Source organism: Neodiprion fabricii, chromosome 1 (assembly GCF_021155785.1).
Source record: "Neodiprion fabricii isolate iyNeoFabr1 chromosome 1, iyNeoFabr1.1, whole genome shotgun sequence".
Taxonomy (NCBI): Eukaryota; Metazoa; Arthropoda; class Insecta; order Hymenoptera; family Diprionidae; genus Neodiprion; species Neodiprion fabricii.
The window spans coordinates 37,207,381-37,666,890 of record NC_060239.1 but is presented as its reverse complement, the minus strand read 5'-3'; the positions used below and the strand labels follow the sequence as shown (position 1 = coordinate 37,666,890).

The 459,510-nt window shown below is 41.0% G+C and overlaps 25 protein-coding genes across 74 annotated transcripts; 11 read left to right on the top strand and 14 right to left on the bottom strand.

Moving 5' to 3' along the window:
• Positions 1-3,149: 3,149 nt before the first annotated feature.
• On the bottom strand, positions 3,150-36,478 carry LOC124188070 (follistatin-A). 4 transcript variants are annotated; one of them, XM_046580411.1, is made up of 7 exons: positions 36,286-36,477; positions 33,099-35,972; positions 18,452-18,640; positions 18,008-18,229; positions 17,192-17,464; positions 7,389-7,679; positions 3,150-3,816 (listed from the first exon to the last, which is right to left on the bottom strand). In XM_046580411.1, exons 2-7 carry the CDS (start codon positions 33,421-33,423, stop codon positions 3,716-3,718), a joined length of 1,401 nt encoding a protein of 466 aa, XP_046436367.1. In that variant the 5' UTR covers positions 33,424-35,972; positions 36,286-36,477; the 3' UTR covers positions 3,150-3,715. The 4 variants fall into 4 exon arrangements, with proteins under 4 accessions (XP_046436367.1, XP_046436368.1, XP_046436369.1 ...); XM_046580412.1 differs by having other exon boundaries at positions 7,393-7,679; positions 33,099-36,478; XM_046580413.1 differs by lacking the exon at positions 3,150-3,816 and adding an exon at positions 3,847-4,372 and having other exon boundaries at positions 33,099-36,478.
• A 13,396-nt stretch (positions 36,479-49,874) lies between these two features.
• On the bottom strand, positions 49,875-104,150 carry LOC124188064 (angiogenic factor with G patch and FHA domains 1). 4 transcript variants are annotated; one of them, XM_046580395.1, is made up of 8 exons: positions 103,442-104,150; positions 103,118-103,363; positions 102,780-102,947; positions 102,333-102,492; positions 101,929-102,089; positions 101,108-101,550; positions 100,891-100,990; positions 49,875-49,953 (listed from the first exon to the last, which is right to left on the bottom strand). In XM_046580395.1, exons 1-8 carry the CDS (start codon positions 103,613-103,615, stop codon positions 49,912-49,914), a joined length of 1,494 nt encoding a protein of 497 aa, XP_046436351.1. In that variant the 5' UTR covers positions 103,616-104,150; the 3' UTR covers positions 49,875-49,911. The 4 variants fall into 4 exon arrangements, with proteins under 4 accessions (XP_046436351.1, XP_046436353.1, XP_046436350.1 ...); XM_046580397.1 differs by lacking the exon at positions 49,875-49,953 and adding an exon at positions 53,469-53,525; XM_046580394.1 differs by lacking the exons at positions 49,875-49,953; positions 102,333-102,492 and adding exons at positions 68,527-70,230; positions 102,538-102,613 and having other exon boundaries at positions 103,442-104,149.
• Positions 104,151-106,313: 2,163 nt separating this feature from the next.
• LOC124188077 lies at positions 106,314-108,145 on the bottom strand. 2 transcript variants are annotated; one of them, XM_046580426.1, is made up of 3 exons: positions 107,954-108,145; positions 107,331-107,676; positions 106,314-107,254 (listed from the first exon to the last, which is right to left on the bottom strand). In XM_046580426.1, exons 2-3 carry the CDS (start codon positions 107,646-107,648, stop codon positions 106,361-106,363), a joined length of 1,212 nt encoding a protein of 403 aa, XP_046436382.1. In that variant the 5' UTR covers positions 107,649-107,676; positions 107,954-108,145; the 3' UTR covers positions 106,314-106,360. The 2 variants fall into 2 exon arrangements, with proteins under 2 accessions (XP_046436382.1, XP_046436383.1); XM_046580427.1 differs by having other exon boundaries at positions 108,082-108,145.
• Positions 108,146-109,530: 1,385 nt separating this feature from the next.
• Positions 109,531-115,775, bottom strand: LOC124188056 (glucose dehydrogenase [FAD, quinone]-like). 4 transcript variants are annotated; one of them, XM_046580350.1, is made up of 7 exons: positions 115,636-115,775; positions 113,849-114,058; positions 113,585-113,714; positions 112,954-113,506; positions 110,686-111,148; positions 110,211-110,581; positions 109,531-110,073 (listed from the first exon to the last, which is right to left on the bottom strand). In XM_046580350.1, the coding sequence occupies exons 1-7, from the start codon at positions 115,637-115,639 to the stop codon at positions 109,978-109,980; spliced, it is 1,827 nt and encodes a 608-aa protein (XP_046436306.1). In that variant the 5' UTR covers positions 115,640-115,775; the 3' UTR covers positions 109,531-109,977. The 4 variants fall into 4 exon arrangements, with proteins under 4 accessions (XP_046436306.1, XP_046436305.1, XP_046436307.1 ...); XM_046580349.1 differs by having other exon boundaries at positions 112,954-113,510; positions 113,586-113,714; positions 115,636-115,774; XM_046580351.1 differs by lacking the exon at positions 115,636-115,775 and adding an exon at positions 114,579-114,697 and having other exon boundaries at positions 112,954-113,510; positions 113,586-113,714.
• A 765-nt stretch (positions 115,776-116,540) lies between these two features.
• On the bottom strand, positions 116,541-117,256 carry LOC124187919 (glucose dehydrogenase [FAD, quinone]-like). Its single transcript, XM_046580098.1, has 3 exons — positions 117,225-117,256; positions 116,727-117,093; positions 116,541-116,648 (listed from the first exon to the last, which is right to left on the bottom strand). The coding sequence occupies exons 1-3, from the start codon at positions 117,254-117,256 to the stop codon at positions 116,541-116,543; spliced, it is 507 nt and encodes a 168-aa protein (XP_046436054.1).
• Positions 116,686-118,797, bottom strand: LOC124188085 (glucose dehydrogenase [FAD, quinone]-like). Its single transcript, XM_046580438.1, has 5 exons — positions 118,629-118,797; positions 118,412-118,543; positions 117,776-118,328; positions 117,225-117,687; positions 116,686-117,097 (listed from the first exon to the last, which is right to left on the bottom strand). Exons 3-4 carry the CDS (start codon positions 117,992-117,994, stop codon positions 117,361-117,363), a joined length of 546 nt encoding a protein of 181 aa, XP_046436394.1. The 5' UTR covers positions 117,995-118,328; positions 118,412-118,543; positions 118,629-118,797; the 3' UTR covers positions 116,686-117,097; positions 117,225-117,360.
• Positions 118,798-119,931: 1,134 nt separating this feature from the next.
• LOC124188057 (glucose dehydrogenase [FAD, quinone]-like) lies at positions 119,932-126,188 on the bottom strand. Its single transcript, XM_046580354.1, has 7 exons — positions 125,761-126,188; positions 123,981-124,190; positions 123,718-123,846; positions 123,087-123,643; positions 121,087-121,549; positions 120,612-120,982; positions 119,932-120,474 (listed from the first exon to the last, which is right to left on the bottom strand). Exons 1-7 carry the CDS (start codon positions 125,762-125,764, stop codon positions 120,379-120,381), a joined length of 1,830 nt encoding a protein of 609 aa, XP_046436310.1. The 5' UTR covers positions 125,765-126,188; the 3' UTR covers positions 119,932-120,378.
• Positions 126,189-128,998: 2,810 nt separating this feature from the next.
• On the bottom strand, positions 128,999-133,295 carry LOC124188055 (glucose dehydrogenase [FAD, quinone]-like). Its single transcript, XM_046580348.1, has 7 exons — positions 133,164-133,295; positions 132,763-132,972; positions 130,988-131,116; positions 130,356-130,912; positions 129,764-130,226; positions 129,297-129,667; positions 128,999-129,127 (listed from the first exon to the last, which is right to left on the bottom strand). Exons 2-7 carry the CDS (start codon positions 132,968-132,970, stop codon positions 129,017-129,019), a joined length of 1,839 nt encoding a protein of 612 aa, XP_046436304.1. The 5' UTR covers positions 132,971-132,972; positions 133,164-133,295; the 3' UTR covers positions 128,999-129,016.
• A 1,576-nt stretch (positions 133,296-134,871) lies between these two features.
• On the bottom strand, positions 134,872-139,026 carry LOC124188059 (glucose dehydrogenase [FAD, quinone]-like). The gene is made up of 8 exons (XM_046580355.1): positions 138,887-139,026; positions 138,739-138,799; positions 138,336-138,545; positions 138,073-138,201; positions 137,442-137,998; positions 136,233-136,695; positions 135,766-136,136; positions 134,872-135,475 (listed from the first exon to the last, which is right to left on the bottom strand). The coding sequence occupies exons 3-8, from the start codon at positions 138,541-138,543 to the stop codon at positions 135,380-135,382; spliced, it is 1,824 nt and encodes a 607-aa protein (XP_046436311.1). The 5' UTR covers positions 138,544-138,545; positions 138,739-138,799; positions 138,887-139,026; the 3' UTR covers positions 134,872-135,379.
• A 3,054-nt stretch (positions 139,027-142,080) lies between these two features.
• LOC124188060 (glucose dehydrogenase [FAD, quinone]-like) lies at positions 142,081-146,394 on the bottom strand. 2 transcript variants are annotated; one of them, XM_046580356.1, is made up of 7 exons: positions 146,198-146,394; positions 144,695-144,907; positions 144,427-144,546; positions 143,791-144,347; positions 143,218-143,680; positions 142,690-143,060; positions 142,081-142,469 (listed from the first exon to the last, which is right to left on the bottom strand). In XM_046580356.1, exons 2-7 carry the CDS (start codon positions 144,900-144,902, stop codon positions 142,383-142,385), a joined length of 1,806 nt encoding a protein of 601 aa, XP_046436312.1. In that variant the 5' UTR covers positions 144,903-144,907; positions 146,198-146,394; the 3' UTR covers positions 142,081-142,382. The 2 variants fall into 2 exon arrangements, with proteins under 2 accessions (XP_046436312.1, XP_046436313.1); XM_046580357.1 differs by lacking the exon at positions 146,198-146,394 and adding an exon at positions 145,194-145,362.
• A 154-nt stretch (positions 146,395-146,548) lies between these two features.
• On the bottom strand, positions 146,549-151,350 carry LOC124188074. Of its 2 annotated transcripts, XM_046580418.1 has the most exons (6): positions 151,183-151,350; positions 151,062-151,108; positions 150,306-150,670; positions 147,187-150,120; positions 146,753-146,895; positions 146,549-146,677 (listed from the first exon to the last, which is right to left on the bottom strand). In XM_046580418.1, the coding sequence occupies exons 3-4, from the start codon at positions 150,642-150,644 to the stop codon at positions 149,197-149,199; spliced, it is 1,263 nt and encodes a 420-aa protein (XP_046436374.1). In that variant the 5' UTR covers positions 150,645-150,670; positions 151,062-151,108; positions 151,183-151,350; the 3' UTR covers positions 146,549-146,677; positions 146,753-146,895; positions 147,187-149,196. The 2 variants fall into 2 exon arrangements, with proteins under 2 accessions (XP_046436374.1, XP_046436376.1); XM_046580420.1 differs by lacking the exon at positions 151,062-151,108.
• Positions 151,351-153,064: 1,714 nt separating this feature from the next.
• Positions 153,065-175,638, bottom strand: LOC124188084 (EF-hand domain-containing protein D2 homolog). The gene is made up of 4 exons (XM_046580437.1): positions 175,137-175,638; positions 155,134-155,281; positions 153,775-153,909; positions 153,065-153,618 (listed from the first exon to the last, which is right to left on the bottom strand). The coding sequence occupies exons 1-4, from the start codon at positions 175,301-175,303 to the stop codon at positions 153,481-153,483; spliced, it is 588 nt and encodes a 195-aa protein (XP_046436393.1). The 5' UTR covers positions 175,304-175,638; the 3' UTR covers positions 153,065-153,480.
• LOC124188061 (venom carboxylesterase-6-like) lies at positions 162,922-167,235 on the top strand. The gene is made up of 7 exons (XM_046580358.1): positions 162,922-163,341; positions 163,414-163,552; positions 164,087-164,432; positions 164,615-164,977; positions 165,943-166,106; positions 166,208-166,524; positions 166,612-167,235. The coding sequence occupies exons 1-7, from the start codon at positions 163,115-163,117 to the stop codon at positions 166,799-166,801; spliced, it is 1,746 nt and encodes a 581-aa protein (XP_046436314.1). The 5' UTR covers positions 162,922-163,114; the 3' UTR covers positions 166,802-167,235.
• Positions 175,639-181,321: 5,683 nt separating the features above from the next.
• Positions 181,322-374,779, top strand: LOC124188063 (tubulin monoglutamylase TTLL4-like). 29 transcript variants are annotated; one of them, XM_046580369.1, is made up of 8 exons: positions 181,322-181,498; positions 183,376-183,486; positions 183,586-183,776; positions 187,015-187,120; positions 225,775-225,821; positions 296,814-296,860; positions 371,740-371,938; positions 373,014-374,779. In XM_046580369.1, the coding sequence occupies exon 8, from the start codon at positions 373,036-373,038 to the stop codon at positions 374,740-374,742; it is 1,707 nt and encodes a 568-aa protein (XP_046436325.1). In that variant the 5' UTR covers positions 181,322-181,498; positions 183,376-183,486; positions 183,586-183,776; positions 187,015-187,120; positions 225,775-225,821; positions 296,814-296,860; positions 371,740-371,938; positions 373,014-373,035; the 3' UTR covers positions 374,743-374,779. The 29 variants fall into 29 exon arrangements, with proteins under 29 accessions (XP_046436325.1, XP_046436329.1, XP_046436327.1 ...); XM_046580373.1 differs by lacking the exon at positions 183,376-183,486; XM_046580371.1 differs by having other exon boundaries at positions 183,458-183,776.
• On the bottom strand, positions 188,692-190,733 carry LOC124188082 (enhancer of split mgamma protein-like). Its single transcript, XM_046580434.1, has 2 exons — positions 190,337-190,733; positions 188,692-189,835 (listed from the first exon to the last, which is right to left on the bottom strand). The coding sequence occupies exons 1-2, from the start codon at positions 190,406-190,408 to the stop codon at positions 189,281-189,283; spliced, it is 627 nt and encodes a 208-aa protein (XP_046436390.1). The 5' UTR covers positions 190,409-190,733; the 3' UTR covers positions 188,692-189,280.
• On the bottom strand, positions 218,213-219,694 carry LOC124188086 (enhancer of split malpha protein-like). The gene has a single exon (XM_046580439.1). It carries the CDS (start codon positions 219,511-219,513, stop codon positions 219,004-219,006), a length of 510 nt encoding a protein of 169 aa, XP_046436395.1. The 5' UTR covers positions 219,514-219,694; the 3' UTR covers positions 218,213-219,003.
• LOC124188067 lies at positions 253,107-255,479 on the top strand. The gene is made up of 3 exons (XM_046580401.1): positions 253,107-253,382; positions 253,802-255,242; positions 255,333-255,479. Exons 2-3 carry the CDS (start codon positions 253,819-253,821, stop codon positions 255,388-255,390), a joined length of 1,482 nt encoding a protein of 493 aa, XP_046436357.1. The 5' UTR covers positions 253,107-253,382; positions 253,802-253,818; the 3' UTR covers positions 255,391-255,479.
• Positions 258,043-262,984, top strand: LOC124188072. Its single transcript, XM_046580416.1, has 3 exons — positions 258,043-258,255; positions 260,532-260,715; positions 261,546-262,984. The coding sequence occupies exon 3, from the start codon at positions 261,564-261,566 to the stop codon at positions 262,944-262,946; it is 1,383 nt and encodes a 460-aa protein (XP_046436372.1). The 5' UTR covers positions 258,043-258,255; positions 260,532-260,715; positions 261,546-261,563; the 3' UTR covers positions 262,947-262,984.
• LOC124188071 lies at positions 264,555-269,641 on the top strand. Its single transcript, XM_046580415.1, has 2 exons — positions 264,555-264,783; positions 267,970-269,641. The coding sequence occupies exon 2, from the start codon at positions 267,988-267,990 to the stop codon at positions 269,386-269,388; it is 1,401 nt and encodes a 466-aa protein (XP_046436371.1). The 5' UTR covers positions 264,555-264,783; positions 267,970-267,987; the 3' UTR covers positions 269,389-269,641.
• LOC124188068 lies at positions 274,095-282,432 on the top strand. Of its 8 annotated transcripts, XM_046580404.1 has the most exons (4): positions 274,095-274,743; positions 276,210-276,301; positions 277,333-278,767; positions 280,064-282,432. In XM_046580404.1, the coding sequence occupies exon 4, from the start codon at positions 280,081-280,083 to the stop codon at positions 281,500-281,502; it is 1,422 nt and encodes a 473-aa protein (XP_046436360.1). In that variant the 5' UTR covers positions 274,095-274,743; positions 276,210-276,301; positions 277,333-278,767; positions 280,064-280,080; the 3' UTR covers positions 281,503-282,432. The 8 variants fall into 8 exon arrangements, with proteins under 8 accessions (XP_046436360.1, XP_046436365.1, XP_046436363.1 ...); XM_046580409.1 differs by lacking the exon at positions 277,333-278,767; XM_046580407.1 differs by lacking the exon at positions 277,333-278,767 and having other exon boundaries at positions 276,210-276,458.
• Positions 367,361-369,352, top strand: LOC124188083 (enhancer of split mbeta protein-like). The gene has a single exon (XM_046580435.1). The coding sequence runs from the start codon at positions 367,708-367,710 to the stop codon at positions 368,311-368,313; it is 606 nt and encodes a 201-aa protein (XP_046436391.1). The 5' UTR covers positions 367,361-367,707; the 3' UTR covers positions 368,314-369,352.
• Positions 374,780-377,232: 2,453 nt separating the features above from the next.
• Positions 377,233-378,945, top strand: LOC124187918 (tubulin monoglutamylase TTLL4-like). The gene has a single exon (XM_046580097.1). The coding sequence runs from the start codon at positions 377,233-377,235 to the stop codon at positions 378,943-378,945; it is 1,713 nt and encodes a 570-aa protein (XP_046436053.1).
• A 697-nt stretch (positions 378,946-379,642) lies between these two features.
• On the top strand, positions 379,643-381,334 carry LOC124187917 (tubulin monoglutamylase TTLL4-like). Its single transcript, XM_046580096.1, has one exon. The coding sequence runs from the start codon at positions 379,643-379,645 to the stop codon at positions 381,332-381,334; it is 1,692 nt and encodes a 563-aa protein (XP_046436052.1).
• Positions 381,335-408,016: 26,682 nt separating this feature from the next.
• Positions 408,017-416,407, top strand: LOC124188081 (enhancer of split mbeta protein-like). The gene is made up of 4 exons (XM_046580433.1): positions 408,017-408,547; positions 409,041-409,130; positions 413,570-413,842; positions 414,232-416,407. The coding sequence occupies exons 1-4, from the start codon at positions 408,494-408,496 to the stop codon at positions 414,691-414,693; spliced, it is 879 nt and encodes a 292-aa protein (XP_046436389.1). The 5' UTR covers positions 408,017-408,493; the 3' UTR covers positions 414,694-416,407.
• A 10,688-nt stretch (positions 416,408-427,095) lies between these two features.
• Positions 427,096-440,134, top strand: LOC124188076 (protein gooseberry-like). 3 transcript variants are annotated; one of them, XM_046580423.1, is made up of 6 exons: positions 427,096-427,592; positions 433,347-433,660; positions 433,779-433,944; positions 436,870-437,041; positions 437,138-437,425; positions 439,176-440,134. In XM_046580423.1, exons 1-6 carry the CDS (start codon positions 427,538-427,540, stop codon positions 439,405-439,407), a joined length of 1,227 nt encoding a protein of 408 aa, XP_046436379.1. In that variant the 5' UTR covers positions 427,096-427,537; the 3' UTR covers positions 439,408-440,134. The 3 variants fall into 3 exon arrangements, with proteins under 3 accessions (XP_046436379.1, XP_046436381.1, XP_046436380.1); XM_046580425.1 differs by having other exon boundaries at positions 433,818-433,944; positions 439,176-440,133; XM_046580424.1 differs by having other exon boundaries at positions 433,815-433,944; positions 439,176-440,133.
• The last annotated feature ends 19,376 nt before the right edge of the window (positions 440,135-459,510 follow it).

Genomic DNA, 459,510 nt, shown 5'->3' with positions numbered 1-459,510 from the left:
TGTATATATTTATAATATATAATGTATTTATGTCTATATATATATTCACTGTTTGAATCTGTATTGTTTTTAATGTTATACGTTTCATCGACTGAAAAAACATCCACGACGATTTGTAATATTTATTAATTCTCGTCTCAATATAATATCATCCAACGGAAATGAGAATTTGAATTTTATCATTGTAATACGTCGATTGTCGAAAAAAGGCGATTGTCGAAAAGTCAACTGAGATGTGATCACATCAAAATTTTTTCTTAAATATTTTTTAACTATTCTTGTTGAATAATTGAAATGAAGCAAATACGTCATCGCGCTTTTGATACAGTTAGATATATGAATAAATATGCTCTTCATTTTTTAGTGCATATATTCCAAAACATAAAATAATTTAGTTTATTAGAGAGTAATTATAATAATTAATATTAACATATTCAACATTCATTCGCAAATCTTTTACAAATTAAGCGTACACTTTGATAAATAATGGTATGATACATTTATAGTTAAATGGTTCTAGATAACATTGAATAAAAAAAATGATTGTAAGTGTACATCTGCACCATGCACAGAGATTCTAGACACTCGGAACTCAATGTACAATGATTGCAACGTGCGTTGATGAACGCAACTTCAACTTGATAGATAACGACATATTTATACAGAAATATGCCGATAAAATGTATCAATATGATGCAGATGTTAAGCAGAGGATTGTTCAACAAACGAAGAATATCGATACTTGATGTACCAACGGTATTTATTACAAGCGGAAGTCCCATTGCGGGGTCGCGTCAATTGCCTTAGGGAGAAACCGCGGAGTAAGCAATTTATTTATTGCGATAAGACAAGTGCGGCGCACATTTGTCGGATATCACGTATCTTCAATATAGTTTACGTTTTTGAATTATTACAGTATGTAGAGCGTAGTTAAATGGTTACTAGTTGAATATCGTATCTATGTCAGATATCATATGATAACTATTGCTTCGTAAGCTATAAATACCTGTAGGTATCGTAATTTTATTTTATACGTAGGTATAATATATAATGCGCGGTGGTATTGTCCTAAGTTATTATTAATTGTAATTGAAATAGTGTGCAAGCTTTTCTGCAATATCAATTCTTCGTTATTTCGTTTATACAGGTTTTTTTCAGATTTTTCGCCACGCAGTTACTTCTCATTTAGAGCTTGTCGAGAAAAAATAAATTACACCATTGTGCACGTTGTGTACAATTTCGACTTATTAATGGCTCGGTATAATTGCAATTGCATTTATGGATTCGTTATACCATATAGTATACCTATATCGGTTAAACTTGGGTAGAATTAAAAATACGTATAATTTAAGAATCAAGCGCTATATATAACAATTTAAGCTGATGAAATTTGCAGTTGGACAATCGTCGTTGACCTTTGCTATTATACAAATACATACCTATTTACTCTTATTGTCTTCTTCTAATCGTTATTATACTTTTCAATTCACGATAAATTCATCACCTATACCGTGTATATTATACATTTACATGTATGTATATTTGCTGCGACTCGGCAGGTGTAATCTAAATCGAAAATTGACAAATATTGTTAAAATAGAAATGCTAGTTACACTGATTTAAGGGATTATAATTATAAAGTAGCTATCTGAATTGTTATAATAATAAAGAATAATTACGAAGTCGATATAATTATATTATACACCTATTGTTAAATAATGTGAAAACGCTGGCATTCAATATAATTACAATAAGCGAAATAATAATAGTGATAATTAATATGCCTAATGCTTAAAATGAATATAATGTATAAAGTGAGAATTATATATATATGGTGATTGATAATTTATATTAATGTTTATGTATGATTCGTATCTTACAGGAACTATATGGACGTTTCTACTTATTATTATTATTATTTTAATTTTCCTCGTATGATATATATATATATACCTGTATAATATATCGTATTTTCCTCTCCCATAATTAATATAAGATTCATAATTTAGTTGTTACCTGTTTTGCCTGTAAATACACGCGCGTAATATACGATAGTACGTGTAGATTACACATGCAAGTACATACATAATAACGAATACATATATGTATATATATAGAGAGATTTATTAATTCCTTTATTTCTATAATTGTATTATATTTTTAAAAGGTTATATTTGTAGAAAATTTGGAATTGAAAAAATTGTTTGACTAAACATTCAGATCTCTGTTTTATTTGACGAAAATTTTGCGACGAGGTACAATTTTTGAAATTTTAGAAAATATTTTCTCCATTTTCCGTTCCCAAAATGATGAAAGAAAAAAAAATTAGTTCAAGTTATGCGTGGTCATTGATAAAATTGAGAGCGTAAAAAATTTACCACCGACGTTAAAAAAATCGATCGATCAGTCAGAGTAATTTTGATGCGGCTGTGAGATTTTTTTTACTATCAAAGTACCGATTGAGGAAACAAGTATACATATATAGAGCATTTAATCAACGATTGGGTTAAGATATCCCAAATAATCGTAATTTTGATATCATCTACTGATCTTGAACAGTACCGTGTGAATAATTAATGACCGCAATTTGCACCACTGCGTTACAATTATATACACGCGTTCGCGTCGCTACGAGGCATTCGTCAAGCGGTCTATTTCCGGAGCGGCAGAAGACTTTGAGGTACATGTTGTTGCCGTCTGTGTTGCCGGCACTTTGCGGATAAACATATCGTAAATATTGCAACGTGTGTTTACAAGCTCTTCGAGTGGCGGCGCAGACAGGCGCACCTCGAGAGCTCGAGAGCTCTAATTTAGATAATATATCTCTCACCTCTCACCGAGCTCGCTACACTCCCGTCGAGATTCTCGACGTGCCAACTGATTCCTCGTCGCTCGAGTAATTCGTCGTCGACGGTTTCGGCCTCGCGTCCTTCTCGACTTTACCAATTGCGCTTCATTATTTATCCGCCTAATTTTGCCGGATCAATTAAGTACATGCCACTTTGAATGACCGTCCATCGTCACCCTTAATTAGCGCCTCAAGTGAACTGAAATTTATTGAACTCCTGATTGACATTCTCCGCGTCTAATTGCTATGTTCTCACGATTGATAGATCATCAATTTTACCCACAATTCTTCAACGGAAAGCTCACTTTTAATGCCCGCTATCTTGTCTCGTAATTCAACTGTCGGCGATGTGTTTTTTTTTTTTTTTTTTCTCGATTCTTGTAGCGCGTTTTTCCGGTCTTGGTTATTCGGAACAATGCTTGTCAATCCGCTTCTGATTTCCGGTAGAATCGGACCTCGCGTTACATTTTTCGTGTATAATATATAAGATGAAAAAAAAAAAAAAAATACAAAAGAGTATAAGATGGGGTGGATCGGATAACGGTGTATACGATGTATATACTTACAATAGAGATACGGTATCGTCGTCGACGAGTTAATCGATTAATTAAATAAATACTAAACTTAAGAACTTTGAATTACTGGTCTATCTAAGTCGCTACATTTCGAATACTTAAAAATTGATTTAACGTCACTGCAGCAGGCGAGATATTATTGCGGGCGTTACACTCGCCGTCGGGGGTCACGTCACTGCAGCTTGATAAGAGATTATCCGTATGTTGGCGTATTAGATACGCGGTCGTCGCTCTCTTTGGTGTCCAGAACCGGTCAAAACCCTCTAGTTTCGACGGCCGCCGTTTAGCATCGTCACAGAAGTCGCGACTCGCGTCTTGGAGCTCCGCTTTCCTTCACCCTCGACGAGTTTTCGGCCAGCTCTACGTCGTAAGCGAGTGACGTGTTGTTCCCATCTGCTCGCATGAAGCCAACGAAATAATTTTTTTTTTTTTGTTTGCTAATATTGCCCAACTAATTTATTAGTTCATACGAATTTCCACGAGATTTTTTCTCATTTTCATGCAAAGTTTTCGATTTTTGTTCCGCGGTGCGTTAAAGGTTACATATCGGGAGGATTCGTTGATGGTTAGAGATGCGAACGACGACGCTTCGCCGGCAAATAGGCAACTAGAGTTACACATTACACGCGGTAAGTACCCCAGGTGTAGCCTTAGTTGCCTATTTATAGGCGACGCGTTGTTCGCATCGATAAGCCTCGGGGAATCCGCTCTTTATCGAAAAGACCTGAGCGAAGTGGGGAACACGAAGAAAGAACGATATCACAGTTATTCGAATAAAATTTTTCGATTAAGCCGTTCACTCAAAATAAACGGAAATATTCCAATTTCCAAACTACGAGAATAATAAGGTACGTTTCTTTTTTGGGCGAAATGAGCGAGGTCAAAAAAATGGAGAACAAACAATTTTGTCTCGAATTTTACACCTTCCCTTATATTACATCCGCTATTCCTGTAAAAAAAAAAAAAGGTTAGCTGGAAGTAAATCAATTTTAGCGATTTAACCCCTTTCCTGTTTTCCGCAGCAGGAAACTTCGTACTTGTACATTGTACAATTTTTCCAAGTTTTCAATCGAGTTTCGTGTTATGTGCCGTGTACAGGCGATGCAGTGTTACGTGTTCGCGTTACGTGAAAATGACCGCACTGCGTGTCGTGTTAGTTACACGTGCGTTTCGTATCTGCGTCTGTAGGGCGGGGGGGGGGGGGGCGAAGAGTACGACGGAGGGGTTGGAGGGGAAACGATGGAATGTGCTTTCGTCCGAAGGCTGGCCAAGGGAGGACAGCATCCGGTATAATACCAGACGTCCGAATCCCTGCATCACGGGTGCGATTCGACACGTGCGGAATATCATCGAGCTTGAAAGGCAGCCGTATGAGCGGCGTGCATATGTGCAGCAGGTATGTTATGCACATGCAGCTTCCGTCGATCGAAGTGCCGTAGTAAGGTTGAGTGCAGTTCAACGTCGTACATAACAAGAATTATTCCTGACATCAGGGCTTGCCAAATCTCAATTGTGCAGTAAACAGCGTTATACCGAGATAGCCGCATGCAAGAGTCCGGTAAGGTGGTTGGAAGAGGCATGAATTCTGCAGGACTCTCTGCTATTTGGCCGGATTCTAAATTAATGATTTCAAGATAACCCTGAATTTTCCACTTATAACAACGACGAATTTAAATACTCCAGTTTAATCGAGTTTCGAATTTATAATGTGAAAAAACTTTTGAAAGAAGATAGCCAGGGTTGATGATAATACGAGCGAAAATTTCAAACGATTTCTGTAAGGTTCAATTTTTTAATGGTTGGGCAATGACGGTGTATCTTTATATCTAAGTTTGCGTTAAGCTCATCAAAATACGTGATTGTTCCGTATTAAAGTTTAACGAATACCGAAGATAGATCAAGAAGGTTTGAGAACCTCCACGAGGTGTAGGCAAGTAAACGAGTAAACAAGTAAGCCTGCCCAGTACCAACTTTCTGGAACTAAATTTCAGTTAGTTTTCTCTTCTTTCAGAATGTTCCATTCGGTTATTTCATTCATTTCTCTTATTCAGAATGTTTCATTCTACCGTCCCACATTTTTTTTCAATATTTTATTGTCGCGTTTTGGTATTTTGAACGTCTTAGAGTTCTAAATTTTTTCTACGATACCCATAAGAATCTGTGCATGAAACCCGACCTTTAACTCCTAATTTTTCAAAAACGGAACGGTCAAAGAACTTGAAATGCAAAAACATTTATTGGTGTTGATACTAAGTGTACGGATCCTAAAAATTAAAATGAACTCCTAGTACAATGTATGGGTACGACTCCCAAATTTCCTATGTAAGATGTGCAAAACCAATAAGATTCTTAGAGCTTTTCTTGCGTGAGAAAAGAACTTAACTAAAACGCCAAGGAATTTCCTGAGATCCCTGTGAATGTTCCCTTAAAGCCGGTGTACCGCGACGCCTCTTTAAAGCCACATCACGAGGTTCGTGCAACACGACGAGCCGGGATAAGTTGGGTTCGATGTAACGGAAAGCGTGACCTATTCGAGGTTTGAACTTTCTCCCACTATTCTACGGTTCGAAAAAACGTTGAGGAAACCCAGGTAGAGGCCCATCTGCGACGCCTAATTGAGAACGGAGTAAAAGTGCGCCTTGGGAGAAAGCTAAATTTACTCAAGCTGTCTAAATGCGTTGACCAGCGTGAGCTTGCAGCTTCGGTCAGTTTGACCGCCCCTCGATGATCCAGATTCTGCGGAGCCAGAATCAACCAACACTAACCTAGGCTACGAAACCACGCCGTAACTCGAGGCATTCCGCCGAGTATGAGCGTGCTTTGATCTTTACTCGGACGCTGTGTTCTATCCGCGAACTAGCAAAGCTCAGGGTGTCCGAAACCGACCCCGACAATGGAAAATCGGAGTACAATATCTGCGGGCCTCGTTTTTGGCTTGGGTTATATGTAGGTATTGTTATGTCGGTGCACGCGGTGTACAAATATAGATTATGGGTGGATATAACAAAATGAACAGCTGTCCGCATTCCCGGCTACGGGAATGTGGTATTTGAGAATATGGTATGTTTGTGTCTGCGCGTGTCAGTTTGGACAAAAATGAACGTTGTTTTCATTCAAGATATAACCTGCTGCGGGGCAAATCCATGCGTCGTAGCCCTGCGAAGAGAAATTCTCCCCGGTTTGAAACGCACGATGTATTTTCGATTTTAGGAGTGCCTTCAACTCCGATCCCCCCCCCCTCCCCTCTTTATACTGTACGAACCAACAGCTCCGATCTTTTTTGGAGTCTCGTTTTGCTGTCGGCTGCGTGATGATACTGCCGCTGCTGCTGCCATGTTGTGTCCGTGGACTTACGTCGTGCCGTGTTTAAGTTATCTCACGAGCGTGCTTCGGCGCCTCGTAAATTTGTCAAACGGATGTGTGTTATGCACGGTGAAAAGCGCGTAACATAAATTTTCACCGCCAACTAGCTATGCGCACACGGTCGCATACACGCGTATTCTCTGTGTATATATGTAATATATTCATAAATGTAGTGAGCTGCGCGCTATAATTACTGCAAACGGTAGAAATTTTCCTCCCTGATTTTCGTAATTAAGAGGAAACGGAAATATGTTATAACCACCTATAACCGTATAACCTCGAGTCAACATCCTCAATCCGATATTTCCTTTTTTTTCGATTATTTATTATGCCAAGAAGCTCTGGGTACGCCACGTTTATACATACATCGAACGACGAACTTTGGTCCAGTTTTTTGTTACCAGAACGGTGTGTTTCAAAAACCACTAATGGAATATTTTGCAATGTAAACTCGTAGTATTCGTCATTCGACGAACTCTGTATAAATATCGAAAATCGACGGATGATTGCACGGTAAAAATTAAATTGGTTATCGAATCGACAAACCTACGAAACTTTGTCGGAATAATGTTGTACAGAACGGATGAATTTGTTTTACGAACCTACGTGAATCGCAGCGTCGTAAAGGTTACAGGGTCCTGGATGAAGGGTCTCCAGTACGAAACCCGTCAGGCAGGCATCCTTAACGATGTGACACCAGCTGGGGTAGGTTATATTATTGGAGGCGCAGTACTGGGGGGTTGCGGCGGCCGAGGACGGGGACGAAGACGGGTTCCGGTTGCGTCTCCGAGGACATCGGTAGCTGCAGGTCACGCATCTTGGCCTGCCAGATCCCATCTCCGTCAAGCACGTCTGACCCTCTCGGCATCGGATGCTCGAACAGTCTGCAGCCTCTGAAATCAAGGAAAGGAACCTCTCCTTACCCATCTGTACATTCTCCAAATTCTTGCGGATTACTTTATTCTAATAACGGTATAATTATGTATTTTATGAAAATAAATAGCAATGAAATTGGAGAAATGATCAATGTCCTAGATTTTTTTCAACTATCCTGCAGACAAGTCTACTCCAAACATTTACTTCGCGTCTACAATATTTTGTAGAACAACTCGCTCGGAAAAGACAATTTATAAATTGTCTTTCTATTATAATACCATCATATCAGAATTTTAGAGTGATTTCATTTATTTTACAGTGTTTAAAGAGATCTCGTCGGGTTACTGCCCGGAAATATGTGACGTCATCGGCAATTTAACACACGGTAATTCCGCCTGGTTTTATGCAATTCAGGATACATTTTACCGAGAAATATAGCCGGCACGATTGAAATTCACATTATATGACAATAGGGGAACAACCGTACGAACGGCAGAGTTGGTTTTACTTGGACGCTGGTATTTATCCTAGATGATTACGAAATGGGGGGGATATTATTGTTAAAGTCTGCGGGGCTTAGTCGCTGACTATTTTTATTGTATACGGTTGATATATAGTCTCCTAGACGTCGGTCAACTGCGGCGAAAAATCGGAAGCAATCGTTTGGATTTAATGAGGTCGCAGCCGAACACGTGCGGGTCAACGTACGCTCCCCTACTCTATTTTGAAGGTCAACAATTTAGAAAACGACTATCCGGCTAGCCGGCCGACGACCGATTATTAGCGTTGGGTATACGTGTGTTGTTGCATAATTTTTTACTTTTTTTCACAGCTATAGGACGCTGTGCCACGTGTCGAGTCTCGGGTCAAGGCCCCTTGTAAATTCACTCGCGCATTTATATCGTGCTCCGAAAAGTTCATACTCATTCTCATTGCGCGATCTCGTCGCGCGGAATTGGAGTGAAGGAAATTTTTCAATCTAAATCGGGACGACTGAATGCTCAATTGGGGCGGGGTTGAAGTTACGAAATTGAAAAGTTTCGTAAGCGCCTGATTTCGAATTATTTTTTATGCCGAAACTTGAGGTAAAGAAATCAAACTTTTACCAAACAACAAAGTTTCGAATTTTCGGAAACCCGAGGGCTCAAAATTTACGTCACGATAGAGAAAAATTCCGAAAAATAAAGTTTCGATAGAGAAAAATTCCGAAAATGAGAAAAACCGAAAATCAGAGTGACGAGGATTCAGAAAATAAAAATATCGAAATTCCAAAACAAAGAAAAATCATAGTGGTCATCAAATTTCACCTAGTCAGAAATTCACAGAACCAAAATTTTTCAATCATTCGAAATTTCGATGTTTCAGATTTTTAAATTTTCTCATTTTCGCAGTTTCTGAACTTTGACTTGTCGAAATTACACTTTTTCGGCATTTTGTCCTTTGGGAATTTTGCACTTTCAGAACTTTGATCGTGAGTTTCGGATTATTCAAAACCTCGATGTCCCGTCAAAGCTTAATTTCTTTACTTTAATTTTCGCCGTCAAAAAATTGGAAATTTCAACCCAGCGCCGTTGAAACTAGTTATTTTTAGTTATTTTAATTTCATTTATAGCTTTCTCACAATTTCGACACACCAGAGTGTAAAAAATGTACCGCTAATCAGTGTCTCTGAATAACGTTTCATAAAAATTTACCAAAAACCACGACGATGGTAAAAACAGAGATCAAATTAGTAGCTCGTCGATACGTTACGAGTCTCTACATCATCTCTTCCATACCATAACCAAGGCGGATTCCACTCTGCTGATAATTATCTGGCACGTATACACAAAGTGGAATCTGAGACGAAGGAGGAGCAGCGGACGGGATGCTGGGAAGACTCCGAGAGGCATGCACACGATCAGAAGCGGACTGCCTACGCAAGCGGCATAGAAATCGGCAAGAGGAATCGCCGCGCAGCTTCCTTGTTCGCTGATTGCGAGCCTCCGAGGGAATCGGTTATGTATGTAGCCGCTCTTCGCCTTCCGCGCCCCGCTTCGGCCAACATAAGTAAATATCGCACGTACATCTTCCCTGGCCGCCGCCGCTCATTGTCAGAGTCGCGTACCACCTAGACACCGGACTCACATCTCGGCTTACCGGGGCAAAGAGGCCGCGAGATTAACCCGATTAGGCTACCCGAGATTCTCACCGCGCCACGTGCAGCGGCTTCTTCTTGCCCTCCGTGTTTCTTTCCTGCATTCGGTATCGTGCTCGACGGCAGTGGGTGTCGGGGAAGAAAAGTACACCCTGCTCAAGATTGCCCTGTCTTAAATCGTACGACGTTATGACCGAAATCGACGTGTCACTTGTTGCGTGATTTATCTTGTAAATTCGAGAATAATGTGTAAAGAATTACGCACGAAATCGCAGAAACGCGAATCGTGCTTTTGGAATTTATTGCCTGATTTTTTGTATATTTATCTCGAATTTATAAAATAAACCATCTAATAAGTTACTCGTTGAATTTCGTCGTAACATCTTATTATCATATCGTAATTCAGTTGCGAATTTTACCTCCAGAATCACTGAGGAAAGAGTTCATTTACTGTTAATAAGCGTATGTTCAGATATGAGGATATGAATGGTTTGTTAATATTATCCAATTTAAGTTGAGCCAAATAATGATGAAACATTTATTTCGCCATGTCAAAATATAAATTTGTTAACAGTAAATCAACTCTTTTTAAACTAGTTTAAACTAGAAATTTCGCCGATTGTACGCGAATAACCAAACGACGAAATTTCTATTTTACGAGTTTTATAAATGCAATTCACTAAGATATGATTATCTCGAAAATTAAGCTTATACTCATAGAAAAATTGCTTGATGTTCTTATGTATTGAAAAATTGTTATCTGATTCAAGCCACATAATTTATTTGAATTAACAAAACATTTCTTTCGCTATATTCGATCCACCATATTCGGTAAATGCAAACCTGTTTATTCAGCTGTTGTTGAAAATATCAAAATTGCAGACAAGGTGGAATCATATAATACAATTCGTGAAATTGTCCATACACGAAATAAAGGACTGCAATTTCCCCCCATTAACTGCAACAAATTACAAGCTCCGCGAGAATTTTCCCCTTCAATTAATACACTCGGCATGGCAGCACCTGCAAGTGCTAATTCCTTGGTTTGACTTTGCTTTCCACGAGTTCGCGAATCGTATAATAAGCAAATTACTTAACGCTTTTAGCCCAGATGGTTTCGCGAATACGTGTCTTTCGAAACGAGCGTGTGTGTATTTGAGGAGTCATGCTGCAGTCGAGGAAAAAAAGCTCGAGCCGCAGGAGGATGAAAGATAAGAAGCTGGCGCGTGAAGATGGATATTTGCGCACTTGTCTTTGCGAAGCTTTCAGCAATTGTCTCGGTATTTTTAACCGCACTTTGGGCCCTCTACAGTTTTATGGCCGGTACAGTCCTCCTCAACTCCTTACGGCGGCGCTCGATCCTCGAGGAGTTGAGACGACCCGGAGACCCGGTGCTGCAGGCCTCCACCCTTATTGATGTTTGCTTGAGATTCAGCGCGGGTAGAAACTTTTCGCACCTCTTTCTCGAGTGTTGACCCTGCGACACCTAGCACGCGAATCACCCTGACCGGTGACCACCATGTTTGCTTATTTGCTCAGCGACCGCTGTTCCGAGGCATTGTGTGCATACCCTCCTCTTCGCGGTCACTTCGAGGTGCTAAGTGCTCCACGTCTCCTCCTCATCCGCTCTCACTGCACTCGCTTATCTTCTTTTCCACGCTTACGTGCAAGTACTGTCAGAGGTTACCGCACGACGTCAAAATGTCACCGTAGCATCGCGATCCATCCGTTAGGGTGGTTATTTTTGAACCTTGTTTCGATTTTCTGAAGGTAGTGCTCGAAAAATTTGTGACAATTACTGGAAAAACACCTGGAGGAGGTAGGAAAATATTTTTTATATATTTTTCACTGTTTCTTTTTTTTTTTTTTTCTGTACTTGGCAAATTTTTCTAGTGGCACTCCTAGAGAAACAAAAGTGAAAAAATGAACTACTTTAATAGCCATTCTTTGCTTCCTTTGATGTATTTCGGGCTCTTCCCGCGTTTTAAACACTCGCACATCGAGTACCAGCGATTTATTCACTATCTCCGTAGTTTGCTCATCGCCTCGGTGACTGCTCTGCAGTATTTGCTCGCATCATTTAAAACTGCCCGTGACTGACTGTGTCGACCACAAACGTTCAGATTTTCACACGTCATAATCCATTTTACAGTCCGCCATGATGTTGGGTCCAAAGACCAGACGACGGTGACTCGACTTGCTGATTCGAAATTGCATTGCACCGAAGAATCAAGCCTCATGATACCTCATGATACTTCATGATTCCTCATTCCATAATCGCGTTCTTCTCGAGGCATACCTGTAATTCGAGCCACTCATTGCCGGTCGAGAAAATGCCTCGAAATGATGATCGCAGCTCGCGCCGTGCTGTCCGGTCATAACCGGATTATTAAGTTTTCGTTTCGGTCATAGCGTTTCGTCGATTGTCTTGAGCTCGGGTGTGGCGTAGAAGTGAACTGGTTTCATGGGGGTTGCGCGGCGTCTGGAAGATGAACGTTTCGTACTCCTCGACCATGTTCTCTTCCCGTATCCAGCTTTGCCATAATTCAACAGGTCCAAGGTATAAGAACTTTTACCCACAGCCAAAGAAAAGCTCTCGGACTTTCCTCCGATCGAAGATGAAATTTTCGTGAAGACAAACCGTGACGTTCCGCCAAGTCTCGGATGGAGGTTTGGGCCTCTCAGGGAGTGTTTACATTCGGTGTATAATGCACGTCGGTAGGTACGTCATCCGCAAAGGTGATTCTGGGCGAGGGGGAAGCAAGCGCGGGGATCTCCGTCGAAGGCATTAAACTCTGGGGCAGAGTTTGCGACTGGGAATGGGAGGAGGTAGGGGGGAGGGGGCAGGGGCAGGGGGGGGGGTGGCGGTGAGGCCCATGCACGGTGAGTACTGCAAAAAGAATGACGCAACGGAGCCGCTGCACCGCAGCACAGCGCCAAGTTCTGGGGCCCAGGCATCGCGGACTCGGCTGCCTGGAGACTCGGCGAGGCCCTTCGCAGCTCACTCCGACGGTCTCTTCGTCCTGCACCGGCTGAATGTGCGCCTGTGTGCTTGCGAGGAGTCACGAGTGGGGCCCAGGGCCCAGGGCGCGTAACGCTCAACCTTGTTTACATCCAGCCATCCGGGAGATGGGAGTTGATGACCCCGTCGGTAGGCACGGGCGCCTATCTACCCACCGAGACACCGGGCACCGATCCCCTTTCGCTCTACGGCAAGGCAGCAGCTTCTTCTTGTATATATATACATGGGTATATACGTACATGTATACATATATACTTACTCCAGATACCAACAACGATACCCGTTCAGACGTAGTAAGCGTTCCGTATATCGGTCCTCAAGTTTGCATTCCCAGATCGCCGGGTCACGTTCTTTGTTTACATAGTAGGTATGCGTATCATCATCGCGCTGTCGAGATTGTTTTCATTTTGCTGCTTCTGCGTTGTCTAATCCTGCACTTCCCGATTATTATTAATCCCCCTCCCCCTTCATAGCGAACGAAGAGCATTATTTTAAAGCCCTTCAGTGCTGCGGACTCGGACCGATTATTGTGCCAGAAGATTCTTCTCACTCGAAAAAATCCTGGTCTATAATTTATTTGTTTTGCTTAGGTGTTTTCTTCTCCGTGTTCTAAATCAACACTTGTTGATTGCCTTTGTCGTTGAATCAGGGAATTTTTGGTCCTTGTTCGGGGAAAACGTGTGTAAAAACTCTGTATTATCGCATTGACCCGCCAAATGCACGGGCATCAAGTCACGTGATTTCATTCGAAGATTCAAGAAATTCCCGCCGAGTCGTTTTTTGTCCGCTTGTCAGGATGATCAACCTAGTTACGGCGAGACGCGAGCTAGAAAATTGGCAGAAATCCCGAGGTTATTTTGCGTTGACAGTTTGAAACATCCGATCGTGACGGGTCCGCATTTGAATCAACATAATCTTGAAAGCTCGCACGTATAACTGACAGTTTTCGCAGTGGTCGAACCAGACAGAGTTGGCGAGCCTGTCTGTATAATACATTGGAAAAACTTGGCGCATGCGCGGTCCGATGCTCAGTATTCCAAGACTCTCGTATGAAACAATTTATCAGGGAAGCTGTACTCATTGAATACTCGGAAATCGAAAGTTTATCGAATATCTTGCGGTAGTTTTGAATATTTATCACATATCAGCCTCGCTGCTCCGCTCCACGTGTTCGCAAAATGGCTTGGCCGTTTGTCTATTTATCGACACATTGGTTTGTTTATTTATTTATTTATTAATTATTATTTTTTTTTTCAATCCATCGACCGTCAAGGCTACGAGCACATCGCGTGCGGGTCGGTTTACCGCGTGGAGGAAGAGGAGAGGATGGAGGGAGCTGTGCCCTGCATAAGAAATCGACGCGGCGGCGTCGCCGGTTTATTTTCGGAGTGATTGGTTGCGGTGGCGTCCCGTCGTAAGGACTGACGGCGCTGCAGTTACCGGTCGCTGGCACCGGGGGAGATAGAGAGGGATAAAGAGAGAAGGAGAGAGAGAGAGAGTTTTTGGGCAAGTTGGGGCCCTGCCTGCTTCGGTCGCGTGGGCGACGCGACGCTCGGTCAACGAACCCGGGAGCAAGGACGTCGCAAGGTCACCAGAACCGGACGCCCCGAGCGCGACGCGACGTCCTGTCCCAACCCCGAACACGCGACCACCCCCGTCTGATCGGCGCTGGCACCAAGCGACGTCTTGCGTCAATGCGAATTAGGGGTGAGGGGGGAAATTTGAAGAGTCGAAAATCACGAGTAGGGTGAGTAGGGTTAACGGAGGAAGAAGAAATATTTTACGTGGTTTTTGGAAATAATTTCCGTGTCAACGATTTCTAGAATTACGTTCAGGGCGGGAATCGTGTTTTTAATTTCTAAAGTTTTCGACACTTTTACAGAGCAGAATCGAATTAATTTTAACCGTTCATAGGATCTGAGAAATTGGCTCAAGTCGAAAGCTGCGATTAGTTAAACAGTCGAGCTTTTTTTTCTCCTCATAAAACAACGACGTAGTTACGAATGTCGCGTCGCGGCGTCGGTTCGAATTAACCGAAGCTTCCACTTGTTTCAGTTGAATGTACAATAACTTATACGTATAGTGTAAATATACAGAACTCGCATTGTTTCCAATTGGGTTGGATAACCTATCGAGATCGAAATCTAGGAATGTCTAGAAAAGCAGCGTACGAGAAAGGTATACAAGAAAGAAAAAAGAGAAGTCGGAGCGGGGAAAAAAATCGTTGGAATCGATTGTAAGACGATTGGTAGCAAATGAGGTTCGTTCGTTATAGTTGTGTAGGAAATGATCGAGCTCGTGCAACAGAAAGTGAAGAAAGAGCAAGAAAGAGGGAGGTGAGGGAGCTTTTTTACTCGTGGCTTCTTACCCTTCGGATTGCGGAGCGCGTGTTCGCGATACATGCGTTATACGTACCTACACATATGTACAGAGGACACGTATGCAGGGTATGTGTATATACGGTAATCGAATAGGCGGAATTATTATTCGAGGAAAGATTCTCTCTTTATGAATGCCATACCTTTCGGACTTTACAGCACCTGCCAAGATTCGGGGGATTGCAAACAGGCAACAATAAGGCTAATTCCGATGCAAAACGGCGCTGGTATATGTATATTGCCGTGGTGCGTTAGCGAGATGCGTACGTATTTTTTTACATCTTTCTCTCTCTCTCTCTCTCTCTTTCCCTCCTATCGCCGATTTTTTTTCTCATCCTCTGCCTTCTTTGCATCGTTTCTTTCTTCATTCCCCTTATACGGTCGATCCTTACGATGCCCAACGCCGCGATGTCGAGACGCTGCCAGATATTGGTCAGGCAAAAACGACATCGGTAACCTGCAGTTACGGCACCTCCTCTCTCTCTCTCTCTCTCTCTCTCTCTCTCAAAGGCCTCCTCTCACTTGGAATTCAGGCATCGTCAGCTGTTTTATGGCAATGTTAAATTCTATTTTTACGACCTCGCTATTCCTGGCCCTAAATAACCTATATTTAGACCGCGACGCAGGCAACGGCGTTCTTGCATACCATCGATACCGTCGCGGTGCACTTTACATTTTTCCGGAACAACTCGACGAGTATTCCATTTTGACGAACGTCAAGCCTTCGCATTTTTGGCCAGGTTTAGCACCGGTTGATTTGCAATTGGAAAAATGTTAGAAACCCGAATTTACCTCGAATCCAAAATTTTGTTTCGTTGGTGGAACAAAACATTCCCAGGCGTACGATTCTTGTTTATAAATTATTTTTTTTTGGCAGTTCTGTATCCAATCGGTACACTGGAAATTCTGTATAGACAAGACCATGGTACCTAAAAACGTTCGTAACGCGTCATGACACGAGTCGAATTTTTTTCACGTCCATTTTTGCTCTGAGAGACGAAACGCGTTCTTCGAGCTTTGTACTTGTATATAATCACTTCTGTCACACTACCGTACCTAGGGATACTTTTTTGTTCGCGTTCACTATCATCGAAGCAATTAACATTGCTGAAGATTTTCCGAACGGTTCTTTCTCCTTGACTAACTTTTCAATGGGACTGTGGGTCACATTCGACCTCAACGATTTTAACTCATTCCTCTTTCCTTATTACCATTATATCACCATTGTTACCATAACCATCGTCGTCGTCGTTGTCCTCACCGTAATTTTTATACCTTCTTTATTTTCCGTTCAGCGAAACGGCACGCCAGAAGTGTCTGGTATGTTATGCGTAATGACACCGTTCCACGTCTCTCTGCGGATCTTCTGGATCCTTATAGCTGCCGGGAGCGGCGGGAAAAAAGAGGCCCAAACAGGGCCCACCCAGCTATATAAATTGCATATAATCCGGACTGCGGTCGCAACTGAATGCATGGATATTAATTCCAGCCGCTACCGTAAAGATGGCCCCCAAGACCCGATCTCTGAACATCCTGTGCATTGCGTACGCGCGAAATTATGCACAATATTATTTATCACTTTGTTCGACCTCGATTCATCTTCTCCGTACTACCGCACCACGTTCTTTTTCGATCTTCTACAACTTCGTCATCTTGTATCGAACGAAGTCTAGACTTACAAGTATCATGCTAGTGGAATTTTACAGGTACAGGTTTAAAATTTTTTGAACATGACGCTCGTACTTTGAACAATTTGAATTCATTTACGCGTCACTGGTACTGTGGATTCCACGGGTCTTTAAACATCTCGTTGAGTATGTGAAAAAAAAGTTTCATCAAATTTTGGCGGGAAAATTGCCTAGACAAGTTTCTTTGACGAAAAAAGAAACTAAAGAAAATTCTGTCGGGCATGAAAGATGAAAATGGCGGCAATTTCGAACGTTGGATGTTCAGGTCTTGACTCTAGAATGAATGAACGAATGATCGACTCACGTTTGCATCGTCCTTTATAAGCGATGGGAATGGCTCGTCCAGCTCTGCAGGCCGCGAGTCGGAGATGGCAGGCGCTCTTGTAGGTGTTTCCGTCGGCTCCGCATACTGGCCGATTCCCTGCGGCCTGAAGGGCCTCGTGAATCCCGGGAAGTCCGTGACGGCCCTGAACCGAGGGGGCTGGACACCTCCGGGCGCACTTCACGCAGTGCGGACTCAGGTTTTGGTCGAGGAGGCAGCTTCGACCCGGACCGCAACGCACCCCCGTGCACGAACCTGCCCGACACTTGACGCGTTACTTCCCTTGGTGGAGGTCGTTAATAACTTTCGCAAAACGCGCTCCCCCCTCTCAAATCAACCATCAAGACTGTTATCCCCCTAGAAAAAGCTGCCTGCTTCGTGGCAGCGACGACTTTTGTGCTAAAAGTTATCGTTATTGAATTACCAACTAACTATACATCCACCGCAACGGTTATATAACTGAACATGAGGTGTTCGTTTTACTGAAAAATGACCTGCCGAGTCGTGTTTTTTTCTTTTTTCTTTTTTAGTGAACGTAAATGAAACCGTTGTCTTGAAAATTGAAATCTGATCATCATCGTCTGTTGATGATACTCAATTTGCGGCACAGCTTTTCCATAACCCTTTATTACAGTGACTCCATTGAGTATATAATTTAAATAATGTCTCCTCGGTTAAAGATTTAAAATCATATCTAGATCAGATTTTATTTATAAAAAAAAGTATCCATTTTACGTCGTGGGAAACGAAGCGGAGTATATAATAATCAGTTGTGTCTTATCTGTGTCAAATACTCACTTTGACAGTGGCCATTGTAAGCGACGGCCAGGTCGTGGCTGTCCTTCCTGCAGGCCCGTTTCTTAAGCCTGCAAAGACTCCGGTAGCTCCGTCCGTCCGTTCCGCAAACCGGACCTCCACCACCTCTTGGCGCCTTGCAATCAGAATTGCAAACGCACCTCGGCCGCCCCCGACGAACGATGCACTTCTTTCCCTCCTCGCAGCGAACCTCCGTGCAAGTTTCTGCGTCAGGATAAATAGTTGAGGCGGGAACGAGGCGAACGAAGAATGTCAGATGACGGTGAATGGTGACCATTTATCGGGATTAGCGATTCACAAGGAGAGTATCAGACCTCGAGATCACGGAATATTCCACTTAAACGTCTAGGGATGTTTTTTACCCCAAGTTTCATCCATATCCGATACTTTCCTTGTCGGCTACTCGTTGTCAGGGTCTAAACTCACCTCGGCAAGGCCGGCAGGGCACGCCGCCCCCTAAAACCCTCCAGAAGAAGAGGGTACCGCTGTCCAAGTCTTCATCGGAGTAGGCAGTGGCTGCTGCGGTGTTCGAGGCGCAGCAATCCTTCCGGGATATTCCTTGTGCCAGTAATTCCGTGCATCTGCCGTTCCGGATAGAAGACCAACAGATACCGCCTGAAATAAGAAACGGTGTTTTGTTTTTTTTTTTTTAGCAAGCATTCGTGAGTCCACGGTGATACGATTTTAAGATTTATCCGTCTGGTCCGTGCCGAGGACGATTAGTGTTTTTAACCCCATTCGTTGATGCAACGATTAGAGACCGTAGTTCGGAGGAGAAATTTGGTAGACGCTGACGTCGAGATATGTGAACAGTTATAAAATTATCCCGTGCACGGGAATAACGGCAGTCCAATGTTGAGAGTACCGTATGAAAAAGAAGAAGAAAAAACGGAAAATAGAAAAAAGAGTCAACCATTGAAGAAAAAAGAAAAAAAATGTATATATTCCGTTAACCGTTACGTTATAATAGCGAGCAGTAATTTTATTTATACGTATACCTGTATACGAACTATTCAGTAATACCAGTCATGCTAATGACCAACAAAATGCTTTTGAGTACGGACCCAGACCTTAGTTTCACATCTACGTTTACTACAGTAGAACCTCACCGGTTACTCGACTCGCACTTTCAAGTGCGCCTGCGCAAAGTTTTTCCTTTGTTTAGACAGGCTGGCCAACTCTGATTGGGATCCAGCGCGAACTGTCAATACGAGTAAGCGTTTCGAGGTTATGTCAGCTTGAACATAGAACCGTCAGATTTTGGCTATCCAAAGTTACCAAGAAAACACAGCTTCGAGACGCCTCCGAATTTCGATAGCTCAGCTAAGTGTACCAGTTATTGACCCTTTTATTTTCCAAGATTACAAATTGACTGTGCAAATTGTGAATTTCTCGATGACTAAAACCAATTGAAAGAGGATTAGACACTAGAAAGTTATTTTTTGGTAATTTTAGAACTAAGGATCAAACAGACACGACGAAAAAAGATCAATAGTTGGAACTGGGTGGATATCTGGTACACTTACCTTACCATTTGGACGAAAATGTGTCGGTCAAACAGACACGCAAACAAATCAGAACCCGGTGCGAGTCAGTCGAAACTACGAATGAAGTCACACGATTTGGCGCATGCGCAATCGGTGTGCTGCAGCTGTCAAAGTCCGTGAAATATGCAAAGTTCTACTGTAGCCAGTGTACCCGTGATTTTTCTTCCTTCGTCATTCTTGTCGTGATTCTTACGCGATCGCCATAGCTCTAGTGGGATTTTGCTGTCTCATATAGCAAAGTCTCCGCAGGCGAACGGAGTCGACATCCAGTTACTTGTTAGCGCAATCCGCGAGCTGTTCGGTATTCGTCAATTTTTCATTGTTAAAGTCGAGCCGTCAATATTCGTACGGGTATTCCGGCAATGTGGTGGGAATTGTTGCAGCGCACCGACGATCAGAGGCAACTGAAGCATGATCTAGGCGCATTAAAATCGCCCAAGATCGCCGAAGGGTATGCGGCGTTCTGCCGCTGTTGCGCTGATCGGAATGTGGAGCTTAGCTGACTCGCGTAGACCGGCTAGAAAATCGCGCTATATAATTAACCGTCGAGTAACGACAGCGAGAGAGAGAGAGAGAGAGAGAGAGAGAAGTGAACGATTAGCGCTGCGCTCTGCGGAAAAGTAGCACGAGGCTACCTATCCTCACACAGCAGGCACCATTATGCACTTCAACGTCTCGTTTCTACACGATATTCTAGCCGAGCCTAGACACCGTGTACCCTGAGTCTGATGGATGCAGATTGCAGATGCAGGATGCAGGAGAACGGCGCAGGACGTGGAACACGCCATCAGCCTTCGCTCGCTTCCCAGCTCGTTATGCAGAAATGCGAGCTGTGGTACACGGTGAAATATCTGGTCGCTATGCGTCGGCAGAAAATTGACCTTTAATGTTGGCAAAAACCTGGAGAATTTTCATCTTGAATTCCAGGCGCACTCGCATTCATCATTGGACTAAAATCAATCCCGGAATTCTTGAAATTTGGATTGGTGTAAGAAATTTGAATTGCCGATTGATACAAGGACCGGAATATCGAATTTTCATTGACACGAAAATCTTATTCGCAGAATTCAAAAATGTCGAAAGTTCAAGTACTGAAACTTGAAAACATGGTAGGTAACTCGAAATACAGAAAGAGAAAGTATAGAAAGGTCAAGATATGGAACAGCAAAATGGAGAATCTGTATTCGATTACATATTATTGAGTGGAATTCTGACGATTCTACAGTTTGGCATTCCGTGTTCCGACCTTTCTAATCTTTTACTTTTCCACACTTCGAGTTTCAAAATATTTAAATGGTATATATTAAGTATTCGCTTTTATCAAAATTCAATATTGCAGCTCTTGGATTTTTCTATCTTTCTACATTTTTACCCCCACCCTGAAATCCCGACATGTAATCACTAAAAGTAGCTAAAAAACCGTGGATCCGATGAGACCGTATCCGAAGTAGTTCGATATGCCTCGCGTTAATTCGAAATCGGTAAATCACTTGTGAGAGATGTTTGTATAATTAAGCCTGGCCGTTGCCCAAGCGCGGATACAAAGCGTCCGATTCCTTGATTTCGATACGTTTTCACACGATCCTTTCTACGACTGGATTGTTGAAAATCGGGGCCACCATTTTTTGCCACACTTCATTTGTCTGGTTATGCTGACGGGGCCCCGCAGCAACGGACTGGCATCGAACAAGATACTTGGGATTCCGGGATATGTGCGACTGAGGAGAATTTCTCTGCATGTACGGTTTCACGGAAACCGTGGAGTACGCGTCGGCGGACGAGTCGTGTGCGAATGTGTCCGTGTGCAAGGTGGAGTGCAATGTGGCACATAGAGGAGTGACGACCGTCTCGAAGAAGGACACGAACTTCGGCGTCAACGTCAACGTCAACGTCAACGTGTCAACGTCACTCCTCGCTGGCTTCGGGCACCGCGACTGCCGCATCGCATCGCATCGCATCGCATCGCAGACCGATGGTCGCGTCGTTTTGTTCATACCAAACACACTCTGGAGCCCCTGGGTCGTTTCGTTTTTAGCTTCTGTCGGCACCGATTGTATTATGCACACCCACATATGCATATGTGTGTGTGTGTGTGTGTATATATATATATATGTATATATATATAATTTGTCTCCTGGCTCGCGGTTAATAGAACATACGGTTCTGAAATAAAGCGGTAGGCACAGAGTAAAAGTAGGTAGACTTTCTCGCCAGTCACAGATCTTCTTTCTTTCGGGCGATGAATCGTATTACATAACCTATCTTTTTCAATTTTTCACTACTTCAGTCGATACCTTCTTCCACCCTGGTCAATACCTGTTTAATTACTGTTATCAAACAGGCGAATCATCCGTTGGAAAAAGAATAGTCGATTTTGTTCCTTCGTGACGATGACATTTAATACGGAAGTGAGTAACTGAGCCGCCATATTGAATATTCATACAGAAATATAGGGGACACCGAAAAGTTTTTAAAGTAAAATTAAAATCGCTACGGCTTATATCACGTGCCAAGAGATCCCAGCCAGTCTCACTCTCTGTAGAATCTTCTTTGATGTCATTTGATGATAATCAATGTACAGAGACGGTAAAAACTTTGGTCGGAACATGAGCCGTCGGGTGTGTAACGATGTGGGTTTTAATGAAGAAAAATTTTCCGCAATCGAATTTCGTAGGGTTTTGAAAAAAAGAAACAATCAACCGTTTCGAAATTGACTATTTCTGGGAAATGATTCAGCTTGAATGAAGACGGTTTTTACAAAATTAAAACCTGTGCCTTTCGTAGAGTCGAAGGTTGAAAAGAGAGGGGACGGAATGGAACGACGAGGAAGAGGAAAGATTCGAAGGATGCGAGGGGGGTCGATTTAAAGCGTAACCTTACCGCAACGAAGGACCGGCCGGCAAGCCCGCCAGTATTTTACAATTAGCTCCGGGTATAACACGTCCTAACGAGTATATAATTAACACAATCGTTCCTTGGCAAAAAGCCGGACGGAATGTTACAGTCTAGTAGACGCTCGGTGCATTCTGCTATTCAACGTGCAACGAGGTCCGTACCCACCCTTCTCCTCCTTATCCACCTTTTCCTCCGACCAACCGACGAATAAAGTACACGGTGATATGCACCGATAATGCAGTCTCGACTAGAGAGATACACAACGAGAGATATACCCGGATAGACCGAGATACAGCCTGATACGTGCCGTGGACTCGATGTGCTCTACCGAGTCTCGCAGTGTCTCTCAATGAAACAGATCTTTAACATTTACTGCTATTATTTTTATCCCAGAATTGACAATTTGTGTTTTGGCCACCTTTTTACCAAAATTCAAACGCCTGACCGACGATTAGGTCAAGGATGAATCAGAAAGTTGGAAGACGAGACGATTAAGTCGGGGAAAAATCTTCGGCAATGCGAATGAAAAAACATCCCTGACGGCTAATTAGTGGGAGAAACTAATCTGACGATGAGCGAAAGTAAAGATTTTTTTTTATTCGTGTGCAATTTATACCACTGTCAGTGGGACAGGTTACACTTTTCTTTCTCTTTTCTTGACTTTTAATTCAGACCAATTAAGAGGATAAAGAGAAAAAAGAAAATAAAAAAATAAATAAAACATATCTAGCACTGCAACAGTGGAGTTCGGTATTCGAGTTTCAAAAGCACCAAGTAAGAAAGAAAAGAAATTGTAGGTATATAAACCTCATAAGCCATTCAAGGGTTGTTTGTTCCGTTGAACGAGGAAAAAAGCGTCTTGCCTAAATTCAGACCGTATTCCAAGTTGCCTGATCAGGATTCAGAAGCCGGCCGCAAATTGGTTTGAAAAAAGTGCCCGTGTCGAAAAAACGGAGCGTGGTTAGAAAATTGAATCGCAGATTTTGGACCTCTCGCCCTCCACTTGGCGGGCGGTTTCCTACCCTCGTTAAGGTTTAGGGTAGGTTGGGTCAAGTGGGGTTTGGCCCAGTTCGGCTCCCTCGTTCCGGCGAAGCGCAAGCATCACGCCGTCTGGAGAGTCGTCCCGGTTATTTAGAGGGGTTGAAGGGGCGACGCGGGGACGGCGATGGGGGGCGGAGACGCGGACCGCGGCCCACATCCCGTCTCTCGACCTAGTACAACGTCGTCGTCTGGTTCCTCCACCCCCGAACCTGCGCCCGTCTCAGCCCCCGGCGTAACGTATCCAACTATCGGGCATTCCGTGCCAACTCTGCCAACTTTCGATTTGCTTGAATTTTTTTAAGGTCATGATAGAGCCTGTAAGGAATTCGATTATTTTGATCTGTATTTTTTGAGGCAACGATTCATTAGGTGTGAATATTCAAACATTTTTATGGGTTTAATTTTTTTTCAAATTGTTGTATTTCTGTTCCGGTAATTTTAAGGCCGATACCACAATGATTCGGTTATTTTTGGTTCAAATTTTTTTTTTTTTTCTGATGCTCGTACACGAATCGATCTGTAACGCTTCTGAGACTTTGAAAAACTTCTTACGTATTATCGACCGTGTGAAAAACGCGGTTCTGGAATTATGTACAATTGGGCGACAATAATTCCTACTAAAAATCAATCTCACGTTCCTCATAATTTCAACACTGATTTTTGTGAATCGAACATTTTCAAAGAGCTCAAAGACGGTAAAATAATTCGAACGAAAGTAGAGAGATTTCTGAATGTCTGAGAAAAATAAAAAATTGGTTCAGCGGCTCTACTTTCTACTACAACCCAAGAAATATTCAAGCAAATTAAAAATGGCGAGGTTAAAACCCGGCCGAATTGACACGGAATGCCCGTTTCGCAATCCCTCGCGACTGCACGTTTCCCTGCATTTCGTACAGTCTTCGAGCATATATTCAGATGTTTACGGTGTCTCCTGATAGCTGCTTTCATATCGAGTGTGAGAACCGGCAGGGTACAAAACTGTGCTGGAGGTCTTGCCTACGTCATAAATACGGGGATGATCGGTGAATCGAGTGTGTTAACTTATAGGCTGTTACTTTGGATTTTCAGGACACCTCGAGCCTCGTATCACGTTCGTTACCGCACGGATTTGTTCACCAGATTCACGGCTAGGAATAACCAGCTTCTTCCTCTTCCCAGCACCGACGTTAATCTTGATTTCGTATCTAGTTTCTTCACATTTTTCCGTCCATTTGCACTGTCGTATAAAATGCACGATTTTATAGATTTTCAATATTTTTATTCACCTCGCGTTTCGTCATCGATGAAGTTGAACTTCAATCGCCAAAAGTGAAGGAAAAACGAAACGCGGCACAGACTTTGAATATTCCTCACACAATCGCGTCTCGACGTTAGCACAAATCACTATAACCACCGAGCTTCTCTCCCCGACATTGGCGTATCGCCAAACACGAATGGTCCCTGGCATACGAGTTAAAACATAACATCAAGCTTTTAACTGCAGATAATTGTCACGCAGTTCAAATAAATTCGTGTATTTAAGGTACAACGAATGCCTTCTGAAGTAGGCCGCTCAGATTGTTTTTCGTGGAAGCGTTGACGCATTTCCAACAACACGACATATTTCCACTCTATCATCCCTTAAAATGTCTTGCGCGTATCCGTTTGTCTCACTTTTCTTTTTCATCGATGGGATTGATCGCGTACAAGAACGGCACGAAATAATAAAGCCCAGCGTACTTATAACCCAGCGTCTATAATGCAGTCGGTACGAGGTTGCAGGAGGTCCGTCACTGCTTAGGTATGCACCTATACCAATAACAACTCCCAAGGAGAACATGAATTGTAGGAACTCTTCCACTGCAGTTACGTACACACGTAACCGATACAGGGTGTCCGATCGTTTCATCGTCGCAACTCCGATCGCCATCCCATCACATCCACATACCATTGGCGCCCTCATCGCCAAGCGAAATGACTGTTCTCACACCCAATTTGATCCTGAAGCGATAGTTGCGTGAATTCTATCGGATTATTGTCTAGGGATTCGAACAATTAAGACTCGGGTACCGTATGGTCTTGTGTTCCTGGTCTTACTTGGGTACTTGGACCTTACGTTGCTCAACCCGAATGTCGGTTCGACACGTTAGAGGATGATTGTAGACTCCGAGGAAAGAGATTCAGTTTCGGATGTTTATTCTACCGCGGATTCTTCGTACTTCGCTATTTCCGAAAGTCCGAAGAGACCGGAGACCCGGTACAGAAACGGTTACTGGGTATTTTGTCCGTGGAGTACGCTTGCCGGGTCTCATTGTATTATTCGAGGGTAATACACGCGTTTCGGTTCTACACACGCAGGGATCACGTCCTGCGGGAGTGTGATGGCGTTGTTCGCCGAGGAGGGGAGTGAACAACAACCGGAAGTAACCTATCTTGATTTCAATTGTCCAACGATTACTATGCTTTCCAGGAAATATGGCATTCTGCAACGAGCTGCGATGCAATGCGTGCCCAGCGGGGATCGGTGCATGGCTGCGTCGTATCCTCGTATAATTTAAAACACATTTACCGCGATATGCGTCTACGTACGTCTACCACGCGTATATATTATGATTTCATAAAATCCGGTGTCGAGTTACGATAAGGTATTATACCTGCCGGCTGGAGGTTGGTACATATTCATATACCTGTGCATGGGTTTACATTAAGACCGTACGCGATAGACGCGATATTTTAAACGCGGTGCGCTTGTTCGCTCGATCGTTCAATTCCGAGACTAAGCTCTGTTGAAATTGCTATTTATTTTTCTGACCCAGAGAGGCAATCGCGGCACCAACGTTTCAAATGTTTAAACTAATCGAGGCGATAAAAGGTTCCGGGAGTATTTTAGAATGCTTATAAATACTGACGTAACAGGTTTGCGTCACAAATTATCTGAAGATTCATAATAAAACAAGTTTGCCGCTAGGAATTTTATCTAAACTAACTTTTGAATATCGGTTTCAATTACGAGAACATGTGTTACAAGTGACCGTTGAATGTAATTATGTATAGTTATAAGTATGCAATTTTCTTGTTATTGCATCATTGATCTATCGATTACAGACTCTGACATGATTCTATCGTTGCACCAACATCAAATTATCGCAACAGTCATACGAAGATAGATTATGCAAGAGTGACCATATCAAGAAAGAATCTGAATAACGCATGTCAGACTTTTTTATTACAGCTGTGAAACGCATTTTCAATTTTTACCCAGCACACTATTATTCTGTATAATTAAAGTAACAAAAAAAAAAAAGAAACAAAATTTTGAAAAAACTTTGTTAAATCTTGGAAGGTGTAAGTATTTGAAGTATTTTAGATTGTTGCCAATTCGCAACCACAAGCGTTTCATGAAAACCTGATTTAATCGATTACGACGATTTTTTCTCAATAATATAGGATAAAAACGTCGACGTTTATCGTGTACTTGATACTTTTAAAGCTCGACGAGTGGCAATGCACGCCGATCGCTGAAGCAATGCGAAAGGTGATCCACGCTGATCGGAAGTGGTAGTGGTGGTGGTAATGCGCACCGTGCGTCTGGTGATATAATCTCTCTCTCTCTCTCTCTCCTTCTCTCTTCTGAATATCCCTTCGTCTCTCCCGCGAAATGCATGCGCGTGTAACACATGTGAAGAGGTGTAATCGAGCGTTCGCGTTCGCAAGAGAGCTGTCTGCGGAGTTTCTAGGGTTACTTAATTGCCACCTATAACCAAGAGCCTTGCGGTTTTTGGTCAACCGGTCAACGGACCCTTTTATGCTCACTGACTGAGTGACTGACTGAATAACGAGTTATACTAACGGAAGGTCACAAACTACGTTCAAGGGTTAACCCAGATAACTGGGACTGTTCTTCAGCTCAGCAACTGGTTAAGCCCTTTTCTATTTCGTAATTTTTATACGTCACGTTTCTTTCCACTTTGTTTCGTACCGATTTCCTGAGTAGCTAAAGCTACAAGGACATACAATTATTATTGGGCTGGGAATGAATCGAAAGGGGTTGAATTGTCAATTAAAGTGAGCAATCCAGATGTACCGAAGGTACCGGTCAACTTATTCAACCGCAACAATACGTCTGGTGAAGAGTCTATCGACTCCGGAGATCCGCGGTTATATCGCCTAACTGCAGCATCGGGTCGTAAAGTGAAGAAGATCGAAATCACCTCCAACGGCGAGAGTTGGCATGGTGGCAACACGTATTACGACAGGGCAAGCCGCAGGCACGAGGATACGAGCGGCGTTCAAAACCGGGTGATATGCGAAATTGGCCACCTGTGGCGCTCCTGAAATCAGGATTCGAGTTTTTCGCAGTGCATACGGTAGCGTTGTCGACTCTGGAAGGTTGAACGATTTTAAACGTGTAAACCGGAACGATTCTCCAAGTTCTCGATTATTCGTCTACAGCAGGTTTTGCCGAGTACAAGTAAGCCGATCGCAAACGGAAGAAGAGAGACCCTCTTTTCTACAGGGGTGCAAGAGATGGCGGTCCAGAGCGGGTCTGAGATGCAGGGAGAAGCGGTTTGCCGGTCACTGCACCGCGTCACTGGGCACGGAGTGCGGATCACGAGAAGAGGATGAGGAGGAGAAGAAAATTAGAAAAGGAACAGGACGAGAGGGAGGCCAGAAGCACCGAGTCTACAGAGAGTTACGAGTGCGGAGAGAGAGAGAGATGCAGAAAAAGGAGAGAAAAAACCGAGAGCAGCCAAACGTGCAGACGTAGCCCTTGGGCCCGGAGGATCGGAGGAGAGGGAGGAGCAGCTCCATCGAGTCCCTTCTCCTTCGGGCCCTTAGCAATAAGTACATACATACACCGTGACAGTCTCAGGAAACCGGAGACTCGAGTGCGCATGCGCCCGAGTCTGCTTTTTCGTCTGCTTAGACAGGCTGGCCAACTTTGTCTGATTTCGCCACGCAGGGAACCGTCGATACGAGCGAGCGTTTCGAGGTTATGTTCATTCAAACTTAGACCCCTCAGGTTTCGGTTGACTCAAATTATCGAGGCGACGCAACCTCGAGACTTCAAACAACGTTCATTGCTCGTGTTTGGTCGCAAATGAGTTGGTCGGCCTGATAACGAGAGGGTGAAAAACTCAGTCACGTGATCTGGCGCATGCGCAATTTATTCTAATTCGGTTTGTACGCTGGTTGAAAATGTCTTTGAAAAAAAGTTTGACATCAATGAGACGGAGAAAAATTCGAAACGAGGAATCGGATCGTATTATGATTTTGTAAAAATTTTCGGCACGAAGTTGCTTTTTGAAAAATTTGAAATACCAAACGTCGAAACAGTTTTACTCGACATTCCAAAAGTCGTGTAAATTTTGTGAGAAAATCCCTGGGATTTTATTGTCCTTTAATTTCTTTATACTTGCATCGCAGTGTCAAGTTACGTGTACTTCCGGTTGACTGTTCTCGGACGATTTCCACCCGTCTTCGGGAATCACGATGACGTACATCGCCGGTTCTTGTGCGGTGAACACTTATGTATTATATAATGCACATGGTCGAGTCGGCGGTTTGATGTGTGAAGAATGTTAATGCGTAACTCCGGAAATAACCGAGGTGTTGATGTATCGGGATCGGTGGTAATCGCGATCACGCGGACGAGATTATCACCGCGACAAGATATTACGATAGGATTATTAGAACTGGGACTCTAACGACATGTTGTTTTTACATGGTTAATGGCATCAGCAGCAACAATTTGCAGACGGATCGTAATTGCGAGTAGATGTGTGTTTTTTCCTCGTATAATATTGTACTTTTATTCCTCAAGCTTATTTTCTTATTTCAATGAATAATAAAAAGAACTAATCAGAAGAACGAAGCGGAATCAAGAAAACCGATAACCATAAAACTTAATCGGTTGTGAGATTTTTTTATCCTTGTTATTTAATTTCACTCCGTTTTAAAAATCCTGGTTTACATAATACGGAGAAGCAGAGGCTGCGGACGAAATGAAATTATTCGTATAAAAATGAAAGAAAAAAAAACTTTGAAAATGTTCAAAAAAAATAAAAATTAATTACTCCTCAGTCATAATTACAGCTGTATGCAATTAACCCACGGTGGTCCTTTCCGTCTCCGGACAAAATCATCAAGTTTTTTTACTCCTGTTTTTTAATAGGTGTAAACGTCAGCAGGTGCACGACGAAGCAATGCGAACTAGCCGCTATCTAACGGTAGCAGAATTGAATACATTTTTTCATTACAACAATATTCAAACAGTTTTTTTTAACGATACTTGTTTTACTGAATTTTTCCAGTTACTTTAACAAATGAAATTTTTCTCAGTGCAGCACTGTAAAGAAAAGAATATCTTGACAGAGTTTGAAAACAAATTTAGCAACAAGCGTAAATTAGAGTATAGTTTTTTGTGCCTGCATCGATCTCTTGATAATATATTACACGCGCTATACGTGTATAGGTGGGCCGCGGTTCTTAACGACGTGTCGATATAATACCCACTTACCGATGTGTGACTTGTACCCGTATAATAACGCGCGTTATACATGCCTACATGAATATTTAACGAGGTTATAGTCTGGGAGACGTCCGGAATTGAATATGAAGTTATTCGATAATTATATACCCGGCGGAATATATATAATATATATATATATATGAATATACAACATGTGTGTTCGTATATAATACATGTATGTATATGGGCGTTATAAAATACGTTACAGTCTCGTTTAATGCCTGCGATAATATTACGTCGTCATAAAAATAATAAGTTCCAACGACCATATATTTACACACGCTATGAATATACGAAAGCGTTGTCCAAAAAGATTCTAACCGGGAAAAAAAATTGTTTTTTCGTTGAAATAAATTTTTTTACCTTTTGTTCTTTCGAAGCAGACATGTAAGAAAAATTCCCCAACGAAACTACAGTGTGGAATTTTTAGAATTCTCAATCCTGCAGAGAGAACATATCGCAAATTGAGATGAAAATAATTGAAATATTGTTAAACAAAGTGACAGAGATCGGAGATTTCGTTTCACGACCACAGAGCGTTTCATCGAAATTCATATCGTTCCGCAACTTTACGAAAGTGATAAATTAATGATTATAATATAATTCGAATTCGTTGTTTTGAAATGTATAAATAACAAATAATTTCATCGAATTTTGAGACATTAGTTCATCGCTGCTGATAATTGCGACGGTTAATTTCTAACAAACAAAAGTGCTGTCAATGAAAATACGTTTGTTTGTAAAACCGATAACCTTTGAATTTCCTTGCGATTTGCATTTGCGAATGATATTGTTTCCCGCTCTACTGGGTATAAAAAACGTTGATTATAAACCCGTGGCGTATGAAATAAAGTAATAACGATCGATCACATCGGCGATAAGCGGAGGCGCGTCAGGTTCGTTATCGCTGATTGGAATAAAGAAAGGAGGAACGAAGGAGTTGAAAATTCTTACTTGCGGCTCGAACTGCATCGGAATCGAACGCGAGCCCAACTTCGGCATTACACCTATGCACGTATGCACGTATGCACGTATGCACGAAGTAACGCGCACCTGGCTCATTGCTCGTTGCAGCAGCCGCAATTTATTCAATGCTAATGCAAACTGCAGCGCGTTCAATGCGAACGGGTAAACGTACCTGCGTGCGTTTCTTCCTTCCTTCCTTCCTTCCTTCCTTATTTCCTTACTTACTTCCTTTGCTCTTTCGCTCCTTCCCATCGTACGTTTGTTAAACGCACACTTTTAGGCTGCACCACGATGCGATTCTCGGGTACATATGAATACGCGTGCCGAATTTTATACACCGGAGGACTACCGACGAGGCGTTCGTCTCGATTTTAAGATTTTTATTAGACGCTGTTTTTACGGAACACGCAATTAATTTCACCCACCTCCCCCAAAATCGGTTTAGATAATTCTTACAATTTATTCGGAGAGAAAGTTTTACTCGAATAAATTACCCCGGGGTTTTTTAATGGGGAATGCACCGTTTGGTCGGAAAGTTGATCAGGCAAAGTATCGCCGAAGCTCGGAGTATTCGTTGTACTGGTTGAATGTTTAAACATCCAATTTCATCGGAGCGTTAGAAGAATCACCGTTGTTTTAAAAACTTTTCACGGTAGAAAAATTTAACTTGCCGATGACTGTCCAATTCCGATTAACTGAAGCTTATTTTATTCGTAAATGATAATGAGGAACGTCTTGTTCGATGACGAGTTTATCGTTTTAAGTTTTTATAAGATTTTACGCATCGAATTTTTATTTAGTTTTTTGTCTCGTGACAATATCTGTATCATCGTCAGAAGGTTCTTAGGAAATTGATTTCTGTATCGAAGGAGGATCTTTGAACCTTTTTTTCGGTTCTCAATTCTACGAATGGAAAAAGTTGTAACCTGCTTATTTCGTTATGATCTAGAATAATTGATCGGAATAATTGTAACAGTGTTAAATATTTTTTAACTTAGAATTGAAAAAATGGTTAATTCGACGTTGAATTGGATTAACTAAAACGTAGATTCCGAAAATACCGACGGATCAAGCTTGATGATCTGAACTAAGTTTTGCTTATTCGTCAATATCTCGTGATTTCGGATAGTTCACCAAGTTTCGTTCACTTGAAAAGTCCTTCGATATTACAGTCTGCGAAAAATTTTGATACATCGAAATTTCGGGTATATCTTGTTATAAATTCACCGAGTTTGGCGTTGAATTCACCGCTTATCGGGTTCCATCAGTACGAAAAGGGCGAAAAGAGGGAATTTGTACAGGAAGTTAGCGATGACCACCAACAAGCTAGAGATACTCGATCAATCGAGTCCAAAAAAATAATCGAACACGACTCGATTGAATCGGTTAAAATTAATTGATTATATCGTATTTTTTTTTTAAACGGTGCGGATAAAATCGAAAATTTCGTAAATTTCAGTATGCAGTCTTAATAGCGGAAAATTTTTCTGACAATTTATAGTTTCAGTGAAAATATTCATTCGTCTTTCACTTATTGTACAAATAGGTACTTAGTGAGTGAAGCAATGATGATAATTGATACTCTAATCACATAAATTGATATTGTATTGAATTGTTCATGGGAGTAAAAAAGTGCAGTTATTTATATAATTCGAAAGACTATATTCTCTGTAATCCAACACTGAGAGTCGTTTTTTTTTTTTTTTTAAACGGTGCATGAGAGACCAAAATTTCGTAAATTTCAGTATGTAGTCTTGATAGCGAAAAAGTTTTTCGATAATTTATAGTTTCATTAAAAATATTTTTCAATATCAGCACTGAGAAATTTTTAGTTTCGGTTACCGTTCAGTCCTTAACTATTTTCATTTTTTACGACAATCGAGAAATATAATTCTAGGAAGAAAATGAAGATTAGTTTTCTAGCTGTTGCCGGAAAGTCTACTATCCGTTACTGTTCTTTCTCATTACGATCACTGTTGCCATATTTTCTTGCAACTGTTGCGAAAATTTAATACTTGTGCTGCAATAAATTGACGCTTAAAGAAAAATAATCGATTACTCTTGATCACCCTTAAATTAGCAAGGACTTCTCCCATTGTTGATTATATCTTACCTGTTGCAGATTGTGCGTGCAATAGGGCGGCGAGGAGGGACAGCAGGAGGGTGAAGTTTAAGCGGGGTTTTGCGCGACCCCGTCGCAAAGCCGTCATCGCAGGCGCCCAGCGCCAGAAACCCGACGGAAGAGCCGCCCCCGAATCGGAGGTGATATTACGCAGCCTCCGGAAATCGCAGGATGTTCCCGGGATGCTCCTTGCCAACGCGCGTCCTTCTTTATTATCACATCTCATCTGCCCTTCGAATGATTTATTCCTTTTAGCGATATCGTTACCGTAACTATTATTCACGAATCTCCCCTGCTTGTGAACGAATATTATCATCCAAACGGAAAGTAAATAAAAAATAATACAAGAGACTGATTTTTTCACGAGGGTGAAAATTCGAGACAATTGTAGTCGGGAAAATTTACTTCCTCTCTCTCTCTCTCTTTATCTCTCTCCGTTTTATTACGTGTTACTCAACACTTGCTATTTTCACACTTCCGGAGAACGGATTCGTCTATTTTCCGACGCGGTGTAGAAAGTCGTTTTTTATTTTTTTTTTTCATTCATCGACTCCGTTTCCGCTGATCTTCATTCGAAACGTCTTGTCACAATATCGCTCAAGAGTTTTACACTTTTATTCCCGCGTTCCTCGGCTGATTTACCGTGTAAAAATTAGTGGGCTCCGGCGTTGCTGCAGCTGCGGTACAAAGTTTGATACAAATACTCGGTTAACCATCGGTGCGGTATGTAATAAGGCGGTATTCGCGGCACGCCGAACATTTCTTGAGGCGGTTTTTCCTTACCTTTTCCTTCAATGCCTCTTCCTCTTTTTCCCTCTCCTCCTCCACCTTTCTCCGATGCCTCCTCGCGTTCTTCTTTACGTTATTTTCTCTTCTGTTATTTTTATCTCCACCACGTATACCCGGTTTCTTGCTTCTTTTACGATTCACGTATTTTTATACGCCTTATTTCCACTGTACCTCCGTTTTTTTTTTTCTTTTTTTTTTCTTTTTATTTCTTATACTCTCCTTCTTTCTCTTTCACCTTTTCCTTTTCTTACGCCACTCGTTTCTCTCCTCTCTCATGAAACGCGCATACTCTTATTCACGCACACATACGCATACGTATATGCATCTGCGTTATACTATATATAACGGGTATTTTTAGACACCGAACGGAATCTCCGCGGATGTTACACACTCGCGATAATTCACACTCTCCGGTTTATTACAATTCCGTCGCGACGTACAAACTTATCAACAAAACGCGCATTCTGCATTCCCGTCATACCGATCAAGCGGCTTATTCTCCCCGTCGAAATTCTATCGAACCCAGCGTAATCTCTCACGAGCAGCGTAACGTATCGATGTGCCAATTATTTTACGTGGTTTAAATTTTCCCGCCAAATCTAGAATCCCGATGGCGCGCTGTTTAATGTCCAAACTCGACTCACGATCGGTACGTCAAATTTTTACTCGAACCAGTTTAACTCATTTTCTCTCAGTGTCAAAGATTTTTACGCACCACGTTTTTCAATTCACTTTGCACGGTGCATGAAAGTCGATTAATCTCACAGAGTATAACGATCCTCGTTGCGAGATTCGTTTCGCTGCATTAGTTGACGTTGGTAATGATAAAACTTTAATCTTTGCGAGTCGTTTTCTTATTTCTTTTATTTTATTTATCTTTCCGTTTTTTTTTTTGTTTTATTGTTGTTTTTTTTTTCTTTTCCTTTTACCGCGAACGAACGAAGATAACCTTTTATGAGCGTATACGCAATATATTTACGGGCGTTAATGAGAGTTAATGTCACTGCGGTATGTATGTAACATACGTGTATAAAATAGTCGCACTAATACCATGATTAAGATTTCTCGTTCCAGCACCTTCTCTTTTCGTTCGTTTCACGTATTTGTTTTTTTTTGTTTTCTCCTCTTCAATTATTTATTACGTTTTATTCTGTTTTTAAATTGCGAATGTATTTTTTCCTCGGCGTTCTCGAAACACACAGTTATACTCTCGTGTGAAATTTTTGGCAATCGCACGCACGGGACCAGTTATACGCAAAGTAGATTGAAGAAATCCGAGAGAAAAACAAACACCCCCCTTCCCCCCTCGGCGCAAATCTCGCCGCATGCGACGTTGCCTTTCGGCATCCTTCTCATACGGACAATACAGTATCGTGGTTCGGTTGAAAATAAATAAATAAACGAACAAGAACAAAACTGCGGCGCAAGACGTTCGAACAAATTGACAAACGATTTTACATCCTCTTCCTTCTTCCGTTATCCCTTCCTTCCGCTCCGCAGACTCGTACTTTACGATAATTATTCTTCGTCTCGTTTCGTCTCGGGCTTGTTTTTGTTTGTTTTTTTTTTTTTTTTTCTTCTCTCTCTTTTGCGATCGAAAAACAGATGAACGAACGAGAGAGAAAGGATCCAAAAAAATAAATAAATAAAAAAAAAAAAAAAAACAGCGTCAGAGATGAAAAAAAAGTTTCAAACAAATTCGAATCGCTTGTCCTTCCTTTCCTGTCCTCCTCCTCCTCCTCCTCCTCCTCCTCTTCCCTCTTTGATATCTCGGCGTTATCTCGCTGCAGGTACGAGCGTCGATTACGATATCCGCAGTCAGAAGTCCGCAAGTAGAGCCGCTCTTTTCAGTCTGCACCGTGATACGTCGGAGTCCACCGTGTTCTCCGAGTCTTAGGCGAACCCCGCGTGTCGTTTCGATGCGCGGGAGTGAACCCCCGCCTTCAGTTTGGAAGGGGGCACGGAGAGGGAAGATGATATTCGTGGTGGGGGGTGTCCGCGCCTCTCTCTCTTTTTCTCTCTCTCTCTCTCTCTCTCCCTCTCTTCTCTCTCCCAGTCACCGTTTAATCCAAATCCCTACGGGTGCAAAGAGAGTTAGCTCAGTGAGGGCGGGAACGTCGAACGATCCTTGTTAGCGGATATTTTTCGTCTGTTCCGATAAACAGTGACTCGAAACAGAAGGTAAAAATCGAAAATTAAATATTCGAGGTAACTGAATTTTCGTGCGAAATGCGGTGCAAAAAAAAAAAAAAAAATTGGTACGATATTTATTTATTTATTATTTTTTTTTCTCGATTAAACCGCGGATCGACGATTAAACATTCTTCCTTCTTTTTCTACAATTTTTCAGTCTCTCTCTCTCTCTCTCTCTCATTCTCTCTCCCAGTACCCGATTTTTCGCTTTCTTCCCTGGGGGTGTTGGCGGTAGGGCGGGGTGAGGGGTGGAGATTCGGGGGAGCGGAAATCGCGAGGCGCAGGCCGCGGATCGCAGCTCTCGCGCGATTAGAGGCGTGAAAATCGGCTTTTGTGTATAAGCAATTTATTAGTATGCCAGCGCGCGCGAGGCCGCCCGATAGACTGAGCTGGCGAACAGGCCGTCTGGCTCACTGGCCAAGCCGGAGAGCCGAGAGCCAGAGGCAGAATTGTAGTAGAGGAAGGAAGGCAGGCAGGCGGCAGGCGGCAGGCGGAGCCGCGGTGGGCACAACACTTGCTTCGAGCAAAGCGGCGCGCCGGTTCCCTCCCGGGTTCCCGGTTCCACGTTCCCGGTTCCCCGCCGTCCCTTTTCGCCCCCCACCCCCGACCCCCGCCGCAATCGAAAATTGAAAATCACCCTCGGGGAACGCGGACGAAAACGGATCCTCTTATCACACTTCCGAAGCCCCCTCTTGATCCGTTCAATCCTCTGGCGAGTCTTTCATTCGTGCGTCGTAAGCTGCGATATGAATCCTCCAGTCTCGAATACCCTCAAAGCAATTGTTCGTTGACGATTGGCCGAAGAACAAGTTCACCTTTGATTTCACCAACATTAACACCGTCACTGCGCAACGGGGCGGGGTGGGGGGGGGGTGTTGACTGAATAAAAATTACGTCATCGTTCCATTTCGAAAAGCGTTGGAAATTTTTCGAGTCGTATTGTATGCATGTTTCCTTCGTGTCTGGCGACTGATTTCGCTTTGTTGATGATTGATTATCGTTTTGTTTGTAAATTATTTTTCTTTTATTTATTTTTTTTTTTTTTATCCTCTACTTTTATCGACGATTGCCTTTCATTTCTGTAACGTGTGAGATTCGTCAGAGTTCGTTGACTCGGGTTTTAAGGTCGGGATATAATCGAGAGGTTGAATGGTCACCGAGATAGAGATTTCGGAGGTCTGATGACGTTTGTTTTTCACCCTGCGAGTTGATGTAATTTTAGATTTCGTTCGGTTACTGAGCATTTTGAGATACGATAATTGTGAACTGTGAACAGATACCGAGGATTGCAAATGATGAAAAAAAACGAGAAGAGCAGGAAAGATTCGATTCGGTCATTATTCGATGTTGTTACGATCGCTTTTCGAGAATATTTTCTTATACAGTTTCATTAAAAGACAATTGCACACGCGTCGTTGTATGCACTTAAAATCCCTGAATTTTAAAACCCTTAGAAATTAGTTTCATTCGATTCTGGTTAATTGGCCTCGAGTTGCCAGAGACAAAAATCGAAAGAAAATTCTCCACAATGAGTCGAGCTTAGTTTTTTCGGTCAAGAAACATGGATCGAAAATCGACGCTGACAAAAAAAAACCTCGAAATGATTACATCAGAAATGTCTTAAAATCGTTCAAAAAATATAAAGGATAAGGAGGTTGAAAAGAATTTTTTTTAAAAATTCTCCGCAGCAGTATAATTTTACCTTGTTCTTTAATTAGAAAATGCGACAACGGCGACGTATATTATCAGTCCGTACGATATTTCGTCCGGAAATTCTTACGTCGCGACAAACGCGCTTCTGTGGTAAAATATCCTTCCGTTATCGTTAGCGGAGAGAGAAGAGTCTTCGGAAAAACAACGAGGTTCAATCCGACGCGGATAAGGAGCGCGCGAAGAGGGCTGGAAGTGGCGAAATTCGCGATGCCGAATTGTCTGGATAGTAGGATCGGCAATACCGCGGATGCACCGGGGACTCACCTCTTTTATACCTACGGCGACGGCGTCAAAGCTTTGCCCAACTCTGGTTAGAACACGCCTCCCGTCGGCGCGTGACAATCGCGCTGCAGGCCACCCATACGTTCAGGGACGCTACCCCCGTGGTCCACCCCCGGTGCCCCGTTTTGCCCCGTCCTTCCGTCCCCTCCACACAGGGCGAGACGACGTCGGCCTCGTCGACGTCGACGTCGACGCCGATCGCCGCCGAGACCTTTTCCTCCCCTGCGCTCGACACGCGGTTCTCCAGAAGTTGCGACGTCCTTCGACTCGGTCGCAAGTCGAGGAGAGCCGGACTCGCTGTGAGATTTGACGAAAGTAATCGATTGTTTATCAAACTCGATTATTTTTTTCTAACGATCGGTTTTCGTTTCTTGCTCGCGTGAACGAAGCGATACGATGTTTATTAATTTATACGATAAAAGTATCAATTGTTATATTCGTCTTACTTACCGAGTGCCTATTTCATGTACACCGGATAAAAATTTCATTTGTTATCGTATCTAGAAAGATTCGGTAAAACACGTGTCGTTAAAAAGAAACCGTTTGAATATTGTCGGGATTACGAAAAACGAAAAATTATTGTCGATCCTTTTTTTGTCATTGCAACGCAAAATCAGTTTCTGAGGTTTTCTCTACTTTTTTAGTTAAACAGGCTTTCACGTCGATTTATTCCTGCACAGGCGTTAAATTTTCGCAACAGTTGCAAGAAAATATAGCAACAGTGATCGTAATGAGAAAGAATAGTAACGGATACTAGACTTTCTTGTAACAGCTACGAAAATAATTTTCATTTTCTACCTAGAACTATATTTTTCGATTTTGATAAAAAATGAAAGTAGTCAAGGACTGAGCGGCAACCGGAACTAAAAATTTTTCTCAGTACTGAAATTGAAAAATATTTCGAATGAAACTATAAATAATTAAAAAACTTTTCTGCTATTAAGACTAAATGCTGAAATTTACGAAATTTTGGTTTCAAATGCACCGTTTAAAAATAATACGGAATAATCGGTAAATCGATTAATTTTTACCGATTCAATCGAGTCGTGTGCGATTATCTTTTTCGACACGATTAATCGATGCACCGATTATTTTTACCTTATCGTAAACCGGAGGTTTGGATTTAACGTTGGGGTCGTTTCTGCCTTGTTTTCACTGCGCATATTTTGAAAGATCGTTTCCAAGTTTAACTGTAGACTGTTTATCAATCTTTAATATTTTTAGTATAGCAAGAATTGTACCCAGTTTTCGCGTCTTATCGTTATACTTACGAATAATTACGTTTCTTGTCACACAGCTTATGATGAAATGATATAAAATAGCATTGAAAGTTACATATTATCTAACAATTTCGGTGATAACCTATTGAAAATTTTTTCTGTCGACGACCTTGTTCAGGGAAAAGTATACGAGGGTAAGCATCGGACCGCTATGTAGGAAAGTGTAAAGCAAAACACTTCGACTACTCTTAATTTCCTGTATACGATTTCGCGTTATTCCAGCAGCTGTTTATCATATGATAACGAGTGACTTGAGGTCGTACATGCCGTTGCAGGAAATAGTGGTCTGATATAAAAAGTTTTTACATATACAGTCAAAGTTCAAATAGTGCAGAAACAGCTCGAGTTTCAAAAGACAAATAAGACGGTTATTAAATTATGATATACTTTAGATATGCGAATGTCTCTTTAAGAATACAAGATTTCTTTTTACAAATTCACACTTTTCTTTCATCGGGTCGGCATTGGTTATAATTTAAGTTTACAACGCCGCACCGACAATGATTATGATCAACAAATAGCAATATTAAATCGACCGTTGTAAAGAAAAATCTGTTTTTAAATAACTGCAAAGAATATTCTTCTCAATAAAATTAGCCTGAATAGTAGAGTGAAATTGAACGAATCTACAAGATTTTTAAATATTTCAAGTCGATTTGTACCTCAGATCGATATCTAGGATTTTAGTTTATAATTTCCAAATTTTCCATCTCGTCTTTTCAAAAAGGTCTTCTTAGCTTACGATTATAATGATTTATCGAATACTCAACGTAATATTATCTCGTAATAAAATTGATGAAAAGCACGAAATTTTGGCGAACCAACCACCTCAATGAACGGATTTTCGTCTGTCTTTTCCCCGCCCTTCGTCTGCCAGCGGAAAAATGAAGAAGAAGCATAAAAAAAAAAAAAAAATTCCCCAGAGAAACTAAAATTTCCCCTAAGCAACACGAACACTTGTTACTTGTCTCCTGGGGCAAGGAGGACTGCAGAGGGAAAGGAGAGGCGCGCTGCATTGTATCTGTTGTTGACACGCGAGCCTAAACGGCTCCTGCGAGGGGACCTTGCCCTACTAATGCCGAAAAGAGCTGGGAAAAAAATGACTAAAAGCGGGATAAAAAAAGAGGAAGATAGAGCCGAGAGGAGCGGAGAGAGAGAGAGAGAGAGAGAGAGAACAGGCATCGCGGTCGTTCCTTTCTTTTGCCCTCGCTTCTGCCTCTTTTCACCCAAGCTTACGTTACTGCAGCCGCCTCTCGTAGCTTCTCCTTGCATCGTCTCCCTGCACCGCTAAGTATACTCGTAAGTAGTAGTAAACGTGGTTGGTTTGCCACGCGGGACGAGAAAGATGCCAACCCTTCTTTTTTCCAGAAGGCTGTAACGTCGCGAATACTCGTTTGTTTGATTTTTTTTTTTTTGTTCGTGTATTTTCGGGGGAAATTTTACGAGAATGGGGTAATAAATCATAGCGATGGCCACTGACGATAGGCTGAAAATCATCGACGCATCAATTAATCGAGTCCAAAAATATAATCGAACACGACTCGATGGAATCGGTGAAAATTAATCGATTATATCGTATTTTTTTTTTTTTTTTAAACGGTGCGGATAAAATCGAAAATTTGGTAAATTTCGGTATGCAGTCTTAATAGCGGAAAATTTTTCTGACAATTTATAGTTTCAGGGAAAATATTCATTCGTCTTTCACTTATTGTACAAATAGGTACTTAGTGAGTGAAGCAATGATGATAATTGGTACTCTAATCAGTTAAATTGATATTGTATTGAATTGTTCATGGGAGTGAAAAAGTGCAGTTATTAAGTTAATTCGAAAGACTATATTCTCTGTAATCCAACACTGAGAGACTTTATCTTTATCAAGATTTCAAGATTCCATTTGATATTTAATATTGATCAACAAACAGCGATATTGAATTGACTGTTGAAAGAAAATACGTGCTAAACTGAATTACTAAAACTATTTTTGTAACAAAATAGGTCACCATGGAGTGAAATCGAACGAATCCGATAAATTTTTTTGTGTCATTTACCAACCATTTAATGAAGCGAATTTAAATGAAAAATTGATAAATTAGCTCTTCTTCATAATTTCCGCATTATTTTCCTGCTATTTATAGAAAAATCACCGTGACTTCGGAATACATTAATTCGATAAATTCTCAATGAGTTTTATTATAATAGTTTCTTAATTTCAAATTAATTTTCAACTCACCAACCTAAAGCAGATAAAAGTCATCGCTACGCTAATGACAAAAGCGATTTGTAACAATGGACTTAAATATCCTCTTGACCACGATCATATAATTGATAATTTGACGAGTATCAAAATGCAGTGAGCTATTTATTTTAATATACCCATACCGAGTAGTTCACAAGCAGCTTAAGCTCGAAAGCCTTTTCAAAATTCAGCACGATCAGCGGAAACGCTTTTCCATGCACATTTTACAAACAGCGAACGTCCGCGTGATCGAAAATAACTCACGTCAACCAACCGAGAAACGTATCTCGAACACCATCGGATGTCCCAAAATTCCCAAACCTCGGTACGCGGATCGAGTCTTGATCCGTCGAAGATGGATGCGCCCCCTTAACGTCATCGGAAAGTCGGTCATCGCTCCACGTCACCGATCCGCAGCGTCAATAGCCGCCCGTTCTGGTTTCGGGGACCGAATTATTCTATCGATTAACCGTCCCGGTGACACCGATAAGCTCTACCTGGTTCACCCTTGCGGCTGAACGCCCATCGGCGACGTAGACTCGCCGAGTTGCGGTCTGATTTCGAAACAGATTGCGGTTTTAAGAGGGAAATTTTTGCGCCGAGGGAACGTCGGACTTTCGGCAAGCGAGCCCTTCTCCGTAATTCTCAAGCCTCGGATAAATACGAGACGGGCTCTTAGACTTCGAGGAAATTCGATAGCACAATTACCGGATCAATGGGCTGTTGATTTATCACGATTCGCCTCTACGACGGGGGCTGGAATATAATGACCATTCGCGTCGATGCAGGTAATTAATCGATCAACGGCAGCAGCCCGGCTATACGGCGTGCAGGAAACTTTCACCGATCGGTGATACAGCCGCGATCGTATACCGTAATTTTACCCTCACGTTGCACCAGCGTTCCTGAAGTTCTTCGGCATGTAACGCGCGTGTTGTGACGGCACTTAAAAACGAATTATCCGTTGCAGGGTGGAGCCGCGCGTATTAAAAATGAAAAGAGAACCAAAAATCGACGATAAATTTCGGCGGGTATAACAAGAATACTCAACGCCCACCATCTTGTTTTTATTATTCTTATTCTTTTGCTTATACCGGCGCATACTTCTCATCTCGTGATAAATTTCCCCCTCGCCGAGTTCCTCGGCATCGCGAGATTTGAACCGCTGCAGAATCCAGTCGTCCGAATTCGTGCTAAAAGGAAACGGTGAGACTTGGCAGACTGAGTTACCGACTGCGCGTGCGAAAAATAATTCAACAGGGCAGCCAACTTGATCGCAACGCGGAATTAGACGTCAATCTTTCCCGCGTCAAGTGGCCGATTGATGTTATGAGTTACGACGAAATGTAGCAGGCGTTCGGTAAACGATAAAAATTTGCTTAGCCTTCCCGAATCACTGCATCATCGACTATATCCGACCTGCTTAGCCTAATAATAATCGTATCGCTTACATAACCTCGACAAGCTTGTTAGTTTGACGACTGGAGTTTGAGGTGGCCAGCCTGGATAAAAATGCAACGAATCTCGCGCATGTCAAGTCGATCGTTAGGTTAGCTGAATTTTAAAAATAAATATAAACACCGTAGATTCATACCAACCTTCCGATTATTCAAAAGAAAAAAAAAAAACAATCATTTCTTGGAATTCAGCAAAATGACTTTAGACCCTGATGTCACAATACTTAGAACGACAAAAACAAGGAAATCTGCATTCCGTCTAATTGACGTCACGACGCTCGCTGTCGGAGATTCAAATCGTTCCTAGGAAGCTTGCGCGTGTAAGTCGAGCGACGTGCAGCAATCGCCGTGCTTCCTGGTGTTCGGCGAATAAAACGACTCGTTATTTCGGCATTTTTGCGAGGTAACGTTTCTTGGAATCAGAGATACCTATCCCGTTTACTAACGGAGAACCAGAACCTCACGGAGCCGGGTTAGTGGCCAAGCCTCGACGAGCAACTAGTGAGTTTAGTCTGTAGATGGTCAGGCTGATCGAACGGGTTGCCTCGAGCTGCCGCCAGTCAATGGACATGATTCACTGTGCTGAAGTCGGCGTAACTTGAGTCAGTCCTTGCTAGACTAGTCGTAAAAACTCATTCCGAGCTCGACGTAAACGCTGAAACCCACCTACTGTCGCCTTCGATCGACGATCCTTGAGTCGTCTTCCACGTCAGAGGAAAAATGACGGTACGAGTTGGTATAAAAGGCTCGACTCGGACGCGACGCGATTTCTCCTGTGTATTTGTACACACTACCGGTTATTTTTCAGGACTTCTGTAGACGCTGAATCATCCTCCCGCTTCGCAAAGGAATTCCTGCATTATTTATTCGACACTTAAATTTTCGCACGGAGAACACTTACCAAGATTGAAAGTTCAGACATAATCATTCCTAGTTAATATGTTCCGAAAATGATACAGACATTGATTTTTCGTACGTTTTCTGTTTAGTTTGGTTTTATGAGAAGATTGAAAAAAGGAATGAACGGAGAAACGGAACTCGTAACATTTTCACGAATAAGTTTCGAATTCCGTTAACACCGATTTCCGTGTGATTCGTCAATTGTACCTGAAGTGATATATATATATATATATATATATTTTTTTATACTCCACTTATAGCACGCGCCAATTTCGTAACACGGGACTGCATATTTACAGCTATATACGTATGATCGAATAATTTAGTACATAATACATTGCACAACCGGCTTAACAGACGGAAGAGTTCGAGGCCGTATGAGTGATGATCCGCAGCAATGCCGATTGAATAATAACCAACGTAAGATGTAACAAGATAAAAGGTTGTTGTATATGTAAATTTCTCGGAAGAATTCCTCTCCGTGTTTGCAATTATTATTGCGCAATGTGACGTCATTCGGCGACTATCGCTACCCGTCGTCTGCATTTGTATGTACGTACCTACGATGCTCGAAGCTCGTGCCACTTCCACGAGTGTAATGGCCGCGTACTAATTAAGCGTCGTTACGTGCGTCTCGACGCAGATGATACAAGAAATAGGAGTTGAGTGTAAAAATATGAATGTGAAAGATAATTCGGGTCAGGAACGCGAGGATGATCGAGTTGCTAACTGCAGTCCTCTGCAATATTTCACGATGGAATAAAATTTTTAGCACGATAAATGATATGACAGATTGATACGAACGCCGGTCGGATTAGCGATGCGGTATTAAGTCGGTCCTTGGTTAAACTACCCATTGTGTGTAAATGCGCAAACAGTCCCGTTTCTCGGTCTGACTCTGTACGTTTCTTTCTTTTTCCGCAGACGGTAAATTTTGGAATCTGGGTTACGCCATCGCGGTTCAAAGCTTGCGTATTTACACATCTCCGAATGAACGTGTATTTCGCTGAATTCGCACGTTCGGCAATCGCGTAACTTGACTGCGCAATTCCTCTCCCGTTAAGGATTTGAATGAATTAGAACCGCTCGGTATTTCGTCTCCACTGTTCACCTCTCAGCGCCGTTTAGACAAGGTTCGTAAATTTGTTAGGCATTGCCGCATATTCGATTATACCGTTACCGGTCCAACGATCGGCTTGCGATTCGGGATATTCCTCTTCTTCTCATTCTCATTCTCCGCCTCTGTCTCATTATTACGTAACGTCTTACGGCTAGACGAGGCAAATTATACCTCTCCTTAAATAAAACCGTATCCATATAATCTTATAATCGCATACATAGCCGGTCGAAGTCTGACGCGTACGTGTGTGTGTGTGCGCAGGATGTTCTCGACGTTGCCCCGGGACAGGCGCATATAGGACGGCTATAAGTGGTAGTGGCGATGGTGACCTTGAACTTGACCCATATAGGGAGGCTGTTCTCTCGGTTCTGTGGGCGGATGCAGGTATACGTACACGAGCACAAAAACGCACACGAACATACATCTGGCTTCACGTACGTGACGACGTTTCGTTTCGCCGTGGATCACCACACGCACCGCATGCCGCCTCGATCGAGTCTGCAAAAGTTACGCTAGTAGGTACGCGATGCGTCGTAGAAGATGAACCGATTCCAGATGTTACGCTGATGCAGTTATCGCTTGTTATTGACCTGGAAAAATTGTCGAGCCGCGCTGTTTGTACGGTCAAATGAGATCCAGGCTTTTCACGTCAAGATCAACGTCTTGCGGACTGGAAGACAGACTTTCCAAATTTAGTATCATGCGTATGACGAGACGGTGTTAGATTGACGCAAAAGAAGCTGCACCAGATTTCGCCTTTGGCAAAGTCCGATTTGTATGCGGGACTGCACCCGCGAGCGTGGCGAGTATACCTGATGTGTACAAGACACGTACGAAATAGAGGAAGCACAGGTGTGTGGGTGCGGGATGTGTGAGAATGTTCGTGACTCGTAGCCTGACAAGAAATAACGAAATTGGGCTGATTGCGACAAAAACTAGACAGCTGAGTGAGCGCCGAGACTCGTCGCGCCAGACTGTTGGTTTAAGGTACAGAGAATATCTCAACCGTTTCGCTTCATCTTCATTTATAGAACGAAGGAACCGTCGCGACGTATCCTCGCTATAAGCACGTAACGCTGAAGGTATTCTTGGACTTTGTCATTGGCGATGAAGTATGACGGTAGACTTTACTTTCACGTATCGAGTGTTCCTGACAACGGTAATCGGTATTCTGCATAATTTTTTACACAGCAACGCGGTGTTGAAAAATTGCTACTTTCCGCACTGTCCCGGGAAGACGGTGAGGAGAGACGAAAAAGGAGAAAATAAAAAGCATAGGTTGACACACCTGCGCTTGGGTTATAGACGCGGTTTGCACCCGGTGCCGAATTCGTCACGAGCTCTTCATTCATTCCCAGCGACTGACGAGTTACCCTGACCGCTCAATATGGTAGCCTGTTGCCAATCACTGTAGCTTTTTGCAAAAAACTAGCCGACGAACAGACGGAGGCTGCCACATTATACCTATACAGACGCGCGTGGTCTACACACACTTGCGAAATACTGCCGACGTGTATCGGCCTCGCCGAAGCGCCGATTTAGGCGGTGATCGCGGTACCAGCTGCAGGGAAGAGCCATCCGTTTGTGGTGCATCATCACCGTCGGTGATCAGGCTTACGTACGTCTGGATTTCGGCGCGGTTGGTCATCCTGCATGTGCCGGAATAATTGCCCACCTCTCGCCCCTCGTCTCTTTGCAGACTTCGGAGGTGAAAAACTTGGCTCGAAGAACAGCTCCGGGGCGTCACTGAACCGTCTTCGATACTCTGACAGGTGTGTCAGTTTCCACACCGCTGGTGCCTGCTTCGAGGAACAAGTGTAAGGGGCCGAAGAAAATCATTTGACGACTTGTACGAATGAATGGAACGGAGCGATCGGAAAGCGGTGGAATAATGGTACCCGTCCGTCCCTTCTTTCGCACGATCATACCGCGCACCTTGTCGATGACCCTTGGATAGGTCGTTACAGTCTTCTTCCGCGGTTGCGGGAGAAAGGAGAAAATCCGTGGACTGGCCTGCGGCGAAGGATGTTGCATGTTCATAGCGGGGTTATTTTTCATCCTGAAAATATACGAGCACGACGGCCGGTCCTCTGCATCGTTCGTCCGCGATGAGCTCGCGAGGTTTCCAGGCATGCACGTATAACGCGGCACGCATGAGTCGGAGGACAATTTAGCTTTGGAGATGAGATTTACTTGGTGTAGGTACCGCACGTGTACAGCGGTGCACCGCGGTTCAACAACGTTCAGAATATATCTTATATCTCGCGTAACAAGACAACAGAACTCTTTATAAGGCCCGAAGGGGAAGTTTATGTCTGCTGCAGAATATACCTACCTACCTCCAGGCCTCCCGTCCAAGCTTCGTATCGTCGCGAGGTCCTCAGGAGACCTCCGGCTTCTCTGGAATATAATGCAAACATGACGTCCGTGCATCAGCTCAGCGTAGCGCGCGTGCAAAGGACGCGGATTAAGGGTATGGCAGTATATCCTGAAGGTCCCGCATTAAGTACACGGATCCGTGAAGATACAGGATTCAAGTTTGATGAGAGCTGATCATGCTTATAAGGAAATGTTTCGAAGAGTCTCACCTGCAGTGGAAGCGGACCGCTGAATGGTCTGTGGTACCATTCTTTCCAAGTGAAAACTTGAAGCCTTCCACTAATGTGCAGTTGGTGGTAAGTTTGAAAAATTGTTGATGTAAAGTGGAGAGATTTTCAACCTCGGCGAAGGCTCTCCAAAAGTGCAACCGACTCTTTGGACTTGGTAACGTGATTCCTGCAGGATTGCACAGCATGCGTGGTGCGAGGGAGAGGTTACATTATCGCACGTCCAGATCTTCTTATCCAGATGAACTTATACGCGGAGTCAGTGAAAATTGCTTGAATAATTAAGCAATTCGGAGGCCGATCTTTATCCGTAGCCTGCTTCTCGTGTACACTGCAGTCAAGCTCGAGTGCCTCAGGATTTACGTTATGAGATTCACCATACGCCGCAACGGTTAAACCGTGACAAAATTGAGCAAGAGTTTTCTTACGGCTGACAGGGCGTTATATTTTTTCTTTTCTTTTGCGAGTTATATTAGCTGCACCTGAAGCTTCGCGGTGTAATTTAAACCCTGCCCGAAGGGAGACTTCGCGCTGTGTAGTGCGTAGGTTGCAGCGTCGAGTCAACAAGAATATCGTACATTACGCAAATAGCTTGGGCAAACTCAATTTCGACGAAGGACCCGCTTCGCAGCTGGCTTGATAATGAAATGTTGAATTTAACCGATCGTTAGCTTTCGATTCCAATCTTCTATGCGTTCGTACTGTTTAGTCCAAAGCGAACGGTCCGCCGGTTAAACGTATGCCAGACGTACAGGCCTCTTCGAACGTGTATAATTTTTTTTTCCAATGCGCACAGTGGATGAGCTTGGCTGTTCGAGACGGCTGTAAAGTGAATGTTTCAATATTGATAATAAACAGACACCGCAGACTCGCTTATTCGTACTTCAAACAGTCAACATGCGATAACTTTTCGCGTATGGCAATGGGCGAGGAGGGGGGCAGCAGGCTAATCAGCGAGCAAACCTTGCGTACGAGCAAAAAGAACGTCGAAATATGGCACTCCGTCAAGCGAGTCAAAAAAAGGAGCGCAGAGTTTTGATTTGCGGGAGCAGGTCCTGCAGGCGTCATGGGCGCTGCGCTGCCAAGTCGAGGTCGTAAAGCTCCCCGAGCGTCCAGCTTTGATAGCGTCATAAATTCCGAGCCGAGGTACGTGGCACGTGTCCTGTACTCGGGGCGCGATGTCAGCGTGTTGCGTGTTACGTAGAGGTACGGGAGACGCGCCTCGGGAGAATAAGGAGAAGGAGGCACGGACGAGGAGAGAACCTGCAACGGGAGGACGATATTGTTGCCCAATTACAATCCGGAGGTTGGCTCGGGTAATGGCCCGATAATGACCGTCTTCTCGCCCTCTCTTCCCTCCCATCCCCCCTCCATAATCCGTCGTAATTTCGGCTCCGAGCTCCGCTTAACCGCAGCACCAGCACTGCGTCGCTGGTTCCTGCCAAGGGCCCAACACTGGCCCATTATGTACCTGCGTCTCGCATTGCGCTTCTCCTGTCTTCTTCTTCTTCTTCTTCTTCTTCTTCTTCTTCTTTCCCCATCGTCGCAAACCCGCCGGGCACATCGGGACGACGTGAACGTGTTGCTGCTGAAAAGGACATACCTTCGGCAGCATTCTCGAGTCATTCGCGAGTCATGATTGTGCTCATGCCAACATCGGAATTTCAATAATGTCAATAAACAAGAGAGACACTTTAGGCACAGAGTATAGAATCTGCGTAATGTTCATACTCTCCAATTATTGTATCAATTACTTACTGTTCTGTTCATTAATTCCTTTCTCTTCCGGTTAACTTGTTTTTGGTCCGAAACAAAATGCCAGTTCGATTCGACACCAATTATGAGACGGTGAATGGCGATGAAGTTGACGTGAAAAAATTGGAGTCTTGTGACACAATTCGTACGGAATCGAACTCGCATTTTGTTTCGGACCGAGAACAAGTTAAACGGAAAGAGAAGGCATTAACGAACATTATCGTACCAGCGTCTCGCAATGGTCTTTTCCTGTCTTTGATAGATTCAAACCACGAAGCTAGGACTTTGGGTATAAACGCCATCCAATATCGAAACAAGAAAGTAGATTCAAGCATATAAGAGTACAGGTTTAGTATGTTTAGTATTCTTCATACCATGCATGGATTAAACCAATTATGTAGTTACTTACTTTTGCGCCCGTTACATGCACCCGCATCTGGCAATGTGCTTCTCTTGTTATTGCCGAATTCTAGTCATGAATGTGCTCCTTCGAACTTCCAATGCAGCCATCTTACCTTAAAACAAGATAGTCAATTCAAGTACAGAGTATATGATATTGGCAGTGTTTATACTCTGGTACACCGTTTACAATACTTATCACTTGCTTTTGCGACTCGCTTCGACCCCCCTTATTACTACATTACCTACTAGCTACTTGGCCTCCCTTTAAAACCACGCGGATGGTCAACTTTTGTGCGGTCAGTACGATCGAGTTGACGTAGCAAGGGGATGTCGACGACTCGCCGTCGTCCCCGTCGTCGTCGTCCGTGGTGGCGGTGGAGGGCATTAGCAATGGGAGGCTGTGCCGTTGCAGAGGTTGCATGGTCGTTTTGTCACGTCTGCCGGCAGTCTAGACCGAGGCTGGGAGCCCGTCTGGGAGGAACATCACCTCCTCCGAGAGCAACCCACCTTTAAGGCGGTAAGCTACCATCCCGGTACGCGGGACAGGTTGATGTTCCCATCTCTCAAGACTCTAACGAGTTGTCTTGGTTTATCGTTCGTTTTTTCATTCCCATCGAACGTCAAATAAATCAAAATATCAAGCGAAACTTGTTGTTGGTATACTATTAGTTTCTTTCAGTTATAATTTGTAATAAGAATTTGCAAAAACTACAAAAACTAAATGATTCGACGACCGACACAAGCGGTCAGAACACTCCCGTCTTCCACCTCGCATTTACAACATTCACTCCTCTCTTTTTCTGATCGAATATGCCGGTTATTCCGGCCAAGACACGAGCCCACAGACTGATCGAGAAATTCGTCACCATATATTTTCAGAAAGAGATAACCTGTGCTTTTGTACAGTAGAAACTGTCGAGCCGCGAAACTGTCGCCTCAAAACAAACATGGCGGCTTTCAGACATTTTGCTCTCGAAAACCGCCACTTTCCTAGAAAGAATGGATGACGTAGTAAAACCGGCCTCACGGTGCATCACCTTCAGATATTTATAACCAGGGTTGAGAAAGTATTTTTTTTTTCTTACTTCTCGTTTCGTATCATACACAGATATACTTTTTGTTAAATATGTTCCTAACTTGAGACGCACCAACGGCGAGTATCAGGGAACGCCTTTAACTTGTCCGTGGGCCTGTGGGATCGAGATTTATTAATCATCAACGGGAGCGGGCGACTCCTGGTAAGATCAGAATCCCGTGGATATTTCGAGGCCGACGTTATACCTGTCTTGTAGCCGCTTCGCAGCCCGGTGTCCTGTCCAGTTCAGGACCGTTCCGAGAAGCGGCGTCGCAACTATCGCCGCGTTTTTCGCCCGGGGATGATGACGCCGTTCTTTTGCACAGCCGCAAGAGCTGCTGGCACCGGATTGCAACCGAATCGTGATTCCCCTCGCCTCTCGTTTCACTTTCCGTGCTCATCCCCGGACGCTGCAGACGCTCGGCAGCTGGTGCAGAATTCGCCAAAACGGCACCCTTCACCACGCCGAGAGTATTATACCCACTCCGCACATGTCACCGTTTTACGACGGATAAATTGGAAAATTGCTCAAAGCCGGAATCGGATATGATAAGAACCGCGGACACCTGTTGCGCCTCTGTCCAACGGGGTTCGCGCTTCGCACAGTCTTTCGAGTCTCGGATTATCGCGTTGTGCCGCAAATTGCCGTCGCCACGCTGCTGCCGAACTCTCAAAGTTTAAAAAATTTTCACTACATCGTGACAAGGTTTGGCGAATGTGTGGTTTTCGGGGTGAGATTGACCTCCGGTAACCCGATCGGAACTTGGAGTTGAAACTGCCAATGCCAACTTGAGCGCAAACGGTTGTTCTTTCCAGTGGTACCAGACTCTCCTCTCCTTTCTTCAACTCAACAACGAGCACGTCTCCCCGGAGCAAACTGCTTTTCCGCAGTATCGCGCGGAGCTCATAGCTGAAAGGGAAACGCCAGACGGGTGAAGGGGTTCGCGCAGAAATGGTACCTACAGTGGAATTATAACCCCACGTGAGCGGGGAACTCGAAGTTCTTGAATGGTAATGATTATAGCAAATAGCTGGTCGCCGAGCTGCAGTGCGGGATGACTGCAGTGGGGAGTTGATGCGGGGCTAATAGCCACTCGGTAGAGCCATTCAGCCGCAAAATCCCCGGCCCCCCCTTGCGAACAACCTTTGATCCCTGAACGCGGAGAGTCAACCCCTTTCGGATCTTTATTGTTCAACCCTGAACCAGCACGAGGATGTTCGCATTCGTGCAGCGGGGCGCATCGCGGGAAACGATCCTGTTTACACTGCACTGCCCGACTACTGCAACTTAACTGCATCACCCGCAGCTTTTCAGGAACCGAACGGCAACCCAACCGGCTCATGGGAAACAGATTAGTCGGTTACTGATTAGGCTCAATCGCCCACGCCGCTGCTCGCTGATGCAGTTTCTACGCTCATTCAACGCCCGTTTGTTATACAATATTATAAATCTGCAGACTGGATTCGGAAATTGATAAGCATGCGCGATCCTTTACGGAAGCGAAGCAACTGCAAACTTCGAAAGAGTTCAAGTTTTTCTTCCCGTTCTTTAACCGTTTTCTTGCTTTGAGGTACCTGCAGCTCAATACGAATAGACTAATTCCTCGTACTTCGTCTTGAGATAAATTGTGAAAAAGACGCGGCCACACAGGGGCGGTATTTTTTTTTTTTTTCTTCTGCGCGGTGAATTCGCAAACGCATTTTTGTCGCACTCTCATATGGAGGTCGTATACCGTACTGCGAGTAAAAGGCATGAAGTGGCGCAGGGTCCGGTAGAATAGCTGTAGCGGATTTTCTCCTCGTGTATTACAACCCCATCAACTCGTCCCTAGGCCAGCGATAATCGCCCTGCACTGATTCTTGTCTGAGTGGCAAATTGACCACTAGCCCCATGACGGATGAATTGCGAACAGGGTGGCAAACCTCGGATCGTAATGACCAGAGAATCGAAAAGAGGTAAAAGCGAACAGAACCGAAGGGAGAGAAAGTGATACTTTACAGTCATGCCGAAGTTTCCCTTATGCAGAGGCCGTTCGAGTGTCTGGTATGATTTTTCTTCGAAGTTGTATTTTCGACCTCGAGCATCTAGATATAAGGTACGTAGGTAGGGATATGAGAAGCTCTTCAGTCGGCTAGTTTATATGAATAGAATTTGTAGAGGCTGGATGTTCCGGTGTATATACAATTCCAGACCGAAAGGTTGCATAGCCTGTTAAGTACCGACGGTATTTATGTGTTTCCTGTTGATTTCAATATGTATACACTGACATTCACGGTGAGAAAATGTAACCCATGAAATTGTCAAGACTGAAAAGCGTGTCGCTGCGTGCCAGAGCGAGTGCCTAATATACCTAATGGGTGAGGACCGTAGGAAGAAGACACTTTGAGACGAACGTATTTATTAATGGTTTCCTCGAAGAGTGACGCTGGATCTTGTAATCCGATATCCTCAAACGAGGAGTCTTGAGAAGATAGGTGGTCACTTCCTGCGATCTTCCGAGAACTGCGGTGAATCGCCAAAAGCACCGTGGGCTTCATCGTCTGCAGGGGTGTGTCTATCCCACTCCCTTAGGAGGCTCGTCTCGTCCGACGGCAGCGACTCCAGACACACTAGAGATGCCGATTAAGAGGCAGATGAAAATATTTACCAGACACAGAAACGGATAAACGCCACGAGCCGTGTATTGTTTAAATTTTTACGCAGCGATCGGCGCACTCGCGATGGAGAAAATTACCATTTTCAATTATGAACGGCAATTAAACTCCACTAAATTCAGGAACGAATTTCATCGTTGCTGAATGTACGACCGTCTTTTCTCATTATTGGTATGTAGATTTTTCAAGTTTTCCGGTGTTTTCCACGCATCTAAAATTCAAATAGCAAAAATAAATTCGCTGTTTTAAGTACATGAAATTAGGACTGTGAAAAGGACTCTGAAAATTTGCAAAAATCTGAGATACCGATCAATGACAACTTCCCAGAGTCAGCATTTCAGATAAAAACATACTAATCAATTCATTCAACAATCCAAATGATTGTCAATTTCATCGACATCTTAGCTTAAAGCACTTACGAAAAAAAAACCTCAACCTGGCCGTAAATTTACCGCATGCTAAATTATCATTTTACAAGTGGAAAGTTAACAGTATCTACAAGTTGAGGGATTGAATTTACACCCAGATTGGATTTATTCCGCGACTGAAACGTACAAACTAATCATTGATCATCGATAAAAGATCAAGGACGTAACATGCGATTTCAGGAAGTTTAAGAATTGAAGATTTTTGTTAAGGGTTGAGTTGAGAGAAGTGAATGTTTTTTCAACTGTAACCGGAAAATCTAGGGTACGTAACTGTTCTTTTTGATTAAGCTCAATCGTACTATATTTTCTCGTAGAATTTGGTGTTGGTGCAATAATAAAACTGGTGCGAAGACATCACGTGACTGAAAAAATGTGGTAAACCAAGCAAATAGATTAAGCGTTGTAATAACCAGAAAATCTAATATTGATAATTATAATTACATTAAACGAATGATGACTAAACAATCAGAACTTTTTTAGATAAGATATCTAGGTACACCACTTGCACATTTTTTTTCATATAATACTTCGAACGACATAATTTAAACCAGTATTATAAGATTCTCTACCAGAAAATTTTCTCGTAAGTATAAAAAATGAAACTATTATTCTCATCGGACCATTCTGTACAAATAGGTCGGTTTAAAAGATAAAAATTCCTGATTGAGAGAAGGACCAGAATATCGAATTTTCTTAGATGCGAAAATCTTATTCTCAGAACGCAAGAATGCGGAATGTTCAAATACAGAAAATTGTAAACTTAGTAAGTCTAAATTACAGAAAGACAAAGTACAGGAAGGTCATAACGTGAAACAGAAAAATCGAGAATCTCTATACGATTCTATATTACCGAGAGAAATTTCGACTATTCTATAGTTTGACATTCTATGTCCTGACCTTTCTAATCTCTGTAATCACCTATCTATACTTTGAATTAAAAATTTTTCAAACTCTGCGCATCAAGTCTTGGATTTTTTCAAAATTCGCCACCAAAATGCGACCCTTCGATTTTTTCCGCGTATCCTCCCCCCCCCCCCCCCCCCCCCCTCAAACCCGTACAGTGTGTCCATTTTATCCCCCCCCCCCCTTTCCACTCGGCGGGAGATTCGAAAGCGTCAGGTTACGGGGGTAGGTTTGCAATCGCCGTTGCCGTTGCCTGAGATACTTGAATAATTGCACGAAGCGTACCGAACGCGGCTCGAGCGTGTAGTGGAGGAGAACACGGGCCTGCGTCTGCTCTGTGCCTCTTCCTTCCCATGCGCCGGCAGGTAGGCGGGTTGGTTCGTATAAAGCAGGAATACGGACGCGGGGCGATAAGCGAGGCCGCGGTGGCCGCGGGGGCAGAGGGGGGCGGCCGCATACACGTGGCGGACCGTCTAGACCGGCGTCAGACGTTGTACCGGGTTCGCCTCGCCTCGCGAGCGTATCATTACGCGTACGTGCGACCGGACTGACATAACCCCTGCCTGACTAATTACGACGGACGAGCAGCGCAGGCGAGAACACCGCCGGCGCGGATATACGTGCATATGCCCGGGCCCACCGACCGTGCCGAAATGGCGACAGGGACCTTCCGGTAGCGATGGTCGCTGGGCTAAAAATAAGCGACGAGACGAGGAAGATGATCGGACGCGGAACGATGGGAGCGGTGGACGTTGATCGATTGATCGATTTTTTTGTATTTTATTTGTTTTTTTCAAAATTTGTCCGAACAGCGGAAAAGTTTTTGGAATAATTTGTAGTTTCGTTCGAAATGTTTTTCAATTTCGGGAGAAAATATTCACACTGAGGAGAATTCGGGAAAAGGGGGGAGGTTAAAAAAATTGTTTGAATATCGATGGAATTACGAAGAACGAGGTACGAGTTACCATTTTGCGCTATCGTCGATCCTTTTTTGATTATAGCAACGCGAAATCAGTTTCTGAGGTTTACTCTACGTTTTTAGTCGAATAAGGATTTAACGTCAATTTATCCTTGCACAGGCGTTAAATTTACGCAGCAGCTGCAAGAGAATATAGCAACGGTGATCGTAATGAGAAAGAATAGTAACGGATAATAGACTTTCCGGTAACAGCTAGACAACTAATAAACCGCAACTAAAAATTTCCCTCAGTACGATTATCTTTCACTTATTGTATCAAATAGGTGTTTTGTAAGTAAGACGATTGTAATAAGTGATACTCTAATCAGGTAAATTGATATTGTATTACCTCGTTCGTGGAGGTAAAAACAAGAACCGACTTTTAGGAAAAATAATCGAGTTTTGAAAATAATTCATGCAATCGAAATTTGATTATTTTAGGTCATTCGACGTTCCGGTGTATCCGACACTGCGTGCTTTGGGTGAATCGAGGAAAACGACTCGCTGGAAAGTCTGTGAAAAGGGCTGCAAAAGGGTGATAAAAAATCGTATCCGAAATACCGTACGAACGAATCTTGGGAATGAATGAAATGAAATCAAATAAGAATATTATTATGCCACAGCGAATAAAAACTATTAGTAACAAAAGAGGTTATATGGTTGCTATTGGATTATGTTAATGGATTACCGAATGATTTAAAAATACTGTATTCAAATACTAAATCATTAAAAAATGAAATAAATCAATGGGTAATAATTTAGTGGTAATGTGTAAGACGTAATTAATTCAATGATGTGAAAATTCAACGGAATGTAAATATGGTTAATTTTGGACTTGTCTACTAGTCATAAGTATAATTTTCTTTTTTAATTACCTGAATTATTGTTACTTTTTCTTTTATTTTTTGTTTTATTTAGTTATTCTAGAATTTTTTATTGTTAGTACACCAGTCTTATACGTACAGATTTTAGTAACATCCTGCAGGTTTTTACATTTGTACCTTCATGTAAATACATTTGTTATTTAATCCTGGTAAATAAATAATGACTATAATCTTGAGAACGAATCAAAAATATTGTAGGGATAGAATGTTAGTAACTGTCTTCGACGTAAAACTGCAAATGTTTCGAGAATACCGTGCGATGCTTCTTTTACTACCTACACTATAATATCTGTATCATCAGAATTAAATATTTTCAAACATCGTCTCATTTTTCGATCAATTGACGCAAAGTTTTTCTTCAAATTCTTTAAATTCAAATACGTTTTTTATTCCGAATCTTAAACGCCGAGGACACACATCTGCGAAGGAAATTCTGGGCTTTGGCAATATGCGAGAATTGCATATTTCCGATCTAGTAGAGAAATCGAGTAAAGTCTAATACGAAATTATACAATATTTCTACTATAATTCATCCGACCAATTTTGTTAGAAATGGAACGACATCACGGAGCAGCTAGTTTGTAGAGCGAATAATTCGGTTGTTGTTACGATGCGCGATGCCTTCGGTATTGCGTACAGAAATTGTCTACCGTGAGTATGTCGTGTTTTGTAATAAATTCGACGGTTTTATTGTTGTTGTTGTTTTTTTTTTTTTTCCTTGATTGAATCACTGAATATACCGAAAATTCACGTCAAATACAGAGAAGACTATTTCGATTAATACTGTTCAAGTAATCGATATACCCTAGAATTAGTTACGCAAATATAAAGGAAGCTTTGTCGGCTTTCGGATGAATTTCCAGGAGTTGGACAATTCGAAACTTGTGTTTGTTCATCGACCGTCGACGAGTGCAGAAGCAATTTCCACAATTTAGAACAATTAACTCGTTATTATTGGGCATAACAATTGAATCGTAACAATAAGTTGATCGGTGGTTTTATTATACTCTCAGGAACAGAGAGTATTCGAACAAGACCTCTTCTGACGTAGTTTCGTCTAAAAAAGTCCTGAATTCTATCGAAGATCTAAAGTTTTGGGGAACGTCTTAAGAACCTTTGCCAAAAGATTTGTGTTGCGTATTATCGGGGCTAATTCAAAGTCGCACAGAAATTTTTACAACATTGACACCCACGCGTGTAACTTTTTTGTAAAATTGTTTTATTTATAATTTCTCAGGGTAAGCAGAAGCCGATGCAAATCTCGTTCTCGGAATCTTGGCTCATTCATAAAACTATTTATACGCATCTAAGGCGGACTCCGACTTCCCCGGCACGAATATCATTAAGTTCCGGAATACCTGAGACGTATTAACGTCACGGAGAAAGAGAAAAAAAGAACGAAGGAAAGAAGAAGATGCTTTCAACCAATTTTACAAATCCATTCAATACAAGCACCTCGTGAAAATCAACCTCGCGTATTCGATCACGAAATCGACGCGAGGCAGGTTAAACTTATTTGTTCGTACAAACAATGTTTTTTCATGTAAATGTATATATAAGTGTTTTTTAATGCCATTACCTTTTTTCAGCCTTCAAAGATATCACGCGACTGCACTTTTAGGCTGTTTAATTTCCAGATTTCCTGCCAATCTGTTCATGCAGCTTTGATATTTCGCAACAAAAATTTCAAACTGCATTCCCTTCGTTCGTCGTGTAAATTTTCCTGCTAATAATATCGGTCGGTTTTACATAACAATAATAATAATACACCGGAGAACGGTCAGGCAAGATAGTTATATACTCACGTGCCAGTTTGTAAAGCTCCATCGGCTATTCCGTGCGCCTACTTCGCAGACTGTTATAAATTGGTGTATACGTAAGGCGTATTGTAAGCCCTGATCGTTGTGCAATTCTACGATAATAAATCAATAAACCTGTGTGCGCACATTTGCAAGTTCCTCCAACCCTGGACCGAGACGAGACTACAAGGTATGGTAATGAAAGTGAACTTCTCAGGCATAGACGTTATTTGCGTAACTGGCAATAACAAGTTACGCGATCGTTTATACGTCGACAATGTGTTTAGTCTGAATTTGCGTCGATCGTGGAGCGGAGGAATGCCAGCCAGGAATAATTTTCTCGGTAGCAGTGGATCAGGGGCGCATAACGACGCGGTGTAACTGGTACAAGAGAAGAGTTGATGGAAAAATAGCTCCAAGTATGTTTGTGTAAGCTTATACGCCGTACGCGGAGCTTACAGGTGTATAAGGTATAACGTGTGCGACACACTGCATCGGAAGAAGTCATCCGAGACATATTCTCGGGAAAGGTATTCTGACGCTTCCTTCCACGAACCGATTACACTATTGCACTTGTAGTTAACCCGGCGGTGAAGCCGAGCGACAATGGTCCCGCTGGTTCCGAGATGGTCTCCTGCATGTCGGTGGAAATAGGAGGAGGGACAATTTCAACCTCGGCATCGTTCTTCAATTTCATGTCCAACGATCCATCGTCCGGTTTTTGTTACATTGGTGTATCATTTTTTTTTTTTTTTTTTTTTTTTTTTTCTCTTCGTATAGGCGTAGGTATGTACGTACATCGACGTGCCGACTTTATCTCCTCTTTTTACCAACCGAACCGGCTGCTTCGTCATTAGTCGATTATTCGATGATTCCGCACATTTCGTTTATGCACCTAAGGAAGACGGTACGCTGTACATATACCGGGACAATATCTTGAAACTTGAAAATGAACCGCGCATGCGCCGGGTAATTCAATCTCATTGGTCGACGAAATCTTCCCGCGGTGATATTTTTGTCCGCGATGCAGGCGGGCCAACGTACGAAAAATGCGTACGTTTGAATTTTCAAAGAGCGTAAGCATTGAATTCCGAACGTTCTTTGAAGAATCAACTTTCAGACCCGATAACAAATGCAACCCAAACCTTTCCGAGTCACTGCCTCGATTGTTTGAGATTCTAACCTCGAAAACTCGCATCAACCACATCGCCGCCGGAAACAGTTTGACAGCTGAAAACTCGGGATGGCCAACCTGCGCGAATAGCCGATAAAACTCGCGCATGCGCGGTTGATTTTCAAGTTTCAAGAGATTGTCCCGGTATGTACCGTACCTTGTACCCAATTTCACCGGGTGTTATTAAGAAGCCGTCTGCATCACGCTGCGGATGCGCGTTATTATGCATGTATATGTATGTGTATGTGTATACATGTATATATATGTATGTTCATATCCCGCAGACACATAATGCACGAAGCGCTGCACACTCACTCATCCGGAGAGAGGAGGTTCAAACACCTCTGATTAGGCATGCATGTATGCGATAGGTGCGAGCGATTGTTGCGGGCATTCCCATGCAGGCAGACAGAGTAGACTGGTTTCGAGACTCACAAGGCCATCCGGAATCCTCATCGCCATATTTCGACGAGGCGAGTTGCACGTTGCACCCGTTACGTCTGCTCCTCATCTTTCTTTATTGTTCCTCGAGTTATTTACTCTTCTTTTCCACTCCCGATTGAGGAACATGAGGCATCCTCGCGTGTTCGAGACCAATTTTTGAGACAACCATTTCGAGGTCCCGCACGATCATGGTAATTGACAGCATGCGCTGTATCTATACATATATATATATAAATAACCAAAAGCTGCTGGTCGAAAGATCGGCGCCAGTTTCGTTCGAAAATAAGCCCGAGACTATGATCTACGCGAGCTTGGCTGTAAGATGGAAACATTGGTTTGATTCTCGGTACACCAGAACCAGAGCAAGTAAAATAAATTTATAGGTCAAAGGAATTCGTAACATTTGTCGGGTTTCTTTTACCTCCCAGCGATTATAACTGTTCGTACGCATATCGTATAAAAGACGTCGTACCCGGAAGGTTTTACGAAAATAGACTCCACGGATGCAGTGAGGAGTGTAGTTGTTATCTCTGGCATAAATCTGACCAGTATATGAATAAACGTGCGGTACTCTTGGGAAAAACAAGTTGTTCCCGTGACGCACCGACTGTTTAACGAAAAATTAAAAAAAGATTGCTTTTCGGCACGGTATTGACGCGGAGAAAACGAAAGCTTGAGCTTGAACTTGGACGGTTTGAACCTTTCGGTACAGCCGCAAACTTTTGGCGCTTTTCACTGACCGCGGAAACAGTTACAAATGCTGAACGAAAAATGCACCCAGTTCCTTAACTTTCCATTACACTAATCGACAAAATTTTTTAACAAGGAAGGAGGTTACTAATTTTGAAATACCTATCTAGCCTCATTGTAAAACCATATTTATTGTAACTAACTGGTATTCATTGTAAATAACAAAACACCCTGAATCAAACAAGGTAAGTCGAAACGATAGACATCCAATTTTAACGGCAGTAGCTATAACGCAAAAACTAGATCTGATCGAGTCAAGATAAATACGGTTTTGTAATGAGGGTAAATTATAGGTATTCAAAAACGAACAAGCAACATCTTTGTAACCAAATTTTATTCACTAGTGTACCGTGACACTGTATGTAACCTAATTTTTGTTCACAAAAACTGTATTTTTAGAAAAAGTAAAAAAAATAATCATATTACAATAAAATTGTTCGGATCCAAAATATTCTAATATCAATTCTATTATACTAAACCTTATTCTTGACATAATCAGTTGAACGTTTTTACGTTACTCGGGAAAGAGTGAATTTTCGTTGACCAGTGTTATAAAACCGCATAATCGCAATTGAGGATAGAGAAATGCCAGGGTGGCTGATGCTTGCGGTGCTGACATGAATTGTAGTGGTAAGCAAAGCAGAAGTCAAAGCAGAGTGAGCAAAAGAAAAGCCACCAGCCAAAGCAAAAGGGAAAGCAAAGGCTGCGGAGCCGAGGGATACAGCAAACACACGGCAGTTTTAGACCACAAACGTTCCCTCTGGTTGTAAATCGACTCCGGAGGCTTGTCGTTAATTAATCCCAACAGCAGCGAGCTCGTTAATTTGTCAATTATACGAAAAGCAGATTTTTTTCCGCCCCTGAGGGAGAGAACCCAGAGTTAAAAGAACGAGATCAAATTTAACAGTGCAAGCGATGCAAGTGAAAACTTTGCTCGAAATTGATACGGTAACAGGGATGGTCGACATCTGATCATTTGAGTTTAAGTTTCTTGCTAACATCGGAATTCTCGTCCATTTGCAAATTGAATTATCCTCGCGATCACGTTCCGAGTATCCCCCGTGTTTTTATCTCCTGGGAGTCATGAATTACTTGTACGGCTCTAGAGTTTTTACAGCATTGCTGTTTGACGGAAATACTTTTATATCTACTCTAAACACTGGCGCCTGAAATGGAGAAGAAACTATATAACGTATGTCTCGCCAGACAGCGAGCAATCGCACATGGAACCTCGTCGTCCTTAGCCTTCGATAACGGAAGAATGGCAACGCCACAGGTGGAAGTAGAAAAGCTGCTGGAACGAGGACTTTACATCACGCGCCAAGTGAAACCGTTTCGTGACTTCGTCACAGCTCCGTTTCACTGTTTACAGTGCAAACTTTGCTCTCCGTCGTACCATTATACCTAGAGATGTATGATGGCTGGTCATAAAATTGTACGAATGGGGGTGTAACAAACTTGCGAACACTCTCGAAACCCGGAAAAATTCAATAAATACGAGAATAAATTTAGTCAGGTATGATCAGGGTTACCGGAACGCCTTGTTGGCGCCCTGATCAACATCCAGGGATCGAATAATCGGGTCCCAGAAGCTGCGCCCTTTCGAAAAACGCTTCGACGAGTTGGCTTCCCAAATTCCCAGCTGAAATCTAACCGTTTAAACGCCCTGTGTCCACGGCATTCCATTCCCGGCACGTTGTTCTCCCTGTCCAAGTCGGTGATAGGGCAGTTCCAGGTCTCGCGATGGAAAAGAACCGCGCGTAAGGTACGCATTACCGACAATTGGACCCTTAGGCCATAGAAGAGTGCCGGATGTGCGTACGAGGGAGGCAGCTAGCTCGACATAAACAATCCTCAAATGCCCTGCGACCGAGTAGAGATTCAACGTTGGACAGTGAATGCCTGGATGGATAGACGAAAACACACCAATGATCATCATCACTGTGATAATCGTGGTGCTTTGATATTACGGACGTATCTCCACGCACGAAATACTCGTATAATATGGGTCAAGTGGTCCTTCCTGTTTTCTACCGCACTAAATATACGTATCACGCGTACAGCGTCACACCGCTGGATTCTATTCACTCTAGGCCCTTAGAAACGGTACCATTCACTCGAGACATCAACGTCGGTTGGCCAACTCCGAGATCTTTGGTAGGCGAAACTAGTCGCAGGGAATTCGAAGCGTTGCATCGACTTGGCTCTCAAGCTTTTCGGACAACGCGTCGAATGTCATTTTTTGTTTCACAGGGTCTCTGGCGCAAAGACGCATTTATTTCACAGGCAATTTTTCGTCGTCGTAAGGATTTGAGTCTGGAATAAAGCAGATCGTTTGACGAGTCGCAAATATTTGTCATGCGCACGTTTTAGAGCTTGATCACAGATCGGACCTTTCGTAGCTTAACGTTGCAGCTGATGAATAATTCACGGGTGTTCGACATACTGTCGTAATTAACTGCTACCTAAGTTCCATCAATTATCCTGATTCCGAATGAACCCGCATCGCTGTAAGAGAAAAAAATTAACTTTCTGCAAATCATACTTTGGCGTTAAGCTAATACTACTTCGACGTCTCTTACGAGATTCGGATCTCTTACGAAAGCCTTTCTAATCGGCTCGTCTCGCAAGCAAGACAGGAAGAAAAACATCGTCTCCAAGCCAAGACGGCGAAAATATGGAGAACGCAAAAGCATTCGTCGTGCGAACGATAAGGCTCAACAATTCGAAAGGACGCCTTTTTACGACAAACATAAAAATATGACTTCGAAACGTCTTCGGATTTTATAACATCCGACGTCTTTTAGCCCTCGCTGTACTTTCTCGCCTGCAACGCGTTGTCCGGACCGATTTCAGGGATAAACTGGATGAAAGCACGGATCGTAGACTAGGTCGTCTAATTGCCGGATAGAATCCGCTCGTTACGGTGCATCAGCGAAACTCTGTTTCAGTTTCAGGGGTTAACGATGCATCAGTCGGTGGTCACGCAGATCACAGTTTCACGTTTCGCGTGCGGCTCCGCTTCGCTTTGCCGTATCTGGAAAGGCGATAGTCTTGCTGCCGCAGGGTTGGATTACGCAGTCTGCAGTCAAGCATCGCGGCTTTTACCGCAGTCTGAACCCAGGCAGCTGTGGGCAGACCGGCTTTTGCTGCACTGGGCGCATCTTCCGCACGTTCCATCCGGGCCCGCATACCCGGCGGATTACAGGCACGCAGTTTCCGCTGCAAGCTCATTTCCGCGATAGTTTCACCGCCGCCGTTCAGCTACGGGCAAACACAATGCGATTGAAAGGCGAAGAGCGTCGTAAATAGACCCGCTAATTATTTCTAGCGTTCAATTTCCTGCCGTTTGTGATGCCAATGCGAGCCGCGGAGCTCCACTGAACCTGCATCGCTGCATGCAGGCTCCGTAATCGTCCGAGTTTCCGTTCGACGGTCTGAAAATCGTTAATCACCTCCGACAATTTCATCATCGTTTCATTTGCATAACTTTAGACTTTAGACTCTTTCTTCTTCAAAGTATGTATTTTAAAATCTAGGGCAAAAGTCTCTCAGAATTATACCGAGAAGTAACCTAATCTTCTATATTTCTCTCTCGTTTTTTTTTTTTTTTTATCCTCATTTAGAACGTACAAGGTTGATTTCTACCGTTCGGTATCCTTGAATCGTTGAATATATTTTTATTTTTTCGCAGAAGGAATAACGAGCCCCGATTTGGATTTGAATAGGAACAACGTGAGAGCACACCTTTTAAATATCCTCTCAGATAAAGGATAAACTTCGCGGACATTTAGCACGGGGAAAAAAACGTGATGAAAAATAAAAACAGCATCGTGTCTCTGTTAAAAAACGCACGGCAAAAGCGAGTGGAAAAAATGTAAAATAGGTAGAAAATAACCAAACTCGCTATCGCTGTAAAGTTTGCCGATGAAATATCGCCGGCTCTGCCGTGATGCAGGGGCGTGTTTGATTTGTCCGTATATCAGAGGCACCAAGGGACTTATACCCGCGGTATCAGAAATCAACGCACGCATTTATTTGGCACTGGGCCTTACAGGCGGCGAATTGCTGCAACAGGGTACCGAAATCAACAGGCTTAGCCTGGTCCTTAACCGCGACTAGCGCTAAAAAATCGCGCTCATTTGTCCTGTGTCAGTGATTTTGTTTTTTTCGTCTCCCTTTTTCGCCCCACGATGCACTCAGAATTTGCCGCTTTCAACGATCGGCCCAACTTTTTATACCGTCACGGTCAGGTATCTTGACGGAAAAAAGAACGCGGAGGATGTAATTATGTAATATAATTCCGAAAAAGGTTCTCTGAAATATAGCGGGCAAATTATACAATCGAGTTAAAATAAAATATATATAAAATATAAGAGGAATAAATTTCTGCGCTGCTTGCTCTTCGTGTTGCGATCATAACGATTCCAATGTGTTACCGACAGACATGTGAGACGCGATTATCCTCCGGAGGCGACCGAAAGCTTACGCAGTCCGCGCGTTAGCCGCAACTTCAGCCTCAGTGTTATGCGATAAACGTAAGAGGCGAGGAAAAAAGGGGAAAGAAAAGAGAGGAGAAGAAAAAAATTTATATCTTGGGTCTCGCTCGAAAGGTTTTCGCAAGCGTCGTAGGGATCGTCTGTGCAGTGTCCTTCGGGACGTATTACGGTAACCCAAAGAATCATCCCAGAGGGTGGTTGAAAACAAAAGACCAGCAAAGCAGCTTACCGATTTAGAATAAAAGAGGAAAGTTAAACATTTTAAATGGTTGAAAATGCAGGTAATTTATCTTAATAAACCGATTATTTCTCACGGGGAAAATTCAAACTGAAACCTTACTACGGTTTTTCAAAATGATCTTTAAACGTAGGTGAAAATTCTTCTCTGTGTAAAGTGAAAGAAAATGAATAGAGGAAAAAAAAGAAAATCAATTAATACACGCTCTACATCGTGGCTGATTCTGCTTATCTACTGTCTTTTCATTTCGTTTTTTCCACGACCGATAATTTTTCTTCACTTCCAAACAACGCATGTACGACGTAACAGTTTTTTTTTTTTTTTTTTACACAATTGTAAAAAATTTACTTGGGAACGCGAGACTTTTCAAAGGGTTACAATCTCGGTTATGATACGGTGTTTGTCGCAAGAGGAGGAAAAAAAAAAAATAGAACAATTTGAAAAATAGTTACAAGTGCTGTACGAGTTCCGAATAGTGGTTTTTTTTTTTTTTTTTTTTTCTCTTCCTTTTTCCATCCCCGCAGAATGCCGGGATATCTTCACGCACGTGTTACAATTCGCCGGGGAATTTAAGGGACGAAATTCTTTCCTCGGAGCATTTACCGATTCCGCTATCTCTCCGCCGGTTCGAAAAACGAATGAACATTATACCTACACCAAGGCCTGCAGGTTCCCTGAGCTGTTAAGATAGGTCTGGTTTTTTTTTTCTTTTCTTTTTTACTTTTTTCTTTTTTCTTTTCCGTTTTTTCTTTCTTTCCGCCCGGCCCGCCGTGCACATATATGGAAGGGTCAAGAGGGTCGAGCGGCCCTAAGGGGCCGAGATATGTCGCTTGACTAATTTTCACTGGCATCCCCGCGATAAAAAAAACTCGCCTATATAACAGCGCACGGGCGCGCACTCGGCGAAAGATATTATATCCCTCGATAGCGGAGGGACCCTTCGTGAGACGCGGACGGGACGGCTAATAGCCTCGTTTCGCTTGCCAAAACTATTTCTTCGGATTTTATGAGGCTTATAAAAATGATATCACCCGACTGACTCAGCCTAAACACTCCCTTCCTCTCTCCCTCGGTGCCCTTCGGCTTCCCTCCGGGGATCCAGACACTCGTGCTCCCTTATACTCCAGAAATCCCGACAGATGCTCGCAATACTCGAGATTCTGATATACTTACATACGTCTACACGTGCCTGATGCTGGAGTGGTGGTCGTTAATCGCAGAAATGGAAGGCGAACTCGGATAGTGTTTTTTTCTTTTTTTTTTTTTTCTTTTTTACATAGTCGACCGATCGACGAGCCGAACTCGTTCCATTTTATACGTTGTAAATTTTTTCGGTCTGAGAATGAAAAGTTTTACGCCGATTTTACATGCACTTGTGGAATCGTTCCGAGTCGGAATTTTGAGAAGAAAGAAACATACAAACCGTTCAAACTGTAATATAATTACGCAACGTTTCCTGCTAATTCATCGTACTTGGCGCGAATTACTTAGCTGGAGATTGGTCAAACGGTTTTTTCACTAATTTTGACTTTTCATTCGGACGTTGAGTCCATTCATCTTTAACGCGACTTTAACCATCTTCGAGTTTATTTTTTATGCAACTTCATCAACTCATTCGAAATTGTTGTAACGTTTACTTACGACTAACCAATATTCGGAACTCGGATAAAATATTATTGCAGAAGAGTTAGAATCCTGATAAAGATGCGCTGTAAAGTTTTTCACTAGGATAGGACCTCAACTTTTCAACGTATTATAATATATTGTCATACGTAGAGAGAAAAAGTTGTTCGATTAATCTTTGGAAAATTTCATGGAGAACTTTCATTTGTTAAAAAAAAAAAAAAGAAATAATAATCACTGTTTTTCATAAAAAATCTGCACGGAGTAAAACATTTTCGAATAATGCCAAGTCATTTTTCGTCCGTTACAAAGGATAATTGCAAAAGTTGTGCGTAATTGAATTTCACTATTTTCGAGAAAGTGCATAGCCATAAAATTATCCCCCATTGATTATGGGGCGAGGCCAAACTACAACTTTTTTCAATCTGTTGAATCGTTTAAAATATTTTTGTTTCGATAGTTCAGACAACAGCAATTACACGTCTAAATTACTTTTCCCAAAGTTTGAAATTGAGAAAAAAAAAAAAACAAACATCAACGAAACTTGCCTATTAAAAAACAATTTAACGATGCGCAGGTTTTTTTGCTCAACCCGATAGATTTGCTTTTTATTTTCCCGTTCTAACGATGTTCCTAAAATCCTACGATTTAGATTCCAACGCGTTTCGAAACGTGCGACTCAAGCGTATAGCAATAAGTTCAGCGTTCCACCTCAAAAGTTGAAAGAAAAAAGGAACTATATTTTCCGATTTTGGTAAAAAATGAAAATAGTTAAGGACCGAGCGGTAACCGGAACTAAAAATTTCTCTCAGTGTATGGATATCCAGCCAGCTTGAAATACCGTGATGATATATGAACCGAGACGCGGAGTTGATACCGTGTGTGTTATTATTGTATTTGTAACTGCTACACGTGCGATAAATTATAGTAATTTTCAGTAGAATTAATAACCTTCATAAATCAAAGCTTGATGCACCAAGGGAAGGAAGGAGGTACGCCCAACTAGCCATCCTCTTTCCCCGCGGCGTCCCGACGTCCATTTCACGTTATTTCACTAACTTCGCTATCTAAATCCTCTGCAAGAAGTGATTGCAACTTTAATCCTTTCTCTGCAGCTTAATAATTCATTTTACCGTATCTACCTCCCTCTTTTTTTCAGCATTATTTCTTCGGGACACCAACGATCGTATCCTTTTGCGAGCTCAAATTCGAATACGCAAATCGATACGGTGATTTAAAATAGAAAATTTGGCAAATTTTGTTTCATCTATTTATTTTTACACAAACATATACACGGCCTGTTTGAGTCAATGTGGTACGTCGGTTCAACGTTAAAAAGAAAAATACTTAATAAACTGATGTCGTTGAGGGTGAAGAAACAAAAGTGACTTTCGATATTTCATTTTTTTTTTTTCGATAAATAAGGAAACTCGAAAAATATCGTCATTAATTTCATAAACCTGATAATTTACGTACAAAAAAAAAAAATCTAACGTCTTGATTACTATTAATATATATATATATATATATATATATGAATATGCCGTTCCAATGCTGCGGATTTAAATACACTTGAAGTTATTTCGATATTTCGTCAGTTTCATATTATAATAAATACATACGTGCGCTGTACATTTATATTATTTGTATTAGACTCGTACGATTTATGCACGTTGTAGCCGGGCTGCGAGGAATCGCACGAGACCGATTTTTCCCATCCCTCGCCTCGTGTTTCTTAGCTCGTGATCGAGTTCACGGTTGACTGCGAATGAATTATTTTCGTTTCCGGTACACATATAGAATCAATGCACCATACAGATGTACGCCTATAACGTATACCCCCTTTCGTGTTGTTTTATATTTTACGCTCGCCTTGGCCGGGGAATATCTTTTATAAACAACTTAATAAAAACAATGTAAAAGGACGGAGAGGCGAGAACCTTTTTATCTCTCTAAGGGACAGCCTGCCGGCGTATCGCAACCGTGACGAAGCCAAAGTTTCCTCAAAGGATCATTATTCATATATCACGGTACCTATCGGAACGAAATCTTGACGCGTGTGCATGTATATAAGGTATATTATAATCCATTGTTCGAAAGTATTTCCCCTGAAATCCGTATTTCCTCTTCAGGGACTAACCTTTCGAATTATTCGAATGTATTAATCGCTTGTGACTTTGTAACAAGAAATAGCAGATGTAATAATATTATACATATACAATTATGCGGCAGAGTTTGGTTGAATTTGTCTTTTCAAAATTGATTTTTTACACTCGAGTATTTTTAGTATATATATATATATAACAAGATTATACGTATAATCGGTAATTTCTTACCGTGCGAGTTTATGTGGTGTTTACGTAATGTGCTCGGAAGTTTTTACACATCATTACGAATCGATGATGCGAACGTATGATGCGAGGGAAATGATTGAACGTATTTTAAAGGATGAAAATGACAAACAAATGCGATAACGATATAACGTTGTAATAATACGAACAACACGGTGTAAGATTCCGAAAAAAATTATAAACCTTGATTACCTTTTTTTTTTTTTGATTTCTCCTCTCCGTATTTCATATACAAAAAAAAAGGTAGGGGCGTAAAAAATAAATCAGCGTGGGATGAAAACGTAAATATTAAAAACGACGATTCCAAGGGCTTTCTAATCGGCAATATAATCGATCGGAATTGAACAAAAAAAAAATAATACCGAATAAAAAAGAAATAGATTATGGCCGTATATGTTGCGTTAAGCAATGATTAATGTGTGTAAATAATTTGTGATTTATACGTAAGGTATCGTTCGTTTTTTAGTCGGGAATTTCTTGATATCGTTGCTGAGTCTTCTTCCACATGGCCTGTTTCTTCTCCGTATTTGGATCAGAATCCAAATTAGGAACCATACCGGCGTCCGAAGCGCCCAGCCCCGCTTTATTGTGATTTGACACTATTGGCACCTGGAATAAAAAATTTAACAATAATCAAAACAACGATTACGTAAAATAATTGTAAACAAAAAAAAAAAAAACACATAAAACCGACGAGATGATTCCTGCGAAATTTAAGCAATTGGTTTTCTACACGATGCATACAATTTTCTTACATCTAGTATATAATTATAGTAATTCGATTTCGTCGACCATTCGTATTTGACTTCGGAATATCTGAAAAAATTTGTTTTCCATAAAATGCAATCGACATGATCGATCAAACCTTTCCACCGTTTATTTGATCTTTCAGATCATTAACCTTCGATTTCGTAGTAAAATTGTTTCACCAGATGTGAAACAACCTTATTTTCTATAAAATTTGATCGACGTGAACGAACTTTATCGGCATTCGTTCGATCATACCGATCATTGACTCTCGATCCTGGTATAGATTATTATTGCAAAGCTGGAAAAACTCGTGTTCTTTGTGTTGATCCTTCGTCTCGCGATTCCGGGCTAAAAATTCAACCCCGATTCGCATTTCACAACCAGAGGCGAAACTGAATAATAATCGAGATAACGGGGTGGCAGGGTTTAAAATTGAGCACGATATAACAGCGATGGTCACTAAGCTAAAAATAATCGACGCATCGATTAATCGGATTCAAAAAAAAAAAACATAATCGAACACGAATCGATTGAATCGGTAAGAATTAATCGATTAATCGATTATTTCGTAATAATTTCGCAAATTTCAGTATACAGTCTTAATAGCGGAAAATTTTTCTGACAATTTATAGTTTCATTGAAAATATTCATTCGCCTTTCACTTATTGTATCAAATAGGTACTCAGTGAGTGAAGCAATGATAATAATCGATACTCTGATCAAACAAATTGATATCGTATCGCCTCGTCAATGGGATTAAAAAAGAAAAAACCGATTTTCAAGAAAACTAATCGAGTTTGAAAAATCCTCGATTATACTCGATTAATCGGTTAAAAAAATCGGCGTTATTTTTTATTCATTCCCACGATATAACCGACGGAAAACGTTGCAAAGAGTCCGGCTGCAGGTCGAAGAAGATGGAATTTGCATTCCGCCACCTCACGCCGGTGTTCGTGACCCTCTCTTTTCCCGTCATCCTCTTCCCCCCTCGTCTCGTCGCGACGACTACCGTCTTATTGTTTTGCGGGAGTGAATAAATTCGCTCCGGAGTTTTCTGCTCGGTTGGTGGAGGTTGACTCACACCGCAGGCGATGGACCACTCCGAGGAATCACGAGAAAGCCAAACGAGCCCCAATACTCGAGGATGGCGGACCGTTTCGTCGGACTCGTCTCGTCTCGTCTCGTCTCGTCTCGTTTCGTTTCGTCTCGTCCGCCGAAGCTGATATCTATGCAAATTTCCCCCCTCGGCTTCAGGCGCCTTCTGATAAGTAGCCGGATCGCCCTGATGCAGGCCTCGAGACTCGAATCCCGGGGGAAGAATAACGAGGATCAGGGGATCAGGGGGAGCAAGGATTTCGATGCAACTGCATCGTTCGCTGCAGAACTTGTCGCTTGATTCGTATCTCGCAATTCGGTGTCTCTCTTTGTGCGTTTAGCTATTTTCTTCCCCTCATCTTCTTTTCAGACTGCATCGCCGTTTATTCTTCTTGCGATTATTTCACCAACGTGAAAATTACGGCAATCGAATCGAATCGAATAATTTGAATAGTCGATCTAATTATTCCAGTCATCAAAATAACAGTCACTTCTAACTCATTCAAATTGTCCGGTTCAAGCATCGAATTTTTCATTTTTTCCCCGAAATTGAAAGTCGAAATTCTTCTTTTTGCAGATAATTAAATATGATTTCTAAGAACAATAATAAATGGTAAATTTCAAGTCGAAAGATCGATATATTCGAACGGTTGCCAAATACTTTCAAGAAATAAGACAAACTCGGATTAAAATTGTGACAAACAAATCTCATATTTGCGAGTCCGACGAAATTATTGGAATACTTCGTCACAGATGGCAGGTGAAATAAGAATCGAAGATTCGAGGTTCCGACAGAGAGCCGAATTGAATAATTCGAAGTATACAAACTAATTTCTTGTTCTAAACTCGGGCAGTAACAAAGCGAACTTTTGGCCAAAGGAATAGCGGAGGAACTTGTTGAAACGACGAAGAGTGTATATATATAGGTGTAGATAAAAGGTTGAGGCTGAGAGAAGCTGTCTCTTTTACCAACAGAGACTTTTCGTCAAACACCGCGTGTCCGCCTCTTTGCTCGAGCTATTACGCAAGTTTTGGGGCGAAAAACATTCTTAAAATTGCCAGACTGAAGAGGAACCATACACGGTTGATTATTTTCTGCAGACGCGAAAAAGCGTACAGTATCGTCATCCCCCTTCTTCCTTCCTCTTTCTGCTCCGCCGCGTTGTTAAAGTCAAACTTTCCTCTCATCTTTTTCTTCTCTTTTCCTCCATCTCGGAATGTACGACACGAGTTGTAACGCGAATTCCTCGATCCTCTGTATAAGGTTAGGTACATAAAGTCGTTGACATGCCTCCTCGCCGCTTAGACGTCTACGTATATATCTGTATATTATACGCACATTTATACTCGGGGTAAAAATTTTACTCGCAAAGAATAACTTCACCTTTGACAAGCCGGAATATTCGCGGAGAAATTTTTATTACCTTTTACGCGTAAAGTTAAACTTGCAATCCGTAATTTCTACAATCTGTGCTTATGTTCGAGTAATTGGATAAAACTTGTTAGGATCGATTGTCTTTTGCATTTCGAATGATTATAGGGTTTATTTTTTTGTATTATCATCATTTCGGCTCAAAAGTTTGCAACGCATTTTACGAAAGGTTTGTAAAACTGTCGCTCAATTTTTCAAATTTAAACATCATTGTTGAGCCGATTTAAAGAACCCAGCGAAATTCACCGCGTAATATAAATATGAGCTTGGCGTTTACACGCGTATAAAATACGATGAACATTTTGACGCAACGACTCGAGTTAAAATATTGTGAGGAATTGATTCTGAAATATGAGCCTAAAGCGTTGAAATATACAAAATAGGCGGGTCTGGATACCGAATTACAAAAAAGGTGTAAAGCCCAGGTTTTACAGAAATTTTGTGTCAGGTGCGAAGCGTAGAAACGTGAACGATAATAAAACGAGAATATATTCAACTTGGTAAATACTCATTAATTCTGCGTATTCTGTATTTTGTATTTCGACGCACACCCCGTACCTCCATATTTCTAAATTTTCACACTCCACCCATTATCCCGCCTTTCCGCGCTTCGAAATTCTTCGCGAAACTCCCGTCATCGCGACCCATCGATACTCCTACCTTTCCGCGCTTTCTCCTCTCACTCGGTTTTAAAATAAAGATTGAACCGCGAAGGTTGACGAGGCGCACGTGGCACGTGTTTAAGGTGGGTAGATGAAGAAAGTGGCGAAAGGCGGTTCCAGGCGAGACCGGGCCGCGACTCTTATCGCTAAAAGCCGAGGTCGTTTCGTTTTTTCGGTTGGCCGGCCGTACGAGAGGCCCTCGGCTGAATTCCCGCTCGTATTTGGGGCAAGTGTCTCACCGTCTGGATGTAAATGAGACCTCAACAGCCCCCAGCGGTCCCTGCGCCCCCGCCTTTCACCCCCAGACACTTGACTTACTTACCGACTCTCTCCGGCCTCGTCGCTAGGCGAGGGTTTCAGGGTGTGGGTGGGCCACCCTTTACCGCTCGATTTCCGAGGATGTTGCCTGGCCGAAAGTCGATACTTTTTTTATTTATAATCTCACAGCGAGGCGATCTCTTTAAAAGACGCGACACAAAAGTCGAAAATACTTGCACGATACTCGAATTGTAAACGAAGGATTGTGAATCGATGCGTTCTTTCGTATTTCTCTTTCACGGTCGTTAAAAATCGAGCATATCCGTTCGATTTTACTGTAAGATGGTTTATTTTATTTGATACTTGCAATTATTTTTCTTACAACTTTGCTGAAACGAATGTTCTTTTTTCTTTTCGAGTAGTCGATCCGGTTCTGATATTTGTTTATAATGAGAGATGTATCGGTGCGGTGATGTAAAATTAAACGTTAAAGGATGCCAATGTAATAACAAAAATGAAACAAACAAAAAAACAACAAGAAAGAAAGTAATAAGTATTTGATTGAATACAGTGAAATTATCGAGTCTACGTACCTACTAGATTTTCAAAAATTACGAAGCATCAATATTCAAACTTTTGTTTGTAACCCTCGTATTTCCTAATCTTGTATTCTTAAAGAGATCTTCGCAGCTTACGAATAGAATAATTCTACGACTACACGTTGTACGATTATCTGGATGGGAAAATTGATAGATACATTTTAATATTGGCTATAAACAATCTCGCGAACAATCAACTTATAAATCAACTTTGAACACCTTCTGTATCGGTGGTGGATGATCGGTAAATACTCAACGATTGATCGGCTGAAAGATATTTACTCACAGTTTGATGGTTTTTTTATCGACAACCGTTTGCACACCTATACTTGAAACAGAAACAAGCCCAGTATATCTTTCCTTTTACTATAAATACTAGCTATTCGATACTAATTAAAAAATTAAGGGCCCAAGGGTGACTAAAATTCTCAAGTTTCGCGTTCCGGTGGGATTTTTATCGCGATTTTTCCTGGCACCTGACAGTCGTGAAATCCTCTTCGCGGGTTTTGCCGCGCACGTGTTTACCCACTTTTGAAAGCGACTCCGCGGCCTAAGTGTGTTTGTGTTAAACAAACGGTGAGCCATCGGACGAAACTCGAAGGGACGAAGAAGACATGCCCGAGACTCCGTTTATCTTTCGGACGGATCACCGAGGCTGTAGAAACGCTTTTAGTGCCACTTCCCGCGAGAGAATTAAATATCAGCCAATTCACTCGCCACTCGTTCACCATTCCAATTAGAAATATCCTCTGACAGTGTTCGTTCGAAGTTTCCTATCACCTTGAAAACTTTCCAAAGACTGGTGTATTTGCCTGAACAGCACAAGTAAGCGGTGATAAATACTCGAGCGCTTTTCGTTTGAGATCAAATTGACTCTCGGACAGTTGAACGATCAGTTGGATATGATTGTTTCCAACAAACGTGTGATGGAACCATTCGTATTCTACTGATCACGAGACGGAACCCAGTGATTTCAGTCTTGTGCGAACTTAAATGATGGTAAAGATCTCTTCAGTTCCTCCAAATTTCATTCCAGTCAGAGCAATGATCGAGTCAGAATGACTTTGCTGAAAACTTGCGATTCGTTGATCACTGTGCAAGCAAATGACGACCTGCTGATGATAATCGTTGGTATTATAAGTCGATATCGATATCGTTCGAACCTTGATCCAAGCCACGTAGGTGCAAGGTGTTCGAGAAATTATACTCTTCTAACGTTAACTGATGTCAGTTTTCATTTCCCAATAGTGGGTACAACATGAACCCGAACCCAGCATCCCAACTTTTTGAGTCATTGAAACAAGTGATTCGAGCCCAGTGATTAGAACCTGACGAAACCTCACAAAGAGCCAATACTACAGGAAAATTTTAGGATTCAATATTCTTAGTGAAATATATTTGATATATAACAAGTTCAGTGGATTGGTACTGCTAACTTTGACAGCTATCATCATCTCATTGGGTTCAACCCGTATCGTGGCTTTGCTCGTGCCTCGAGTTGGAAGCAGACCAGGAGTGCTTGCTATATATGCATAAAGGATAGGTGTAACGCCCGGAGCGAACAGACAGACAGACAGACAGACAGACAGACTGACGTGGCAATCAGAACGTACCAACACGCGTTCTCGGTCACTCGACGAAGTGAGCACATAGTGGATACAGTGTATGTTTTGATTGGCAAGTGAACGGCGACGGTTCAGCTCTAATAGCTGGAGTGCATGCAGATGGCAAAAGGTCTCGGAGATGGAAGCCGGTCGGGCCGCGGTAAAGGAGAAGACGAAGAGGACGAAGAAGAGGAAGAAGAAGTCAACGCCCACGCGGTTGGTTCGCATCCCTGATCACTCCGGTGGTGATGCATCTGTCTAGACCACTTAATGCCGCTGTTATTGCCCGTGTGGCTTGTTGTAACCTTTCTTAATACCCGCGGCTGTCCCCCTCCTCTCTACCATCCTCAGGACTCGAGTGCCAACTGCAGTTCCTTGGACGTGGAGGAGATCCACCGTGCACCGTAAAACGCGCCGCAGTACATCTCCGTCGGCGTCACCAACACCGGTCTTCTTCTTCTTCTTCTTCTTCTTCTTCTTCTTCTTCTTCTTCTTCTTCTTCTTCTTCTTCTTCTTCTTCTTCTTCTTCTTCTTCTTCTTCTTCTTCTGCTTCTTCTTCTTCTTCTTCTTCTTCTTCCTCCTCCTCTCCGTGGCGTGGATCACGGCTTAGTTTACGATGGCGTTTGACCAGATCCACCAACCAACACCTTCAACCTTCGCTCACGTTCTTGCATGCGCCGCTTACATTGACACTACGAACCTCGAGCTGCAGCAGGTTTATTCGGATCATTGCCCATACTCGGCTCCGCTGCAGCCGCGTCCCTCTTTCTCTATCTTTCACTTTTTCATCTCCTCCTTCTCCCTCCCCGCCATCCACGACGTCTGAACAGAGCTTTCGCAATTATTTATACAAATTTTCCATCACCTACTTGCACCTGCTCACTGCAAAGATTTGTGAAGCAAATCTCATTCCAGGATTCGGAGATATACGTAAAGTAATGAATCCTTTTCCTTTTCCTTCTTCTTATTTTTTCTTCGGAAAATATTTTACCCGTATTTATTCCTCTACTCGGTGTATTAAACTATCTATTCGATGAAACTGAATTCTGATCGACAACTTCTTTTCAAACTTCGTCAAACACGGTACTTTTTTTTTTCGTTTTTAACTGGTTTCGTGGCAACGATGAAGTTACAAAAAATTTCTCAAGCAGCGAACAGAATTTTATAATCCAATCGACCGCAGGCTTGGACCTCGTTATACGTATAACGTAGATTTTCATACGAATCGAAGAATCGACGGCTTAGGACTTGTTTTGGAAAAAGAACCCGCGATCTTGATTATCGAGGACGAAAAGAAGAAGATAAGAAACCAAAAATAAATGAATAAACAAATAAATAACAAGATAATAAAGAAAAAGAAAAGTACCAACCTTCAACGTTCAACGTCAATAAATTCGAGAAACGCATAATATATACGTATACAAGTGAGTGTTACTCTGGAGGTTATTCGAAATACGACGTACTTGCGTAAAAAATGAAGAGGATGTGAAGTAAAAAAAAAAAAAATAAACAAAAAAAATAAAACACATAAATAAACGAAGACACAAGGAGAAAAATATCGATGACTGTACTGTAAAGCCGAGAGATGATTCAGAGTAAGGCCAAAAACGAATTTCACCACTGGGATTTACTGATCGTATAATACGACTTGAACTCCTGCGTAACATGATTATTATACTACATATATGTATACAGGTATATACATACATAAAAATATGAAACTCGTCAACCTGAATTCTCGAAAGGAATTATTTTCGTGCAATAACGATGTGCGATTATTATTATTATTATTGTTATTAATATACATCCGCGTTGCACGGCATGTATATAATACGCGTTACATGTCTGTAATATATCGATGCAACGCGCTCAAAGTAGTTTTGTGCATGTAATATGTATGCGGCAAAGAGAACGAAGCGGTCGGTCTAGACTTTACCCGATACAATATTCAATCGCGTTTCGTTCACGTTTCCTATTATACACTCGTCTACATACATACATGTAATATACATATTACACACAGACACACACACACACGCAGAGGTTGTATATCGAAGCTAGAGAATTTAATTAGCCAATTAATAAACAGTGAGGTGAGAAAATTGCAGACGGGTTTAGGGGGAGGGAAAATTGTATCGGAGGCTGTGCAAGCTGCAGCGGGGAGATCGACCAGACGTCGAGACGGCTAGACGCTCAAGGCGATGCGATGCGTTGCTGCAGCGTTCGAGCCCTGCAATAGCTGATTAACGGATTGCGCCTGTAGAGCCTCGAGCACCTTCTACATTTCTCGGTGCATTTTACGAACTGCATATTACACCCTGACGATGTATCGCATCACGCGAAAATATACTGAAACTTATCGCGGAGCGAATTCAATGTGGAATAATCGGTGCGGAAATATCGCCTCACTTGGGTAGGTGGAGCAATTGTCCCACGAACGTGACTAACGATGAGTGGAAAAAGAAGAAGAAGAAGAAGAAGATGGAGAAGAAAACCTTGCACCGAAGGAACTGCTAATTTCTTTCCCATTCGGCCAATAACCGATCTCACCATATTTGTATCTTCTTCGTTTATTTTTTTATTTTTTTATTTTTGTTGTTAGCGATTGAAATATTACCATTGAACTCTTGATTTGCGAAAAAAGATGCCACTGGCTGGTTCTTTGGACGCGATTGTTAATTGGTCGTAATTGGCAATGATTGGTCGGTTGAGAAGTTGGGAGACGCGTACGATGATCGGTCACGTGCCATTATGTGTACCTAAAATTTATGGATTTTAAACGAATTACACGGCACTTTGAGGCGGAACGATCGACCTGCGAACGGTTAACGGCTCGTAGACTGCGGTGAAAAATTGCATCTAAATTAACCCCACATGTTTCTAAACGCATGCGTCAAACGGTGACTCGTGTTATGTTTGAACCCACGTTAGGTCAGCAGGCTAAGTACGAATAACGCGTATGAACGAAGTGCCGTGACCCAATTTTCCCAAAAATGGATCGACGATAGCGCAAAATGGTTAGGCGTACCTCGTTTTTCGTAATTCCAACGATATTCAAACAGTTTTTTTAACTTTAACGATACCTGTTTTACTCAATTTTCCTAGTAACTGTAAGGAATGAAATATTTCTCAGTGTAGCGTTCGATTAGACGCCGCAGTTATCACCCTTCCTATCGTACCAGCGCGACGTTACTTTATCGCCGAAGATTTGACATTTGCAAGCACAACAAACGGCAAACCGTAAGGATAGGCGGCCAGAGTTTGGTTCCAGTTTCTTCAAACGACCCAGACAGATCGTGCCAGTTTCTAAAGTTTGTCCTGACCCTCGTATCGCACAGACACAGACGTATACACGGTGCGAGATACGACTACCGTCAACTTTGACTGTGGCGAAGAGAACCAAGCGCAAGTAAGTCGACGTCAAGTCTACACCACGAAAGCACAGCATCCCTCAACATTTTATCGAACTCGATGTAGAAATAGGCGGGTAATTCATGACCAAGCTAATGCAAAGGGTGCTTCACATTTTTACGCCAAGTGCTCAAACGTTCGGAACAATGTCAACTGGATACCTTTGGAATAGGATATTTCGATGGCCTCTGAAGCTTAATCGTAAATCTGTAATGAACGTGCGACGTTAATGAGACTCGACGCGCGCTGCGGACCGATTTAACAAAGCGACCAACAACATCGCCGTGGACCTTTCGAGCGGCATTAATTGACCGGAACGTGGGTAGAAAATAGGGGTACAGTTAGCCGGTTACAACCTCGAACAAAGATTCGTGCCCGTTAACAATCGGCGATTTGTAGCGAAGGAAGATCCGGGCGGCTGGTGAATTTGGCCTGGAAGCTCGTCAGCGGTGCGAGTAAAGTTTGCCCGGCATTAATTAGCGCTTCGTCCATGCTCCGGAGTCTAGACTCCACAGGAGGTGGACTAGGAGGAGCCTGCATCGGGTTGCCTGGAGGTCAAACCTCGGCTAGTCATCGCTGCATCGCACTGCGGTAGTCCAGGACAGGACGAACAGGCGAGAGACTAGGCAGAGTCGAGTGACTGGAGGATGGTCTCCCATGGTGGTGCAGACAACACTGGTGGAGGGCAGAGTACGTCCGTCCATCCATGCATGCGATGGGCACGTATGTACACGGGTATGTAGAGTGTAGGCGCGTAGAGTTGCACCGCCGCATTATAATCCCGTGTGATGGATGTCCCTTGCTCGTCCGAAGCCCGGCGTTGAACCACCCGCATTTCAACCACCGTCGACCTCAAACCCCCGGGTGTTTGCGCAGACGAGAACCGTCTGGCCGTGATAGCCGGTGCCGGAGGAGGTTAGACCGTTTCGCGACGGTCGACGAACTTTGCACCCCCCCGTCATTTTATTCCGAGGGAAAAACCCTCCGTCATCGCTCGTCAGTCCAGGTACGAGATTCGGTCTTTCAACTTTTCGCCCTTTTTTTACACCGAGAATAAGAGAAAAGAATATGGGAATTTGTTACGGTCATCCGGACTGAGGAAAGTTTCATTTTTTATAATTCGGTAAGACAGGTATCGTTGAAAAAACTGTTTGACTATTGTTGGAATTACGAAAAACGAGGTACGCCTAACCATTTTCCGCTACCGTCAACAACGAGGCTTCAACGTCAATTTATTGCTACGCAAGCGTTTAATTTTCGCAACAGTTGCAGGAATATATAGCAACAGTGATCGTAACGAGAAAGAATAGTAACGGATACTAGACTTTCTGGTAACAGCCGGAAAACTAATTTTCATTTTCTATCTAGAACTATATTTTTCGATTGTGATAAAAAATGTAAATAGTTAAGGACTGAGCGGTAACCGGAAATAAAAATTTTTCACAGTGCAGGGAATGAAAAGTTGATTTTTTACTACATCTTAAAGTTTCGAGACCGTCTGGTAAATCATCACCGACCATTTTCGGATACTGATTAATTTAATGCACGACGATATATAGCGAACGATTAAACGTAATCGGACGATTTTGGTCAGGTTGAAATCGTGTTAGATGAATGACATTTTTTTAAATTGTTCTTACATTTTGATTTTAAACGCCTGTGTAAAATTTGAATGCCGAAGTCTGAATCGTACCGGAGTTACTTTACTCTTCATTCTTCATGATTTTAGATTGAGCCTGGCAGTTTTCCATGTCACGATCGATGTAAAATCGTGAAAAATTGATAATAAAATAAGTACGGTATGGTTCAGACAATCGCTTTCAAATTTTACACAGGTGTTTAAAATCACGGTAAAAACAATTTGTATAATTTACATTGTTCTAGCGCGATTTTGACACGATCGGTTCGGTAGTTTTCGAGTCATTCGATTACAAACATCGAAGGAAAAACAAAATTCAGATATCTCGAGAGTGAATCAACAGATTTTTATGATTTTGGACTCAATCGAACCAGCTTACTTTGAACTTGTTAAATTTTTTTTTACAATGCCGAAAGAAAAAAAGCATTTATTTGATAATGTTTTATGAGCTCGAAACGCATCCTAGCAGGAAGTTTTTAGACCAATCCCATCAATCGGTCAGTCAAATCGTTTTCGATATTAATTTTCTAAATTTATACACGCGAGTATCGATCAGTAAATTTCTTTCCTACAGTTAAAATTAAGTTACAGGCATATGACAAATGAATTTCCGTCGGGGTTCGTCCAATATTCAACGTATTTAATCGAAACAAAATTAATTCGGTAGACGACGAAATAAATTATTTCAATTTATCGATTACCAAGCGAGTTCCATTTATTTCTAAATACTGTATATAGCCGCTGATTTTTGATGATCTTCCACCGTTACAGTTACGATAGAAAGCTGAGAAATCATTGTAAACCAATATTATCTGAAATCATGAAAGTCAATGGAAATCATAGGCTAAAATGAGATATCACTCAAAACGATGCATTGAATATAAATTAAAACCATTATAGTCTTCATGGCCGCAGGATTATCAGCGATTCCCATGATTTCCAATGATTTCAAACGCTTCGGTCGATTCCACACAATTTCAGAAAATACATGAAAGCAAGTAATTGCTTCTGATCAAGAATATAAATATAACACAGCTATTTCAAAACTAATAGATTTATAATTTCCTTGAATCAATTGCAGACTCTCGGCGTCGACTGCAAAAATGATAAAAAAAAAAAAAATGAAGAGAATGCAGTTACTCATCAGCAAGAATAATTTGACGTCTCTACGCGGAAATTTGTTAATTCGAAGAAAGAAAATCATCATTCCCGGATCATTTTTTAGCCAACGATGTTCGGACGGATCGTCGCACGCGAGTTATTTGAATGCGTAATTCCAAAGTGTGAGTATACAGTTAGTAACTGTATCAAGGTTTGAAAGGTTTGAAAGTATAGTAAAAATGATAATCACAGCATACGTATATAATGTATGGTATTACACGGACAGGGTAAATTAGCGCTGATGCGTTTTGCGGTACGTGGATACGCTGACGTTACATGAGTTATAACCCGCATCATCATAATCATCATCATCATCATCATCATCATCATCATCATCTCCTCTCTCTAAGCTCGCGACTCGCAAAATTATCGGAATAGAGGGTGTAGGTATCTACTACATTATACCTGCAAATAGAAATGCAAGGTGTACGTGTATATGCATGTAACGCGGTACAGATATCAAAGTAAAACACGTTGCTCTACACCCAACGATAAGTACAGTGAATAAATATCATACTTAAAGAGACGTGGAAATGTGAGAAAAAGAAAAGACCTACATTTCACATTAATAATGTCTTTCTTTTTTTCTCTTCGTTAGTTCACGTTTAAAAATCAACCTTCTTCTTCTTCTTCTTCTTCTTCGTTATCACCCTCTCTTCGATTGTTACACATTATAATACAAGATTCTCAACACTTCCGAGTACCGACGGGTCCCTTACACGTCCGATGCCTGCACCTACATTATAACGTATCCGTACGCATCGTCAGCTTTTATAATAATTGAAACTCGTAGTCGAGTGCCCGATGCGTTGTATATATGAGAATAATTAACCGATCCCACGTGTTCCCCTATAAAATATCTCCGTATACGTGCATCGAATTGAGTTGTACAGGTTTGGCTGCACAGAGAGGCTATACATATAATACATGTAACGTACATACATACGATATATGTATATCATATATTACAGCGAGCGGCGACCCGCGAGAGCTAGTTGGCCTAGACGAGTATACATACATATATATACATACATGAATGTAATATATGTACATGTATGCATATGTACCTGCGGTTGGTAACGAGCTCATGTATGTAACAACCTACAACAGAGCCTCTCTGCTCGTCGTAGATGCATGTGCATTGCGCATACGTAGATATGCATGCATAGACACACATACGTGTAAGTTCGCATAGAGTCTACAGCTAGCAAAATCTAGGAGAGTCTAGACCGATCGACCGGTTCCCCCCGATGCTGCTGATGCCATTTTCCCGCTGTTGCACTCTCTGAATTTTTCTCACACCTAACGCTATTTTGTACAAGTTAGAGATATACGTATAGGTAGTTGTAACCTCTCTTTTCACCGAGTCACGTTGGGTCATCTTTTTTATTTCACTTTTTCGCTCCCCCCTCTCTATTCATATACATATATTACACGACAAAATGAAAATGAATAAAATACCGGGCGTAGGAGACACGGACGGTGTTGCGTGCATAATAACAACAACAACAACGGTAATGCACTATAACAAGATAAGATAGTTGGTACATATATTATCTGCGACGTGCGGAGAGAAGAAGCGTCGAGCGGTTCAGGTACGTGTACAATAGATATGCAGCCGTATTGGTACGTACCGGAGAAAAAGCGAGATTTCTTCTTCTTTTTTTTTGAATTTTTTGAATTTTATTTTGCCAGCAAAGTATACCGAGGCAATTACTCTTCGTCATACCTGACATGTTTTGTCATGCAGGTGTATATATACATATGCGTCTGCACTAGATGTCGGTATAGGTACCCGCTACGATAATTTCTGGACAGCTAAAGTGCAGCTTTGAAAATGTTACTTGGGTGTCGTACGTAAATTTAAGTGTGTGTGTATATAAATATATATTAAATATGGATGTTATACCGTTCAGAATAATAATATAAGGTCTGCGATCCACGTGTAAAAATAATTAGGGTGGAATTATATAAGGTGATCATTGAAACTTATTTCGCGTAATTCTTGTAAATATATGTATATACTATATATATAAAGAGAGATTTACATTAAAATTCGCGTGTAAATTTGCGTTGAGATAATACAATGAATTATGATATAAACCACTGTTCGCAAAAGACGAGAAAGGCAAAGAGCAAGAGATTCTATAGTGTAGGTAATAAGCAGCGTGCAATTAGACATACAACTGAAATGTATACGTTATACTTTTTTTCTTTTTACCGAATGATACAAAGCCGATGAATTATTCATCAATAATTGACTGGAGCTAACCGAAAGACATGGAGATTATATCGAAATCGATCGGATAATTATACATTATGCTAATGACGATTGTCGCGGTTTTCAATTCAACGCTTCGGGCATATATCAACGGATTTTACTAATAAACTAATAAATCGCTGACGGCGATTTGCATAAATCAAGTTACAGAACATTGATATCCATCACTCTGCGTGATAATCGATTAAAATTTTTCACACCTGGGTATAAATAATAGTTTACAAAATTCTATATCTTTCGAACGTTTGCCAAAAATAGTTGTGGGGATATCCCAGTTTTTCTGAATTATGGACAAGTTGTCGGTTCTAATTGCTCGGATCGACGTCGATGTATCCTCGTTTTACTTAAATCAAGGTATAAAAAATTCAGAGAACTATAGCAGTTGGGGTGAAATGTGTCACGGAATCTCTGATCAAGTCCCGCGACAGCTTTTTCGCTTTACTTAATTTCCCCCGAACTCTCGTCGCGACTAGATTTTACCGGGCTGCCAGGGAATCCGCTTCGGATTTATTTGCGAGATTGTTTTGTCCTGGAGTCTCGGTAGTTCTGACGGCAATTCCCACCTGTTGCCTTTCCCTCCCGGCTATGCAGGCCCAAGGAGGTCGGTTCTTACGACGTCTGGATTTCAGACTCGAAGAATTGTATTATACGTAAGATTGTTTCAAATTAGGGTGATACCTATACCTTTTTTTTTTTATACTAAAACAAGGCCCGAGCATTTTTTGTTTTCCATTTAAATAACGTGCCAAATAACATATATTTATACTTGTTCGAATTGCTTTGCAAAATTTTCAGAAATAATCTCAAGTTACAGTCTTAATTACAATTGTACATTATATATATATATATATATATATATAATCGTAGAGTTAATTAAATCATCTTAAAAAATATTCAGTTTTTTTTTTACTTGTGATATTACATACTGATATTAGAAAAATCGGCACTTCTCGTGCCTTCTTTAAAAAAAAAAAAAAAATGGCGAAGAGAAGCCAACCTTCCAAGGTCTACGAAAGCAAATACGTTATTATTCGCATAGAAATGAATCCAGTCGTCAACTGTCGAACCGTATTCGAAACGATTATTTGTAAAATTTTCTTGATGAAATTAAATTTAGTATACTTTTTTTATTGCACGGTATTTAAACGGGACAGATTCTGGAGGATTTATTAATTCGATGAAAACTGGCGTTGAGAAATTGTTTCAGCAGAAAATAAAAAAGGACATGTATACATATATCGGTCTAATCTGAAACAGTCTTGTTATATACGCTCCTCAGTTTGCACGTTTTTTTCTTTTTATCAAATTTTTGCTTCAATTCTACCTATTATCAATTAACAATTTTCTTCTACGTATATCGAAGTTACCGAACATACCACTATTATTATTATCACTACACATAGCGAAAAGTGATGAATTTTCAAAAATTTTCCGCACTGAAATTGATGGAATTCTTATGCGATGCACTAAAATTTCGCTGTAAATATAATTGATCGAAAAGGTTACTCGAGGCACTGGTTCAACATTTTTCGCTGTTCAATGACAATTGTCCGACTGGAAAAAAGAATAAAATTGCTTTACTGCGTGTTAAAAATCCGAAAAACGATATTTACTAAAAAATGTATCATATATGCAAACGGTACTTGGAAGACAGACAGGATTACAACATTGCGCATGGTATTTATACCGTGATACACCTGTTTCAGAGGCAGCCTTATATTATGCCAACGTGTAGCCCTTGCACGAGAGAGTTTATACACTGTATGGACGTGTATATAATTATTGTTAAAACGTGTATACTTATTCACCGCAATTTGGACAGGTCCATAACAGGTATCAGGCCGATTATTATACTCTTTGTAATTTTTCGGGTAAATTAGTTAAGAATAAAGCAAAGAAAGTCGGGTTTAGGTTTGAAGGACAGGAAGGAAATAATCGCCTTCGTCGGAACGAGTACAACGTACGTGCGTGTGTGTGTTTACGTGTATGTATGGAGACGTTGACGGAATTACATTGTAGCCTGGCACGAAAGGCTGTATTCGAAATCGTGAGAGAAGACAGCGGGAATAGAGGAGAACGGTTGAAAAAAGACGGCGATGAGAAGTGAAAAAATTATTATATTTACATATATGTAAAACCTAAACAGCAGGAATTAAGGAAAAAAAGAAACACATCCGTCGAATACAATGTATGAGGTGCAACATTTTTTACCGCTTTGGGATGACCAGACAGACAGCTCTCGGGCGAATTTTATTTCAAGAGGAGAATCAGGCTTCAGAGGATGCTGAAGTTAGTATTTACCGACCGTGCATTGCTGAGTTGCAAAAATGTATTTTCTGGCGTTATTCTCGCGTGAAAAAAAAATGTTTTCGGATGATTTTGGACGGCATTACATGTAGAAATGCGCTAGCTGTGACATTTCCACGTTCGCGATGCTTGGGCTTGGATAATGGTGAATAAAACGATATTTTACTCGGTCGGTAAGAATCGATTATGACATATTCTTGATAGAATTAAGATGACTTGCAGAAATGCATTTCTTGGAGTTATTCTCGCATGAAAAAAAAAATTGTTCTTACATCATTTTGTTCGGCATTTCATTTAGAATTGCGCCTTATTGTGACATTTCGACGTCGGTGATGCGTAGGCTTGAATAATAATTTAAAAAATGTTCCATTTTACTCGGTCGGTAATAACTCACTAGAGCATGCTCTTAATGCCGTTTGACAGACACGAAAAATTTTCAGCAATAATACGGGGAAGAGTAGCAGAGATAGAGGCGATAAAGGAAGAAAAGAAATACAACCTTCGTGAAGAGACGTGTAAGGCGTGACTGAGTTCAGAAACGAAGAGGGGGTTGAAAAGTAGTTTTTCGGTCGACACGAGATCCTGGGAACGAACCGTTGAAATCACCTCGGTGGATTTATTATACGTATAGTATACGGTGTGGATGAAAGCGGAGACGAGACAGAAAAAAACGAAAAAAAAAAAAGTCAAAACACGAGATCAAAAAAGAAGGAAAAAAAATATAGTACAAGTTAAATAGCCGTACAATGTATGGGATGCAACATTTTCGAGTCCCCGACAGCGGACAGCTCTGGGGAATTTGACACCCGGGGGGAAATCGGGTTTGCGATTTAGTCGAGGCTTTACCTTCGAAGTCTCAGCGATTCTTGCAGGCAAGTCGGCTTCGCGTTTATCGCCGAGGAGGAGGACGACGAAGCGAGTGAACCTACCCACCTAACCACCTACGTATCCACGTATTGCTCGGAGCAATATTTCAATTGGACGCGCGTAATATACATTTGTTATTTACTTTGACAGGCTTAGCCTCTATACTCCGTAAATCAAAAGGCGATTAATTAGAAACTGCAGCGGTATAACGCGCCGCGCACTCCCTTCAACGGTCTGAGTCCCGTGGGCGAACCGCAATTGTCGACCGTCTAGTCGCCACCAAAGGACACCGTTCCGATCGCCGAATAACCCCTCAGACAACTCCGAAACCGGAAACCGTATGCTGGACGTGAAGATTTCAGTTACAACTGTTCGGGAAATTCCCAACAAAAAGAAACCGAAATATCTTTATTTTAAGATTAAATATTGGCTGGTTTTTGATCAGAATTGCATGTAGAATGTGGGTGCCGGGCACTTTTTCGCGTTACAGATTCGTAGACTCGTATTATATCAATTGGAGGTATCGAAGACCGCATAGGAATCGAGTAAATAGCATCCCTTTAAGATGAAGCTCTGGTCAATCTTTACCGACGGAGTAAAATTTAACTTTTTTCCACTATTATCAAAGCATACACGGCACTGATATGAAAATGCCGCTGTGAACGCGATTCCACGTACAATGCCGAATAAAAGTACCGAAAAACTTTTATATCTAATGAGAAAGATAGACCAGGCAATGTGTTTCTACAATAAGTGGTAGATAATTCCATTAAACAGGAATACGTTTCTTGGTATTATTGTTGCGTAAAGTAAACCTATTTTTTGAATATTTGTATTTGGCACTTCGTGTAAAATCGCGCTGACTACGTTATTTTTACATCAGCGATCCGTAGGGTTTTGTAATGGTAAAAACAAGTGACGTTCAACGCGGTCGGTAAAAACAAACTACAGCAGCCTCTTAAGATGTTTTTACCATGATGTCGCATAACTGATTCAGGAATATCTACTTGTCAGTATCGGGATATAACTTTTTCTTAAAATTTCAAATCGATTTGAAATTATGCGTAGGTAGATTAATCGTGCCATTGTTATCAAAAAGTGCGTTCTCGTTAGCTATATAAGACCGAAAGAATATCGTTCATATTTTTCGTCTATTTATCCGTCGTCGATGTTATAGTTTCCAAACTATTAAATCGTCGATTCGTAAGACAATTTATCGCACAAACTTCATCGTCAGAACGATCACACAACAAAAAATGTCGAATCTAACCAATGATTGGAAAAAAAAAACCATTAAATCTATCACGTGACAACGGCGCTCGAAACACCCCAAATAATATAATTTTCTCAAAGATACAGCGAATGCGCAAGTTCTACGATGTCAAATGGTGATGAGTGCAGATTAGGAGTAGGTCACTCACCTCTCCCGTATTCGTTTTCCAAGACAATGGCTGAGTTAGTCTAGGCGAGTTTGTTACGGAGAAAAAAGCCTTACTAACCGCAAGTATGTACAGGCACGAAAAATAATTGAAGGATATTCGGAATGAAGAGGACGAGGAGAAAACTGGGCGAATCATAATTAAGAAAAGACAAGCGAAAAAAAAAAAAAAAACGCAAAAAAAGGGATCGAGAAGACGCCACGTGCAAGAGCGTCGTCGGCCAGAGTTTCCCAAGCATCATCCTCGTAGATGCGTTACGTAACATCGACTTCAGCCTTGCATTCCGTTGTCTTACGCAAACCGCCTTTGGCGATATGAGCGCCGGGAATTCCGGGTACAGCGGATCACTTCCGCCTCAAATATTTACTCCCGAGATCCGCCATTTTTTTTTTTTAACTCTATTCGCTATACAGCGAAAGGCGAAAACACAATTGCGTAAAAGTACAAAACGAGTGGAAGACTGTGATAATTTCTCATCACATATTTTTGCCTAATAATAACCGTTGGAATTTTGTTTTTTTTTTCTTACCACAATCAAAAAATACTGTCTTCAAATTTTTTTATGTTTCAGATTCCTCGAACTTGAAATTTGATTCTTTCGATCGTTGTTTCACAATATTTCAGGCTTTCGAAGATTTTGTCATGTAACCGTTGGTTTTTCTTTTTGTTTTTTTTTTTTGTTTTTACATTTCACGTTGTATAAACAAGGTGACGAAAATTTTGCTCATATACAAATTCATGACTTTCTCTCGTCAAAAAATTCATAATTTTCGGTAATGTAGAGCAACTTATGTGACCAAGAGCTCCAGAAATTGTCCACCTTCGACACATTGGATTTGAATTGAAAAACACACAAGTAACTAGAAACGGACCGATACTATTTTCAAAAGTTAACTCGGCTGAATTTACGAAGCATATATAGTTGAAGTTTGAAAACAATTTATATAAAAAAAACAAAGTAAATTTGCAAGAATCAACAGCCGACTTAAAGAATCTATTGCGATATAAATATTGCCGACCCAAGAAAACTGCCGAGACTGCATGGCGAGAAAAAAAAAGAGAAGAAAATAAATCAAGAGGGAGGGAAAAAAAGTATAAGAGAGGAAGAGAGAGAAAAGATGAAGAAGGAGAATTGAGGTTGACGTTTACGAGCTAATAATATGACGGAGTAATCCTACCGCGGCTTTCAGTTGATGTTTAATCATTCGGTTGCGTATCGAAGGAAAATGCCAGAACCACTATCCGTTTCATATATGTATAATAATAATACAACTCAAGTCGAGTTCTTTCACGTCGAATACGCGCGATCGGATTCAACGTCGAATTCGAATAATTCGAGCGGAAAAATTCCCACTGAAACGTAGCTGTTCGTGTCACGTCGCGAATCTACTCTTTTGCATGTTTTACGATCATACAGGTGAAGGTATTACATTGTGATCGGATATCTTCGATTTATTATACTCTTATCGCTTTGCCGTCATTCTGTAAAAAATTATAATTTCGATGTGAGACTTGATTTTCAAGATTTAAGACACCGTATAAATGTGTAAAAAATCGCGAAGCTGAACTCAGTGAGGTTAAATTATGGTCGAATGGGATCCACGGATCGTATTAGAAGTATAGAAAAGGGAGGGAAATAAAAACCGTCCAAAAAATCTCCAGAATCGGAAAACAAAAAACATCCTAAATATTGCACAGAAACGAATTCGAGTAACATAAGGGTAAGATATCAACTACTTGACAAACGTTGAACGAAAAATTACTGTTTTGTAGTTTTGGAACAACCCCGAGGAGTATAAATTTGCAAAACATACGAGTTCCTCTATGGTATAATAATATTATGTTACAAGGTCTAGTGGATTTCGGACAATCCTATATACGCTGTACATACACAGCGAAATGTAACCAGTATTATAAATAAAAAAAAAAAAGCAAACATAAAGACAAAATTGCAAATGCAAAATGTATGATTTCAACGCACGTCTATTTACGAATGAACAGGAATAGAAGCTGGAAAAATTATATAAATACGAACGAAAGACACGGAGGCGTAATTTTCAACAGAGTCATCGCAGAGTCGAAGAGTATAAGGAAATATCCTTAGGCGATGTTTACTGCGCGGTGTTAATTCCGCGTAGAGGTTTGTGTTTTCCTGGCGTCTCGTTTTCCTTCCTCCTTGCGTGTGTTTTTTTCGTACTTTTTTTTTCTTGTTTTTTATTCTTCATCTCTCTCGCGTTGTAAAACGACGTTGCAAGTACGCTGGTAGGTAGACGGCATTACGCCGGACGTATAGACCTTATACACGTTTATCCACGGGTAGGAGGTAGGTACGTAGGTAAGGATAGGAGATGTAGGCGCGGCAGCACGCCTTTCTTTACACACTGCGCTAGACAGGAGGTTGGAACAGATCGCGGCAGGAAATCGTTGTAAATCGTAAAATGGGACGACTTCTTCCCGTAAAATGGTGAAACGTTGAAGCTGTTAAAAGTGGCGAAGGTAGTAGAGTACAGGGGAAATCCATAAAACTAGACAGTTGCCGATACAGCCCTTCACCTGAACGACCCTAGCCGCATTTCCTACATCGCGCTGCCTAGGTGTGGAAACCAGCATCTTCGATACCGTTTCTCGTGATTTTAACGCAAGTCTGTGCTTCCGCTTTTAAACGATTATACCCAGGGAACTGAAGGAAGATAAAAAAAAAAATGTTATACCGAATTTTCTTTTTTACTTCTCGGAAATATTAAAAACGAAAAAGTGCAAATCACCGACAATGGAGAAATATGAGCGGAATAACTAGCTATGCAAGACCCGAGGGTTCAATCACTCGTCGATTTGATGTACACATGGATTTCAAAAGATTTCACAGGCTTTCAAAAGATTACAATAGATTTAATGGGATTTTAAAGGATTTCAAAAGATTTGGAAAGATTTCACAAGATTTCAGGGATTTTGAAAGTTTCCAAGGGATTTCAAAAGATTTCAAAGACTTCGGATGATTTCGAAAAATTTCAAAAGATTTCGAGAGATTTCAAGGACTACCGGAGCTTTCGGAAGATTTCAAAAGGTTTCACAAGATTTCCGGAAAAATGTAAACCAGATTTCGCGAGTGATTAACCCCTCGGCAAGACTAGGAAATGTTAAAAAGGGAAAAAAAGAATCGCGTGTAAAGTGATTTGTATGAATAGTTGCGTCCGATGTATAATACACGTATAATACGGATGCAACCGAAGAGGTGCACTCAAATTGATCAGTTTGCCGGGGTTTTCATGCAGGGAGAGTTGTTTATTCGTTTCACTGGAGGGTTGAAGCAGAGTAACGAGATTTTGCGCTATTTTGCAATTCATTTACCTTCCGGTTTACTGCAATCACTACTTGTCTAGTACACTGTGTCTCCTCCGTTCCCTCCATCCATTTTCGCTTCGCCATTTTACAACCGTACAATGTAACTTTATGGGTGGGGAAAAAACAGGTGCGCCCATCAACTGTTTCCACCTTCGTTGACGCGTACGGGAAACGGCGAGGAAAGCAAGGTGTGTTTGCACGTAGGTACAAGGTGCGTTCTATGTAACCTCCACTTTTAACCGAACGCATCCCGACGCAGCCCTAAACTCCTAAACCAATTCCCCGTTTAACGCTTTTATATGGGTCACGTCTGCGTCGGGCAGACAAGAAATTTTACAACGAAATCGTTGAGTTCGTTTTGCAATTTACACGTCTGAATATTTACAACGTTCTTTTCATACATTGAAACGATTATAATAGGTTTAGTAAAATTTTGTCTTCGATCGTTTATTACCACATCGTTGCCATGTAAATTTCCTTACAAAATTTTGACAACTCTTTTAAACGTTCATCTTTTCCGGCAAGTCTCGTTTGTTTTATTTCATTCGTTCTTCTTTACTTTTTCTTTCAACAATCTCACAAATAGCATCGACCCAAAATTCGCACCGATTTTCAATGATATATCTTCAACTGTTTTGAGTTCATCTAAAGACTTCCTGATCTGCACCTAAATTTTTTCTCTCAATCGTATGAAGTCTTGTTCTCGCATCATCATCGCGACTCAAAATCCACTTTGTCTGATTGGAAGAAGAAAAATAAGAGAGAGAAAAAAACGAATAAATAAAAAAGAATTGTGTACACCGTAACAGTAAATTTGAACTGTCGGTGCATTCCACGCACGATTTGAAGTGTGTGCTATGCACTTGAGCAGCATGGGCAGAGTTTGCATCGGGAGGCCGGAGAATATTGTGATGCAGTTTACAACGTGCCTGGACAGCTATTTATGCGTCACCTCGTCGAAGGCATGGCAGGCGATTTCCCTCGTCGATGGAATTTATATACTAGTTATTATATGCGAACGCTATTTATATTCAAGTTTTATAGACGCAGCACGCTCTGCGGAAAACCGAGCCGAAGTTGTCCCAGCGCATGATTCGAGGCTCTGTCGGTTTTCGAACAAAAGCGAGTCAAAATTCCGCCAATGGCGGCGCGTCTCTCGACGCGCATGCGCAAAGCGCGCAAAGTCAGAGGCTTCTGATTCGCTGAGCGGATGCGCGACGGTTTGGCTAACTTCAAACGACTCCAGTTTGAAAGCCGTGATACTTTTGACTGTTTCGCAGATTTCCGCGAATTCATGATTCACTTTTTTGCAAGGAATATCTAGTCGCGATTGGTTTTCGCGGAACTTGTAACGTCTCTTGGTTTCGACAAGGAAAACCAGATACTTGTGCGTGTTTGTCAGCTGCTGCTGCTGCTGCTGCTGCAGAGTACCGTTTAATCGCGTTAATTAGTTGGAAACTAGCGGCGTACCAGCTGCTTGATCAAGTTACCAGATAAGTTAATTAATTATTTAATCACGACGCTTCGTAGAGAGGTTTATTGGATCCGGGTTCCTTGATTAATTCTAGACTCGTCGTACTCGCGACAATGAATATATCCACATGCATGTTTCTGTAGGTATTTCCCTGGGAAATATTGGCTTTTTTTTTTAATTATATTTTTTTCTAATTAGTTAAGAAATTCTCTTCAACAATACCGACCCCTCAATTTAACGCTATTTTCAATCAAGTGGAGGCTTTAATAAAATCTTACACAATTAGTCATAAATCTGATCGATTGTTTGCAATTTTTAACGCTGTAGTATTTGCTGATAGAAATATAGGTATATTTTGATGTGAAAAAAACACCGAGATGAATTTAAAAAAAAAATCAGTAAAAATAAAGTCTAAAAATTTCAGGGACATTATAAACAATGTCGAATATTTCAAGCGAAAAAAAATTAGCCCTGCAGTTGACCGAAAGATGTAAGTAAAGGTATGCTCGTTATTTAAGTGGCTGTAGTTGGATACGGAAAGGAACCTGACAGATCCCTTCACGGGGGTAAAGTGCGGGTAATTTAAATACGCGGTAAAAAATAAAAGAAGAAGAAGAAGAAGAAGAAGAAGTAATATCGCTTCGTTTCCGTGGCCGGGAGCAACTGCACTTGCATTCTGGAGGGAACGAAGGCGTGCAAAATTATTAGGTATACCTATACGGGATGCAAACGTAAATAAGTATGGTGCGTACGTATGAAAATACGTGTGGTTATTACATTATACAAGGTGGAAGATATGTATAAAATGTAATGTATGAAGTAAGAAATTGGCGAGGCTTCGCGAGTCGCGGACGCAACTGCGCTGCAGTTTCTTTGATAGGTATAAAAAATAAAAAAGGAAAGAAAGAAAAAGAAAATGTTCCCCCGGTGTCGGGCTATTACGCCTTCCGTTTGGAAAGCCCGCGAGGTTTTTTAACTCGTCATTTTTCATCCTGTCGCGTTTTTATTTCTGTTTCTTTCATAGATCTTGTAACTGCGCATCTGCACTCAGCTATTGCAAATCGCAGGGTACGTACTTGTGCCGACTCGACGAGCAGCCAGCGTAAAATCCAGCTGAATAGCCTTCTTCGCTCATTGCTCGTGTTATTATAGAAAAGAAATAACTAAGCGCGATTCTAAGGAAAAGGGATTCGCAATCTCGTGAAATATTAGTTTTATGACTTTAAACAGGTAATATGGTACGTCCTGATACTCTTTTTCACTCGGAATATACACTCGTGGAAAAAATTAACGCTCCCAGTCTTTTGCCCGAAAAAAAGTCCAATTTTGACACGCGGTAACTTTGCGTCAATCGCGAGAAAATCAAAAATAATTTGAAGCTCAAAATCTTGGCTTTGAGCTCCATTCTTTAAATTTAGTCTATACGCATCTTTTTCGAACATTTCTATCTTTGAGTCACTCGTGTCAAATTTGTAAAGTGAACTTTCGTGAGCCATGATTTTTTTAAAAATATTTTGAAAGTAACCATTGCAATTTTGTAGCTTGGAGTTTCCTCTTCAAAATACTCTTTTTGTAATTTTATCCGCGATCTTTCATCATCGTATAGAGATTTAAAAATAAAGGAGACTGAACTTCTGAATGTCGCTTTTCTCAATCTCCAAACGAAAATTATCCTCAACGTTACTGGCAAATTTGTCAACTTCCAAAGATGGCCCTTAAAAATCGGTGATCGACGTTTGATCTTTACCGCGAGATAGCTTTCGCAAAAATGACGATCATATTTTTCCATCTATCTCGAGGAATAGAAATTTCTCTTTAAAATAGCGCTTTGGAATTTCTCCTACGTTACTTAATTAACAAAGATTGATTCAAGATAAAGAGGATTTAATCACTTGTTACGCAGGGTCAAAGTTTTTCGGAGACTATTTCCTTAGATGTTGGACAACTTGGCGAGAGAAAATTGTATCGAAAATTAAAACAAAGTATTTCGACGGAGAAATTCCAAGCTACAAAATGGACGATTTAAAAATCCAGCCAAACGAAACTATCTATACTTAACAAATTTGACACGGGAGACTTGAAAATAGGATTACTCGAAGAAAAATGCGTAAGACTAAATCTGGAAAATGAAGCTTAAGGCCAAGATGTTCAGCTTTAAAATCATTTTTAATACAATATTCTACTTGCAATTTACGCAAAGTTACAGCGTTTCAAAGTTGAATCTTTTTCGGCCAATAACGGGGGACGTTAATTCTTTCCGCGAGTGTATTTTCTTCTACCTGTTGGGATAATTTGATGTCGATGCAAGAATATACTGACTTTACGGTACTTTGCACTCAGAAGTGTAGATAAAACTGCCTGAAATTCGATTTCCGTAAGTGTTTTTATTACATATGGTAAACCGAGAGTTCCGTTTTACCCACAGGCCAGTAAAACTTGTCCAATACGTCTCGTCTATCTTATGTAACTACAGTCCATGGTTATACATACTCTTCACACTAGTACGTTATATTTTGTATTCTATATCTCTATCTTAGACCGTTGCTTGTCTCAAAATTAAACTATCGTACGTAAATGAATCAGCTCAAATCTTGACTTATCCTACTCCATCATTTTTAACCGAAGAGTGTGATAGAAAAGTTCCGAACAACGTTATCGAACATCAAAATTTTCCGAATGGTCTAGAAATGGATTGAACTCATGTGTACGCATCTGTGTATTTATATAGTTCAGGGGATCCTGAAAAATTCATGAATAAAAATAAAAATTCGAATACGACTGTAGTATATCCATATGTGTAGAAAATATCGTTCTATCGCACCCACCTCTGTTTTCGCATTGCGAGTTGGTAACAAAAATTCAAACATCACGTCGACGGATCCAACGTGTATCCTGCATTCGCCTATGGCTGCTTTGTATAATATAAAGGCAAATGCAGAGCGAACGGACGTAGGTAGGTAGGTAGGTAGGTATGTAGGTACGGTAAAAATGGACAAATGGGAAAATGGACGAACGAACGGACAGACCAAACAAATTTAGCAAAAGCAAATGAACCGTGTTGCGCGTGACGCGTGGGATGGGCAGGCAGGCGTGGGAGTGCAATAGGGCATGTGATGCGTCTAGACAAAATAATGATTTGAATTTCAATACATTTGCATTCATTATTGCAGCACGCACCGTGCAATCGGTGCCGGGTTCAGCGGCGTTCGCACCACGGATAACGTATCGGGCAAAGTTTGCCATCCCCCACCCCCAACCCCGCCACATTCAGCATTTTTCTCGAGCCATATTTCGTTCCGCATTTTTATTACACTCGTTCATTTGTTTGCGATAGTATTTACCACGATTTCGTCTATTTATTTACAGTCCGACCTCCAAATAAGAAACCCGGCAATAAGAAACTTTCCCCAGTTCCTCACTCGAGCGCTTCCTTCACTCCGACTTGAACTCCGAGCTCGAGATTTTTGTGCGCGAAACCTCTGGTTAAGAAACCAGCCCGAAAGGGAATATTTTGGCGAAATCGAGTGAACGCTGTGGTGTCAATTGATGTGTGGATGCGTACGTGAGTATGTGTGTGTGCGTTTGTGAATGTAACACAAAATTTAAAAGTTTATTTGAATCTTTTTGTATTTATTTGACAGACATATGTGGACGTTGACAAGATTTCATGGAACATAAAAACAGAGAGTAACAAAGAGAGTGAAAGAAAGTTCCGAATCAAGTAAAAAGCTAAATTAAGTAAAAAGTAGAATAATGAAAATTCTATTTTGAATAACCCGAAAAACAATCATAGAATGAAACATATAAACCTCACAAAGGCCAGGTTTCTAATCTAAATGCAAGAGTCGCAATTTTTCGCGATACATTTCGAGTAAAACACAAAGATATTCCTTAATTACGAGGAAAAAGGAGGAAATAAGGTAAAAGAGTGTTATTACTAACACAAAACTATACATATTTTGTTAGGTGCTCCGATCTTTTTCCTCCCCTATATTTCCAATCACCTGTGACCTGTGATAATACTTACCGGTGATTTTTAAATTTTTAATGTGGGTTCGTCTCTTCCATTTCTCTAGCCACCCGTGGCTTGCTTTGAAATTTTCTGGTCCGCCGATTCGAGAGTTTATCACGAGAGCTTGTCGGCACAGCATTGGTCCAGAAACTGCAATGCCTTTGCAACGACAATCAGAAAGCCACATGAATAATTCGGCGTCACGTTCATTTGTTTCTGAAACTTTTTTCAATGTTTTCGAATGGCTCGTTTCGGCGGCATTCTTTATTATCTCCTCATTGGATCTCCATTTGCTGAGAACACTTTTATTCAAGCCGTATTTCGCACAGAGTTCTCGAGAGTTCAGGGTTTTACACTCTTCCAAAATTTTCTTCTTTTCTTCAAACGTATATCGATTACGTTTGGTCACAGCAACCTGTTTGTTTAAATTAATATCATTTTGTGGCGGAGATTCCGTAACATTCTCTTCGACTTGTACACTGCAGTCTGATCTCTTACGCTTTTTCAACGTTTCGGTCATTTTAAGACAGTTATATGATCGAAATTCAGACGTGAACCAAAGATTCGCTAGATAAATGTCCACGCGCAGTCAAAAAAATTTTTGCATGAGCGATGGGAATAACAAGTAGGAACTTGTTCGAGCGTGTTTCCTATTGAGAGGATCGCATGCGGAAAAGAGTGAGAGAGACGGACAGTGTCACTGAGCGCGGAGCGCGCGCCAGGTGGGGGTATGCGATATATACGAAAAACTCTTCCCCTTGGGGGCTTTTGGTTTCTTATTTGGAGGTTGGACTGTAATTATTTTTTTTTTCAATTCTTAAATTCTTCGCTTTTTTCGTCAGCTGTGAACACCGTGAAATTAGTTTCTGAAGTACAGTTGGAAACAATTGAACTCATATTTCGATAAAATCGAAGTCGTACAGAATTAAAAACAGAACGACAGTCTTTTTTTTTTTTAATGCACGCTCCGAGTGTAAGAACGAGTAAAATATGCGATAGAAAGTCGAATGGTTTAATCTCTTCAATTGAAGTTTGGGTAAAACCAAAGTATCTTCTTAGTGTCTACTCACATATGAATTATGTACGTACCATTGCGATATTATGATTTTATTTAATATTGTGACAAATAATTATAAAAAAATAAAATAAAAATAAATAATACGTGACAAGATCAAGGGGAACTCGAAAAAAAGTACTGGATAATTTCTATTCTTCGTTAGTATTTTCTGATCTGCTTACTTTCGGCTTTATTTTACTTTTAATTCGAACTTTGTATTATCCGCATATATTGTATAATAAACCGAAAAACCTGAGCTTCATAATTGTGTCGTGTTCAAGTGGTAGAAAAGTACAAGGAATTAAGATAGAGAAGTTTAGAGAAGCAAGGCGTTACTGCTCTGCAAGTACTTGGGCAAAAAGAGAAAAAATGGAAGAGAAAAAGGCAGAATTACCCCGCGAGTGACTCGGAGGAAGACACTTAAATCGTTATTCCGTACTAGTACTTCGTGTATCCTGAATCCTGATGGAAGACGTAGACGATCCATGATTATAGGCCTTTGCTCTCTACTAATTGTGAACGACCAACCCGGATTTGCCGCGCCGCGGTAACTAGTCGCGAGAGACGCAACTAAACAGAAACTGTACAAAGCAAGCATGCCCGACTTCAGGTCGGTGAAAATAAAAACACTGGTTATCGGCAGTCGGATGTTCCTCTAGTTGCACAGTTTGTAGCGATGCCCACTAATTTTAAGCTAAAACTAACCGATGCATCGATTAATCGAGTCTGGAAAACAATCGAACACGAGTCGATTAAATCGGTAAAGATTAATCGATTAATCAATTCTTTCGAATTTTTTTGAAACGGTGGAAATGAAAACAAAATTTCGTCAATTTTGGTATGTAGTTTTAACAGCGGAAAAGTTTTTTCATAATTTATAATTTCATTAGAAATATTTTTCAATATCAGGTGAAAATGTTCAATTATCTTTTACTTGTTACATCAAATAAGTACTCACTAAGTGAGACAATGATAATAATTGATACTCCAGTCACATAAATTGATATTGTATTGCCTCGTTCGTGGGATTAAAGAGCAAACACCGATTGTGAGGAAAAGTTATCGAGTCGTTCGATTACACACGATTAATTTAGAAAAATAATTGATTATTTTTGGTAATTTTTAATGCATAATTTGCTTTATTGCAATTAAAGGTGAACGAAAGATGTTAGTAGCATTGTATAATATTTTCATGAACCATTTCGACATGTTTCGAACACATCAAACAAAAAAAAAAACAAAAAAACGTAATTAATTACATGGCAATAAAAGGAGAAAATTTATAATCTAATCAATGAGATTATCTTCAAACGATTCGTCAAACGGAGTGAAAGGGAATCGTGTAAATAGATTTCCTTCGGTTGTTATAGTCGTGAGTTAAAACCGCGGAGCGGACTTCCCTTTCCGTTTTATTGTGTATAGTTGGGGCATAGGTAGGTATGTATAATGTAAGCAGCTAATCATCGCATTGCAGAGAATTTTTTACCGCGTCAGAAGTAATTCAGGCGTGTTTAACTGCGCCGGGAACGTCAATGGAAATTTAATTCCTTTCGTAAAATTGACTGCGCTGATAACTTGGTATATGTGAATTTCCACATAGGAAATGTTGGAATTGAGCGTACCTTGATATTCGCGATCAACTCGTAATTTCGTACAACCCAGTTACACGAAATTACAACAGTCTGATACAAATCGATAGGACAGATAAGTTTTACGACAAAAACCGATTCAGGCTATGTCAGATCCGAGACTTCGATCAGCGTTATTAAAGATCAACATCCAGATTTGGCGAATTTCTATGTCAAGTGAGACAATAAAATTAATGGAAGCAAACTTACAGATCTAGATCGAAAATAGGAAGACTGAGAAAAGGACTCACAGGTTCGATTCTGCCATCACCATCTTTTCCGAGTGATTGACCCTCCGTCCATCCCATTTTTGAGAGAAGCTTGAAGCCTTTGTTGTCGCTTGCAATCGATCTACATTAAACATAAAAAGATAAAATGAATGAGAAATTTAACCGGAGACATAAAATAAATCACGATTAATTGAGAACACAATATCGAAGCAGTAAAGTTTCCTTCAACTTCACTTACACATCGACGGAGCTCTGCTGAGTCTTTGCATGGTGATTCAGAGATCCGACGAGTACTCGTCTTGCTTGAGCACGATCTTGGTACCCAGCAGCGACTTGACTCGATGTCTTGACGTTGTTTTTCTCAACGCCAAATTTATACTTCAATCTTCTGAGTTCAGATTTGTGCTGGTTTTGTTTTTTCGTTGTACTTCCTTCGGCGTTAACGTTTTGCTGGACGAGTCCTGGTTCGCAGTGACCACAGGTTTCGTGCCCGTTGTGAATGTGACAAAGTAACTTCGTACCTCCGACCTGAATTATCGAACCGTGCACAATCTCGAATGGCTCGGATTCCTGCTTTGCTACTGATAACCTTTTGCCATTTAATATGGTCCCATTTCTTGAGCCCAGATCAATGATTTCGTAACGTTTATTTATTTCATCGTACTGGAATCTTGCGTGTTGCTAAAAATAGAGTAAGTCATCCAGGTTGGTTAACATTTTTCTATTAGTCTGAATTCTGTTTATTAGTTCGACAACGAATCGAAATTTCTTCGTTTACTTTGTCGCTTACTTATAAAGCAACTACTTAAAAATACAATCAATTGGATTTTTGAAACGAATAGTAAGATTACAATTATGAACATTTATAATGGATATAAGAGTAGAATCAAATGTTGTATTTTCAATGCAAAACCACATGGTTCATGCATTTTTCAGACCAAAGGTTACAGGATACCAATTTTTCAGATTATAATTAAAATGTTTTAGAACAAAATGGCTTCTGAAATTCAAATGTATTTCTCAAAAAAGCATTACATGACATCTTTAACAGTAACCAACCTTGCTTATGTTGATATCTTGTATGAGAACAGAGTGATCACCTTCTCTGCCCATAGAGCCACCGGTATAAGCGACAAGAAATAAGGAACCAGGTTTTAATTTTGGCAAACTGGTTTCCTTTACAATAATTCTAATGCAAGGCGGATAGGTTTTGGTCAACTCTGTAACAAAAGGATTATTATATGTGGGTTTTTCCTGTTTGAAGTGCTGCAATAATGAAAAAACGTGACGAGTCTGTATCAATAGCAAACCATGACGGCAAGTGGTGGAAACGAAACAGAAATTTGAATTTTGATATGAAGTTAATTTGCTTTAATACTTTATTTTCACCCTAACCAGCAAGAATCCCTATCCGAAATATTATAGACTTGTGAATTTTTGCCGAAAAATAAACATAAATAAACCTTGTTCAACTTCGTTTTCGCTCTCGTCACTAGAGGATATTTCAGAAGCAACATCCTGCGTGCTCAGGCTGTTATCACTGGCAGAACATTCACCCTCTTCGTGTTCATCGTCACCCGACTCGCGCCCACTTGCAAGAATTTTTCGCTTTTTCGCCATATCCTATAAGAGAGACACGTGTAGGTATTAAAGGTATTGGATATTTACCTAAGGCGTGCTGTCTAGATCTTTCAATTGTTATGTTTGAAAGGCCAGTTATTAACTCATGTATCTCATCCGAAACCTGAAACAAAAAGGAATAAATAATGACTTCGTTAATGGTGCATAAATTTCTATATTTGTCGTTTTTACAGCTTTAAACAGTGATTCTGGTATCGGGTATGTTCGATTCGTCATCTCACTTTCAACAAGCACAACATTTATTCACAAACGATCAATTCCGACGATACCTTATTTGCCTTCCTGGCTTTTCGCTTCTCCTTTTTCACAATTTCCCCTTTCTGTACTGATACTTCACTCGATGAGACTTGAGTTTGACTGTGAAACTTGTAAGTTTTGCTCGTTTCATCGTAGCAGTAATAGGTCCCTGAGTTTCCATCGTAATAAAGTCCTTGTTCCTGCAATAAATAAACAAAGAATATCACATGGTTTGAATTTATTTTCAAAGTAAGAGAAATTAATATTTCTGATTTAGATCTTCACTGGGGATTAAATCCCAATAAAGTTCATGATTCTGCAGTGACGTGAGCCAAGATTTCAGAATTTATAATCAAATGTAAAAATTTACCGCATCGTAATAATATCCGGTGTTATAATCGTAGTAAAGGCCGGACGTTTCTTCATAAACAAATCCGGTTTGCTGTAGAGCAGATTCAGCCGCTTTTGTAACCTGCTCAACAATGTTTTCCCCATTTTCTAACTTGCTCAAGTTCCAGTCTTGACTGGTGGCCGAATTATGATCAGCGTTTTTTAATTCCGTTTGCGTTGCACAGTCGACGAGTAGCTTTTCAGCAGATTGCAATTTTCCTTTCTTCTGTAAATTTACGGGTAAAAATGAATGCAATTTGCTTGATAAGTGGCGTAAGGTGTCACATTGTAAAAATGAACTCACGCAACCATTCAATTTGTTTCGCAGTTTGTTTATTTTCTTTTTCTGCCATCTGATGTGGTTTTGTAGTTTTCGTATGAAATCCAATACTTGCGGAAGATCCTTCAAGACATCTTGATAATCCTCATCTAGTATCGATGTCACATCGTCACTATCGTTCCTTTGACAAACTTCCATCGCGCTTCCCAATGGGATGTGTCAAAACATGTTTACTTTAGGACACTCATTTAAGATATGAATAAGAGGATGAGAAAAGGTCAATAAAATACGATCGATCAATTAATCTTAAATGCATTATTTGATAAGCTTATACTACCCGACTTTCGTAATAAGTTAAACTGAAATAACGAACATAACCTAAAAGTTATACATAAGAGTGCGACCAAGAGGTGGTAGTAATTAAAGAAAAACACTGATCTGATAAAAAATCATGTTTCAATGAATAACGTTAGTATGACCCGGTATTTCGTTTGTGTACATATCATCGGAAGTATATTTTTTTCATCACACGAGCTGGTTTGATCTAATCGAACTGTCAGGGCAATCATTCAACACTGCACAACCCTGCAAAAAACATGGAATACCTAACAATGCCTCGAATGCGATAGATTTTCATATGATTGTTTTTGTCTCTTAACCGTGTTCCAAAACTTTTCCAAACACAAGATGTGCCCATATCTCACCGATCACGTCACGTAACATCAAAGATAAAACCACTAGTCCGGAAAAGATGGCGATAACAAATTGCAGCCTAGTCCGTATATGTTACACGTAGAATCCAGATGGATCCTAATGTAAAAAAAGAGCAGAGGAGGAATAAGAAAATGACAGCTCGCAATGCAAATAATAGAGATCAGTCCAATGCAAACAGATATGAGTAAGGTTAAGGTTATTTTTCGTGCTTTTCGGTTCGATTATAATTCGTAGTTTCCGATTGTATATTTATTTGTTTTCACACCAATGCCAATGTGCCGACCAGAGGCCCAAACACAGACGCGTGGGTTGGATAGAATACTCGGTGAGTGTTCAGTTTTACATTGTAGTGTTTGGAGTTTCGTCAGCCCTTATCATCCTTTGGTTCCACCATTAGGCACCTTTCGGAGAAGATATTCCGAGGGTAAGAATAAGTGAACGAGTTTCATACATCAGAATTACACTGCGCATATACATCTGTGTATGCATACATACAATACCATTTTCATTGATATGTTTACAATTCGCTAGCACCATAAAATTCTAAATATCCTCATCGGGATCATCCATATCGGGAACTGTGTGGTGTATACTGGTTTTGAATTGTATATCTGAGAATGGCAGATTCAGAGGCGAGGCGGTGATAAGGTAGTCAGATGTTTGGCAACTCGTATACCGACGTAAGTATTTATTATATGATGCTACAGTAAAATGATACAAGGCTGAAGTTAGTAACGTGAACGTATCGAAACGTTGAAACAAAAGTTACTATTTTACACCTTTAAAATAACCGATGAAGTTAAATGAAATCTGAGTTGTTTGTTGATGCTTTATTAACGGTTTACTAAATTTCAGGTAATCCTAAAATTGCAAAAGAACGAGTTTATATAAAGATACATCGTTACAATAACGTTACAAACTTCAGTCTGACAAAATGATTTAGGCATGTTAGGGTCATATACTTGATCATCAACTTAGTTGTCTCTTGCTCAAGTTGTATCTCCAATTTTATATCTCTCTTGCGCAGTAACCACCTGGTTACTTATAAATGTACTAAATCTTTCTCCCACATTACCTTCTTACAATTCCAAGTTCGTGAAACTTCTATTATGTAGATTTCCTTTGCAATACCTAGATGAACCTAGAAGTCAATTTGGGAATGGTTGAAAATTTTATACAATTTTAAGTGATATAAGAATCATTGCATTAGAAAATTGATATTAGTTTGAGAACATTGAGAAAAATTAATTCTTTTGTTTAAATGGTTATTGGAATGTATTTATTTAATTCGGGATAACAATCTGCCAGCATATGCAATCGTAATTATTTATATTCAAATATAAAAACGTTTACTTACTGTTACACAGTTTACAACAGCAAAAGTGTATATATGAAAATTAGTATAAAGCGTTACTTCTACCAATATCAGTCAGGCCATTCAAATTTAATCAGAAAACTTACGCTCCATCAAGTGAATGAATTTCCATATCTCAATAGTAATATATTATTAGAAAATACGCTGTTCTATATTCACGCTAATAATTCGAGTTTTAGTTTAATCACGAGTTATTATTTGTAACAGAGTAAAAATTAATTACATGAACTTTATACAGAAGTGAAAATGGGTAGACGAAAGCTCTATATCGGAGCGAATAATGTATATGGGGTATAATATTCCTCTTTAGATCGATCAAATTGTGATCCTGATCATTTCCAACTTGTTTCATAACTCGTGGAATGATTGTTCTCACTCAATTCAGAAGCGTTTTGGATTTTTCTTTCGGGTGATTTAAAAAATCATTCGAACAAAAAAACAATTCAAAGGTTCTTGGATTAAAAAGAATGATATAAAAATAATATGAACCTGATCAGAAATGGCCAGGATCAGGTGTTGCTCAATTTAGCATGGGATATGCCATCTGATTGCTATGAAAGTTGAGGCAGTAAAAAACGATACCACATTTGGCATAAATTGTCATGTGAACTTAAAGTTTTCATGCTATTGTTATATTGAACTTAAGAAAAAACTTTGAACTGAAAATTCTTGTATTTATATTTGTACCTTTGTATATGTAGATATATATATATAATTTAATATAATATATACTAATGAAAAAGTAGTTATATATATATATATATATATATACATTTTTTATATTTATTATTTTTATTTATTATTTTGTTAAAATAATTCTGAAATATTATGTTGACAGTTATTTACCAACTTTTTCACTTCTTCTCATTGATGTACTCTTTCAAATCGAGTAGAAGTTTTGCCAGACATGCGATTCTAGTGCTTGTATCGGTACAGTCGTTGATGCCCTGATATATTAGGGCACTAGTACCGCGACTAATAAAAACTTCGAATTCACTACTGAACATCTTGACGATTCTTTGCCCTGGCAAATTACTATACTTAAGAATATCTATGATCTCATTGTGCAGTTGTTTCTCGACATTTTCCAAGGTCCGTCTTACTTTGGTATTTACCTGTAGACCAGTTAAAGTCTGGCATAATGGATCTAAATTTGAATTATTAATTCTGTCATCTGTAGAATCCAACGCATAGTTGCAAGTTTCACCACTCTCTTTACCGATCGAAGCTTTATTTTGAAATTTATCTGCAAAGGTTGTCGGTTCAACGCTTGCTGCTGCATCAGCAGAATCTTGTTCACGTTCTCTTATTTTATTCCTGTATTTGAATAATCCATAAGGTTTGTTCCCCAAATTTGAATCAACAGAGGTTTTGGAACCTGACTTCATAGATGCATCGTTGACAGCACACACTTCGGTCAATACGTTACTTGATTTTCGTTTACCAAATATACAAATGGGAACCGAAAGCTGTGGTCCTCGCAAATTATCGCTCAAACAAACGATGTCATTGCTGTGCGACGATATCATCGACTCTGATTCAAAGATCTCACAAATAGATGCTGCCTCCATAAGAATTTTTATCATCTTTGTAGTAGCCTCTAACCTGGCTGCATCTTTACTTCGACCTTGACCTACAGCACATAGATAAAAAACTTTGCACTCTACCTTAAAAACTGTTGAATGCAGAGAGTCCACAGACATGTCTGCGTATTTAGGCTGACCCAAGTTATTTAGTGAGCAAAGATTCTGCAAAAATAATTCGACAAAATGTCACATTAGTCTGAATAGAGCTTCCTTTGTTGAATGATTTAAAAATATTTACCTGTAGGACGAGATGTCTGTTAACTGGATCGATATTAATCACGCACGTTGTATATTCCTGTGTTCTTGCGAATGTTTTATAGTTTGCATTCAAATACTTTTCCATAAAAGCTTCAGCGGCATTGCATTTGGCTTCTTTTTTGGATAGGCCGTAACAACCCTCGGCTGTCAGGGTCAAACTGTCCCGTGAAATTGGGCAGATGATTCGCATAACAAATTTGTTAAAGCCTTGACCATTTTCACTGGATATCAGTTCATAGCTGGGTTTTACCCTATATTTGGCCATTAGATTATGCAGCCTAGAAGTTGGCTGCTGCATTTTTTTTCTCCAAGATTTCGAGTGTCAGCTGAAAACATGGGGTTGTTAAATTACAATTGTTACCTGCTTATACGAAACAAAAGCAATCGGCGTTTTGTGAGAAAATTGTACTCGTGCAAATTGCGATCTATATACAGGATCTATAACGTATAAAGTTTGAGATATTTGAATAATGCTAGTCTCGTTTGCATCGAACCTTATATGACCAGCGATACACGTGGCTGTTCGGCAAAAGGAACGCAGAATAAAAAATGGTGTATACTGCATTAGATATACATTGCTAACGACAAAATTAACCCACTTACGATAATATAAATGTCTCTGCCGTTCTTGAACGCGGGCTTAACTTTCCCCTAAAAAACTGCCAATTTTCTGAGCGAACCGTCAACTATTATTCTACTCTTCTCGGTGATTCTACTCCAACGTAACTCGCATGTTTTTGTGCTGTTATCATCAGGTTTGTTCTCGTCTTCACGCGATTTTAACCGGAACTCTGCAGCCAATGAACGCAGAGCGAATTCTGCATACACGAATCCGCGACGTTAGCTCGATTCAACGAAGATTTTGAAAGATTACGAACCCCGGGTCAAAGACGTGGTAGATTTTAACTGCCACAGGCATAACCTCAGATTTCTACATTACCGATGTCCTGATATGCTTTCAATGCAAATGAGTTGGTAACTGAAGAGAACTGTAATTTTCCACATGCTCTTAATTGTGTTACGTTGCCGATCTTTTGATACATCTTCAGTTGACCTTTCTAGATTTTCTACAGTATTCGTAGGTAGATAAATAGAGTAGAGCGTGGACAAAAACGGTCATCGAGTAAAGTTTTCCTGGTTTAATCGGCGTGAAAAAAGAAGAATGTGTACAAATTTGGAAATCTTTTCTACAATGTAAAGTACTATACACTGAGATTTTGAAATTAGGTAAGTTTTCTCTCTTTATTTCATTCCAGACGTTGACCTAAATGAATGAATAAAAAAATTGTGTTTCAACCATTTTGTTTCACCAGCTTCGTTTCCGCATCTTGCGTATTCATTGTAGGCAACCACGTTGAAAATTCTGCATCGAATGTTTTTTAATGAAACCAGCAGCTCGTTCTCCAATCATCATAGTCGGTCCCGCGGTATTAGCAAAAGTAACCTGTGAAAAAAAATTTGTCTCAGTGTTACTGGCCAAAGTTTTTGGAATGGATTCAAAAACTATCAGCATGAAACTCACCATGGGCATGATGGAAGCATCCGCAACGCGTAGTCCCCCGACCCCATAGACTCGTAGCTGAAATATTTCGTGCCGTATGGATGATGTTTAAATGAATTCCTAACAGCTTACTATCTTGTCGAAATCAAAACTGGAACGAATTTTCTTTCGAAGCAAATTGTATGTGCCAATAATGACTAGCCACGCAAGTCACAAGAGAAACAAACGATACGTTGCTCGTAGACCCATAAAATTTCCTTGTTTCAGTTTTGATTGAAACAAAAATAGTCACCCACTGGGAACCCCTTAATTAACATTGCTGTATGTGTACATATATGTGTGCCGGAGACCAGACGCCAAGATTTATAAGTAGTGGTGGCGGCGTGGACCTAAAAATGTTAATCTTGCCCTGTTGTGTTTCTGGCGTGGGGTATGCTATGTATATAATATGAATGTACTGCGTTTCGATTTTGTGATTCCTTGATCAAGAATCAAGGCATTTTGATACATCACGATATATTATAACGATTGTATCTGAGATGTGTGAACACCATTTTGTAAAGAATTCGGAACTACAGAATAAAAGATGTATGTAAGCAAGATTTAAAATTGTCATTGATTTATCTGATTCTGAGCTTGAACTATATAGTGCCGATGAACGTATCCTGGAACATTTTCATTGAGGATCGAAGTAAATATTCTTTTTATTAGAACAATATTAGTGTGCGTGCACATAAGTTTTGGAGTTATCGTGTGGTTGCGAGACAGAAATTTATTATACATTTTGGAACCGTTCGAATGGTTATCGAATTAGATATATCTACATGACGTTATTTTCATTGTGCTGTTAGCATCAACATCCAAGAAGTGAACTGGAATTCAGGCACAACGGTCGCCGACGGTTCTGAGATATTCCCGGGCTTAGGAAAATCTGCATTTGACAGCCGATTTTCAGCATGAACGAACGTTCGCATAAGTGCGCTGTATTAAATTAGTACGTGTAATACAATTGTGGTTAATCCTTTCGAATGAAGTTGTTTCTTTCCTTTTCAACTGCTAATTATCATAAGGAGTGGGTATATGTATTTTTTTAAATCCGTTTCATTGTACCGAGTTACGCAGAATATTATACTGCATCTGTGTAACCCCAATCTTGCTTGATCATATGCGCAGCTCGCTCTCCAATCATGACGCAAACTGATGCAGTATTAGCAGTAGTCACCTGTAAGCAAAGTTATCCCATTGTCATTCATCGGCCAGTCAACGGTCTTTATAAATGATTAGCAGGGCTCACAGGTGAGGTATATATTTCATCTTGAAATCAACGAATGAATCGAAGTACGTCATCTCGATACTTACCTGCGGCATAATAGAAGCGTCCGCCACGCGTAGTCCCTGTATTCCGTAGACTCGGAGCCGAGGGTCGACAACTGCCAGTGGGTCCGATGATGGGCCCATTTTGCAGGAGCCTGCGACATGGAATTCCCCAGTAGCATTGTAATGAACTGCACACTCCCAATATTTTCTGCTAGCAAAAGTGTAGGTTGAGCAGGGCTCGAAAGGTGTCGCGGCCAAGGTCATGTTATAGGCTTTCAAGGCGGGTGCATCAGCCAATTGCAAAGTATACTCGACAGCTTTTACAACCCCAGCGATGTCATCAGGATGGCAGAGATAGTTTACCGTAATTGAAGGATATTCCAAAGGATCCGATGAAGCCAGACTAATTTTTCCTGGAACAGAAAATATCTGCAGTTGGTTTGCGGGCTTGTAGTTCTCCATTCCTCAATTATGGGTGGTAGAATTTTGTTGCAAGAATTCAGGAAGTCAGGAGTACCTCTGCATTTTGGATGCTCGTAACCGGCCCAAAACTCGATTTCTCGTTTACCGTCGCTGCTAAGTAAACCGATTCCACCGGGTGCGCAACCAGCAGCGTAAGCCATGCCGACTATATGATTGTCTGGAAGGTTAGGCGTCGTTATTCCAGATGGTAGGGCGCCAGCCACTTGACCGAGTCCGATGTTAGACAAGGGTCCGGTCTGGAAGGCGATATACTCAGCAAGAGCGGCCCAGTTGTTGTCGTAGACGTCAGGCTCGTCTATGGTGAACGAGATCGGGAATACGGCATGATCATGGAAATTGCAGCCGACGCCAGGTAAATTTTCGATCACTTCGATTCCGTAGGATTTCAAATCTTCTTCCGGCCCAACTCCAGAGAGGAGTAGAAGATGAGGAGACCGAACAGCACCTGCGGAGAGGATGACTTCCCTGGATGCGCGTACCGTGTACAACTTGCCGTCCTGCTTGTAATTATTGCAAATTCGTTCACTCCTCGTTAACGATATTTAAAACTATGGGCTGGTGGTATGAACGAGTAGACGACCAAGTGAGTGGGATAATTAGGGGTGAGGAAGATAGCAAACGAGAAACCGCAAAAACGGGAAAAATGTGTTAGATATCAGTCGAGATGTGTTGTGTTGATTCCATGCCTAAGACAAGTGCCCTGTGGCGTTACAATTGTGACCGAGGTAAAATGAATGAATGAATGAGTCATGCAGGTTATCTATGCCCAAGTAAAACTGTAGTAAAGAGAAAATGAGATGTCATATAATCTCTTAAAATTAAGTTTAAACAGCATGCAGGGAGAACAAATCAAGTTGCGGATGGTGAGAGCAACAGAAGATGAAGTTGAGAAGATAATAATAAGGTTTCGAAGAAAAAAGTTATTAGCACTCAGCATAAAGAAGCAGAACAAACAGGAAATATTTTTTCCGATATTCAGATTAAGAATTAGGTAAATTAAAATGAAACTGAATTGAATTAAGAGAAGCAAAAACACAAGAACGAACGTTAAGTAACATACCTAAGAATCAAATTAGAATTAGAATTGAGTCCACAGTCTAACACATAAGATTGAGTTAGTAAGAAATGGAGTCTCGATCCCACCGAGGAAGGCAGAGCAGACGGACCAAGAAGGATGACCAGCACGATGGAAAGGTAGTAAGGATTAAGAAAAAAGACGTACACGAAGCATAGATAGCATAAGCATTACAGCTTATGGAGGATTATTACAGGATTATGGATACATTGGATAAGAACGGTAAGAACGTCATTCACACCAGAAAACAGACCAGGCACGCGCAGAGGAAATACGAGATAGCTGCTAGAGGATGCGAGGAGAATTCAAGTTGTCGATGTTGCCAGGAGAAACCGGGGTTGACATTGCGACTGACGCGCTTCAAGGTCTGGGAAAACAGCCAACACTTCCGCCTTGAGAGGTGTATAAACGCAGCAGGCCACGATTAAGAAGCCTGACAGATGGGTATCGTCGTCTGATACGTTATAATAGAGCCAAATCTCAGAAATAAAAATGATATGAAAAAAACTTGCAGAAAAATGAAGTCTGATGAGAGCAATGGGAGATATAGTGAAGTACCATTTATTTGGGCCACAAGCAGGTTTGAGAAATCGAAACTTGAAGTAGGCCTAACTTCGGCGGCAAGGACTGAAAAATAGGGATGATAGACATGATGAAGATGGTGGTTTATTATGTCGTGACAAGCCCTGGGCAAGTAGAATTACAGAGTAGAGTTACATGTGGGAAAATGACGAGTGCTAAACGAAAGCAGCATAAGGAGAGAGAAAGAAAACCAATTGGTTGGACTAAGTACAGGAGATAGAGAGCATAACTCCATACAAGTGCAGGACGAAGAACGTATAGTTGTACTTTTTACTCCCTAGAGACCAATAGCTGAGTTCTATTCCCTAGGAAGTAAAAAGTGCGACCTCGTAGACGTGTAATGAAATCCAAATGACATACGGGTGGTGGAGATACTTCCACAAGGTCTTTTTGACTTTTTGTGTTTGCATTACTCGTCTCCAGCCCGTAATGTACTGTAAACTCCACACGCGAGCAAGAAAGGCTCACTTCTTGCTCTTCGTGAATAACATACTAATTCAGTCAATTCAAGTTGTAGATGTGGCGTAATCGAATCTGAATCATCATCCCTACCAGTGTCCCAAAATGAAAAGACTACAAAACAATGAAATTACGGATAGGCTAAATAAGTGATTCAAATTCTGTAGCTCCACGTATCATTATCACCTTGTAATATTCGATGCCAACGGCCCTTCGGTTCTCGATTATGACTCGCGTGCAGGTGGAGTTCAGAGTTATTTGGAGGTTCTTGCGGTGTCTGATTGGCCGCAGGTATGCCGCAGCGCTACTGCGTCTCGCACCGCGATGACTCGTTGTTTGGAGTATAGTGAACCCGATAGGATCATCTCCGTTGAGATCATTGCTGAGGCCGAAACCCGCCTCTTTGGCTGCTTCGAGTATTACATTTGCAAAAGGTGGTTTGGACGGAAACCTTTCGACAAAAAGCGGCCCATTCGTGCCGTGATACTTTCGGCCAACACTATCGATATCGCCGTTATTTTCGGACTTCTTGAAAAATGGCAAGACTTCTTCCCACGACCATCCCTCGTTACCCATTGCAGCCCATTGATCGAATATATACGGGCTGCCGCGTAGGTATATCATTGCATTGTGCGACATGCCTCCACCGAGAGTTTTGGCTTGCGTGATCGAACAGCTACCATTCGAACCTTGACAGGCGTAGGCTTCGTTGGTCGACTGGTATCCCCACTCGTTAGATGATTCTATCATCAATAAGATTTACAGATTTTTTCAACTGCTTAACAAAACTGGATTTTTGGATATGCTGGTACACTTACCGGGTACAACATAAACGAAACCAGGGATGGATGCGGCTACTAGTTCGTCCGGGCCTGCCTCAACAAGCAGAACTTTCCAGGACGGATTCTCACTTAGTCTTGCAGCGACGACAGAACCGGCTGCTCCACCTAGAAACGAAAACAGCGCAGATTGTGTTGCAAATGCATTGGTATTCTCCTTACCTTATTCAACTCTCGTAGCATTGATGCGTAATGAAATTTTTCATTTAAGAGAAAACCGTTTATTTCAGAAAACAACTCACCCCCCACTACGATAAAGTCATATTCGGCATCTGGGATATGGATAGGTGTGATGCGTTCGCAGGTTTGAGCGATTCGTTGTTTTCTTCTTACAAATGTCTCTAGAATCGACAGAAAGAAATAGTACGAGGTGACATTACATATGCTGGCTACACTCTGCCCCAGGTAGTCCGCATTGCAGGTTTCCGGCAAGGTGTAGTTGTACTCCATTCCTGTAACAGATGAGTCGAGTTAAAAGCGGACGAGATTTCCGAGAATAACAATAATTGATTTAAACAATATATAATAATCAGACCGCACAACAATATAAATCTGATTGCAGTACACCGACTATTTTCAGACAAATTATTTTCCATCGAACAACAAACTGTCACGGATCACGTTTTTTTTTTTTACGAACTCCAACTTCTAACGTACTCAGTTTTCCCTGGGTCACAAATGTGACCTTCTTGTCGGTGGAAACTAAATCTCCTCACAACGTAAAAGACGCCCGTTTTAACACGAAATTTAATTGAGCTTGTTCCTGTATCCGCAAGGTATTTTATTTGTTATCACCACAACGTATATCGGTATTTGTTTACTTCCAAAATCATACTATGGGCCTGAATTAATGTGATTCAGATTTTGGAAGCGATCACCGTAATTCTGGACAACTAATTTTCCAGACTGGGCAAGTGTACGATAACAACTGCTCGCAATTACACGTCGTGTTAAATTTCGAAAAATACTGACTGTTCTTGCAATTTGTGCCACTGTGTGACACTGCTACGGTGCACTAATCTGTATATGGCGTGCTGAAGATTTGATTTCTGCTCATCGGAATCTACCCACGTTATACGTTCCTCGGATAGCACTCGAGAAATTTATACTCGAATTGATGGAGGGCGTATCACCCAAAAATATTTGCCTTTCATGTTCCCGCCTACGTAATGATACATCAACATGCACATGAGATCAGCAGGAGGGCATTACATTCCAATTCAGACTGAGGATGGGACCTTGCAACAACACGTGTCTTACGACATATTTTTTTAGCTCGCGTACGGTAGCTTCAGATGTTTCAAAATATATATGCACAGTTTTCACCTTCCATGAAGCTGCTTTATATCGTAATATCGTAAGCCGCCAGACTTTTGGCATAACATAGTCCCAGACTTATCCAAGTCCAGGTATCTCAAACGCAAAGAAGGACTCAAAAGCCCTATTCTGCATGCAATTCTGAACAAAACTGCTTCGACACATATTCATTTAAAGCACGAATGAATAAATGGCATGATTTCTACGAAATCGAGGTATTAAATATCTACGTAGAATCATGACATATCTTTATATTTACGTTGAATGGAATTAAGGTGGAGTAGTTTTGTACACAATTGCATGTAGAATGTAATATATCTAAAGAATTCTGTGGATGTATTGATAAACGATAACTTACAATAAGTTATATTTGGAACAAAATACCAGTTGAATGAACACACTAAGAAAAAATGGTACGGTAAATAGCCTGTATTTAATTTACACGATAGAATGAAGGATATAAATTGTTGAACCAATTCAAGTAGGTATGGCAAAACAAAAATAAGCGGGAAATCCTTCGTTCGATTATTCAACAATCATAAAAACGCTTTAGAACACGCCGTTATCTTTAACAAAAGCTTGTCACTAACTCAGTCAAAGGTTATTAACCAAACACGTCAACAACTGTAATGTCAATTTATATCGCAAGTTTATGTGAAGTTAAATTGTATGGAATTAAAGAAAAGTAAATTGTTGATAACACGAAAATTACTCATCCATTGACGCGATGTGCGGCATCAGCCTTCGGAGGTAGATGAATCCAAGCGATGAAGTTGAAGATCGATGAGATGCAGATGGACGTCCTTGTTTGTGTACGATGCGTGGTCCATTCGATTGGTTTTTCCAGCTGGGTATCGCTACTCTGGTCTACCGCGTGACACCTTCGCTTTTATTTTCAACAAGTATTGTTATGAATATCAGTTATAATAACGAGAAGCGTAAGTTGTTGTGAAATTAATTGTGTTAAAGTTTGCAAGCAAAACTGAGTAACATCTACGAGGAATTTTGGAGTATCTGTCCCGGTGTCTTCTCGCAGATTGTCTTCTGTATCGTTTATTATTATTCGAATCCTACAATCCCGATCGTTTATAGAACATTTCTCAATTCCGTACATCTTTCCACTTGCATACACACGCACGCACACTCGCTTTAACTAACTCCTATTCCCGAGAACACACTCCGTTACCCTTGTTGTTTTATTAATATAAAAAATATGTACACCAAGTTTTATGTCAAACTTTATGTGATCGTCTTTTTGAACAACCCGTCTTTCGCAAATTCCCCTTTCCCTTAATTGTGTTACGTTGCCGATCTTTTGATACATCTTCAGTTGACCTTTCTAGATTTTCTACAGTATTCGTAGGTAGATCAATAGAGTAGAGCGTGGACAAAAACAGTCGTCGAGTAAAGTTTTCCTGGTTTAATCGGCGTGAAAAAAGAAGAATGTGTACAAATTTGGAAATCTTTTCTACAATATAAAGTACTATACACTGAGATTTTGAAATTAGGTAAGTTTTCTCTCTTTATTTCATTCCAGACGTTGACCTAGATGAAGGAAAAAAAAAATTGTGTTTCAACCATTTTGTTTCACCAGCTTCGTTTCCGCATCTTGCGTATTCATTGTAGGCAACCACGTTGAAAATTCTGCATCGAATGTTTTTTAATGAAACCAGCAGCTCGTTCTCCAATCATCATAGTCGGTCCCGCGGTATCAGCAAAAGTAACCTGTGAAAAAAAATTTGTTTCAGTGTTACTGGCCAAAGTTTTTGGAATGGATTCAAAAACCATCAGCACGAAACTCACCATGGGCATGATGGAAGCATCCGCAATGCGGAGTCCCCCGACCCCATAGACTCGTAACTGAGGATCAACGACTGCCATGGGATCCGAGGAAGGACCCATTTTGCAGGTTCCTCCCGTGTGAGCTCGGGGCACTACACTTTGTCGTAACGCACAAACCCAGTATTCCGTGCTAAGAAAAGGGTGATCAGAGCAGACATCCATAGGTGTGGTGGACAAGGTGAAATTGTGGGCTTTCAAAGCGTCGGTGTTCGTCAGTTTCAGGGTAATATTTATGGCTTCTATGAGGCCAGCAACGTCGGCAGGCTCACTCAAGACATTGCTCCAAATTACAGGCTTGTCAAAGGGGTTGTTCGAAGCAAGACTGATTCTGCCTGGAATATAAAATGTCAGAAGTCTTTTTGCTTTACTTCTTATAGTTTCTCGAAAGTTGGCACCTTCGGTATGATTACGTGCGAAAAAAAAATCTACCACATCGCTGATTTCTAGCGAAATACGTACCCCTGCTTCTTGTGTGGTGATACACTGGCCATGGAGTCACTGTGCGTTTGCCCGTACTTTGTAAAGCATCGAGTTCACCTGGTGCACACCCTGCGACATAACCAGAAGCGAATATCTGGATGGCTGGAAAAGTGGCCTACGTCGCTTTCGACGCTACCGCACCCACAACTTGCTCAAGTCCGTTGCAAAAAACAGGACCGGTCTGAAAGGCCAGATCCTCGGAAGCAGCGGCCCAATGATTGTCGTAGATATCAGGCTCGTCAAGAGTGTACTGAAGATTGTACATAATTTGATCTTGAAAGTTTTCGCCGATGCCGGGTAGATCTTGGACTACCCTCACTCCCACAGAATCAAGGTGTTTTTTGGGCCCGATACCGCAAAGAAGCAGGAGTTGAGGCGAGGCGATAGTGCCTGCAAAAACGATCACTTCTCGGGCTGCACGGACCGTCAGAAATTTGTCGTTCTGGAGAGAATTTGAGAAAATTTATTTGTGCTTATAATCAATGGATATTTTTAATCAAGAGAGTTCACGCGACGATGCCATTTTATACCTGATAGTACTCGACACCCACTGCAATCTTATTCTCGATTATAACTCTTGTGCAGGTGGAGTTCAGGTATATCTGAAGATTCTTGCGGTGTCTGACCGGCCATAAATAAGCCGTGGCACTGCTACGTCTGACTCCACCTTTGCTCGTGGTTTGAACGACGCTTAAACCGGTAAGCTGATCTCCGTTGAGGTCTTCGCTGATTCCAACACCCGTCTCCATAGCTGCGGTGAGGATGGAATTTGTTAGGGGTGGTTGGTACGGCAATCTTTCAACGGAAACTGGCCCCCCGTGGCGTGCCAGAAGCTCCCAACTCTGTCGATTTCGCCGTTGTTTTCCCCCTTAAGAAGAAATGGCTTGACGTGTCCCCACGACCAGCCCACGTTGCCCATGGCAGCCCAATTGTCATAGTCCGTCGGGTTGCCCCGCAAGTAAACCAGCCCGTTATGAACCGTGCTGCCACCGAGAACTTTGGCTACTTGAAAGTGGCAGGAACCATTCGTAGCACGACATCCATGACTCTCGTTTCTTGATCGGTATCCCCAATCATCCGCATCTTCAAGATCAGATTACGTGTACCAATTTCCGAGTTCATCCGCATCCATGTGCAGCTTCTATTTCATTCACTCAATTACACACCTACCGGCTACCGCAAACGGAACCCAGGGATCGATGCACCTGCTGACTCGTCAGGACCAGCCTCTATGATCAATACCTTCCAATCAGGATTCTCACTCAGTCTTGCAGCCACAACCGATCCGGCACCGCCACCTGTAATCAAAGATACGAGGAGAGTTAACATTTCGACGCATTATTTTCTCTCTGTGTTAGTCGAATAATCTGCAGCCCCACTTACCCCCAACTACGATGTAGTCGTATCCGGGATCCGGAGTCTCGATTGATTTTACGCGTTCGCATGTTCCCGATATTTTTTGCTTCGTCGTTACGAACGCGTTAAGGATAGATAGGACGTTGTAATATGCTGAAGCACCGCACATTTTGGCTAGACTTGGACCCAGGAGACCCGCATTGCAAGTCACTGGCAAGGTATAATTGTACGTCATTTCTGACGCAGATGCAAGATGAATTAGTTGCACGATATTTTCGTTGCAATTGTCCCTTTTTTTGTATCCGGTTACCAGCAATTTCTGTTACCGCTGTCCCAACTTCCAATTGCACTTACTGATATTCTCTACACTTAACGACTGCAAACTGCATGGTACAGTCACTCTGGAATACGAACGTTCAATAAACAATAAACTGTAGCAGTTGTCTTGAAAAAACACTGCTACACATTCAGCAAATAAACATAAATTCCCCTCATAAAATACCAAACGAAGATGCTCGATCCTTCTCTCGAACATTTTACGTAATTGACGACCAATGTGTTAGTATGATACAGACTGACTTTTCCTAAAACCCAATACGAGTGGTTATTTCTTTACTTCGAAATTGTTGTTGAACCACAAGAGCTCCTCTGCTCCACTCTAAATTAGGTTCAAATGTACTTATTGTTAGTCATACAACACGTTTTAAATGAAACATCTGTGGAACAATTCTGGAATATTTCGTGCCGTATGGATAATGTTCAAATGAATTCCTAACAGCTTACTATCTTGTCGAAATCAAAACTGGAACGAATTTTCTTTCGAAGCAAATTGTATGTGCCAATAATGACTAGCCACGCAAGTCACAAGAGAAACAAACGATACGTTGCTCGTAGACCCATAAAATTTCCTTGTTTCAGTTTTGATTGAAACAAAAATAGTCACCCACTGGGAACCCATTAATTAACATTACTGTATGTGTACATATATGTGTGCCGGAGACCAGACGCCAAGATTTATAAGTAGTGGTGGCGGCGTGGACCTAAAAATGTTAATCTTGCCGCGTTGTGTTTCTGGCGTGGGGTATGCTATGTATATAATATGAATGTACTGTGTTTCGATTTTGTGACTCCTTGATCAAGAATCAAGGCATTTTGATACATCACGATATATTATAACGATTGTATCTGAAATGTGTGAACACCATTTTGTAAAGAATTCGGAACTACAGAATAAAAGATGTATGTAAGCAAGATTTAAAATTGTCATTGATTTATCTGATTCTGAGCTTGAACTATATAGTGCCGATGAACGTATCCTGGAACATTTTCATTGAGGATCGAAGTAAATATTCTTTTTATTAGAACAATATTAGTGTGCGTGCACATAAGTTTTGGAGTTATCGTGTGGTTGCGAGACAGAAATTTATTATACATTTTGGAACCGTTCGAATGGTTATCGAATTAGATATATCTACATGACGTTATTTTCATTGTGCTGTTAGTATCAACATCCAAGAAGTGAACTGGAATTCAGGCACAACGGTCGCCGACGGTTCTGAGATATTCCCGGGCTTAGGAAAATCTGCATTTGACAGCCGATTTTCAGCATGAACGAACGTTCGCATAAGTGCGCTGTATTAAATTAGTACGTGTAATACAATTGTGGTTAATCCTTTCGAATGAAGTTGTTTCTTTCCTTTTCAACTGCTAATTATCATAAGGAGTGGGTATATGTATTTTTTTAAATCCGTTTCATTGTACCGAGTTACGCAAAATATTATACTGCATCTGTGTAATCCCAATCTTGCTTGATCATATGCGCAGCTTGCTCTCCAATCATGACGCAAGCTGATCCAGTATTAGCTGTAGTCGCCTGTAAGCAAAGTTATCCCATTGTCATTCATCGGCCAGTCAACGGTCTTTATAAATGATTAGCAGGGCTCACAGGTGAGGTATATATTTCATCTTGAAATCAACGAATGAATCGAAGTACGTCATCTCGATACTTACCTGCGGCATAATAGAAGCGTCTGCCACGCGTAGTCCCTGTATTCCGTAGACTCGGAGCCGAGGGTCGACAACTGCCAGTGGGTCCGATGATGGGCCCATTTTGCAGGAGCCTGCGACATGGAATTCCCCAGTAGCATTGTAATGAGCTGCACACTCCCAATATTTTCTGCTAGCAAAAGTGTAGGTTGAGCAGGGCTCGAAAGGTGTCGCGGCCAAGGTCATGTTATAGGCTTTCAAGGCGGGTGCATCAGCCAATTGCAAAGTATACTCGACAGCTTTTACAACCCCAGCGATGTCATCAGGATGGCAGAGATAGTTTACCGTAATTGAAGGATATTCCAAAGGATCCGATGAAGCCAGACTAATTTTTCCTGGAACAAAAAGTATCTGCAGTTGGTTTGCGGGCTTGTAGTTCTCCATTCCTCAATTATAGGTGGTAGAATTTTGTTGCAAGAATTCAGGAAGTCAGGAGTACCTCTGCATTTTGGATGCTCGTAACCGGCCCAAAACTCGATTTGGCGTTTACCGTCGCTGCTAAGTAAGCCGATTCCACCGGGTGCGCAACCAGCATAGTAACCCATGCCGACTATATGATTGTCCGGAAGGTTAGGCGTCGTTATTCCAGATGGTAGGGCGCCAGCCACTTGACCGAGTCCGGTGTTAGACAAGGGTCCGGTCTGGAAGGCGATATACTCAGCAAGAGCGGCCCAGTTGTTGTCGTAGACGTCAGGCTCGTTTATGGTGAACTCAATCGGGAATGTGATATGATCATGGAAATTCATGCCGACGCCGGGTAAATTTTCGATCACTTCGATTCCGTAGAATTTCAAATCTTCTTCCGGCCCAACTCCAGAGAGGAGTAGAAGATGAGGAGACCGAACAGCACCTGCAGAGAGGATGACTTCCCTGGATGCGCGTACCGTGTACAACTTGCCGTCCTGCTTGTAATTATTGCAAATTCGTTCACTCCTCGTTAACGATATTTCAAACTATAGGCTGGTGGTATGAACGAGTAGACGACCAAGTGAGTGGGATAATTAGGGGTGAGGAAGATGGCGAACGAGAAACGGCAAAAACGGGGAAAATGTGTTAGATATCAGTCGAGATGTGTTGTGTTGATTCCATGCCTAAGACAAGTGCCCTGTGGCGTTACAATTGTGACCGAGTATTTATTTTATTCCGATATTCAGATTAAGAATTAAGTAAATTAAAATGAAACTGAATTGAATTAAGAGAAGCAAAAACAAAAGAACGAACGTTAAGTAACATACCTAAGAATGAAATTAGAATTAGAATTGAGTCCACAGTCTAACACATAAGATTGAGTTAGTAAGAAATGGAGTCTCGATCCCACCGAGAAAGGCAGAGCAGACCGACCAAGGAGGATGACCAGCACGATGGAAAGGTAGTAAGGATTAAGAAAAAAGAGGTACACGAAGCATAGATAGCATAAGCATTACAGCTAAACCGGGATTATGGATACATTGGATAAGAACGGTAAGAACGTCATTCACACCAGAAAACAGACCAGGCACGCGCAGAGAAAAAACGAGATAGCTGCTAGAGGATGCGAGGAGAATTCAAATTGTCGATGCTGCCAGGAGAAACCGGGGTTGACATTGCGACTGACCCGCTCAAGGTCTGGGAAAACAGCCAACACTTCCGCCTTGAGAGGTGTATGAACGCAGCAGGCCGCGATTAAGAAGCCTGACAGATGGGCATCGTCGTCTGATACGTTATAATAGAGCCAAGTCACAGAAATAAAAATGATATGAAAAAAATTTGCAGAAAAATGAAGTCTAATGAGATGATTGAGAGACAAAGTGAAGCATCATTGATTTGGCTACAAGCAGGTTTGAGAAACTTTGGCGGCAAGGACTGAAAAATAGGGATGATAGAGATGATGATGGTGGTTTATTATGCCGTGGCAAGCCCTGGGAAAGCAGAATTACAGAGTAGAGTTACATGTAGGAAAATGACGAGTGCCAAGCGAAAGCAGCATAAGGAGAGAGAAAGAAAACCAATTGGTTGGACTAAGTACAGGAGATAGAGAGCATAACTCCATGCAAGTGCAGGACGAAGAACGTAGAGTTGTACTTTTTACTCCCTAGAGACCAATAGCTGAGTTCTATTCCCTAGGAAGTAAAAAGTGCGACCTCGTAGACGTGTAATGAAATCCAAATGACATACGGGTGGTGGAGATACTTCCACAAGGTCTTTTTGACTTTTTGTGTTTGCATTACTCGTCTCCAGCCCGTAATGTACTGTAAACTCCACACGCGAGCAAGAAAGGCTCACTTCTTGCTCTTCGTGAATAACATACTAATTCAGTCAATTCAAGTTGTAGATGTGGCGTAATCGAATCTGAATCATCATCCCTACCAGTGTCCCAAAATGAAAAGACTACAAAACAATGAAATTACGGATAGGCTAAATAAGTGATTCAAATTCTGTAGCTCCACGTATCATTATCACCTTGTAATATTCGATGCCAACGGCCCTTCGGTTCTCGATTATGACTCGCGTGCAGGTGGAGTTCAGAGTTATTTGGAGGTTCTTGCGGTGTCTGATTGGCCGCAGGTATGCCGCAGCGCTACTGCGTCTCGCACCGCGATGACTCGTTGTTTGGAGTATAGTGAACCCGATAGGATCATCTCCGTTGAGATCATTGCTGAGGCCGAAACCCGCCTCTTTGGCTGCTTCGAGTATTACATTTGCAAAAGGTGGTTTGGACGGAAACCTTTCGACAAAAAGCGGCCCATTCGTGCCGTGATACTTTCGGCCAACACTATCGATATCGCCGTTATTTTCGGACTTCTTGAAAAATGGCAAGACTTCTTCCCACGACCATCCCTCGTTACCCATTGCAGCCCATTGATCGAATATATACGGGCTGCCGCGTAGGTATATCATTGCATTGTGCGACATGCCTCCACCGAGAGTTTTGGCTTGCGTGATCGAACAGCTACCATTCGAACCTTGACAGGCGTAGGTTTCGTTGGTCGACTGGTATCCCCACTCGTTAGATGATTCTATCATCAATAAGATTTACAGATTTTTTCAACTGCTTAACAAAACAGGATTTTTGGATATGCTGGTCACTTACCGGGTACAATATAAACGAAACCAGGGACGGATGCGGCTACTAGTTCGTCCGGGCCTGCCTCAACAAGCAGAACTTTCCAGGGCGGATTCTCACTTAGTCTTGCAGCGACGACAGAACCGGCTGCTCCACCTAGAAACGAAAACAGCGCAGATTGTGTTGCAAATGCATTGGTATTCTCCTTACCTTATTCAACTCTCGTAGCATTGATGCGTAATGAAATTTTTCATTTAAGAGAAAACCGTTTATTTCAGAAAACAACTCACCCCCCACTACGATAAAGTCATATTCGGCATCTGGGATATGGATAGGTGTGATGCGTTCGCAGGTTTGAGCGATTCGTTGTTTTCTTCTTACAAATGTCTCTAGAATCGACAGAAAGAAATAGTACGAGGTGACATTACATATGCTGGCTACACTCTGCCCCAGGTAGTCCGCATTGCAGGTTTCCGGCAAGGTGTAGTTGTACTCCATTCCTGTAACAGATGAGTCGAGTTAAAAGCGGACGAGATTTCCGAGAATAACAATAATTGATTTAAACAATATATAATAATCAGACCGCACAACAATATAAATCTGATTGCAGTACACCGACTATTTTCAGACAAATTATTTTCCATCGAACAACAAACTGTCACGGATCACGTTTTTTTTTTTTACGAACTCCAACTTCTAACGTACTCAGTTTTCCCTGGGTCACAAATGTGACCTTCTTGTCGGTGGAAACTAAATCTCCTCACAACGTAAAAGACGCCCGTTTTAACACGAAATTTAATTGAGCTTGTTCCTGTATCCGCAAGGTATTTTATTTGTTATCACCACAACGTATATCGGTATTTGTTTACTTCCAAAATCATACTATGGGCCTGAATTAATGTGATCCAGATTTTGGAAGCGATCACCGTAATTCTGGACAACTGATTTTCCAGACTGGGCAAGTGTACGACAATAACTGCTCGCAATTACACGTCGTGTTAAATTTCGAAAAATACTGACTGTTCTTGCAATCTGTGCCACTGTGTGACACTGCTACGGTGCACTAATCTGTATTTGGCGTGCTGAAGATTTGATTTCTGCTCATCGGAAACTACCCACTTTATACGTTCCTCGGATAGTACTCGAGAAATTTATACTCGAATTGATAGAGGGCGTATCACCCAAAAATATTTGCCTTTCATATTTTCCGCCTATGTAATGATACATCAACATGCACAGGAGATCAGCAGGGCACTACATCTCTGTTCAAATAGAGGATGGGGCCTAGCAACAACATCTGTCTTACAACATATTTTTTCAGTTCGCGTACGGTAGCTTGAGATGTTTTAAAGTATATACGCATAGTTTTCACCTCCACGAAGCTGCTTTATATCGTAATATCGTAAGCCGCTAGACTTTTGGCATAACATGGTCCCAGACTTATCCAAGTCCAGGTATCTCAAACGCAACGAAGGACTTAAAAGCCCTATTTTGCATGCAATTCTGAACAAAACTGCTTCGACACATTTTCATTTAAAACACGAATGAATAAATGGCATGATTTCTACGAAATCGAAGTATTAAATACGTAGAATCATGACATTTCTTTATATTTACGTTAAATGGAATTAAGGTGGAGAGGTTTTGTACACAATTGCATGTAGAATGTGTTATATCTAAAGAATTCTGTGGATGTGTTGATAAACGATAACTTACAATAAGTTATATTTGGAAGAAATACCAGTTGAATGAACACGCTAAAAAAAAAATGGTACGGTAAATAGCCTGTATTTAATTTACACGATAGAATGAAGGATATAAATTGTTGAACCAATTCAAGTAGGTATGGCAAAACAAAAATAAGCGGAAAATCCTTCGTTCGTTTATTCAACGATCATAAAAACGCTTTAGAATACGCCGTTATCTTTAACAAAAGCTTGTCACTGACTCAGTCAAAGGTTATTAACCAAACACGTCAACAACTGGAATGTCAATTTATATCGCAAGTTTATGTGAAGTTAAATTATATGGAATTAAAGAAAAGTAAATTGTTGATAACACGAAAATTACTCATCCATTGACGCGATGTGCGGCATCAGCCTTCGGAGGTAGATGAATCCAAGCGATGAAGTTGAAGATCGATAAGATGCAGATGGATGTCCTTGTTTGCGTACGATGCGTGGTCCATTCTCTTGGTTTTTCCAGCTGGGTATCTCTACTCTGGTCTACCGCGTGACACCTTCGCTTTTATTTTCAACAAGTATTGTTATCAATATCAGTTATAATAACGAGAAGCGTAAGTTGTTGTGAAATTAATTGTGTTAAAGTTTGCAAGCAAAATTGAGTAACATCTACGAAGAATTTTGGAGTATCTGTCCCGGTGTCTTCTCGCAGATTGTCTTCTGTTTCGTTTATTATTATTCGAATCCTACAATCCCGATCGTTTATAGAACATTTCTCAATTCCGTACATCTTTCCACTTGCATACACACGCAAACACACTCGCTTTAACCAACTTCTATTCCCGAGAATACACTCCGTTACCCTTGTTGTTCTATTAATATAAAAAATATGTACACCAAGTTTTACGTCAAACTTTATGTGATCGTCTCTTTGAAAAACCCGTCTTTCGCAAATTCCCCTTTCCCTTAACTGTACGCGATAAAACCTGTCACAATCGATATTCATAATATATTTACAGGGTCTCGTATTTTGATTCGCATATAAAAAAACCTCTGCAAAACAATCTTTCGTATAACAATTAATTACGACATTAATTAATGCCAAATCATTACGAAGTTTTTACCGATGTCTTTATGAAAACATACGACAGATCTTCACCAATACAAGCATATGATTCTTATCTTTAACGAAGATGGCTGGTTTTGAGAAGGACGCAAAAAACAACCACTCCTGTTTTGAGAATACCGAAGTTTTCTGTTTTTCTCGAAATAACCATACCGAAAAATGAAAAGTAGGTATCACATTTTTGTATTTGATATACTGAAAGTTGATTCCGTAACAAATTTTTGTACTGCGCATTTTTTCCAACCTTATCTCCAACAGTTTTCCTGCTTACATTCAAATCGGACTCTCTGTACAGCCAACAATACTCATATGCAATTGACCTTACATCAATATTTTTTAGGATCGATATCATGTGTTGTAAGAAAATAGCAATTCAACATGTGGTTGTGGTTAACTTAGTCAGTCAGTTTGATTTACTATTCTTCCTGATATTGCCAATTATCTCGGTGCAATTTCTCTTGCGATTATTACATAGTGTTACGTTTTTGTCAACTGCTTTGAACTTGATTTTCAAGCGAACGGAGCTTGATTTCTTATACTCATTACGTTCAATTGCCGGTGTTAAAAGCTACATCTGCACTTTACATTTGACAAACAATTTTAAGGAACAAATCAGGACACCTCTGTTACGGTCTGGGAAGTCTATCGAGGATTTGGACTGTTCTGGGTCGTGACAACTGTTACTTTGCGCGATAAAAATAATTCTTGTTAACAATACTCGGGTTAGATAGACATTTATTTGAACTGTTTCCTTCAAGTTCTTACAGTGGAAAGATTTTTAATTTTGCCAATGATTCGCTTATCACAATCAAATGGATACAACTGGATTCAAGAGGTTCTGAGATTCCTAATAATCTATGACTTAGGTTTTGTTTTGTTTGGCATCTAAATTTCTAAAATTCAAAAAGTTGGTCAAACCAGCCGTATGTATTGTTATAAACTTTGAATAATATTCTAGCTTTCAAACTGATAGAATAATCACACTTACACATGAATAAAAAAATTATAATAATTTTTAATACAAAATTCTGAAAGTACTCAAGAAACTTGCAACATTTTCATGAAAGAGTTGAAATTTATTACATTCCTTGAAATTTGATTACAGAACGATTTGCCTATAAACGAGAACGGATGTTGATATTACATGATTCTGCAATATTAGATGCTACATTCTCTCTATTTAGTAACGTATCAGATATACGCGTTTTTTCCTAGGCGGAGGCTTTGTCCTCTACACCCCCACCGGGGCCTGCAGCCTTGGACCAGCTCCCACGCCCCATTTTTTACCCACATCAATATACTAATTGTATGCATTTTTGATAATGAATTTTTCCATTATTTATCTCTGTTCTCAGTTTTACACCCGATATCACGAAAGATAAGTTGCCATGAAGTACGACGGACCCGCTGAAAAATTTTGCAAAACAAAAAAAAATTTTTATAATTTTTGGAAAGAGTGCTTCGTGCCTCATAATTATTATTTTTTTTTTTAATTATGGCAATACAATGATGAATTTGTTTAAGATAGATCAAAAGAACTTTTATCCGGTGCTCAAAAGCCACAAATAATAATTATCAGCTTGAGGGTTCCGTCATGCCCCATGTTACCTATATAGAGTCCTATTTTCAACTCAATAACGTGGCCAGAGTTGAGTCGGAAATGAAATTCTATGTGTAATACAGGCATAAAAGTCGACTATTCCCCCGGGTGATTACTTGAGTAAGCCCAACCGCGGGAGTAATCTCCGACTTTATTCCCTTGTTACATAATGTACTGTTCACTGTTATTTTGTTTATTTTTGAAGTTATACTTCTTTAGGCGTGTTATGAAAAACTGATGAGAGTGAAATTTCAGGATGCGCGCGCATCACTGTAACACAAAATTAACAGGATGAAGTTGCCCACTCAACCGAATTCATTAAATCTCGAAAAAAAGCTAAATATTTATCCACATGGTTTTAGTTTTTACAGTCTCAACACGTGTTTTATTTTCATACAAGTGCGAATTATATATGTGGCAATAAAATATATTCAGTAGTGATTTAAATTGAATATTTGGATTAATATTATTTACTATTTGTGAATATTAGTGAAAAAATTGTGCTAAAATACTTTTTCAAGTGCTCCAATATAATTGAGGTTAGTTATCCGTATGTATTATTTATTGATATAAATTAAAATATCATTATTTAATATAATTAATACTAAATATTATTTAAATTATCAATGTTGAATATTTATTATTGGTTTTTTAATATTTACAAAATAAAGAAATAAATTTAATAGAACATTTAATAAAAAGTTCCTGACAAAAATTTAATAGATTATTTAAATATAATGTAAGACATCCGTTATTTGTTTTATTGTTTTTTATTACATACTTCTTTTCTTTATCATTGTGTGACAGAAGATTTTGACATGTTGTGTATTTTTTAATGATGCCAAAGAAGTATAACTTCTCACGCGCGTACATAAGTACACGCACCCATTTTTTTTTTCCTAACATCCGTTTTCACTGTTAACAAGCTTCTTCGGAACCGTAGGTTTCAAATTCCCAATCTTCCTTGATCATATGAGCAGCTCGTTCTCCAATCATGACGCAAGTTGCTGCAGGATCAGCGGTAGGCGCCTGTAAATTGAATCATGCAATATGCTATATTGACTTTCGGGCCGGCAATAATCATCATCACGAACAATCCGCTGATAGGGTTTATTATTTGGGTTTCCATTACGTCCTTTCTCGGGAAGGAAGTTCGCACATCTCATCGCACGATAAATTGTATTAACCCAACAATTACCTGAGGCATAATGGCAGCGCCTGCCACGCGTAGTCCGTCTATTCCGTAAACACGCAGTCGAGGATCGACAACTGCGAGTGGGTCTGATGCAGGACCCATTTTGCAGGTACCCGCATAGTGATTTTGTCCTACTCCGTCGTAATGAACCGCGCACTCCCAGTATTCTCTGCTAGCAAAATCGTGTTCTGAGCAGGCCTCGAGAGGTCTTACGGCCAAGGTCATGTTGTAGGCTTGCAAGGCGGGTGTATCGGCCAATTCCATAGCATACTCAATGGCTCTCACAACCCCAGCAACGTCGTCAGGCCCACAAAAATAGTTGACCCAGACTGAAGGAGGTACAGAAGAATCCGGTGAAGCCAGACTGATTTTTCCTGTAACAGAAAACATCTTTAGTTCCTTCATGGGCTCTGGGCCCTTGATTATAGGCGTCATAAATCTGGTGCTTTAATTCAGACAGTCAGACATACCTCTGCATTTGGGGTGCATGTACCTTGACGCAAGGACGATGTTGCGTTTACCATGGCTGTGGAGGGCGCCGATTTCACCGGGTGCGCAAGTGGCGTAATATCCGTCGCCGACTACATGAATATCCAGAAGGTTGGGTGTAGTAATTCCGGATGGTAGGGCGCCCACCACCTGAGCAAGGCCAGTGCTGGACAAGGCTCCAGTCTGGAAGCCGACATACTCAGCGAGAGCAGCCCAGTTGTCGTCAAAGACGTCAGGCTCGTCTATGGTGAACCCAAGCTGGTATTCGGTATGATCATGCAAATTGTAGCCGACGCCAGGTAAATCATTGACCACGTCGATTCCCATGTACTTTAAATCATCTCCCGGCCCAACTCCAGAAAGGAGTAGAAGATGAGGAGAATGAATGGTACCAGCGGTGATGATGACTTCCTTGGATGCGCGTACCATGTAGTATTTGCCGTTCTACGGACATTGTTTGCGAATTTATTCACTCGCCAGTGACGATATTTAAAACTAACAACAAGCAATTGCGGACGAGAAAAAGAATCGATTCTCATTCTGTAGCTTGATGTCGTTACTACTATTATTCACCTTGTGATATTCGATGCCAATTGCTCGTTTATTCTCGATTATAATCCTCGTGCATGTGGACTTCAGAGTTACGTGGAGGTTTTTGCGGTGTCTGATTGGCCGCAGATACGCCGCGGCGCTACTGCGTCTCGCACCGTGGTGGCTCGTTGTTTGGATTACAGCGAAGCCGAATCTATCCTTTCCGTTGAGGTCATTGCTGACCCCGAAGCCCGCCTCTTCGGCCGCATCGAGTATTACATTTGCGAAAGATGGTTTTGACGGAAACCTTTCGACAAAAAGCGGCCCATCCGTGCCGTGATACTTTCGACCAACACTATCGATCTCACCGTTATTTTCGGACTTTTTAAAAAATGGCAGGACTCTCTTCCACGACCAGCCCTTGTTGCCCATTGCAGCCCATAAATTGAATATACGCGGACTGCCACGTAGGTACTTCATTGTATTGAGCACCATGTTTCCACCGAGAACTTTGGCTGCAGAGATCTGACAACTACCATTCGAACTGAGACAGGCGTAGCTCTCGTTTACCGCTTGGTATTTCCAAGCGATAGCTGGACCTGTCAGAAATAAGTTTTATGAACATTCGAAACCCTTTTGCAAAACAGGATTTATGAATATGCTGGTATACCTACTTTGTATCACGTGACTAAACCCAGGGATGGATGTGCATGCTGGTGCGTCTGGGCCAGCCTCAACAAGTAAGACGTTCCAGTCTAGAATTTCACTCAGTCTTGCAGCTATGACAGATCCGCTCCTACCACCTGTAAACAAAATAGCACCGATCGTGTTGGGGTCGAACTTGTTCTCTTACGCCGAGAGACAAATTGATTTAAAAAGGCCTGTAATTGCTGGCATTTTAGGGACGTATCGACAAAAGTTAATATTTGAATACTACGTTTTACTAATTCAAAGCAACAAGTAATAAACGAGCCTCCATGATTGTAATCTGCAAATAGTGAAAATGAAAGTAGTAGAAGGAGGCATCTATATTATTAAGTGATACTAAATAAAAAGGAATAATAAACTATTGAATTAATACTTCTTCCATTAAAATACAGGTAAAATTTCTACATCAAACATGACTGTTGAGTGGATAGGATGCATCTTGGACCGACACAAGTCGAGGACTTATATTACAAAGATTCCCAACGAGAATAGCAAATTCATCCGCGAAAATGTTCGAGTACATCCGATACTCACCGAGTATCGCAGTTTAAATTTTATGCCAACCATTGCTCTTTTATAAGATTTAAATTTCGCAGGTAGTCCATCATCACATCATCGATACCTAACGCCCCTAACATTAGACCCATTTAACATCACCTACGTATTTCATGGATTGATATACTCTTTTTATACATTACAACCTTGATAATTTTATTTTAAGTGATTCTTATACTTTTCTCTGAATCTCCGTATGCATTGCATGCGCTCGGCTTTTTTTTATCTTCTAACCGTTTTGGGAAACATTCGTTATTGTTTGTACGAACCTTATAGTTAAATGATATCAACGTCAGTTTCAACCCAAACAGACTCACGTGCACGTGCGTACCGTAAGGATCACACCAAACAACGAGTGGTATCATCTCAATATCACAGGCCAATGGTCAAAGAATCTTCACCATGGCTTAATTCGTGGTTTTAGCTATTTGTTTTGTCAGAACTCAAATCAAGCTGTTAAGCATCAAGTTCGTTAAAACAATACAGAAGCTGGCGTGCACGTGCAGTGCGATAAAATCTTTTATCCATCAAGCGATGTCTGTTTGGGAAATGACGAACCAAGGCTAGAATAGGTCATCTTTGTACATATGATGCAAGTACGAAAGTTCTTACCCACAACCTTGAGAAAGGCCGGAGTGGACGTAACTAACCTACTACACTGGACCCAGGAGAATGGCCCAAAATATTACCTCAACATGCGAAAATCTTCCGTATTGGTCCACATTCCATAACAAAAAGGAAGGAACCAATTAGGAAGCACGTTAGAAAATCGCACGCTATAAAATGAACTCTAAAAAGCGTTGGACTGTTCAGAAAAGGGACAGTTGGTAAGCGTCATCTAACTCTAGAGCCGTTCATCTATAATCCTTTGAGCAGTTAGTTCAAAAACCATGATCTGAACAGAGTAGTTCACAGAGTCTCTTAGAATCAAGACAAGTTAAATAAATCTAAAGAAATTTCTTACTTCTCTTTTATTTGAATAAACCTATTTACTGTGTTCAATTTATATTGTGATAAAATGCGAATACGTCCCTAAACTGGGGGAAAAATTGTAAAATTTGGTCGAGATCTTAATGAATCTCCCAATATAATCTTTCTCCGTGTATTTTCATATTCAACTGCTGTAACGTTCATGAGTATCGAAGATCTTTCCTGTAAGTGAAAACTGTTTTATAAAACAACTCACCTCCCACTACGATAAAATCATACTCGGCATCTGGCGTTTGGATAGGCTTGATCCGCTCGCATGTTTGAGCAATACTTTGTTTCCTTCGTACCAATGATTCCACAATTGACAGGAAAAGGTAGTACGAAGTGACGTTGCACATGCTTGCCAAGCTTGGCCCCAGGTGACCTGCATTGCAGGTTCCCGGCAAGGTGTAGCTGTACTGCATTTCTGTTAAATACAAATTCAGTTAAAAGTGAACAAGGCCTCTCGAGATTAAAACAGTTGATAGAAATAACTATCATTAGGCTGCACCGAAATGTAAATCCAACAATCGGTTTCCCTTCTTTCTCGTAATGGAGAACCCTCATTATAAAAGCTACCTTAGGTAACGAACGATATTTTTTTCCTGGCTACCATACCTTTAATCACTCCTTACAGTCCATACAATTCGTGTCTGCCAAACTCGAAAGATGTGCTAATATACAGAGAAATATTGAAAATTTGATTGGTACCTAATGGAACTTTCACGGGTTACACGTACCGTTGATCGTTTGAGCCCAACTTATACTCTGAATTGGAAGTGAGTGTTTTTATACATCAACGTTTGTACAAAATATAATTGCTGATGTTGTGCATCAACTTTATTATTATTTGTACAAGTTCGTAGCAGCTGCCATGATCCATTGTTCACCTTGATTATATAAATTTAATATTCGGTTCCACAAGCATCTTTGTATTTTCTAAGTCATGCAACGAAATTCTTCACACTTCCAGGTGCCGCATAAATAATTTTGTATTTGAATACGTGATCTGTTAAAACAGAAAATTAAATATTTATATTGGGTCTAAAGGTGCGGAATGTGTTACACCGAAAATAAGTTCCCATTCAAAATGTTCGCACCAACCTGAAGCATAACACCTACATCCATATACGCGTCATCTGGCATGTGTTGAGTCGAGTCGTCAAATACAATCGGACGATTAACATTGGTAGCACAGGTAATGTAAGGCATAATGCAACAGGGTAAAGTAAGAGTAAGGAAAAGGGAACTGATAAGGAAACCAAAACGGAATAAAGAGGTAAACGGAAAGGAGAGAAGTCGGTAAGAAGGGTCCAAAATTGAGAAAGAGAGAGAGAGAGCAGTGTTTATTGCGTATCTTGGGATAAAACCTCCTAACAAGTTGATAAATCACTGTGCCCTTGGACGAAAGATGGGAATCAGTAATGAATAGTAAAGTCGAAACGTAAGTGACGATGAGGCCTCTCAATGAATAGAGTAAACCGAAATGCTCAAGTTGATGAATATGCACGAGCAGAGTAAAGGAAGGGATTAATAAACATTACTGTACATAATTTGTCTTAATTAAACGATGAAGATTTTAGCTAAACAGAAAAAGAGTTAACCTAAATGGTCTTCAGGTACTTCATCAGCGTTTCTTAACTCAGTTCTCGGTACTAACTTAACTTGACGTTTTATGACAACCGTTGTCGGTCTGTACGTGACATTTTAGTTTAAGGGAGGAAATGGTTTTCACTGTAATACGAGTATAATATAAATAATGTCGTTCAATAAATTGTCGCCTTGGACAACTAGAGGAATATCTTGGGGTGAAAAAACAGTGCTGCTTTGGGATTTACTGAACAGCTAATAAAACATATCCTAAAGGAAATGATATTCGGAAGGTGTGGAACTCGAATGAGTTGAAGTACAGCGCGTCCGGAAGTGACGTTCGATCTGAGACTCACAACCACACAGGACTCTACTGAACAAGGTCGCGGTGCTCGCAAGTTGGAAATCATATATCAGGAGCCTCAGTAGTGATTTTCTCCACTTTTACGGTAATGAACCGTCCACTCCCAATATCTTCTGCTAGCAAAAATGTAATTTGAGCAGGTCTCAAGAAGTTTTCTTGGCAGTGATATTGGAATGGTGGAAGGGCAAAGGCGCAATTTATACTCTTGATTAAAGGTGCCAATGTTCGGAAAACATTTGTCGAGGCAATTTTCAGCACACTTTCGGTTCAATAAAACAGCAGTTAATTTTAATTGTTTAGAACGCAAAATGTTTACTAGTTTCGATAAAGAACAGGTTATACACTTGGTTGTATGAAATATCATTCTATTCAGTTGGTGAAAACATCGTCTCGACTTGAGACATTGCAGGTTTTCATCAAGGTCTTACTATGCAGTATAATTTGACATGTTTAGTAATGTTGCGACATTCACGGTCTGTACACGTATTCTGTGCATATACCATTCGGTATTATCAACAGCCTTGTTACAGTTGTGACTTTGGTTAAAAATACGTTGATACTGGTACGAACTCTTCGAATCTCGATTGTAGGGCCAATGAATCTGAATATGACGCTATTATACTGCCGACGAATGTACTCTGTGAGATTTTTTTTTTTGACGACGATGATAGGTAAATCTTTTCTTTTCTTTTTTATCTTTGATTGCAACAACCTTTAATTGCTATATTATCGTAAGATGAAAATAAGGACATCTTGAAAAGGTTCGAGTAGTTACTAATTAAACATGTCTTGATAACATATTGATTGTATATTATGTATTATCTTCACACCCGTTGCTATTACTGTGGATAGGGTCCCCTGTACCGAATTCCGGAAATTATCATATTGTGTCCGAATATTTCCAATCCTGCTTGATCATTTGCGCAGCTCGTTCTCCAATCATGACGCAGGGTGCTCCGGTATTAGCAGTGGTCACCTGTAAATAAAGTTATGCCACTATCGCTCGTTGACATATCACCGGTCTTATTTACGAAAGATTAGTAGAACAGAGTAGAGTAATATTGATGTATATATATACACAGATCCCTGACAATGTTGGATTACACGTAGATAAGAGAAAGAAAGATCAAGAAAGAACAGTGAGATCGGATTTAGATATAATTAGTAGGGCTGATAGATGAAGTATTTGTTACATCTTGCTTTTTTTTCTGGAAACCAAGTCTGCGCTTTATCGGATGAACCGAAGTACGTCAGCTCAAAACTAACCTCAGGCATTATGGAAGCATCTGCAACGCGCAATCCATTTACGCCGTAAACTCGCAGCCGAGGATCGACAACTGCGAGTGGGTCCGATGCAGGACCCATTTTGCAGGAACCTGAATAGTGTTTATCTCCTTCTGCACTGTAATGAACCGCACACTCCCAGTATTCCGTGGAAGCAAAAGTGTAATTTAAACAGTCCTCGAGAGGTGTTACGGCCAAGGTCATGTTGTAGGCCTTCAAGGCTGGTGTATCAACCAATTTCAGAGTATGTTCGATTGATTTTACAATCCCAGCAACGTCGTCAGGATCGCAGAGATAGTTTACCCAGATTGAAGGATATTCGAAAGGATCCGGTGTAACCAGACTGATTTTTCCTGGAATAGATAACATCTTCAGTTCCTTCATGGGCTCTGGGCTCTTGATTATAGGTGTCATCAATCTGTTGCTTTAATTCAGATAGTCAGACGTACCTCTGCATTTGGGGTGCGTGTACCGGGACGTAACGACGATGTTGCGTTTACCGTCGCTCTGAAGCTCACCGATTCCACCAGGTGCACAAGCAGCATAATAACCCGAGCCACTAATACGGATATCCGGAAGGCCGGGCGTCGTTATTCCAGACGGTAGATATCCCATAACCTGAGCGAGTCCAATGTTAGACAAGGGACCAGTTTGGAAAGCAATATACTCAACGAGAGCAGCCCAGTTGTTGTCGTAGACGGCAGGCTCGTCTATGGTGAACCCAATCGGGAATGCGATATGATCATGGAAATTCATGCCAACGCCAGGTAAATTTTCGACCAGGTCGATTCCCTTGGATTTCAAATCTTCTTCCGGCCCAACTCCAGAGAGGAGTAGAAGATGAGGAGACTCAACGGCGCCTGCGGAGACGATGACTTCCTTGGATGCGCGTACCGTGTACAACTTGCCGTTCTGCTTGTAATTATTGCAAAATCATTCACTCCTCATTAACGATCTTTGAAACTACAGGGTGGTGGTCTGAGCGAGTGGACGACCCAGTGAGTGGGATAATTAGGGGTGAGGAAGATAATGAACGAGGAATTGCGAAGTTGGGGAAAATGTGTGAGATATCGGACGAGATGTGTTGCGGTGATTCTGTGCCTAAGACAAGTGCCCTGTGGCGTTACAATTGTGAGCGAGGTAAAATGAATGAATGAATGGGTGATGCATTTTATCTATGCCCGATTAAAACTGTGGGGTAAAGACAAAATGAGATGTCATACAATCTCTTAAAATTGAGTTTAAACAGCACGCAGGGAGAATAAATCAAGTTGCGGATGGCGAGAGCAACAAGAGATGAAATTGAGAAGATAAACATAAGGTTTCGAAGAAAAAAGTTATTAACACTGAGCACAAAGAAGAGAAGAAACAGGAAACATTTTTTTCGATAGCTGAGATTAGGAATTAAGTAAATTAAAATGAAACCGAATTGAATTAAGAGAAGCAAAAATAAAAGAACGAACGTTAAGTAACATACTTAAGAATGAAATTAAAATTAGAATTGAATCTACAGTCTGAAGCATAAGATTGATTTACTATTTACTATTAATAGAGTGACGAAGGGGTAGTGACAGGTGAGGAAGATAGGGCACACGGACCAAGGAGGATGACCAGCACGATAGAAAAATAGTTCGAATTACGAGAGGAATCATCATCACCATGTAATATGCGACGCCAACTGCTTGTTCATTCTCGATTATAATCCTGCTGCATGTGGAGTTGAGAGTTATGTGGAGGTTTTTGCGGTGTCTGACTGGCCGCAGATAAGCCGCGGCGCTACTGCGTCTCGCACCGTGGCGGCTCGTTGTTTGGATTACAGCAAAGCCGAATCTATCCTTTCCGTTGAGGTCATTGCTGACCCCGAAGCCCGCCTCTTCGGCCGCTTCGAGTATTACATTTGCAAACGGTGGTTTGGACGGAAATCTTTCGACAAAAAGCGGTCCATCCGTGCCGTGATACTCTCGACCAACACTATCGATCTCACCGTTATTTTCGGACATCTTAAAAAACGGTAGGACATCTTCCCACGACCATCCCTCGTTACCCATTGCAGCCCATTGATCGAATATATACGGGCTGCCGCGCAGGTATATCATACTATTGTGTATCATGCTTCCACCGAGAGCTTTGGCTGCAGAGATCTGACAACTACCATTCGAACTGAGACAGGCGTAGCTCTCGTTTGTCGACTGGTATCCCCACTCGATAGATGATTCTATCAAAATAAGATTCACAGATTTTTTGACCTTCTTAGCGGAACAGGATTTTTGGATGCGCTGTTACACCTACGGGCTATAACGGAAGAGAAACCCGGAACGGATGCACCTACTGGTTCGTCCGGACCTGCCTCAACAAGCAGAACTTTCCAGGACGGATTCTCACTTAGTCTTGCAGCGACGACAGAACCGGCTGCTCCACCTAGAAACGAAAACAGCGCAGGTTGTGTTGCAAATGCATTGATATTCTCCTTATCTTATTCAACTCTCGTAGCATTGATGCGTAATGAAATTTTTCCTTTAAGAGAAAATCGTTTATTTCACAAAACAACTCACCCCCCACTACGATAAAGTCATACTCGGCATCTGGGGTATGGATAGGTGTGATGCGTTCGCAGGTTTGAGCGATTCGTTGCTTTCTTCTTACAAATGTCTCTAGAATCGACAGAAAGAAATAGTACGAGGTGACATTACACATGCTGGCCAGGCTCGGCCCCAGGAGGCCCGCATTGCAGGATTCCGACGAGGTGTAGTCGTACTCCATTTCTGTTAAATACAAGTCCAGTTAAAAGTGAACAAGGCCTCTCGAAAACAGTAATGGTTAATAGAAATAACTTTCATCAGCCTGCACCGGAATGTAAATCCAACGATCGGATTCGCTTCTTTCTCGTAATGGAGAATCCTCATTACAAAAGCTACCTTAGGTGACGAACGATATTTTTTTTCCTGGTTACCATACCTTTAATCACTAGTCACGTGTATAAAGTCCGGGGAATGCTTACAGTCCATACAATTCGTGCCTGCCAAACTCGAAAGATGTGATGATATACAGAGAAATATTAAAAATTTGATTGGTACTTAATGGAACTTTCATGGATTACACGTACCATTGATCGTTCAAGCCCAACTTATACTCTGGATTGGAAGTAAGTGTTTTATACATCAACCCATGTAGCATTGTCTTCAGTTGGAAAAATTTGAGACAAATCTGCGGGACGTCTTTCTACAAAGTCAATATAGAATCTTCCTTGACAGCGACACTTTGCTATCTGACAAGAGACCTGTGCAAAATTTTTAATAATTCAGACTCTGACGTCAGACCCGCAGTATAATGTGGAAGTAGACACGTCGTGTCTGCTATTACAGCATCAAAATATACATCCACGATGTTATGCATCAATATTTATAGCAACCTATGGGTAACAAGTAACGTTTTCCTCATGTTTTGAACTAATACTTATAATGATATCGGTTGCTTATATTACTGTAATTGCATAATTAACATTCAAGGCGAAAAATTTCCACGTTGATTATGCAATTGCAATAATTTCAAAATGTTCAACAAAAAAATTTCCACGAATTACGATCATGAGCATGGCAATATCCTGGTCAAACTTCTTACCATGCTCATCGGAATCTGAGCGATTACAATATTTTTGAGTAATCGATGTTACCCGCATTAACCGAGTTCGATTTACATCTCAAAAATCATACATTTATACTTTAATTCTTTGAAAGATTACGAAAGCCGATAAGCTAATTCGATGAATTGAAATCTGACCACTTGAAGCCTTTCAAAGTTATTTATATCCGTTGTTTGTCTTGATTACATAAATTTATAGATACATTTTTTTCTTTATTTTGTGTTCGGTTCTACAAGCATGTTTGAATATGTGTTCTAACGCATTTCACAAGACTATTGTCGGTTGTCACCGACTAAAAGTTCGCCGCGCGGAGGAAAAATAAAAAACCGGTGTTCACAGAACCGAGTGCCGACCATAACTTGTCGAGAGATATAACGAGCATAGGTACAGAAATAAATAATAAAATTAGAAATAAATTTAGTCATAAAAATAAGAACAGAGTAATAATACGAGTTTATTTTATTTTATTTATTATTTATTTATTTCATTTATTTATTTATAGTGATTTTTAAGATACATATCTTTGATACACTTTTAAGAGATCGTATGGTATCACAAATAATAATAAGTTTGGAATTAACAATAGAAAAATTCATGTATAAAGCAGTGTATTTAAATCTAATTACAGTTTGAGGCTGTTAAGTAAAGAAAAAGGAAAAGGAAAAAGAAAAAAGTTGAACAGAGCTAGTTTATGATGAGACTGTTCAATAAATCTGAGCATGCTGTTAGGTAGTTTAATAAATTTTTGGAGCCAGATGTGGAGTGGTCATCCAAAATTATAATTAGGTTGAGATAGTCACCGTCTTCGTTGGATATTCGCAGGTACTTAGAGCGAGGAACGTTGAAGGATGCACAATTAATGAGAAAGTGAGCTACTGTTTCGTATTCTAAGTTATAACAGAAACGGCATAGTCCTGTCGGTTTTAATTTAATTGCCCCCAGCTTCGTGGATATGTTGCACGAGTATATATTGGCGACTCTTGGCTGTAGCTTTGGTGTTATTGAGTGGAACGAGCCCCTCGTCAGGTATTTAGGGAGCAGATCTCCTAGTGACCTTGGTATAGGTGATTGGCATGATTTAGACTCTGAGTAGCGGTTAAGGTCTTGGAGATTGAGGAATGAGCGAAATTTGTCGAGGAACCTGTCCTTGTTTACCTTCCAATGAGATGCGTTCATATCATCAAACATTTGTTCCTCACCAATACGGGACAGCAGCGACTTTACTTGTAGAATCCAATTTAAGTTTGGGTTTTTATAGTTAGCAGATAGTTGAATAAGTCGAATCAAGCAGAGCTTGGGCAGTCGGTTTTCACTCATGTCGAGTATTTTAATTAACCAGTTGTATGCGTGCTTGAGTATTTCTAGAGATATGTGGGGTAGGTCCAATTCAAGTCGAAGAAGATAATGTGGATTACAGTCGGGTAGATGGAAGATTCTTTTGAAATAAAGCAGGTGAGTTGATTCAAGTTTGTCTAAAAATTCTTTTCTGACGCCCCAGATGTGTGCTAAGTATAGCAGCGTAATAATACAAGCAAGAATTAAAAGAAAAATAATAGAGGGAGAAAAGCTTTAAATCGCGAGACTGCACCAGTGTAGCAAATATCGTCGCTCAAGATATTGTTACAAGTGCCACGGTCACGCAAAGTTATCAAAATTTGAACAGGTGACTCACACAACGTATCATGTATCTTTAAAAAACATACAATAATTTTGTGTACGTGAAGTATAGAAATTTTAAACCCCTTGAATAAATTATTACGGGAAAGTAAGCTGCAGTGAATTCGAGCAATATGGAATAATGAAAATATATCAGCAGGGATGTGAAACTTCTATCCAGCAATCGTAAAAACATAATTTTCATATTTCATACGGGTAAAAAAGTCAGGGCATTGCTTATTGTGCTTTTACGTATACCATCTAAGATCGATTATTTTGTCAGGATTCAGTTAACCATCAGTATAATGCAAGTAACAAATTTTTTCACAGTTAAACGGTTTCTCATTATTTTAGTGTTCTTTCGAAATTCTGTTGAGATTGTTACAGTGCTAAATTTTTATTAAATGCCTTCAACTTGGATCTTATAGGTGAATAAAGCTTTATTGCTGGAATAAATTACGTATAATTGTCTTTACGGTGACTGTCTTAATTACAGTCATTGGCGGATCCGAATTTAGAACTATAAACATTTATAGAGCATTTACGGAGTCATAAACAATTTATTAACTCGATTTGATCCGAAGACTCGCCAAGTTTGTAACAATTACTCCAAAATTTGCATTAAAATCCGTGTTACGTGAGGGTTGGAATGAACGAGCTGTGGTTATAATTGATTTATTAATAAATCAGAAATGCTTCCACGTAACAACAATAAATAAGAATGAAAAAGGAGAATTTACGATAAGACGTAGTAAATGGGATCGTGTTGTTATAATCCTATACAGGGCAGTGAGAGTTGTTCAAATAGTTGAGGTGAAATTACTAATAAGGTGAACTACATACACAAATGGAATTTACTTACGCGTATTGTATCGAAAACTTGGTTATTAATGAATAGGGTTGTAGCAAAGTTTATCATTAGGCTATGCATTTAGTAATCTAGGAAATCGTTTATCCTGAAGATAAATTTCCAGAGGGAAAGACCATGTCATGCCAACAGGTAAAAAATGAAACGATTGTGTGTTGTCTATTAGGTCGAATGTGCACTAGTAAGTTGAACAATATTATACATATATTGCTAGACCACTTGGAGCGTTAACATTTTTGGAAGCGATCAAAACACGATGTCGCGTCTCACAATTTACTCCATTAATCACCCCTTCACCTGAAATATAGCTAATGACTCCCAGGCAGCGATGATCAGCGAAACCCTGCTGTGGTATGTTTCATACACATTTCAAGACCCCATGAAAAAGACGAGACGTTAATTTTCTTCTCTTCTCCATCCCCATTAAAAAATCCCTTAATGTCCGCCCCAATATGTCTTTATAAAGTGGGCTGCTCGCTCCCCAATCATCATGGTCGCAGCTCCAGTGTTAGCAGATATCACCTGTAGATGAAGTAGTCGGCTGAGTAATGTCGCACGAAGTGCTCACCGTGTATCTCCAAATGCCGTTGTACAATTAGCCAAAAATATTTTCAGACATTCCATGACTTGCGTGCACTTGTATGGTATCACAGTGCACTTCGTGTTCTAATCCACGGTCGCAGATGATTTTAGGTACGGGTATGAAATAAGAAGAACGAATAAATTCTTCCGCGATACTGACCTGAGGCATTATAGAAGCATCAGCAATGCGAAGTCCCTTTATTCCGTAGACTCGTAACTGGGGATCGACAACTGCCATGGGATCGGAGGGAGGACCCATTTTGCAAGAACCGACGTTGTGAGATTGGGGGATCATATTCTGATGAACGGCACAGTCCCAATACTCATCGCTGGGAAACAGATGATCGGAGCACGCCTCTAAAGGCGTATTGGACAGAGTTAAGTTGTGGGCTTTCAATGCCTTCGTCTCGGCCAAGGCTAGTATGAAATTTATGCCTCGAACTAGGCCGGCGACATCGTCAGAATTGTCCAGAAAGTTTCCCCAGATGACTGGATATTGAAAAGGGTTCTTTGACGCCAAACCGATTCTACCTGGAACACGATGTAGATTTCGACTTGAACGATAATAGATATGCTAGGTGGATTCTAAGCCATGAAAATTTTTCCAAGTCCTGTTCCCAAGTCCATAAAAAATGCAGGACACTGTCTAAAATAAATTCAAGGGAATGAAATTTGTTAATCAAAGCACCTCTGCTCTTGGGATGTTCCCATCCTGCCCAAAACGTCACGGTGCGTCGTCCGGTGCTCTGAAGAGCGCCAATCTCTCCTGGTGCGCAGGTCGGGAGATATCCTCCGCATTGGATCTGGGTATCAGGATAGTCAGGCATCGTCGCGGGAGACGAAATCACACCCAGTACCTGATTCAGTCCAGTAGCGGACAAAGGACCAGTCTGAAAAGCGAGATACTCACTGGCCGCAGCCCAGTTATTGTCATAGATATCAGCTTCGTTGACGGTGAAGTTGACGTGGTAATATAAGTGGTCGTGATAATTCTCTCCAACGCCAGGCAGATTCTTTACCACTTCGACCCCCATGGACTTGAGGTGATTTTGAGGTCCAACACCGGAGAGAAGCAAAACATGCGGTGATTTGATACTGCCGGCGGAGAGAATCACTTCCCGCGATGTATGAACCGTCTTGAACTCGCCATTCTGGAAAATAATACTTTACTGACTTGATCGAGCTAAAGTATTGAGAATGATTTATGCATTGTCAATACGATGCATTATTATAGCTCTTTTGATCGAGGCAGCACCACAACCTGGTAGTATTCGACGCCGACTGCTGCTCCATTTTCAATTATGATTCTGGTGCAGGTGGAGTTCAAGGACACGTGGAGGTTCTTACGGTGTCTGGCCGGCCATAGATAAGCCCTGGCACTGCTGCGTCTGACTCCGTGTTTGTTCGTGGTTTGGACTATACTGAAACCAGTGAGGTCATCCCCATTCAAATCGTGACTGACGCCAAAGCCTGCTTCTTTAGCGGCAGCGAGGATCGAATATGTGATGGGAGGTTGATACGGAAACCTTCCAACCGTGAGCGGTCCTCCCGTGGCGTGCCAAAATCTTCCCACTCTGTGTATTTCACTGTTGTTCTCTGCTTTCAGAAAGAATGGTTTAACTTCGCTCCATGACCAACCCTCGTTGCCAAGAGCAGCCCAGTTGTTGTAGTCCGTAGGGTTTCCTCGCAGATACACCATAGCGTTGTGCACCGTGTTTCCGCCAAGAGTTTTCACGGATGAATAAGAGCACGAACCATTCGTGGAAAGACAGGCGTGGCTCTCGTTCGTCGTCTGGTAGCCCCAGCTGATGAGATCGTCTTTAAGGAATCAGAAGTTTGACAAACTTCTGGAATTCAATTTACTCACAAGGTTTTCGAATACTTTAGATACACTCACCAATGAAGAAACTAGGGATTTCCGCAGCTGTAGGCTCGTCAGGACCAGCCTCGATTAGTAAAACTTTCCACTTTGAAATTTCACTAAGTCTTGAAGCCACTACGGAACCGGCAGCACCACCTGACACAATGACAGTAAAGATCTTGTGTTTTAATTACTTTACTATTCACAGATGCAAGAATAATTCCAGGCTAATCCACTGGAAATGTTACATCGTTCCTGTAGGCAAAAAGGATCTTCCATATTTCATTGTTTATGTTACACTTACCACCAATTACGACGAAGTCGTACTCAGGATCGGGTCGTTCGATCGGCTTTATGCGCTCGCATATCCCAGATATTTTATTTTTATCGCGTACGAATGTGTTTAGAAGTGACATGAACAAAACGAAGGAAGATCCGCTACAAATATCTGCCAAGCTCGGCCCCAAGAAGTCAGCATTGCAGGTGGATCTCGAAGTAAAGTTGTACGCCATTTTATCTAAAAAGGAAACAGAATACAAGGGAAAGCCAATCTTTGGGTGGAATTTTCATTTCAGTTCACGAATGCCAATAAATATAGCAATGGTGCAACTGCAATGTACTGAAGTCTGTTTTTGATATTCATTTTTCTAAAGTGTACAAAAATAGTAAAAATTCAATAATGTATTATTGGAATTGCTTCTCCATCTCTTAGAAGGCTAAATATTCTATTTCACAAGCAGTTTTTTCGTTACAGAAAACTGCAGTATCAAAAATTCCTATACTCCTATATAAATTTCTCCTACCTATTGGCCAATGGCTTCTACCTTAAGTACGATTCTTGAAAATTCATAAATTGTTGATTTTCCGGGTGATACAGTATATTCACAGTATTGTATAAATTGCTAAATGTAATATTCCAAAAATATTAAAGTGTTGTCCACCGGAGGTCAGATTGTGTATCCATGTTGAAAGATGAATATATATGAATGAAATGATAATATTACTCCATAAACACAGTATTTCTGTTCGACGACATGGAACAGGTGTTTTTCACCCTAGATTGATAACACGGAGAATAATAAAAAGTATTCATACACATGTGTTGTAATGTGAATATATTTTTCCAACTCAAGAAGACTACTAAAAGATTGCAGCAATATTTTTGCGCTTTTGTAAGTGTAATTTCAATATTACGATACTGTAGCAATGTTTGAGCAGTATTGATTGATGTTTACAGGGATTCGTTTCAACTGAAAAATATTTATCTTGACCAAATATCAAACTGTTGCAAAATTTATACCGTTATTTTCTATTTGAATATACGGTTGAAATACTCAACTAAATGGGGAACTGATTGACTAAATTAATAATCATTATATTAAAAAAATATACGGAAATAAGTTTGAGCTAATGTTTTAGAACGAAGAAATTTGGATCTTGGTGAATAATTTCAAATAAAAAAACTGAGACATAATTATTTAGGAGAAAGGAATCTGCATTATCAACCCCTAATTTTACAAAATCAACGAACAGCGTAAGCAACCAAAAATACGAAGGATCGACATAAACATCGGTCATTCAGAGTATTATAATGACAATGAAAACGAGGCTTTTCGCAACGACTGACAGCGACTCAAAGCTACAAAAGACACTCGATCCAGTTACAAAAGAACTCACGATATTTGTCACTGGCCTCAAAGCACTTCAACGCTACAGAATTTTAAGATTCTCGCTACAAGGGATTGCCGAAAAGACTTCCACTTAATGAGCAACGTCGTAATTTAACGTAAGAGGCCAAAAGCCTTACCTGAACGCAACGGAACGCAGGGCACTGACTCTACTTTTAACTTACAATTAGCTGACTTAAATTAGCAAAACATTAGTGAACGATAGTAAAAACTGTGGTACGATAATCTAGGAAATGAACCAACTAGACGGACCCGGACGGGAGAATCTAACTAACACAGAATAAAATTCGGGAGACGTCTGATGTGTTCAGAAGTTGAGCGTAGAAGGAAGAAAAAAACGCTCGTTGTTAATTTTGTAACCTCTGCTGTTGACCATTTCGTGTTAGTCTATCGAGTGTCGTACGTCGATCATACGTTTACTTGGTTGGCAGTTAAGTCCTCGGACTTAAACACGTCGAGAAAAGAAGTGTACATAAAAAAAAAGATCATCGTAATGTAATTTTGCTTCTCAATCGAGATTGAGAGCCCTTGAAAGACAATTGTTTAAGTTTGTCCCTTTTTCTGGGATGACGTCTCTCAGTTATCCGTTATTGAAAGACCTTGAAACGGGAAATGAAAACGCCACGTTACAGTACATACAATTATACCTTATATATATTATATATTTATTTTACCTTATGTGATAAGACGTTAATTTTTTTCTTCATTTTCTTCCTTATTTAAACATCCTTTGATACTCGTTAATCCCAATATGTCTCGATGAAGCCGGCTGCTCACTTGCCAGTCGTAATTGTCGCAGCTCCTGTGTTGGCAGATGCTACGTATGAATAAAGTAGTCGGATTAGTGATAATGCTATCAGAAATATTTTTTCTCACAATACGGACGGAAATGGTCTATCCTGAACTTGATAATTTTTTACGCTGAAGGCTGCATTCCAATAAAGTTAGATGTAATAGAAATTTTTGTCATCTTCTGAGGGAGTGTTTCAAATATTCAGCATAATTTGTTATCCATTTCTTCCGTTGAACGCGTATTAAAAATAAATTAGATTTTCATTTACTTCTGTCCGCAGAGTGAGTAACAAAGAAGCAGTTCGTATGTACATACTATGAAGTCTTCTTCCAAAATATCGCTGCTCGTAAATGTTTGTTCAGCCTTTCAGCAGCTGCCCTAGCAATAAACATTATCCTTTTTGGCAAGTATGTGACAATATTTTTTTTCACAGTCCGTCTTCAGAGTCATTTGTTTTGGCCATTCTTTCAGCCACCCTATAAATTGTTTATACCTGTTGATAAGTATATGGCTTCTCGAGTTAGATCACTGCAGATTTGTTGTACATTTTTTGCTGAAATGTTAACAAAATATTCTGTCTCTGTAATAAGTTCTGAAAGACTAATCGTGTGATTTGCATATGATGAATTGAATTCTATTTAGTCCTATTTTAAAATTCTGTTGTCAAAGAAAATAACAACTACATATCTACTTTTCACCACCAAATTGCACTACTTCACAGTATATGATACAACTAATAATAAAACTAGCAACCCAAAACTTCTTTGAACAAGTCTCTGGCTCGGTTCGCAATCAAGTCACTATCCAAGAATGTTGAGAGACGTACAAACAGTAACACCGACCAATATACCAATATTTTCCATCCAATTACTGCTAGACAAATTTTTCCAAAATAAGGTTACCAGGCTGTTTGTTTTGTGGATCATTTAAAAAAAATTCATATCTGTAATAAATATTTTATCATATTGTGTGTGTAACGTTTCCGTACGATAATCTAAATGATTTGATTGATTGGTATAAAAAATATTATAATTTTAACTTCTTAGATATAGCAAAAATATTCTGCGTTCTGCGTAAACACAGTTGCACGGCAACTCGAAAGCAATACTGTTTCTCAAACGATAGCCAACGAAGACAATGATGACACACGTGCGCCAAGCACCGACTTTTAAAATTTTTGTCCTGCCTCACTCGCTTAGCCATAATTATTCTTGAATGAATACATTCAGTATTTAATTTTAAATCATGAAGAATCCATAGAAATTCTACTAAATCTAGATCTTCTGCCAAAAGGATCACAGGTTTCAAGGTTCGAGCTCTGAAATCGAAAAAATCTGTTTTTTTACGGTCAAAAACTTGGAATACTTTATACATATATAAAATCTCGAAGTCAAATTCACTCTGTCGAAATTTTATAAATATTCCTTTTTTTCACCCGGGAAATATCAAGGTAATTTTATAAATATGTTACACCAGCGTAAAACAGAATTGTTACAAAAACATTGAAAAATCTTACTTTATTGTACGAACATTATGACGTTTCTACAATGTTACAAAAACCCGACTGAAATAATTACAGAAACGTGACCGTTACAGATGTAATATTTTTTTTTAAGAAAAAAAAAATAAATAAATTATCACACGAATGTGCTGTGCGGGCATATATAATTGTATTGTACGTGTTTTAACAGAATTTTTTTGATTACCATGAACCTTAAAGGTTTTGTTCAACTGTTTATCATATTCGATTTTCACCGACTCGCGGTTCAATGTTCGTCACTTATTATTTCACTGGAAGTGCTTCAAGGCACGTAAGAAATCTTAATTATTATTACTTGATTGCAAATTGGATAATAAAATTTCCCGTCATCTATCATTAAAAATATTTGATCAGAGTGGAAATACTTATCTGTACTTGAATAATAATACAAATTAGTAACAAAAGGGTATGCAGTTTTCCATGCTTATTGTCTAAAAACATGCTACATGTACAAAGATAAGGAAACGGAAATTCGCTGAGTACGTAACGTTTATAATTTTAAAAGTCCTCTGGTTGAATATTTTTACAGAAATATCTTTTTCTTAATATCACAATATAGCATTATCTTAAAGAAAGGAGCGCAAAGAAACATAAAAAATAGTACAAATACTACCTATAATCTGTACTGTATCATATAATTAAACAGATGCATACCTGCCAACTGTCAATATTATTTGTCGACTGAAATTCGAATAAAAGCATTAACGATAGTATCTAAAAAAAACAGTAGAAAAAAATATCAATAATGGATAAAAAAATATCATTGATATAAACTCAGGTACCTATCAAAGTATATGAATACTTTTTTCCATATATTCTATGCGATTCTGCAGGAGTTTGGCCAAGCACCCGATTCTGATACTTTGATCGGTACACTCAGAGTTAGATTTACAATTAAATATCATAAAAGGAGATTTGGCGCTAATGGATACTGTGTACGAGCAAGAAAAAAGCTTTACAGTTTCTTTAAAAGTTGAAACAGAGTCTGTTAGAGTATTGCGTATCTCATCATACAGCTGTTTTTCTACGCTTTGCAAAGTCTCGTTCATTCTTTTTATTGCCTTTTTTCCTTCTGCATAAGTTAAAAGGTCTTTAAATTTATCTACGTACAGACTTGAAGCTTCGTTATCGACACAGTAAGACAAATAGTCGAAGGACTTACATTTAGTTTTCATGGGAACACTTTTCTGCAGAGAAGCATTTTCGAAATTTATCAGGTTCGTATTCACGTCTAAATTGTAACAACTTTCTCTACTTTTCTCACAATCAGATATCTGATGATTGTTGGAAATTACAGTTTTTAACGTAGAAGAACTACCGTTAAGGATAGGTAATTTACTGGAAAGTTTGGCATTGCCAAGAAGCGGTTCAGATAATGTGGAACTTTGTTTTCGCCTACCAAATACACCAATTGGTTTTGACGAATACGGTACTTTCAAATCTCTGGAGAAACAATACATTTCACGGCTACTTGCTGATTCTGTCAATTGTGGGGACTCAAAAATTTCGAAATACTGTTTTTCATCCATCAATTGTGCAATCATTTTTTTGCACGCCCTTAACTTAGCTTCTTTTTTTGTACTACCGTCGCCTTTGGTGTTAAATACATGAACTTGACACTTTATCGTAAAACTAGGAGCATGTGAAGGACCAGATGCTGATCCATCTGTATACGTAGGTGCCGCCATTTGAAATTCGATGCAAAGTATCTGCAACATAAATTCTTTAGCTATACACAATTTTCTATATAATTTATTGCAGACACAATTCAATTGGTTGGGAGGTTTTGCAAGAGAGCTTAGCCCGAACCTGAAATGATTATTATTAATCCATAAAGTTATTGCCTGAGAAATATGCCGATTTTGATATTAAATAAAAATCAAAATTCATTCACCTTTAATACATTGTGCAGTATACAATCTCTTAGACTCACAGTGCACGAAGTATTCTCAGAGTGAAAAAACTGCGATTGTACAGTGTCAGACATCTCACTCTTCAAGTTACTCAAATAATTCTGCATAAAGGTTTGAGCTGCGTTTTGTTTTGCTTCCTTCTTGGACAAGCCACAGCCCTCGGCAGATTTAATTTTACCATTGCGTACAGTTCGGCAACTAACACGGTACTTGAATTCGATTGATTGTGTTCCAACCTCGTTTGATATTAACTCGTACGTAGGCTTTTCGCCAATTTTGATCATAGCCTCATTCAGTTTGCTCAGTACCATAGTGCACATTTCTCATTTGCAAGATGTACTTGAGGCTGAAAACGTGATTAATACTCTATATTGTGGGATTGAAATGGTGTATTTAGTATCGATCGATACTTCCGACAAATATATAAAAAGATATTATCACAAAAGGAGTTATTTTTCAGACTAAAGTTATACTGCCAGGTGCAAGTCCAGCTTCCAATTGCCTCGGAGGCATGTTTATAACTGTGTGAGCACGCATATAATTCACCCAAATCAAGTTTCTCAAGAACTGATTTAGTTGCAGATTTTATTGATTAGGTACACATTAAGATCAGTGATTAATTTCTTGTGAAGAAGATATTAACCAAATTGGGTAACAAATATTCTAGGTATTAAGCATTCGAATTTTGAATTTCGAACTGAGAAAACAAAAAAAAAAAAAACACTTGTTCGGATTACCTGATAATATAACACAATCGGTGTCGCCGCCGGTATCGCCGAATCACCTAATTGAATGAAGACATTATCAAAATTAAAACCACCGCAGTGATCTGTGCATCAAATCTTATTCTCAACTTACACTTCAGAGCTGGCCACGCCTCCCAGAAAAGATTCGGCAGCCTACACCTTGTTATAAGTCGAGAACGTGTTCAGCAAGCCCTGGAATCCCCCGTCTAGCTTCACACTAATTCAACCCAACCACGACATCTGTACATTAGGAGAGCCTAGAGTTAAGGAGGCCGAACGACATAGGAGAACCATGATAAATTTGGACCCTGAAATCGACGAAAAAGATATATGCTGGTTGTAGTTCGAAATTTGGCCACAAGCGCGCTAGTGTTGTCAGTATAGGACACGGTCTTGTATACAGGTCTGGAAACTCCTATGCTGGGAGCAGTGGTAATACCACGAATGAAAATTAGCGTTTGTCGCTCACGGAATATGAATGTTTATATAGATTCGAGTCCCAAAGACGTTTTCATACCACTGGAATACTACCATCCTTTGACATAGAATACGTTTCTCAGAACTAATTTCCGATGGTAATATGAGAGTGTCGGTAAGCGTCGCGAAGGCAGTGGATAATGCAGAGAACATCTACCATTGCTTTGGGTATTGCAAAGATTTGCAATGACGTTACGTAATTAGTAATGACGAATTGATACTAATTGAATAAAGAAAATGTGAGATTATGAAAATTCTATACATGTGTTAGGAAATATTGAAGCTTCGTAAGTTTTCATTGAATATTCGTGAAAGTGAGTTTGTAAGTCGTTGACACTTAACCGTTAAAAATATCACCCCGCGCAGAAAAGTTCGTAAAGTTGGTACAAGAACGATAACGAGACACAAAACTCACATTAAATATTTTCATACTGTTTCAATATTCTTTAATTCGTTTTTTCGTCGAGTTACACATCTGCTCTTTGTGTACTAATTACCGTAAACACGTTAACTGGTAACGCAATCATCAATTCCGCATTTTGCTGAATGCAGACTGATGTTTGCGGATTGCCGTGACCCGCGATTTCAGGCGTATTATTCTGTAACGGGTGAAAAGGCACATAATCGAACGATTTTCTACTTCTCATTTCTTTTTTTATTTGCTTAAAATATAAGGGACATTTTTACTAGGTATTTTCGAGATTTTCAGATTATCAACATTTACATTTATTACGATTTTAACGAAACCTAAAGAATAAAAATCTCTTGATTTTCATTTTCTGATGACGACGCCATTATTGACAGGGAAAATGTGAAGTTGGGATGGAATATAGGATATTAGGAAACGTGAAAACATCTTGCTCTTCAACTATATTTAAATTCAAAATAATGAGAAAACTGCATTTGCATACTGGAATATCACGCTGATGGGAGTGGTTGGCCGTTTATAACTGATACATTGACTGAAATAATGATTATTTGAAAACTGAAAATAATTGTTATTCAATTATTAGTACGTATTAAATAATATTTTATTTACATTATAACACGTCATGCCTTGAACATTCACATTAATTTTAAAATTCCATGTAACTCGCGAGGGTGAATTATATATATGACGATCTTAAAAATCTACCAGAACATGTGTATTATGTGTATGGTATGTATGTATAATAACTATATCAGTCGTTTGCTTTCTAACGTTGAATTCTGGGCAACTTTCTTTTCTTCAACTATAATAATTCTTTCTATTTACTAAAATAAATGCAACGTAATTTATACTAAATCATGACGAAGCTTTTTTTCCTTCCTTTTCACAATCGCGTCAGCCTACAGAAAAGATTTCAAATTGGATAATCAACCTCGTCTAAATTATTATACACATAGCGACGATAATACAATGCAATATTTCGTAGCGAATTTCCCGCTGATGTCAATTCGCATAAAACTATGCAATACAATATACATGCGATAAAGTATTATTACATATGTAATATAATTTTTTCTAACATTTTTTCTTTGTTTCCTGACGAAGATTGACTATTACGATCTTACTTGAAGTTATCTACCTATACATCTATCTATCTATCTATCTATACATTATAATATATTCGTTCTCTTGTTTTGAGCAAGTTGCAAGTTGTCATATACCTTTTACCTTTAACATAACCGCAAAGATGTCTGATAGATAACTTCAATTATACGCATTCTACATATAACATATTTATAAACGCGTTCAATAATTATATAACACCTAGCTTCATATCAACAAACAATTATCAAAATTTTACAATACATCGAAATTTTACAAAACTATATCGCATACTTTGACTCCGGAGCTCTGTTTTTTTTTTCTTCACAACTTTTACAGCATACATGTTGTTGTTTCGTTACTCTCCTCTTCTCCTCTCTCATTTTCTTCCAGTTTCTTATCTCAATTATTACCAAAGAGGGCAGCCTTTTCACGAAATTGTGCGCGTCTGGCAGCTTTTTCTTCTTCCTCGCGTTTACGGTCCTCTTGCTCCATCCGGATCTCATCTTCAAATTTATTGGCTTTGCGTAACTCGTCGATCTAGATTTAATAACGATCGATTATGCACCAGATATTCTCATGTATAATTAGACGAAATTTAATGATGCAAGAATCAACAAATTCAAAACAAGTTCAATGAAGAAAGCTAAAATGACTGATAACAGAATAGTCAAGCGATTCTTATCCAATGCACACCTTGGCTTCGAAGAAGTTTTTCGCACCGTTTACGCCCACTTCGTCAACGTCGACTTCCGTCAGTCTTGCAAGTTGTCCCAGCCCGGATCCCTGGTCCAGCTCACCGGCTCGAGCTTTTCGGTATATTAGGAGAAACTGAAAAGTTATAAACGTGAAAAAACGATGATCAAACAACACTTATTGTTGGACGTAAAAGCTGAGTAAGCCGTTTTTTTAATTAACGAATAGCAAATTTATTACGGGGATCACTTTTTCATCTTTCCGCTACAATATCACCCAAACATACAATTCATTTTTCAAATAATGCGATAGAAGATTCAAATAACACCCAAACTCCGAGTGTTGGTAAAAATTTGGTAGAACGAAATTTGGAAAATGATTGCGTGTCTGCAATTCTGAGATCGCTTTTTCTCTTCTTTTATTTCTCATTGCCGGACGTAGGTTCGGAATTAATACGGGTGATGCGCAGATTTTCTGTTCGCGAATTAGTCACGAATAATGATAATGAATTTTTCATCACTTTTGTACGTTTCGGTGATTCACAGCTGACACAGCTTCGCTAAAAGGCAGTTTCACGATGAATGCATCGAGGATTAGTCAGCCTCAGGTAAAATAACCGCGGAGAATTGACTGGATTCATTGTTTCGACGAGACGGCCCTTTTGTCGAATGGCACTCGACGAGACCAACGATAATAAGTGATTAATTAAAAACCGGGCTTGCGGGAATTTCAGTCGCTATATATATTTTATTTTTCATGTTCTCTTTGGCCGTGGATAAATACGCAGTGTCTTTCCTGCCTAGATTGTTAATTATACTAACTTAGAGCCACTGGCGAATCTCCGGCACGGTTAGTTGATGCTCACTGACTCGAAAGCTTCCGTGTATATTATTCATCTTGTAACTGTGTAACCAAGGAGAATTGAAGGAGCGAAATTTCAAGGAACTGCGCATTACCGAACGCGTTGAATTCAGTGTTACGCGAAGGAATTCTTTAGTTCATTTATTTATTTTTTTATATTACACAAGCTCTAAAATGTTTTAATTAACTACTCTAATGCGCGATTTTTTTTACATCGAAGAAATTTATAATCAAACCATTCGGCGAGTTAATGTTTAAGCTTTGCTGAAAGTGATCGCATTTCATTCGGTTAATTAAATTGAAATGAAGTAATTATTGTTTCTTCCAAAATGAATGTTTTCGCTAGGGTCGAAATCGATCGAAATTGATCGTCGATCAGGATTTCAATTTCAGCTGCACCTCAGTCTTTTACCGAAAAAATTCCATTATTTTCTCTAAAGTTGAATCGTTAATTTTGCAGCGAAAATTGCAATAACGGTTGGAGTGATTTTCTCTTACCTCTCGGAAAGAGATTCGGCTGTCACGATCCTCGTCTACCTCCTGAATCATGGCTTTCAGGCCAAGATGAGTCTGCGGAGCCCCGAGAACTTCCATCATCCGTTTGAGTTCAGCGAGATCAAGGAAACCGTCGCGGCCGTCGTCAAATCTTGAAAGAAAAGACAATTAATGAATATAAATAAAAAATAACAAGTACAAAGGAGTTGACGAATCGACGAATATTTGTGTCAATCGCTTTATTCCGAAGATACCGAGTGAATTCTTAACGACTGCATGGTCCGTCGTCTGCTAAAATTTGATGCGCATGCGCATTACGACGAACCGTGCGGTCGTTAGGAATTCACTCCCAAAATATATGTATATACAAATGTGATTCGATTAATATTCGTAGAACCATATCCGGATCAGAAAATAACATAGCTCGATTTGACATTCATCGAAGAATAAGTAAACGACCAAAAAATACGTCGAACTGCATCCCGTATAACTGAACACCTATAAACCCCGCGTAGTAAACTATCGATCGAAAAATCAATCCATGCGGAAGTTGTTTTTCTGCAAATACCGATAAGCTGGCATCGAAGCAATAATATCCGATTAGGCGGTTGGCCTGCTGGAAATTACAGTGCATCGGAAACGGAGGAAGCAGCCTTCTAGAAATCGATTACCTTCAACCGCATGCAGTCTCCACTTTGGCGCAAAGTTGAAAGCTCGCTGAACGGTGGCAGAATCTTTTCGTCCGTTGCAAGCTCGCCTATTTGCGAATCGTCTATAAATAAACCTAATCGATTTTCACTCTCGGTAACGTTTACACACTCTTCCCAAAGAGAGCGATGTTAAACATTCTATTCCATCGTCTTTATGATTGAATAAAATTCCATATGAGATATGAAAAAACAATTTTTCCAATCGCAGATGTGCAACAACTGCAGCAGCGATTTAAATAAACAGTCGCAACGTGTTTTTGCTTTTTTTTTTTTACCAAAGTTTTTCAATTACGGAGAGGTACACTAGCGAAGATCGGATATCAAAGTCGGGACTCACTTCGCCTTATAAGGCCCCGAGGCTTCGTCGTCAGGCCCCGAGGCACAGCGTTCGCGTATTTTCATTCAGTCGACTGCACTGACTAAAGTCAGAATAATTATAAGTTTCTGCACCGTTATAAGTATAATGTTACACGCTCGTGCGATGTCACTATAAATTTACTATACACACGCTACAGCATTAAAAATTGCAAGTTCAAGCATATTTGTCGTGAGTAATGGTTCATTCTTCCGACAAGGATAAAATGCCCGTAATTGTCGATTCTATTCCAGTACAGTTAATCTTTTAATACATGAAAAATAATCTACTCACGTAACGCGGTAATTTTCTACATGCTGTTAAAAATTGTTTCTTTGACTCGAAGACGGGATCGAAAAATAGAAATTTCGTTTTCCGTCCAAAAAATTACAGAGCGTAGAACCATCGTAATGAAAAGAATCGTTAGAAATCGCAGAAATGTACAAATACTACGACAATAAAATTGCGTGAGATCGATCGAACTTTACATTCCCAGCTATATATTATACCTGGTTAAACTTTCTCGATGAACGTTTAGAATTTCTCTTAACCTGAAGGTACGTGCCATGCAATTGTAGAATATCAATTTCATCGTGAGGAATTTCTTTAAATACTACACGATACGTTATTCAAGTTTGTTCGTTTTCTTTAATCAAGTACAAATTTCTTTTTTTATATTTTTCCATCGTCATACGTTCGGTGCTAAAAAAATTGAGAAAAAAAAATAAATAAATAAAGAAAAAACAAACGAACTACTGCATCTTTTCCAAAACTAAAAACTGAAACTGCGCATTGTGCAGGATGTGACGTCGTAACCGCAAGTGGGTTGCGTAATAAAAATGACCAGATGCACTCTGCATTGCGGTTAGTTCAGTTATATGTACACAATGTTTATACACACGTGGGTGACGAACACCCCGAGTGTTCCGATCGATCGAGCCAATATAAAGGGCAAAGTTGTCTCAAGCCTTTTAGTCGGCGATGAATCAAGACAACGAAGAATCAAGCAGACTAGAAATGAGATGAAGAGAAAAATCTCACGGTTAATGCCGTTGAAATTTTGTCTCAGCAAAGCTGATGCGGATGGAAATAAAAATATAAAATTGCACGCAGCGGATATTGAAATTGGAATTCGAAATAACTGGATTTTTTATACTTTTGGCTGACTCACTATTCGTTTACATTATTCGCGTAGATATATCTTTGATAATATGATGGCGTTTTATTTCCTTGAGAATTCGTGAACCTTGACATTACGCGACGATATTTCAACTCCTCCGCATGCGATCCTCGCGTATATTTCGTTCTTTTCTTTCCCCTCTTCCTTTTTTCCTGACCCCGGTTTCGTTCCTCTTTTATTCTTTACCGAGCTAGGCTTCGTTTTATTCTTGTTTCGTTGCAGATTCGGTTCGTAAAAGATTAAATATCTCCGCAGGATGTGGAGCCAAAGACGCTCGTTTGGTATCCACCTTTTGCGGGCTAACGATAAGAACGACGGGTCAACGGGTGTAGAAATAATTTACGACACGAGTTATGGTTTGTCACGTATTTTGGGTGTAACAAAAGTCGAAATCTCTTCACCAGGCGTTGTACATCCTACACCTTTACAGAATCGTACAGACCCATAATGTTAGGATTTAGGTTCGACGCGTCATCGTTTATACATATTTGACTGTTTACTTTCACCGTCTAGACATACATGCAACTGGACCCAGGTTTTAAGTATTAACTGTGTACCGTGTAAGCTTTCAATTTTTTTTCAAAATTTTATGGACTATTTCAACTCGGTACATAGATGCAAGGCATCCGACGACTGTCCAAAGTTCTCAGAATCCGTATTATTTTACTGCATCGGGTAACCAATTTCGAACCATTCGTAGGTATTAGAATAGGTTTCCAAAATTATAGTGGTTTTGTTAAAAAAAAAAAAAAGAAAAGAAGATTTCAGGCAAAAGTTACACGGTTTTAAGAGAATCACACCGTCAGTTTCTTCGAGAAATGAACCGTTCGCAGGAATTTAATACCAAAGCAATTTTCGACGGTCATCATTTTTTTGGAAGAAGTAAAACTTGAGGACATTATCGTGACAAATGATCGCTCGGATGATCATCAGCCGATTTGAGCGTGCTCCAAAGTTCGGAGAAAGCTGAACACAAAAATCGTGAAAACGGTAACCTCGAATATTCTGACATTGAACTGATAATATTTTTTTATTCTTCACGGACTGAAGAAACGGTAAGAAAATTCCAAATTGAACTTTTTATACATTCCATAAAATTGGGTCTATGCAGAATTCCACTTTCGGGATACGAATCGTGTATTTTTTTACTCCCTTTTTTTTTCTTCTCATCTTGTTCTTGTTCTCTCGCATAAACTTATGTCAGTCGATCCGTCTGCCTTCTAGTCTGCGGATTGTTTTCAGCCTCGGCTGCCAAGGAGGCGACGCCGAAAAAGGTTCTACTGACAATAAGATTAGACAGGGAAAAATATATCATAGAATATTCGCAGCGATGTATTGAAATGCTTACGATTCATTGACATTGATTTCGAGTGATTTGTATTGATTTCTACCTTGTAATGCGATTACCATTCGTTTCCAATGCTAACCACGCGGATTTCCAATGATTTCCAATCATTTTTAGGCGTCTATCAATCATTTCCAGATCAGGCAGAATCACAGAAAATTACAAATATTGTCACTGGTAATCAATAAAACGCTGGGAAATCATTCGAAATCAAGGGATATCAATTTTTTGGAATATTTCAGTCATTTGAGTTCTTTTGCTTTCAAATTGTTAAATTTATCACTTCGTTAATTGAATGGCTATTTATCGTTTATCGAATTCCAGCAGGCTATCGGCAAAATACGAGTGATAAATCACGCTTCATTTATTCCCATTCGAATTTATATCGTCCGATTCAGATAATTTCGATCTTTTAATCAAATATGAAATATTTCGTAAAAAATTTTCAGACTTTCTAGGTTTCTATCCAATTCCGGTTTCTGCCTCTCTCCAATAAAATTTATATTTATATATAATTTGTAATTGCAACGCGAAATCAGTTTCTGAGGTTGACTCTACTTTTTTAGCCAAACAAGGCTTCAACGTCAATTTATTCTTGCACAAGCATTAAATTTTCGCAACAGTTGCAAGAAAATATAGCAACAGCTAACTTTCCGGTAACAGCTAGAAAACTAATTTTCATTTGGTATCTAGAACAATATCTTTCGATTGTGGTAAAAAATGAAAATAGTTAAGGACTGAGCGGTAACCGGAACTAAAAATTTCTCTCAGTGTATTATCAGACAGTAAAAAAAAGTATTTTACACTTTATTTCAGCCGTTTTAACACGAAGAGATGATTACAGAATTACGCTCCAGATAAATCCCACAGTAACCGTGCATTTTCACGATATATTGAATTTTGTATCCGTAACACATGAGTCGGGTAGGAAAAAGGTCAATGGAACTGTGCATTTGGTTTCACTCACAATGCGATCCATGCACTGCATGCGTTACATCATGCGCATGTAAATTACACACACATATTGATTCGTCAACGATTTGCATCTGGGGTCTGCGCGTTGAGATAATTGTTTACAATGGCATTCGCTTCAAAGCTTTCAGCTCGTGAATTGTTAGTTCCAAACCGATATGAGAGCATGTTGTGTACGTAGACGTCAGAAAACGCAAATGGATACACGACTTAAGTCTCTTAGAATTCGGTCAAGGCGAGCAGCCTTCGATCGTGCGTAATGCTCGTTTGATTTCCAACACCGACCGGATCGTACAATTCAGGTTATCAAACGGCTTTGAGCTCCACGATAAGAATGGAAAAACCAAAGAAGACAGAAGTACGGATTAAATGGAAAGCGTAAAAGTCAAACGTTTTGTCAAAAGTCTAACTCTTAGATAGATCGCCAATTTGTAAGCTGTGCGAAATCGAAAGGAACTCTACAAGTGTAACGGGTATCGTTAAAGAAAATAACACACTCACTTTCCTCACTCGCCTGTAGAAAAAATTGGTCTATATACTTATGCCTGAAAACTTATGAACCGTGAATATGAAGATTTTATAACTTCCTGCACACTTTCGCCGTAATTTTTTGCCGAACGTTAATTAGACGGCTGTGTTAACATCTGTAATGATTTCAGGTCTGTCTAGCGGCTTGTAAAACCATATAATGTTCACGTATTATTTATTAATTACTACTTCAGTCGATAATTATCTCTTCCGGTAGACGCGCAGGTGTAATTATGATTCACGTTTCTTCTTCAGTTCTTCACCGTTGAATCGAGTTGGATGATTAATTAAAATGTTCACATATGTACCAGAATCAAACGAGCATAGGTGTAATTTATATAACGTAGTACGGTACATTGAAGTGAAACGAAAGAGATCTTCACATGAAATTCAAATAATTACCTATTTTAAAATACTCATATCGTGATAATTTTTACGCCAATTTTCACTGGATAATTCCACATCAATTGTTTATCTCGGTAGCGGGTATTTTAGACGGTTTGTAATTATAAATGGATCACCGTTTTCATTTATCACTTGAATAAATATTCGTGCGAAAATTGATTCACTGAAATTGCGAAAATACCTATTTTAGCTAGAGCTAATTAGCGCTCAATTATCGAGGTGTTGAATATAACGAATATAATTGTACTTATTGGACACAAACGACAGAATGCATCTCCATGTATTAGAATTCGATAAAACCTCCGGCTTAATTAAAAAAGTTCACGTGTATGGGTATTGTATAAAATTCAGGTTATATTAAAAGCCTGCCATCCAGACAATAGATTGTTAAATCATCGCATTGTACGTAGGAAAAAAGTGTTGTAGATACGTGAATCGAAATTCGATCCTTTTCTTCATTTTATTTTTGAGCATAATCAGTTGCGCATTGATATAAACTGCTTTCTTCATCCGCAGAGCGATAAAATATTTAAGAAAACTGAATTATCTTGTCGACAATTCCGATTGACAAGTATTTTGTTTGCAGCTTGATTATTCTCCTGGAAAATATAATTCTGTGAAATTTTCCGCGCAGTTTTCAACGTTCTGCTCATTCCCATCAATTCTCAGCTTGATTGCAATCACGATTCAAATTGCCTGATTTCCCGGCAAACAACTTCTCGAGTGCATTCACTGCACGTGTGCATACGAGGTATTCTGCATATTGCCACTTTGTCATTGCCTAGTCAGCTCTGGAGGTTGCAATTTTTACTGCCTTCGAACCATGCGTCTGTTTTTTCGTTTTTATCGCGAGTATAACGAAATGTGAAATAGAGGCTGAACTGCTGCAGGTAATCTTATATGCAAATATAATTTTACACACGCATATGATTTGACAGGTTTCGATTAATCGTTTTCAGAACAATCGATTAAGCGGCCCTGCAAAAAAACATTTGTTTCAGCTGCATGGGATGTATTTAGTAAATTTTATGCTTTTGTGTGTGCTGAATCCATGAATCCAAAAATGAATTCCATTTCCCTCCATTACGTACAGTATTTTTGCAAAATACAAGGTATTTGAGCACAAAAAAAAAGCACAACAGTAATGAAAAAAACATTGAACTAAACAATGTTTCTTTATGAAATGTACTTGACATTCCGTGTTCATTCTTTTCACCTATGAAACCTTTTCTCCTTCTCTTTGATACTTCTTCGAACATGTATCCACTCTCAATTTTATGTTTCCCTGTTTGTATTTATTCCTGAGTCTAACTCTAATCCGTATTAAATGGAAGTAAGAAATGAATTTTGTGCAGGATTTTTGGAAACAAGAAGCTGGATACCAGATTTCGAATTGAATGGGAATTTCACTCCAAATGAAACTACAAACGCGAACTCACGAAAAAACCAGACGTGATGGAACTTTTTGATTATTTTTCCCGATTCCGCTGAGAGCGAGAATTCATAAGAAAAAGTATAAGCAACACGTGCAGCTTTTTTATTTGCAGACCTGTATTATTGTTTTATCAATTAAATACGATCGTTAACGAATAATCGATCAATCCCACGGTCCTGCTATTCAACTTCTTTGTAACAACCCGCTCGTTCTTGTTGTTGGAAAATACGGCAGCAGTGTCAAAATACCCGGGGGGGATGATATGCCGGAGCTTTATATAGCCCAACGAAACGCACCAGTGCACGGCGTGCGTCGTAACGACGTAGGAGGCATTGACTCGAACCATAAATTTGGAATGACCGACAAACAGAGAGATTACAACTACATATAAGCGATACACGTTACGTGATATATCCGTAACGATTGCGCGATTTGAAGTAATCGTATGAGAGACGGTTAAAACGTAAAAAATGAATTATTTATCAGAAAATAAACTCACATTTCTACGGATAGCAACGACTTTTTATCCAGTACATAACTTTCTTTTTGCAAAGCTTATGAAGCGGTGTAATTTACACAGCTTTATAAGTGAGCGTGTTCAATTATTTATTGTTTATTTATTGATATACGGTTAGTTGAAATTGAAGTTGAGATAAGAAATTACTTGGATATGATAAGACGGTGAAAGTATACAGCAGAGTATAATGGTTCGTTTATCTGGTTTAGACGCAAATTTTTATATGGAATCTGGAGTCCATTGTTATCGGGTGATCACTTTTTCCGCAGATATTTTCAGCACTGAGTCGATTTCCGACATTGCGACATGTTGTGAAACGATGGAATTTGGCGTTTGTGTGTCGAAATCGGTGAGACAAGATGCATTTTCTTGTTTTTATTTTCGGTTATCATTATCAAAGAGAAATACGAGCCAATGGAGATAAAAGTCTTGCGTCTAGATTACGTTAAACACTCCCTCCCTTTCCGGAGGGCGATCCAGAATTGAATCTAGAATTCTTTCAGTAGTTACTTTGTTCTGGTCAGTCAGAGGACCGACATGGCTTTCCATATTCCGGTGAATTATTCATTACTGACTATTCTGATATTAACGACAAACATTAACGATTATTCAGCTGGCCTTGCTCAGGCGAATAGCATCGTTCGTCAGACAGTGAACATTCCTCAAGGTACCTTGCTGGGCACGGTTCGAAAGACCATCCACAATCGAACGGTTTCAGCATTTTTGGGTATACCGTACGCGCAACCGCCGGTTGGGGATCTCAGGTAAATTATGGACGGATCATCTCGTTTTTGTTCAACCGAATGACGGTGGATCTACACCTTTTGAAACGACAGGTTCCGGAATCCTGTACCTGCGGATGGCTGGAGTGGGACTCGCGATGCCACCTTGGATTCGGAAATGTGCCCCCAGTTACTGGGGAACGAAGTTAAGGGAAAGGAAGACTGTTTGTGGATCAACGCTTACACGCCGAAGGTAAGTTGAACGTATCCAGGTGCCGATCACTTAGAAATCGAATCAATGATTCCAATTCATTGTCTTGGGTTCGTGCATTTTCACTCATTCCCAACGTCATCTTTGATTTCCAATCATTTGTTTCCCAGTGATTTGGGATTGGATAGAATCATAGGAAATCATAAAAAGTTAGTGGCAATCATCTCTATAAGGCTAAGAAATCGACGGAAATCACTTGGTGAAGTGAAAGTTGACGAAAGCACATGATAATGGAGAAATCAGTAGAAGGTTAAAGAATTGAAACCATTCGACGATTTCCACCATCGTGAGATTTTGAGTGAGTTGCACTAATTTTCAACGACTCAAGTCGTCTCGATTGATTTCTCATTATTGTTTCAAAGAATGATAAAATCGTTCGAGTTCCTTTGATCCACAACTTGATTTTCAACTGTGTTAATTCACCACTTTTCCAATTTAGCGAACGACCCCTCTCCAAAGCGTCTCACCTACGTTGCGTCCGTAATTAAAGCACCCGTTAATCTGTTCAAAAAACAGCTCCCGAAGGGTGATAATTCATCGCTACTTCCAGTGATGGTTTACATCTACGGAGGAGCCTTCACCTCCGGAAACGCAAGATCCGACAGGTACGGACCAGAGTATTTACTCGATGCGAACATAGTTCTCTTTCTACCGAGTCACCGAGTCGGTCCATTTGGATATTTGAGCACCGGTGACGAAGTCGCGTCTGGTAATTGGGGCCTCAAGGACCAGATCCTCGCACTTAAATGGGTCCAGAATAACGCAAGATACTTTGGTGGCGATCCGGACCGAGTCACACTGTTCGGTGCAAGTTCGGGCGGTGCCTGCGTCCATCTTTTAACCTTATCAGACCTCACCATTGGTAAGACACCATATGCAGTAATAGCGATTAACATCGACTTGTTCATCCCTGATCTTCTTCTTTGGTCCATTATGACTGCATATTGGTCCAACTATTCGAATAATCCTCATACTTGTCGATACTTCCGTATTGGCTGCGGTATCATGACGAGTGAATACATTTTTTGTTTTACCTACCAACAGGACTGTTTCACAAATATATAACGCAGAGCGGATCGGCTCTCGGTATCTGGTCCCAATTACCAAGATCTGGTTACTCGAGCCGGGCTTACCAACTTGGCGAGTACGTCGGCTGCTCGAACAAGACGTCAGCGGCTCTGGTCAAGTGCCTGCGAGAAATTGACTTCGCCAAAATCATAGCTACGGCACCGCGTTTCATTCGCTGGCATATATGGCCGGCAATTGTTTGGGCCCCAACTGACGAGCCGAATATCGAAGGCGCGGTATTTACCGACACTACGGCTAATATATTTGCGGCTGGGAAAATCCGGGACTTGCCTTGGATTTCCGGTGTTGTCCGAGATGAAGCGATTCTCTATACCGTTAGTGAGTGTCTCAACAATATTGCCCTCTTGTTTACTCGTGTGGAAGACCTTCGGACGTTTCAGCCAAGCGAGAAGGTTTCCTAATCACTCAATTATCAAACAGTATGAAGCGCCTCGTGATTATATTATTGCAACCTTCTGCTTACTTAAACAAATGTAAACTGCAGCCTTGAATCATTAGCAGTCGAAGTTATAAGGGCATTTCAGATTAGGGTGACAGCGTGTTCTATCTTATGTAGTGCACAAACGCAACAACGCATGTAACGATGGTTCAATGCCAAAGTTCAGATCAGATGGAATGTCAAAATGAGTGGCGTTTCACTAGACAAAGATTTGATAAGCCCGAGCAGCCAAGATCGTTACAGCAAGTTTATTGCACACAAGTAACATCAGACCTCGTAACATAACGGTGGGAACCACAAGAGGTCGAAAAAGTATCCACCAAAAAGCAGGAAATAATGGTTCATCAAGTCGACGTCGCAACAAGAATGGCGCTTATAAGCAATGAGGGAAACAATCTGATTGGTGCTCAGCAATCAGGGTTTGATTGGGTTCAATCTGATTTCTGGCGTTTGGTGGAACTTTTAGTGCAAAAACGTCATCTTAATTGTCATCTACTTTACGGACACTTTCTACCATGTACACGGAGATAGTCCTCCTTACCTTTACCCTCCATAAATTTCAGCTACACTAAGTGCGCTAGACCCAAGTAATTACAAAGGATTTGAAATAACTTGAGGTAATGACCTGACTTCGACTGATTGTCATTATTTCGGAGGATTTCGACCGATTTTAGGGAACTTTACAGGCGGCTTCAAAGCGAGTGCATGGGTTAATACCAGAGGGATCGTAAAACCTTCGTAGAAGGTTCGGTTATCTAATCCCAAGCCACTTATGTGCTGATTCAAATCAACTTTGTTTCGATTACTCGTTAAACATTCTTATGCTACGTTCGAATGGTTGCAGAGTTTTTCGAAGACAAGGAACTGTTTCGCCGCTTTCTGGAGAACTTCGATGCTGTTCTACCTCAAGCTGCAACGTTGGATTATCAACCGGATAAAGGGGCTGCTTACGTCGATGCCGTGAAGTCGTACTACTTGACAGGTGGTCTAAGTGGAAATGAAAGTTTGGTGAGATACTGTGAATTACGAATGAAAAATCAGGTTTAAAACATGGATTCTGCGCGCTGAGAAGCGGAGCTTTTTGATTTATGGATTTTTCCCACTGACAGATACTCCAAAACGTTACGGACGCCGTCGGCGACGTTCTTTTTCGATATCCAGCCTACAGCGCGCTTCTTCAGCACCACGCTGTCGCGAAAAATCCGCAGTATTTCTACACGCTGCAGTACCGGGGCACTTTCAGCAACATCTTTTTCTCCCAGGACAATCCGAAAAGCTTGGGTGTGGGACACGGTGATGATACGTTTTACATATATTTCCCGGAGTTGCAGTTTTCACCCGCCATTTACAACAGAACCGTTACAAAAAGAGATTTGGAAGTTACGGACATCATGGTACAGTTGTGGACGTCCTTTGCGATCGACGGGTAACGGTTTTCGATACTAGCGACACGATTCAAAAAAATATTCTGCGAGCTATGCGAAATCTCTGACAATGGATAATCGTTTTTCAGAACACCAACTTCCCCGGCTTTAAACGGGACACCGTGGGCCCCATTCTCTGCAACAGAGGGCAACTATCTTAGGATAGGAAATGAATACGAGGTATCACTGGGAATGGAACATGCCTTTTATAAAGAGCGAATGGAGTTTTGGTCGACTGTAACGGAAGTCACACGAAAACGTTGGTCTCTATCACCTTAGCTGACAGCCTAAAACAGAATTTTCTATAAAACTTATTAGATAGACCAAATACTCCAAGTACAAAAATCTCGCGCGTGTCTGCGTTGAATTGACTCGAAGAAAGGATAAATTCGTACAACGTCATGCAGATTAACCGACTGTTTAGAAGTCGAGTGTATTGTAATGTACATATTCTGTTATGCTCGAGGAATCTTGGATAGAAAAGTATAGGATTTATAAAGAATCATATTCCTGGAGCACGTAAGACGTGAGTTTGGGATTAAAAACTCGATCATCATTCAACGATAAGCATATAATTAGTATGAAAAAACACCGCTTCCATAACGTTATCTGTTTCGATTGAATCACTGTCTCATCGTTCACCATATTAAAAGTGGTTCGAATCAATTACTTTCCTACATACCTGGTTGGTACATGAAATAAATTTCACCACCATAACTGATTGCGAGTGTGTTACATCGTTTTATTCTCCAAGCGTAACCTTCTACTTTGATTCTTTGGTATGCGTTCAAGTTTCCGTCTGTACAATTCAATAATCGATAACCTGACCGATGACCGAAATAAGTAGTCCGCATGGATTCGTATTAGTAATCAAGACACACATACATGCCTTGGCGCATTTGATATTCAAGTGGCGATTTTCGAAGCTACGTACCCGACATACCTTACAGTATGTACAGGCGAGTACTGTAATGGATGATAATGTTTAAATGAACAGAGCTTATCGCGTACCGTTAAATACTCAGGATGCAAGATACCCGAGTACACGCTTATAGAACTCTCAAAGATAAACCCGCCGTCGGATTAATATTATTAAATCAAGACGTTGCAGCGACGTTGCACACGATAAAGAAACGGAGCTTTAGGCCCTGGTAAACAATTGTATATTCAACTGTAACTGAAGACAGCACGTAGAAATAATTTCACTTTACCGAGGCGTTTTCGCAAGTCTTTGAGTTCAGACAGCTTCGTCTAACTAATCGCCCGATCGATTTGCTACCGCTGAAAATTTATGCGAAGAGATGAATCTATTGGCATATAATATTCAACGAGCGGCTTGACCGTGTCGACCTTGACCCGAAACATGGCGTTTTTCTTTACTCGTATGCTCAAGGTCGCATTCTTGAATGTTAATTTTGCCTTCGAGTCACCTGTGACGTTGGCAACTTTGTTCGAAATACTTTTTGCACTCTGTGTGGATGAAAAATGTGAGCATATTTGCAATTCTTGATAGTTTAATTCACTTGGTTTGAATTCTTGACGAGTTTCAAATTTTTTGCACATCTGACTAATCGAAATACGACCGGTTGGAGTTGTTTTCTCGTTACTCCGAGTGTTGCAGGTTTTCGAATCACGCGATGAAGCATACTGAGCAAATTCTTCACCGAGTGTAATTTTTTTTCAATCGAAGGAAATCCGTTTCTGGCATTCTTAATCCTCTGAGCTGAAATTCGTTTACGTACAATTCGTGACTTTACCTCGCACGTTTCAATTCACTAACAAACAAGTTTGAAAGTGCTTGAAAATATAACAATGTTATACAAAAGAGCGACGAAACGTGCCTGGTAGTATAAAGATTGAAAAAGCACGGTGAGGTTGATTTAGGTGCTTATTTTTAGGCTATCGTCAAAGTGTCAGCTTCTCCGAAGTGTAATGAATATTACAAAAGAGAAGCAGAAGAATATTGTCAAAAGCTTGATGTAACGTTACACGGACCATGATAACAACTCTTCACCAGCCCAGCCCGTTGCTGAATAACGTCGAGTAACTCGTCTCACTAAAGAGCTTCTTCGTTCTTTCTTTCCTTTGAAACGTAACCGTACTCTCTTCGCTCGCGTACCGATCGAGATAAAACGACGCGTAGGAAAAAAGCTATTCAAAATTTTTCAACAACAGGAAAGCGCGAACGAATAAAAAAATAAGAAATAAAATAATAAAAAACGAATCGAATTAAGAGGCAAAACAACTCAAACGTAACAAGCGATTCGCATAGTTTTTTTCTTCGTTGAAATGTACCTTCGTTAAATATGTTATCATCGTGATCGTTAATGTTGAAAGTAAAAAAAATGGAAAAAAAATGAAAAAAAAAGACAAGAAAACGCAATCGTAAAAGGATAGAAGCGAGCCAAAGGCTGACCATGTTCGTCACTTATTTGGGTAGACGTAAAGCTCTGTTTAATTGACCCGTATAAACGCAGACTTGCTCAATCAGTTTGACTGTTACGACTAGGCGCCATGATATCACGCTCGTTAATTGTTGAGATTGATATTGAAATTTACAACGTGATCGTGGTTGATACCGAGCTTCCAGAGTCGGTTGTGATAAAATTGTGAAATCGATGGCGGTTGGCGTGAATTTTTAACACGAAAGGCGTTTTCGTTATTCATCGATGATTATTGCAGAGCTTTGCCGACTATTCCTCGGTTATTTTATTTCCCTTTTAGCACAGTTATTTTGAGATTGAACCGCCGGGAGTGAAGTGGCGATAAAATAACCACAACCAATATCCGTGTCGATGTAATTATGCAATATGGAGTGAAGCCGAGACTCTATATTTTTATACGACACGATTACGGATTTATGCAAGAAATAAATATTGGCGGTAATTTTTATACGCCTGAAATTAATTCAACGGATACTGGTCGGTTTGGATTGAGATAAAACGTGGTTGAAATATTAACACTGACACGTTCGGTCAATTGTTACTAAGAAAATCGCGACACGTGTCGCAGAAGTTGCAAGCTTTGAGAACGAGTCGAGTCGTCATCGCGGCGAAACAGCTTCCTGGTTGTTATATACATTATACAAGGGCGTGGAGAAAATTATCTTGTGTCAGTATATAAAGCTATTTTTAAGGTCGAAATAACACTGCCGGAGATAACGAAACCATGCTGACCGCGGACAGAAAGATAAAATGCAAAACTTCGCTCGCCACGCTGCGATAAATATAAATTATTCTCACTCTTCGTACACAGCAAGGAATCAGAAACGAACAATATTTAAGATGTGAGAGAAAACAATAAAAGGAAGGAAAATCCTTTGTTGACTGTCTATTATCGACAATTGACATTGACTTTACGAGTTGTTTAGCTACGTGGCCGGAGGGTCGGAGTTCAAAACGATCAAACGGTCCGTCAGCAACGGTTCAACAAGCCGAACGAACATGACGAACGAAACACGCAGAGTTACATGTTACAACAAATGAATGACGACGGTGATGATTAATATTATGAAAAAAAAAAATAAAAATTGTTTTCAATCGCAATGAAGAAGAAGGAAATGGTGGTTAAGCTCAAAGGGTCAGAGAGTTCGTGACCCAGTGCTATGATAGACCCCGGTATATTGCGTACAATGGTAATTTATTGTTATTATTGTTATTATTATTATATACATGTACGAAACACACACGTTGCGTAATAAATGCAGCCCGTTGTGAATTTTTCACCGTAAATATTTATCGGGCCAATGAAAATTGCGCCACGATTCTTGACGTGGATTGTACAGCGAATTCAATTCCGAAAGGAGATTGTAACAAGTATAATGTTTCAATAGATCATATTGAAGTTAGTTACGTTATCATTTACTGCTCTGCAATAAATTGTTAAAATTTTCCCGAAACTCATGAATTAAATTGAAATTGTTCGAATTATTAAAAAAAAAAAAAAAACTGTTAAAAATAGTGTGCATTTCAAGTTTGACGGTGAATATCTTCTGAACGAAGTTAATTTAATCGACTAATCACAAGAGACCGTTATTGTAGAGCAGTAAATTTCCGACACAATCACGAGTTGCGCGTATTATAATGACTTTTTTTTTTTGAAGAGTTATAAAATTCATAAAAAAAAAAAGACATTTACCTTAAAATGATCAAACTTTAACCATCAATAACTTCTGAACAGTGAGGTATGCAAAAAAATTGTAAGAGACCTTTTTTTTTAGAGAATTCAATTTCCTACGAAAATATAAGACGAATTTTTTTTTTTTACAAATAGGAGATACCGAGAGGCGGAGGACCTTCCTATTAAAATTAAGAGCTCATACTTGGAGAGGATGTTTTTGAGGTCTCTACCAACCAAGTTTTCGGAGTACAAAGTGGAAAAAAAAATAGTCGATTATTTTGACCCACCCTAATATATATATATATATATATATATATATGTGTATTGATAAAAGTTGTAGAATTCGGTGGGATTTTATCAACTCGAGCCAAACCTGATATTGAGAAATTGGTAACCGTTCCACAAGTGAAAATGTTCCAAAAAATGTTCCGCCAATTTGAAAGGTTGCAATCTATACCGACGTCGAGAAAAATCAGGTATAAATAGTAACGTGAAACGAAAATAAGCGAGATACTCTCCAGCAGTGATCATATTTTCTCCGAGGTCTCTTAACAGAGAAGGAAAGAGAGTGAGAGAGAGAGAGAGAGAGAGAGAGAGAGAAAAAAAGAGAGAAGGAGAGAAGAAGATGGACTCCGGGCAGCGTCTCAAGTCTCGCCAAGATGTTTTTTTTTTTTTTTTATCCCTTTTTCCAAGCTTTTACCTTTTTTTTCTCTCTCTCCCTCTCTCTCTCTCTCTCTCTCTCTTTCTCGTCCGCCTTTACACACACTTTTTCTTTGCCGGTATTTTGAACCGGCTGTTGTAGGGCGGCTCTGGCGACGCCGCCGAGGTCTGACAATGCGGCGCAAAGGTTGGACGTTCCACCAATCCTGCAGGTACGATTCAGGGCCGCACCGTTAAACAATTTGCCTTCCTTCCACCCTCCTTCTCAAGAATTTGGAGCTTTGGCCGAGAAAAAAGCAGAAAAAAAAACAAAGAAGAATGCCGAAAATCGGTGAATCGGGATAAAAGTGGACCGTCGTATAGATTATTCATCGATTTCTACAGTCTAACAATCTAATTAGGTATAGTTTCCATCTGATTTTGATCTCATCTCGATAACGTTACTGCTTCTGACGGTATGTTGCACTGTGAGAAAAAAAAAAGGGAGAAGAGAAAATCGTAATATGTTTATCAAATAATGTAAATCATCTCGAAATAAACTCGCACGATAGATTATAATCGATGAAATATTTACAATAATTTTTACCGAATTTGCAAGTTTCTACAATTATGTGGGAATCATCATTATCGCGATAATGTGATAGTGTTACGTACCATATTGAAGTTAGTAGCGTTAATGTAACGGAATATTGAAACTAAAATTAATTATCTGTTTGAAAATTTAGAACGGTTGGAAGGAATTTAATTTAAAAAATCTGAATACACTTTGCGTTTTAAAAATAGATTACTCGATTTCAGACGATCCTAGATTCGCGAAGTAATGATTTTTCCTAAAAGTGAACAAGTTATGACGAACTTCACTCTCTTCGTTACATGAGAACGTGTGTTGAGCCGAATTGACCTGAATTTTCTTCTGCATTGTATACACGTATTCTCCTATATGTAAAATGTGCGTATACGTTGTGTAAACGTTATTTTACATTCTTTTAACACTACGTTTGAGATCACAGGCAGCACCGCTCCCCCCCCCCCCCCCCCCCTCATCTTTCGCTTTGTAAGAGATAAGCTGGAAACTTCACTCTACAGATAAGATAAAGAGGATCGTGAGTTTGCCATTTTTTATATCGTGCTGGTATATAATGTACACAAATAAATTCCAGTTTACAGGATTGTAAAAAAAGAAACGTAATAAGACACCGCAGAAATTTGAAAAACAAAAAGTTGTTTGCTTTTTTTTTTTTACGAATAATCAGCAAAATTCTTGATTTAATTAACATCGTCGCTGATCCCGGCTAAGCTTTGGGATAATATTTAAAGCAATAATCTGCACGCAATAAATCGCAGAATTAAGCGATTCGTTATCTTTGAGACCTTTACGGTTATCCGTTTAGTGAAGGCGAAGAAACAGGTGTTGTGTGAACAAAGTTCATTCGCGAAGATGAAGTTAGTAACGTTACTTTAACGACGTATGATTGGGAAAAATCGTTACTTTGTACCTTTAGCAATGTCTGAAATTTAGTAAATCCGAATAAAACAAAAAAACAAAAAAACGTGCTTTTGATACGAAAGGCCAACTTGCACTTGAAATTCATTCTAATATTGAGAAATTAGGATTTTTTCCCTGATGTTTAATTACGTCAACGTTATTAACTTCGGTCTCATATTTATTCGACATTGGTTAAATTATATGAAAAAATGTAATTAGTATACTACAATTTAATTTAGCTCTTATGTATTATATTCTAGAATAGGTTTAAATAATTGAAGAGGCTTTCAAGCAGATAACATTTACGCAGCTTGATCGAGTATCTGATCAACTGATTAATTGTAACGGAGACACGTGTGAATGTGTACAGAATTCAATTCAACGCAGCGCTAAATTTATTACAAAATAATGTTCAAAAGGAATACGTATGAAAAACAAAAAGTATTCAGCACTCGGTAAAAGAGTAGAAGGATTGACCTTCGGCATTGAGTGGAATTGGAATAAAGATTTAAAAAAATACTGTAATTTGTACCCATTGCACAAATTGCAAAACATGATTGTGATATAACGCGACTGATAAGCGGCTAAGAAATTCGGAAAGTCAAATATTAATTGCTGGCATCGTCGAGACGATTCTCTGAAATCATCTTCGAAGATTAAAATTTCTGTTTCACGCTCTGTTGTCCGACAAATATTACGTACGTATGCAAAATTGTGTTTCAATCAACAATTGCGCTGCAGAAAAGATCCGCCGTTTTATTTATACAACACAGGGGAAAAAATTGACGGACGAACCACGTCGGAAGAATATCGAGGAATGAAAATAAACTGAGAATATGAGATACTTGTAAGGTATAATCATGCGATCCTGTAAGACGACGTGAATATACTCGAACCACATGGATCGGATTTCCAGTTCCAGTTTGCCACATACATCGCACGACCGCAAAAGATATTTTCAATGTCCTCATGTTTCCGGAGTATCAGTTTTTGCGGGTATTTTTTCTTCGTTTTCATCCTGGTATTCTATACCAGAAGCCTGTACAGTCCGATGTGACTCATGCGGTATATTCGCGTTTAAACGCATCCGATTCGTTACTCGTTTCGCACCTAGTTCCTGCTTTCGTTGCAACAATTCCAATCAATAGATAAGAAATACACCTTAAACTAATCACTTACCAGGCAGGAGTTTATACTCGATTTATAAACTGTCGCTTGGGGTGTTAATCTGTGCTTGCGATCAAGGTATCGCTGATTACTACTGTGATGTATAATTGTGACGAGGCGATTACGCGAATTCGGAATACCGTACGATTCGTAATCGACGTTTGAATTTCGTTACGGCACGTTTGTTTGCACAATATTGAAGGTGGATAGACTTCCGAGGAATCGAGATCAAAGGAAAAGTGAGCACGTGCGAAATCGGTTGTATTTAGTTACCGGTGTGCGTTACCTTGTACAAATGTTTATTCAATCGGGCAAAACCTTCCGTAATGTGTTACTGCTCTGCGAGATACGGGAGTGTCGTTTATTTTTTATTTACCTTTTATATACCGATACCTTGTACTCGGGTTACAGCTACAGGCACAGGTATAACAAAGCATATAACACACGACTCTTGTTCGTTATCATCGCCCACACGGGTTCTCGTATTATACGAAATATTCGCGCGTGTGGAGTAAGACTAATTATTTTTACAATCGAGTATTTGAATTCGATATCGTTGTCATTATTGGGACTATTATACGACCTTCAATGAACTTGAAGATACCGTATTTTCGAGGCGCCGGAAAGTCTTTTCAATGTGAAAAAATAGCGCATCATTGAAAATATAAATGTTTTGTTTTCAATTGTTTCAGCTTCGAAATTCAAGGAGGAGTTAATACATTTTATAAACAGTATTACAATGTTAGAATCAATTTCAGAGTCGCAATGAAGCACATATATTTTAAACGAGATAATTTTATGCGAACAAAAACTATGCTATGTACATTGGATTTGCAGCTTTTAGAGAACTTTTGTTGAATCCCAGGCAAGTGACGGCGATTTGAGATGTGACACGAAGGCAAGCGAATTCGAAGCGCTTGCGTCGTTTCTCTAGATTGGCTGGTGCCGCGTGACGTCAGCGCGGGAATAATGACAAATTCAAATAGTTGCCTGTTAGAAAACGTTTCACGTGGGGCGATTTCGGTCGAAATAATGCGTCATATAATACTATGCAATTATAACGTAACCGTAACTGTAGACCCGCGAATCGACTGATTAGCAAGGAATGACGCGGTAGAAATAATAACAATGTATGTAATAATAACAAATCGGCGTTTCGAGACACGACGCACTCTGACTCACCTGTTGAAGGTCTGCTCGTACTGCTTGATTTCGCGCCTCGAGAGTTCGTGGAATTCCGTGTACACGTTCACGTATTTGTACTCCTTCTTGACTTCTTTCCCCTCCTCGAGTTCCTCGTTGATCCTCTGTCTCCTGTTTAAAAGGTTACTCAATTCCGCGTCGGCCATTCTCGATCTTGTATTATTGTCTTTTGTTTTTCTGCGTCGATGCGTCAGGTGCGATAAAGGCCTCTCAAACGCGTCAAGCCTTCCTTTATTTTTATTTCTTATTTTTGTTTTTTTACTTTACGAGAAGGTCTTGACTTTATTCTCAACGCTGCTCACTCGCTCTGCTGAAAAATATCGACGATCCTCTTCACCGGTCCGTTCGAAACGCGAACGCGACAGCGATTTCAAATCAGGAATAAATAAAAACTCGGCTTCACCCTGAACCAGGCGTCACACGCCACGTGATACCTCGACGGTTGCGCGAGGACTAAACAAACTTCGCTCTCGCAGGCAGGTCTCTCTCTATCTGTCGAGCAGACTGCTACCTTCGTCGTAACGCGGCGGGCGGTCTGGGCATGCGCAGACTCTAACGATCGGTTCAAAACGTTCGAACACGCTCGCTGAATTTTTTTGAGAACTATCTTATCGACGGCGCAGTACGCGGTTCACTTTTGTTTATTTTTATATCAGTACGGAGGACGCACCCCTAACGAATCGCCTGTTGCTCTCATCGCTGATTCCAAAGGAGAAGTAGAATGACGAATGTCTTTTTTCTGCAATACTTGGATTCCCGCAATCTTTGTTTAATCCACTACAACTATAACAACGTTAATCTATCGTTACAACAAAATCAAGTTATCGTAAATGAAAAATGTCCTCACGACATCAGATCCTGGTTGTCGGCGCCATTTTATCACCGCATAACCTAAGGTTTTAATTTTAACGTAGGCAAATCGTAATTCTTGGGGTTTCGAATTACTCATGTCACATAAATTTATGAAACGTAATCAATAAAATATCTGTTTTATCATCCACACGCGAAAAAATACGGTCAACGGTCAGCTGTCAGCCTGGTCGTATTGGTTTTTTTTCCCACCAGATTACGCGTTGCGAAGTAGCAATCCCAATAGTTGCAGAAAAATATACGACGCGTTTAATCACAGTAATAAACAATAGTAACATATACTGGATTTTCTGGTTACCGAGACCTACATTTTTTAGTTATGGTAAACAGTGAAAATAGTCAGCGGGATTTAAACGAGAATCTATATCCGTGACCCGCGAAGCTGGAATAGATTAAAGTCTGTATTTCACCCGCGGTGCAAAATGACGCTGCACAGCTATTTACTGACGAAATAGATTGTTCGGTGATCGGCAGGTGCGACGGTTGAGCAAACGGCGTTTCGTTCAATTCGATCGTTTTTCAGAAGGCGTACTTATATAGCAGGCGGATATTACGCGTATCTTGGTAGACGGGATATTGAGCAGTAGAACTTAAAAAGTCGAAGAAGTCGCTGTACGGTATGTTTCAATGAATACATCACACTTGCGTTTTTCCTCGAGTTAGTAATTATTCACACCGTGTATTTTGTAGATGTGTATTACATGTCATACGATTTCCACTCTCAGGAGAAATTCCAGATATCGTTCGGTTGTTGGCGGTGGAGATTAGTCAATAAGAAAAGTAAAGATGGAATTTTATATTTACCGAAGGAACTTTTCCCGAATTATGTATACCTAAATATAGGCGTTAAGTATGTCAATAAACTGATACGAATGTTTGTAAGTTTTAACTGATTTTCGATATTTCAATACGGTTATAACTATCAACTCTGTTGCAGATCACAAACTAATTATACGTATGTAACGTTACTTGCGTCAATTGAATTTTGGTAAAAGACGCTGCGTGGTAAAATACAATAACAGTATAAATAATATGTCGAGATTGCGTAGTGGTTGAAAATTGGAAAAGGGAGAATTAAAAAAGATCAATATAAGTACCATTAACAAAGAAATAAAACAAAATTTCCTTCGGAAGTATGTGGATGCCAAGGCCGATACTTTTTAAAAGAAATTTTATTTTTTAAAAACTGGCACTTGCAGACTTTTTTTTAATTCTCATTAGACGCTTGAACGAGAGTCTCCGAGCCTCATTCATTCTTATTGGTTAGTGTCGTGTGACGTCACCAAAGTCTGTCCGCGAGCAGCTAGCCGTGATCGGTTCCTCTGAATTCACTACTATTGTTTGTTTGAACGAAAGATATACGTAGGAGAGCTTCTATTCATCCTGCTATTTATTTCGCAAAGTAGGTCGGTCAGCTGCAACTCGTTGCTGTATTCGTAGCGAATTTGTAGTGAACTATTGTAAAATAAACTGGTTCTCAGAACGATGTTGCAACGAAATTGCCGCTTCGATGTGTTTCAACGGAGGTGCGGTTAAAATTGGACGTGAGTCTCTGTCAGGTTGGAACTAAAGAATCGATACACTGATACAGTAACAGCTATCTGTTTATACCTTCGTACTACAGCGATTAATTCCACCTTTCGCGGGTGACGCATCGCACGCTTTAACGCAATTTGCACGCGCCACGTGGCACTTTATAGATCGAATACCGCGATAACGAAACCCGGAAGTTTGCGTGGAAATTGAACCCGCACCCGGCTGCCGAAGAGGATAAATATCGAAGAGTTTATCGATCGTCGAAGCGTATAATAAAACAAAAAAAAACAACCACATGGTCACGAAGACGGTTATCTTTTCGCGGAATCCGGATAATCCAATTCGGGCTAATTCCCTAGGCCACGAACTACGATAAGCTCACGCTCATGCGTAACATTACCCGCAAATTGCGAATCGATGATACAAATTCCACGCTGGGATGATATAATAAATTATACTGGCAACAATATCACAGTTTTTGTATTCGTTTTTGAAAAATCTGCAATAATTATCCAGACCTACATACGATGAGGATTTTACTGGCTGTGGAACAGAACCGTTCAGGTCCTAATTTGATCCGACATCGATAATTATACTCGCTACTCGTCAAACCCTGTCATTTTATTGTGCTATAAATTAATTATACTTGCGCTCTAAGCCGCTTCCGACTCGCTGATTCACTCCACGTCATACTAACATATATATTACAATTGCAGCGGCTTTATACCGCAGAGAGCAAACTGAAAAGTAGCTTAACAAGATTGTGTAAGTGTAAAGAAATCTGTACACCGAGTACTCGGATATTTGTCACGATTTGACGTACGGGTAAGCAGAGTCTGAACCGTGACGCGCTTCTGGTTTTATTGGTCAGAGTTCACGGTATAAGTGAGCAAAGTGTATCGGATATACTGAGAAAAAATACCGTATTCATAAACTAACAGTGAGCAGAGATAGATGCCGTGAATCATTGAAAGCCCTGTAATTTCATCACGCGAACTTCGTTTGTGCATATGGTCAATTTGTTGCAACTCTTGATTATAGGACAGGATTTCAGCTGTATCACAATTCTCATCTCTCAAACAATTATTAACGTAATAAAAAGTAATGGGAAAAATTAACAATCAGCATAGCGTCTATTTTCATCTCAGTGTATAGCGTCGGTTATAACATAGATATATTTCAATATAATTCCAACGAGGAAGACTATAGAGTACGGTCAAACAGTCAAGAGGGTCGAATCAGTCTTAACCTCTTTCCGGCCGAATTTTGCACGTGTCCGTTCCAAATATGGAACGATGGCCGGGAAGAGGTTAAGACTAACTTTATAGTTAGTCCGTCTCTCATTGGCTTGTTTATTTCCAACCCAATCGCGTAAGTGCAGATTGTAAAAATGAAATTATAATAGCTTCGAACTCTGCGGTAGCAGCCACTGTACTAACTGGAAATTTTCCTCCGCGGTGTAGGGTTATCAATTCGCATTGACAAAGGGTTGGGTGATTCCCTTTACTTCCCCATTTCCTCGCTCGTTGTATGCATGGTCGATGTCACGTGGTTCGTAAATTGAGCAGCGCAGTGCGGTCGGAAACACGATATGTAAATCATGCAGGCACGATACCAGGCATCACAAGCATTGTCGCTATCGCATCAACCGACATACGAGGGCTGAGAGCGAGCCGATTGACTCACAACTGCATGGGCAACAAACTGAATCATATCCTTTTTCATACGCCATTATCGGAGCAAGGAGAACCGGAAGTTCAACCTCGGACTCAAGCATCGTTTAATCTGCTTATAGAGAATTGACCGCCGGTAATAACGAGGACCTTTGGGTCATTGATCGACTTTGTTTTTGATTGCAGATAATTGCGATCGGTGGAGGCATTTTGTTCAGATTTTATTCCGACATTGGTATGCTCATCATTTCAAATCGCTGTTGGGTGATGCGAGAGATGAATTGTTTGCACTAGAGAGTTTGCTTACCGTAGAGATATCGAATATTTTCTTTTCTTTTTTTCTTTTTGTACCATTACCCGAAAAGATGGTTTTCGGTACGACATAAATATGAGCTCTGTAACTGTAAGCCGAAAATCTAATATCCATTGCCATTATTTGTGATAATCCTCACTCATATTAAATTTTCTTTGTACTATTTGCGATAATTTGATGTCGGCGTAGCAATTGAAATAGATTTCACGGCTATGTTCAGCTGAAAATATCTAGTACAACATCCACGGAGGGAAAGGATAGATTGTTTAACTCGATGGCGTCAAGAAAGACTTTTGTTGAATCAAGGAATTCGCTTGACTATATCATTTTGACAAACCAACTAAATCGAAATTGTTGAATTGATTTAATCGTATTTGGAACAAATAAGCGATTCTAGGGTGAAATTGTAGGAATTTTTTTCCAGGCAGATTTTTAACCGCCCCAAATATCCTGCAAGTCCAATCGAGGCCGACAATGTACGTCTTATCTTAAATCAGATACCGTTCGGGTCGAGGTCTATAAATGTCGATACACCGAGACCTTTCAGTGGTCCAAAATCGGAATTAGTTCGATCACATGATCAGTTAGCGCACCCGAACCAATTAGTAACATCGACGTTGCGAGTGGCTTTAGACCGGATCGTCTTTTCGCTTTTATCTCATTCCGTTCGGTTCAAAGTGTAAAATATCGAGCGTGCGATAGTGAGGGTAAAATATCAATGTTTGGGGGTAACGAAGCATGTGATTTCACTGGTTATTCGGTTATTATTTGGCTATTCACAGAATATCTCGTGTATACTAATTTGCGTCGTCTCTTCTGTAACACGTTTACCACTGACTCACTTCATTGTAAATTGATTTCGTCTCGGATTTAAAAAATTAATAATCGAATCATTTGCGTGTATATTTCGCCGTCAAATTCCGTTTTTGGCTTTCTTATATTCTGTCCTTTTTCTGAATTTCCAAAGCCACTTGTACGTGTGCAATTATTGGACTACCGAACCCGATTTTCCGTCTCTTTCGTAGTATTTAAATACACTAGTACACGGATAAACTCATTATTTCGTTAGAAATCTAAATTTAGTTGCGTTTACGCTATTTTTCCCCCTTCTTTCCTCAATCAACGTTCTATCGTTCAACGTTCAATATATTAAAAAAAATAAAATACGTTAGCGTTAACCGCGTCAAAAATGACGTAATTCTATTGTAATCTTAGCAATTTTATCGCCCGATGAAAACCGCATTCGTTCATATAGTGTTTTCAATACAATAGTAATTGGTGTCAGTTAATGACCGCGATTATATTACGTAGTGTAATATATTAGCTACCTTGACACGTTGGTTCGAGGTTAAATTTTCTAGTTCAAACGGAGGCCTGGTTATCTCAGACAGAATCCGACGATAATATCGTCAGTTGAATGACTTGTTTAGTATCTGTGATGATGATACTTTCGGTCGGTAAGCGTTGAAAATTTTAGAATCATCTCTAAACTTGAAGTAATGCAGTAATTTGAATTGATCGAATACGGATGCCGCAAGCGAATTTCCGTTCACACATTCGACGATTCATTACAAGTGAGAGTTTGATTTCATGTGTAAATTTTGATTCGAATTAAAATTGAAATAATCGACAAACTGTTATACAGCTAAGTACGGTCGGTCGATAACGAACTCGCGTCAAATGGTCGGTAACTCCGGTGTTATCGTGTGAGATCGATCGATATTTCGAGCGAAGCTCAACTTTCGGCCGCAATATGACGTCGGTCGCGATACATCGAGCTGCATGTTAAAACCGCTACAGCTGGTGGGTGAAGCGTGCCTAGTGGAATGATAACTGACTCTTGGAAAGTGTGCGACACGTATCGTTTACGGGTTTTCCACCGATTATTGACAGCGTTAAGTGAAGTGTGGAATAGTGAAAAGCTGTCACGTGCCTCCTGTGATTAAAAGGTGAATATCAACCTTGAATAACCTCGATCATATAGCGTGTTATCCGAATTCTGCGCATTCGAACGCCCGGCCGTCGTCAATCCGTATTTACATTCTACATACACTTCCGCTCTGCCATGTGCGGAATAAATTAGCCATTCCTTAGTCAGTAATCGATCGTCGATTCGTTTCTGTCTGACTGTAATCCCAACGTTTCATCGCGTGTCTCTTGATATTCGTATTTGCGAGAAAGTGCTAACTTCAGTTCGTTCCGCCTCGTCTGCGATCCACATAAGACGAAGCACAACAAACAAAGGTCAATCGTGCGTGTCGGTCGGTATTCGCGTATATTCATCTCTGCCAGAAAAACATTCGATTATCTCCCCTTCAGTTGTTTGGTCCGAATGAAATCTCACGATTCGCGTGACATTGAAATTGCCCTCAAGTACACGTACTCAAACATTACTCGGAAAAATATTCCACGCGTGTAATGTACGCATGTTTGTGTTTGATGTGAAACATCCGTACGTCGAGTGAATACCTAAAATAAATAAGGCTCGCCAACAAAAAGATTCAACGAGGTTGACGTGAGTAATGTTAGTTCATTGTTAAGGAACAACTGTATCGAAATATGAGGGTGTTTAGTTTTATGACGAGTTACTGAATTTCGGACAATTCGAAAATCATAAAATAACGGTTATTCTTCGTCATGAATAGATGCCAGGATAACGTTACTAACTTCAATACAATGTGATATACGCCATATTTGTATTTCACGTGAATATAGCTGCGATTAGTGATGCGAGAAACGGGTTTGAGCCGGCGACCGGCAGTTTTGTAACACGTGCCATAACATTGTTCTGCGATATAGTACGGAGAAAGTATGTATAACGGATAATAGATATCGGTTGCTACGAAATTCGAAGTCCGATTTACCCAGCCGATCGGTCATCGCCAACGGAACTCGGAACCGAGGGTGAAAACACGAGTCGTTGATGCGCATGCGCAGAAGGCGACGCGTTTGAACCACGTTTTGAAATTCTTAACCTTTACAATCAGTAGAGGTCATCGAAGTAACGCGTGAAGATCGAGGGAAAAATTAGGTACACCTAACAAATTAACGATAAGTTGAATTTCGTGACCGTGTAGATGTTATACCGATTTGATTTCGTTGGGTGACGGTTAGGGATGGAATGTTGCACTTTTAGCAGTCAATTATAATTTTCGTCTTTAGTTTTCTTTGATATAAAAAATGAAAAATTTTTACATGAATTACACTTGATCACTCACCGTCAAGTTAAAAACCTTGCACAGCTAGGTAATTATTAATCTCTGTTGTATCTAAATACTTTTTAATGTTTACATAAATGCCAACGTTTAAGATTTGATCTTATCATTAAAACTACTATGTCGGTAACAAATTAACGACATTAAGTTCAAATAATTATAAACGCGTGAAGTGATGACCGTATAATAATTTCGAGCACGTTTTATCGCAATTTGCCAATCTTTTGCCGATCTAATGATCGGCTGCTGAATCACGAAAGCTTGGATTATAAATTTTTCAGAATGTCTTGCTATTTTTAACTTTTACAGCGACGATACAAAGTGTAGAAAAGAAAGCAAAGTTCGCCATGAAAAGTTATCGTTTTCGTGTTAGGTGAAAAAAAGTGTATAAATTAAACGAAACGTTGATGCCAGTTTAGACTTCGAGAATCTTCAGCGATCAGGGCGAAAAATTTATCGGTCGTTATTCTCCGTGTATATTAGAAGATTAAAGTGTCAAAGCAACGACGGTTTTTTCTTATTTTTAGATTGTATCTGACGCTTTTTTTCTCTCTCTCTCTGTTCCGTCGGCCGAAAGTTTCAGATTATTTAAATTCTTGAATCATCGACAGAGCGATCGCGGGGAACCCGAAGGAGAGGATAAATTTAGTGCGCGTTGATTGAACACACTGATCACTTGTCACAAATTCACAGACGAAACGAAATCGTCGGTGGTTTCAGCTGTAAGAGAGACTGTTGTATCATCCTGTAATAATTTTCACGTGTGTGTGTGTAAATAACAATCGAGACTTAATGGACGCTACAAAAATTTCTTGGCATAGGAAAATCGGCGACGAGTTGTAACGATGAACACTGTCGCCGAAGGAAAATTTACGATTCAAACAAAGTGAAGTGAGAAAATTGGATCCGTGCCAACGTGCGGCTGATTTATATCACGTGACGTGTAAAACCGAGAGGAGACGATTAGTCGCCGAATTAATCTTGCATCGTTAGTTCTCCTTAACATATTTATGTATGTATACATTATGTATTATACGAAAGGCCACAGGACGATAAGCACAGTGAATCGGCCCCGGAAGGATATCTGGATCATCATTTGAGGGTATGTTGGTATTAATAAGATGCAGCAAGTTTCAGATTTTTATCTACATTGGTTTTTGAATAAATCGAAAACAACAGAAAATCGGAAAAATTTTCTTTTCTCTAAAACGGCTTGACTGATTTGAATTAAATTTGGTCACATCATAGAGCTATATAAAAGCTATGATCCGGAAAAATTACAACTCATAATTTTCGTAATAACCATTTGAAACAGGCGATTTTTCTCGAAATTATTATTTTTTTTTTCTATGATAGCGTATTCGTACAATTTTGAAACAAATTTTTTTTATACCTTTTTCGATGTAGAATAACCTCTCAAATCCACAACTTGATCGACAAGGTACGCCATATTGAAATTAATAAAAAACCGATTTTGTGATGTAAAAACCGATTTTCACCCTTGAAACAACAGAAGCGAAGTTTACTCGATTACTTCATAAGTACAGACAGCATAAAATATTCAAAACAATAATATGGAATGAATTTTTTTCAGTTTCTTAAAATACTTTGATATTCAAAAATTAATTATAAAAATCTGAAACTTGCAGGATCAACGTACATATCTTATTAGTACCAACATACCCTCAAATGATGATCCAGATATCCTTCTGGGGCCGATTCACTATGCTTATCGTCCTGTGGCCGTTATCTTTACTCTATTTTTCTTGTTCTGTTATTTAATTTTAATAGTAAGTAGATTTGCAATGTTCACGCGATATCACAGCTCGTAAATTAATCGCTTTGGGTTACAACGATTCTTGGTATTTTGCACATCATGTTACCTGAGTTATCTCAGGCTGTTCGAAATCGTTTCACGACAGCACGAGAGTAGCGATGATCACTAAGCTAAAAATAATCGATGCATCGATTAATCTAGTCAAAAAAAAAAAAAACAATAGGACACGACTCGATTGAATCGGTAAAAAATAATTTTCTTGAAACGTTGCATATGAAACCAAAATTTCGTGAATTTCCGTATGTAGTCGTAATAGCGGAAAAGTTTTTGATAATTTATAGTTTTATTTAAAATGTTTTCCAATTTCAGGTGAAAGTATTCATTTATCTTTCACTAATAATGTCAAATGGGTACTTAGTAAGTAAGAAAATTATAATAACTGTTACTTTAATCACGTAAATTGATATTGTATTGCATCGTTCGTAGGAGTAAAAAACAAAAACCGATCGTGAAGAAAAATAATCGATTCGGTCGTTTAATCGAGTTTGAAAAACAATCGATTATACTCTATGAATCCGAAAAAATCGATCTAATCGAAAATAGATTATGTTTTGTCATTCTTCTACGAAATGTGCAAAATTATACTGTTCTTTTTATAAATAAAAATATTACAGGGAAAAAAATAATGTGTGATCGTTTCATTTCTTTCGTTGCTGTTTCTTTTCTTTTGTTGTAAAAGTAATAAAAAATAAAATGTAAAATACATAATACGTGTTAAAGGAGTGCTAATATCGATTTTTCACTCATTCAAACAAATTGTTTCCGCACACACTAAAACTGATGCTACAGTGCTGTCCTTTTGAGACTACTTTTTAGATCAGAAGCTGGCATTTTTTACATTCACCCGTAGAAAAATCGAAAATTAAAAAAAATTCGAAACACCCTCATGTGTATACTACTATACCGGGACGATCTCTTGAAACTTTAAAATCAACCGCGCATGCGCGAGTTTTATCGGCTGTTCGTGCAGGCTGGCCATCCCGAGTTTCAGCCGTCAAACTGTTTCCGGCGGCGATGTGGTTTATACGAATTTTCGAGGTTAGAATCTCGAATAATTGAGGCAGCGACTCGGAAAGGTTTGGGAAGCATTTGTTATCGGTTCGGAAAGTTGATTCTTCAAAGAACGGTCGGAATTCAATGCTTACGCTCTTTGAAAATTCAAACGCACACATTTTGCGTAGGTTGGCCCGCCTGCATCGCAGACAAAAATATCGCCGCGGGAAGATTTCGCCGACCAATGAGATCGAATTACTCGGCGCACTCGCGGTTCATTTTCAAGTTTCAAGAGATTATCCCGGTATATGAACACCAGGGGCGGTCACTGCGCCTAACAGCAGACAACTTCGGTTACGTTGAAGTAACAAGTAGTGCTGGGCCACGTGGATTTTACCCACGTATTAGAGTTAAAAATTGGTTAGGTTAGGTTAAGTTAGATTGTAATATAGACATATACTTTTCACTTTTAGATTAATGGTCTTACGCTAAATGCGAAAGAGATTTCCATAATTACACGCTAGCAAGTTTCCTTTGTTTGAAATTCTTGACGAGGAAAGAAAAAATAAATATTTAATTTTACATCCGTCTTATACAGCTGACGAACAAATACGTATCTGAAAACAAAACAAATGATTTATGCCGGTCAGCTTACAGATACTCGACACTTGTACCAATACCCCGATAAAGAGAATGAAAAAAAAAAACTTACGTACATATTTGCACATTTCAACAGTTCGTCGGAAATTCGCTAAACTCGCATAGTCGTTAGTTCAATGGTAAGGTTAAATGAATTGAATAGAATTCACACGGGTTACGGATTTTTTACATTTTTCATCGAAACGAGCCGATTGGAGTTGAATAGAATGAATTTTACTAAAACATTAACCGCTTTTGACTTCAATTTTATGTTGGTTTGAAACTGGTCGATACATTTTGAATCACAATTTCGATCCTTTGATTCATTTTTTTTTTTTTTGCCGCGACGATCGCGTCTGTATGTACAGTTTTGATCAGGCTGAAGTTTGCACCGTTACTGTAACGATGCATCTTCAGAGAAATTCGATATTTTGCAAATACGTTAATAAAGCATCAACAAGCAACTCAGATTTTGTAAATTCAACATCATCGGTTATTCTAAAAGTAGTATAATGTAGTCATTTTTGTTTCAACGTATCGACACGTTCACGTTACTAACCTTAGCCTTGGTTATTTTTCAGGAAGTTTTTGTTTTTTGCCAGCTAAATTGCATTTGTTTTTTTATACCTTGCGAAGAATAAATTTAAGCAACGAGATAAATGAGCAAGAACAGTAGCTGCTGCCGCTGCGAGATGCGAGAAACGCTCGTTTAAATGCTAATTATCGGACAAATAAGTAAGCAAACACGTATATTAATGCGAAACCGTACGTTATTTTTCAGGTGAGTGTTGGTGAAGTGTCTTCTTCTTCTCCTTCCTCTTCGTCTTTCGATTGGAGACCTCCCGGAGCAGCTGGTAGGCTGGTGGTGTTTATCCTAGGATACACAAGTAAGCATAAACTTTGTATGTGCCTATGTAATATAATACACCGACCAAAGATGGAATTAACGCTAATTGTTAGTAAATTGGCAATAAAATTTTTACCGTGCTTTAATTAGCCGCAAGAATTTCACGTGTATTTTTATTTTTAGCGATTCCTCACGTATCGCTGTCGGATATTCAGATTCGATTCTTCATTTCTGTTTTTCAGTTAATTTAAAATTCTTCACGCCGAAATTCAACCCGAAACTTGTACGTATTTTAATAACCCGCGACTTTTTTAACTGCTTGGCAAAATCCTTCTTTCTCTTTTATTTTTCAATTCAAAGTTTCAACGATGGAATCTGGATGATTTCAGGAAGATGAAGGGGGGAAAATATATATATACAAGCAAAACACCATTTTTTTTTTTTTTTTTGTATTACGTTGCGTATGTTTATTCGAAATAGTTGTTATAATCTAGTATTGTCGCCGACAGACGGCTTTTTCTTTTCTCTCTTTATATACCACTACAGTAAATATCACAGGTACGCGTTTCTGTATATCACAAAAAAAGTTCTGTCTGTCCGGTCTTACCGAAAGCTTTGTACAATGCTGTTATCAATATTACGGTTTCACCTATAATACGGTATAAATTGAACATTCAACAAATTCATCATCACGTCTTAAGATGTCGATGACCGACCAGAAAGCGAGAGGTTCAACAATAATTGATTAGTTTTCAGCGACGCCAGTTTTTCAATAAAAAAAAAAAAAAAGAAAAAAAAAACTTCGCTTGGCTTTTGATAGTCGTCGCCGATAATCGCCGTGTAAAAACGACGATGTACAATTGTTGCGAACGAAAATAAACAAATGATAAAAACATAATTCTTACAGCTGTAATAGGCAAATGTAACTTCCATATAGATACATTATTGTCGAATATAGTAAAATGTATACACATATATATATATATATATATAGATAGATACACATAACGTAATATACCTTCGGTTTAAAGCTTCGGTCACACGCTTCAACGATCCAAAAAACACATTAAAAAAAAAAAAAAGACAAATTTTCTGTGCCGAAAATGATACTCGTTAAATGGAAAGACATCCCGTTATTGTACTTATAATAATATCGTCGAAAAAACACAATGATATCTGATGATAATCGTTATACCTCTATTATTACACATTTATAACATATAACATATATGGTAAAAAAAAAATCGTACATCTGATACTTGGCGTATTTTACCTCTATCCACCTTATGAGTTTTGTGCGTTACATGGATAAATGTAATATAGATCATATATGTATACGTTGCGCGTTTCTTAGTCGCTTTTTCTTGAGCAAAGGTCAAAGATATGTGTGTATATATATATATATACATATATATATATATATGTATATACACATATATTCGAAAATAGAGATAAACTTTTCGCAAATCCTCAGATATTCCATTTCTTTTAAGACTGAAATCTTTAACAAATATGTCACAGTCTCTTTCTTTTTCTCCTATAAACTACGTATATTATACGCGGAGAGTTTAGGCTCTGCTCTATTTGAAAACAGGTGCGACATCGTCGTTCTTTTATTATTTAATGCTACTTCCTTTTTTGATCTTGGATTTTGATTTTTTTTTTTTTTTTTGTCAAATATCGAGACGATGCCTTCAGTCCCCGCTTGGTTAAAACGGAGCTACGAAATCGATACTAATCCAATCCCGTCGTAACGCGGTGATTTCTCGTAAGAAGAAGGATAAACGAAAAAAGAATAAATGATCACAAATAAAAGTGTTTTAAAAGCCACGGTTTGTTTTTTTTTTTTTCATTCATTCATTATATCACGGTGTAGCTTTTTTTAACTTCATTTATCTTCTCATTCTTCTTCGAGACGTTGAGAGACGGTAAACAAAAGGAGGGCAAAAAAAAATAAAAAATAAAAAATATCTCGACAAAACAAAACATCACCTCTCATACTTTTTTCCCCGTTGTTCCTATAACGTCACACTCCGAGGTGGGGTGGGGGGCTTGTTAGGCCGATTTTTCCTTCTTCTCTTTCTTCTTCCGTCTTCCCTATTGGCTTACATCTTCTTCTTCTTCTCCTTCTGGTTCCCGGCGTATATCGTTTCTTCTTTCAATTCCTTCACGCACGGTTCTACCTTCCACACAGTCCGATTTACCACGGTCTCCAAACGGACTCGGTCGGCTTGGCGACCTGCAGAAGGCCCCGATGACTGAACGAGGCCCCCTCGACGTCGGATCTGGCGGGCGACGGTTGGCTGGAGGCCGGCGTCAGTGGCATGGAATAGTCCTCGCCGATGTCGTCGGTGCTTTCGCTGCCCGTCGGCGATGACTGGGGGGCGATGACGTGGATGGTCAGAGGTCCCGTCTTGTCCATAGCGTTGAGCTTGTGGCCCAAGTGCGTCATGAGCTTGGTTCCAAGGGCGACGTCGACGCCCGGCGTCGCCGCCAGGCACCGGCTAACCTCGTTCGCGCAATGCGTGTACCCGGCCCTGAATCTGTCCGCGTCTATGACCGGGTTAGCCGAGAGTCTTTGCTGCCTCTGGAGCTTGTGGAGGTGTCGAACCGTCAATTCGAGGATGTCGGCCTTCTCGAGCTTCGCGACGTTTTCTCCGTCGCCAGCAAGCGCCGTCACCATCAGGTCCTTCAGCTCGTCGAGACATCTGTTTATACGCGCCCTACGTTTGCGTTCCAACATCGGTTTCATCACCTGGAAATTTACGAAAGAACATTCCGGGGTTAAACGATAATCGTCATAGAGGTTGTATTACAATATTCTCGCAAGTTCTGTTTTATTACTTTAGGGGGGGGGGGTTGGGCAAAGTTTTTTGTGTTTTTTTTTTAATTTTTATACAGTTTGTTTGAAAAGGCGAGAAAATTTGACGTGGAAAAAGTTCACCGGGAAATCTTCTGCAACGGGATTTGAACCGCGGAAGTAGACGTTGAAATTTTTTCAAACACCGACGCAATTATACCGACTAGACCACCGGACTGATTCGTAGAGTTTAACCGCTACTCACTGAGACTTTTTAGATCGTATCTTTATCCCGAATCATTGAGAGCTTGTTTTTTTATCTCAGATCGAGAGTACAAATACAACGTTTCTTCGGTTCATTTTATACGCAATTGTTACGATAAATCGAAAGATTGAAGAAAAAGGGTACGTGGATGAAAATTGTCTGCTTAAACAAACCACTCCGATTCCGCTTACCTTTCTGTATTGGTAAGTCCTGCTGATCGGTTGTTCCTGTCCATCGACAATAACCTGCTCGTGCATCTGCATCTCGATTCTTTGTTTATTTATTTTACTCGTATCTTTTATTCAGATTTAAAATCCTTTGCCTTGCGTCGAACGAACGAATAATAACACAGGTTTTACTTGTATCACACTTCACATTTAACGCCTGTTTATCGCGTCTCACAAGTAATTTAAACAAACCTCAACGCGTCGATCGATTCACGACGTGTATATAAATAAATCAAATCAAAAAAAAAACAAACAACAATCATACGATTAACCAACTCTTCGAGAGAACCGTTTACATGCTATCCTTCCAACAACGAATCTCGATCTTCGGCGTTTCTTGTCACAAAAACGAGGACTGTCGCGCGTCGGACGGAGCTCTGGGCTAATATGAGCCAGCCGTCGCTCTCTCCGCTCAATTTATAGGCCCAACGGGCCCGCGGGATTTACGGCGGTGGGGAGGAGGGTCGGCGGGGGGGTGACGGTGAGGAGTGGAGTGGAGGTAGTCCTTCCGTGGGAACACTCTTAGGAGCTTGGTTCCCAAGCGAGCGCACCACCTGTACGCGGCAGCTGCCAGACACGCGCCCACACCAACCCGTCGTCACCGCTTCTCTCCCTCTCTCCCTCTCTCTTTCTCTCTCTCTCTCTCTATCTCCGTCTCTATCTCGCTCTACGTGTTTTCTTACTCTTTTCGTTGCTCTTCTTATTCCCTACTCTCGTTCTTCTTGTTCTTATATTATTATTCTTAACGCCGCCATATCATATTATACGTATACCCCCCCCCCCCCCCCCCCCCCCCCCCCTAATCATCCTCCTCCTCCTCGTCGTCGTCGTCGTCGTCGTAGTCATTCGATCACGCGTGTCTCTTCGTATCCAGTGCAAATATGATACCGGAGACCGGTGAAAATGCGGTGTTTAACGTAAGACCGAAAATATTGTATTAGAATGAGAGGTTTGCCGCGCTATTTTCGTGGCGATTTATATGACAACTTGGTGTCAAGAATCGAACGATCTACACCGATGATGCTTAATTTTATGCTAATCGGTGACGAATTTTATCGATATGTTGAATTTTCATAACAGAGTTCGCGGTAATCGTTTCTTGCGTTCTCACAAGAATCAGAATTTTTCGTTGATTTTAAAGCTACGGATCGAAGTTGTCATATCTGTATAATTGCAATTGTTCACTTTGTATGTAATCGTCGTCTTCAATTATGCGTGTAATGTTGTAATTTTTATTAATTTTTATTTTTAATTCGAGGAAAATCCGGCGATTATAAAGTAGCCGGTGCCGAACAGTCGAAGTAGTAGAATTATAGTAAATCAATCTTATCGTGAACTTTTACCTTTATTATCCGGTTTTCTTGCTCAATCGCGGTTTCCTGATCTTATATCTCCTGCATACATATATATATATATATATATATATATAGTATATTTACAGTATATTTATACAGTGGTTCGTTACCGTTGTACGTATCTGTTGTATCAGATTTTTTACGTTATTATGCTCTCACTTTCATCTCTGTCTCTCCTGATTCTTGTCTGTCAGTTTTTTTTTATCTACTTCTCGACGCGACGTTTTTGCAATAGTTTCATTACGGAACGTGTCAGCTACCTGCAATTAGACGCAAGTCACCGCGAGTGATTACGCATCAGCGGTTACGCTGATCACCGAGAGAGAGAATCGAGGCACTTAAGTAAGGTATACGTGAATATCCGGCGATCGACGTTACTCGATGAATAATTGATTGATCCTCTTATCGGAGGTGGGTCCTTAATCGTTCGATTTTTTGCTTTATTTTCTCTACCGTAACCGAGAAATATAGTTATTAGTAAAAAATGAAAATCAGTTTTCTCTTAATTGTAATCAGAATATCCATTGGTATCTGTTACTATTTATTCTTTTCGAGACACGATCGCTTGTTTCATATTTTCTCATAACCGACGATATTGGAACAATAAATTGACGTTGAGTATTACGTGACTGAAAAAGTTTAGTCAGCTTAACAAACAGATTCAATTTTGCAACATAATGAAAAAATTTAATATCACCAAATACACACTTGTACGACAAATTCCCAGTGATTCTAAAAATATTGAAACCGTGTTTTTAACGATGCTTATTTTACTCAAATTTTCTAACATCGACTGAACAAAAAAAAACGTCGACAAATATTTCTCAGTACAGTTGCCGGTCATCTCGACCTTATCGCACTCATCTATTGTCACTTAACTTATTCCACGTCCATCCGCGCTATTTTGACCAAATCCAAGGATCACGAGGCACCGTTTATTAAACACGCATACGCGACACACTTGCCTACATACATTAATACCTCCGTGAGATCGTCCTCGGTTATTTATAATGCACTCTCAGAAATCGCTCTCGTCGAATAATTACCTCGGTAATACTCACCTTCCATGTACGTAATTTTACAACAAGTCTCGAGTCAATAATTACCTATAATTCCGAGTATAACTTGTATCATTATACAGGCAGGCCTACGTACCGTCATGAGAAATAAAGCAAATGTTAAACTGAGGAAAAGATACACTCAAGCTTATTCGGATCACATACTTTGATCCTTGATCTTGACGGCAATTAAAACTCGACGACTAACAAACTTTACATCACATATAACGTGGATCATTTTGTCTCTTGATGCGTTTTATCATCGTTGTCATCGGGATGGAGAAAATTTGAAATCGCATCAAGCCCAAGCTGCAAAAATTATCTCGAATAATTTTCTCCGTACGTTTACTCATCGAATCTTATTTTAAGATTTTATCACGTGTAGGTACGATCGGAGTTCGTGGAAAGACGCGTGTCAAAGATTATCCACACTCCGTGTATGACAAAGTGTCCGTGGTTTAGCTGAATGAAAAAAGAAAAAAAAAAAAGAAATAGAAAAATAGAAAAAGCTCTCGCAGAGGTCCGTAAACGCGCCCTTATTTCTCCTCTTCGCGTTCATCGCTGCTCATACAGAGAGTCAGAGTTATTCTCGCGCCTTGGCACGTGTCCACTTTACTCCTGCACGCTGCAGTCTTCATTATATACCTCTGGGAACAATCGTTCTATTATATTTGCGCCTGAACGCTTGCTTTTAACCCTCGCCACGCGTGGTGGGGGAATTTGACATTTTTTTTTTTTTTTTTTTGTCGCGCAAGTCCAGCCAGGCTGCAGGGTTAAAGTTTAAACGATTTTTCAGCATCGAAATTATAATTAGCTTGTTTGGTGGTAAGAAATAAAAAACATATATATATATACACCTCAGGTCCGCTGCGTTATAACAATATTTTATTAATTTTATGGATTTGGAGTAAACTACATTTTTTTATCGTATCATTGTATGGGTAGTAAAAATTTACCTTGATCATTCACATTCGTTCCAAAATTTTCTGCTGTCCGTCTGTCCGTCTTGTAAAAAAACGTTTACGCAGTTTGGATAACGGAAAAAAGAAGTTTTTTTTTCGCTCGCCAGATCCCAAAATCTCGGCCACGTGCCGCCAATTTTTGACAATGCTAAATTGGGAGTTCGTAATCCGTAAAGGCTTCCACTTTGGTTATGTATTTGGGATATGAGAGCGCAGTTCTGCACGCGCCAGACGTTGATTCAAAGAAAAAGAGAATCGTAACGAATAATGAACCGTCGACGTTGACGTCGTTCACAGCACGTGCCCCGCACTTTATACTCGACATTTACGCCCGTTTAACACGCGGCTATCAAACGCGTGCTCCACGTGTGTTTCACATACCTATATGTATATAAATATGTATGCACATGCATGTTAAACGTTTTTGTATACATTGGATTTGTATATTACATGTGTAAAATATACAGGCATTAGAAATGACACGTCGCACGTTTTCTCTCATTCATCTTATCGTAGTTCTAGTTTTTCTCATTTTATACACAATCCTTGTTAAAAATCAGGTTTTTCAAAATAACTGCCCCATAATCCTAAAACGCGATGAGATTTTCGTTGATTTAGAATTTCTAATTAAATTACTTTTTTTTCTCATTCATCTGAAATTTATCTAATTTTCAATCGTGCCTTGCAGAATCGTTCTTGCAACTAGTTGTCGTCTTTCTTTTTTCGTTTTACGTATCGTACCTACATTTCGTCGAATATATATCGACGGTAATGTACCATCAACAAATTTTCAAAAGTCGTACTACAAATTCTTTCCCTATAACTATGTTAAAACGATTTTGTGTAATAAGAAGACAGAGCACGATTCGTTTCTTTTATATTTACACGACACTTTGACTCCAATAATCGCATAATATTTGTTCTCCTCAACAACATCAAGTGTTTACATTGCGAAAAGAAAGCAGAATAGAAAAAGACATAGAAAAAAAAAAAAAAAAAAAACAATAAACAATAGGAACAAAATTTTTCAAATCGCATACCGTACGATCAGTTATTTCCTAATTCAGACACGGAAGCTCAAGCTCAAGTTTAAGCTGCACACCGTCTCGGTGATGTATAAACGCATATGGCACATGTCGCTTGACGTTGTGGGCTGTGGCTCGTGCCACGATCAGGGCAAAGGTGTGTTTTTTTGTTTTTTTTTTTTATTTGGGGGGGGGGGGGCAGCAGCAACCGAGCACCCCTCGATGAATTTGATATCAACCCCCGGTGGTGTACGGAGTACACGTAAGGGACACATCCGTTCACACGCGGAGCAACTGCATCGAGAATTGGGGTGGAACGGAGGCCGGTGAGCAAAAGCTTTGACGGGGTGGGGTGGGTAAGAAGGAAGGGTACGCATGTGTAAAAAGGTGCAAGGAGTGTGTGAAGTTGCGTTATACTTGTTACGCACGCGGGGAAACCGTATGTCGTTTGTATAATATGTCCGTGTGTAATATGTTCACGAATTGATCCACGTGCCGTGAGAATGTTGCCGATTACACGGAGTATGTCTCTCTCGTTCTCTCATTGTCGGTTAGTCGTGTACTATACCGTGTTACGTACGCGTACGCATGCATACATGTATATATATATATATATCATATATACGTGCGTGTGCGCTGTTGTAATACATAGCGAAACGTGAACGCTAAAAACAGCTGCGTCGCTTCTCGTCGACGACCGTCGAGCGCGTGTTGCTCCGGGGTCGTACCTTTATTTCTTCGCAGGTCGCATGCCCGGCTCGCGTTTTACGTTCGACAATTAAATGGCCATCGTGGAATGTATGTTGTATTGTGAGTTCGGGGGTCTCCGTATCGTTGTTCACTGTTTTTTTTTTTTTTTTTTTTTTTAGTGAGCAATACCGCAATTACCGGGATTAAGTGACGAGTTTCGACTTTGTCTTGTTTTTTTTTTTTTTTCTCTTTTATCGTTCAGTCAAACGATTCGTTGTATAGATTTGACAGACGTTGACGTATATATGTATATAACTCGGGGGACGAAAACAATCCGATGCGTTTTCAATTCGATGTAGGAATATGGAAATGGTTCGGATTCTACGAAATCGTAATAATAAATTCGTTGAATTCACGTCGTTCCTTTGTTTCGGTGTAAGATGGAAATGTGTCGAAGTGTTTTTGTTCGGGATTTCGTATATAATGGGGCTGGTAGATTCGTTTTCGAGTTTGTGATACGTGAACTTCCATATTTGGAAGTGCGTATGTATATATAACGTTGAAATCGACCAAGGCACCCTATTAATTAACTGTATATTGCAACCATTCTTATCGACACACAGCTATGTAATCGATTACGCTCTTCGAAAACTGATCTTATGTTTATGGTGGTACGCATTTATGGTTTTATCGCTTCGTCCTATAGATACCTAAGTACGTTTTTTGGAATTGCCAGTGCAGGTATGCCTGCAATTAGAGCATTCGTGTCGCCTTGATTCAGCTTACGCACCTGGCTCTGGCTAGACGCCGTTAACAACGGTCATCGGGATTTATTTTACAACCGTAATAACGGCTTGTCGGATTATAGGAAATTTTGAAATACCCTTGGTGTCTGGATTTTGGCTTCGGTTGGAACAACTTGGCGTCAATAAGCTGGAACAACTTGGCGTCAATAAGCCGGAACAACGTCTGTCTAGGAAAAACGGCATACGTGGATATAATGTATTCCGTATTTCCTCCGTGTGTATAAATAAATGGGGCATTCCGTAACTATCCGTAATCCATAATTATCGATCAATAATATCGCTTTGAAAAATCGTAGAAAATTAAAACCGTCTGCAAAAAATGTGAGAAAAATTACGAGTGTCTTTCAAAGTGAGAAGAATCACTTAAAAAATAGGCCCGTATACATATTTTTATTGTGCCGAAAATGTCTCGGAATTTCATGTAAATTAATATAGTCAACATTTATAGGTACTCGGGTAGATTTTAATTGCACGGAGTCTCATTAGGGTACAATCCGAACATGTGACAAACGACGCGGTAATTGGAAAGTCTGGTGCAAATGTGCGGCAAATTGTTTATACGCAGACGATACTTGTTTGTATGAATATATTTTTCACTAATTGACAATTAACTAAATAAATAAGGCAGTAACCCAATTTCCGCACTCGACGAAAGAATTTTAGTAGAATTTAGTGGAATTACTATCACCATTTTTAAATTCCACGTATCAAGTTTTCCTTGTTTTAAAAGTTGGATGTTTTAGCCCTTCGATTCTTCGATCCTTCCATACTTTTACCCCTCACCCTTGCGTTTGGTACATCCTTAAACCGTAGTCATAGCAATGCTTTTCTGAAAAAGTGTGCAAAATTCCCCGCTCGTCTACCTGACAAAGGTCGTCGGGGTTGCCATAAGCAGCTGCTGTCATTAGTACAATCGACAATTACCAAGTACGTTCGGTGTTTCCGTTTCCTAAACACCACCGTCACCTTGACGACCTTCCCGCACCAAGGGACTAATTATCTTGGCGAACGATGCCTCGCAGGTATCCAAAGGCGATTTATCGATGGCCCGAGTGCCTGGGTAGAATTTAATTTCACATTTTTAACTCCGTCTGGCCGTTGTGTTTATTTAGGTACCTCTGAGTCACACTGCTTCAAAATTCTGACTCTGCTTGGAATGCCGTTATTTTCCACCTCTCTAATTTTACACCACAGATGGTGAAATTCTTATTGTATTTAGTTTGTTGTTGTTGTTTTTTTTTTTTTTCCAGTTCTTACGAGCGCTTCGGAAAATTATGCTTGATTATGAAAATTATACTTTATCTATAATTGATGCTACATGATGTATATATGTATATATATTTTACTACGGAACGCGTAACACATTTTATTTACATGCGCTAATTAGCGATACGAATTTTTACACATTACGAAATCGCGTGCCTTTGGTTTTAGAATCTGACAAATTGAATACATCGTAGCGGAATGCGTGTAACGATGAGTAATCGTGACGGAAATTTTACCCCTTCAACCCGCTCCAAATTCCGACCTGCAACACCGCGCATTGAAATCGTTCACAAGTTCTTAAATGAAAATTGTCGGGGGTCTCGAAAATCGATCGATCGGATCATCATCGTATTCTCACCGGCATGAAAAGCAACAAATCATCAACAACGCGTTTGAATATTATCCCGCAAATTTCCCTATCGTTCAAAATCAAATCAGGGATGATTCTGCCAAATGTAAAAAAAAATAAGTTAACAAAAACTATCGACACCGATCACGGAACAAAGTTCCGAGACCAATGAAACGGTGAAAAAACGAGTCAGGAATGTAGAAAAATGACGTTCAGGGTGGCAGGAGGGACGTAAAAAAGTACAAGAGAAGCGGAAAGGCTGAAAATCGCGGTCGCGCGGTGCACGCGTCAAGGCAACCTGAAACCGCCCTGCAATGCCAGCTCATTCTACTCGGTTCTTCCCTTCTATCGGTTTCCTCGGCGCGTTGCTCGCACGTGTTTCGTTCTACCTGCGGTTCTACCGCCGGCTTGTTCGCTCGCTCGTATCACTCTCTCTTTCTTCTCTCTCTCTCTCTCTCTCTTTCCCTCTCTATCCCACCACCTCGAAAGACACGTGTCGACGATCCTTGCCCCCCCCCCCCCCCCCCTTCCCACTCCCCATTCACCTTCTCCTCCTCCTCCTCCCACTTCTTGTCCGCCTGCCTCGTTGGCATTCGGTAGAGTCGCCCGTGGAGCTCGTGGGAAAATGAAGCAGGTGGTAGCTAGATCTCGGACCTTCTCCCTCTACCTCACCTCCCCCTCTCATCCCCCCCCCGCCACTTCAGGTTGCAGTTGGGCGCTGAACGTGTTCCCTTCTTCTCTCTCTCTCTCTCTCACTCTCTCTCTCTCTCTCTTTGGTCTTTTCGTGCTTACTCTTCGCGACGCCGTCCTTTCACCCTGTAAAGGATAACTCCGATGACGGACCACCGCTGACCGAATCTTTACGTATCCCGGCACGTTGGTGTGCGTTCCTGTCCGATTCCGTGCGTCTTGCTGTCAGGATTCGAGGGATTTAGACCATCAAACCTGCCCCCTGTATGTAAGACAAATGATGATTCATCTTTCGGTATTTTATTTTCGAATTTGTTTGAAATTTCGATGTATTGACCCTTTCGAACTTTGACCCTCTCCATCCGTCGGTATATGCAAGTGTTTGTCAGGTTGAGTAGGATTTAAAAAATTTTGTTATTCGAGCTAAGGTATTGGTTTTTTTTTTCAGATCGTTATCGTTGTTTGTGCTCTTTGTAATATTTGTGAAACGATAATGTTGAAGCGGAACGAGATGGAATGAAACAAATGGTTACCGCTTGCCAAATTATCAGATTCCAATACCTGGGAAGCGAAATTCTAAGAAACTCCTGAAACCGTATGTGAAAGGACGTGTTCCTTTTGAGAACAGGTAATTAACTCGTTCTATGGGCGAGAAAAGAGAAAAATGAAAACTGAGCCGAACGACGTTTGGAAGTTAAAAAAAAAAAAAGAAGCCGAGAAAGAGTCGATGACGAACCAGGTAAAAATGTCACCCTGCAGGTTCGGGGTCGGTGCAGAAGGACCGCCTAAGTATAAAAATGACGTGTCCGAACCGCCTTGCGGTCAAGGATATAAGCGGATAGACGAACGGACGCAGGTATCAGACCCAAAGGACGTAGGCGAACGTGCGCAACATCATCCGAGTATTTATCCCGGATTCCGAAGACACTGATTCACCCTATCCAACGTCCTTTTCCATTATGCCCGAGGTTAGGAAAGCTGTCGATTCGACGATATTTCATCGGATGATTCGTAGAGAGCGTGGCTTAATTAAAACTCGATACATTGCACGAACTTTAAATCCGTAATTATGCTCTTCGATGATATTCAGGGTGGTCACACACCTGGAACCTGTCTGGAAACCCTCGAATTGTCAGTGGATTTTTAATTTCGTCATCGAAATGACTGAAAATATCAGTTTTTGTTTTTTATGCTGGTAATTGGAAGTGAATTTTTAAGATAACAAGCTTACTTTCTTTCGTCGAGAAAATGAATTGGCTTAAACTGACTTTTTTTTTTTTACATTATATTTTACTTCTTTTACTTTTGTATGACGAAGAATAATCGAAATACACAAAATTGTAAACATGACGATATGCATTACAGAAAGTTGCATTAAAGTATTTAAAAAATAATAATAATAGTAATACGTAGTTTATGAAACAGCTAATGTTGATTTAATTTTTCCGATTTTAGACTAGAATCAATTTTATCGATGAAAATCAAGCACAATTGAGTCGGAATTGACAAAAACCACGCAAAACCTGTCCAAAAGAAATCCGAAACCATAGTCGTCAGATTCTCCCTTCCCCCCCTGATATTTTCAAGAATCAGAGAATCAATCCTTCTCAGCCTTACCGATATTCAGTAAAAAACTTGCACTACGAGGTTGAAGTTAGTAACGTTATCGTAACGAAACATTGTGTAGACAAAAAAAAAAAAAAAAAAAAAAAAAATAAAACAAATAAATCACTATTTTCTTAATTTTACAATGATTTAGAAATATAAGTACGTTTTGTTTCATTACCATTTAATAAATTTCGAACAATTCGAAACTCGCGAGACAACGCTTCGTATTATCACGATAACGCTGATAATTTCAATAACAATGCGATCCTCTCCGATCGAGGAGGGAAGCTTGCAGCAGATCTCTCGACTTGTCGCTGTTTGCAAAGAGAAGTCAAGGCACGCCTGCCGCGTGATCTTGCGGGTACATTGAGCACAAAATCCGCGACGGGTAACCGTCGGGCCCTCCTTTGGGGTCCTCGTGCCGGTGGGCACAATGGGGACCCAGCGTCTCTCGGCATTGAGAATTCTACGGTGTTTTCTGGTCCTCTCAAGGAGCCGAAGGAGACGCCGACGCCGCCGGCTGCAGGGCGGCAAACGCGTGGGAAATTCTTAGCACGTGCGCAAGCGGCTGGCCCAGATCCTGATCCTGGAGCGTAACGGGCCCCGGAGGATTGAGAATTTTTTTTTCCCCTTCCCTTTCTTCCACTCTTCTTTCTCTCTCTTTTTCTTTCTGTCTTTCTTTCTTTCTTCCTTCCTTCCTCTTTACGAACGTCGAGACCCCCGAGGGGCGGCGGAAAAGAGGGCCTTAGACCCCACGACCTCTTGCCCCGTTCCAATTAAGCTGGTTGCGCGGTCGATGATTATCGGGCATTTTTTTATTTACTCAAGTTTCTATCGAATAGAAATTTTGTAAACAAATAGACTCGAATTATTAACAAGAGCTTCGTTCTTTTTTGTTCTTCAAACTGTTTAATAATAGTGATATTTTAATTTTTTTATTTTTTTTTTTATGCGTAGAGTCGTTAAATTTTACTCCGCGTTGGATCGTTTTGTTCGAAAAACTGTTTTTAACGAATCGAACGAACAAAATCAGTCATTCTAGTAATGCTATTTGTTGACAAAAATCAGTATTATCGGTACAATCTTGAAAAATTAAATGTTCCACGATACTGTTGTAATGGAAAAAAAAATTACTATGGCGGGATGTTTTTAAAATGACTCATCGCGGAGTAAAATCGAACGAGTTTTACACTAAATTTTTCACCGTTGATCCACATCGAATATTTCTTCTGTTTACTTTTTTTTTTTTTTGGTCGGCCAAACAAATCAACATTTCTTTCGGCAGCATCATTACGCTTTCCATGAAACGCGTCCATTTAGTACTCTTCAAATTATTATATTCATAAGCTATTTAACAAAGATCTATTTAAAAAACCAAAAAACAAAGGATACTGGAAAGATGTGATATGAAAAAAAAGTTTAGACGAAGATCGGATATCCATTATTTAAATATCAAATTGATGTTGATATACATCTATTTATAAAGCGAAAAAAATAGAGGATAGTGGAAATAAATAATTATATACCTAAACAAAAGCTTAGACGAAGATCAGATGGTTCGTTTCAAATCAATGACGTTTTCTTCCCCGTCTTCTTTCTTGCCGCCTTTTCTTTCGCAACTAGAGACGTCACCGTACGTACGTATCCGTGCATGTAAAACGTGTACACACGCGCACGTCCAGTCCGCCAAGCCTGCGGTGCACGACCGACACGCGTTACATATAAATGCCTAAGCAGTCAGCACGCGCCAGACGGCGTCTCGGCACACGCCAATCAGAGTAATAATTAACCCTCGTTTGATGCCGAGTGTCAACGCGGTCACGTGCAGCCCGCGGGCATATTATCATAAGCCAACTTATTCCAACCTCACGAGTTTACGCTGCGTGCAGGCGTTTAATGACACACGTCTTCAATTCTGTCGTAATTTCTCTAATTCGTGTTACATGAAGCGTCTTTGTCGACGATCGTGCGAATAATTATGAAACTGGATTGGAAAATTAACGATGAAACGTGTGAATAAATTTTACGGCTTTTCGATCACTCGATATTTATCACTTTCGTTCACTCTCTGTGTACACTTGGGGACAATGAATCTGAGACGGCTAATTTTTTACATTGGACTGTTATGTTGGCAACACGGAGAAACCTACAGCGCCACAGTCGGCCGAGCGCGAAACAAAATCAATCTCAATAAACGTAACGTAACCTATGACTCTCGAATCTAACCTTAGAATACGTGGCAATCCAACAAATCCGAATTCAAATTACGGATTTTTTACCGGACACCATAAATATGCACAATGAAGAAAGGATTTCCACTTATTGTACAGTTTGATGTAATTACGGACCTAACGAAAGTCCTGAACGTTGAATCATAGACGCAGTAAATCAGAGAAGAGGCCAAAATTCGACTTTTCAAACAACTTTCCGTCATGGTATTCATTGACAGTGTTTCTTCACGACTCAATTCCATCTCTTCCACTGCACCATCGAATGCTGCGTGACTTTGAGTTGAGGCGTAACCACCACGTGTCCATGAGTATATCGAGCCCACAGTCGGAGGCTGATGAAAGAGTTCATTCATTGACTGTAAATGGTCCGTACAAATCGACCAGGGGTCGGGGTCACTGCAACAGAAGATTCCATTCAATCGCAACCATTCTACATATTAGTTTTACTCATTTTTCGAAAGCATATGCATGCATACACATAGATGCGATACGGTGCATGACGAGTTGTAGTTACTCACGGTATATACTTTGCTCTGATTCATAAGTCGCGCGTGTTACGTCGAGTATTTTGTTCGCTGTGTGTGTTAGTTGTACGCACATGTATGGATACATTCGAGGCTCGTGGCTGAATTTAGAACAGCACAAGGAATCCATTCATTAGATCGTACGTTCGTTCGTTAATTAGTTCGTTTTTCAAATGCAAAAACGAGACACATAAGATCCACTCTTTTAAACAACTTCCAGGAAGTGGGCTGGGTGTTTTCGTTACGAAAAACGAAAACTAAACGCGACACCATGTCGTATGTCCTCAAAGAAAACGACTTTTCAACGAAGACAGGAGGCAGTTGGATATTTCTTCAGGGTCTATCTACTTGGAAATCACCGAATAATCTCAATCAACGAAACTTTAACCGTGGTAAAGGATTTCATGACTTACACTGATTCCCAAGTGATTTGCAATGTTGAAAGATGACTAAACTTGCAGAGTCGTTCGACTTCTCGTTGCTGATTTACGAGTGATTTACAATGTTGGATTTAGCTTGGTCTCTATTGATTTCAATCCTATTCCAATTCTCACTGATTTTCAGTGATTTTTGACTAATTTTTCGAGTAAATATTGGCTAGATTTTGTTCGGAAAACCGGGAACAGTCAGGAAATTTCGTTCATCGGGAAAAGTAAGAGAAAATTCATGGAATTATGACGGACCATACTTGAAAAACCTTTTCTAACCCTAGTCACTTATATGAGGTCCAGCTGATCAAGGAACCGATTTTAACGCACAATTTCAAAATCAGCGTGCTTGAATCAAAGTTGTTTGTGCAAGTAAAATGAAGAACGATCGAAACAACTTTGAGGGCTCAGAGGCCGCGAGTTGGCTCGGATCTTGTTAACCTCGTGTAAGTAAAATGGAAGTTTCCGCAGGTGTATGAGACTCGGATTAATAAATCGTTTTAAAACTTTAACGATGCTTTACTAAATTCAGTTAACCCAACTTTCGGAAATGTTCTAGTTCAATTTCTAATGATTCGTATAAAACGAAGCGATACTTCGTGTTTTTAGATCCAAATTTGTATATTCAAGGTGTAGAACTTCTGAAACCTTTGGTCGCAAAATCTCTCCAACATTACCTAACAAATTTTTAACAGGGAACAAGCCGGGGAATTTTATTTCAACAAAATTGTCGCCACCCGCCATCGTCCTGTCATTTCACCCTTCAAGGTTAAGTTGAATTCTTCAGACCGTGACCCTCGATGCCTCTCTCAAATTAATCCCTCTCGATGAAGGGCACAGCATCGCCGCAGGCTGCAGGCGACACGGCGGTAACGGTAGCACATATTACAGAGCACGGGTCTGTCCTGGTGGTAACAGAAGCTGGTAGCGCCCCTTTGCCTCCGGTAACAGGACCCCATACGGGTGCGCCTTTCGTGGGCCCTTCTTCTCCTCATCCTTTTTCTTCTCTCAGTCCTAATGTATATAATACCGCTGCCAGTGCGTTCCCACACGCTTCTCTCTCTATCTTCTTCTTTTTTTTTTATTATCTGCCTCGCTTGGAACCAATTCTCCATGAGAATTCACCCCTATGCGCTGCTGCACGCGCAAACACCCTTCAAAATCTGCAGAAATTACAACTAAGCACCTCGAAGACTCCCCTTGGCTTAAGCGGAGCTTGCAATTCACGAGTTTCAGAGACGAAGGTTGTCGTTACGGGTTTCTTAACTCGATGGGTCAAAAACCTTCGCCAAATTATAACCAGCACGAGTCCATTTGGTTTCTAAATATCACAAGTTTTCACGGAGCTCGTGCAATCCTTAGCGATTACGATTACCAAACGACGAGTTGGGTGCCAAGGTGAATGAAGAAAGTTTTCTTCTTCGACACCATTTTTTGCCGGCATCGGTACCGAACAATTCCTCCTTCCGCAATTATGATGAAACGTTCCTTGTGTTCGGATAAAATTTATGTATATATTGGAAGTGGGCCATTCCATTGAATCAAATGAATATTGTATACAGGTCAGATGAATTTCTTTTCTCAATAATTTTCCACCATTGTTGCATGTACTCGCGGACATTGGACTGCTTCCTTTTTTTCTTCTTCTCGCCGTACACGCGGAGCAAACGTAATTACTGTGATCTGAAAAGTCTGGAATCCGTTTCGGACTCGACACCTTGCAGAGTCGATCACCGACACTTCGTGTTCTCTGATTGCACCTCAGCCACGCTTACCAATTCCTGAAACAAGATAATACGACTTATAACGGGGCACCGTGCAATAATGTGTACCTCGTTGTTAAAATGCTTACCTGCGACCGTAAAACTCTGTTTACGATAGTTTCTAACATCGTTGTCAGGTAGAAAAACCCTCGCAGTTTACCGCTGGGCGTATAGAATGTCGAGCAATTACAGCGGAAAGAGTTCCGTTTTCATTCGTGGGTTAATCCGTTCCAATTATGGCCGAGGAAAAATTCCGCTAAGTGGTTTTACAGGCTTGTCGAGTTTTGGGTTACAAGTTGTGTGTGTCAACAGGGCATGGTTTTGCATGGCTTTTAATGGTCTGCGGCTTGAGCTATGCGCTTGTAACCACCGATGATTCGTCATCGTTCGAACGCGCACAAGGTGCGGGTTTAGAACGCATGGCGAGCATTTCGCCAAATGCTGATATCATTCGGTTGTTGTGACGAATTTTTCATTTCCCATCAACGCCTCGAAACTTTGCTTTATTACCCTACCATAAACCGGATTCTGGAGAGGGTAAAAAGAAGGATGGGTACAAGGAGAATGACTCATTTTCGACCTTTGAAAGGAAGTCACTCAATATTATGGCCAAGCTGTAACATTAAATGATTCGATGACTCATTGTACTTGGGTTATTTTTCGAACCAATTGGCCCAATGCCCGATGTATTGCAATTTCAAACATGGGCAAAATAAAATAACGAATGACGAATTGTTCGAAATCTTGGATGTTCGAAAGTGTCACACTGACTAGAATGACCACTAACCAGTGACACTCGAGTATCAAGATTTCGAACGATTCGTCTTTCGTTATTTCATCATCCCGTTTTTGAAATTTCCATACATCGACCATTCTAAATATCGATGGTTTCTAGTTTCGCCCCCCCCCCCCCCCCCCCCTCCCCATTTGTTACGGATTTTTTTACCGGACACCGTGAAATCACGTATGAAAAACAACAGAAACGTGAATGCCCGATAATTACACCCATGCCCCACCCATTCGCGCACCGAGATCGCAGAACAACGAGGGTCCCGACGAGCAACAGGTTGCTCCACGTAGACGTCTCGATGCCCCTAAGCGTTCGCACATCCTTGTTCGAGGGGGGCGTTTTACGGTTGCATGCGCGATTCGCACCCTCCTTCCATCCCCTCGCCCGACCCGTTTTCTTCCCCCTACCGCAAGCTCATTAGTTAGTTAGGTGATGCGCGCGTAGCGCGTACGGGCTCGTCGTCATCGACGCGAGCGAGGAAGAAGAAGATGGTCGAGGCGGCGGGGCGAGGGGGTTGCAGCTGGGCCCATTTTTCGGCGGTGGGCCTTTTCGTGGGGGGATTCGGCCGGCATCTATATAGCCGCCTCCCCCCCACGGGCCCTCCAAGAATCGTGAGAGACTCGGGCAGATGGCTCGGCATCGCGCGTCGTCCCGCACACGCTTACTGCCTGCCTGTGCCTCCTTTGCTTCCCTCGTACCTCGTACGTGTGGCGCACTCGCGAGCAACCGGGCCCGACACGCGTGTGCGTGCACCGGCGTGTCTCAGTCATTCCGGTGCGGTGTATAAGAGAGGAGGGCCCAGTGAATCCGTTCCTCTCACAACAGAGCGGGTATATAGGATCCGGGCCCAAGAAACCTCATCGACAAAAAAGTTTCCCACGCGGACTCCTTGCCGAGGGATGGATCTCTTTCTCTCCCCCAATCTCACTCTTTCTCTCTCTCTCTCTCTCCCTCTCTCCCTACATCCTTACACGATCATCTATATATTACTAGACGTTACGTGTTTGTGTATATATACATACGTCGAGATGAAGTTTATCAAGAGCGAACCCCTCGCACCGATTGAATTATATCGTTGCAGTTTTTCTCTTGCATTTGTTTATACGCCTATCTATAATAATCCGGATTCGGCAGATGATGGGGGACGATTACTTACGTTCCTGTTCGAAGCATGTAGACAAACACGCTTCGTGATTTCTTCGCTCATACACTGAGAGAAATTTTTGGTTACGGCTACCGCACAGTCCTTAATTGTTTTCATTTTGTATCACAAACGAAAAATATAGTTCTAGGTAGAAAATGAAAATTAATTTTCTAGCTGTTACTGGAAAGTCTATAGTATCCGTTACTATTCTTTCTCATTACGATCACTGTTGCTGTATTTTCTTGCAATCGTTGCGAAAATTTAATGCTCGATAAATTGACGTTAAAGCCTTGTTTAACTAAAAAAGTAGAGAAAACCTCAGAAACTGATTTTGCGTTGCAATAACCAAAAAAGGATCGACGATAGCGCAAAATGGTTGGGCGTAGCTCGTTTTTCGTAATTCCAACAATATGCAAACAGTTTTTTTAACGATGTCTGTTTAACTGAATTCTCTTCTAGCTACCATGCCAAATGAAATTTTTCTCAGTGTACGTATACTTCCGCAATGCGTTGAACGATATTTCCTATACGTATACATCAGAATTTTGTATAATCGCATAACGTGTATAAAAAACGCGTAGTTTAAAATCCGACGCGTGGAAGGTACGATTGCGATGTTTTTTTATTCTTTCTTCCACTCCAATTTGAATATAAAATCGATTTCTGCACCCCTTCCAATCGAGCTAAAAATCTGAAATAATTCACACACTGTGTTTTCTTTTTTTTCTCGTCATTGTCCATCGATTCCAGGGGTGAGTTGCATAGGATTGAAATTAACGACCACCCTACTGTCTATGTATACATACACGCATGATATACACATATTCATTACGAGCAGGCGTCGCGTCGACTCAATTCGATCTGCACGTGTTGGATACACGGGCAGATTCTCGGCTACACGTGGTCGTGGTTCGTAGTTTCAGGGGCCGGTGGGGGGTGGGGGGGCGTTTCACCCCAGGGCCCCCGGGCAGTTTTCGTCGGCGGTGGCATCGCGTCCCCGGCTGGTGCTTGTAAGGTGGTTAAAAGCTCGCCCCGCAAGCTCGACTGTGGGAATCTAGGACATGTGCATCGCGATGCGCGCCGCGTGGTCTGCACGAGTTTCGACTTAGTTTAGGGTTCGTTGCGGGGAGAGAGAGAGAGAGAGAAAGAGAGAGAAATCCCCTCTCGGTAGTCGAGAAAGGGCGAGCCACGTCTTTATTTTTCGGCCCCATGGGAATGTCATGGTCGGCATGTGCAACGCGCGTCGCGACGAACTCGTGTACACACGATGCACGAGTTACGGCCGGTGGAAAAAGGAGATCGGAATTAGGGGTGATGATTGCTTGGGTTGCACGTGACGAAGAAACGAGTAATCGTCACGAGTTTATTTTACCGCCTTGTGGTTTAAACCTTATTTTTGCGGACTTTGCACGCGAGGATAAGACTGAAAACTTATCTGTATGTTCTGTTTGGAAGTAACTGCTTTCTATCAGTTTCCAACTGAAGAACCCGCTGCGTGTAGTTGATGAGAATAATAAAAATGAAATATTTGCGGATGGATATCTTTTTCATACAATTTCGAAAAGACCCTACGAGGAGTCGAGGTTTTTCGGATGAACGTGAGAGATACGAGTAAAATAAAAGTTTCGATTTCGAACGAAACAGTCTTAACAATTGTTACAATCAAATATATACGTATATTTTCATTTTTTGACTAACATGGGAAGTTTTTCGTCGAAAAAAAGAAACACTCCTCTTTTCATACACAGTGTATAAATTAGGTACTCGAGTATTGAGAAAAAAAATTCGCTCGCATTGTTTCATTTCAGTTGAAAAACGATATATCTAGTTGTAAAAGTGACGAGCTGGAATTGAATTTCATAAAATCAGGAATTTTGTTTTCGCTGTTATTAACGGTTAGGTTTGCTTGTGTTTTTTGTTTCTTTTTTTTTTGATAACTTTTAAAAATAATTTGACGAGACGCTTCCGCCCAGGAGGGGGAGGGGGTGGGGGGGCAAAACTGTCGGTTCGGTCATTTGAGACGAAATATATGTTGCGGCAAGGCGCTACGACGAGGCTTTACCCTTTCACGCGGCACATTTGATATAACGCATCGGTGAATCTCTGCCTCGACTCGACTTGCGGGGTAAAAGCTGCTGATGTAAAACCTGCGACTTCCGGTCCAGCCTCGTCGCTGAGGTGGGTAATTAACGGGATGTGCACCGGACCGTGAACGACGCACTCCGAAGGTGAGAGAGCGAGAGAGAGAGAGAGAGAAAGAGCGTTGAGTAGGCGAAGATTAGAGTGTATTATATATAGGTATGCATATTTATATATGCTGTATATATATATATATTGACGAATATTGAAGAAAAAACGTTGAGAAGAAGATGCGTGTAGCAGACAAAGCTAAACAATTTGAGGAGACTTGAAAATTTTAACGAGTGAAGAATAAAAATAATGAAAGAATCGTGAAAAACGAAGCCATTTCCCATCAACTCTGTGATAAGAAATTGAAGTTATTCTCAGTGCAACGCTGCTGATGCAGCAACGCGGATGTTCGCTTGTTAGAAGCGAAGCCCTCGAGGCCCTTTAGCGATCGACTCTTCGAGTCTCCTCCTTCATCCCCTTCTTTCCCCCTTTCGGTTTCTGTATCCCACTATCCGGTGTCCATTCACTCGATTATCCGCGCCTCGCTTCACGCAGGATGCTGGACGATGTTCGCCTTGCTCCCCGTTCTACTTATGGGTAACCATGAACGCGCATAACCGACTCGCCCCAACACGGATCGTTGAGACTTGACGCGTGTCGAAGAGGGATGATAAAAAAAAATAATTATTGTTTAATACAGGATACCGGATGCGTCGTGTTCGTTTATTTTACTTGTATTTTTCCTCCTTTTCACACATATTTTTTTTACACGTTGCAAAACGGTTCGCGCCTATTCTCATCCGCAGTCTAAGGCTATTCCATGGATTCGTGTGAATTAGGGGGTAAAATTCAAATATTGTGCACCGAGTTTCGAGGATGAATTATTTCTGGCTTCTTTGTTTTTTCTTATTTTCTTGCATATTTTGTTTTTTTTTCTTTCTTCGTTCAGATTTTGCCTCCATCCTCCGTCTCTTTCTCTCTCCTTCTCCCTTTTTCCTATTTGCGTAACCTATGAAAATAGCTCGACAAGAGAAAAATAAATAAACGAATAAATAAATAACAGTGACAAAAGTTAGACGCAAATCAAAGTCGCAATGCTGTGATAGGCTGACGGTTAATTATCGTAACTTTACACTCGACCTCGTTGAAAGAGAAAATTAATGTATAAAATATCGCTGAAGGTGCGGGAATGATGATAAGAAAAAAAAACTTTCATTCCACGTACTAAGATCGAATCCCTTCGGGATCCGATGAATTAGAAATGATATGCCCCAGTCAGCGTGTACTTCGCGTATATTAAGAAGCCTGACATCACCAGTCACTTACTAGTTACGTATACGGACAGAGTCATTAATCATTTGTCTATCTGGATGCGATGTAATCGGAAACTGTTATAATTACAAGTCAATGTCGGGCCGCATTATTATATACCTATATTTGGATCTAGGCTTATACGTCACGGTTGTTACACATTGTATAATCGATCGTGATTAGAAACGAAAATTTCGAGAATTTTCGGCTTGAATTTTGAAGCGTGTGGATAAATTTCTGTGGTTATAATTGGTTAATTTGTTCACCGATACGTGGATGAATATCGAAATTTCGGGGAAACGATTTCGATCAATCGATTGCAACTGGAGAAATAAAATGATGAAAATTCACGGTTAATTGGTTAATCGGACCGATATATGTATTCTCGAATTCTAACTGTAATTTTGAAATTATGCAACGGAAGTTGAATGTTCTTTTTGAATGATTAGAGTAATCTCACGTATAAGATTCTGTGCTTCAATTTGCAAACACAGAATACAAGGTGAAGAAAATGCAGTGAAGATGATAATTTGATGTGAAAATTATTATTAAAAAATGCAATCCTTCTACACGATCAAAGCATTTGTCAGTTGAAAATTAGCCTGAATAATATCCGCAATTGTAAAAAAAGTTGCATGATTTAACAGTCGATCACCACGCGTTGCGAATCGATCTCCAATTTCTATTCTTCCATCATACATTCTTGCAGAATGAAACGTGTGACGCGTAAACAGGTTTTCGATAAAGGCAATTAAAATCATTAACAATGTTTGGAAGAGCATGTATAAAATCGTTAAAACCAAACTGTAAGAAACAAGATACGACTTTTGATCTTTCCTCTGGCTGACCAAGTTTTAAAATATAAAAGCGGGGAAAGTAAGCCGGAAGCTATAGAATATCATGCAGAAAATTGAGGGTTAATGTGTAATCGAAGGGAGGGAAGGTATACCTTATACCCTTACCGTGAACACACGCACGCACGGTCCATTATGCCGAGGAGTGCCGAGGCTGAATCAAAAAAAAAAAAATAAGAAGACGAGAAAAGGAGATGAGGAGAAAGATGAATATATAGGAGGGAGAAAAAAATGCGTGACACGTTCTGCCCACGTTCCTCGCATCGGCTCTCGCACGCTCGGGACACGCGCATAACATTATAATATCGACGATGGCCTGAAAGGAGCGTAAGGGAAGAAGAAGGACGAAGGTGGGAGGGGGGGAAGGAAGAAGACGTACTACGTCGACCGAGGTGCGTCAAGACCGCAGGGACCCATCTGCCCGAGATTCTCACGCGGGACTCGATGCGACGCCTGCATCTGTCTCGAGTTCCCACGCGCGAGTAGAAAAATGAAGAGAGCGAAGAGAGAGGAGAAGAGACCTCCTCGAGGCACGAGGGAAACGTTTGTACAAATCTTGTCTCGCACCTTCCTCCACCTCCACCTCCCGAACCTTTATCAACAGGCACCTAAACCACTCGCGACTCAAGTTCTCGTGACAAGACCGTGACACCTTTTTTTTTTTTTGGGGGGGGGGGGGGGGGGGAGGGGGGTGAATCATCGCGAGAGTGCAAAATTGCAACGCGACGAAACTTTTTTTCTTTTTTTTTTTTTTGGTGTTGGAATTTGTAACTCGAAAGTTGATTCGAACGTATTTAAGTAGCGTTTGGATGTATAATTGCACTGTGAAAAATTTCATTTGTTACAGTAACATTCCGGTGATACGTAATTTTCAATTTTATGTATAAAAGTGTATCATTGTTATTAGCATAATTCGTGCAATATTGGACCTATTCTAAACTGCACCGAAGACAATTGAACCCTGTCTACGTTGATGAAAATTGTAAAATGTATTTTCCATTCTTTGGGGAAATAAAAAGTATGACTAACAGTGAGAGATCTTACCGTTTACGTAAATAGTAGGGAGATAACGAAGCGTATCGTAAATTACATCAAATCAAGGCTATTTATGTAAGCTCGATGTTCACCACGGAGTCCTTCCTCATCTTCCATGACACCCAACAGTCTGTTAGTAGAAGAGCGTAAAAGCCAGGCACGTTCTTTCGCGTGTTGTTTTTTCTTTTTCTCTTCTTTCCGCCTGAATGGTCGTCCATGGCCAATGATTGTTGTTGCAATTACGCGGGTTAATTGCTCCGTGCTTACAACCAGTTGTATTATACACTTCGTTGGAATTTGCACATGCCGTTTAAACACACACTGTGAACCAGTCAGCTCTTCACGCGTGCGTCAGATCGCCTGACGAGTTTGCTGGATATTATGGCTACGGCTGGTAGCTGATTGTTCGAGGTTCTTGCCAACGACTTCCGGTACCGGTGTCAATAATCCGTTTTTACGTACAATGAGTACAAAAATTTCATTCGTTACAGTAACTAGAAAAATTGAGTAAAACAGGTATCGTTAAAAAAACTGTTTGAATATTGTTGGAATTAGGAAAAACGAGGTACGCCTAACTATTTTGCGCTATCGTCGATCCTTTTTTGGTTATTGTAACGCAAAATCAGTTTCTGAGGTTTGTTCTACTTTTTTAGTTAAACAAGGCTTTAACGTATATCACGTTGTATATATACGTAGAAAGGAACGGAATTATTCTGTACCCGCAAAACGCGACCGCAAGAACCAGACTTATGCTGCTGCACACAAGAGTACGTCTATAAGCTTATCGGTGTTCTTTATATCGTATGTATACACAGACCTTCGATCGCTCGAGAAAGTCGATCTGTGATTTCAGTCGTTGAATTTACCGGTTCATCGAAGTTTACGCTCGCATTCTCTTTTATATGCTGTTATTTCGAGTAACTTGACTTTTCATTTCAAACGCATGTCGATCGATCACATGTAACGATGTAACAATATGGTGACAGTTTCTAGCTAGATCGTTCATATTTTGTAAGAATTTTGCAAATTTGAGATTATTTTAAATGCGAGTCATTGATATGCGGACGGATTATTAAACGAAATGAAAAATCAAACCGCAATTGATTCATATTTTAGACACAGAATCCCTAGAAAAGGATTTACACTTTACGAATTCATTGGTTTAACAGTTGCCGATAGATTAGAAATCGATTGAGGTAAACTAATACCGTTGAAAATCGCCGTCAACTAATTAAAAAATACTCAAAGCAAGCGTTGGAAGCTATTGGAAATCAAGCGATTCACTGACAAGTCAATATAATTACCCGGCAACATGAAAATCAACAGGAATCACTGAAGTGAATTGAAATTATTCATCAGATTTCCAAGCGAATGGCTCCTCGAATCCTTAATTTTAAGACCAAGGAGCTATTCGCTTCGAAATTGAGCGTACAATTATATTTAATTGATATTGACTTTGAGGTGATTTCTGTTGACTTCCATACCTTGTCATGCGATGTTTAATGATTACCCGGCGTTAGAAATCCCCCAGTCAAGAAATCATTGTACAAACCAACGGAAATCACTCGGTAAGCTGTAAAATGATGAAAATTTTTGACGAATTGAAACACCATCTCGTATCTACAGAACAATTTCTAACAATTTCTTATTTCTTCCGTAATATCAAACGCTCGCTCCGCGATTTCTCGATCGCCAATCGCGCGACTATTCGAGCGCTTCGCCGCAACGCTTTACGCAAATTTCATCCGTTTCGTATCGATTTCTCATCGTTTCAAACAACGCTCGATCAATTCGCGTTCCCATGATCGATTCGCGATTCACGATCTCGACCCTCGAGATCGCCGCTTCCTCGATCCAGGAGGAGGAGAAGGGTGGAACGAGATGATCACCGGTTTTGACGGCGACTGTACCGGCCTAGGGTCACGCCGCGCGCGCGCTCGGCACGAGCAGGACGCGCGAGCACGCCAGCAATCCGCTTTGCGCGTACCTACACCGGGAGTCGCGCGAGGCGAATGCCGATCGCTCGCCGGTTTGTATTGGCCCACGCGCGTCGCTCGCGTCCGAGTGTGCGTAGAGAGAAGTAATCGGGCGCGTTGCTGCGCCCGGGGGATGCGAGCGACTTCTCTCGCTCACTCTCTGCTCTCGCCGGGCGAGTGTGTGCGCGCGTTTCTTTTTGTTGTACCTACTTATCTTTTCCCCTCGTTCTCTCACTCGCTCGCTCGCTCGCTCGCGTTCGATCTCTTTTTCTTGTACTCGGCGGCGCGCGCGCTCGCGCCCAAGTGCGATCGGGGCCGTGGGAACGGACGTCGTTGTAGCGATTCGACGCTACCGGCGCGCGATCGACGTCGACGTCGTCGCCGCGACGGCCTCGCGTCGGCTGGCTCGTGCAGGGCATCGCAGACTACCGCTGGAAAATAAACGACAGAGAGAAAGAGAGAGAGAGAGAGAGAGTGTCGAGAAATAAATACATACCTACCGGCTCCACGGCGCGTTCTTACAGCCTACACATCCGTGTTTTACCTCTGCGTATCATAATATGGTTTTTTATTTATTTATTTATTTATTTTTTTGTCGTTTTTGTTTTGTATATAATCACCGGTACAACGACGCGCGATACAAGCCGGAATTCGAACTGAAATATGAATTATTTTCACTTGACGTGAGGCTGTGAACAAATGAAAATTGGTACGGTTCACTTCCTGTTTTTACAGTTCACGGAGAGGAAAATATTCTTCACGCGTCGTTGTGTAGGATCGAAACATTCGTTGGTGGATTTGATTTACCCAGATATAAAATTTTTACCATTTTTAGGCTCAAGATAATATTTGGACAATAAGTTGGAAAAGAAACATGTTGCATGTTACGTATAATTATTCGAAAAATTAATAATGCTGAAAGCATTTTTAGTTCATTGTTAATATAAATATAGTGGAGCGATTACATCTTTGAAACGCGTATTTTATTTAAATGAAAATTCACCATCTCCTGCAATGTTTTATACCCTGATTCGGATATTTGCCATCGCACGATTGTGAAGCGTTTCCAACAATCGCCTGTGGATTCTTTTTTACAACGTATTCTTTGTTAATTTCACACGAATCTGTTTTTTTGATAATCTAAAGAGTCCGTGCAGGTGAGGTTACGAAGTTTCATATTTCATTTCAACATCGATAACTCTGTCCATCATCCACGTCATTTTAAATTTTTTCACTCACAATCAGCTGTTGTCAGATCCATTTTACGCCGCATTTTGCGTCGACTTTTTTTTTTTTTTTTTTGTCAATACACGTCAGTCTTTCTCTTATAACATTTCGCTGGTCACTTATTCGGATCACGTTCCATTTTAACAGACCAGATCGATCTCGAGGTAATTGGCTGAACGGGTAATTTCAGTGGTAACGAATGTAATGCTCAATATAAGTAAATGCCGGGCTCGATTTCGAAATCGCGAGTACCCATTTGCATATATTCGTTAATCCATCGCACCTCGCCGATCGGCCGCGGGTGACACAAAATTCGAACAAGTTATACAAGCTTGCATCGGACTCTCTGCCCTCCTCTTCCCACTTACACGGTTCGATAAAAAGTAACGAGCTTGTCCCGATATCTCTCGGTTACAAAACAAATAAAAAATGAATAAACGAGCATGAAGTTAAAAAAGTGCACATAAACTTCAAATACGACGAAAAGAAATTTCGTTGATATTTTTTATCCGTAGGCAATTTATCACAAATTTCATCAATTTTCTCACGACGTTGAATTAATTAATTCCGGATTCACAGATTGTCGGTACGTATTAATTCAATGGTGATTCAATTCATTGAAAATAAGAAACGAGAACGAAAAATCGTGCTTACTGATAAAATTTTCTAGAGGAACTGATAATAATCATAATAGTACTAATAGTAGCTGTAATAATAAATTATGGGTTCCTTAGGCTCCTGTTTTTTATGTATCGAAAACATGCGGGAATTAGAAAGTCGTGACAGAAGTTGAGGCACTTTTCGTCGTGCAGGCGTGCAATCGGGGTTGCATATTTTTCAGGCTCTAGATTTCATCCCTCTGGTGGATAAGTCGAGAACTTTCGCCTTGTACCTCCGCCCGGATCCTTAAAACGCGGGAAAATTCTCGTCAAGCATTCGTCGTGTAAAAAATAATTTCAAACGTACGACAAATTAGATTAAACGTCTTCCAAGTTTTTAAGATATATATATTAAAAGTAGAAACGATTTTTTGAAGCGCGTTTTTAAAAGAAAATCTTACAGATATACGTATAATTTATTTTGAAAAATGATGAAACGAGTGAAATTTTTCAATTGTGTGTTGGAAATTTGGTGATGTAAAATTATTAATCGTGAAAGAATCAGGTGATATGTATATTTTATGACTTGTCAATTTTCAAATTGAATAAAGAATAACGTTGAATAACTTTATGCGATTTTGCGCGTTTCAATTGTCTGTATAACAAGCTAAGCGACAGTATTAAAACCCATGGTGGAAAATTCACCCCTTGAATATTCACTCCCTAAAAGAATACGATCTGCAGTCTGTGTTATTTCATTTAAACGGATGCTGCAGCAGCTCGGGGTTGCAAACGCATTCAATGCATTATACGGGCAAATGCATGACCAATAATCTATGAACCACACTCTTCCAGTGCTTCCAGTTGTCCATTGTCACGTATCTCCTGCGTTATTTTGCCAGTTGGGGTACACAATTCTTCCTGCATTTTTTTCCCTTCCTCTCAACCCCGTCCACCCTCCCCCAAATCACGCGCATTCAATCCTCTTCATCGCGTAAAAGCACATGTGCTCTTGTCCCACATACCATTCCCAGATCCCCATATGTGATCCACATGTCCGAAGGTCACCGTCGGCCGCACACAGTTTGCTTGTTTTCCCTTTTCCCTTTTCCCTTTTCCCCCGGACACCGTAGCAGCGGCGTTTTTCTCCACCCTGCATAATTTCAGCTCTCAAGTGCAATTATCTCGAACCTTGAAAGGACGAGTTAATTGGCACCGATTTACATACTTTATTTTTACAATTCATTGAAACTTGGTTCATGATTGATCGGTGTATTACAATAATCATACGCCTATTAATAACCCGTAACCAGTGCAGTGATCGGTTATTCTATATATTTTTCATATTTTCGAGGCTTGAAAGTTTCGAAAATTATACGTAATGAGAAAAAATTTCCGATGGTTTCATCATAGATAGAAGCGAAGAAACGAGGCAGACTCTGGAATCTGGACTAGGTATACTTTAGCCGGTGGATTTTGACGCTGAAATTTTTCAAGACCCTTCGGACCTAAAAACCTTGAGCAAATATACGAGCGAGGGGCTGAAAGGATCTCGAGGTTTTCTTCTATTCTTTATCGTTTCTACTCTTCGACCGGTTCCACATTGTGAAAGAATCCTCGCAACGACCGAAGATTATTTGTAAAATATGGTCAGCCTAGGCTAGTCACTTAACTATTTTAAAAACCTCGGGGGGAATAAATTTTTCTTCAAAATTGCAGGTGAACTGCACTGTTGGAATTTTTTTTATAAATAGTGATATACGAATGATTGATTAAGTGATTTTTAGATCACTAACTAGTCAATTGAATTTAATTATCTCTTTAATTATAAATATACTTTTGAAATTATAATCTATAATCAATTTCTAATGGCAATTTATATTCAAAGGAAATTGGGTATATGTTATAAAAAAGATACTTGGATGGTAAATAAATAAGTAGAAAAATAATATTTTTTGAGAAAATAATAGTATAATTTATTTTTATTTTTTTCACTTGTGGTTGTAATACGATAAAATTGGAAGACGATATGATTTGATATAATATAATCTTAATATTTACATTTAATTATAAAATGTGGCGACTGAATGGTCGATCAATCGAATTATTCCTTCTACAGGATTTTAAAGCCGATATCACAATATGCGTGTGTGTGTGTGTGTGTGTGTGTGTGTGTGTGTGCGTGTGTGCATGTTACAATATTACAACAATGATGAAACTTAAAGTTAAATAATTCTAACTCTAAAAGTCACGTGTTTAGGTACGAATATCACAGGTGCGAATGAAATTGTCGTCATGCAGAAACAAGATTATACAAAAAATAATCGCACTAATCGCATGAAAGGAATATTTTAACCGTATACGTGTGTTGTACCATGAAAACTGAAAAAAAAAAAAAATATATATTCATATTTTGAAGGAATTTGTATATCACAAATCTCGACAGTTGTTTTGCAAAACATGCTGTACGAGATCGTGCCCAATAATCGAATCCCGCAAAATGGTTCTCCTCTCTTTCAATTGAGCAAATATCAGATAGACATACAAGTAACAAGTAACTCGAATACGAACAGTAATCGTAACAATAATCGTTTAAACTACTAATCACAGTTTGAAATAATTATCTTACGTCTAAATAAAGTCTTTCTCTTTCTCTCTCTCTCTCGTTTTTACTCTTCTCTCTTCTTTCTTCCCGCATCCCGGTTGCACCTCGTTTTTAATCAATGTCGAGGCCAGGACGAGTCTCCTTTTTTAGCTTTCCGCGAAACTGGAACTTGAACCGGAGCTTAAACCCATGGAACCCATCGCACTTAGGCGACCTGCATCTCGGGCTGCTGGTTCTGGGAGAAGGCTCGTTCCTTGTAGCAGAGGTCACTGTCGGCGAGGGAGATCGTCGTCCAGTAGAAGTCGCCGGCGTGGGTGTGGGCGAAGTGAACGGGAACGTAACACTGTCCGGGAACCACGGGAACGACGGTCATCTGACCATCGAGGCAAACGGTGATGGCTGCTCCCTCCTCGGCCTCTTCCAGGCCGGCTAGAAGTCGCTGTTCCAGGGCCTCGTTGGCATTGTTCTGGTTGTCGACCTCCTCGGTGAAGACCTCCACCTGAGGCTGAGCCCTCTGCTGTCCCTTGAGCGATTTGGCGCTCTTCTTACCGCCTCCGGACTTCTTGAGCAGTCTCAAAAGCGGCTTCAGGATCTTCTTTACTCGTCGAGCACTTGAGGTCTGCTTATTGCTGGTCGACAACTTGATGTTGTACAGATTGTCGTTCAGCTCGTTATCGCACTCGAACACGTGGCTGTTGATCGTTGTTGCCGCCATTTTCTTTGTCGTCGTTGTTGTTGTTTTTATATATATATGTATATATATACTCTCGCACACCGTGTCTCTATATACCGTCACACTTCAGAGCGTTTACTACTGTGTACGTAAAGTTGCGATGTCGTTTTAATTCGCAGCGCGTTTGTTTTTTTTCTGTTATACCGAATTTTCGGAGCTAGTCTCGTCTCGTCTGAGGCTTGTCAGCGAATGTGCTCTGGTCCAGCCACCCCGCCGGTTATATAGAGCCCTGTGACGTCACGGGGTAGCTGGTGGGGGAGGCAGGTGCGCCTTGGCTGTGGGAACTCTCCGTGTTCCGAGCTTCCCAGGGTCCACGTCGACCATCTGCCGTCGTCCTCGGCTCCCCCCGCGTTCTTCGCTCAAGTCCACCCCGGCAGAGACTCGCCACCCCGTTCGCCCCACCCCCGACTAAATCAGGAGAAAATTCACCCGGGAGCTGATGGCTTACCCGAAGATGGTCGAGGAAGATCCCTTGCTGCGAGTCTCGACACGCTTTCGCCCTACGGCCGAAAAAAGAGACCTGTCGAAACAGGTCGAGGGCTGGACTTTCTTTGGGGTGTTTTCTCGATCCGATTCGAGGGGACGCTCCTTCGACCGTTGGAAATTACATTGCGAATTGACTTTACGCGTGTTCTTTGAAACCAAGAAGAATCGTTCGATGTTAGTGGAAATCACAGTGGAAATCACCGACAATCGCTTGGAATCAAATGGCGCAAGTCGTTCAGCGATCGATAAATGGTCTTAATCGATGCTGAGTAGTTTACATGGAATTCTACCTTGTCAAGTGCTTGCGTTCACTCTTCCAGTTTAACGAGTGATTTCCAACGGTTCGTCACGAGTCCCTGTGATTCTGTCCAATCCGTGAAGATCAATGGAAATGACTTGGTACAATCACTCGGATGTCAACGTTACCGATGAATCCAAGTGATCGACTTGATCCCCAAGTGAATTCCCGCTCGGTTCAGTTCCGCGTTGTTTTCTTCAAGCCCCATGCTTGACCGCCTTTTATATTCCGTGAAGTTGCCAGTACTCGGATCACTTTGGCAGACCCGAGCAGACTTGTCGCTCTCTGCATCATCAGAGAAGAGCTCTTCGAGAATAATTAATCTCGGTCATGCGCTCGGGTGGTTTGCGCCTCAGGTCCAACCTCTCGTAATTAGCCTCCAGAGATATTTTAGTTCTTTTCACTCCCTGTTCCAGTAAGGTTCAGGCAGGTCAGGGACCACTTCGCTGTGCAAGAGGAGTAGAAGGAGGAGGAGGAGGATGAGGAGGAGGAGGAGAAGCCCTCTTCCTTCGCTTTGGCCGAGGGTCAAACCGACCTTTCTCCATCTACCGATGCCCACAATTTTTATCTTCGAAACTTTCCATGTTTAACATAAGGCGCCATTTATGGCCACTGTACCATTCATACTCTTTTATAAAAGTTCCGCTCTCCTCAATTCCAACTCTGATCTCTTCAATTACTCAATTCATGCCTCAGATAGGACTTTGAGCAAGTTTTGGACGGAAATTTTAATATTCGGCACACTTTATTGTTCGAAAATTACTATTTTTGCGAATTGCTCGGTACGTTATGCACTGCCGCTTAGTTTTCGATACTCTTTTCTTCGCCGCGCCGCGACGCCGAGGATCGTAAAAACGGTCGACAGTTTTTTTTCACCCAGCGGTAATTATCTTTTTATTGAAATTATCCCACGTCACGGCCGCGTCCCCAACCCGACCGACTCCTGCGGGGAAAAAAAAAAACAGTTTTTAAGAACCTGTCCAAGCCTCCGAGGTTTGCCCGAGGTTAGTTTTAGGTTGGGTTTTACGAACGCTTGCGATCTCAAGGATCGATTATTTCTTCACCACTGAGATTCAAGCGGTTGTCATTTTAACGCCGATCGATACGGTTTTCAACGATTTATTTAATTTTATACTTGATATTAAAACGTGAAAAACGTTTCAAATTACCAGACACTCGGTCCTTGAAACGTAACGTCGTTGCAAAATTAAAAAGCAGGTGTAACGAGGGATATTTTTTCACGTCCGGATGTTCTTCGATTGTCATACATTGGTTGGGAATTATTTATTAACATGTGTTCGAAGATCGTTAAAACCGATAGTGAGAAACGATAATAATATTCTCTTCGACGTCGTATTTAGTATAACATATCGATCGATGAGATCATATATTCTTGATTTGAAAGTTGAAAATTTATCGAACTGTTTTACGGTTCGGTAAACACGTTTATTTATCACGCGTGATCAAGTTTCTGATTGACACTCCCACGGCTTGTTATTTGTACAGTTGGTACACGTGGCTCAAGTCGTGGTCGAGAAATTGAATCGTCGAAAGATGCGAGCATATCGAAAAGGATTTAATCTGTCTTACTCAACGTCCGAAATATTGCAGAATCGAATTTGTGATACTGCAAAAAGAAAAAGTAATCGGCTTCCGAATCCTCGAGCTGCCGTGTTTGTCCGTCTGAACTGCATTAAAATGCGCTACGAGAAGTAATCCGGAATATAAATTTGGGCCCGGCTGACCGGCCCGTAAATATTTACAAGCGGTGCATATCCTGCGCAGGGTGCGTTTTGGCATGACCGTGCACGGGTTTGCGGGAACCTGTCGGCTCGCATTATGCTGGGGGTCCGTGGGCCCGCAAAAGGTTCGGGCCCCTGCACTCAGGTAAATCACCCTGCCAGCCTTCGGGCACCGGTTTTTCGTTCACTTCATAAACTGCACCGCCTAGGTGCAGTAACAGGTGAATTTGCACTTCTCCCCACAGCTGCGGGTTCGCAAATTTCAATTCAACGATCCTGGTGAGTTCGAAATCAATTCCTACTGCTTATTTTGTCACGAGGTAGTAGTCGTGTTCGTCAAATTAATTGATACTCGTAGGCTTTGCGATGATTGTTATTAAACCGCTAGAAACTAATGCTTTGACATATCAACCTTTCATTTCAAATCATTTTAAGTTCGTTGAACATTAATACAAATCGGACTCGTTCGGTTTCTTTCCAAGACGGCCAATTTTTATTTATTTTTTTTCCTCTTTTGATAGGAAAGTTTTTTGTTTTGTTTTTGTTTTTTCTTTTACGAATTCACTGAAACAGATCTCGTTGCTTTTTCTTTATCTTTATGGATAATTTTTCAGAGAATAAACACTCATCGACACAGATCTGCTAAAAAAAGAAAAGGAGTCTCGGTCGGATTTTGGAAAATAACTTTTTTCATTTTTCCCGGAAATTCGCGAGCACATGTCTCTTTGTCGCCTCGTCTTGCAGGGAACAAAGCCGTTATTCTTAACTGGGTCAGTACAGCTTTGGTTTCCAGTAACCTGGATAAAATTACGTTTGAAATCGTAGCTGCCCGGGTATTAGATGTCCCGATTCATAAAACATTTACGGGCACCTGACTGCCTCGAATTTCGCATGCCTTTTTTCGCGTTCCAAAGTTGTTATAAATTGTAGACGAATAAATGTGTGAGAGAAAAGAGAAACATGTGAAAACGAACGAAAGTTAAGAGTATGCAATACAAACCTAATTGCCGCAATGCATGGAATTGTTTTCGATCAATATTTACTCGGGATTGCATTCTTATAGTATTTTTAAGTTCAATGTCTCAGGAGAACTCCAATTACCGATCAGTTTTTATACCATCTGATTTGATCGTCGTTACGTCGAATTTCGGTGAAACGGAACGAATCAAGATGAGGAAGAAAATGTGGAGATCGATGCGAATGGGACTGGAGTGAAATCTGTGATCGGTAATTCGAACTCCGTTACGGCTCAACCCTTGACGAAAACTAGAGAGGCCCCTTATTGCCTTTGCTTTTCTCCTCGATTCCTCGGGCGAAGGCGACAGGTACAAAACCGAAAAAGAAGTCCCGGGATGACGTCACCGGCAGGTGCACTTTCGAGTTGGTCCCGGGCTCGCCCGATTCTCTCGCTCCTCGTATCTCTCTTCCTCGCGTAATGACCGATCCGGAGATCGAGAGATACGCTGCGCGGGTTAACCGTCCCCCTCCCTCCTCGATTCGGGCCCGGAGATTTGGTTACGCGCCGTTAAGGATGCATGGGACGTACAGTCGGGGCAAAAAGTGTTGAAACCGGAACGTGGCGAAGCAATGGTTCGAGGATGTTGACTGCGAGATCTCAAACAATTTTAAATGATTCAAATTTCGAAGATGTTCAGCGATTTCGAACAATTTTTATCGTTATTTATACCGATTTCAACCGATCTTCAACCGGTCCCTCACGAATCGCTTCACGTATAGTTTGATTTGCGATTCAGACCAATTGCTATCATTATTTCAACCGATTTCAACCGATTTCAACCGATTTTTAACCGATCTTTCACGAACAGCTTCACATATAGTTTGATTTGCGATTTCGACCAATTTTTCATCGTTATTTCAGTCCATTTCAACCGATTTTTAACCGATCTCTTAGAAATCGCAGAAGTGAATAGAGCCCCTTGAATTATTTAATGAAAAAATAGTAAAGTAACGTAATTTCATTGATGTTGTTAAAAATAACAAGGTTAGAAGTAACACTCGAAATTCAGTAAACAGAAATCGATTTCACGAATCAAAATTACTTTTCTTCAATCAGCTTCAATCAGCTTCAATTTGACCTGCAGTTTCACTCACGTTTTTTGGATCTTTATTTTCTCATGTTTTTACATCTTGTTTCAACGGATTTTCGATCAGACTGTACGTTCTTCTCATAGAAATTCGACGTCCTTGCATTATAGACGATGCACGCGTATCAGCGATCAAGCCGAGTATCGAGATCGGTTCAAGTCACCCGTGTTCGTCACGATAATTAATCGTGAAAAGCGACCTGCACGTGAGTTTCGAGTGTACAAACATGATCTTGGAAAACCTCCACGCAATAAAATCGCCCAAAATCGGCGGAGGAGTTACACTTGCGACGATTTGTTTTTTTGTTTTTTTCTCTTATGTCGGTCCCCCGTTTGATTACCGGTTCCGCTGGCTTAGCAAAAAAAAAGGAACAGTGATAATTCTTATTCCAAAGCGTATAATATTATCCCTTGGGCGAGATTCGGAATGATGCGATGCGCGATGCGTGTTCTTTTCTTTCCACTGCACGCGCGTAGGATAATAAAAGTGCGCGCGAAGCCCCGGGCGAAAAATAGGATCTCGACTACCGAATTCTCGACTCCTCGTTTTTCATTTTCTATTTTTTTTTTGTTTTTTTTTTTGTTTTCTTACATGCTACAACTTCTTCTCGATTTTTACCTCCAACCGTTTCGGTCGAGTATATATATCCGGATAAAGATCTACGTGATTTGAATTTCATCTTCACATCTCGCGTCTCGGTTTTCTATTTTCCCTCTTTTAATTCCGCTTTTTCTATCTCTGTCTCTTTCTCTCTCTCTCTCTCTCTCTGCTTATCGCGTCTGTTTCTCCCGCTCGATTTTACTTCCCTCTTCTATTTTTCCCCCTTTAGCTTTGGATTATACGCAGCCACACGCACACGCACACACAACCACAAAAAGGGTTAATTTACCGCTATGGCTGGTTTCATCATACACGTACACACAGGTGCCTTTTTCTGCTTATTAAATATTTTTTACACCACCTTTTGGTCTTAATTATTTTCATCACCGTTCTTCGTGTTCGGCTGTATAATTTGATCGGAAATTACACTTCTGTCATTATCATTCTTGCTCGCGTTGTACATATCACTCGCCTATTTATATACGTATATACATATATATATATATATATATATGTTTTTTTTTTTTATCACCGTTCATTCATTCATTCATTCATTCATTCATTCGTTTGAAAGGTCGTTTATTCATTCTCTTTCATCGTCGACATAATCTGTAATATCCTGTACTACTTGCAACACGCATGTTTCCTTTTCTCATGTACTCATTACTCATTATATCAGCTTTCTGCACCGATCGTTGTACGTATGATGAAAGTAATAAGCGAATCAGGTTATTACACTAATTAATTATCCTTCTCTGGCTTTGCCATGCTTGGAATATATACGTGTTACAATGTCGTCTCGATTTTCTTTTGCAATGCCGCATGATTGATGGATATACGTTCATATTCGTTGATAAATGGAAAATTCTCATTTTCTCATCTTTCTCGTTGATATTTCATTGCTCAATTTTACAATTATAACACGCACTGCATCTCGCTTATTATTCTTACTTCACCTTCTTTTACCTTCTCCTTTTTCTGTTTCTAAATTCCGTTTTATTTTCGTTTTAGGTGAGTGCAGTGTTGAGACGATAAGTCTGTTCCCATCACTTATCAAGGTAAGAAAAATTTTATTTTCAATACATGCGTTGAACAACACGCGTTGTATGATTTTCTGGGGTCGATCAGGCAATAAGAACTGGGATAACGTTTGGAGGAAAGCGGGACAAGTTGATGAAAAATGCTTGAATGGTTATAATTTAGAAAGTTCGTCTTACATGTCAACAAACATAAATAAAAATAGACATCAGATGGAGATGATAAGATTATTAAAAAAACATTTTAAAAGATAAACATTTATAAGCGACAGCAATAAATTCATTTGAATTCACATTTGTCTCTCTCTCTAATCTCGATTCTATTAACTTGGATGCTATAAACACTTGATTCGTATAAAAATTGTTCGTCAAGAAAAATTTATCAATATCATTGTACAAACTTCGATTCCGCATCGAATCAAAAGTCGTATTCTTTACAGTGCCAATATATGAGTATTAAAAATCAACTTTCCCCGCTTTTCTGAAAACCCAGACATACAAATTTTCATAGGAAAATAATATTTACGATATAAATACTGGGTAAAAAGCAGAAAAAAAGGTGGGTACAAAATCGCGCTCAGAATGTAGAAAAAAAAAAGAAAAAACAACTTCGATACGACTGATACGCAAAGAAAAAATCTGTTCGCCAAAATTTTGCATTACATAATTATTTTGATCGTTTAACACACGTGTCGTATAATTGTATAATCTAACCGAGAAAAAACGAGAAAAAAAAAAGAAATAACAACAAAAACCAACGACAAAAAAAAATAGAAAAAAGGAAATGTATGGGTTGTACAGAGTTTAGATCGTATCTGTATATTTTCGATTCTTCTCCCCGTCTTTTTTCGGGGTAAAAGTAACGTTTATCCGGGTAAATCCCGTGGGCGAAAAACCTTTACGCCCGATCTGGTTTGGCCTAGGTATCAAGACGTGGAAAAAATGTATGTATGTATACATGTATTCCTGTATATTTTACGGTAAACGAAATGCGTCGAGGTGCGGATAATAATGCACGTGCAGGGAGCGAAAAGGGTGAGCCTCAATGGTGGAAAAAAAAAAAAAAAAAAAAAAAAATGTGAAGGGAGAATGAGAGAGGAAGAGAAAGAGAGAGAGAAAGGAAAGGGAGAAAAAGAGAGAGAAGGAGAGACGGGAGAATCCTTTGAATACCGCAATAGCCGGGGGGGTTGAGGAGGATTATCGACGCAAAGGTCGCCTCCCACCCTTCCACCCTCGCTTTCACCGTGGCATAGAAATGTTGAAAAGGAGAGAGCCATCCGGGTTCGCCGATGCAAGGAGCCCGGACAATTCGTTGATCCTTTTAAGGGTTCCAACGTCTGTACACATCCATCCATAAATGCGGCAGCGGACCGAAAGGGATGCAATACATATTATTCAAAATCACGAAAATCTTGCCTGGAATTCTTTCTGCGACATAGGTGTATATAATTCCATACATGGTTTCTCTCTCCCTCATACATACATATGTGTGTGTGTGTGTGTCTGTGTTTGTGTGTAGAGGGACCATTCAAACGCCTAGATGCATATCTTACCGTCACCGTAGGGTTTGCACCGGGTTCCCTTTTTCCTTTACTTTTCCCTTTTGCTCTCCTGTTTTTCAACCCGCACAAAGATGGGCGCAGAGACGAATCGACCCTCGGACCTCCGATGAGGTTTTCGAAAAGGGTCAAGGATCCACAATGCGAAGAATCTTTCTCTATCTCTATCTCTCTCGCTCGCTCTCTCTTTTTCTCGCTATTTTTCATTCGTTGCATTTACACACATGCGCTTTACGCATCTACGCCTAAGCCTGCTACGCGGATAAATGTAGGTATGCACGTGTAAACCTGCAGTGTTCGCGAAAATTGAAACGACCGAAAAGAAAAAAAAAAAGAAAAAAAAAAAAAGAAAAAATCATCGTATAAATGAATCGTTGAACTTGAAACGCCGGTTGTTGCGACGAAAGGACGCATTCAATCCCGACGAATACGCCAAGAAAAAGTTTCCCCTTTTTCTTGGCCAAGGGTTGCGATGGTTGAAAGAGAAAAAAAAAAAAAAAAAACGTAAAAAGGTTGAGAAAAGACGGACATAATATTTGCTGGTTTTGTTTTTTTTTTTTTCTTTTTTTTTTTAACCCTAGATGGAATGTACATACATTATACGTGAAACTCGCAGTTACGGATTTTCAATTCACTGCATGTACTAATTTTGCAAGGTATATAAATTGCACACTTGCGCTGTACGCTTATAATAAATAAGTTAATTTACCGCGATTATATTGATTTTTTACAACTTAATAAACGTTATTTCGTTTCAATCGGAATCTATAAATCTTAGCACGAGGCGAAGAAATTTTATCATTAGAGTTTATAAAAAGTAGTAAATAATTTCTTTCAATCAATGACAGTGTAATATAGATTTTATAAAATTATTTCGTACAACTTTCACGCTTATATAAGTTATACAATCAATTTATTTCGCATTATATTGTATAAGATAATTTCAAACAACTATCAACACTCTCTTCAATTAATTGATGAAATTGTGGAAATCACTTTTTACACAGCACGGAAGTAATGAGATAATTGATAAATTATCTTCAATTTTATTCTTCGCTAGTAACAATTTTTTCTAACTTGAATAAAACCTTCAAGTTATTTCCTACGCATAAAATCAAAGAATCATTGTAATTACCGACCGTTTAAAAAATAATTGAGATTTCGATCGATAGATCTTATCGGCTTGAGATAACAATCGACCCACCTGCGTGAATTAATACGCACTTGACGTGGAGTATAAAACGCACGTGCATCGGTCTGATTCGTTTTGTGATCGGATTTTGGCCCCCGAACTATGAGGGATCCCTTCTCAACCCTTTCACAGGTGAATTTCACCGCTAAATCCGGTATATTTCATTGTGTGAACCTTCCGCTAGCCCCTTTTAACCCTTCTTTCAAAACCACCTTCAGCAGACGGAAAGGGGTTGCCGGCCTGCCGTTCAATGGGTCATCGGATCGAGAAACGGGCAAAAGCGCCGCACGATTGTAATCGTATATTCACTCGCAATTAGCGGAATAATCGTCGGAGACGTTCAATGCAAACGGAACGTTCTTACTGCGTTATTGCATTGAAGTGGCCGCAGTTAAGCGCCGATTTAGTTTCAGCCCTTGTTCGAATGCCGCTACTACTTCCGGATCCAATTATCAAACACACCCGGCACTATTCATTGGCTATTAATTCCTTGATCCTTGTTTTAGTCAAGTATCAATTCATCCGCCTTCGTTGCGGGTTTTTTTTTTTTTTTTTTTTATGTTTTTTTTACTTCGTACGTGAAAGGAGAGAAAAAGTGTGAAATTTTTTACCCTCTACAATCTGATACAACGAATTTTATGACGCTGAGAAAAACGCTGAACGATGTCAGGATTTTGTTGACGTATTAAATGGTGGGTGGAGAATTTAAAAAATTCATGATGTACGAAAGATTTGAGTGTATGTTGAAGAAAGCCGGAGGAAAAACAAATAAATCGATTACGAGGTAGGTATAAAGGTGGATTTTGGTTTTGGTAAATTAAATGAATGTTTTTTTTTTATACAATTTGTTATCATGAATTTAGCGGCGTTGAAAAAAAAAATTTTAGAATACGGTTAGAATTGTTTATCATACGATGTCCTCGTATAGTAAATAATTACACAAAAAAGATTGATTTTAGATACGTTGTGCGTTTTTTTTTTTTGTCTTCGACAGGTTGTTCGACAATGCGGAAAACCCTTGGAAAATACGTTTACTCGTATTTCGGCAAGGCAAATTAGATGGTGATTTTCGTTTCGGTTCCCTAGTTGATTTTGACGTTGTCGTGCTTATCTCGAATCATCCAAGTCCACGCATGTAAAATTCAAAAAAGGGTATAACAGCCCCATTTTGCATGTAATTCTGAACAAAGCAAATCCAACATATTTTCATTAAACGAAAAAATGAAGAAATGGCACGATATTTGCGAAATCGCGATAGTAAATTCGTAGATCTCGTGACATTTCTTTTATGTCCGCGTCAAACGAAAGTTTATCGGAGTGTTTTTGATCGGGATTGATAAGATATTTTGGTGCCCTAGCTTTGTCACAGTTTGTTTGCAACTTTAAATAAACTTCGTCACTCCGTACGAATATTAAAATATGAAAAAATATAATTTTCGGCCAGAATCATCGAATATTGATAGTATTTTTTTCCCATTTTACATCACCCATGTTGGATTTAGAAATGATCGAATTCCGACTTCAGATTCGCGATTAACGATCAAAAAAAGAAAAAAAAAAACCCTTGAGTAACAAAATTCAAAAATTCAGGTCAAAATGTCGATTGGAGAAATGTGCGACTGTAAAATTGTTAAATTCGCTAACTTCGGACGAAAATATCGTTTTTCGCAATTTTATTCAGCCTGCCGCCGCCTTTTTCATTCCGGACAACTCATCTTACCGCTTCAGGGCGTTTCGGTGCAGGTTCAAACCTGCATCGTGGACCGGCAGATGCATCCTGAGAGAGAATGCAGGTCGAGTTGTTTCCGTACCGAACTTCAGGCGCGGAAATCCGACAAGTTTAAGCTTGCGCTTGTCGCAGGTCCTTTACGTCATAGGCGAAGAAATCAGGACACAAAAGGCCAAAAAAGGGATACGGGAATTGCACAACCAGAACCGATTTTCCAAGTCTTGCGACGCAGACGAATGCATCCTAAGGACACGTGTTCTCGACTTGCAGAAACTTGTCGAGATACCTGCAGTCCAGCACAATCGGCAGCTGGAAACGTTTCTTTGCTGTGAAAGATTTTACCGAGCTACACAATGGAATATTTTTTCCTTTTCTGTTTTTTTCTTTTTTTTTTTTTTCTTTACGTTTTTTCGTCGAGTCAAATCGAACTGTTATATGTAGATGTATATTTATTGCAACAAGGATGTGAGAATATTTTTCAGATCGGAATTCTTTGATCGCTTGCTTTGAGAAAGAGTAGGAAAAAAAAAAAAAAAATTAATAAAAAAATCAACAAACAAACAAAAAACAAACTTTACCGGACTTGAAGAAATCATTGTTCGATAATTACTCATTTAATCAATCGTGGAGAATATATCCTTCGGATTATAATCCAAAAAAAAAAAAAAAAGAAAACGTTTTGTAATTGATTTTATGTACTATTTATCATCGGATTAAAGTATTTTGTAAAATTAATCAAACTGTTGTCAAATTGAAGAACGAAGATTATTCACGTGCTGTATATTATTTACTTTAAGTATCTGAGAGCATAATGAAGAATTTTTTTTTTCTTTTCACGGTCAAGTTTTCTTTTCCTCCATGCATAATACTAATCAGTAATTGCATTAAATTAAGAGAATCGCTGTGTGGGGAAAATACTTTTCACAGTGTATATAAATTGAATGAAAAACATTTCTTCCAGTAGTTAAGTATTATTATTGTTCCGGTAATTGCATAATGACCACGTTGCAATTTTTATCGCTGTTCAGTTACGGATAATCCAAACCAGTCTTTATACACGCAACACCGATAATACAGTATTGTTAAAAATTTCTCTCAGTGTAAAGACACGAACTGAGCTCTTAGCGACTTCTTCGACAAGTTTGTACAATACAACGTGCATTCTGTTATTATTCACCTGTTTGCGTATCTTTTGTCGTTGAATTTGGCGATCGGATAAAGGGAATAAGGGAATCGGATTGATAAAGTGAGATCAGTGTAAATTTGCGGATCAATCGAGGACTCGATAAACATCGAATATCAAATATTGATCGAGCGGATGTTGCTGTAGCGTGTTTATAAACCGGGGTTAAAAAATCGTCGGGCTTGACGCCGATTTTCAGTCTGGCTCGAGCCAGTCTTCGACCCTTCTCGTCTCGGTCTTTACGCCCGTCCGCATCCAAATGCGGAATTTCGGGGAGAAGCAGGATCCTAAGCAAACAGCAGACGAGATCTTTGCCGATATTTCTCGTCTCCCGATGCAGTGTGCAGCTAAGCAAACATCGCGGCTAGGCGATGCGCTTTGAAAAATGAAACGAAACGAAGGACAGGAAGGAGGAAAAATGCCAAGGAATCGGGAGGGGTTCGCTTTTCCTTCTACCTTTGTATCGCCTCGTAAAGGATTACGCTCGTAAATGATATACGAACGTTTTCTCGCTGTGAAAGCCTGCGGCGTAATATATCGGTGACCGGTAGCTGCGTCTTGGTTACCGATTTGTATCGCAGGATTAGCACTGCCGTGTCATCGCTGTATCCTGTCGGTAAAACCTCTCAAAATCTCGTATCTCGCTCAGTCAGTCAGAACTGAGACGCGTTTTCTCTTTGTTTTATAGTAAAAGAATGACAAAAAATAATCAGTTTTCATTTAAATCGATTATTTTGTCTCGCAATCTTTTTTTTTTTTTTGTTTTCTTACTTCCATGAACGATGCGATACAACGTCAATTTACCCGATTAATGTATCAATCATCATCATTTTCTTACTTACGAAGTATTTATTTGATATAATAAGTGTTGGATAAATGAATATTTTCTACTGACGCGACTTGAAAAATGTTTTAGAATGAAACTGTAAATCATCAAAAAACTTTTTCGCTATTAAGACTGCGTACTAAAATGTACAAAATATTTGTTTCAAATGCACCGTTAAAAAAAAAAAAAAACGAAACAATCGATCATTGGTCCGATTTTGGTCGACAAATAATCTTCAGTATTTCAGAAAATGTGGAAACTTGTCATCATATGACTAGTGAAGATTTTGGAAAAACTTTTGCGGACAGATTTACATATATTTCTGTTGCGAATCAGCGATTCTAACATCAAGATATTCAAGATAACTTAATGTTTATAATCGAATATCTCTCGATCGGTTCGAAAAATTCTACCTCGGTACTTTTTTTTTATAGATCGTGAAAGTTCCTATAAGAATCTGTATTCAGATAATTTTATAAGTCAAGTCGTTTGCGAGGAAAAAAAATCAAAAAATTTTGCGATTTTTTTTTCACGCGTCATTTAAATGGAACGTGGATAAAATAAAATACGCACCTCCAAATATCGATATTAAGAGCTAATGTTTGGCTGAGATATTCTTTTTGAAAAATATTTTCATCGGCACACCCTAATATATATTTTCATGTATGCGTATACGTATCATCAATGATGTAATAAATAAATGTTTTCCAATTTCGCCCCGTCGAAATTCTTTCATTTTTTTGTAAATTCTTCCTCACGACGCCGAGAAAGATTTTACGGCAACGAAACGCCCGCTTTGATCTTTGTAGGTGCGTACGTACCTTCTTGAATTTCAACGACTCTCACCCGAATCTTGCAAAGCAGTTGCAGAATGGCCCATTTACCGTCCACCGTAATACGCAATAATACAACAATAATAATAATTGTGGGGGCGCAAGGAAATAATTTACAATGAACGAGCCCCGCGGCAATTGTAGCATCGGGATCAACAATTGATTCGAAGTATGCGTGCATGTGCATAACACACGAAAAGATTGCTCGGCACAGAGAGAGAGAGAGAGAGAGAGAGCTGGTCTTGAATCCTCTCCTCGTTTCTTTCACCTCTCTTTTTATTTCCCCCCATTCTTATCCTTGTTATTATTCTCTGCTTCGTCTTATCCTTTTTCTTATTCTTATTCCTTTTCTTCTTCTTCTTCTTCTTCTTCTTCATCATCTTCTTCCAATCGTTCCTCAGCCTCCGTACGGCTCTTTGACGGTTTCGGGAGTTGTGGGCGGAGCGGTAAACCCATAGAACCGACGAATGGCTTCGGCTTCAGGGGACCCAGGGACCGGGCCCAAAGGAGAATTGATACACGTGCACGACGGGATGAGTCAGAGCCCTTCGGAGGGCCGAGATTACTCCTGGCAGACTGAGGATCGGCCCTTCAGGGCCGCGCCTGAAAATCACCGACGATTCTAAGGCCCAGAAGTTCGGATACCTCGTTTTAACAAGTACACTGAGAGAAATTTTTAGTTCCAGTCACCGCGCAGTCCTTAACTATTGATAATAACAAACAGTGTTTTCAACGATAACTGTTTTACTGAATTTTTCTAGTTACTGTAAGAAATGAAATTTTTCTCAGTGTACATCGTTATCTTTCACTCTTTGTGCGAAATTACGATACGAAACCGATAAACAATTTTCAAATAGTTGATGTTCATTTTACATTAATTGTTTCAACCATATTGTGTCAGCAATATTTTCTTTTCACTTTAATTTATACAGCAATTTTTTCATGAAATTTAAAACTCGGTTAATATGTGTTGTAGAATAGATTCAATTGGAAAATACTACTAGCACAATAGTTGCAATAATTTTTTCCCTCCTCAATGTATACACGTAACGTTTACGTTACGACTGTGATAAGCTTTTGGCAACTGCTCATGAAGATACCTAGTTTAGGTGGAAAGGTTGAATTCGTACTCGAAGTCAAGTTTTTACTTTGCGAATCGAACCACTTGAAACTACTTCAAGTTTTTCTAATTTATTCAACAATCTTGAAGTTGGTTGTGCATTTCGTTTCTACTGAATTTTTACAATTCTTAAGAATTTGTAAAGCTAGTACCGTCATTTTATCTCGACATAATTTTTGGGTAATTTCATTACGAGATCACCTCACGTTCAGAATTTGGCAAATTTTTATACTTTCAAAAGACTCCACTAACACACATTTTTTTTTTTTTTTTTTTTTAATCATCACATCGTCATCGTTGATTATTAAATTTTCCAAGCTTGGACCGCGACAATGTGGAAAAAAAATCTATTTCAGTGATTTTGTGAAAAATTGTTTCCTCAACCAAAATACATAAAACATCGTGGTGTGAAATCGAACGATATCTGCTAAACGTATAAACACATATGAGCGATTTTTATTTTGTAAATTTTACATTTACGGGACAATCGTTGTCGCTTTCGAATATATCGATTAGACGAATGCGACTGCGTCGTAAGTTGAAACTAAAAAAAAAATGAGTACCAAGCCGTCGAAATGTTCGATAAACGTGAGTGCAGATTAACGTTGATGGGAAATTCGGCCAAAGTAGAATATTCCCATAAATTCCGGTTCGTACCGCAACTTCGAATTAGCGGATATTGTTTTTTCAAATCTACACGCGGCCCTGGACCCCCTCATCTATCTCACCTATCGTAGCCTCTACCTAGGGGTGAGGATCTCCCAGGGATCCCTAAGAGACCTGCAGCGATGCCTGTTTTCTTTTGTTTTCCGTCCCTTCCCGCCACCCCCCCCCCCCCCCCCCCCCCCCTGCAGCCCTCGATGCCCATTAGAACACGTGCAACCAGCCGACTACCTACGACGACTGCGTCGCGGCAAGTGCCCCGTCAACGCCCATCAACGCCGTAGGATCTGAACGTACGAGAGGAGAAAAGAAGAGAGGAGAGTAAAAAAGAAAAAAAAAAAAAACAGGGAAAGGGAAGGAAACAAACGTAGAGAAAAAACTGGCAGTAGGAGATAAAAAAAAATTTAAATTACCTCTCGGTCTATTTGGGGGATCGCCTCGAAATAATCGGAGCTTGCAACTTGCGCACACTTGCACGGGGGGGGGTTCGTGGGCTTGCGGGCGCGTGAAAACCACCCGATCATTTATTGATGCGTTGGAAAAATGCTTAATTTTTTCTTTTTTTCTCACCGTTTCTTTTTTCAAACACTTTTACGCTTTTTTTCTCGAACATATGTTATGTAAACTGCGAAGTAATTGATTTGGCAGAAATGGGAAAGGTTTGTAATTGAATGAGATCCTATTTTTTTTTTTTTTGTTTTTCTTGTGAGCGTAGTTATTCATTTGGACCACGAATATTTGAATACTGATTCTGCCCTGCTTAGGTTATGTCAGGAATAACAAGGAGATACATTTCTAGTGTGGTGACTGTAGAGACTGTTGAATGTTTTCATTTTTTATCATTATCGAAAAATTCAATTTTGCGACCCCGATCAGAATATTTATAATATACGTGATAATTTTTTTTTTTTCACCATCACTCGTGCTACGTTTTTTTTTCTTTACACCTTCGTGATTATTCACTTAAATTGACGATGGCGCAACAATAAACTGATGAAAAGGCCATCGTTTAATTATGAAAAAAACGTCTAGTCATTCGAATAAACATGTTCAATGTTAAAATGACTAAAAAATTCGATACTGACAACTATAATCACACTAACTATCCAATTGTGCCACATATTTCTTACTGATTTAATGATATTTAAACCGTTATTGTAACGAACATCCATTTAAATAAAATTATTTAGCATTCAATTATATTACAAATTACATTTTTCTCCGTGAAATAAGCTTTTCGGTATTTTAACAAAATGAATTCTCACCGGATGGGCATTCAATAGAAACCGGTTAAATTTATCTATGGAAAAAAAAAACAAACCGTACACACCTTTCTTGTCGTACTCAAATCAATGATAATAATTACTTGAAACAAAGAACGAAATTTGTGAATTTTTCCATATGGGCTATTCCGCGTCAACCGGATCAGTCATCTCTCAGATATTTTTTTAATTTGGCATGCGGATTGTGTAGGGGGAGTTAGATTTTTGTGCCAAAGCGCGAATCTCATAATGCAAAATTCGATTTTTTATTAACAATAACAAATTAGACTCCCATTTTTTTCAAAAATTCATAACTTCGGTAAAAAATTAGATACAATATTTATTTTTTTTTTTCAAATTACGCGGAAAGCTCCATAGAATTTAAAAAAAAAAACGAAATGGTAAAAAAAACGTTGTTATCAATTGTTTATTTAACAATTAATTTTTGAAAGATTTTTAAAACAGTGACTGAGACGACCAAACAATCTTTTTAAAATTCTGACACGTTCCTTGAACTGTACTACAACCTGTGAATTAATTCCAGAGGGGTGTTTTTCTTCGTTTTCGAGTAAAAAATCATTAAAGGTGTCGATGCGCATGAAATTGCGGCGCGCCGAGTCTCTACGTTATTTTAGCGTCATTTTCACGATGTAGGACATGATTGAAGAATATGAAAAAAATACTGTACCTTCACAAGGCCTGCTCAAAGCGATAAGTGAAGTTTCAAGAATGTGTTTTTCACCCTTTTTTTATTACAGAGATTCAAAATCTGTTATGACACATTATGATTCACGCACGAATTACGGGCACAGGTCAAGGGTTGTTCCAGGATATGGAATACCTGCACCTATGCATGCGTCACCTAAATCCTTAATTATCCAGGTAATCCGGGTCACCACCTCGATTCCACGAAGGGGTCATTTGGTCATTCTATTCTTCAATCAGTTGAAGACACGTCACCAAATGTCAAATAATAGAATTCAGGCAAATAGATTCGCTAAAATCAGGTACACTGAATTGCACCTGCATTATGTTAGCCCCATAAACAATTGATAACAACTTTTTTTTTTACCATTTCGTATTTTTTTTTTAAATTCTATGGAGCTTTCCGCGTAATTTGAAAAAAAAAAAAAAAATATATTGTATCTAATTTTTTGCCGAAGTTATGAATTTTTGAAAAAAAATGGGAGTCTGATTTGTTATTGTTAATAAAAAATCGAATTTTGCATTACGAGATTCGCGCTTTGGCACAAAAATCCAACTCCCCCTACACAATCCACATGCCAAATTAAAAAAATATCTGAGAGATGACTGATCCGGTTGACGCGGAATAGCCCATATGCATAGGCGTTTTCGATTCTTGAGTGTTTTCTTTTGGTGTGTTAGTGCGAGCGCGTGTTTGATATTTGAAAATAAAGAGGCCGTGAAAAATTCTTAACTAATAGCTGGAATAGAACGTTCAGAGGTAATGGCTGTGAATTTTGTCGGAACCGCAATATTTAACAGATCCGATTCGTGTGTGGTATGTTGAATTTCTTTCATCCGTATAATTTGACTTAACTTCTATTTTCTCTCAGACCGCAATTGATATTTAATTAAACGTCCGGCTAAATATTTTCATACACAGATGGTGTAATGATGCAAGCCGCGATCTCTGCTCACCGCAAAAACTTAAATCTATGAAAAGATCGCGTGCGTATGTCTCTTCTTTTCTCCCTCTTATCTATATATATGTATACGCGATCATTAATTTCTATCCACGTTTCTTTTCACGCAACATGTGTATTTTTTTTCCATCAATCTCTTGCTTATCGTTAAGAATTGGTATCGTTTCTCAACAGCGTCGCGAAGGAAGAAGAAAAAAAAACAAACAAAAAACTGTGACAAAAAACTATTCGATGCTATTATAAAGCGATTTTCTAAGCATCTCTGCCGAAAAATTGGTTTCATTTTCCATTCTTTCGCGTTTTTTTTTTTTTTTTTTTTCTATTCCTAAAACTTCTTCTCCATTTATTTGATCGTTTTCACGTCGCTTTTGAGTTTCCTGTCATTTCGGTTTTAGAAAAAACGTGTCGTCAGCGTTTCAGCAGCAGGTTTACTCGGCTGAATTACCGGAATTTTTGTTTCACTTATTTTTTTTTTCTTCTTTGTTTCTTTCTCCGGGTCTTCCAGATTGCCGCTAACGGGTGAAAAATGAATTTCGAATTTCTTACCGGCTCTGCTTTTTCTTCTATACTTTTTAACGACGAAATCTTTGGTCTGTAAATTTGTACGAAGGAAGCAGGCTCGCTTATTTAGTCACCGCACATCAAGTCAGACTGCACGAGTCTAAATTCGTGTCCAAAATCGTACGTCCCATTCACCTGGCCCATCTTACAGACGAGACGCTTTTGGGTGGGCCATTTCACGCAGCGATGATCGGGCGCATCTGATCCTATAATTGCATTCCACTTCTTGCAGGGAACCTGAAGGATAATCTTTGCCCTTTTGGATTACAAAGTTCTTGCGAAATATCGATCAATCTGTTATTTATTCGCCAGTCGGATATCCTTGACGCGAATGTTGATATTATGCTGATTCGGACATGGCTAGACACTCTAATAATCCTGTCTTTCAGCTTTTTTCGACAAAACTATCGAGCTATTTATTTCCTGGTATAACATTATCGACATTCATAGTACCGCACTAATCACAGGCACAAGTCTAGTAGTTCGTAGAATACAGTGATAAAACAAATCTCGGAATGAATTCTGACCGTGGCTATTAGGAGAAGAGTAATTTCGCAGAAATTTAGTAGTCGTCTGATTTTTTCTTTTACTTTCAAATCAGACGGTGTCTTTCGTCGGTATGGTTGTATTTCGGAAAAATATTTTCACCTGTAATTTATCGATATCAAATAAGCAAATTTGAATCGACCGACGTCGATCAGAATCTTTTTTACGAGAAAAATGACGCCTGTGATCAATGTAGAAAAATTGCTGAAAAACCTTTTACAAATTAAGTGAGTAATTTGATGTGTAAAAATCTTTAGAAGACGCGAAGTTCTTTTCTTCTGCACAACGAGGCCGAATTGCTGTCACCAAAAAAAGCTTCAGTACTGCAGGAGGCGTTATGAATAATGGCAAAAACGTACAAAGGTTTTTTCGCGGCGCGATCTGTCGTCACGGAATATTAGGCCCAGTTTTAGAAAGGTTTCAAAGAGCGGGCCGCTCGAAAAGCTTGCGTTTTGGAATCGACGCGTTGGTTGACTTCGCGCTATAATGGCAGAGCTCCGTAATAATGGGCAGTCGACTTTGGGTCCTCTTCGTGATCCGGAGGCATTGAGAGGCCACCCAGTTAAGCGGCGTAACGGTGGACTCTGATCGGCGTGACCGTCTGTCTTTGGAAACCGAGGTACCTTTATCGAATCTCGAACGCCTTTTGGCCGCTGACAATGAGAGATGCCAGCCTGCGCGAGCAAACGCGACACTTTCCTCTCTCGCATCGCCGTTATTCATCCTTCGTCTAGTCTCGTCTCGTTTCGTAGAAAGGGAAGAGGAGACGGATCGAATCGACGACTAGATCGAAATTGCCAACGGCATTTGCCCAAATTACCGCGAAAATATCTGTGGCCAAACGGAAAATCCTGCCGTGGAGAATTGGTTCGATCCAGAACGAAGTCCGAGTAATTTTTACCCACTTTTAGGCGCTACGAATTCATCGTCTTCAATCGATTCTTCCAGTTATCGATTCGTCGCGACCCTCGTGCCGCATTTCAATTCCCAATAAATGTCCATCAGATTCGACTATCCCGTTTCGATCTCAATTATCTTCTACTTTCGATGACGTCAAATCGTCGTTTGAACACTGTTTCGAACTTTTCTTTGCTTCGAAATTTTAAATGTCGTTTCAAACGATGAACACAATACGGAACCGAAGTTCTTCAAGTATTAAAAACCTCCTCACTTACTTACCGCGTGCGTCTTTTTTTTTTTTCACTTATATAATAAAAATTGGGGTTTTTTCTGTACAACTGGGGCTCAGGAACGCTTCGTTGGATTTCGCCAACGACGCGTGAGTTTTGCATCATACATTATTCCTTGCGAAATAGTTTCTTTCAAGCTTTGAATCGAATGGTCGTGTAAAACGCTGAAGTTCAAAGAGCGTGATAATCTCACCTTACAGAAGACGACCCAACCAGAGTTTCGATTTCGAATGGCCAAAGAAAAGTTTTCAAATAATTCGAAACGATTATCTTCCGGACGCTGAAACCTTGCGGGCTGTTTGGTTCGTTATTATTTTGTAAACATGTTCACCTTCCTCGTTATAGTTCATGCATTATAGTTTCACAAGCCATGGGTTATGGGGAAATATCAAACGAGCCAGATAATTCATGAAATATATGATCAACCGACTCTTCGATGTAACCGACATTCGTTACATTCTGTTCGGAGAGTTGGGTGATAATAATGATGGGTCATTGACATGGGATACACGAATTAGCGATTTATAAACTAGAGTGAAGAAACGGCATGGTGATAGTGGGAGGATAACTGATGATCTGAGAAGACGATAGAATATACTGTTACCCGCAACCCCTGGCTCGACATTCACATGCTAAAGCTGGCTCAAATAATACCGCGAACGGACCTACGCGGGTAAAAATTACACGCATTTTTATGCAAAACGCGAACAGCTCATACACAACGCTTATAGCTTATTCGCTGTGAGCCTCGCTCGTGCCGCCACCTAGCGGTTTCAAAAGCTAAACAGCCGGCGTGTTAATTTACATTAGAGACATACTGATAAATATCGAAATCAGCAAAACGTTATCAAATAAGTGATATTTCCATTGTAACAGTGAAGTGAAAAGTTGAAAATAATAACGAGTTGAAACTTTTACGTTACCATTACCTTTTACGAATAAAGGTTTTTATTATTCTACTTGATAGTTGTTGTTTTATTAGAAAAAATTGGTGGCCGTAAATTTACTAATACGCAGATAACATGAATAATATTATCGATGCAAAAGAACAAATTTTCTGGAATTTTATACAAAATTTTATATGTTTTAAGTCGTTGCATAATTCTTTCTACATGAATTCGAATTCTTGCGATGTTGTAAGTCAGATCTGTTTCTTCTTTCGAAAATTCTGATTTTTTTTCCAAAAATGGTGGCATAATAAAAAATATTCGCTTACCACTTGCATCAATGATAGATCTGATTTGTGAAAAACTTTTATCTGCTAAAACCACATCACCATCTTCCAATGAATCTACGAAATTCGATTCAATAGTTAATTGGGAATCACCTTTTCTACCGCCAGCAACTTTCGATTTGAAACAGATGAACCCAGATGGTGTGATTCCAATCATTACTTTTGCTGTAAAACCTTTCTTATAAGGAGAGTAACAGTAAATACGGTCAACACTTGACGGAACATCTATCTTGAATTCAGTGCAGTCTTATGATAACCCTTATGATATTAGAGTACTGAGGTTTAAAACATTCCGACATAGTCTTCTGTACGGCAGCTCTACTTGGCCAAAACACTAAATTTGCAGTTGACGAACTCAAATATTGTGAAGTTAAAAAGAATATCTTGGAGATAGTTGACCGATGTAAACCAAAGAAAATTGCTATGGCTGAAAATGTCATCCAGTTTTTACTTTCACTAAAAAAATTAAAAGCCTCTGTTCTCTTGTTATTGTAGATCTTTCCGATGGATTTTCAGTTTTAGATAATAAAAAATTAAAGTTCTGGAAGTTCACTCCAGCAATATCTAATAAATCTTCATCGGTCTTAATAGATGGAAAACCACAGAAACTACGCTGTTTCCTATTTTGAACTATTTTATGTGATGCAGTTGGAAACTTGTAAAATATACAATCACTAGTTTTACCGTTATTTTTGCAGTCAACAGCACAACAAGTGTAATTCCACAAACCGTCTATTGTTTCTCATACAAAATGCTATCACAACACACGCTGGCTCAACTCACTACTCGCCACCCCGCGCGCTGCGATCGTTTCGCCGCTCCCCTCCAAGCGGCGGCTCACAGCGAATCGCAACGCTTATGTCTGCGCAGCCGCCTTGCGCATGCCCCCACCTATGCCGGCCGGCCCCTCTCCATGGTCCGCGCTCGGCTATAAGTAAAGGGCTGCCAGACCGATAAGACACATTCCGGCGACGCACGAGCACCGAACAACACCAGTCTTTGTTTTAGAACTTTTTCAGAACCAACCTTTCGTCAGAAATTCTCGCTTTCTTCACATCTTCGCTATCCGTATCCCTTATCCGCTTCTATCTCTCCCACACCGTATTCCTATCCCTCCTCCACCCATCCACCTTCCTTTCCTTTCATAAACCCGTCTCTCTTCTCTTCTTCGTTCCTTCCCTATCCTTCCCTTTCTCTTCCTTTACGTCGTTGCCCTTCCGGCAGCAATCGTTTTTTTCCTCCTTTCTTTCCTCCTCTTTTCTAGTTTCTCCCCTTTCAAGTGTACAACAATACTTCATCGGAATAATCGATACGAACCTTATCACGAGAGACAAGCAAGACAACCGAGGCTCATTAACGTAAGGATAATATACATATAAATAATATACATATAATTTACAGGATGTATACAATGTACGTGCCATGTATTCAGCCGGGTTATTTTGAGACACAATACTGGCAAGCGTTAGGATTCGAGACAGAGACGGACATGTGAAAATTGTGTGCGAATGTAAGTACGTGTGTAGGAACGATTCCTAACAGTGAGTGGATTGAGACTGTGTCGAGTGCGAGACGATATTTTGAGACTTGAACTGTCGCGTTCGCTAATTTACCAAACATATTGCATTCCTCTGAAGAAAATTCCCATTCTCATTTCAATGATAAACTGTGGCTTAATCGTTGCATTTTCACTTAATTACGGTTACTGGGTGCTGAATTGACGGAGGAAAGCGCTGCTGGCAATTTGCCATGCGGCAGCTGCCACACTTCGAGACTTGGATTAGTCGATCTGGCACCGTTTGAAGGATAGCTCGATGACTCACGAAGTCCGTGGACTCGGCTAACTGGTCATAGCGCTAATTGCTCGCAGGCCATTAAGTCCGAGCGTGTGAGCTCAGCGTTTAGAAATCACCGGATATCAGCTAAGCCGCAAGTGGGCGTATTTTAATAATTCTTGAACGAGTTACAGCTAAGAGCCAAAACACAGAGACCTGACGTAAATAACAGACAGTAAAATTTGTCTTTTTTGCAGAATCGTTATTCGTCGAGATGCCTAAGTTGCGACAGCCGGCCACATTGCAGAAAATGGCGCTCGACGCCATCTTTCAATACGTCGTTCTCTGGTGCAATCGAACCAGCGTCGAAGGATCCCTGGACGAGCTGACTCACGGCATTTCGGTCATGAAAACGAACGTGATCTGTCGCTTACCCTGGTTTATGGTGGCGGACTTCTCTGCAAGATTTATGGACTTCTTGAGTAGGTTCTACTGCGCTTTCAACTCGCTGATCTACATAGAAGCCACTCTGGAACTGTTCATGGACATAGAAATAGTGGGACTGCAGTTCAGAGGACCGATGGTGGACTTTCTAGACCCCCGAAATGGTTGGCGTCTACGGAGACTGGTGGAACTGGACCTAGACTACGTCTCACACTCGATTTCTATGAATCTGCAAAACTTCTACCTAAACGATCTGACTTGTTTCATGTTTGCAAGGAGATGCACCGACCTTGACCTCAGCGTGATCGGCCGGAACTGCCCCAAACTGCAAGTGATCAGAGTTTCGAAATCGCGGCGTGTCACGGACAAAGGGCTTGCCAGCCTCAGCCAGTGCTCTGACCTTCGATTCATCGATGTTCATAAGTGCTCGGTAACGCACAGCGGCTTAAATCGCATGCTGTTGGTGCACAAGAAACTGGAAAAGATCACCGACGTTGCTTTTGATACCATGTGCCATTTGGACTGGTCAGTGTGCCCCTCGATCAACCATTTCGCTACCAACGATAGAGTCTCAGCTAAGCACCTTCGTAAAATTGTCACCAAGTTTCCTAATATCACCTATTTGTACATGCATGGCAAAATCACGGAAAATTTATACATTCTCCAGAACCTCAACGAACTTACCGGGCTTGATCTCAAATTCTCGTTGAAACAGTTTGACAATGAAGTTAGAATGTTGTGGACCAATATCATGGGACTCTTGCGGTTCATTGGGGCGAATCTGACTACTCTAAAACTTGGTTCATGTGACACCACGAATAGTGGTGTAGGAATTGTGATGGGGCAAGACAAGATCGATTACATATTCAATACATGTCCCAATTTAGAATGCTTCAAATTTGTTCACAAAGAAAAGCTTATCGTCATTCCATCTTTTGCAAAGTTGAAAGTACTGACACCGCAATGCTCCTTTAATTATGACGATTATCCTCTGGAAATATTATGTATTCCGACGATAAAGTTTAACAAGTTGCCGAACCTTGAAAGTCTCTCGCTTTACCATTATGATGTTAGTTGTAAGACTGTCCGATCGATAATGCTGGATAATGACAAGTTTCCAAAATTGTCCGTCATCAAAGATGTCCGCCTGAGGTACGAATGTTTGGAAGAACTTCGACGGATTGCTAGAATGAAAAATTTAAAATTTGAGATTATAAACGGATATTAAGAACGTCGTCGTGTCCATTTCCGTAGATTAATGATTATTTATTGCTATGAAATGTTCCTGTAAAATAAAACGTATTTTATCAATCTAAGTATTAATTATCGTTGATGTTATCGATTAATATTTAACAAATTTTTTATTTCTTTGATTTTTCGAATATTTCAATTTAGTTGACGTTATTCCGAAATTCAAAGTTAAATTATCGACTGATCTGTGTTCACTCTAAAATACATATTTTCTAAGTTTTATATTTAATTAAATGTGATAAATAAATTTTAAAATGAAAGATCGTTAGTTTTTCACGCAAATCTCCCTGTAATATACATTCTGTGCAATCATTCAATCCTCTTACGTGTCCAGTTTCGTTCGCTCCAATTTCAAGAAAAAGAAGTAATGGGAGAAACACACCATGAGAAACTAGGTAAGTCTACACAGACAATTACGTAAACTCACGATGTCCTGTAACGTGGCATTTCAGGTGTCCATGACAAACGGCTCCCCGAATGTCAATGCCGAAAGCTGGAAAAGCGACGTCTTCATCAGCCAACGAACGTTCCGCGACAATGACATCGATAATTGCGATACGCCAGAATTCAAGAATTTCGGGATCAAAGCGCCAATAAAAACCGAGCAATGTCGCGAATATTAGCACACATGATTCGAATTCTCAACTTCGCGCAGCGGAGTTCAAGATTTGGTTACTTGGGAGATTGTAGAGCGAGAAGCTAAAAATTTGAATCCATATCTTGGAATAGAGAAATGTTGGAGACAATCGTCCGATGAGAAAAATACGGAAGCAGATATCAGACAACGGTTTAGGCAGCTTTTTGGTGTGGCTGCGAAGCGGTGTGCGACAATTTAATTTCCTGGCATGGAATTTCGAGTCAATAGCGTACCGGCGTGCCAAAGAACTGTAAACCATTCCTGAGTTCAAATATCGAAACGTGGTTCAATCAATTCTCATTACAGAAAATTGTAGAGTCGAGTCACGGATGCAGGTTGAATCAATTTCTTGGTATCTCGTCTACTTGGGCTTTGAATCGCTTCGTTACATTTCTCCCTCGATGCGTGAATTTCGTACAATTTATTATATTTTACTAAATACTTTCTTCCGTATCTTGATCCGAAAAGTTGTATAAAATCGCGTAGTTCAAAGAGAATGGTAATCTCACCTTATCTAACTCGATCTAACCAGGGTCTCGATATTGAATGGCAAAAGAAAAGTCCTGACATAATCCGAAATGATTACCATCTTGATGTCGAAACGCTGCAGGCTGTTTGGTTCGTTCATGTGTCGTTAACTTATAAATAATAGTAATAAGCCTGATCTTCCGCCGTCCCCAATTCCATGCATTATAGTTTCATAAGCTATAGGTTACGGGGACAATGGAAGTAAGCAAAGATCAATCATGAAATACATAATCAACCACCTCGTTGTGATTTGATTTACTCATCATTCGTTAGATTTTATTCCTCTAAAGATGGTTCACGATATCGTTTCGGTGATAAACTGCGGCTTCAGCGTCGGAATGTCAATTAATTACGGCAACTGGACACCGAATTGACCGAGGAAATCGCTACTAGCTATTTGCCATGCTGTAGCTGCCAAACTCCGAGACTTGCACTAACCCATGTGGAATCGTTTGAAGGCTATCTCGATCACTCGCGAGTTCCACGGAGTTCCATAGTGTTCCACTCTATCAGAGTGCTAATTGTCCGTAGGCCATTATGTCGTATGACTGCAATCACGGCTTTTAGAGTCTACCGGATATCCGGTACGCCGCAAGTGCGCGTACTCTATCAATCACTGAGAGAATCGCCTCGAAGAATCGAAACACAGAGACAAGATGAGAATAACAGAGGGTGAAATTTGTGTGCTTACAGAGTCGCATACGCGGAGATGCCCAAGGTACGACAGCCGGCCGTGTTACAAAAAATGGCGCTTGACGTCATCTTTGAATACGTCGTCCTCTGCTGCGACCGAACCAGTATCGAAGGCTCCCTGGACGAGCTGAATCAGGTCATTTCGGCCATCAAACTGGACGTGATCAGTTGCATACCGTGGTTCTCGGTGGCAGACTTCTCGGCCCGGTTTCTGGAGCGGTTTTACTCAGATTCCCGGCCGGCGTCGCATCTAAAAGCCGCCCTGGAAGTCGTCATGGACACAGAAATAGTGGGACTGCAGTGCAGAGGGCCGATCCTGGCCTACCTGGACCCCCAAGATGGTTCGCGCCTAAGGAGACTGGCGGAACTGGACCTGGATTACATCCTACACTCTCTTCCCATAAACCTGCACAACTTCTACCTGAACGATCTGACGAGTTTTGTGTTCGCCGAGAGATGCACTGACCTTGACCTGAGCGTGGTTGGCCGGAACTGCCCCAAGCTGCAAATTGTCAGAGTTCCGGAGTCGCGGCATGTCACGGACGAAGGGCTTTCCAACCTCAGCCAGTGCTCTGACCTTCGATTCATCGACGTTTACAGGTGCTCGGTAACGCACAGCGGTATAAACCGCATGCTTGCGGTGCACAAGAAACTGGACAGGATCTCCAACGTTTCCGCAGAGACCTTGTTCCACTTGGACTCGTCGGTGTGCCCTTCGATCAGCCACTTCAGTTCCATACCTGACACCCCAATCTCTTCTGCAACCCTTCGTAAAATCGTCACTAAGTTTCCAAATATCACCTATTTACACGTGCATGGCGTTTTCACGGAAGAGTTCTCCATACTCAAACCCCTCAACAAACTTACCGGACTTGACTTCACATTCTCGTCGGACATGTATTACGATGAGATCGAAATTGCGTGGGTCAATATCAAGGAATTCTTGCTGTTCGTTGGGGCGAATCTGACTACCTTGAAGCTCGCTTGTTGGGAGCAGGGATTTCTATGGCGACAGGAAGACGTCGATTTTATATTCGATTCATGTCCCAACTTGGAATGTTTGAAGTTCGATCACGGGGACGGGCTTGTCGTCATTCCGTCCTTTCAGAGGTTGAAAGTATTGATACCGCATATTGCCATTGAGTTCGAGTCCATTGAACTATTGCGCGACCCGATGATAGAGTTCGAAAAATTGCCGAGCCTAGAGACTCTCTCGCTTCACAATTATGACGTCAGTTTTCAGACAATCCAATCGATAATGCTGGATAATGACAGGTTTCCAAAATTGTCCGTTATCGAAACGATCTGCATGAAGGACGAAGACTTGGAAGAAATTCGTCGGATTGCTAGAACGAAGAATTTAGATTTTGAGATTAAAAATGACCCGTGCTCTAACTGGTACAATAATTACCGTTTCAACACTTCGTCGCCTCCGTCACCATAAATAAGTTATTATTTATCGTCATAGAATTTCCCCGCAAACTAAAATGCATTTTGTTAATCTGAAGCGACGTCGTTGACCTTCTAGATTATTTTACAACGAATTTCCAATTCGTCTTATCTGTTTTACTGCTTGAACTTACAAGGGGAACCCGCAACATGTTAATAACGGATTTCGACGGGTCTCAGGTATATTGACGGAAAACCCTTCCCGAGTGACCAGGCTATTGGCATTTTGCCCGACGACGCTTAGTTTCGGAGAAATTTTCGGAAGACCCGCTTATGCAGCCCCCTTCAATATACCTGCGACCCATCAAAATCCGTTATTAACATTTGTTAGTATAACTTATTCTGAGTTATTCAGAGTTGCGCTATCGAGTGATCTGCATTTATTCTACACATACGCATTTCTCCATCTCTTTGTTTGGTTCAATGTTGTCGACAAATTTTAAGAAATAAACGTACGTAGTTTTTCACGCAAATTTCACGATAATGTACACTTCCTATGTAGTCATTATATCCTCCAACCTGTTCAGTTTCCCTCGGTTCAATGTTTCTGAGAATAAGTCATAAAAGAAACGCCTTGCAAAACCAGGTAAGTCCGTGCAAACAATTCTGTAAGCTTGTGACCCCCTGCTGTAACGTGACATTTTAGGTAACCGTTACAAACGGCTCCCCGAACCCTGGACGGAAACATAACAGTATGGAATCTGGGATGATAATTAGGTTAAGAATTTAGAAAAAGAGCCCCAGGACAAGGGTCACACATTCAAAACTATTCCGAGAAGAAACACCGTACAGCCTGTGTCGAATAAGATTTATGACAGAGCTTTTGTTTACGTTACTTTCAAAGTCAACAACAAACGAAATAATGCAATAATTAAGTTCCCCCTTCCCCGCCCTTCGTAAGGATCAAATTTGCAGAGAATAACATTTCCTTTAAGTCTAGTCGTTACCATTTTTACTCTCTAGTTGAAAATGAACGAGTGATTTAATAATTAAGAAAATTCACGCTCAAATTCGATATGACAACTGAAGGACGAGGGGTGGATTTCCGGAAAATCTGGATTTAAACTACCAATGAACCCCCCCCTCCCCCTCTCCCGATGATTCATGTAAGAAAATTGCCGTTTCAAGTTAATGGATTGAAAATTCTAAAGTGACTGGGCTACATTTCTTCAAGATGAAAGTATGTTTTAACCCTAGAACGCTAGTACCGGGTGCACGTTAGAATAGTGGGCTTATCAAAAAAGATATTTATTTTAAGAAATGAATGATGAAAATTTGTGAAAAAATAAAATTCGTATCATAGTAAAAATATGATGTATTTTTATTGTTGTAACAGAATATTCTCAAGATTTGCATTATAAAATACTATTAAAACATAATGATTTGTGAAAGAAAAAAAATGTATAAAAATGTGTTCCACGATATTACGCGCTTGCAGAATGGTTGCAAATCGTAAAGCTGTGTTCGTTGCAAATAAGGCGTTTACACGATGCACATACTTTTCTGCATTTTCTGTCCTATCTCCTGGTACAATTTGCACCGAGCTGGGCAAGTGGCAGTTCAATTTTTTGCAGAGGATATCTCGATTGAACATCGAATTTTGTTTTTTATCTGTTAAAGCGCATGCAGAACCTTTCTCGTCGCTTGGAATTTTTTCATAGTCTCTCTGTTGTCTGATTCGTTATTTTGCAATAATTCCTCGCGTATATGTCGAGACCGTAAATTATACGCCATCCATAAATAAAGACTGTATCGCCAGTTTCGTCTGAGACAGAATAGACTATATACGTATCTCGTTATTCGCCATACGACTATATCACGAATATGTAAATAAAATGTTACATATTGTCAAAAATAAACACAGACCTGGTGTAACGTAATAAACTAACCTTATTCTTTAATTTAAAGTTAAAAGAAAAAAACAGCAGAAACAAATCTCTGGGGTCCGAAAAAAACCACTCAACTTTTAACGACTGTCGATTTCTTTAGATTTAGATACTTTAAATTAACAAAGAAAAGGCTTCGGGTTCGTTTGTAACCCAGGATGTCAAAGAAGGAATATTTTTTATGATTAGAAAATAACCTTGCGAAAAAAAATTACATAAAATTTATAACTACCGAACGGATCATATATGTATATTATCTTATAGTTCCGATCATTTTACTCGTAGTATATTTCTACCACGTGAAAATGACGTCGCCGCATGGTTTTTTTTTTTTTCTTTTCTTTATCCCCGTGTTAGCGATTAGGATTTCTCGTCTACTTGGGCTTTGAATCGCTTCATCGGATTTTTCCACCGAAGCGTGAATCTTAAACTCGCCAAATATTTTCCATCACCAGCGCCGAGGGTTTTTAAAACCGTGAAACTCAAAGACCGAGGAAATCTGGGCTTACCTGGTATTACCGCACCTATTTAAACCGAATACTAACAATTTGGATCAACGAGCTTGTAAAAACGGCCAAACTAACGCCGGATAATCTCCTGGTTGTTGGAATCTTACACATCGTCGATTCTAGTTTCATTTTTGGTATAACATTATCGGATGTAAAGGGCACTCATTGCGCTGGAAACGAAGTATTTTAATCACTGATTTGACCGTTTATTAATTATCTGTTCAAAAAATGTCTTATATTCGTGTAATGATATCTTATAGAATTTATGGTCTGACATTCTTCCTTAAATCGACAAGACGACGTAAATAAAATGAGAAAATTAATGCCGGAAAATTTTCTGATGTAATGAATAGAATGGCGAATTTTAATACTTCAATCAAGGTAACTTTTTCGTCGGCTTTGATAGAAACGAGACACAGACACAAAAAATATGTATCGAAGGACCTTTCACGTAGATTATAAATAATAATACGTCGAAAAACGAAGTTAGGCTTGTAAGAATGAATAGTATGTATACGGTATATGCACGATTTCAATTGCAAAGAATGAATATTAGTTATTCATTTGACACTGGTCTCTCTGAAGTGATGAAAAACGAATCACTATTATTTGAAGAAGCTTCCCTTTTTTTCATAAGTTTTCAAAGAAATCACGGAAGACATTTTTCACGACTTCACGATTAACGAAGGTGAAGATAACAGCGAAGCGCGTCTATAATTATTGTCTTGTTTTTAATCATTGCGAAATGAAATCGAACAAATCTATCAGACTTTTATAAACACTTAAGAGTAATTTGAAATGAGAAGTCTGTATCTAGATTTTAATTTATAATTTAAGTAATTTTTGATCTTGCGTTTCTAAGAAAATCTTCGTAGCTTAAGAATGTGTAAATTTGACAATTAGTTGACAAACTATCTTATCTTTAACTTAAGCAGGCTAAAAATGATTGAACTGCACGATTGAAGAGTTCAACTCGACAAGTCTTAATTTATCTCAATTCTGCGGATATACCTACCTATTGTTGAAAATTACGAACTAGAGGAAGATTGTTTTCATCTAAGAACGGCTGGGCTTATTTGTTATGACGGGAAATTTGTTGACGTTGAAAAATATATGAAAACCGTAACGCAATTAATTGTTGCATGAAACCGTCCCTTGGTTTCTCTTGTAATAACGGACTTCAGCGAGAATATTATAATTAAAGCACCGAACTTTGCCCGGGATGGTAAAAATATTGGTGTTGACGTTTTGTTGGGAGTTGGAAGACTCGTCCAATTGTCTCGACGAAATAATCTCGGTAATGTTGATACGAATCGATGCGGTTACTTAACCAGTAATCTCTTGCCAACACTGCATTTCGTGTTACGTGAAGATAAAATTTTTAAAACCAACATTAGCCTGTCAACAAATATTTCAATTTTGTTTGTATACGACGTTCTTTTATTTTACGAGTTCTTAACGAAATTGGTTTATATATTACCAAACATAGTTTTATCAAAAAGTGTATTACTATAATGTTATAAAACTCCTTTACAACATTATTCATCTTATTGTTTCAGTCGTTTCGTTCAGAGCATAATTCTGCCATGTAAAAATGTCGTCAATAGCATATCGCTTTTGTCGCATCTTTTTTCTCACTTGAACAAAACTATTATTTCCTCGTCAACTTGGGCCTTGAATCACTTCATTGGATTTCCTCATCGAAGCGTGAATTTTAAACTAGCCACATAATTTCTCATTGCTAGCGCCGAGAGTTTGTGAGCCCGTGAAAGTTAAAGACCGTAAAATTCTGTGTTGATCTGACATAACCTTACCTATATTAATTCAATACAAACAAGCCGTATCAACCAATTATAGTAAAAAACACTGGAACTTCCGCTAAACAGTGTCTAGGTTACCGTAACCTTCCGCATCATCGATTATCGCAGTCTCATTGTTGGTATATATTTTATGCGAGTAAATGGTAATAATAATAGCAGAAATGAATGATTCGTCAATGATTTAATACGTTGAAACAATTTTCTTTATTCGGAAATGTCAACCTTCAGTTCAACGTCAAGTGCCTTTTGTATCGATGTTTCCCAATATTGTTATGGGAAAGATAATAATAAACCATCTAAGACATCTTTTTCTTCAAATCTACTAATAAAAATAAAATCAACTGCGAAAATTGATGTTGCGGAAACGCGTGATATTTTCAAATGGAACAAAGAATACTTCAAATTCAATCAAGTTATCGTATCTAGCTGAAATTATATTCCGATTTCCAGTCGAAGATTCTAATGCATGGACGAATAGCGTAAAGTTACACCAAAGGCGCTGGGTTTCAAGTTCATCCAAGGTTTCCGAGATCTTAACCTTGCCGCAAAACTGCGACTCTTGCATAACGCAACGCGGAACTCGGAGTTGTGGGCATTTTTCCACACGGACTTTCTACGAGCTGCGCGCTGCGCTGAGAAACTCGCCTTGTATACACAACTCATCTACTGCGCAAGCGCGCTCGCAACGTGCTCTGTAACTGTACCTTCAGCAGATCTATCACGCTGTTTCGAGTAGTAGTATACTTCGTTTGGAGTCAGCAGCATAACGGGCTTCCCAACATTTTGAGGAGTCTGGCGAATTCGGGCGAAACTCGCTCTGGCAACCATTTGTATCGAACTTTAAGATGTCATTGTTTCGAACCAACAATTGTCTGCCACGGTGATATGTGATCGGTGAAGCGGTAAAAGAGTGTCTGCGTTTCTAGTGAACGGATGTTCAGTCATCACGCATTTGGAAAACATTTTTTGCAAAGTAGTAACGTTAGGTGGAAGAAGCGAGAAGTCGTTGATAGCAACTACTACAGGTTAGTGTTCATTTATCGTTCTTTAACCAAAGTCCGTCACGATGGAAAAAAACTGTACTGTCATCACTCGATCCTTTTGCAACACTTTGGAGTGTAAATTTTTTGGACGGATGAAATGGATCCTCCGATTTTTATCCACTTTCTTCCGGCCCCGTAGCTGTGCTCGTAGAGTTCATAATTCATTTCGTCCTTCCTGATACGTACATGGTTTATTCTGAACGGGTTTATCATCACTACATTTTCGATGAAAATTTGATGCGACACTACTTGCTTACAGTACTTGACTCACAATTAAATTGCGCTGGATGCTTCTTGATCTGTTACATTGGGATTGATCTCTTTCTCCTACTCCGAACAAGTTGCAGGAGCGAAGGTTTTCCACATTTTTATAATTTGAACGAATTTCTTTTGAATTGCAGTAGGCTCAAGCGTCAAGATGCCCAAACGCAAGGAGCCAGCTCTTCTGCAGGATCTGGCGTTCGATTCAATGGTATCTCATTGCGTGGATTATTGCCAGAAGACCAGCTGCCATCTAGATTCAAAAAAACTCCGTAAATGCATTGCCAAGATAAAATCGCAGCTGTTTCCTCTGCTGCCGCCAAACCTTTCTCTGGTCGAGGATTTCTGTATAAAATTTTTCGAAGTGTTTAAACTCACTTGCTGGGAAAGATCGGCGATGCATCGGGAGAGCTATATCGCAAAAGCATTGGAAATCATGATGGACGTGAAAATTCCTAATCTGCGATGTAGCCACGCATACCTAAATTACTTGGACTGCAATGATTTTCACCGATTCCGGGGATTAGAGTCATTGGAAATCGAGACCTTTCCTTCGTACGACGTGTCTGGAATACTGGAATATTTTTGCTTGGAAAATCTCCGTGAACTCTACCTTCCACAGCAGTGCAACAACAATGACCTTGCCATAATTGGCTCGTGTTGTCCGCTGTTACAGGTGCTCGATGTGAGCAACTCGCCCGATGTTGACGACTACGGATTGCAAGCCCTGCAGCCATGCTCAGATTTACGAGTCCTTGATTTTTGTTTCTGGAGAGTGTCAAATGTTGGCGTGAATGATCTGCTGTCGGCACATCCGAAGCTCGAGGAGTTGAATGCGCGCAAAACTGTCCGCCTACGCATGTGTGTGGGGTTGGACTTCGACTTGTTGTCGCGTCCACTGACGATGGTGTGTCCATCTATGAAACGCTATTGCGTCAGATTCAAGCCAGTAACGAACGAAATTTTACACGCTCTCATTACTCTTTTCCCCAATTTGACATATCTCAGGATTTTCGGTCAAGTCGAAGGCGATTTGCGCCTCTTACAGAAACTCAAAATGCTCAATGCGCTTGATTTCAGTGGGGGTGTGAGCCATCCCAGTACAAACAATCTCAGGGAACTGTTGACGATCATAGGTGCAAATATTTCTTCGCTAGACATGAAGAACTTGTATTGTGTTGGCGTGTTTTTGACGCAGGACGACATGAACTTTCTTTACGAATCTTGCAAAAATGTTGAATATCTGACGTTCGTTTACGAACGCAGCAGTTGTGGGGATAAATTAGTAGTGCCACCTTTCCCGAAGTTGAAAGAACTCGATGTAGAGGCAAAAAGATTCAACAATAACCGATTTCCCAGTCACGCCGAAATAGAATTTGGTGTATTGAACCAGCTTGAAACTCTAAGGTTCGAAAACTTTGGGCCGATTGCGAAAATAACGGAATCTATCATGTTCGATCACGTGAGATTTCCAAATTTGAAGAAGGTTCTATGCGAGGAAGCCGACGAAGAGGGCATGAGGAAGATAAACAAAATCGCAAAAGATAACAACCTTGATTTCACAATGGAGTGTCAGCCTTGGTAATTACGAATCAGTTTTATTACGTACTTGATATTGCGTCGGAAATTTTCCATCAGAAATATTCTTTTACGCTCGTGTATTCCTTCCAGGCCGAGCGCGTATTGGGACAGATTGGGATTTATGAGCACCGGGTGGATACTGCATTAGTTCGACGTTTCGTTATTGGAATGAATCAACATGTGGAGAAATCAGTTTTGTAAAAAATAAAACTTAATAAAGTACTGGTTTTGTCAAAACATGCGTTTATTCGTGTACAATATTCGAATGTCTTCTCTAGTTTGTATTTGACTTTGCAGCCTGAAGTAACGTCATCGATAATACCGTTGAGTTTTACAAGTTTTATTCTTTGAAAGTGCCTACCGCACATTTTTCACGACATTATATTTACGAAATCATACCAGAAATTGGCTGCGAATGTATCCGAATTCTAAACACGAGCGACCTCCAAAGCGCCCACAGATAGGTAACCAAATCTCTATTTTAGTTTAATACTGCAATTCCTCAAACTACATCCCTATTTGACTTGGCAGTTAACGCTCATTTCATCAGTCGGGCAGATTAGAATTTTCAGAAGCAGCAGTACGTACCTATTTTCAAATGTAGAAGCTTTCGTTGTTTGCAACTCGCTGATGTCGGAAAGATTTTTAGTTCTAGTCAAGAGCCGGGCACCTTCACTCGAAACTTCCGTTACGCGTAAGAGATAATTTATTCCGTGGATTAACGTTTCGGTGAATCATATGTCGTACGTCGATATCGAAAATCGGAAAGCGTAGGTCTTGGGAAATGAATCGGCTGACGTGAACATCCCAATTCCAGAAATTTATTCTATTTTAGGATTGGAAAAATCGAAGGATCTTTTGAATGAGAGGAATAAGAAATCGATGTTGTGCACCGATAAATACCGACAAAGGCACTTGGTAAGTGGAGTTAATCAAGGCACGATGCGAACATGATATAATAAAATATAATAATAAATTTCATTTATTCTACAAGACGTTTTTCTAAAAAGGATCACCAAATACGAATAACTCCGAAATCTTCTTGGAAATCTAGGATTTTGAAAAGTTGGATTTATGTTTGGTTTAAACAATATTTTAGGGTCATAAGAACAATATCCAGTCGGTCATGTACTGAAAAAAAATATTTCAAAGGTTCAATTCTCGATTTTTGCACAGCGCCACGAAGCGCGCGCTGAGTGCTCGTAAAATTCTAACCGCCGTTTTCTCGAAACCACTTTTTTCATACTAGGAGGACAGATTATTTGAACAGTGTTGCACGAGTCGATTTGAGATTAGCCTCACAATTAAATTTTCTATGGAAGTACGTAACCGTTTTCTTATTTAATGCAAACTTTTTTTACATGAATAATTTACTACTCATTTTTTGGCCAAAAATCGACTCGTTTTTTTTTCAAAAATGCACCATTTCTACAAAATTTGATTTAAAATAAAACCCTTACGTGCTTCTATCGGCAATAGTACATAGATTATAAATTTTTTGGGCTTTTTGCCCCAGGTCTTATAGTTTTCGCGAAATCCGTCCTCCCGTGAAGGAGATTTAAAAAAAGGTGATTTCAAAGATTAACTCCGTCGTCGCCATTTTTCATCAAAATGATAACGAATCTTTTTTTTCTCACACTTCAATACGCGTTAAACGAACCCTCCGAAAAGAAATCCTATTCCTTTTTCCATACTCCTAAAATAAATCTTCAAAGTTGGGCCTTTTTTCAGCCGTTTGAATGGTGTTACCCCTTAATTATCCTTCCGTATATATCCCACGTCCATTTCTACGAGACAAATTACTTACCATATAAATTATCACGGATCAAAGGTCAGGAATCTGTCGTTAGATTTATTCCGACAAACACAGAAATAGAATTAATCCAATTAATTTTTGCGGTTATCTTGTTGTCTCTTTTCTTGATGTTTGAAATTTGGTGCTTGCAACCAGCCTCACTTCAGAAAACCTGCAGTGATTAAATGCAAAGATTTTCTCGAGCTGTGAAAATAAATACACATTCATTCGTTACACGCTCGTTCATTCAAAAATTGTTATATTTATATGATAATCAGCAGCAAGTCAACGAAATTTGTTGAAAAACGGTTTCCCCAGATTCCGACGATTTGCTTTGATATAATGTACCTACATCTTCCTACAGGGTTCGATTGATAATGGATAGTTTGAATTATATTTGAAATTTATAATGAAATTTAGCCACCTTGTCAAGTAAACCTTGATTTTTCAATACGTTGTAACATTTCAGGATTACTTTTGTAGAATTACGCATTTTAAGGTTTATCCTCTCTCTCGATGCACTGAAAGAATCTTAAACCGCAATATTCGATGTTTGCTTTTGGCATGATACGATGAGGGCGATGATGTTGAACAACTAACGATATCTCTGAAAGATAAGACTCGCGCTATAAATATTTGAGACTTCGAAATGCGGTGGTAATTGCATCGTATAATATGCATTGTAATCTGGCATTTGGAATCCACGTTTCAGACGGATCCCTGAACCTTGGAATGAACCCAGAATTAGCATTTTCCAGATAAATAATTATGGTACATTACCGAAAATAGTGCCAAAACGGTAGTCGCGAAGTAGATTTTGGGAAGTAAAACGGAAAACGTGAAAATTCCAAGTCCCGAAATTTATTTCATTTTATCTTTGGAAAAATCGAAGAATCTGTTAAATGAAAGGATTAAGAAAGTGATGTTTCGCAACGATAAATACTGAGTCGTTAACGACGGAGAATTTCCTTCGATGGTGGTGAGCATTTAAAATTTAACTAACGATTCGTGACATTGGATTACGATGTGAAGGTTAACAAGACCGTCTCATTATTTAGGCAATTACCGGGCAGCCAGTTTGGATTCTGATTGTTGTTAACGGATAATACCTCGACTATGGAAACCTATTTAAAATTCTAACGTAACGGCATTTCAGTTTTCACCTTTCGTTAAGAAATTTTCACATCATTAAAAGGCTTATCAAGTAGGTAATTAAGCGTAAGTCTTCTTAAACCAATTTCTTTTACTTCTTTTCTTTTGTTTAGTAATATTTAGTCGTAACTTGTATACGTCACTGCGTTCAATCAATATATTTTATTTTCCTGATGCCGTTCTGGGCCTCCCTTTACAGCCGAAAAGTGAAATTTGTTTTCGACTTTATTGACCTACGCCACCGATAAACTCTACGCATAATTTCATGATAAGGTCAAAGTGAAATCAAACAACATGGCTAAAACAAGCATTCACAACATTTGTCGGAAAGTCAGACAATAACACATTCTATCTCAAAATCGAAAGCAGAACAACGAATAATATACTTCGAAGTAATTTTTCAGGGGATCTCGTTATCGCTTTTAAATTATGCGACGGCAGACAATGACAAATTTCCGGCTACACGTGCAAATTTCGTATCGTTATCTACCCAATTATAACAAATTTAGACAGTCTCACGTGTTTTGTTCGAACACTTATCAAATATGAGTCGCTGGAACCTTTCGGAATTTCGGGGAATCGCTTGCCCTGGCCCAATCCGCTTAAGCTGTGCGCGTGTGTGTGTGTAGTGTTTAGTATATTGCACCAGCTGTGCATGAGAGCGCGTGCGCAGCGAACAAGCGTCATGGAAAATTCGTCGTCGCAGTGCCGAGGCGAAAAGCTAGTGCCGGCGCCATTTTGTACCGCCGAATTTTCGCGGTGTGAAATACCAGTTCACAGAGTTTAACCAACAACGGAGTTACAATCGACGTATTCGCGGGGCTGTTTTGTTGCGGGTGAAATGTAAGTGCCGCAAATTGTTGAACAATCGAAACGTGCTGTCCCAGCGTTTCAGTGGCAGCCACGTTCACGTTGTTGTGTGCCAATACGTGTGTCAGCTGTCAACGAAATATTTTGTAATCGTTTCTACCGTTACGTTCGATTAAACTCCGATCTGCCGATGCTGTTCTACCCGTATGAATTTTGAATCAGCAATTATCTCGATGCAAAATATTCGAAAATTATTTTCTCGCATTTGAGGATTCGTTCCACGAATTTTACTTGTTCGTGTGCACGTGCGGCAGTGTCAGAAGAATAAAGGACGACATCGCTATGGTTGACCGTTAACGGGAAGGGAAAGGTTCGTTGCAATTGTTAGCTATGAGAAATACCGGTCCTAGAGGGTTTATGATTGTTTGTGTAGCTTCATTTGCTTTCGTGGGAGGACCCTTTATGATGGCCCATAAAAAAAAAAACCTACGACCATTTCAGAAATTCTGTCTTTTGACTCAAACCCGTGCGTAATTTTTTTATGCAAAATTGCGTATGAAAAAAGATTCAGAACTCGGTGCGACGACGAAAAAGATTTTTTTACCATCAAGAACGAAATTTTGCACCGTAAATTCGAAACGCCGTGGTGGGTGATGATTGCTTAGCGCTTCCGATTTTTTTATGCGTATGAGAACTTGTCATCTAGAAAATTACGCACGGGTTTGATAATATCTTCATTCGGTCAAAAGATAGAATTTGTGAAACGGTCGTAGATTTTTTTTTTTTTTTGGCCATCGTAGAGGGTCCTTCGCGAAAGCAAATCAAGGTACACGAAAAATCATGAACCTCTAGGACCGGCATTTCTCATAGCTAGCAAGTGCTCCGAACCTTCTCCTTAAGCATAACGGGTTTCCGTTTTCTCTTGTTTGCCTTTCTTCTCAGTTTATTTCGCTAGGTTGGCAAGGCTTAAGCGGGTTTGATAAACCTTGACGCTTTCATCGTACGCTGTCATATTTAACTCGCAAACTCCCATGAAGACAATCGTTTCTTACATTGTAGTGGTAGTAAAGGTTCACTAGCTTTTCACTTCAGACGATGCGGAACCCGCATAAATTTCTCATGAAACTATTTGCAATCCCTTCGAAATTGTATTCGAATCGAAGTTTACCACTTGGGAAAATTTGCTTTTTATTTATTTAAATAGCCCTATTGCCGTTACAGCCCACTAAAAGTATTTGTAAGATATTCGTAGTACCGTATTATGGTGATTTCATTTGGAAAATGAGCATAGGACCTATAGCGTATGACCTGCAGGCCTATAGCGTACGGGACATTGGTTTACCACCCAGGTATACGACCTTCGCACTATATTTCGGGGATGGGTTCTAGCCGCTGTAACTGTTCTAGGCTTGACTACACCCGACGAAATCAGTCTGGTTCTGGGTGCCACACGGCATAGTTGTATCAAAAGTGCTAGAAAGTAAAATTAATATTCATTACACGGTAGTTTAATATTTCATATCAATTTATAGTACCAACAACCAGCCTCGACGAATATCTTCGAAACAATTTTACGCAACTTCCAAACAGAATATTGGCCTGCTTGTGGTTGTAGGAAACGTGGGCTGCACTTTACTGAAAATTGTGGTGTGTACAATAGAAACAGTTTCCTGAATTTATCATCGATTACTAGGACAGAAAAATTGGACGCCAAAGGTGATATTTTACGGAAGGTTTTGCTTTTTTTAAACTAAAATTAATGCCTTATTTGAGAATTTTTACTAACAAAACTACACGCTAAATTCGAGTTTCGCGCATATATTTGTTATGTATTCAGGAACTTGTACAATGTTTTTCAATACTTTTTTTTGCCGAAAGACGCCTGCTACGCGTTCTTGACCATGACGTCGCTCGGTCGCTGATTGGCATGTCTTCGATCTGATCGAGCGGATAATTTCATTGATAAAAATTCTTAAATCAGGCATTATTTTTAGCTTGGAAAGAGCAAATTAACCCTTAATAACAAAATAGCAATACTGTAAAAGTTACTTCCCATTTTTCATTTTCTTCAGTAATATTACACCCAGTATCTTTAACAAACTCTAACTACGGAATTTCTCTGTTACAAACGAAAAATAGAAAACAAATTTCATTGTGATTTTTCCGAGTGAAATTTTGTTGATTTCGAAAAAAAGCACATCCTCTTAGGTGGCAAACTTTACTTGTAGTTGAATTGCAAAGTGATGCGAACCTATTACGGTGCAACATCCGGGTGCACCATGAAAAACAAAATTATAAGCTGCGAAATAATTTCAAAAGTATCCAACGAAATCTATTCTCGCAATTCGCAAGAGAATTTGAACAAATACATCAAATCTCACTATTGAAATGGGATACTGGGCATTATTTCTCAATTCTGGATCGTAACCCATTCAATTCAGCGAAACATTACCGACCGTTTTCAGTTAGTCCGAGTAGGTATTGCATATAAGCAAGTGCTTATCATTGGTACCAACCTCGTGACGTTTGAACTTTGGTGCTTACAGATAAACCGATTATCCGAGATGCCTAAACTCAAGCAACCAGCCGCGCTCGAGCAAATTACCTTCGACTTTTTGGTCGAGTACTTCGTGGATCTGTGCAATCGACTAAGCTGCAAAGGGGACGTGCCTCGACTTCGTCAAACCGTTGCGCTGATCAAAGAGTTCCTCTTCCCTTGGCTGCCACCGAGTCGACGCCTGCTAGCAGAGTTTTGTGCGAAATTCGTGGAAAAGTTTCACGAACGTGAGAAAAAGTATCGCGGACCCCGGCCAGAAAGCCACGTTGCAGCGGCTCTGGAAATGATCATGGACGTAGATCTTACCGGACTCCGGTGTGGCTATCACACCATGCGTTTTTTGGACATACACGATGCCAGTAGAATCCGAGGCTTGGAGAAATTGGACATAACGATGCACGGGAATAAGGGCATGGGCAGTTTTCGCTTGCAGAACCTCACCGAATTGTATTGCCATTATCATTTCAACGACAGTTATCTCGCGATTGTGGGATCGCAATGCTTGAAGTTACGCGTATTGGACATCAGAGACTCCTCGCGTGTCACTGACGAAGGATTGCGCGCCTTACGTCCGTGCTCCGAATTACGCGTCTTTTATTTTTACGGTCACAAGGTTTCTGCTGCTGGCATAAACGAACTTTTGTCGTCGCACCAGAAGATCAAGGAGTTTAATGTTAATTATGATATATTGTCACGCCCGACGTCGCAAGTCTGTCCCGCGATGCAAAAATTTTGCTTTCAAACAACCTTCGTCGACGAAACGCATTTTCGTGCAGCCGCCGCGCTCTTTCCAAATTTGACTGATATTCAAATCGACTGTAAAGTCAATGGTGATCTGCGCGAATTGAGGGCCGTCAAGAATCTTACGGGACTTAACTTCTATTGCTGGAATGCCGTTTCCATGGAGAATCTTAGGCAACTCCTGGCGTTCGTTGGTGAAAATATTTTACACTTGAAGGTGATAACTGAATCATCTCGAACCTTCCTGTCGAAAACCGACTTGGAATACATATATAATATCTGCAAGAATATTCAAAGCTTGGAATTCGAATATAAACCACTTACCAAAATTGACACGTTAACGATACCGCCGTTTTCGAAATTGAAAACTTTGAAGATGAAAAAAGCTTGGAAGATTCACGACAGGTATGTGACGCTACAATTACAGCAAATGGTGGAGCTCGAGGTTCTGGAGGTTTATGGCTTTGGTTTAATGAATCAAACCGTTGAATCGATCATGTGTAATCACGTGAATTTTCCCAAGTTGAGAATAGTTCGAACCTCAAGCATTCATAACGATAATCTCATTCGTTTAAATCGAATAGCGAAAGAGAAAAACCTCGATTTTACAGTTCAAGCCGAAATTGGTGCCTTTTATAGTCAATTCTGAATGTAACAACGAATTGATTCAGGGATGTATGTGTAAATTAATCTATCTGTATAGCATGTTTATTACAAATAAACTGATTATAACACTTCCATTTAATATATTATTTTAAATAAATAAGGCCTCATTAATTAGTCAAATTAGCAAATAAGATCGGCTGACACATATTCGTTGTACATAAGACATAAGATCGTACTTCGGTCTTTCTGTCTGTCGAACCCTTTGACATTACGTGTTAAATCAGCAATGGCGTCCGCAGATTGACTTCAGTCTTTTTTGCTGAGTATTTAAATTCATGTTTTAGTTCCATGTTATTCGCTCAGTAGAGCTAACATATAATTTTCGGGAACAGCCCGATGAACGTCTAGTCACGTCGTAGCTAACTAAGAGTCCATACAAACAAAGCTGGATGTAGCAGCCAAAAGTGTTAGATTTTTTGGAAAAAGAAAAATACAGCTCAGTTGTATTCTCATAACTTCATCAAAATTATTGGGGGTTCAAGGTATCTCACTAAATTTTTATTCTCGGTCCTCACTACCTTGTTCGAATGGACATTGGAACGTTTGACCGCCAATTATGGCTGCTAGCTTCAGTCTCGTTCTATAATTCGACAGCGGACGTTTATTTCTTATCCTGGTATATATGCGTGTGACCATCTGTAAGTATAGGTTCGTTATCACTAATCGTTGGGCAAGTATCCAATACCAAAGGTTTATTAATTTTCCTTGTTTATAACTATCCCATAGCGGAAGTGACGTTATTCCGCACACTTCGCTTTCCCAGGTACAACTGCAATTATGCTAATTCTTGAACGACCAACACACTTTCCCACACCCAATGAATGTACACTTTTATATCCCGCCAACTTCCGGGATAATAAACGAATATTTACTTAAAATCACATGTAATTGTATGTCTTGCCCACCGATTCGTTACCTACGTTCATTTACGAGCCTAAAGTTTCCAAACAGCCCATGGTTTTACGCTAAAATCTATATACACTTAAGTTCCGTTCTTTGATTATTGTTGCAGAAAGCAATTGGCGCCCAACGTTAACGTAGAAATAAAGTGTACGTTGTTGGAGTCTCACATTACATTTGATGATTATTAAACTTTTTTTATAAATGCTTATTGAAACTGGTCTTACCTCGCAACACCTCTCTCAGAGCACGAAGTCGATTTATGCGAACTATAATTTTGCGGTAACTGAGATCGCGAAGCAAGAAGCGCTTGACATAAAGTAAGCCTCTCGCACAGGAAAGCACGTGAGATAGGCCCAATACAACGCCGAATGTATCGTTTCCGAGCACGAGCAATCGCCTGTTGACCGCGAGCTGTGACCCACGGAATTGACACACCGAGCGTGGTAATTCCTTGTCACCTTCTTCCCAAGCACAACATAAACCCTCCCACGCTAATTTCCGAAAGCAAAAAAGCTCAGCCTCGCAAGATTTACTTCCACATATTTTCCCATACCATGCGCTTGGCTTCACAGTACGTAAATTATATACAATACGAAAGAAACGAAACCTTTCAAATGAAATCTGTTACGGATACTCAGGTCCACCTGTTACGCATACGCAAGATGCCGAAACTCAAAGCCGGCTTCGCTGCGGAAGTTGACTTTCGATATCGCGGTGATCCACTGCGCGAGTCGTTGTCACCATCTCGGAGTCCGAAGCGATTCAAACAAACTCCGTCGGAGCGTTGCTCTTGTATAAAATCAGCCATTTACTTGGCTCCCGCCGAGCCTTCACCAGCTTTCGAAGTTGCTTGGAAGATTTTTCGAAGAACTGAAAAACTGGCTGCAAGATAGCGGAATCGCATCGCATTCGATTCAGTAAGTTAGGATTCAGATTACAACTTAGATTTTATGTTGCTAGCTCTCAAACTCAGCGGAGTTAGTAGTAGATTAATTAAGATTATTTTCTTTCATGTAATTCCGCTTTTCAATTTTCCTAATTTACGAGAAACGATGTTTTCTTTTCATGACTCCTTTTTAGTTAGATTGCCGTAGCGTTCTAATAACTCTTTGTTTTATGATTTCCCTGTGGTATCGCTAATACAGGCAGAATATACCATCTTTGTTTTATTTTGTTAAATTAGCGCGTCGTTGACGAGTGTCTCTCTCTCTTTCTCTCTCTATCTCTCTCTCTCTTCTCTACCCCCAAAGTGTCCATCCCCTATCCACAATATTGAGTAAGCCATGGCGTAACGAATAGACAGAGTACTTGTACTGTTCGATAAAAATCGGTGCAATGATGCACCTTGCGTCCAACTAAATTAATTACGATACAGTGAAACTTCTCTTCACGGACACCTCCCAGTAACGGATTCGTCTTTACAACTGACAGTTACACAGACGTTAATATTGTACCGAATAACGGACACTCCTTAATAACGGACAATATTTTCAGTCCCGAAGATGTCCGCTACTGGGAAGTTTCAACGTACGTCCATCTGATCCAACATCATAGCGGGTGCCAAATTGTTGCAAAGATTGTTTCGCGATCGTCTGGTTTTCCGGCTTGGCGGTCGTGTGATAAAACCAGGTTACAGCATGTATTAATTTTGATATCGAATGATCGGCTTGATTTTTTATACACTTACGACAACAGTCTTCTGTCCTTGTTTATGTCCAATTTACCAATGCGAATATCTGCCGCGAAACACGAGAAGGCCTGAGTGTGAATACTTTCAGCTGGATAGGAAGAACACGCGAACAAATCTACATCTCTTAACTAACGGCCTAGCTAGAGCTCTAACACCAACATCCAGACAAGCGTCGTCACCTCCGAACAATTGTGTGCTTCCAGACGAGCGGGTAAATCGAGATGCCTAAACCGAAGCAGCCATCCTCGCTGAAGAGCATCAGCTTCGAGGCCATGGTCGCTCATTTTGTGGATCGCTGCGACCGGCTCAGCATCGATGGTGTTTCGCGCAGACTGCGCCGACAGATTTCTCTGATCAAACATCACCTGCATCCTCGCCTACTGTCGAACCTGTTCGCAGAGTTCTGCTCCGTATTCCTGGAGGAGTTTTACCGGGTCGGTTTCAACCGTTCCGAGCCTCGTCCAGACGGACACAACAGAGCCGTCCTGGAAGTGATGATGGACCTGGAAATTCCCGGACTCAAATGCGGCGGCGATATCCTGCGGTTCCTGGATCTCCGGGATTCCCACCGTTTTTGGGGACTCAGGAAACTGGATCTGGACGGGTTCTGGGACCACGGACCCAGGACGCTGGCCAAATTCCGGCTTCAGGATCTCGCAGAGCTTCGCTACCCGCGGAATTGCACCGACCTTGATCTCGAGGTCGTTGGACAGCGTTGTCCGAAGCTTCAGGTGCTGGACGTTGCTGGATCGGTAAAGGTTACCGACAGAGGACTTCGGGCGTTGAGTTCCTGCCCGGATCTCCGCGTTCTCGATCTTTACTGCTGTCGCGTGACCGACGACGGTGTCAACGAGCTGCTCTCGACGCATCGGAAAATCGAGGAGTTCAACGTTGGTAGATACAACATGCGCGATGAGAAAAGCTTCGACGTTTCGTCCCGCCCGATTTCCTTGGTTTGTCCGTCCGTCAGACGGTTCTCTCTGAAATCAACACCCGTCACTGACGACCGTCTGCAAGCCGTCGTCGCGCTCTTTCCCAATCTTACCCACATTCGAATCTGCTCCGAACTCTCGGGCGATATTTGCGCGCTGAAAGCTCTCAATCGACTTAGGGAGGTCAATTTTAATCACGGTCATCGGTGTCCGAGGATCGATGATCTCAAGCGGCTGATGAAAGTCGTTGGTGATAATATATTGGTGCTGAAGTTGAGCAACGCTGTTCCTGCTGCCTGCCTGACGCGGGATGACCTGGATTTTTTTTACAAAACTTGCAACAATATCGAACACTTCGAATTTGATTATGAGCCACAAGTTCCAGTTGACAGATTGCTCTTCCCACCGTTTCGTAAATTGAAAACGCTGACGTGCTTCGCTATCACGCGACTTAACGACTTTCGCGCTGTGTTGGAATTCCGCGATATGCCCGAGTTGAAATTTCTCACGGTTCAGGGCTTTGATAACGCTTTGAAAATCGCTGAATCAGTTATGATCGATAACATTAAATTTCCCAATTTGAGGCTGGTTCGACCCTTTCGCGAACTTCACGATGACGTTATTCGCATAAATCAATTTGCAAAAGATAACAACCTCGATTTTTCACTAAAATAATTCACACGGTGAACGCGTTCGTGACCCAGTACTCCCGCTGTCCGTTAAAAAGTCTGTTACTTTGAAAAATAATTAGGCGTAGTTCATTTTTATTCGCGAAATGTTATATCTTCTAAATCAAGTATAAAAATATGACCACATTTGCTTAGTGCAACTATTAGCGCAGTCCACAATGACAAGGAAATTATATTAAAACCAAGTCCGACGGCTGATAAAATTTACTGATTTTCAAATTCGGGAGTTATATAATATCAATGAAAATTATAATTATCGCCAAATAACAAATCAGAGAACGGTTACAAGGTACAGCTACAAGTAATTTAGAGCATGATGTATTTCAACAATAATCCATGCACTATCAAAAAAATTATTCAGTCTTATCGTTTGACTTTAAAATCTTCACCAATAGTTGACATTTGAGTAAAAAATCCTATCAGAGCATGGAATGGTTGAACAAGTTCAGTTCAACCAATTTCTTTCTCAAAGTTTCCATCATCATCCATGTAACAAACGAAAAAATCATCTGTTCTCTCTCATCTGAATAACTTTTAACCACTCTCTGACAGTTTCAAAATTTGAAATCACATGCATTTACTACCACGAAAGCCAGACGATCTTGCAACAATTAACCAACCTCGCGCAGTAATTGAATTAGTGATCGATTGAATGCGCATGCGAATGTTTACCACAAGCAATGGAAAAAAAAAAAAATACAAGTTTTGTCACCCGTTAACTACATTAAAAATGCAAAAACTTGGAGTTACTAGCGCTGTGTAGTTCATACTTTGGAATTTGTATGCTTGCAGGCGAAGTGATTCAATGAGATGCCGAGATTGAAAGAACCGACTCCTCTGCGGAAAGCAGCCTATGGGCGCCTGGTAACACATTTCGTAAATTACTTCGACCGATTAAGCGTCAACTGCAGGTTAAGTGATATCCGCCGAAGCGTTGCTCAGATCAAAGGTTACGTGTATCCTTCCCTGCCACCGAGTCTATACAACGAGGTCTGCTCGGAATTCCTGCACAAATACCTCTGGATCCAGCGGGATCGATACGAAAATCGTCCCGGTTGCTACAACAGAGCTGCACTCGAAGTATTAATGGACATCGATATCGTCGGATTGCATTGTGGCGCCGAGATAATGAAGAACGTCGATCACGAAGACGCGCACAGGTTTCGAAGGCTGAGCATACTGAAGCTGGATCACCCGTGGACGAACGTCGGAACCAAGAACCTTGGAAACTTTGAGTTGCAAGATCTTACCGAGCTCCATTACTCCTATCTGTGCGTCGACCGTGACCTCGAGGTCATCGGAACGACCTGCCCAAAGTTGTTGCTTCTGGACATCGAGGGAGCCAAAAGCGTTACCGACAGAGGATTGAGAGCCCTTCGGCCCTGCTCCGAGTTGCGCATCCTTTCTATTGTCGGGTGCAAAGTGTCCGATAACGGGGTGAACCAATTGCTCAACGTTAACGAGAAAATTACCGAGTTCAACGTCGGGCTTCACACCTTTCCTCGGCAGAGGCGGACCTTCGACGTCTTATCTAGGCCCAGATCGTTGGTCTGTCCCTACATGAGGCGATTCTCCATAAAATCCGACTCGATTACGAACGCGCAACTGCTCGCTATCGTAGAGCTGTTCCCCAATTTGACTCATCTTCGGATCAACGGTGAAATCGAAGGCAATCTCAGCACGTTAAATCGGCTCAAGGAACTCGAGGAGCTCAATTTTGTCATTAGTAAATACGATTATTACTTGCCGATGGAGAATGTCAACGAGCTTTTGGCGAGCATTGGGAAAAATATCACCATGTTGAACTTGATGGAGCTGAAGCAAGAAGAATTGGACTTCTTATACAAACTCTGCGTGAATATTGAGTTCTTGACATTTTGCCGTGTGAAATATTTGTCCCCTAACTCGTTGATAGTACCTTCGTTTAAAAAACTGAAAACGTTGAAATATTCTTTTGCTTATTCCGGCCAGCAAATACTGGAATTTTCTAGAATGCCCAAACTTGAAGATCTTTATTTCTTTCCCATAACTAAACCTAACTATCATTTGATCCAAATGATCGCGGCACTTATGTTAGATGACGAAAAGTTTCCGAACTTGGAGTCCGTTTACGCTCCCGCAGTTGCTGACGGAGTCCGCGAATCCATAAATCAGCGTGCGGCGGAAAGAAACATTAATTTTTTTTTTCAACCTTCAACACCGTCGTACTAGATCGCACCTCCAACGTTATTCAAGATACATCTACGTTATTTTCTTTTCTTCTTTCAATCGACACCGTGCTATCCTATCGTTTGATGTAGGCGAACTCAACGAGTTGACAATCTCAACGTTAGAATATTCTTATAATTTCTTCGTTTGTCGTACAATTACACATTGACTACTGCGCACTGTATATTTGAAGAAATATTTTCTTAAACGAGATTAACGCTAAAGTGTACTATCATATACAAAATTGAACAATTACTTAATCCATGTATTAAAAATAAAACAATTTCACTCCCAACATGTGTCCCCGTCATTCGGTCGACAATTTATTCTCGACAACTCCCATCTTACGCAAAGGTCATAAAAACGAGCAGCAGGCTGGTCGCTATAAAGCATCAAAATCAAGCTAAAGTGAGCGCTATTCTATTAAGTAAGTGAAAGTACACACGAACTTGTTATCAGAACAAACGTCGAAAGGTATCGTCTTCACCTTGTTGCGGTAGGTCGGTAGTGGTAATCAAGCTATCTCGACGTTACTTGATTAGATAAGAGTCTCTCCGACTCGAAAGAAAGATTTAGAATGTTCCAAGTCGTTCAAATCTCGGATGAAAAATCAATAAACATTTCAACCCTTTCCTTGGACCAAGCATCTGCGATTCGTTTTACCAAGTGACTTCATTTCGAATCGTGCAGTAGAAGAGCGACCCGAACGAACAGGTCGCGTACTCCTGTACCTAATTAATCAATAGCGCTACGCTAGGAAAAGGTAGCAGTAATTAATTAAGCGAGAGGATAGGGTTGTAGAAAGAATGTTCGAGATGCAAAACATAAAGTATACTTTATTTTTTATGTTTCACAGAACGATCTCTAGACTGAAACGCAGCGTCGTGTCGCGCTTGAGGTTCACTCGAAGACTGGCCAGAACAGCTGATCCGGTAATCCTGGCGACAGACGAGATCGTGGAAGGGCAAGCAAGTCGCGAGATCCTTCCGCGAGCCCGTGTTTACGCCTGATACTAAAGCACAACAAATACACGCAACATTCGGTCACCCACGAGTTGAATCGCTCGTGTCCTTGACATTGTTACTTGTTACACAACGTGCTTAGTACTTGGCCGCAACTTCACCGTTGTCTCTGTTCCGCCAGCACAACGTCGTTGACCGCCACTGAAATCGCTTTCACTTAACGTCCCTCACGCTACGTAGACACCGACCAGGAAAGCAAGCTGAGATAGACGGGTTAGTAAAAACCAAAGCCAAAGTCTGTAAGAAAGAGCCTGGACTTTAGAAAAGCTCGGTGACGCACGCAGGGCTCACCGGACAGGACACCGGCGGATGATCTTAAACCGAGGAATGAGGTGAGTCAAGTTTTTCTTCTCACCGAAAATATGTCGTGGGTGAAATACCTCGGCGATATTTCATTTTCAATTGACTGACTAGACGATTCTTTCTCAGAGATGGATAACTTGAATGGAATGGGGCTTGCGAAGCGAAGCTTGATTTTTAAGTAGGGCATGACATTTCAGAATTACATACGTAGGTTTATGAATTTTACAGGTTATTCTTTCGCTTATTGTCAGTAAACAGAATGAATTTTACATTGCGGTATCGTATTTTTGTGTAATATCAAAATGTTCGACTCGACAACTCGTTTGATTATTGAGAATGAAAATCTTTGCCTTTTACATTTTTGTACAATTTCTGTCTACCTCGAAATTTAATTTCTTTTGGCTTTTGTGATAACAATTACGGTTCGAAAGTTGGACGGGTAAGGTTTTTTGTCTCGCCTTCGGCTCGTACCGTGAACCTCACGTCTTGTTAAAATGCCTCATCCATACTCGTTACGAAATGTACTGTTCTAAATCAAGTATAAAAATATGACCACATTTGCTCAGTGCAACTATTATCGCAGTCCACAATGACAAGGAAATTTCATTAAAAGCAGGTCCGACAGCTGATAAGATTTACTGTTTTTAAATTCGGGAGTTATTATATCAATGAAAATTATAGTTATCGCTAAATGACAAATCAGATATCGGTTACAAGGTACAGCTATAACTAATTTAGAACATGATGTATTTCAACAATAATCCATGCACTATCAAAAAGATTATTCATTCTTATCGTTTGACTTTGACATCTTCACCAATAGTTGACATTTGAGTAAAAAATCCTATCAGAGCATGGAATGGTTGAACAAGTTCAGTTCAACCACTTTCTTTCTCAAAGTTTCCATCATCATCCATGTAACAAACGAAAAAATCATCTGTTCTCTCTCATCTGAATAACTTTTAACCACTCTCTGACAGTTTCAAAATTTGAAATCACATGCATTTATTACCACGAAAGCCAGACGATCTTGCAACAATTAACCAACCTCGCGCAGTAATTGAATTAGTGATCGATTGAATGCGCATGCGAATGTCTACCACAAGCAATGAAAAAAAAAAAAATACAAGTTTTGTCACCCGTTAACTACATTAAAAATGCAAAAACTTGGAGTTACTAGCGCTGTGTAGTTCATACTTTGGAATTTGTATGCTTGCAGGCGAAGTGATTTGATGAGATGCCGAGGTTGAGAGTACCGAAATCTTTGCGGAAAGCAGCCTTGGACGGCCTTGCAGCTTATTTCGCAGATTACGTTGACCAGCTATGCGTAAACCGGGCGTTGAGTGACGTACGCCAAGCCATCGTTCTGATCAAGGAATACACGCATCCTTGTCTGCCACCAAGACTGTACAATGAGGTCTGCAGGAAATTCCTGACTAAGTTTTTGTGGATCCAGCGAAATCGGAATAAAACTCACCCTGCGAGCCATAACAGAGCTGCACTGGAAGTATTAATGGACCTAGATATTGTCGGACTGCAATGTGTCGGTGAGATAATGAAATATTTCGATCCTGCGGACGCGGGCAGGTTTCGAAGGCTGAGCGTACTGAAGCTGCATCACGTGTGGAACCATATCGGACCGAAGAGCCTAGAAAACTTTGACTTGCGAAATCTTATCGAACTCCATGTAACCTTTTTGTGTGTCGACCGTGACCTCGAGATCGTTGGAGCGAACTGTCCAAAGTTGCTCGTTCTGCATATCGAGGAATCTAGACGCGTTACCGACAATGGATTGAAAGCCCTTCGTCCGTGCTCCGAGTTGCGCGTCCTTTGCGTCGCCGGGTGTCAAGTGACCGATACGGGGATAAATGAATTGCTTTCTACGAACAAAAAAATCATCGAATTCAACATCGGGCGTCACGCGATTTATTCCGCCGAGGAGAGCTTTGACGTATTGTCGAGGCCCAGATCGTTAGTCTGTCCCTTCATGAAACGATTCTCCATAAAATGCCACTCGATTACGGACGAGCATCTGCACGCTATCGTAGAGCTTTTCCCAAATTTGACTTATCTTCGCATCAACGGTGAAATCAAAGGCGATCTCTGCACGTTAAAGCGACTCGATAAACTCATAGTGCTCAATTTTATTGTCAGTAGATACAATTATCAATTGCCGATGGACAATATGAACGAGCTTTTGACGAGCATTGGGAAAAATATCACCATGTTGAACTTGAAGCAGCTCACCCAAGCCGGTTTGAATTTTATATGCAAAGTCTGCGTGAATATCGAGCACTTGACATTTCATTATCCAAAATATTCACCCCCACGTCCAATGGTAGTGCCTTCGTTTCGGAAATTGAAAATGTTCGAATGTATCATTCATCCTGAATATACAGGTGATTCGCGTATCCTGGAATTTTCTACAATGCCGGAACTTAGACATCTTCGTTGCTACGACGAAGTTCTCAGTCGCGGTGAGTTCATGGAATCCCTAGAGCTCATTCTTTTCGACCACAAAAGGTTTCCAAACTTGAAGACAGTTTTTGCAAGCGGAATTAATGCCGAAATCTGCGAACGGATGAATCAGGCTGCAAAACAAAAAAACATTAACTTCTTTATTCAACCGTATTAAATGATTTGGTAAATTGTACCTTTAACATTGTTCAACATAAAGTGCATTGCTTTAGTTTTGGAAGTGAAAGTAAACTGAGCAATCTAATAATCTCAACGTTACAATACTCTTATACATTTGTCGGTTATCTTACAATTACACATTGACTACTGCATACTATATTCCGAAAAAAACTGACCATTGTGAGTTAAAAACCGAAATATACCGTAACATATAAAATCGAACAATTCATTCCTGTACATATTTAGAATAAAAAATTCTCACTTTCAAGACCTGTCCATCTCATTACAGCTACTGGCCACTCGGGCAAAGATAAAAAATACGAGCTGACAGCGGTCGAGCATCAAAATCAAGGCAAAGCGAAGGAGATCGTGATAAGAAAGTAAAAATGGTTCGTACAATTTCTACATCTGTTGAGGCTGAAGTTTTTTATCCAAGCAGAAAATTTCTGAACTGTAATTTTAACCTTATTGCGGTAGGTACGTAGTTATAACCAAGCCATCTTGGCTGTGACTCGATTAGATTAGAGAGTCTCTCCGGATTCAGATAAAGATCGAACAACTTGCCATTCCTTTAAACTTGAAGTTGTTGACGTAATGCGAAAAAGGATTCGACAACCCCGTTCTATACACAATTCTGAACAATTACACTACAATACATTTTCATTTAACGCAGAAATAAAGAAACAGGACGGTTCCTACGAAATTGCAATAGTAAATTCGTAGTATTCCTGCCATTTCTTTATTTTTACGTCAAATGAAAATGTATCGAAGCGTTTTTGTTCATAACTGCGTATAAAACGAGACTTTGAGCCCTTTATCGCGTTTGAGATACGCGGACATCGATATTTGGAGATATGTACGATAAAGTCGAAATCGTTTTGGGGCATCCTCTTAAGATAACAATTTATCAATCAGAAACCCAAGCCTCTCTGGGACAAGGCATTTGCGGCTAGTTGTACAAAGTGGCTTGATTTCTAATCGTACAGTAGATCAACGACCCGAATGAACGCGTCGCGACTTGCTGCACCTAATCAATCCATGGTTTGGTCACTCTCGAGCTGAGTCACTCGTGTCCTTGACATTGTTTAGGCGGCAGCGAGGTGGTGGGGATGGAGAAAAGAATCGCTTGGCACTTAGCTGTGCTTCGCCGTAATTCCGTTGGCACAACGTCGCTGACCGCCGCCGAGATCGCTTTCGCCGGCACGTCGCTTTCGCTCCTCACAGACACCGATTCGAAAAATATCTTGATCGAAAATTCATTGCTGGTGAAGAAAAAAAACCACGCAAGCTTGAGAGCTTTCGTGTTATTTTTATGACTTGGCCAATAGAAAAGCTCAGTGACAAGCAGGGCTCACCGGTCAGAACGCCGGCAAACGGTGTTAAACTGAGGAATAAGGTGAGTGACGTTTTTTCTTCCGACGAAAAATACATCGTCGTTGAAATACCTGGGCGATATTTCGTTCCGAGTCGATCGAAACCTCCGCGAGAATTCGGTGCAGGTTAGAGTAATCTCCGATTCCCGCGCAAATGTACGCGATTCTGCGCTCATCGATCATTCTCGACTGATCGAATGTAATGGCGGTTCGGTCACGTGACGACGCTGTCGCTGTTGCCGAAGCTTGTTGCATAGGCGCTGCTGGGTGTCTCGTGCCACCTATTTTTAGATCGCGTCGAGAAGTGGGAAAGGAAATAGTAGTGGGAACATGATGTTGTATACTTACATCATGAGTGGGAAGAGGTTTGTAACCTAGGGTGTATGCCGAAGTATACTCGCAGTACTGCAAGTACTGGCAACCGCGTTCCGAAATCGCGCGACAGATTACTGCCGCCAGTCAGTGACGTAATGAAATTTGTGACGTTGTTGACTGCTACTGCGAGAGAGAGAGAGAGAGGGAGAGAGAAAACGCGCAAGCGCAACGCAGGAATAAGAAAGGATGACGCAACCACGAGGCAGCTCGTGCATATTACACTGAGAAGGGGAGTGCCAAGGTTGGGAAATAAAGTTTGGGGTTAGGCGGCACGTGGTTGCAGTACTAGCCCATAGTGTTACAATGCCCCAGCCATTTACGAGAAAGACAGAAAATTTCAAAATGCTGAAATAAAACATGTTTACAGTTTGAACTTCGTTGTATAGTTATTTTTCGATTAGAAAAAAGGGTGTGTGTCAGCTCCGACGCACGACTGGAGTTTACTCCTTACGAACGATAATTATGATATATGTCGAATAGAAAAAGAGGGTAAATGAACGCATCTTCCAAAATGATAAGAGAAACAAACACATAGTTTAACTTCAATCACTTGACGATTTGTTTAATAGTACATAAAAATACACGTATCAATGCATAGAAGTACAAGAAAACTTTAAAATCAAAACATTAATAGTTGATGGTTAGGTTGCCGTTTGCGTACGTTGTATCGATACAATAAATGCTACTATAGGTATGTATTTATTATACAGCATGCATACCCTGTACTCGGCAGCAGTATACAAGATGCGGCAGAACTTCGTAATACGCAGACACACACGCACACACACACGTACAAATATACGCACGCATTCAACTCTCAGACCAGAGGTAGTGAACTATACAGTGAGACTACGAAGCATCGCACAAAGAGGAGGCCCCGAGTGTAGGATACGCTCTGTAATGTATTCAATCTGATTCTTTTGCACGTTCAATCCTACAGATATATATGTTTGTCTCTTTCTACTTAACGCCTCCAAGTTTCCGAGTGTTACACTTGATTTTACTCCTCATAAAATTATCGTACCGGGCCGAATTGGTGATATTGAACAGCAATTTGATCGTTCAAATATATTTGAATTCCGATTCAACTAATTGTAAAATTACAATCCTTCAGGTGCACGGGTATTTGATTGAATCCTTCATCCTTTGAAGTGGAGGATATCCTTGTGCAGTGATCTCTAGACGTGGAGCTTTGACCCGTGGCAGGTATACCGATAAATTGAAGTTCTCGAAGAATTTCTCTCTCGTCGGTAACAATTTGCTAAGGACCCTTGGCCCACTGTTGCGGCACAGGACAGGACAGGACAGGACAGGACAGGATAGGACAGGGTCGGCACAGGACCAAACAGCTCCGCTGCACACTGTTAGTGTAACGCAGTAACAAGACCGTTAGGCGCAAATAACCCTTATCATTTTGTATGAAACCAAAGATTTTTTACGATTATTATTCGCAGTTGATCCCAATAATCAAAGATGAATCGGCAAATCATTCCATTTCTCTAAAGTTTTAGGTTTTAAATTGATAAACATAAAAAAAATTTAAGTCATGCCAAGTTGAATTCCTTTCGATTCCTACGAATTTGAAATGTTTAAAAACGGGATTCGTCAATTCGTGTTCACTCAGTGGGGCTACTTTGAGAAGAAGTTGCTCACGAACTATGCACTTTATTTACGTGTACGATTCCACGCAAGATATGAATCCGTTCCGATACTTGTAGAAGGTATACACACGTATTGAAAGTTGTATGGTATCCACATGTCGAATCATTCTGACGCAGTTGTTTAGAAAGAAGATCCGTGTAGCGGACGAGGTATTGTACAGTCAATGAGACCTCCGTTTAATTTTCGATGAACTTTGAACGACGTTATTAGGGACAGTATAATGAGAGCATGATGAGAGATTACGTTTAGGATTTGATACGAGAAAGTCCATACGAACATAGAAGGGGTAGAAAAAATATTCATCCATCAACTTTGTTTATCAATTATGTTCACCGATTTTAGAATATGACACAGGTAAGATCAAAACGCAGAAAATATTTAATGAAATAAAAATGCATTTTTTTCTTTTTCTTGTTCAAATCGTTTTTGAAACGGACTAAAAAGTATAAAATAATATCTTCTAGCCCCGTACTTTTTAGTCCGTTTGAAAAACGTTGTGAATTAAAAATTTTATTGGACGTTGGTCTTAAAGCGCGTCAACTCATCGGATTTTATGTTTGGATATGTTATTGCAGAGCTGCTAGTCCTTCTTTCTGAGATGCCTAAATTGAAGCAAATACCTTCCCTGGAAAGCATAGCTCAGGAAGCTTTGCTGGACTATGTTGTGCAGCGTTGTAAACGGCTAGGCGAACCAATGACGGCCCAAGAATTTTACTTTCGTATTGCTCGTCTCAAGAACATGTTGAAGGACATACCTCCAATTTTGTTTACGTATCTGAAAATTTACAACAAATTTCTCAAGAAATTCTATCAGGATTCACGTGAGGCCTACGCAAACTGTGGCAACGCTCCGTTAGCGATCATATTCGATATGATCATTCCTGGTCTATGTTGCGAAGGTCAGGTTCTGGCCACTCTTGACCGTCATAACGCACCACGGCTCAAAAGTCTGGAAACGCTGGACCTGACGTATTTCCCAGACACTGAATCCAAGAGTCTGGAAATGTTTCAACTACAATACATCACGACATTGAAACTGTCGACTCACTGTACATTGAAGCATCTTCGAATAATCGGACAGAGGTGCCTGAGGTTGAGAAACCTGGATGTTAGTAACTCCAAAAAAGTCACTGATGCGGGATTGACGGCCCTGAGAAAATGCTCCGTGTTGGCCTGCGTCGATATTTCCGGATGTAAAGCGGTTACTCGGAAGGGGATCAAAAAATGTCTGTCCAACCACACAGGCTTAAAGCAGATCCATTTGGAATGGGTCGAACCGGACTCGACTGACCCGAATGAGATTGTGCACCCGAACATCGAGCGTCTCGGCATCGCATCCACTCGTCCTCTCCTAGACCAACACCTAAGAATAATTGCTGAAAGATTTCCCAACTTGACTTCGCTTAAATTAAACAACTGTCGGTGCACAGGCGACTTGTCTTTGCTGATACCGCTCGAGCACCTCACGGAGTTTGAATTTGGGAGATGCTGCACCTTTGATTTCGACAGTTTATCACGACTACTGGCAACTATTGGCGGCAGGATTACTTCGCTGAAAATCCTCTGGTACAGAGAGGGACTAACGCAGAATGACTTGAATTTCATATTCTCAAAATGCGTTAACATCGAGCATTTCGGATTTAGCTACAAACCGTTTCGAGCATCGGAACGACTGGACATACCGACTTTGCCCAAGTTGAAGACACTGGAGTGTTACTTACTTCAGATTTACAAACGACGCAAACTAGAAATTATCCTGAATCCAATGCCCGAACTCAAACAAATATCGTACTCTGGATTCAGCCATACTCATCAAACAATCGAAGCAATGATATTAAGTGGGATGAATTTTCCTGAGCTTGCGGTGATCGGCCTCAACTATGAAATTAACGATTCGCAACGTATGGAGAGTCTTAAAGATATCGTTAGAGCAAACAATATTGATTTGATCTTCGAAAATTACGTTCCACCGCAACCTTGAATCTCCTGACTCCGGAACTTCTATTTTTAGTAAATCTCTTTTTCTATCACTCTTACTGGAAACAATATTTTTATAAACATATAATTATGTTAAATACCCGCATGCTGATAATTATATAAAGATACTCGTTAAGTGTGTTCAAGCATTTGTAAGATGGAAACTTATTTGTAAGTTTGAACTCTAAAGTGATGAAATCATTTGTAAGATGGAAACTTATCTCTAAGCTAGACCTTTAAAGTGATAAAATAATTCAAGCTGTAACTAATTTTGACTCTTTTGCTTCTCTTGTCAGTTTATGCTTTTATATGCGGATTCAATCATTACTTATACTTTAAGCTGTTTACATTTTTTACTGTGAAGTTTTTTTTTTTTTCTTCGTGCGATGAATTCAATTTTGAAATCTTGACATAAACAACATTTAATACACTGTTTGCTTCGCTCATGAATTTCAATACATCGAACGTGAAATACGTACTGAATTTGGCATATTTAATTACATCTAAATGCCAATTTGACACATACCGACTTACATTCTTATCTCTGCTTGTCTCTGCAAATACTGTGTCATGTAATATGTCAATCATTATTCTGTTTTTCTCATAATATTGGTATCATTTAATTATTTTGTATTATTAGTACTAATTACTCACTATTTCTCAATTATATCTTCAGATCTTTATTTCTAATTGATTTTTATTTTTATTATTATGTTACTTATTTTATATTATTTATTTTTTTTTATTCTGTTATATTTCTTTTCTACTTATTATTCTAAACCTAATTACCGACTTATTTTTAGTTATTCCATAGCTTTGTAATTTGCTTCAGGGTGCTACCAAGGCATAATAAACTGCACAATCAATCAATCAATCAAATACGTTACATATTCGGTTTCATGTCGCTTTATTTTGACTTTGTCATTTTCAGCCTTATTGTTATCGTTATCACTTTAATATTCTCGAAAAGGCAAGTTGTTGAGCATTAAATTTTTTTTCATTATTCCAGCTATATTTCGTTTGGGCGCCGCTCGCATTTACATTGAATTATGATGACTTCATTTTGCTTCTCACCTTCGTATGTGAAAACGGTTAATTGCTGGGCACCGCAATTCATAACGTTTAGAAATTGAATTGAATCAACCTCTGAACCAGAGAAATATCGTACATATTATGAAAACTTTACAGTTCAAGGCAGTTTTTCAATTTCATTAACGATAATTGTAGGGTTGATATCCGTGCTCTATCCGCCCTTTTCATTTCGACTGGACAAATTTCTCTCTCCGTAATCAGAAATCTGCTTCGATGTTCACTGAATTCTGATTTCAGGTGATCCAACCGAAAAGATGGCTAAACTAAAGCAACCGACTCCTCTGCACAAGATGGTCCTCAACTTGCTGATCAAGATCGTAATCGACTATTTTGTCAAGCTCAGTAGTGTGGGGTCGTTGGACGATCTTCGCCGAGGTGTTGCTGCGGTCAAAAAGGAAATATGCAGTCACATTCCTCGCGAATCGTCGGCAGAGTTTCATAACAGAATAATCGAGACATTTCCATATAATTCGGGAGAATTTCATACAGTTACCTGGATATTTTTTCCGGAAAGCTACCTAAACGCTGTTCTGGAAATCGTGATGGACGTCGAGATTCCGGGACTAAAATGCGAAGGTCTAATCGTGGCCGGTCTGAATCCTCGCGACGCTCATCGACTCGACGGTTTGACGGTGCTGAACTTGTCGTCTTATCTGGAAAGAATTCCTACGAGCTTCGGACGGTTTCGTCTACAAAATTTGACGACGTTCGTCCACCGGGAACATTGCACCGACGTCGACCTGATCGTGGTCGGACGAGATTGTCCGAAGCTTGAGACCCTGGACGTTACCGACTCAGAGAAGGTCTCTGACCGAGGACTGCAAGCCCTTGGTCAATGCTCGAAGTTGCGCACTGTTCGCGTTGCTCTCTGTCGGGTGACAAATCGAGGCATTAAGAAGCTTCTGTCGGATCACAGGAACATCGAAAGGTTGGCCGCCTGGCCGGACAACGGCTACGACGGGTTCAATTGCTTTTCCAACTCAGACTCGACGAAATTTTCATCGATAATCAACTTCAACGTATTGATGAAACGAATCAGAACCACGCACCTGAATACCATTGCAGACAAGTTTCCCAGCTTGACTTTACTCGGGATTCATGGATGCCTCGTTACTGGATACCTCGACCCCCTTTTGTCTTTCGGCAAACTCTCTAAGCTCGACTTGAGAGCTGCCACTGGTTGGAACTGGCCCAATCTCATCCAAGTATTGGCGGTTATTGGCGCTAACATCACCGAACTGAAGACCGCCTCGAATCGCGAAGATTCTAAGCCCGAATCCTTCGTGTCGCAGAGTGACTTGGATCGCGTGTTCGAGTATTGCGAGAATGTCGAATGGTTGAGCTTCGATTATCTGGTGGAAAAAGACGGCGAAGAACTAGTGGTACCACCTTTTCCAAGGATGATGCACTTCCACGGTCATGTTGAACGGAAACACCACGTCACGTACAAAGCTCTCTTGATATTCGGGGCGATGCTGAAGCTCGAGGAACTGCTCATGAATGGATTTTACATCACCGCCGATTTCATAGAGTCGATTATTTTAGACAACGCGAGATTTCCAAACCTGACTAAAATCATGGTACCTGTGATTTCTGGTTTTAACAAAGGCTATGGTGACATTCGTCGGATCGCGAAAGAGAATAATCTTGATTTTAGGATCACGGGTGTCTTGTAGAAACGAGTCCCTCAAAATTTCGACCCTGTATTGGTATTCATATTTTATACTGTAACCCGGCTCGATCGATTCTGCTGCTGGTCTGCGAATGACATTCATCAATTGTTACAAAATTACGGCGTTTTATCTGGTTGAATTAGTTTATCGACCGTGCCTTTATGTTATTGCATGTTGTACTGCTTACCAAAAATCATTGTAACGAACTAATCTAGCCATGTACGATATATCGAATGTTTTTTTCTTTTATCTTAACGTATATCTACATACGTATGTATGTATTTATTTATTTATCGTGGAATAATATTAATGGCATTGATTTCAACTATTCGGTATGGAATAAATCTAAAGATTATACTTCTTTGCTGCATCGAATAATTCTTTTTTGAATTATAAAACGATTTCTTCGCCACGCTTAATCGACATTTTTGGCAAAATCAAGAAATAAATTTTCCGTACGACATATCGCCTGGTGTCCAGTAATTAGAAAACAAGAAATGGATGATGCAACGACCGTCAATAATATTCCACAGTAGTTATTAGCCGATATCTTGTAATATTTTATTTAATGTTAACTTGTTATTTTCCACCAAGAGATTATTGTATATATTGACATCCTCTTATAAATATAGAAATATTTGGACCAAAGAAAATGCATGCATTGTTTCTGCGATTTCCTGTCGATAATTTCACCGACATACGACGGAAAACCTGAACTGAGTATCGTAAAAACTAAATTGAGTATCGTTGTGTCATGTAACCCGATTCCTTCGCAAAGTCAGGCGAATAAAGACAGAAACGGATCTATTTAGGAATTTTTCAATCTGTTTTAGCTGACTGATGACACGATTCGACAACGATACTCGATAACGTAAACTGCTTAAAGTTTCTACTGTTTTTGTTTCATTTTAGGGTAAAAAAGTAATATTTTTCTACGAACTATTTTTCTACAGAAGGGAATTCGAGATTCACATGAGAAATAATATTGCGTGAATTTTTTTCTACAGGAGAATCGTTGTACCGAATATTTTTCTACACAATATTTCTCTACAGACTCGAATAAACAGGCATGCGAACGTCTACCGAAAACAAAAATACAAGTCTTGTTGTAAGATTCTTTTGAATAATCATATCACGCGCATTTGCGAGTGAAAAAAAAAAATCACGCCTACATCTTGATGGTGCAATAAATTTAAGATACATAACGTGATACATTTTTATGTATCTCTGTGTTATGAGGAAACTGTCGATTTCATGTATACATATATAAAGTTCTATGTACGAAAACTAATGTCTGTTGTATACAAAGACGATACGTCGAACCTAGACTGTTTATGTTTATATCACGCTCCCATGCGTCCGAAGCGACAGAGACGATTAAATGACTGATTCTTGTTCAGTCTTGTCGGGTATTTGAGAGAATAAAGACGTAATAAAATTTGATGAATACGATCTCAAGTTAATAACCCATTCCCCATAGAAACAACTTACGAATAACTTTTTTTGCAATAAAATTAGTGCGAAACAACTGTGGTGTAATTATTTCCTCTCGTAATTCAGATCGAATAAAGTTGCTTTGATGCTAATAAAAACAACAACAACAACAACAACAGCAATGATAATCCATTTGCGTCACAATTTATTTTTCATCGACAACCCTACGAACAAAATCGCGCGTGATAGTGATCAGCTGAGCCGAAAAGAAAATTCTTTGATGTGCCTAGCTCAAGTCGTCTTTGCCAATTAATTTCGGAAGAAGGCCGGTATTGTGTGTGACGCAAAATAAACCGCGATGCCTATCGTAGTACAAACAGAGACGACAAACTTGCGTTTTCCATCAGCCTTCACCGTCTGGTTATTCCTCGTTGTTATCCCGTCGTTCGTATCACGACAGTCGAAATAGTCAGTCTCTGAGTCGCTGTAAAATTTTCGAGCGTGTGTGTCGAATCATCTCGGTGTTTAGTGCGCCTTGAGTTTTGTTGTGCATCCGATCGCATAATTGGAGGATGTCTGCACACGGAACGTACAAGGTAAGACTGCGAAGACTCGCAATAAAATCTTTCGTAACTCAAATCGATTAACGTATTGGTAAATCTTGGTGAGCGGTCATTGAATGCATAAACGTGTATTAACGCGTATGGCCTCCCTAAAATTCACAAAGAAGGAATTCCAGTACGAATCGTAGTCTCCTTTTTGTTTATAGCCCGACTTACGCCTTATCGAAATTAATTAATTCATGGTTCACTACAAATGTCAACCCTCCTGCCTCCAGAGACAAAGACAGTTTTATATTGGTAGAAAAAATAAGTAAACTGATTATTCCAGACAATTACATTTTAATATTACTAGACGTAATATATTTATTCGCCAATGTGCCTACAGATCTCGCTATGTTAGCTGTAAAGAACCGTTGGGCCTTTCTAGATAAAAAGATTCCAATCCAACTTACTGAACTTGTTAATGCCTTGAACATCTGTTTTGATTCGGTAATCTTCAAATTTAACAAGGACGCATACGCGCAAACAAATTTGATTTTGATATACTCTTCTATTTCAGATATGTTGACGATATTTTAACTGCTGTCCCTAAAGAAAAAATAGACTACATATTGAACATTTTCAACCAATATCATCCCCGATTATAATTCACCATTGAAATTTTATGGTGAAAAGATTATTCCATTTATCAAGTGAATTCAGCAGAATTTTTAGTAAATTCCAAGTACCGTAAATGAAATTTCCCTTTTGCGTATTTCCAACAAAGTTAAGCAAAATGACAAAATTATAATGCAAATTTATTGAGAATGCTTAGTAATTCACTTTATAACACGGAATTTGTAATTCAACTACACTTTTGTGCTGTAAATGTGTCGTAGATTTTCAAAAATTTTCAACAGTGTACGTCCAGTTGTTGAAACTATGTTCGTATGATCTTGTCTGAATAATTACTGTATTAGCGTTAACCATATTTAAGTCGAGTCAAACTATGTATGGTGCATTCAACTCTGACAAAAGTTGCAGGAATCATCTCGGGTGGTCTAAATACTTATCCGTAAATAGTTGATTATAAATTAGTTAATCGAACCGTACTCCATACTATCGAAGACTACAGAACAGAGCTCACCGCACAATACGAATATAATCCTGAGGAATTCATTCATTCTTTCTTACCTTCTTCATTATTCTTCATTATCTCCAATCAGTAATTGAGTCATTTTTTTATTATGGGATATATCGTTTTTTACTTTCCTGAGTTTTTTTAGATTTTCGCGGAAAGTGAAAAGTTTTGTTTCTTTTCCATGTTTGGAAAGTATCGGGAAAACTTGGCATTTCCGCTGCACAGAAATCTCGTTTAATGGATCGATTTTGAGGGTCTGTTATGAAGTTCGAATACAGCCTCAACGTCGCCAAAAACTTGAAACATGAATTGCTACTGTTCTAATACTTTTAAGCCGGAAGTTGAGAATAACAACCTAGAATTAACAGGTTTACGCATCTTGACTGTTGTCTATTATTTTTCGTACAGTCTCTCATATCGATTCCGGGATGGGTAATTAATTTAGTTTACCACACATTTTCAGTAGCTTTAATAGAAAAACTCGTCATCAATATCACCCAATAATGTCTCCAAATGAAAAATAATAGATTGTATTTTCAGTTAAATAACTCTATTCAGCATATGATTTATCAATAAATAATCAGTTAACCAGATAATTTTGTAGATAATTCTCGAAAATTATAAATCACGTCAAGTGCAATGGATGAAAATATTGCTCAATGTACGTCGAACTTTAATTTAAAAATATTGTATGTATATATATATATATTTGATCGTGAAAAAAAAAATGCCAAATTCAATTTGCTTTCTAAAATTCTTGATTTCTGATAAATGCAGTAAACGCAGCTTACAATTATTGAATCAAATAAACGTAAGATATTTTTTACGATCATTGTATCACTTCTTTCGTATCGCAGCCAGAATTAATAAAACCATTCAAGGGATCAAGGTGTCGAGCCGATTAATTTCCTAACCCTGCAACTTCTCATCCATACTAAGATTGTTCGGTTTCACAAGACAGGCGTAACCACTCAAGGCCCAATTCCCAACTCACCGCCCGCAATTGATAGCGTGAGTTTCCGGGCCCGTTTCTTCTCCCATTTTCGAATTTATCTACACGAGCGCCGTTTCATTTCCCGCTCCGGCGTCTGTGCGACGTCAAAGCCAACTTCAAAGGTCCTTTGGTCGTCGGCGGCTCGTTCCTTCGAGTCCTTTTATCGGGCCCTGGAAAGCGTCGGGGTTGAAAAGCGCGTATGGTGGTGAAAAATAATTGGGCCTTGTCGAGACCGATCCTACGGCACCTGGCCTGCAGAATTATCAGGCCCAGTGCGGCCGGATCGCTTTACCGCGAGATATTTACGCCCGGGTCTTTTCGAGGGCGAGAAGACCGCTTCAAAGACGCCGGCTTAATACGCCGGCTCTTTTAGAGGGCGAGAATTGGCCGATTATCCAGGCGCTGAAAGTGACACTCTCTTCATCGTCGGGGAAAAGAAACGGAGAGAGGGAAGGGAAGAGGGAGAAACGAGGAAATTGGGGAGGGAAAAGCTCCTAGTCGAAAATTACGCGGGCAGAAATAACGAGGCGATGGCGTCAAAATCGCATTTCAGATGATATAAATGGTTTCGAGTCTCTTTTCTCACCGCCGCTTTCTGCGTAGGTTATTGGAGCTATTTTGAGACCCGGAAAATTTTCCGGTAATCCCCTTGTCGGCCGATGTTGGAAACGATTATTCATATTTCGTAATTTCTCGTCGGAAACGAACTAAACTTGGTAGCTGAAGAAAAGAAAACAAGGAAACACTGCAATAATCATGGGATCACTTGAGTTGTATTAATGGAGAGAGAAAAAAAAAACGCAGAAAAAGAGGCACAGATTAAGGAAGGTTTTTGGTGAAACATACACATGTCAACTGTATCTTTTATTATAAACTTAGTAAAATTTTGTCTGCCCACAATGGCTTTTACTATTTTTACACTAAATTCTGCATTTCAAGAAGTATATATTTTTCTGCAGTTTTGAAGTAGAATCTGCTCGTTCATGCACTCCGCGTTCAAAATTACTTAAATTAAATTTATCCTCATCTTTTCTTTTTTCATTACTAATTGATATCTTCCTTTTTATTCATACGATAATGCCCGCATTTCTTTTTCACTTGAGAAAACTTTCCATAAGCTGCGACTACTTATTATTATTATTCATGTTATTGTTGTTGGTTTTGTTGAAAAATACTTTGACGATTTTTTCTTGCCAAGAAATAAGTAAACTAACATTCTCTTATCATTTTGACGACATCGACATATAATTGTGAGGATGGGGGTAAAAATGTGTAAGGATCTTGAAATAAAAGGTTCTTGATAGTATCGAATATTTGAGAATGCGAAAATCTATTTTATAAGATTTTCGAAACTACGAAAGCTGAAATGTAGAAAAGTCAAAGTATACTAACGTCAGAATGTTTGAAAATTGTGCAGAGTTTTAATTCCATAATTTACCTCTCTACACTTCGTGTTTTACATACGCGAGCTTTCTATATTTTAAAAATTCGAAACTTATGACCTTTCTAGTTCCAGATCTTTCAACATTTGACACGAGTTTATCACCGAAATTCTTGTAATAACGTTAATTCTGCCATGACTTCTCAGTGCTTGACAATGGCAGATATTTAATTTGAATCGCATCAGTTTACATGCTTCGTATATCGAACGTTTCTCAATTTTAACGTAACGAATTTCGTTACATGTTAATTCCACTAAGGATCATAAAAATATGCCAGCCCTGAAAAGCGTTTAACAAACTTTTCTTTCCTTAAAAGCTTCCCGTCGTGAATAAACGTGATCCAAAACTTCGATTAAAAGATCGAAATTCGGCTCGATCGTGTCGTTAAAATTTTGAAAAGTCGATTTTCTCGATTTTCACGAGAAAATCTCTCACCCCGTATCTCTTACGCGATCTTCCGTGTTTCCAATCGTTCGAAGTAAAATTTATCACCCGCCGTGAGATGTTTCCTCGGATCCTCTACAGGGATAAAAAAATTGTGAGGAAGCTGCGAGGCGTGGATGAATTGACGCCGTAGAAGCAACCGCGCCGCCCTGTCGACAATGGGTGATTTTTGATTGTTGTTAAATATTTTCGTCACCGAAGACATCTTTGTGAGGGCGGGTATCGGCTCGGTGGGGGTTTTTCGAATTCGTTTGTACTTTTAAAACGCCCGGTCGCCTTACCCTCCATTGTCCAACCTCCCCTACCCTCTGCTGAAGTGAGAAAATCTGAGAGGAACTCTTTTGACTTCACCGAGGATCCTTCGCTCTCTCTATAAACGTTCCCTGCAAGGATCGTCTTAGTGAGCGGTTATCCCGCGGGCTCCCGCTATTATCCCTCAGCCATTTTACCCGCCTTTCTATACCACCTCGGTTTACCCTCTTAGGTTCCATGGGCGTCCCGGGACCCGGTTTTGTGCCTTTTACGTCACCCTATAAGCTCACGTCAAGCCGCGATGCTAATTCTCCGCTTGATTAATGTTACATCTTGCGATGAGACCTCGTTTGTTTTCGATAACTGATTATTGAGAAATCGATTTTTGCACTTATACTTCGATGAGACAATTCTGTCACGTCATTTTTCATTCCACCCTCGACATGCGAATTGCGTTTAATTGGATTGAAAAAGCTCATATTCGACGCTTCGACAAATTGCGTCAGACGTATATTCGAGTAAAAGATAATTTGAAACGAGAACGCGGTAAAAACAAAGATTTGAAAAGTTTCACTGATGATAATCTAGTAACACGTTTAATTAAAAAAGATACCCTGAATACGGAATTTTTGTTTTTACAACACTTCATTACGTGGACAACGTCTACCATTTTGTTTCTCTGTTTTTCTTTTTACATTTAAATTAATAAAACTCGGTTCATTCTATTGAACGACAGCTCACTTCGGTAGTAAATAAATTTTTCATAGATCCTGTGAGTTGGATTTTGAATGATACTGATATATTTCTTACTGAATCACAAATTTATCATTTGTTAATTACAACCGTATTACATGTCGGATATTTTTTTTGCCAGTTGACGAGCTCGAGAAAAAACTTGTCGGCCAATTTGTGTGAAATATATACTCAACTTGACTAAATATTTTTCATTAAATTCAGACTGTATGAATTCTTTTTCTTCTCTTATTGCGACGAATCAACAAAGCAATCTTATGTTTTTTATGTTTTATGTTTGCTGATAACGCTGGCTTACAAGGACTATTTTAATCAGAGGTGACTTAAACTTAGATATATGTTTAATCTGAGCGTAAGTTATCGTATTAATTCAGGATTTGCTACAAGTAACGTCATGTTCTTGAACGAATCGAGTGCAAAGACTGCGTAGGTAAGTTTGCTTATAAAAAAAAAACAAAAAAAGACAACACATCGACATCAGCCGCAATTCACGCACGTCCCTTTTAGACGGAAGCAGTATCTGCAGTTGCAACAACAGCTGTGCGACGGAGTCGAAAGAATCCGTGAAAGTTAACGATCTCCATAGTACGTGACACAGAAGATTTTTGGGTAGGTATAAGAAGAGGCGAGAGTTTTTAAACGTAGCGAAGTTACATTCACGAGGTGAAATAAATTGTCACGGTACGAGAATGACCCGTCTCTCGTTTTCACAATAATGGCGTATTTCGGCCCGAAACCGGACAAGCAGGGCCCAAAACTCGGGTAACCATAACAATCCGGACCTCGTCTTCGACAATGGGCCTCGGAACGATCTGTTGAGCCACCATCGTCGATGGATTTTCCACCAGTCCGATCAAACACAAGCAAACATGGGCCCGAACGGTGGTCGGGCCCCTCGGGCCCCTCGGGTGGGGGCCCATTATGCGATTCGGCAACAAGACGCGCTCGACGTCGTCGCAGAATGCCTAACTGATCCTCTTTTGTCGAAGCATGCGAGTCGCCCCGGGCTGACAACTATTTTCGTGCTCGCGAACACGTGTATAAGGCCCCGAAGAATCTCCTCGGGGCCCAGTGGAGAAATTCACCCCCGCTGGGACGCCGCCGATATCGAGGGCCCGGAATTCTGACTTGTGCCCCGATTGTCCATTTCGTTCCCCTTCTCGCTCAAACGGCGCACATTAGCGCAGCTGATCTTTTCACCTTTGCATCGCCATTTCTCAACAAGCATAAATATGTCCGATTGTCAGATCGCCAAGCAAGTTACCCGAATCCGCTTGTTGTTTTTTTTTTAAATTTTTTAATCCGGTCAATTGTGAAAGTAATATCGTGAGACAGAAATTTTCTAACTAGGAGAGAGAGAGAGAGAGAGATTTATTCATCGTAGCGGAATATTCTTATCCGAATTCGTTTGAATTCAATTTGCAGTGTAAAAGTGCTGAAAGCAATCAAATGATTCTTTTTACATTTTTTAAAAGTAGATTTGAAAAAATAGCTCTTAAATGTTACAGCGAATCTTATTGCTGAAACGGAAAACCGATTCATTCGTGTCAAGTAAAGATCGAAGAGGATAGGTTGTAAAACTTGGAATATTGTTCCAAGAAATTTTTTTAACTTGATTGACTTAAATTTCCTCTTTTCGCGCGAAAGGAGGAAAGGACGAAGGGAGGGGAATTATCCTGCCGCCTGCATCGACGAGCATCGATGATCCTGCACAGTGGATACATTTTTTGCGTCTCTTAGGGAGGGCGGAAACACAAAACCGGGGGGGGGGGGGGGGGGGGGGGGCATCGCGAAAGACGAAACCGGATGCTGGGGCTATTAAAAATTCGCAAGATTTCCGAAGACGAGCGACTGCGCACAGCCACCGGACCAACCGACCGGACTGCCCGTTCAGAAAACGAAATGAGGAAGAAGAAGAAGAAGAAGAAGAAAAAGAAAAAAAAAACCCCCCCATTTCTAAGCACTTCCTGTCCGTTTTCGGCCCCCCGAATTCCCCACAAAGAAGCGTTTCACATCTCTTCACGGGGATTATACCGTCATTGAGAGGAGATGAGGGGGGGAAATTATAGTAATTTGAGTGGTAACTTGAAATGGTTGCGTTGCCTGGGTTCGTTTGTACCTAATCCTGTTTCCTCTTCTAACTCACACTCGCAATCAGTCACGTGACGCTAATACCGGTAACAATTTTGACGGAATAAGGTGGATTCAAAGACGCGTATGTCGAAGACAGGCCTTTGTGCATTTCCGTGTGTGTGGAATTTTCAATATTATGATTTTAACTGAGGAAATCCAACACTGAGATTGGAAATTTAATTCATTACACCTGCGAGACGATTCGGATTCAATTTACAGACAATTGACTCACGCGTCTCCGTTTTTTAGTAATGAAATCGGGTGTTTCGACCAATTTAAATCTGTTTTATTCACGGACAAAAAGAAATTTGACGATATTCAATCTATTTCAAAATTATAGACTGCGAACTGCACCGAGAGAAATTTTTAGTTATTTTCATTTTTTACCACAATCGAAAAATATAGTTCTAGGTAGAAAATGAAAATTAGTTTTCTAGGTGTACCCAGAAAGACTAATATCCGTTACTATTCTTTCTCATTACGATCACTGTTGCTGTATTTTCTTGCAACTGTTGCGAAAATTTAATGCTTGTGCAACAATAAATTGACGTCAAAGCCTTATTTAACTAAAAAAGTTTAGTTAACCGGACAAACTGATTTTACGTTGCAATAATCAAAAAAGGATCGACGACAACGCAAAATGGTTAGGCGTACCTCGTTTTTCGTAATTTCAACAATATTCAAACAGTTTTTTCAACGACACCTGTTTTACTGAATTTTTCTAGTTACTGTAACAAATGAAATTTTTCTCAGTGTGAGTATATTTTTTAGGACCAATCAACTTTTTTCTAGTCGTCAAGATCGTTATAATTGCTTTCGAGTAATCGATATACGATTTCGGAAAACTGTCTTGGACGAAAAAATGAAAGTTTCACTTCAAAAGATATTGTCGAATTATTCGAACCGTGCAAGCTGAAAAATTGGCGACAAAAATCACTGTTCTCTGACACTACAAACGTGACTAAGAATTTTTGTAATCCGTATTCGACTCGATAAAAAATTGAATAAAAATTACAAAAAAATTCGTTTCGAGCTGGGAGATTTTTAGGAAGCGATGGAACGCGAAGTGGGAGAAAATCGGCGCGTAGTAACGAGAAACTTGAACCCCTGTGCGGTGGAGGTGAAAAAAACGCGTCCCTCGGATCGAAATCAATGAATTGCTACGAGATATCGAATTTCCTCTACATACACACGGTATTAAAGAATTTTTTCAAATTGGAAAGAAAACTTCCCTCAGCGATTAGTGTAGGTGGGTAGGTATATTATACGTATAATGTATATCGAGTTGCAATCAGGCGGGCAAATATCACGTTTCGAGATTATATTCATGGGGTTATTACATGGGCGAGGGGAAACCCTCGCGAGGCCGCAACCCCAACCCCTTTGTCAAAGATTGATCGCACACACACACACACACACACGCATACTCGTAATAAACAGAGAGCCTGGCCGCAAGCACCTGCTGCTCTTTCTCCCACGGCGCGTTTGTATGAAATTACCGTGAAAATTTATAGCGAAACCCGCCGCCGTCTGATCCTCGCAACTTTGCCGGCTTCAAACGGTGATCCTTGATAATTCACCCCGTACCTGATATATCGATTATTCCCCAATTTTCATCGGTATTTCAATTAATTTTTATCGTTCCACGTGAGAAAAAAAATAATAATAATTACAACAACAACAACAACAACAACAACAACAACAACAATTACAATACATAACGCACCTTGATTAATTATTTCTCGCTGTAGATACGATTTAGCAAAAAACAATTTCGCACGACAGGTGATAAGGATGGTAAACTCGATTTAACGTTACACGGATCTCCAGCAACACGAACAATTTATTGTTGAATTACAAAATAAGTCAGTGGGTCTCCAATTTTTACAATTGAGATGAAATGTCAACCATCGGTAAGATTTTCATTAGACAGGTATTTGTTTTACGTTAGATCAAATAATATCGAAAATGATTACTTTTCAAAAAGCCTCCAGTGTTACGTAGTAATTGCGTGCGACTTTTTTCGTATTTTAAAACAATTTTATTATACAGCTATTCTGGTAGTGGCAAAAAACATAAGTTGTTATCCAATTTACTACATCCGATAATTAGCCATGAAATTATACCACTTATTTGATATTTGTAGTATTCAGACGAATTTTCAATTGCAAAAGAAAGTTTTTTTCACGAAGAAAATTATTCAAGTCAATTTAATTGTTACGTTTTATTTATTTTTTTTTTGCAAACACAGTTTCGAGGTTGATCAGATTAATAATTATATATTGTAATATCAATTCTCAAATTACCAAAACCATCTGTAGAATTATTACAAATTTCGAATGAGAAAATGTGTGACATGCTGGGAGCTTTTTCAAGTACACGAACATATGACGTGATTTGAAAGAAGGAAAATTTATCGATATACCACTTGAAATTTCACGTGAACAGAAAAATTTTCGAGTTTCATTGACGTGTCTCCTTTATAAATGCGATTGACAGGTGAGAAGAAGACGATCAGAATTTTTCCAAATTCCGGTCATTATTCGTAGATGCAACGTCTGACGGATGGTGGCAGGTCGCGCGGCTCGTTAGACGTGTGAAAAAGTCTTTGGTTAACGAAATTAGCCGGAATTGAGGGAATAGAAAGGAGGAATCCCGGGATCCTTCCTGAGAGGAAAAAAATAGAGGAGCGGGAGCGGGGAGGGGGGGGGGGGGGGTGTTATAAAAAATCGTGGGGTAAAAAAAGGCGGTCGGGGAGAGAAAGAGAGGCGAGAGTCGAGGGAAGATCTATTTTAATCTGATGATTGTGAGGCGATGGGCCTAATTTAATCTTTAGGACCCGTTCGTTTTTTTTTTTTTTTTTCTTTCCCCCGATTCTTCTTTTTCCTCCTCTTAACCACCACGGCACCGGGTTCTCACGACGTCACGTTTTCGCCTGCACGTGGTCAACGGTTTTTGTCGGCTTCCCGAAACCGCGCAACGCCTCGTTCTTAAAAACTTTTTACGACCTTGTCGTGGATCAGATTATCTATTAATAGACATGAGTGGGCCGAAAATTCATACATAAACCATCACCCGAGACACTTATTACCGAAATTCCCCCCCTGATCTTCTCGACCTTTCCCTCCCGACTAAACTCAGGCTTGAACTACCGTTTGATTGCGTTTTTTGTCACCTCGACGTCTCTCGAGCTCAAAGAAACGGAAAAAAATTCTCACCACGATAATCGCATTTGGCACTTGACTTGGGACGTATACCGGGATGTAAAAAGTTTGACGAAAAAATTTCCCCTTTGCCCCAAAAGCGTCGCGACCTCTACAAACACACGTTCCTTTTACGTTCAGATCTTCTTTCTTCGCCCCCTAAATCCTTCCTTTTTACAAAAGAAAATGTGAAATGACTTCATAAATTCGTCAGCCTCGGCTCGAATCTCGGGGAAAAGATTCAAAATTCACTTTGGAAATCGGAAATCTGCTAACGATTCGGCTTCCAATTAGCGGCTCTAGTCTCTTGCTAGACGGAAATGGTGGTTGACCAGGTCCATTCTCATGTGCAGCCACTTGATCGAGCACGTGGTTTTCCAGTTTTCATTTCACTTTTCCGAACATATTTATTCTATGTGAGAAGAGCCGACACACGTGGCGCTGCTCGCTAACGAAGGCGACTGTATTTTGTGTCGATAATTGCTTGGATATTAGGAAATGACCACTTACCATTCGATTTCTCAATATTGTAACTCACTTTGAGTAACATGTCCTTTGATGCTACATCTTCTTCTTCTTCTTCTTCGTGTCTTGTATGTAATAGAAATAGGTCCAGTTTGACCGAATCCCAGTTTTAACGGACCACCCTGTATATTGTGTAAATATAGTGGATGTGTTTACCCTAAAACCACGTGCGGAACACGCTGCAGACGCTTTTGGAGCACATGTGTATAACGTAACGCGAAACCTGTGGATGCCTGGGTGAAGAACGTCGACACAAGGAGGTTTCTGGGTTTGGTATACACATAAGAATCAGCACCACGGTCGCCGAAAGTAACGCCTGTCAGTCAGGCTGGTGGTTGTATTCGTGGACCCTTTGGTATGGAAGCGTAGCGTGATTAACCGAAGCAAGAAGTTCAAGGATCATCGAAATGTAAACTGCGATACACCATGCGAATTACGTCGCGAATGGATAACACGCATTAAAATAGCACTTCAACTCGCGTAACGCTTTCTTGGAATAATCACTCATCGACGAGACGATATCTAAATTGAAGTGTGCGAGGGACTGATCGTTATCTGAAAAAGAGTGTTAACCGGATACATCAAGAGTTCATGAATTCGAGTGGTTTCAACAATTTTCAAGTGAAGTTTTCTGACCTGACGAACTGACGCTGATTGCGAGTTCGAGTGACTTGAATGACTTTGCGTGACTTTGACTAGCTTACTTGGACTGACTTCTAGTCTGACTGAATAGTCTTGGTAATGTTCGGATTGAGTGCATGGGACAATCGGTGGCGAATGAAATACCGAGAGCTGGGCCGAGTGATCGAGATAATCTGAAGAGAAGAACGATCGTTCTCGAGTACAGTGTGGAAGAGCAACAATGAGCGTCTTCTAATTGTCGCTGGAGGATGGGAAGGCAATGGAGAACAGGATGGTTAGTGCGTGATGGAGTGCCGACTATAAAGAAGAAGAATGAGAAGAAAAAGAAAACGAAGAAGTAATCTGGTTTTGAAATCTCCCAAGGATGAAGACGAGGAAGCATAAATAAAAGAAGGAATAGAAGAAGCAGAAGAAGAAGAAGAAGAAGAAGGTGGAGCTACTCTTCAGCCGGCTGTGGCGGAAATCTGTGGTGTGCGTTAAGATACAAATATTTCTATAATTCCCCGACACAATAGCGGCCGCATCTCGACAATGGGCATTGGCCTATTGGCCGAGTTTTTGGCCTCTGTAAATCTGACAGTGGCGTAGCTGAGGCCAATAACAGACTGAAAAAATGTCATTTGCTACAGCATCTGTAGGAAAATCTAGTAAAATTGGTATTGTTGCAGCAACGGTTTCGATATTGTCTGGAATTGGAATAACACGTGGTACAACTTATCATCGCGATACGTACAAGGATATATGATGCAAAATAACGGTCTTAGTAGTTATACAAGAAGAGTTCTGTCTACAGATTCCGATACCGACAATTTACCGACATTCCGAAAACAGAGAAACTCAAAGTTGGGAAGGGTTCGTGTCTGAGCTACGAAGCGGCTGGGACGTCGGTAATATGCCGGTATGGGAATCCGTATAGTTCTTACGTGCAAAATTGTCGTTTTCTTTCCAAAACTGTGTTTTTTTCAGATTGAATACTAAGAAAAAAATGAAAACATTCGAGGATCGCGCCGTCGAAACAGCTAGAGATTTCACTCCGTGAAGTGAGCCGAGATCCGCGGCTGCACCATTGGCCCATTATCCACTTAGTATAGGTTTCCGAGCCCTCGTAAGATCGCCATAAGAGGGCTATGGCTTTTCTATGGGTTTCCTTTTACGTAGATTGACGATTTTAGCCCCTGCACGTGTTCGACTGTCTGACAATGGCCCTTCTTCCACTCCTTGTACTCCCGTGTTTGAAAAGCTCCGCTGGCTCATGCCTCAACCGGAGATAAATTCTACGGTGTGTTACTTTCTGGGTTTCATCTATGATGCCGCAGCTAACCGATGGCCGAGAATTGCCGTCGGGGAGATTGACTGACGCTTCGTTTGTCAGAGTTTATGCCCCGTGATCTCGAACCAAAAGTCCCTCTTTCCTCACCCACGAGTCGCTCGGAACTTGCCTCTACAAGGGTCTCAAAACTGCTTGGTTCACCGATTCTTCGCCTATCGATTCAACGGACGCAATATCATACCGTATAGATATATCGACTAGCCAAGAAGTGAACGAGGCGCTGTCCACTCGAAATATCAAACCTTCGAATCATACCTGAAAAGCCTTGTCTCTGTATTTTATACGTTTCTTTTTTTCATTCTTCCTTCATGCGGGTCAACTTGAATCCCGCCTTTGTCTTAAATCGTTACGAGCATAGATTCGATCCGTACCAAGAGATTCTCAAACGTTACCGAAAGTCGCTAATTGTCTTCGATGTCAACCGCTTTCAAGTCATCTTCCATCACGCAACTTATCATGAATCGTTCTTTTTGTTGCAGTCATAAGTCTCTACATGAAGCTGTTCGCCACGGTGCAACCTAATAGGGTGAGTCAGTTCAATTGCCTTAAAACCTTGACTGTTTTCCATTTATTAGATCAAGTACGAAATTTTCTACAAACTCGTAGAACACACTGCGGAGTCTAAGATCAGTTGCTCATCCAGCAACATCAGATGAAAGCAACAAAGGTTCCCATTGTCGTCACCTTCTCAGAACCATGAAAATTACAAGCTGATTCCTGACCCTAAAAATAATCGACCAATCATTGTGAAAATCTATCATTATATTCCGATGAAACTTTGAGATGTAAAACGGAAGCCTGAAACCCTTTCTTACGACGTTCATCTGCGCGACTTGGCAGTTTGGGTTTTTGGCAATGCGAGTAGTTTACAAAGCCGGATCCGTAATCCGTGAAAACATAATATCCCGCTTTCTGTATCTTTAGCTGGCTTGGACCGAGCCTAAGTTCACACGGTTGGTTCAGCCAAAGGTATTTGAACGAAATATGACGTTCGAAATTGACTTAATATGTCCATTATCGACTGCGTCGTCGATCCTCGCCGAGCATCTGGCGTCTTTACAATTTTCACAAATAACATAGCCACCGTGCTTAAAGCTTTTATTCGAATGACGTGTGCGTATGTATCTCCGTGAAACTTTCATTCTCGAAAGGAAAAGTGGGATACAACGCTGCAGGTATAACAACAACAGAATCGCGAGAAATTTTACAAATATCCAATTCTCCATCCCGACGTTCCTGCGTCGCGGTTATTTTATTTTCTTCCAGATTTTCTTCCTCCTTCTTCTTCTCGCCCACACTCGAAACACTCCATTCTTCGATTCAGCTCATCCGTGAGCTTTAAAAACGTTTCGCTGCAGGAAAGTCTGAGCTGTTGCGGCTCTTAGCCTAAAACGACGTCAAATAATACAATAATTGTCCCTTTCAACAGTCGAAAAGGTAAATTTTTAAGAAATTTGTCTCAATATAATATTGTCGTTCAATGGCCGGCTGTGCGGTATCTTGGTTCTTCATTGTATGTGAAAATTTTCTACGCCCAGTGGCGCCGAACGAGATTCCAAAAATCGGAATCAAGTTCTTTTTCGTCGCGTGAAAAGCATTGAAAAATCCCCAATATTAAACACAGTGGCGTTATTTTCGCCGGTGTTTTATGCTCGGCAATTTTTCTTCATCAATTGCACAGTTTTTCAGCATTTTTTGGGAACTTGACGAGAACGAAACCGACATCTCGACGCCGGCACCATTGCAAGTTAACCGAAATGCACAAAAGGCGGGGGATCGTGGACGACGAAGTCATTGTGGCAAATATAAGTTGAAATAACTTTGAAATCGTTCTTCTGTATACATACATATGTATGTGTATAATAGAAGGTCGTCGTCTGGAAGTCTTTTGGAAATTTAAGTGACTGCGCTGCAGATCGAAACTGGAAATGCATTCGCCGCTTTTACTACCTTCGAAGTCTTTCGAGTTTTCTGTAATAGTCACAGTTACTCGAATGCCTTTTAACTCCGAGTTTTCGGCCCGTGAAAAAGTAACTACTCCATTATTCCGCAGACCTCCGAAGCAGATGGAACGCCGCTTTTTTCAAACAAGTTTCTGCGAGATCGAACATCGGAGATTCACACGCGAAACGATCTAACCGTTTTGGCAATGATTGTCGATTGACCAAGAATAATCGATTTTTGATGAAATCGTTTATTTTTTCCCGATTAATCGAGTATAATTTACGAAATTTTGATTTTATGTGCACCGTTTAAAAAACATACGAAATTACGTAGATTCAATCTAATCGTGCTCGATTACTTTTTCGGGTTCGATTATTTTTAACTTAGTAGCAATTGCTAATTGGCGGAAAAATACGAGTTTTCTCTTCTTCGATGAGCGAATTTTTACTCCCACCGTCATAGACCTGAAAGAGCAGTTAAAACTGAAAATCGTTTTTAAGGTTGATTCGAAAAGCTTTTTCTCCTTTATTTATAGCTCCGGAAGATTGGAAATTTTTTCGACGTTTTTAAAAACTAAGAGAAAAATGTTCCGGAAAATAGTTCGTACGTATTCTAATCGTATTATGGATAAATCGTGAAAATTATTATCGATACAGACAAAATTTTTACAAATTTTGATGCTAGTGAGAAAAGTTTGGACGTATTTCAATCGATAATAGAAGAAATATCGATTCAAAGTGAATAAAACTCTAAAAATTCGGTATTTGAAATATTGCACATTTTTGTGATGCATGTTAAACGAAAAAAGAATAAGTAAATGGTTTTCTATATTCTGCTATAAAAACTAGCAAGATCGATTAACACTAGGTTTCATCGAATCATGCAAAATTTTCATCGATAATTCGATAATAAAATAAATAAAAAAAAAGTAGATAGAAAAATCTTGAATAGCGTTCACAGACAATATCAGTTGTTGTCGAATGATGAAACGAAAGAAGAAAGGAAGAGCGAATAAAGTAGGAATTTCCTAAGTAGGTATAATTCGACTTGTTTCCGCCCCGTGCAGAAGAATAAGGAAAAGAAGAAAAAAGGGACGACGTACGGTGCAAAATATTTAACAATATTTTCGAAAGTCTTTTTTATTTTTTATTTTTTTTTTCTCCTCCTCCTTCTTTGGCTCTTTTTTAAAACGTAACCCAATACTTTGCCACTTTGGTTGAAGAGATTAGGTGTAGCTGTAGGTATAAGGTATTTAAGTAGGTACTCGTTATACACGCGGGATCCCACAAAAAGAAGAAGTAGCGCGTGATCTTTTGTGCGGCGCAAGATATTTCCAGGGCGAAGAATATCGGGGCTCTATGGTGGTCGTGTCGGATTTCAAAACGGGCAAAAAGTGCACACACTGCATCGGTTATACACGCCTACAACGTACGTGCATGCATACGTGAATGTGTGAGCGTGTGTTTATTATACGTATTTATTACTATACCCGTGACGATATTTCTATACGTGTATTTATACGCACACGGCACGTTTTCAGGGGAACGGTGTCGAGATGGATCAGGAAAGATCAGGCTGATAATCTAAATGGAAAAATTGAATTGAATTGCAGGGTACAATAAAGGGATTCGGGCATATTTGGCTACCCGTATAACGACCGGTAATGGCTGTAATCTGATCACAAATACGTTCCTTCTTCTTCTCTCGTCTCTTCCTTCTTTCATTCTTTTTTTTTTTTTTTTTTTCATTTTACTTTTTTATCTTACCTCTGCTAGCGAGCAGGGAAAAAGAAAGGAAATGAGAAAGGAAAACAACGATACGATTAATTTGGTGTAGCATTTCCTTGCTTCTTTCACCCGATGTATATTGTGTAGAAAAATTACATTCGCCCGACTTGATATTTATTTGATAATAAAAAAAGATCCTTTTCATCCGTTCTTTTCGAATACCGAAAATCATCGCTGAACAATTTTTGAAAAATAATAACGACGGATGGGCGTTTAACTGTAAAATATTTTTCATCGGAGCAAACGAAAGGTACAAAAAAAAAAAAAAAACTGTAAAATGGTCTATATAACTTTACGATGAAATTTTGATAAAGCTGTAACGAAACGTTTCGTGATTTTTCTTCTTTTTTCTTTTTTGTGTTTCCTTATTCACAGCGTGATGTGAATCTTTTATTTCAGTCGAATATTTCCTGCACGCGTCGCAATTGCACCGATTAACGAAAAATGTCGTGAAAAAATGAATGGTAATTGAGTTTAAAAAGATGCAAATAAAATTTCTTCAAAATTGAAGGATCATGTAGAGGAAAAACTTCAACTTATCGGAGGAAAAACTCAAAGTCGAGGAGGAATATTTTGCAAGGGATAGACATCTACCGATGATGGCGGGAACTGAGATGCATTCTCAAACACCGAGGGTTGGAAATTTTTGTAACAGATGGTGCCAGTGCCCATCCACGTGGCTGCGGGACCGAAATCTAAAAATAGAGAAAAATTTATGGGCCTTTAACGGAACGACACAGCAGCGGCATTCCGTCCCGAGTCGTAAAGGAATCATTGCATACATCCTAGGACTTGTTTTATTTGTTAATTTAAAATATTCAGCGTGCCATGACGTAAAGCATATCGAACGAAGGGCGAAAGTCTTTTCTCTCGTTTTCTTCTTCTTATTATTATTATTATTATTGTTGTTGTTGTGATTTTATTGACACAGCATTTCGGCAATTATAATCTTCTATGGAAGCTTTTTAATGCATTCGTACGTTTATATACCTACTAATTATAATTTTTGTTAGAAAGCTATTCCGTGATTCCCTTACCTATGCAGGGGATTTAATTAAATGCCGAGTGTAATTACAAATTTGTACAAGTTTCAACGTAATTTATAACGTCTGTAATAATTTGATAACGCGTGTAATCGGAACGGGAATTTGATATGAATTCTAATAAACATTGTCTGAATGTGTAAAAATTATACTTCCGAGGTTGTGCTACAATATTTACGTACTATAGACTTTATTAGACGAATGAATTTTTTCGATTTTCTCAATTTCACGAACGTGCAGAGAAGAGGCGACGATCCAACAAGGAGCAATTTAAAAACTTAAATCCGAAGCTTGAAAAAGCAACCAAAAACAGTAGCGTAGAAAATTGTTAATATTTTATTTTAGTTTTTCTCTTCTACTCGCGATGTTAATTATTATTTTCGTCTTATTTTAAAATAATTCTTGATGCAGGATTTAGGAATTTGGGAAAGATTTCTTTTGGGGTGATAAAGAAAACTCATGGTATAATTTCATTTCACACAATTTATTGTATATTTGTAGTTAGAAGTCATAAAACGATGAGAACACACATAATTATCAATAGGAGATTGGATCATGCTGTCCAAGAAACAAAACGACACAAAAAGATGAATAACATACGAGACGAATCATGAGATTCGAACGAAAAAATCAAAAATCAACCAAAACTAAGAAAAAAAAAGCTACAGTGTGCGTAATAAAATAATTAAACGAATTACGTTTATAAAATAGTACATATGTTATATATAGGCGTATACGAAAAATCACAAAACGTTAAATAAATGGTGCATAATAAGAGTTTTAAAAAACAAAATAGAAGACGAACTCGAAATCCTTGAGAGAAAATATTTCCTTTAAAATACAAAAGCATATAGCAAACGAAGACAATTTTGACACACGTGAATTCAATTATTATTTTCTGATATCAATCTGATTGGGTCAGCCGACTCTCGATTCAGATCGTTAATTATCTAGATATCACAAAACAACGTCGAGCCAAGTTTTTCATTATCCTATAAGTCCTTATTAACGAATATTATTCATTACATCTAGCGTTATAATTTTAGTCTTATATAATTTTGTAATAAAATCCTTATGATTTTTAGTATCACAGTTTCAATATTCATATCTCTATCTCTCTCTCTCTCCCTCTCTCTGTCTCTTAAAAGCTACAAAAGAACATTCTTCTTTTTATCTCATCTAGCCTAATATCACATGATTGGAAGACAGTTTATCATATTTTCTAATTCTAATGTACAAAAATTTTCGTTCTCCGAATTTCAAGCTTCTTATCCATCGCAGAATTTCCGTACATCAAATCGTTTATCACGTATGACAGTAATCGTCGATCATTTTATCTCTGAATCATTAAGCTATTATCACAGTTGAATCGTACGTATAATAAAAATTATATTGATGATAATTAAACTATTTCCAATTGCACCTTATATTATCATAGAAAATCACTCCTCAATTATTTAAAATTATATGTATTAATGTATGTATATACCTAATTTTTCATCACAGAATTTTCATGTTTATACAATATGCACTGGGCGGCCTTGTCGGCGAACGATACAATTTTACACGTTCGCCTATTATTCGTTTACTTAAAATATATGAATTTAACGTTAAAAACTACACCGAAAAATTATCGATCAGAAGCTAATATCACAGTTCACGACTTATGCTTAAACCGCATAAATCTTTAACCATTTTATAATACCTACACACAAGTAATATGTGTATTGAGAATCAAAAAGAAGAACTGAATCATTTTCATTATCAATTACAAACGCAGTTAAAGCTTGAGCAATATTGCAGGTGATTTATACGCTTATTCTAAACACTAAATCTACTCGCTAAGCGATAACTATTGCTAAATCTAAGCTAATCTAAAAAGTTGATGAAATAAAAAAAGGATGAGAAAAGAATGGTGACTTTTCGGTAAATCTTTGTCCATAAGTAACGTACAATAAATTGACATGTTCACGCTACACACGACATAAATTCGATTCACCGTAATTATCGATAGGCTTACGATTAAAGTTGTTTAACCAGATGTCGACGAAATTCTGATTAGAGTACGAATATCAATGAGTTTTGAAAATATAGTAGAATATAGTAGAGTTTTTCTTCTCTCAAGCAAATTATTTTCAAGTCACTATTACAGCCGAGAAGGCTCAAGTAAAGCTGTTCGATATCACATTTCGGTTCTTACTTCATCCTCCTCCTCCTCCTCCTCCTTCCCGAATCATCATCTTCACTGAACTCGGGCCTGGATCTCGCGGAGCTCGTTGAGCAGGTTGTCATCAACGACGTTGGCCAGTTCCCGAAGGGTGTAAGTCATGCCGGACCGGACCCAACGCACCTGAGAGTCGTTGACCCGGTTTTCGTTGGCGGCGTTCTGCCAGTCGACGGCCTCATCGCTGGTGGAACAAGGGTGCTTCCCGATCCTTTTAAGCCACAGCTTGACCCTCGCGACGACAGCACTCTTTGCGCGATGAACGGACGGGCCCCAAAAGCGGGCCTTATCTCGCCGCGCATCGGGGTCAACGAGCGACGATCGAACTTCGACGGCGCACATTTCAAGGCTCGAAATTCGCGACGGGAGAAGATTACGATTAACGTCCGGACAGAAATCAGTGGGGAAAATTTTCCTACGATGCAGCTAATTCTGCGCCGCGGAAATCTAACGGCTAATATACGGCGATCAGGCTCGGTCTCGGTGATCGAATGAGCCGCTCTATGAGGCCCCGGGGCCTTATATAGCCGCGCCGGCGCCTGCGCGATGCATCTAGCTGCAGCAGAAGCATGCGAGGGCATGCGCCGCGGGGCCCGGGCGGAGAAAAATACGCGGGGCCTGACGGCGCGGCGCGCGCTGCGCAACTTCAGGGTCGAGCCTGCCTCTTCTTTGTGTCGCGGCTCGCGCAGAGCACGCGGCCAACGCGCACGGTAGCCGGCGCATGCGCGGCACAAGCTTGGCGCGGGTGCGGAGGGGGGGGAGGGACGCGGGGCCCGGACCCGCAACTTGTGCCCGGAGCGAGCCCCCCCCCCCCCCCCGACCGAGGGATGGGGCCCGAGGCGACGGCTACGCCGATGAGGAAGGACGGAGGAAGGACTCGTGCGCCGAGTAAGGAGAACGAGGGAGAGAGAAAAATTGAAGAGATTGGCGAGGAGGAGGAGGAGGAGGAGGAGGAGGGAGGTTTATAACGCAACGTACGATCTGTCGAGGATTTACTTGCAGTACTTATGGATGGTGGGGAGAAAACTGGGGTCTCGACTTGATGTTACTGTAAGAATAATTAGGTGTACATACACGAATGAAAGATTGTTGAACAAGATGCATTTACTTATCTACGATATCGTGAATTATTACTCGCATTGTGCGTTGCAGGTTTCAGAGATTATTGAAAAGTGATCGACGGATATTTTTTATAGCAAATAAGATATGGGATAAGAGGTTTTTTGGTAGATCAGAGGTAGCATTGTTACCGATTTATTAACTTATGGTATTATACTCGATACGTTGCGGATTTAGACTCATGATTCATGGATGTCATGGGCGTGGTTTGGATCTTTATGTAGGGACTCGAAACTTAAGTTTTTGATAAATTAACTGAATTTTGCGTAGATCCAGAACTTCGCATTCTAAGTTCTCAAATATGAAGAATTTAATAAGTGTCGCAAAAACGATGTTGCTTGATACTGTAAATGGAAAAGCGAATTGAACGGTAATTCGTGAAAATGAAAAACCTAAACCATGTATTACTCGTATTTCGAAAATCTTCCGCATATTGTTGATCAGGGTATACAATTAACGAATGTTTACACTCGCGTAGGAGGAAAAAGCGGATGAATAATCGCAAAGAATAACGGTAAATTCACCGCCAGATTTCTGCAGCGACATGTTCGTAACGAAGCAATTTATCAAGACCACACGTTCTTACAAGAATTTCAAAGCACAAACACGAACTCACGTACCAAAGATTTTTTAAATGCTTAATTGGAGAATGACACTGCTCGTGTGTATAATTTATATCGTAGCGATAAATAAAATTCTCCCCGTACTCGCCGGCGGTCTTACAGGCAATAAATAATAATCCGCATATACCGGTAATTACGGCCTCCTGATATCTCGGTATAAATGCATGTAAATATACACATATTCATACAACGAATCGATTCGCTATTTGCATGATGAAAATATGCGTCTCGGGGGTTTCGCCGAGAGCAAGAGGCGAGTGCATCTCGTAATATTCGCTTGCGGGACGATGATGGGTGTGTCGGTAATCACGTTTCAACCTCCAAGGAAATTGATTTCTCGCAAGCTCGCCGAGTTTCGTACCTACATCTTCGCGCGAGGAAAATTCATTGTTCGAATCCGAAGTCGATGACGGGAATTAAAAAAAATTTTCTATCTTGGTATAGGTTCGAGTGTCTGTATCGATAAGTAAGATAAAATAAAAAATACACCTGTATAGAAATAAGAAGGTCGTAATAAATAACGACTCGTTGAGTTCTTCAAGCGTCAACGAACCTTACGCCCATTTGTTTACATGCTCTTTCGTCATTCTGGTCGATTGCCAAACGAGTTTACAGATCGTTCGTTGAATACCCAGGCAACCTGCGAAACTAGGTCAAGGGCACTCACTCCTGTTCGATAACCTCGCGATTCGCGGTCGTTGTCACGATTATCGGTGAATCGGAGTGTTTGTAATACTTTTTCAGCCGTAGACTCTGATTTGAAATTTTGTGACGATTCAACGCGGGATATTAAAAACGTTGCCGGGCTAGGTGCGAGTTTCGGCTAAACGTAAAGCCGGGATTTCGTTGAAAATTTTATCTTGTGAAACGACGCTGATCTTTTATAATCAACGAATCTTGGGAGTAAGTTATTTATTATCCATGAATCCGTGAGTATAAAATTTGAATATATATTATTACGATTATATGATTTCATTCACGATGTCTTCTCGTATTTTGAAAATGGTTAAAACTCCGAATGTACGTAGTTATGATGTTGGAAAGTTTCTGGACCGAATCGTCCGCTCGATTTTATAGTACGAGAAAAATTGGATCAAAATATGTCAAAACTTATTTTTTTTTTTAGGTATTATTTTTCAATTAATATAGCTAAGTTGATATAAACTTTGCAATAAATATCTGATCAGTGAAACCTTTCATTTGGATTCCCAAAATCTGGTCAAATTTTTGGATTTTTTTTTTTTTTTCAACTTGGAAATTTGGGTTATCGTTAGAAAAGATCGGTCATAATGAACGAAAATCGTCCGGAGCTTTCATCACCCGGACTGATAACGTAATTTGAATTTGCACAAGGGTGGCGGACTCGAGGTGGTGAGACGGGGTTGAATTTCCGAATTTGACAAACTTCGAATTACTTGGTGGCGAATCTTGAAGTAAAGAAATCAAACTTTTACGAAACAACAAAGTTTCGAATGTTCGGAATGCCGAAGGCTCAAAGTTCCGAAATGCGAGAAGATAAGAAAATTCAAGCCAAGATAGAGCAAAGTTCGGTAAAATTAAAACATCCTCACACAGCGTAGTTTCCCAAACGAGTGGGTGTAAAAAATCAGAATGACCAGAACTCCGAACTGAAAATATCGAAAATCAAAACCCCAAAGAAAGATCAAAGCGACGAAATATCACAAAGCCAAAAATTGACGGAACCGAAAATCTTCGATCATCCGGAATTTCAGTGTTTCGGATTTTCAAGTTTTCTCATTTTCACACATCCGGAACTTCGACACCTCGGAATTACGCCCCTTTGAAATTTTCCACTCTCGTGATTTGTTGTCTCGTCCAAGTTTGATTTCTTAACCTCGAGTCCCCCCCCTCCCAGTAAAAAAATCAAAATTAGTCGCTTACGGAGCTTTCGGAGCTTTTACAAATTTGGAATTCGAATCCCGCCGTAAGCCGGAGGTCCTCGCGCATGTACTTTTAGATCCCTGACCCACCCCACGCCGGCATCTGTCAGCCTGTGTGCGGTGGGTGCGAAGGAGTCCCCGTGCGTGAGGGGCGCGTGCTTGCGTGTGCGTGCAGCGTGCGTGGAGTCGCGGCAGCTGGAGATTCGCGCGTGAGAACTCGGTGGCACGGAGGTTCCCTGGTTTCGTCGCCACCTGTCCTCGGCTCGCCTTCGAAACCCCCGCCTCTTCGCCCCTCGGCTCGCCTCCCCGCGTCTTGACGAAGCTTCGTTATGTGTATCGGAATACGGGAAGGAAGCGTGCTTGAAACGTGGTGGTCGTGTGCGAGGAGCGTGCAGGGAGGAAGGAGGCCCCAGAACCGCGTCACCTTTTTCATATGTTATGCATCTTTTTCCTTTTTTTCTTTTTTTTTTTCATTTTTTCTTCTCTCCCTTTCCTCTTCTCCATTCCCGTTTCCGTGTTCCTCGTTTTCGTTTCACTTTTCTTCACTTTTCTCACGGTTCATCCGTCTCCAATCTTTCCGAACCGGATTATTACCCACGATCTATGAAGATGGATCGTTATTTTTTTTTTTTTTTCCTTTTCTCAACTTCGCGATCGTTTTTATCTTTCACCGAAGGAACGAGAGAGTGAGGGAAGTTATTACGATCACGCCGAGAGTTAAAAGTTTACTTTTTACTAAACCTCGACGTTTCAAGAACCGAGAATCACCGCTACATTTTTCACATGGCTTCGAAGAAGAAAAAACTAAAGAAGATCGAGAAATTCTGGTGAATCCGCAATACTAAATTTATACAATTCAAACACACATTAATTGACTTTGACCTTTTTTTTTTTTTATAATGACACGATTCACCGTATTAACGACGGATTATTAACAGCGTATTTAATGGCGACTTTGCAGGTTTAAAATGTTGCGTTTTTATCACGTTATTTAATCTTTAAATTCCTTTTGTGCCCGTCAATCACGTCGCGTCGCCGGGCGCGATTTGTAAACGCTTGATTCGCTGATTGCAAAAGAGAGCGAATCACATACACGATTAAATGGCAATTCCGCATATATTATATATACATGTATATAATAATATTACAGCTATTCAGCGTATTTTGCATCGGGTAACACGTCTTGAATTTTTCAATGACATTTCACTTCCGACGTGCAAAACTTCCGCCTTTTACTCCAATTCGTTCGTTACCTTCTTGTACATCACAAATGCGGAAAAAGTGTTTTGAAAAACAATAAAAGAGAAGAAATTTTTGACAGGTAATTTACAGGTTAAAAAAAAAGCGGCCTTGTACAATTTCAATTTTATATCGTTAACCGGTTACCTAGAGATTTTTGCTATAAAAAATAGAAAATTAAAAAAATATTTACTGGAAAAAAATTGCTTAAATTTGATCGTCAAGTATGGAATTAAATTTCATTTTACACACTGTGACGCATACGCTAATTATCGTTCATATATAAAGACGGATGAAAATTTTGTGACATGCAATAATTAAAGATATTTACGAAAGAATCGCAACAACATTTTTCATTTCAAATCTTGTCCGGTGTAAATACGGGATTTAGAAGAAAGAAGAATGAAAGAAATACAGATTCGTTCGAATAAGAAATCACAGATAGATAAGGTGTAGTTAAAAGTACCGCGAGTTTATTTTTATAAATCTCCTTTACTTCCAGTTTAAATAAGAATTGCGATTCCATTTTGCGCTGAAGAGTTTCATACGTAATCGTACAAGCGTACAGAGATGACGTTGATGTCTGTTGCGGTGAAAAGAATGAAATAAATAAATTCGCTTTTTAAAAGTCTTACAAAAAATTTCAGCTGTATTACATATACATATAACATGAGCAGTTACGAAAGCGTTTCTATTACCGCACGCAACAGCGGAATTTCGATCCCGCAGAGCTGTTTTCTGCAGAGGATCACGCGGCGTTATCTCAACGTCTGGATCTGTAGCTCGGATGAAATCCAGAGACAGTTCGTTCGCGTCTGCAGGGTCGCTTAATTGGCTCCTTTGACGCGCGTTCAGGGATCGCGTCATCTTTCAAAACGATCACGAGCCGCAGTTTCGAGCCTCGATCTCCTTCCTGCGGCTGTTTCGCTGATTTTTTATTACCGAAAGCAGATTTTCTTACGTTTCATAATTAATGCACAATATTATTCGCAATTAGCTTTTCCCAGTTTTGCCTGATCGTAAAAACTCGAAGAACTTACGTATCTTTATCGAACAGAAGTAAGTTTTTTAAGGACGACTAAATGAACGTTTTTATAAGTCTTCAGGATTCATTGAGTCGAGTTTGAAAGCAGTGATGAATTTCTGCGTCAATTCGTCGTAGACAAAATCATCGAACAAAGTTCTCTTCGTCAAGTAGGTAAAATTGTTGGACTTTCAAAATTCTGGGCCTGATGGTTATTAAATTTCAAAGTTTGCTGGGTCATTGAGAAAGTTTTTGTACTCTTGCGTATCATCGGATCATCATTTCTTGTATCAAAAAAATTCTTTCTTTTTTTTTTGACACATTTTGTTTGAAGATTCACTTCCACCCGCATTACTCGGATTGCCCTTACATTTGTATGTAAAATATTGTACATATTATACCGTACGAATAATTGATCACGATAATATATTCGTATAATCGTAATGAAAATCGTTGTAACAGCATCTTGGAAATAGTATTCTTTGTTTTTTCTTGTCATTCCTTCTTGTGCTTTTAATAAATTTTTTCAGGCGCACTTACACAGTTGTAACTCAAAGTTCCACGCAGAAATAAAGTCTTGTATTTTATAAAATATACGATTATTTGCGTTGAGTCGAAGAGTGACCAGATGCGACGGTAACTTGTCTCGCAGAGTTTTACGACGGACTATTATTTACGTGCGCAAATCAATGCGCCAAAGTATCGTCTCTGGGATTTTAACGAGCTTGCGCAAGCGTGCAAGCGTGTAAAGTCTTGTAACGTTGGTTGGTCGGAAACGCCGTGAATTACACGGAATCTCGTTGAATCGTCGAACGATTTGGTCACATCTGTGAATTTTAGTATTTTTCCCGCAACTGCGCTCCGCCCGTAAAACGTACGGAAAATGATATCGGCCGTGCGCAGAATGCGCACAGGCAGTTTAAACCTGAATTACAGAGGTGTCGAGGTACTTTACGACGTTATTGAAATTCGCATTAAATGCTGCGCGCGTCGCCCGTCGAATAATATCGATAACTTCTTCTCGTAACTTACGCGAGTCGTGTTAAAAACCATTTGCGCACATGACGAAGCCGCCTGGCGATTATAAACGAAATCCAGCGACGAATGTATTCGCTCAGAATTTATATCACGTTACTCAGCCGATCTGTCGCCGTAGGCCCAAAATTAAACATTTTCGAACACGCCGGATTTGGGACTGCTATCATTTAACCAGTTCGCGGGAATCAACGACCCCGCCAATTAATTGTCACCAGGTATAAAAATATCCCCGCGGCGTGAATTCCGTGCGCATATTTATTTATTTATTTATTTTTTTATTTCTTCACCTCGCGCACCACGTTCGCATAATAATTCCATAAAGTACGAACCGTATCGCTTCTTCTTTTCGACGTACAATATTCGTTTTTGTCACTTTATTTGCTCACATTACGCGCGTTGATCGTTTCGATCGCAGATCGCGTCGCCGCGGGCGGCACGCGATATTTTCTATAATTAATTCCAACTTCCTTAGATAAATTTCTTCGCCTTTATCGTCTCTGTAATAACATCGTACAGAACCCAGAAAAAATTCGACATTCACACGCGACGCTGTTATTACATATGTTTGTTATAAAGCTGCTGAGGAGGTCGGTTATGCAAACTAATCAGTCACACTAATTCCGGCTGATTCGTCGTTTTTACTTTCATTCTCTACAATATAGTTTTACCATTCTTTGTTTTTTCATCGTTTTTTTTTTTTTTTTTTTTAGCTAACAAATATCGTCACGCTGTCGAATATTTTTCGTTCTCAATGTAGAAATTCTATCGCAAATACTCGGGAATTCAATTCCTTATTACACATATACGCAATAGCAAATCTGCGTGTCTGACCACCCGTTGTTTTTACCACTGCACCGCATTCTTATATTTTATAGCGGAATTTCAAAGGCCGCCGGTCAGTTTTTTTTTTTTTTTTTTTTTCTCCACACCAATCATCGACGAAATGACAAACAATTTTTACTACCTTATAATACATGCATAATCAATTTCCAGTTTTACATACATTTATTGCACACGATTGTTTTATTTGTTATTTATTTTTCTTCCATCATCCGATCGACTGCTCATTTTACTCTTTTATTTCGTCTCTGCTGGAAATTTAGCGGACTTTCGATGTACGGATTTTGAAATCAAAGTGTCACTGAATCGGTAAGATATTTTTCCGAAAAGTGTGAAGAAAAATTTTACGAACTCAGCAGAGTTATTTTTGTCTATAATTTTCAACAAAAAATTTAAATTCAGTTGAAGTAATTATAGCCGTATACGTACATAGTATAGAATTACTTGCGAAATTCGTACCCATTAACAAATATTTTTCTTTTCAATTACCTGACGTGTATGTATATATATATATATATATATATATATTATAAATCAGTAAGCAGATTGTTTATTTCGTTCCTATCGAAACGAAAATTTTATTATTCAATGATTGAACTGTCTTTTCCTAACGTCACGTTCCAACGATCAACGTCATTCGCTGCCGCGACGCGTATCATCAAAAATCGTTTGCCTAATAATTATTCCAGGTGAATATAATTCGAACGAAGCTTGTTACTAATTACAAAAGTCATACGTGATGCATCAGCGGCTCCCATAATTAGACTTGCCATATATTGACGCGGACGGTAACGCTTGAGTGCCGATATGTGTAAGTATATGGTATATAATATTATAATCGACGTGTGTAACGCCCGACAGCCAAAACGAATCGACCTACTGCACCGTAACGTGTATCGAAACATACGTGTATATATATATATAACGTTACACGCCACATTCGTAAATGGACAGATTTTTCGTGTGGAAATATTTTTTTTTAACCTACCCCGATCGTCTTCGGCACGGGCAGTAATATATAGCTTGGGTACGGATTTAGACACCCCCACCCCCTCCCCTTCTTTGTATAAGAAAGAGCGGCCCCGGGGGGAGGGGGGAGGGGAGTGGGGGGTGGGTGGATCGGTGCAGTAATTAGACACAGGACGGAAGAGACTCGCGATGATCGAAGAGCGAGAGATCGTTCAGGGTCACAAATCAGCCGAGACAAATCGCTGATTAATCCTCCTCGCTCGGATGTAATATCAGATAATAATCCATCCTTGCTCGGCTAGATGGAACACCAAACCCTTGATGTGTTTTATATATATATATATATATTGTATGCGTGTATGCATGTGTATGTATAGAACGTTACATCTCCGCGCATCCTGCTGCCGCAGCCTTTAACCACCGACTTCATTTACTTTCCTATCACACCTGATCTGTAATTACCAAATTTAATCAAAGTTCCTGTTATTTTCGTCACGAAATAAGAGTACGAAGACATCGTTTACGATTTTTTATCTCCCACCGTTTTTGCGCTGAGTATATTTTTTGTTAATATAATTTTAGGATATTGGAAAAAATCGATATTTCAGTCGCATGGCGTCCATTTTTTCCATTTTTCTAGGGTATCACGAGTGAGGTGTGAATTCATTGAGGATTTAATTTCGCAATGATGTCATGTTGAATTCTTCAAAACGACAAGTTCACTGCAATCCTGATTATAATATGACGCTCAATTTTTATACCGCAATCAATGTTGATTAGCGTACTTTTGACGATTTATGATACGTAGAGTTATGTGAAAAATTTGTCGAAACAAAAACGTGATAAGACGAGATTTAAAAAAAAAAACAGCAGCCTAAGTCAATCGTGTTAAATCTGATAAAAATAAGCCTATGATTTAGATAATTACAACCGATGATTCGGATAACATAACTAGATAATTACGTCCGATGCAGACAATTTTTAATCACTCGTTTCAGCTTTCACTTGTGTCTTTGGTACGACACCTCTTTTTTTTCTAACCTAACTTCACGTCCCTCGAATTCTTCACCCTCACATTTCATTTCTGCTCGATTCTTTTCTTGTCCCAATTTCATTCTACTCGTCTACAACATTCACTTAATAATATAAAATGAAAGAAAATATTGATTTTATCGCGAGACGATAAGATATTCAAAAATTCTACGAAAAAACATCGAACGTTTCGATCGTTTTCGTTTATTTTCACCCCCCCCCCCCCCCCCCCCCCCCCCCTCCCTGCCTGCCTGCCTGCCTGTCTCGTTTCGCTTTTCTCATTGCTTGGTCAACCACGTGTTCAACACGCTCCTTGCGTGTGCTGTGCATGCGCTAGGGTCCAGGTTAAGGACGGAGAGAAGGCGAGAGAGAGGGCGAGAGAGCGGGGGGAGAGAGAGAGAGAGAGGCGAGCAGAGGATACACCCGTGCGCAAAGACCGAATGTAAAGGAGAGGGAAGAGGAGAAGAGAAGAGAAGAGAAGACGAAGACGAAGACGAAGAGCAAAGCATCGAGACCGAAGTCACACCTGCCCGGTTTTCCCACGAGATATAAGGTCCCCCTGCACCGAAGACGCGAGCGGGGATCGGATGGTAGCTGCAACACTTGAAATCGCGCCAATTCCGGACCCCTGGAACGAGAATTCATCCCTGACTATAATATCTGGTCTGCTGAAGAATCATACGGCTGAATGGCGTCTCTTTGTCCTTTGCCCTTCGTATCCGATGGCTGATGTAATTGAGGGACCGATTTCTGACCGGTTGACCGTAGCGAATAGTCGCTAATTTACCGGGGGTGGAGAAGTTTGGTGGAAATTTCATTATTACGGATTCTTTTACGCGGAGGGTTGGTCGCGATGATGCATTTCAGACTTACTTACTTACTTACTTGCTTGCTTGCTTGTAACGTCAAGTTACGAACATGTCCGATTTTCGTTGTTTTGTTTTCTTTTTCTTTTTCTTTTTTTTTTTTTTTTCTTGTCGCCTTGTCTAATAATATAATGGTTTTGGTTACTCGTGTCAAAACTGGTAATATTCGATGTTAACTGATTGACAAAATAATGTACAATTACATTGACGAAGAATGGGGAACATGGTATGAGAAAAATCTTCCTTATCTTTGACTTGAGAGATGTTATCTTGATTTTGAAAATATGCATGAATGTCGTATTGCGAGCTGTAAATATGGATCAAAGATGTTGAAAATTTTTGAAAAGTTTTTATTGTACGATATTCTCGTTCCATTCGATACTATCAGTGGCAGTTCAGTACCATTTTCAGGGGGTACGCTAATTTATTGACTGTAACAAAAAACATTCTTTCGAAACAGAAGAAAACGAATAGCAAATTTGATCACATGCGATAACATATATCTCAAGACAACAAACGTACTTTGTTAAAATAAAAAAAAAAAAAATATAGTAATTACACCTATCTGCACGTGTATTGTACTTGAACCTTGATATTCAATCGTTGCGTGTATAAATCGAAGGACGCGAATCTGCAGGCAATAACCGTGCTAATGAAAACATATCCAAAGTTACAAAAACAAACGCATGAAACAAAAATAGAAAAATTTTACGTAAAAAAGTTGAATAACGTGTGTGCGAACCGACGCGATGTTTTTAATTATAACACATTTTTACCAGCTGAGCAAACGTGGCGGACATCGGATCGAATCGATCGCCCCGGGTTTCGTTTTTAGGTTACGTTGAACGTACACACGTTTTAGGTGGTTTATAATCGACGCGTGTACAACGCATAATAACGCGACTTACCGATTTTTATGTATAACCGTGACGCGAGTCGTCGGCTTCTGCGTAGTTACGCTACATTATACCGAGTGCACGCGTCTCTTTGTAGACATGATATGTAAGATCGTTCCGTATTTCATGCACAGCCTCCGCGACTACCGAGAAATCGTATCTCCGGGGCATCATTAAAATCCCGGGAGTATAATAATTCCCGCAATTATGTTATATATACCGTGCTTTTTTGTCTGGCGACGTCTGCAAGCGCGAGTCGATTTTTCGTTTTATATTCATTCATTCGGCGCGGGATGAATATGGGAATAAATCAGACTCACCGAATCATTTATACCTCGTGTCACGTAAAGGATTTCTTTTCTTTTTTTTTTCGCCAACCGTACCAAATATGACCCAGAAAATAAGTCGTTTTTCTTTAATAGAAACGACTTGATTCATCCGAATTATGTAATCGAACTACATTTTTTTTTTCTTTTTTTTATCAATTAAAATTGCATTTATTTCAATCAAAGAAACATTTTATTTATATCCTACTTAAATTTGTAATCGTCATATATTTTGTAAATTGGACAATCCATTTTTTTCTTTTTTTTGTATTTCCTTTCGTTAGTCCGATAACTTTGAACTTTGAAATTCCGTATAATTTTGACGAAAAATCGCACATTGAGTATTTTTTAAATTATTGTAACCGAAAGTTACGAAGACTTGTTTCAAAATACAGATATAGATCATCTCGAAATTATACCTAAAGAAGAGTTAAGTATATCGATGCTTCGTTTCAAATCGATTGAAAATTGTTTAAAATTCATCAGATACGTTGAATTTTACTCTACGATGGCTCGATTTTGGAAATTCATTGGAAACACGTTCTTTAGAATAATATTTGGATCGTTGAATATTTAATCGTACAAAAATTGCATTTATATTGATCTTATTAATGAGATAAAAACGATACGGAATCGATCATTGTAGAAAAAAAAATCTGCTTCAGTGACGCTGTAAAAAATAAAACTTTTCCAAACAGAAGCCGTTGTAATAAAAAAATCAAACCTGAACCATTTAAATTTTCAACAATTTTCAAACGATTCGAAAGGAAGCATCGATATCATAAATTACATAAATACAATTCCAGTATATTTTCTTATTCTCGTATAATTTCTACAAAACATCTTCGTAGCTTACGAATAAAACGATTCGTTAAATACTCCAAAGCGCGACTATCTCCGAATAAAATAGACGACAAGTAGAAAAACCCTAAATTACCCGACAATTTTGCCGACTAACGAATATCCCTAATTCTCAATACTTTCCTCCCCAACTTTCTGTCAAACGCAAAAATGACGCAGGGTGGCTCAGCTTGCTGCTTAGCTTCATTGAAAAATTATACGGGGTTATAAGCGCCCTGCTCCAATAGACACGGATCTTTATGGGCCTTATCGCGGCGTGAGATCGCCCGTCCGGCTACCGTCACGCCGAGGATTGGGCCAGCCGAGCTTCGTCCGCACACCTGAACGCCCTTGCCGCCGATTATATTTTATTATACCCGCATGCGCATGTGTGGAAACGTTGATTTATACACCGAACAAGTTGCGATACCAGGGGGCGAGACCCGTAATCCGAGTTGGTTACGATTTTAATCCGTTCTCTTCGTTAACGTTGAGGTTCGATAAAAAAAAATAGTCGGACAAATGCCCGCGAAGATTCTCCAGAGATTGATACGAATTTAGATAAAATCGTTGTGATATTTATTGTTTCTAACGATAAGCTCAATCCCTTCTTTATTTCATTTCGTACATTTTTTTTCACTCTCTCCCGAAATGTTATTACGTATAGTTGTACAATTTTACATAATGTTAGTTAATTATTGTAGAATTTATCGATTGAGGTTTGTTTTTTAGTTTCTTTCTTTAGAGAAAAAAATGAAAAATTTTGTCGGAATTTGAAAATGCAGAGAAGAGAATATTTCTTAGTTGATATCGTAGGATAATCTTACTTTTGAAAACCGACACTGCTGTTGTTCTGTCGGACTTACAGAGAAATTGAAATATGGATGAAAATAGGCGATTCTTGGATCAAAATTGATTTATCTTAAAATAAACTTATTTTACAAATTAAAAACTATTTCATAGTACAAAACCTAGAATTAAGCTTGAATATCGATGGGCAAGATTCAGAGCTAAAGTTGAGTCCTGTAAATCACTGAAGGAGATAATCTGTATTAAAACTCTTTGATTGAAACGATAAGTTGAAAAAGTGTTCCGCATTATGCATTTGTATTCTGTCGGTCTGTATCACCGACTGCATTCATAAACGGGTCTATAAAAACGCGTGCATTTCTATCACACACACATGTACAGATTGAAACAACAACCGATTTCTTGTTTCAATTTACCAGCTCGGCGGGTGGCGCGAACCGCTCTCTTAATTGGAAACTAGAGCTCCGAAATAAAAAAGAAGAATAAAAAAAATTGTTGAAACAATGGAAAATGGTGTAACGTACTTAAAAAACCTCGAACGATAATTGAAACTAAAACTGTTTTTACGTGATTTGAAAACGCGGCAGAATTGCAAAAATTAACTAATCGAGGTTCATCACATTTCGAATAAATCAAATTTCACAAAGTTTTATCAGTTTTTATAAGACTGCGCAGGATTTCTACAATTATATCAATATTTTTCCAAAATTTCAGAGACTTCATAGGGTTGCAAATAAATTTCAGATTTCTAGGAATTAAAGTCATTTCAACGATTTTTTTTTCTTTTTGCGTTGAGATTACAGAATGTAGCAGGATTGTGAAAAATTTCTTAAAACCTTGAGGATTTCAAATCAACCGTTTTTCAGTATAAATTTCATCAGACTTCTCGTATATTTTTTTTTTTCAATTTCAGAGTATTTCAATGACATCTATCAAGCCTTTACAAATTCGAGAGAGCTGCAAAGTCAGTAAGAATCTCGAGGTTTTCGGTGAATGTCATCAAATTTTTCTCATATGCCGAATAACATTCAATATGTGCGATATTTCAAAAAAATTCACATTATTGTCGTACTGACTTTATACACGTCAGATTTTCCACACGCGGAATCGTTGGGCTTCTTTTTTTTTTCACCCAAACCGGGAATGAAACCGTTTTCCCTCTTTATTTATATTTATTACTACATCTTATAAATGTATAAATTTACATTTATTTTTTGATATTTCTGCATTTTTATATTCATTTATTTTTATCTATTCACTCGTTTAACCGCAGTTTAGTTTTCTCTTTTCTCCTACTATGTTAGGTGAGTGTTAATTTTAACTTCGTTGCTTCTTTACTACGAAGCTTATAAGTTAATAATTATTTTTTCTTTTTTCTTTTGCTTTTTCTCAAGGGGACTTTTCCCAGGGCGAACAAACACTTCTCTCTCTCTCTCTCTCTCTCTCTCTTCGACATCTCGATCGCCTGTATATACGTACATACATTTCCAAATTCCCCCTTTTTCACCGGCGATATGCATAAAGTATGCGTCGTTGATACTTGATACTAATGGCTAGTTGGCACGGCGCCATGAGGAGATAAAGAAAGGAAAAAAAAATTCCGGCCATAAGATGTTCTTCTGGCCGTATATACGCGACCCGCTTTCCCCGTGCTTCTAAGCTCGTGATCACAATCTTGCGCAACCGAAAGAGGACCTGATCATATTCTTGGGCAATGCCTGCGTACCTTCGTTACAAACTAGCTGCACCTGCTTTTTCGAATGTTGTTTATACACGCGCGGCATATCGTAGATAAGCGTGCACCTTATAAATATACGAGTAAACCTCAACCTCGCTTAAGTGCCAAGGCGACAAACCTTCCGTGACATAATCGTGCGAAAAATCGTGAAACGGCGTCGTAAGATAATTGAACGTTTATGGTGTTTCAGGCGAATATTTACTTTCGAAAGTATGGCGCTTTCGAGTATTTTTGAGGTAAAGGAATCCCATTATTGTCATAAAAAGTAATTTTTCTCGCCCATTTATACAGTCTAGAGCCTTTGAATCGGACGGATTTTTGACCATTTTCTTAAATCGATTCACAGAACGGCTAACCATCGTTTTCTTATTTCGAGATGGATTTTTCGTTTTTGCTGCTATGACGGATTGGTACTTTATCGGTTAAACGTTAGGGTATTTAAATAGAATATTTTTTGCAGATCTTATCTGGAAAAATTGCTGGACTTGGCGAGGAAAAAAATCCTTGCAAAAGAATACCTCTTAAATATAATTTTGAAAAGTAGCTTTCACTGATTAATATGGAAAAGATGTCATTTTTATTTATTTTTTTTTTTTTTTTTTTTCATCTGTCTCGTCGTTACTACTCGATCGAATTTATTGACACGGCCTTGATCCTCCAAGCAATCCCTACTGAAACATAACTATCCAAAGCTAATGTTTAATAAGCGAAATCTCAAGTTCGAACGGCTTAAAAGTTGTACAAACATCGAAAGAAAATATGAAAATTAGAAGTAAAAATTTGAAAATCAGGAAAGAGAGAACGGAAGTGTCGAGTTGACAAAAAGAAATAAAAATTAAGAACGAAACTAATTCCTACCTCATCGACAATGCGATGAATAAAGCTGATTTCTTTTTCTCCAAACACTCAAATTATACACTTACAAAACGTGTTACAGTTAATTAATAAAACTCGAAATTCACGTTGACCGTCTTTTAGAATAAATATTTTCAAAGTTATTCTCAAGCAAACGGACAAAATAAAAAATCAGCACTCGTACCCAAAATCCTCTACAACATACCGCCTATAAAAACAATCGAACCCCCTAATTGTCAAATTTCACAATCATCTCGGCATATTTTATTTCCTGATCGTGAAGCTAGATCGATTCCCTGGCGATTTGGTAAATTAAATTCTTTCCTAATACCCTCGGCTTAAGATCCCTTCTTACGTTGTTTCCGTGTGTAAAGCGAAGCGATCACCTGAAATCCACCTGATGCTCCCGGATTTCGTGCTTACGTGTATACGCATACTATATATATATGTATAGTATAGGGGCCCGAAGGACCCCTTCGGAGACGAGGTCGAATCCCTCGTGCATTTTCACCGTGCAGAAGGGAGGTGAAGGGAGGAGAAAAAGAAAGAAATAAAGAAAAAGAAAAAAATGAAAGAACAAGAGTAAGAACGAAAACGGTATGAAAAAAGACGAAAAGGCACAGCAACGGCGAAAACAAGGAGAATAAATAATGGACGCGACGTCTCCCCCTTTGCTCGTTGCCATTGCGGAGCTTTGCGCTTTTTTCTCGTTTCGTACATGCAACTTTAATATGCCTCTGCGATGTTATTATTTCAAGCCCTGAAGGGATGTGATGCGAGGTATCATAACGCGAGATGATCATAATGGTATAGTAATATTCGCGTACGATTCTTGTGAAACTTTTATACTTTCGGCTCGACGTTAACGTGTTATCAATCATTTTTTTTAGCGGTGTAATGCTTAATGATTGTATGGAAAGTGAGAAAATAAGGTATTCAGAGTTTTGGTAACTTTTATACTCAATTTTTATTCTTATGTACATATACATATATACATATAGTCTTTGATCGTTCGATGTATAAAAAGAAAAGGTATAATTCAAATGGTGAAAAAAATACACTAGAAGCTTCGGAATAGGCAGAATATTGCACTGAAATTTTGAAAATGAAATTACAGATACTCGTAATTATTTTCAAAGCCGTCTAATGTTTTAACGAGTTTTTCATTGATACAGGTGAAATTTTTTTTTACACACGATTCAATGTGAAAGTTAAAAACCAGTTCAGCTTCGCGAGTTTCGTTTCAATCTGTAAATTAATGATAACGAGTAGTCGATTATGTTTATCGTTCGAATAAGGTGACTCGCGTGCATGTATGCCTGTAGTGTAGAGGTATTTACCGAATTAAGTGCACCAGATGTGGACCAAGGTCTCATATTGTCAATCGGTAGTCAAGGCAGTCCTGATCAAGTATTCGAGATTTTTAAACTCCATCTCGTTCGCGATATTTGGCGGTGCCCTGAATTCAGACGTGCAAGAATGCTGCAAGTTCTCGTACCTGTGACGATATTTTATCGAAGTTTTGTTTTTTTTTTTTTTAAATAAACCCAATTCTTTTAAACAATCCGAACAATCCCCGCGAGTGAAAAATTACCAAGAGGAAAGGAGCGGAGAAAGAATATTAATGGAAAAATGTACTTTCTTGAAAGTAGATCAACAATATTTACTTGTTCTCACTGATTGGTGATATTTTTTTAATTTATTTTCTTTTGTTTCGTTGCAATTTGAATAACCCGAAGACTCGAATCCAAGAAATTTCTTATAATCAAGTCATCGTAGGTTGTTTGATTCAATAATTTTCCGCCGAAGAGAATTTTGGCAAATATCTTTCAATGACCATTCAAATAATTGATTCAGTATTTTTCAATCCCTGAAGTTTTTCTCTCCAACCCAAGATCTCAGGGGATAAATAACTGACTCTGTAACATCCACAGCGTTTTCACAGTATGATTCTCGTAAAAATTGAAGTACACTGTCAAAAATGATTGTGAATTTGCTAAAAATTTACTGTACAAAAAAGCTGTCAATAGGTCAATATACGAAATCGGATTGAAAATATACAAATTCTTTGCGGCGACGTAAATTATATTGTATTTGTTTTAAATTTACACTGAAAATTGTTGATTTTACTGAAATTTGTAAGAAAAACATTTGAACCAAAAAAAAAAAAAAAAAGTAACTTGAATCTTCCAAGTTATGTGGCAAATTTGTCGTATCAATGTATGGTGAACTCCCTGTTCCGCATCCGAATAAAACTTTCAAGACAGTGCATGAAGTTCTGTTCAAAAATGTTCAACAGTGCAATGAAGCTGCATCAATTCTCGCATTTGCATGTTTCGCTTCATCCAGGTCATATCCACTTATATTATATATATATATACCTAGATGCGAACACGTAGAAAGTCGCGGGATTGATACAATCGACACGTAAAACGTGTAAGTACCGTACTACTGCAACTTTTTGATTATTTTACGAGCGTGGCGCGCGATGAGGGTATCGGGCCCGGGGCCCTACGCCCCCCCCCCCCCCCTCTCCCCCCGCCCGCCAACCTCTTCCTCCGGGCCTCAAGTGGGTCCCCGGTAGCGCCGCCGCGCACCTGCCGTCGATTCCCACGCCGAGACTCACGTTTGCCTCATCTTTTCTCCTTTCTCCCTCCTTCCACCAACTCGTCCATATCCCTTGACCCCTCCGGGCCCCATGAGGCCCCTAACAGGCCCGCCGGATCGACTGGCTGTGTGCCGTTGCATCGTCCACACGTGTGCATCTCTCGTGGAGGGTAAAAAAAAGAAGGGGGGGTGGGGGGGGAGAGTGGAAAGAAAGATTGAGACGAGGTGGTGCTGGATCAGGGCCTGAAGAGAAAGGGGGATTGTTTATTTTTGAATATTTTTGACGGGGACTCGCGATATATATATTATATTCAAGTCCTTACGTGCGACTGCGTTGGACGCACATGCACGCGGATTTATCACTCGTACACCGAGAGAAATTTTTAGTTCCGGTTACCGCTCGGTCCTTGACTATTTTCATTTTTTACCACGATCGAAAAATATAGTTCTAGGTAGAAAATGAAAATTACTTTTCTATCCGTTACTGTGCTTCCTCATTACGATCGCTGTTGCTATATTTTCTTGCAACCGTTGCGAAAATTTAATGCTCGTGCAGCAATAAATTGACGTTAAAGCCTTGTTTAACTAAAAAAGTAGAGATTTCAACACGTGTGCTTGTTTTCTTTTTCGTTTGTGTCTTTCGTTGGTTTTCTTTACACAGGTATACTTGGATTTGTTTGAATTTTTCTAAAGCAACGAACGGAAGAATAACGGAACGCTTCAACAGCAACGATTTTGAGCTTTCTTTTTGTGATAAATTTGACATGTTATGATTTTTTGTCATTTTGAAAAATCTTTACCTCTATGGCAATTTGAAAATATAATGAACAATCACAGCTCGTCTCAGAAGTTTTGAGAGACATTATTTTTCGGAACACGTAAAATGTACGCATCATCTCCTTGTCTTACCGTACGATGTATTTTAGCTGTAATTGAAATATCGCGAAAAATCGATTTGGATACATGGAACGTCTCGAAATGTGTAAAATGTATGCTCCGGTAAATCATCGACACGAAATCGTCTCACGTTAATTAACCAAAAACCTGGTACAGTTATCCACAAAATCTAAAAATCCAATTATACCAATTTCGACATTTAAACACCATGAGAAACGGTGAATCACAAGGGCAAGCACAAGACAGATGTTATAGCTCTTACATCGATACGGAGATAAGTAAGTGGAATAGCCGAGTTAAGACTGCCGGTTGACTTTCACTCGCATTGAAAACGAGATTAGAAGGATTGAGAGGACAAGCAGAGCCAGTTGGCTAGAAGCAACTCTTTCCAGCCTCCCTCCTTTCCTTCTTCATCTTCTTCTGCTTCTTCGTCTTCTCTTTCACGTATAGTCGACTTTCCTTATCGCCGAAGCTTCCCCTTGAAACCGATTCTCTTCGATCGTAATAAATCCGTTTCTCGATCTCTCCGGTTAACTCTGTTTCCAGACTAAGCTTGGTAACGTACTCGATCTTCTCACAAAGTTCCGTCGACGATCGATCGGTTGGATCGTCTGAATCGAAGGATGGGAAGAGACGAAAATTAACTGTTTAAATGATATCCATAATCGTTACTTCTGCAAATTACAGTTAATACGTGTCAAGAAATATTTCAACTATGCCATAGAAATAAATCTGAAGAAATTCGAGCAGCTCAAAATAAAGTATCAACAATTCTGGACAATGTTTAATGTTTTTTAAATTCAATATGATTAAACTCTGGTGTTTTTTTTTTTTTTTTTTTTTGGCTGAATTTTACGTTTTTAAGCTCACTTTTCGCACCGACTGAGTCACCACAAATTTTCTGTAAAACCATTCAAAGAATCCTCCATTAAAGAATATCCACACGAAACTGTGTTCATTCTTTGGACAATTTTTCTCCTCTTCTGCCTTTTGATTCAGACGCGGTCCTAACCGATTAATCTTAAAATCCGAAGGACAAGGTGTCGCTCTCGATGTTGATGTTCAAACTACAAGAGCGGGCACGCAGCGTGTTTTACACGAGTATCCGTACTCACAGGGATCCGGATCCTTTCATCCTTTCACGGAGCAATGCGTCTCGCGATCTAGATCGTTCACCGAGTACGTATAACGCTGTACGGTTCCTGCCCCCTTTTCTTTCTTTCTTTCTTTCTTTCTTTTTCCCTCGACGTTTTCGTCTTTTATCTCCGTTTATCTTCTTTCGCTTCACTTTTCAACGCCGCTAACCCCACGATACAGGAAGAAATCTCTCTTCGGAACGATCTAAGGACAGAGAATGATTGTTGCATGTTTATCGGCGCGGTAAGAGTAACGTCGAATTATTCGACGGTATTTATTACTGTTCTCCATACACTCGAAATGATATTAATCTTGCGTACACACGGCAGGAAATGCGCGGGCCGCTTCGCAAGAAGCACAATCTGTTATTGTTATTTATTGCGGATCACCCGATCCCGTTATAATATACCTATCGTGTATCTATCGAATAACATTCGTCCTTATCGCTTCCTCGATGCCAGTTCATCGAAATATTACGATAATGATTTATGTCGTTATGTTTATATAATTCTAGAACGTCGTTTCCTCTCAGGAATGAAAACTGACACGACAATAATTGGTTCTCGAGTTTTTTGCAAATTTTCGCATCATCTATAACCTGAATTATAAGAACGAAAATATTTTATATGGTTTTTGTTTTGTTTATTCCGTAATGGCAGTAAAAAATTAATTTTGATTGTAACGGAACTGAGTGAAAAAAACCGAAAAACAGTGCATTCAGGCTTTTATTCCTAAGAAATAATCGATCTTCAGATTTTATTGGATTTCGAAAATTTCCCGTTACATCAAACTCAACAAACTCGTGATCATTTATTGCTAGATTGCATTTGTACCGCATCTAAATCGTTGAATTCATTTCAAAAACGAAACTTCCGTGGAAATTTTATCAAAAATTGTATACGTACACGTACAAGAATTATCAATTTTTTGGTAATCTAATTGACTGTGACTATAAGTGACCTGAAATTATTTGTAAAGATCGGGATTCACATATTTAAGTTAAATACCAGTAAAATCGATGATCAAGGAAAATAACCAGACTCCAGAACACCATTATAATTGAAATGATCGTCCCGTACAAAGTAGATTTTGCGTGATTTACAGTCAGAGAAAATTTCAATTTCTTCTAACAACAAGTGAGCGATTCAAAATACAAATTATAAAATCAAGTTTTAACGAGAAATACGTGTTTGACGGTAAAAAAAAAAAAAAAAAACAAATGATAAACTAAAAATTTCCCCACGACGTCAGCATTTATGACCGGAACTAAAAATTTCTCTCAGTGTACAGTTTGACACCTAATACTCACCCCGTGGATCGCCCCGCGAAGACAAGTGCGTCTATTGTTGAATGAGCTTTCAACGCGGCGGAGGAAATAAAAGGGTGCACAGGTGCATTCGGCGTCCCCTGCATCGCAGCCCCCCAAACCCCAAATTACACCGTCGACTAACTTGGCCAAGGGTGAAGGGCACGGACGTTTAACACGCTCGTACAACTCCAGGCCCTAATTCCCCGCGACGAATCACGGATTTCCGGTCACCCTAAATTACCTTTTCCGTTAAGCGTGATTTCGGGGAGAGAATTGACTCGTGGATTTTATACGCGCGACGCTTCTTTTTCGAGCAACGAAACTACCGCGTGCCTTTGAAAGTTTAGAGGAATGCGCAGTTTTGATGTTCGAAGAGGAGAGTAATTGAAAGCGAGCAGCTTTAGACTTCGAACTTTCCGTTCTCACACTCCAAGTTTCAAGTTCACAGAGAAAAAAAAGGAACGGTATTCAATTCGGATGTCATATTCCATGAAAATGTTACGATTTTTTCGTATTTCGAACCACTATGACGGATCATCGTTACAAATTTTTTAAGACTGATCTTGAGTGACCGAAAAAGCCTCCGGCTACCAATTGATGCCGAAATCGTGATGTTTTTAGATTTTTTTTTCCACCACATTGGATCGCCATTTTGGATCGCGTAATCCGTCCTTAGATTCGTGATCAGCCAGCCAACAAACCGACGAGTATCAATTTTCATCAAAATCCAAATGTTTTTAATATCTTTTCTTCGGCTCATTGAATAGGCCAAATTTAAATTTCGCAAATCTAATCTTAGATTGGTGATTAGCGACCCGAGAAACTTCACGGTACCAATTTTCATTCGAATCCGTTCATCCATTCTCAAGATATCATCATTTTTATTTGATTTGGAATGGCGTTATTCAAATAATTGAAAAAGTATCCGACCGATCAAAGCCAAAATCTAATCAGTTCTAGAGTTCTGTAGAAATCCGGTAACTCGTTCTCGATGTATCAGGAAACAAAAATATTGATCATAAACGTAAATGTAAGTGATCGAAGATGATTCTCTAAACTTGAAAACGTGTAGACTTATTGAAAAGTCAACTTTTTATTTTCGGAGTGATTAAAATAACTTAACATTTTTCTCTGAAAAAAGAAGAACAGGAAGTTAATTATTGGCTGTAAGTGCTATTGTTTCGTTTTCTTTTTGTTTCAAAAAACAAATTCAGACAGTAAATAACTTATACGCAGTGAAATAAGTAACAGTTTTTATTTGTTTTTCAAAATTTCTGGCTGCAGGCAATTACAACCTTTTCTAATTCTCTTCTTCATTTCACTGCAAGTATAAAGATTAACATTCGTTAAAGTCACAGGTATATACCTATACTTCAATATTCTCGATAAAAATCAGTGTAAGTTTCTGTAATTTTCACTCCGAAAAATCGCTATTCGTATAATTACCGTAATTCTTTTATTAAATATTTTGTTCTTTTTTTTTTGCTCTCATTTTTTGACTTGGCAACCTCATGCGCGTATGTTTTTTTCTTTCCGGGTTTCAAACCTTATATCCGACTGCAACAAGTTTTGCGACCTGACTTTCGATTCAATGAGTCCCAAAGATTGTCACAGGGTTTTTATAACCGCTTTGGACTTGACTCGATTACCGGATAAATTATCCGTGTCAAGTCCTGCCGAGATTGAATATTTTTTATTTTTATTTTTATTTATTTTTTTGTTTCTTTTCAGCAGCTCCCGAATATATTTGTAGGTACGTCAAGATTGTCGAACAAGATATAATTGCGGTGAGAACGAACTGGATTAATTTCCTGGTTGAAATTCAACGATGCCGAAAACAAACTTGATTTTACATATAACGCTATAGAACCTTGATAATTATTGTAATAAAATTTAGCGTTTTTAATTGAATATTTATACACGGAAAGAAAACAAAGAATATTCCAGACAGATAAGTTTATCATGTTTTTGAAATCGGTTCGCACTTCCATGAAAAATCAGATCAATCATAGCGGTGATTTATCACTTTAAATTCGATTTAGAAACAATCCGGTTTCACAATTAAATCGTTCGATAAATTTAAAAAAAAAAAAAAAAAAAAATCACGATCGTCATATTTTTCTTCGATATAATCTCGCTTAAATTCGTTATTCTCACCGTTCGAAATGCAATCCGCTCTGGCATATCGGGCAAGCGAAGTGATCTCGACGATTGGCCGTTACAAGCGAGCCGAAAGAGGACCAAGAGCTAAAGTTTAGCCGGCGATTGGTTGACCCGGAGTAAGAGAACGTCTACCTCGAGTAATCGTACACGCCTTCTTTGAAATCGGAGCCTCGGGATTGGCCGGATTCTCTCGATCGCCGGGGCGAAGAAGGGCCTTCGGGCCCAGTTTATGGCTATTTCGTTCCTTTTTCTTTGTTTTTTTTTTTTTTTTTTCTTTTTTCATTTTTTTTTCCACTCGGTTTCCTCGGCCGTTGCGGCCTCTCCTCTTTTCTTCCTCTCCTCGAGTACCTACATATCCGACTGTCGGCGTTCTCGCCGAACGGAATCTCACCGACAAGTAGTTATATGACCGAAGTATCACTGTCGTCGCGGTCCGCGGTTTTTTCTTTTTTTTTCTTTTTTTTTTTCTTTCTCATCTTTTTTCATTTCGGGTTTTGCCTTTTTTGCCTCCTCGCGTTAAGGCTCGTACGTATACCGGTCGGCTCGCATCGCCCACGGCAATTTTTTTTACCCCATCTTCTTTTCAGGGTTTTGTTTTTTTTTTTTTTATTTTTATCTTTATTTCGTTTCATTTTTTTCTTCTTATCTTGTTTTATCTTTTACTCTTTGAGCTTCTCATTTCTCTTTTTTCTTCTCCGGTTCTTATCCGCGTGTAGATTTCTTCCCCGGAGGGAGAGACTGAGAGATACAGAGAGAGAGAGAGAGAGAGAGAGAGAGAGAGAGAGAAAAGATGGAGACAGCTCGCTCGGTTCGTTGTACTCATAAATGTACACAGTAATCGAGAAAGAAAGTTTACTATGATAAAGAAATAAATAAATAAGGATAAATAAGTAAATAAATCGTACAGTTAAACAATGAACGTGTGGTATTGAACAACAATTGGATAATTACTTCGATTTAAATCGTTCTGTACTGAAATCCGAGTATCATTTTTTGTAAACGGAGCTTTATTCGTTGAAGAAATTTTTATCGAATCTAATATCGCCGCAATTTCAACGCTTAACGTACAAATCACAAACAAAACAATATCCACGTCAATGTTACAAGTCTGATTTTAATTTTTTTTACCCCGAGATATATTTTCTCCGTAACTTTAAAGACTTTTTTCGACGCGCAAATTACGGTACGATTATTATATGAGAAAAATTCGATTGTCCATTTTTTTTTTCACACATCTTTTGTTTCTAGGTGCAACTTTTTTTTTTTATTTTCTCGAATTTAATCTTCTCTTTCACGCGTACAACGCGAGCGTTTTTTCAATTTCTCTTCTGAATTACGTCCTGGATACGAAGATGCCGAGCTATTCGCGACCGCAACGAGACCTGAAATTACGTAATTACGACGCCCATGAAATGACATTCGGAAATTGTCCTTGAGATATTGCCGTAATTGAAACGGAGTTTGTCCGTCGCCGACGGCGGCAAATTTACGGTTCAAGCAAAATTATACTCGCATCTACGCATCGCCCAAAACACAGACTGGGAATCAAAAGCTCAATATGTCCTAAAATCAGGCTGTTAAATGTATTATAAGGAAAATTTCGAATTATAACACATGTCGACAAAGACAATTTTTTTTTTTTTTTTTATTTTTTTATCGAGTTTATATTCAAATAAATAAATTTTCATTCCATACAACGAAAAATAAAAAAAATCTTCACTTATTAGTTGCAAAGTTTGCTTTTGTCTTTTTTACGCTGATAAATAAGTCTAAAAGTTTTTTAATTTATAGTGTATATAAATCAGCAGGTAAGCAGCACGTTGAAATGAAAAGCAAACTTTGTGTAATAAAATTATTTTTTCTCTCATCAATCACGCGGATGAAATCAAAATTTGACATTTAGAACCGAGACTCAAAATTCTTGCGTTGACCGATGTGATTATAATTTCCAGCGATTTCAATTTCACTTCTCGATTATAACGGAATAATTTTACCTGGATTCTTAGCAAAGATAAAATATTGATTCTACGTGTGAACAAACTTTTCAATTACCCATAAATAAACTAATTTCGTATTCGGGATTTTTCCTACGCCTATGCATACACGATTTGGTCATATTTGGAATGACGCACGAGTGAATTTACACACATCGACACACACATACGCACGCTATAATATTCATTTGTTAATTCATTTATTTAACCTGTAATCGGATAAAAATTCAAACGAAGCGCCCAACACGCTTCCTCGGCTAACGAGTGCTCGGTCCTCATCAATTCCTGTTTCTTAATCTTCTATTTGCTTTTGTGTTGTTTTTTCCCCCTTCTCTCTCTCTCTCTCTCTCTCTCTGTTTCTGGGACGTCGCGTCGCCCGAATCGTTTTACAAGAGGTTTTATAGGTAGCTGTAAGAGGGTAACGAACGAGAGGAATAAATTCCATACTTAAGCCTTACAACTGTACGCTATACGTGTGTGAAATAAGCCGAGCGTACGAATCCCATGTTTGAGCAACTTACAAACAATCACATACGCGTGTAAATAAAATATCGTTGAAAGCATGCGCTCGAAAAAAAGAAAAAACATACACATATATTTATTTATATACCTGCACACACGTCCCTTTATACAAATACACGGCAGCATACACTTGAGAAATTCGTTTCGAGACGTCGAAGACTCGATAAGGTGCACCGAAGTTACCAGATTAATGTTTACCCGTCGAACTGTGAGGCCCCTATAGATGGGGCATAGCGAAACGATAGACTGGGCCTGATCTTTCAACTCGCGGGCATTCCTTCGATTCGAGGCGTGCATTTGCCCTGCCTCCCTGTTGACTTCAAATTCGTATGGGGCATTCCGGCACAACTTTATACGTGTATCAACGTTTAAGAAGGCTGCTTTTGTAGAGAAACGACACTCTTTATCGATTTTACCACGAGATGATCGTAAGTTGGGTAGTACTCGTCAGATTTTCACGTTGTTCAGCTACGAAGACCTCTTCAAAAATACAAGAATTGAAAAAAGTTGAATTGCGGACGAGAACTTGAAGATATCGATGCTTCGTTTGAGGAAACTTTGAAATTCCTGATCAACTTATTTTTAATCCGTCAAATACGGCGAAAGAAATGTTTCGTTGAGCAAAATAAGTATGGTTTCACTTTGGAACACGAATATTTCTACTTTGATCACTATTTTTTTGAGTGAAAAAATCATTTCTTATAAAGTCGATAAATCCTTCAACCGTGTTATATACATATACATACATACATACATATATATACATAGAATCGAATCTTTGATCGGTTTTCTTTCCCCTTATCAATGCATGATCTAAACTAAATTTCTTTTTTCTCAAGTCGTTGCATTCGAATTTACGAATATTCTCTTCTATTTGATAATTTCTAAGAGAATCGATTGAAAAAAAAAAATAATTGATTTCTCTACAAGAATCTTATATTTATTACATAACTACATCACTTATACATCGATCATTGTAAAATTATAATAACAGTCATAATATTGGTCACAAACGATTACATAAAATCCATAGCATAAAATTCTTCCCTCTACTTTCAATATAAACTCTAAAAATCATTGTCACGCATTGCATAACCATCGATGATTTTCGTAATTTACTTGCAAAAGATTTAAAAAATTTGTAAATATTATCAGAGCTTGAAAAATACACAAACCAAGTTTTGGAATTGGGAGAACGATCGAAAAAATAGAAAAAATTTTAAATTACCCTGCATCCGAACTGGTCGAAGTGAGCACCGGTCGAATTGGCATGGAATGCCCGTTGTTTCAACTTGCACGTGACCGAACGTGAGGCACAATAAAGCGTCGCGGCGTGGATTTTAACCGCATTTTCAAGCTCATACACACTGATTTATCGAGCCTCTCTAACCCCGCGATATTGGTTGTACGGCACCTCGGGGAATCTCTTGAAACTTCCCGGTGCCTAATCTACGTATCAACCCGGTGCGATCCTCCCCAAAGGTCCGTTAAATTGATTGTTCCACGGTTGAATGCGCGCGAAGCTCGAAATTTCTTCGAGTCCGCGCTCTTAATTTATTACACCACATATATATATATACGTATATGTATAAATGTACGGTTAGAAAAAAGCCAAAGGCAATTTCGCCTAATCAATGAACTCGGGACGATTTAAGTATAGAGTCACGCGCCGGAATTACGTACGTTTTATTGTATTCTCAGAATTTTTTAACACGCGTGCGTCACGTGTTCAATTACGTATATTACTAATTCTAGTTTAAGCATATCGTTTAGAATAATTATGTGCAAATATTTATAACGCTTCGTAGGTACAATTAGGTGTGTATTGTTTTGACATCAATTAAATCGCCTTTAAATCAACACTCGTCGATTATAAAGCTAGCGAAGCGCCCACACTTTGTATTAATTTTCATTAATCCGGCTCCAATTATTCAATTCGTAGAATTATAGGGTAAATTTGAATGTAAACGACGTGAAAGATCGCTTTAATACTGAAAAATCTGACAAGTATAATATGCGAAGCGTGCGAGGGGGAAGAAAAATGGAAAACGAGCTTTTGAAATTGATCAGAGATTTAGTAAGACAGATATTTCGGTCACTAAGCCGAAGGCGACAGATACTGGCTATAGATATACACAAATGTAGCTTGTAGAATCCTCTGGATATGTGTGCGTGTGTGTGTGTGTGTGTTCTGTGTGTGTCCAAACTCTGAATACGGTTTAGCTGGCGCGTAGGCAGGCGTGAGCTGATCGTTGAGCCGGAAACATGTGGAATGACCCGGGTTATTCCCAGGTGAAATACCAGACGTTGGATCTTGAATGCCAAACAGTGTTTATCAACGTGACATATAATATGAGCGTAGAGTGACGCCTGCTTCGTGCCGACGACGTGCATTGACACCCAGAAACTATCCGCTGGGTGTGGCGATTGCTAAATTAATTGCGCACAACTGTACGAGAAGCACTGTAATGAGAAAGAATAGTAACGGATACTAGACTTTACGGTAACAGCTAGAAAACTAATTTTCATTTTCTACCTGGAACTATATTTTTCGATTGTGGTAAAAAATGAAAATAATTAAGGACTGAAAAATGAAATCAACTGCCGGTATTGTAATTATTCTTCCATGTGCTACAAAAATGTGTTTTGTCCATTGAAAATAGTGTACAGTTTCCATTTTCAATTTTTATAAAGGTCCCAGGTCCAAATTCTGGATAGTCGAAAATCATATAAACCATTGTGTCGAATTTCATCAAATTTTTAATAATCCGACTTAGTTACTAAAAATTGTCCAAGTAAATCGGAGCATTTGTCTAGGAAAATTTTGAGAAAACGTTTAAAGTTGAAACCATACGAGATGTTTACTTTTTGAAATTCTGAATTTTGATCATTGATCGAAATTTTGACACGAAAGCTTCGGATTGGTTGCAGTTTTAAATTTTTCTTTCAATTTTTTTCTTTTTCTTCCGCATTGGCCGAGTCGCGTCAGAGTTTTCTTTTCGGAAATAAAAAGCCTGTTGCCTAAAAATTTTCACATTCACAAATAACGAGAATAGCGGGTGTTTCATTTGTTTATTTTAGGAAACAAGAAACCTGATACAACGTGCGGAGAAAGCTCTTTATTTGCACAGTTAAAACGTGTAACAAAGAGTTATAAAAAGCGTAATGAATATACTCTAAAAATAAATAACCGTACAACGTACGAAGAGATCCGCGAAGCTTGAAACAAGCATCTGAAATTAGACGGAGAGGATCGTCGTCGACGCGTTTTAGACGGTTGCTTATAGAAGTCGTCGTCTCCGTCGTCGTCTTGGCTCCACCGGCCTCCTGAAGTCTTGATGGATAGTTTTTCATCGGGCTGACCTCACGCGAAATTGTCACTGGATAAATTTTGCCGACTCGGTAACTCTGCCCACGCGGTTGAATTTCTCGGATCGAAAGCTCGCTCTCCAGGGGCTTTCTCGAAACGGGAATTTCATTGCTTGTACTCACTCTTGTGATCGACACTCGACGTCGCAAGCTCCCCTCCATGTTTGCAATAACAAATTCACCCAACGAGCTTTCATGTTATCCTGATAATGTATCCCGCTGTTCGAACCTCTGCCACTTCCGGCAGGCGTCTTTTAACGGCGTCCCGACGCCCCTCGGCGTTTGTTATACGTGTCGTCCTCTCCTAACCTCCGGACAATCACACCCTCGGCCAATCGAAACCGGAAGTATTATCACGGAATCACCTCAAGCACCGTCACCTTCAACGACAACTTGTTGCGTCCTCTCAACGCTTCGCTAGCCTCCTGACGGGCTCTCGACGTCGAAAGCTCAGCGTTCTTGACTCGAATTTCATGTTCTCCGGGTACGGCGTCGCGACGCTTGTCGACCGCGAGCCCCGAAGGTTGGGACCAACAAGTGGAGCGGAAGCTGTTTACTACAGTCGGAGAATCGTGGGGGGAGCTTGCGGTTTCTTCCATTCAACACCGGTACAAACACAAGTCATCGTTAGGTTTCGAAGGATGTAATCGTTCTAGAAATTCAGTGAATACCGGTGTTTGAAATTTCGTGTAAAATCCTTGAAGGATCAAAACATTTTTGCAAGCTCTCTGATACTGTCTAACAGTAAGTCGTATTATTGAGCTTTATAAAGACTTACGAAGACCACGAAATTCTTCAAATTTTATGTCGTTTCGCGAAGACTTTAGAATTTTATATTATACTGTGTATCTACACGAAGTCTCTGCAATTATGTGAAGTTTCATTAAACCGCATAATGTCTAATAGAATTCTATAATAAGGGTACCAAAGCACCTGAGCTTCACGGAATCTATGTATTCTGAAAACACAGTTCTTGGAAGCGAAGTAACCTTCGATATTGATGAAAAAACAATCTTGCTGTCATATTTTCGCTTCGAAAGATACTTTTCAAAAAAATTTACGTCCGAGTTAAAGTTGAACGAGTTATTCATTTTCGATTCGCCTACCAAACGACCCGCTACAAAGCCGTGCTTTCCTGATACGGCGTCGCGACGCTGACCGACCACGAGTCTCGGGAGAATTCGGGTTTCTTCCGTCCTTTTAATACGTGCAGCCTCCCTCAGACGGGTTCTAGCTTCGCGGTTGAACAGAGGGATGGAAAAGCTCTTGCGAGAGTCAAAGCTTCCTGGGACGGCTGCTTTCCTGGTCGGAAGTCGCGACGCTCGTCGACCGCGAGCTCCAAACGTCCTGTCGACCTTAATGTTATTTCCTCGCTCATTCATGCCGAGCTTAAACCGGTGACGAGGCGTCGCGACGCGGTTCCAACCCCTTGCCCGAATCGGAGAAGCTAGGGGATGAAATCCGGGGCCATCCAACACTTGCACCTGATGAAACCCTAGTTCTTCGTCTCGGCTCCAACCGACCCTCAGTTTCGGAGGGTCGTGGGCGTCGCTACCCCAATGAATGAACCGCAGCCCCTTGTTTCATCGATTCTTCGCGGTGTCGAAGCTTCTTGAAAGCTCCTTACACTCTTGAGCATCCGTGTTATCCTGGTGCGGCATCCCGATGCTCGTCGACCGCGAACGCTCAAGGGTATCCCTCTCCGTCTCATCGGATTCGAAATGGTGAGAAGGGAAAAACGATTTTCGTATCAAAGGTGGTGGCATCGAATTTTATTTGAATTAGTACAATTTTAAAGATAATAAAGAGAAATACGGCTCATCAATTTTAGCTACTGATCCTAGAAAACTATTTTCGAAAACTATTCGATTGTATAAAACACTGCAGCAACCCTTCCAAGTTTTACAAAAATTTCAGTGCCCAAATCGTGCCACACATGTTACAAACTTCAATTTTTAGCTTTGAAATTAAATATCTTTTTATGTAGCAATTTTTGGTGTCTCAATCTTACGTTTTTTTCCCGAATGATATTTGGAATCCTCATGAAACACGGAATACTAGCGTTGTTTTATAGCGATACCTTACACTATTCAGAAACATTTTTTCCATTCAAAACAAGCCCTCACAATGTGAAATCGAATTCACCGTAAATAATAAACAAACACTCTAACCGAACTAGCTAACTCGATCAATCAATTAACCTGATGTTGTTCGATTTTCGGAAAATGAGTATAGCTGTAAAAATTTCCCGTGCAACTATACAAAATAAAAGAATTATTCAAAGAAGAAAAGATGTTTTAATTCAACTTTTTATCATACACCTGTCATGAAGTAGAAGAGAAAATGCGCCGATCACGGTAATAAACTATTCTTGATCAGCAGCTAGCTTGGGCGTAAAAAAAAAGCGGATAGATCGTTTTTCAAATCCTCGTCATTCCCGCTCCCCTCGCTACTTTTCCTCTAACGAAAACAAAGCTTTCTCTAAATTTGGCCGACGTCCAGAAAAGTTTTCGCATCTGCACTCATCCGTATTACGAGGCCGACTGCGCATTGCAGTAGTAAAACCCAGCGAGTTCAGGCGAGACGGGAATCATGGAGAAGAGAGTGAGCGCGAGGCGGTGATCGAAACCGTTCTGGGTCGGCCTGCGGAGGCATGATATCCTAGTTGAACGTCGCGTCGCTCGTCGACCGCGAGTCCTCGGAGCTTTCCGAGGGTTGGCGACCCTCGGGAATTGATTGAGTTTTTACGTGTAACGAATACCGAGGAAAAGTATCGTCTCGACTATTTCGTACACCTGTTTTCCTAGTAACTCACCTTCCAAGAAAAGCTCGTCGGGGTTCGGTGGGCTAATAAACATGAAGAACCGGTGCTTGTCAAGGATTTTAAACTGGTAATCTACCTTTTATCGAGCTTTTTGTTTTTTTTTTTTTCGTCCACTGCATGGAATTTCACGACGAATTTGATAAACGCTGTTGTACGTAAATTTTTCTTTTACTTTTTTATCTTATGTTCAGTTTCTTTCAATATTTTTGAACTGTACTGAGCTTTTCTTGTTCCAATCAAACAATTTTTTTTTTTTCGTCCACTGCATGGAATTTCACGACGACTTTGATAAACGCTGTTGTACGTAAATTTTTCTTTTTTTTTCTGTTTATCTTATGTTTAGTTTCTTTCAATATTTTTGAACTGTACTGAGCTTTTCTTGTACCAATCAAACAATATCTGAAGAAATAGAAATTCGTCACTGGAGATTGACGATCGTTTTTTTTACGAAAATTACTTATCAATAATCCTCCAACGGTCGCTAACTTGAAAATGTTAAGATCGTTTTTTACGTCAGAACTGAGATTTTTTTATTATCCACAGAACATAGCGCAGATAGAACTTTATAAAAGAGTTTAATTGTAACGTCGCGCAAAGTAGAACGTTGGTCAAGTGTGGATCTTGATTACGTATATGAAACGTCACAATTAAGCTCTCTCATCAAGTCCTGTCTGCGCTATATATACATATATATGCATACAGTTGTGTACGAATTCAAATTTCTCAATCTTACGAGAGATTTTGAGACGAGTACAGTGAAATATGGTGTCGAAAATTGCAATATTAAACAGTTGAACTTTTCGTGAAGAGCTTTTCTCGCCACATACATCAGACAATATACGTAGTAAATTTTTTTCACTTCGACACGTGTCAACAGCTTATCCCAACGGTGTTTATCGCTGGGTAAAAAAAAGTGTCGCGCGTGTGCGTGAGGTTGAGAATATCTGATTGTGAACACACACGCATGCTCGTCGAACGGCGATTGCGGGGAGGCGAGGCGATCGGGCGACGCCTGCGCGTGGGGCGTCGAATCTATTTTCATCCCCGTCCGTTGTGTGGAAAATCTATAATTAAGCGTACGGCTTCGCTGTGGAACCTATACGGAGGGGGCGTCGCGACGCCGGATACTTTCTGCAACTCGTTATTCCCTGTTAACATTCTCCGTCAAAACGACGCTTGACGTCGGTCTCGTCAAGGTGACGTTGGCAATCTTCTCACCGGGTATTGTTTTCCTGGGCGTTAAGGACGCCGAGGCGCGGCCTCTGCGCTCTTGCCAATATCGCTCGGATCGAATCCAAGAACCTCGACGCCTCCCGACGCTCCTTATCCTCCTCGATCTTCTGAACTCCTGTACCTTCAACCCGTCAGTCGTTCCCGTTCGACTGACGGCTGCAGCTTTTTCACGTGTCAAGGGACCGGTCATTATACTCTGTCGACTGATGGTGCCCGGGTCTGGCGTCGCGACGCTAGGGCGCCGCAGTGGTTGCATAGGGGCGGGTCCTGGTCACGATTCACCCGCGGGATTGTCTCCCTCCGCTATAATTATCGACTCTTAAACGGCCGACGACCTCGAACCGAATTCAATCCAGTCGTCGGAAAATCGTTGCTTTTTAGACTGTTGCTCGTTACAACTGGTATAAACATTTATCGAAAACGCAGAAAATTATTCACCTTCGCATGCAGCTTTTTCAAATGGTTGAGAGATGAAAAAGAATCGATGTTTACGGAAGGGGTTTGACTAGGTTTATAAGAATTAATTATACAGTAATTAGAAGCCGTATATGATTATTATACTTATTATTAGATTTCCTTGAAAATTTATATTTCGATGCACGAAATTAGTTGTATAGATAAAAGAAAAACTTATTTCAAAACAAACTCATCGGTCTTTTTGATTATTTGTGTGTGAAAAATGGAAAGCCAGCGAATTTTGCTGGTAAAAAAAAAAACGAATCAAAGTGATTTGAGGCAAAGATGAAATCCGTTGTTCAATGTTAATTAATTATCAGTTTCCATTTCTGATGGTGTAACTTCCTTTTGTAAATGGTTTTCAAAATTTTTCATTCTCTTGTCAATAATAAGCTCAACTTTGTTATACTTTGCGACATGTATTTCGCAAATACAGTTTCTGAAACTCTGAAATTTGCAAATCTACTCTATCAAAATCCGCGCCAATATTCAACATCTATATTCGTAAAATAAAAAATTGAATTCGAGATTCCGAAGAAAAGCAAATCTCCAAGCCAAAAATTCTTTCACATTTGTTTGAAACCTCAAGATTTCATCTGAAAATAAAAAAAAATCCATCACACAAGCTACTTAAACTCAACAAATTTTGTACTAAAAATGAATCAAAATATATTTCAAATCAAGTAAATCTTCTTTTCAAATTGCAAGCAATTTTGTGATAGGCTCGTATTTGAATACCAAGTTCGATCTGACTAGGCTGAAGAGAAACTGTCATAAATCTAAGTAGTCAAGGCGATTCTTGGTCAGACGATTCCTCGAACCGCGCGCGCCTCGCGCGGAGCTTTCCTATCAGCACCGAATCGCCGCGCAGCTTTTCCCGTAATCAAACCTCCGCCTCGCGGCTGTTACCCGGTGAAAAAAGCCCGCTGTGGGCGAGCCGCGACACGCGGTGAGCGACAGGTGGGCCAGCCGTCATCGGGGAAGACACGGATGGCCCAGGTTCGAGGCGTCGCGACGCCTGGAAATTCGAAAGCTCTTCCTGCGGTCGCACCTGTTTGCGTCGCGTCGAGGTCGCAGGTCGACAGACGTCGGGACGCCGGACCAGGCGCGTAGGAATCGACGACGGGCGTCGCGGCGCCACGCAAGCGACGGTCCTGAAGTTGGTAAGTGGAAACGGAAAGTGGACGCTTATCGAAAGCCCGTCAGGGCTTGCCAGGGGGCGTCGCGACGCCTCGAAACACGCCTTATCCGATCACCCTTCCATCCGGAAAAGATCCCTCGCGTCCGACGGAAATTACGGCACTCCGTCACCGTCGGAACTGCCGACTAGGCGAACATGACTTCTGGGAAACTGGTTCGCCGCTTCTTCTTGACCTCGTGAAAGCTCTGCTGTTCGCTTTGATTTTTTGCCAGAGCTTGCGCAGCAGGGAAATTGAATTATAGAATTCTGAAAACCATTGCATCATTCCATTTCAAACTACTCGAAGAAAACTGAAAATTTCTAATCATTGTGTCAAATTAGATGAACTTAGAAAGGTTCGTGGAAACGTATCGTAGCTCAAGTTCTTCGGTAAATATTTTATTTCCCTTATTGTCATATTCTATTTTGAATTTAGCGAATTACACAAACTACACCGACAATGAGACAAAATTAGAACAAACTACGTTTTAAATAATATTTTACTGAGGTGACGAACCGGATTCATACTTGATAAAATTTGTCAAATTATATACACTCTGTCCAACTAAAAATATTAAATCGATGATTACTTTTACTGCTGACATTGGTTACATATAAACTTACACTTGCACAATACTTGCAGTTTTACTTTTTCTTTTTTTTTTTTCTTTTTATACGATTTGATACTAACTCAAAAGTGTTTGTAAAACAAACGTGGATTTACGGAAAATGGTGAAAAAAAAATTGACAAAGCTTTATTATAAAATTAAAATCTGTTCAAGAAACAATAATATTTCAACTCTAATAAAAATTTCAAATCACCGGTAAAAAAAAAAATGTAATCTTTGAATTTGGAGAGTATTTTAAACGGTGTAGAGTTTTAGACTCTAAGAGAGTCTGAACGGGTACTGACCGTTACTACTGACAAGAGTATATTTGACGCCTAAGCGCGAGTCGGGTTAGGTACTGATTTTCTTCTACTACTGGAATTTCGGGCATGCGCGCTCAGTCTGTAAACAGTCGAAAATAATTTTGCAAATTAATTTCTTTGTTAATTTAGAAAAAACGTACTCATTTGCTGTAATACCAGGATAACAGATCGCTGCTGCTGCTGTTGCTGCCTTCATGGAAATGCAGACTGTATGTAGAGGAACGTGCGTGTGCGCAAAGCGTGTATGAAAGCGCAGAGAGTATTGATCATATTTGATTAGATGAAATTTATTGAAAATTAGCCTCGAGAAATTTAAAAAAAAAAAAAATCAACGTATGCGGTAATGGAAAAAATAGATAAACTCCAATTCTCCGCGTACCTACAATTTAATTACTCTAAATTTTCAGATATGTATTCCGTATTTGAAACGGCGATAGAATTTTAAACAAGAAAATTAATTTAAACGAGCTTATTTTACGAAAATTGTTACTATAAACTTGCGCAAAATTCTAAAGAAAAATAGTAAATACATATTACTTTCAAATCAAAATTTATGGTGTGTGTCTCATCATCCAATTGAACTTTTCGTTTGATTATATATTTAATACCGACTATAATGATCGTATATTGCAGGTAATTTGGACAATTAAATTGAAATTCACTTTGTATGTGGAATAAATTTAGTAGATTGAAAAATCTCGATAATTTTAACAGTTTTTATTGTATAACTTTACTTAGTGTCGAACCTTATTACAAATCGAGCGACGACCTAGTTTTTTTGTATTTTGTTCGTTTGATTTTCAAATCACCATATTGATTTTCAGTTCTTATTCGATAGAAAACTAAAAATTACAATTATTAATCAAGATTTTTAGCCGATTACCCAAATGACTAAATAATGAAAAATGAAATTGAATTTATTTTTCGTCACTATTACGAGCAATTCAAACGGGTACAGGGGTAAAATATATAAAAATCAAAAAACAGACTTTTCCATATTCCGACTTACAAGACTCGTAAAAATTTCATGATAAAATATATTTTTCACGTTATTGAAAATGACGTGTAGTGTCCCTTCCATTTTACAAATATTACTAAATCCCTAGGATATTATATAAATTTTTACCTCCATTCTACCTACATTCCAAGTTTCACACTGCATTGGTGTAAAATATCACACAATTCGATTATCTCAAAGTCACTCTTGCGATACGTAATTTCTTCAAAATAAAAAAAAAAACAAATCTTTCGCGAACCTAAAAGTTGGAACTATTTTCGGAAATCAAACTTTGGACTCAAGACTTGCGCTCAGGGTACTTAGAGGGGGGGGAGGGGGGGGGGGGGGGCTACGCCCACGGAGGAGTTGCGCGAAGCCGTTGAGCGTCGCGACGCCAACCAGGAAAGCATCGGTTTCGGCGAGTCGTAGGCGCCGCGGGGCGGATCATGAAGTCTTGATAAAGCGCAAGGTCGTTTGGCCGCTTCACGCGGACCTTCGTCGACGGTTTCGTCGGAAAGGCGAAGAAACGACGCCGAGCATCGGACAGTCCGGAGGAGGGTGAACGTCGCGACGCCTGATCAGGGAGTCAGGCGGTTCAGGCGATGGCGGAAACGGCGGTCGAATGGCGTCGCGGCGCCGACACAGGACAGCAGCATTAACGCGTCGACGGAAACGTCTCGTGCTATTCAAAAGGTTAATTAGTTATGTAGCTTAGAAAGGCGGGTCAATTTTGGGAATTTGTATTTCAAAGACTGACCGATGAATCCAATTGGGAATTTTTTTTTTGGTCAAAAGCTTGTAGATGGAGCTTTATTTGCATATTTTTTTATCCGAATCCATTGACAGAAAGCATTGTCATCGACGATAACGTCAAACATTTCGTTTGGTGAAATTTTTGGCGGTGCTCAACGTATCTCAAAAACGGCATCATCGATTTTCTTTTAATATGGCGACATTAATTTTCGATAGTCTGCCATCCTTTGGTGTTTTACTTTCTTGTTCATTTTTTTATCGGAATGCCGACCGTTTGAAGTTGAAGTTCGGCTTTTCATAAAAAATGTACTATGTTTTTTTTATTCAATTAGCCGACGGAATGCAACAGTTGAAAAAAGTCGGATAGTGGCAAAGAAGGTAAACGATCCAAAAACACTATCTCCAATTTCGAAGTAAATCGCTTCGGCCATATTTGAGATACCGTGAAAGCAGATACCGCAAAAAATATCATCGTAAAGAAGGGTTGACGTCTTCGTCGATATAGCAACGCTGTTAATTGACGCCCATGAAAAAGATGCACGAATAAACGAATTGATCCGTTTAATTTTCAATAAAACAAACCCCAATCGAATAGAGCGACGGGGCGTCGAGTTATGACGAATCCCTAAATTCACTCACTTCTCTTCTTTACTGAGCCGTCTATTCGTGTTTCGTACATACCACCAGCTTAACGGTGCGCTCCGGATTCCCGGGGAGTCGAACTCGGCGAGCGACGGTCTCGAGGGCGTCGCGACGCCCCCGATTAAATCCAAACAGCGACCATCTGAGCCCCACGCAGTCTCCCCGACGTCTGCACGAACGTTTTTCCGTCTGCTTCTGGGGGTGCGGTTGGTTTTGGGCGGATCCCGTGATCAGGGCGTCAGGAGGCGACGCTGACGAGCAACAGGTCGTCGCGACGGCCCTGACGTCGACCTACGAATCGTCGAGCTTTATCAGGCGCTCAGGAAACTCGGCGACTGTTACGGGACGCTTAAGAAAGTTGAGGTTAGAAGTAGGGGCGCATAAACTGGCGAAGACGACGACAACGGCTGAGCTTTCCTTGAGCGAGACTTGGATGGAAAAGCTGAGCAAAGGGGAGGAGGAACAAACGGTTTTAAACGAGGAAAGAAAATTCGTGGAGGGAGGGTTGAAAATAATTGCGATTAACGCACCTTTATAAGTTGAATTTATTTAATGCAGAATCGACGAAGATTAGAAAGTTTCTAATTATAGGTACACGTTTAAAGCCAAATAGGCTGGGACGATAATAATTCCGAAATCATTCGATCAAGTGGTCTCTTGTTTTTCAATTCCTGGAATTTTAATACCCTAAGTCCAATTTTAGTGAATAATTATATCCGAGCTTTATTTTTAACCGAATTTTACCGAGTTTCATGAAAGTCTTGAAAGCTTTAGGGGGTATAAAATCGTCGAAGCTCGTTGAACTGAGCTTCATCTTTGTTGATGGGGTCAAAGCTCGAGTCTCGGGTGTCGTATAATCGAGGTTAAAGCCGCGTCGATTTCTCAAGAAGCAGAATGTCCGATCAGGAAAGCACGCGATTGCCTAAGCGCCACGACGCCGGTTACACACGTGTATCTGTATAATATTATTTGCTCTTATATAACCGAAATATTCAGATGAAACTGACGATATTCCGCAGTAATGTGGAATTTTCGTAAAAAGTCTATCAAGCTGGTATGAGACGCGGCTGGCGTGCGAACGCCGGTGGGATAGAAAGCTCAAGCTCGGTCGGTCGGCGTCGCGACGCCCAACCAGGAATCCAGAAGCCGAAAGTCTCCGAGGCCGACGGAAAAAGTAAAAGACGTGGCAGTCGACCCGAGTTTTCACGTATTATCGCAATGGAACGAGGGTCGGATTCCGGATCCTAAAAACAGTTTCCGAAACCACACAGAGCACTCAAAGCACGAGAAAGCTCGAAACAGAAAAATTAAACAAATGAAAAAATTGCGAGAGGTTCACATAATTCGCGACAAGCGGAATTCTCGGCAGAAAATTCCGAGGATGCAGTTTTTTCGTAACAGGGTGACATATGAGGGTCGTTTGGCTAGGAATTGGCGAATCCACGGATTGAAATTGATCGAAAATTCCGCAGCGACGGCGAGAGATGAACATCGGCTAATCGGCGGAGCTTTTCTTAGCTCCGTTGCGGCGAAAGCGTTCCGTCCACCCTTTCCGGAACGGACTCGCAGCCATCTAGAGACGACAGTCGTTATATACAGGGAGCTTTTAGTAAGACAACGTGACATGCGGCTGCTTGCGCGCAGCCCCCGATACCAGGAAAACACATCGGACATTGGTGGAAGTCTCGAGCTTGCGCTCAAGATGTCCGACGAAAAAGCGCGGGGTCGACGAGAATTCATCAGGAGAACAGGAACACTCGTGGGCGTCGCGACGTCACGTCGACGGTTGTGTACAGAAATCCGCTTCGTGACGCAATCTTCGAAGTGATTTCTGCGCAGAAACCGACGTCGGCTTTCCGTCAAGCGCGCGCTGTGATTTGTAAATAGATAGACAGATAGATAGACAGTTAGATAGATAAAAAAATTTATTTAAATCAAATATCAATGTCAGAACAAAATTTTCAATCATATATATATATATAGGTACCTGCAAACTATTAAGTTATATACATTCATTATTAATATTACTGACAAATAATCAATCAGTTTTCGGTATTAAGGAAATGATTAAAGCAAGCAACGCTAAATTCATTAGTAATTTGTAATGTTGTAATTTCAGGCGGTAAAGAATTCAAGATAATTATTTACTTAAGATTCGACGATTGTCGTGCAAATTGGGCTGTTTCAAAGTACCTGACTTTCAAATTGTTATAAAATCGTTAGAATAGTTCAAATCTGATCGTTGTAAATGTTTCGTTTTTGAGGAAACCGGAGGATATGGAACCTATTTGAAAATCGTAGTGTTGCTATTTATGTGATGAAATAAATCCTGTAAAAGGTTCGATAATATTTTTTCGAAACAACTAACTGCGATCCCTTATTCGTAAATACTTAATGCAATGGATGAATCAATTTGACGGAAACCGCAGTTCGATTTCACTGTTCCCTTTAATATCGTATAAAATCGTGAATAATTTTGTCATACGTGATCAAGAAGACTTTCTCACTGACAAAAACTTGATATCACTGTAGTTGTACTAGAAAATTACAGCGAAAGTTTATAACCGTTAAAATAAACAACTTTTCAGTGTGTTTATAGTTTTCAATAGCAGGTAAATGTTCGTGTAACTGTAACGTTAAATCTGTTTGTGTAGTCCGCTATAAATTTGTTAAGTTGTATCAACATCAAATCGTATCGTATTAATTACAATAAAGTGTAGTGTACGAAAGAATAACCACCCCGTCCGTATACCAGACTTTATTGTTACAGCTTGAAAACTAATTTTCATTTACAACCCAGAAGTAGATTTTGAGTTACAATAAAAAATTGAAGCAGTCGAGAACTCTACGGTAATAATAACGAGAAATTTTTCTCGGTCTCGAAGCCGTGTAACAAGTCGAGGTTTCACGTCGAGAGTCCGGCAGTTAAAGAAGGGCGAGGGAAGAAGTAAGTACGTGCCGGTATCAAGTCGGCCGTATTTAACCGGTGGTAATATCGGCCCTACTACATCGAATCTCAGTAATTGGTGCAGCGAGCTCCGGGTTCGAAGGTCCGTAGCATCGGTTACACTACCGCCAAGATCAAGTCTGGAGAGTGGAGAGTGGATGGCGGATGGTGAAGCCGGTTGAGAAACAGGACGGGAAATTATAATCAAAAAATTAGTCGGAAAGTAACAAGTTTGTGATTGCAGGTTGGTAGCAATGGATAATGATCCTTCCTGCACGCTCCTCCAGCCTTTCTTTCTCTATCTCTATCTCTCTCTCTCTCTCTTTTACTCGTCTCGATCTCTTTCTCACTTCATATAAGTACTCTTTCCCATCAATGTCCGCAGACTTACGAGATGGTTAGACTGCACACTATGAAAAAACATTCACTCGGGTATCTGTCCATTTATACGGCGGACTCTTGGTTCCGTGACTTTGAGTATGAAATCCACGAGTATAAGGATAAAGACTTTTACCCAATGTGATATTGATATCACATGAATTCGGGTCACTTTGGACGAATTGAAATGACTTTGTACTAATTGGAACCCAAACTCCCAAACAGTATGGGTACAAGCCCTTGGTTATGGCAAACTGAAGTATGAACCAAAGTGGTTTTTTCAACATATCTTACTTCAATGACAAGTCACACTTGAATCGCGGACAGTAAACATCCCCGACAGACAAACTCCAGCGAATCAAGACTGTCAATTACTTTCGACGACTGTCCCCGCCAATGTTATTCACGGTTAAAAAAGTCACCTATCCCAGTGGTTGATTCACAAATGGGGGAGCGGCAGTAGAGCTTTGATCCAAATGACTTGGAGGTACGTAGAGTACGTCGAGTTCACATATATTTATATCCTTAATGACGTAAACGCGCGCGGTGCAGTCTGGGCTTTTTCTACCCATCGTATAGGAGATATATATCCTTGTTTATCGACCAGTAAGTACCGGCGTTTTCCCTGGCGTGCATGCGGCGGTTGAACCTTATCCTGCGGGATACCGAGATAGGACTTCGTCTCAGCTCGAGCGTCATTATCGGCGCGAGTGCGCGCGGCGTTTAATGGAGATGCCGGTGGGCAATTATAACGTCATTTGCGAACGCGTGTGTTGCGCGTAGATGCCGTCAACCACAGCTTCAGCGTCCAATCTCAGTTCTCTGCTCGAATCTTATCGTTCTTTGCTTCTTTTACTGTTTTTTTTTGTCGAGGATATACTCTTGCGCTTGCTCTTGTAGCTGTTTCACGATACTCATACGCTTCGTATCGTCTCACGTACCCTTATCGTTTCCTTTTATTGTAACATAGTCGAAACCCTGGGTTACGCCACAGTTCGCTGCACATTTGAAAGATGATTCATTTTCCTCCTTATTCGGTTCGCTTGTCAATGTTTTTTTTTTTTTTTTTTTTCTTGTTCAAATTCTGGGTATACCTTTGCCCATTCACCCTTGTGGATTTTGTACGAAGCTTGGAGTAGGATAAATAAAACTTGACAGGTTATATGGAATTTTTGATTTTTCACTATCAAGTAATGTGTGTACAAAGAAACTCTTTCCTGTCAGCTTCTGCAATCCAATGGAGGGTAAAAGGAATGCGAAGTTAATTTGTTCCTCAAGTCAGTAATTCAAAGAGTATAACGACGGGCAGTGCGCGAAACGTACGTGCTGTGTGTAAATTTAAATTCCAATTGAACCTCGCTCCGCGAGTTACGATCCACAGGCGCATTATGCATACATACGTACGTACATACGTGCATGTATACGTATACCACACGAGACTCTGAACGAAAAATAAATTAAACGAATGCGTAAATAAAACAAGATTCGTGGAAGAACTGGTTTGAATTTTAAATAGGTGCAATTTTACCCCTGCAGGTTGTACAGGGCATTACGCGGTGTTCGACTTGCACGATGCGTTACATGTATGCCTATGTGCACAGTGCTGGAATCCGAATGGGATTTCAATCCGGCTTGCCTGTAGCAAGTTTTTCCTGCTCCTCTGAACCCCGTGTTTCATAAGTTTGTTGAAATTTCTGACAATTTATGCAACTCAAACGACGAAAGTCACTAAATTTTATACCTAATTAATTTCGATGTTAAATTTAACATTCCAGCTCGAATTATCGTACTGTTTAAACATTTTTAGTATCGAAGTTAATCGGTTTCACGGTGCTTGTCGATAAAAATGAAAACAAAATGTTGCGTCAAGATACTTTTTTCGAAATAAGTAATCTGACAACGTCAACTAAAAATTATACCGAAACGATTAATTAATAGAATAGCTAATTCTATCAACGGCAGTCGAATGAGCAATGATAATTTATTTTATACACTGCCCTGAATCTGAATAATAGAATAAAACTAGTCAAAAATCATTTTCATATTTTACAAATTGTTCTCAGGCATGTAATGCAAATGTATAAAATATTCACCGTCAGTAAGACGAAATGAGGCAGAAATATTGCATTGCGGGTCCTGCTGCCTCTCAGCTTCCTCTCTTATATCCACCCTTCGTGGTCAGAGTCACGCGCCACGGTCACGTGGTCGAAAGCCAAGGAGAGAAAAAAAGAACAAGGAAGAAAGAGAGAAGTGAAGTTACAAGTACGTGAAAGTGAGGATACATAACGGAGTGCGAAGAACCGATCGGAAGAGATCGGTACGTGCGGGACGCAGCAGCATCGAGTTGCAACGGTTGAGAGCTCGAATCAGACGATAATAATTTCGGATCGTTACGTTACCTCAGGCCGGACTCAAATTGGGGCCTTTTTAGCGCAACACCTCGTCATTAGATAAGTAATAAATCCGAGGTCGGGGTCGAACGGGCTGGAAACGGAGGATACGACGATGATTGCAACGCTCGACGATTTAATACGAGTGATCGTTGTACGTGCGTAGATGCCGACTCTGTGCCTTGTACCTAATCCCTCAAGCAGAGTTTGGAAAGTTTCGATTAAAGGGGTTGGTTAGCCGAAAATCCGTATTTTTTTTATCAGCCTTATTACGAGATACTCCGGAGTACTCATAGAATATATTGTTCTAAAAGTAAAAAAATAAAAAAAAGATACGAGAATCATAAACGACAATTTGAATATGAATGTTTTATTTCAAATTGCTTGAAAAACTCTTTAAGAATCTGGCAGATTCGTTTTATTTCAGTTTACGATTGTCGTTGATTTTGCTCAAAAAATTATTTTGTATAAATTCACTGTAATACTGTTTTTTTTTTTATCGTATTGGTGTCATTGAGTCTTTGATACGAATGATTACAATATTCCACCGATATAGATTATGATCAACACACAGCAATATTGAATTTGACTACTGGAAAGAAAACAACAAAAAAAAACTCTGTTTCATTGACTGCATAAAAGAGTCTTTTTGATAAAATCATTCATCACGAAATCGAACAAATCTGCTAAATTTCGACCATTTGGCAGCGATTTGAAACGAAATATCGATATCTAAGCTTGTCTTTAGAATTTCAGTATTTTCTATTTATCTGTTTCCGTAACTCACGAGTATAATAATTTGACAAATGTACTCGGCGTACGATAATCTTGTAACAATATGAATAGTAAGTATCATTTCAAAATATTCACGATATCCAAAGAAAAATTCAACCCCTGGCGAAGTAAGCCAAGGATAATAAAATCCACGATACGAAGTGAAAAGACGCGTTTGATGACCGCGTGAGGATTACACGGTTTCGTTCCATTCGTTTATCCGTGGTTTAAATCCGGTTGTTTTTGTGCGTAACTTGCGGCCCGGTCTTCATTAGGCCGTGTAATATACGTCGATAAAATAAGATTTTCTATATATTAATACCTACTGGGAAACCTGATTGAGTCATTAGACACCGTCGGAAGCCTGGAGCGGCCTCGGCCGTCGTTAATAACGATTTCAAAGGGAGAACCGAAGCTCGTGCGTTTGGTCGCCTCTGTGTAATAAATGTCACATATGCGTTTCAGGGTGCGGGACGCGATGGGCACCGACTCCGTGCCGCGGTTTGAGAAACTAACGAACGACCATTACCATGATGAACGTGTGTATCGTCGTAATCACCTCTGCAGTTACAGTAACGTATCCATACACGATTTTATGCCTTTGTCTCTCAGGTACCTCGTACAGAGTACGTGATTATTAATAATTCAGTAACAAAGTTACCTCGGGTTTCATTCTCTTGACGCTTGTATTCACGCAGCGACCAACAATCACGCGTATCCCGTTAATTAACCTTTCCAATTACCAACGCAGCCTCCCTATCGCCTCGTGCACGCATCTACACCAGGATCCGTACCTACCGCATCATATACGAGCGTGACACGTACCTACAACTACGCTTCGTATCATGGTCTTTCGAGACGTTAATTAAGGACGAACCAATTAATTCCCCCCCACCTCTCCTATTTTTCTTCTTCCTTTTACTACCGCAGGTTAGAAAACATTGCGTACAGCGATTCCCTTGGAGAATCTATCCTCTCGTCTTTCTTACTAATTTGCTGCAAATACACAATTAGTTACACGCATTTTTACCTCGGTCATTGTATTTTTTTTATACCTGTATTTATGTACTGTATGCATAGATAATAATAATAATAGTAATATTAATATCGTAATACGGTACCGTGGGGCGACAGACAAAATCTCGTTAGTTATTGGGATACGCTTTTATCATTGCGTGTACATTTTTACAACTTAACTTGTACATTCTACTCGATAGTTTGTATTTTAATTACTTTTACAAATTTTTTATCCCTCTCGGCTGGAGACAAACTTTTGTTTTTTAATCGTTGAATTATATTTTTCTCTGATTTTATGTGGACATTATTTATACATGGAACGTGATTAGAATCAGAAAAGCCTGCGTAAAGTATTATTGTAATGCAGGATATGGTTGTTAAATTTTTCATCTCCGTGTACCGTAAAGTACCAATTCCGAAACTGTTGGATGCGGTACAAACAATGTTGTTTCGGAAAGAATTAAATTCGCGAATTTTAAGGTATGAAAGATGAATCATAAAAGTTTGACGAATAATAAACAACACCGTTGGTATATTAAACATGTATAGGTACCAAATTTGCAAATAACGAAAGGGTAATTGATTACCGCGAGAGGAAAGTTCGGTCGATTTCAAATTTGCACAAAGTCCAAACTTTTTTCGAATCATTCCGAAACTGTATCGAGACAAATTTGAACCGTGTATATTTACCCTACGGCACGAAACATGTGTGATTATTCATTTTGAAATTCGTCGTTCGAGCCAACATACATGAAGTCAAAATACAAAATTCAATCAACCCAGCCGTTGGTAAAAAAATGTTATCCATTATCCGGAGCAATCAAAAATTCCTGTAAAACTGGCTGAAAACACTTGTAACAAAAGAAAAAAAAAAAAACAAGAAGACGAATGGAAAAAACAAAAACAAACCACCATCCGAATCCCATGAACCAAACCGTCGCCTCACCTTACCGGAAAAGAAACGGCAATTAGCAATTATCGCACAGCGGCTACCTGCAGTTGCGCAAAATAGAAGAAAACAAAAAAAAAAAAAAAGAATGAGAAGGTTATAATACCCACACGCGCGCACCGAGAAAGCACCTCTGGTCCCTGCACCGCGTTCGAGGGTGCGCGCGCTTACTCGTGTGCTTATACTCGTTACTCACGGAGCGCGCATCCAGTGCGCGTTCAGCACGGCGCACTAGCGCCCAGCGCGCAACTAGCGCGCAGCCAGCGCGCAGCGCTCGCTCGCTCGAACCGCGCTGCACGTGTTCAGCGTGCGCGGAGAGCGTGGCGGCATGCACCCCGGTCGCCCGGGGGAATCCCCGCGCTTCCCCCCCGCTCCGTCCGAGGCTCGATTCTCGGCTCTCGGCGCACCTGCCGCCGGTTCCCACACTCGACGACCATCGACGACCGCGCGCCGGACGTGACGTCAGGCCTTCGCTCCCAGCTATACGGCAGCTACCTTGTACTTGTAAGCTGGTTTCGTTGTACCCTTTCATGCCCGTCGCTTCGCCCCCGGGGCCCCGGGGCCCCACGTATCGCATGCCTGTGGTGGAGCTCCACGCGAGGCCCTCACACTAGTCACTACCGACTGGTTGGTCCGTCATGCGCGCTCTCTCAGAGCCGGCCCACGTGTCGGCGCGCGCCTATCTGCGCGCAGTTGAACGCTCCGGGGCTTCTCGTCTACGTCTGACGATCACCTCGCCTTCCTCCTCCCCTGTCGTATTTTCTCTCTTTTATCTGATATCTTCGTGAACGAGGGCACAGCGCGCGGACTCGTTTCTCAACGACCGCCGAGCCGCTTCGGTGATAACCGATACGATTATCCTTATACTTGTATTGTAATATACTTATCTGTTAAATGAGAATCGGTACTGAAGTTGGCATCAGTCGTGACATCGATCACGTTTAGTCTGCCGCGTGTCTCGTTTCGTGATTCAAGTTTACTTGTTTTTTTTTTGTTTTTTTTTTTTTTCTTTCGAATTACGGTACGGTCACCTTCTCGATCGTTACATCGAATAACCACCCTTTCAAAGGGTGATTATTGGATATCCTGTGAAATCTCTGAGCTAAGATTAACTTTACCGTACTCGTGATAGATTATTGTTAGAGTCATCTGGGTAAAGAATGTCGAATCAACTTGTCAATACCAATCTCTTTTCAGAGATCGGTCAAATTCCCGAGTCATTATTACTGTGAATAGTAATTCAGCATTACCATTTGTTATTGTACAGATTTGGACTCGTTGTCTCGACTCGTGACTATTATACGAAAGCTCGAACGAATTGGTACTACAGCAAGTTTGAATATAGCCAATCGTTGGTAAAAACTAGAAACAATGGTCACTGATTCATCGATGACTACATCATCCACAGGCTGGTTGAATTATACGTGTATTAATTCGGTTAAATCGACCACATCGATTCAGTGCCGATGAATTTAATTGGATAAAAATAAAATTTCACAACCCATTTATACTTCGGGGTATAAATATCGTTTGCCAGACTCGCTTTAATATACGGCGCCAGTATTAAGGAACAAGTTGGACTGCGGGCTGGATGAGAAAAGGCCAAGTGCCGCTGCCTACGGGGCCGAAAACGGCAAAACAAGGAATTTACGAAACAATGACGTTTGGTACGTGGCCTGAATTATTGTAGCGAATACCTACGGGTTTCGCGTGCAAATAGCTATTATAACGATGCACGCCGGCGATGATGCGAGGAGGACAAACGGCGGCTCAGCCGAGATGCCCGGGAACCGATCGCAATGATTGATTTTCGGTTAAGCGCATTGGCGCAGCGGAATTGAACGCTGAATTTATGCGCTGTTTTACTCTCTTTTTTACCGCATCAGCGTGATACGTAAGACGGATCGTGTGGAGCGGCATAAGTGATGGACGACTACCTGAAACGCCGCGCGTTCGAACCGCTATCCTTGTCCGATCCACTGATCCTTTGGTCCGTCAATTAAGTGCTGAATTAATCGCTCCTCTTTGGCCTCCCTCGGTTCATTAGCTTCTCACCGATGAGGGGAGGAAGGCGACGAAGAAAATAAACGATCAAAGAAATCGAAGGAAAGATGGGGGAAAATCTCTGATAAGACAATTACCGGTCTCGTCCGATCGACTAACTGCGTGTTTCTCTATCTCGTGATAAGTAGCGACATTAAATTTAACATACATCGATACCTTATATGCTTAATCCTATGGACAAGTGTATTAAGGAATTGTTACAACGAATCGAAGGTGGAACGAGTTACATTTTTTTATTATACAATTCACTTATAGAATCTCCAAAGTTTTGTCTTTTGTTTTCTTTTCTTTTTTTTGTTTTCAACACCAGAACTAACAGACCAGTCAAAACGACTGGTTTTGGAATTTTATTCAAAAATTCATACTTCTGCTTACACTTTACCTCGGTGGTTTTTGTGTTAATTTGAAAACAATCGTTTGCACGATACAAGTCGGTGTAAACACCAGCTTTGATCGTTGGAACACTACGTGTGGAGAATTTTGAAAGGTTTGAAAAAAAAATGTCATCGATTTTTTGATCCATACATGCCGAATAAGATATTGCAGGGAACTATTTAAGAAAGTTCAACTTGAACTTCCGTTCCCGTTATTACAACTTGATACAAAGATATTATTTTGCGGGAAATCCTCCGTCAAAAAATATCGAACATGTTCTCAGATACAGAATAATACATGTACTTTATACTCGAATAGATTCTTTGAACAAAATTCTCAAAGTTACTTGCAATGAGAACTTTGCAATATCAGCATCGCACTAAAGTGTAGGTACACAGTGGAGACCGAGGATTAAGCATGACTGAGTTTTAAACGGTTGAAGGTGGTTTTTTTCTCAGCAAGAAAACTCGGGAGATTTATCAGTCCTGAATTACTCTAAAGCCAGTTTTGAATAAAAGCATAATTGGTGTCGATCAAGCTGATTGCCGGATGGGCTACACTAGAGTCCCAGAAAGAGTATAATCATCGTGATCATGCAGTGGCTCTTGATGACTGGCTCTCTCGGCGAGCGTTTCACCGCAACGGTACGTAATAAAATGATATTTTTACGGCCACCGAAACTGGGGGCCTCTTGTCGTTGGTAATGTGACGCATGTGTCGAGGCCCGACGTTCAACGTACGTGTCACAGTTAATCCACGTCGCGTCTAGCCATCCTCGAACGACCGTTTCGGTCGGGATCCGATTGTGAACCACTTTGTAACTGGGCTTAAATTTGTATTGCCGCTTGACGCGCGTTCCCAAACCGCCCTCCTTGTGACTTGTGTCGTAAACGCGATATTTCTGGCACGTTGTAGGCATTAAAGTGTCTCCTGACCGTCATGCACCGAAATGCTGTCTCGGGAAACGCGTTTGTCGAAGAAATTCACACTTCTTGTAGGTACTTTATTTATAGCCTCACTGCTTCGATGATTATCGTTTGAATTAAACGAATTATGATTAAAAATAACAAAAAAGAAAAAAGAATAGAAAAATTGTATAGATCGATTTTTCAACAGAGTCGTAACGGAGTCATTCCGTCAATTTGTTGAAAACACTTCGATTGAGTAACCGCAAGCACAATTTTTTACGAAAGTTACAATAAGTAGGTACTAAAGAAACTATCGTTGAGCTTCTTTCGATCTCTTGATTCCCAAGGGATTTAATTGTTGTTCACACATGCAACAGTATGTGCATATTTTTCTCATTAAAATTTTTACATAAAACATATCGCGCTAATTTACACATCGTTCGCCTCGGTTCAACCGGGCGTATCCTCGAGACTTGGTTCACACCGAGGGCGGCCAACCGTGTGGAACAAAAATAAGTTATAAAACAACCTTTAATACGAATCGTACGAGTGTGTTTGTGCGCAATGCTCGGGTAGAATGTATGTAAATCTAGTCCAGGGGAACAAACCGTGCTTTGTTGCTTATTTTGTATGTTCTATTTTAGTCTCGACTTATCTTTGTACGAAATCATAGTCCGTGATCATGATTTACCGAACAGAATTCAGCAAAAGATATCCACAGGGATTATAAAATTGTCTAGACAAGTGGAGGAGATCAAAGAAAAATTTACATGTCAATGTTTGTTTTTTTTTCGATAATTATATTGTCATTCCATTGAACTGTCGCAGGAATTTTTATTTTTATTTATTTATTTTTTTTTCTACATTGTAGACGTATAATCTCATTTCTCACGGTAGGAAGGAAAATTTGAGAAACTCGTTGCGTTCGGTAATTTGTCACGATTCTTTCTCCTCCTTTTGAACTCTCGGTTAACGTTTGTTTCGTTAAAATTTGCTACCAAGTCGGAATGTGTTGAATATTTCTTGAAAACGTTCGACAAGTTTCAAAGTCCGAATGAAAATAATTGTCACGAAGCCGAATTTCTCGCACGTTCGGCAATTTGTAGAGGTGAAAAATTGTTGAAAGGTTTTAAAAAATTGAGTGGAAAGATGTCTTTGCGTTATGATTTTTTACTCGGTACATCGCCGGCAATTCCGGTCGCGTAATCGATGGACGCTTGGGTGGAATTCGGTGGAAGGAGAAGTCGAAGAGCGGCAAAAAGAGGGGAGAAAAAAGGCTGGAACTATCAGAGGCAGAACGTGCAGCCGATCACGCGGTTAAAGGAAGGTCCGCGAGGCGTGGATAACGAAATTTTCCGGTGCGGGTAAGGAAGAGAGGAAAGTAAAAACTTAAACCAAGAGAGCCGTGGGGGGAAAAAAAATTTTGTTGGCTTAGGGATAAAAGTTGTTGGTTCTTCGATTCCTGGGAGGTCAACACCGACGCAACCTCTTCTTCCTGCGGCTCGCTTTTTGCCCGTGTTTGACTTCGATTACCTTCGCCTTTTCTTACGGAGACCTGATCCCAGCGATGCTCTCGCCGCGGAAGATCCTTCGAAATTATACATGCCCGCGAAACGTCCTTTCGTACTCAGCTTCTCCGGTTCTTGGAATCGAAAGAAATCGTTTCGATGGGTTATGTCCACGTCCACGGTTTTTGCCGCGATATTTCTGTTCTCCTTTAATTTTCTTCTCTATTTTTTGCAGCCTCAACCTTAACGTACAGTCACGCAATTTATATGCATCGAGAAGCGTGCTCTCTAACCACGTTACCCATGAGTCGAAAAACGATTTTTACTTTCACGTTCAACTTCATACATTGTATGTGTTGTAATTCACGGATTATCGTGGAATTAACTTGAAATGGTCAAGGCAGAGTTTTTCCTAATTCCTGAAAGTGAAATCGGCTCTCCGGTTGTGAATGTTTATCCAAGGGTGGACATTCACCCTCGATCAAGGAAGTCATGAATTTATCAGATGGAAATCGAAATGTTAATTTCAAAGAATGTTGAATGACCGAAATACCTTTTTTTGGAACAACGAGGAGTTACTCGAGACAGGTGAAATTACTGAAAATCACATGATTATAGCCTTGAAAATCATGGCAATCGCCATGTAATCGTCTCGCGGATTTTAATTCGTATCAACGTTATATTCACTTCGACCTTATACATCACGTGCTTTAATCGATTCCCAACAGTCAACCAAACGACTTCCTTCGATTTCCTATCCTTTCAAATGATTTCCAGTGATTCACATTGATTTCTTACGATTCTCTTCAATCCCGATGTCACCAAAAATCTCTTGTAACGTTGAAAAACGTCAAGAAATCGGTAAAACCATTAAAACCGAATGAGAAATCACTCGGATACTCGCCGTAAATACAAAATCAATAAAAATCGCATTACAAGACGCGTCAAATATCGCTAAAAACAAACGTCCACGATTACTTGCCATCAATAATTCAATTACCAAGCAAACCTTCGCTGCAAAGTGTTCACCTCAGATCTTCCTTAGTTGCGAAATTAACCGCAACAGAGGAGGGCGACGGCGAGCGAGTAGTAATTAAAGAGTCAAACGTTATTCTAACGACAATATCACGTGTGCGCGCAATGCGCGTCGGGTCGGTGCGCCGTTTTCTTGCGTGCACAGGCGCTAAGAGAGAGAGAGAGAGAGAAACAGAGAGGGAGCGATCAGGCGGCATTCATTCGTAATTCACGGTGCGTCGTTACGCCCGACGTCCGCGACGGCGCGCGCTACGTGGGTCCCCCGTGTTCCCGTCAGCGGCTCGTGGTGGGAAAGGGGGGGAGAGAGGTGGTGGGGCGGGGGGGGGGGGATGCACGCAGCAGCACGAGCCATGGGAACCGGTGGTGTGAAGGCATGTGGTGGATCGCCGGTGCAGAGACGACGCCGCGCGTCGATCGCTCAGCTCGTATCGCGCCGGCGCGCGCGCCCCCAGGAGTCGAGGCCGTTGGAGGACGGTACGCGTCGCGCATATTCCCGCAACTACGACGACGACGATATCTATCTTGTATACACCTACCTGTACTACCTACGTTGACGGAAATTAACGCCGACCCCGGCCAACGCATGATTTGAAACGATTTTCGACGATTCGTGTTGCAGTTCACAAATGATTTCTCGTTGACGTTGAATCGCGGGTTATTTGGACGCGGGCTAATTCGAAAGTTCTGACGCTTCTTTTTTTTTTTTTTTTCAATCGGGTTACGAGATATTCTAGTTTGCACGCCGGATTTGGAAAATTTAATGATCCGTTGAAGAAAATTCTCTGTCTGGCGGAGCGTTGTAGCAAGTTTTTTGCATGAACAAAGCTGAAGCGCTTCTAATGAAAGGCTGTCCTGATGTTGAGAACATTTTTTTTTTTTTTTTTTTTTTTTTTCAATTTTCTATCGATCGATGCCAGTCCGCCAATGTTTTTTGACTACCCTACATTAATTTTCCATCCAAAAATTTGTCAACTCTCCGCCAGGGAGAGAATTTTTAAAAAAAAAAAAAAAAAAACAATTCAATTTTCAGAAATTTAGCGCGCAAATTAGGATAGCTCGTTATCCGATTTGAAAAAAAAAAAACAGGTGCCAGAATTTTCGGGTTAGCCGGCGTTCAAACGTCCCGTGAAATGCTTTTGTCAATGTTATAAACAGTTTCCAGGGATCTCAGGATTTCTCGGAATCACGGGAAATCAAAACGAATCACTGGAAATAATTCGGAACGCTGGGAAATCTAAGGAAAATACTTGGACGAATCCAGGAAATCAATGAAAATCCATCTATAGTATAACACGTCGTGCACGTAACCGTGATATTCACATCCGAACACGCTCGTCTCGTGCTAGCACGTACACGTATAACGCACGTATGTTATATCCTTAATATTATATACGGACGGACATCGTGTCGTATGTACAACATACCGTGCATGTCGTGCACGTGCCGACTTGTACGATATGTACACCTTTGTACCGACGCATTATAATATAACGCGCATCTTCGAAGGGGTCGACAAACCTTCTTAATTCACCTCGGACCTGTTGTTTTTTTTTTCTAATTTATTTATTTCTTTATTCTATTTATTTACCCTTCTCTTCTTTAATATTTTACACGGATTTCCCTTCTTTCTTCTAGCTTGAATATCGGAACAGTTTTTTTTTCTACCACTTCTTCCGTAACACGTATCCTTGTTACATCACAATATACATAATTGTATTATTATATTTATCATACCATCTTTGTGCCTATAGTTTAAAACACTTCCCGTCGTGCAATCCGACCGGAGCTTTTAAACATGAATTCGGAAATTCACCTGTATTGTTCAATCGTGAAATATTACAATATATATTCTGTATACCGAAAGTCTGTATAAGTAGAATTTTTTTTTCTTATGTTATACTATTTTTTAATCTCGTTATAAATTTTTTTTTTTTTATTTTTACATTTGTTTTCGCCCAAATTCAGTCGATTTTATCGCACGCTGAATTATCAATTCGAATACAGTACAATAGTAACAGGTAGATATAACGGTGAACACAGCAAGGAAAATAGTAACCCTGGTAACTTGACATTTCTTATTCGAAATCATCGCACGATTGGTTCAGAAATATGAAACAAACTCTGTGATTATTTCAATTACCGAATCGAATCTAATGATGATTCATTTTTACAGCATCGTCGTTTCTTTCAGCGCGTGAAGCAGAGTGAATATCGCAGCTGCGTAGACTATTTTACACGTGAATAAATCGAAGCGTATCAATTATCGCCTCAGTTAGCAAAACAATTGAGTTAACTCGTGCGAATTGCGTCACGATCGTATTTCTTTTTATCGTTGTTAGTAATAGTTTTTATTCCTTAACAATAATACGGAGTAGGTACTCAAAATTCTATTATTCCCGGCTCAACCGTAAAGTTAATTTTCTTTGACCTCAAAAGCTAGACGAAAGTGGCATATTTTTTCCTAAAACGTATTTGCGGGAATTATGAGGCCAATTTAAAAATCCCAATTTTAAAATAAATATTGCGGCCAGACTAGAATCGGAAATAAAGTCGACTTTACTCCCTTGTTACAAAATGCAATATTCTGTTTGATTTTCGATTTACTTATGGTCATTATCTATGATCTTTCTGGATGTCTCTCCAACCTACGCATACATGTTTGTATAAATGGTGCAGTAATTGTTCGCGAAGCGATTCCAATTGCACAATTTTCATCATTCCGTACATGTAGTGCAAATATCATAAGAATCGCGGAGGCGAAGAATTGTTACATCGAAAGTTAGATAAACTGGATATTATAAACCAGATTTGTCCAATTTGTCACCATTACTGTCCACTTTTCACTCAGATTCTATAAACTCGCAGGTTGTTTTGTTTGATCGTTTATTTACGACAGTTTTTCTTATTCGACTTTTACATCGTTTAAATTTATCGAAAACTAGTCACCCTCTGTAATTGTATCCGTTGTCGCACCGGCGATGATTTCTATATCAAGGCGGTAACGGAATTTCTCATATTACGTATAACGGTCATTAAATAAGAAGCCCGAAAGAAGGGTCGGAGTGGATTTGGTCGTTTAATCTTTGAGGGCTTTCCATGGATATCGAATGATCGCATCGTGGGCCCGAAATTCCGCTCGCCGAAGGTTTGACCGCAGGGATTGCATGCGTGGCTGAATGCACGCTGCAGAGGTTTCCCCGTCTTAACGGCGATCGTTTTGCGGGTAAGAGAATATGCGAAGAAGCCAAAAAAAAAAAAAAAAGAAGAAGGAATCGCTCGGAGAGCTGCAACAATTCGCGAAGTCATCACCACCGTCGTCGTCTTGAAACCGCGGAATCGTTAATTGCAGAATTGAATGCGCAGCGGCGGTGCGTTTTTCGGCTTATCCGAGCTGCCGTCTCGAAGTCCAATCGAGTCGAGCGTCGAGTTAAGGAGACCGGTGAAAAAGGCCGGCGACTATTCAAAGCCGGCAGCGGGCCCCGTTTAACACCGATAACTGGGCCCCGCTTTACCGTTGCAGGAGAGTGCTTAAAATTCGCGCGCACTTTCCGCACATGACACGCACACTCAACGAAACCGGGCTTGCGATCGCCGTTGCGGTAGCGACGCGTATGGAAATTAAATTGGCATGAGAAAAGGCTTGGACCCCGATCAAGGTTCGTATACGTTACGTATCTACCTGTCTGTAACGCATTCGCGTAACGCAAGGTGCGCGTGGAACCTTTGAAGTATACGTCATACCCACACGCGTGCGTTGCGCTCGCGTTTGTGCACGCAAAGATCTTCGACACACCTTGAATGCGCAAATTTTTTGCAAAGTGTTATAATCGTGTGTACATGTATTACGCGTTCCAAGGTTTTCGCACGGATTTTAAATCGCTATCTCGAGCCCGTTGATTCACAAGGTGGACCAAGCGAACAAACTCCCGGACATTTCACCTGTTGAATATTGTATCGTTGTACGAGTTTTTTATACGATTACTCGGAATAATTTTTTAGTATTATAATCGTACGGGCATGAGATGGTGATCGTTATCCTGTGATCTTGACTCTACCGCAAACCTCTTTTAACGCAAATTATGAGTTTAATTAAACCGAGACGATCAAGCTCGTTAACTTTTTAAAAATAATAACCGAAAAAGGATCGACGATAGCGCAAAATGTTTAGGCGCACCTCGTTTTTCCTAATTCCAACAAGATTCGAACAGTTTTTTCAACGATACCTGTTTCACTGAATTTTTCTAGTTACTGTAACAAATGAAATGTTTCTCAGTGTAGTGAATTTATGACTTTTGGGTCCTAATTATTTCGATTTCGGGGTCCGAGGGACCGAAGCTGCACGCGAAAGCCACACTCCATGGGGTTACGGGGGTTAAACCGGAGGCCTGAGGGTGTTTCGAACGGGCCCGAGGCCCAATTCAGGCGATCACCGTTGCGGCCGTTCGAAAACGGTAAAATCTAAAATAACCGGCCGGCTTTACGTCCATAGACGCGTGGATCGGAGGGGGTGGTTTCTCGGGGGCTGAGCGATTTGCTCTGCACCCTCGGGAAGATGCGGCGCGGAGGTTTCCCACGGCCCGCACCACCTGTGCCTCAGCAGCGCGACGACAGGCCTCCCTTAGAAAAAGACGGTGAACTTTTCCGGCGCCCGAGTGAGAAGGAGGCCCGATATCGGCCCACTCGTATTGCCTGCAGCCACGCCAAAGGCTGCAGCAGGCTGCGCAAGCTGCTCCAGGAGAGCGGGGCATTAGGGTGTTAAAAGATTCCGGGGGTTGCTGCCATGCTCGCTTCCTCTCAAAGAGCCGGACGGGCGACTTTCAATGCGGGGGGAAAACCGGAGGAATCTCTGATACACGCGTTTAACGGAGCAGCTTGAGCAACGCGCTGGACGGAGATCGGCTTATGCTGCAGGGGTGAAAAGCGACAAGGGTTGAATAAAACACTCCGACGGTTCGGGGCTTACAAATACCCGACACCAAATTAAACTGTCCACCTTTTTTCAACCTGACACGATTCGCCAAGTTGCTATTTCTTCTCCTCCAGGGCTTGCAATTTTCCATCATTTTTTTAGTAAGCTGAGTTTTCGGGGCTTTGAATTTTTAATCATGCTGCACGTTGAAACATATTGAGAGAAAAAGAACGTACGATCTTGCTTCTCGAACCAGGGAAAAAATCCTTACATCATTGATAATCGAAAAAATTTATAAGTAAAACAGAAACAAACGAGCAGTGATTGGAAAACATTTTTCTTCGTATTCCAGATTGGTAGAAAGAAAATCTTATCACAAAAATACTTTCTACAAAATTAAGACTGAGATAGTTATATGTATTATCATCTACATATTATCACAGAACGTAAATATTGTAGAAACAGATTATTCAGTGCAAGAAGAGTAATCGAAAGGATTATTTGTACAAAAAATTTTCCAAAACCCAATCCTCGAGTAGATTTTGCATAATATGACACGTGATCCATTTGGCGGTGTAAAATTTTTCATCAATCCGGATCCAACGTTTCACGTAGACAGCGAATAAGAGCTTATTTTTTAAATTCGGCAATCGTTGCGTTTTCGCAGTTTCTCCCTCTCGTTAATCCCTCGATTCGTTCTCTCCTCGAAAAAGGACACGCGTCGTATGGAATTCCATCTCGCGACGAGGCTTATATACACACGTATATTGTTGGATTACAAAAAGTTTGTCGCACGTGTACGTGACAATGGAATATTCAGGGTATTTCGTGGCGATGTTGGGCCCTCTGCTCCTCCAAGACGTCGTCTTGTATCTAGTTTTATACCCCGGAGTAGTCGAGGCTGGGCCAGGAATAGGCCCAGCACGGCGTAACGATCGGCACAATGGGGGCCTGCATGGGGTTTCGGTTCGGACTCGCACTCCGTGCACGCATCGCTATTTTCCCACGAAATTTAGAGTTCGTATTCACCAGCTTGAGGTGCACTGCAGCTGGCCGGAATAACCGAGCGTTGGATCGAGGACTTGGATATCTAGCACGAGCCAAGAACCACATCGGCGGCCAGAACGCTGGAATTTTTGTTCTTAGATATTTAACAACCTAGGACACCGAGCTTTGTTGTGTTCCGGATTAGTTTGGACCGAAGTATCAGAGTTGCGAGGTGGTCGAAAGAAAACTGGCGCTACTGTTTCAAGCATCGAGCACTCTTTATTCGTTTTAGTCGTTTTGCACCGCATGTATGTAAGAAAAATTTTACCGACCCAGATTTGAAGCTGCCAATTTTTTTACTCTGCAAAATAAAAGGAAAGGAAATATTGTATCGACCGGATTTTCGGGAATTTGCGAAGTAAAAAACATCACGGGGTGAGTGTTTTCATGTCTCAAAGTCAGTCTCATTCTTACAGAACCGATCTCGAAATGGTCTGATTATACATTAAAATAATTCGATTCTTTGATTCTATGAAAAAATTCAGTTCTACATTTGACGTGGTGAAATTTGATCCGTGTCAAAGAAATATTATTTCTGTGTAAGAATTTGTAAGGTATAGTTTAAACAAGTTGAATATTGTTTTAGTGATTTTATGACATTCTTTTAGGCAATCGTGCCAAAGAATTTACAGCGCACGCAATAATTTAACGGAATCAACGAAACTGACGGATTAGGAAAAATTATTTAGATACTGCTTTTCAGAAAGTAACAGACAATTTCTTTGAGCAAACCGAGGATTTATCCAGTCAAATAACACTGAATCATTTCGTAGATTTGAAAAATCACTAGATGCATATCTTTTATTCAGTGTATTGGCCTCGTACGATTTTCGATTTTTTAATCGTTTTAAACAACCGATTCTTTCGTGTATTTTGATGTTCGGTTTCTTTCTGTACTCATCCGTGCATTTCCTTTGTGAATTTATCCCAAAGAATTCCTTACACGGAAGGAACGTTGATGTAATGACAATTTATTCATATATAAGCGAATAAAAGCGGAAGGCCAAAACGGATCTTCAGCGCAGTTTGAGCCGGAAATTGGTGATACTTTTTCATTCAATTCCAGCGTATATATACATAGTATAATAATCTCGGCAGGGGGTCGGTGTGGAAGGGAGCAGGGGAAGTCCCGATTCGCAGGGAGAGCTATTTCCGGTGCATCCCGGTCGGTATGGAAGCTGATATAATTACCGACCCGCCCGAGTCCGTCATCCTAATAGTTTATTAAATCGATTCAAGTGGCCGAATCACTGACTACAATTCCGATCCCGCAGCAGCAGCAGCCTTACCCTAACCTAACCTCGTCCCCTCTTCATCTCTCTCTCTCTCTCTCTCTCTTTCTTTATTTCTCTCTCACTCTATATTTCATCCCGCGCAGTCCGCCTGAACGTTGTAACTCGAGCCGAACATCCGGCTCAGGTAATCAATCAATGAGATCAAACTGCTTAACCGTTTATAACACAAAATATAGAACAGTATAGGTATACGAAACGTGAAAATTCCGTCGCCATGTTGGATTTCGATCTTGAAATACGGGAACTTGAATAATCTTTGCGACCTCGCAGCTTCGATATTCACGCAATGTAGGCTGAAAAGTATCCATTTCATTAACAGAATCAGATTTGATATTGTATAGAATGAGTCTAAACGCAAAGAATTGAAACAGGTTTCGTATAGATAAAATTCAACACGGCTGTTTGAGACTGTTGAGAAGCATGAATGGCGGTTTTCTTTCCGAGGAAGATCGAGTTGATAATCTCGAATCGCGACCTAGGCGTACAACGAACCTAGGCCACTGTTTATTAATAACTATTCGCGCGTCTGGTATCTGGGGGAAAACCAAGCAACCCTAACCTAACCTGAGACAACGCGAAACTTTAAATTTACGAAAGAATTTGTTATACTAGGTGGAATTCGCGGAGGTTTGCCAAACTTTGCGTAACGAGTCGACGCGGTTTTACACAAACTGACATACGACTGCTATGCTCCTAATTATGAAAAACCAGACTCGTAAGCTTCTGACCAGCGACATTTGTCGGCTCGTATTTTTTCACGAAACATTTATTATTTCTATCGATAAATAGAACGTTCGCCTCGGGTTGTACAGATATGTATATATTATTCAGGTTGCTTCTGCGTAAGTCGAACGTGTGTGAAACTAGTGTAGCTGTCACGCTGAAATATATCGCACGCACGCGGCCCGTGTAGAGACGTGCCGATCGTAAATTTCGCTTTGCAGTCGAACAATTTTTTAATTTTTACTCTTTTTTTTTTTTTTTTTTTTCTCGGCGTCAGTTTCATTTTTATTCACTCCCCACGTGTTTGCTCGAAAATAAACGTACCTACACGTCGTCGTATGAGAAAAAAAAGAAAATAGAAAGCGGATGAAAAAAAAAAAAGGACGAGAAATTGGAACAATTGTGAGGTTAACGTATGAAAAACGGAATAACAAACAAAATCGAAGAGTCGTATAATTGATTTAAAAATAGATTTTCAGTCAGTGGAACATTGACGCACTCTACGCGTATTCCTATACCTATATATATAATTATCTCAACTTGTCGACGTCATTCACGCCTCATGCGGGTGACACTGCGTCCAGAACCGTTGCCTATCCAAGTGATAAGCTACGAGAAGTAAAAACTAACGTCTCCTGGGTAGGTATATATATGCCATGCAATGCGTAGGAGGGGGATGAAAAAACTGAATCTTCTCACGAGCTCCAGGGGGCGCGGAGAAAGTCGAAAAAAGAGAGAGAGAGAGAGAGAGGGGGAGGAAAAAGTGGCGGTGGGGGCCGGGGGGCGAAGGAGGTTAAAAGGTTTTAAGAACGAAAAAAATACTTGTGGAAAAAAAATTAATGTATAATGTACGTTCATGCGGCTGCGCGGTGTATCGCTAACTTTTTTCACCCCAACCGATAAGCCGGCTAGACTTTCGGTTAATTAGGGGCCGAAGGGTCGTTAGCGCGAAGCGCAGGGGTTCGTGCCGGACTCCTGATGTGCGGTTGCGCCGCGGCTCACAGACCCAAAATGCCCCTCGTAAATCACCACCGGCTATCCCAACCTCTGTTTCCTTTCGACTTATCAATTTCCACCGCGGGAATCTACTTAATTGGAACATTTTTCCTCGTGCGTATTGTAGTTTTGCTCTCACTTCTCAGTGACGAGTGGGGTGAAAATTGATCGGGTGTAAGTAATAAAAATTATTCAAGTTTTTTTTTTTTCTTTTGTTTTTTTACTTTGGGTAGTTTTATTTTGCCAATGTTATCGTACGTACGTAACCGATAATTGAATATTTGTTTATCTAACGCACTGTCTTCACACGATTCATCGATCATTTTACATGCGTATTCGAAACGTGGAAATTTACGCATACGCGTCTTAACGCCTGCACGATTTATTACAGTCGTACGGTGAGTGAACTGAGGACATTCGGACACTTGTTGAACGTGCGGTACATACATACATACACATGCGTATACGTACATGCACAGTATGCATACTCTGGAATAATATCATATCTACCTCGACGTATGATACCTACCGTTTGCCTGTACATTCAACAAGCTAAATTCCGACTCACCCTTCCCCTCAACCAATTGACAGATATCAAATCTCCTTCGCGATAGCATGGAAATTTTCTGTTTCGCATACCCAGCTGATCAACGAAGAAGAAATTAACAAAGATTTACCGTGCAGTCGCAAAGGAAAAGTTTCGAAAAATGGACGATCGGTGTACAGAAATAGTTTTGATTTCTAAATACGCAGGGAGATCCATAAATGGACCGACAATCAGGATTGTAATCGTAACGTTGTTACGGAAAACGACGAACAATCGATTACAAACTTTAAGAAGATCGATTATTCCAGAGACTTAATTCGATCTCAATCGACGTTCGAAGCGGTCCTTGTTTTTCTCGCTGCGCAAGCTCGGGATAAATCCTCTATCTCGGCTTAACGAACCAAACCGGATCAGGTGTACCATTGGTCTGCTCGCGGAGTGCGTACCTGTAACATAGGTAAGCAATGGGTCACCTCGACGCGCGCAATTCGCATCGCAGCGACTGTCATGAGCCAGCTATTTGCGCGCGCGCGCGCGCGTGTGTGCGTGTTCGTTGTCTGCGTGTGCGCGCGCAAAGCGACGCGGCGCGTTCCCGCGATCCAACAAGTGGGCGAAACATAGGCCGCGGCGGCGCGGCGCGGCGCGAGGCCTCCGCGTGCTGGTCGCGCGCGCTGCTTGGCGTGTGCGCTGAGCGCGTCCTTCCCCCTGCGACCCGCGCTGTTTTCCTGCGCTCACCGCGCAACGCGTAGCGCGCTCCACTTGTTCGTGAGACTGAGGGCTGCAGGTGTGCTGCTCGAAATACTAACCCAACCCACGGCGCTGCTTCGCGCTCCCCTCGTGTGCAGCAGCGGTCCTCCTGCTGCTGCCTTCGCCCTCTCCGAGCTGTGGGAACGCCGAGGCCCGAGAGCTTCCCACGATACGCGCTCCGGCTGCTGGTCGGTTTCCGACGTCCGATGGTGGTGTGGAGGGGCGAGGGGGAGGGGGGGCACTCTATAAATACCCCCGACCTCGCTCGACACCGAACAGATCAGCTCGGCACTCCGAAGCTAACGCGTCTTACGCAACGCTCAAGTGACCTGGTAGAGACATAAGGAGAAGGGGTCTTGGAAAGACGATACTGACATCGAAACCGTTTATCGTCGATATCGATATCGCTTTGTAAATATATGAATATACGTATATATACATATATATATATATGTATTTGTATATAAACAGCGTGAAAATCGTCGTTCAGATTTGATTCGTGCGTCGGTAAAAGAATTCACGTACCGTAAATCTAAACGACCGAAGTGAGAGTTGTTATTAATAATCTGGAAACAAGTGTTTGAGTTGAAAGTGTTTATATCGTTTTTTCGAGCGGAGATAAAAAGGAGAACAATCATGGCACCGCACACAAGCTACACGCCCGTTGGCGGTATGGAGTACGAGGAACCGGTGTCGCGGACTTATCAGTATCGGAAGGTGATGAAGCCGATGCTGGAACGGAAGCGCAGGGCGCGGATAAACCGCTGCCTCGACGAACTGAAGGACCTCATGGTCACCGCGCTCCAGGCCGAAGGTGAGAACGTCGCGAAGCTGGAGAAGGCCGACATCCTCGAACTGACGGTTAGGCACCTCCACACCCTGCGAGCCGCGCGCCGTCTCACCCTCACACCCGAGACCAGCTACGCCGATCGTTTTAGAGAGGGGTTCACGCAGTGCGCCCAGGAGGTCTCGACCTTTCTCTCCACCCCCGTCGCCGCCTCCGTCCATCCCGCAGCCGGCGCTCAGCTTATGCGACACCTCGGCGGGTGTCTTAGGAGACTCGAGCAGCCCACCCCCGTTCCGACGCCTTCCACCGCCGTCGCCGCCACCGCCCCCCAGGCCAACCCCGTGCCTCAGAACACTTACACGCCGCCCCAGAGTCCCGTCAGCGTAGCGAGTTCATCCGGCGAGTCATCCGAGTCGTCGACGTCGTCGAGTTTGCCCGTTTGGCGACCCTGGTAGGGGACTCGAATGGGAAGAAGCCGAGGAGTTGGGAGCGTCGATTTAATTGAAACTGTGAAAGTGCGGAGGGGAAGTTCGGGAATTTTTAGAATTTTGTATAAGGACGTTGTTTTTTTTTTTTTTTTTTTTTTATTATGTTTTGCTTTGTTCTCGAACTAGGTTTTAGTTTTTATTATTATTTTTCTTCACTCCTCTTTTCTATTCTCTAAATTTTATACGACAAACAGCGAAGTTAGGGGTTAAATTTTAATTGTTAAATGTACAGGGAGATAGACGGAGAGGAAAAGAGCTGTTTGAACTGATACGCATATATGATATTAATATTTATATACATATATATATATATATAATATAATATAATATAACTTGAATATATTTTGTTGAATAATAAGCTGAAACGACGAATCTACGCGTCTTCCAAATGTTGTAATTTCTAACTATGTACACACACACACACACACACACACACACACATATATATATATATATAGCATTTCTCGCAGCGATCGGATTTAAGGATCGGTTCTTTATTGTTATCCACTAGAACATATATTAGTTACATAGGTTTATTATTATGTTGTCTTCTTATCTTTTTTGCAAATGAAATAATGTCTTTCCTTCTTCACTTTTCTTATTTGTATAATTTCTGTTTTTTTGTTTCTTTGTTTTTTTTTTTGTTTAGTTGACTCTTTCGTGACAATAGGTATAATATAGATTGATCGATACATATGATACGATATGTGTATAATAGTTTATATATATATATAGGTGATGAAGCTTTAATGATGTATCTGTGATAGGGTTTTTTTTGTACCTGAGATTACTATATGTTTCTCGTAATGTGTAATGGTGATGATGATGATAATGATAACGATAATCATTTTTATAACAAAGAATTGACAAAAGAGGAAAACACAACAAATATGATAATTAAGCACATGTGAGATTGATAGAATAGATATTAACTTGTTACATGCTTAAGAGTATTTAGTCGTTAACAACAACCGTTGAATAATATTTGAGTATTTGAGATTAAGAACAAAAACGGAAAAAAAAAAAAAAAAAAACTAATCGAACCAATATGAAACCGTAAACGGAATGAATTGATTTTAAAAATAATAAATTTTCAAACACAAATCTCATACCGTGTGTACTTTACTGCTTGAAATATTTCCTCATCCTGTATAATATTACGAGTACCCCGTATATTCTACCAATTTTCTCTTCTTTCTTACCACCGGAAAAATTTTCTCCGACTTGAATGATGAGTTATTTATTATATGGTAAAACAAAATCCTATGTGCAGCTAAATTTCATACCTACAATAAATCTGCAATAACAACGCGTGAAAAAATTCAATTTAATTTTCATCGTCGTACATGCATACGAGAAAAAGGAACGAAGATGGCGTCGATTTAATTAATACGAGGCGAGTGATTCGGGACTGGTTACAAAAAAAAAAGCTGAAAAGGAAGAAAAGAGAGAGAGGGGGGGGGGAGGGGGAAGAGAGGGAAGGAAAAAAACCAGTTCAATTAGAATTTTCGATCATCGGTATAGAGCAGGTGACAATTTCTTTACGTTGATCAGATTTTTCGGTACAATATATTGCTACACGTGGTGTATTGAAATTCCAGATAATCTGTAACGTCGTTGAGTGACAAAAAACCGTGTCAATCTGTACGGTGTATACAAAACGAAGGTGCGATGGCTGAAACATGCGGCGTAAGAAGAAAGTGAAAAAATGTTTGGGGCGTGGTTGTGAAGAGGTGAAAAGGGGGGGAGGGTAAAAAACCGTTCTAATTACGATACGCGTACAATAATGTAACGCGTACGGCGAACGGTGCCGCGGCTCGTTCAAGGTTTCATTAAATCCCCCGGCATTCGATCCCTTTGTACCGAGTTTTTCACCGAGATGATAGATGCTGCCATGCTTCCTCCGGTCCGGATCGTCGACGTCAGGACAAAGCCGATTGTACGAGAGTATCGTCGATGTGCTCCGGGTGACTTTTGACAGGCGAAAATTGATCGTAACAGCAGGTCGATATACCTGTAACTTAAAAATGAAACAATCGTCAGGAACAATCGCTTCTAACTGACCGACGGGCATCGTCGATTCACTCGATAATTGATTTCCAAAGATCTATAACGATCCAGCGGATTCCGATAGGTGCTGACGCCTTTGTACGGGTGCTAAGCAAAAACTGTAAACGTTTGATCTCGTTTTTTATAATCGTCACACGGTTCCTCGATGCCTCTGTATTTCAGATCCCGGTATAAAGTACCGGATCATAGCTTGAAGAACAGGTCGGTTCGTTTTTACACCCAGACATGATCCAGGTTTTTTCAAACGACGCTGTAAGCTCGGGCTAATGTTACACTTGTTATACGTGCAGTTCAACTATCAAAGTGCGACTTTGTACGTAGCACCAATTTTAACGAAATATTTTCACATCTCGACCGGTTTCGTTTTATGCATCAGGTATTTACAGGTTCTGAAGAACTTGGGTCAAGTATAAGCATCTCACTCCGCCGTTCGTTTTATCTCTAACGTATCGTATCAAGTTTTATTATTCGTTTTAGAACTCGCCGCTTTTTCAAACTTTTACGGAAAAATTGTTATACGGGTAGAATTATTTGCTTGTAAAAAAAATTTGTTAAAGGTCGTTTCGTCATAGCGAGAAATAAAGTTCTCAATGTTTGGAACTCTCTTCGTTTAAAAACCGCAAATTTTATTAATAGCAACAGTTATACTCGCGTCATAGTAATATCTATTTCCGGTCCGGGCTCTAGTTATATACGTCACGGCGACCACGAGACTTACGTCCCAAAAGCAGATTACGCAGGGAGCAAAAACCGCGTGGCGTCTTGTGATTGAATCTGAAATTTATTGCTAGACGATTATCAAAAATCTGGTAAACTTGTATGTATACGATAAAGTGGTATAATAAATATATTATTGTTCGTATCGCTTGTTCTTCATTCGGCACTTTTCGGGTGCGGTCAGCGGTGTTTGAGATTTTTTTAAAATTTTTTCATCACGGGCACGCAATCAGCCAACCTGAAGTGGAATCGTGATTCGCATTTCTATGTATAGACCGAACGTATTTTGTTGCAATCGCACGTATTAATCAAAAGAATTTACACCCATGCGATAAGTATAGAATAACACGTGTAGTATGTAATGTACGTACAGTGTACTTAATATAAGGGCACGTGCCGCGATTTATCATTCGTCGATTTCTCGTCTCGTTAAACTCGTGACAATGAAATTTACCGTGCGTTTTTGTTTTATCACATCATCCGATATCGTCGCGACGCGATATATTTAATTTAAGAAATTTTTTTATCGGACACGTCACGATAAACGGAGAAGAAAAAAAAAACTGTAGACCGAAGTCTGATCACTGTTTATTTTCTCGTTTACAGATAATCGTATCGTTTCATCATTCGAGGATTTGACGGTTGGGATTCTTCGATCGATTAAAAATACTACGAGGAGAAAACAAAATTCTACAAACACAAAGTGCAACGGAAGCACACAGAAGAAGGAGAAGAAGAAGAAAAAGAAGAAGAAGAAGAAGAAGAAGAAGAAGAATTCAAAAGAGCAGTAGACGGCATCGACGAGGTAAGGTAAATTTTATAAATATAAAAAAAATCTTGTCGCCGGTATAATAATAATTATATAACCTACGCTCTGAAAAGTATCTTCATACGTATAGCGAGTTCGAACTTCCGGTTGAAATTGAATTATTATCCTCTTAAGTGTTGGTCCAGTAAAGAGTTTCGACGCCGCAACAGAACCTTTCAATTCCTTAATGAAGTAATAAATTTTTATATTGCCACACGGAGCGGAGCCCGTTTATGTGTATGTGTAATAGCTGCACGCTGGACCTCGTGGGAATTTATGCACACGTCGATGAATTTCGTCGGACTCGCTACCCGCTTCTTCTCGTTCCCCCCATGAGCCATATACGTAGCTACTTTATTTTAAAATCTCCTTATGGGTTTTTAATTGGCCTCTTGGTATTCCGTTCCTTCACCCGCGGTTCTTCGCTTTTATGGACAATATTGTAAATTTGTCTTCCCTCCGCCACCCAGGAGAAAAAATCTGTACGTTAATTTTTCTCTTATCTATTTATTTATTCGTCAGTTTTTAATGTTTCTTTTTATTTCCTTTATTAGGAGTAAAAACGTAATTAACTCAACGCATGAACTCCGCGGTTTAATCGTGCGATTTGATAAATAGAAATCGTAGAATCAAGAGATTCGTCGATTAGTTGACGCTGATTTGTTACGTTCGGAGAAAAAAAAAATCTTGTGCAAACGAATCTATACTTACCTATAATCTCACTCGTGAATATTTATCGACGTCAATCGCGGTGAAATCCATAACAACAGTTTTTAGTACCGAATCAATTCGAGAATATAATAAACCGACCGAACAATCGAGCATCGTATGTAACCAGATAACACCTTTGAATTTGAATTTGACATTTTGAGAAACTGACACTGACGTTTCGAGGTTCGGGTGCAGCGGAGAATCGACGATTGGCGAACATGTCGAGGACGTCCAAGTCCAGGGAGAGTCTGAATTTATCGAGGGGATTATCGAGCGTGCTGATGAGATGCCATCGGCATCAGCTTCAATTTGCTGGCAAAATGAGACCGGGAATAAAATCACTGTCTCCGCGGTGTTTCAGGCGAGTCGGTGGTGCGGGAAAGATGAAAGCGACAGGATGCGAAGACAACGGAACCGGATCCGGCGGTAAAGCGGTCGGACATGGGGTCGTCGAGAATTCGGAGCGTTCCAAAGACGAGGAGAATTTGTCGCAGCAACCCCAACCGCTGGTAGGTGAAGCTGGGCCCAGCGGCGACGAGACGATCAGAACCCCTTTGAGACGCAGCCTCTTCGCCCACGTGGCACCCTACGTAGTCTTCCAGCCTCTCGATGCGAGGGGACCGACACTGCCGAGTGCAATTGGTAGGCACCTGAAGTGGCGAATGAGTCCGATAACACCGCTGCTAGTCCGGCGAACAGTGACGAACTCGGGGTATCGTATGGTGCATCAATCGCCGGAATGGTGCGGGGTCTGGGGAAAGCACATGAAGAGCCTGAACTTCAAGTCGGTCCGCGAGTCCCAGAAGGTAAACCACTTTCCCGGGACCTATCAGCTCGGGCGTAAGGACCGACTGTGGCGGAACCTTAGCAGGATGATTGTCAAGTACGGTAAGAAGGAGTTCGGATTCGTTCCCAGGACCTTCGTTCTCCCGCAGGAACTCAGGTGCTTCAAACAGGTCTGGGAGAAGGCCGCAGGACGCGAGAAGTGGATCATCAAGCCCCCAGCGTCCGCCCGCGGTACCGGAATTCGCGTTGTTCATCGCTGGTGCCAGATCCCGAAGAAGAAAGCCGTCATCGTCCAGCAATACCTCTCGAAGCCGATGCTCATCGACGGCGCGAAGTTCGACCTCAGACTCTACGTCCTTGTGACCAGCTTCAACCCCCTCAGGCTCTACATCTATCCGGACGGCTTGGTCCGTTTCGCCTCCGAGAAGTACGTCGAGGACTTGAACTGTCTGAGCAACCGGTTCATGCACCTGACCAACTACAGCATCAACAAGGCCAGTGCCAGCTACACAAGCAACGACAGCGCTGACTCGTGCGCCGGGCACAAGTGGACCCTAAAAACTCTCTGGTCGTACCTCAGGGAAAAGAAGAACGTCGACGTGGATCGACTCTGGGTAGCGATGAAGGACATCGTCGTTAAGACGATGGTCTCGGCCGAGGCCTCTATCGACTCGCTCACCTGGGGTAACGTCGCCTCGAGGTACACCTGCTACGAGCTCTTCGGAGTCGACATCCTCCTCGACGAACACCTCAAGCCTTGGCTTCTCGAGGTCAACATCTCGCCCTCGCTCCAGTCCTCGTCACCGCTGGACGTCGCCGTCAAGGCGCCGATGATCAGGACCGTGTTCAATATCGTTGGCTTCCAACTTCCGCCGGCCGCGATGCCTCCCGCTATTCTCGAGGAGTTCGCCAAACGGCACAACCTCGATCCTGTTCGCCAGGACTTGAGGGTCCACCACGTCAGTCTCGATAACGCGGAGAAGACGAAGCACAACTTGTTCTCCAACCAGCACAAGCGGGAGAGGTACCTTCAGGACATAATCGAGGACCTCACACCCGACGACGTAAGAAACCTGATCATATACGAGGACGAACTTACGCAGCTCGAGTCCTTCGAGAAGATCTTTCCGACCAAGACCAGCCACGAGTACCTCCAATACTTCGAAGTTCCGAGGTACTACAACAAGCTCTTCGACGCATGGGAGACAAAGTACGCAGATAACAGGACCGAGGGCATCACCAGGCTTCAAAACTTGTGCTTGGCGAAGTACCATTTGATTCAACCGGCAAAAGCGGTAGTTTAGATAGACGATAGATAGTTAGGCAAACGCAATTATCGAAGAGAGGGGGGGGGGGGAAGGACGACTATTCGTCGTTGGTGCATGACTCCTAATTTTTATAACTTGGTAACAACTTGAGTGCCAATTTTTATAACTTCGTAACAACTTGACTGCCAATTTTTATAACTTCGTAACAATTCGACTGCCACCTCGATATAGAGACGTGTCAAATTTTTATCTGAATGTTGTAGAAACGAATTAGTTTATCCCGCTGCCTCATTGTGCTATGTCTTATGACTATTTCTCTTTCTCTCTCTGACTCTCTCCCTCTTTTTTTAATACCTACATTTTTTTTATTTTTCATGTTTAATCATCGTCTATTATAGACTTATCGTGTCACACATTATACGGAATTACAATACTTGTATATACATTACGGCGGTCTTCATTTGGGTGTCGGAAAAATTTGCTCCTACCGATCTGTTCCAAATCATTCAAAAAAAAATTTGTTCAAAATTTCAAGTCTCTATGTCAAATGGAACACCTGCCAAACGAAATAACTGGTTATAAAAACTACATATATTTTAAATTTTAATCTTTCAGACAGACCTTAAGGCACGTGTTCCAGTTGACGTAGAGGCTTCAGACTTTACATAGTTTTTTTTTTTTTTAATGATTTGAAAAAGGTCTGGGGGGTGTTCCAATAAAAAATTTTTCGACTCCGAAATAAGGACTACCCTAATATACGTATAATGTGCGAATGCACATACACGTATACGGTGTTACGTGACATGGTGAAATTATTTTTAAAACAACGATGTGCCTTACGAAACATAATTGAATATATTTCTAAGTAAAGGCGATTATTAGTTTTACGAAATAAAATACTCCATAAAACCCGTTACATCCATATTATGCTGTAATACCAGTAAATCTCATTTACTAGCAATCGGTACCCAACGTGGTAATCAAATCTTATCCATTATCGATGCATTTCGTTTTTTCTCATGCAAGCAAATCTGATGTTTATTTTTCCCCATTGTTACGCTTCACAAGAAAATAGTTAACCCTGGACAATCGGAAGATACAATTTTAATTGTCTCTAAAATAAGGAAAAAATCTTCAATTGCACGGTACGTGAGATAATTCTCAGGGTGTTTACCCATATACTGTGTAAACGAGCCTGAGATTATTCCGTCCGCTTAAATTACAAGAAAAAGAAGCCGGACGCTGCAACCTTATCCCGAAAACGAGTTCATCGGACTTTCTATAACTGGTTTGACGCGTAGCGCGTATCAGTTAATAAGTTTTTGGCCATACCGATCGGTAGCAGAAGGGTTGATACTTCTCGTGGTGGATCAATGATTGTCTCAATATTGGTAAATACCGCATACATGCGGAACCTATTTACGTGCAGGTAAGCGAAAACCCCGAACCAGTTCCAGGTAGGTGGATAATTATACCACAGTAAATTGTGGACATTTTTTCAACACTATAAATAAATTCGGATAAAGTAAGCGGTGTCGGTAATAACAGTTATTTACCGAGAACGATAAGTGATGCCAATACTGCACGAGGCATTGACATGACTTGCACGGCGATTCACACGTGTGAGCGAAGCATTGAGTAGACGTTGATGTTCAGTCGAGCCTTTAATGGGTTCTATTCATCGGGCGATATTCATTCCAATTTGGGAATGAAGCGGAAAATCTCTGCCGCCCGTACACGGCCAGCTGGTTTTGTTCAACCGACCGGTCACTTTGGTGTTGATGATGCTGAACGACCGGGTATAAGGTGCATGGGTACCGGATCAAACGAGTCCGCTGTCCGGGTATAATAGACAAACGATAAACATCGCGCTGGTTGGTAAACTCTTTCGAAAATTCTCCGTCCAACTCGATCGTACGGACTGATGCAACTTACTCGAAACTCGTTATGCACAGTCTCCGAGTTATGACGAGGCACGTCATTCGCCCTCCAGATTAATTCTTATCTCTTCCATTCCCTGCCGAGATAGTCGAAACCTTCGGTTTAGCTCGTGACACGTCGTGTCGAGGAATTATTCATTCCTATTCTCCAGAATGAGACAAAATCTCTATTGGACCAGTCAGACTTGTATGTATACACCGGAGTAAAAGCACACGACATCGTTAATGCTATTCATGCATAAATTAGAATAATTACCGACGTACTGACGATCTGTTTTGCACTATTACACCATCGTGTATGCTTGGATATTTCGGTTTATCGATAAAAGTCGCGAGAAGTTAATCGCGTGGTTACGTGTCAGTTGAAAAAAAAAAAATCGACTACGATGAGTGGACAAGTTCACTTTCGTGGATACGGATCATCCGTCCGAGGAGCGAAGCTCTTTACAAAAAAATTTTTTGGCATGTTATAAATAGTTCTAAATTCTCTGTAACCAAAATTAAAGTAAAGCTCAAGGTCATTAATCATGAATTTCTAGGCGTTAATAGATACAACAGTGTAAATTTTCCGTGCAATTTGACAGAGATGAAATCGGTCTCGACCGAAACCGAAGGCGGAAAGTTGAAAGATTGGGGAGGCGTGGGGGACGATGCAAGGTACGCGTACATCGAACTGGTGGACTTGATACCGAGTCAACCGAAGAAGCTGATCAAGCTGGACGGCGACGGTGATAAAAGCTGGAAGTTACCGATGCGAAAGAGCCTCTTCGCCCACGTGCCACCTTACGTGATATTCCACTTGTACAGCGTGAAGATGCCGTATGGACTGCCGGCTGAAATAACGAATCACATGCAGTGGCGGTGCGCGCTTCGTTTCATGCCACAAATGGTCCGCAGAACGGTGACAAACTCGGGTTTCAACGTGATAAGAAAGAGCGAAAAATGGATGGGAAGCTGGGGCGCGCCTCTGCCGGTAATGCAGATCAAGGCGTTGAAGACATTTCAGAAGGTGAATCACTTCCCGGGAACTATTGAAATCTGCCGGAAGGATAGACTGTGGAAAAACCTGAGCAGGATGATGCAGCGGTTCGGTAAATCGGAGTTCAACTTCACCCCGACTACGTACGTTTTTCCCGACGACAAGAGACGATTTCAAAAGTTCTTCGAACGTAACGGAGGGATCTGGATCACCAAACCGCCGTCCGGGTGCGCTGGGAACGGGATTCGCGTCGTCTCGAGGTGGTCCGACATCCCGAAGCGCTGCCCCTTGGTCGTTCAGCGGTACGTAAGGCCGCCGCGACTCATCTATGGCGTGAAATTCGACATGCGACTTTACGCCCTTATCACCAGCGTCGACCCCCTTCTGGTCTACCTCTACTCCGAAGGGTTGGTTCGGTTCGCGACGGCCAAGTACGTCGACGACGTCCACCATCTTTACGACAGGTTCATGCACCTCACAAATACCTCGGTCAACAAGTCCAGCCCCACCTTCAGACCCAACGACAGCATCGACAAGTGTAAGGGCAACATGTGGTCCCTCAACAGTCTCTGGGCTCACTTGGCCAGCAGACAACGCGTCGACGTACCCAGACTCTGGGAGAAGATCAAGGACATCGTTGTCAAGACCATCGTATCCGCGGAGTCGGTGATCGTTCGGAGCTCCAACGCCGCCCTTCCATCACCCTACAACGCCTTCCAGCTTCTCGGCTTCGATGTCATGCTAGATGAAAACCTCAGGCCCTGGCTTCTCGAGGTTAACAATTACCCATCGATGGATCCCGACACCCCCTTGTGTTCCATAGTGAAGGGCGAGCTGGCCAGAGACGTTCTGAACATCGTTGGATTCCAGATACCGGACACCATTCCGGACGCAGAGGTCAAGTTACTGACCGAGAGGTACGGTCAGTCCCCGATTTGCCATGACCATCGTCTTTACGCGACGACTCTCACTCAGGACGAGAAGGACAAACATGAGAAATTCGCTGTGGTTGAAGTCAGACAGGATTACCTCGAGTCGATTCTCGCCACCCTGACGCCAGACGACGTTAGGCGGCTGATCAGATACGAGGATGAGGCGACCCAGGTTGGTGGCTTCGAGAAGATATTTCCAACGAGAAGCTCGCACAGGTATCATAAGTTCTTCGACAAGCTGAGGTATTACAACAAGCTCCTTGACGCTTGGGAAGAAACTTACTGGCCCAACAAAGCGGAGGGATTGTCGAGGCTACAGAAATTGTGCAGGGAAAAACGTCATCTGGGTGACTTGAAGAATCAGGCAGAATTGCAGAGTGTACTGTGAAGTGAAATCATCCTCGTGGCTCTCCGTTTGTGCAAGCAAAGTTTTCTCGACGTACAATTATTCAACCGATGTAAGATGAAGTTTGTAGATGAATAAATGTCGAATCACCCTACGTAAATGCAAACATACTGCGTTATTGTTGCGACACCTTATCGCGGCTGCATAACGCGCTCCGGACTTGACCATGGAGTGCATATCTTGTGAGTTTGTTGAAGCGAGCAACAAACCAGTTATCAACTACTATTCCTCATGCCTCGTATTTTATCGAGCGGCGGGAGCGAGATAGAAGTTATCGCGGATGCATAATTCATGAGGTGTAATAACTCAGCGGGCGTGTATTTTGTGTGAGAAACTCTGTGCAAATGATCGCACACATGTATTTATCGGTAACACACGTGCCACAATACACATCTCTCAAATATATTACTTTCACACGTGTATAAGTTCTGACAAGAAAGCGCCAGTGGCTATTCAGAGAAGTTTATTGTTGGTGTTTTTCCCCCTTCGGACAAGCACTGACACCTTGAATCACCTGAAGCTAGCTGAGATCGATCGATTCGGTGATCCGTCTAACCTCGTAAATCGGACAAGAAAACGGGAGATAAAAATGGCAAGGACAAGAAATTGTCGTTGATAAATTAAAAACTAGTGACAAGTCAAAATTTTGAGTGTGACAGGGTGATCTAATTCGTTCACAATGGTACGAATAACGTCAACGGAAATGAAGGGTGGATACGTATCATCTTGTTACGAAGACATGTTCAGTGAAAAGCCGTTCATCTACAAAGACGTGACAAAAACGTTGATCCTTTCGGCAAAACGGAGATCGAAGAAGTCGACGTCTCCGCTACGCGAAAGCTGGTTTCCTCTACGTAAAAGCCTGTTTCCTCACGTGGCACCCTACGTGATATTCCAACTCTACGACGGCACGAAGATCTTCCCTAAGGCTTCCTTTCCAAAGGAGATATCGGAGCATCTGACCTGGGAGGTGGGAACATCGACGCCGTGGATAGTGAGGAAGACGGTCGAAAGCTCAGGGTATCGTTTGGTGCTGGGGACCGAAGACTGGTGCGGGACGTGGAGCGAGTGCAAGTACACGTTCTGCTACAAGATGCTGAAGCGGCACCAGAAGATGAACCACTTCCCAGGCACTTACGAAATCGGACACAAGGACCGACTCTGGAAGAACATCAGCAGGTTGCGGGCGAGGTTCGGCAAACGGTGCTTCGCCTTTATCCCACGGACCTTCGTCCTGCCTACGGATTTCGATCAGCTGCGACGAGTCTGGGAGTCGAACAAGCCCAGGAACAAATGGATCTTAAAGCCACCGGCCTCCTCCAGAGGCCGAGGAGTCTCCGTGGTAAGCCGGTGGACCCAGATTCCGCGAACGCAGAGCTTCACGGTGGTCCAGCAGTACCTCTCAAGACCGAAACTGATAAACGACTCGAAGTTCGACCTGCGGATTTACGCCCTCATCACCGACTTCGATCCGCTCAAGATCTACGTCTACTCCGAGGGGCTGGTCAGGTTCGCGAGCGCGAGGTACGACCGAGCTAACGTTAGTCTGACCAACAAGTTCATCCACTTGACAAACTACAGCGTGAACAAGGAGTCGATGGACTACGTGAGCAACGACTCGATGGACCAGCCAAAGGGGCACAAATGGGCGCTGAAGTGTCTGTGGCGGTATCTCAGGGCGCAGCAAGTCGACGTCGACGGTCTGCGAACGAAAATCCACGACATAGTAGTCAAGGCCGTTATCTCGGGCGAAAGTTCGGTCCACTGCTTTTCGAGGGTGCATCTCGCGCCCGGGTCTAAACACAACTGCTTCGAGCTCCTCGGGTTCGACATCCTCATCGACGAGAACCTGAAGCCCTGGCTACTCGAGGTGAACATTTCGCCCTCTTTGCACGCCCCATCCCCCCTTGACGTTGGGGTGAAAGGTCATCTCGTCAGAGACGTTCTGAACCTGGTTGGATACCGCGTGCCGCCTCCTGTTCTCCGCAAAATGGCCGAACGTCGCGACCTTGGCTTCTTTTATCAGGACTTCCGAGCCACTGAGAAGCCGCTAAGCTCCAAGGAGAAGCGGAAACAGATGCAGTTCATGTACCAGCGGGAACGCGGGGACTCGAAACTCGGTTCCATACTCGAACATCTCACTCCTGATGACGTCAGGAGCCTCGTTCATTACGAGGACGAAGTCGCCAGGCTAGGACAATTCCTCAAAGTCTTTCCAACTCCGGGGACTCATTCTTATTTCAGGTACTTCGAGGCGCCCAGGTACTACAACTTGCTCCTTGGTGCTTGGGAAATCGCTCACGGACACAATCGGAAGGCGGGTATTGAACTGCTCAGGAGTCTGTGCGCGAAGAAGTACCATCTCAGATGATAGTGGATAGGACATTTTCATCGTGATTCTTTCTTTTTTTTTTCCTATACAACGTACTGGGTACTTCTTACAGATACACTATAACCGTGTGGTACGATCAATGATAAGTGTTGTGAAACTTTGCTGAAGCTTCTGTTATTCTCTAAGTTTGTTGTTAGAAAGCACATATGTCCCACAGATTGTGAGTTTATGCGAATACACATGTAACTGCAACGTCACAGTTCGATGACTTGGTTATTTAACATTTTTTTCTAGACGCAGATAGACCTGTTCGATTTTCAAATAGGTGCATCATTGAATCAGGAACTGAAGATGTCAATCAAGGTGAAAACCAGTACTATTCATACAATTGATTCGCAGCCGGTATTATATGGAGCGAGATTCTCATCTTGTATTCACGTGAAGTTCCGACCAGTTATTTTATAGTTTTACGCTTTTTTTCATGCATGGTTTCCGTACACAAAGTACCCGTTTCTATGACGGAGTACAGAAATAACCACTTTTAAGTTCTAGGAGTACGTAATATACTATTTTCGCGTATATAATGAAATCTCTGTAGTGCCGGAATAAAGTGACATCAGCCGCCTTTGTAAGAACATCGAGTTTCACGGCTATAAAGCCTGATGCCGAGATTAATAAATCCTTACTGACAGTTTAATGTCTCTATTGTGTCTATCACGGTCGACGAGACGCAACTTAACTTTATTAGAAACGTTATATTAATATACACATGTCTGTACATAAGCATGTATAGGGTATGTATGTATACATATATACCGGGGCTCGGATTTCTTCGCTTCCGCCCTTCAAATTCAATTACTAAATCTGTTTCGTCACTTAAAGAATCATATATCAATTATTATCCAGAAACAACCAGCCGACCGCAGATCACGTATAATATTACCCGAGACACCCGGCTATCAGTGTCACGTCCAACCGTATTTCCTACATTTGGTACGAGTATTTTATTTTCACAAACATAATATCGTTTTCGTCGAGTCGTCGATTCCGCGAAACCCTTTTTAGTCATCCTGATAAAAAAACCAAGAAAAAATCGGCATTTCGAGCTAAGTCAAATCACTCGCTGTTCGTGTAATTAAACTAAACGAACGTATGAATAAATAAATAAATGAAACGCGATTGAGCGTGTGTCCGAATCCCTGCGTTATAAACGTCGTTTGAAGACAATGAACGATGCGGTGTGTATACACGCTGCAGCGGAGAGATGTCACGAGTCAATGAATTGATATCGTTATTGTAACAACATAATAGAGATATTTTCTTATTGAGAGTTGGGTGTCCGCACTGCGCGGCGCGGCGCGGCGCGGCTTGACTCGGCTCGGCGTTAGCTCGTGTATGCGTTGGCAGTGCAGGCTTTATGAATGGATTCATTCATACGAGCCCGATGTGAGCGTATTATGTAACCCTAGGGGGCTGCTATGCTATACACACAGGGTCCAGCAGTGAATAAGGCCTGCCGGACAGTCGGGCGCGCCTCTGTCCGTCCTCGTCACTGTTCGTATAAAAATACAACCTGCAGCTCGTCAATTTATTCGAACGCTGAATGTTTCCTGACATTTGTTGTGGTTGTTTTTGTTTTTGTTTTTTTTTTATTTCTTATTATTTTTTCTTTTTTACATTACATCACGTATTTTTCTGTTTCTGCGTCGAATCATTTCAATCCGTTCTTCCATTCCCGATATCGAATGTAATATCTTAATTATTCTATAATATATCGCTTCCGCCAAGATTCTATATATGTGTACACAGTGATATAATTTAAACGCTGCGAAGATCTGGCAAACTTGAAAATCTTCTTCGGAGAGGAAGAGACGAAGGTTGGTCGCGGAAAGATTTATCAAAATTAAATATCCTGTTGAAAGTTTTTGCCCTTCAAGTACGGATTTTTTTTTCTACACACTTCTTTACAGTAGTTTACCGATAAAAAAAAAGCTGTTGTAAAAATCTTTCGGAAAATGAATTGGTGTAATCCTACAATGTCGATTGTAACTTTCCAACTTTCCATTATTTATTTCTCCCTCATTTTTCCTGACAAAGAAAAAATTACAAAAAAAAAAAAAAAAACAACAACAACGAGAAAAATGCGTTACGGACGTCGCTATCGCCTGTTTCCTTTTATATTATTTTTCCTGCTCTACGTCGGAATAACCGAGCTTAATTACACCGAGACGCGGTGTTACAATATCCGTTCCGCCGAGACCTCAAATCTCGTTACTCAACGTCTACTTCGATTAGCAGTCTTGTATAGTGGGTAACAGTTATTGTAAAACAACATTTCACAGCGTGTACGTATACACACATATTGATAGATGCATAGGTTATGTATGTAATGTAAGTTCGAATCGACCGGATGCTTTAACTAGTCTCTGCTTAATTAACGGTCCGACGCTTAACCCGAGCCATTTTGTTCTGACGCGATACTTTGCGAGGTACGTAATTTACAATCAATTTAGTTTTTTGTTTCCCATGTACTTCTCGGACAGGCTAGCACATTACCTCGGAAGCTGTCCGCCGATATGCTTATTTATACTTCCTTGCCCCCAATTAACGGGTTCGTCCCGAATTCATCCATTCACCGAGATCCAATGAATCGTGTCACGGCGAAACGAACTCATTGTAAGACGAATATTGGCGGCTTGTGCAAATATTCTCAAAAATGTTTGCCGAGTCAGAAGTTCAGATTTTTTACAATAATTTTTTGGTCGACAGGTTTTTGATTTTAGAAGATTGCGAACTAAAGTATACGGAGCTTGTGCTTCTTGAAAATAATTTTCACCAACCCAGATGTTAAAAATGAGAAAACTGAATTTAGTTTCAATATTGAAAGACAGATAAATTAACCCTAGTCACCCGCACTATTTTTTGGAACACGTAAAACACGCACATGGGTCACTCGCTTCCCTGATGTTTTTCATTCGCTTAAAAGATTTCCGAATTACCGTACAAGCATTATACTTTGTATAACCAGCGATATTTGTAATTGAATCTTTTTTTTTTCATCGTGTCACTAAAATTCTGAAATGGTCTAAAAACGCCGTTTGCAAATGAAAATACATCGTTTCGGGAAGACACGAGTGAATCACGCGCGCGGCCCTGGTATTAACGTTCAATAACGCTTCTTGGCAAGGTCTGTTGTGATGTAACAATGATGAAAAAAATTGTGCAGGTCGGAACTTGACGAGAATTGAAAAATCGCGTGTCATCGACGCAAGGTGGACAAACGATGACGCAACGAAAGCAAGACGAGCAAAAAGAAGAAAGAATAAATTCGAGAATCTGTCGGGGATTCCCGTCCGCATGAATTCCGCAATAGCACGGCTACACGAATAACCTCTGAATCGTTCTTGTGAGTCCGTAACGAGCGCGTCTTCGAGTTTTAAAAGTCGCGCGAGTATGCGTAACGATACGCGCGTCGCGTGCCCCGCGCCCGCGTTTTGTTTTGGGAAGAGTCAAAGCGTCGGGTTCCCACGGCCGCGGCATCTCTTCTTCCGCCAGGCGTCATATGTATAGCGACGCGGATGGAGTCGGTTGGAACGCGCAGTTTGCCAATTGAGAGGTTCGCGGCGAATGTGACGCGAGGCACGCGTGTGCGTGCAAAAGCACGCAGCAACCGCGGCTGCGCGCCGCCGATGACCTTAGAGTCCCTGCAGAGAGGAAACTCGCTCGCTCGGTTTTGTCACCGCCTGTACTTACCGCGTTTCAGCTCGCGCGAGACACACGCTACGCTCGTGCGCTCGGTGGCACGCTATCGTTGCCCCCCCCCCCCATACCTTGAGCCCTGGGGCACGGCTCAGTCAACGAGCGTTTTATGGTCTACACGTCGGCTCGATCGGTCCTTTCCAGTGATGCGGGGGCTATTATAAGTGCAACGCGCAAGTCTGCAGGACTCGTCGTATACCTACTAATTAACGCACCGGGAGAAAACGGTGAAATTTATATAAAACCGAGTTACCGACCGCGCATGCGCGAGGAATGGTTGAGCTCTATTGGTCGGCGAGATCGTACTTGGCGATTTATATTTGTGTCCGGAAAGCAGGGTAGCCAACTTAATCGAGGAACTCTCCTCGGGGTCGAGTATGTAATTTCACTTTTCACATTTTTCACCGTCCAAGTATTGACTAAACTTTGCAAACCAATCAGAAAGCTTGGATGGTAGGAAACGTGAAAAGTGAAATTGCATAATCGATTCCCTGCGTCAAATAGCGAATTTAAACAACGTTGTTTCGATGCCTCGCTATCAGTCATCGGTCGTCAGTCAGTCAGCGATAAAGTTTGCCTAGCATTCCCGAATCTCTAATAGACATCAACTAGTTGATGTCCCGTTAACCTGTAAGAATTCGCATCAACTACAGAATTTCAACGAGTTGTTGGGGTGGCAAACCTGCATGAAAAAAGGACAAAACTCGCGCGTGCGGAGGCACTCGACGTTCGATCTGCCAGGTTTCACCGTTTCCCCTTGATACAAGAATAAGAGAAATTACGAAAGTACGATATTATCCGTATTCTTTTATTTTCTTTTATATCTTCACGGCGGAAGCAGCGTCCCTGCTCAGGCATAGAAACGGGCGTTACGTAGACGCGCGACTACGTGCTCAATGCGAGACCGCGCGGCGTGTCGTGCATCTCCTCCCTTGAATCACAATGTCGACGGGTTTCTAGCTGCATAGAATCACGCCACCTTGATTCTCTTTAACAGTTTTTATGTGTTCCCCACCCCCGCCGCCCCCTCCGTCACCCCTCGTCGACGTCGCTGGATATTATCACGCACTTTATTCCCATATAAATGCATCGTAACGCACGAGCCTCCTTTGTACAGGTATCGGAGAGGCTACATGGTGTATGGCTTATATACCGTGTATATGTACCGGGAAAATCTCTTGAAATTTGAAAATCAACTGCGCATGCGCCAAGTAATTCAATCTCATTGGTCGGCGAAATCTTCCCGCAACGATAATTTTGTCTGCGATGCAGACGGGCCAACGTACGCAAAATGTGTACGTTTAAATTTTCCAAGCGCGCAAGTATTAAATTCCGACCGTTCTTCGAAAAATCAACTTTCAGACCCGATAACAAATGCTTCCCCAAACCTTTCCGAGTCACTGCCTCAATTATTTGAGATTCTAACCTCGAAAATTCGTATCAACTACATCGCCGCCAGAAACAAAGTTTGATGGCTGAAAACTCGGGATGGCCGGCCTGCACGAACTCGCGCATGCGCGGTTGATTTTCAAGTTTCAAGAAATTGTCTCGGTATAATATGCATCGACGGTCATGGTGACGAGGACCATGATAATTATTATTTGATAATTACATTATTACGCTATGTAAAAGTAACGTGAATAATAGCGGCAATGATCCTGATAATAATAATGATGATCGGAAAAGTACAGTGTAAAATGTATTAGTCACGTAATTAGCAGACCATGATTGTCAACTTCGTATTATTCGTATGCAGTGGGTAACACCGTATGACATATATTTATGTCTGCTCGCGTGTATTTAGTAGTTGTACGTATCTACAGCCTAATTGCAAGTCTATGTAGAGGTGTACGTGTATATACGAGCTCGTAATCGTGAACGCAATCATGGAATCGTTGCTCGAAACAGCCGACATGACGCCTCATATTTCACACGTACGTTTTTTCTTTCGCATACAATTCTCCTGATTCGTATGCTATATATGCACGGTAACTCGTTTATTTTAATTCTTCCACTTTACCGCGCCTTAAGCGAGCGACCTCCTCATATACTTTTTGGTTTATGGTCTTGAAGTTATTATAGGTGAGCGTAATTAGCGATGCCGCAATTGCAATCAATTCATTGTGATTCGGGACTTACGTACTCTTTTAATGTAACCCTGTTTCAATGTATCTTAAGTATGTCAAAATACTTTTTTTTCTCTCTCTTTCACACGTGATTCCAATCTATCAGCAGTCGTTCTTCTTTCTTCGAGGTCACTGACTCATCTGTCAGGAACTCACCTTCTCCTGTGTAATATTCTGACAGAAACCTCGACCCGTTTTTGTCATAAATTGTGCCTTGCGAGCTTTGTGCACATTTGCAATTTGTCTGATGCTATTTATTTCGATAATATACCAGCTTTTAGACATCTGGAATCAATGAAATTTTCGCATCGTCAAAAGTGTAAGTAAAAACTTAAGAAAACTCAATACAAAATCAACAGACTTTGTAGCTGAATTAGTCATACCTCAGAACTTTTCGTTTTTCGTTACACCTGTGACATCGCAGTTATCAAAAACAATGTATTAGAATCAATTGATCAGTCACATGTTAATTGTTTCTTTACAGTTACGCAAGAAATCATCTGATATGGCCCGTCAATGATTGCGGAAAAAATAGCGTCATCCATACAGGTATCCTAGGTGATAATGAGATATAACGACTCAGTTGAAACATCGTGCTGCATTTTTTTAATTTGCGATATTGTACAGTCTATAATTGATAGGATCCGTGATTGGATACGTATATATCGAAACGCATATATTTCGTGTTTACTATTGTTTGTGTACCTATGAAATGATCGCGTGAGCTGTGCATATTCATACTAATCTAGCATGCATAAGTTTTCCCTGTCGCATATATATTCTTTCTGGCATTCTGATCAATAGGTCATAAAATCTCATCCACCTTGTTGCTTTGCAGTTGAACTTGCGATAAGCACAACAAAGAAAATTTCTTCAATTTACTGCATGATGTGTTTTGTTTATTGTCATTTCGTTATTGTTATAATTATCATCAAACAAGTATGATTGTACTATGCTACGGTATTATAACATGATTTTCGGATATTTTTTACGAAACTGAAGATTCGCTGTTGACACAGTAAATCTATTCTTAATATTACAACTGCTCACTGACTTATTTATTTATTAGCCATCAGCCGACGGTAAATAACACATATCCAGAATCGTAACGTCGTTTCAAAATGACGCTTATAATGGGATCAGTCCTATACGTCACGTAAAAAGTATAAATAGGACACGAAGTGTAAATTCGTATAGATCTGTAGATAAGTTGCAAGCCAGTGAAAGTTTAAATGAGATAAAAAAAAATACAGAATAACTTTGATTTCATGGATCGAAACAGAGCAAAACGAAATTAGTGCCAAATCAACGATGAAGTATAAAAATAGGCTGCAAAGAATTGACAATACAGCCTACGACTAATGACTAACTGATATAGACAGTGTAGCAGCATTCTTGGGTCTTCTTCTCTCTCTGACTGTAGCTTCGATCAATTAACTCGCGTTGCAAGTACACGGAAAAAGACAATTCATTGAATTCGTACAAAACTTCAACTATAATATTCAAGCGCGCGAAATCCTTTGGTGACAAGTTTTTGAAATCACGTAAAATTCCTGAGATCTTTTGAATATCCTGAAAGCTTTGAAATCATGTGATAAAATATTCGTTTGAAATCGTGCGATTTTCGAATCTGGTATACATATAGGTGTTCGGTATCGGAAATTCTATACCGATTTCCCGCAAGAATCTTTCCATCGCTACTTCCGTTATACCAAAATACCGTTGTTTCGGTTAAAACCGTAATTTCAAACAAGAAAAAGCCGATTCCTACTGAACGCCGAATATTCAATACACGTGTGTAAAATGCTGATCGAATATCTTGACATAGTACATCCTATCAAGGAAATCCACGCAATCAAGCTCGAGTAACTTTATGATCAGGAATATCAACGTATTCGATATTTCAGTGTTTCGGTATCGAGAGCTGACCCTCATGCCGTATTATTTTGCAAAGAAATCACCTAAAAATATTCAATCTAACATCCCTAGTGTACACACCTACAAGGCATAAAACCCGACTAGTCTGTCAAGTTTTTTTTTTTTACGATCAACAGGCATCGTTCACTGAGCACGTATCAGAGTCTGGCGATTCAATCCCCTCGAGGCTCACCGCACAGTAACAATTAAAATTTCATACCCCGTAGTTGCGCGAATTCCTTTTGGAACGATGCGCGCAACACGTTGCCCGCTCATAATCAGAGACGAATACCGTTCGTCACGAAGAGGGCGCGGCGGGTGTGGTGGGGGGGGGGGGATGAACGGCGAAGCGACTCAAGGGTGCGTCGAAGAGCGCATGCGCGGAGGCTAACTCGCCTGGAACGCGACTGCAGCGGCGCTTAGTGGTCTATTTTCCGGGGCGGGTGTGCGTGCGGGGTGAAGAAACGAGCACGGGTGTTTGAGGCCGAGGCACCCCGCGCCAACCACCTGACGCGACCCGGCCGTGGGAACGAAAAACCACCGTACATTCAGGGGCCTCGTGTGCGTGCAGTCGGGGCCTCATACATCCAGCGGAATCCAATCTCGCAGGCGCTTATGGTCGGGGACATGCCTCCGCACACCCGGTCACGTGACCGAGGCTTCAGGGCTGAAGGTCGAAACTGTTAGTGCTCGTTGGAGATTTCTTGTTTTTTTTTTATCACCCTTTTTTGGGCCCTGGAGTTAAAGAAGAGTCAGGGGGACTTGGGGGCGGAAAGAGAGGGACCGTTTTAGTTCATTACCTAATGCACCGATTCGTCGAGGCTTTGCTGGCAACGCGAATAATGATCGGTTCGAGGGTAAGCTTGACCTTGGTCTAGTTACACTAGCGGACGATTGTTCAAGCTGAGAAACAGACATTTCTTGGAAATATACTTCAACGAAATGAATTTTTCTGGCGTGTTCGATGATGAATAATCGATCATGGTATAGTTTAGTACATAAAGAATGATAGTAAAAATTTTACAAAAAATAACTGCAGTTAGTACCGTTGTAGGATAATCATAAAGTCACTGTCAAGAGATTAACAATTTTGAGAAAAACTTGTTTTAAGCTGAGGAATCTTTTAAGATACTTCAATTCATAGGAACGGAACATGTCTCCGAGTTGAAAGAACACACACGTCGAATTTGATCCGTTTGACTCGACTGCGGGATAAAGATCTTTGACGACGAGCTTGGAGTTGTAATTTCGGAATTAAAAATTATCGATCCGGAATTACAGGCTGTGACGAAGATCCAGGAGACTCTCGGTATTACAGAAAACCTTCGATTAGAGGTACCAGACTTTCACTTTTATTTGATGACCCAAAGAAACGGCAAGACGAATTTCAAGATTCGTCTTCCATTTACTTTCCTTGCGGTTTTGTCGGGCTTCTTTGCGTTTTAAGTTTCGTAATTCTCGTCCAGTTGCACCGTCGATTCTTCCGAGACAATTTAGATTTGTGATTCGTCATATTTGTGAATTCTGTGCAATTTGTAGCAGCAATTCCTCAGCTGCATCTCTTTGTGTTTTTTTATAAATCCCCCGACCTGCACTCGACCATATAATTATCATCGAATCATAAATCACCGCTAACAATTGCTCATTTATTTTCGGTTTCCCGTAAATATTTCATTACATACGATGCGTATTTCCAAGCAAAGATCACAGAACAAGGTTGGCCATTATCTATACAAACTCCGAAGTTCCCTCGTCATTATGTACCCGTATACCCATGTATAATCGTTTGGTACGAAATTTCGAAGGTAGATAATTTCGTCCGAAAGTTCGACGTTATTACAATATCTCTGTTCGAACGGACCACCAATTACAATAATTACACTACAATAATGATAAGAATAATAACAAACAATCTGCGCACAAGCGCGAAGCTAGAAACTTTTTTCACCAGAGATTTCGGGGACCGATCGTCCATCCGATTTCCCTTATTAGCGGGTCGTTCACAGGTGATTGAATTTGTCCTGACACGTGTCTGACCCGTGTGATGAGGACGGTGCCGGATGCGTCCGATGTTCAAGGCGACGATACGGGCGAAGCTGCGCCATAATTAGAACCGAACATCGCGTTTTTCAATTAAAAAACCCGCGCAGCCAGAAGACTCGGCGCTCCGCGAAGCGTAACGACGAATTCTATTACGTGTGCGAAATTTCTAGGAACATATATAAAGGATGATCCGTAATCCGCGGGATGATAAAAAGGCTGTCGTCGCACCGGCGAGACGCGCATGACATTTTGCCGCAGCGGGATCGTCAAAAATGTAACGAATTGTTCGAGTTACCCAAGTCTCTGGCTTTTTTTTTTTTCTTTATTATTTTTTTTTTTTATCTTCCGCCTCTCAGTCTATGCATCTCGTATAGATATATGTGTAATTCTCACACGCGTCTCGCCATTTCGGTTCCAGCAGCCAGCCAGGCATCCAGCATCGTCATCATCATCATCATCAGCAACAGCAGCAGCAGCAGAAACGGCAGACTCGTTTTTACCGCCGCTGAATTAAAAGGCTTGTGTCACCAACGTGGGGGAGCATTCCCACGGGACGAAATTCACCAAATGAAAAAAAAAGGACCCGACGCGCTCCTCCTCCTCCTCCTTCGCTTTTTCACACAAACCTCTCTTCTTTTTTCGATTTCCCTTGTTTTTTCTATTCACCTCAGCTCTCTCTCTCTCTCTACACTCTCTCCGCCATACCTACCGCGGTATCAACTTCTCTATAACGTTACAATATATGTATATACCATAAACCAGCTAAGAACCGTCCGCGGTTTGTTAAAACTCGAACCATCTCCGACATCTTTCGCAGTCGGGTTTTATAAATAATCTCATGATTTAACAGCATAAATGAAATCACCCCTAATGCCTCCCTTTTCCGATCTAGTAGTCATCGTAGATAAAAGACACGTAAAAGTAATGAAACATTTATCAAGTAAATATGGTTGTTGCATCCACCCCAATTATCGTAAAAGCATTCTTGTTTCTGACTTCCAACCGGAAACACGTTTTGCGAATAAACGGCATGTATCTTTGCCTTTTAACTTTCGCAAGTTTGCGACGGTGTCATACCTACAAAGGAGACCAATTTCTACCGTTCAACTTTGACAAATTCGAAGAACAGAGATTGTCAAGTTATCTGACAAAATATATGTACATCTTACTACTCCGCCTATCAAACCTCGAATCATTCAAACCAGCCCAACGGAAGCTTCGATAATTGCTTCACCTAAAGCCCAGAAACCGCATTGCCGGGTCGATCATTCACAGAAAGTACGAGTAATAGGATAAAGGAAACGTAAAGTGAAAAAGAGAAAGGAAGAAGAAGAAAAAAATAAAATAAAAAAAAATTGAAATGATTAGCGGGCCACGTGGACAGGTAGATAAATCTGTACCGGAATCGGGACCGATTCCCACGGTGTGAGACAGGTGCCGCTGGCTTCTACCGAAGCCTATCCACCCTTGTCGAGGCACCCCGATGCATTCAGCATGTGTGAGGGTCGCTGAGTGCCCCGTACCCACATCCCTTTTCTCCTCCCGGATTCCCGGGTCGTCAGGTACATACCTCCATACACACGTCATGCCTGTACAGCCAGCAACAGGTGGAAGTTAGCGAGCATTCGTGTGTTATTGTGCACGATTTCAGCCCTGCGGACACAATCGGGCGGAGCTTGCACATTGTGCGCGGATTTTGTGAGGGTGTAGATGCGAAACCGCTCCCTGCGTTACAGTGTTTTTTTTTTTTTCTTTACTTTTTCTACGCTGTTGTTGAACGCGGGAGCTGGTGTAGAAAAGTGTGCCGATCACGTGGCGATCCCGTCGACTCTCCGTCGAGATTTTGGTCTTTCAGCGTCTGAGACCAACGACTGTTCACTTGTTGGGTCTCGGAGTGATCGTAGGTTTCGAGTGATTAAATCAAATTGAATCTAATGCGACGAATACATCGAATCCGTGACTTAGGGCGGTTTTCATAATTTCAAGACTGTCGGGGGATACGATATGAGAGAAACTCCAGGCACTTTTCGATTAACGTGAAACTTCAAATATCACCAGAGTTTTACTAAACAAGTATTTTTCCGCGTACTTGGATTGATTTTGTTTGGTCAGTGTGCTTTTATATATTCTAGATTTAAAGTTTACACGACTTTGACTCAAGAATTTGTGCCGTTGAAAAAGCTCGTTGGTAATTTGACACTAGACACACAGCTAACCTGCAAGCTGTTTAAAGTTACGACCTAACCATCAACCGACTAAATTCATGTACCTACCCAACTTATTCCGATGCAATTTCGATTTCAAGGGATGGTGAACATCGGTTTCATCCAAGTATATTATAGCTTATGATTCTTGACGAGTTCTCATGAATTTTTACCGACATCCGACGGTTTTCACGTACCAACATGTACCTGTATATCGGACACCTGATTTCCCGATGTTATTTCCAATTTATTTACTTCCAACGGATTTTGATATTTTGAATGCGTCGGGGCCAGGTATAGGGCTGCTTTATCCCCCTAAGAGAACGTCTTTTGACGCTGTACGCCTCCAACGTGAGCTTGGTTCTCACGGCAGAGCGTCAGGTGTAAACTTTGATCCGCCTCTTCAACTTCTGTCGCCGTCATGCCGCTCTACGGAAGTGCAGCGGTGGTTCCTCTAGCTGCAAGGATTCGCGTATAATCTAGACGCGCCTTCTTCGGTCAGGCCTTCCCACGCTCCTTGTCCAACGAACATAACGGTCGGAACGGGACACGGTATTGTTTTTCGAAGAGGAGGGGAGAAGGATTTTTCGGTGACTCGGAGAAACTGGATGGAAACTGATCGAACCGTGCAATTGGCACACTTCAAGATATTCTGATATTACGCGTCGAGAAGGAAGCAGGTTTGTATCACGACCACACATACTGTAATATGATCCGTCGAAATCGGTTATACAAGGCGGAATGAAAACTGATTCAAAGGATCGACGTTAGCAGATCAAGTGAGGAAGAATTTTCGGGTGAAATGAGAGTAAAAATGTAGAAAGATTAGAAATTAGGAGTTTTCGAAAATGAAAAAATATGGTTTACCCTCCGCGCGAAAATTTTTCAAGCTTGATCAATCACACGAATATCAATTTAGAGGATAGTGTAGTCAGTCTTTACCGACTGAGTAAAATTTTACTTGTTCCGGATATTATGAAAGCCCTGCATGCAGTACCGATGCGAAACTGGCAGTCAGCGAAATTCAACAAAACTATCCGAAATTTTTTACGTTTTATGCGAAAATAAGTCCAGGAAATGTAATCGTGCGACAAGTGTTGATTCATTTGCAGGGTGGAAACGCACCTGGAAAACCTGAAAAACCTGGAAATATCAAGGAATTTTTTATTTGGTCATGGCAAAAACTGAAAACATCAGTTTTTTATCTTGGGAATTGGAAATCATTTTTTGAGGTGAGCAAAAAGTTTACTGCTTTTCGTCGAGAAAACAAACTCGCGTAAGCTAACTTTTTTATACCTGTATTATGTTTTTCTTCAAATCGAATTGAATTTGAACCGAACATAGAGTTAATAAACTGAGTCTTAGGTCTTGGAAAACTTGGATATTTGATGGAATTTTTTTGCCAAAAATTTGCGGCCACCTTGATTTACCTCGGTCGGTAAAGACTGACCGCAGCATCCCCTTAACGGTCTTCTTTCCAACAATCCGACGTCGCGTGATCTCCGTTGTCAGGATCATGGATCGAGTCCACGGATTGCACTGAGAGAAATTTTTAGTCCCGGTTACCGCTCAGTCCTTAACTATTTTCACTTTTTACCACAATCGAAAAATATAGTTCCAGGTAGCAAATGTAAATTAGTTTTCTACCTGTTACCGGAAAGTCTAGTATCCGTTACTGTTATTTCTCACTACGATCACTGTTGCTATATTTTCTTGCAACTGTTGCGAAAATTTAATGCTTGTGCAAGAATAAATTGACGTTAAAGCCTATTTAAGTAAAAAAGTAGAGTAAACCTCAGAAACTGATTTTGCGTTGCAGTTACCAAAAAAGGATTGACAATAGCGTAAAATGGTTAGGCGCACCTCGTTTTTCGTAATTCCAACAATATTCAAACAGTTTTTTCAACGATATCTGTTTGACCGAATTTTTCTAGTTACCATGACAAATGATATTTTTCTTAACGCGGGTAAATTCGGAAAAAGAGGATCGATATCTCGGCGAAAATCCGTAAAAGTGAGACCGACTTAACATCGTGGGAATGAATAATAAAATGGGCGGAGATAAGCGTTCGGCGTAATCCAACGTGGAGTCCACCTGGTTACGGTGCGATTTCGCTGCCCTGCGGTGTGCCAGGTAGGCGGCCACGCGACGGACACGCTCTCGAGCACTCGGTTTGAAAACCGTGGGAATGACGGAGGATCAGCTCGGGCAGTTTCTTCTTCTTCTTCGTCCTCTTCTTCTTCTTCTTCTTCTCCTTCACCGGATCCGTTGCAGAGCTCCTAGAGTTACGCCTCCGTGAGTCACCCGATGTGGCGGGCAGGTAAACCAACCTGACCACGCGACAGCCACGCTTCAATTTCCTCTCCTCCTCCTCCTCCTCCTCCTCCTCCTCCTCCTCCTCCTCCTCATCATCATCCTCATCCTCTTCATCCTCCTCCTCCGATCCTCTCGACACTCGGACACAATGCGCCCGTAGTTTCTTCTTGCGTACACCGCTTTGCCAGTGTAGGCTAGTCAACGCTTACCGAAAATATACAATTACCGCACGCCGAGACACGCTTCGGGGAGAAACTTGAGCCGACGAGGTCGAGAATCACGCGGTGTTAATAGGATCGAGGCTGAATTCACGCGGCAGGTGGAGGACGATAATTAGTTACGAATTGTTGCTAATTCGTGTCGGTTAATCGGGTTTCGATTTTGTCCCGATTAAAAGAGTCAGTCACTGCTCAGCAATTCGGGCTGACGGTCAAAATTGGAGCATGTTTTCTTCGAGTCATCTTCGAGTTTCACCCATTGATAGAAATTTGAATCCGAGTACTTCAAACCGAGAAATCGACAATTTTCAGCCGTACCAAATACTAAGCAAAACATGTCGATAAAAATGATAAAAAATGGCATCTCTGGTACAAACAAGATCACAAAGACACTGCAAGATTTGAGAAATGATGGGAAAGCTTGTTCTGAAATTTTTATAATAACCAATTTACCAAAAAATGATTTCGAAAAAATATTATCTCAGATAGAAAAATTGAGCGTTTACTAGTAAACTGTATAATCGATTCCCTGTAGGTTTAATTCTCGAGTCTCCTCACGATGATCGTATCAATTTATATCTTTCGTTCAATATTCAAGCATGAAGTCATACCGATCAATTCCTGTTTTCCATCTTCAGCTTTACTTCTCAATTCCAATATTTCTCCTAATACCTTATCGATATACCATAAAACCATCGACCTCGTGATGAAAAAAAAAAAATGCTCATACATGAATCGTACAAGCCAAAATTTTGAGGGGGGATAAATGCAGTGGTGTAGTTTGGGTTCCAGTTGTTAAGGAGCAGCGCAGACGCTTTTGCATAAAAAAAAACTGGAGCTATTGGAAGCTGCGTTGAAACGATGATGGTAAAAAAAAAAAAAAAACACTACCGATAAATAAAAATATTTCTACAATCAATCTAAACAAACAAATCTCTCGCTATCTACTTTTTCCTCGAATTTTTTTAATCGTAAACGAATCTTAAGGTGTCACAAGATTCGAAGTCGAATCTATCAACTGTGAAACTCTTCGACTCGCAGACTCGTCGTTACGCCAAGTAGGCGCGCAAGAAAGAGAAGTAAAATTCTCGCGTGGTCACTAAAATTATTCGGATGTCCCGATCGCTCCTCGAGCTTTTGGTCCAGCCAAGCCGCAGCCACCGTTAAGAACACGCGTCGGACACGCTTACGTCGAGGTTGATGGTGGGGCGGATAAGAAGCCGGTGTCCATGACAGAGAGCCCAGAGGGCCGGGTGAGCACAGCGTGGGAATAATCCTCGGACGGCGCCACCCAACCATTACAGGAAGCACGCTATGTTCCGCTGTCTCGCAGGTCCTGACTGCTCTAGGACTGCCTGCTTGCCTTATGCCTCGATACCTAAACCACGGATCGTTTGCCTCGCGAACTACGCGAACACCGAAGCGAGAGCGAATTGGTAGCAGATTTTTTCATTTTACGATCGTTCCTCGAAGTCCGAGTCTTCGCCCTTCGTTGTTTGTACGACAGACGTTGTTTTCCCCCTGTTTTCAGAGGGAAGCGAGGTGCTTGACTCGATACTTTGATACTTTGTACTCTTTTTAGTTTCCGTACGTTGTCACAATCGCAAGCTTGTATCAAGGAAGATATATTTGAAAATGTGAAAATGAACGATAATGAAATTTCAAACGAGAGTTTAAATATCGATGCTTCGTTTAACGTTTGTAGAAAACAGTGGAGTCTTTTTTTTTTTTTTTTTTTTTTTTTTATCGAAGAACCCACCTCATCAAGACGGTTAAATCGGCGATGCTTTCTTATTTATATCTAATGATCCTGAGCACGGGGTTATAAAAAAGTCGGAAAATAAAGTAAGAAACAACTAACGAAGTTACAACTTACGTAGAAACGATCGTTAATTAGACCGTGCAGTGTGCAGTAAGAGAGTTTCAGCCATCGGAGGCGAGTGACACGATATTATATACCTGGTGAATTTTATATAACCAGCCGGCTGTGCCGAGGCGCAATAAAATGCATCGGCGCACCTATATGATCAACTCACTAAACTCCAACGAACCCGGAATGAAACTCGTTGCCACAAATTACGGTCCATGAACGGTAATACCGAGGCACATGCCCGAACAAACCTCCATATATTAACGCCTAACCATTTCCTATAGATCGCATACGTATTACGTACAACACGTGTGCGAGAGTGATTCATACAATGCGGATAGTGAACGGTATGCATGTGTAACACATTAGCCGAGTGGCTGACGTTTTTCAGATTAGGTACATCCTTGTCCGCTTCCGTCACGAATCCGAAAGTCGGTCGAGGCGTTAAAAGTTTCGTCGATCTCGGACAAGGAAGTCCCCCTCGCTTTTTTTTTCGCGTCGTTTATTTATTTGCTTATTCGTTCGTTTATCTTTGTTTGTTTACTTCCTACTCCCCCCACCCTGCCTGATTCTTAGACTCCGTCTCGCCGCTTCTTTCGCTCGTTTTCATCTCGCGTGCGTGGATTGTGTTTTTTTTTATTGTTTTTTCAATTTTTTATTTTTTTTCAACCCCCCCCCCCCCCCCAAGATGCCTCTTATAAAATTTTATCGCCGCGCGCTAGCGAAGAAGAGAGAGAGAGAGATTCGAGGCACACGGGCGCCTCCGGCTGCGCCCGACGACTGATTGCTCTCTTCGTTTTACTCGAAGCAGCTTCTGCAGCCGCCACAACGGATCCCGTCATTCTCACGATATTCTTCTTCATCCGGTCCACCGTCCTGCTTCGACACAAAAAGTTTGACGAATATTCTCTCCTATAATCATTATACTCTAATCCACGCTACGTGCATCCCTAATTTTGTTGAATGTACCGCACTGCTGCATGCCGGCACCCGAAAAACACTCTTTCTAATCTTCCTAAGGCATATAATAACTTCGAGACCAGAAAGCTTGGAATACCATAAGAACCTCGCGATGTTATTGTGCCGGGATTTTCTTCAAATTAGTATTCAGTTTACTTACTCGGTGTGTGTCTTGAGGATGAATGGGACAACGGTGTCAATATGTGGTTAGGAAAATTAATAAAAAAACATTCGAAAAGTGTTCGGCAACGTCATTTACGCAACAATGATCCTGCGAAATGGGAATAAAACAACATCTCTACGAAGTGTTAAAAATTACTTTGAACAAATTCGATTATACAGTACAAGACGAAATGTTAATAATTATTGGAACAGTAAAAATAGTTGAACTTTGGTGCTTCGGATCTTAGTCAAGAGGTTTTAGGATCACTTTGCTCGCCAACCAGAACCCTGCGAATCGTCTTCGTTCGTAGAAAAAAATATTCAAGAAATTTTACATTATAATTACAGTTTTTTGACGCAGAGAATCTAGTTTAGAGATTTGTCAAATTTGGATGACTTCTCGCGTCCTCAAGTAACCGAAAATAAACATAGAAGAGAATTTAGATAATTCGACCGTTTCACGGTATAACATCGAATTAGTTAATTCGTCTTCTAGTAATTTCGCACAAATATTCAAGTATCTTCGTCGAGCTCGACATATTTCCAAGTAACTTCTGACCACCCTTTAATACAACTAAACGGGAACTTGAAGTAAATCAAGCCGCCTAATTTCACCTGCGAGTTGCCCACCTGACGCGTAAAGCGGAATTAACCCGCGAACGGTTCGTTGGCCAAAGGAGTTTAGCCGGACGAGCTAAGGTAAGGTTTAAAAAAAAATATAGGCCACGCAGACAAAAATAGGTACATATAACACGTAAATACGGGGGACCGAACCGTTTATTTTCTACACCCCTGGGTCCGGGGCACCTGATTCTTCCTTCCTTGCCGTGGGAATCCTCAAGGAAGTTGTTGGCGAATCGAAACTCCGACCGGGTTATTCTTCGCGGCAAAGAATTGCAGGTGGCTTTGTATTGTCGGAGTTCTCGTGTCTGCCACGCGTGACGAGTACATAGATCCTATACCGTGAGAATTCCGGCGCTCCTCGGACCGACGAAGTGATTTCAGGATCAGTTGCCCGGGCCTTTGAACGTTCGAACCTTGTGTGCGTGTGCCCGAAGGGCAGTCCCGACAATTATCCGTAAACCATACGGGGCGAAAATGTTTGTTTCTTTTTTTTTTTTTTTTTCATTTGCCTGCAATTTTCATCCCTTCGACTACGTACCGAGATGCAAAAATCATGCAAGTTTCATACCTATAACTTTCACGGTTCAGGAGAAACTTCGGTGATCTATGTTTCTACTTTGAGCAGATCGATTTTAATCGTGTCCCTTTAATCTCTCGATGAAAAATTGCTTCGAGGTATGTTGAATTTAATAGAGTCCGATATTTTCGATCATACGATTATTCGTTTCAGGCTAGATACTCGGGGAGAAAAATTTTTTCCTCACCTCCCTCCCGCGCCCCCAAAAAAAAAAAAAAAAAAAAAAAAGTCGCTGTTTATCAAACGCTACTCAACTTTTATCCACCGTTGACGCTGCCGCAATTTTTTCCCCCTTCAAATTTTACGTATGTACTTCTATCTGCTTTGGGTAAAAGGGTCGGTCCTTATTCGGCAATTCGCACGCGGACGAAAGAGAAGGTCCGTCGTGAAATTAAGGCACTTTCGTCACGTGCGTATTCTGAAAACAAATGTAGCGATCTTGTCCCCCTTCACCTGCAGAAGCATCGCAACTCGCTGAACCTGACTGACGAGTTGCCGTACATTGAATCCTGTACGGATATGCGGCACAAGCACGATTCCTTCCATGCCTCCTCGGTCACGTCCATCGAGCGTTTTGCCGAGACTCCCGCAGCTCCTGCGGGAATAATTGCATCCCGCGTGGTATAATTATCCCCGGTGTATATAATAAGAGATACTCTTCGTACGGATATGATACGGGGGCTCCGAGCCGATTTTTGCATCATCAAAACGGGACGCGATCGAGTTTGTAGCTGCCTCGACTGAACATTATTCTGCGACTATAACGCATAGTTACTATGAACTACTCGCTGTTTAATTCATGTGTTTATACACCTCTCTTCTGCAGCCTTTATTACGCTCGACGCATGACTCTCGGGATAATGTTGAATGAGACGCGGTTAAAGAAACCCGTGAAACGAAAACTAATTATTTCATCTCCCAGAATAGAGTGAATTTTATACAAGAAGTTTCAATACCGTTTTCCTGAATTTTTCTAGTTACTGTATGAAATTTTTCTCAGTGAATACCCATTCATAGAAAGTACTGATTTTTCGCATCATTTTATAATTTTCAAAAGAAATCAAACACAAATGCGAATGTTTTATCTCTGTTTCATCTCCTCGATCTGTCAGCTTCAATCCCGTGTGCATAAAAATTCTTGAATGGATCGTATGTAGGGTATTTTTTATTCTTCTTCTTTTTTTTTCAACGGAAGTTATGGATCTCGTTAACGGATGTATTCAGGTAAAATAACAGTGTATCTCGTAAAATATTTGCATATAACATCCACCCAATATACATTAACGAACACATGTTAAATCGAAATTACATTTTTGTATAACCGCATAAACACAAAAGAGTGGCTTGAATGAGGAGATGGACACTTGAATTCGTACAAAGCATATTCGGAGCTGATATATTATAACCAATATCGATGAGACGAGCCGGATTTTGAGAGTTTCATTCATGAAATCGAGGCCCATTATCGTACGCCAACTGTCGCGGGCATTGTTTGCTTCCGATTTCCTATTATTTATTACGTGTGCATAATAATCACGTATACGCACGCACGCGGATATACGAAACAGAATGAATAATGGATGAATGGAAGGGACGAATTCATCGGGGCATGAATCGCCGCAAAAATGTTACAGGTTGCCATCGGGGGCATTGTTTAAGCCGGCGGAGCCGCGATCAAACAAATAAAAGACTCCCTCACGCCCCTAAAACGATAAAGTCCGTCCACCGGATATCAGAAATTCTGGCCAATCTGGCCGGCTGAATGAGTCAAGGGAAAACACGGGGCCCCCTCAATTTTGGCGTCACGATCTCGCGTGTTCGAACTCACGGGACGTTGAACGGCCTCCTCGCTTCGCTGCATCGCGTAATTGTTCACGAAATTTTGTTGCCAATATCTTTTTTTCACACGATGACGATGCGGTTCGTCATGGCTGTGCAGATTGCAGGCAGACGTGCACCTTCGATATTCTTCGTATTAAATTAATACATTCGCAAGTATGGCTCGGATGAAAGTTTATTCAAAATTAGAAAATGTGTGCGTATAATGTAGACTTGATAAAACTGAAATATGGAAAATTATATGAAAGATAATAAATTGTAAAAAATGTATCCGTCAATAGGGCAATCAATTGAACCGAAGGTATCGATTTTCAAACGACTAATTTCATTGCAAAAAACGGTCAAGATATCAAAGAAAGAAACTGTCAACCTGCATCGAGGTTCAACCACTCGGTAGGCAAATAGCGACACACGACGAAAATCCCCGAACCCTTCATGCCTACAATGAGAGATACGAGAGAAAAAAAGAGGGGCGGGGGGTGAAAAATATGAAAAGAGAAGAAGCGAATGAAAGCGAGGAAAAGAAAGAAAGAAAGAAAGAAAGAAAGAAAGAAAGAAAGATGGAGTCGATTGACCGAGACGCATCTGCTTTTCTCTGGGTCCAAGTGTCGGAGGTCCCCCTTCGCTTCTCTCTCTCTCTCTCTCTCCCTCCCTTTTTTGCTCCCTTCTTCTCCTCCGCCTGCGTTTTGGAAAGGAGTTTTATGCCGAAAGATGGAGAGGGAACGCGAGCGCCGGATCGTGCGTGTGCGAGGAGGAGGAGGAGGAGGAGGAGGAGGAGGGGGGGAAGAAAGGGGGGGGGGGACGTATTAGCGTAGAAGCGAACGAAGGAAGCAAGGCCCCTCTGTAGGGCCCAGCCGGGCCGAGGAGGCTACCGTGAGAACGAACCGAGGCCCCGCGTCCCACACGGGACATTCGTTGGTTCGTTGGTTCGTCGGTTCGTCGGTTCGTCGACGGTCGGTCGGTAAACTGTGGGCCCCTCGGCCGCCTGGCACGGGCACCGGCCGAGTCGCCCGACCGACCTGAGGCCCCGCTGCGCGAACGGGAAGATAGGGAGAGGAAGGAAAGGAAAGGACGTAGGCGCGAGCCTCACACGCGACCCGCACACGTCCAGCGCGGGCCCAATCCCGCTCTCGTTTCTTTCTTTGACTTTTTGTTTCCTTTTCCTTTTTTTCTTTTTTCTTTTTTTTTTTTTTTTCTTTTTTATCTCCAAGTAGGTACTTTTTCTCCAACATTTTTTTTTCTCCTCGAGTTCAGATTTCGTATCCTTCTGCTTCGTTGTACGGCACCGTTTAACGTACTTCTCTCGTCGTCCGTCTCCGATTATTCTCCGATTATTCTCATTATCCTTATCGTTTGCCTAGTTTGATTGCGTAGGTATTCTGTGTTTCGTGTAATATTTGATCCCATTTTTTTTTTTTGGTTTTTTTCTTTTTGGATCTATTACCTGTAAAAGTAAAATTTCGTAACCATTTGTGACGCATGAAATTTTATTCAGGTCGCTTTTCGGACGTTCTCAAGTCCAGGTTAAAAGGGTAATCTTATTTATGCGTTATTCAGCTAACGGTTGGAAAATGCGAAAAAACCGTTTGAAATATTACCACCAATGTTATTTGCGATGATAATAGTAAGCACGAATGAAACAGCATCCCTATAGTTTGAGACAGGAATAAATCCAAGCAAATTCAAGTACACAAGCTAATTAGCTAAACCAACACCTTGAGAAAAGGTTTTATAATTGAAAGGTTCGAAATGATACTTTTGCGTTTCTGATCGGGTTCTAATATTTTTATGTTTATGTTGTTCGCTGTAGAGATTATTAGAGATCGCTGAAACCGTTTGCCTCTTTCTCACCAACTTTTGATCCGACAGTTTAGCCACTTCATCCTGAACCCAGCTGATAGCTTGCTCTAACTGCGATACTCGAGTCTCTAGATTAAAAAGAACCGAACAAGTGGGAGTAGAACTCGCGCCCTGAGAGTTCCGTGCAATCTTAATAATTTTTTTTTTTTCATGTGATATAACTACAAATCAACTATTTTCAAACTTTTTCATTTACTTATTTTGCGAAACCTTGCTTCTCTCCAAATTTCATCATTCCAGGTCAACGCGATTTGATTTGTGAGTTTGCAAGTTTCAAAATATGTGACACAAATAGCAGTACCTTTTGATCGCGTTTACTCAGAAGCTCGAATTTTTCACATGCCCAAGGGAACGTAACCCTCGGTATTCAATATCGATTTCAATTTAAATCGAATCAATCGAGATACCTCCACCCGTTCCTGAAAAAAAGGGTCTTAACAGACGGACGGACAACGAAATAATCCTATAAGGGTTCCGTTTTTCCCTATTGAGGTACGGAACCCTAAGGAATGGTTTGAAAAAGAATTTGCAAATTCATCATCATAAAGAGCTCGGCACAATTTCAAAAAGAATCGCGGAAAATCACGTATACACGAAGCTGCAAGCCACACCGAAGCATGGAAAATGAGAAATCGTTACTCGCGCGATCGAGTGTACACGTATGGAGGTGCAGGTATTCACACGTGGTCACTCGAGGCACGCACCTATCAACATATACGCGTATTTTCTCGGTCCGTTGGTTATTAGGGAGTTTGATACGTACGCAGCGGCTTCAAGGTATAGCCATAACCCATCCGTACCCGGAGCCGCAGTCGCGTATCGGTTACACGTGATATTTAGACGGGAACGGGCGCATGCGCCACGGGTTCATTCATTCGTTCATTCAGCCGAGGCCCGTTTCTCCGCTGGTCGCACCCCCTGGGCCCCCGGGCCCTCGGGCCCAAGTCCTCGACTCGACGCACGTACGTCGGGTCTTGACGCCCGATAACGCCCAAGGGCCGTTAAACACGATAGCGGAGAAAAGAGAGCAAAAAAGTGAGAGAGAGAGAGAGAGAGAGAGAAAAGAACACTGGCTGCTTGTCAGATTTAAAGATATAAAAAATTAAAATAAAAATAACTAGACGCAAAGGCGAACCTCTCTTTTTTTTTTTTTTTGCAAAATCCAGGGTGTATTTTTTTAATCTTACGCCAATTATATATTATATTGTAAACGATTATAAAAATCGCGGTCTATAAAGATGATTGATCAACTTTTTTCGTCGTTTTTACTTTAATACAGGGAAATAGATATTGAAAGTCGTTGTATCATCACCGTTCGATCGTTGCATCCTGTTTCTAAGCACTAAAGAATATCATCGTGCGAAAAATTCTTGTAAATGATTCATCGTTTAAGAATCAGTCGGGAATAATTTTCTATATTGTAAAATATCAGGCACAGATGCATAATTAATATCTTGGGATGAATTGCGGTAAGAAGATAAGAATTCGTTTATAAAATAATCATCAGAGATTATCCTAGAATAGTTGAAATTTTCTTGGAAACGAACAAGGTGACTTTGCTCAGGTTGGATTTTCCACTTTCTTCATTATTTTCGTCGCCTCTAACCGCATCGGGCTTTCTTCTAACCCAAATCCCTGCAAGCCCTCGATCCAAGTTCCAAGTTCCAAGTTTTTACCATGGCAGAGATTTTCGAGCAACGAATTACGGTGCAGATCTTGATTCGAGGGCGAGTCGTGACGCGATATGAAACAAGAATCAAAATTCTTTGGTGTCGGGTTACCCGTGGCGGTGTTTTTTAATCGAACCCACGTCCTGGTGACGCAATTGATTATTGTTTAGGTTCCCGGTACTCGGGGTTGCGCAGGCCGAAGTTACCGAGTGAGAGCAAGCCGGTAAGCGACCCGACGTGAATCCCTCGAAAGTCACTGGAGATCTGTGGGAGTCTTGAAAGACTCGCGAGGCGACCGCAGGAATCAAAACAACCCGACGCCCGCGAATCCAAGCGTGAACTCAGGTGGAGGAATTCGCCGGGCAGCACCTCCTGCGGTCGATCCGAACCGCGGTGTCGAGTCACCCTTATCTGCAACGAAAGACGCCGTGGCGGAGTCAAAAACGTGAGACGCCCGAGCCGCAGACCCGGAATTCGAGGGGCGTTTGTCGTAGTAACTAGAAAAATTCAGTGAAACGGGCATCGTTAAGAAAACTGTTTGAATGTATCGTTGGAATTACGAAAAACGAGGTACGCGTTAACATTTTGCGCTATTGTCGATCCTTTTTTGGTTATTGCAACGCTAAATAAGTTTCTGAGGTTTACTCTACTTTTCTAGTCAAATAAGGCTTTAACGTCAATTAATCGTTGCAACGAGCGTTAAATTTTCGCATCAGTTGGAATATATGGAAGAATAGTAACGGATAGTAGACTTTCCGGTAACAGTTAGAAAACTAATTTTCATTTTCTACCTAGAACTGTATTTTTCGATTTTGGTAAAAAATGAAAATAGTCAAGGACTGAGCGGTAAGTGGAACTAAAAATTTTTCACAGCGTGGCGAATTATTTATTGCTGGAACGATTTTCAAAAAGTAAAGATTTTCTTTCATGGTGTACTGTACTCGGGTCTTGAGGGATTGAAAATTCGGCAACTGTGATTGAGAACTCGTTACATTTCCAAAATCAATGATCGAGCCTTACAGACTCGGTGAAAAAATCACCTGCCAAAGCTTTTTAACAATCCCTCAATACAGGTGTCAATGTTTATTACAATCAATTTATAATTGTTTTCAAATTTTTTTTATTTTCTTTATTTTCACAACAAACATTCAGACACACCTTCCGCTCCGAATTCCCGAGTTACATCTACACACTCTGGGAACATCGATGTCGTTTCATTCATGCGTTTAGTTCAATTGGGCCGAGGTCCCCTTGCCCGTTTCTGATTGCGCCGATCGCAGCTGACACGTGACGAGGTCAGGAAAAAAGCCTTGCACCTAGGCTCTGATGCTCGCTCGTGACAAAGTGAGTCCATTAGCCATACGCGGTTTATGAATGTGAGAAAGATATCCAGACGTGGAAAAGTCGACGGGAACGGACCAGGCGCTTCTTCGTCTCTCGTGATATTTTTTACTCTCTCCAGGCTCGGATGGTTTATTATATACCCACGCATTCCCAAAACACCGTGCACACTCGATCCTCCCAGCCCAAGATAAATATTAAGAAAACGAGCGCGTAAATAAAAGGGGCTCGAGTTTACGGGAATTGAAAATTCCTCAAGGAACTGCCAGGTTGCCCTAAATTTTTCTCTTCTCCTTCCGCACCCTCTGATCTTTTTAATACCTAGTCGTAATTTTAAACGCTAACTAAAGGAGGCACATTTTATCGGGCAAAATGAATTGTTTATTTGATACTGCGCGAGATAGAACAAATATCAATTATTCCTGTCTCAATTCTCTGAAATTTTTCCTACACATATCATCGGGAATTTAGTAAAACAATTATTAACCAAGCGCTAAGAAATGCTCGATAAATTCATATTACAGGCTTGTATTAATTGACAATATTATTGTAAATTGAAAATTGGTACGGTGAAATTTGAGTGGAATAATTTGGCGATAAGAACTGCCAAACCGATCTAACAGAAAACATCTTTATTCATATTCTTATAAAATACAACGAGATCGACCAATTCTTATCCTCTGTAACATCTCATGCCTCTCTCGAAGCCGATATACGAGGTAGAAATTTGAGTCAATTTAGTCGGTGTGAACCAACAAGTGCGTACCTAAACCGGCGATAACGATTCGTCAAGTGCCGCGTCGACGACGAAACAAACGACGTATGTATTATATGTACACTTGGAGTCAATGATTCTGAGACGGCTAATTTTTTACACCAGACAGTTACGTTGGCACCACAGAAAAACCTACAGCGCCACAGTCGGCCGTGCGCGAAACAAACTCAATCTCAATAAGCGTAACGTAACCCATGACCGTCGAATCCTAACCTTAGAATACGTCTCAATCCAACAAGTCATTATCCCTGCGATATTTTAAGGTTAGATTCGACGGTCATGGGTTACGTTACGTTTACTGAGATTGAGTTAGTTTCGCGCTCGGCCGAATATGGCGCTGTAGGTTTCTCAGGGCTGCCAACATAACTGTTTAGATTCATTGTCCTCAAGTGTACAATTCGGCGTGCACATGCACACGGGGTGAAAGATTAGAGTGCAGGGTTAAAAGTGCAGCGGAGAGCCAGGAAGATCGATGCATCTGTGTCGGTGTATCCGAAACGCCAACTGCACGGTTTGACGATGATGATCGTTGTTGAGAGCGTCGGTGGCGGTGGTGGTAAAGCTCTCCGGCCTTTGAAGTGGCTGAAGGTCTGTCTATCGGCATGGCCGCCGCTGCCGTCGCACTGCCATCCAGTCCGTCGGCAGACCTCGAGTAGCGAACGTCACGTGTATGTGCGACGATTTTTCCAACTGGGATCGCTCAGCTTTTGATACAGCTGTCATTGCACTCGGTTTACGGAATGCGCTCAACGCTTCGGAACGGTTTGGGCTGACCTTTGCTTCGCCGATCTCGTTGCGGCCGCGAAATTTTTTGGTCTTTTAGTGTGTGAATTTTCTGAAATTTTTCCGAACGCCGTTCTTCAATCCCAGTTCCCATCCGTGTTTTAATTGCCTCATTATCCGAACGCAACTCAGAGAATTAGACGTCATTCTGCAATGATGTCGTACGATTATCCGCATCCGGTTTCCAGGACTTATCAATACAAAAAGGTAAGAACTTGGACAGTATATTTACATACCGGTGTTTAGTTTTTCTTCTGTCACGATGTTATGACGTTCTGATTTTTCGCAATCTGAAATTATTTCGTCACAACGCTGTTTCAATTTGGAAAATCGGAGCAAATCGGCAACCGATTATTCTTAAAGTCGAAGATATCATCCATTCGGTATCGGTAATAATGTGATAAAAAATTTAGTTTGAAATTCGTGCGTCCATGATTTGTCTGTGGAAACTGTTTGCATTTGGAAGATATTTTTGATTATTTTCTATTGGTTCAACGTCGATTTATCCTTGTACGAAAAGGTGTTGGCTCAAAAAGCACGGATATAATAAAGATACCTACACGCGTGCGTTGATACGCTGCGGTTGAGATTAATTTCAATCTGACAACTTGATTCAATGAAACTCCAAGCCGCCTCGGAGAGTTGGAGAGAGAAGTGACAATTAAGGGTATATCCTAATTCTCCTACTGTGATTCGTTAGATAACCAAACCTCTTCTGGAACGGAAACGGCGTGCTCGTATCAACCGGTGCCTTGACGAACTCAAGGATCTCATGGTCGACGCTTTGGAGGTAAGCATCATCGACGTTCTATAGATTTGATTGTGCATTTATGGAGATTGGCGAAGAGTGGGCAGATCAAATTTTAACATTGAGGTGGAATAATGCTTAGGATATTTCTCAAAATCATTAAATTATTGTGGAATGATTCTTGATATGAATTTCAACCTTCTAAACTGTGGAAAAAAGGAATCACGTTTTGAATAAAACTCGTTTGCCGAACTTCCGCATTTCGACATTCAAAGTAAATCACCAAACTTCTTCATCCGAATCACCGATTCAATTTCACAATCATAAGTAAAAATAATTAGAAATCAGTTCTATTTCCTGACATGTTATAAAAATATTGTATACCTGTTCGTGGATGTAATTTAAAACCTAATCCAGAATAGCTATAATATTTGCTGCTCAATGAATCAGCATCGAGTTTCCTGGGTGCTTTGAAATAAGGAAACGAGTCGATCGAGTCTCTTTTCGGACGTAAATCAGTGTTCAACCCTTGACTCGATAATTCGATAACGATATAACGGTTTTGCCGAACTTCGCGTGACTTTTCGAACCGGAGTTTGAACGGCTTTAAATTTGTGCGAAATTTTTCTCGTCTTATTATGAATTCGGATCGTCGTTCCAAGGTGCGACGGGGCAATTTCATTGCAATATCAAGGCCTCAGCGGGGCTTTAACAGGTGTCTGAGAGTATAAATTGCGCGTATAATAAAGTTTATTGGGCCGAGGGTTTTGATCGGACGCGCCGTTTCGCACAGAATTTTTATCGACTTTGCATACATAAAGGATCCGCAAGATTGGCGGAGAGTAAAACCCGTTTATATTATATGTATGTACGTATCAACGGCTTTGGCGCGTGTTTAAAAATCTTTCCTTTCATTATACTCTCTTCAACGGGTCGTCGTAAACCGACGGCGCCAAAGGGATGCGGGAACCCGACGGACGGACCGTTCCTCGATAATATCGGAGCGAACATCTCGTAAGACTGCACCTACGGTAGTTAGAAATTAGAAAACGAGCCCCTGACTGCCTCGAGCGAGAAATTTTCGCATCGCGGTATTTATTGAAAACATCTTCGCTATGGGATATAATTTATCATGTGCGTAGAATACGATTCAATTTCTCACTACAAGTTCCACTTGTTGAAACTTCTGCAGGATTTCGACGTGAATGAAGAAGAAAGGGGGGGGGGGGGGGGGGGGGCTGGAGAAAAACTGCGAGACTTCCGAAACATGGAATATCGTCTAAATTTCTATCGACGGTAATAAGTTTCTCTTTCTTTCACTGCTAATCGATGACGTGATCGAGATAAGTGAATAATTTTTGGTTACCATTCGCGAACTTAACGAATTATTTCAGTACTCTTTCGTGTGTGAAGTATATTATATATTACCGAAAGCTCAGGAGCGTTTAAGCGCAGCGTAACGCAAAGCGCCGAGGATGAGAGCGGCATAAATTGTGGTAAAGCCGGAGTTTAAGGATTCATAAATTAGAAAGACGGGTGTGTTTAATGTCCCATTGAATTCTGACCGGGGTAATTTTCTTCTCAGAAACTCTCGTGTATACAAAATTTAATTATACGCGTTCGACGACGTTGATGCGGTGTCGTAACGTGAAATACATATATCTATATACATTATGCAGCTTCGATGCGGGAACTGGAGCTATTTTTTTAAAAAAATAAAGTAAAAATCATATTCATCCGATGTGCGCTGCAGGAAACGCATCGCTGCAGCCGAGAAACGCGGGTCGCGTTTTGTTTCGAATTAAGTATAACAGCGGAGTAAATCGTGATATTTCGTGCTTCGACGATCGCCTCTTGATGTGCTCTTTGCGGATCCTTTCAACAGCGTGGCAGTAATAGTTGTATAATTTAACGCAGGCTGACCGCCAGGAAGCAAATTCCGCAAATCTGAGATATTTATTCATCGTCGATACACATATTCTACCTATCCATGTGTAATATTACAGTTGGTACGTAAATAACAAATTACGTAACGAGCCGTGATCAGTGAAAATTGCACCCTTCGTCGCTTGGGAAACGCGAAGGATTTGAACTCGGAAATTTATTTAATTCGGTTGGATGTTCGCGGTGAAAAATATTTCGCAGCAAACAGAGTTGCGTGAAATTCAATCTTCGAAACGGCAAATCTTATATAAAAGTAAAATCGATAATTTGAATACAATTTTAAAGAGATGTCTTAGTTGTGAAGAATATATATATATATATATATGCGCAAGTGTAGAGAGAAAGAATAAAAAAACTGAAAATATTTTTGATAATATGGGATAAGATGTTGCGGTCGAATCTTTGTTTTGCTTATTTTTTTCAAATTCATTCTACCTGTCGAAAATATAAAATTCGTAACTTTGTGAAAATATTTATCTCAATTTGTTTTTGAGTTATGAACTTTCGGAAAATTTCCTGTTTATTTTACTCTAATGCAATTCGTGTAGGTAAAAAGCAAAATTGATTTTTTTTTTATTAGAGTCACAGGTTTATTGGAAAAATAAGATTAAATTACATATTTGAAAAATGGTAACTTTTTTGATTTTTACTTTTGTTCGTAAGCGTGGTAAAAAAAGATCTTGTCAGACTCAAGATAAATAGCCATAGATAAAATAATCTAAAGACGACTAAAACTTGGCGAATACGAAGCAACCTTTGACAAGTAATATTATAAATAGCAATAAAAAAATTAAGAATATAAAACGTGGTCAGTTAAAACCAGATTTCTGTTAATTGAAACGAGTTCAGAGTCGATATCTGCCGGATGCTGCGGGTGTAGCAAACGTCCAGGATACTCCAACGTACCCGGCACGATGCCATCGGAGGTGATGTCGACTTTTAACCCGAATTCGCCGCGCTCGAGACAAAGCAAACAATCCCCGGTGAGCGAACAAGTCTGACAAAACCTCGAAAACCCACACAAGTAATAAAAACGGTATTAGCAGCATCGTCTCCGGGCCTTGGAGCGGGTTAAAAAAGGCGCCACGGAGCCGAGGATTCGGTCGCGCACGATCCTCGCTTCGACGCGCTTCCGACCTCCTCCTGTATCGGCCCTGCAACGTTGCCCGGTTGCTTCGGTACGCGTTTCTAGCCGTCGAAGATTCCGTGTGAACCGACCTCGCGCCACCAGACCGTGGAGCGATTCAATTTCATTGCCGGAATTTGAATACAAGAACGCGCAACGCCAACCCGAACGGCGTAACTCGCCGCCTTTCGTGTTGCAGACAACTTCAACGTGCTTTGAGAGATCTACCAACGAGACGCCAGTCTAGGTTCAGCTCTCTTTTTATGGCGCCATCCAACGAGTCGCGACGTAATTAATCGATTTCTTATTATAAGTTGGCCATTCTCACGCACGGACTTTGTTTGTGGTAGAGAGAATTCCGCGCTACTGTCATTGAGTAGATTTTCGTACCGACGATTTGTCCCGAAACTGTTGTAAGCTTCGCGAACATTTATCTGGGCTTATCTCTGCTTCGGGATAAGCTTTTTTCATTGAAATTTCTATCGTGTAGCTTGGACGCGACTCGCTAGAGGTTGTGCCAAAATACCGCATCGAGTTTCCTCTCTATAAAATCGCTTCTCCATCGGTTGCAGAAAACTCACGAGACAACTTGATCTTCGGATTCGGTATTATTTATGTGTAAATTTATACGATACATTGATGATAAATTGGTATCCTTTCATCAAGCTATAATTGATTTTCTTACGAGATTCGAAAGAAATTGCAGGGCGCCGAAAAACTCGACAGGTTTTTTTACCTGGCTCAGGTTGATGAAACTTACGAGAACCCTGATAATCGCAGTTTTATTGAGTTTATTTTATTGTACAACAATGAGGGCGATATACTCCAAAAACTTGTTATATGGTCCTCATACAACGTGGCGACTTGATGATAGCACTCCGTGTAGTGTAACTAATCCTATTCTCCGCGTAGGCGTTGATCGAGATGGTTCTTTAGACCTACGCACACCGCGGACGATATCTCAGGAACTAGTCAGGCGATCAGGTTCAAATTTGTAGAGCATTTCAGTATCGTCATTATCTCCAGCGAGTGTAAACCACGAGCACGAGATTTTGATCTTGGATTTCCGGTACCGGGGCAAGAGATCACAAACATTCCTTGTATCGTCGGAACGATCGTAGTTCAAGGCTTGTGTTGAAATCGACTTTATGCTTCACTTCACGCAATACCGTGAAGCAAGTGCGATTGGTGTCCGGTAACTGGAGTCTGCAAAAAAGTGGAGAAAACAATCCCAGTTTGCCTTTAATTGAATAAGTAGATTAACAAGCTCCCAATAAAACGCGACTGCTGCAAACGATTTATGGAACCGAGATCCAGATCTCACTCTCTTCTCTGATCCCTAAGTCATCTATGATGTAAAATCGTGAAGTAATTGAACGAAAAATAGTTCACCTTTGCTTCGTTTTTACAGACAGAAGGAGAGAACATCAGCAAGCTCGAAAAGGCCGACATTTTAGAGCTGACTGTACGGCACCTTCAACGTCTTCAGGCTTCGCGACCTTCCGGATTGTCGACAGTCGCTGTCCCAGGTGAAGATTCGTCCGAGAGCCGATGGCGATCAGGCTTTGGACACTGCGCTGCTGAGGCTTGTAGATTTCTCACCGCTCTTCCTGGAGAAGCTGCCGATCGGCTTGCTCGACATCTTGCTTCGGGTCTTCAAGCCACCAGGCAAATAGAGATCCAGGTCAAATATTTACGTTGTTACTTTCGTCACTTTGATCACTTCAATTTTCTCAGAATCCGTCAGAAAGCCGGTATTAGAATTTTGTCTAATTTTATTTACCGATGAAGCGAAACCTCGGATATTCCATCAAGTGCAAAAATCGCTAATATTTAACTACCGTCTCGTAAAATGCCACGAAAAAGAAGTTCTTATTGGTACTCCTTTAAAAATTTATATTTTCATTCATTTGCCCTTTACAATATCAAATTCTGACTCACGAAAGTCACTGAAATTCGTCTAGACCAATGAAACGTCTAGTCAAGTTTCTTTATCGCACTTCCCCTGTGTCAGAAATTCGTGATCTTTAGCAATTTTTGACGCTATTGATCGATCGTTTCCTTTTCGCGCAGGTCCCGCAAAGAGCGAATTCCCCTCCTTCGTCTCCGATGACGTCAAGATCATCGCTAGTTTCGCCAACCTTAGGGAGCTTGGACAAAACGGCGAAGCTTTTGGTGAGGTCGGTAAGCCCTGCCGGCAGCAGCACCAGGGGTTCACCACCCCCGAGACAGAATTCGTCTCCACGGGTAACGCTGCATCCTTACCGTGGTGACAAGGTTAACGTCACCGAACGGCCGCACACTCCTCCTTGTCAAGTCGGTAAAGAATTGGCGCCGCCGAGCCTCGTCGGTAAAGAAACACAGATCTCGATCCCTCGGGCTGGATGCTCCATCGATCTCTCCCCCGATAATCGGTTACCGACGGTCGATCGTCAGGCCAGAACCGATCCTAACGCTCAACCAGTTGCCGATGACGACGAAGAGATCGACGTCGAGAATGTTGACGATGGTGATCCGATGTGGAGACCCTGGTAGTCAGGCCAACATCGTTCTTCATGCTTCGGGCGATGGTAGGTGAAGCCCTACTTAACCGACTGCAATCGCGTTGATGGTAGCAGATTTTGAATTTTTGTTTTCCATGCTTACATTCGAATAAATTTATTAAATTCTAGATTTGAAATAATGATTAAGAATTACAATCAAAAAAGCAGAAACCTATTATTTCAATTGCACGTACATTTGTTTTGATATATATTGTTTTTCAAATAGTAATCAATATAGTATTCCCGTTCCTGATTTTGTTAAAAAATCTACAGCGCCTTTTTCGTCGACTATTCGATCAATTTTCGCAATCGTGTCATCGCTTCAATATGCAGAACGCGTTATTTTTCCGTACATTTTTTTTTATCATAAGCCTACTCGTTCATTTAATATATATACATAGATTATTTAACGGGTTCATTTCGTGATTCGAAATAATTATATATTCATCTGCGATGACAATGTGATACATATTTGCTTCATGTTAGTTCTTTTTAAATTAATTTAGGGATACGGTAAGATTTTTTCTTATGACTTGTACGAATACTGTATGTTAGTTTAAGTTGTCGCTTAATTCTATTCCCCTGAGTTGTTCTCCTATAGCTTATGATTCATGAAAAGTATGCAATAATTCCGCAAAAATTGTCTTATTGTCGTCTTGATATCATATTTGTTCAAGTTGAGAGTTGCAATATAAAACATAATTAACCGGCAAGGCCCATTTCTAGATTCCAACAGGTTGATTGATCGTCATAGGAACTACTCGTATCCGATTTAGATTCAAAAATCAAATTCAGGGTAGAATACCTCACGAGTTATATTAGAAACAAGATAATCTGTGATTGTTTATTTTATTCTAAAGCGTAATGTATTTATATTAATATTATATGACACCTTACGATTACTAATTGTTAATTTTAACATCGACACGGTAATGATTATACTACAAATAGCCTTGACTCTAACCGCATAGAATAGATGCAGCTATGCTCGTTTTTGAATTAACCGAAGGAAATCATCTGCAGGTATAGGTGAATGTCGATGAGGCTGTACACGACAGATAAGTGATCTTTCAAATCTGCAATGATTTTAATACTGCTACATCTATTTTTGTACAAAGCGGAAACGAAACTTTATTCACTATATAACACACATATACGATAATGTTGATGATTTTGGTACGTGGCTTTAACGTAGTAGTTTGTAGAATTCATACGAATGTATCCCAGGTTATCATTATTATTCTGTTACTTTGTAGATCTACAAATACAGTATGTATGTATACATAAATATATACATATATATATAGTATTACGTCAAACTAATGTGAATGATTAGTTAATTTTATTCGTAGATTATTGCTGTTAATATTTATAAGGAGAAATCTATTATATAGTTATGAATGCTGAACTTACGAATTGAACAAACTTTATTTATATACTATAATTGTAATACGTCTCATTCGTATCAGTTCTCGCAAGATTTCGTCTCTGATCCACTCAAGGTATTATTGCTGTAATCGAAAATTCAAGACGTTCACTCGAAGCAATTAAATTTTTAAGCATGGAGAAGGCCGAAGATCATTAATTATCGTCGGGATCCACATGAAAAGCCTTTCTATTCGTTCCTTTTTTTGTGACACACAGTCGCGAATGAATTTAATCTCATTATTATGTTGGTTGCATTTGTCATGAAGTTTGTAACATTATCCATAAAATAAATATATTTATTCTTTTTGTAACAATTTTCTGTTAGTTGCAATCTACAGAAGGGGAACGGTTGTGACAGACTCCTATGCAAACATGTATTATTGGAAGGACATGCACAAACTCCCTTTGTGTTGTTTTTGGCGAAAATTTTCGCGATTTTGAAAAGTGCTGGAATAAATTCTTTGTGGCACTATTCCGACGTAATTTTGCAAAAGGAATCGATTAAGCGCAGTCCCAATACGCTGCGAGCAACGGATCAACAGTTACAGCCGAAAAACGAGAACCTGTGTTTTTCACATTTTTCAGCTGAACATCTTTTCGTCGTCATTTCTCTGCTGTTGGTCCCAGGCTCTTTTCGCTGCGATTTTTGAGTTCCTGGGGGTCCAATTGGTCGGGAAAGAGTCATAGAAATCAATTCTGAGACGAAAGATTTTTTGGTCAAAAAAAAAGGAAGGTTAACCCCTTTGTATTTTTGGCGAAAATTTTCGCGATTTTGAAAAGTGCTGGAATAAATTCTTTGTGGCACTATTCCGACGTAATTTTGCAAAAGGAATCGATTAAGCGCAGTCCCAATACGCTGCGAGCAACGGATCAACAGTTACAGCCGAAAAACGAGAACCTGTGTTTTTCACATTTTTCAGCTGAACATCTTTTCGTCGTCATTCCTCTGCTGTTGGTCCCAGGCTCTTTTCGCTGCGTTTTTTGAGTTCCTCGAGGTCCAATTGGTCGGGAAAGAGTCATAGAAATCAATTCTGAGACGAAAGATTTTTTGGTCAAAAAAAAAGGAAGGTTAACCCCTTTGTATTTTTGGCGAAAATTTTCGCGATTTTGAAAAGTGCTGGAATAAATTCTTTGTGGCACTATTCCGACGTAATTTTGCAAAAGGAATCGATTAAGCGCAGTCCCAATACGCTGCGAGCAACGGATCAACAGTTACAGCCGAAAAACGAGAACCTGTGTTTTTCACATTTTTCAGCTGAACATCTTTTCGTCGTCATTTCTCTGCTGTTGGTCCCAGGCTCTTTTCGCTGCGATTTTTGAGTTCCTGGGGGTCCAATTGGTCGGGAAAGAGTCATAGAAATCAATTCTGAGACGAAAGATTTTTTGGTCAAAAAAAAAGGAAGGTTAACCCCTTTGTATTTTTGGCGAAAATTTTCGCGATTTTGAAAAATGCTGGAATCAAGTCTTTGTGGCACTATTCCGACGTAATTTTGCGAAAGGAATCGATTAAGCGTAGTCCCAATACGCTGCGAGCAACGGATCAACAGTTACAGCCGAAAAACGAGAACCTGTGTTTTTCACATTTTTCAGCTGAACATCTTTTCGTCGTCATTCCTCTGCTGTTGGTCCCAGGCTCTTTTCGCTGCGTTTTTTGAGTTCCTCGAGGTCCAATTGGTCGGGAAAGAGTCATAGAAATCAATTCTGAGACGAAAGATTTTTTGGTCAAAAAAAAAGGAAGGTTAACCCCTTTGTATTTTTGGCGAAAATTTTCGCGATTTTGAAAAATGCTGGAATCAAGTCTTTGTGGCACTATTCCGACGTAATTTTGCGAAAGGAATCGATTAAGCGTAGTCCCAATACGCTGCGAGCAACGGATCAACAGTTACAGCCGAAAAACGAGAACCTGTGTTTTTCACATTTTTCAGCTGAACATCTTTTCGTCGTCATTCCTCTGCTGTTGGTCCCAGGCTCTTTTCGCTGCGTTTTTTGAGTTCCTCGAGGTCCAATTGGTCGGGAAAGAGTCATAGAAATCAATTCTGAGACGAAAGATTTTTTGGTCAAAAAAAAAGGAAGGTTAACCCCTTTGTATTTTTGGCGAAAATTTTCGCGATTTTGAAAAGTGCTGGAATCAAGTCTTTGTGGCACTATTCCGACGTCATTTTGCGAAAGGAATCGATTGCGAATGGTTTCAAGTCTCTGTGAGCAGCTGGTGAAAACTTACAGCCCAAAAACGAGAAATTTTCTTTGCATCTTTTCAGTTGTTGCTCCTACAAGGTTCTAATTGCCTTTCCTGTTTTCTTTGCGGTGCAATCAGTCTAGAAAAGGTCATTCAAATCGATTCCTAGACCAAAAGTTATTGGCTCGAAAATCGTCGTAATAGGAATTCTAACCCCTTCGAATTTTTTATTCGAAAATTGTTCAATTTTGAATAATGCTGGAATTGATTCTTGGATTCACTGTCTCGGCGTGATTTTGAAGAAGAATTGATTACGTATAGCTTGAACGCGCTGTAAAAATCTAATGTATAGTGGCAACCAAAAAATGAGCAACTTCCTTAGTATTCTTTCAATCTTAGGTCCAACGCTGTTCTATATTTCTTCTTCGTATATCTTAGGGCACAAATATTCTACGAACAATCGTAGAAATCTTTTCCAGCTAGGAAAACTTTATCGTCCAAAAATTGCAAAAAAAGCAAGAATGAAGCACGAGCTCCGGCCAAAACTCATGAAATCCCCACCGGGTTGCTGAAAAGTTGGGGGAAAAAAAGCATAACCTCATAGCAGCCAAGTTTCAGCCGTTTATTCAATAAGTCTTAATTCTAGTACAAGTGTTAGGTGTCAGTGTGTAGAAATTCAACTTGATATCAATAATGTAAAAGTGAAAGACAAAACGGAATGCAACAGTATGATTGAACATTACGTAATTAGTTTAAATATTGTAACAGAATAAAGTAATGCAGTATACATTATCTTAAAAGTAAAATATAAAAAATAATATATCAGATAGTGATTGTGGTAGTCAATAAGTGTAGTCCAACTTTCGGCTTGAGTACAAGCGCAACTCACCACTGCAGGATACGATATATTATGTATGATGATGTATTGTTACTCCTACATGTAATCTGGATTGAAATGAATAAATCATTGAATTTCTCCACATTCTAGTCGCATTTTTCAGCTGTTGGTCCCACGACGATTGGAACGTCTTTTGTTTTGGATTGCTTCAGATCCGTTTTGTGTAGGAAGAATCGTATGACTAGAATTAGAGATAAAAAGTTTTATACATGTAGAATAATATTCACCATAGTATATTTTATCCTACCCCTTGAAAATTCATCAGTTTGAAATTCAATTTTTCACAATGCTGAAACCTTATTAGATGATATCAAACATGACAATTCTCAGCCTGCTACATAGGCAACCCGAACACTGTGATGTCAACTCAAAAGCCTCCTTGAAGGCGCTAGAGAACCGCGAGACTGCGCCTGCTAACCTGCAATTTGCACGTAACATTCCACGAGCAACTGTATCCACTGTATCCATAAAGTGGCGCCACTCGCTTGAGCGTGACAATTCTACTTACTACTCTTATCTCAGGAGTGAGTTCAAATTGCTCACAATTCTGCATATTTTTATGGTAACGTTCATACTTTTGTAAAAATTCTAGAACTGTGTTAAATCATTTCAAAAAGTATATAAATACATATCTGAAAATACAAAACGATATTAGGAGGTCTTAATTTTCCTCCAAAAGGAAAAATGAGGCAACCCAATATTGCTTATAATATATAATTTTCAACACATCTAATACTCGTTATAATGCTGTTGCATAATTAAAGATGTATAGGGATGTAGATCGAATTCCTGTTAAGTCGATAAAAATTATGCAAATTGTTTTTACTTTGATTTTAAATACCTGTGTAAAATTTCGAAGCGATTGTCTAATTCATAACGGAGTTACTTTACTTTTAATTTTTCATGATTTTACATTGAGCCTGACAGTTTTCGATCAGGATCAAATCAGGGAAATCACCCAAAATTGTAAGTAAAATAACTCCGGTACAGGTCAGACAATCACTTCCTAATTTTAGACAGGGTTCTAAAATAAAGATGAGAACAATTTGTGTAATTTTCGTTGACCTAGCACGATGTCGACCTACACGCCCGTACATCCTTCAGTTAGAACTCCAAGATCGCAAAACAAACTATTGATACAAATAAATATTAATGGCGACTCAGCATCCTCCGATTGACTAACCACTGCCGGTTTAAGAATAAAAAGCTATGTACCAATGCGAAAAAGAATATCTAACAAAAACCTCAGAACCATAAAACGTGAATAGTGGGGATTCACATACGTGTTGAACCGGTTTAAGGATCGTTAAGTGGTGAGGTTAGACTTTTTCCGGTGTCCTGAATCGCTTTCGAAGCTCTTAACGTGAGGGGGTTGCATTCATTCATCCATCTCCGTAAGGTCATATCGGAAAGAATTCGGTCGCGTCAGTATTTCCCACAATTTGGTATAAAAGTGGTGAAGAAAAAAACGAATGTAAGTAAAATCTGGACCACACGCAGGTATCGCTGGCACCCCTTCTGTACCAATCACAATGCGTTGCATATAAATATCAAACCAGTGTCACAGAACGCATTCGTTGGGCGTCGAATGGCGGCAACGCGAATGGGAAAGTCAGTGCAGCCGCAGCTTGTCAGATCTGAGATTGTGCGACGGAGTGGAAGGGCTCGAGGGGTGAAACGCTCGTAGTTTGCCAACAATCGAACCATTGACAATCGCCGCCACTAAATCAAAATGGCGGCTCTTTTGTCGGCGAGCTCAAAATGGCGGCAGGTTTCTCAGAGGCTTTGTACCCTCGCCGACGGCATTGTACGGAAGGTCGATTTGAGTGGATTCGAACACGAAGGTGACAATAAGAACGACAAAGAAAATAAAGGTTCGCAAGTTTCAAAAGTACCGCGGCCAGGCCACCCCGAAGCGCCCCGCTCATTCTCGTCTGAAAACAGGAGGAATGAATTGTGCACGACTTCGATAATGCTGCATACGTAAAATTGGGCTTTTTTAAAAGTGTTCGATCTATGGCGATCAAAATAACATATCCTGTTTGTTGAACGTCGGTCGGAAGGTTGGGGAAAGACCATTAATGCCTGTCCATCGACACTTTTGCCTAACGATTTATGAGGGTTCTAAGAATCTCTTCTAAGCAGGAAGCTTCGAGGCTGACCGGAAACCGCAGATTTCCAGCATATCGGATCGGAGGGGCTGCAGGGGCGGAATTGATTACGTAAGGAATGGATTTGTCGCGGAACATATCCCGGAAAATTGACCGGCATGTCAACATCGATTCCTTGGTCCTGGTCCTGCGGAAGATCCGTGCCGCCACGCTCCTATAATGGTTCTGGGACCCCGGAGCCGAATTGATTACCATTCCTTCTTTTGCTGGTTTTACAGATTTTTCTCACCGACATGCGATTTTCGGAGTAAAATAATGACTCCGGAAAACATTCTGATGAAGCTTTTTCGGAATTAATAAAGTTACCCGATTCAATGTTCCGTTTATCCGCAAAAAGCAAAATATCCATGGGATTGGTTGAGTTTAATTTTGCGTAGCACTGACGAAGAATGACTAAAAACTGTTACATAAATATTCTTCAACGCGATCTGAATTTCATTTTACAATTAGTTTAACAAAAATTAATGAAAGAATAAATAAATGACAAGATATTTGGATCTCGGGTTCCTCTGGTTTCAAAAGCGATAAACTTTAGTGTGAGTAACATTCTTTTACCAGTAAGAAATTCTTCAAACCTTTTTGCGGTCCGTTGCGAGCACATCCTGCAAGAAGGACTGCAATAGAAAATGCACAGAGAGAGAGAGAGAGAGAGAGAGAAAAAGAAGCTCTGCTTCGCTTTACGCGTTAGCATCCAGCTGAGGGTTGTTTTTCTCTCGGAGGTATAATTGTATGAAGCGCGTTTCCTCAGGAGTAAAAAGCGGACTTCCCGTTGCCCGTTTAGTAGCACATATTACAAGCTGGAGCGTGTCAGATATAAGTGCTAGAGCCGCGAAGATGATGATCGTAATTTTCGTTTAATTGCATTCAATCAGCATAAATCATGCTGAAAACTTGTTTGCACATTAATTCGCCTAGCTTTTTGTCAACCGCGATGCTTTACGGATACCTATACCCGTTGAGTACGTGCATAGCTACAGTATTCCAACTCCGTTCACGACAGGTCACTTCACAGCTTGCCTTTATACCTGAACTGCGACGGGTTCCCCGAACCCTTGCTGCACAGATGGTCAAAGACTAACTGTGCAACCTGTAAAACACGCATTGCACAGTTAGGTACTTCGTGATAGTCTTACGGTCAATCAAAATCATCGAAAAGTACCGCTGAAAGATGATACCAGTGCGAAAGATGTTCTGATCGGGATAAGATCAAGTCAGTCAATTTGCAAACAGTAAAAAGTCTTGAACTTGATTTAGTAGCAAATGAGCATTACGAGAGTGAAAAGATCTAAAAATGAACGTTCAGTATTACTGCGAATTCAGTCGACTAAGCGTCGTGTTATTTAACAAGATAGTTCATTCTCGTAGGAAGTATCATTGTACCATTAACTTCTTCACACCGTAACTTTCAGTAACGACATCTCAATCCTTGTCCCAGTTGATCAGTTCAGTTTAGCCTCATCATCTCCTGTCCTTTAACTATAGAGTCCCGATGCACGGAGGTCTTGGATGCATCTTGCTCCCACTGAAATGCCGGGGGGATACGTTGTACGCGGATGCGAGATGCTCGGAGTGTTCGGGTCTGGCACAGGAGGCAACGTGGCGGTGCGCGGCCCGTCAAAGAGTCCTCATTAAATGCTGGCAATTAACTGCGGGCCAGGTTGAGCCTCGCCTGTTGCTCCGAGCTCACGGCCTCCAAAGGTGTAAATGTAAACCAGTTCGGCACTGGGGACCCACGAGCGGTTGATCTGTCAGTTCCTTTCCACCACAACGGGCGCTTGATTCGTTCCTCGTCCTCAAGTATGGAACCATGCCTGTGAAATCCAAAGGAAAGTTAGTTTTACAAATTTCAGATTTTGCATGCTATTGGATTAGGAAAGTGAGGATGGGTATGATGGTTCATCGAGCTTTCGCGTAAAAAAACGATATTCTCAAAGATTAAATTTCTATATAGTAACGTGATCAAGTTTCATTGTCGTGGATTTCTTTCAGTTTGGAAAGATTCCGATGGCTAGTAGCAAGAATGATGATGTGACTGTCAAGTATGACGTGTATCGAAGATGGAAAATAGTAATTTTAATTGGTCTGGATCTGAACATGTCAGAAATGGCTGGAAACCATTTTAATGATCATGTTGATCATCCTGCACTGATAATTGATAGTGAATTAATCGTCCCTCAACTGCCCGAATGGTACTCAGAATCTATGTAATACAAACCTATGCCTAAAGTTTCTATGGAACAAAACTGACTACTAACAGTCATGCCGATACTTCTATCTGCGTAAGAATCTTGATAGAAAGAAATTTAATCTTTGTGGTGCCACTCCCGCCCCAGGAAGAGTGGGTGAGCTGAATAAGAAGCTGCTGGAGGTGGGTAAACTCCGCTGTCAAAATAGGGGGCCGGGGTTGAGTAATAGCGAAGTGGTTGGAAACAGCAACAAATATTCGCCGCGCCCCCGCGCAAAAAGGTCAATGCGAACAATTAGGAACTATCGATCCCTGAGGGATTCCCATCCTGCCGATTCAAAAGTTCGGGTCTCACCTGGTCTAGTCTCAGCTTCCGAGGAATGCGAGGTCGGATTTCTCCCAGGGGCGCTTTTCGTCATTCTAATTGATACCGCGATGTCTGCGTCGCTCGCGAACGAGAAGTGAAAGGGAAAAGGATCAAGGGTCAATCGGAGCCCAGCAATCCTTTCGTAACGATGTTCGATTGTCACCATCTCAACGAGCCTCGATCCGTCATCCGCAACGTTTAGCACCCGCTGAGCAGTCGCCGGCGAATATCGCGACTCTGGGGAATCGGTAGTCGTGGATTGAGTCTTCTCCTCGGTTCAACCGCGCCCACGTGTCTCCTTCTCACTCTCCCTCCCTCTCTCTCTCTCTTTCTGTCACTTGGGAAGGTGCACAGCGAGGACTTGTGGTGCGTATGATGTATTGAAGCGAGTCGAAGCTGAATGGGTAGGTAGAGAGTGTCGTCTAGGCTCACGTCTTTGCCTCGGAGGTGTAGGTATTTCTCTTGCTGGATTTGTCCTGCCCACACACATGCCGGTGACTTTCGTCAACCATTTTCGGCGCCGTCCTATTATCGTCCTTCAATGGACAACCGCATTCAAATCCGGCGAACGCACAACGTTTCGTTATAATTTATTGTAATTTCGTTTCTCCGCGGAAATCATAATGACAAACGGGACCCAGGCACTGCTTGCACCTAGTCCGTTATACAGGTGTAGTACCTATTATAGGTCCACCCAGAGAATTAGTGTTGGTAATGCGTACCCGGATCTTTGCACAATCGGAACGCGAGTAAAACTCGACGTTTTAGTCAACAAAGGAGAATTGAAGCATTAACTTTCCTCCGCGGGAGTAACGAGTTGAATTTCAATACGCACCTGAAGCACACGTCGCAAAGTAGTTACCATTTTTTTATCACTGCTACATCCGTGACCAAGCATCACCTCGAAGATAACCACCCCGCGAACGGAATGACTCGGCATCGAGTAAATATTCTATTACCTCGACCAAATTATAATCATTGATCGTTAATCAGTTAGTGTTTAATCTTCTCCGTTGCACGCGTCCGGGTTTTACGGATGCTTAATCCGGACACGTGTAACGTGAAATTGGCCGTATAAATCAGATATTCCGGATGACGGAGCGCCGTCCAAGGATAGATCGTATAATAGATCGCGCACTCCTGCAGCGATCAATGCATCTTCGAGTCAAGAGCCGAGGCAACCAGAAAGAACCGGACTAAGGCGCTGCGATGCCGTCGCAGTCGGTGATAATCCGAGGATTAATCGTGCCCTGCGGAACAAAAAGTGACGGCCAAAGTACCCGGAAGTGAACATCCGTCACAGTCTGATCACATCTTCAGAGTTGAGAAGACAAGGATGATAACGTTTCTGCAAAGTACATTATTACACTCAGGTTTATAGTAAAGTACTTCTAAGCTGCTACAGCAAGTTTTGATATCTGGACTCGACGATGAATCACAAGTCGTAGAATCATCTGCGTGAATAGAAATCGTTAATGTCCTGGAAAAAATTGATTCGACTGAAGTCGTAAATTGAACGTCGCGCGCTTGATATCTTCATTCTTCTCGTAACCGTGGTTTTGTTCTCCCTTTTTCTGTTCTACGATTCCCGTTTTTTTGTCATCGACATCCGCTCCCCATGGCCGTGCGGTAATGCATATCTTAATGATTTTCTGCGGTAAGAGAGGAACGGCGCCCTGAACCGCTTTGTTCCATTACCGCCGTTAACACCGAGCATCGGACACCCTGAATTCAACCCACGCCGACGCAATCAGTCCCTCGTAAACAACAATCACGACACGTGTCATCCCCCCGGACTTCCATCCACTCCCTGTGTGTAATTTTCTCTCTGCAGTGTACTGCCTACCACCTTTTAGCCGCCGCAGGTCATCGCTCGAATCCCTTAATAATACTCGTTTAGCGATGGGTGAACAGATGCTTGTAATCAATTATTAATCAGGCAAAACATTAAGTCAATTCACCAGGAATAATGTCGTAGTTACGTGAATTTGTTTATTGTCCTGACACAGTTTGCAGGAGACGCCGGAGAAAATTGATAATTCCTTTGTCAATTATCACTTGCAATTTAGTCAATCTTTTAACAAAACCGAGAAAAACTACACGATCTACCTCATATTGTTCGAATTGCTGTTGTGTTTTTGTACAAAGCAAAATGTAGTTCAATTATATTTGCCGCGAGAAGATATGTTTTAAATGAGCTTGAAATTCATGATTAGTAAGTTTAAAGAATAGTTTCATCGAGTTGTAAACATTTCGCGTACCTAACTGTACACCAAGTGAACGAGTTTCACCTTAGAATTGGCGTTATTATGTCAGTTAATTAATCATTTTTATATAAGATGATGATGGTGGTAAGCACTGTGCAGCATGCAGAGAGTAACAATCGGATGATACAATATAAATCGTATACCTGTATAATACCGATCGACCGAAGAGAAAGCAATATTCTGAGGGGCAGAGTTAATTAACTTGGTATTCGCTCTGTAAATGTAATTAATTATAATTAACAATCTCAGCGAAATTGAAGACGAGCGTTGGTTGGCCGGTCGGTTACGCTCGAGGCGAGTCTGGGGTTCGAGTCTTGATTCACCGAGGTCTGAACGATCTCATCGGCACCGCGAAGATCTGCGTCCGCATCACGCACGCCATTCTTGCCCCATCCCCGGACCCAATCCGCACTAGGATAAAGAGTTGTTGAATTTCCCGATCATCGCGTTTCACGGTTCACGCCCGGAAATTATTCCCGATTTCATTTTCCGCACCGATTAGCGGGAGGAGCGTCCGTCGACATCGCGGGCGATTATCCGAGGAGGGAAAAATAGCGAAGCAACGGCAAAGGGAGGAGAGGAATGTAAAAATCGTGGAAACCGAGCACTGCCGGAGCGTGAAATCGAGATCAAAGGGGAACCCTGCAGCTGGTAATAAGGGTAGATAAGGAGGCGCGGTGTGCGGCTGCGATCTGCGTCTTGGCGAGGGCGGAGCGAGCTGGAAGCACACCTTCTCCGAGGTTCGCCTCGAACCAATGCAAGAAAACCGATGGTCGCATTAACCAAGGCGAGCCCGGAGAGCCCCACTCAAAAAGGTGGAGCCTGAAAGGTTGCGGCGACCTGAACCGATCGCCGACAAGATCGCGGCTCCCTTCAAGAAGCAGTTTGAGCCGAACCCCCGAAGCTGTAGGTGCGCGTCCAGTATTCATCGCTTCGAAGAGTAGAACCCCTGTCACTGCGGCAGATTTTCACCTGCCGCCCGCAATCGGTGCTCCGCAATACTTCAAGGACATCTTCGAGGGCCTCGGCGCGTGAAATAAAACAGTAGTTGTCCACTTTCTGATTGGTGGGAATTGTTTGTGAGATCGGTAAACGATATTCGCAGATTTCTTCAAAAGGGACGGTTTCCAACGAGAAGTCGGAGTTCGTATTCCACCAGAGACTAGCCGCTCTTGTTACCGGTGCACTCGAACCGATTGTGTGTCAAAGTTCGGTACAGTTAATGATAAACAAGTGCAATCGGCGCTGCAAATTAAAAAACTATCCTGTCGCCCGGAGAATAGCTGATATACGGATAAAGTCGCAGTGTGTGAAACTGATCAACGGAAGAAAACGCTTCCATAGATGGCTGTCAGCACTCTGAACATGGCACCTTATTTCACTGGATACCCATTCCAAGGTGCGTTGATCAGCCCCGTAATTACTATTCTCGATTTTAGCCTGCAATAGCCAATTCATGGACCTCCTCAAATCACTCGAAAAGCCTGCACGGTCTTCGTCCCTTCCATCAGGTTCCCAACGTCCCTTAATCCCCCCAGGAGGAGTGTTCGCCGTCTTTAAAATTTCGCGAACGCATCTAGGCCTAATTTTATTCCAACTTCCAATGGCTGTGCGGTTTTAAAAATCGGTGCATCATACCCTACGAATTACATGAAGAAGGTAAATTGTCAGCGATATTGCACTGCTCACTTATTTTCGATGGACTCCAATACCCTGAATTTCTAAACTACGCCATCGAATATCGGCGTGCAGAATGCGGATATTACGCAACAAAGGCCTAAAGGCAGTTCATGGGTAGAAAATTTGGGCCTCAAATGATCTAGGTGACGAATTAATTGTTCGTTCGCCCGGTGCATTCGAAATCAACACTGGGCATTACGCCGTACAGCGTCGTAAACGAAACTGCCAGTCATAAAACAATAACGTCGACCCATAAAATGGGTCCAGCAGACCCAGGCTTCAGTTCGCTCTGGTTACTGTATACGGGACTTGGGAAGCGGGAACCCTCGGACGTTAAACCGTTCGCTGAAATTTGTTACGGACCCCGTATATTCTACGGGCGGCTTTCTCGCTTTCTTCCTGACAGCAGCCCCAAATACTTCTCGGTGAAAAATTCCTTGGGTTGAAAGCAGCCCCAAAGAGAAGCAATCGCCTCCGGCCTTGAAAGTCATTCTCTTATATCCGGTGGTTAATTGACCTCCTATTTTCGCGTAGACTACTTCGTTGGTGTCCCGGAATATCTTAAATTTCTATTCAGAGATTTCGGCGGAAGTAGAAGTATCGAATTTTCCGACGAATAATCTTCCCCTCGTTTTTCATTATTCTACGCTGCTCTCAGTCAACGAATATAATCCCTGCAATCATTTAATCCGTTCATAATCCTTCTCAAGGGAACTCGAGTCATTGGGATGCAGATTGGACCTGTTGGTATATGTATACGAGTGAAGGAAGAATGTAGAAAGATTCACAGTTGAATCGAGGATGTGGACAATTATACAAGTATGCCATGCGAATGGAAATAAACGAGAGAGACTCCGACGCATGTAAAAGAGGCTCGTCCTCAGTGTCCCGCGAAGAGTACATTCTGCATCTGTAATAAAGGAAAGTAATTGTTCTGGCAAAGAAGACTTCGCGAGGAGTTGAATTAGCATCCGCAGCACTTGGTTGAAGAAAATCCAGGAAGATAAAGAGAGGGCAAAAGGAACACGGCGAGAGAACCGCGGGGTAAAGAGTCGAGACAAGCATCGGAGAAAGGAGCAAATCGCCTCCTTTAAAAGGTCCAAAAGGTAAAAACGTGCAGGACAGACCGGCTCTCTGCGTCAGGGAAGAAGAAGACGCTCGAAGGAGGCGCACGCTGCGCTTCGTCGGTCGGTGGGCGTTGAAGAAGGCTCAGGCGGTGAACGTGGGCACCTAATGTCTGATATCGGATGAGCCTCGGGCGACGGCGCGATGATTGAAGCCCTCGCAAGCCGGGATCAAGCCGGCTATGCGGCGCACTTGAAGGGGACCGAAAGGGTGGATCGCCGCGTCTTCTTTCGACGATGCCCACTTTTTTGCAATATCGGCAAAAACACCTTGTGGGTACAGCAGGAGTCGGCCTCGTCGATCGCGGTTCGAGTCCAGGCGTCATAGACCGATTCCGCTATTCCAAAATACCGCGTATCGTCTGCAACGATTTTATAGCCACGTGATTCTTGACGAAGAATGAACTCCGATTCGGTGATGCCAAAAACCATCGCCGTTTCGCCGATCCGCGTCCGTCGCTTCGGAATGGGTCCAATGCCCCGACGGAAAACGGGCACCAAACTGTCCGTCACGGTTCGCGGTGGGCGGCATCCTTGGTCAGCTGATACCATCGGCGTTTAACACTACGGTCACAAAAAACCCCAGAGTCCATTGGTATCATGCGTCTTCGTGTCATCACGCGGCCTCGGCCTAAGGCGGGAAATCAGATTTTAAATACGTTCACTGCAAAACAATTGAATAAAGAATATATGCAATGATGTTTAGAATGTTTCCTAAAAAAATTACAAGAGATATAGCAATCCTTTAAGTATAGAATAAACTGATCTTGCATACGAAAATTCGCTGGACAATCAGTTTTAAGACATTTCGTCCGTCTGCATTTAGGGAATTGTTACTGTACGAGGTTCACGATTGCAAAAGAACAGCCGTCAAAGGAGGAGGCGGAGGAGGAAGAGAAGGATAAGACGGATGTGGTTCTTGGCTTGCGTCCACGTCGGTGAAAAACAACAAATGTCGAAATTAGTATAAGCGGATAGAAAATTTGTCGGACAAATTATTGCACCGTCTTATGATGACAGAGCAAGCGGCTGACTACCGTAGTTTTTCTCATACACATACCTAGTGTGATATACGAGTATATCCGGTGAACGGATTCGGGCGTAATTCCCGAGGCGTGAGGCCATAAACAGAAGAGACTTCCGGTGGAGGCGCGCGCGTCATTTAGCGATCCAATTATCATAATTACACGGATCTCGCCTCCTGGACGGGGAGTGCGTGTAAAGATGACTTTGAAACGACTGGCTAACCAGCGCCAAGTTTTTAGACGGTGAATTTTTGTTCTTCGGCTGTTGAACGCGGCGTCGCGTATTCACCTTATAAGTCGCCCTGATCCGAGGGCTTCCGTTTATCGCGTAATCAGCCCCTCGGAGAGTCTCGCTTTGGGCCAATCATTATAACCTTCCTACCTGGCCGTCCGCCTTCGGCCAGCCTGACCACCTGAAAATCATCCCGAGGAGGAAATTTAAATCCATTCAAAAACTCAGCTACGTGTCGAGCTGCTGTATCGGCCTCACAATCGGGCCAATCAGCCGAATTAACATGATCGTTCAACATTCAATCAACCGTTATCAATAATTCATGCTCGAAATTATTTCCCTCATAATTTCCTCCACGCCAATCTGCACCGCGGCATGCAGCTCGTGCGGTATTCGTGCGATTATGATGCCGGTTTCTTCTTTATGCCCTTTTTCGCAGCCGTGTTCCACTTCTTACTCGGGGCCTGCACGGTTTGGGTCCTCTGCACGGTACGAGCATCAACCCTTCCGTCCGCTATTACCGATACCCAATTGAATTCGCGGAGTAAATCAATGCCGAGATCAAGGACTTATATGACCGTTCCCGACATTTCGGACACCCCGCTGCACGGCAGGAACTTGATCAGCAGGCACATATATACTCTATGCCACATACCGGCGGTGCCCGGCGTTGTTTATTACGACTTGAAGTCAGCGTTGTGTGGACGGGGCCTTAGCCGGACGGAGTTAGTCCCCTTTGCGCCGGGGTCCACGTGCGTGGCGGCGCCTTTTGATCTCGTCTGTAATCCCGTCGGGCCCTCCGGCCCAGTGACGTCACACCCGAGGTGTCCCGCCAGGTAGAGAACGCTGCAGGAACGCGGGAAGGAATACAAGGACCCTGAAGTCTCGCGCAGGGAATTCCACGTGTCGAGAAAATCGTTTTGTTCCCAAGTTCAAATGAAAGGCTAATCATCATTTTTTCCCGCCCAAAATTATCCCTCTCCCGTAGTTTCGAGCTTATGCATTTTTTTTTCCACAACTCTTTACAGGACTCGCTTTGCACGCAGGACGAGATTAACGCGCGGCGAGTGTAGGCTGCGAGTGAACAATGCCTCTTTATCACATCCAATTTATACTCCATGCATGGTCTCGTAAAGCACATTTACCTGCACAATAGGTTTGTCTCTGCACAAGTTCTGCGCAACAAATCACATCGCACACGCTGCTTTCTCAATCCAGCAACTCACCTTCTGCACTAGCAGTAGAAAACATCCAGAGTTGATCCTCGTACGTTTCATTTCCTCCCGGAATTCTTCACCGACTTAGGGATCCTTAAAGTATCCTCTTTTCGCTGTACAAAATGTGAAAAATTTCAACAATGTTGCATGGAACGGGCAACTCTGTTTCCGATATCCGATGTGCGTGCGCTGGCCGTTTGTCCTGTTCACACAGTCGGTTGCGTGTGGAGGCATTTCAGCGTACCCCACTATGAGGGTGTTGATGTTGACGGGTTTTTATCCGTTCACGGTTGGTGAGACCAATCAGATCGGATTGATCGATTATGCACGATAACCCGAGATTAATATTTAATGCTCAATAATGTCACCAGTTCTTGTTGGCTTTATATTTCACCCTAAAAATGACCACTGAAAGGTTCCTGAAGCACCCTCAACAAAATTTAATAATTTCAACAATTTTTGAAGAACTTACATACTCGCTGACTATTTCAAGAGGTTTCTCTGTCATGTTGCTTTCCAAAAATTCATCGCATCAATGAGTTCAACAACTAATTATCGATCAAACGCGAATAAATTTACTGTAAGACTTGTTCTTTGACAGTGAGATCTTGGATTAAACCAAAACTTGACCAACATCAATGCGAATCAATGCGCAATGCTTTACAGAGACTTCTTACAGCAGCAATAGCTGATGAACCGCCATGTTACTCTATGAGGTGTAATTCCAATTTTCGCTCTTCCTGGAAGTTTCAGTCGTTAAAAACTTTTTACTGAAGGTACAGTTCTACTTCTTGTTATGAACACTGACCATATCTACATTCCCGTTCGAAGAGTCCAACTTCAGGCTTTAAGCCGAAAAGATCTGATGGATCAAGTGAGATTTGAATCAATCATCTGGAATGTTTCAATGTTGAAGACTCTACTGATTCAAAGAAAGTGAATAAGACAAAGGCTTTCTCCGTTGCAATTTCAATCTTTTTCTATCTGGGGGTACAAGTGAATCAAAGACTCTCGTTGAGAATTTCGGTTCTAACTTTTTTTCATAAACGTAATAATCATATCATTGATTCTTTTCGGAGGATCCTGTGTACTGACCATCAAATTCAAGTCGCGTAAGAGAATGCAGCGAGAGAGAGAGATTTCGAGATATGAATGGAAACGAAGTCTCAGGTAATACGAAGAAAGAGTCAGCTGTAAGAGAACGGCGACTGTGAAAAAGAGTCGGAGAGTTAACTGCTTGTTGCAAAACCACGGGGACCGTAACTCTGGCATGGCATCCGTCGGGAGGGCGTCGCGTCGCGTCGCTTCGCATCACGACGTGAGGTTTCGAGTATGTTGGGAGGATGTGCAGCACGCGATGGACTGCGGCGGCATACCGTATCTCATTCGCTTCTTTGCCGTGTGGTTAGCCATATAATATTTGTTTGACTTCATAGTTATAATTAGGATAATTAAGAGCCACTAATTACCGGTAATTACGAGCGTTTGAGCGGCACCTTGCGTGTCCCGGTTTTGTCCACAGAGCGGCCGATCTCCGGGACGTACACAGACCGCATACGCCAGCGCACGTTACCCTGTCATTTCTATTTTTCATTACCTCCCTACGAGATGTCCCCGCGTTCTGAGCACCGCCTGCAGACCACCGTTTTTGCTCCGGACCGAGTCGAGTCTTTGCAAAGTGCCTCATCTCCGCGGCTCGCGTAATGAACGACCTTTTAGCCCCTCGCTCAGCCGAACCGATCCTTCCCCGAGGCTCCTCAGAAAAACGAAACCATGCCGCGTGACGAAGATCCCGCGGTTCTCTTCCTCGCGGAACGTGAAAGCTCATGGATTCACTCACCTGCTCATCGTTTCCTCTATTTATCTATTTTGCAGGACAGGGTCGAGTCAATCAGCTCGGTGGAGTCTTCATCAATGGTCGCCCACTGCCCAATCACATCCGTCTCAAGATCGTCGAATTGGCTGCCGCAGGCGTAAGGCCCTGCGTTATATCGAGACAGCTCCGCGTCTCTCACGGATGCGTTTCGAAAATTCTCAACCGGTACCAGGAGACGGGGTCCATAAGGCCCGGCGTAATCGGGGGCAGTAAACCGCGCGTTGCCACCCCGGAGGTCGAGGCAAGGATCGAGGACCTCAAACGTCAGAACCCCGGAATCTTCAGCTGGGAAATTCGGGACAAACTGATCAAGGTCTGTTGATGTCCGCAAAGTTGAAACCATTATGTATTGAATAAGAAAATTCTGGTATAACCAGAGACTCGTCTTCGTTATAATTGCGACTGTAATTCATCCTGATCTCGCTATCCAGGACAAGGTATTAACTTGTCCAACGTGGTTCTGCCAGCAGGACGGAGTTTGCGACAAGGCTTCAGCGCCTTCCGTATCCAGCATATCCCGGCTACTTCGAGGACCCACGAATCAAACCCGACCAGGCGATGATCCTCGGCGAAATCACTCGATAGATGGAATCCTAGGTAAGTTTATGAACGTTTATCACGTATCGCTAGTGTTCGGGAAAGTTTCGATGGGTGAAAACTCACGATCCGATGCCGCACGGCCATTTCCATGTCAACGAAGCCGCGGGTCGGTACCATAAACATCCTCTGCGCGTAGTCGGAGGTTCCTGAACCCGGTAATTACGCGACGGGGCGTAAAATCAACCAGGAATCGAGGATTTCTGGGTTCGGTTACTCATCGATCATTACACAGGCATAACCCGAGCGACGATCCCGTGTACGCGCAGCGCAGAACGCGGTGTGCGAGCCTCTTTCCTTGGCGTCTTAATTTCTGACGTCTTCGCGGTCTCAATTGAATCGGCGGTGAGAAGAAGGGGTACGGAATATATACCGCCAGTGTAAGTGCAACATTCAATTAGGTGAACGTTTAAAACGAAGCGATAGATCATTCGGACCGCTCGCTGGGTGGCTTGGACGCGTAAGTGGGACCGGGAAGAAGCGAGCGGGCCCGGCAGTTGGGTCATAAAGGAACGCGAGCGAGCCGTTCGCTCGGCTCTTCTCGCGGAGTGTTTCTCAAGATTAGCACGAAGGTTCTTATTCAAAAACCCGCGAGGAGTAACTACTCATCCCCCGACACATGCGTTTTGTTGGACATTTTGCACCTTGGTCTGCTTTTAACATACATACCACATAATCGTTCATTTTTAACTCTCTTTTTATACTTTTCTAATTTTTCCTCACGGTCCGCACTTCTCTTTGTTTCTCGTTCATCGCCTCCATCTTCGTCCTTATTTCTCTTACTCTCCCTCCCTATCTATTATTTTTCTTCTCTCCTTTCTTGCCATGCGAAAGAGTTGCAGAAATAAGCCTTGCGGTCGGCAATTCTGAAAGGGAACTCTTTCTTTTGCCTTTATTGCCGCGGAAAGAGCTCAGCTTCGGCTGCTGCAGCCAAGAAATATTATACGGACGGACTCCCTGGCGCGCTACGAGATGTGTCGAGTTTATTATCTTGTCGAGAAAGATTTAGCTTTTTATTAGACACGCGGCGTCGCTCGCCGAGTCGGTACAAATTCAGGGGGTAAATTACAAGCCACTTCTCTTCGATTCTTTCGTTTCCTCATCGCGCTTTGTGACTTTTATATCCCCTCGGTATCGTAATTCACCTAATCCAATTGCGGTGGCATCTGGTAGCAGAAAACGCAGATTTCGTTAGGTTATACTCTTGCCTCTTATTCGTATTCAAGTATAAACGTAGTTCTCCATCAACATTTTCACCCCACGTCAACTCAATTGAAAAAAAATAAACGCCTTACAGCGTGCGCGAAGTTTTCCATGACCCGATATATTCACATATACATATTCCTTAAAACGCTCAGGTGATTTCTCTGCCAGGTACCATATTGCGCTTAAATTTTGCCTCTTTTTCGAATACCGACAGTTTTGGTAGAGCATTTTGCAGTTTCGAGGTTAAAATTGACTCCAACGGTACCGTACCAAGTTGGCTTTGCAACTTTCTCGAAGCCTAGCGAGGCAATTGTGGCAGTTTCATGCGGTTCTAGCGAGTTATGGGTTGGGTGTAGGCATAACCACAGAGCACTCGCGTGGAGCGCCGCGGCACGGAGCGTCCGCCACTGCATTGGACGGGGGCCTTAAGGCCCCGGGACGAGCGCGCCTCGCCGCAATATACACACAGGCACCTCGCCGCGTGGCGTGTGGTCCCACGAGCACGCGGAGCCTCTAATCTTGAAACCGCCAGCCACAAACCGCCATTGCCAGTCGGTCTTGAACAGACAGCTCCGCGGGACCGAAGTGATCCAGCAATTGGTAGAAAATTGAAATCGCAATTACGATATTGATTTAGACGTTTTCAGTCTGCCGCGACGGGTCTTACTGAGTCGACTTTCAGAGATCTGCACGCTGCGTTGCTATGTGGATGAAAAATTTCATCAATTTTTTCTAACGTTTCGAAAGATTCAGTCTCTCCCCACTTCGCGGCATTCGAAGTTTGATATTCGAAATTCAAAAGCCGAAATATGACAACGTAGTCTGTTCGCAGAATGTCTTGATAACTCACTCCAGTGTAGTTACATAATTTAATTAAAGTCGTGACGTTAATGCCTTTTGCATGTTTTTTTGCTGCTTCGAATATTTACTGCATTGCCTGTATCGAGGCGAGCAGCACGCTTCAATATTTAAGACCAGTCATCACGAAAATTGCAAACACATCGAAGGTCCGTCGTATATTTTTTCTACTCGCAGTAACGGAGAACCGACCACTTTTTGCGGTAGTTAATTCACGCTGCTGAGTGCTTTTAGTAATGATTTATTGATTGTTATAACACTCTGTAAGATTGCTTGGATTAAAAAAGAGCTCAATTATTAGTTCGGCACCCACCGTAACATCCAACAACCCAAAGGAAAACAAACAAAAAAAAAAAACAATGTCAGAAAAGTGTGCAGACTAGGCTGTCGCTATTTCGAGACTGGAGAAAGAGAGAGATGGGCGTAAAGAAGTTATTTCCGATGATATTTTTAAGTGCCTCGCCCTCGACAAGCGGGGACCGGGCCCGGGCCACCCTTCCAAAGTCGAGGTTGGGTTAGGCGAGCTCACCTGTAATCAGGGGGGAACTTAATACCAGGTCCGTGGAGTCAGCCGTGTGAACTGTGGGCGGTGCCGCTTCTTGCTTCCTATCTTCAGGATCTGACGTCCCGCGCGTGCTCGGCATCCTCTGCCGTCTACTCGCATCGATGCCCACGGTTCTTGCGGGCGCGCTTTTTGTCTCATCCGGGGGATCCCGGGGCAATCAGCGACTGTCCAATTCCCCGACGGTTGATCTCGATCGACCAGCGCTCTTTTCGGATGAAATTTAACAAATAAAAAAAAAATAGCGGAAGACGTTCAAGACCCAAGTTTAACATCGGACCGTTTTCGTGTCGTTACAGGTGGCAGCAGTGGCGACGATTCGGACACCGAAAGCGAGCCGGGAATCGCGCTGAAGCGGAAACAGCGACGGAGTCGAACCACCTTCACGGGGGAGCAGCTCGAGCAATTGGAAGCCGCCTTTCACCGGACTCAGTATCCCGATGTCTATACGAGGGAAGAACTGGCCCAAAAGTAAGAAGCGATATTTACAAGGGCAAACAACGCGCCCCCTGAGTCTTGGGCCGATCGAAACTAACCGATATCCTTCCTCCTTGTTTCCTGCCGCAGAACCAAGCTGACCGAAGCGCGCGTTCAGGTCTGGTTCAGCAACCGAAGGGCCCGTCTGCGAAAGCAGCTCAACAGCCAGCAGCTGAACGCGTTCAACAGTATGGGCCTGCAATCCTTCCAAACCCAGCACTACGCTACCGGCGCAGAAGGCTACCAGAGTTATGGACAAGCCTCGGCCGCAGCCGCGGCCGCGAGTACCGGAGGCTACACGCAGCATTACAACTACGGCGAAAACTATTACGCCGCAGCGCAACAACAGTGGCCTCGAACCAGCGCCGAGAACTACGGGTGAGTGTTGAGAAATCGCATCATGAACTGCACTGTTATCGCTCGCTAAAGATTCTTCCTTTCGCGCTTTCTTCTCCGCGGGCATGTTCTTCTCGATCCGATATCGGGCCTAGAGAATTAGCCACCGGTTTTTGGAATACGACGGACGATCGGCGCGGCATACGGTTGAAATCCATGCCCAGGTGTTTCGAACAATTAATTCGGCCATTGTGAGGATAATAACAGGTTGGTCCGGGGCCTTCCTGGGTGCCGTGAGTTCTCGCCGTTGGGAAATACGGGCGTCGGTCGGTGCCCAGCAGCAAGATCCGCGGTTGATCGGGGCCTCAACTGCATCGGGCCTCGGATATCTCGGTAAAGTTGAGTTAGGTCTGCCGCTGCTTCTGCTTCTGCTTTTGCTGCTGCTTCTGCTGCCGCGGCGAAGTCCAACTCGGTGTGGTCCGCAATTACGTATAGCTGGCCCCGGTAATGAAACGCTACCGGCTAATAATCCACTCCCACCGTTCGTCCGACCGACGTTGTGACGCCGTGAATGTACCTACACACAAGCATTGCGAACGGGCGCAGCGCACGCACGTGCAGTGCGCAACTCGGTGATCGACGCCTGCGCAGTAATCGAGGTGACACGGCCAGGAATTCCGGGGCCTGCGATGCGGGCATTGTTCGGTATAAAATCCGCGCGCAAATTTTCCATCGTTACCGACCGAGTCGCGGTTGGAGGCCTGTGCTGATCGCCGCTTTTATCCAATTGGGGTTCGTTTTATTCAAACTAACGTAGTTCGGACTTTATTCGCATTCGAATTTTTTTTTTTTTTTTTTCTTATTCAATCGATTAATCGTAAACATTTTTTTTTTTGACAATAATATTAATATTTGCTTTCGGTGACATGATTTTCTGAGCGATTTACTTTAAATACGGAGGCAGTTTATATGCACACGACGGGATCCCACCTTTCCTTGTTTTTTTTTTTCAACTGTCATATTCTTTTGTTATCAAAATATAAAAAGTCGTAAATCCTCGGTCGAAAAATTGAATGTCGAATTCAAACAATCATTTGAACCTTGGGGAGGGGGGGAAGGATGAAGTATTCGAGAATACTGTCTGTGAATTTCAAGTAAATCGGTTGAGTCGTTTCAAAGATATCGTGGACACCGCAAGACGTCATGTATAAAATATCAAAATGGTTGACGTTATTGTCAATAACAATGTTTCTCATCAAATGATTCCAAACACTTGAAAAAGTATTGAAACGAAGCTCGATCGGCATACTTTTGAATAAAGCGAACCCCAATGGACTTGAACAATTCTCTGTCGAGTTATAAATAGCCGAAATTCACCCATTTCTACAACCGTCTGTACTACAGTATCCACGTACCCCTTAACGCGATCTGCCGGACATTACGACTCGTTTAAACGTTTTGGTGTTTCGAAACGGTCAAAGGACCCCGCGGGGCCCTAACACCGGGGTTGGGCGACACGCCTTAACCGATTTCTGCGCCCGGGTTCGGGGGTATTGGATATCGCTGCTGCCACGGAGGTGAAACACGCGGTTTTGATTGCGTGCCGAGCCGAAACCTGCAGAGGCGTATACGAGTCGAGGCCATTGAACGCGGGCCTTTTTCCCATGCACAACGACCGGGCCCGCGAATTAACCTTGAACAATTTTCAGCACGCTAATTCGTCCGCGTTGCGACGGCGGTCTCCGATATTCGTAACCTCTAAACGATTTTCCTCTGCTCTCTGTCCTCTCAGGCTATTCAACACCTCGCACTACGGCGGGGGGAACCTGAACCTCGGCACCCTCAGCGGTGGCGTAAGTCCCACCGCCTCCAACATGAGCGCATGCATGGTCCAGGGTGCCGCCGCTGGCGTTCCGCCCTCCGGAATGGCCCATCACGTCACTCCTCACAGCCCGAGCGAGGCAAAAAGCGGATATCCTTATCTCGGAGGCATCGAGTCACAAGTTTGTGGCAGAGTTCATTAAACCGATTTAGTTAACGATTTTCGAATCCGGTTCTCCGGTGCTTGTACAGCAACTGCGTTGTCAGCGATGTTTGTGCGTGCTAATGTACATACACAGATATAATATTATATTTTATATCCATCAGACAACAGCGATTTATCGTTGTAAGTAGTGCTTTCTCAATTTTTTTTTTTTTTTTTTTTATCCTTCATTCTCTTAGATATATTTAGATCGGGTTGCATTCTTTGCGATTCGTTAATTTCCCAGTGACGTTAGATTTTACTGATTAATAAATTATTTATAATATTTACACAATCTTATTATAGATATATGAAAGTATAGTATTTATATATGATATTGGATCACCCGTATAATAAGAGCCGCCTAAGCCGTTCATCTTGCCTTCAAATTGGGTAACACCGCGTTCGTCCTGAGCACTGTCTAAGCTCGTGCTGTAATTGTAAATATATATGATATAAAACTTGGAATTAAATTGGATATAAAAATTGTATTTATAAGCTGTAGAAGGTATCATTGTTCAAATGTGATATATTAAAGAAAGTAAAAACAAGTTGTTCTCTATTTAATTGGCCAGTTGTAAATAGATTATAAATAATTACACCTATTATATGTTCACGTATATGTAATATTATCTTCTCTGACACTATATAATGTACTACATCTTATACGTGAATATATATATATAGAGCATTACATCCGATAATCTAGATCGTTCAATGTTATTATGTACAATATGCAATAAATGATGTTTCATATAAATTCCCCGTATATTTCGAACGTGTAAATCTCATTCTTTCCGCATAGGAAACTGCCGTGATTGCAATCTACGATCGATCAGAAAATATTAGTTTGAACAGCGAAGCGGCTAGAGGGGTGGCCTGTGGAGTGGAAGGCTCAGGTTCATATCCCAGTTCGATCAAAGAAATCGTTGATCATGTCTCGTGCATTTTCCATCTGAAATTCGTACTTCGTCGCAGGAAAATCGCTTTCCAGGTCCAAAAAGTAGCCGGAAATCAGCGTCGTGGAATGATTTATCCGCAAAATAAATACCCCGGTGGTCCGAAAATTCGGCCAGTCGGCCCTCGAAGGCCCCGATGCAGGTGCAACAGGCGGCAAAACCCACCGGGCTCGAGTGACAGCGACCACGAGTGTGGGCCCGACGGGGCCTGAATGTGGGCACTTTGACCGGGGCGTGGCGTTCCAGGCGTTGGACAATGGCCCTCGTGCCCCGGAGGGCTACTATTACCGGGTTGTTCGCGGTGCCGTAGCGCCTACCGCGTTACCTCGGTCCCCGAGCGGGGCCCAGAAACGGGGCCCAACTGACAACGCGGCAATCAGGCCGCCGTATATCTGCCGCCACTGTCACCACGCATTTGTGTCCCATTGTGTCCCCGTGGAAGAGCCGGACGCCAAGAGCAACCAGTCTACACCTTCGCTTGCGGCGGGTTTCATCTAGCGGTGCTGAGCACAAAAAGAGGATGAAAACCGCGGGGGAATCGCCGCGCCGCCTAGCTCTGCGGGCCCAATCTCGATCCCTGCGGACGGTTAATTGCGCCGATCACTGCCGCACCGCATGTCTCTCGCATTACGATCCTAGGGTGGAATACAAGGGCACCGGAGACATGATTCTACGCTTCGTTCAAACGCGCACTTTGATCATTTCACGTTGTGATTCGCGACGCTTGGGGACCGGAATTAGCTCAGTGATCACGGACTCGCGGGGTTAAGTGCAGACTCTGATGAACGAAGCCTGAAGCACTTTTACACGCTCTCGATGAACGGGAAGTGAAGGAGACTTTTCACGACGATGAAAATCACGCCGCGAAACACTTGACCAAATCGGTCCCACGAATCACCGACTTCCCACGATCGATCACAGCTCGAATTTGAAACTAAGACGAATCGGAAATTTTTTATTTGCTTGACCTACCGCAAAGCCGTGCATCGGACCACGAATTGTTTCGAGCGAAGCTGGCGTACGGATAGCCGATCGACGCGCATTGCTGCATTCGGAACTGACAGATTGGGCCCGTTCAGGGCAGTTTGGGCCAGATTGGGGTGCGGAGAGTGCGGAGGGTCTTCACAAAGGGGCCGCTAAAATGGGACTCGGAGGGGCCTCAGGGGCGGGTCTCGCTCAATGGCGAATCATGGGACAGAGGAAGACGATTCGAGCGATCGTGCATGTGGGGGGTCCGGTCTTCGGGTCCTTTGAATCCTTCGAACCATGCGTACACGAGTCGAACGGTCCGAAGGTGGATTGAGTCTTACGACAGTTCAAAGCGGCTCCTCCAAACTGTAAAAAAAAAAGAACGAAATCCTGTTTTCCCATCGCGTCAAGTAGCGCGGTACCATTTCTGTACACAGATATCAAGTGAAATCGAGTATCGGAGCCTGAAAAATGATGCGCGTAGGCCGAGGAACAGCAGCTAGAACGATTAGCTCTAAACACCGCCCGCTTACGAGCGGCACACCACTAATTTTGTATTAATTAGTACATCAAGGTATTAATTATCCCCGGATATTTCTTCCCGTAACTAAATGTGTATAACCTTAATGCACAGCAGTATCGTGTGGGCAGCGAGCGATGGGCGCGATAGATAAGCAAATTGGTGACGCTGATAATTTCCCAATTTACTAATTAGTAACATTAGGTATGTAATTAAGCTGCCAGGTGGCTTCTGTCGGGTCAAAACTACTCTTAGTTACGCACCGGCACTAAACCAAACCGGCCCCCTCCGATCGGGGCCTTGGACCCGTATATTAGCCCCACCGCTTCACGCTGAATTTTTAAATTATCGTAGTACCGTATGGCCGATCGCCCTTTCCAAAATCTCGACTTTCACGTGGCGCGCTTAAAGCATACTCACATTAGATAGGTACATTAAAACTCGCGTATTGTGAAAGAGGCAGTAAACAGGGTCTGTAACGACGATGATCAAGATTATGAAATTAAAAAGAAGGTAAAAATTACCATTCGCGTTCGTCGAGAGGGCGAGGGAGGGAGGGAGGCTTGATGTGTGTTTTTTTTTTTTTTTATCTTTCTTTTAATCCCGCCGCAAGTAAATTTACCACACTACACGTCGTTAATCATCGGCACCAAAACATAGGGTAATTGAAAAATAAAAATAAATAATAAGAACCTCGGAAGCAACGGCGAACGTTTATTGTGCCAGTTTCGTTAGACGGATATGTACCACCTATTCACCGTTCCGCAGGCAGATGTGTGCGTTGGCAAGGCAGGCCTAACCGTGATAAGCGTGTCGACCTCCCAAACGCCGACCGCGCCCAGAAACCCATGATCCCCTGTTTTCGAAGGGCCACTGATGTACCAGCATCCACTGCTGCCTGCCGACCGGGTGGCCCTGAAATGCCCCTGGTTTCCGATCCGGCGGCGTTTCTTTGCGGAAAATTGGGATAAAGAAACAGACGAAAGAGCTCACCACCTCCCGCACAATCTTGATAAGCATTCGGACTAGAATCGTTCTACTTGCAGTAGTAAATGGTCCAGATATTTTTCTCAGGCGTGAAAATTCCTCCGCGAACCTCGTAAAGTACAGGCCAATTTCGGGGAAGATCGGGAGTAGATCGTATAACTTGAACTCTACGCTTTTTGAAATTAGTTGGTTGGCTCAAACTGGTACCAAGAACTATAAAAACGAGTTCAAACAACGGTGTAAAGGGCTTCAAAATTCTATACGGACGAGAATATTCCTGTCGTGCATTTACTGCTTTTGCAAAGAGCACATTTTTGTGGTTCAAGTTGACTGCAACTTTTTTGTACGGTACTATCTGATCAATCGTAGCATCAACGTTTGGTAACTTGAACTTACTAAGACGTTTAGTGAATTCAGCGATGTAGTCTGCAGGTCCAAAAACGATCAAAATTTCTCCATGAAACAGCAAGAATCCTCTCGATCATGCGATTCCCAACGAAAGCTGATCGATTCGAGTATTGGAGCAACCGGAGATGGAAGGGTGCAGCCTTTATACTCAGAAGCTGGATCATGGAGTGCAATGGCGGCCTAGACGTGTGTAATGGAACAAGCCGAAGCCGATTAGGTTGTTAGGATAAAAAGGTGAGCGACAGGCTGGTGCGAAAAAAGTGAAAGAAGAGTCGCAAAATGGCGTTTGTTTGGCTTGGGCCCCCAGCTCGTATTTCACGCCGCCTCGAGGTAACAAATGAAGAACGTACAGTGGAAAAAAATTCTCCTTCTCTCCTACTCTCTCTCTTTTTCTCTCTCCATCTCTGCTCCGCGATACCGATGCACACGATCTGCAAGCACACAGTGCCTGGACCACCAGTATTACGAGCCGTGACCGGGACCGGTTAGGACTCTTGAGTTAATTTATTGTAATTAAAATGGCAAAAGCCAGCCCACCAAAACGAGACAAAAGCACAACGAGCAAGCTTTCCCCTGCTGAACATCGTGAGCAACGTTACGTGTTCGGTTTTTCGACCATATCGCGCTTACTTCTCGACCTTATGAAAATTTGGAATACCTGTAATCGATCCAGAGAATGATTTTTCGTATTTTTTGATTTGCACGAAGAAAGTTTTCCATCATGATTTAAATTTATTATAAACATCCGGTACAAAATAAGATTCTGCTTCTGTGACACTCGGTGTGATTTACTCCCGAGTCGCATTTCGTAGCCTGCATGCAGGGCATGAAACGAAAGGGCTTACAAATCATCGCCGGTTAAACATTCGTCGCAAAATGGCCAGGCTAAGCCGACGACGACAAACAGACGAATCCAGTTCACACAGTGGAGGACGCGATGCTCCCTCTTTCCGAATCGCTTCGACCCATGAAGGGTGCAGCCAATGAGAAGTGCCGCCGAGGGGATTCCTCGGACAATAATACCCGCTTCGCAGGACAGATTAATCAAAGTTTAACTGAACCAATGAAAACCGTGCAAATCCGCGCAGAGGTTCCCATGTTCGTTTCCGACCGACACATGCAGTTCTGCATGTTCTATCAAAGGGGCATCGATGGGAAAGGCGTCGCGACGCGTGCGCCCTTCCGAAGCTCGACGCCGTTGACTGTTGCGAATTTGACGACTGATCTGAATTACGATCTCGGGTTGAATCTTGCAAGAGGGAACGAGCGTCTTTTTTTATTTAATCTCTCGAATTGGAGAAATTCGGTACTTGAGAGTTAAGCTTTGTAAGGATTCTTCGTAGTTATCATAAAATACGCTAATATAATACGTGATTGAAAAGCGGAAGTAAGAAACATTCTCCACTGTTGGCAGTTGAATAAATTGCAATAAACCAATAAATTATTACCTAGCGTTGATGAATATCGAAGATACGTCCTCAACGATTGATTAATTCCATTTTCCCATAGCACTTACGATCGAGAATTGATGTGCTCCCGAGTGCGCAATATAACTGGAAGTAAAATGATAGGGAATCAAATGAATTAAGAAAAAACTGAACACAGTGGTATTTCACAGATTCGAAACAGCTGCTAATCATCGTCACGGTGAATCCCCATTGTCATCGGTCCCGACGGAAATGGTTTCTAGTAGAAAACAACTAGTCAAACATTTACCCACCGTGCAGACATGCGTGTTCGGGTTCTCCAACGCATGCGGAGAGGAGAACCTGAGCCCAATGGCGGGGAGCTAGGGGTTGGTGCCTGGATTCCATGGGGCACATGGCCCGCACCCCACCCCGTGATTCGTACGGCTGAGCGGGGCATAATAACGTACGATGCACGAGGTGTGCGTGAGCAGTGGTGCAGCGGGTTTGCAAGGAACCGAAAACGCGGCGTGATGCGCGACCAATCGGCGAAAACGCGCGCGGGTACCCGCCGGGCCAGCTGTCGGGCCCAAAACCTGGAAGCGGTGAGTCGAGGCGGCCTCAAGCAGGGGCCCGGTTCATTCATCACGGCCCTGGTTATACGCCGAGAGTTGGACCACCCTGGACTCACCCCGCGTCATAAATGTCCGTTAAAATTTGATTGTACCGAGAGGGTAGCGTGGATCCCCCGCGCCACGCCAAACAAGAGCACGATCATCATTGAGTCAAGGCCACCGTCGCGAGGGTGCAGTTTTGCCAAATCTGAAACTCGCCAAGCCTTGTTGATACCGCACGGTGATGTTCACGCTTGTTGAACTGCTTTGGAAATTATGGCCTTCGTCTGGCTTGTGTTGAATGCAGGTATTTCAGCCGTGAAGAAGCAGAAGGAACACTTTGAAGACTCGGATTTAGGTTACGAATTGAAGATTTGAAAGCGGCTAATCTGCAACTGGTACAAAGCAAAGTCACTAACCCATAGGTACTAATTTTTCGCAACTCGAAGGTAAAAATAGGGGATTTTGGCCGCTTGCTGAAAATGAACAAAGTACGCTATTCCTCGGTGAATGAGCGCTAGTTGGGAAATGGTGAACCATTCTCCACTAGTGGGCAAAAACTGTTTTGACTGAAACTGACTTTGATTTGTACCAGTTGTGGATTAGCCACTTTCAAACATTCAGTTCAAAAACGGTTCTTTCCCACTAGTGGCGAAATAATTCGCCATTTCCCAACTAGTACTCATTCGTTGAGGAATACTGTCTTTTCTTCATTTTCAGCAGACAGCCAAAATCTCCTAATTTTACATTTTGATTGGGTAAAATATGTGTGCGTTTGATATCCGCACTCAATCAGGATCGTTATTGTTACCTACTCCTTGCACAATATACTATTTCACTCCCGAGAAATGATTAGGAAGTCGACGTAAAGAGTCCTCAATTTCAGAGTATGCATGAAGCTTATCATTTCTAGAGTCAATTTATTAGATCTACTTTCTTTTCTATTCTCTTCGTTCCAACAAGCACCTCAAATATTCCCACAACATTGAAATTACTTTATGGAAGATATTGGTTGATGTCTAGTACAGTGGTACCGTAATTCAAGACCAGCACTCTTACAATGGTCGAATACTTCAGTGTGTGGAAGTGTGTCAATGGAGTTGAAGTCCAGTGCTCGGAACTCTGGCAATACAATTATAATCAAAGCGTTAATTCGTAAGGGGTATAAGAATACATTAGGACGCATTGACGGAGGTAAAAATATCGAGTAGAATTTCAACAACCCGAAAAGAAGCTGGAATGAAAGTGTAATTCGTGTGCTAAGTGACGTGGCGAATTGGATTAGACGCAGGGACGGGGTCGATCACGTAACCGCGGGTAATTGTCCTAATCAAATTCTCCACCGAGGAGTGGCACGTCGTTTGGAACTGGCCGAAGGCAGACGGCAGGCTCATGAGCAAAACGTTGGCGGCACCCTATACCTGCTGCAAAATGCGTGAAGCTCCACGGACGGGTGTTTGCTTGCTTATTTACAGATGTACGGGCGAAAGACGCGTGACGCGTTGCGAAACGCTCGGGGCCCGAAAAGCCGAAAGCCCGACCGTCTCGCGCGGCACACCCTGCGTCTCCCTTCTGCTACCAGTAGGTTATACACCCTGCTCCATCACTCTTGCAGAGCTTGCAGCGTCGAGGAACCCCAAGTCCCCTGGTGCCCCACGGCCAACCAGTTAGTCGGGTTCCCAGCGCCATCAGCGTCTCTCCCTAACGCGCTGGGGTAAGCCGAATAATAACAATAGCACTACGGAGATAATAAGCCCCGTAATGTCGGCGCAAAATCCAATTTTTCGCTGCTAGACTTGCTGCATTGAATTTCTTTGCTGTACTGTAGGCCCTTCAACGTGAATCGGCGGAACGCCGATTGGTGGCTCAATCGAGAATTAGCAGAGCATGGTCAGGTGATATGGGGGTTGTAATGTTGACTTTTAAATAGACTAGGAAGTCAATAATGTGCATGCAATTTCAGTTACCTGCTTCACAATTTTTTATCCGGTAAAAGCTAAATATCAGAGAAACCAGTTTTTATACAAATAGTGCAGACAAAATTTTCACCCCAAAGATCCCTCGTCAACTTCACAAGCCATCTCCAGCTTCCTCTCACTGAATCTGCTGACTTTGAAATCGCCTTTGAACGAAGTGACTTAAAAATCTGAGGCTAATCCGGCAAGAACGCGCAGCTTCCCGGGTGGCATGAAACAAAGATGAAGCCAGTTGCTGATCTGCTTGGAAGAAGATCTAGCTCTGCGAGGCAGAAAAATCCATAAAATATTGTGAGCAGCGTGTGGAGCGAGCCCCAAAGCCCCAAGTTTAAGCCTTTGCTCCGGGTGACGCGATGGGGTGAAAACATCGAGTGGGCGGCGCACTCGGGGGCCCGAGAAAAGGATTGCAAACTAGAGTTAAGCCCGGAGATTATCCACGATTCGTGTCAAAATTGTTACCCATTGTGGTGACACTGAGCCGCCTGATTTGAAAATAATTTTGTTCTACCCAATGGGGATCCCATGGTTATTTTTTTCTGCGCGCAGCATTCCCAGGGGGAAAAGGGTCACTGGGTCTTAGGGACAGAATGGAGATAATTTCCTTGAAAATTTACTCGGTGAGAATATTCTCTATGAATTGGCATGCAAATACACTTTCAGGAATTTTCTCGCTACTACTGGTCGAACCTCAAATTAGGATGTCCGCTTCAGAGTGTTTGGGACACAGCTCAAACCTCTTCACAAGTCAGACACGAGCTAGTCGACAGAGTCATCAGAGCGGAAAACGTCCTCCTTGAATCCACTGTTTCCACCTCGCAACGACGCCCGGTCGTCCGTCATCCATGTTCATTTTTTAACCTAACGTCGAGGTGGATGATACTGAATCCGATGGATGCGATAGGGTTGTTCATTGATTATCTGTCTTTTCTGGTGGGTCGCAAGTAGGAAGAAACGGTTCACCGAAATTACGATACCCACTTGTAAGAGTTGCACTGCTGAATTAAGAACTGCGAAAGTAAAAGATGAAATTCACCCTTTAGAGAGATGAAGATGCAAACAGTGAAGGGTGAACCTGAGAGCAAGGAGAAAGTTTGATTTGAGAAGCGAGTGGCGGGTGATCCGTGAAAGCATAGGAAACAGCGAGTCAGGTCAGGAAGCGTGCATCCCCTAATGAGCCCTATCGAAAGCGAGACCAGCCAGCGGACGAGGGGCTGAAGCAAACCAACCACTCCTTGTTTGTTGCTTTAGTTAAGCTAGTTAAGACGGTCATGAATTAGTTTCGATTCGTCCTTGAGCTGATTTCGACATGGACACACTGATCATCCCCCGTTTCGTCCCGGTACTTTCCCCGTCGCACGGATGGATCCTTGATTGGTCAATCTAGTTGGCGATGATCCGAATGTACGACACTTTTCGACCTGCACGTAAAACCAGCAAGCGAAATGAAAACAGTTTTCAAGGTGTCGGACGTCAACCCTTCTTCAATTTTGTCACCTTTCAGCCGGTTCCCGAAGAGACTCCATCCCCGAAGTCGAGATCAGAAGCAGCTTAGATGGTAAACAAACAATGGTTTAAAAAGTCATGGCGCTATGTGCCCGGAAGATTAACGATTAACGGGGTTAGTGTCAAGCCTGTCGCTTATTCGAGGTTAGCTGGTGGACCTAAGAGGCGACGGGTGGTGAGCAGCAAGTGAGATTAGCTCGAGATAATCTCGTCGCACTTGGACCAGCAAGGTTGGCTGCAACTGCGGAAACTGTCGGTCTCATCCCTTCGATACAATTCCCAAGGCGCGAGATAATCTCAACTCCATGTGGTGTGGCTGTAGTGGAAAAGTTAAGATACCAGACTATTACAATAGCTCTGATAGAAGGAAGGGAAAAATTAATATTTCCTCAAACAAGTGCGTGGGCAAATGTTTGATTATTTAGGTTTGCTCACGTGCCGCGTTCGCCGCGTGAGCTCTATCCCTAAGCCAACTTAGAAAAACTCATTTCTGTCAGGAATTGATGTATCTACTGTAGAAATTGGTTTGGATTAGTATGTTTAACCGGCTCTATGAATGTTTTTTTCTACGAACCTCCTCCAGGTACGCGTTTAATAACACGTCATTCTATGTTGCTTTAGGCTCGCAGGTACACAAATCCATGATACACTGCCGCTTAAGCAACCTGGAATTAAGCTTTCACTTCACCTGCAGGAGGCGTGATTCACTTTTGTATGTCTCCTTATCGATGCCAGTGTAACTCAGTCAGCATTTCGCATCGGAGGAACTTAAAACTGTGTTTCTGGAACATTGCTCATTCCGATTTAGACCGAAACAATCAAAAGAGATCGTTTCATTGACAGCATGATTCGAGTTCTGGCATAAAAACAGAAGATTTGGTCATTTATTTAGGTCAAATAACCTGTCTTCAAAATGTTTGGTTGTTCATTGGACTGTTCTTCCAGATGCATTTGATGAGTGTAAAGCGTCTGAAGCTGTTGCTCACCTTTTGATGTACAACCAAACGATCAAAAGCATTCAGCAACTCGAGTGCATAAGATCTATAGTATGAAAATGACGGACAGTTTGCACAATCCTGCCTACACTCGAGGCCGTGATCGGAAGACTGGAAAAGTTGTCAAAGATTTTTACGGCACTCGTATCCATTCGAGAATATCGGGAGAAAAAAAAAGTTGCAACGTTATCCACGCATAAGTAATTCCCCGGACGCAGAGAGGTTCAAAAAACGAAGAGCCTTCGGAAGAGTAAAGTTATTCCCCGAGGAAAAAACGGGGGCGAAAAATTCCCCGATTTGGTAGGAAATCTCAGAGGACTCTTTTTAGTTCAGACGACGACGCGTCCTCGCGACGGTCGCAACGAATCGAACATCGGTGAATAGATTCGCAACGGCTTTGGCCAGGTGCGACAGAGCCGATCTCTGACAAAATAGTGAAATTACCAGATCGCCGGAATATCGGCCCCCTGACGCAGCCAAAAGCTGGATGACCGAATCCTGCCGCTCTATGGCCGGAGGACACGCCGCGAGTTTTTGAAGAGAGACTCCATCTCGGTCAGAAGACGGAATCGCGACGAGAAGCTTCGGCACCGGGCCGCGACCAATGGGGCCCCATAGAGGCCCTCCGATGGGCCTTAGAAGTCCGAGGAGACCGCGGTACTGTGACGAAATCCTCCGCTACCCTGGCCGCAAAGATCCGTGGCACTTTCGCTTGTTTAGACTCGGATACCTCGACAATGGCGACGATGGCTCGTGTGCATAAAGGATGAAAAAGAGCTCATAAATTTCACCCGCTCCATCCAGCTATGTACGAGAAGTACCTAGCCGTCGATTTTTCTTCCGCTCACGGGGCGTGAAAATGGACAATTTTTTGCTCACCCATATTTGGTTGCGGATTTCGTTGTTCCGTTAATACAATTCCCAGTAAAAAAAAAAAAAAACTGGTCGAGGATTACTTCGCGTTCGAAAAATTTTTATCAGATTTTTGGAAGAGGATGAGAAAGGTTATTAGGGACCTTTGAATGCTTCATTCTTTAATCCTGTAACACATAACAATATCGATTGAATAAATTGTAACCAAGAGACGAAAGTACTTAACCGAAAACGTAATTATAAATATGTATATAGCTGCGATCATGCGTATATTACTACATCTAATACCAGCTGATATTATTGTTGTTATATACGAATAGCATGTGTAGTATGCATGTATAGATGTATAATGCCTGGGAGAGGTAAGAAGGGAAACCGTGCTTTAAAATGTTGTTTAAGAGTCAGTTTATAAATTTAAGGGCAACTAAGAAGAATTTATCACAACATTAATTAACTCGTGCGTGGAACGCGGTAGTGTATTATAATACACTGCAGCAGGCGTACCTTATACACATGCATAAACTTCGGCAGGAGAGCTCGAGAAGTGGAGGTAGAGAAAAGAGAAGAGGAGAGAAAAGGAGAAAGAAGCCACAGTTTGTCGGGCTGGAAGACGAGTCTGGACTTTGAAGTTTCAAGTTCATCCGATGATTCGCTTATTAGCATTTAGAGAGGCTGCACCGCCAGTTTGTTGTATAACCCTTCGAAGCCCCTCACAGTTTCTCTTCTCTATTCCCGGCGCACTTCCTCCTCTGCAGTCACCGACTCCCATGATACAAAGGCATCTTTGACACAATATTCGTCCAATTCGTCCGAAACACCCCTGAATTTTAAAAAACATCGAATTTCTTACACCCGAAGAAACACTTCTCTCATCATTGTAATCGGCAGAATTATGACGAATGCCAAGCCCGCATCCTTTAGACGCGAATCTAACGTCACGGTGTCGAAAATCGGCGGCCTCGGAAAACCGCCGACAGATGGCGACGGCACCTCCGGATTCTCGCAGGCGAGGAAAGACGGAGAGAAGGGTATACCAGCGGGAGTGATTCGACCTACAATATGTTAACACCTGACCCAAGACCCCGGCAGGGTTAAAGCCTTGGCTTGCCCGTTTACGACGTAGGCTTACGGCCGTTCCGAAGCTGGATATTCGATCGGAGAAGCGGCCTCTGCACGGTACCGGCGCACAATTTATTTCTAGTACCTTGCGCCTCGGCTGCCATGCCGCAGAGTGCGGGCTTTGAAAATAACGCTGAAGATATCTCGGCGGCAGGAGCAGCAGCAGCAGCAGCAGCAGCGCTGCTCGTATAGCTCGCAATTTTTCACCGCGATTTATTAGAGCATCATTCTAGGAGTTTACGACGCACCTGGCCGCCCGCGCCATCTTTCTTTCGCACCTTCGGTCCGCCGCGCCGCCGCCTCTCGGGCTCCGTATCACTCTCTCTCTCTCTCTCTCTCTCTCGATTCCTCATTTTCTCCCAGGCTGTGAGGCTCCGGGTTAATTATTTTATTCTCACGCCCAACCCGTCAGAGACTATACGCGTGCCTTGGATTAGACCTCACCTTCGACCGCCCGAAGACCGACACACGGAATTCGACCTGTTCTCACCCCGATTCGAAGTTATCAATCGTTATTAATAACCTTGGTCCGATCAAGCTGCTGCTAACGCTGAGAAAAATTTGAAACAGATATCGTTATGACAATTTTCATATTGTTAGAGACGCAAGTAAATGTGGTTCAGGTAACAATGATCAAAAAGAATAATAACGTATACCTAACTTTCTGGTTAAGTCTAGAAAACTCATTATCATTCTGTACTCAAAACTGTGTGTGTGTGTGTTTTTTTTTTTTTTCTTTTGGTTACGATAAAATACGAAAATAGTTAAGGAGCTCTGGTGATTACAATTATAAGTTTCTTTCTTCTCTAAAGAAAAATACAATAGCGCATATGATTCAAGATCGTTGCGCGAGCACAAATTTCAAAATATATTTACAGTTGGTCAAAAAAATTCCATGGATCAAGCATTTGTCGGGTGAATTTGATAAATGATACTTGACGCAATAATTTGGCAAATTGTAATTGAATCGAGCACTGCGTTTCTTTTTTTTTCTGTATCATCGACGTGTTGCAGGTTTTAGACTGTTGCTTTTAATTCAATTTGCTTCACGCTCGGATTGGGCTCGATACCTCTTATACGATGAAGTCTTTCGTTGTATTTGCTTGCACAAATGCGGGCAGTTAAATGTTTCGTCAGAATTAATGAACGTAGTACGTACTGATTGATATAAGGTTCGCCAGAGTTATTCGTAACATTAATTATTCTCCATTCTGACACACCAACTTTCGATAGTAGAGCAGTCCCATCTACTTCTGCAACCTTTTATTTATATAATAATGATGTTAATGAACATGACGATAAAAGTAATAACAATTAAGTAGAAAGTTCGATGCTATATACACAATGAAAAGCAAAAGTAAAACCAGTGTCTGCATCGTCAATTTGTTACGTTAGCCGTGTTCTGAAAAAATAATCCATGATAGTCGTTATGAAATTCATCTGATCAAAACTAGAGATAATTTATCAAACGAAGTAGTAAATTCAAAAACTCGAAGTGAAATTGAAACTCAAAAAATCTTGGATGATTGAAGTAGTCTTTGAGATACTGATGAGTCAATGAAGATGACTAAAATTATTGGAACTCGCTTGGAATCACTTGCAATCACATGATAGTACTGAAAAGATGCAAATCGTTTCAAGTCTTACGGTAAACGTCAAGTGATTTTCATTTATTAAAATTTTACTGTATCTTTTTTATCATGCGCTTTCAATAATTTACAGCTTACGAAAGTAATTTCCAACGATTTTCCAGCGTTCCTCGTCTTTTCCAGTATTTCTGATTTCTGATTTCCATTGCAATGAATAAAAATCGCTCTAAAGGAGTATTCAATAAATGGTACGTGAAATCATTCGTTCAATTTCCGTAAGTGAATAGCCCCCGAATAGAAATTTGACTGAGTCCCAAGAAAGAGTAAAAATGAAAAATAAAAGACGGTATTTGGAAACGATGCATAACCGTTTCGACGGTGTGGCTGGGAGAAAATACGAGCCTCGAGTTTGCAATACAGCGACGTTGGTATTGAGCGTGCCGTTGCACGGTCACACTTCGTCGTTCCCTTTCCTCGTCGAACCCTCCGCAGCAGCCGGAACGACAGCGTCGTTTTTTAATTATACTCTTGGTGTGCGTCATTAATGCCACCGCAAAATGGAGAGCTTTTATAATCGACGTGGGTTTAGGGATCGATTTTCGTTACCACCGATTGTGACAAAAATTTTTTTGTGTCAATCATCCGTTTTGCCATCCACTACATATTATTTGTCGTAAAAAAACAAAAAAACCGACGAAATACGATGTAGCTATGCCAGAATACAACTCGGAAGAAAAATGACGCAACAGTGTCTGAGAACACATCTTTAGAACAAGCTGGAACGAAGAATCATCTGGAAAAAATAACATGGCTTTATCTGCGTTCGAATTCAACTCGATCACGCTGGAAGATGTTCTTGCTTAACATAGCCAACGATGCGATTAAGGACTTCCCAGTGGTTCGAAGGTGTTTGAAGTGGATGGTATAGTACAAACGTATCCGTAACCGAGGGTCGGGGAAAAAAAAGAGATATAGAATAAAATTGAGTACAAATGAGACAGAACCGCCCACATACGCTAAGAGAAACAGACTGCAGCACAGGCGGTGTGTGCAGCCGGCGAAGCGCATCGTTGGAGCAGTGAGAGATTATACGACAAAGTTAATTACTACGTGGGCCGGTCGCGCTGTTAGGCCGAACTATAATATAACGCCTCCCATTCGATCTTCCTAACCGATCCCCCAGCAACGTTTGTCATCGGCATAACCCGCTCCTCCATCTTTAATAACTATTTAGTGTATGTATGCATGTATATACCTATGTGTATGTATGCATATACATCTCTTCCGCCAGTTAAGGACTGCTACTATATGTAACTCCTCTAATGAGTTCTTCTTTCGGTGTCTATGCGCGTGTGCGTGCGAAGGTATATCCTGTGCATGTATCAATCATCGAACTCAAAACTCCGAAACGGATTTCGAATTCTAGACGGAATCCAGAACTCGCCGTAGTTTAATTATCGGGCATTAAGAATTAATGCAGTGTCGTTGCGATTTATCTTAAATCGGCGATGTCATAAGACTTCGGTTGATCTGTTTTTCTGCGCACTTTCCAGAACAGTTCAAGGGGAATAGCTTTAACTTCAATCCTTCGATAGCATCAACTTTTAAGTAACCTCAGACGATATCAAGTCACTTTAAATGACATCAAATGGATATGCGGCCAAACACCTTGTCCTTGATAACAATATTTCAAATAGTCCTTGATTTCAAACAACTTCGCGTGGTTTTAAGTGAGTTTAGGTGACGTCGAGGTGCCGTAAATGATTTAAAAATGCCTTAGTGAACATGCTGAGGTATGCAGCTTGCACACCGTACAGTGCGGACCAATATCGCGCGCACGTCTTTGGATTTCAGAATGGCTTGACGGTGCAGCTTGCTATTTAAATAAACCCTTTGTCGGCCTGTCGAGCCCATTAGCCAAGTACCTTTATAGCTTCGTGTGCCGATATGCTGACTTACTATTTTATACACTCGTGCCTACACGCGCACATACGAGTATACATGATACACGTACATCCTACATACATTTTCATATACCCTCAATGGATGCCAAAAATATTTCACGTCCGTTCTGAATATCGTTATGAACCAGCGCTTGATAATTTAAATCCGTCGTTTTTTTCCCCCTCCTCATTGTGACACGATCTGAATTTCGTGCTACCGCGAGTTATCGCAGTCCCGAGATTGTTTTAAACAAGTTTTTGCAACAGATTTGCGAAGCCCTCTTTGTTTCAGCAGCAAAATTGATTATCTTTCTTAAGTAAACTATAAGCAATTCCGGACTGACGGTGAACAATTAAACGACAATCTGTCACGTTTTTTTTTTTTTTTATTTTTACCGTTCTCGTGTAGCCCGTTCCTTTTTTCACCATCCAAGGGATGGTGGCCAGGTCCGACTGCACGGAGGAAACGCGTTACCAAACAATCCACAAAGAAAAGAAGACCTCCCGTGGGCATGGCACAGCGTGAGTTATTGGCCCAGCCTCCTATAGCGAGCAGGTGACATGGAAAAATGACACGATATTGTTTAGTTTTCACTTGGGACGTTTGGGCCCGAGGTTAATTTCTACAAAACATGCTTCGTTAATTAGGAGGATCGTCCGATTCTCAAAGTGAAGTACGCCTATCCCACCTCTCATCGAGAAGCGTAAAAAAAAAGTAAAAATACACAGATAAAAGAGGATCCCGGCCTCTCGGTTTTAAATTTGAAAAAGCAATTGTGAATCACGTTATGTGCACGTTCTCTGAAAACCCATTTAACGCACCGGATGCACTGCACTAAAGATACGTAAACCACTCGGTAATATCGCGGCAGGATTGCATATCCACTGTTAGGATGGGGTCAAAAGACGCCACATATATCCTGTTCGCATCACCGAAAGAAGGTGTAACATTTACTGCAATGTTATGCTCATCTGGCCGGCTACCGAACGTCTTCGGAACTGCGCCAGACTGACCTCATGCAAAACGAGCTTCTCGCTTCGTTGCCAATTTTCATCTGGCACTGATAGCAATCGTTCCGCCTAGGTTTAGACTCGAAGAAAAAACGGACAGTCCAGAGGAATGGAAAAGTAGAGCGGAGTGTAACCGTGGAAATGAAGTCACTGAGGCAGAGACGAAACAGCGAAATCCCAGCATCGAAGGTTCACTGACGATTAGAAAAATTTCATTCGTTATAGTAAATTCAAAAATTCAGTAAAACGCGTATCGTTAAAAAAACTGTTGAAATATTGTTGGAATTAGGAAAAACGAGGTACGCCTAACCATTTTAACCATACTTTTTTAGTTAAACAAGGCTTCAACGTCAATTTATCGTTGCACAAGCATTAAATTTTTGCAACAGTTAAAAAAAAATATAGCAACAGTGATCGTAATGAGAAAAAATAGTAACAGATACTAGACTTTCCGGTAACAGCTAGAAAACTAATTTTCATTTTCTACCTAGAACTATATTTTTCGATTGTGGTAAAAAATGAAAATAGTTAAGGACTGAGCGGTAACCGGAACTAAAAATTTCTCTCAGTGTTGTAATTCGTTTCTCACTATATCGTCGGTGTTGATGTTTGACTTATTCGACAGGTTCGGATCAAGTAAAACAAAAAAGGAATAAAAATTGCTCTTCAAGTACGCGTAACAACGGTAATTGCGTATCGGGCTGCATGTCCAATCAACCCCGGTTCCTTTGAGAAATCGGAATATAAGTAAAGAAAAAAAAAACAAAAGAAAAGGAGCGGACAGAAATGGACAAGAGCAAAAAGGAGACTCAGCTGAACTATTTGTGGCCTTCCTGCAGCCAGGCATGGTATTCGGCAAGGCGTTAGGTAAAAACGCATAAGTCACAACGTTGCTCTCCGCATGCCGATGCAGCACAGGAGTGGGAATGGGTGCAGTTTTAGGGCAGGGTCAGAGGGCCCTCTGTTCCAATTTTGTGCCCAATAAGACTAATTCGTTCAAAGGTACCGCGGGACCGAGACTTATAAATATTGCTGCAGAATTTGGATAGAAAATTATTTTACGCCTCTGGACGTCGACGAAGAGGCGAAGAATGTCGGGACGGAAACACGCGCCCCGACTGATAAATCGAACCGTCTTATTGCTGACACAGACTGCACAAAGATCAGTCCTAAAAGAGGAATGAATGCCGCGGACGTCGGCCGATGGTTTTCAACAATTGACAATTGGGCACAATTTGGATAATTTGATGCAGGATAAAGTGACCCTGGCTTGTGTTCATAATGGGATAAATTTCGGCCTGGATCGCAGACGCGACGACGCGACTACCGTCAAATTCCGAGATAAGATCTGTCGTGTTATACTCGTTGTATTTATTCGTCCGATACCACGAGACGCGAAGCAACGTCACTCGATAGTTAGAATAGGCGCACAAACAGCACCTCTGTGTTACCACAAATAAGACTAATCGGTGTCCCGCTCCGCATCGACACAATACCCAGCAATTGTCGTCTGAAGCGTCAGCGACAAAGCGGCGCTTCACCTTGGTACCAAAAGGTTGGATCTGCGGCAGTCGTTAGAGGAACAATTTGTGAGCGAACGTAAAATGAACAAATGGTAGAGAAGGGACGGAGGTGAAATTACCGTCGAACACTGTTTACCGTCACCGGTTCTCGTAATTTCGATTGTCGTTCATTTTGACAATCTGAAAGAGTATAGAAAATTACTCGAAATACGATGAAAAGTCGAGGCGAAGGATCGAATAAGCCGCTTTTTACACCGCGCTGCGGTTTGGTAAACGGCTTAGAAGCCCTCGGAAACCAAAGGTTAAATGTCACACTCTGTAAATAGGAATTTTTGCATAATTTCAAACATTCCGGGCGAGCGTCCCGCGGCATTCGCTCGAGAAGCGTCCTCCACCCGGCCCGTACTAACCCAACCTGCTCTTGTTCCCTTCCTTTCAGTGGGTGGCCCAGTTGTGGGGCCCCAAAGTTATGCAAAGGATGCATTCTTCCGCTCAATAAGGCAATCAGAAAGATATTTGGAGCATTTGGTAGTATAATGAAGAAGACGCGCAAGACTTGAGGGTGAAATTCATAGTTCTTTCGCATTCACGGCGCCCTGCGGTAATGAGCTTTCCGATGGGTGGTGCTCACTCGATATGACGATAAATGGACAAAAAAAAAAACAAATAAATAACAATAATAATGTAGTAAGTAAGCCGAGATGTGACGATCGTTTTTACGGCGAGTCGCATGCGGGAAACTTTTTCCACTCGACGAAAGGTCTGCAATTGAAACCGCGGCTTTCCATTTTTTAAGGGATTAAAATTTTCCTCCTGCTTGTCAATCCTAATCTCGCACGCGTTACGAATACGTTACTTGTACAACATCGCGCGCATGGGCCAAATGAGCACCCCCTGAAAATTTTTCTATTAAAAGTAGCAATTAGTCCAAGTCCCAATAAATCTTTGTGAGTGATACGATCGCATCAGTCGTTGTCAAAGGCTCACGGCGGCAGGCCCAACGGACCCCACACCACTCGAGGCCCCGCAGCAAAGATTTTTGAGAGCGGTCCGTGTTTTGAGTAATGGGCGGCGTGTCGTTGTTATGTTAAACTAGGTGAGAACTAGGGTTGCGGTCCATTAGAATTTTTAATGCGGGCGTTTAGTCGTCGAGGACGAAAAATAGAGAGCGAAAGAAAGAGAAGGAGAGAGAGAGAGAGAGAGAGAGAGAGAGAGAGAGACTTTAATGCCCATCGCTGCCGGCAAGCGAGCATGATGGTCCCGCGTACGGAGCTCCTAATTACCGCCGCCGCCACCGAAATATTACCAGAGAAGAATTTTCTCCATCCTCGAACACCGCCGCCATTTTGTCTCACGAGTCGCGAGACTTTCCTACAGCTTCAAACAACCCACAATATCCGTTTTAAAAATCTCCCCTGCAAAAATCTCCCATTAAAAAAATTCCCCTCTGCAGAATTTTATATTTTCACCCAGATTTTCATCGAATCGTCAATATCACAGGTTTTTATTTGATTTTATTTAATTTTATCTATATTTTTCTATTTCATTCTTGTCAGGGGTGATTTTTTGCAAGAAGATTGGAAGAAACAGATCTCTTGGGGGAATTTTGTCCTGAGATTTTATCGAGGAGATTCGTCAATACGAGATTTTCACCGGTTACCAATGAATCGTAAGATTCGAAGCGTAGTACCTTGCACAGGAACGCCAAT

What these genes read in the sequence shown, in the direction of transcription:
- LOC124188070 (XM_046580411.1), bottom strand. Translation starts at nt 33,423, where the DNA reads ATGATAATATTCGTTCACAAGCAGGGGAGATTCGTGAATAATAGTTAC. An exon ending in GCACGCACAATCTGCAACAG is followed by an intron (nt 18,641 to 33,098) that starts GTAAGATATAAT and finishes TTCTTATTTCAG; the next exon opens with GCGGTATCTGTTGGTCTTCT. An exon ending in GCCCTGCCGGCCTTGCCGAG is followed by an intron (nt 18,230 to 18,451) that starts GTGAGTTTAGAC and finishes ATCCTGACGCAG; the next exon opens with AAACTTGCACGGAGGTTCGC.
- LOC124188064 (XM_046580393.1), bottom strand. Translation starts at nt 103,615, where the DNA reads ATGGAAGTTTGTCAAAGGAACGATAGTGACGATGTGACATCGATACTA. An exon ending in GAAACAAATTGAATGGTTGC is followed by an intron (nt 103,364 to 103,441) that starts GTGAGTTCATTT and finishes GTAAATTTACAG; the next exon opens with AAGAAAGGAAAATTGCAATC. An exon ending in CGAAAACGAAGTTGAACAAG is followed by an intron (nt 102,090 to 102,332) that starts GTTTATTTATGT and finishes CTTTTGTTACAG; the next exon opens with AGTTGACCAAAACCTATCCG.
- LOC124188077 (XM_046580426.1), bottom strand. Translation starts at nt 107,648, where the DNA reads ATGCAGCAGCCAACTTCTAGGCTGCATAATCTAATGGCCAAATATAGG. An exon ending in ACAGACATCTCGTCCTACAG is followed by an intron (nt 107,255 to 107,330) that starts GTAAATATTTTT and finishes TTATTTTTGCAG; the next exon opens with AATCTTTGCTCACTAAATAA.
- LOC124188056 (XM_046580349.1), bottom strand. An exon ending in TTTCGTTTATGTTGTACCCG is followed by an intron (nt 113,511 to 113,585) that starts GTAAGTGTACCA and finishes TATTGATGATAG; the next exon opens with AATCATCTAACGAGTGGGGA. An exon ending in TTGGCATCGAATATTACAAG is followed by an intron (nt 111,149 to 112,953) that starts GTGATAATGATA and finishes AATTACAAGCAG; the next exon opens with GACGGCAAGTTGTACACGGT.
- LOC124187919 (XM_046580098.1), bottom strand. Translation starts at nt 117,256, where the DNA reads ATGGCCAGTGTATCACCACACAAGAAGCAGGG. An exon ending in TCACCACACAAGAAGCAGGG is followed by an intron (nt 117,094 to 117,224) that starts GTACGTATTTCG and finishes TATTCCAGGCAG; the next exon opens with AATCAGTCTTGCTTCGAACA. An exon ending in ATGCTTCCATCATGCCCATG is followed by an intron (nt 116,649 to 116,726) that starts GTGAGTTTCGTG and finishes TTTTTTTCACAG; the next exon opens with GTTACTTTTGCTGATACCGC.
- LOC124188085 (XM_046580438.1), bottom strand. Translation starts at nt 117,994, where the DNA reads ATGGAGACGGGTGTTGGAATCAGCGAAGACCTCAACGGAGATCAGCTT. An exon ending in TGGGTGTCGAGTACTATCAG is followed by an intron (nt 117,688 to 117,775) that starts GTATAAAATGGC and finishes AATTCTCTCCAG; the next exon opens with AACGACAAATTTCTGACGGT.
- LOC124188057 (XM_046580354.1), bottom strand. An exon ending in TTGGCATCGAATATTACAAG is followed by an intron (nt 121,550 to 123,086) that starts GTGATAATGATA and finishes AATTACAAGCAG; the next exon opens with GACGGCAAGTTGTACACGGT. An exon ending in CGAGCATCCAAAATGCAGAG is followed by an intron (nt 120,983 to 121,086) that starts GTACTCCTGACT and finishes TTTTTGTTCCAG; the next exon opens with GAAAAATTAGTCTGGCTTCA.
- LOC124188055 (XM_046580348.1), bottom strand. Translation starts at nt 132,970, where the DNA reads ATGCAGTACAGCTACACCTTGCCGGGAACCTGCAATGCAGGTCACCTG. An exon ending in TGATTTTATCGTAGTGGGAG is followed by an intron (nt 131,117 to 132,762) that starts GTGAGTTGTTTT and finishes TTTTGTTTACAG; the next exon opens with GTGGTAGGAGCGGATCTGTC. An exon ending in GCGCTGCCATTATGCCTCAG is followed by an intron (nt 129,128 to 129,296) that starts GTAATTGTTGGG and finishes TTCAATTTACAG; the next exon opens with GCGCCTACCGCTGATCCTGC.
- LOC124188059 (XM_046580355.1), bottom strand. Translation starts at nt 138,543, where the DNA reads ATGGAGTACGACTACACCTCGTCGGAATCCTGCAATGCGGGCCTCCTG. An exon ending in TTGGCGTCGCATATTACATG is followed by an intron (nt 136,696 to 137,441) that starts GTGATGATGATT and finishes AATTACAAGCAG; the next exon opens with AACGGCAAGTTGTACACGGT. An exon ending in ATGCTTCCATAATGCCTGAG is followed by an intron (nt 135,476 to 135,765) that starts GTTAGTTTTGAG and finishes CTTTATTTACAG; the next exon opens with GTGACCACTGCTAATACCGG.
- LOC124188060 (XM_046580356.1), bottom strand. Translation starts at nt 144,902, where the DNA reads ATGGCGTACAACTTTACTTCGAGATCCACCTGCAATGCTGACTTCTTG. An exon ending in CGACTTCGTCGTAATTGGTG is followed by an intron (nt 144,547 to 144,694) that starts GTAAGTGTAACA and finishes TCATTGTGTCAG; the next exon opens with GTGGTGCTGCCGGTTCCGTA. An exon ending in TCGGCGTCGAATACTACCAG is followed by an intron (nt 143,681 to 143,790) that starts GTTGTGGTGCTG and finishes ATTATTTTCCAG; the next exon opens with AATGGCGAGTTCAAGACGGT.
- LOC124188074 (XM_046580418.1), bottom strand. Translation starts at nt 150,644, where the DNA reads ATGTGCACTATGGTACTGAGCAAACTGAATGAGGCTATGATCAAAATT. An exon ending in TACTGCACAATGTATTAAAG is followed by an intron (nt 150,121 to 150,305) that starts GTGAATGAATTT and finishes TTTATGTTGCAG; the next exon opens with ATACTTTGCATCGAATTTCA.
- LOC124188061 (XM_046580358.1), top strand. Translation starts at nt 163,115, where the DNA reads ATGGCTTTCCATATTCCGGTGAATTATTCATTACTGACTATTCTGATA. An exon ending in CCGCCGGTTGGGGATCTCAG is followed by an intron (nt 163,342 to 163,413) that starts GTAAATTATGGA and finishes TTGAAACGACAG; the next exon opens with GTTCCGGAATCCTGTACCTG. An exon ending in ACGTCCTTTGCGATCGACGG is followed by an intron (nt 166,525 to 166,611) that starts GTAACGGTTTTC and finishes ATCGTTTTTCAG; the next exon opens with AACACCAACTTCCCCGGCTT.
- LOC124188084 (XM_046580437.1), bottom strand. Translation starts at nt 175,303, where the DNA reads ATGGCCGACGCGGAATTGAGTAACCTTTTAAACAGGAGACAGAGGATC. An exon ending in GCCGAATCTCTTTCCGAGAG is followed by an intron (nt 153,910 to 155,133) that starts GTAAGAGAAAAT and finishes ATAACTTTTCAG; the next exon opens with TTTCTCCTAATATACCGAAA. An exon ending in AAAACTTCTTCGAAGCCAAG is followed by an intron (nt 153,619 to 153,774) that starts GTGTGCATTGGA and finishes TATTAAATCTAG; the next exon opens with ATCGACGAGTTACGCAAAGC.
- LOC124188082 (XM_046580434.1), bottom strand. Translation starts at nt 190,408, where the DNA reads ATGCAGATGCACGAGCAGGTTATTGTCGATGGACAGGAACAACCGATC. An exon ending in GGACTTACCAATACAGAAAG is followed by an intron (nt 189,836 to 190,336) that starts GTAAGCGGAATC and finishes GTAAATTTCCAG; the next exon opens with GTGATGAAACCGATGTTGGA.
- LOC124188086 (XM_046580439.1), bottom strand. Translation starts at nt 219,513, where the DNA reads ATGGCGGCAACAACGATCAACAGCCACGTGTTCGAGTGCGATAACGAG.
- LOC124188067 (XM_046580401.1), top strand. Translation starts at nt 253,819, where the DNA reads ATGCCCAAACGCAAGGAGCCAGCTCTTCTGCAGGATCTGGCGTTCGAT. An exon ending in ACAATGGAGTGTCAGCCTTG is followed by an intron (nt 255,243 to 255,332) that starts GTAATTACGAAT and finishes TATTCCTTCCAG; the next exon opens with GCCGAGCGCGTATTGGGACA.
- LOC124188072 (XM_046580416.1), top strand. Translation starts at nt 261,564, where the DNA reads ATGCCTAAACTCAAGCAACCAGCCGCGCTCGAGCAAATTACCTTCGAC.
- LOC124188071 (XM_046580415.1), top strand. Translation starts at nt 267,988, where the DNA reads ATGCCGAGATTGAAAGAACCGACTCCTCTGCGGAAAGCAGCCTATGGG.
- LOC124188068 (XM_046580402.1), top strand. Translation starts at nt 277,311, where the DNA reads ATGTTTGGATATGTTATTGCAGAGCTGCTAGTCCTTCTTTCTGAGATG.
- LOC124188083 (XM_046580435.1), top strand. Translation starts at nt 367,708, where the DNA reads ATGGCACCGCACACAAGCTACACGCCCGTTGGCGGTATGGAGTACGAG.
- LOC124188063 (XM_046580363.1), top strand. Translation starts at nt 373,036, where the DNA reads ATGAAAGCGACAGGATGCGAAGACAACGGAACCGGATCCGGCGGTAAA.
- LOC124187918 (XM_046580097.1), top strand. Translation starts at nt 377,233, where the DNA reads ATGAAATCGGTCTCGACCGAAACCGAAGGCGGAAAGTTGAAAGATTGG.
- LOC124187917 (XM_046580096.1), top strand. Translation starts at nt 379,643, where the DNA reads ATGGTACGAATAACGTCAACGGAAATGAAGGGTGGATACGTATCATCT.
- LOC124188081 (XM_046580433.1), top strand. Translation starts at nt 408,494, where the DNA reads ATGATGTCGTACGATTATCCGCATCCGGTTTCCAGGACTTATCAATAC. An exon ending in GGACTTATCAATACAAAAAG is followed by an intron (nt 408,548 to 409,040) that starts GTAAGAACTTGG and finishes GTGATTCGTTAG; the next exon opens with ATAACCAAACCTCTTCTGGA. An exon ending in CCAGGCAAATAGAGATCCAG is followed by an intron (nt 413,843 to 414,231) that starts GTCAAATATTTA and finishes CTTTTCGCGCAG; the next exon opens with GTCCCGCAAAGAGCGAATTC.
- LOC124188076 (XM_046580423.1), top strand. Translation starts at nt 427,538, where the DNA reads ATGGCTGTCAGCACTCTGAACATGGCACCTTATTTCACTGGATACCCA. An exon ending in CACTGGATACCCATTCCAAG is followed by an intron (nt 427,593 to 433,346) that starts GTGCGTTGATCA and finishes TCTATTTTGCAG; the next exon opens with GACAGGGTCGAGTCAATCAG. An exon ending in CTCGATAGATGGAATCCTAG is followed by an intron (nt 433,945 to 436,869) that starts GTAAGTTTATGA and finishes GTGTCGTTACAG; the next exon opens with GTGGCAGCAGTGGCGACGAT.